General features: G+C 38.9%; 1 protein-coding gene, 2 long non-coding RNA genes and 1 pseudogene across 4 annotated transcripts; 3 read left to right on the top strand and 1 right to left on the bottom strand.

Annotated features, from left to right (window-relative positions):
• The first annotated feature begins 424 nt into the window (after window positions 1-424).
• Window positions 425-58,446, top strand: LOC137441664 (calcium-binding and coiled-coil domain-containing protein 2-like; annotated as a pseudogene).
• Window positions 58,447-155,300: 96,854 nt separating this feature from the next.
• On the bottom strand, window positions 155,301-403,507 carry KLHL1 (kelch like family member 1). Its single transcript, XM_068150261.1, has 11 exons — window positions 403,008-403,507; window positions 336,007-336,189; window positions 326,344-326,480; window positions 309,294-309,490; window positions 257,315-257,527; window positions 228,666-228,852; window positions 204,193-204,417; window positions 184,308-184,470; window positions 168,087-168,299; window positions 164,691-164,862; window positions 155,301-163,014 (listed from the first exon to the last, which is right to left on the bottom strand). The coding sequence occupies exons 1-11, from the start codon at window positions 403,505-403,507 to the stop codon at window positions 162,955-162,957; spliced, it is 2,250 nt and encodes a 749-aa protein (XP_068006362.1). The 3' UTR covers window positions 155,301-162,954.
• Window positions 331,052-345,355, top strand: LOC137447094 (uncharacterized). Of its 2 annotated transcripts, none has more exons than XR_010988789.1 (3): window positions 331,052-331,140; window positions 336,017-336,071; window positions 345,092-345,355. It is a non-coding gene; the product is annotated as an uncharacterized lncRNA (long non-coding RNA). The 2 variants fall into 2 exon arrangements; XR_010988804.1 differs by lacking the exon at window positions 345,092-345,355 and adding an exon at window positions 344,395-344,578.
• Window positions 403,128-421,241, top strand: LOC137447179 (uncharacterized). Its single transcript, XR_010988816.1, has 3 exons — window positions 403,128-404,389; window positions 419,741-419,863; window positions 421,142-421,241. It is a non-coding gene; the product is annotated as an uncharacterized lncRNA (long non-coding RNA).
• The last annotated feature ends 155,475 nt before the right edge of the window (window positions 421,242-576,716 follow it).

Genomic DNA, 576,716 nt, shown 5'->3' on the forward strand with positions numbered 1-576,716 from the left:
AACGTGGCATGGATGTGTCATAATAAGGAGACAGGAAATGGTGCCGGCCGCGTGGCTGCGCCGCGTGGCTGCTGCTTCTCCCAGGACACAAAGATTCCCTGCTTGGGGGGGCTGTGGCAGGTCAGCAACGTTGGTTCACACAGGCTACCAGGTTTTCTCTTACAGCAATGGATCACTCAGCGGTTGATCCCACGGAGTACTGTCCACAGCACCGCACGCAGCTGGGTGATGGTGGTAAAGGACCACGAGGCCTCTTGAAGCACTGACTGGCATGCACGCACGCATACACACACAGGCTCCAACACCAAGGTGGGGGGCTCATTTACCAAATTACCCCTATTTACCATTTGCCCCAGTGAATACTGGTCCAATAAGCAAATCTTGCTAACACAAAGATTAACCAATGAACTGACACCTACCAAATATGGCGTAAGTATATGCTATACCCAGGGAAACAAACATATAGCCTGCCTCTTGTGTACTACAGGCGTGAGACCACACCCAGGTAGGCTGTTTACCTGGACTCAGTGGCGCCAGGTTTCCCCCCCCCTGCCGCCTCCAGAAAGGAAGGGGGAACAAAGGAGGGTTAGCACACAGAGAAATATATCCTACACAAATGTTTGGGGCACAATCCTGACCATAAGCATCATTCACTACAATGGGATTGGACAGTATCACCAGTGCTCCACACGTGTCTCCTTACTATGAAGCTGAAAGAGTCTGAAGGACGCAGCCAACAGCAGGAATTAACAACTATTTCCAGATACCATCATCTAAACCTTGCTAGTGAATATCTTCATATTTGTCAATAAGTAACCTTTGAGAAAGTACTGGAGATTCATGTTTTCACACATTTATTTATATATAAAGCCCAAGACACATGTCTATTATTGCAGAATATTGTGTAGAGACTGAGTTAATATTGTGCGATAGTTACACACAAACAACTAGGCATTTTTACAAAGAAATCTGTTGTTACATATATATTAACCTATATGGAACCAATTCAACATCTTGGGTGCTATTTCTTTTTATTTCAGTATCTTTATATCCTGTTTGTGCTTTTCTTCCATGTTTTTTACATATGTGAGTCTCTTATTTTTTGTTATACTTCTGTATATATATATATATATATATATACACACTGTAGCAGCAACAACTTGTTTTCCCTCTAACTGCTTTGCAGTATCTTTAATAAATCAATAAAAGCAACAACAGAGTTTCAAATCCAGTAGCAAATATAGCCTCTTAATTGGTAGCTGCTTTCGCTTCTAGAATGCAACAATACCTGGGCAGAACCTTACAGATAAGTGGTCTTGATCCCAGATTGTTCATTGCTCAATGCACAGCTTTGACTTTAACTCTTTCATTTAACATATCTTCAGCCTCTTCAGCCATGGGATGATGCATGAACCAAACCTGGAAGTGCCCACCTAAATCAGCAACGAAGTTGGGGGGGGGGGGGGGGGGGGAGGGAAGGCTCCTCTCTACCATCAGTTTGGAAGATGACTAGATAACAATTTTTTCATTATCTAAGTATACATAAAACTTTCCCCTAAAAAAATCCACCATCAGGAATAATCTGGATACTGCAAAATCTTCTGAGAAGTATGGAACAAACACATAAAATGTCCAAGATTTCAGTGCAGTAGCAACTGAATGTTCTATTGTTATCATAGTCATCTTAAGCGTACCGTAGCTAATTTCTGTAGCTTTCTCTGGATTTGAAGAGTGATTATTGACTCTGGAACATCACTGTGGCTGATATCTCTGTGTTTCCTCACCAGCATGACAACCTTAAAAATCCTCCATACTTGAATGAGAAAAGAACTTTCTATCACAGAAGCAAGCAAATGGTTAAAAGCTATATTGCCTCTTGTGAACTATGAACTGTATCTTTGGAAAATTAACATGCTGAAAAGTAACTTATAGAACACAGTACTTGCATTTACTCTGAAATAATCACTTTAGGCACAGGATGGCAAATACTGTAATTTTGAGAGAAAATTAAATCTTTATTACATTACATAGTTAGTATTAATTCCAAATACTAAGCTAATCAAAGACTTCCTCCACCATATTGGATAATTAAAGCACAATAAGGTAGATTTTCAAAGTAATAAAATTGAACTGATTTGATGATTTTAAGAATACAAACTTTGAAAAAGCAGAAAACTACTATTCATTAATATTTAAATATCACATAAAATAATGTAGTCTGGAATGTATTCTGATGGAAAAGCATATACCATACCATGTATATCCATATATACCATATATCACACATATATTGCATGCATAGTTTAGTGTAAATAAGCTTTTACATTCCATTTGGATAGCTAAACTTTAATATAGATATAACTGAATAAAAATAGAACCTTTCTTCTATGTAAGCCAAATGTCTTTCAAACACAACTTACATAGGTTTGTGATTATCTTTTAATTATTGTGACATTAAAATGTTCAGATTAGACAGTGATGCTGTCTGTAAGTGAATGTTCATCTATATGAATTATTTTGAAAACCAGAAAGCCAAGCAATGCTGATGGCTAGTTCACATCATATAACTAAAAACACTTAGTGACTCTAAAGGCTGGAACAAGCCTAAATTTGAAAATGCAAAGCATGAGTCAAATAATCATCTTTTTTAATATTTCAGTTATTACAATTCATGGTTTCCATGGAAAATATTCCAGCACTAAGTGTATCAAGCCCTTATTTAAACTTTTGATTTTCTGTTAATATTTTTACTTTATTTCAAAATTACCTTTTAATGTCATCTTTTTATATTCTAATAAGACTGTATTGTCTGGTACTGGAGTAAACTAGGTAAAAGAGGGAGTAAAATTATCTCATGAAATGCAAAATGCTATGTAAACCATTCAAGGAGATAAAATTAATTCCTAGAGGAAATTACTGTAGTGAAATATAACAACACACTAATGTAAAAATGCCATATTTGAACATGCTGTGTCTTTGCAGATTGAAAGTATAACAACATTGGATTTTATAATAACCTGTTGAACAGAGAAAGGAAGGTGAAATTGATTTGCTCTGTTCAGAAAAGAAAAAAAAAAAATATATATATATATATCGCCATATCAAATATTCTTAACAAAGGAATAAATCATTGATACATGACCACAAAGGTAGAAGTGTATGTGAATGATGGTTTCAGACTTGAAACTATCTGTGTTTAAGATTCAGATTCCTTAACATCTTCATAAATGGTCCTGAAGAAAATAACTGTAAAGCAGGAGAAATACATGTAGGTTTCCTGGTTTTCTTCTGATGAGAACTCAGTAGAGAAAAACAAATAGGAAACCCCATATTTTGTAAAATTTCCACTCTCTTCCAACTGGAATAATTCTATGATTTTCTTAATTTTTTTTTTTTTTTCAAACATTAAGATTTGAATATCTTCATGATATTTAATCTTCTAAGCTACAATTGGTCATCTTAGAATGACCTCACTTTGCAAAGGGACCAGAAAAATGGTTTTTTAAAAAAGTGAGAGTCATTTTTAGTCTTTTTTTTCTTTTCTTTTTCTCACTGACCACGATACCTTATGCAGTAATCAAGTTATCCTCTGGTAGAGGAATTAAATTCGCTATTTAAAGATAATGCTACCAGAAACACCTGAGGCTATTCAAGACATTTTCTTGCTGATGGTAGGTATGACATGGGGGATACAAAAGATTTGCACTGTTTATCAGCAGTTAGAGGAAAAACTGGGTACCTGAGGGTGTCTAAAATACCTCTATGATTACTTTCAAAAATTGTAAATTAGGATATCTTCCCATTGTGTTCACCAAGTTAAATGCCAACATGCAAATAGTCCATTTCTGAATGGAGAGCAGCACACTCCAGGCAAAACTGAAATTATTTCTGACAGAAAGTGGGGGCAGGGGGAAGAAAAATCTCTACAGGATACTGAATCAGCAGTTCCTATTTACAATGTATGGTTTATATTTTACAGATTTGTATTTCTGTTTTACGTTGTGGCTGAGTAGTATAAAAGAATCATCTTCTCTTATAGAAAAGCTAAATCCTGACCTTGAGATACAGCATCTGTGACCTTTAGAGTAAGATTAATATAGTTATCTCTCTGGAGAGAAAATTTTTTTTATGTTCAAATCAAGATATGTTCAACAGACCCTTTCAGAGTATGTGCTCCCTTAGAATAAAGCAAACCACAGGAAGATCAGTTGAGGCTTTGGGGTTAAAAAGTTAATCTTGGGGTGTGGGGTTGGTTTTCTGGTTTGGGGGTGGTTTGGTTTTTTTTCATGGTGGTCTTTTTTTTTTGGGGTGGGAGGGGAGGAGGGCAGGGTGATGTAAAAATCTTTGAAACAGTTTTAAGCTACATTTATTTCTGCATACTTGCATATTCTGATTTATTAACAAATGTTATGAATATGATACCTTTGTAAATTCCCAGAAAATAGCAGTTGTGTCAGAATGAAAGTAAATATCTGATATGCACAGATCTCCTGAGGAAAAGCAAAGAGAGAATGATGTTGTAGGACAGGTAGTTAGGTAAGTCCAAAAAGGGAAACTGCAGTATTTGGTTAAGTGGTGTTTTCTCTTCATAAAAGCTTGTTTTGTTTGTGGCACAACAAACATTAAACATCTAGGAAGCAAATATATCCCTCATAACAGCGAAAAATCCCTTCAGCAAGTAAATAAATTTACCATGCATTAAAATATATGCATCTGTATCTACAGCATGCCTCTTTTATTTTCAAACCAAAATAGGGCAGAGTCTCTGGTATCTGCTGGAGGATTCTCTTTCACTAGTAATTTCATAGCAGTCATTATGTTGAAATATTATGGTCACAGAAATTAAAGCTATAAAGTTCAAATCTGACTATACAATCTGAATATAATATTTTGCTGCTTTATTTTCACACTGGTTTCCCAGGCAAAGTCCTGGCTCTCTTCAGTGATATTTCCTGCCAGTTTTTGAATCTTGCATAGCCTGCCAGGTCTCTTCTAACACACATCTGCTACTGCACTGATTCCCCTCAGTGACCTGCTGGGCTATCAGATGCTGGCTCAAGTTACTGATCCTGCCAACACAGGACACGCTGAGACCCTGCCTGGCAGCTGGGTTAGCCCTGAGTGTTGTAGTCTACCACTGCTGCCTCTGCCTGCTTTCCATTCAGTGGTCTGAATTTCCTGCTGCATCTCTTTTTTTTTGTCTTAAAAAGACACATAAAACTTCTGAACATACCACTGCGAGGAGTCTATTTAGAGAGTGAGGTGTCTTTGTTCTTCATGATGGATTAATCTAACTTTCTGTAAGTCTCTTTCTTGATATTGACTAGGCACTGCACTGTCTTCAGATCTAAACAGAAAAAAACCCAGCATGTTTGGATTTTCACTAGAATTTACCACTGCTGGGCTAATGCAGCTGAAAAAGAATTAGCTGAACACTATTCTGGCATGTGCATTAATCACAAAAAGGCTACTTGCAATACGTTCATCGTTACAATTTTGTGTTGAAGAATCCCAAAACTACTGTTTCCTTTTCTGTTTATTAAAGCCAGAAAAGTTTGCAAGGCTAAGAGATGAAGCTGCTATTTATCTTGAAGGTAACTCCACTGTTCACAAACTGCCAGCTCTTTACAATGGAGAGTTGAAATGTTGAACAAACAAAACTGAAGTTTGGTAGACATTGCAACAAAGTACTTTACCACAAACCTCTATATTCTGTGGAAAAGATATTTTCCTGGATCTTATGCAACACCAAATCATATATTTTAGTTTTATTTTTTTTAATGCATCAGATGTTCACTTATGTGACAACATGAGTTGGCAGAATTAACAATTTTCTGAAAAAGAGAATTTGTAGGGTAAGCATTTACAAAACAATATTTGTACAAGTAAATCTATTAGGAAAATCAGTGCTAATGAAAAAAAAATAGAATAACATTTTATATTTTTAGGTATATATTTTTTTCACACTTCAATTCTGTGTGTTTACATGCATGTGTATTTGTTTATTTAAAGAGGTAATTTCTTCAGAGGTTAACCATTTTTTATATTATATAATATAAAATATATATATATTTTATATTGTAGAGTTTCATGTGCATTTTACACAGCATAAAACCCAGTGAGGTATCACACAGCATATAACTTAAAAAAGCTGTTGGTCCAAAAAGTTAAACAATTTAGCTTTTAATTATAAAAAGCTGGAAGACCACACTTTTCAACACAAATTCAATTCAGTCTAGTTAATACACCTGTTGCTCTTACTGTGTGTTTTAGGTAGTTTATTATTTCTCGAGTGCTTGCAATATATTTTACGCAGTAAAGACAGAAGATGAATATACCCTAAGATTCTATTGCAAATTAGAGTTAGTGCTGCCCTAAGGCCTAGAGACTTTTTTTTTTTCCTCTCCGAAAAGGCAGTTCATTTTTAATGGGATTCTGTGAGAAAGCCCTGCTGGACATGTTAGTCATATGACTGCAGGAACTGGAATTGTCAACAACATGGATTTTAAAAGTTCATTTTCAAGTCTGTGTGTTTCTATAATGGTTTCGAGCCTTCAGGGTTTGCGTTTTCAAAAAATATTTTGTTTTTCCTCTACCTTAGTCACTAGAAACTATACCCTTCCTTCATAGGAGTAGAGAGGTTTCCATAACTAAATCATTCCAGAAGCTAGAAATTAAGGAAGACATATATGTCTTCCTTATGGATGGATTCCTTCTTATGTATGAATTTATGTATTTGCATAGAAATATTTATATAAATAATATAGAGATATATGTATATTCCTGTTCTAAATATCATAGACATACAGGCCATATCTACTATCTCTTCCTTTGTGATGTGATGCTCATCACCACGACTATCATCTTCATCTTGGAAATACCTTTGGTTCATAATAAAAATATGGTTTTATACATTTCAGAACAAGCAATTGTAATGTCAAAGTCTAGACTTTAAAAATTAGCAGAGAAGAATATTGATTTAGTTTTTACATTTTCAATTTGCTTTAAAAAAGTTTTCTTATTGCTCTAAGTTTACTTTCTTCCTGAATCAGAAAATGTAGAAGAGAATAGAATAGAATAAACCAGGTTGGAAGAGACCTTCAAGATCATCGCGTCCAACCTATCATCCAACACCACCTAATCAACTAAACCATGCAACCAAGCACCCTGTCAAGTCTCCTCCTCAACACCTCCAGTAATGGTGATTCCACCACCTCCCCGGGCAGCCCATTCCAATGGGCAATCACTATCTCTGTGTAAAACTTCCTCCTGACCTCCAGCCTGAACCCCCCCCGGTGCAGCCTGAGACTATGTCCTCTTGTTCTGGTGCTGGCTGCCTGGGAGAAGAGACCAACCTCTGCCTGTCTACAACCCCCCTTCAGGTAGTTGTAGACAGCAATAAGGTCACCCCTGAGTGTCCTCTTCTCCAGGCTAAGCAGCCCCAGCTCCCTCAGCCTCTCCTCATAGGACTTGTGTTCCAAGCCCCTCAACAACTTTGTTGCCCTTCTCTGGACACGCTCCAGCGAGTCAACATCTAAGATGTAAGGAGGAGGTTCTTCACCATGAGAGTGGTGAAACCCTGGAATGGGTTGTCCAGGGAGGTGGTCGAGGCCCCGTCCCTGGGGGTGTTTAAGACCAGGCTGGATGAGACTCTGGCCAGCCTGATCTAGTGTGGGGTGTCCCTGCCCATGGCAGGGGGGTTGGAACTAGATGATCCTTGTGGTCCCTTCCAACCCTGAATGATACTATGATACTATGATACTATGAACATCCTTCCTAAACTGAGGGGCCCTGAACTGGACACAGTACTCGAGGTGTGGCCTAACCAGTCCAATGTACAGGGGCAGAATGACCTCCCTGCTCCTGCTGGCCATACTGTTCCTGATGCAGGCCAGGATGCCATTGGCCCTCCTGGCCACCTGGGCACACTGCAGGCTCATGTTCAGCCTACCATCAGCCAGCAACCCCAGGTCCCTCTCTGCCTGGCCGCTCTCCAGCCACTCTGACCCTAGCCTGTAGCACTGCATAAGGTTGTTGTGGCCGGCACTTGGATGTGTTAAATCTTATGCCGTTAGATTCTGCCCATCTGTCCAGCCTGTTGAAGTCTCTCTGCAGAGCCTCTCTACCCTCCAGCAGATCAACTCCTGCCCCCAGCTTGGTGTTGTCCACAAATTTACTGATGATGGACTCAATGCCCTCATCCAGATCATCAATAAAGATGTTAAAGAGCATGGGGCCCAGCACTGATCCCTGGAGGACTCCACTAGTGACTGACCACCAGCTGGATGTGACACCATTCACCACCACTCTCTGGACTTGGCCATCCAGCCAGTTCCTAACCCATCGCAGTGTGCTCCCGTCCTAGCCATGGGCTGACAGCTTGGCCAGCAGTTTGCTGTGGGGGATGGTGTCAAAGGCCTTGCTGAGGTCCAGGTAGACTATATCCACAGACCTCCACACATCCACCAGGCGGGTAACCTGATCATAGAAGGAGATCAGGTTGGCCAGGCAGGACCTACCCTTCCTAAATCCATGCTGGCTGGGCCTGATCCCTTGGCCATCCTGTAAGTGCTGTGTGATTGCACTCAGGATTACTTGTTCCATTATCTTGCCTGGCACTGAGGTCAGGCTGACAGGCCTATAATTCCTTGGCTCATCCAACTGGCCCTTCCTATGGATGGGCACCATGTTGGCCAGCTTCCAGTCCTCTGGGACATCTCCAGTGAGCCAGGACTGCTGAAAAATTATGGAGAGCGGCTTGGCCAGCTCCTCTGCCAGCTCTCTCAGCACCCTAGGATGGATCTCATCTGGTCCCATGCACCTGTGGGGATCCAAGCGGCTGAGCAGGTCACCAACTACCCCATTTTGGAACAGAGGCAAACTATGCTGCTCCCTGGCTCCTTCTGCCAGCTCTGCAGGCCAGCTGTCTGGAAGATCTTCTGTCCTGCTACTAAAAATTGAGTCAAAGAAGGTGTTTAGTATCTCTGCCCTTTCCTCATCCTTTGTTACAACGTTCCCCTCTGTGTCCACCAAGGAGTGGAGGTTGTCCTTGCCCTTCCTCTTGCTATTAATGTATTTATAGAAGAACTTTTTGTTGTCCTTCACAGCAGAGACCAGTTTAAGCTTCAAATGTGCTTTTGCCTCCCTAATTTTCTTCCTACAAGACCTAGCAACATCCTTAAATTTTTCATGGATTGCCTCACCTTTCTTTCAAAGATGATACACCCTCTTTTTTCCCCTTAGTTCTTTTAGAGGTTCATTACCCATCCAGGCTGGCCCTCTGCCCCGGCGGCTCCTCTTCCGGCACATTGGCACAGCCTGTTCCTGTGCCTTCAAGAGTTCGTCCTTGAAGCATGTCCAGCTCTCCTGGACCCCTTTATTTTTAAGGGCTGTATCCCAAGGAACCTCCTGAGTTAGTTCCTTGAGTAACCTGAAATCTGCCCTCTGGAAGTCCAGAGTGGAGGTCTTCTTGCTGCTCCTCTTAGCTTGACTGAGTACTGAAAATTCAATTATCTCATGGTCACTGGACCCCAAACACCCTCTGACCACTACATCACCCACCAGCCCTTCCCTATGGGTTAAGAGGAGGTCAAGCATAGCCTTACCCCTGGTAGGCTCTTGCAGCACCTGGGATAAGAAGCTGTCCTCCATGCATTCTAAGAACCTCCTAGATTGCCTCCTCTCTGCTATGTTAAGATCCCAGCAGATATCAGGCAAGTTGAAGTTGCCCATGAGAGCAAGGTCAGGCGATCTTGGGACAGCCTTAAGCTGCCTATAGAATGACTCATCAACATCTTCCTCCTGGTTGGGTGGTCTATAACAGACTCCAACCATGATGTCAGCCCTGTTGGCCTTCCCTCTAATTCTCACCCACAGGCACTCAACCCGATCGTCCCTGATCTCCAGCTCAATGGCATCTAGTGCCTTCCTGATGTATAGGGCCACCCCTCCACCCCTTCTTCCTTGCCTGTCTCTCCTGAAGAGCCTGTAGCCATCAATTGCAACACTCCAGTCATGTGAGTCATCCCACCACGTCTCTGTGATGGCAACTACATCATAACTTTCCTGCTGCAGCAAGGCTTCCAGTTCCTCTTGTTTGTTGCCCTTGCTTCGTGCATTAGTGTACATGCACTTCAGCCGGGCTGCTGGTTTCACCTCTGGCTCTGGCTTATCACCCCCAGACTCCTGCCTGGGGGGACTGGTTTCAGCCCCTTCCCCCTTCAAAACTAGTTTAAAGCCCTATCTATGAGACCTGCCAATTCCCTTCCTAGAATCTTTTTCCCTTTAAGGGATAGGCCATTCTCATACACTCTGATCTTACCCCTCCTCTGGGACAGATGTACTCCATCTGTTGCCAGCTGACCTGGTGCAGCAGAAAGTTTTTCAAGATCGAAAAACCCAAAATTCTTTTGACTGCACCAGCCTCTAAGCCACTTGTTGACTGCAGCTGCTGACCTGTTCCTTATGGTATTCCCTCCTGCAACTAAGGGTATAGACGAAAAAATTATTTGTGCACCTGACCTCTCAACCAGATCTGCCAGGGTCCTAAAGTCATCTTTGATTGCCCTGGGAGTTCTGGTTGCAACATCATCATTCCCTAACTGCATAACTATCAAGGGATAATAGTCAGAGGGCTGCACCCTACAAGGCAGTCTTCTGGTAACATCTCCAACCCTAGCTCCCGGAAGGCAACAAACCTCCCTGTGAGTAGGGTCTGGCCAACATATGGAGCCCTCTGTTCCCCTCAGGAGGGAATCGCCAATAACAATTACCCTCCTCTTTTTTCTAAGGGAGCAAGTCCTGATGCCGGGGGAAGGCTGTTTAACCTTAGGCTGTTTAACCTTAGGCTGTTTAACCTTAGGCTGTTTTGCCACAGGGAAAACCCCAGATGGTGTGTCCTCTGATATCAGAATCACCTCACCCTCAACCTCCAATGGCCCAAACTTGTTTTCCAAGGGCGGGGGGGGGGGGGTGAGGGGAGGCAAGGAGGTTTAACGTTGTGTCTTTTGAGAGGAACCTGCATCCATTCCCCTCTGCATTTTGGATAACCAGCCCCTGCTGGTGGGGCCTGCAGAGCCTGGTTACTCAGGTTCATCACCCTTCTACAATCGCTTACATAATCTACAATCACATACATCATGTACATGTACATGATGTACATGTACACCATGGTGTACCTTCTACAATCGCATACATCATGTACATGTACATGTACATCATGATGTACCTTCTGCAATTGCATACATCATGTACATGTACATGAATCACAAAAATTAACAAAAATAACAGTGCATCTTTGTCATGAATGATTATGACCATGATACTAATTTTGAATAGTATTTGAGTATGCTCCCTATATGCTTTCTGTGCTCAGCCAGAACAATCTTCTTTCCGCACTATGTCTGTCAGTTTGTTCTATGTGATAGCAAATCAGAAACTGTTTTCAGGGGAAAATCCATTATTATTCAACAAGGAAACAGAACAGAAGATTGGAGTTTCATTATCTCAAGCTCATTACTAATACATTTTTTTTTAGTTTTTTTGTTTGTCTTCTGAGGAATAAATATTTCAGGATTGATCTTATTTGTTTTGAAAAGTAGACAAGATTTCAGGAATGCAAGTTTTTTGCTCCACACATAGTATCTAGATAAATAATAGGTATTAGTCATACTTACAAGTTTTGCCTCCTTACATCCTTTGATCATTACAGGTACATCCAAACATAGTTACATTAAAATATACTTTTCTCAATTATTTCTTATTTTTCATTACTTATTAATAATTGACAGAAAACAAAGTATATGTGTACATATATATGTATAATTATACATACACATCTTGGTATATCACAGGTTCCTATAAAGCTTTGAAATATTTTCTTCCAAATTGTGGTTTCTGAAAAAAAGAAACCTTCAGGCCCAGAAATCATAATATTTTGACTAATGTTTCATAGAGTTCTACAGACTGTCAGATGGTGTCTTCCATAATTGATTGCCCTTCCAAAATTTCTTCCACAATAGGTTATAGTATCTGATAGGCAATAAACAATAATGGAGTGTTGTTGCTGAATTCATAAAAAGTCTGATCCTTTGCTGTTTAACTTTACAGAAGGATGGCAAAGAATCATTTTCTTGGGGCCCAGCATGGCTGACAAAAATCTCCTTGTCAAAATGTATTGGTTTGGCTTATGGATCAAAGTTATAGATTATGTAGAAATTAAATTAAACTGAATAGTTAGCAATGTTTGATTATTCTTATATTTTAAATATTAATAAAATTTAATGTTTTACTGATTGATTAAACTAAGCTGTAATGTAAATTCCTTAAGAGAAGAAGAAAATTCCAAAACAAAACTGTAACAAGGTATTTACTCCTTAATATTCTTGTAAAATGAATTCATAAAATATTTTATAGGGAAGAGTAACAACCAGAGCATAGCAATCATGTGCTAGTTATTATTTTGTTATTAAAATATATTATTTAGATTTTGTATTTGTACACATGCCCCCCATTTTGATTACACAGTTAACATCTAAGAGTGACTGAAGACTGAACAGCAGCCAATATGTGTGGTCTCTTTCTGTGTTGTGACCGTAAGTCCACAAGGATTTCCCATGAGCATATGAATCTAGATGGAGAAAGTGCTGACAACAGGGACTGAAGAACAGACACATAAGAAAACATTTAACGAGGTCAAGCATGTACTAACCACAAGAACAGCACAGGTATTGCTGAAAATTTCACTGGGAAAGGACAGGAATGGTGGTATAATATGCAGGGTTAGATATAACATAGTGTGTGTTTTGCTAGACCACAGTAGTGTGAATAATACACATTTTAGCATGAGCTAGTTGGAGTTTCCACATTTATAACGTTTATCAATCACTTTTACAAAAGAGAGGAAGAGATTCAGATTAGAAGAAATGCATCCATTTTTATCAGAAAAAGGTCTCTTACTTTTGTCTTAGATGCAAGCTTTTACATGTGAAGAGAGAGTGAAACATACACATGAACACATCCCCCCACACTCACATCTTCCTTTTCTGACTGTTTAATTCCTCAGAAAAGCACTGGCAACTTACATGAATAATGCAAGGTAAGCAATGTGCAGCCAGGTCAATTTCTCTGACATCTGGATAACGTCTAAATCAGGCCTAGCTTTGGGTGGTTGAAGCCTCAAGAGAGGCAGTGATGACCACAGGGAGATGCTTCACCTTCTTGACTTGCGTAGCACACCTATACCAAGCATGAAGCTCTTCTGAACCAAAGTTATGGGGTAATAAATGTGTGGTGCTGAAAGTTCATGTTCTTCATGTCTTGTAATGCAATTGGTGTGTAACAGCTTTGCATATTCAGGTTTTCTATTCTAAGTAATTTTAAAAGTAGGCCTTAGTTTTATATTTCTGAATACAGCACCAGAACAAGAGGACACAGTCTCAAGCTGCGCCAGGGGAAGTTTAGGCTCGAGGTAAGGAGAAAATTCTTCACTGAGAGAGTCGTTAGCCATTGGAATGGGCTGCCCAGGGTGGTGGTTGAGTCACCATCCCTGAAGCTGTTCAAGAGGGGATTGGACGTGGCACTTGGTGCCGTGGTTTAGTCAGGAGGTCTGTGGTGACAGGTTGGACTTGATGATCCTTGAGGTCTCTTCCAGTCTTGGTGATTCTGTGATTCTGTGATAGTGCAGGATGTGAATGCATATAGTGCAGAGCATGAAGGGTGAAATGCACTAGGTTTATTTAGAATGATAACTGGGAATCTGAGGGAGGAATGCCACATTTGTAATTTTATTCATCTGTTTACACTTCTTCTATACAAAACCTTTCTTAGATTTGAGCAAACTTACAGTTAAAAAAAAAAAAAATGGGAGTTTTAAATTATTTTAGCTAATTTAACCTCCTCAATGAGACAATAAGAAGAAAAGAAAACTATGGTGAGGGCAATTTAATCATTATGGTATAAAGTGATACATCTATGTTTTGAAGAAGTCTAATCATAAAATTTGAATTATAAATTTAGGATTATTAAGGAAAATTACTCTCAAACAAGATATCCTAAAGTTTAGTATTACTTTGGAAAAAGAAAAAAACAACCAAGCAAGCAAAAAAACATCCCAAAATACCATAACAATAGGCAAACACTAACAAAATTCAGGAAATTATTTGAAACTGATTAGATAGCAAATTAAAAAGTAGCTCCCACATCTATTCAATTTTAAGTGTCACTATTTTTTTTTAGTTTTCATTTTTGCTTTCCTCAAGTTATTTACAAATTATTTTCATTCAGACAAATATTGTTTTAGTAGAGTGACAAACTGTTTCATTGTATTCAGGCAGTTCTTATTTTCAGCTACCTCCAAAGCTCACTATTTCACATACAATTTCACAGGTGTACATAATTGCCAATAACAAAGTCTAAGTTTGAGTGATTGCTGCAATTCCCTTGAAATTATGAAATGTCATTTTACACTTCACAAATGCAAAAATATGTCAGGAATCTAGGATGAGCTAAGTGTCTCCCCTAGGACATGTGGTGGTAGGGCCACACAGGCCCAGAACAAACCCAGACAGGTCCTGACGTGTCTAGATACAGTCCCCCTCAGTCCCTCCTTCCTGTAGAATTCAGGGTAACATAGGAAAAGGAACAAAGGGACAGGACCTAATGAGCACACATACTTGCCACTGCTTCCCCCCAAACAGGCCTGTGTTTCTGCCTTTTATGGCCACAGCCTGGCAGAACCCCTTTTCATTGGGTAACTGTTTACTGGCTTCACTCACCCTATTGGCCTAATTGAATCTCGGGCAAGATATATATACAGGCTGATTTGTAGTTGCTTTGTTTTTGCCTTGTTTGCATGGACCTGCCTTGGCTTTGCTTTGCCTTTCCTTCTTGGACCTGCCTTGCTTGAAGTTGCCTTGCCTCGAGTTACCTGGTCTAGAGCCTGGGACAGAAGCCATGAGCCTACTCACTGCAAGCTAGAGAAGTCACAGGCCTTAGGAACTGGAGCCAAGCCTCAATTCCCCTTGCAACTAGAATTTTGCCATGCCTCAGTTTACCTGGAAAGATGCAAGAGTCCATCACAGTAATGGCATTGTAAACAGTCCACTGTCCTGCTCAAGCCAGACCAGCCCCGAGACTGTGTGGCATTCCTGCCAGCAACCAGTCATAGCTGGCTCATGAGAGCGACCCAAAAAGCCTTGACAGCTAATACAGCAGCAGCACCACCCTATTTGGGATAGACTCTTTTTTCTAAGTAATTTACTTGCCTCCTGGCTTAATTGTTCTTGTTGAGTCTCCCCTCTTGTGGTTGAGCACTAATTTGCACCAGGAAATTCTCTCTTTCCCTGTTATTCCTCCCAGTTTGCTTAAAAGTGTTAAAATTGTTATATTGCCTAAATACTTGTAGTGGTGCGATGGTTTAGCCCACATGCACCAACAATAAAGCACAGCTAAACTCAGCTGGAGAAGCGAATGAAAGATGTATTTTACAAGCAATAATGAAATGCAATGAATATATACAAAATATACAGTATTTACAATATTATACATGCCATTGTACTTTGCCCATCTGTCCAGCCTGTCAAGGTCCCTCTGCAGAGCTCTCCTACTCTCTAACAGATCAACACCTGCCCCCAACTTGGTGTCATCTGCAAATTTACTGATGATGGACTCAATGCCCTCCTCCAGATCATCAGTAAAGATCTTGAACAGGATGGGGCCCCGTACTGAGGCTTGGGGGACTCCACTAGTGACTGGCCACCAGCTGGATGTGGCACCATTCACCACCACTCTCTGGGCTCAGCCATCCAGCCAGTTCCTAACCCAGCACAGAGTGCACCTGTCCAAGCCAAAGGCTGACAGTTTGGTCAGGAGTTTGTTGAGGGGAATGGTGTCAAAGGCCTTGCTGAAGTCCAGGTAGACTACATCCACAGCCTTCCCCACATCACCAGGTGGGTCACCTGATCATAGAAGGAGATCAGGTTGGTCAGGCAGGACCTGCCCTTCCTAAATCCATGCTGGCTGGGCCTGATTCCTTGGCCATCCTGTAAGTGCTGTGTGATTGCACTCAAGATGACCTGTTCCATAATCTTGCCTGGCACTGAGGTGAGGCTGACAGGTCTCTAATCCATCCATCCATCCCTTCCTGTGGATGGGTATCGCGTTGGCTAAGCTTCCAGTCCTCTGGGACCTCTCCAGTGAGCCAGGACTGTTGAAAAATGATGGAGAGCGGCTTGGCCAGCTCATCTGGCAGCTCTCTCAGCACCTAGGATGGATCCCATCTGGTCCCATGCACTTGTGGGGATTCAAGCAGCTAAGGAGATCTCTAGCTACTTCCTCCTGGATCACAGGGGAACTGTACTGCTCCCTGGCTCCATCTGCCAGCTCAGGAGGCCAATTGTCCAGAAGACAACCTATCCTGCTATTAACAATTGAGAAAAAGAAGGTGTTAAGTCCCTCTGCGTTTTCCTCATCTTTAATTCTATATTCCCCTCCATGTCCACCAAGGAGTGGAGGTTGTCCTTGCTCCTCCTCTTGCCATTAGTATATTTGTAGAAGGATTTTTTGTTGTCCTTCACAGCAGTGGCCAGTCTAAGCTCTAAATGGGCTTTTGCCTCTCTAATTTTTTTCCTGCATGACCTAGCAACATCTTTAAACATTTCATGGGTTACCTCACCTTCCTTCCAAAGGTGATACACTTTCTTTCTTTCCCATAGTTTGCTCAGAAGTTCATTGCCCATCCAGGCTGGCTGGCTGCCCTGGCAGCTCATCTTCCAGCACATTGGCAGAGCCTGTTCCTGCACCTTCAAGAATTCGTTCTTGAAGTAGGTCCAGCCCCCCTGGACCCCTTTGTTTCTAAGGGTTGTTTATGAGTAAGTTCCTTAAGTAACCTGAACTCCACCCTCTGGACGTCCAGAGTGGAGGTTTTGTTGATGCCCCTCTTAGCTTGACTGCATATTGAAAACTCAATTATTTCATGGTCACTGGATTCCGGACACACTCCAACCACCACATCTCCCACCAGCCCTTCTCTATTGGTAAAAAGAAAGTCAAGCAAAGCCTTACCTCTGGTAGGCTCATGCAGCAGCTGGGATAAGAAGCTATCTTCCATGCACTGTAAGAAGCTTCTAGACTGCCTTCTCACTGCTGTGTTAAGTTCCCAGCAGATATCAGGCATTGCCTATAAGAACAACATCTGGTGATCTTGAGACAGCCTCTAGCTGCTTATAGAATAATTCATCAACCTCTTCATTCTGGTTGGGTGGTCTATAACAGACTCCAACCAGGATGTCAGCATAGTTGGCCTTTCCTCTAATTCTCACCCACAGGCACTCAACCTGATCATCCTTAATCTCCAGTTCCATGGTGTCTAGAGCCTCCCTGATGTACAGGGCCACCCCTCCACCCCTTCTCCCTCACCTGTCTCTCCTGAAGAGCCTGTAGCCATCGATTACAGTGCTCCAGTCATGTGAGTCATCCTACCATGTTTCTGTGATGGCAACTACATCACAACTTTCCTGCTGCAACAAGGCTTCCAGCTCCTCTTGTTTGTTACCCATGTTTGTGTGCATTAGCGTACATGCACTTTGGCTTCCAGCTTACCCTCAGACTCCTGTCTGGGGGTAACAGTCTCTTAAGTTATTCTATAAACTGATAACATCATTTTCATCTCTGTGAATGTCTTCCCTGCTCCTATTTTACTGTTCATAATTTAGAAGTCCCAGACTCCAGAACTCCTCTTAGGCAGATACATTTGAAGAAAAACTGCTTGTTCTATTCTGAAGAGCCTGTTGAGGTTGAGTGTTATTAATATTTGATGTCCTTAATATTTCTGCATGTCCAGAAAATGTTGTTATTTATATTTTCAGAACAGTAAAATACAGTAAAGTAACAACTTGTGAATGCATTTGATACCAAAAATGTTTCCATGTTATGTTACACTTGGACAAATTCATATTTGCTTGTAACATTTAACTTGATCTCCCTCCCTATGTTTGTGCTTGGCATTGTCCTAACCCGCGTACAGGACTTTGGACTTGGCCCTATTGAACTTCGTGAGGTTGGCTTGAGCCCACCTCCCACATCTGTCTGGGTCCCTCTGAATGGCATATGATCCCTCCAGCATGTCAGCTGAACCACATAGCTTGGTGTCATCCACAGACTTGCTGAGGGCACAGTCAATTCCACTGTCCATATCACTGACAAAAGATGTCAAAGAGCAATGGTCCCAGTACCGAACCCTGAGGATGCCACATGTTACTGGTCTCACTGTGGGCACTGGTCCCCTGACTATGACTCTCTGAGTGTGGCCATCCAGCCAATTCCTTATCTAGAGAGTTTTCCACCCCTCAAGTTCTTTTCCAACTTGATGACCAGGATGTCATGCAGGACAATGTCATATCCATAATTATCACAGAACAATGAGAGAATGTATGATTAAAGAAACTGAAATCCATGGTGATAATGTGGAATTACAAATAGTATACATGGGAAAAAAAAAAACAAAACCAAAGCCAACAACAACAACAAAAGAAAAGAAAAGTGTGTTTTCAATAAATATATAAACTGGAAATGAAAATGCTACTTTGAATCTAATAATTAGAATTATTTACAGATTTTTTTTTTTTCTGATTGGAAAATAAAGAGACAATTTAGATGTACTGGCTATATATTCTGATAAATTCATCAAGGGGAATGATCATGATAAAATGAAATAACAGTTTCAGCTATGTCCCTGTACAGTCTGTGAAATCCTAATGATGCTTTTCTGTTTTAGAGGTGTCCTGAAGGGACAAGCCCCCAAAAATGCCCTAACCCAGACAATAATCTAAGCACCTGTGAATGTGCACACCTGGACATTTCCTAGGACCCAGGTGGTCCAGACAAATGTTTAGCACGTACAATTAACCTTGTAACACAGCTGTGAACTGTGTGTGCCCCTGGCCATGCTTGGATATGCCCTGTTACCAACAAGCATTACATTGTCTTTGGACATTATGTAAACCAGCTGAGATGGTAGGCAATTGGCCTTGTTCTCATCCAGAAAGAAACAAGAGCCAGATGCTGCCAGAGTTGCAGCTGAAGAGCTTGTCCTAACAGGCAAAACACACCTAGGCCTTGCACATGGACAAAGGAAACAAACACTCCTAAAGGGCAAAAGCCCCTAGAGAACCAAACCCCAGAAGAGCCAAGGAAAGGATACAGCCCAGCAACAGAGTGCACAAGAGAGGCTTCTTAGCCTTCTCCAAGCCAAGGAAGGGCTCCAACCTGTGAACTGGGTATGAGAGGGGGGAGGCCCCTTAGCCCTTTCTGAGGCAAGAGCCAGTTGAATTATAGTTACAGTGTCTGGGAAGGTACTGGACAGAGGAGCAAGCTGTAAATACCCACCTAATTTCCTACAGAATCCCCCTTGTGGGAAACTGCAGATTGCAGCACCTTTATTTCCAATTTAAATCACTGTATTGGAAATTCTTATCTGTGAAACAAATTGTCTGATCTGGTTCAAAAATACAAGCAGGCTAACAAGGGATATACTAGGAAGACCCATCACATAGCTGACTTGTACCTTAATCTATGCAGGACCTTGATTGAAAGTCAAGAGAATACATCCTTAAGAAAAGGAGAATTAAATGGGTTGATCACAATAAAAAAGTCTAATCTACAAGAACTAATTCTTGTCCTTTAATACTCATGTTCATTTTAACATCATATATATGAGTAAACACTGGTTTCTCAAAGCTTACTGCAAAGAACTGGGCTACAACATCAGAAGAAAAAATAATGGTAAACTTCATAGATGACTTTCTCAGTAGATATTTCAGTTTCGAGACATCCAGAAAGGCTGAATCCCAGGCCTTTATGCTGGTTGTGAAAACTTCAGGAAATAGCATGTTTCTTTCCTTGACTTGCTATCAAGAAGCGCTGAGCATGGCGCAGGAGATCAGTGAGGCACATCCAGTAATCCTCCTAAATGGGAGTGTGCCATCTTCTCCTACTTAGCTTTCCATTTTTCAACTACTTAAAGCAAATTGGTAGTCTTTGCTGCTGTCTGCAGGTTTTATTTTATCTGTTTGTTTCAATAAGGATTCTGACAATGTTACATTTCTTCTTCATTCACTTCTATATTTTTTCTTAATGTCTCTTGGATTTTCCGGGGGGGGGGGAATAAAAAATAAAGAACTGACTATTTTGATATAGGGACCTCTGTTTTTCTTCTAAATATTATGGAACATGTACTATGACCTTAGGGAAAAAGTATTAATAAACAAAGAACAAAAATACTTTTGTCCTATGTTTTGAAGATGAATGAAACTGTATCATCTAAAGGATACTCCAGGAAGATCTGACTTCATTACATATAGAAAGACTCAAGTTACAAAATATATGCTAATACATGTTAATTTGAAGATATCATTGGCAAAAAGGAAGCTGACTCAGTATTAAATATTATGTTGACTTTTCTGTATTATTTGAACTTAATCTTTAAAAGTCAGTATATCTCTGGTAATAATGCCTGATAATAAATCTCTGATGAAAAACAAGTAAAGCTCTGATGATAGCACTGACTGATAAAAGTGTTCAAAATGTATTATTCTGTTACCAACTATCACTGACACTGATGAAGATCATTCCAGAATAAGCTTTATAGATATTCTGAATATAGACAATTTCTGCTGTAGCTGGTACGTGGCAGTGCAAAGACACACATACAACAATTTAACAACCTGTCATTAAAGCTCCTAATGTAAGGTTTGTACTTCTTTAGCCAGTGAACTGAAAATCATCTGTCCTGAGAGGTATCTAATATGGATGATATGACTGAAGATGCCACTCCTCTATTAACTACAGAAAGATCTAAAAATAGAACAGACATTTAACTTTGAGCTGGTTAAGCTAAGATGAAATGAACTTACCATTTTATATTTAATAGAGTAATTCAAAAGGCTTCTTGCTGATTTTCTTCACAGAGAACTCTGCACTAGTGCTCAGGCATTAAGTGTTTTCTCAGCAATTCCCTTGGGAAAATCTATTCACTGCTTTGTATTTCTTCCTGTTTTTCTACTTTCCATAAAATCTGAGGAGCTTCACTGGCCTGTTTTAATGTGTTTTAAGACATAATAAAAATGCTAGATATGAGCCAGGTATTCCTACACTACATGCTTTGCCTAGTTTATTCATTCATGTGCTAAGTAATTCTGATTACTGAATATCACTGTAGTTCATGTACAGTCCTACTCAATAATAAAAATATTCTTCTTTATTAACAAAATCTGGTTTTTTCCAGCTCACTAATTCAAACCTAGACTGAACTGATTCCCCCTTCACAGTGCACACAGTGATCAGATTCCAATGTTCTGAGTTCATGAACAGGAGGAGTTTTCAGCTAAAAATATCCTCCTTCAAAGGTAATGTGAATAGTAATAATAAGATTAATGATTAATTATGATATGGCCAAATATTCTAGTTACATGATTTATTATGATCCTTTTTCTCTACCTCAGACTACTCTTTTGTTGCAAATGGACTCCAGATTGGATTTATTGATTGTTGTTGTCTTATTCAGTTTCTTGGATCAGTAGCTTATTATTGATCATCATCTTGTATATAATAGTATATGTGTTGCAATATTTAATTCCCAATCTTTCAATTTTTCTCCAGATACAACTGATGCATATTATGGGGCAAAGATAATACTTAAGAAACTTCTAAATTAGAGCTCTCTGGGGAAAAAAAAAACAAAGAAAACCCAAATGAAGTCAAAGAAAACTAAAAAAATACACTGCAATTTACATGAATTGCATCTCATCTTGAAGCCCAAAATCTTCAATATATCACCAGGCATATTGTAATTTGTTTTTTTAAATCTGTCATTTATTTTTTTTTTAAATCTGAAGTTGTATGTTTTGAAGAACTGTTTTGGAAGTGTTTGTAAATGTAAACCAAAGTAATGGTACAGGAATACTACAATGAAGAACCACGCCATCAGTAACACCATGAAGATACTGGCCTGTGTAGATCTGGAAGCTGCAGTGTTTTGAGAAAACAAAAAAAAATCTTCAGAGCACTGCAAGAGATTAGGTAGATTGCCTTTGAGATTCAAGAATTTTGACAGTCTCCCTACCTCAAGAAAGATAGTGTTTGTATGTTTGTGAAAGGAATAACCTCATATCAAAACAACCCAAATATGGAAAAGTGTGAAATCAATTAGAAATCCAACAATGACGTTAGCAATTTTAAGAAACAAGTCTATTTCCTAACCAGCTACCCATGAGTTAACCAGTGAACATCATAACAAGGTATGAAACAGGAAGAAAAAAGAACGCAACCACATATACACATCTCAAGATGAGATCCTACAGATTTATGGGTATGATGCTTAGTGTAATCTAAGACCCATTAATGAGATTTAAACCATTTTGTCAGTCACAACAGAATAAAATGAAATAGAATAAAGCTTGTCAGATTTAAAAAGGATTATCAAAATCACACCAGCATCTGAGCAATGTTAGTCAACATGTCTAAAGATGACAAAAATAAGTAATTATTTTATGAATTAGATAACCATAAGGTGAGTTATGAAAACTTTCTTCAGGATTATTGAACAAGAATCCTCTAGGAGAACTGACCTTTTTCAGATGATCATGTCACATAGGAAACATAAATGATAAGAATTTGTTACCTATGTTTGGAAAGCATAAACTTCTTACGCATTTGACAAATTAAATATTTCATTACTTAAGCATTTGCTTTTTATGGAGAATGTTTGGGTTTTGTTTGCTTGTTTTTTCTTTCCAAATATACTTTTGTTTTGAAGACTAAAACAGACTCAAATCTTAGCATTCACTTTTTCCCTTCATTTCTCTTTTGCTTTCAAGACACAACATGCACATCTCATCTAAACAGAGGGTTATTCACTATGGAAAAAATGACAGGAAAAATATATGTGGCGTCCAAAAATATAATAAATTTGTCTTTTCTAATGCAGTGATATGAATGAAATCAGAGAGCAAGCAAAGAATAACAACCAAAGAGTTCCATATTCCATCTCCATGCCAACTACCAAACCTTCAAGTATTTGCAACATATATAAGCTATAGGAAGACTGTTTAAATCAAAATATAATACCAAAATTTGATTCCTCCAATCTTGAATTAAATTCCAAGTCACCCACCAAACTAAAAATTGTGATAATTTATTTTTGTGGTAACCAAATGTGGTAGTTTAGGCTGGGAGCCTCCTGCTGCTACCACACAAGATACACCTTTGGGTGCCCCAGGTGTCCAGCCCAGTGGGTGGACACAGGAAGCTGCATATTTCATTCCCATAATGTCCTGCTCCCTATAAATCCATCTGCAAGGTCTTACACTTCCTCTTTCGTTCCTCACTGCCCTTGTGGGAGATGCTCCCTATCTGGTAATGGAGGGGGAGTTACCTCAAGGCCTCTTAGGCCTGGCTAGGCCTAATGCCAAGAGGAGAAGGGGTAAGGGCAATCTCAGATCTGGCCAGCTGAGATTAGCCTAACAGTGTAGGGGGGGGAAGAAAGAGCCCTGGAGGTTTCTCAACAGAGAAGAGGCTGTCCCTTCCATCTTGATACCCAGCCCTAGTATATTTATAAACATTTCTTAAATCCTCTCTCAGACTTCTCCAGACTGAAAAGCCCCAGGTCTCTCAGCCTCTCCTCCTAGGGCATGTGCTACATCCCCTAATCATCCTCATAGCCCTCCACTGGACACTCTCTCAGTAGATCCCTGTCCCTCCTGAACTGAGGAGCCCAAAACTGGATGCAATATTCCAGGTGAGGTCTCACCAGGGCAGCGTAAAGGGGGAGGAGAACCTCCACTGATCTGCTGGACATGCTCTTCTTAATGCACCCCAGGATCCTGTTGGCCTCCTTGGCCACAAGGGCACATTGCTGTCCCATGAATAACTTGCTGTCCAGCAGGACTCCCAGGTCCTTCTCCACAGGGCTGCTCTCCAGCAGATCACCTCCCAGCCTGTACTGGTGCCGTTCATTATTCCTTCCCAGATGAAGGACTCTGCACTTATCCCTGCTGTGCCTCAGTTGGTTCCTCTCTGTCCAGATCTCCAGTCTGTCCAAGTCTTGCTGAATGGCCTCATAGCCTTCAGCTGCATCAGCCAAGCCTTTTGATTCAGTATCATCAGCAAATGCTGAGCAGACACTCTGTCCTCTCATCAATGTCATTGATGAAGATTTTGAACAGGACCAGACTCAGCACTGATCCCTGGGGGACTCCATTAGTTACAGCTCTTCAGGTGGGCTTGGCCCCACTGATCAACATTCTTTGGAATCTATTGTGTAACCAGTTCCTAATCTATCTCACTGTCTGTTCTTCTATACCACATTTCCTGAGCTGGCTCACAAGGATGTTATGGGAGACAGTGTCAAAAGCCTTACTAAGGTCAAGTAGAATCTACCCATTCAGCATCATAGAATGCTATCATACCAGTGAAGCATGATTTCCTCTTAGTAAATCCATGCTGACTAGTCCTGATAACCTTCTTGTCATCCGAGTGCTTATAGATGACTTCCAGAATGAGCTACTCCATCATTTTTCCAGGGATGTCTCCAATAAGGATAAATCATCTTTGTAGTACTACTTTTGCTTCAGTTTTATGCTACCATTATGTACCAATTACAACAATTCTGCATGACCAACATACGTGACCACACTGCAAACAGTAACTGTGACACTAATTTCCAAACTTACACTATTATGCTATTTCCAAACTTATACTATTATGCTATTTTGATTGTCCTATTGCAAATCCTTTAGTGACCGTAAGACATGCATGGCATTATGAAAATACATAAGCACCATAAATCTGAATAACAGAACAAGAGGTACTGTGATTGAGAGACAGGATGCAGCTTGATGCAAGCAAAGTGTCACTTTGTACAATAAAGCCTTTTCTTTATATAGGCTGACATAATCAAAAGCAACTTCTGATTGGTTATTAGATATGTCCATGCAACAGTTACAGACTCATGATTGGCTGACAAGAAAATATCACAAAACGCACATCTCTTATCAAGGCTCAGACCGGTGTTAGACAGAAGACAAACGAACACACATCAAGTGTCAGACAGAAGACAAAAGACTCTTGCAATGTTTACCCAGCTCCTGTTTTCAGGTCCTTGTGTAACTTCCCTGAGTCACAGTGACCATTGGTAGTCAGCTATCTGTTTTTTTCCCTCTACACAGCTGCACTCTGTTCCCAGGGTTTATGATCCGTGAGGGCAAAAACATTTCCTTCTATCAGCTGAGCAGTGCTTGAAGTTCTATTCCCTAAATTTAATCCTTCAAAGAGGCAATGATTTTCCACTGAAAAAGAATAGATTTAGATTTAGATTTAGATTTGTTGTAAGGAGGAAATTCTTCATAACAAGGGTGATAAGAAGAGGTTACCCAGACATCCATCCCTGAGAAGCATTCAAGGTTGAACCGGGTTTTGAGCAACTTGCTGTATTTGATGTTGTCCCTGACCAAGGCAGGGTGGCTGGTCTAGATGATCTTTAAAGGTTCCTTTCAATAAGAACTCTTGTATGAAATTTGTTTTCATGAGGGGAAATTTGTTTTCTTGAGGGGAAAATTAGAGGAAATAATTAAAAAAATACAATAAAAACAGAAGGAAAGTATCTCCTACACTGGAAGTTGTTCTTTTCATTCTCTTATGATCTGTCATATGTTTCCCAATGCATTCTATCTTCTGTTTCAGCTCCAAGAAAAATAGCTGAATATCAACTGAGTATCAAATAACTATTTGTAGATACCCAAAAGTATTTCAATTAAAGACAGAATTCACTATAATATTCTACCCCCCAATTCCCAAATGTACTTATATTTCTTCCCCACCCTCACCTCCATCCCTGGACAAATGATGGAGCAGCTCATCCTGGAGGTCATCTCTAACCGCATGGAAGACAAGAAAGTTATCAGGAGTCACCAACATGGCTTTACCAAGGGGAGATCCTGTCTGACTAATCTGATAGCCTTCTATGAAACCATGATCAAATGGGTAGATGAACAGTGGATGTCATGTACCTTGACTTCAGTAAGGCTTTTGATACTGTTTACCATAACTTCCTCACAGAAAAGCTCAAAGAATGTGGTATAGATGGTTGGTCCATGAGGTGAGGCTGGGTAGGTAGGGAAGGAGAATCTAGTAGCTTCCCCTAGTCTTTGACCAGAGGGGTTCTTGTGATGTTTGTTAATTGTAAATACCTGTAAATACTGTATATTTTGTACATATTCATTGCATTTCATTGTAGATTATAGTTTTGCTTGTAAATACAGCTGAGGAAATACAGCTTGTAAATACACCTGAGTGGGCCTGGCAAAGTTAATGTTGGGGGGGAAATTTCAACCCACCACAAGACAGAGAAGAGGAAGCCTAGAAAAAAATGTCATGGAAATTGAGGCAGAACCATGGACACAAATGTTGTGGTGCACTCAGGCATCATGGGTGATGCCTGAGACTGATGACTTCAGGCAGCTGTGCACCATAAACCATCATGACTTTCTGTTTTACTTGACTAGACCAGCAATGATGTCCCTGATAGAATGAAAGTCAATACTAAGTGAATGTGACTTTGAAAGGAGGAGGTGATTAGGAAATTTTGTATGATGATCAGGTAGGGTAAAAGCTCTGTTCTTATTGGTTTTTAAATAAACCTCAGTACGTAGATTGACTGTACGTTGTCGTTTATTCTATCTCATCTATGACAGTCACATCCACAGCACTTAGAATTACCTGCTTATGGGGAGATTTTTGTTCAGGAAAGACAGGGTTAGCTCTGTCCAAATCAAAGCCAAAGAGCAAATGAAGTCATTAGGCTCAATTTCTGGTTGTTTCTTTAATCAAGAGCCATTGGAACCACTTCCACAAAATCATAGGAGGCTGATCTCTGACCTTAGTGCAGTCCTAGAAAGCCTGCTGGAAATCAGCAAATTATATTTTTTCCATCCCAGAGCAATGAATATCTTAACAGCAATCTAATGAGTTTCTAGTTAGCACCTGCAAGAGGGCTGTGACAAATCCCACTACAATTTGCAACCAGAATTTATGCGTTATTGTGTATGAAATAATTTGCTGATGGCATAAATTTTTGCCCTACTTTGACAGAGTAGAGACAGACAAAATATATGATTTGGAATGGTTTTGTTTTATTTTACAGTTGCATGCTTCTTCTTTGATATTGTATCATCTTAGGGCCAAATCAGTCTTGCTTGAGAAGTCTGTAACATGTCTTTTCTTCTTGCAATAGAGTAAATCTGGAAAAAAGTGATTGCCTATTATTAGAGATAGATTTAAAATAGAAAGTCAATGAAAGTTTTGGAAAATGATGGTCTGGAGGGAGGACTGAAAAAAACATGAGTTTTTTTCCTTTCCATTAATAGCATCTAATCAGCATATATTATTATTTCTGTTAGAGTCAGGATTGTTACTTTAAAATACGTAATTTTATTTCTTCCTTTTAATCCATCATTTTAGAGACTAAACTTTCACAAAACACAATTTCCAGGTACTGTGGAGTTAGAGTGGTATTTTCTCTTTTAAATTTCTCTCTACATTTTCCGCCTAGTGTAGTACAAGCCATGCTATTTTCTGATAAATTTGTTGTTTTTCTGTAAATGTATTTTCCAATAAATGTTACTGCATATAAATTAATAAAAAATAAAATTAATCTATTAATCAATCTGTAATTTTACCATGTAGGAAGTTATATGATTCATCTTGAAGGATGTTCACTGTCTTCCCTTACCAGTTATTACCACATTTCTACTTAGTCATGAAATACTACAGATGCAATACTCTTACTGTGTTGCCTTAACGGTACTTGAATTCCAAACTGTAATTTGTCATCAATATACCACATTGAATTTAGACTAATTTCCAGGAGCACTATAAAACTTAAATCAGTTTAAGCCAACCTATACCATTTCTTCCCCTTGGAAACATGGTAGTGGGAAATTATGTTCTTTGTATATAACCCTGTAGTGGTTTGAGCCTTAACTGAGAGTTAAAGGCTCAAATGGGGAAAAGGCTGAGAATCTCTTCCCCACTTCCCCCCACCTCCTCCCTCCAAACAGGGAGAGGAGGGGAAAAAAAAAAAAAAAAAGGGTAACAAGCAAATCCACTAAGCAACAATCTGGAGTCAGCTTGGAAGTAGAGAGGCAAATAATTTTTTTTTCTTCAGATTACATATATATAACAATAACAGGGAAAAAAAGGTTCACAAGGGCAAGGAACAAGAACGGATGGGAGGGGGACAGAAAAGAATAATACAAAACCAGTCTTTCTCTGAGGAGGCGCAGAGGCAGCAGGGAGAAGGATCAGGTCCAGCCACGTGGCTGAGGATCAGGAGGGCAGATGCAGTAGCTCTCATCCAGCAGAGGCAGGAGCCAAAAAGGAGATCCAACAGCTATGAGGTCCTGCTTTTTATACCCTTGCTGGGCAGGGAGGAGGGAGTGGAACAGACTCAGCTTTTCCCAGGGGGGAAACGCCCTTCAGGGAGTGTAAAGTACCCGCAAGCCCTCCACCCTGCTTTCTTCTTTTGTTTTCAGAAAAAGGCATTAACCCACCACAAACCCCAAGCATGACAGGTTATGTATTCCAACATACTCCATGAAACTCACTAGTATGGAGAGTATCTGAGGATTAACCTATCTTCTTTTATTTTCTATCATTCCCATCAGTACAATGCTACCAGTTATACAACTTTTTTTTCATTCACAGGATTCAGAAATATTGTAACCATTCTGTACATTCTATAACAGAAAGCTGACTGTACAGAGAACTTGCACAGAATGCTTGAATTTCAAGTAAATATTGACAGCCATGGAATGTCTTAGTTTTTCACTTATTTAATTGAAATGACAACTCAAACCTTTTACACATAGCTGATACTGCTGTAGTAAAAAATATATATATATATATATATATATATATAAAATATTATTTTACAGTCAGGGAATGCATTTCCTTGATTTTAGTCCTGTCACATCATTTAAAAAATAAAGATAACGTATTTCCATTTTCCCCTAAGACTGCATAAGGTTTAAATGAATCTGTCATGACAGAAATGTAAAATGTGAAGAATAGTCTAAAAGATTACAAAAAACTTTAACTTATGCAGTGGCTCTGCCATCGGAAGCTATTTATTCCAATTTTTATACTAGAAGATGATGCAGTGGATGTCACCATGAGTAGAAAATAAACAAATGAGATAGGAGAATGTATGGGACAGGGAGAAGAAAAATATGGTCAGGTTGATCTAAAAAGAAAAAAAAAAAAAAAGAAGAAAAAGAAAAAAAACAACCTGAATGAACTCAAAACTAGCAATCTAAGAAGTAAAGCATTTGAATAAAATAGCCTCCATCAAAACTTACACTGCTAGCTATCAGTCCCCAAACTTAACACAAATAAAATCATGAGAGGGTGTGATTCTGTCACCATTAGGCAATAATTAGCTGTTTTAATTTACTTCTTTCAGAACACAAGATTACATGTCTAACTTGTATTTGAATTTGGGATGTTGTCATGAAGCACAAATAATGCTTCTGTCCTCACCTGGGCAGATATTTTCTCACCATCTAGTATGATCCCTGATAAAACCTAAGTGACACAACTACTTTATTCCATTAATCAGGTGCAGCTGGTCCACAGGTCATAGCATTGTCCTAATTTTCCCACTAGATCATTTTCTAGCTTAAGCTGCCCTCTCTCTTACACAGAGTTTCCAAGCAACTTCACGCAGAATTTTCCAGGTAAATATTCTGGATCATGTAGCATCAGAAGTTCAAGGAGAGTAATAGCTCTCTCCTAGAATCTTATGGTCTTGATTCAGCTATTCAAGCATTGCAAGGAGATTTGAGTCACCCTGAAGCAGTAGCTGTCCTGTCAAGTGAACTCCATCCTCGATATCTGAAGGGTGATATAACTAATATGTACCAATCTATATAAAACCAAATCTGTTTGTTTCTTTCTCTAATATGTACACAGGAAACAGGAATTGAAGTCATAGCAACAGCTGCCACATAAGTGAAACTATCAAGTGTTCACTTAGTCCATCTTTAGAGGGAACTATTAGGACAGTTCCCGAAACTGTGCCTATATTGCCTGTGAATTCACAGTTCTAAGTTAGAGGAATACTTTACCTGAAATGCTGTTATTAATTTCAGGTGGTTTATTATAACTGATGTTTCCATGGAGATAGATTTTCTATATTCATTGCAGATTATACTGGCACTATCCTACAAAATCTGTGAAAACAATCCTTATTAATTATATGGATTTTCTTTTCAAATTCCTTGATAAATGTGGTGTGGTGACACTATTAAATTTACAAGCAAGTATCAGCTACTTTCTTTTATACTGTGCGGCAATGCCTTGTGTCATGACATGCATTTAATATGTTGTTTCTTTCTCCTGCTAAAAAGGCATAAGCGAATCCAGTGTAGGAGTAAACACTGAGGTTCAAAGAATAAGAATGACCTGTCTACAAGGTACATGTGTGGTGGATGGTGCTTATGTCCAAGATTGTGCCCCAAATAATGCCAGAACATGCTTCTGTGCATTTGACTCAAACCCCCTTTCCCCCACCCCCCCTTTTGGAGTCAGTGGGGGGATCTTGGCATCACTGAGTACAGGTAAAAATCCTGCCTGGCTGTGTTTCCACCTCTGTGGTAGACAAAGTCCATGTGACATGCTCGTGTTTGCTTTGTGCTATATTTGCCAGCACATGGGATAAGAAGCTGTCCTCCATGCACTCTAAGAACCTCCCAGACTGTCTCCTCTCTGCTGTGTTGAGATCCCAACAGATGTCAGGCAGGTTGAAGTCACCCATGAGAACAAGGTCTGGAGATCTTGAGACAGCCCTAAGCTGCCTATAGAATGCTTCATCAACATCTTCCTCCTGGTTGGGTGGTCTATAACAGACTCCAACCAGGGTGTCTGCCCTGCCGGTCTTCCCTCTAATTCTTACCCACAAGCATTCAACCCAATCGTCCCTAATCTCCGTCTCAATGGCATCTAGTGCCTTCCTGATGTATAGGGCCACCCCTCCACCCCTTCTTCCTCAACTGTCTCTCCTGAAGAGCTTGTAGCCGTCAATTGCAGCGCTCCAGTCATGTGAGTCATCCCACCACGTCGCTGTGATGGCAACTACATCATAACTTTCCTGCTGCAGCAAGGCTTCCAGCTCCTCTTGTTTGTTACCCATGCTTCGTGCATTAGTGTACATGCATTTCAGCTGGGCTGCTGGTTTCACCTCTGACTCTAGCTTGGCGCCCCCAGACTCTTGTCTGAGGGGACTATTTTCAGCCCCTTCCCCCTTCAAAACTAGTTTAAAGCCCTGTCGATGAGACCTGCCAATTCCCTTCCCAGGATCTTTTTACCTTTGGGGGACAGTCCGTTCTCATATACTCTGGTCTTACCCCTCCTCTGGGACAGATGTGCTCCATCTGTTGCCAGCTGACCTGGTGCAGTAGAAAGTTTCCCAATATCAAAAAACCCAAAATTCTTTTGACTGCACCAGCCTCTAAGCCACTTGTTAACTATAGCTGCTGACCTGTTCCTTATGGTATTCCCTCCTGCAGCTGATTTTAATCAGTCCTGATTATCCTTCAGTTTATAAATTAAAAAAATCAGCCTATCAAAAGACTATTTGTAAAACAGAAAACAACACTTTAAATTACTATATTGAGTTCTATGCCACCTAGTAGGAATGAACTGCTTAGATATTTACAGTATAAATATGTGTGTGTATGAGTGTCTGCGTATATGTGATTGCGTACAGAGATTGTTTATATCATTGACAAAATATTATATATGTATTTAATTGATACTGATTTAACTCTGCCCTGATGACAGAAGATAAAAAGAAGGCAGAGCTACTGAATTCCTTCTTTGTCTCTGTTTATACTGCCGAAGTCTATCCTTAGGAGCCCCAGGGCCCTGAGTCCCCAGAGCAAGTTGGGATATAGAAGGCGTTTGCCTTGGTTGATGAGGAGCAGCTTAGTGATCAGTTAAGCAATCTGTACATGCAGAAATCCATGTGTCTTGATGGGATGCAGTCATGGGTGCTGAGATAACTGGCAGAAGTGATTTCTAGGGCACTTTCCATAATCTTTGGTAAGTCATGGTGAACAAGAGAGGTTTCTGAGGACTGGAAGAAAGCAAACATCACCTAACATCTTACCCTTCAAAAAGGGTGAGGAGGAGGACGCAGGTAACTATAGACTGGTCAACCTCACCTTCATCTCCAGACAGGTAATGGAACAACGTACCCTTGGTGCTCTTCTTAGGCATAACAAGGACAATAGGGTAATTAGGAGCAGTAAACATGTTTTTACCAAAGGGAAGTCATGTTTGACCAACCTGATAGCCTTTTATGAGGACACAACCAGGTGGATAGATGATGGCAGAGCAGTGGATGTGGTTTATCTTGATTTCAGTACAACATTTGACACTGTCTCCCACAGCATCCTTGCAGCTAAACTGAGGAAGTGTGATCTGGATGATCAGGTAGTGAGGTGGATGTGAACTGGTTGAAGGAAAGAACCAGAAGGTTGCAGTCAATGGGACAGAGTCCAGTTGAAGGCCTGTATCTAGTGCAGTCCCTCAGGGTTCAGTACTGGGACCAGTACTATTCAATATATTCATTAGTGACCTGGTTGAGGGATCAGAATGTATTATCATCAGTTTTGTTGATGACACAAAACTGGGTGGAGTGACTGACACACCTGAAGGCTGTGCTATCATTCAACAGGACCTGAACAGGTTGGAGAGCTGGGCAGGGAGAAATTTAATGAGATACAAGAACAAGTGTAGAGTCTTGAATCTGGGAAGGGACAACCCCATGTACCAGTATAGTTTGGGGGCTGATCTGTTGGAGGCCAGCTCTGGGGCAAAGGAGCTGGGCGTCCTGGTGGACAAAAGGATGACCATGAGCCCGCAATGTGTCCTTGTGGTCAGGAGGGCAAATGGCATCCTGGAGTGTATTAGAAGGGGTGTGGTAAGTAGGTCAAGAGAAGTTATCCTCCCCTCTTACTCTGCCCTGGTGAGGCTGCATCTGGAATATAGTGTCCAGTTCTAGGCCTCTCAGTTCAAGAAGGCCAGGGAAAGAGTCCAGTGAAGAGTCATAAAGATGATTAAGGGAGAGGAACACTTCCCTTATGATGAAAGGCTGAGGACACTGGGTCTCCTTAGCTTGGAGAATACGAGATTGGGAGTGATTTCATCAATGTTTATAAATATATGAAGGGTGAGTGTAGGGAAGATGGAGCCAGGCTCTTCCCAGTGACATTCAATGATGGGAAAGGGGCAGTGAGTGTAAGCTAGAGCATAGGAGGTTCCATGTAAATGTAAGGAAAATGTTATCATTGTGATAGTGACAGACCACTGAAATGGAGTGCCCAGACATGTGGTGGAGTTTTCTTCACTGGGATGTTCAAAACCCACCCGGATGCATTCCTGTGTGACCAACCCTAGGCAATCCTGCTCTGGCAGGGGGGCTGGACTAGATGATCTCTCAAGGTCCCTTCCAACCCCTAACATTCTGTGATTCTGTGATACTGTGATAAAATACAGATGTACACATCAGACTTCTGGAAAAAACTTTCTTAGATAGGTCCCTGGAGCCTAAGAAATAGACTACCACTCATTCAGTACCCACAAATGCTGGATTTATTTACAGCTTGAGTATAAAATTAACTACTGTACCATATATGGTTAACGGCAATCATTAAATTCAAGTCTTTTAAATGCAGAAAATCGAAGAACCAGTATAAGCTATAACCAATCAAGAACACTTTCCTGCAGGCTTCCTGCACAGATGGAGAGTTTGCTTCTACTTTTAACATTTTTAGCATCATCAGTTACTATATTAGTCAGAAGGGAACTCAACTAAATGAAACCTTAAATCTCTTTAAAATATATTTAAAAAGATAAGTTTCTTAAATATTCTTTAAATAGACCAAGTATGTATCTTTTTTCAAACCACTTTTTCAGGAGATAATTTGTTATTGAGAATTTTTTTTAAAACTTCTGTCCATAATAGAATGTGTGGTTTGTTTTGTTGTGTTTGTTTGTTTTGTTTTTTAATCTGGTAACTTTTTTACCTCTTTTTAGGGTAATTGTGCTGAAAAGAATGTAATTCATGTTGTAATTTCTTGGGGAGGGGAGGCAGTTCTGCATTTTCCATCACGTGACACATCTGCTAACTCATTGTTTCTGCGATTCCTTGCTATTACTTCTTTTTTTTTTTTTCCTCTAGAAAAATCTCCAGGACATATTCTAACCAGATTTTGAGACTAATGGAGAATGTGAGCATAACATATTTGAATGAACAATCTGTGAGGTATTGTGACTTCATCTACTCCAAGACAAATGTACTGACTTTTCAATCGAAAGTTTTAGTAAGAAAATGAAAGAAGAAAAAAGAAGAAAAAAAACCCCACTAAACAACAAACAACAAAAAACTCCACACTATCAGTGACTGTGCCAAATTCTCCTACTATTAAGGTGTTTCTGTGTTGTAGTATAGATGTTTTAAGCACCCAGAGCAATGCTTTCTGGACAGATGTAAGCAGGTGAAGATGTTTATTCTGTTATACAGCAGTTATATAGCGTATCGAAGGCACATGTGTCACATCTCAATTGGTCATTTTCTACTGGCATACATGTAATTAAGGCATATAATAGGTCAAAATAACAAAAGACTGAGGGAGCTGGGGTTGCTTAGCCTGGAGAAGAGGAGGTTGAGGGGAGACTTTATTGCTCTCTACAGTTACCTGAAGGGAGGCTGTAGCCAGATGGGGGCTGGTCTTTTCTCCCAGACAACCAGTTCCAGAACAAGAGAACACAGTCTCAAGCAGCACAAGGGGAGGTTTAGGCTGGATGGTTAGAAAGAAGCTCTTCACAGAAAAAGTGATTTGCTATTGGAATTGGCTGCCCAGGGAGGTGGTGGAGTCACCATCACTGGAGTTGTTTAAGAAGAGACTGGATGGGGTTCTTGGTGCCATGGTTTAGTTGATTAGACAGTGTTGGGTGATAGGTTGGACTTGATGATCTCAAAGGTCTTTTTCAACCTCGTTAATTCTATACTATTCTATTCTATTCTATTCTATTCTATTCTATTCTATTCTATTCTATTCTATTCTATTCTATTCTATTCTATTCTATTCTATTCCATTCCATTCCATTCCATTCCATTCTATACTATTCTATTCTATTCTATTCTATCCTAAGCATATATTTTAAGCCACATTAATGTACAATTTCATAAATGCAAATACATGGAAATACTACCTCAGAAGCAATTTCAACTATTAGTCCAAGTGAGGATTTAGATGCAAGGTACTTGAGCATGCAGTGCTACAAGCATAATGGAATAGACAATTGCCGATGAATCTTTAAAACTAGCTCTATTGCACATACAAAATAGTTTCATATACAGTTTGTCTTGCATTGTGCTTCATAAATTTATTTTTAAATAATTGCTCACTTCTTAATGCTTTTCTCTGAGAATATTACTAGTCTTTCAGGTTTTATTTGCTTCTGTACATCTAAATGAAGGAGAGTTTTTATATTAATATGGTTTGTATTGATCTGTTTAGAATAATTGTATATTTACCTATTCTAAATCAATGTATGGAAATAAGAATAACAGGAAATAAAACAATGTATGGAAACCAGAATAACAGGAACTAAATGAATGTATGGAAGGCAGAAAGTTTGAGGGACAGGATGACCTTATATTACGATGTGCTTTTAATTTGTGAATTGAAAGTACAGAAGACATGAATCTTGGACTTTGTACTTCAAAGTCTGAGGCCTGCTTAACAGGCAGGAAGAATGCTGTCAAACCACAATGTAATGTTTAGACAAAGGCAAATCTGGAATGCATATCAATGTATAGATAACAAGAAGTAGGCCAGGGACTGACCAGCTTGTTCCTGAAGACGTCAGCAGAAGATCAGGAGAAAACAATCAAAAGAGCATATGTGGAGATGAAAAATGCAGCTAAGAGGAAGACCCCCCCCACCCAACCCACTACAAAAAGGAACTGTGATGTATAAGTGGGAGGAGCAAATGCAAATTAATAAGAAATAGCATAAACATGTACTCGCTAACTGTATATTAACTCTGTAAAACTTGTGTTCAGACTCATACATTTGAAGGAGAAATTCCCCATGTGGCCAGTGCTGTGTTTAGCACTGTACATAAATTATTAAAAAATACCTACGCATCAGTCTTAGCTGTTGAGCTTTTCTATTTCTCTGTATCACAGATTTATGATTTCTTTTGTTTTTAGATCTGATATGACAGCAATTTTCTTCCCAGTTAAAGAAAAAAAAAAAAAGTGCTAAGTGTTTAGTATATATACAGTTTTATGTGTGTTTGTTCTCATCACTAATATTTTCAAATTTTAATTTATTTTTGTGGGGGGTCAGCATATCCATTTTGCACACTCAAAACCATAACAGTAAGGGAAACTAGGAAACATTTCATAGCAAAGAATTTTGAAAATGTTGGAGCAATGTGGGCTTTTCTTGACAAAAACCACAGTGATCCAGGAAAAGCAGTTTCAACCGGTATGTTTTTGTTCAGGTACTGAGGCAAACAAGCTAAACAGCTTAGCAAGATAAATGCACTAACCTGTTCCAAACTTTCTGTTTTGCCATGAACAATGCCAAATCATGATGTGAGAGCATTTAGAGAGTTGATAGGCTAGACATAATTCTTCAGAGTTGGTCTTAAGCAAAATTTTCCAAGACCTAGATTGCTTTTACCAATACCACTACTTTAATCTTTTAATCTGAACAGAGATGTAGTTCACTAACTGTGTATTAAGACAATGCAGGGATAAACAATGAGTGAGAGTTCTACACTCCTCTTTCTCTCTCCCATGTGTGGTGAAGGCACATTATGCCCAGATACTGAATCTTGTCCCAGCATGTGGACAAGTTCCCACTCTTCCAGGAGGAAGACAAAAGCCAAGGCATTAGCCAGGCCAGCATGCACCCAGCACATGCAGTGCTCGTGCTGACACTAAGTATGGGCATAATTCTTGCTTCACACTTTCTATAGGCTGAAGCCAGCTGTTTATGAAAGTGCCCATTGGTCAAGCCCAGCCACGAGGAATCTATAAGTATCACCCCAGTTGGTAAACAAGTTGCCCCCTCATTCACTTTGTCTCTGTGCTTGCTCGAGAGAGTAACTCTCAAGCTGCAGCCTTTGCCATTGAGCTTATTGTTGTTAGCTTCTGTTATACATGCACGCATACTGAAAGCCTCTGCATCATGAAGAAGCCCAGAGGGAGGACCTTCGCTGTTTCTGCGGAATTCAGCGTTGCTACAGCCAGTAGTACCAACTGGGAGAGCCCACCTTGCCACCGGAGGACTGGACCAACCCCCAAGGGTAAGATCTGTCCAGTTGCCAGGGAGAAGGGACCTGATCGATACCGAGTCCACATATGCCTAGCCCCGCCATAGCGGGCGAGGAGCCGCCACGTGTGCCGCTCTGAACCCTGTAAATCTCAGGGAAGACTAAGGTATTGTTCGTGCCTATACTGCACCGAACCCGGGACCACTCCGAGAGTCCCGCTGCTCCTTTAAGCTCAGTAAATGAGAATCCGCCGCCTAACGCAGCCGCATTCTCTCCCCGAGACTGTTTGCATCAGCCCCGAGAATTGCCGTGGTTGGGCCGACCCCGTAGCTTTGCCTGCTGCTGCGTCGTCCGAGCCCACCTACTGGCCACCGTCGTCCCTCCCTGCCGTGTGAGCCGACTTTTGAGGGCCAACCCCATGGGCCGACCCCGACCAGGACCGATCCCTGTTGTCTGGAGGGAATTGAATATCGTCCACGTGCTTTCCACCCACTAGCACTCAGTTCAAAGTATCCACGTCCAGCAGAGTAAGCGCTGATGCATAGAAAGATTGTAAGACCGCTGTGTATAGCCAGGAGCTGCCCGCGTCCCGCCGAGTCGCCATCTAGTGGCCAAGCGGCAGAACTTCACCCTTCATTATATAAATATAGAGATAGTCTGTAACTAGTTCAATTAAGTTATAATCATAACACTAAGCCACTTGTGGAATCTATTTCACGAACGTGCACTAGAACATGTATATAAGTTGGTGATTCATCGGTTATTAATCGTTTGATATTTAATAAAATAATATTTTCATAATTCATATTTCATATTAATAAATTTAATAACCTCTTCACCACACCATGTTTTATTATGTCATGCATGCTAATGTCATATAATACAGGTGAGGCTGCACGTCTATTGAGCCTTCCTAGTTAGATTGGGACTGTGTCTATTCCAGGTTGTTAAAGCTGAAAAACAAAGATGTATTTTGGTTCTGCCTCTTGAGTTCTTGTTTAAACATGAACAAATTAATCAACTACCTATTTAGGTAGGAAATGTTCCATTCAGAATTGCCTCTGACAAATGTGTTTCAGGAAACACGGTGGTAGCTTGGGTTGTTTTTCATTTCTTGCTATTTGCAGCAAAGGAAGACAGGCTGAATTAATTTGAGACAGAATAGATGGGGGAGATGAGATGGAGCTAATTTAGAAGCTCTGTAAAACTGTTTCTCTCTTTTCCTCATACCACTTATGACAGCAAAGCAAATGCATACTTGTAATAATTCTGTCGGCGTCAACAGAGTTATTCTGTGGAATAATTTGACCTTCAAAATTCATTTTTCCATTTCTTTACATATTTTTAAAGTCAGAGGCACATGCTCTGCATAAATACAGTAATTCTAGTATTTTGGTGATACATACCTGCCTCCAGTGAAGGTTGAATTAAATTGTTAAATGGTCAGGCTATTAAAATGTGGGGTGACTTGATCACCTCAAATTATAGCCCCAGTGTTACATGACAATACTGTTTAGAATTTTGTAAGTCTGTGATACTGATTAAATGTTGGCAAAGCAAAAGATGAAATTTAATAAATGACCTTTAAAGGCTTTCATTGTCATTTGATTGATTCACTTTTTATTTAAAGTGCAGATTTCAAATCAGTTTTGTTTATCTTTGAAATAAACATAATGTTTTATTTGGATTATTGTTTACCATACATTAAAGGTGGAAAACCTGGAGGCCACGTAACATACTGCTATGTCGTTTTAGATTGCAGTCAACACCTGTCTTTCAGTTGAATCCCAACGCATGTCATGTCTTATTCACTCACTCAGAAGTAATAAGAATAAATACATTATTATGTAATCTGTAGATAATGGATCTTTACATTTCTTGCATTGCACGTAAGTTACAGTATCAAGTGTTCATACTTCTGAAAAAGATTTTTTATGTCTGCTCCAAGATAAGCACTGGACACACTGAAATTCTGGATACAAATAGTTTCTCATCACTTTGCAGCCAGTGTTTCATTACACTACCTTTTAAAACCATGGTGTTTTTTAAAGGAATAACATGAAAACCAGTAAAAATATATACTACTTATGTAATATGTAATCCTTGACCTTAGTAAAATTAATAAATAAATAACTAAATAAGCAATTTAATAAATACTGTTTGCTTAAATAGAACATTGGTTTTGTGCGCAGCTATTTATAAACAACTAACTAATAGAGCTACACAATATTATAACTTTGTGCTATGACACAGCAATTATGAGAAAATATCACACCCCCAGTCTGGGGTGCTGGAATGTAGCTGCTGTTGTAGTAGCCTGTTATAGTGGGGTCCCATTGGGTGACAAATATAGGGGCATGAACTCTGCCACTGCTGCAAGCAGAATTCCAGAAGTACAGAGAGTAGATAACCCCAGAAGTTCTTTATTACTGCATTGTAGAATTCCTGTCATTACAGAGTTTCAGAGTTTTAAGTCCTGGAAGCCCATAATAGATGAAGTAGCTAACTAACAGAAGCCCCTAGCAGCCCCAAACCCCCAAGCTCTCATATTGCTTAGAGTAACTGCTTGAATTCTCTTTCTTATCAATCACTTAACCAATAAAACCCAACCACATATATAAACTAAAATGTATTTCCCAATAAAAAGTGCCAACATATCAAGGAGGTGGTTTCTGCATCATGTTCCAATCAAAGGGTGTCAACATGTAAGGATATTATTCTTGACACACATGGAATGTCATCATTTTGCTCTTTGCAGCATGCAAATGATCAGCTAGAAAGCATTTTGCAATTCCATGTACTCTGCACATGTCCAGCAGCTGTCCTCAGAACAGAAGTTACAACAAAGGATTTTGCAACTTTTTTTTTCAGATTGTCAAAAGCTACATCTTTTGCTCTATGATTGTATGTTTGTAGCATGAAATATTCTGCTGCATTTAAGTATTTCACAATTCAGTACCAAAATACATAAAATGTATTCTTTGTTATCCCAGTTAACTTGTGTAATTATTGCATTTTACAATATATACAGCACACTCATTGTTTTTAGGAAAGAGTAAACCAAACTCTTCATAAATTCTGTTAACCATTTTGCCTTGCATTAGGCCTTCAAATATTCATAAGTTCTCCAGATGTCAGTGTATTTCAGCCATAACTGCAGGCACATGGACTATGTTTGGGTCTTAGGGCACTAGGAGCCCAAAATCCATGTCCAACACAGACTGGAAATTAAGTCAAGTTGGATTCTGATAATCTGGAAGATTTTAGGGTTTTGTTGTGTATCTAATTTGTGTAAGATTATTTCCCAGAGAGAAACTGACAATTTTTTGTGCTATAGTACAGTGTCAAAACCATTACATAAAAAAAAATAAAGCAATCCATACTTTTTACTGCACATGCATTTTTGCTTAACACATTTTCATTCTTAAGAAGCTATGAAATGTTAGGCTGCTAAAGACAAGTATAATGACAGTTTGAAGATAAAACCAGATTCACATTATTCTGTTTTTTCATTTACAACTGTATAGATTCAGAGTAGTGAGATAGACTAATGTTTTGTACATATGTGCCTTTTCTATTGCAGTATCAATTTAAACAGGATTCCTTTGTTCAACATGACAATAGGAGAAAAGAATGTGCTTACATTACACATTTTTCAAGCTTTATGGAGGAGGCAAATGACGAGGATAGCATTATGAGACAAATTTTAGCTGCTGAAATGAATGATAGCTGACAAGGACTGCAACTGAAAAATCCAGTAGGTCAAGCAATTGTGGAATGAAACAATAATAATAACAAAAAAAACATTAAAAAAAAAAAAAAAAAGAGAAATAAAAAGAAAACTCAGAAAATAAATGAGAGAGAACACATTCTTTACAAAAGGCAGATTCTGGCCCTCTGGGAAGACTAAAGGACAAAGAAGGAAAATAAAGGAAGGCATTTGATTCTGATAAGAGCAAAAAGTGAGACTGTCAGTTCAGGATTTCAGTACATAAATATATAAATAAATAAACAAACAAATAAATAAATAAAACCACGTGGGTAGCAGTCAGGGTAAGCTGGATATAGTAATCTATTTTAGAGGAAACTGCCACTGAGATTTCCAACCTGCTCTTCTGCTCTACAGAGCTGAGATAACATTTGTTAACTTGGGCAGGCTTTTCCAAATCAAAAGTAGCTTGTGAACCTTTAGAATATTACCTGTCACTGCTTGAATGCTCTTCTTTCTGTAGATTTTTGAACTTCTTTATGTTGACTCCATGCCTATAACTCAAGTTTATCTTAAAGCAAATCAAGGGAACAATTTGGGTGATGTCATATAGGTATATAGCTCCACCAAAATTATTGAAACATATTCAACATACCCATGGATCTGTCAAAAATCACTCAGGACCTGCAGGACATTTGGTCACATATGGGTGGCAAGTATCAGCCATGTGTCAGCACAGAGTATCCAAAGTATCACCATGTTCAGGCACTAGAATTGCACACCTTGCTTCACTTTTTAGTAAGAATCACATAGGTAAAAGTTGTTAGCCCCAGCTACTCCCCAAAATCTCTCTCAAGATCAGATTTTCTATCCACGAGTTATTCCCAGACAGGGTTTTTGTTTACTGTCTGTAAGAATTTCACAGGATGAAGATCCCACTTTGGAAAGCTATTTGGACTTCATCTCTAAAGCCTGTAAGACAATCTTTCAGGCAGGCACAGTATACAGATGATGATATGACTTACGGCATTGCTCTGTAATTTAGGGGTGATACCACTGAAGTTATTAAGGTCACATAAATCCAAACCACTGCCAGAAGGAAAAAGAAACAGGCACCTAATGAACTGTGTGAAAACAGTAGTTCTGTTGCAATTGCTATTCCTCTGGTTGATGAGTTAAACATTTCTCAATAAATTGCACATTGTTCAGGATTTCAGGAAAACTCTGTATGCATTCCCATGTACTCTGTTTAGTAGAAGATGCAATGAGTTTATTACTAAACAAACTCTTTTCTCATGTTCAGAACTATATTGAACAGATTATGTGTAATAAGGAAAAATACAACCCCAAAATAACTAATTAGTTATGTATTGTGTCACTGATGATAAATATCCTTTCAGATAAAAAGTAATAACTTAGCAACAAAATGTATAACATTTTCACCTGACTAGATCTATTTTTGGATGCCAGTATTTTTATGTCATATAGATAATGTTATCATTCAATCTTGATAATCAGATGCAGTCTATTCTGCCCCAGAAACTAATGTCATCAACATGATATCTCCTTTTTAAAACACTAGTTTTCCCAAAAGAATTAGAAGAATGCCTTTGAAGACTGAATTTGACTGATAAGTTTAGAATAACAAAAAGAAGACAAAATCAGAGAAGTTTGTCAAGGTGTTTTCTAGATATCCCAGATGTGTTAATTATATTAATACCCTTTTGGAGGGGTGTTATTTGCTCTAAAATAATCCAGGAGAAATTTCAAAATTATCACACAGATCCTACTTAGTAAATCATGAGGAAAACATCTTTAACAGCAGAACTTCAGCCTGCAAGAATAAAGGAAACAACTCTTCACTAGATATTATACTTAACATAATTTTTGTAGCGCTGACTATGACTCCTATTCACAGAGAGACTTTAGCACAGAACTGAATTCACAGACCTGAGTCATTCCCTTGGATTGCTGTAAAATTAAAAAAAAAAAAAAAAAAAAATTTGAAATCTATCATTGTGGTGCATTTGAAAACAATACAAAACACAGGGAATATTTTAAGCATCTTTCTAAACATCTTCTATGCTGCTGAGACCTCATCTGGAGTAGTGTGTCCAGCTCTGGGGTCCTCAACACAAGAGAGACACAGACCTTCTGGAGCAGGTCCAGAGGATGATTAGAGGGTTGGAGCACATCTCCTATGAACATGGGCTGAAAGAACTAGGGATGCATAGCCTGGAAAGAAGAAAGCTCCAGGGAGACCTAGTTACATTTCAATATCTTAAAGGGACCTACAGGAATGTTGGAGAAGGACTGTATAGAAGTCTTGTAGTGATAGGATGAGGGGCAATGGTTTTAAACTGGAACAGTGTAGATTTAAGTTAGACATAAGGAAGAATTTTTTTTCCTGTGATAGTGGTAAAACACTGGAACATGCTCCCCAGGGATCTGGTGGAGGTCCCATCCCTGGGGACATTCGATCAGACTTGTTGTGGCCCTGGGCATCCTGATCTAGTGAAGAGGTGTCCCTGTTCACCGCAGAGGGTTTTGACAAGATGACCTTTGAGCATCCCTTCCAATACAATGCAATCTGTGAATCCCAAAATAAATATAAGTAAAAAGGGAAAGTATGCAGCTAGCATGTTGTTCTGGTTTGAGGCCAGACAGATCCTCTCTTGCCCCTGAAATGGGCAAAAGAATGACACACAAATGGATTGCAAAAGTGATAGAAAGGTTAAATGGAAAAGCAGTAAGTGTTGTACAGAAAGTACAAAGCCTAGCAACAAAGAATCCCAAAGCATTCAGAGTTCCTTCCATCACATCCAAAGGCTTCCCTATGCTTCCCTTCTCCCCACCTGAGGGGAGAAACCCCCAGGGCTCTTTCTTCCCCCCCACTGTTAGGCTACTCTCAGGCTGGCCAGGTCTGAGACTGCCCCCCCCAATCCCTTGTCCCCCTGTCATTAGGCCTAGATAGGCCTAAGAGTCCTTGAGATATTCCCCCACCGTTGCCCAATAGGGAGCATCTCCCTCGAGAGAAGAGAGGGAAGAAAGAGGAAGAGAATGACTTTGCAGATAGCTTTATAGGATTTATGGGTATGAAATATGCTATTTCCTGTTGGACCCTCTGGACACCAGAGGTGTAGCTTATTTGGCAGTAACAGGAGGCACCCAGCCTAAACTGCCACACATATGTGCTAGCAAACTAAGCTAGCAACAAGGCAAAGTAGCACAGAATGGCCTACACCAATAGTTTTAAATTCTCTGAATCCATCTACTTTATTAAAGTAACTATTTTATTAAGTTATTTGCTGTTGCAGCTTTGCCAGTCTCTTTCTGAGATCCAGGATGAGCCCTGCACTCTCTCTCACACTGCAGCCCCTCCCCAGTGCAGAAATCCTTGTTTCACAGTCAAAATTACAGTCTTGACTACATTTCCAGTGAAAAAGACATTAAAAGTACCACAGATCAATCGTTTTATCAATCATTTTATCCCAAACAAAGTACCATGACTGCTGGATTCAGCCATGCCAGGGCTGTGTTGATTGAACTGGGTGAATCTGATTGTATCAGCCATGGGGCAGCCCCAGTTTCTCTTCACAGAGGCCACCCATGTAGCCCTCATAGACAACACAGAATACAGAATTAACCAGGTGGGAAAAGGCCTTCGAGATCATAGAGGCCAACCCATCACCCAACAATATCTAATCAACTAAACCATGGCACTAAGTGCCTCATCCAGTCTCTTTTTAAACAATTTCAGTGATGGTGACTCTAATACCTTGCAGACTGCACTCAGTGCAGTTGTAAACACCAGTTCTCTCAGCTGCAGTTCACACAGCAACATGCTAGTGGATGTGGCACTCGGGATGGTGTATGAGATGTTACCTGGTCCTTCACAAGAAAGGGTCATAAACATAGGAGTGGACTAAGGAAATATGTAGGATCATTTTAAATGCAGCTGTGTTTTCCAGAATGGCAAAGTTTTAAAAACTCAAACTGAAAATTCAAAGTTTTCATGTTATCTGTTCTAGTTTCCCCTTCTGTGAGACACACTGCAGGGCTGGCAATATCTGCATAAATATCCTGCTGAATATACTCGAGCACCCCAGAAATAGAAATGTCTGCTGCAACTCATGAGACTTACACAGAAGTGGGAACAGAAGCAGAATTTTTAGAGCATTTTGCTTTTCACTTTTGTAATTATTGCATTGTACTTTCTCATAGAGACAAATCACATTACCAGCCAAACAGAAATGTCTGATGTCAGGCCTCTCAATGCATATTCAGATACTTGTTCCAAACCTTTAAAAAACAATCTAAACTATTTTTGTGGGAAAACAATTTGCTTTAATAATATCCTCATACTTCAGAAGGTTTGGGGTTTTTTTTGTGTGTGTATAGTATCTGTACATTTCTAAAATTTCCGGTACAAGCTACAGATTTAAGAATGCACCTGTGTTGTTATTAACCACTTCAAAAACTTTTTGGAAATGATCTAAAGCCTCTCTCAGATGTTTTCTGTTATGTTTGTGCAGTAGTAGATGATTTGTTTGATGCCTACAGCCCTTAACACATTAAGACAACTAAAGCCATCTCGAGAACAAAATACTTGCTAAGGGTTGCCTTCTCTTCAGCAGCAATAAAAAGAACTGTAGAAAAAAAAAAGTGCTGAAAAGAATGAAAGTGACAGTTTAGCTCTTAAATGATTTAGATGGCCATCTCTGATTTCTTTAAGTTTTCAGTTGCATGCTTGAAAAAACATCAGGACAAAAAAATATAATAAAAAACCTGTGTAAGCCAAGTTCTTTATAATAAAGACCAAATAGACACCAGATTGTTGGCTTCTTTTTCCAAAAGACATTCATGGAAGAACAGATCCTTAGCTAATGTAAATGGGGGTTCCTTGGATTTTTAAAATTATTATTTACTTGTTTGTTTGTTTGTTGAGGAAGGAAATAAGAATAGAATCAATCATTTCAGTGTCTGAAAATACTTTCAAAATTTGCATGCTATAGGAAGTCAGTGGTATTGAAAGATTTGGCAGCATACTGGCAGCTCATAAATTGTTACCATTTTTAATATGAAAGAGACTACATTATGGCAGAATTCAATGCTACTTTCCCACATGACATCAACTGAAGTATTGATTAATTGAAAGGGACAGTTTTAGAGATAAAACTGTCCTTACTATAAAAAATGTGAGGAAAATATATATATGTGAATTAAGGCAGCAATTGAAGGAAAATTAATTTTATATGACTCCATAGCTTTTCTAAAATTCCTAATTTTCCTATTGTTTTCTCTTAAATATGAGTAATAAAAAGCACTGGAAAACTGGAATATGGACATAAAGAAATGTAGTAACTAGCACAGATTGAATTTGAATGTAATTACCCTGGGTTTAGGCATATGAGTTTGGGGTTTTAGCAGTCCAGTATAAAAAAGAAAAGTTTAATTATAATTATATGTATGAAAATATATATTATATAATTTTATTATAAGATATATAATAACAGTTATATATTACTCCATATGTATAGATTTTTCAGGATTTTCTAAAACTCCTAACTAATTCTCCTATTGTTTTCTCTTAAATATGAGCAATAAAAAGCACTGAAAAACTGGAATATGGACATAAAGAAATGCAGTTACTAGTACAGATTGAATTTGAATGTAATTACCCTGGGTTTAAGCATTGAGTTTGGTTTTTTGCAGTCCAGTAAAAGAAAGAAAAGTTCCAAACATGAAATCACCTTTATACATCCAATAAACGTCTTCCCTTGTAAAGGTTTTTAGACCTTGAGTTGTCTGCCAGCAGTTTCCATTGTTTCATCAAATTCTTTCACATATTTTTATTGGAAAATATCCATTAACAAACTTTCCTACAAATATAGAAGCTAGACTTCTATACTCTCTGTTTACACCATGTAAATCTCCTGTTCATAACCAGGACTGTGTATTTTTGGTCACATGACTGAACATCATTGGAAGGAATGTTCAGTGCACTACTGATTTCAGCAAAGAGGAAGTCTGTTATCACATTTTATATCAAGTAGAGAAGAATGTTCAGGAAAGTTGAGGTAAGATTCCAAGTGAATACCTAGAACTGAACACATTATCTTAAGCTTCTGTGTTCAAAGGTGAACAATTCCTGAGCAACAATTGATATAGTCTACTTTAAATGCCAAATTCAGAATGAGAAAAATATTTCTTGGAAGTGTCTATTTTACTGTGAAAGGATTCAGTGTAACTAATCCAAATGTGAGTTACTTATCTCACTTCAAGATCAGTCATGGTGTTTATCTGAGAAGGCAGAAACAAATGAAGAGATACTATCTTCCCTGAGTGAAGCAAACTGTTAATGACTCCTAGAAAACTTTTGTGTCTTTTTAAGAAGTATTGACAAATAAGGATTTTGATTTCAGGTGAGTCTTTGAGAAAAGGATCATTTGCTATTACAACTAATAATGATAGCTAGTTTCAAACTGACACTGATTAAACTGGTAGGAGTGGAGGCATAAAACTGTCCTGAAGGTATAAAAAAGCCTCAAAAATGCTCTGAATCAGATGATGGGGCAGGAGCCAGCAGGTCTGTTTGTTCAGGAAATTGCCTACCTTGCCCAGGTTTGTCTGAACGTGTCCTGGGGTCCAAGTGGGCCAGGTGTGTGTGCCTTTGTCCACTTTGGAGAAAACTCATTCTACAGGTCAAAGTATCAGGTTTTTATCTCTTAATCTTTGTTATCATTGGCCATCATTGTCTTGGGAATTCTATAAATACCAGCCCAAAGAGCCAGTGCCTTGCCTTGTGGTTGGCCAAACTCCGGGAGAAGTCACAAGCCTTGCTTGGAATCTGAGCTGTGCTTCAGTTTACCGAGACAGACTGCAAGATCCCTCACTGTATAGCATTGTAAAGCCCAGGACCAGACAGATGTGTCCAGGAGGAGCCGGGCTGAGAGACAAACCCCAGGAGGAGCCGAGAGTCCCTGGAACAATTTAGTTTTATTGGAAGAAACAACAAGCACTTCTGTGAAGATTGGAGCTGAAGAACCTCTCCAAACAGGCAAAGCTACAAAGCCAACAAGCCTTGTAAGCTTCAGCAGCAACGTTTTTTCTACAGAGCTTTCAGCTACAAAGCCTTTGGAGTGAAACCCTGTACGTGCTACAGCAACAAGGTGCAGAAGCCAACAGAAAGTGAAACTGTGCTCCTGCAGCTTTCACGTGATTGATGCCATTTGGTTTTGTTTAAAACCCCATGTGTGCTGTGCGGTACCACAATCAGTGAGTAGTTACAAAATCTGACTTTTTATGACTATCTGTTAAAGGTCTGTTGCCCTAGTGAATTCTAGAGTTCCCCCTCACCTTGTGGGCAACCTCTGGCATGTTGCCGATGTTCTTATTTTTTTTCTTTACAGTTTAAATTGCTCTTTGTTGTTTCTGGATTTTTGCTCATATTGTTTAAATTGTTACATGCTCCTGCTGGTGAGGTATCTGTTCCACAACTGAATATTTCAAACTAGTAAATAGGTTTAATTAATATTTCCCATGGGATTTTTTATTAATAAAGTTATTAATATTTGTATGAATTGTTCTGCCTATTGAATATTAATAACCTTCATACAATCATAGCAAACACATTTCAAGATGTTCTTCCTTCATCCTTATGTTGGTTCAAGTTAGGAAGAGACCGTGAGCCTTTTCTCCCTCAGATGATGATTTAGTATGTTTCAGTTAGTTACATCTTTTTCTCTTAAATGATCAGTGTGCCTATGACTATGAATTTCACAAAGTCATTTTCAAAGGAAAAAAAATGCTATCAACAGTTAATTTCTTGATCTTTTATTATATTTAATCTTATAGAAAAGATATAATAAAATAAACCTTTGTTTTCTAGCTTTGTCTCACATGATACCAGATTCAAACTTCTTTGTTTAACTGAAATATTTTTTTCTTAGCTATTCAACTTAAATTGATGGGGAAAAAAAAAACAAACAGAACATCTTGATGATAACAATGATTAATATAGTGATTAATACATCTCCCCCTGGAGGTATGTATTTCTCTGAAGTGCCTATGAAGAAAGTCTGAAATTATGTATTTGGATTTAAATGCTTAGCTATCAGACACTAGAATTTATGTGGGATTAGTTTGACTCTGTGTGAGATGAGTATAAAGAAAATTATCATGATAATGCTTAATTTATCATTGATAATCACATCTGCATATCACAGTGTGTGTGTGTACACAATATACTGTATATTTATAAAATAGTGTATAAATATATAAGTATATAGAAATGTTATATTCTATATACATAGTTGGCAGTTAGCAAATGAGAGCATTTCAGGAGTGCAGAGGACCTATTAGGAGATGTTTTGAGGAGGAATCAAAGGAAGGAAAATTAATTTAGGTGACCTGAGGAAGAACAAGAGTTGGAAAATAGATGCAAAAGGGGACACTTGTCTGGCCATGTCCTGCATCTGGTCAGCACAGTCTGCCCTATTTTTTTAAATTCCTTTCTAGCTCTTCCCTGCTGAACATGAGCATGCAAGTCAGTATGTGATGGCAAGCAAAGTTCATGCTGGATTAGCTAGCAAGTAGGGGAAGTGGCTTGGTTGATAGACCTCTGTGTGTATCTCCCATATACAAGGGAAGCTGACTACTGGGGAACCAAGAGTCCTGACCAGATATACACGTGTGTGAGAGAATGAAGAGGTCTGTACAAGCAGTGTGAATGGGACTATAACTTCAGGGATTCATACATCCAAATTCCAGCAACCAGGGAGACTGCAATCCAGAGGCAGCTGCTGCGCTGACTGTGTTTGAGTCCATCTGCTGATTCATTTGTGTAGAGTCAGCTTGTGTATGTGTGTACTACAGACCTCCTGATGAAGAGGATGCTACAGATGAAGCTTTCCTATTCCAGCTACAGAAGGCATCATGGTCACCTGAAGTACTATGCACAGCTCTGGAGCTCTCAACACAGGGAGGACATGGACTTGATCGAGCAGGTCCAGAGGAGAGCCATGAAGATGATTAGGGGGCTGGAACACCTCTCATACATGGACATGCTGACGGAGATGGGGTTGTTCAGCCTGGAGTAGAGAAGGCTCTGGGGAGACCTAATAGCAGCCTTCTAGTACCTGAAGGTGGCCTACAAGGTAGCCAGAGAAGTACTGTTTATAAATACTTGTAGTGATAGGATGATAGTAAATGGTTTGAAATTAGATAAGAGTAGATTTAGATTGGATGCTAGGAACAAGTTATTTTCCGTGAGGTTAGTGGTACACACGAGCAGGTTGCCCAGGGACATAGTCTGGGTCCCATCCCTGAAGATATTCAAGGTTGGGCTTGGCAAGGCTCTGAGCAACCTGATCTAGTTGAGAATGTCCCTGCTCACTACAGTGGGTTTGGACTAGATGACCTTTGGTGGTTCCTTTCAACCCAAACCATTCTATGATTCAAAAACATATGGTCTCCTTATTGGGCCATCCTCCTCAGCCAAGGATGGGAGCAGGATGCTGCTGCTTTTGGTGACTGTGTTTGTATGAGGGCTGAATGTGTCTGTCTTATCTTTGTAGTCTATATGTATATATATGTGGTCACTGTGTGTTTTCTGTATGCATATGTCTAGCCTCACTACAGGACATCTTGAAGTAGCATATCTCTTGAGCTGATGAAAATACATAAGTTTTGTTCAGCATACATTATAGATTCCTAAAAACTCAAGAAAAATAATGTTTCAACTACAAAGTAAAACTAACACACAATTATTGGTGGTAGCTGCTACTTACTGTACTTTAGGCTTAAATGTATTGGATGTATTTTTCACATGTTAGTGTAGTCAATATTATCTCAGTATTTATGAATAATAAGACTAGGCATGGCTCCAATGTGACTGTGATTAATTCAGTTACCACTCTTAAGATAAGGGATGAGAACTCAGAAAGTTAAATTTGATGTGTTTCTTTCAGAGTTAAATGAAAATACAGTGATATGTCAGCCTGGGTTTAAGGCCTTTAAAGCTTACAGAAACTAAATAGAAAAATAAATATTTAATACAAGCTAAATGATTGGTGCACAGAAAATGTATTATTGCCCTCTCACTTTTCCTTCTCCTGAAAAAGCTTCCTCTATTCCTTCCTCAATCCACTCTTTCTCTGTTATCACTCTGTCTTTTCTCTGACATATCTCTCTTATCTGACATAAAACTATTTCTTCCTATATCTCATGCAGCTAAGGGGTAGGATGCAAACTCTATGGTTATTGCCAATGGAATCATTGATCTCAAATATCACTTTTCTAAAGAGGAGAAACACTTATGAAGGAAGCAATGCAGTATTAGAAAGGAAATCAGCATTCAGGGGCACTCCTCACTGAAGTCAAATAACTAGTGTTCATAGAAATAGGCAGTGAAAGAAGAGCCGTATTTTCTAGTGTTTCTAAACAAAACCAAAGCAAAATAGCTGATTGGAGATTTACAAACTGTGGGATTTACAGTGAGTAAATATTTCACATTTTTATGGTTTACAGCTGTGTTTAAATAAATCTATCTAATTATATTGAAGGCTGCATTGTAATCACAGGCTAATCCCATTTGCCTGCCCAGAATGTGATAACAACAAGCTCTGTTGGGTTATGAAGATTTACAAATGGAGTGAATTTTGTATTTATCCCAAGGTTTCTTCCTTTCTTTCTTTCTTTCTTTTTTTTTTTCCCCTTTTCCCTAAACGTGATTTGCTTTCTGCTTCAAAAGAATCGTGTTTATGACCTTAAAACAAAATAAAGAAAGACAGATAAGTCAATCTTGACACTTCACCACAAAGAACAGACCATCTGGACACTTTGTATTTGTAACAGGTGCTTCTGGGACTTAGAGCCTAATTCTGGCCTGGATTTTGTTCTGTATGGGTGACTCCATCACTGTATGCAACTGCACATTGCATTAATTGAAGGGACTCAAAAAGGCCAAGTAGAGTAATTAGTCAGTTGGTCATGCAGAAAAGAGACTAGTGGCTTAGTGCCATCAAATGTTGAATGCACAGATGTACAGCATCATCAGCTTTTGCTCTCTGTGGTACTCTGCTAATCTCTGGCAGGTAAAGCAAAGATCTGTCTTAGTCCAGGCTTTCAGTCTCCTGGAAGCAACCACATAAATTTTATATCCACTTGAGAGAGAAAATCATGCATTTGAATGATCTAAAAAAGCAAGCCATATCAGCATAATATTGTCAAAATAGTAAAAGTGCCAGATGGGACAAAAATGCTAGTTAGGTTTTTAGTTGCCAGTCTGATTTTTTAGTTTTATCCAGCAGCAACTGCCATGTGTAATAGACACTACAAAATGGGTGTGATTTTTATTTCAGAAGCTTACTTTTTTTGAACTATGATATTTTTCTTTGCAGGTACATGATTATTTTGTAGTCCTAGCTATTCTGAGGTAATGATCAGAAGTTGATCAGAATTGTTAGCTAGTGGCACTTGAGAAGTTAACAATATGTCTGCTGTGCTACTCGTTTTCAATGAGCAGTACAGTATGGGTGATGGGGACATTTAAAAAAGGCATAAGGGAAACTTGTTAGCATTTGATGTTTTACCTGGCTCAAATATGCTTCCTGTATCTTTTGTGGATGTCATGTGTGCTGTCATGCTGTATATTCACTCACAGTGCTTTTCATAAAATTAGTCTGGATTGTTGTATCTCATTGTACTGTGAAATTTCTAGCCTATCCTTGACTTTGAAAACCATAATTTTTACTTTTTGTTCAGAACAGCCAAAGATAAGATCTAGTAAACTGAATTCATAGCTTGCTTAGTCCGTGATTTTCACAACTATATTAGGTCTTGTATACATTGTCCTCCTGAAATCAGCATCCACATGTTACATTGCCATAATCCTATTGTCTTTCTTCAAAGTGCTCGATACAAGAATTACTTGAAATAGTAGAATGTAGTGTCTGAAAGGTTGTAAACTATGGTTTTAATATTTTTATTCAAGTTATCTCCAAAAGAGAAACCATTATTTTTCACAAGTATCTGAAGGGTGAGTGTCCTGTGATAAGACAAGGGGCATGAGTTACAAACTGGAACAAAAATTCCACCTCAAAGTGAAAAAAGAAAATGACTGCCAAGACAGATTGTGGAATCTCCTTTTCTGGAGACTTTCAAGACCTGCCCTAGATAACCCAATTTGACAAGGGGCTTGGACTCAACGATCTTCAGAGGTCCCTTCCAACCCCTAACATTATATGATTTTACAGTTCCACTGTATTTCACATCCTTTATAATCAACAAAAAGCAGAGTAATCATACACGTATCATACAAACATATTCAAGGAAAATCTTTAAAAAGGGTTTAAAATCCCTTTTCTTCTGAAAAATACTTTCAGATAAATATTATTAACTTCTGATCTACCTAACACTTCTGGCATTTTGCTTCATTAGTGGGAAAAAGAGTATTAGAATTTTTAGTGGAATCCATCATTATTAGTGTAATTATAGCCTGCTGTCTTACTCCAACTGTGGATTGGACTAATAAAATTCTCATTTCCAACATCAGATTATGCTTTCTATTCTTATGCAAGGTCTTGAGACCTATGCAAGCATGTAACACCCAGGACACCTTGCGGAGGAAATATTGTCTCATTCTTTTCCACTTGTTCAAACGGAGAGCTTTTTCCTACTACTTGTATTCCTAAATTATAAAAGGAAGTATTCTACATGTCAGAATAAACAGTGTTATTTCAAACTTTCCATTTTAACATGAAAACATCTACAATAGGTACTGATTTGCATGGACTCTTTTTGCTTAATCACAATGACATTTTTAAGGTAGGAGAAAAGAAAAATAACTGAACTAAAATATTCAGATAAGCATGGAAGAAATATGATTTAATTTGTTCCTGAGGATCTAAAGTGAAGAAAGGACTGAGAAAGATACCAGATCCTGTTTGATACCATAAGTTTCAGTTTTGCTCATCTGCTTTGCCTATTTAACTTGCATAAACAGACAGGGGAATCAAATATCCTGGAGAAAAGATTTCAGAGGGTTAATCATCCTGCAAATTTTTCAGTGGGAGTTGTTCATATTCATCTCCTGGGATTACTGAGCATTTTACATGCCATATTTCAGTTTCCTGCCTAATTAACATAGAGAATACAGCTCAGAGACAGCACAAGGAGATGGTGTAATGTGTGGAGTGATTTAAATGAAACTACCACATCTCATTGTAAGCTCTCCAGTCTTTTTTTAATATCCTGAGCACATAGTATATGGTTAAACACTAACATCAATTACTGTGATCAGATAACAGATATTGGAAACAGGTTGACATTTTAGTTGGAATATTGCCCCCCAAAATTCATAAACAGTAGATGAGTTACTGCTGTAATCTAAGATGTCTGAAGTAATTCATTCTCTTATCAAAAGAAATCAAAATAGTTGACATAGAATGCATTTGGATTTTGTTTGAGTTGGAAAACAAGAATGCTCCCTGAGGGTCAATGAAGACTGCAAGCAGACCACCATTGTGTTCTTTTATTATTTAATTCCCAATTTAAATGGACATCTTTTAAAATTTACCTAAACATTTTTAATTGCAAATACTAATATTGATCTAAATTTTATAACATAGAGACTATATATTGTTTCATCTATGGAATTTCTGTAACTTAGAAATAATTCCAAATATAGTTGCTCCAAATTTGTGCTGAGGTAACTGGGAGTAAAAGCTTAATTTCAAAGGTCTATGTAAGAAATATTTCATGGCAGCTATCATATCAATGATAAGAACCATTCAGACAACATTTTAAACCTTTATTTAGAATAGAATAAACCAAACCAGGTTGGAAGAGACCTTCAAGATCATCGCGTCCAACCCATCAACCAATCCAGCCCACCCAAACAGCTAACCCATGGCACCAAGTACCCCATCAAGTCTCCTCCTGAACACCTCCAATGACAGCGACTCCACCACCTCCCTGGGCAGCCCATTCCAATGGCCAATCCCTCTTTCAGGGAAGAACTTCTTCCTAACATCCAGCCTAAACCTCCCCTGGCACAGCCTGAGACTGTGTCCTCTTGTTCTGGTACTGGCAGCCTGGGAGAAGAGACCATCATCCGCCTGTCTACAACCTCCCTTCAGGTAGTTGTAAAGAGTGATAAGGTCACCCCTGAGTCTCCTTTTCTCCAGGCTGAGCAACCCCAGCTCCCTCAGTCTTTCCTCATAGGGCTTGTGTTCCAAACCCCTCACCAACTTTGTTGCTCTTCTCTGGACTCATTCCAGCAAGTCAACATCCTTCCTAAACTGAGGGGCCCAGAACTGGACACAGTACTCGAGGTGTGGCCTAACCAGTGCAGTATACAGGGGCAGAATGACCTCCCTGCTCCTGCTGGCCACACTATTCCTGATGCAGGCCAGGATGCCATTGGCCCTCTTGGCTGCCTGGGCACACTGCAGGCTCATGTTCAGCCTACCATCGACCAGTACCCTCAGGTCCCTCTCTGCCTGGCTGCTCTCCAGCCACTCTGACCCCAGCCTGTAGCACTGCATGGGGTTGTTGTGGCCAATGTGCAGAACCCGGCACTTGGATGTGTTAAATCTCATGCCGTTGGACTCTGCCCATCTGTCCAGCCTGTCGAGGTCCCTCTGCAGAGCCTCTCTACCCTCCAGCAGATCAACTCCTGCCCCCATCTTGGTGTCGTCAGCAAATTTACTGATGATGGACTCAATGCCCTCATCCAGATCATCAATAAAGATCTTAAAGAGCACATCTTAATTACCGTAATGTGAAGAAATGCAAACAAAAATATGGAGAAATACAAAAACTGTCGTGCTAGAGCATCCTAATCCTCCAAATTTTTATGCTTGCCTCCTGGTGGTCACAACGTTTATGATGACCCTTTCATTGTTGTATCACTGATGCTATGTGTTTTGAAATTACATCATCGAGAACAGCCTCACCTGACTGCTCTGCCATAAGCTGCCAGATGGTAAACTGATTCAGGGATAACACAACATTAAAAATTGCATGATTTCCTTAATCTATCATTATTTTCCTGCTGGATACACCACAGATATAATATAGTTTCTCTGAACATCTGGGAGGTTATTGGGGATTTTTGTTACATACATATATTCATATGTAAATAGCTGTATATATGAATTATATGATCATGCAACACAGTGGTTAATTGTTTAGTGTTCCCAAGCAAATACCACACGCATATCCAAAACAAGCTTAATATTACAATATTGTTCTAAAAATAGAAAATAAGCTTCTAAAAATCCTATGTAGCTTGTAATTTTACTGTAATCTAAACAATGGAAATTTCTCCCAACAGAGTAGAATACGGAATAAACAAGAGCAAGAAGTGTTTAATTCCACTTTATCTCAGTTATATAATCGAGTCTTAGAACAAAAATTCACCACCTCTGCCTCTGAAAGGATTATAGATATTTTTTGTCACTTTATATGCACACATACAAATTTAAGGCCATCTCTGGTCTGGATCAAGATAGTAATAACGGCATTAGCATTAACAGCAAATTCAAGTGTAAGTAAGGTGACAGTTCTAGAAAAATACCTAATTACATAGTAAAAAAAACAACCAACCAAAATGAAACAAACAAAAAACAAACACCAAAAACAAAGCAAAGAAAATCACAATTAAAGTTATATAGAATAGACTAGAATAGAAGTGACCAGGTTGGAAAAGACTTTCAAGATCATCATGTCCAACCTATCACCCAACACTGTCCAGTAACTAAACCATGGCACCAGGCGCCCCCAGTGATGGTGACTCCACCACCTCCCTGGGCAGCCCATTCCAATGGCCAATCACTCTTTCAGGGAAGAACTTCTTCCTAACATCCAGCCTAAACCTCTCCTGACACAGCTTGAGACTGTGTCCTCTTGTTCTGGTGCTGGTTGCCTGGGAGAGGAGACCAACCCCCACCTGGCTACAACATCCCTTCAGGTAGTTTTAGACAGCAATAAGGTCTTCTCTTACCCTCCTCTTCTCCAGGCTAAACAACCCCAACTCCCTCAGCCTCTCCTCATAGGGCTTGTGCTGCAAACCCCTCACCAGCTTTGTTGTCCTTCTCTGGACACATTCCAGCAAATCCAGGGGCCCAGAACTGGCCACGGTACTCAAGGTGTGGCCTAACTGAGTGCTGAGTAGAGGGGCAGAAAGACTTCCCTGTTCCTGCTGGCCACATTATTCCTGATACAGGAAAGATGCAACTGGCCTTCTTGGCCACCTGGGCACACTGCTGGCTCATAGTCAGTGTGCTATCAACTAGTACTCGCAATATATTAACAGTCTGGATTGTTTCATGATTTTGTACTACTTTGCATGAGAAACAATGCCAAAGTTTGAAATTCTAAAAGGAAAGATATCTTATTTTTTATTTAGTATAATTATCTCATCCTTATGAAATCTAGTTTGCTCTATCTGCATTGGCACATGCAAAAAAAAAAATATATTGTAACATATTGGTATTGCTTTACCATTTTTTATTTCACATTTAGTGAGACTTATATATACATTATTAAAAAAAAAAATTATACCTTATTGAAAGTAGTTCTTATGTATACTTAACTTCTTCATTCCATGACTACTGAATATGAAAGTTGGATTTGCCTATCTACACTATAGCACAGCCCTTGAGATGTGCGACTAAGTGGCAAAATTTTGCCTCAAAGGGCAAAGATTTTTTAAGAAAGATCAGGAATTTATTTCTGCTGCTCCCATTTGCCATCTCCTCTCGTATGACACAATTCTTGGACGGAAAGTTGAGCCCTTAGAGAAGAGAATCAAAATCTTCAGGAAAAGAAAAGAGCTTCTCATAGAGGGAACAAAGCCTATTATCAGGAGAATAAAGTGTCCAAAGACAGAGCAAGTCCTTTGGGAAGAGAATAAATTCCTTCAAGAAAAGCATAAGGACTCTTCAGAGAAAACAAAGCACATTGAGTAACAGCAAAGTCCTTCAACAACAAAATAAAGCCATCAGAGAAGAGATTAAGGCTCTCAAAGGACAAGAAAGAGCATTTGCAGTGGAGGGAAAAAACTCTTCAGAAAGAGCTTTTGGCTTCAGGAGAGGAAAACAAGGCCTTCAAGGAACAGTTTAGGGATTTTCAAAAGTGTAACAAAGCCATTCAGGAAAATAAAGCTCTTTGTGAGGAAAAACGTGCCTTCGGTAAGGAGAATTTTGCCCATAGAAAACAGAGCCCTTCAAGCTGAGAAAAAGGCTCCACAAAGTCAGAAGAAAGCCCTAGCAGAAGAGCTGAGAGTCCTCCATCAATGAAAAAGGATACTTCAAGAGGAGTAATTGTCTGTGTTACTGAGACATTATGGCATTCATAAGTGAACATCAGTAGCACCTAATGACTAATGAATAAAGCCAGGTATAAAGTTAATGTGCTAAGATTAGCGCAAAAACCTAAGACCTCTGAAAGCACTAAAACATGGATGTTGGTATCCTGGATCCCTGAAACCTAATACATTACTACTGACAATACATAATGCCTACCTACAAATTGAATAGCACAGAAAGCAAATTTTCTATTATAGTATTTCAAAGTTTAGACTAACAATTATTTAAAAAAAAAAAAAAATTAGAGAATATTCATAGAAAACAGATTTTGATGTAACAAAACCTGAAGTCATATACAAATGAGACAGCATCAAAATTCCACTTCTCACATCTACATTTTTGAAAATAGTTGATGTGAAAAGCTTTGAGAATATGTTAATGAATCCTTTGCATCAGAGATTTTCCTGTGAAGACTTGAGTTTTAACCTGAGTTTTGAGAAAATAAAAAGAAAAACAACTAAGTTTGTGCTACTGAAGAAAGATCAGGAAATTAGCTTGAATGCTGAACCATTCACAGTGCTATTTTTCTCTCTTTCTGCTTTTTGAAGCTTCAACAGACAATTTCAAAGGCAATAGGTATGAACGTTTACTCCCAAAAGCAATGATCAGGTGAGCCAGAATTTATCTTTGGTCTCATACTTTCCTTCAATAAAGCCTTGTAGGCTTTGTACTCTTGGACACCTGCATATGCATTTGTGTTACATTCCGGTACCCATAAAACAAAATTGTGCTATCATGTGATAAAAACATCACCCTTGTGCTGCAGATATTACTTCAAAAGCTTGTAACTAGAAAGCCATACAAGAATAAAACCAGAACATTGTCTCTACCTGGTGTGCACAGGAAACTCATTGTGTGTACGTGACCAGTCTGCTCTAGCTGCATCTAACCATAAGCAGACTGGTGCAAGCAAGCATTTGACACTTGACCTTGGGTCTAAGTCTCTGGAAATGAAGTCAGCTATGAAGCAAAAAGTTTACAGGAAAAGTACAGCACTAAGGTGATACAGGAGATGAGGCTGTAGGGAAGATACCCTCAGTATCAGTAGGGCTCTACCTAAAAGCCACATCTACATACACTAGTGTGATTTAGCCTCATGCCATTCAGCATCAATTCTCTCTTGGTTCCAACAGCAGAATAGCATAGTACCCACTATGGAAAGGGAAAAGTAATTGCCAGAATAGTCTGGAATAAGTATCATCTGGTAAACAAGAACCTTTTCTTCTGGGTAAAAACAATGTGCTGCAAAAGAGAACCTCCATCATTGTCAGATGTTAGGAAAAGTTGAAGTTACCACAGCAAAAAATGTGTTTAGCTCTACATTTAGCTCATACAAAGGAGTCTTTTAAGAAAGTTTGTGTCAGCTTAAGGCAAATCTATGAAAATATGACTTTTTGTTGTGTGGAAAAAATATTTCCAGCCTTTGAAAATACTACATTTTGAGTTGCTCTAGGGAATTTTTCCAACTTAGTAGATATCTCATTCAAACCTCCTCATGGCATTGATTTGGAATATTAAATATAATGTAAAATGAAATTAAAAAAAAAAAAAATATCAACAGGAGGTCCAGAAGGCAGAACTAACTCTTAAAATAAGGTTTTGATGCTTATTAAAATGCCCAAAATATTGCAAGTGACTAGAATGAAGGCTCTTGATGTATAAATCTAATATGAAAAGTCTTTGTACTATGGAATGCACATATCTGGGTTGCCCATAGATGTTCAGCTTCAAAAATTATGTGAGCCAGAGACCTACTTTTCTCTTTCTCCCCTACAGTTACAAACATTATATATGCTTCATCTCACTGTAGCCAGGAGTTTGTAGACACAGACATAAATTAAAGGTGTACTCTTAGAACTCAGGCAGAATTTTAGAAGGGTGGAAAGTAGAATGGTGTAGCTTTCACTGAATTTCAACTTGCTGGTAACTTTACCTGAAGCATAATATTAACAAGATCTCTGAGTAAGAAAAGCTAAAGTGAAAACAAAAATGGAGAAAAAAGAATATGTAAACTCCCATGCAGTTCATGTTGTTTGAGAAAAAGAAAAAATTAATGCATTTAAAAACAAACAAACAAAACAAACACACAAAAAATTAAGTCTAAGTCTGCCCATAGAGTGAAACACTTAGAACTCCTGTGAAGAGCAGAAAATTTAGAGAGTACAATTTTCTTCCACAGTGAGAGGTAAGTTGATAAGAAAACCACATAACAGACTCAGGACATCCATTCTCCCTGCATATTTTATTCACTGTTTGTATATGGAAAAAGAAGAGATGAAAGGATAACCCTGCATGATCAGACTCCTCAGAGTAGCAGACCAGAGCATAAAATAACATAACCACCAAATACTAGTGGTGACACAGATTCCAAGATGGACTAAAATTATCAGGAATGAAATATGACTATCAGACTAGTCTGGAGTAATTTTTAGGTGATAGACCATTCTAGACTGCACTAATTAAAGATTTCCATTAGGTCGTGCCTCTGTACCATTTGCTTGAAAGTCATTTTCATAGTAAACTGCAGTTTAATTGAATATTCATTACACATTGATTTTCCCTCAATATCTGATCCACAGAATATATGGTCTGTTGTACTTTTTCTTGTCACTACTGAGATGAGAAAAGTCATGGTTATATCTCTAAAAGTATCCAGTTCATAGATTCATAGATTCATAGAATGGTTTGGGTTGGAGGGGACCTTAAAGATCATCTAGTTTCAACCCCACTGCCAGGGTCTCTTGAGTGCAGAGAATAAGGGGAGAATCACATCCCTTGTCCTGCTGGTCAGTCTTCTTTTGATGCAGTCCAGGATACTGTTGGCCTTATCAACTGCAAGCACATATTGCTGGCTCATGTTGAGTTTTACATCAACTGACACCCCCAAGTCTTTTTTCCTTGAGACTGCTCTCAAGCCATTCCTCACCCAGCCTGTATTTGTTCTTGGGATTTTCCCACCACAGGTGTAGGACCTTGCACTTGGCCCTGTTGAACTTCATGAGGTCAGATTGAGCCCATCTCTCATTCCTGTCCAAGTCCCTCTGCATAGCATCCCTTCCCTTCAGTGTGTCAACTGGTCCATGCAGCTTGGTGTCATCCAAAGACTTGCTGAAGATGCACTCAATTCCATTGTCCATATCACTGACAAAGATGTAAAACAGCACTCGTGCCAGTACCAGTCCCTGAGGGATGCCATTTGTCAGTGGCCTCTATTTAGACATTGAGCCATCGACTGCAACTCTGAGTGTGGCTATCCAGCCAAATCCTTACCCAGAGAGTGGTCCATCCCTCAAGTCCATGTTTTTCCAATTTGGTGACCAGAATGTCACGCAGGAAAGTGTTAAACTCTACACAATACCAAGTAGATGACATTAGTTGCTCTTCCCTTATTTACTGGTGCTGTAACTCCATCATAGAAAGCCACCAAGTTCATCAGGCATGATTTGCCTGACATTCATTCCCCAATGAGCTGATCAAGAGAATAATCATGAGCCATCAGACAAGCAGTGAATTATTTTATTTGTATACAGCAATTTAATGACATGTATCCTAGAGTTTTCAGTGAGCTGGTTCAAAGCTATCAGACTGAGAATAACAGTAGCAAACAGAAGGAAACTTTATAAATTGTAATACATCTAAAGATCTTTTTTCCAATAAAAATTGTTCAAATATCAAAGCTCGTGTCTCATAAATCACTTCAGTCACTCAGTTATATACCATACTAAATAACTACCAATTTACAATTATAGGAACAATCTCACCATCAGAAAGGAGTCTTTATGGATTTTGGTCAATTTTTTTTAACTCATTATTAGGTAAAATGAAGCAAAGAGATAATATCCAACCATTAGGAAAAAGTTATTAAAAGTCAGGGCACTCAAAATCTTATAAGACATAATTGCATTTAGACACCTTTGGCTTCTCTCATATGCTTTACAATTCAGTTTGCATCCAAGCTTTCACAGAATTTATTCAAAGGCAGGAATTAGGTCTGCTATTAGCTAACCCAGGAGGAAAAAATGTTAATACGTAGGACTTCTCTGTAGTGTGTTTAGGGTTTTAAGACACATTTAACTCAGGTTTAATTTATTAGTGAGCGTAAGACTCTTCCTAGAGTCTGTACAGAATCTACTGTTTACTTCTGGTGAAGGAATACTCAGCTAAAAAAAAAAAAAAAAATCACACCAGAATTTAAATAGTTAATCTGCAGTAAAATGTTAAAAAGTGGAGATTATCCAGAGTACCTGAAATACTTTGTTCTATTCTGTTCTTCCTAGTATAACAAAGAACTGGCCATACTGGAGAAAGTTCAGCAAAGCTCCATGAAGATTTTGAAGGGACTGATGTATCTTTCCTATTAGGAAAGAGAGAGCGAGCTGGGGCTGCTTATCCTAGAGAAAGGCATCCATCTTAAGAGAATCTTATCAATGTATATAAATACTTGAAGGAGGGGTGTAAAGAAGATGAGACTCTTTCCAGTGTTTCCAATGACAGAACAATAGGCAACAGGCACAAACTGTAACACAGGAACTCCCTTCTAAACATCAGGAAGCATTGTTGTCATGGTGACTGAGCACTGGAACAAGTTTCCCAGAGAGGTTGTGGAGTCTCCATCCTTGAAAACAGTTAAAAGAATATTGGACACAACCATGGAAACCCTGCTGTAGGTATTCTTACTTGAGCAGGCCCATTGGACTAGATGACCTTCAGAGGTTTTTTCCCAACCTCAGCTATTTTGCTGTTCTTCAATTCTGTGACTAAATGCTCAGCACAGTATCACAGTATCACAGTATCACAGTATAACTTAGGTTGGAAAGGACCTCGAGGATCATCGAGTCCAACCCATCAACACAGACCCCATGACTAGACCATGGCACCAAGTGCCACGTCCAATCTCCTCTTGAACGCCTCCAGGGACGATGACTCAACCACCTCCCTGGGCAACCCGTTCCAATGACAAATGACTCGCTCGGTGAAGAATTTCCTCCTCACCTCGAGTCTAAACCTCCCCTGGTGCAGCTTGAGACTGTGTCCCCTTGTTCTGGTGCTGGTTGCCTGGGAGAAGAGGCCAACCCCTTCCTGGCTACAACCACCTTTCAGGTAGTTGTAGAGGGCAATGAGGTCACCCCTGAGCCTCCTCTTCTTCAGGCTAAACAATCCCAGCTCCGTCAGCCTCTCCTCATAGGGCTTGTGTTCAAGGCCTCTCACCAGCCTTGTTGCCCTTCTCTGGACACATTCAAGTGTTTTGATGTCCTTCTTAAACTGAGGGGCCCAGAACTGGACACAGTACTCAAGGTGCGGCCTAACCAAAGCAGAGTACAGGGGCACAATGACTTCCCTGCTCCTGCTGGCCACACTATGCCTAATGCAGGCCAGGATGCCATTGGCCCTCCTGGCCACCTGGGCACAGCTGTACCCCTGAAAAAAAGAGTAAAAAGAAGAAGACCTTGAGAAAAGAAAATAAAGTGAATGGTCAAATGATTCTTAGAGGCATATATGGAAAAAGGGTTAAAAGAGAAATGGGCCAGGATTTACTGAAGAAAAAAATACAGATCAGGAATGATATAGGGGTTGCCAACACAACAAACAGGTTTTGCTTATGTTTTCATTAAGGATGATGATGCATGTAACATCAATGGAATAGTAACTCAAAGACAATAGCAAAAGGGTATTAGAATATCATATGTGAACTATGTGTGAACTTTGGGCTGCTTGTAACAATTATATGGGAAGTTTGAAAATTCTATATCCAGGCTACTAAAAGAACTAGCATGTTAAACACCATGCTAATAGGCCCCATTGATATAGTAAAAAAAAGAAAATAAATCCCTCAGGAAAAAAGAAAATAATACCCCAATTAAACAGAATGTGAAAAGAATAAATCTGTTACTTTTCCTTTACTCTAAGTATCATGAACTGTATTTTTTGACAGAGTTTGTGGCAGACATGTTAGTATTATCAGATAGAAGAAAATGGACAAAGACATAAAACACAAATGGATTTATTAATGATATATTACATCAAAGTTGTTATAGATCTCTCTTCATAAGATAATTTCTTGGATAAGGTTAATAAAAAGCCTCAATATCTGAAATGTATAATATTAGTTTTGAAAATATTATTCAAGTCAGAGATCTTCCATGGGTTAATGAAGGTTAGTAAGGGACTTTTTGATGGGTATCAGATGCTAATTACCAAAAGGAAAGGGAGATTGCAGCGTCCCTTAGGTTCAATCTTGCAATAAATATTTAATATTTTCATAACTGGCTATGTTTCCAGGCATAGGTCATGAAATCTAGGTAAAACATACTGTGGAGAGCAGACGATGATGATGGAAGAAACAAATTACACTGAAAATTGATATAACAGAAACTGTGATGCAGTTTGAAGTACATAAGATCTCTGTAAACTAAGGACTTGTTTTCCAAAGACATAAGAAAAGAAATTGTGATGACATCACTGATGATGTACAGCTATTTTCATAGTGGAATTCTAGAACATCAAGTGAAAAAAAAAAAAGAGGCATGTAAAAAGCAATGCAGAACACATTGCTAGTCTTCATTTAGTTGCATCCAGTTGTGATAATCTGTGTTCAGGGAGCACAAGTTTGAACTGGAAGAAGTGAAGATAAATGGAGAATTTATTTTGCAATATGAGAGTAAAAGCCTATAGCTAACTTAATCTAGCAAAATAAGTTGAAAAACATGGTTAATCTGAGTTGAAAATACAAGGGGAGGAGAACTATTTAAGTACAGAATCTATGGATATACATTGCTCATAAACAAATTACTCCTGATCATTACAAAACAAATTCTCACTGTACAATTGCTAATACTACCCAGTGACCCTTCAGGCACAATCGTTAGAAGGAAGCAACTCCTTGCTTCACAGGTTCTTAGATATATTTCCTGTGAATGGTCTTATTTATTATTTATATTGCACTTAGTATTGAATACTTTGAGAGTTCTGGTTACCAAACATGAATAAATGCATGTTTCTCCTTACCTCATGGTGCATAACTAGGCCTCTCTTACTGCATTTACATAACCCCCTGATACACTGTCATGTGCAAAGGGCCAATACTTGATTTGACATCATAATTTATACTTCTAGGACCATATGTTAACATGATATATTTACCAGGGATGTTGTCTGTGTTAGTTGTATTGCTCCCAGGAGTGGCTGATACGTCCAAAAGAGCTAAGCTCTGGAGAAACTTGCATCTACACTGCTGGTGGTCTAGATGTACCCTGGAAGTTATTTCAGTCATGTATTCCATGAGGAGGAAAATCACTTGAGTATACCACTGCTGTGCTCCAGCACCAACTGTAGGACAACAGATAACAGGCACAAGGCATATTCACTAAGATAATAGGATGGTACAGGGTTGCGAGGGAACTCTGGAGATCATTGAGTCCCTCCTGCCAAAGCAAGGACATAGTATCATAGTATCATTCAGGGTTGGAAGGGACCACAAGGATCATCTAGTTCCAACCCCCCTGCCATGGGCAGGGACACCCCACACTAGTTCAGGCTGCCCAGAGCCTTATCCAGCCTGGTCTTAAACACCTCCAGGGACGGGGCCTCGACCACCTCCCTGGACAACACATTCCAGGGTTTCACCACTCTCATGGGGAAGAACCTCCTCCTCACATCTAGCCTGAATCTCCCCACCTCCAGCTTCATTCCATTCCCCCTAGTCCTATCACTACCTGAAGATCATCTAGGGCAGGCCACACAGGAACACATCCAGGTGGGTTTTGAGAGTCTCTAGAGAAGGAGACTCTACAATGTCTCTGAGCAGCCTGCTAAGGTGTTCCATCACCCTCGCAGTAGAGTTTTCCTTAGGTTTAGGTGGAACTTCCTGTGTTCCAGTGTGTATGTATTGTCCCTTGTCCTGTCACTGGGGCACCACTGAACTGTCTATCCCCTTTGTCTTGACACCCACTCTTCAGATATTTATAAATATTAATGTGATCCCTTTTCAGTCTTCTCTTTTCCTGGCTAAACAGCCCCAAGTCTCTCAGCTGTTCCTCATATTCATCTTCATAGCCCTTTATTAGACTCTCTCCCTTAACATGGGGAGCCCAGAACTAGAGACAATAATCCAAATGTGGTCTCACCTCCCTCAAATTGCTGCTGGTCACACTCTTGTGAATGCACCCCAGAATACTATTCACCTTCTTCACCACTTTCTCCATGGAGCTGCTTTCCAGCAGGTCAGCCCCTAGCCTGTGCTAGTGCGTGACATTATTCCACCCCAGGTGCAAGACTGTACATTTGTCCTCGTTAAACTTCATTAAATTCCCCTTTGCCCAGCTCTTCAACCTGTCCAGAACTCACTGAATGGCAGCACAACCTTCCAGTGTGTTGTACATCCCCCCAGTTTCATATCATCAAGTGTGCTGAGGATACACTCTATTCCTTCATTGATGAAGATTTTGAATGATTGGACCCTGTACTGACCCCCAGGGAGCACCACTAGTTACAGGCCTTCAACTGGACTCTGTGCTGTTGATCACAACCCTCTGAGCTCTATGGTTTAGCCTGAAAGCAGCCTAACACAGATGCACCTATTGAGGCTGAAAATACCAGAGACTGGTCATAGCTAGAAATTAATGAAGACAAAATGCACCGATGTTATTAAGCATTACTGCATGCATGTTTGTAGTAGGTAGGAGTGTGCCTTACCGATACTCAGTATTCTGAATAACTACTAGAGCTGGAAAAGTACTTTGAAACCAGGAACAAAATAAGTGACTGGAAAAATAAACCAGACATCCTGCAACTGATAATTTTCAGCATAAATTTTAGCAGTTGCTATGGTTTAGCCTGACGAGCTTCAAAGACTTTTAAGGCTCAGTGTGTGATCTATTGAAGGCTTATACTTCTTTAAGCAAGTGTGCAATTGCATTTCTGAAGAAGGAATCTTTCTCCTTAAATGAGACCCACGTGAGAAGATTTTTTTTTTACTTTTACTTTAATTGAGTATAAGAAAGTATTATAAAGATTACTGGGAAAAGAAAAGAAAATGTAACAGATTTTCAGGAGATAAGAACACAGGCAAAATATCTGCAAAGTAGACCACAACTAATGAACAGTAAAAAACATACTGTGGCAAATAATGCAGTTTTGATGACAGGTACATAGATTTTTCCAGTAACATTTGGGTTTAGTATTAGCAGCAGATTTTCACTATATTTGAAACAGGGAGAGTTTTTAAGCACATGGATTCAGATGGACAATTCTTCTGCATTAGTCTACCTATCTAAAGCTTGGTGTCGATACATCATGTAGTCTGAGGTTTGTGTTTGATAATGTATTCAGTGACATACACATGGTTTAGGGTTTATTCAATACATGTTCTGTAGACAATTCTAATCGAATATCTACTGATGTCTGGAGTTACTGAATATCATAGGGCATGCAGTCTATTACAGTACTGTGAAACTGTATGCTATTAAGTATTAGTTATGGAGTGGAGGGGTTTATTTCCAGACTCAGAATTTTTCCGTCTGTATTTAGTGTGAAGTCTGTGTTAGGGGAAGTGAAGTGTAATAATCTTGTGTTTAAACAAAAATAAAACATAAGTAAAGTCTTTCTGTTCAGGTGATAAAGCTCTCAGAAGTCAATGAATTGAACACAAATGTGCATTTGTAATTACTGTGAAATTACATCATTAAAGAAAACCATCCACTTAAGTACTTGGCTGAATTCTGGCCACCTTGGTCAGAGAGGGAATGTTGACAATATTTGATCTGCTGATTAAAAGTGCAAAAGTCTTTTCTGTATTGCATCAGATAATAACAATTCTCCACCATTGCTGTGCAGATGGACAAGACTACAAATTAATTCCTGTCTAGACAGAAGAAATAATGGTTTTTATCTAAATTGTCTTGGACCACTGCTGGGACATTCAGTGAAAAGCTCTACTACTAATGAATAAAAAGACAATTTTTGTACAATTAATGAGTCATAGATATTTTAAGCACTGCAGTTTGAGGACAGAAAGCTATTAGATTCAGAGGAAGAATGGGAGAAAATAATGAGATCAGAAGGGTGAGCTATTTTGGTACCTGAGAAAGGTTGTTATTCTAATTCAATATTTATCATGCAGTAGCAACTTTAAAATGAGGACTCTAAAGAAAACATGCTTGCATCTTGGATACCATCTGGAGAGTTCAGCTGAAGAGAATCATACATAAGGAAAGTAACAGCATTAGTAACTGAAAATATGTCTGTAAAACATTTTTTATTCAAAACGAGGGGGGGGAAATAATAATAAAATAAAATTTTAAAAAAGCAGATGGTAGAATTTGGAAGGAAAGATTAGACATTAACATATTAATGGCCACATCCTGCAGTGACTGAAATAAACAGAGCTTTGCCATTGATTTTAATGAGAGTTGAATAACATATGTCATCAAAAGTGGTGAGAGAAGGTTGTAAACATAAAACTCCATATTCTCCAGCTGATGCAGTCAAATACAAATTTGAATTTGAGGAGCTAAAAATAATGACTGGACAAGTCCTTTAGTCAGGGAAATATCTCTTTGGGGAAAAGTTAGCAAAAGTAGCGTAGTACTTTTGGAGTTTTATGAGTGTAAAATGTGTCAGAGACAGATACTCATTTGTACTGGTTCAGTTACCAGCAAAAACTAGGGCAGGATTGTACTTTGATCTTCCACAAACATTAGTAGTTCAAATCATGGAGGAAGATTTGGCTCCCCTGTGTTTAGTCTGGTTTTGAACAAGGTTGAGTATCTGTCACGAGCATACAATTGTTTCTTAACTGTAGAATTCCACTGGGTTTCATGATTACATGTATCACACTATAGCCCACATTTACAAAGTATGCTCTGGTAGGACATTATGGAGAGCTAGGTCCTTTTAAGGTCTCAAAGGCTTAAACTTGTGTTTAAGCACCTGAAAAGGTGCAATTTAACCCACAGACCATGAGGAAGAGTTTATCTAATACCCTTTCTATAAAGCAAACATATTATTGGAAATGAAGTTGCATTTTCATATTGAATTGGTGTATTTTATCTCTAAGTGTCATTACACTGTGTAAGTGAAGAGTGAGGGACAAAATGTTAGAGAAAATATGATTGCATAACAAAGCACTGTCATTATTTCAAAAGGAACATAGCTCCATACATGTTATTTACTAGTTCTTGAATTTAATTAAAAACAAATAAAAAAGTGGAATTTAAAAGGAATTGGGAATTCTGTGCTAATTTACATCAGTGTTTAATTTCCTGAAATACAATAATTAAAGTAAACACTAATTACTAAAACTACTTTTCATTGTTAAAGTGCAAAATGCACTTATTCCTCAAACAGCCTTATGTTTTTACAAGAGCTCTCTCTTGTGGCAATAACTGTTTCTGCATAGTAACCAGTTCAAGTATTTTGAAGATCTTTTTAAAATAGAAATTTATACTCCACTTTAAGATAATAGGAAAGGCAACAACCTAACTCTGTCAAGCCATGTGACAGATAATGATAATATTATTATAAAGCATCTAAAAATCAGTATATTCACCAAGACATGAAGACTAGTGAAAATAATTTCCCATTTTAATCTAATAGGAAGGTTTAAAATTATAGCCAGCCTAGAAAAGATGGCAAATACCAAATATAATCAGAACACTATGCTGCAGAAGAAAAGCTAGGATAATCAAAACAAAGATGCCACATAGTCATGGGGCTGGCCTGTAGTGACATAGCACTGGAGTACTCTTTTAAAAAGATGAGAGACCATTACAAAGATGCAATTTCTTCCTCTTTTATGTAGTGTTATGCCTCTGTTTATCCACGTCACCTCTCTAACATAAAAATACACTTGTAGCAGGTGAGAGATGCTCAGAAAGAAGTTTGAGCCAAGCTGTCCAGTGGATTTTCTGACATTGGTTTTGGTAGCAGTCATCCTAAAGCAGATACTCATTAAAGTGAACTGTGCTGAAGACCTGGTCCACACCACCTTCTACCAGCATTCATGCCTGAATCAAACCTTCTGCCTTCACTGGGGTGACAACTATCTCATTCCCATAAAAAAAGGCTTTTGGGGAATCCCCTATCAGCCTGGGTATTTGGACAATCTCCTTTTTATAGCTGAAACAGTGATATTTTCAATATTAGAGTCTGCTCACCAGGAAAGACTACAGTTTCGGGAAATGGAGTCATAAGGGATCTGTGATTGCTATCAAGGATTAAATATCTCATCTTTAATACAGAGCTTGGATATATGAATAATGAGAACTAAAGCTCTTTTATAGGGACAAGATAGAAGTCTTGAGTCTAGTACTGATGGGATTTAGGCTCACCAATATATGACAAGTAGATTAATTACTCTTTACTAACCTACTGTCATCAAATGATGATGAAATCTCTTCAGACAGGTGTCTCGGTCCGGAGACACAATTCTTTTAAATATTCCCGTGTTGTGAAATTAGAGGCACAAACGAGGCCAAAATATCAACAGCTAGACTATTTCTTACATATATAAAGAGGACATAAGAAGGGGGGAGGGAGAAAACAGAGAGGGAGAGAGAGAAGAAAGAAAGAAGAGGAAAGGAATTATATTACCACACCCTTCACCCCCCCCCAAGACAGTTTGAGTCTGTGGAGGAAAGGTGCTGCAGGAGATGTTGGGTTGGTACAGGAACGGTGCTGAGGCTCTGGCTGGAGAAGAGTTGTGGTCTTCTGGGGAGATGTTGGGTTGGTACAAGAACGGTGCTCTTCCTTCTCAATGGCATGGTCCTTCTCCTGTGCTTTCCTTCATCTCCGTTTTCCTTCTCCCGACAAGCCAGTAGTTGCTCAAGTCTTTTATACAGTTTTTAGTCCTTAGGTATGTGTCCAAGTATTGTCCCTCAGGAATTCAGAGGCAAGGAAATCATCCTTAGGTAAATGTCCAGGTATCGTTCCCCTGGAAATCTTTCTGTGTATTTCTGTGCGTTTGGGCAAGGTTCTGGATGGAGGGAGGGTCCTCCGCCTCCTCTGTCTCCATCCAGACAAGCCCCCACACTCTTTACACATCAGGAAACAGGTGGTGAATCCATTGTGTCACCCTTCCCAGGATACTTGATGGGTGGAGATTATCTTGCCCTAAAGGAGTGATGGCTGGGTCCTTGGGTCCGTTGTTGTAGTCCAGTGCTATCACGATGCAATCACAAGCTGATTTGCATCCAGGATTGGTCTTTGCACCTTCCTTCCAGTGGCTCTGCCCAACACATATCAGCAATTGTCTGGGCAAGCAGCAAGTGATTTTATCTTTGTTGAGTCACACCAAGAGAGACAAACTTTTAGTCTCTCACAACAGGCTACAGGTTTTTTGACAGGTCTTTTCAACTTTCAACTGCAGTTCCAGCTGGTATTGAGATGATGAGCTGTTGCGATTAATACTGGGGAAAAGGTTGCAATTGGAAGAAAATCAGATTAATTTCCTGGTAGGGACTCTGACTAAGTGGTCACTTGTTTAGCGGGGAAAACATCTAGGACAGCTACAGCTTTCAGTCAGTGCATGCATTATATGTAACCTGTTTCCCACAGTGTCACCTGAAGATTGAGGGAGGAGGGGGAGCAGTATCATACCATTATATCTGGAAGGTGGGGCCTATCATGACATGGTTGTGCCTATCATGACATGGTGGGGCCTGTCGTGACATGGTGGGGCCTATCATGACATTGTGGCTATTACTGAAACTTGGTGGGATGATTCCCATGACTGGAATGTAGGGATAGATGGGAATAAGCTCCTTAGGAAGGATAGGCAGGGAATGAGAGGAGGAGGTGTTGCCCTCTATGTCAATGATCAGCTGGAATCAGTGGAGCTTCACTTGGGGAGGGATGATGAGCTGGTTGAGAGTGTATGGGTTAAAATTAAAGGCAAGACAGGGTAAGGAGATATTACTGTGGGGGTCTCCTACAGGCCACCTGACGGCAGAACCAAGCAGATGAGGCCCTCCACAGGCAAATAGAATCAGCTTCCAGGTCACAAGCCCTGGTTCCTCATGGGTGATTTCAACCACCCTGACATATGCTGGAGGGGCAACACGGCAAGGCACCAGCAATCCAGGAGGTTTCTGGACTGCATGGAAGACAACTTCCTCCTACAAATGGTAGAGGAACCAACAAGAAAAGGTGCTATGCTGGACCTTGTTCTCACCAACAGGGAAGGGCTGGTAAGCAATGTGAGGCTCAGAGACAGCCTTGGCTGCAGTGACCATGAAGCAGTTGAATTTAATATCCTCAGGGCAATCAGGGGGAAGTATCCTAAGCTTACAACCCTAGACTTTAGGCATGCAGACTTTGATTGCTTCAAGGATCTGATAGCCAAAGTGTCATGGGACAAAGCCCTGGAGGGAAGAGGGGCCCTGGAGGGAAGAGGGACCCAGGACAGCTGGTCAGTATTCAAGGACCACCTCCTCTGTGTCCAGGAGCTATATAGAATAGAATAGAATAGAATAGAATAGAATAGAATAGAATAGAATAGAATAGAATAGAATAGAATAGAATAGAATAGAATAGAATAGAATAGAATAGAATAGAATAGAATAGAATAGGACTAGACCAGACCAAGTTGGAAGAGACCTTCAAGATCATCACGTCCAACCCATCAACCAATCCAACCCACCTAAACAACTAAACCATGGCACCAAGCAACCCATCAAGTGTCTTCCTGAACACCTTCAATGATGGTTACTCCACCACCTCCCCAGGCAGTCCATTCCAAGGTCCAATCACTCTTTCTGTGAAGAACTTCCTCCTAACCTCGAGACCAAACCTCCCTTGGTGCAGCTTGAGACTGTCCTCTTGTTATGATGCTGGTTGCTTGGGAAAAGAGACCAACCCTCACCTGCCTACAACCTCCCTTAAGGCAAGTTGTAGAGAGCAATAAGGTCACCCCTGAGTCTCCTCCTCTCCAGGCTAAGCAACCCCAGCTCCCTCAGTCTCTCCTCATAGGGTTTGTGTTCCAAACCCCTCACTAACTTTGTTGCCCTTCTCTGGACTCGTTCGAGCAAGTCAACATCCTTCCTAAACTGAGGGGCCCAGAACTGGACACAGTACTCGAGGTGCAGCCTAACCAGTGCAGTGTACAGGGGGAGAATGACCTCCCTGCTCCTGCTGGCCACACTGTTCTTGATGAAGGCCAGGATGATATTGGCCCTCTTGGCTGCCTGGGCACACTGCAGGCTCATGTTCAGCCTACCATCGACCAGTACCCCCAGGTCCCTCTCTGCCTGGCTGCTCTCCAGCCACTCTGACCCCAGCCTGTAGCACTGCATGGGGTTGTTGTAGCCAATGTGTAGAACCTGGCACTTGGATGTGTTAAATCTCATGCCGTTGGACTCTGCCCATCTGTCCAGCCTGTCGAGGTCTCTCTGCAGAGCCTCTCTACCCTCCAGCAGATCAACTCTTGCCCCCAGCTTGGTGTCATCAGCAAATTTACTGATGATCGACTCAATGCCCTCATCCAGATCATCAATAAAGATGTTAAAGAGCATGGGGCCCAGCACTGAGCCTTGGGGCACATCACTAGTGAGTGGCTGCCAGGTGGATGTGGCACCATTCACCATCAATCTCTAAGCTTGGCCCTCCAGCCAGTTCCTAACCCATCACAACGTGCTCCCATCCAAGCCATGGGCTGACAGCTTGGCCAGGAGTTTACTGTGGGGGATAGTGTCAAAGGCTTTGCTGAGGTCCAGGTAGACTACATCCACAGGCCTCCCCACATCCACCAGGCAGGTCATCTGATCATAGGAGGAGATCAGGTTGGTCAGGCAGGACCTGCCCTTCCTAAATCCATGCTAGCTGGGCCTGATCCCTTGGCCATCCTCTAAGTGCTGTGTGATTGCACTCAACATGACCTGTTCCATAACCTTGCCTGGCACGAAGGTCAGGCTGAGAGGCCTATAATTTCTTGGCTCATCCAACTGGCCCTTCTTGTGGATGGGCACCACGTTGGCCAGCTTCCAGTCCTCTGGGACATCTCCAGTGAGCCAGGACTGCTGAAAAATGATGGAGAGCGGCTTGGCCAGCTCCTCTGCCAGCTCTCTCAGCACCCTAGGATGGATCCCATCTGGTCCCATGCACTTGTGGGGATCCAAGTGGCTGAGGAGATCTCTAACTACCCCATTCTGGAACAGAGGCAAACTATGCTGCTCCCTGGCTCTTTCTGCCAGCTCTGCAGGCCAGCTGTCTGGAAGACCTTCTGTCCTGCTACTAAAAATTGCGGCAAAGAAGGTGTTAAGTACCTCTGCCCTTTCCTCATCCTTTGTTATGATGTTCCCCTCCATGTCCACCAAGGAGTGGAGGTTGTCCTTGCCCTTCCTCTTGCTATTAATGTATTTATAGAAGGACTTTTTGTTGTCCTTCACAGCAGAGGCCAGCATAAGCTCCAAATGTGCTTTTGCCTCCCTAATTTTCTTCCTACAAGACCTAGCAACATCCTTAAACATTCCATGGGTTACCTCACCTTTCTTTCAAAGATGATACACTCTCTTTTTTTCCCTTAGTTCTTTTAGAAGTTCATTACCCATCCAGGCTGGCCCTCTGCCCCGGTGGTTCATCTTCCGGCACATTGGCACAGCCTGTCCCTGAGCCTTCAAGAGTTCTTCCTTGAAGCAAGTCCAGCTCTCCTGGACCCCTTTATTTTTAAGGGCTGTATCCCAAGGAACCTTCTGAGTTAGTTCCTTGAGTAACCTGAAATCTGCCCTCTGGAAGTCCAGAGTGGAGGTCTTCTTGCTGCCCCTCTTAGCTTGACTGAGTACTGAAAATTCAATTATCTCATGGTCACTGGCCCCTAAACACCCTCTGACCACTACATCACCCACCAGCCCTTCCCTATTGGTGAAGAGGAGGTCAAGCATAGCCTTACCCCTGGTAGGCTTGCACAGCACCTGGTATAAGAAGCTGTCCTCCATGCACTCTAAGAATCTCCTAGACTGCCTCCTCTCTGCTATGTTGAGATCCCAGCAGATATCAAGCAAGTTGAAGTTGTTCATGAGAACAAGGTCAGCCAATCCTGAGACAGCCTTAAGCTGCCTACAGAATGACTCATCAACATCTTCTTCCTGGTTGGGTGTCAATGGGTCCATATCCCAGTGGAGGCCAGTGACAAGCGGAGTCCCTCAGGGATCAGTCCTGGGACCAGGCTTGTTTAACATCTTTGTTGGTTCCATGGACAGTGGCCTTGAGTGCACCCTCAGCAAGTTTGCTGATGACATCAAGCTGTGCGGTGCAGCAGACACGCTGGAGGGAAGGGAGGCCATCCAGAGGGACCTTAACAGGCTGGAGAGGTGGACACAAGCCAACCTCATGAGGTTCAACAAGAGCAAGTGCAAGGTCCTGCATCTGGGTCGAGGCAATCCCAGGCACAAATCCAGGCTGGGCAGTGACTGGCTGGAAAGCAGCCCTGAAGAGAGAGACTTGGGGGTGCTGGTGGACAAGAAGCTCAACATGAGCTCTCAGTGTGCACTTGCAGACCAGAAAGCAAATCAGATCCTGGACTGCATCAAGAGAAGTGTGGCCAGCAGGTCAAGGGAGGTGATCCTCCCCCTCTACTCAGCTCTGGTGAGACCCCCACCTGGAGTACTGTGTCCAGTTCTGGAGCCCCTATTACAAGTGGGATGTGGAGGTGCTGGAACATGTCCAGAGTAGGGCCACAAGGATGATCAAAGGGCTGGAGCACCTCTCCTATGAGGACAGACTGAAGGAGTTGGGGCTGTTCAGTCTGCAGAAGAGAAGGCTCCGAGGTGACCTAATTGTGGCCTTCCAGTATCTGAAGGGGGCCTACAAGAAGGCTGGGGAAGAACTTCTCAGGATCTCAGGCAGTGCTAGGACTAGGGGGAATGGAATGATGCTGGAGGTGGGGAGATTCAGGCTGGATGTGAGGAGGACATTCTTCCCCATGAGAGTGGTGAAGCCCTGGAATGGGTTGTCCAGGGAGGTGGTTGGGGCGCCATCTCTGGAGGTGTTTAAGCCCAGGCTGGATGAGGCTCTGGCCAGCCTGCTCTAGTGTGGGGTGTCCCTGCCCATGGCAGGGGGGTTGGAACTAGACGATCCTTGTGGTCCCTTCCAACCCTGACTGATACTATGATACTATGATGATAAATGAAAACCTTCAATCTCAGAAGCTACAGTTGTGTCAATAGTAGCAAATTAAACAGAACTCAGAAACCTTCCTGAACACAGGGTTAAATGAATGACCTGTATCTATTAGAGAATGCTTTTAGTCACAGAGGGTGGCTGCATGCAAACTGATGACTGACATTTAGATACAGAAGCTGAAATACTCACTTCCTAAAACATAGCTATGAATTAGTTAAGAACTTGTTAGTTGGCCCAGGTCAAATTTATTCCAGAGAATGGTCTAAAAGCTTTTATAAAAAAACAAAACAGACAATTGCATTTCAGTCCTGAGAGCATTGCCTTGCTTGACCCTGTTCAAATTACTAACGCAGACGCACAAAGTGATTGTACGTGGAATAGAAGTAAAAGCTGAGGTCAGTGAAAAGCTGAATGAATTTCTGGTGTGATTTAAATATTATAGCTAACTATTAAACATTGTAACTAACCATTCTATGACCCCCTTTTCTTTTTTCTCTAGTGAAACCCAGTCACTTTCAGAGCATTATTAATTTGCCCAAACACCAATGTTTATTTAAGAATCATAGAATCACTAAGGCTGGAAAAGGCCTTTAAGATCATTGAGTCCAACTATAACCCGCCTACCATGACCACTGTCTTAGTTTGAAGAGTGGACAGAAATTATTTTATGCCCAAAGGAAGTAAAATAAAGATGCTCTTGTTGAATTGGAGAGAAATACAGAAATTTTATTGAGAAATATACAGGAAAGTTACAGAATACATGAATCTTTAACATCTAATATATATACAGGATACATGAAAACTCCACAAAAACATTCCCCAATTGGACTAAACCACAAACCCCAGCTGCTCCTTTTCTCCCCACCTAGGGTTTAACATACAGCCCAGGGCTCTTACAGCCCAGGGCTCTTTCAGCCCCCTACCCCCGCTAGGCTGGACTCAGGCTGGCCAGGCCTGAAACTGCCTTACCTTAGTTGCTGCCATTAGACCTAAACAGACCAAGACTGCACAATAAAAATTAGTTTGGCCTTCAAGACCACAGATAAAACTAGAACCATCCTCCCTCCACATCACATAAGGTAACTCACTGCATCCAGGAAGGAGAAAGGGAAGAAAAGGAAAGATGACAACTTTGCAGCCAAATTTCTAGAGATAGCAGGATTATAGGATTGAGTAGCAAAGTTACAATTTTGCAGTCAATCCCCTGAACCTTTCTGATCCTCCTGGAGAACCCAATTTTATATGTATATATATATTTCTTTTTTAAATTTACCCCTCAAACCCTGACAACCACTAAACCACATCCTGAAGCTCCACATCTACACACTTTTTTAACACCTCCAGGGATGGCAACTCTCAGCTGCCTGAGCAGCCTGTTCTAATGTCTCACCACTCTCTCCTTCTCATCCTGTCACTAATTATCAGGGAGAAGAGACTGAAGCCAGTCTAGCTGCAACCTTTCCGGTAGCTGTAGAGAACAGTAAGATGTCCCCCTTAGTCTTTTCTTCTCAAGAAGGATGAGATGACTCATATTCAGTGATATCTATTACTTTTCTGTTATGATGAGAATAATTGGTAGACACCAGATCATATTAGTTCAGAAAGCTTAAATGTTAAAGTTTATTCTATATTTATGCTTCTCTCACCAGGATTACTTATTCCAAGTAATGCTGAAATTATCTACATGACACTCTAGAAGCATGTGGGTAACATCACATAGTATTCAAGAAAGTAACACGCTGTGGTAGAAGCACAGGCAATAAGCAGTCTTGAAGAGTACTCAGGCAGCGTCTCCGGCTTCCTCAGTGCATACAGAGACTGAAATCAATTGAAGTTTGCAGTAACAATCCCTGGAATTGCAGAATTGCAGTAAATATAGAAATTATATACCCATGGTACAATTTAAAGTAAATCAACTCCTACTTCCATTCAAAGCTATTTTATGAGATCAGTCACTCTATATTTTTCTCTCTACTTCCCAAACTAAATGTAAAAAAGAAATGTCATTTCCATAGTTTTTGAATACTGATCATGCCACCAGTACCAAATAAATTTTTTTGACACTGTTGTGCAAATGAAACAGCATTTCTTCAGAGTGCTGGGCACATAGCAGATCACGCCTACACTCCATGTGCACCACTGAAGATTTCCCATGGTTTTACAAAGACACCTCTCCTGTCCACAACTTACCAAAGATTATGGAGAGTTGTCTGGCATTGATCTCCACCAGCTACCTCAGCACCTGTAGGTACATCTGTGGTAGTTTTAGCCTATGCCTTACAAATTTTTCACAGATCTTGTACAGAAAGTGATAAAATGTAAATAAATCACTATTGGGTGTAAAAGGGAAAATAATGATAGTTCTCAACAACCCCGTTGGAAAGGTAACAGACTTAAGTTAGTAATGTAAACAATTTATCTCTTTTCTCCCTTCCTCAGCTGGGAGATACTAACTTACTTCTGTTCGACCTTGGCTGCAGTGCTTTTGGTGTGACTGGTATTAACGTCTCTGATTCTGTCTCTTGTCCCTTTTGTACAGGGGGATAAGGGAGAGGCAGGGAGGGAGAATGTAGTAGCTTCTTGTGCTATTTATTAATTGCAGTCATCTGTGAATATTGTAAATACTGCATATTTGTACATATTCATTGCATTTCATTGTAGGTTATAAATACAGCTTTCGTTTGCTTCCAGCTGAGCCAGGCTGACAAATTTCATAGTTTCATAGTTTCATAGTTTCATTCAGGGTTGAAAGGGACCACAAGGATCATCTAGTTCCAACCCCCCTGCCATGGGCAGGGACACCCCAGACTAGATCAGGCTGGACAGAGCCTCATCCAGCCTGCTCTTAAACACCCCCAGGGACGGGGCCTCGACCACCTCCCTGGACAACCCATTCCAGGGTTTCACCACTCTCATGGTGAAGAACCTCCTCCTCACATCCAGCCTGAATCTCCCCACCTCCAGCTTCATTCCATTCCCCCTAGTCCTATCACTACCTGATATCCTGAGAAGTCCTTCCCCAGCCTTCCTGTAGGCCCCCTTCAGATACTGGAAGGCCACAATTAGGTCACCTCGGAGCCTTCTCTTCTGCAGACTGTACAGCCCCAACTCCTTCAGTCTGTCCTCATAGGAGAGGTGCTCCAGCCCTCTGATCATCCTCGTGGCCCTTCTCTGGACACGTTCCAGCACCTCCACATCCCTCTTGTAATAGGGGCTCCAGAACTGGACACAGTACTCCAGGTGGGGTCTCACCAGGGCTGAGTAGAGGGGGAGGATCACCTCCCTTGACCTGCTAGCCACACTTCTCCTGATGCAGCCCAGGATCTGATTGGCTTTGCGGGCTGCAAGTGCACACTGAGAGCTCATGTTGAGCTTTTTGTCCACCAGCACCCCCAAGTCTCTCTCCTCAGGGCTATCCTCCAGCCAGTCACTGCCCAGCCTGTATTTGTGCCTGGGATTGCCTCGACCCAGATGCAGGACCCTGCACTTGCTCTTATTGAACTTCATGAGGTTGGCCTGTGCCCACCTCTCCAGCCTGTCAAGGTCCCTCTGGATGGCCTCCCTTCCCTCCAGCGTGTCTGCTGCACCACACAGCTTGGTGTCATCAGCAAACTTGCTGAGGGTGCACTCAATGCCACTGTCCATGTCCCCCACAAAGATGTTGAATAAGACAGGTCCCAGGACTGATCCCTGAGGGACTCCACTTGTCACTGGCCTCCACTGGGACATGGAGCCATTGACAGCCACTCTTTGGGTGCGGCCATCAAGCCAGTTCCTTATCCATCTAGTGGTCCACCAATCAAACCCATGTGTCACCAGTTTGGACACCAGGATGTGGTGTGGGACAGTGTCAAAGGCTTTGCTCAGGTCCAGGTAAACGACATCAGTTGCTTGCCCCTCATCTATTAATTTTGTCACCTGCTCATAGAAGGCCACCAGGTTGGTCAGGCAGGATTTGCCCTTGGCAAAGCCATGCTGACTGTTCCCAATCACCTCTTCACTATTCTTTTGAGCGAGTAGTGACTCCAGGAGGATCTGTTCCATGATCTTTCCAGGCACAGAGGTGAGACTGACTGGCCTGTAGTTCCCTGGTTCCTCCTTCTTGCCCTTTTTGAAGATGGGGGCAATGTTTCCCCTTTTCCAGTCTGTGGGGACTTCACCAGACTGCCAGGACTTTTGAAATATAATAGAGAGGGGTTTAGCAACCTCATCTGCCAGTTCTCTCAGTACCCGTGGGTGTAACCCGTCGGGTCCCATGGACTTGAACACTTTCAGGTTCTTCAGATGATCACGAACCTGATCTGCACTTACAATGGGCAGTTCTTCCTCCCCGTCCCTGGCTTTGACTTCCATAACATCAGGAGTGTGGCTAGAGGCCCTTGCAGTGAAGACTGAGGTAAAGAAGTTATTAAGTACCTCAGCCTTTTCCTCATCACAGGTGACCATGTCACCATTTTCTTTTCTGAGGGGGCCCACACCTTCCCTAGTCTTCTTTTTCCCATTAATATACCTGTAAAAGTTCTTAGTATTCCCTTTAATCTCCCTGGCTAGATTCAACTCAAACTCTGCTTTGGCTTTCCTGACCAGGACTCTTGCTGCTCGGGCAGCTTCCTTGTATTCCCCCTGTTCTACCTGTCCTTCCCTCCACTTCCTGTAGAGTTTCCTTTTAAGTAATAGTGTGTCCAGTAGCTCCTTGCCCATCCAGGCAGGCCTCCTAGCATTCTTACCTGCTTTTCTCTTTGTTGGTACACAGAGCTCCTGGACACAGAGGAGGTGGTCCTTGAATACTGACCAGCTGTCCTGGGTCCCTCTTCCCTCCAGGGCTTTGTCCCAGGACACTTTGGCTAGCAGATCCCTGAAGCGATCAAAATCTGCATGCCTAAAGTCTAGGGTCATGAGCTTGGAATACTTCCTCCTGATTGCCCTGAGGATGTTAAATTCGACTGCTTCATGGTCACTGCAGCCAAGGCCGTCTATGAGCCTCACATTGCTTACCAGCCCTTCCCTGTTGGTGAGAACAAGGTCCAGCATAGCACCATTTCTTGTTGGTTCCTCCACCATTTGGAGGAGGAAGTTGTCTTCTATGCAGTCCAGGAACATCCTGGATTGCTGGTGCCTTGCTGTGTTGTCCCTCCAGCAGATGTCCGGGTGGTTGAAATCACCCATGAGGACCAGGGCTTGTGACCTGGAAGCTGCTTCTATTTGCCTATGGAGGGCCTCATCTGCTTGGATCTGCTGGTCAGGTGGCCTGTAGGAGACCCCCACAGTAATATCTTCTTCCCCTGTCCTGCCTTTAATTTTGACCCATACACTCTCAACTAGCTCATCATCCCTCCCCAGTTGGAGCTCCACTGATTCCAACTGGCTATTGACATAGAGGGCAACACCTCCTCCTCTCCTTCCCTGCCTATCCTTCCTAAAGAGTTTATATCCATCTATGCCTACATCCCAGTCATGGGATTCATCCCACCAAGTTTCAGTAACAGCCACTATGTCGTGGCATCCCAGCAGCACAGTGGCACTTAACTCATCCTGTTTATTGCCCAAGCTGCGCGCATTTGCATAGAAGCACTTCAGCTGGGCTGGCCCTGTCCTCCTCTTGTGCCAAATCCCCTCGGTTTCCACAGAATGTCCTGGTGGATCATTCGTGGCTTGCCTCAGGGTAGCAAGTTGAGAGCCCTTACCAGCTCTCCTTCTCTCTACTGCTGGTGAGCTGCCCCTCTGTTTGTCACCAGCCAGCAGGAGACTATTAACCCCATCCCCCTTCAAATCTAGTTTAAAGCCCTATCAATGAGCCCTGACAATTCCTGCCCCAGGATTCTTATCCCACTCTGGGACAAGTGTGTCCCATGAGTTGTTTTCAGCTCAGGTGCCTTGAAAACCAATCCATGATTGTGGAACCCAAAGCCCTGTCGATGGCACCAGCCCCTGAGCCATGAATTGATCTGTCGGCCCTTCCTCAGTGTGTCCTCATCCATTGCTGACGTTAGAGGGATGGCAGAGAACACGACTTGAGCCCCTGATCCCTTTAGCATTTGCCCTAAGGTTCTGAAGTCTTTCTTAATAGATTGTGAGCCTCTCATTGTTACATCGTCACTGCCCACCTGAAAGACCAGCAGTGGGTAGTAGTCCGAAGGACTCACGAGGTTGGGAATTCTATCTACAACATCTTTTACTTGGGCACCAGGGAGGCAGCTGACCGCTCTATGAAATGGGTCTGGTCTGCATATTGGGCCCTCTGTTCCCCTCAGTAGGGAGTCTCCTATGACGATGACCCTGCGAGGTTTCTTTTCTGGGTAAGTTTTGATGGCTGGCCTGAGGCAACCTGTCATTGGTGCAGCTTCTGACCTTCTTGGGTCCTCGACCTTACCAATGACCTGTTCCTCCTGCAGAGCCTCATACCTGTTCTGTAACTGCACTGGAGGCAGCGTGCTGCTCACAGGAGCAGACTTCCTTTGTTTGCATTTCTTCCGTCGGGCAGAGACCTGTTCCCATTGGCCCTGCTCATGGGGGTTACTACAGGGAGGTTGAGAGTCTTGCTGCTGGGAAGGTATCAAACTCCCTGTTCCCCTAAGTGTTACCCCCTGTTCTGGTTTAGAAGAGATTACATTATGGGAATCGTCAATTTTCTGCTCGCCATCTCTTCTATCTCTTAGCCTTTCTACCTCTTCTTTTAGTTTGACCACCATGCTCATCAGATCACTGACCTGCTCACACCTGAAACAGGAGCTGCTCCCTCCAGCCTCCATGTCGAGTGCCAGGTTCCAGCACTCACTGCAGCCACCTGCCTGAACATCTGCATGCTTGTGTGTGGTCTCTGTTTGGGTGCCCACTGTCCTTCTGCTAGCCTTTGCTCTAGTGGTGACCATCTTGCAGTAACCACCCTCTCCACACGCCTTTTTTTTTTTTTTTTTTCTCCGCGGCAACCCCTCCCCCAGCTACGTCACTGCCCTCCGGCAGGTAGGCAATCCGAGCCCGCTGCCCCTCCTCCTCTCTTTGGAAAGTCCCAAGCCACCAGCCCCTTACCGCCTGAAAAGCAAGGGAATCAAAGCCAAAAGCCAAACTCCCAGAGCTGCGCTTCTGAAGCTGCCTCTCTCCTCAGCCACGCGCTTGGGGGTAATTTCCAGCCTACCACAGCATCCCATCAGGACCTGTGGATTTATGGATGTCCAGATGACTTAACTGTTCCTTAACCAAGTCCTCATTAGCCAAGAAAAACTCCTTTGTTGTGTCTTCCTCTGGGGCCTCTGGGGCCTCAGGGATCTGGGGCTCCTGAGGACAGTCTCCAGCAGTATAGATGGAGACAAAGAAGGCATTTAGTAACTCCACCTTCCTTGTGTCTTCTGTCACCAATTACTGTTGTTTTGACCTGGATAATTGTACTACTGATCTTCATTTGTTACTATACTATTTAGATGTGTCATATTCCTGAACCTGGTTTTCTGTGTCTATTTGCATAACCTGAGCTTATAATTCATAGGGGAAGATATAAGTCCTTAGACTTTACATTCCCTGATGCAACTGAGGACACAGAGTGGTGCATTGTTTATTCATGTTCTACTTGCTGTCCACTAGGATCCTAAAGTCTCTTAACAAAGAGATACACCCTAGTAATTGAACCCCAGCTTGTATTGCTGTTTCAGATTATTTTGTCCTAAGTTCAGAACATTAAATTTTTATTTTTCGGAACTTGTGACTTTCATGGTAACTAATCTTGCATTCTGTTGAGGTCTCTCTGTATGGTGGGACTTCTGGTGTATCTTCTTTTATTTTCAGTTTAGTGTTATGCACAGATTTGATGAGGATTCATGCACTTTTGCTTTCAAGATCATTCAAAAAAATGTGGAGAGTGTGTATGAAACCCTAAGGAGCTTCACTTGTGACCAGCTATCAGTTCAGCTTTGAACCATTATCTACTTCTCTTTAAGCTTGATTTGAGCTTGTTTGTTCATCCAGATCTCCACTCATATAATGTTACATGTCTCCAGTCTTATTTTACCAGTTTTTCAAGTTGGATTGTGTGGGATGCCCTGCCAAATAAATAATATTTATTCAGAGGTTTTTTTTTCTTTTTCCTTCTAAAAGGTATTTTGTAATTTGATTTGTCATTCCTTATTCAAATGGTTACTTGCAAACTGACCTCACCCACCCATGAAAACTGAGGCAGACAGGACACTGACTGTGGTGGTTTGGCTCTGGCCTGGAGGCCAGATGACCACCAAAGCTGCTCTATCACTCACCCTCTTAAGTGAACAGGGGAAGAAGGGAAAAAAAATATAACAGAAGGCAGGAATAGGATAGTGCAATTTTAATAACACTAATAAGCAAACATCAATAGACCATGCAGAAGCAAAAAGCAGAGAGAGAGATGTTAGTTTCTACTTCCCATCAGCAGGATGATGATCAGTCTCGGGAAGCAGGGTTCTCTAAGTTGGTGGTTCCTTGGAAGGATAAACGCCATGGATGAATCCCCACACTTCCTTCTTTCACTTCATTCTTATACCTGAGCTGGCGTCATATGATATGGAATACCTCTTTGGCCAGTCTGAGTCAGCTGGCTCAGCCATGTCCCCTCCCAAGATTTTGCCCACCCCTCAATGTACTCTTGGGGCAGGGAAATGTTGAAAGGACACAGCCTGGATGCTGGATTCAGCAGTAGCCAAAACACTGCTGTGTTATCATCTACTGCTGCAAAAACACAGTACTAGAAAGATGCTGTGAGAATTCCAGCTCAATTCAACCCAATACACTACCTCAAACTTTACTGTCATTTGCAATTGTCTTGCCAGCTCTGTTCAGCAGAGGGCACACCTTCCCTGTTTATTTTCTAAGCATGATTAAAAAGAAAAAAAAAAAAAAAAAAAGAAGGCAGAAAGAAATAAACTGTAGAGACAGTTGACACCTCTGGCTTAGGTACTCACTTGTGGGTTTTCTCCCATCTATGTGCAAAATGAAGTTTACCAGTTTTCTATCTTGAAAGCTGCAGCTGTTTTCAATTCCATAGTTTAAAAATAATAAATTTAATATTATTTTCAGCAGTAGTCATGCAATTATAGTCATAGAACAGTAAATGAAGGCATGTCAAATCAAAGAGTTATATTCCTAAATCACAGCACTTTTTTTTTCTTTAATGTGTTATGTATTGTTTACCAGAGATCTGCTTCAAGAATTGTGTAACCACCTTAGCCTGTTTCATAAGACAAACAAAACAGAACAACAACAAAATTCACACAACACAGACCTTTGTGAATACTGAACAGCATTTAAAAGTAACCTGCCTGATTTAAGACCTTCAAAAGACATCTTTAGTAACCAAAGATATTTTTTTCCTTTCAATACTCATTACTTTAAACCAGGAATGTCACCTTTCTAAATTTAACACATCAGACTTTAACATATGATGCTTCAAACCAATCTCCTTTATTACTATGACATTAAGTTACAGAATCCCTAACATCCTGTGATCCTGTGAATCTGGATTCTGGCAAAAAGGGAAGATTTGTGAGTCTTGAATTGCTGTGAATAAAAATTCAGGAAGCATTTAACTTTTTTATTATCATTTTTTATCTCAGGTTTTGAGCAGTAGATATTTTCAGGGCTAAATAACATATTAGTTCTTATTAATTTTTTTAAGTCTTTCCAAAATCAAGCTATCTTTGAAAAGGTATTACTTTTTGATACAAAGGTGAAGAAAAATCATAACAAGTTAAGCTGTTAAAAGTTATTATATATTTTTCCACATTACATAGCTGAAAAAAAAATGGTTTTCATGGACTCTTAAAGTTTTAATAACCAATATCTGAAGAGACAAAACAACAGAAGTGAAACCTGTCAGGAACTGTGTCCAGTTCTGGGCCCCTCAGTTTAAGAAAGATGTTGACTTGCTAGAATGTGTCCAGAGAAGGGCAACAAAGCTAGTGAGGGTTTTGAAGCACAAACCCTCTGAGGAGAGGCTGAGGGATCTGGGGTTGCTTAGCCTGGAGAAGAGGAGGCTCAGAGGAGACCTTATTGCAGTCTACAAATACCTAAACGGAAGTTATAGGCATGTGGGGGTTGGTCTCTTCTCCCAGGTGGCCAGCACCAGAACAAGAGGACACAGTCTCAAGCTGTACCAGGGGAGGTTTAGGCTGGATGTTAGGAAGAAGTTCGTCCCTGAAAGAGTGATTGACCATTGGAATGGGCTGCCCAGGGAGGTGGTGGAGTCACCATCACTGGAAGTGTTTAGGAAGAGACTGGATGGGGCACTTTGTGCCATAGTTTAGTTGATTAGGTGGTGTTGGATGATAGGTTGGACTCAATGATCTCAAAGGTCTTTTCCAACCTGGTTAATTCTATTCTATTCTATTCTATTCTATTCTATTCTATTCTATTCTATTCTATTCTATTCTATTCTGTTCTATTCTAATAAAAATATAGATTCCCTAATTTTGTGTCACATCCTCCTCTCACATTGTCCTGCCAGTATTTTCCCACTTACAGTAAGTTTTCTTTTTATTATTTTGTTTTGTTGGGGGTTTTTTACTGATTTTTTGTTGGGTGTTTTGTTTGTTTGTTTGGGGTTTTTTGCTTTCTTAGCCATCATGCTCTTGATATAACATAAACTTTGAAACACCGAGCCATCTTATATAACTTGTCTGTTCATAGAGTGTTCTGTGGTGATATTATCATCTGTCATCCTCTAATACGGAAAAACGAATAGTCTTTTAAATGTATAGGAAGGAAACAAGGCTTTTATGCTGCTTTAATGCTGGAGGTGATACTAATTTTATGAGTGCCTGTGAGAGTCTAATAAGTTTGTCTCTCTCTATGTGAGTCAACAAAGATAAAGTGATAGCAGAGCCACTGGAAAGAAGGTGGAAAGAATCCTGTCCACCAATCCTGGATGCAAATCAGCTTGTGATTGCATCGTGATAACACGGGACTACAACAATGGACCCAAAGACCCAGCCATCACGCTTTCTGGGCAGGATGGTTTCCGCCCATCAAGTACCTTGGGCAGGGTGATACGATGGTTTCCACCACCTGTGTAAAGGAATGTGGGAGGACTTGTCTGGATGGAGATGGGGTAGACGGAGATTCCCCCCTCGCCTCCATCCAAAAATCTTGCCCACATACACAGCAATACACAGAAAGATTTCCAGGGGAACAGATACCTGGATTATTTCCTTGCCTCTGGAATACCTGACATACCAACACCTGCCTGAGGACTAAAAAACTGTGTAAAAGACTTGAGCAACTACTGGTTTGTAGAGAGAAACAGAGGAGAGAAACAGAGGAGAGAAACAGAGGAGAAAAACGGGGAGAAAAACGGAGATGAAGGAAAACACAGGAGACGGGCCAGGCCGCTGAGAAGCCGGGACGATGCTGCTCCGGAGAAAAGAAGCTGCTCCGGAGGACCACAGCTCCAGCCAAATCCTCAGCACCCCTTCTCTACAGACCCAGGCTGCCCAGAGGAGCCTCAGCACCGTTCCTGTATCAACCCAACATCTCCCCAGAGGACCACAGCTGTTCTCCAGCAAAAGCCTCACCACGGTTTCTCTACAAACCCAACATCTCCTGCAGCACCTTTCCTCCACAGACTTTAACTGTCTTGGGGGGGATGAGGGGTGTGGTAATATAATTCCTTTCCTCTTCTATCTCTCATCTCTCTCTCTCTCTCTCTTTATTTTCTCCCTCTCCCTTCTTATGTCCACTTTATTTATCTAATAAATAGTCTAGCTGTTGATACTTTGGCCTCGTTTGTGCCTTTAATTTCACAACACGGGAATATTTAAAAGAACTGTGTCTCCGGACCGAGACATCTAATGTCTCCGGACCCTGACAGTGCCCAACAAAGTGTAAGAGCAATAAAAAAAACAAACCAAAAGAAAGAAGTCTTGGAAGGAAGGAAAGTAAATGGAAACTCCAAAAGAAAACACATTTTAGAGTAATAACACAAAAGCAAACACAGAAGACTTTCAAAATCATGCAAAGTTAAATGATAGCTGCAAGAGTTTACTTTGATGTTATAATTTTGAAATGATGCAACTGGAGTGGGATAGGATAGGATAGGATAGGATAGGATAGGATAGGATAGGATAGGATAGGATAGGATAGGATAGGATAGGATTGGATTTCAGTCATCAGGGACCTACAAGAGTAACCTAGATCAATTTTCTGACAGTTTAAGGGCTGACCAACAGTTAAGGCATGTTATTATGGGCATTGTACAAATGTGTCCTAAATGCGGGCAGGCTTGAGGCATTAATCACCTCTCTAGGAAGCCTGTTCCAGTGGTTGACCATCCTCTTCATAAAAAGTGCTTCCTAATGCCCAGTCTAAACCTTTCCTGGCAGAGTTTTGAAGGAACAGGATACCAGCAAGTAGTATTGTTTTCTCTGAGTGTTCGGTTAAACATCCACCAGATGTCAGCACATGCTTGCAGAACCAGGTAATACACCTGATTCTTCTGATATATGCAGAAGTGAAAGCTGCTTTTTGCTTAATCACATTGATGATGCTGTCAGAAAGTGCAAAGTAGTGCAAAAGAATTAAGTTTCTTAAGTGACAGGGAAAACCAAAGAAACAAACAAAAAAAAACCACAAAAAAGAAGGTAGAATTTTGATTCTGTATTGTTCTGTATCTAGCACTTATTTGGATACTAGCTGGTTACAGCTGCTCTGTGACTTTGCTTGTAAAAACAGAAAATACAGGTCAGAGAATTGTATTGTAGATACTGTACCTATTCAGATTCTTAAATATGAGAGATGAGATAAAAATGAGAGATCTATTCTTCTTCAGTTCTATTAAATAAGGCTAAAGAATAATTTTATTGATGCCTTCAAATATCTAACAAGTTGTTGCAGTGTAAAAGGAGCCAGACTGTTCTCAGATGATCACAGCTATAGGTTGTAGGGCAATGGATTCCAGTTGTAATAATGAAAATTCTGATGGGACAGCTGGAAAAACAAACAAACAAACAAACAGAAAAAAAAAACCCACCAGCAACAACACAATCCATAAATGAAAGTAATCAGACACTAGAATTGATGACCCAAAGATTTGTGGAATCTGTCTTCAAAGATATTAAGAATTGACCTGAAGAGGATCATGAGCAACCGCATCAAACTTTGAAGTTAGATCCAACTTGAAAGTTGATCTGGCAGGGTTTGGACCGGATGACCTCCACACTCTCCAAAATAAAATATTCTCTGTTTTTATTTCAGTAACATTTTATAAACAGGATACCTTAAGACATATAAAATGTCATTAAGCTCTAATCTGCTGGCAGGTTTGGTGGGTTTTTTTGTTGGTTTTGTTTTTGTTTGGTTGGGTTTTTTTTTTTTTTGAAACATAGTTCATGAAAAATAACAAAGAAGTTTCCTGTCTATCACAGTCAGGTATTTACTTTCAGGCAATTGGCAGCTGCACTGAGATGCCCTCAGTGATTTTCTCTATTTTTATGTACAAGATATCTCCACATACAAAAAACAGCATCATGTAAGCTTTTCTCAGTGACAGGTTGGCTTTTGAAGTGTCATGATTTAGTTGTTTCACTCTAAAACTGACAGCTTTATTTTATTTCCATGGCACAATATTAAATAGGTCAGATAAGTCCAGTGATTTTTAACTGCAGCTTCCAGTAGGAAGTTGTTTTGGGGCCCATTTAGGCTTGTTTGAAGAGTTAAGGGTATTTACTGAAACATTAAAAAAAAATTAAAAGCTTAAAGTTCCTATCTGTCTTGTACAAATAATTTCACTGACTGTGAAGAGAACAATTTAAAAAATGTAATAAGATTTTAATGAGAATGACTCCATGGATACTTAGTAGTGATCAAGCACATCTTGCTCAACAGCATTCATATTGCTTTTGGTTTGCCTTTTATTTGTTTTCCTGAATGTTTGCTTTATGCTATTCTTAAAAGAATAGTAATTTTCCTTTATCCATAAGATTAATTGATGCCTTATATACATATGGAACACTTAACTGAACTGTAAGAGAAAACTTAATTATTTTTGTTCAGAAAGGAATGTCAACTGCTTTTTATATATCATTTCTAAAATTATAATGTAATTCATGTTATTCATAGAAGGGACATATTTTTGTTTCTTATGGTGATTTCTGGAGGCACAAAACAATCTCCACAGAGGCCCTGCACAGTTGCATTATTGCCCGTTAATGATTTTCTCCTCAGAGGCCAAAAGCTGCTCAGCCTAGCAGTCAAAATGTTTAATACTGGCTGGAACAGGTGTGTTGTACTCCACAGATGTATTGATTCAGAGTCTATCAGCTTTTGTTTTCAAGTCTTAGGTAAAAGTTAGAGGTATTAGGATAGTGTCCTGACAAAACCAGAGCCTACTTCCCCACAGGGATGGGTCACTGCTGGTGTGATATGAGATGACAACCATTTTATCTCATTTATTGTATTCTCCTTCTTGGGATTCCAACTAGAGCCAGACTGCTGATTTGTCAGTAGTCAAAAGAAGCAGGCTTTGGTGTTCATGTTTTCTGGGGTAAGAGTGTTTTGGTTAGTTATTTGGTTGTGGGGTTTTGGGGGGGGGGGGGGGGGGGGTTGGTTAGTTGGTTGGGTTTGTTTTTATGGGGTTTTTTTACTCGTTGGCTGCAGGTTCTTTGATTGCTTTTGGTTCATTTTTTTTCTTTTTAACTACTCTACAGTTCTTAATGTCTTCAGTAATAGGATAATTGAAATTCCAGCCATTTCATCATTTCTACTTAGCTGTATAAACAATTCATTGTCTACTTTCTTATTTTACACTGGAGATACAAGAGTTTTGTTTGAAATGTACCTACAAAATCTGCCTATCTTTTACTTCTATCCAGTCTGCCTTTACAGTTTCAAAAAACATTCTGCCACATAACGTGGCTGTTATTTCCTTTTTATTATTTTGTAAATATGACCACATCTACAATACATTTGTTTTCTATTTTAAAACAAAACAAACAAATAAGAAAAAAAAACAACTTCAATTTTGCTTTTATGAAGACAATTATCTAAACTGTGAAGGACAGTTGAAAACCCAGGATATAAACACAAATTCTAGACAACCATTTAATTATGTTCTAAAATATATTTGTCATTATTTTAAAGTGATGAAGAACTCAGGAGTTCAGCCAGTGCTTCCAAACAGTGAGACATATATTTTTGCAATAATCATGCTTAGTTTTTTTGCTCTTTTTACTACAAGTTTCAGACAGAGTTTTCTAAAAGCTTTTTTTATTCCTTCTAGTCAATGTTCGGCAGTGTAAAGAATCTTGTCTTGCTTTTTGATTGATGTCTCCCTGAGCTTTAAAGCCTTGTGTTCTCAGTGCAGCACTGAAAGAGATTTTACACACAGAGGACATTGAAATTCATTGGAAATAATAAATGTTTTCAAATTTTTCAAAGTCTATGCTATAAAATGGATTGAAGTTCCATTGCATTTAGTTCCTTTTTTTGCCAGCTAAGGAACTAACCCAGAATCAGTGACTACCATTTTTTACTGCTTTCAGCTCCTTGACTGTGCAGTAATTGTCTATCAACAACGATTTTTCCACCCTTTCTGTCCCAAGGACTCCCTTAACAATCTTTAAAGGCTGAGTGGATATTACTTGCTTGTAATCAGTATGTTCTTTGACTAAGTGTGTTTAAACAAGACACTGCACTGAGGGTCGCAAAGGAAAAATATTCAACGTATTTATGAATGTCCAAAATTTATAAAGATTTCCTCTTTCTACACTGCCACCCAAGCAACTGCTGCCTAACATAAACACATAATTCTGTCAAGATATCTCAAAGAAGTTACCCAATCAGATTTTTCCCCCCCTATTTTACAGATTAGAAAAACAAGTATATAAAGATGACTTACTTTTGGTAATAAGTCATAATGTAGCTTGAGGTCAAAAGCAAGTCATTTACTGAAAAATGACAAAGCACCTATACATTTATTTACCTTTTTTATTCAAATAAACCTTGCAGGCAACATAAATGATCAGAGTACATAGTAATATACATAGCATAACTACACATAGACAATACCAGCAGACAGGCTCAAACCTTGTATGATGTTCCAGTTTTAGCAGTTTAATCTTGTTTTTTACCCATTCTAAAAGATGGTTATTTGTAGAACAGCAAAATTCTGTAAAACAATCCCAAATTTACTTTCATTTGCTCTTGCAGTTATATATTTTAAAAAAGAGAATATTTTGAGTTAAACAAGGTGAAATACAGCTTTTCAGTCTTCCCTAGATTTGAAAGCACTTCCACTTCTCATTTCCATACCTTGAGTCCTGTGTCCAGTTCTGGACCACTCAATTCAAGAAAGATGTTGACTTGCTGGAACGTGCGCAGAGGAGTGCAGTAAAGCTGGTGAGAGGTCTGTAGCATAATCCCTATGAGGAGTGGCTGAGGGAGCTGGTGTTGTTTAGCCTGGAGAAAAGAGGAGGCTCAGGGGAGACCTTATTGCGGTCTGCAACTACCTGAAGGGAGGTTGTAGCCAGGCAGAGGTTGGTCTCTTCTCCCAGGCAACCAGCACCAGAACAAGGAGACACGGTGGCAAGCTGGATATTAGGAAGAAGTTCTTCCCAGAAAAAGTGATCGGCCATTGGAATGGGCTGCCCAGGGATGTGGTGGGGTCAGTGTCCTTGGAAGTGTTTAAGGGAAGACTGGATGAGTCTAAGTTGATTCGTTAGTGTTGGGTGATCAGTCAGACTTGATCTTGGCAGTCTCTTCCAACCTGTTGATTCTGTGATTTACTGTTTCTCAGTGAAATAACTATATACTTACTCTTCCATTTCACATTTTGTTTCAAGAGAGGAGAGGATTAAAAACAAAATAAAATTTGTGTGACATTTATATTTGTCATGGGTTGAGTTGAATCTGATGCTGATACCATCCTGCGTCATGCTAGATTCAAAATGAAAGTGCTGGCTGGAGGAAAGTATTATGGGGCTTTGAAGTTCAGACTATAATATGAGAAACTTCCTATTCCTGTTGCAGCTTATTGTTTTCTGGACTTGAGATGTTTTTTCCAACTGGGCTGTCTGTAGGATGAGGAGGCATGCTGGAGGATAGGTCATTGGCATTTTGCAGAGCTTTTCTGAAAATTGCCTATTGTAATTGTGGTTTGTATTATCTCGTTTATAGTACAAGTCTTTTTTTCTCAACCTAAAGGTTTTTTTAATATATATATGTGTTGCATCCCCAGATGCAGGACCCTGCACTTGTCCTTATTAAACTTCATGAGGTTGTAGGTTTGTTTGTCAAACTGTATACGGAACAGTGACTGCTATTGAATACATGGATGACACCTTATTGTAAATTCTTGCCTGATGAGCCTTGCAAAAAGAATGGATTGGTAAAAACATTTGCAGTGAAGTCCGAACATAAATGAAAGAATGTGACTTCATAAGAATAGCTGGCATTTCATAAAAAAAAAAGTGATTGGCATCTTCATTGTGAACAAAACACCCTGCAAGAAAGATTTCTATTTATAAATGAGGAAGAACATGATTTAAGTAACAGAATCATGTAATTAAATGGAGAAAGGATGTATTATGTCACATAGTTCATCAGTCTAGTGATTCATAATTGCTTCTTGTCATGTTTCCAACAGAGTTTTTGTCTGATTTAGTTTTAAATGTGAAAGAGAAATAACTCTCTTCATTTCTCATAGGAGACTACTTTGGCTGTGAAAGCTTATGGCAAGAAAGATTTTACTCAATTGAGTCTACTACTTGTTTATAGAAATTGCTGATAAGAGGGTTTTTTTTATTATTGTTATCATTATCATTATTATTATCTTAATTTCCACTGTCTTCTTTCTCAATATGCTAAAATGATATTTCTCATTTAATTCAGATCTATGTTTAACTTTGAAATAAATCCCCTCTAAGTGATTTCTCCAACCTCACACACATTTCTTCCAAACCATCTGTACTTATCTACTAATGAAATGATTGGAACTTAGTGTCTTAACTTGTGTCTCAGCAGAGTTGCTCAGAGAAAGAATATTTGCATAAACTAGAACTGTGTTTGTAAGTTCAGTAAGGACAAGTGTAGGGTCCTGCATCTGGGGAGGAACAACAACAGGCACCAGTACAGATTAGGGGCTGCCCTGCTGGAAAGCAGCTCTACAGAGAAAGACCTTGTAGTCCTAGTGGACAGCAAGTTCTCCATGGAACAACAATGTGCCAAGAAGGCCAATGCCATCCTGGTCTGTATCAGGAATAGTGTGGCCAACAAGACTAGGGAAGTCATTCTGCCCCTGTACTCAGCACTGGTTAGGCCATACCTTGTGCCCTTGTACCCAAGAGGGAAAATGGTATCCCGGGGTGCATCAAGAAAATTGTGGCCAGCAAGTCTAGGAAAGTTCTTCTACTCTCTGCTCTGCGCTGGTGAGACCACGCCTGGAATACTGTGTGTAGTTTTGGGATGCCCAGTTCAAGAAAGATAGAGAACTGCTGGATAGAATCCAGCAGAGACTCACAAGGATGATTAGAGGACTTGAGCATCTCCCCTATGAAGAGAGACTGAGATCCCTGGGGCTGCATAGCCTTGAGAAGAGAAGACTGAGAGGGGATCTCATCAATGTGTATAAATTGATGAGGGGTAGGTGTCAAGTGGAGAGGGCAAATCTCTCTTTGGTGGTGTGCACTAGTAAGACAAGAAACAACAGGTTCAAGCTTGACCATAGAAAATTTCACCTCAACATGAGGAGAAACTTCTTTACATGAGGGTGACAGAGCACAGGAACAGGCTGCACAGAGTGGTTGTGGAGTCTCCTTCGCTGGAGACTCTCAAAACCCAGTTGGATGCATTAATGTGCAGACTACTGTGGTGGGTTGAAATTTTCTCCTCAGCATTAACTTTGCCAGACTAACTCTGTTAGAAGCAAATGGAAGCTGTGGTGGAGTCATCATCATTGGAGGTGTTTAGGAGGAGACTTGATAGGGTGCTTGGTTGCATGGTTTAGTTTATTAGGTGATGTTGGATGATAGGTTGGACACGATGATCTTGAAGATCTCTTCCAACCTGATCTATTCTATTCTATTCTATTCTATTCTATTCTATTCTATTCTATTCTATTCTATTCTATTCTATTCTAATGTCATTTGGTCATGTCAGCAGATGCTAATTGACTTTTCCTAATTGATGAGGTACCTTCCAACCTCTAATCTACTGTGATACTATGATACAGTCATTGACAGGAAAATATTAGAGGTCAGTCCATTTAATTGAGAATTACAAAATAAAACTTCATTTCTGTTTGTACTTTTACATATTTTACTAAACTGTGAAATGGATGCTAGTTAGCTACATAATGTGGTGATATTTCTAGGTACTACAAATGGAACTTTCATAGCAGCAATCTGGTTTTGTTCTCACAAAAGCTTTATAGCAATCTTTTCATGAAATATTCAGTTGAGTAAACAGTAAAAATACTTGAAGTGAACTTTCAATAAATTGAAAATAATCAGTATTTTTTCATTACAAAGACTGAGTTATATTTCTTGGACCTTCTATTTCATAGACAACTTCTAAATTATGAGGCCAGGCAACTAAATTAGATCTTTCTGGGTGAAAAGTAATGTTTTGTGACCCTAAATATTTTCAGTGCATATTATGCATTTAAATCAGTAGATCTATGTTTCCTTTAAAGATACTTAGTAGGGAGAGTAATTATGCTGTCTGATTCATTTAGACTGCTATAGAATCAGAGGATTTTTATTTAAGGTGTTTTGACAATACAATTCAAGCAGGTTAATAAGTTTATATTGACAGCATCTGAAATTAAGAGAGAAATCAGAAAATAAATTGTTGGGTGTATCAATGTTATTGTTCTATTATTTCATAAATCTAGAATACATACCAGCAGTTGACCTTTAGTATCACAGGCAGAAAGGGATCTGCCTGATTGTCCTCATGGGGAAAAATGTCAACCTCTCTCATTTGAATGTATGCTCTTTGTTGCTAATCTCAGAAACCTCTCTGTAGATAACAGGGGGATACCATTATGTCCACCAAAAGTAGTCCCTTCTCTGAGCTGAACAAGTTCCCTTTTCTCAGACCCTTTTCACAGGGCAAGTGCTCCAGTCCTGACCATCTTGTTCTTCCTCTACTCCACTTTACCAGTCTTTCCTGTCATGTGAGGCCCAAAACTAGTTCAAATGTTCTAGATGTGGTCCAATAAGTGCAGAGTGAGGGGAATAATCCTCTCCTTTGACCTGCTGACTGTGCTCCTATTAATACAGTCCTGGATGCTGTGGGCCATTTTTGCTGCAAGTCCACACTGCTATCTAATATAAAACACACTATCTTCCAAAAGTGAATAGGATAGGATAGGATAGGATAGGATAGGATAGGATAGGATAGGATAGGATAGGATAGGATAGGATAGGATAGGATAGACCAGGTTGGAAGAGACCTTCAAGATCATCGTGTCCAACCCATCATCCAACACTATCTAATCAACTAAACCATGCAACCAAGCACCCCATCAAGTCTCCTCCTGAACACCTCTAATGACGGTGACTCCACCACCTCCCCAGGCAGTCCATTCCCATGGGCAATCACTCTCGCTATGAAGAACTTCTTCCTAACATTCAGCCTAAACCTCGCCTGGCACAGCCTGAGACTGTGTCCTCTTGTTCTGGTACTGGCTGCCTGGGAGAAGAGACCAACCTCTGCCTGTCTACAACCTCCCTTAAGGTAGTTGTAGACAGCTTGTAAGTAAATGTGATTCATCATGGTTTTGAAAAACAAATTGTTACAGTTTGAGCTGGGTGCCCCCCTGCAATGTTTACTTCCTGCGTCCAGAGGTCCAGCCCAGAGGGGTGGGCACAGGAAATTATGTAGTATTTCATACCACAATCCTTTGCACCACTATAACATCCAGTGCGGAGTCTAGCACTGTCTCTTTTCTTCCTCCTCCGTCAGCCGGTAACTGGGGAGATGTCTCCTGGCTTTGGGCCTGGCTAGGCCCAAGGCCACGGGGGGATGGGCAGTCTCAGATCTGGCCAGCTGAGACTAACCTAGCAGTGGGGGGGGGGGGGGGGGGAAGAAGGAGCCCTGGGGGTCTCGGGTGTACCCTCAGGTAGGGATGGGATCTCTCTGGGTCTGTTTGGGAATTTTTCTTTGTCACTGTGCTTTTGCTTTTCTGTAAAAGTTCACTGCTTTCTATTTAAACTTTCCATCACTTTTGCAATCCGTTTGTCTGAGTGTTTATTGTTGTCAGGGGTGGGGAAGGGGGCTGCCTCAACCCAGCACACAAATATTTTATCAATTAAAATACAAGAAAGAATAACTGAGCATAAGATTGCTAGAAATGTGCAAGGGTTGTTATAACAATTTTTAAAAACACATAGAAGTAGTGGTGTACACAAAAAAAGCACTTCAAACAGGATCTGTTAAAATCTGTAACATCTCTTCATATATGTTAAAAACATATATGTATTAAAAAGCAGCAGGAACAGCATCATAAAAGGGTGAAACATGAGGAAATGAACCACTTCAGCACTTTGATTTTACAAAGTGATGATATATTAAGAACACAACAATTTTCTGGATACCTGTATTTCCAAGCCATATCTATTCAATAAATAATATATTTCAAGGTCTTTTCTCTAGGCTTGATGGCAAATGTCACATGGTGCTCAAATTTACATGCTTAAACTCTTCCTCATATCTCTTACATTACCTCTTCCTACCACACCTCCATAGTCTCCTAAATTTAGTTGAATCACATATGAGAATGATAGCTGAAAGATGAAAAGTCATGCAGTGGTTGAGGTAAGAGCATGGATTATTTTAGGTCTGCTTTAAGGCCCATTCCCTGAAAACCCTTCACTTAGTATAAATATACTTTCCCAGTACTCTGAGATTCCAGTGTATTTTATCTATTAGGTGCACTAATTTAGAGAAAAGAATATTAGTAGAACAGAACCAAGAATAATATTTATCATTCATAGGAAATTTCTGAAATTTCATTCTGATTCAGAGTGAAAATTCATTTCTGTATCATTACAATCTTCCACAAAGGAGAAGAGCTGTTGTCTGTGCTGCCTTTGCAAACATCACAGACACTCATTACAAGAAACTTTTTCTAGATTAAAGTTCAGCATTGGAGTTTAAAGGCACACTTCAATATTAATTCTAGCAGAAGGACTATTATACATTTATACCCTACAAAGCACTAAATTTTAGGTCAATTACTGGAACTGCTACATGAATTTTGGAGGGAATTCAAACTGTTTAAAACTGTAGATTTCATATCTTTTTCTCATTTTAAAATAAATTGATACCCAGTGGAGGATGGTGAGCTAAAGGGTACTGAACCATATCTCATATAGATAAATTTATATCTACTGATGGATAGTTTGATATTGCAGCACACTGTGGCAGAAACAGTGTAACAGAATACTTTTAGAATATCAGGTTCAAGACAGAGGTTTAGGTGCAACTCCAAACCTCAGCAAGACAACACAAGCAGTAGTCACCACTTAAGCACACTTTTAATGCTCAAATGGTGTGTATATTTTGTACTAGCAAGAAATTGTTCAGATTTTGAAGTCTCTTTTTTCCCCCCCTTTTGTCCTTGTTTTCAGACCTCTCTATACACTGCAGTCAGGACTGCTGGCCACACTGTCCTTCAAGAATATCAGATTACTGTTTGGTCTTTTTCCTCTTAAAAGATGTGAGGAAGGTGAAGACTCGATCATAATAGGAAGGTATTGTACATCAAACTGGAAAAGTTTCAAGCACTCCTCCAGGTGTCTTAATTGCAGGAGGCCTAATACTCTCACATGTACTCCCAGAACATTTCTTTGCATTCAGCATGTGTCTTTGGTAAGTGAAAACACAACTGTTTTTCTCTGAAAAGGCCCTTTTTCTTATTTTGAGTGCATTACAGGAAAACAAAACAAAGCAACACAACAACAAAAAACAACAACAAAAAACTCTCCATGAAACTTGTCTCAGGTCCAAAAAAAAAGATTCTGGGAGGTCAAATGAAGACCTATACTGTGTATCAGTTTACATTAGGTTACAAGAGAACACGAAGTGAACTTAAGACTTTGAGTCAGCTGGAGTTGCATTCAGGTAATTCATTCAAATGTAGACCCAAGAAATGTTCCTCAAAATATTGCAAAAATAAACCTTAATTAATTTTCTCTGGTTTTGTCTGTGTGTTTGTTTTTTGATAACATTTTTATACATAATATAAATTGTGAAGTAGTTAACTATCTGTAACATGCAAAATTAATTGCTGAATGTAGTGGGAATAGTAAAAGATATGGTCTGTATATTCCTTAGATATTGGGCACAGAGGATGTGAGCATGTTAGATGGAGCCCATGCCAAAAGCCTTGAAGAAAATAAGGTATGACAGGGTGAAGTAGAAAATTGTTCTCAAATTTATTAAAAGAGTGGAGGTAAATTTTGCAGGAGTAGATGGGAAGCACCACAGTGGAAGAAATTCATCAATGAAATCCCATGAGGACACCTAGCTAAGTCCTAGGTGCATCCTAGCTAAATATGGATACATTTGGCAAAATATGTGAATTTTGTCATCTGTGACTTGCAAAAAAACCAATAATGACAAAATTCAGATATGTTGGCAAACAGTAAAGAGCTATTGAAGGATCTTATACAGTAGATTCATCAGAAAATTAAATAGAGACAACATTTTGTGAAGATAATTTGAAAGCAATTCACATTGAGAAACCCACCTCAAGCAACACTACCAGCTTGGAGAAGTGTGGCTGGAAAGCTGTCTAGCAGAAAGGGACCTGGCGGGTTCTAATTGACAAGCAGCTGAATATGAGCAAGCAGCATACCCAAGTGGCCAAGAAAGCCAATAGCATCCTGGCTTGTATTACAAATGCTCTGTCTAGGATTAGGGAGGTGATTGTCCCCTTGTACTCAGCTCTGGTGAGACCAGAACTCAAGTACTGTGTTCAGTTTTGGGGACCTCAATACAAGAGAAATGTTGAGGTGCTGGAGTGAGTGCAGAATAGGGCAATGAAGCTGGTGAAGGGCTTGGAGAATAAATCTTATGAAGACAAACTGAAGGAGCTGGGACTGTTTAGTTTTAATAGAAGGACACTGAGGGGGGAACACATTGCTCTCCACGACTACCTGAAAGGACATTGTGGAGAGGTTGCTGCTGGTCTCTTCTCAAAGTAATAATCACAGATTCAATCCCAGAATCAAACAAGTTGGAAGAATCCTCCCAGATCATCAAGTCCAACTGATCACCCAACTCTAAATAATCAACTAGATCATGGCACTGAGTGCCTCATCCAGTCTTCTCTTAAACACCTCCAGGGACACTGAGCCCACCACTTCCCTGGGCAGCCCGTTCCAATGGCAAATGACTCTTTCTGGGAAAAACTTCTTCCTAACATCCAGCCTAAACTTCTGCCTACACAGCTTCAGACTGTGTCCTCTTGTTCTGGTGCTGGCTGCCAGAGAGAAGAGACCAACCATCACTTGGATACAACACCCTTCAGGTAGCTGTAGACAGCAATAAGGTCTCCTCTGAGCCTCCTCTTTTCCGGGATAAACAAACCCAGCTTCCTCAGCCCCTCCTCATGGGGTTTTTGCTCCAGACCTCTCACCAGCTTTACTGCCCTTCTCTGGACATGTTCCAGCAACTCAACATCTTTCCTAATCAGAGGGTCCCAGAACTGGACACAGTATTCAAGGTGTGGCCTAACCAGTGCTGAGTACAGGGGCAGAAGGACTTCCCTGATCCTGCTGGCCACACTATTCCTGATGTAGGCCAGGATGGCATTGGCCTTCTTGGCAACCTGGGCACACTGCTGGCTCATGTTCAGCTGGCTGTCAATCAGTACCCCCAGGTCCCTTTCTGCCTGGCCATTCTTGAACCACTCTGACTCCAGCCTGTAGCACTGCATGGGGTTGTTGTGGCCAATGTGTAGAACCTGGCACTTAGATATGTTAAATCTCATGCCATTGGACTCTGCCCATCTGTCCAGCCTGTCAAGGTCCCTCTGCAGAGCTCTCCTACCCTCTAACAGATCAACACTTGCTCCCAGCTTGGTGTCATAAATGACAGAACAAGAGGGGACAGCCTCAAGATGTATCTGGGTAGGTTTAGACTGGACAGTAGGAGATTTTTTTCATGGAAAGAGTGGTCAGGTCAGGCATTGGAATGTGCTGCCCAGGTAGGTGGTCACCAACCCTGGATGTTTTTAAAGGTTGTTTGGATGTGGTGATGGGGATATGGTTTAGGGGTGAATTTTGTAGAGTAGGGTTATCGGTTGGGCTTGGTGATCCTGAGGGTCTTTTCCAACCTGAATGTTTCTATATGATTCTGTGGAAAGCATTAAACAGAATAGAACAATTAATCCTGAGCGGAGATAATGAATGTGGAGACCACAAAAGCTTAAACAGCAGATTTCCTTTTATTTTTAGTTTAAAACCCCTTGCTTTTCATTCTCTCCAAAATATATTACTGTTATGTGGCAAAACAACAGTATCCTTGTCCCTTTGTTTTTCTATGAGTGAGAAAAAATATTCCTTACTATGAATTTTCTATTTCCTGGTATTTATTTTTGAGGCACAGTACAACATAGTCACACTAAACATTTTTGTTGTTTTTGTTAAGTTGGTTTTGCTAGGAAAAAATAATTGCTGTACTACTGCACTGCCTAGTATAGTGATGTATCTATACACTACATAAAACTGATAAAAATTGGTTTGATATAATTTCTGTGTTAAGCAGAAATGTCTCTGTCATCTTGAATGAAGATTTCTGTTTCTCTTACATAAAGAATCCAAGGTTTGATTTGTCAGTTCACTGACTGTTCAGTTGTAAAAATATATTTTACTAATAACCTGCTTAAAGAAAAAACAAAATCCATTCATTCTTGCTTCGTATGAGATATGTTTCACATGAAAATCTTAAATAACTATGCCATAGGTTTTGCATTGGGTTATTTTTTTGGTGGTTGTGGGGGGATGTCGAGTTCTTGTTTTGTTTAATAAATAAATAGAACACTAAGCATTTCAAGTATTTACTAAATTGAAGTTTAACTTAAAGTGTCATAGTTTGTAAAAACTGTAAAGAATTGACCTTGAGATTCAGCCTTAGTGTATAAAAAGCCAGCCACTGTATTTTGGGGGATGGAGGGAACAAGTGGGACTTGTAGGAAATTCAGATATAGTATGCTTATTCAGCACTGGTGTTAAGTACCAAAGAAATCAGAAAGTAGAGCATCCAATCACAGTGTAAAAGATATAAACCATGGCAGATATTTTTGTATGCTCCTGCTCTTGAAAGACTGTACCCCAAACTCTGACTCACTGCAAACAGAACCAAAAGTTCTATAAATACATTTTTCATATGACATTTTAAAGTTGAAGTGAAAAGGAAATGGCCCAGGGGAGCTGTAAACTGGATTTGAGAGGGGAAAAAAAGAAATCCATAAGGGTTGTCAAACATTGGAACAGACTGCCCAGGAAATTGGTTGAGTCACCACGCCGGAAGTATTTAAAAGACATGTAGATGTGGTGCTTAGAGATATGGTTTAGTGGTGGTCTTGGCAGTGCTAAATTTGAGTGGACTTTATGATCTTAAAAGTTTTTTCCAACCTAAATGATTCTATGTTTCTACAAAGATTTTTATCTTGAGGTATACTGTAATCTGGTGAATTTGTGTGCACATCTGAGTTTCCATGCTTGTAATATCTGCATCTTAACATTATTGCAGGTTGAGACTTAAGAACTACTTCCTGATGCACAACAACATTTGTGTGGGGGAAAAGACTAAAAGTGAAGGCTGGAAAGAGATACATTTATTAATTCATTACTAAAGTCAAATCCTTTATCTGGACAACTGAAAGACTGCCCCCTCTAAGTAGTTTATGAAATACATCCATTCTCAAGCCTCTTTAAAAACCAAAATGTTCTATAGGAAAGTTGATATTTAAATAATTTTTTTTCTTCTAATTGTTTACTTTACAACCACTTGGACTGTCCTTTTGAAGACAATTTTACTGCTGAGGGATTTTGTTTTGCTAAAGAATTACCTTGTGTGAACACTTCAAACTAGCTTTGTGTCAACAGTCTTGCTGTAGCTAGCTCAGCTGCACAGCTAAGAAAATCAAGCAACACAGAATGACTAAATTAATTATGGAGTATAAAAACATTTTCTTCCATAGAAATTCAAGTATGTTTTATCTCACACACACTTCATTTCATATTGCAATCAAGTGAGATAGAAATATCAGCTGAGACAGAAAATTTAACCAAGACTCCACCTGTGTCTAGCTCTGGAGTCCTCAGCACAAGAAGAACACAAATGTATTGAAGCAAGTCCAGAGGAGGTCCACAAAACTTAACAGAGGGCTGGAACATCTCTTCTGTGAAGAAAGGCTGAGAGAGTTGATGTTGTTTAGCCTGGAAAAGAGAAGGCTCTTATCGTGGCCTTTCAGACCTTAAAGGAGGCCTACAAGAAAAATCAGGACATTCTTTTCATCAGGGCTCATTGCATCAGGATAAGGGGTAATGATTTTAAGCTAAAAGAATGCAGATTTAGGATAGATATAAGGAAGAAAGTTTTTACACTGAGGGTGGTGAAACACTGGGACAGGTGTAGGTGCCCTGTCTCTCTAACCATTCAAGGCAGGTTGGATGGGGCTCTGAGCAACCTGGTCTATTTGAAAATGTCCCTGCTTGTTGCAGGGGTGGGTGGAGTAGAAAACCTTTAAAGCTTATTTCCAGCCAAAAACATTCTAGAATTTTGTGGAATGAACCACTGACAGAGATATTTTAGTGTGTATGCATAAGATTTATAAGGGGCACAAGAGATTTGTTTTCTGATCTCACATTATAAAGAGCTTAAGCCTCTGCCATTAAAATGTCCCTCCAAACTTGTCCTCATGCTGAAAACATGAAAAAAAACCTTCAGTATTTTTTTGCTGCTGAAAATACATTTTGAGGTTGAGTCATTATCCTACACTTGCAAAAAAAGCTTGGCTTGAGTTCACAAAGCTTTTCTCTTATGCCTTTTACACAGTGTTCATTATAAAAAAAAAAAAATACAGGAAAAGGTAGAAAAAAATAATTTTTCTCTTTGAAATATCTTGTCAATTGGAAGAGGGAGTAGGACTTGAATTAAAAAAAAAAAAAAGACAAAAAAAAAACCCAACTTTTTTTTTCACATTGATAACTAATTTACTTGGAACATTTTGCTTTTCATTCCTTTAAAACAACATTAACAAAAATGTAAAAAGCAGTAAAATGTAAAAAGTAGTAAAAAGCAGACCTCAGGACTATCTAAATAATAACAACATTTTAAAAAATATCTGATAGAATTGATTCTTTTTAATATGTGACTGGGTCAACTAAGAAACCATAAATGGAAACTCATTTTAAAATGTTCTGCTGATTTATGATAGGTCTGTTATTGTTACAATTATTTTTGACAACTTAATATTTTTTCACTTCCTTTTGAGACTACAGTCTTAAGCATCTCACTGAAGTAAGGAGCTCTCCTAGGCCTTGGTATCAGAAGAAGAAATGTTACTCTGATGATTGGCTATACACTGAAAAGCAAACCAAAAATGCCTATAGCTTGCAATTTGTGGATTGTTCTGTTAAATAAAACTACAAGTAACGGCAACAAAACCATACCTGCATATTGTGTTGTATCATAGTATCATTCAGGGTCGGAAGGGATCACAAGGATCATCTAGTTCCAACCCCCCTGCCATGGGCAGGGACACCCCACACTAGATCAGGATGGCCAGAGCCTCATCCAGCCTGGTCTTAAACACCTCCATAATTCCATTTGATTTTCATTTCCATTTGATTTTGTTTCCAAGTTCTGATTTGAGGATGTAATTAGCATTCTTTCAACCTACAAAAAAAAAAAAAATAATGTCATACTGTGAGATGATGAATTAAATTTGCCTACATAATCCCTTCATTTACATCATCCATATTTCTTTCTACTGTATTTTTTTTTTTCACTTTCACTTCCCACTTCTTCATGACTATAGATGTCTGGAAGTAAAATTGTAAAGTGTTACAAGACTTATCCTTACTCAAAAATAACAGAAATTGTTCAAGTAATTACAGACCAAAAGAAAGACTAATATAATCTAGCACAGATGTACTGCTAAGAAACCCAAGAAAAGGCTGTGAAGCCAATCGAATTGTTTAACAATAAGATTTGATGTACTGTTTTACCATTCTTTACAATTAGTCTATTCTTCATACTACTTCAAATTCTGATGGCTTTACAGATTGTTCAACAGTATCTGTAAAATAAAGTTGTATCTAAATTAATCATTCACAAAGAGCTGCTACTCAGTAGTATGTTGAATAATTTATAAGAAATGCATGAATTGCTCAAGTAAAGCAGAACAGTTCAGAGGACAGTCCATGTCTTCATAACTAAAGGCACGGTAGATAAATCCCTGGTCCTGCAGACAAATAATGTAGAATTTCATGTGTCTATATTCATCAGTTAAGGTTCATCAGAGTGGGCTGGCCAAGTTTAACTACAAAGAACCTTCCCAGAGATTTTCTGCACCCTCAGCAACAATCCTTATTTCCTCAGTAATTTTTCAGCTATAAGTACCTGAAGAAATATGGGAATTATTTCACAGTTCACTAGGATAATAGTCTCACGGAAGATTTTCCTTCATATTTCAAGAGTTGGACTAGATGACCTTTAAAGGTTCCTTCCAAGCCCTTCCAAAAGTCATAGAATCATAGAATGGCTTCAGTTGGAAAGGACCTTAAAGATCATCTAGTTCCATCCCCCTGCCATGGACAAGAATCCTTTCCACTAGACCATGTTGTTCAAAATGTTATTCAGTCTGGTTTTAAAGACTTCTCTGGGTAACCCATTACAGTGTTCCATCACCCACGCAGTGAAGAACTTCTTCTTAATGTCTAATTTAATTCTATCCTCTGATCATCTTTGTGGTCCTCCTTTGGGCCCTCTCCACAAGATCCATGTCCTTGTATTGGGGGCTTCAGAGGTGGATCAGTACTCCTGTAGAAGTACTTCTGTGGGATCTCACAAGGGCAGAGTGGAGGGGCAGAATCACCTCCCTTCACCTGCTGGCCACACACCTTTTCATGCAGCCCAGAACATCATTGGCTTTTGGGACTAGAGTGCATATTGAAAACTCATACCAAGTGCCTCATCATCCAGCACCTTCAAGTCCTTTTCATCAGGGCTGCTTTCAATCTACTTATCACCCAGCCTGTATTTATGCTCGGTATTGACCCAACCCAGGTGCAGAACCTTGCAGTTGGCCTTGTTGAACTTCATGAGGTTGGCATGGGCCCACCTCTCCAGCTTGTCAAGGTTTAATTGGATGGCATCCCTTCCCTCCAATGTTTTGATTGCACCACACAGCTTGGTGCCATTGGCAAACTTGCTGAGAGTGCACTTGATCCCACTGTCCATGTCATTGCCAAAGATGTTAAACAGCACTGGTTCCATTACCCACAATTTCTGAGGGACTCCAGTTGTCACAGGTCTCCATTAGGACACTGAGACAGCCATTGATTACAACTCTTTGAGAGTGGCCATCTAGCCAATTCCTTATCCACCAAGTGGTACATCCATCAAATTCATGTCCCTTCAATTTAGAGACCAGGATGCTGTGCAGGACAGTGTCAAATGATTTTCATTCTTCCCTTATCCACCAATGCTGTGATCTCATCATAAAAATCCACCAAATTTATCAGGCAGGATGGTTGCCACCAATCATCTCCTTGGTTTCTGTGTGTTGTAGCAGAGTCTTCAAGAGGACCTGCTCCATTATCTTGTCAGGCACTGAGGCAAGACCGACTGGCCTGTAGTTGCCCTGGTTTTCCTTATCTACCTTCTTGAAAATGGAAGTTATGGCTCCCCTTTTCCAGTTAACTTCACCAGACTGCCATGACACTTCAAATATGATGGAAAATGGCTTTGCAACTTCATCTGCTATTTCCCATGGATGGAATTTCTCAGGCCCCATGGACGTGCACTCCTTCAGGTTCATCACATGGCCCTGGACCTGGTCTTTTCTTACCCATGGACTTGTGCACCTTAATTCTATCTGGCCCTTAGCTTTCCTATCCATATTCCTGAATGCTTGAACAAATTCTTTGTATTCCTCTGTTGTGGGCTGAATTGAATCTGCTGATGTGTATTCAGTACCATGCTGATGCCATGCCAGTTTCACAATGAAAGTGCTGGCTGGAGCAAAGTGTCATGGGGCTTGAAGTTCAGACTGTAATATGAGAGGCTTCCTGTTCCAGTTGCTGCTTCTGGTTCCTTGTTTTGGGGTATTGGTCTTTTCCACTGGGCTGGCTCCTGCATGGAAGTAATAGTTTTATTGCTGACTTCTGCTGTTGCTTCTGCTTTTGCTGCATTTTTCTGCAAATAGGATAAAGTAATTGTGGATCATATCATCTCATTAAATTCCTTATCTCAACCCAGATTTCTTTCCATGTTACTTTCCCTCCTGTCTGTGAGTTTCAAATTGTCCTCAGAATAATTGGCAGCTTTCACAATTCGTATCTGAAAATATTTAAGATTTTGAGATTAATACACGTATTACAGAAAGCAAAACTGCTATTATAATTTCAGCATCGTGCTAGCAAAACTCAGTAAAAACCTACTACATTGTACTATAAAAATACATTTTGGGTTTTAAACATGCTTTAAAAATTCAATTTATGTGAATTTTAAAAAACTCTTACAGTGCAAGTTAGACATTGTTCATCGTTTCAATTATGTCACTATTTCTTCTGGCAATACCATATTAAAATTTTATATAAAATAGGGTTTTTTTTTTCCACTTCCATTTGCTTAAATAAACATCCATAAAGTATTTCAACAAGATTCATCGTTATCAACTTCATCTAGCAAAGTCAAATTATTATTCAGCACAGCAGGAGGTGTAGAGCAGAAAAATATCTGAAGGCTCCCCCTAAAAATATGACAAACATTCAGCATGCCTTACAGTCACTTAATCAATTGCAGTGCTAGCAACATTACCAAGTGTGTTTTGAAAACAGAGAAATAGGTAGCTCAGAAAGACATGGCAGAAAACATAGTTTGAACATAGTTTGATTTTCTCTTCAGATGAAAAACCATACCTCAAACTGACAAATGTGAAAATCATAATAGCTTTTTTGATTTTTTTCTATTTCAGAGAAGTAGCACAGCATAAAAGAAGCACCCAGTACAGCCCTCAGAATGATTGGAAGGTATACATCAATATTTGCTTATCTAGGTCTTTTGTGTACATTTTTTGAGATGACCAGAACTGATGACTACCAGGAGTTATAGTGTATGCTAACTCACATGAAATTTAGGCTGTAGTAGTTATGTTTATACAAACTATACTAGAAAGGGAACTGTCAAATACATGACAAAATTGATTCATTTAACCTTTAAGGTGCAATCCTGACATCTTTCTGGGTTTTCATACTATACTGTTAGCCTTTAGTTTCAAGCATATATTTACATGCAATGTGTCGAATGTGGTTGGGTTTTTTCCTCTGCACTATGGTGGAAAAAAAAAGGAGTTGAAACTTAATATACATTGGAGCTCCTAACAGTGTTGTTTGGCACCTACAGCTTCTTGAGATTCTCACCTCAACAGAGAGCCTCTCAGAGGTGTGTCATGATGAAAGAGTCAGGTTGAACAAATACGGCTGCTGTATATCTAGCAGAATTGGCAGAAGTACAGCTTACTAAAACTTGGTGACCGAAGACTAATTTCCTCCCTCTTTGCCTTCCTACTTTCCTGCTTCTGTCTGCTCATCTGTGTGTCCTTCTGACCATACATCTTTCCTTATATCTCTCTTGTTCCTTTCATCTGTTTTCCTTTCCATCTTTCTTTCTTGTCTTTCTGTCTTTCTTCGCCTGCCTTTCTGGCTTTCTTCATCTGCCTTTTTGTATTCCTTTCTTTCCTTCTTCCATTTCTTCTGGTTTCTTCCCTCCCTTCTGTCTTCACAGTGCTATTACCTGAGAAGTAAAGCACATCTTTAATGTACTGTGACAATTTCTTAATGTAAGTAACAGAATCACAGAATGTTCAGGTTTGGAAAGCCTCTCCAAAGATTATCTACTCCAACCTCCCTGATAAAGCAGGTTCATATAGGTCATGTCCATTTGTAACTTAATGACTGCTCTTAATGCATTTCTCAGAAGTTGTGGGTAATCTTGAAGAGAGCAAAGAGTCTGCAACAGGTTGAACTTCTTACTGATTTTAGAGAATAATTTTGGTATGAAATATGCCTTGCAAATCATGCTCTTGGGATTTGTTTTGTCTGTGGTTAGTTCACTACAGAAGAGACACCAGAAGCAAACGTGGATGCAGTATAGATACTGGGTTGATATGGACCTCAAAGAAAATTACAAACAAGTAACTTGATTATGAATATATGTCTAAAGTCATTCTAGCCTAATTCCCTGTCATCATAGTATGGTACTATTAGCTGGGGCATACTACTAACTCTGCAGATGTAGTTCTCTTTTACATGAAACCGGGAACATGGGAAAAGATAGATAATGAAGATGTGGAGTCAGGACACTACCACGTAGTGACAACACGTAAGCCTAGACACTAAGAAACCCTATGTTTGTGGGGTTTTGTTGGTGTTTGGGTGGGGTTTTTTGTTTGTTTGGGGCTTTTTTATTTTTTTAGGTGTGGTTTTTTTGTTGTTTTTTTTTTTCCCCCATAGTTTTTTAACTTTTCATGTGACGTTAATGCATAAAACAGATTTACAAAAACTGCATCAAATCTTTTCCTTCCTTCCTGAAAATTAATCTTTGCTACTGAAAAATCAAGCTGCTATGTGAAGTAAGTGTTTAAGATTTCAGCAGCTAGTAGGGGACCCAAAAGGAAAGGTAAACATAACTCCAATATTGTTGGTTAAGCTGCACAGGTTTCTGAATTATTTCATTGGTCTTTTAATATATCCCTCAGGTGAAAAAAAGGTTCAAGCAGCTAAGCAGGAAAGATAGTGTAATGTATTCACCCTGGATCATTAAAACTTTGGAAACAGTGTATTTTTTTCACCCACTCTTGGGCAGGGATTACAAACAGTACTATCAGTTCTGCAGATGCCAGGCACTGAAGCTACTGTTCTATTCATACCTTGAAGCTTTCCATCCCTAAGGATACCTTCTTTACGGAAACTATTGATTTCTGCCATCTGATGTACAGTCGCTCACAAAGTATTTTAGTTTTCTGTTTGCCTGCATGACTTTTATAGAGGAAAGCATTGATTTTTTTCTTTTTTTGTAATAGGTTTCTAAAACAGTTCTTTAAAAACTTACCTTTCTTCCTCTTCAGTGTCAGTAGAAAGAAGAAAAATGAAAAATATAGAAAGGGACTCTTTTTCTCATTGAATCTACAGTGCATGTTGGATGCATATATGCAGACTTTATAGGACTGTTGCACACAGTAGCTGTAGTTCTCTGAGTCTGTATTCTGGAGAGAATGTTCCTTACAAAAGAAATTAAAGTTATTAGTTTGCAAGTATTCTCTTATCATGTAGATTTCATAATGGCATTCATATTCTTTCATGCTAAGGCACACTCTCTATGAATTTCTATACAAGCGAACTTTCACATCAAGATGCTTGTTGGATAAAGCTCAAAACTAAAATTTCATTCAGTTTTAAGTCAAGTAGTCCTTCATTTTATTTTCTTTTCTTCAAAATATCTCTTTAGAGTCAGTGACAACATATTCATAGTACTGGCTTTATACTCTCTTGGAATGGTCCTGTATAAATTGGTTTCCATTAAACATCCTCATCTATAACCTCATCTGTATGTCCAAAAAAATTTGACAGAATCCTGACCTATCAGCAGTCTAGAGCAAGATCATATGACCTATTCTTAAATCTGAGATAAAGAACTTTGCATTGATTTAATATTTGCGTGTTGCATGTTATATTCTCCTTCTATGAATCTCTTATGGTTAACATTTCATCTACCTTTGGGAGAAAAGGTCTGTTCTACCTTGGCATTACAAAGGGAATGGCAATGGAGTGGAAGCTAGAAAATTCCACTCTTCCAGAGGAAAAAAATAAAGATACAGAAAAGACTCTCAGAATCAACCAGGTTGTAAGAACCCACCAAGATCATCAAGTCCAACTGATTCCCCAACCCTAACTAATCAAACAGACCATGGCACTGACTGCCTCATCCAGTTTTTCTGAAACATCTCTGGGATGTCAACCCCACCACCTCCCTGGGCAGTCTATTTCAATGGCCAATCTCTCTTTCTGTGAAGAACTTCTTTCTCAGATCAAGCCTAAACTTCCACCTACACAGCTTGAGACTGTGTCCTCTTGTTCTGGTGCAGGTTGCCTGGGAGAAGAGACCAACCATCACCTGGATACAACCACCCTTCAGGTAGTTGTAGACAGCAATAAGGTCTCCCCTGATCTCCTCTACTCCAGGTTAAACAACCCCAGCTCCCTCAATCACTCCTCGTAGGGCTTGTGTTCCAGACCTCTCACCAGCTTTGTTGCCCTTCTCTAGACACGTTCCAGCAGCTCAAAATCTTTCTTAAACTGTGGTGCCAAGAACTGGACACAGGACTCAAGGTGTGGCCTAACCAGTGCTGAGTACAGGCTCAGGAGGAATTCCCTACTCCTGCTGGCCACACTATTGCTGATACAGGCCAGGATGCTTTTGGCCTTCTTGGCCACCTGGGCACACTGCTGGCTCATGTTCAGCCTACTGTCAACCAGTACCCCAAGGTCCCTTTCTGCCTGGCTGCTCTCCAGCCACTCTGACCCCAGCCTGTAAAGCTGCATGGGGTTGTTGTGGCCAATGTGTAGGATCTGGCACTAAGATGTGTTAAATCTCATGCCGCTGGGCTCTTCATCCCCTTGTCCAGATCATCAATAAGCATATTGAACAGGATTGGGATCAGCACTGATCCCTGGGGGACACCACTAGTGACTGGCTGCCAGCTGGATGTGGCACCATTCACCACCACTCTCTGGGGCTCAGCCCTCCTGCCAGTTCCTAACCCAGCACAGAGTGCTCCTGTCTACGCCATGGGCTGCCAGCTTGCCCAGGAGTTTGTTGGGGGGGACGGTGTCAAAGGCCTTGCTGAAGTCCAGGTAGACTACATCTGCAGTCTTATAGGTTAAGTAGTTTGAGCTGAAGTTATTGCAGTACTCCTTCCTGTTATACTAGAAAACTGGGAGGACCTGTTTTTCTGCATCTCTAAACTGCTCATTTTTAATAATCGAATCTTATGTGTCTTGGGTACAATAAGGACTTGAATAAAATGCTATGAAGAAGCACAACCTTCAAGTCATGGAAGAACTAGGAAATATAGTGAATGGGAGAACGTGAGGATAAAGATACATCTACAAAATTATACAAGGCAAACTTCTTGCCATGTTCACCCTAATTTATGTCAAATATATTTGGCTTGGAGAATGTAACAAGAAAAAGATGACATTAAGATGCGAATATACTAATTTTCTGTTTTTCTTCCTCATAATGACAAATCACAGTATTGCTAGAAAACCTCCCTTTAGCATGCTAAAGACCCACCTTCACAAATAAAGTCTTGTGGTGGTTTGAGCCTTAGCTGGGATTTAAGAGCTCATATGGGGGCAAGGCTGAGAATCCGTCCCCCACTACCCCTTTTCTCTTTCCTGATTGAGAGGAAAAAAAAGAAAGGGAAGGAGCAAATCTACTAAGAAATAATTTGGAGTCAGTTTGGAAGTAGAGAGGTAAAAAATTTCTTTAACAATATAAATATATATAACAGTAACAGGAAGGGTTCACAAGGGTGGATGGGGAAAATATGTATACAGAACCAGTCCTTTAGAGTCCTTTGTAGAGGTGTGGATGTAGCAGGGAGGAGGGCCTGACCACGTGGCTGAGAAGCAGGAAGCCAGCAGCAGTCTTCTCGTCCAGGCAAGGAGAAGCCAAAGAGAGCAAATGGCTGTAGTGTCTTCTTTTTTATAGGCTTGCTGGAGAGCGAGGGAGTGTGGAACAGACTCACTCAGTTCCCCAGGAGGAAAATGCCCTCCAGGGACAGCAAGGCTCTCACAAGCCCTCCCCCACTGCTCTCAGGGTGGGCTTAACCCATCATAAGACTTCTGGTAAGGAATTCTTCTATCTGCACAAGGATTTTGCAGTCAGAAAAAAAAAAGGAAAAGAAGATTAAATTGTACAAACTTCCAACAAAACATCAAGAACAGAAAGTAAAATAGTAAGTGTGCAGAGTGTAATGTGAACAGAACTTGAGGTTAAAGTCCACAGGCATATGCAAGAAGTAAGGAAGAATCAGAGATGATATAAGTCATGTTTAAGTCATGTTTAAATAAAAAAAAAAAACAAAACAAACTGAGTAAAAGATATCTCTGCTTTCTATCCAGTTCTGCCTTTTTTTAGTTGATATTCAATGAGACAGAAATTGATGAACAGTTGTGAGATATTTTAGTATCAAAAGCACTAGTGGATTTATCTACTAGAAAGTTGTCTAGGTCCGGAGACACAGTTCTTTTAAATATTCCCCTGTTGTCAAATTAGAGGCACAAACGAGGCCAAAATATCAACAGCTAGACTATTTATTACATAAATAAAGTGGACATAAGAAGGGGAGAGGGAGAAAATAGAGAGGGAGAGAGAAAAGAGAGAGAGAAGAGGAAAGGAATTATATTACCACCCCTCACCCCTCCCCCCCCCCAAGACAGTTTGAGTCTGTGGAGGAAAGGTGCTGCAGGAGATGTTGGGTCTGTAGAGAAACGGTGATGAGGCTTTTGCTGGAGAAGAGCTGTGGTCCTCTGGGGAGATGTTGGGTTGGTACAGGAACGGTGCTGAGGCTCTGGCTGGAGAAGAGCTGTGGTCCTCTGGGCAGCCTGGGTCTGTAGAGAAAGAGTGCTGAGGCTTTGGCTGGAGAAGAGGTGTGGTCCTCTGGGCAACCTCTTTTCTCTGGAGCAGCATTGTCCCAGGCTTTCCCTTCTCAGCGGCATGGTCTGTCTCCTGTGTTTTCCTTCATCTCCGTTTTTCTCCCCTTTAATCATCCAGTCTGGGAGACACAGTCCCCCACATTGTTCTTCTGCATTTTTCTTCCAAAGTAGCCAGTAGTGGCTCCAGTCTTTTACACAGTTTTTAGTCCTTAGGTATATGTCCAAGTGTTGTCCCTCAGGAATTCCAGGGGCAGGAAATAATCCTTAGGTAAATATCCAGGTATCGTTCCCCCCAGAGATCTTTCTGTGCATTTCTGTGGTTTTGGGCAAGAGATCTGGATGGGGGGTGGAGGGGGCCCTCCATCCAGACAAACCCCCCACACTCATTACACATCATTGTCTACCCTTTCCAGGGTACTTGATGGGTGGAGATTATCTTGCCCTGAAGGCATGATGGCTGGGTCCTTGGGTCCATTTTTGTAGTCTAGTGTTATCATGATGCAATCACAAGGTGATTTGCATCCAGGATTGGTCTTTGCACCTTCCTTCCAGTGGCTCTGCCTAACACTTATCAGCAATTGTGGGCAAGCAGCAAGTGATTTTATCTTTGTTGAGTCACACCAAGAGAGACAAACTTTTAGTCTCTCACAAAAGTACAACAATGTGACATAACTGTCTCATTTTTATAACTAAATACAATTCAATTTGAAGGAGAAAGCAAAAATTTTGAAAATTCAATCATTAGGTATGTTGTACTATGATCCTTTCATCATTTAAAGTATCTCCTTTTTCCAGTGAGTAGTAAATATTCTCACAGGGAAAATTAAGCAAATATTTAAGTATTTTGCATGATTATTCCCTGATCACATAATAACTTGGATAATCATGCCCTAGAATTTATGCTAGAACTCTGCTTATATACAAAATTCACTGCAAGTAAGATGCCTTTCTATTTTACCCATCTACATGACAGATGAATAGTATCTAAGTCTTTAATCTAAACTAGACCATCAGGTAAACTCTTTTTTATCATTTATCTTTTTTATCAACAACCTGTTGATTTTCATAGACTTACCACAGTCTTTCCACAGTTCAGTGAACATTTGGATCCAAATCACCTCCATATTCCTCCTCACTAAGGAGATCAACTATCCTACAGCAATGAACCAACACCATTTAAAAGGTACCTGAGAGAAGCTGCAGTTGTACCCTTTTCAAACACAATGGAAAAGAAAATTATTGTTTCCTCTTTTCTTGTTTTTCATTGAATTTGCAAATATTCTTTCAGAGAAGCTTGATTTTTTTTAATTATTATTATTTTACCTGTATGTGAAAAGAGTAAATGAGCTAAAATAGAATTTATAGATTCTTACTTACTTTAATAAAAAAACAACACAAATTTTACATTTGATCACCAATTCTGCATGCCAGGGTTTTTTAAAATCATATTGCTTGTGAAATTATGTATTAAGATATTTGGGTAAAGTCTATCCTCATCATAGTCTTACATACAAACAATTTTTTCCAACCTGTACTCTTTTTAGTAGGAACTTCATCTAAAATTGGTTGTAATCAATGAACAAAGTTCCAATAATTTCAACATGTCATTAGAAAACCACACATCCCCCACCCACAGCACCCACCCATCCCATATTATCTGTAACATTGCAGATACCAGTAAGAAATTGAGTAAAAAGGGTACACTATTTCATTTAAAAGTATAATTTTATTTTATTCCTGCTCTTTGACTTATATATGGAACCTACACCAGCTAGCATGAAAAATACAGAGGATTAGTACTGATAAGATTGCTGTGACATAGTCTGGATTTTACATGGTCCTTCAAACACTAATCTATCTTGTGAAAACTAGAAAATAAAAATGAAATCAAATCTCTACTTCTAAGCATTTCTGCTAAGCTAGTTCTTCATAAATATTCCTTAATTTTACTGATAATAAAGAGTTTCAGGAGTACTACTTACCTCACGGTTCTCCACTCTTTGGGTGAGTACAATATAAACTTCAAAATCCAGTTGCTTCCTCATATCTAGATTTTTAATTTCTGGTGAGTAGGTTTGTTGTATAGATAGAGGTTAGTCCTGAACTAAATTGTACAGCTATAGGTGACCTATACTAACTTTTCTACCATTTCTGGCTTCTGTGACTTTGACCTTCCAGCAAACTCTTCCCCCTCTTTTCTGCCTGCAATCTGCTTATTACTATGCAACTCCCTACTTGGTTTTATCATATTCTTCAGCTGTGTTCATTTTATGCATCTGTAAGTGAGGTTATGAGAGAGAGATGTAACTTTGAAGACCTCTAGAGGGTGATTTAATCCACCTAAATTACTACTTCAGCTGTCAGCAAGTTAAACATGACCAGAACTGTTTTCTGACACTGAGACCAACAGGCCATATCTGTACCATTAAACTGTCTTCACTTCAGAAACAGTTTGGCAGCACTGAATTGAGTATGGAAGATAGTCCTGGCCCACAGAAATTCTTCCCAGGAATTGTCAGGGAGAGCGTTAGTTGTTCCAGCCTAAAACCAAGCCAGGGCTTGTTCCATTTTTGCACAAAATGCAGGTGACTGCATTACATTTTGCAGAAATGTTCCCCTGCTCTTCCAGTGCGCTTATGTAGCAGATCTAAACTTGAAAAAAAGAGGCTTATATTTTATTGTTTCTTTGCTTGTTTGGTAGATACCAATGAGCAGAGTCCAGTTACTTGGATGGATGGCATGTGTGACAATATATAAAAGCTTGTTCAGTAGCGTGAACTTGAAGGGCAAAATGGGAGAAAGGGTACTTTTTGTCAAATAAAAGGTTTATAATCTATTTGAGATTAGTCCTTTAAAAACAGAATCCATAACTAATTTCCGTTAGTTATCTTGTTACATTCTGTCCCCCACAGTAGAAGCACTGTCATGTTCTTTAAGCACTAGCTGAAACAAGTTCATGATTCCCACACATCCCTGAGCACCAGTGCTGTTCTTAATGAAGAGTGGCAAATGTCAACCTTTGATAGCTCATATCTTGAGCTGCTGGAGAAAAAGATAACTGAAGGGATTATACACACTATCTGCTTTGTGCTGCTTTTAATATGTAACTGAGATGTGATTGAGATTTGGAAATTAGCTTTTAATTTCCTATGTAGGTAATATAGTGATGGAATTACTAGCAAAAGAGTCAGAATACTACACCTGGGTGATCAAAATCAGATGGTGTGACCCTTATAATCTTTAATGTGACAGCAAAAGTCACTAACTTCTAAACTCCTTCTGAAAGGGGAAATAGTTTCTAGCAAACTTTTAACACATCAATCATGTTATCAAGTTTTTGCGTGCAAAATTGATACTGACCACTGTGTAAAAGGAGTCAGAGAGAAGTTAATGATGAGAAGCAGCATTCATTCAGTCTGAAAATAGTGATGATGTCTGCTGAATGGGTATATCCAAGGGAGAGACAGAAAATAAATTTGAGGTAGCATAATGCAGGTGATTACTCATTTAGTAATGCTGGCCAAAGACATACAGCTTTTCTACCCCTGGTTTTGATGGAGAAGGAGGACACTGAGAAGAACTACCTAAGGAAGAAACGTGATGTCTAAGAAAAATCATGCATGATTAGACTATAAATAAACTATTTTGTTGTGCTGAAATATAGGGGATTTCTCAGTGCTTATACTCTCCTGGAACAGGACTGTAGGGGAAGAAATAACAGCACTTCGCTTCTCTTTAGGTTTGTGATGGGTTAAGCCCATCCTGAAAGCTGGGGGTGGGAGGGCTTGTGAGAGCTTTGACCTCCCTGGAATGGGTTTTCCCCCTTGGGAACTGAGTTAGTTGTTCCACTCCCCTCCCTGTCCAGCAAGCCTATAAAAAGGAAGACACTGCAGCCATTTGCGCTCTTCTGCTCCTGCCTTGCCTGGACAGGAGGACTGCTGCTGGCTTCCTGCTCCTCTGCCACGTGGTCAGGCCTGGTCCTCCGCATCCCTGCTACATGCACACCTCTTCAAAGGACTGATTTTGTATACATATTTTACCCATCTATCCTTGTTCCTTACCCTTGTGAACCCTTCCTGGTTTATATATATGTGTATATATATATTGTTTAAAGAAAATTTTTACCTCTCAACTTCCAAACCCACTCCAAATTATTTCTCAGTAGCTTTGCTCCTTCCCTTTCTTTTTTCCCTTGATCAGGAGAGATGAGGGAGGAGCAGGGAGAAGGAGGGATTCTCAGCCTTGCCCCCCATCTGAGCTCTTAAATCCCAGTTAAGGCTCAAACCACCACAAGGTTAGTCACTTATATGTTTTAGAGAGATGCTCAATTTATTCTGGCAAGGACAGAAAGATCACATCCCTCTCCAGCACTGACAGCCACCTTGGGAGGAGTTATCTTGCGACACATGTTTTCACTGGTTGAGTGACTTGAATATGCATTTCATAATCAGTTCTGTAATTAAGAAATACATTGATTAAGAGTTCATGGAATTCCATAGGAGTTTTTCTAGACTTTCTAAAGAGCAGAACATCTTAGGATAAGGGAAAGAGAGTTATAAGAGGGATTTAAAATAAAAATTCTCAATCATCTGGGGTTTATGAAGTGGCTTTTGTTTTGGTTTTGGTTGAGGGGGGTTTTGGGTTTTTTTTGTTTAGTTTGGGTTTTTGTTACGTGTCAAGAAATGTCTTTATGAAGCACAACTACTAAAGATGTTATTTTCTTTACTAAAGATGTGATTTTTACAGATACTGAGCACACAGTCATCAAGAGAGTACATAAACCACAGTTTGACTGTTCTAAGTTTAAACAATTTCCCCAAATTAGTCCTTACAAAAAGTACTGAAAATTGCTTATAAGAATATCACTTCAAATCGTGAGCCATGGTCCAATGACCTAATAGAAAATAGTTTCCAATATGTTCAATGAACATTTAAAAAAGCTAAGCAGTATATATTTGTTAATACAATCTCATTGGCATTACTGCAGTATATAACAACATCTCTAGGGCAGTTCACACAGCCTGTAACTGGCAAACAACCCTGTTATAGTAGAAATGTGGGTTAAAAATGGGTGTGACTCAAGAACCCAAAACTGTCTCGAGAGTGTTTGCCCAAAGACAAGTTTTTACATGTGAAAAAGGAAAATGACCAACTCACTAGATTGAACAGCAACAAGATAATTATCAACAGATTTTTAAAACAAAGAGACAACATAAAAAGAAATAAGAGGTCAAAGAACTTGTAAAGGAAACAGCAGCAGTCAACCTATCTTGATCACAGTATCACAGTATCACCAAGGCTGGAAGAGACCTCAAAGATCATTGAGTCTAACCTGTCACCACAGACCTCATGACTAGACCATGGCACCAAGTGCCTCATCCAGGCTCTTCCTAAACACCTCCAGGGATGGTGACTCCACCACCTCCCTGGGCAGCCCATTCTAATGACAAATGACTCTCTCCATGAAGGACTTCTCATTGTGCCACTACTCCTCCATGCAGAGCAGAGCAGCCATTGGGCAGCATGAGCAGCTTCCCTTTGGTGAGTGGCGTGGCACTGCAGGGTGCCATATATTAAGGGTGACAGTGCAGGAGCCACACATTGGTTGCATAAGTATGAGCCTGTGAGGTGCTTTCTAAGCAGCGTATGCATTAGCAAGGTGTTGGGAGTGGTAGAGGTGCACTTAAATATGTAGCACATTCATCTCCCACAGGAAGGTTGTGCAAAGAGGCCAACCCAGCTTCTTATAGTGATTGAAATTATGTTGCCAAGACTACAACAGAAGCACTTCCATAGGAGCTTGTGGAATCTCTTGAGGTTTACTCCTCAAGTCTGTTAAAGTCCTTCTAGAGGACATCCCTTCCCTCCAGCAAATCAACTCTACCACTCATCTTGGTGTCATCTGCAAACTTTCTGATGGTGCATTCAGTCTTCAGCAATGAAGATAATAAACAGTACTGGTCTCAGTATGCACCCTTGAGGAACACCACTCATTACTGATTCCCACTTGAACATTGAACCATTAACACTCTGACCATGGCCATTTAGCCAGTTTCTTATCCATCTCCTTAGTAGAAGGCAGTTGCCTTACTAGATTAGTCAGGCACATTTTGCCCTTTGTGAAGTCATGCTGGCTGTCTCTAATCACCAGTCTTTCATATGCTTTAACATGTCTTCCAGGAGAATGTATTCTATGATCTTATTGGACACGGAGGGGAGATTGGTTGTAGCTCCTGGGGTTCTCTGGTTTACCTTTTTAAAAATGGGTGGGGTGCTTTCCTTTTTCTAGTTCCTGGGAACTTTGCCTGATTGATGTGACTTTTCTCCTGCCATGGATTGTGGCTTAGCAACTGCATCAGCCAATTCCCTCAAGACCCTTGGACTCATCTTGTCAGATCTCATGGACTTGTGTATGCTTGAATTTCTCAGATCATCTCAAACCTGGTCTTCACTTATAATGGGACTGACTTCATTCCCTCAATCTGTGCCTAGAACTGCAGAGGCTTGAGAGATGTGTGAAGAGAAATTACCTTTGATAATTGCAGAAAAACTATTGTTGACTACCTCACCTTTCTCCATGCTGGTTGTCCCTGTCTTATTTACCAAGGGGAATACAATTTCTGTAATCTTCCTTTTCTGACCAACATAACTATAGAAGTGATTATTATTATTCTCACCCCTTGCCAAATTAATCTCTAGTTGTTCCTTAGCTTTCCTAATCCCATCTCTACATGTCCAAGTGATATCCCTACATTCTACCCAGAATACACACCCCTGCTCATTTCCTTCTTACATTTCAGTTTTAGCAAGAGATTCTTACTCAGCCCCATTGGTCTCTCTGCCTTCCTTCCCTAATTTTTTACATACACAAATCTAGTTCTCTTGTGCGCCAAGAATAATGTCCTTAAAGAGCTGCCAACTCTGCTCATTTTATAGTATTAAAATAACATGCACACATGATGACAGGACTATCATATTTTCTTTCAAGTTTAAATTGTGCTACATAGATATCCTGTTCTTTATACAGAATTCTATATTTTTTTGTTGTTTGTTTTGTTTGTTTGCTTAAACAAAGAACTACATGAAGATTAAGCCTTTGACTTATCTTCAGATCCATTAACAATACCAGTAATTCCCTTTGTATTACTTTGGAAATTTATCTCCTAATCTTATGCCACTAAAAACTGAGCTGTAAAATAGTTGCCATATGAATTGTGGTCAAATACTCATATTTTACAAATGTATGGTATTACAAGATATATGTTGAAAGTCCTCAGATGGCTTCAAGTTTGCCATGTCTCTTCTGAAAAGTATAAAGGAAGCATACTTGAATGGAATCAAATGGAAGATTTTTCTTCATATACTAAGAAGGTTTGATATGATGACACTTGTCACTCCAGAATAGAATAGAATAGAATAGAATAGAATAGAATAGAATAGAATAGAATAGAATAGAATAGAATAGAATAGAATAGAATAGAATTAACCAGGTTGGAAAAGACTTTCGAGATCATCAAGTCCAACCTATCATCCAACACTATCTAATCAACTAAACCATGGCACCAATTGCCCGCCCCATCCAATCTCTTCCTAAACACCTCCAGCGATGGTGACTCCACCACCTGCCTGGGCAGTCCATTCCAATGGGCAACCACTCTCTCTGTGAAGAATTTCTTCCTAACATCCAGCCTAAACCTCCCCTCCAGCAGCTTGAGACTGTGCCCTCTTGTTCTGACGCTGGTTGCCTGGGAGAAGAGACCAGCCCCCCCCCGGCTATGACCTCCCTTCAGGTAGTTGTAGAGAGCAATAAGGTCTCCCCTGAGGCTCCTCTTCTCCAGGCTAAGCAACCCCAGCTCCCTCAGCCTCTCTTCATAGGGCTTGTGCTCCAAACCCCTCACCAACTTTGTTGCACTTCTCTGGACACGTTCCAGCAAGTCAACATCTTTCCTAAACTGAGGGGCCCAGAAGTGGACACAGTACTCAAGTTCTGGAGAAGGAATAGTGTAACGTTAAAATACTCTACTCTTAAGTACATTTTAGCACAGATGGGTTTTGTCTGTTATGATATTCTGTTATCTTCATTTGAGAGACTTCTTGAAATATTGAGACTACTGAATTAAAATTAGCTGAGACCATTCTGCATGTGACATCTCTGCAGAAATTGAAATAACTAATTATTTGTTTGAATTAATCATGCTTGACAGGAACAACTGATAGTAATACGTTTCATTTCCAAATCCATCTAGTAAATGAGGCTAATATTACCTTCCCTAGTAACAAAGAAAAATATTTATTTGGCCTTGAGTTTATCATTAGTGATCCTAGACTACAATAACTTGTAGAATAATTATATTTGAAGGATAATTGGTGAGAATCTTGACACATGATTCTGTTAAAACACTGAAAATATAAAAAGCTGTATATCAGCTCAACAGTTTTCACAGAAAAATTTGCTTTTACAGATTATATTTCTGCATACTATTCTTCTATATTTGATTACTGTAAATGAAAAATGAGTACCCAATAGAAGTGGTAACATTATATTTGCTACATTGTGTATTAATCCAGTAAGTGTTTTGTCACAATACCTCATTTACACTGCTGCAGTTGAGGATATATGTGTCTGTAGCTCTTGCATAAAATACATTACTAACTCAAAAATAATTTTTATCTTCAGTTTAAAGCTCTTTTACTGTATTAAGATGCTTTCCAAATACTGCTGTGTTATCTAAATGTCCTATTTGTCTTTGTGGATTGCAGTAGCTGTTGCTATCTAGCTTGTCATCACATCTGATTAATTGGCCTGATTATGAAGATGTAAATAACAGCCTTTTTTTAAAATCATTAAGGTCTGACTGAATCTAATGGGCTGCAGGACCTGAGGGAGTTATCTTTCCTGTTGCACTACTACATACATACATGCACACATGTACACCTTCCATAGACACAGTCAGTTGCTTATAGATTAGCTGATAGCAGCGCATTTACTGACAGTACATCATATCAAAACACTACTAACACAAATATGAACAATAGAAATGGTCTGGTTCTGCTCTTACTTGCATCTAGGTCAAAGCCTGCTAGCAGATTTCATCACCTCACAAGACACATACACAATATGGATACCACCAGTGTCTGGCTGGGACACTCTGTCCATCCAGTACCTATCCCTCAAACGCCTGGTCTCTAGACCATGCAATTATGGCCCCTGACAAGTAAGACACATCAGCTTCAGGACATTTAGTCCCACTCTGTACAGCCATGACAGCAAACATCATACTGCTGGTGAGGCAAGGAGACCCTTGCTCATTTATCAGCATTAGAGGTGGACCAGGTTCAGGAAGAAATATTTGATCTCAGAAAAGTTAATCAGATGGCTCCCAGTTCTAATTCTCTGCTATATAAATCATCTCAGACCATAAATATAGCTATTCTCATCAGGTGCCAGAGGCATCTCACTGTAGATACAAGTATTTCACTGGAAGTATGCTTGGCCATTGAGGCTTGGTTCTTATATATTCTTCTGCCAGCATTGCTCCAGGTGATGAACTTTGGGCATATTCTTTCAACTGGCCAGTATCATGACCTGGTCCTCCCCTTACTAATCCTGGTCAGCATGGGGTGGGGGTAGCTATGCCAAGGTTCAAGTAAACAAAGTTGAAACAAAGTAAACAAAGGTGAAACAAAGTAAACAAAGGTGAAACTATGCCAAATGGCTAATGAACTGGGTTTATTAGATTGAACTGGAGCAGAGGAAAAATGGGAAGGAAAAGCAATGGGGAAAATATGTACCAAAGAGAAAGGACATCACAGTTTCCCTGGCTTGAAAATGGTGGCACTGTCGCAGCAGTAGTTCCAAGTTACGTGGTGGTAAAGGGGAGCAGGGCCATGCCACATACCTTTTCTCCAGAATGCAGGCAGCATGGGGGGGAAGCTGAACAGTGCGGGACGAGGGATCAGCAGGGATGCAGGGCCATGCCATGTGTCTGCCGCCCCTTATCACTGCCACCTGCAAAGGCACAAGGCCAAGAGGAGCTGTGGGGACACTGCAGCTTCTTCTGGACCCCTTCCCGCCTCCTACTTCCCCAGAAGTCTCCCATTTTTTCCCCCCTCCTGGCTCATGAGCCAGGGCAGCACCCCCAGGAGTTCAGAGTGCCATGTGCACACTTGCCCTTCAGTAGCACTGTTTTGAGACAAACCCAACATGTGGGTTCTCACAGACAGCTACAGCTTTGCTTACATGGGAGGGTACTGGAAAGTCTAGGACTTCTATGAATCCTTGACTGTGGCAATATGCAATTTTGTCACACTTCATTCTTTCAAAATCTTTTCACACTTACAGGGCATGTTTTTACTGAACAGCTATGCAATCATGCTGCCTCTAACAATATTATCTTCACCTGCCACATCCTTTTTCCTCCTTTTTCATTTCACTTGCTGCCTGTTACACTCAGTTGTCTGACTGGCAGAATGGGTAGTAGTAGAGGTTAAATGCAGAATGTGCACTTCAGCTCCTTCTCTGTCTGCCTGCACTGTAGATATGATGGGTAAAAATTTAGTAAGGCTGACTGCACAAATAATCCAAGTCCGCTTATTGCGTATTTCAGATCACGTGACATTGGCATTTTGTGACTTGCTTTTGAGTAGGCTTATTAAAAAGAGGAAGCTTTTTGCTCTTGTGGTTTTTTTTCCTACCTGGTCTATATTTCAGACAATGTAACATATCCCAAGAATCAGGGAGAGCACTTCTGAAGTCACACAGTTTATGAAAGTATACTTTGGTAGCAGGTGTAGTGTATTAAAACAGGATACTAAGAAAAGCAACAGGTGAATCTTATCTGTAGCTTAGGGGACTGGTATTTTCAGTGGAGCGGCATCACAAAATACTGTATTCCAAAATCTCACTTCAGGAGGTTGGAATGGATTTGATGCTTCCCAGAGATCACTCTTCCCATCACAAATAGTAGAGATCATATTAGTAGATCATATTACCTTAGATACAGTTAGGTCCCTTAGGAGTAAAATAGGATCAAAGGTGTTTTTCTTGCTTGTGTAGTTCCTTTCTCTTGAAAATAAGGAGTAAACATGAACTGAGCATTTGGTTTGCCTGAGGCAAGCTTATGAACACGGCTCCTATCTTTTTGGAGTTTATATTGTCTTCTATTCTGATTTGATAACTCCTCAAGATAAGCCTAGGTTCTCTTCTTCTGGTGAAACTGTCAGCTTCTGCAGTGATCCCCTCTGAAATTATTCTTTTCAACAAAATGTTACAGTGTGATTGCACAAAACTGCATGCTGTAGGGAGAAAAAATAAAAGTGTTCTACAAAGACAAACAGTTCAGGCAAAGAAATAATTTGCATTGCATTCTTAACACTTAGACTCTAATAATTCTGTTTAAGTAATGGGAAAAAATCATAGTCTTCCATATTAATTATCATGTCATTGTACAAACTACATTTTTTCTCTTTGATAAAGAATAAAAGATTGTCAGTTTATTTTTGTTTGTATAGAACTTAGGTTTCTTTTCATGAAACTTTCCATGAAATATTTTAAGTGTATAGCAAATCTTCATCTTTGTATGGAACACAAGGTATCTTTTAAAGGGCTTAACTTGGCTATTCATTCAGCTTGATTTCCAATGCAAGTTGATCTACGAGTGGGGTTTTAATTAACTGATGCTGCTGAAGACTTGGAACACTGATCACAAGAGGTTTGGGTTTTTGCTTTGTTTTGGGGGATTTTTTTCCAGGTGAGGAGTCATGGAAGGATGTTCAGTTTTACAAAAGAACAAAGAAAGGGAAAATTGTTTGAAGAAAAAAAAAAAAAAAAGGAATCTCTGGAGGCATGTCCTGAGTGAGGCTTTTTTTAGCATTATTAAAATACTTGCTTTATAGATATATACACATATCTATAGCAGTACAGGTATTTAAAATGTAATCTCTGCCATTACAGAATTATGACTCAATATAGAAATATTTAATTTCTTATGTAAACAAATACTAAATAACACAATTCATAATATAAATTATAGAAACTGAAGATAGTTTTTTTGTCAAATTCATATCTATTTCAAAAGCAACATGAATCCACTTGTAGGGATTCAGCAGTTTTCAGTTCACTGATATTACACCAAGTATCACAGTATCACAGTATCGCTAAGGTTGGAAGAGACCTCGAGGATCATCGAGTCCAACCTGTCACCACAGACCTCATGACTAGACCATGACACCAAGTGCCACGTCCAATCTCCTCTTGAACGCCTCCAGGGATGGTGACTCCACTACCTCACTGAGCAGCCCATTCCAATGACTAATGACTCTCTCAGTGAAGAACTTTCTCCTCACGTCGAGCCTAAACTTCCCCTGGTGCAGCTTGAGACTGTGTCCCCTTATTCTGGTGTTAGTTGCCTGGGAGAAGAGACCAACCCCTTCCTGGCTACAATCACCTTTCAGGTAGTTGTAGAGAGCAATAAGGTCACCCCTGAGCCTCCTCTTCTCCAGGCTCCCTCAGCCTCTCCTCACAGGGCTTGTGCTCAAGGCCTCTCCCCAGCCTTGTTGCCCTTCTCTGGACACACTAAATGTATTTTATCCAAAAGAAATTGTGGTGGTTTGGCTCTGGCCTGGAGGCCAGATACCCACCAAGCCGCTCTATCACTCCCCCTCTTAAGTGAACAGGGGAAGAAAGGAAAGAAATATAACAGAAGCCGGGGGTAAGATAGGAGCAATTTAATAACACTAATAAGCAAACAGCAAATAGGCCGCGCGGAAGCAAAGAAAGCAGAGAGAGAGATGTTAGTCTCTACTTCCCATCAGCAGGACGGTGGTCGGTCTCGGGAAGCAGGGCCCTCTAAGCTTGGTGGTTCCTTGGGAGGATAAACGCCATGGACGAATCCCCCAACTTCCTTCTTTCACGTCCTTCTTATACCTGAGCTGACGTCACATGGTATGGAATACCTCTTTGGCCAGTCTGAGTCAGCTGGCTCAGCTGTGTCCCCTCCCAAGATCCTGCCCACCCCTCAATGTACTCCTGGGGCAGGGAAATGTTGAAAGGACACAGCTCGGATACCGAATTCAGCTGTAGCCAAAACACTGCTGTGTTATCAACTACTGCTGCAAAAAAAATCCACAGCACTAGAACGATGCTGTGAGGAGAATTAACTCCACCTCAGTTCAACCCAATACAGAAATCTTTCATATTTTGGTTGTTTTTTTTTTTTCTCAAAAGTTATTTAACTTCAATTATTTTGTGCTGGGACAAATAGCATTCAATATTTTAATTTCTTTGTGAATTAAATTTTATTTTCAGATCATATACCATCTAACACTGAATTTACATGGCATTGCTTACATATTAATAGTGAGAATTAGTAATGACAGCTTACAAGTGTTGCAAGGAGGAGTGCAAAATCATGTACTTGAGAATCAGCCCTTGGCATCACTGTATGTTGAATGACACCCAGATGGAAAGTTCCTCAGCAGAAAAAGCTCAGGGAGTCCTAATGAGCAAGCTGAACATGAGCTAGTGATGTGCCTTTGCTGCAAAGAAAACTAATAGTATTCTGGGTGGCATTAGAAAAACCATTGCCAGCACATGAAGAGAGGTGATCTTTCTCCTCAACTCAGCACTGGTGAGGCTACACTTGGAATGGTGTGCAGAGTTCTGCACTCCTCAGTACAAGAGAGAAATGGACATGCTGCAGAAAGCCCAGATGAAGGTGATGAAGACGATAAAGGGACTGGAGCATCTCTCCTATGATGAATGGCCAAGTGATCTGAAATGATTTGACCTTGAAAAGAGGGAGCTCAGGAGGAATCACATCTTGATGGGATGGTGGAAAGAGGAGGGAACCCGGCCTTTTTCAGTGAGGGGACCAATGGCAGTGGGCACAAACTGAAACACAAGCGAGACTGTCTGAACATCTGGAAACACCACTTTTACACTAAGTGTGACTAAGCCCTTGTACAGGTTGTTGAGGGATGCTATGGAGTCTCCTTCCTTGGAAATATTCAAAATCTGTCTGAATATGGTCCTGGGCAACTGTGTCTAGGTGGCCCTGCTTGAGTGGAAGGTTACACCACAGGACCTCTAGAGGTCCTTTCCAACCTCAACTCTTCTGTGATTTTGTGATTCCATGATATCTTTCCTCTATTTCAGATCTTCCTTTTTAAAATAGAAGTATTATCTTTGATTAAAGGGTAAAGATATTGTGCAGCTGACATCATTCAAGTTCCTTTCAGAAAAGCAAAACCATTCATATATATGAATATATATGAATCTGAGGGTGTGGAAAGATATAATATGGATGTGATTATTTTTCAGCCTCTAGCAAGGTCTGGCCCTCTGTTAAGTGTCTTCCTGGCTTTTTTGCTTCTGTCAGGGTGGTTGTACCTGCCATAATATATCTTCTTAAGGCTGTTCTCACACTACTTTTACAGATAAATTTTGATATGAAGAAAAAGACTTGTAGCCATGGCAGTGAAGCCCACTGAGCTTTCGTGGGCTTCACTATCTTAATGATTTAGAATTCTATCAATACATATCAAGTAATGAGATGGAAAAAAAAAAACAAAACAAAACAGAAAGACCAAATGTACTGAAATTATGACAAATTCTTCACTTCTGAATAAGTTCATTTTACAAATCCCTAGGAAAAATATCAGTGGCAATTCACACCTTACAGAATTTAAGCCTGCCTGTGGTAGACTTGTCTTTCCTAATAAAATTCACAGGCCCTTTAGCAGTTATGGATAAATCCCTGATAGTCCACAATCCAAAGTGTGTAAGCCACTGAACAGAGGTAAGAAACAAGACAGCATATCCTTTTACAGTACACAATAATATGGGCTAGTACAGCAAATCTCTTTTATCCCTGGCCTTTCCTTGCTGCATGCATCACTGGCTTTCCCTGAAAGACTTGATTTGCACACAGACAGTGAAGGAGCTTTTCAGTTTACTAGCATTTCTAAAAATAAAATAAAATTCTTAGATGAATTAAAATATTATTTCCCAGTTCATTGACAACATTTGAAATATCTGAGAAAACAAAACCTTATTTTTATATGTGATAGCCTCCTTATGCCAGTTTGCAATTTACTGCAGATTCACATAAAGATGCATGGATAAGATGAGAACTATTCTGAGATATGCACATGGTAAATAATTGAGGAAAAATAAACAACAACAATAACAAAAAATGCCTATCCAAGCAAAAAAAATACCACAAGAGATAATAAACAACAAATAAATAAATAAGGCTAATATTAAAGCATGAAATAAGAACACTCTCCATTTTCAAAGTGGTTACAAAATAACATAAGGAATTAAACTTGTTGCAGATTGTATACAAGGTCTTAGAAGCACATTAAATGCACATTAAATTACTTTCTAGTCAAGTGCTTAACTGAAAATAAATGCCAAGATTAATGTTAAATGTGAAAGACTGTGAAATGTTAATTCACTCTTTTAGTATCCTTGTGTTTTTTCATTAAAATGAAGTCTTTGCTTACTTAATTGACTGCATTTCTTCAGATTCCAGCACATTCAGAGGAGAGAGAGGGGCTGCATTGACTTAAAAATAACTATTTGTTATTTATTTTGTCATATTGATTAAAGTTTAACATCATTTAATAGAAAGTTTCCCACAGAAATTGCTTAATAGCTAGATGGTAAATTCAGTTCAGAGCTTTTCTGTGGCCTTCACCACTGTGTGATGAGTTCTAACTGAGCTAAAGCTCAGGGAGATCAAGGGGAATAGTAAAACTTTCTGTAGGTGTATTAATGGTAAAAAGAAGACTAGGGAAGGTGTGGGCCCCCTCAGAAAGGAAATAGGTGAATTGGTGACAAGTGACATAGTGAAGGCTGAGGTTCTCAATGATTTCTTTACCTCAGGCTTCACTGGCAAGGACTCCAGCCTCACTCTCAGAATAATGGAAGATAATGGCAGGAACTGGAAGAAGGAACTGCCCATTGTGAATGAAGATCAGGTTCATGACCATCTGAAGAACCTTAAAGTGTTCAAGTCTATGGGACCCAATGGGATACACCCACAGGTGCTGAGGGAACTGGCAGATGAGGTTGCTAAACCACTCTATTATATTCCAAAAATCATGGCAGTCTGGGGAAGTCCCCATGGACTGGAAAAGGAAAGGACAACTCCCATTTTCAAAAAGGGAAAGAGGGATGACCCAGGGAACCATAGGCCAGTCAGTCTCACCTCTGTGCCCAGTAAGACCATGGAGCAGATCCTCCTGGAAGCATTGCTGAGGCAGAAGAATAACAGAGGTGACTGAGTACAATCAACATGGCTTCACCAAGGGCAATCCTGCCTGATAAACCTGGTGGCCTTCTATGACAAGGTCACAACATTAATAGATGAAGGCAGAGCAACTGACGTAATTTACCTGGACCTGGGCAAAGCCTTTGAGACTGTCCCACACCACATGCTGGTTTCCAAGCTGGTGCAGAATAGATTTGATGGATGAACCATTCAGTAGATAAAAAGATGGCTTGACAGCTGTACCCAATGAGTGGCTGTCAATGTGTCCATGTCCAAGTGGAGGCCAGTGACAGATGGAGTCCCTCAGGGACCAGACTTGTTTAACATCTTTGTTGGTGACATGGACAGTGGCATTGAGTGCACTCTCTGCAAGTTTGCTGATGACACCAAGGTCTCTGGGTCAGGGCAATCCCAAGTGTTGATATAGGCTGGGCAGTGACTGGCTTGAGAGCAGCCCTGAAGAAAAGGACCTGGGGGTGCTGGTGAATGAGAAGTTCAACATGAGCCACCAGTGTACACCTGCAGTTCAAAAAGCCAATCACATCCTGGGCTGCATCAAGAGAATCATAGCCAATAGGTCAAGGAAGGTAATTTTCCCCATCTACTCTGTTCTGGTGAGACCCCCTGTGAGAGACTAAAAGTTTGTCTCTCTTGGTGTGACTCAACAAAGATAAAATCACTTGCTGCTTGCCCAGACAATTGCTGATATGTGTTGGGCAGAGCCACTGGAAGGAAGGTGCAAAGATCCTGTCTACCAATCCTGGATGCAAATCACCTTGAAATTGCATCGTGATAACACTGGACTACAACAATGGACCCAAGGACCCAGCCATCACACCTTCAGGGCAAGATAATCTCCACCCATCAAGTACCCCGGGAAGGGTGACACAATGGATTCACCACCTGTTTTCCTGATGTGTAATGAGTGTGGGGGCTTGTCTGGATGGAGATGGAGGAGGCAGAGGGCCCCCCACCCCCCATCCAGAACCTTGCCCAAACACACAGAAAAACACAGAAGGAATTCCTGAGGGACAATACTTGGACACATACCTAAGGACTAAAAACTGTATAAAAGACTGGAGCCACTACTGGCTACTTAGGAAGAAAAACGCAGAAGAAAAATGTGGGGGACTGTGTCCCCCGGACTGGATGATTAACAGAAGAAAAGCGCAGGAGAAAAACGGAGATGAAGGAAAACACAGGAGAAGGACCATGCCGTTGAGAAGGAAGAGCCTCAGCACCGTTCTTGTACCAACCCAACATCTCCCCAGAAGACCACAGCTCTTCTCCAGCCAGAGCCTCAGCACCGTTCCTGTACCAACCCAACATCTCCTGCAGCACCTTTCCTCCACAGACTCAAACTGTCTTGGGGGGGTGAGTGGTGTGGTAATATAATTCCTTTCCTCTTCTCTCTCTCTTCTCTTTCTCCCTCTCTATTTTCCCCCTCTCCCCTTCTTATTTCCCCTTAATTGAAGTAATAAATAGTCTAGCTGTTGATATTTTGGCCTCGTTTGTGCCTCAAATTTCACAACACGGGAATATTCATAAGAACTGAGTCTCTTTCCCTCTCCGGACCAAGACACTCCCACCTGGAGTCATGTGTCCGGTTCTGGAGCCCCTATTCCGGGAATGATCTGGAGATGCTGGAACGTGTCCAGAGAAGGGCCACAAGGATGATCAGAGGGCTGGAGAACCTCTTCTATGAGGAAAGACTGAGAGAGTTGGGGCTATTCATTCTGGACAAGGGAAAGCTCTGAGGAGACCTTATTGTGGCCCTTCAGTATCTGAAGGGGGCCAAACATAATAAACTTATTGCATATATATAATCTTATATTTCATGCATATATCTTATATTTCATGAATATACCTTTTATTTCAGTTAATGCTCCTTGTAGTTTATCCTGCTGCTGGGCACCACTGAGAACAGCTTGGCTCTATCTTCTTTAGACCCTCCATCAGATAATCACACACACTGATAAGACTGCCCCAAGTCTTCTGCAGGAAAAACAGTTCAACTCTCTCAGCCTCTCATGTGACAAATGTTCCAGTTATTCACAATTTTAGTGTCCCTTCACTGCATCTGCACCTATATGCCTTCATTTCCCTTGCACTAGGGAGCCTCGACCTGGGCCCAGCATCAGAAGGGCAGAAGTATCATCTCTTTCATCCTGCCCGTAGTGCTTTCCCATATGCAGCCCAGGAAGCTTTTGGTCTTGCACATTTCAGCACAGACAAAACGTGAGTGTACTATCCTCAACGTCATTTATCTTTGCTTCAAAAAAGGTTCAGTATCTTGCTGATTTCTTGTTTCATTCCATCATCCTTGATGTAAAAATAAGGTGTTTTAATATGAATAATCCATAACATATTGAACAATGAAGCAATTATTCAGTGTTCAAGCAAAGTTTGAACATGGTAGAAATTGGCTTGAATTTTAACAATACTTAAGAAAAATAATTTGTTGTAGAACTCCTATAAATCTATGAGTATTGTCTACATACATAATGGCATAATTAGCTCTTAAGAGCTGATTATTACCTGAGTGATGTATCTGGTGACTGGACATATCTACATCTACCATTTAGGCAAATTTTCAAATTAAAACAAAACAAAACAAGACAAAGTGAAAAAATGCCACCCAACCAACCAAAAAAAAAACCCTGCAAAAAACAGATGAATAGAATAGACTAGAACAGAATAGAATAGAATAGAATAGAATAGAATAGAATAGAATAGAATAGAATAGAATAGAATAGAATTAGCCAGGTTGGAAGAGACCTTTGAGATCATCGAGTCCAACCTATCATCCAACATTATCTAATCAACTAAACCATGGCACCAAGCACCCTATCAATAACAATCATTGGCACGAATACTGCTTTATTCTAAATAAATTGCTTATTTTTACTATAGCATCAGTCTGTAAATAAGGAGGGGGCGGGGTGTGACACTACCATAATATTGCTTCTTTATAAAGAGAACTTCATTACTTTTTGTTGCATTTGTCAATGTGGAGATAAAGTTCCCCTTTTAATTTTTTTCCCCCTGCATTTGGGGACTTCAGTATTTGTGAAGATCTGATTTATATTACAGAAACTTTGAAGTTATACAGCTGAAATGATTTTTTTTTTTTCTTCTTTTAGTGTATGACTCTCAAAGTATCTTCTTCAAACAGATCTGAGGCATGGGTGTGAGTGTATTCCCCTGTGATCCAAGATTTCTTTTCTATTTGCTATGTTTGAAAGCTTTGATGAACCATCTATTGGGAAATGCTCAGATTAATCAAACTGCACTCTGGAATGCTGACTTCTTATGTTTGTTTAATAGGAGATTAAAAAAACTTTACTAATGACAGAAAAGTGATGATTTCAGAAATGTAATTAATTAAGAACTTTGTAGCATCATTAACCTTGTTAAAATTTTAAAGATTCTTTAAAAAGATTTTTGTAAGGCATTTAATACTATAAGGAAGAGGAAAACCAACAATCATTCACAAATCCAGCGAAATATATTTTACTTAATAAATACCAGATGAAAAATTACAGGAACATAAAATGAGAAAATTGTATACAAACATTTATCTGCAGTTGTCTTCTTAAATAAGCATCAGTGGGTCAGTTTCATCATGACTCAAAGACACGTGATCATAGAATGATGGAATCATAGAACAGTTTGTCTTGAAAGGGACCTTTAAAGTATATCTAGTTCAACACCCTCTGTCTTGGGCAAGGACTCCTTCCTCTATATCAAGTTCCTCAAAGCCTCATCCAATCTACTCTTGAACACTTTTAGGGCTGGGGCATCCATAACTTCTCTGGCCAGTCCGTTCCCATGTCTCACCATTCTTATAGTACAGAATTTCTTCCTTATGTTCAATCCAAATCCATTCTAGATGGACTACAAAGATCATACAGTCCAACTGCCTGACCAGTTCCAGGATGACCAAATTAAAACCCATGTTATTAAGGACACTGTCCAAATGCCTCTTAAATATTCACATGCTTTATTTAGAATAAACCTTTATTTAGAATAAACCAAACTAGGTTGGAAGAGACCTTCAAGGTCATCGCGTCCAACTCATCAACCAATCCAACCCACCTAAACAACTAACCCATGGCACCAAGCACCCCATCAAGTCTCCTTCTGAACACCTTCAATGATGGTGACTCCACCACCTCCTTGGGCAGCCCATTCCAATGGGCAATCACTCTTTCTGTATAGAACGTCTTCCTAACATCCAACCTAAACCTCCCTTGGCACAGCCTGAGACTGTGTCCTCTTGTTCTGGTACTGGCTGCCTGGGAGAAGAGACCATCATCTGCCTGTCTACAACCTCCCTTCAGGTAGTTGTAGAGAGTGATAAGGTCATCCCTGAGACTCCTCTTCTCCAGGCTGAGCAGCCCCAGCTCCCTCAGTCTCTCCTCATAGGGCTTGTGTTCCAAACCCCTCACCAACTTTGTTGCTCTTCTCTGGACTCGTTCCAGCAAGTCAACATCCTTCCTAAACTGAGGGGCCCAGAACTGGACACAGTACTCAAGGTGTGGCCTAACCAGTGCAGTGTACAGGGGCAGAATGACCTCCCTGCTCCTGCTGGCCACACTGTTCTTAGTGCAGGTCAGGATGCCATTGGCCCTCTTGGCTGCCTGGTCACACTGCAGGCTCATGTTCAGCCTACCATCAACCAGTACCCCCAGGTCCCTCTCTACCTGGCTGCTCTCCAGCCACTCTGACCCCAGCCTGTAGCTCTGCATGGAGTTGTTGTGGCCAATGTGCAGAACCCGGCACTTGGATGTGTTAAATCTCATGCTGTTGGACTCTCCCCATCTGTCCAGCCTGTCGAGGTCTCTCTGCAGAGCCTCTCTACCGTCCATCAGATCAACTCCTGCCCCCAGCTTGGTGTCGTCAGCAAATTTACTGATGATCGACTCAATGCCTTCATCCAGATCATCAATAAAGATGTTAAAGAGCACAAGGCCCAGCACTGGTCCTTGGGACACACCACTAGTGACTGGTCGCTTGGGGCATTAACCACCTTGCTAGGAAATATGTTCCACTTTTTGACCACCCTTGGAAAAGAAATGCTTCCTAATGTCCAGTCTAAGCATCCCCTGACACATGTTCCCACACATCCTGTCACTAGAGACCAGGGAAAAGAAATCAGCTCCTTCCTCTCTGCTTCCCTTCTTCAGGAATCTGTAGAGAACAAAGTGGTCACCCCTCACTCTTATTTTCTCCAAACTAAACAAGTCCAAAGTCCTTAGTTGTTCATAACAAGACATTCCTTTCAGTCTTTATACCAGATGTGTTACCCTCTTTTGGAGGTACTCAAGGTGAGGTGCCTTCAGTGCTGAATACTTCAGGATACCTCTTCTGACCAGCTGGTTATGCATTTGATGAACCTCAAGATACAGTTTGCCCTCTTAGCTGCCAGGGCTCCATGTTGCAACATATCAAGCCTGCTATTGACCAGCAGCTCCAAATCCCTTTCTGCAGGGCTGCTCTCCATTTATATTCATGCCTGGCATTGTTCCATCCTTAGTGCAGGATCTGGTATTTGAACTTGTAAAATTTCATCCTATTAATCACATCTGTATCCTCCAATCTGTCTAGGTTCCTCTACAAGGCTTCTTGACCCTCAAGATATTTAACAGCACCTCCCAGTGTGGTAACATCAGCAAAATTGTGTTGTGAGTTTAAGAAACTGGGATGTCTTAAGCAATGTGGTTGAAAGTCCTTCAAGAACCAGAGATTGTGGGAGTGGACCAGAAATTGCAATATTTTGTTATTTAATTCTCAGAATGCCTGCATCTCCTCTTTATAAAGGAACAGTACAAGCTGTTTGGCCCTCTATTCTCCTCTCCCTGCTCCCTTCTTGATGCAGACTGCTATCTCTGGTGATGCAGGGGAGTGGGTCTTGGTGCTGCTGGCAAGCTGATTTTTAACTGTGTCATTTGGGCCTGGTAGGGAGGTGTGGATTGGGGGGGAATATGAGGCCTGACCTAGTGAGGTTTTTTGAGAAGCCTGGACTGGAGAGCTGTGTATTTTTGCATGTTTTTCTACAGTTATATTTACTTACGAATAGTACTTCCATTTAAACTTCGAATTCTTTCCGATACTGTGTGGATCATTTTCTTTAATCCTTTGGGAAGGGGTGAAGAGCATCTGTCTCACTCACTATAAATCCAAGACAATTTGGTAACACTGCATCAAATTCCTACATTAATATTTCATGTGTCATCATGTGAAAAACATGAAAAACATTATAAGGATGTTTTAGTAAAGTGGAAAAATTGTCTCTATACAATATTGTCATCCATGTAAGAAAATTACTATTTTTATAGGCTTGTGTGCAGAAATCTTCACGTCTATACTAGTATGTCTACATTTATTTGAGTTTCAGTGGTCTGAGATCTCAGGTCATGCTTACAATGTTAAATAAAAGCAGGAAAGTGATGAAATATTTTCTGTGGCTCAGTGAATATTCTAAGGTAGGCACAGTATAGGTAGGACTTTAAGTAAACTTTAGCCATCTAAATATAAATCAAGACAAAACTAATTACGTAGGCTTTTTTTATCAATGAAGGAAGGAAATACCTACTCTCAGAGAATGATGCAGCTACCCTCCCACAATTCAGATCCACACTGTAGTAAAAAAATACCTGAGTTTAAAATACCTGAGCAAATAATACCTTAAGCTCTGTCTCAGTAGTATATTCTCATAATGAGTTCATAGCAAACCTAATAGGCCAGTTCTGGAGTCTTGGCACTTTGCAAAAATACAATGTAAGGTTTATCTGAGTGGCAACATCTTGCCATGCTGTTTTTACTGGATCACTGTCCAAAAAGATGACTCAAATATTCTCTAACTACAACTTATATTTTTTTTTAAGTTTTTCTTTTAAATAAATTTGAAACCTCATATTTAACTGTTACATTCACTAGTCTGTGTGATTAGCATATATCTAAATCACTATGCCAGTATTAGAATGAAAACTTTCATAACAGTTGAGGCAAAAAGAAATGTATCTCATTCCATTGTCAGTGGAGGGGCTGATACTAAACTCAAATAAGATCAGACCCATATGACTTTATTATAGATTCACTGTGGTAAAACCACAGAGACCTGTCAATAGATACTGATTTGTTTCCTCAGCAACAGAATGTGATGAAAAATAAAGAGACCTGTGAAAGGACCAGATGTATTGACACTGTGTGTGTTATCAAACACCAGAAGTGGAAATTAAACCATGAATTACATATTAGTCAATTTTACTCTCCCAATGAATCAAGGAAAGTGGAGATCTTTTCATTAACAGTCCATCATACTGTCCATCTCTCCTGACAGGTCAGAATTGTCTACTTTAATTGCAGTTGTGTTTTTCCCTGGCGGAAGCTAAGATTTTCTATCCCAACTTTATTAATCTAAGTCAGATCTCAATATTAGAGGGAGGGAAAATAATAAATCATAATCCATATCTGACACAAACCTGAGGCATCAGTGTAAGGCCTACAAGAGTCCTAACAGACTTCTAAGTGCCCACAGAGTGTACATGTTTATTAGACCTGAAATGCTCAGTACATATTATTGCTTTATGTTGTTGATTAACACCAGTAGGCAGCTACAGACCACACAGACATTTCTCTCTTCCCCTCTAACTCTGCATGGGGTAGCACAAGAGGAAAGCAAGAATAAAACAGATAAAATTTAAGGGACAAAGTATATGATTAATAAGTGGAAGGTAAGAGAAGAAAACAAATTAAAAACATGCAAAAGCTATCATTCGCCACCTCCCATGAGTATGCTGATGCCCAGGCAATTCTGGATGTAAAGATAGCTAATCCTCCTAAAATCCCCTCTTTGAACTTTTATTGCTGAGCATGTCATCATACAGTATGGTTAGTTTGGAGTATCTGCCTAGATGTTGCCCTGCCAGCCTATTCATTGCCCCATTTTATTCATTGCGGGGATAGAATGAGAAACAGAGGAGGACTTGGTGTTCTGCAAGCACTTCAGCAAAAGCTACTAAAAGCTAAAACACAGCACCATATAAGCTGCTGTGAAGAAAATTAACTCTATTATACCCTGGCTCAGCAGACCTTGTTGCCAGTGCATAATGTATCCTGGTTTGCTTCCACTCTCTTTCTCTGCAAATGGTGAGGAACAAGATAAGTAGATAATGATAAATAAAAAAATCCTAGCTCCATATTTCTGCATGCTGTAAAAAGAAGATAAGGCTAAGGGGTAGCACTGAGAAAATATAGAAATGAGTAGTTTTAACATTAGGTAATTGATCCCACTCAGATTTTTGTAAATTTCCAAGAGCACAGGCTTGTTTTCTGATACTGACAGGATCCATTTAGTGCATCATTTAGTAAAATGATTTCTTTGTGTGGTGTTTTAGAATGGCTGATAAGCTTTATCCAAGCATTTATTACCTAGAACTGCTGATATAACTCAGTGCTTTTCACTAGGAAATTGTGAAGGGTTAAGGTCAGGCTAGCCACTACATGAATGACAGATGCTCTCTATTAACCCCTCTCCCTTCCCAAAGGGGAAGAGAAAGGGAACAAAGGAGAAGGACTGATGGATTGGAAAAGAAAACTGAAACAGTTTTAATGAAAATATTAACAATACAGTGAAATATATACAACTATATATACAAAAAACAATCCAAAAAACAATCTAACCTAATCCCCGTGATGGCAATTACGTCACTGTCACCACTGATCCTGTGAGCAGGCACTAGGGAAGACCTAGACTGGACTTAGTGGCAGACAGGAACCAGATTCAGGAACTGGATATTGGAACTGGATTCAGGACGAAAGGTAGAATGGACAGAACCTTCCTCAGACATCAGCCACTGAAGAAGCAAGCTTGATCCTCCAGATCCCTCAGCTTTATACTGAATATGAGATATACAGAGTATCTTGCTGGTCAGTTTAGAGTCACCTGTCCTGTCTGCTCCTCCTCACAGCTGTGACCTCTTATTTACTGCAGTCCCAAAGTAATACACAAGATTTAGCAGAGACTTTGGTCTCCACAGGAACAAGAGCAAGAGCCTTCCTACATGCCAGTTCTTGATAGCACTTACAAGCATCAATTACCACTACTAGAAGCAGACACTGCCTGCAAAGATATCCCATTAACCTCAGAAAGTGCAGTTACTTGGAAGAGATTGAGCTGAAAAATAAAATCTTTGAACATAATTGGTTGCCCCCCCTTGGAAACCCTTCTATTCCTAAAAGCAGAAATAATTGAAGTGTCAATTTAAATGTAAAGCTGCATATATACAGTTTACAGAGGGCAAAAATCAAGTAGTAAGCTGATCAGTAACCACTATAAGAAGTTTTGCTGATGAATTTGTTATTTTTTAAGAGTTTATTTCTGGCAATTTTATCAGTGTATTGTTGCTTGGTTGGGGGTTTTTGGTTGGTTGTTTTGTTGTGGGATTTGGTGGGGTTTGTTTTTTGTTTGGTTGGGGTTTTGGTGGTGGTGGTGGGTTTTGGTGTTTGGGTTGTGTTTGGTTGGTTGCTTTTTTCTTTTTTTTTCTTTTTTCTCCTAGCATTCTGCTGAAGCTGCAGCAAAGTTCATTAAATGCTGCAGCATTTCATAATGTTTTCTGCAAAATGGATGAGGTCAAACTGAAGTCAGTTGCAGACAGAGATACATCTTTCAAGATCTACATTCTGATTCCAATTCATATTACCTGTAGGTACCTCTAGGTGCCAATATATGAAGATGCACAAACTGTATACTTTTTTATGAGATGAAATATGTATGAGGGGCTTCCATCACATTCAAAAGGTTTTGATCAGGTTGTTTAGCACTACTCATATATGCACCTTTTTTGAGAGACTAGCACTGAATGAGAAGGTCAGAGAGACTAGTCAGTGTCCAAAGGAACCTGAGGTGCTTCCATAGCCATTTTAGCATCTTTGGGCAAAAGTGCTTCCTGGGATAGTGAAAGAAAAAATGGGGAGCATAGAACAGAATATGCACATCATGCAGACTGAGACACTGTCCTCAGAAAGAGGACAGACAAGTGGTCTTTGGAAAATAGCTCACAAACAGAAGACAATTTCAAGCAATTCAAGAGGGACAGTGCAGTTAGTTTCCATTGAGAAAGTAATTGAAAGACTAACCCTAACCCCAAAGCTAGTCTGGAAACAGATATTTGTCTATCCATGAAATAGTGAAAAGATGATGATTTCTAGATTTTCTGCTCTGTTGGTTTTTTTTATGCTCTTGGTTTGTCTTTTTGTTTGTTTGTTTGTTCTTGTGTGTCACTTTTAGTTTAAAAGCCTTGATGATGATTTTTGAGCACCTCTCTAAGAGAAAAATCTAGACTGATCTGTGTCAAAGCTCCAGCTAAATAAGGGTTTAATTGAAGTCACTCAAGGTAGTGTTGCTGCTCTAGCAGACATGAATCTGACCACCTGGAAAGGTTCAGAAAATGCTAATTATGCCCAGAAATACTTTGTTTACCTATAGATTGGTCAACCATTTAAATGGACCATGTAATGGATTCTTGTAACTCAGACATGCAGCAGGAAAAAAACTCCTAAATTTCAATTATCTAGGACTCTAGAGAGAAGAGGTCACCCAAGGTAAAAAATTAGGAATCTATGGTCATCCAAAGTGACAAAATTCTGCTGAGCAGTACAAAAGTCTGGATTACATTTTGTGATACTACAGTATATTTTCCTTGGAATGTGGATACTTGTTTGTACAGAGCATTCCATGTATCATTTTACTGCTAAAAAAAAACCCCAAACAAACCACCAACCAAAACCAATTAAAAAAACCCGAACAAATAAAACCAAACCAACCAAACAAAAACAGCACCCAGATTAAAAATTCTTGAGGAAGTATTGTCAGGCATAGTACTAAAATCCTCTACAGGAGTATTAATTCATCCCAGAAGTCATAGGTTCTTGTCAAAGTACAATGATAATGTTTAATCCTCCTTTTGTCTCCTCAGTCAATGTCACTACTGGGGAAATGCATGTCCAGCAATGTCAAAGTTACCACAGTAGTCTATGCAGGGAACATTTATCTTTTCTTTTCAGATGTTCAGTGAACTGCAGCAGTATTAAATCCACATTTATATGTAGGACTATGCCCAGGATGATCAGGAACTCAGAGGGACTGTATTCAATTTTTACTCTTTATTAAAGGAGAATGTGCTTCTCTACAGGGATAAAGGGTCTGAAGGACAAAGGTAATAAAATGTAAAATTAAGAAAATGTGTGTGGCAGCAAATGAAGGGGGATGAGGACAGAGCTGCAGGGAACTCTTCCACTGCATTTGCACTGATTTCACTGTTTTTTTATTTTGAAAACAAGATCTATTTTTGAAATATTCTATGGAGTGCAGTTCTTTCTGAACACTTGCTAAACATAATACATAGAGAAGGGAGGGAAGAATCCACAAAATGAACACCATAACTGAAGATCAAGTATTCACATTGAGAAGTATATTACTCTAGTAGTTGCCTTCTTAATTCAGTACCTGAGACTCACAGAGTTGTAGTATTCCTACCTGACATTGCCAAATTATTCATTTTTTTGTGTATGCTACTCCTGAATTCATTTATCTTCAGATATTATGTGATACAGATACAATATCTCTTAGGCAGTGAAAGAAGACAAACAACAATAATACCACCACCCCCACCACCACCCCCAAATTACTCTGGAATTTGCACAGTTGTCAAGTTAATCAAACTACTCTAAGTTCTGTATATGTGAGCCCAGAAGATTGAATGTGGCACTATAAAAATATTGTTGCTTTTTAAGCACCTGCTGAACAAGATATTTTAGATTTATAGGTTTCCAAGAGATATCAAACTAAAATAGAATTCTAAATATGTGCCTTTCATAGTAGATGTTAGTCTGACATTTTACTTACTAGACAAAAGGCCAGGAAGAAGAAAAAAAAAAAATGAAAAAGTTTCTTAGGAGGAAGCCTGTTACCACAGAATTTAAGTAAATTATTTTCTCAGATAAGCAGGAGCTGGCATTTGTGGACAGTCTCAGAATGTTTTCCAAAGAACAGTGTTCAGTTGCTTCTGGGAATAATGACAACAAAACTGTCACATCCCCTTAAAAAAATGTTATGACAAACATTGACTGTGAGGTGGCAGAATTTGTGTAAGAAATTTGTGTATTAAACAGACACAACGCATCCATCTTTAAATACTTAAAGCTTTTCTGTGGTAGGTACTAGAGACTTGCCTATTAGGAGTTATAACAAAGCAACCCGGACAGTTTTATGGTCATACTCATCATGTGGTGTGTTACTGCATGATATCTCTCAAAGCTGGCACAGAGAGTCATTTGACACTCCCTTGGAACTACATCTGAAGTTGATCAAGTTTCAGCAGCAACTTGGAGTGAGCATCATCCATATTCTTATTTATTTGTGTGCGTAAAGGGTAGTTGTATACAATGCAAACATACATCTATAAAAATGGCATACTATTTTGAATATCTGTACAATGAAAGTGGGAATCATCTCACCAAAACATAACTAGGAAAGAATATACATATAATCTGAAATGTTTGTCAATAATGCATAAGGAAATATGTGTGTTGTTTTTTTTTTTCCTCGTGTACCCTTGAATCCATCTTAGAAACAAATACTTCACAGAATCACAGAATGTCAGGGGTTAGAAGACACCTCAAGAGATCATCTAGTCCAATCCCCCCTGCCAGAGCAGGATCACCTATACCAGATCATACAGGGATGCATCCAGGTGGGTTTCGAAAGTCTCCAGAGAGGGAGACTCCACAAGCCCCCTGAGCAGCCCATTCCAGTGCTCTGTCACTCCCACAGCAAAAAAATTGAAACTCTGAAGAGGGCCAAAACTTTTAAATGGAAAACTTCTAGTTTGCAAAAAGTGCTCCTTTCTTGAGTAAAATAATAAAATCCTGATTATTCAGAACCTGGGTAGTGCTTACACATCTGCATCTTCTAAGTTTTCTCTTGCAAGTCCTACTGATCATAAATTCCTTCTTCTTTCATCCCAGTGGAATTGGGACCATCTCTACAAATGCAGAGTCTCTGCATAACAGAGTCTGATTTCTTCTCCTCTTATAACCAGAAGGAAAAAAGACAAAAGAAAAAAAAGTATGTTTTCAACATTTCCCTTCAGAATAAGATACAACACGGTGTCCCTGTTATGGTAATGTAATGCTACTGCTTTCTAGTTTGATTTTTAAGGTACATCTGTCTTTTTAGCACTCTATTTTCATGTGATAAACTTCTTTGCCAAGGCAAAATTTTTCATCAGCCATATCTGCCCTCCAGATGGAGCAGCCGAGCTGATAATTGCTAGGAAGAGGCTCTAACATCAGGGACAGAGCATCAGTGGCTACAACTCAGAGAAATTTACGTTTACAAATCATCACACAGAAGTCTTCAGATATCATTATCTTACTGCATGAACATTTCTGGAGTCTAATTTTATAACTGCCAGTTTTCATTACTGTAAATGACTCTGAAATCAGAAGCTGTTTCGAGTCGAGAGACTCACTATTAAATTTAATGGATTTAATTATTTAAGATAGTCACTATATTGTTTTAAAAAGGATAAAATGTACAAATTATTTCGTTTATTTTTCCACAGTACACCTATGTGTATCTGAGCTATTTAATTAGACTCCCTTTATGAACAGTAAAAAGAAAAAAATCTAGTATTATTCCTCTATCCATAATTATCTAAATTAATTTACCTAATGCAACAAAACACCAGCAGACGTGGATAAATACAATGAAATATTATTATTCCATCTTCCTTTATAGTCTAAACCAGTAGTTTGATTTGAAGAATAATTTTCCTTCATGCCTTAACATTAATCAACTACAATATGACTGAAGAGTCAAAGTGAAACACTAGAGAAAAGAACAGGAAAAAGAAAAAAAAAGGAGTTATTGTGGAGTATAGAATGGCAGAGGAGAATGTAAGTAGGACGAATTTGAATGCAAGAAGCTTACATTTAGTGCTAAAGGGGGATTGAAGCAATAGAATACAGAAGATGTAAGTGAGGCAAAGAGAGATAATGAACAGGAGGCTGAAAAGAACTCTTAAAAGAGGTGATCTGCTGAGGGTTGTGTAAGGAGTGAAAATAAAGTCATTAAATAAAATAATTCAAGTTAATTTGTATGCATGCTCATTTTTCTTCTTCAATAGGAATCTCATAGAGTTTTAAAAATGGCAACTGCATATAGCAATGCAACATTAAACTTACACTGTAGAATAATATACTCTTTAAATATCTTTTTGTCTATGAAGTAGTAGTAAAGTAGTAAGTAGTACATGGCAAACTTGTCTAAAAGGTCTGAGAATAGGTTTCAAAAACATTCAACTATCTAAAATAATCTCACTTTCTGATCGTCCACTGTCATTCTTATGATGCTTTCAGGAATGCTCAGAAAGTCCTAAGAAAAAAAACAAAACAAAACAAAACAAACAAACAAACCAAAACAAAACAAAAAGAAAAAGGAAAAAAAAAAAAAAAAGGTAAAGCAAAACCACAGAATAGTTTCATCTTTCTAAGATCTGCTATGGTTTCCACAAAAGTACCCAGTAACTGTTCTAATGCTAAGATTTCTGTTTGATCCATCAGATTTACTCTCAGGCCAAAAATATGAACCATCAGGTTTTTTTCTCTACTGTAGTAGCACCAGATACACCTTTATCTGATAGCTTGCTGTTAATTCTAAGAAACCAGTCTTGAATTTCTGAAAATACAAGCTTCTCGTTATGGTCTTGTGAGTTTTTACATAAGCATATTTATTGAAAAGATTCTAATCAAACTTATCATACCCTGCTCTTACTCACATACAGGACAACTAGTGAGCCTCTCATACTTAAGTTACATTTGTCTTTTGTTAGATCAAGTCAGTTGACTGAAATCAGATGAAAACTATGTATATTGTGTTTTTCATGCATGAGAAGCCTTTTCAACATTCATTATTAACTCTGATAGCAAAGGCTATCATAACTATGCCACAATCTTTGTTTCATATTAAGGTTTAAAAGCCTTTACCCATTTATCTTACATTCTTGGCATGTTTTTAATTATATCTGCTAAATGAAATGCAATACTTTTTATTTTTTGATCCAATGGTTTATGAAGTTCTTGTGAATGTGTTACCTGAAATCAACATGTGCTTGGTCTACTACTGAAAACTTATTTTATTCTTTGAGATCACAGAATCACAGAATCACCAAGGTTGGAAGAGACCTCAAAGATCATCAAGTCCAACCTGTCACCCAACACCTCATGGCTACTAAACCATGGCACCAAGTGCCACATCCAATCCCCTCTTGAACACCTCCAGGGATGGTGACTCCACCACCTCCCTGGGCAGCCCATTCCAATGGCTAACGACTCTCAGGGAAGAACTTTCTCTTCACCTCTTGCCTGAACTTCCCCTGGTGCAGCTTGAGATGGTGTCCTTTGTTCTGGTGCTAGTTGCCTGGGAGAAGAGACTAACCCCCTCCTGGCTACAACTGCCCTTCAGGTAGTTGTAGACAGCAATAACGTCTCCCCTGAGCCTCCTCTTCTGCAGACTAAACAATCCCAGCTCCTTCAGCCTCTCCTCATAGGGCTTGTCCTCGAGGCCTCTCCCCAGCCTTGTTGCCCTTCTCTGGACATGTTCAAGTGTCTCAATGTCCTTCTTAAATTGCGGGGCTCAGAATTCCTAGCTTTAAAACCATTAAGGTTAAATTTGTACATATGTTTTACCAAATATTTGAAAGCAAACCACAAATATTAAAAGATTATATGATTGAAGCATTACAAGGTTTTTCAAATATGTATCATACCAACTTGAACCAAACTATGTATTATTGCTACTAGCATTTCAGACAATTTCAAAGAAGAGAAAAAGCACTGATCCAGGCACAAACACTTTATTATATGACTTCACAATTTACATCATGCTGAGTAAATCTCAGGAAATGAATGTACAAATAACCTTTTTATCTCATTTCTGTTGACATTTAAAGAGTATCTCATAGGTCACATGCAGAAACATCCACTAGTCTTGGCATTCATCAGTCCTTTGTGGCAGAATAAGGAATAATAATGTTTTCACAAACTTAATTGCAATGACCTAATAACAGGTGATTAATGAGAAACAGTTATGTAAGCATGCCACTTTGAACTCAAAGGCAGTGCCCTCAGAAAGAAAATGAAAAACTCTCTGCTGAAAAAAAAAAAATGAAAAAATTAATCTCAATAAAAGGAAATGCAATGCAGCAACCAAAAGGATAAAACACTGGCAAGCTATAAATTATTATAGACACTAAACTAGCTTTTCAATGGAAATGTTTACCACTCATCAAAACCAACTCAAAAAATCTAAACTGGTGAAGTAACATAAGATTAATCTTCAACTGGTAAAAGATGGAACAAAAAAAATAGAAGTTTAAATCTAAATTAAATCTAAAGCATCAATGCAAGTGGCCAGAAGAAATTTTGAGAAAGTATTGGCTGAAAAAATAAACATAGCTTTACTTAAAGGAAGTGCAGACAGACCAAATAAAAGCCTTTAAAAGATTTTTTAAAAATTAATTTCTAAAACCTTTTAATTAATTTCCAAAACCTTGTAAGATGATCTTGCACAAGTGGAGAGCAGCCAGGTAGAGAGGGACCTGGGGGTACTGGTTGATGGCAGGCTGAACATGAGCCTGCAGTGTGCCCAGGCAGCCAAGAGGGCCAATGGCATCCTGGCCTGCATCAAGAACAGTGTGGCCAGCAGGAGCAGGGAGGTCATTCTGCCCCTGTATACTGCACTGGTTAGGCTGCACCTCGAGTACTGTGTCCAGTTCTGGGCCCCTCAGTTTAGGAGGGATGTTGACTTGCTGGGACGAGTCCAGAGAAGGGAAATGAAGTTGGTGAGGGGTTTGGAACACAAGCCCTATGAGGAAAGACTGAGGGAGCTGGGGCTGCTCAGCCTGGAGAAGAGGAGACTCAGGGGTGACCTTATCACTCTACAACTACCTGAAAGGAGGTTGTAGACAGGCGGATGATGGTCTCTTCTCCCAGGCAGCCAGTACCAGAACAAGAGGACACAGTCTCAGGCTGCGCCAGGGGAGGTTCAGGTTGGATGTTAGGAAGAAGTTCTATACAGAGAGAGTGATTGCCCATTGGAATGCGCTGCCCAAGGAGGTGGTGGAGTCGCCATCATTGGAGGTGTTCAGGAGGAGACTTGATGGGGTACTTGGTGCCATGGGTTAGCTGTTTGGGTGGGTTGGATTGGTTGATGGGTTGGACGTGATGATCTTGAAGGTCTCTTCCAACCTGGTTTGGTTTATTCTAAATAAAGGTTTATTCTAAATAAAGGTTTATTAAAGGACATAATGAAGATCTGACAGAGTTAAACAGAAAACGAGTGATTGATGATGACATTTCCAACTGCTGAAATATTGTTTTGTACAGTGCAACCAGTTTCCCAACCATGAGGAGTCTGAAAAAATTGATAAAATGCATGTTCAGAAAATGGTCTTAAGTTACACACAAACAAAGTTTCCAAATTAGGTATTTCTAGAGAAGAGATCTTGTATTTTTTTTTTATCTATAACTCTGTAGTAGCATCACCATAATGTGCAGCCAGAGGCAAAAGTTAAATAGGTTGAAATGTTAAATATGCAAAAATTAAATATGCTAAATATGCTATTTCATGCTATTAATATAAACATCATTTTCATGCCACTGTGAACTCCCAGGAATACTGAATACAGTTCAGGAACTGTAATATCTAATATGATACAGTAAAGCCTATTTCAAAAAAGTAGTAAAAGGCTGTCAAAATAACTGAAGTCAAAGAATAGCTACTCTAAGATGCAAGGAAAATATGTCTTTAGCTAGGAAAAAGATTCCAGGGATGAAAGATGGTGTAAAATGGAAAGAGATTGAGTGGACAAGAGTCATTCTTGCAACACAGTAATTCTTCCTTCATGACAATACAAGGAGTTGTTTGTTGAAGTTATCAAGCAGTGGCATAAGTTAGGCAGGAGGAGATGAGAATATACCCTTATAAACTACTTCATTCTCTGAAGCTGCTGCTGCTGGTCACTAGTCAAAGATTAAATTTGAGGGTCAATGGATCTTCCATCAGAACTTGTACAGACATTTGTATGTTCTTACAGGCAATTTTTACTGTCCTGCTTTTGAAACATTCAATATAACTGAAGGCCTGTGATGGTGTGTTTCAAATTAATTTCCATCACTTCAGCTGCCTTTTTATTTTCTGAAACAACAGTACATTCTCCATTTCACTCTTTCTTAAACACCAGAGCCATCGTAAAGGAAATCTTGTTACTGTATTTTACCAGTAATACAGCTGTTGTATCAGGAGCAGTTGCCCTGTGATGTTTATTGTAAGAAGTTTGTTCAATATAGGACTGTTTATTTAGTAAAGATCTCAACACCTTCCTACCTTCATACTGAGCAGTTCTGATATATTTTAGCAATCACTATTGTATTTATGTTATGCATGAGATTCCTCAGACACATCAGGGAGCAGCCTGAACTTTAACTGCTTTGGCAACTTATCCCACAAATGTATTTTGGTGCAATGGTACCAGACATGTGATGAAGGCATCTATCAGGTTCTGCAGCACTTTGTTGCTTGTGGTCCCACAGCATCTTTCTCACACCTGTCTGATGAAAACCCTTGACTTAAAATATAGTAACAAAAATATCCCAATCAAACAAACAAACCAAAAAAAAAAAAAAAAAAAAAGCACACCAAGAAATGAGAAGAAGCCCACACGGATTTTCTGTTCTCTAATGCTATGAATTAGAAGAATTGTGTATGTTTTAAAATCAACTTTAGATAAATCATACAGTGTTCTGCCTTGGAAGACACCTTTAACGGTCATACAGTCAAGTCAAGTAAATTTATTTCCATAATTTCAAAGGCAGCATCTTTAAGTTCAGAAATCTATTCCTTTTGTGGATTTTTGTGTAGTTGATTTTTTTGTGGTTGTGGTTGGTTTTGTTTGTTTGTTTGCATTTGTTTTCATTTGTTTGGTTTTTTCTTAGTCCTTTAAAATTCTTGGACATTTCTTTTAAGAGGACTGCTACCTGCCCCTCAGTTTAGGAAGGATGCTGACTTGCTGGAACGAGTCCAGAGAAGGGCAACAAAGTTAGTGAGGGGCATGGAACACAAGCCCTATGAGGAGAGGCTGAGGGAGCTGGGGCTGCTTAGCCTGGAGGGGAGGAGACTCAGGGGTGACCTTATTGCTCTCTACAACTACCTGAAGGGGGGTTGTAAACAGGCAGAGGTTGGTCTCTTCTCCCAGGCAGCCAGCACCAGAACAAGAGGACACAGTCTCAGGCTGCGCCAGGGGAAGTTCAGGCTGGAGGTGAGGAGGAAGTTTTACACAGAGAGAGTGATTGCCCATTGGATTGGACTGCCCAGGGAGGTGGTGGAGTCGCCGTCACTGGAGGTGTTCAGGAGGAGACTTGACAGGGTGCTTGGTTACATGGGTTAGTTGATTAGGTGGTGTTGGGTGATAGGTTGGACGCGATGATCTTGAAGGTCTCTTCCAACCTGGTTTATTCTATTCTACTCTATTCTAACCCTGTGCTCATCCATTTATTAAATTGTCAGGCTATTTAATATTAGATCAACTTTACATCTACAGTGAACAATGGACTTTTTTTGGATATTGGTTGCTAAGAACAGATTTATTTTATAATTATTGGGTATACAGTAATTTCCTCTGATCAAATGCAAGTCTGTAGGATTGTGATAGAGTGCCTTAGAGCTTCTAGTAATAAATTTCAGAAGTTAGTATTTTGGGTTTAAGTTTACCAATTTGTTTTAAGTAAGTTTTAGAGAAGTTAGAGCAAGAACATTTCTGTTCAGACAGGTGTAAACTAAGCATAAGCTCATGCACCTGCACTTGTCCAGAACCAGGAATCTAAGCTTCCAATTTAATGTCCAAAATAATCAGCATGCAAGTGAGAACTACCTAGATTAGCTGAGAGGAAATGTGGAACATGGGAAGATCCAGGACTTAATTTCATTGATGGTTATTTAGCCTACTATCTTTTTAGTCCTAAAGGATCATAAACTACAAAAGGGTAATCTATGAAATATCTTATGTAGAGCCAAACCCCAGAAATTTTGTATAATGAATGCTCAGGTTAATAGATCAGAAAGTCATATTCCTTTTCACAGTTGTGCTCATGCACTCTTTCTGTGGTCCAATGAACCTTTCATTCTTTGCTGCCTAATGACACATTTGCAGAAATGTGAAGACTCTGTTCTATGCAATCCCCTAACCATAGTTTGGGCATCAGCTGCAAGGTTGATGGCTATAGCAAATGCATTACAGACAGAGATTACAGATAGAGTGTAATGTCACGAATTCTCAAAGTAACACTTCTTTTTCAGTTCCTGGGCCAAAGGAAATTGTATATAAAAACACCAATGTAATTTATTTCTGCTTTTTTATCAAGCAGAATTAATATGTTATGAAAAAAGGGTAATAGAGAAATTTGTGGAGATCACTAGGAAAGTAATTACCATTATTAATTTAAGAATCTTGATTTAACTTTGCAATTTGTAGAGTACATCAGCTTTAGGTACTTCTCATCATTTAGTTTTCAAAGTTGCAAGGTGATAAAAGTCCTCTCAAGACAAATGGGAGCCTGGCCAAAATATGGAAAGAAATGGGCTTTTGTGGCATTATGAATAAGGAGATCTGAGACAGGTATAATGTAAGTTTTATATAATTTAGAATTAATGAATCCAGCTTACAGACCTTCTTGTTAGCAGTTACTTCCATAACTTTAATCTTCTACTTAAATATCTTCTTTTAGTTTCTGTCTACAGCTTATTCGTAAGCACTCTTAAGCCTTGCAAACATTTTCTCTTCACTGTTTATCAGTTTTTCTTAATTTCACATTGTAGTCAGGTGTCATAGTTTGTCTCAGTTTCACTATCCTCACTAATGACCCCTTCTACATCAGAAGCTGAATCTTCCTGCCCACCCCTTGCAACTGATCCAGCATGCAGTAATAGTTCATTGAACATGAGTAGTCACGGGAAAAGGCATGGTTACAATCATAATACATAGAAAATATTTTTGATAGGGAAATTATGTAATGTGTTGTGCAGTGTGGGTTCTTGACTTCTGGGCAGTATGAGATAAAAAAAAAAAAAAAAAAAAAAAAAAAAAAAAAAAAAAAAGAGCCTTTGTGATGGTATAATTAATGATTAGCCTGGAGAAGTGGAGGCTTGAGGGACACCATACTGCTGTCTACAGCTACCTGAAGGGAGGTTGTAGCCAGGAGGGGGTTGGTCTCTTCTCCCAGGCAATCAGCACCAGAACCAGAGGACACAGCCTCAAACTGCACCAGGAGAAGTTTAGGCTCGAGGTGAGGAGAAAGTTCTGGATGTGAGGAGAAAGTTCTGGACATGAGGAGGAAGTTCTTTACCATGAGAGTGGTGAAGCCCTGGAATGGGTTGTCCAGGGAGGTGGTTGAGGTCCCGTCGCTGGAGGTGTTTAAGCTTGATGAGGTTCTGGCCAGCCTGATCAAATGTGGTGTGTCCCTGCCCATGGCAGGGGGGTTGGAACTAGATGATCCTTGTGGTCCCTTCCAACCCTGACTGATACTATAATACTATGAAAGTTCTTCTTCTTGTTAGCCACTGGAATGTGCTGCCCAGGGAGGTGGTGGAGTCACCATCCCTGGAGGTGTCCAAGAGGAGATTTGACATGGCATTTGGTGCCATGTTTTAGCAGTTTTGAGGTCTTGGGTGACAAGTTGGGCTTGATGATCTTTGAGGTCTTTTCCAACCTTATTGATTCTATTGATTATTTTAATTTTTGGGGTGTCAAGACTAGTAACAATTCATCTTCATCCAAATAAATGTTGTATCTGAATACTTATATTGGGACAAATGGAAAGGCTTTTAAACAGTAGATATCTGTAATATGCCCATTTCCTATACAACATAAGCTGGACCTCTTATGAAATTTAGATACACAAACAAAAGGAAGTTGAAGAAGTACTGAGGCTGAGGAAGAAAACTATGTACTTCCACCAAATGCAACATGAAGGGCGCATTGCAACTCACCATGAAAGGAAACAGTAAAAGAATTTAGCTTCCTGGAGGATAAGTAGAATGTAACAATAATAAGAAAATTGGGAAAAAGGGGGGAAATGGAAATCAGCATAACTTATTAGAAAAAATAAAAAGATCATATAAATTGGAAAGAAAGCTGTGAGAGTGAGATGAAACATGGATAAAGGAAAGAAGAAAAAGATACATAAAAGAGTAAGTAGTAAGACGGCATAAATGTAGTTTCTTTCCAGCTCTTACATTTCCATGCAAGGATTTAAGACTGTATCTTGAATACAGAATACAGAACTAATCAGACCTCTGCGATTATTGAGTCCAACCTATCATGCAACACCATCTAATCAACTAAACCATGGCACTAAGTGCCTCATCTACTCTCTTTTTAAACACTTCCAGTGATGGTGACTCCACAACCTCCCTGGGCAGCCCATTCCAATGGGCAATCACTCTTTCTGTAAAGAATTCCCTCCTAACGTCCATCCCAAACCTCCTCTGGCACAGTTTGAGACTATGTCCTCTTGTTGTGGTGCTGGTTGCCTGGGAGAAGAGACCAACCCCCACCTGGCTACAACCTCCCTTCAGGAAGTTATACATGGCAATAAGGTCTCCCCTGAGTCTTCCGGTCTCCAGACTAGACAACCCCAGCTCCCTCAGCCTCACCTCATAGGGCTTGTGCTCCAAACCCCTCATCAGCTTTGTTGCCCTTCTCTGGACACATTCCAGCAACTCAATATCTTTCTCAAACTGCAAAGTATTAAATAATTGTGATGGTTTAAGGCAGACCCCCTCCCCACCATGGGCAGAAATAACAACTCATTCAAACGGATTGCAAAAGTGATTGAAAGTTTAAATAGAAAGCAGTGAATGTTTACAGAAAGCCAGAAATGCAGTGACAAAGAAAGATCCCAAAACAGACCCAGGAACATCCCATCCCCACCTGAGGGTACACCCAAGACCTTCAGGGCTCCTTCTTCCCCCCCCCCCCCGCTAAGCTAGTCTCAGCTGGCCAGATATGAGACTGCCCATTATCCCCTGGCTGGGAGGCATCTCCCCCAGTTACTGGGTGACGGAGGAGGAAGAAAGAGGAAGTGCTAGACTCCGCACTGGATTTTATAGCAGTGCAAAGAATTATGGTAAGAAATACCTAGTTTCCTGTGTCTGCTCACTGGACTGGACCTCTAGACACAGGAAGCACCTGACGTAGCAGAGGGCACCCAGCCCAAACTGCAACAATAATTTAATATGTCTGTTTAAGTAATGAAACCTCTCTTCCTATAACAGAATGATTTTTGATTCTGAGACCTTTGGTATATGATCCTACTTATGATTAGTGATTAGAGATCAAAATTAATCTCATTACTTTTGGAAGTTATGGTAGCATGCCAGAACATTTCGACCCTGTAGTTTATTAACAGATCCAAAACTACATAAATTAACAGGATGTAGAATGTAGACTATGGCCACTTTTTACAGCCTCCTTTTAATTAATATTTTTTCTAAATAATTGTCTATTCTTGACTGTATATTACTCAAGAGAAATATTGGAACAATAAGAATAGCGATTTCTATGGCGAAGGTTCATTGCAACAAAAGTTAAACTTGGCTGAACACAAAGAGGCTTTCTTGCGTAAATATTCTCTAACATCTTTTATGAAACACCAAATTGACACTTCAGCTCTCATCCAAAACAAATTAAGATAAATGTTAAAAATAAGCATGTTCTCAGCAAAATGTATGCATTTAAACTGTCCACCTTAGAAAGTCTGATATCGATTATTCAAAATTCATGCTTATCGATGCAGTCATGTCTAAAGTATTTGTCTCTCTAAGGAGTTTCAAATCACTTAATGCAAATTCTGGTATATGCATTCTTTATGCTTCAGGAGTCTCTATTCATATTTGACTTTGGCAGAACTTTTAACCTTTCTGTCATGCATCCCTCTCATATGCATCAACTTATCTTAGTATATCTTCTCATAAATCATGTGTTTAAATATATAGGATGATCTATGTTTCAGGGTGGATGGGGTGGGGAGAGTGATTTATAAGAACATGGAATACATGGTTCTCACAGATTATACAAGAAAATTGGGGAAATTAGTGGATTGAATCTTGGTCAGTTTTGAAATGTCCACTGTCCACCCATACAGCAGAGAGTGTAACTGGATCTCAGTGTAGGATGAGGTCAGAATAAAACTGGAATGTACAGGTGGACCTAAGAAATAGAAAGTAGTCCTAGATACTATAACAGATTTCTTTATATCCAATTTAACATTTTAGATGCTAGACTGTTCCAACTGTGTGTGATTCAAGCCAGCTGTTTTGCTGAACAGGTGTATTTTTTGCCACTGAGAATTTATTTTCTTATTGATCATCATATTAAACAGCAGACTCACAGATATGTCTCATTGTAGTTATCTCTTGAACGATGTAGCTCTGCATATAGAGTATTTTTTCCTTTTTGTGGGAAAGATAAGATTTTTGCCCTTTGAATTTACATATAAGAAAACAGGCATGGGCAAGTTAAAACCACACATGCTACAATCCCTCATTAGCACCACTTAAACGAATCACCTCTGCAACACATAAAAACAGGCATATTTATTTTTGCACAGTGACATTTTCAGGATTCAATTTCCTTAAAAACAAGTCATGTAAAACAAAGCCAGGTTACAAGTTTAACATTGTGTTCTCTGTCTTCGCTTGCACTTTGTACATACATATTCAAGATATAAGGGAACAATGGTGAAAGCATAACATTCAGTAAACTGCTCTGCAAATATTGCAAGTCTTAGGACAGCTTTATTGAATGTATTTACAATCATATTTGTACATTTTCATAACATATTTGTTGTCTTCTATTCCAAGCTATTGTACACTTAGTAGTTCCTTACCATACTACATACATTCATACCTCAATATTCCAACATATTCCTTGAATACTAATTTCATTTTCAACTAAAACTTCAAAACTTCTGACTGGACCAGTTTGACGCAAAAGTTGTATAATACATCTGCAAATAAGTTGCACTTTCATATGACATCACTGAAAAGTTGATATTTATGACATACTGGTAACCACATAATTCCTACTCGGCCCTTGGCTTCCAGTCTCTCACACAGAGCAGGCAGCCATAATTTGAGCTCATGTTCTTTTGGCAGACAAAGTGAAGGCAGAAATTTTTTAGTTAAAGAGGAAGTCAACCAGTAGCACAAATCCACTGGCATTATACACTGATTTGTCCACTCTACAAAAATTGGTACTCCATTCTGTGCATAATAGTCACTTCTGTGCCATTTTAGTTACAACTCTTCCTCTAATTCTAATTTTACTATTAAATTTACGACTATAAATTTGTAAACAAACACTGGAAATAAAAAGTACATAGATCTTGTCTGTTTATTGTTTGGTTGGTCGTTTTGTTTTTACAATTGCTATTTAGGAGGGCAGAAGGGAGAGACGGCAGTCATGAATGTAAAGTTCATGGAAGACCTTGGTTTAATTTTGTTTACATTTTCTTTCATATTACTCTAAATCAGTTCCCTCAGGTCAGCTAAACATAACCAATGACATCTCTTCTCCCACAGAAAACATGTTTTTAAAGGAGGATGTGTTGTGCAATCTCATTCCAGCAGAATCCTGCCATGTATTTTTCTGCAGTGCTCCACATACATAAACATGTTAAATAAACCTCTCTAATAAAATATAGACAAGTGTCTTTTTTCTTTCTTTCTTTTTTTTTTTTTAAGGGAATAAAAATTCAACATCTGACTTTAAAGAACAAATGAAAATATCTACGATTTTAAGGAGTCCTAAACATTCCCAATTTACAGTTAAAGGAACAACAAATCCATTGGTCAAAACTTCACAAAGAAAAAATTTGAATTCACATATGAACAACAAAGTAACTTGCCTACAATAGCTGCACAAAGGATCTGTCATTTCAAAAGTTGCTTTTAATAACAACAAAAAATATCTTACATTAAAACAAGTTGGTAAAAGATATGTTGTATGGTGCAAAGCAAATGGTAACATGGATATATCTATAAGAAAGTCAAGCAGATTTGCAATTTCAGGCAGATTTTTTTTCTTGGGATTTCTACTAATTTGGATGATTATATCTGTGTTAGTCACATTGGCACATTTGCAAAACAAACAGGAAAATTATGCAACTCAAGTGATGTGGAGCCAACTAAACTGAATATTCATCTACTGACTTGAAATATTTTGCCTTTGGAACAATATTTCTTCCTGCAAACCTTTATTGGGAATGGCCTCTACATTATAAATAGTGTGCTATGTATACTAGACTTTAAAACAGCCTAGTCATCTAAATGAAGAAGACTGAACATGAACCTGGCTCAGAGATCTAATTCTGAAGAGTACTGGACTTCTGCAAGAGTGTATTTTTGATTTTTATTTTTTAATTTTACTTGAATGTATTTTTTTAAGCATCTGGTCATGCTAAATCTAGGTTGGGAAAATCCAGGCTGACAGAAGAGTAAATTTCTTATACTACAGGTTTGTTGGTTTTCCAAACCTTCAGAGTGTGACAGATTTGGTATTGTTTAGTCTGTAGAAGTGAAGGCCTCATGAAGTCCTTATGTCTGCTCAGTACTTAAAGGGGGGGCTACAAGAGAGATGGGAACAATATTTTTAGCAGGACATGTAGCAACAGGACAAAGGATAATGGCTAAATTTAGACTGAATATAAGGAAGAATTTTATTTATTACAGGGAGGATAGTGAAACACTAGCCCAGATTGTCCAGAGAGGTGGTAGATGCCCCATCCCTGGCAATATTCATGGTCAGGTTGGACGGGGCTCTGAGAAACCAGATCTAGTTAAAGATGTTCCTGCTCACTGCAGAGGTGATCAGGTTAGATGGCCATTAAAAGTCCCTTCTAACTAGAAGCATTTTATGATTTTATGATACTAGGATGTGGCAGATCCATGGATCCCCAAGGGGAAGCTGTAGATAGCAGTGATCACAAAGTGTATTTTTTCCTTGCCATGGCATTTCTTACCTCTCCTAGCAATTTTCTTCATGGTTTAATTTCCAGCAGTTGCAGTCCTGCACATGAAAATCAAAGTTTTGCTGATTTAAGGATTTTGAAGAGTCTTTCTGCCCCTAAGTGTACCTAATCCCCATGTACTATGAAGCAGAACTGTAATGAGGGAATTTGCAATGAAATGTAAGGTTATGCCAATTTGAGCAGCTTTACACCAGATTTGGAATAAGGCTGAGGAATAATTATTATGCTGAATATTTTATACATTCTCATTTAAGTTAGAATAGAACCATATTGCAAGGATATTCTATTTTTAAAGAGAAATATTTCTGGAGTTACTTTTACATATTGAAATTCTGAGCTGGCAGCAAGTCTGTATTACCAAGTATACGCATCTGCTTGGTACAGGAGATGCAAAAATGTCCAAGAACTTGACATTCTCAGATTTGAACGTATGTAGTTAGTTACTGACTATACTGATGCTGTCTATCTATACTGAGATTTTTACATTTCAATAAATAACAGTTTTTCTTCTTTTACAGTGACCCTACAAAATCAAGTCCCTATTTTACAAGAAATAACACCAAAAAATAGTGCTTTCAAATGGTATTTCAATTTATGAGCCAGTAGATTGGTTACAAAATTATATCCCTAAAATCAGATTGTTTCTGTTGGGAATGAAATATAGTGCTCTTGGGGAATGTCTTCTTGCAAGCAACAAAAATGTGTTTCCCTAACATTCTTCTTAGATTTCTGAGATATTTGTTGTTATTTTACAATTTTATCCTTCACACAGTATTTTCTATTCTAATATTTTAATGAATATTATATTCAATTACAAGGGCTGCTATATTCGTAAGAAAGCTAATTTTGTATGAAACATCTAGCAAGGTTGAAAACATGCTCTACAATCCATGAGGGATCTTGATTTATGGTTTGTACATATTACACACAAGCTTCAAATATGAGTTCTAAGTAATGTGTTTGATTTTTTTATTCACTTAACTGGAAATCTCTTCTGGATTAGAAAACAAACCTGGAAACAATGAAGATACATTCACAAACACGAACACATAGACATCTGGATGCCTGTACTGGGATTATGATAAATTTTGCATGACTAAATGCACAGGGTTTTTTTGTTGTTTTCTGTTGTTTTTTTCCCCTTTTTTTTTTAAAGTAGGAGTAATCTGAAATAAATGTAAGAGCTCTATTAAGAATGTTTACATTGTTAGAAAGAAGAAATTTCAAAGAACTTTAACTCTGGAAAACAAAAATAAACCTTTTTTTCTTATGTCATGCACATCCACGTTGTAGAAAGCATAGTAAGGCATTGCTGCTTTCATCAGAAACATTATTGAGGGAAAATGTGACTCATGGTAGAAATTCAATATAAACAGAAACTGTGAGTGAGGTAGGAAGAAAAGCGAGAAAGAAGTATTTTACAAAGAGAAAATGTGCAGCTGGCTTGTAAACACACGAAACTAAACACAGGTCTATGTGGGGGAAATGCTAAAGGCAAAAAAAAAAGTGCTTCATGCTCTGTTCCAGGCTAGGTAAATTTGAACTAGGTAAATGGTTTTGTACCATCTAATTACACACAGGTGCCCAGTCAAATATCTAAGTTTCAGTCAAATATCTAACTTTTCCATGAAATTATAGATTTACTCATGTAATTTACCACTGTAATTTCCTAAGTTACAAGAGCTTTTTTTTTTTAAGCCTTTGTAGAAAATGACATTCTATTTATTCCTTGTGAAATAACTAATGTAACAGTCACAGATAACAGAATATGTTTTGTTATGCCTAGTGCACTGTGAGCCCATTAATAAGAAAAGACTTTTGAAGTGTGAATTCTATTGTGGAAACCCTGCATTTCATTCATAATCACAATGGACAGGTTGTTCATGGACTTCGAGGTCTGAGCCACTAAAACCTGTATTACTTCAAAGCCACTTGTGAGTTATTTAAGTAATTGAAAAGTGTGTAAGTATGTAATTTATTTGGGACTTCTGAACATATAAAATAATCTGTATAATATATAAAGGCTTCTAGGTACATTTTAATATGAGCATTTTTAAAATAGTGGTCATGGTTGCTGTTTTGTGTAGAAGAGAATGATACTGCAGGAAATGATCCTTCATCCGCACTAAAATAGTTCCCTTAAATCAATCTTTTCAATACAAATTGTCAGGCACAAGAATGACCACTTACTGTCAGTACTGTATTTTCTGTCCTCATATAAAATTTGTACAGTCATCCATTTAAAAATAGCTTTTCTTGCACTCACGCCCTTGACTTTCCTCCTATCTCAAAAGCAACAGCAGCAAGAAATAGCAGCAGAACAGAGAAATACAAGGCTTCACAGTAGGCCCCAAGGATCTTAATTTTAATTAACCTAGAGGATCTTAATTTTAATTATTTTAACTTACATTTGATTAATACAAATCTGTTCATATACAAGAATGGCAACAACAGGGAAAAAACAGAAAAAATAAATAAAACATCCATGAATAAATAGAGATAATGTAAAATAAAGATTGGTTGAGACTGTGAACGAAAAGACATGCTATGATGAATAAAAATCAGTGAAAATGCAAATTTTTCAGAACATACTTAGAGTATTAAACTACAAAATTTACAAGCAGCATTTTGAAGAATTTAGTTATTGACTTAATTTAAATTAATACCTATTGCAGATCTGATGTCATTGTGAGAGAAAAGGTACCATGCCAGATTAACAGTGGTGAGATAATCTGACTTTTGAAAATACAGTTCCTTTTCTGCTTGTGTAATATTGCTCAGCACAACTCAGTCTATTACAAGAAACTTTAACTCTTATAGATAAAGAAAGATTCCTAATGAATCACAAAAATCAGTAAGGTTATATACCATCTTGATTTGAATCCATCCTGAAATCAAAAGTAAAACTATTCTTGTTTGTAAAAATAAATATAATGGCAAGAAAACCTTAAAAATAAATAAATAAATAACCACTAAATTATCCTGAGAAGAAACTCCAAAACACAATGATGCAGGTGTATAAAAACAAATTGGAAACCCAAATATGGCTTTTATTGTGGCTAGATTTTATGTAACTTATATGAAACAAACTTATAATTTTATCATTCCATCGTAAAATAAGTGAAAAAGTGTGGACAATTTCACATGAAAATAATGTTTCATTTTTGAGAAATAAAAGGCCAGTTGAAAATGGAAAAGGAAATTGAGAATAAAAAAAAAAATAAAATTAAGGATAAATTGTGTATAAGAATGACTGAGGCACAGGAAAAAAATCCGCCATGGATTGCTCTTTATGTAAATAATCCTTTTTTTAAGGTCAATATGTAAGTGATCATATTTCTATTGTATATGTATATGTATATTGTATATGTATATTTCTAAATTCATTAGGTATCCATGTAGAACTGAATGCTAATGTCTATATTTGATTTTAGGTGTAATTCCAGAAACTTCTTGGTTTGGTCTCAGAAGCTTATGTGTATGTGAATCAAAACTTGTAGAGAGATAACATATTTTTATTCAACAAGTTGTTAGCATTAGAGAAAAATGAAGATGCTTGTCTCTGGAAAACTAATTGCAGTTCAAAAGCTAGTTGAGTAATATAGCTGACTATATTAGTTAATACTGAAGATTTTGCAGATGATTTCTAATTAGGACAGAGAAGCATTTAAAATATTTAAAGTTGTATACTGAGGTTAGAAAACAAAGATCTCCACATGTGCTAATGATGTTAGAAGGAAAGACAAGGAAACATCACAAGTAGGAGACTGTATGCATTTTTTCACCTCAAATGATTTCAAATGTTTCCACTAGGAAAATTCCTCTAACTACAGACAGAATTCCTTCCCAAAATTGCTAGTGACACAGGACTGTGAAGTTTTTACTTTTGAACCATAAAATATTTCCTAAAGGATCATCAAGGCTTTAAAGAAAAAGTAAAGTCCTGTTTTTAGAGCCTATGCCTCCCTTAACAGCAGAATTTCATATTCCATTAGTGACCTTAGGATTCTAGCTGATTCAGATAGATAGAAAACATCAATGTCAAATCTCCTGCCAAGGCAAAAGCTCAAAGTATCATCACTGCCAAAAATTATCAACCCTAAAGAGAAGCAGAGATGACACTAGTATATTTGCCATATGAACTTTATTAAATCAAATGGTCTAATTTTCCTCATTTCACTTGCATTTACTCTAAATTCCCCTCTTGCAGTTATTCTCAGTCATAAGTGGAAAGTCATAAATTGGCAGCTATAATCAGGCTGATTTGTTTATGTACGAACAACAGAAATAAATAAAATGCAATATTTCTATCGCTTTTAAAATGTTAAAAGAGGCTCTTTAAACTGTTTTGGTCATGGTTCATTTCTTATATGATGTAGTGAAGGAACAGTACCAATTTTCAAGCTTTTCATGAGCTGAGGCTTACTTTTCGGTTTGTTCTGCTTCCTACTGTAGAGCAATGGCTCAGTCATTATGAATAAAACTTGAATATCCAGACTTTTCTACCTTTGCCCTCCAGTAAGAACCAAGCTGCCTGTTTAAACATGATGACAATAATCCATTTGAAAACAAGACTTGAACAGAAAGAATTCATATTACTATTGATTTTTCCCTTTTGAAATACACACTTTAAAGGACATCAAAGGTACTTCTGCAGTCAAAACTCCTGTGGCCATGAAATCTGTTCTTGTATTCCCTCCTGCTCCTTCTGTAGAGTTGTCCCTTGATTACCCAGTCCTCCTGGACACATTCCTGAAAACAGCCCCTGAACTTAATATTCCTCATTCCTGTATTTGTGCCTGCAGCAGCCTGATTCTTTTCCTTCTTCACTGACTGTGAACAGTTTTCATGATTTTATAGGGCAAAACCAATCTTTCTCACTTCCAAACTTCTTCAAGTTTGTGATCAACACAGTATTCACTGTGTAAATCATGAAGGTATCATTCTCGTTGTCTGATAGAAAAATAATCATTTCACAGTCAGTAAAATCCTCAGCAATGATGGCAAAGTCACGGTTGTTTTATGACCACAACGCAGGCACCAGCTCTTCCGATATTTAGGGAAGCCATCTGAAAAAAAACAACAAACAACAAACACCACCAAAACCAAGTTAACTGAACAGGAACAAGCTATGCAGGAGATTTCCAAAGTGCTGTGTGAACATTATTCTAAAATGGCCAAAATTAAATGGTCAAAACTAACATAAACTTCTAAAAATAAGAAACCACCAAAACCCCACAATATCTCACTACTGTAGTTTTAAAGTCACATCTAACAACTTACACTTGAAAGTGTGAGAACAGAAGAAAAAACCCCACAGCAAAACAAAAGCTGTTATCAATTTTTTTGAACTGCTGATATGCAATGAGTTTCTATAATCTGTAGATTGTAGCTGATGCTTCCATTTTAGTCCCTGAGGTCAAGACTACCAATACCAAACTTGCATGGTTCCAGCATTCCTGAACAGGTTCAAATACCCTTTAGAATAAGTTTAGCAGCTTTGGACACTATTGAAGACGTCACAAGGATAAATAACTTTAGGAGACAACCTTGCTGAAACTAGAGTAGAGTAAATTTATATGTGCAAAAATGATAGTAATGAAAGTACACTGCAATTAATAGTACTGTATGTACCAAAGCAGAAGTGTTACATGTTTCCTATCTGTCCAAATGTTGTTATTCATAAGGTTTTTTATGTGGAGTGTTGGATTTGGGGAAAAGACTATCCAAACAGATCTTGTGTTTCTTACCAAACGTCATAAGAATGCTTTCTTGTCATTTAATTAACAGTAGATAAGAAACGGTGGGTTTCTGCAATAACTTTACATCATGTATGTCCATCTTTAAGCTTGACAACAGAAGTCTACCTTCACAATCATAAAAAGAAATTTATTTTTCTAAAATTATAATACATCAGGCTTATTTGAAATTACTATTTTAGAATAAGATCATGCTTTCAAAGCATGCACTTTTCTTCACTAAGTTTAAAGGGAATTTAGGGTGATTAATTCAGCTATAAATATTTACACTGGTGGAACAAATTTCTTTCCCAGAAAGTTTTAAAACAGAATTCATAGCAGAAATTGTTGAAATAATCCTTTGTTTCTTTGTAAGTCTTTGCTATGAATCCAAATCTTTCCAAGCACTACACTGACATAATAAAACACATTCCTTTTAAAACCAAATAATGAGTTGCCAGCTTCTTGCACTATACCACAATTTGTGTTATACATATTAATTCTTACATGGTTCAACATTAGGAACGTACATATAATTAAACATTTCAAAATATCCATCAAAAAGAAGAAAATGGAATTGATCAATGAATTGAAGACTTAGCTCTCTATATAACATGCACAATTTTTCATATGAAGGACCTTCAGGAAATTCTATCTATGAAGTAAAATTCCAGATCCATTTTCATATTCTTTATGACATTTCTTCTGGGTGAAGAAGGATGAAAAAAGTTAATTTGCTGAAGAAATTGATCAAAAGAGAAATTTATCTGCAAAGGGAGCATGATAACATTTCTAATAACCTCTTATTCTATGCTTTTCCAATTTCTTGGAATCTAATTCTCTCTTTCTTGTATTCAGATCTCATTCCTGACATATCTGGTAAAATAGAAAAACTGTTTTTACACCTTTGGCAACATCAGATAGTATACAGTATTTTAAGAAAAGATTTTATGTACAACTATCAAAACATGTCACAGATGAAAAAAAACCCCAAACTTTAAGATTACCTGTGTCCATTCATTAGTTTGAGGATCATATGCTTCCATAGTGTTCAGGTATGTTTGACCATCATAGCCGCCTACTGCATATAATTTGTCACCAAGGAGACAGACACCAACAGCATCTCGAGGCATACTCAGTGGAGCCACCATTGTCCATGTATCAGTTTTTGGATCATACCTGAGGAAAGAGAAAGTGAATGCCCAGGGTAGAAGATTTAAGTGTCAATTTATGCTGATCTTCACTTGAATGTAGTCTTTCAGTTCACATCGCTAAATGCTTCTTAGGAACTTTTGCTCAGCTAACCTTTGGCATGGATTAAAATATTTGTCACATAAGGTGTCACAAAAAGAGATTTGAGAAGTATATAAGAGCAATAGCTCTAAGCATATGTATTTGTATTTATATATTAAATAAGATACTTTTTGTAGCATATTAACAAATATTGTTTCTAAAACTATATTAGGCTACATTTTTACTTCTAAAATTATACTATACAATGTTTACAGCCAGAAAGGCTGTCAAGAATTCAGGGGATATGCCTAATTGCATTAGATTTATATTCTTCTCCTGGTATCTGTTCAATGTAGATTAGTTAAGACATAACTAACTGTCACAGAATTTTAAAAACTGAGGGGAAAAAAATCCTTTAGCATAATGATAGTTATTTAAAAATTAAAAAATTATCCTAAGCCATTAATTTATATATTAACTATCAAAGCAAAAAATTAGTTAATATTAGAAATCAAATGTACCCATTTTAGACAGACGTACACCAGAAATTAATCAACTTTTGATAGTTCCTCTCAGTTTGTTACTAAGGACATCTTTGATTAATGACATACTAGATTAAACTAGATGTCTCATTCTGACTAATATTACTAATAGATTACAGTATCACTATATGATAGAATTAATTTAATCTATTCTTAGGCATCTCTATGTAGTAGAGCCACTTGATAATCAGTGAAGAAAACACACATAAATGATACAAATCCTTTGAATCATTTGCTTAAGTATAAGGTAGATCACATTTTGAACATGGTAACTTCTCTAGAAGAATCACAGTATCACACTATCACAGTATAACTTAGGTTGGAAAGGACCTTGAGGATCATCGAGTCCAACCTATCAACACAGACCCCATGACTAGACCATGGCACCAAGTGCCATGTCCAATCTCCTCTTGAACGCCTCCAGGGACGATGACTCAACCACCTCCCTGGGCAACCCGTTCCAATGACGAATGACTCGCTCGGTGAAGAATTTCCTCCTCACCTCGAGTCTAAACCTCTCCTGGCGCAGCTTGAGACCTTGTTCTGGTGCTGGTTGCCTGGGAGAAGAGGCCAACGCTTCCTGGCTACAACCACCTTTCAGGTAGTTGTAGAGGGCAATGAGGTCACCCCGAGCCTCCTCTTCTCCAGGCTAAACAGGAATTCTAATTACTATATTATTCTACAAGATTAGTCATCAAACCACTTTCTCTTACAACTTCAAGAGAAAGAATTAACTCTAAGTTCATTTTATGGAGGGGAGTCAAGTTCTTTCAACATGTTTTCTTGTACTTTAACCTTTATTAACTAGAAGCTTCTAATCCTGCAGTAAATACATATATACATCCTGCAGTATATACATATGCTTTATAAAAAGGAAAATTCTGGACTTTTCCTAGAGAGGTTGAGTATAAGGGTACCTGTAACTGTTTCAGTTATTCATATTTTCAGTGGGCAACTACTAGGAACACTTCTTGAAGTCACATATTATATTTGCACACCAGAAAATTTCCCATATTTTGACTATAAATATTGCAACAACAGTGCTACATTGATTTACTTTAATTGTCTTTTGCTTCTTAAATGCAACTTTCAAATCTGAAAATAACTGAATTGTCTTTAACCTTGATTAAATTGTTCTTCACAAATAAATACAGATTAGGAAATAAAAAATCTTACCTACAGTCTGTGAATTCTTCAGAAAATAAGATGTTAACATTTCATGTTCAATTTTTAATGCCTCAAACACTGTTCAATTGATTGTATTGTTCATGTTAATTTTATTGTCTTTCTTTTAATTGTATTTATTTTACTTATTATTTCACTTTGTTATCTTTCCTTAAGAATTTTTGAGTTAAATATCTAGACATGTGAAAAATCACTTAAAACTGGAAATTATTTTAAAAGAATGCTTGAGTATGTAAAATGGAGATGCATATGTAACAAGAAAAAAAAATTGAATGGGTTTTTTCAAAGACAATGTGACTTTTTTCAACAACAGTATTATATGCCTCTAGCTGAGTTTCCCAAGCAGTGAAATGCACCAGCATGCAATACATCTTCACTTGCCTAAAGGCAATACATTTTAATAGAGACTTTGATACACTACTTTTGAATTACAAAGACCAAGGTGAGGAGGTGCCAAAGCAGGGAAACCACATCAATTGACAAGTCTAGGCTTGCCTTTTTTTTTTAATATATAAACAGTTATACAAGGTTAAACAGAATCCTTATAACTCAATTCTGTCAACAACATAGAACTGAACAAGAACTTTTTTTTAATTACCAGGAGAATGTCTGAAATTTCTTATATCCTTTCCTCTACTACAAATAATTGTACATTTAATCTTTATAATAACTAGGTATGCCCTAAGGTGAGAAGGGTTATGATAGAAATTCCTGAATGTGCAAAGAAATCAATTTGAAATCAAGGTGAGATGAAGGGGAAAAACTATAGATCAATGCCTTATGTTTTTAACAGCTGTCAACTTTTCAGTAACATTTGGAAAAGAAAGCTACTTTATAAAATCTGCCAAAATATATCAAAATTTTGTAATTCTTAGAAAGGAAATATTTATTTGACATTTAAAAAGGAATACAACACTGTACTTCCCCATCTTCTGAACAGCAGACAAACAAAATTACTACCTTATATCAACACATCAGGAAGCGGCAGTATTGCTAAAGTAAGTATGCACTGTAAATATCCATTATGCAAGCAATTGTGTATTTCTTCTTTACTTGGCTTTATTTTTAGTGTTATAAAATACTTTTAAACAGTTTGGTGTTATAAGACTATTTCAAAGCCTAATTTTTATCTCCACAAATTTTAGTTTATGACTCCTGTGTTTAATATCATGCTTTAAAAAAACCCAGAATTTCTTAAATGAGATGTGAAAATAGTGGTCTTTGTGTAGATGAAAATATGGAATAGTACTGTGAAGGGAAAAAAAGTGAAAGAAAATAATCTTCAAAGAAATTGTCTTCTACAATTGTCTTTTTCAAGTAAATAATAATTTGGTACTTCTTGAAGTAATAACATCTGTTAAATTTTACCATCACTCATCTATGAAAATTATGCAACTAGCCATTATTTTGTATTAAAAAAAACCTAAACATGTAATTGGATACCTTTCTACATAGTCCAGCAGTCGGGAACAATGGTTAGAAGCAGGAGCATCATGGCCTCCAACTGCATAAAGAAAGCCATCACATGTAGCCACTCCTACACCTCCTCTTCTCTTACACATAGGAGCACACATATTCCATTTATTTGTGTGAGGATCATAATATTCCATTGAACTCAAACAAGAACTTCCATCCCGACCTCCAACTGAATATAACCTAAGAAATAAATACAACCACATAAATAATAATGTTAATAAAACCAGAGCTCAGAACTGTAAAAATAAAGACCAATGAACATCTATGCTTTTATCTCAAGATCATATGAATTTCATATGGTCAGCAATGAGATGGTTTAGGTATTATTACCAAACTCACATACTACTTAGTGCTTTGCCCATCTGGACAGAAAGGAAGCTATTTTCTTTCTGGTAATGGATATTTTCATTCTTCACTGAGAATATATACTGCCAAGAGTGCCCTAATTGGCATAAAAATCTGTCTCTATAGGTCTAAATAAAAGTATAAATCATACAAGCAGCATCACTACCTAACTGCTAATCATCTGTGTGGTGGATATAAAAGTTCTAATTTATAATTGGCAATGCAGGTAAACCTGAATTATGCAATCAATTTATAACAGTTTCAATGTGTTTTTATCATGTATTAAAGTAGTGAGAATTAGACTCGACAACTACTGCCCTACATTTTAGCACTCTGTCTTGTATAATTCTCTAAAACAGAATAGATTCACAAGCTTCTCCCTTCTTGAGGAAAAAAAAAGAAAAAGAATGAAAGTATACTGTATGTACTGCATAAGCTCTGTATGCTAAGTACAACCCATATGGAAAACTGTAACCAGTCTTTGATCCAGTATTCAGGCTAATTCATATGCAAAATTATCAATGGGATGCTCACGTCCAAAATTAGAATAGAATAGAATAGAATAGAATAGAATAGAATAGAATAGAATAGACCAGACCAGGTTGGAAGAGAGCTTCAAGATCATCATGTCCAGCCCATCAACCAATCCAACCCACCTAAACAACTAAACCATGGCACCAAGCACCCCATCAAGTCTCCTCCTAAACACCTCCAATGATGGTGACTCCACCATCTCCCTGGGCAGCCCATTCCAATGGGTAATCACTCTTTCTGTATAGAACTTCTTCCTAACATCCAGCCTAAACCTCCCCTGGCACAGCCTGAGACTGTGTCCTCTTGTTCTGGTACTGGCTGCCTGGGAGAAGAGACCAACATCCGCCTGTCTACAAGCCCCCTTCAGGTAGTTGTAGAGAGCAATAAGGTCACCCCTGAGTCTCCTCCTCTCCAGGCTAAGCAGCCCCAGCTCCCTCAGCCTCTCCTCATAGGGCTTGTGTTCCAAACCCCTCACCAACTTCGTTGCCCTTCTCTGGACATGTTCCAGCAAGTCAACCTCCTTACTAAACTGAGTGGCCCAGAACTGGACACAGTACTCGAGGTGTGGCCTAACCAGTACAGTGTACAGGGGCAGAATGACCTCCCTGCTCCTGCTGGCCACACTGTTCTTGATGCAGGCCAGGATGCCATTGGCCCTCTTGGCTGCCTGGGCACACTGCAATTTTACACTTACAATACAGCTGAGATCAAATATGCAGTGCCTTGCAGAAAAGAATATAATATTCTGTTTTTAAACATGGATTTTTAAAAAAATACTTCCTAGGTTTCAAGGATCTTGGTTACACCAAAGTCTTTTCCCACACTAACGTTAACATGCCTACTCAGCAAGTAACAAAATGATACTCCCAGGCACTGTATGTTGATTTTCTTCATCAGGATAGATAATGAAGATTGAGTTCTCTAGGGAAATCATGGAAAACTTGAAGTATTTTAGATTTGAAATAGCAAAAATGTGGTTTAACAAAAACTATGTTGCATTTGCAGTTATCTGCAGGCAAGAAACTTGTTTCCTTCCTCCCTTTTGAATGGTTCCAACACTTATGACTGTTCTTTCTACTATTACCATGTTGCATCCATTTCTTACATGAATCATTTTCCAGTCTGTTGCCTTTTCTACACTACCTGGAGATTAACTAGTAGAAACACAGGCTAGTGTAAAGTCCAGCGACTGAGCAATTTAGGATGCAAAACCTGTCTGTGCGATGCAATTATTCATTTGGAAGCTTTTACTGTCCTAAGCGCTCCATGAATTCAGAGCTACTTAAATGTGCATTACCATTACATTTCAGTGGCATGGATGCTGATGAATAAGGAAGTAATGTACTACCACTAAATAAATCACTGAGGCCAGAGTATTTTTGTACTGTTTGACAGACATACTTGGACTTAATCCAGTGCTCCTCTGTGAGAGACATTAATGTAAATCCACATCTATGACAACTATTTCCATTGGTCCAGCCCTTTACCTTTCTCTATGATTATCAGATATCTAGAAGTGGGATCCAATCTGAGACTAAGATACCTGCATGTAAGTGCTAATCTGTGGGTTTCTGCAGTGTCCAAATTGTTGTTGTGCCCAGGGTAACAAGTCAAGCCTAGAGAGCAACTTAATACATCAGCCACCACCACAATTTTTTCAGCAGAGAAGAACCGTTGAACAGTACTAAAAAGAATTTACATATGTGATCCAAATGCATTTGCATTAATAATTAATAAAAGCATTTACATGTAGGAGTCTCCCAGGATGTTATCATTATTTTCAAAGGTGGGACTTGGTTCAGTTGCACAAAGTGAAATCTGGGGTATGGTGACATTTCCTGTAGGCTGGCAGATATGATGAAGCCTACACAGGAGAAACACACATAGAACCATAGAATCTTTTTGGTTGGAAAAGACCTTTAAAATCATCAAGCTCTACCATTAGCTAACTCTACCAAATCTAGGGCTAAGGTATGTCCCTTAGTACTTTCAAGCACTTCCACCAACTCCCTGGGGAGCCTGTTCCAGTGTTTGATAATCTTTTCAGGACAGAAGCTTCTTCTAATCTCCAACCTACACCTCCCCTGGTGTAGTCTGAGGCCATTTCCTCTCATCCTACCACTTGTCACTAGGAAGAAGAGATCAAAACCCACCTCACTACAACCTCCTTTCAGGTAGCTGAGAGTGATAACATCCCCCTCAGCCTCCTCTTCTCCAGACTAAATAACCCCCATTCCCTCAACCACTCCTTGTAAGACTTGTTCTCCAAGATTTCATCAGATTTGTTGCCCTTCTCTGGACCCACTCCACCAACTCAATGTCCTTTTTGTAGTGAGGGCAATAAAACAACCCAGTGTTCATGGTGTGGCCTTCACCAATGACAAGTACAAGGGTCAACTACTTCTCTAGTCCTGATGAAGACACTATTCCTTATAGGCCAGGATGCTGTTTTCCTTCTTGGCCACCTGAGCACACTACTGGCTTATGTGCAGCTGGTTGTCTATCAACACTCCCAGGTCTTTCTCTGCTGGGCAGCTTTCCAGACATTCTTCCCCAAGCCTGTAACATTACATGGAGTTGTTGTGACCCAGCTGTGGGATCCAGCACTCGGACTTGTTGACTCTCATACAGTTGGCCTTGACACATCAATCCAGGCTGTCCAGGATCCTCTACAGAGCCTTCCTACCCTCAACCAGACAACACTCCTGCCCAACTTAGTGCCATTTGCAAACTTACTGAAAATGCACTCAACCTACTTATCCAGGTCACTGATAAAGATGTGAAAGACAACTGGTACCAATATTGAGCCCTGGGGAACACCAACTGGATTTAACTTCATTCACTACCACTTTTTGGGCCCAAACATCCAGCCTCTATTTTTAAACCCAAAAAAGTGCTCATCCATCCAAGCCATAAGCAGAGAAGATTCTCTCCAGGAGGATGCTGTGTGAAATGACGTACTAAAGGCCAGGTAGACTACATCCACAGCCTTTCTCTATCCACTAAGTGGGTCACCTTATTGTAGAAGATCAGGTTCATCAAGTAGGACCTGCCCTTCATGCACTCATGCTGACTGGTCTTGATTATCTGGCTGTCCTACATAAGCTTTATAATGGCACTCAGGATGACCTGCTCCATGCCCTTCCCTGGAACTGAGGTCAGACTGGCAGGTTTGTAGTTCCCCAAATCCTTGTTACAGCCCTTTTTGTAGAAGGGTGACACATTTGCCAATCTTCTGTCAGCTGGGACCACTCTACTTAGCTAGGACTACTGGTAAATGATGGAAAGTGGCTTGGTCAGCACTACTGCCAATTCAGTACCCCTGGGTGTATACAATATGGCCCCACAGACTTGTGTATGTCTAAGTGTTGCAGCAGATCTCTAAGCATTTCCTCTTGGATTAAGGGGGCTTCATTTGGTTTCCCATCCTTATCTTTCAACTCATGGGGCTGAGAACCCAGTGAAAACTGATTCTACTGCTAAAGACTGAGGTAAAGAAGGCACTGAGGACCTCAGTCATTTTCTTATCCTTGACCATTGTTTGCCCCTACATACAGTAAGGGATATACATGCTTCTTAATCCCTCTTTTGTTGCCAATATATTTAGAGAAGTGTTTCTTCTCTTTTACAGCAAAGCCAGACTAATTTCTATTAGGGTTTTATCCTTGTAGGCTTTAGTCCTCCTGGTTGGCCTGCCCTTTCTTCCAACTGCCATAAACTCTTGTTTTCTCCCTAAGCTGCAATCAAATGACTCCACTCAGTCAGGCTGGCCTTCTTCCCTGATGACTTTTTTGGCACATGAGGATGGCCTATTCCTGTGTATTTAAGACTTCTTTCTTGAAGAATGTTCAGCCTTCCTGCGCTCCTTGGCAATTCAGGACTGCGTCCCATGGGACTCGGTCAAACAGTCTCCAAAATAGGCCAAAGTCTGCCCTCTGGAAGTGGCAATTCTGATGAACGTCCTCTTCTCCAACAACTGAGAAATCTATCATTTTGTGATCACTGTGGCCAAGATAGCCCCCAATCATTACATCACCCACAAATCCTTCTCTGTTCACAAACAACAGGTCCAGCAGGGCTCCTTCTCCAGTTGCTTTGCTCACCAGCTGTGTCAGGAAGACATTCTGCTCTGAATGATTTGTTGAAAATACTAGCAAGTAGAATTTAATTTTCATGTGCAAATACTTATGGAATGCAGAGTTGAAAGATAATTCAGCAAGTCTGAATTTAGCAAATTCAAATTCCTCAGTTTTGCTTTGTTTGTTAATTTTACATTATTTACGGTATTATTCTAGCAGTTTTACCTTACCCAAAGTACCACTGCATCTAACTTTTTTTCCATTTAAAATTAGAATAGAATAGAATAGAATAGAATAGAATAGAATAGAATAGAATAGAATAGAATAGAATAGAATAGAATAGAATAGAACTGGACCAGGCTGGAAGAGACCTTCAAGATCATCATGTCCAACCCATCATCCAAAACCATCTAATCAAATAAACCTTGCAACCAAGCACCCCATCAAGTTTCCTCCTAAACACCTCCAATGATGGTGACTCCACCACCTCCTCGGGCAGCCCATTCCAATAGGCAACCACTCTATCTGTGAAGAATTTCTTCCTAACATCCAGTCTAAAACTCCCCTGGTGCAGCTTGAGACTGTGTTGTCTTGTTCTGGTGCTGGTTGCCTGGGAGAAGAGACCAACTCCCACCTGGCTACAACCTCCCTTTAAGTAGTTGTAGACAGCAATAAGGTCTGCCCTGAGCCTCCTCTTCTCCAGGCTAAACAACCCCAGCTCCCTCAGTCTCTCCTCATAGGGCTTGTGTTCCAAATCCTTCACAAACTTTGTTGCCCTTCTCTGGACACATTCCAGCAAGTCAACATCTTTCCTAAACTGAGTACTGGACACAGTACTCAAGGTGTGGCCTAACCACTGCAGAGGTTCTCCCAGATTATGTGTGACTGTAGACATCTTTTAAATGTCATGCCTCTTAAATGCTTTTGAGTACTTCCAGTATTGTAAAGCTTTTATTTTCAACATAGTGTGATTAAAAGAAAGCCTGAAAAATAATAATAATTATAATGGCATAACAGTCATATCTTCATTAATTTCTGAATTGGGAATATGCTGTTAACTGCACTTCATTGTGTATCCCATCAAAACTGTTGGGATTTCTAGTATAATTATCACTGTTTAGAGAGGAAGATCAACAAGGAAATGAAAGCATCCAGTTCTGAGTACTTTTATCTCTAGTGATCACAGCTGAAAGTTTTGCCTGTAGAGATGTTATAGATTTCTATTCTCCAATGGTCTCTATTTCAGCTTATTCAGACAGTGTCTACATAGTAAATTAGACCAAATTCAGTCTCCCCTGAGCTGGACATCTTTTTAGTGTTTGGTCATTTCTTTTTGTATCAAGATGGATAGAAATTCCTAAATATTTGTATACATATATGTATAAACTGGATAGAAAATGGCACAGAAGTTTCAAAGGACGAGACATTAGGAGACATCATGACTGGATGGATCAAAAGCATTTATCACGGTGCTATCATCACAAACCTTTGATAACGAATCAGAAAAGCCATTTTTAAATTCAGTTTGACAAGCCAACCTCAAAAGATCAGACTGCCTTTGATGTGAGGTAGCATAGCTTGTGAAAACAGTTGAATCAGGCCTTTGCTGCATTTGTTAACGAGCTTTTGCCTTTCAAAATTTTTTCCCTGTGAATATCAAAGACAATATCCAGTATTCTGCTTAGGCCCCTTTACACCCTTTTCTGCCCTTTCAGTGTGCCTGAAAGAGCAACAGAGAATTATTCTGGCACAAAGGATACCTGCCTGGTAGAACTGAGGGAAAGATAATGATTTTCATCAGTGCCGGACTCATGTATTGTTCAAACAGTCCATATCTGATCTAGGAATCAGACTGTAGGAGAGGAAAGATATCTATCCACGCTGCCTTCCTTATGCTAAAGAACTTAGGCTTGCATGGCAAAAGTTGAAAAAAACCCATAACTTTCTGAATGGAAAGCATTAATGAAGTCTTATTTCTCTGTGTAAATTTGGAGAGGTATTTCATGTATTTGGTGCAGTGATACAGCAGTAGAATAAGTTAAAAATACAAGACCAGTGACTGAATGTCATAAAAAAAGAAACTGTTATTTAATTCACAGAATTGTGAGTTGTGCTAGCCTGAACTAAATGTGTTTATGATAGCCATCTTCTTTGTGAGTTTAATAATTTCAGACCATACAACTCTTCCATTTTATCTTGTCTCAGAATCCATTTATTGCACAATTTTGATTGCAATATTACAAAATATCTACACCTATCTGTAGTTTCTACAGTTAAGGAAGAATATTTTCAACATGTGTCCCTTTGTCCCTATAGCAGAAGGCAGAATAATTGCCTCAGAAAATAGTTTGATCAAAACCAGCAGTTAATAAACAGCGCATTTGTAAAACACCAAAGTGTCAAAGCTATCATAAAAGGTTCTTCTACAGGATTTAAATTAAGGCATAGTTTTAACTTATAGGTAAAAGCACAGTTAGAGTAAAACATACACAAAAATATGAGGCTGGTAACTTGTCAGTCAGTTGTTGAAATATGTTATTCTTCCCATTTCAAAATTTATAAAATACCTACTATGCAATTAACAGCATCCTAAGTCAAATTTCATTCTACTCTCTAGTCAGGCAGATAATGTCTGATAGGCAGACAGACAAGTGAAAACATAGATTTTCTGACAAGGAAAAACACTGCTGTATTTCAGTATCAGTCAAAAAACCATGTCATTCATAAAATGTTGATTTTAAAGTATTTGCAGTCAATGAGGATACTGTGGGCAGAAAGTATGTGGTATGAAATATTTTCCGCCCTTTAAATGACTGTAATTTTGTATGCCAAGTGTAGTATTTTTCTTACTTCAAATGGATTAGCAAAACAATAACTGAATCATCAATAAGGCACAAAAGCAAAGAAACCCTCAAGCCAAAAAAAACCCCAAAACCAACAAACTGAGAAAAAACCTGCTCTGCTGTGAAATACAATTTTATTTTTAGTTTGAAATTCTGAAGTGGTACTTCAGCTTTAAAAATCACAATTACAGCATATTAATACTTCATTTATTTAACAATAGTGAGCCAGTTGCCTATTTTTTATTTAAGTATGAAAATCATCAGTGCATTGCAATTATATGGATGACTTGAAAAAGTCTTACGTACTGTAGTTTGTGACCTTCTCAATGAACAAACTCTCCTCAATAATGAAAGATCCAGCTGAAGCTGGTTACCAAGCAAAAAGAGATTTCATTTTATCCCAATATTAGTTATGAGGAAATTAATCACATTTCAAATTAGAAAAATAGAAATATCAGTTAGGAGTGAAGGTAGCATGGTATTCTCTTTTGCAGACTTTGTTGGAGATTTGTAAGAGCAGCCCATAGAGATATTTATTTGAGTATCAAACTAGATATTTAGTTTACTTTAATTTCAGTACCATTTAGATATTCAAATACCATTGTGGATTTACACATACAGAAATAAGAAACAATGTTTACACATGAATACATGTGTGTATACATGAAAGTATGTCATTCAAGTAAATGCTTACATTTGGTCAGGGAAACATCTCAAGACTTTGACTGTACTGAACAAGGGCTTCCTTCAGGTCCTAACATATCAGTACTAAGTGCTCTTTGAGACAGGCTGGGATTCTCATACTTTCTTTCCCATTAAAGATAATAATTAAAAGCCAGATTTTTGACCATGAGAGATAAGAGAGTGATTGCTGAATCACAGAATCACAAAATTTTAGGAGTTGGAAGGGACCTCTAGTCCAACCCCACTGCCAAAGCAGGATGAACTAGGGCAGGCTGCAAGGGAATGCAGTCTCTGGAGAAGGAGACTCCACAATCTCTCTGGGCAGCCTGTTCCAGTGCTCCATCACCCTCCCCATAAAAAGTTTCTCTTCACACTGGGGTGGAATGTCCTGTGTTTCAGCTTGTACCAATTGTTCCTTGTCCTATCACTGGGCACTATAGAAAAGAGGCAATCACCTTCATCCTGACTCCCACCTTTCAGATATTTACAGACTTTAATAAGATCCCCCCTCAGTCTTCTCTGCTCAAGACTAAACAGCCCCAGGTCTCTCTGTCTTTCCTCATAGGAGAGATGTCTCCCAGTCATCCTCATTGGATTCTCTCCAGTAGATCCCCCGTCTCTCTTGAACTGGGGAGCCCAAAACTGGACACAGTATTCCAGGTGTGGTCTCAGCAGGGCAGAGTAGAGGGGGGAAAAACTTCCCTAGACCTGCTGGACTCACTTTTCTTGATGCACCCCAAAACAATTTTTAAAAGTCTGTGCTTAACTGTGCAATCTGCACAATTAAAAAACTGACTGTGAATCTTTCTAGGCATTATCCACACTGCCTCCCATAAATATTTCATATTTAAAAGGTTAAAGTTAGATGGAGTGACCAATTGTACTTTCCTGTCAGGTATTAGGACTAAACTAACTCACCATGTCTACTTAGTGAATAAGTACCTTTATGCCCAAATTAATGCTTACCATGCTATGTTATATTCATTAGCTATATAGAATTAGTTCACTACAATATTTATTGAAAATAATATAGTAATGATAAAACATTTCTTATTCCAAAATCTGAATGGCAGACAGACCTTACAGCAAATGACAGTCATGCTACCTGTAGTCCAGTCAACAGTCACCAAGTCCAAAAATCTTGTGTGAGTGATGGATGAAGAGAAGTGCATGGTCAGGTATACACACTAAAACATGCAGATGTGCAGTAAACACACAGAACAGAAACATAGCCTAAGCATCTGGCAGCCTGAATATAGTATATCAAGAGAAAACAGGCTCATCAAGTTCCCACCCTGAAGTGAAGCCATGTCATATCATCAGCTGTATTTCCTATCAATACTGGATTTACTGTAAAGTTTCATGATGGTTCATTGTGCTTTTCCAAGAGTCATATATATTTTCCTAACTTGAACCTATTCTAGTAATTTTTAAGTCTAGTCTAGCCACATAAAAAGAAACTTGTGCAGACACTTGTACTTTACAGACTTGTAAAAAACTTTTGCTTGTCAAAGAGCAATTATGATGCATATTGAATCAAATTGCACATCACTGAGCTGCATGGGACCCCCACGAAGGAAATATGAATTTGTGTGCAAAGGTACAGAAGATCAGACCAGGGCACTGAATTAATAATAAGCTTTAATGATTTTGCTAAGAGAAAATGCCATGCATAGTTTATTATATGATGAATGAAAAGCAAAGAAGCAGAACTCCTGGAGGAGGTTGTAATCAGTCATGCAATCAGGTTTTGTAGGTGGTTATGTGAACGTAATACACTGATAATTCTCTTGTGCCAAACACTGAAGTGCTATTAAGGGCTTTGTGGAATTATTAACCTATGCCTTTCTGGGGTCAGTACACAGAAAATATATTCCTGTGGTTGAGTAACTACAGTATAGTTTTGATAACTTTTCTTGTGAGCACACTAATTTGGTTTGAACTTTACTATTTTCTTGGAAATGAAGGTTCAGCAAGCTATATTTCTGATATTTGGTTTGTAATGTTGCACAATACTCATAAGGGACATATTAAACTAAAGCAAATGCCATTTACCACAGGCATAATACTTATTTAAATAACAGGAGTTTCATTCCATCTTTGCTTTATTAAATAACCAGAAACCAAAATACTCCTCTGCACACATGCCAGCATCTGTAGTGGCCAGTTCTCTGTTTCCCAATCAAAATGAAAAAGAGGATGGGTGGAAAATTACTGCTAAGACAATTACACACAATTTATAGAAATCCATTACTGTATGAATCCAACTACTGCAAAAAAAAGTGGAGCTGAATGAATGGAACTAAATATAAATAAAAATAAAAAATTAACAATATAAAGCTAAATGCTATTTAAACCTCTCCACCTAACCAATGAAGTTGAAAATGTAACAAATTAATTTGCATGGGTGTGAAGGGATCAATTATTATGCTATTAAAAAAAAAATAATAATTTCTATTAATGCTTAAGTAGAAATAATAGAATGTGGAAATAATAGAATGTAGAAATAATAGAATGTGGAAGCCATTCCAAATTCTATCTGCTACAGTCAAGCAGCAGACAAAATCTGAACTACCAATCCATAATAATGAACACAACTACTGACTTGCAATAAAAATGTGAAGACAGAATACATTCAAATAGCAGTAAGATAAATGGGAAAAAAAGAAGGAAACATAATCGATGGAGAAAGATAAGGCTTTCCAAACCACTCCAGCTTTAAAAATGTTGGCTTGGATTAAGAGTACGTATGTTCCTATACTGTTCTTATAAAATATCTTTGGGTTAGTTGGAGCATCTTGCCCTTATCATTTGTATTGCATTTTCATGTTATAAAAAAACCCAACCAACCAACCAAAACAACAACAACAACAAAAACACAACCAAAACTCTAGTCATAATTTCGACATGTTTCTTGAGGTTATCAATTGTGACTCATCCTCAAGAGTGTTTGAGCATTTATTTACTTTCTTTGGTACCAAACTTAAAAACAATGACCACAGACAGAGCTTTGTCATTAATCTTCTGAAAGCAAAAATGTTTTAAAAATGCTCAACTTAGTTTTTTCAAAACTCCTATTAATATGAATAAAAGGGAAAAAAAACCTGAGTCTTGGCCAGAGCTGATCATTTGTCCCAGGACAGGTCTTCTTCTTGGGTATCTGAAGTCCATTCCTGTTCTTCATCTTTCAGCTTTGTCTAATTTAAATGCCTTCATTACTAATTTATAATAATTATTTCTTTTCCAAACTCCATTTAGACAACATTAGAAAGGAAACTTGATATCCTAACTGAATACTAGAGTGCCCAGTATGTGGCAAATCTTTCACAATTAAATGTGCAAAAATCAGTATTGCAATTGTATTGTTTATAAGTGCCACGGGACTGGCATTCAGGTGATGCAGGGGTGGCCATCTGTGAGGAGAGTCTGGGCTACTCTGTGCCAGACATAGCTGTTTCCAGTCAGCTCCAATTGTCCCACCACACGGCACAGCTGAGGCCAGAATTCAAGGTGGTAGTACCTCTGTGAAAAAATATTTCAGAAAAGGCAAAAAATGGCACACAGCCAGAGTGAGGAGGGGAAAGAAAATGAGAAACAACAGAAGGAACACCAAAGTCAGAGAAGAAGGAGGAGAAGGAGGTGCTCCACAGCACCAAATCAGGTATATACACTGCAGCCTGGAGCAGCAGAGTATTTCCTGGACTGCATCCTATCGACAACCACTAATGGAGCAAGGGAAATGCATGAGGAGGCAGAATCAGCAGGTAGGAACGGTTATGGAATGACCACAAGCTGCACTCTCCATTCACCTGAATATATACTAACACTCTCCTCACTTCCATGACTATTTAAGAAAGGTATGAGGGTGTAGGAGATGGAATCTCCAAAGCCTCAGTACACACCTTCACTGCTAACTGTTGACCTAGGAAAATAAAATTTTACAGAAAATGAAAATTTCCTGATTCAAATCTTTGGTGTCAAATAAACCAGATAATATTACCCTTTTTACGAACTGTTAAATATGTTACATACTTTTTTTGTCTCCCTATAATATTTGTTCCACCTAGACTTTCCCATCTGAATGTTATCTATTTATGTCCATCTGTTCCTTTGCCAACTGTAACACTTCTGTTGCTTTTCTTTGGTATGACATGGTATCCCTGATTTAAACTTTGCACTTTCAGTTAAACTTTCTTTAATATGCATGACCAGAATTGATCAGAGAACTCCACAGAGCATGTTTCTACAGTGAATAAACTATGTATTCTTCAGTTGCATTTCCTTTTCTCAAGAGCCTCTGTTTGCTTTCTGTTTCTGTATTAACAAGTTATATAGCTTTTTTCCCCTCTTCTATCTCTTTCTACCATAAATTTTCTTCAAACACAAGACTTCATTCACACATATATCATTAAATATATAATTTGTGTGGTTTCTTGAGGTCCTCCAAATGCATATGATAATGTTCCCTTAGGTGACACTTAGGATGGTCTTAAAATTTAAATAGTGTGTTCCTGCTATTCTACTCCTTTATTCCAGGTTCATCTGCTGGCCATACTATTGCGGGACACAGCCCTAGAGGGAAGAGGGGCCCAGGACAGCTAAACAGTGTTCAAGGATCAACTTCTCTGTGCCCAGGAGGAAAGTGGGAAAGAAGGAAAGAATGCTAGGAGACCTGCCTGGATGAGCAAGGAGCTCCTGGACATGCTGGCGCACACATTAAAAAAAACCTCTACAAGGAGTGGAAAAAAGAACAGCTGGAATGGGAAACATATAAGGAAGCTGCCCAAGCAGAGGAGACCTGGTTAGAAAAGCTAAAGTTCAGTTAGAATTAAATCTAGCCAGGGAGATCAAGAGGAATAGTGAAAATTTCTATAGGTATATTAATGGTAAAAAGAAGACTAGAGAAGGTGTGGGCCCCCTCAGAAAGGAAACAGGTGAGCTGGTGACAAGTGACATGGAGAAGGCTTAGTCTTCAGTGGCAGGGGCTCCAGCCACATTCCCAGAATAATGCAAGATAATGGCAGGAACTGGAAGAAAGAACTGCTCACTGTGAGTGGATATCAGGCTTGTGACCATCTGAAGAACATGAAAGTATTCAAGTCCATGGAACCCAACAGGACACACCCCACAGGTGCTGAGGGAACTGGCAGATGAGGTTGCTAAATGGCTCTCTATCATATTCCAAAAGTCATGACAGTCCAGGGAAGTCCCCACTGACTGGAAAAGGAGAAACATAACTCTCATTTTCAAAAAGGGAAAGAGAGATGACCCAGGGAACCATAGGCCAGTCAGTCGCACCTCTGTGCCCAGTAAGATCAAGGAGCAGATCCTCAAGGAAGGACTGCTGAGGCAGAAGAATAACAAAGAGGGGACTAAGTACAATCAGCACGGCTTCACCAAGGGCAAATCCTGCCTGACAAACCTGATGGACTTCTATGACAAGGTTACAACATGAATGAATGAATGAAAGTTGAGCAACTGATGTAGTTTACCTGGACCCAAGCAAAGCCTTTGACACTGTCCCGCACCACATCCTGGTCTCCAAACTGGTGCAGAATGGGTTTGTTGGATGGACCATTCAGTGGATAAAGAACTGGCTTGATGGCTGCACCCAAAGTGTGGCTGTCAATGGGTCCGTGTCCAAGTGGAGGCCAGTGACAGATGGAGTCCCTCAGGGATCAGTCCTGGGAACAGTCTTGTTTAACATCTTGTTGGTGTCATGGACAGAGGCATTGAGTGCACCCTCAGCAGGTTTGCTGATGACACCAAGCTGTGTGGTGTGGCAGACATGCTGGAGGGAAGGGATGGCATCCAGAGGGACCTTGACAGGCTGGAGAGGTGGGCCCAAGCCAACCTCATGAGGTTCAACAAGACCAAAGGCAAGGTCCTTCATCTCGGTCAGGGCAATCCCAAGCACTGATATAGGCTGGGCAGGGACTGGCTTGAGAGCAGCCCTGAAGAAAAGGACTTGGTGGTGCTGGTGGATGAGAAGCTCAACATGAGCCACCACTGTGCACTTGCAGCCCAGAAAGCCAATCACATCCTGGGCTGCATCAAGTGAAGCATAGCCAGCAGGTCGAGGGAAGTGATTCTCCCCCTTTACTCCGTTCTGGTGAGACCCCACCTGGAGTACTGCATTCAGTTCTAGAGTCCCTATTACAGGAAGGATCTGGATGTATTGGAACATATCCAGAGCAGGGCCATGAGGATGATCGGGGGCTGGAGCACCTCTTCTATGAGTACAGATTGAGGGAGTTGGGGCTATTTGGTCTGGAGAAGGATCCAGTGTGACCTTATTGTGGACTTCCAGTATTTGAAGGTGCCTACAAGAAAGCTGGTAAGGGACTTTTTAGGGTGTCAGGTAGTGATAGGACTAGGGGGAATGGAACAAAACTAGAAACAGTAGATTCAGATTGGACGTTAGGAAGTTCTTTACCATGAGGCTGGTGAGACACTGGAACACATTGCCCAGGGAGGTGGTAGAAGTCTCGTCCCTGGAGGTTTTCAAGGCCAGGCTGGATGTGGCTCTTGAGCATTCTGATCTAGTGTGAGGTGTCCCTGCCCCTGGCAGGGGGTTGGACTTAGATGATACTTGGTGTCCCTTCCAACCCTAACAATTCTATGATTCTATAATCCTTTATTTTCCAGTAGCAATAATGTATGAAGAAACTATCATTGTAGAAGTTTTCCTTCCTCCATTGTGCCCACTGGTCCCAAGAGATTATTTACTGCCTGCTCTTTGTTTACATTCTGTTGTCGACAGTGGGATTCATCTTCCTTGCTTAAATATCAAAACCATCTAAGTCAGAATATGAAACAATCCTCAAGAGAAAAATGAGTGCCTAATAGGAGAATTCATGCTGTCCTGACATAAATGTCTAAAATAAGTAAGACAAATTATATCCTAAATGTACATAGTCCTGCCATTTTTCATATGGTGACCTTAAGGTGACTGAGTTATTTGTAGATTTTTGTACAAAAATAACTGAAGTTATATGTGAATTCCTCCCCCACCTGTAAATTATTACAGTTCACACCATATTCTTTTTAAGCACATAGATAAAAGTATTTTAAAAGTGCTAAGCAAAAAGCAATACATTCTACATTACTATAAAATGAGGTTTAATGTGTCACATTCAAATTTTAAAAAGTGAAAGTTATAAAAGGGAAACATAAGATTTGAATATAGTTAGAATTAAAAGTCTAATGTAGACAGATTGTTTTGTCAAGAATCACATTTCTGCTTGCTTGCTGCGTGAATGCAGTTACCATCAGAAAAAGGTTTCATGGGTCAGTGGCTGAAGCAAGGTACAAAATGCATGTACAACAAAACTTATCCCTGGGTATGTGGCTATATTAGAGTCATAAACTCAGGTGGTTAACTAGAATATATAAAAGTTAGATAAGTCAACTCACAATTTGTCCTGAAGTGGTTTATACCACACATAACAAAATATCGGGTCTATATTCTCAAGCATTTGATATTAATAATAAACAAAAATAATATGGAAAAAATATATAAATTACTTATTTCAAACAAATATAAAAGCCAGGAGATACAGGAGGGTGTGCACAACTGCATCTACATTTTTTTTTAAAGACACCCTCTATTTCAGTATGGTTAAAGTTATTTACTGCTGTGTGCCACAGTTATTCATCCCTCCAGGAAATGTGTTTCGACCATGTAAGAATACCCTACTCACTTGCCATTTAATGCTGCTACTCCAACAGTGCTTCTGGCAATTGACATACTTGCCACAAATGTCCACTGCTGACTTTGAGGGTCCCATCTCTCAACTGTATTCAAGTAACTCCAACCATCATGTCCACCCACTGCATAAATAGGCCCTTCAAGCACTGTAACTCCTAAAATGGAGGAGAGAGAGAAGATAAAAGCGTACTTTATCAATGGTAAAAAAAAATAAATATCCAAAACACAGCCAACAAATGAACTTGCATATCCAAAGTGAAAACGGGAACACCAACTTGAAATCTAATTAATTAAGGACTAAAAATAGGAATAAAATCCCATATGGCTTTCTGAAAAACTGGTCTTGTCAAACAAACCTAATAACCTGTCAATGATTTCTGTATATTGTTTAACTTAGTGTCTCATAATATTCTGCTCATTAATTTGCCCTTTAGGATATCAGCAAAGCACATAATAAATAAATTATGGATGGAATATCTGATAGATTTCAAGTTATTGTCAACCTAAGGGGAATTTCACTATAAGCAACCTGAATGGGATTTTACTGAAAGGAATTACTTCTATCAAAGTTCCATGGGGAAGGGAAAGAATTTTGAAGTTTTCAGCATTTTTGTCAGTTATGTAGAATAAAATATAAGAATTTTCACTCATGGGAAGCTCGGTGGTCTGGTACAGAATCAAAAAATATTTTTGAAGGCTCAAGCAACTAGCTTACAGCTGCTTCATCAATTTACTTTATCAAAAGAACAAAAGAGAAAAAAATTGCAAGAGAATGGGTACTTTCATAGGAGGATAATATTGGATTATGAAGATTCTTTTATGTAGTGCAGAAAAGTAAAACAAGATTCATGGAAGTTGTAGTAGGAGAAAATTAAGTAAGAATCAAATTTTTAATTACCCATTTAAAGGTACTGACAAATTCTCTATCTCACAGGATGTTCTGTTAAGATAGAAGGCTCCGGAAGACAAGATAATGCTAAGCACCTTTTGTTCCAATACAGTGAGCTCAGTAATTTCATTTTATGAATCCATGAGCATTATTCTGAAAAATCTCAGTCTAAACTCAATCCTATACCTAAATCAGTATGCTTTTCTTCCACTCCATTTCACATGACCTGAACTCATCACAAAGCCAGAAAAGAGTAACTTGCTAAAAGTTTCAGAGAAAGGTGTTTGTTTGCTTTTTCTTACAGAAAAGTCTATCTTTCATTTACATCAAGGTAATGTTTCCATTTTCTCTGTTTTGTTCTATTTCAGAGAAGTCATTCATCCAAAGCTTAATTTGACTTGAAAATAATATTTATGAATGACTTTGAATAAGTCTCATATAAGTGTTCACAGAAATGTTCCTACATTTTGAATACTGATATGGGGTTTCTTTTTTGTTTGGTGGGTTTGTTTGTGCTTTTTTTTTTGTTGTTGTTGTTTGTTTGTTTTTACTTTAGAAAAGAATTAAAAAATCCTACTAACCCTTACTGACCATCCACAAGAAGGGCTGGATGGAGGAACCTGCAAACTACAGGCCTGTCAGCCTGACCCCAGTGCCAGGGAAAATTATGGAGCAGACCATCCCCGGTCAATCACTGTGCACCTGAAGGACAGCCAAGGGATCAGGCCCAGCCAGCATGGATTTAGGAAGGGCAGATCCTGCCTGACCAACCTGATCTCCTTCTATGATCAGGTGACCGCCTGGTGGATGTGGGAAAGGCTGTGGATGTAGTCTGCCTGGACTTCAGCAAGGCCTTTGACACCATCCCCTACAGCAAACTCCTGGCCAAGCTGTCAGCCCATGGCTTGGACAAGTACATTTTGCGCTGGTTTAGGAACTGGCTGGAGGGCCAAGCCCAGAGAGTGGTGGTAAATGGTGCCACATCCAGCTGGCAGCCAGTCACTAGCGGTGTCCCCCAGGGATCAGTGCTGGACCCCATCCTGTTCAATATATTTACTGATGATCTGGATGAGGGGATTGAGTCCATCATCAGTAAATTTGCAGATGACACCATGTTGGGAGCAGATGTTGATTGGTTTGAGGGTGAAAGGGCTCTCCAGAGGGACCTTGACAGGCTGGACAGATGGGCAGAGTCCAACATGATGACATTCAACAAGTTCAAGTGCTGGGTGCTGCACTTTGGTCACAACAACCCCATGCAGAGCTACAAGGTGGGGTCAGAGTGGATGGAGAGCTGCCAAACAGAAAGGGACCTGGGGGTGCTCATTGACAGCTGGCTGAACATGAGCTAGTGTGCCCAGGTGGCCAAGAAGGTCAATGGCATCCTGGCCTGGATCAGAAATAGTGTGGCCATCAGGAGCAGGGAAGTCATTGTGCCCCTGTACTCTGCACTGGTCAAGCCACACCTTGAGTCCTGTGTTCAGTGCTGGGGTCCTCAGTTTAAGAAGGACATTGAGACACTTGAACGTGTCCAGAGAAGGGCAACAAAGCTGGTGAGAGGCCTTGAGCACAAGCCCTATGAAGAGAGGCTGAGAGAGCTGGGATTGTTTAGCCTGGAGAAGAGGAAGCTCAGGGGAGTCTTTCTTGCTCTCTACAACTACCTGAAGGATGGTTGTAGCCAGGAGGGGATTGGTCTCTTCTCCCAGGCAACCAGCACCAGAACAAGAGGAAACAGTCTCAAACTGTGCCAGGGGAAGTTTAGGCTCGAGGTGAGGAGAAAGTTCTTCACAGAGAGAGACGGTAGCCATTAGAATGGGCTGCCCAGGGAGGTGGTGGAGTTACGGTCCCTGCAGGTGTTCAAGAGGGGATTGGATGGGGCACTTGGTGCCATGGTTTAGTAGCCATGAGGTCGTGGGTGACAGGTTGGACTTGATGATCCTTGAGGTCTTTTCTGACCTTATTGATTCTATGATACTATGAATTTTTCATTCTTATAAAGTCTGAGCCTGATCTTTTGCTGTAGAACTTTCTGTGAACTCATTTTCCAGTTTCTTGTGGTATGAAGAGTCTTCCTTCTAAATGCTTTTAACAACTCATAAGATTCAGCTATTTTTTTTCACACTATTGAAGTGGATATTATATTGAATTAATGATCTATATATAGATCAATGTCCATTTTTCAGAATGCAACCAGTAGCAAACTTGTGGGAAGATGTGTCAGTGTCAGCAGAGAAAATCAGGAAATACTATGCTGCAGTTGTGTGTTTATTGCTTTTTTGTTACTCTTGTATCTAGAGTTACATATATTCCTAAACCCTGAACAAAGATGTTTGCATTGTCAAAAAACATATTTGCTGTAATTTGCTATAACACTGTACTCTTTAGCTTTTCATTTGTATACACTTCACTTAATGCAAAGTTAAATAGAAAATAAAATTGGTTCGATTAAAAATATAATCATATTCAAAGAAAGCTAAGGTATGTGAATGCTTCTCTACAAATTCATGAACATATAATTGGTGTGTAGGTTGCACACAAACTTCTCATATTAGCAGAGTTGTATTATTATGCAATGAATTTTGCAGCAAAACTATGATGCATGTCAAAACACATCTCATCAGTTTTGAAACGTCCACCTTTTACTTCCTCAGCTAGCTTGTTTCTGCTTTCAGTACAATATAAAGATGACACCATCAATTTACACTTTTTATGTCACTCATAATTTCATACTTTTTGACATGTAGGAGTAAAGTAGGAAAGAAGGAAAGAAGGAAAGAATGCTAGGAGACCTGCCTGGATGAGCAAGGAGCTCCTGGACATGCTGGCGCACACACATTAAAAAAAACCTCTACAAGGAGTGGAAAAAAGGACAGCTGGAATGGGAAACATATAAGGAAGCTGCCCAAGCAGAGGAGACCTGGTTAGAAAAGCTAAAGCTCAGTTAGAATTAAATCTAGCCAGGGAGATCAAGAGGAATAGTGAAAATTTCTATAGGTATATTAATGGTAAAAAGAAGACTAGAGAAGGTGTGGGCCCCCTCAGAAAGGAAACAGGTGAGCTGGTGACAAGTGACATGGAGAAGGCTTAGTCTTCAGTGGCAGGGGCTCCAGCCACATTCCCAGAATTCCCAATTTACACTTTTTATGTCACTCATAATTTCATACTTTTTGACATGTCCTTTCATATTTGAGATTTAGTCTCACTTTTTTCCTGCTGAATATTGTCTTCCCAATTATTTCATTTGGTTTTGGTAGAAAAATTGCTTTCCATTATTAAAAATACTGTTCTTCCTTAATTTTAATGGATTTTTAGTTGAAGTTTTATTTTGGTTTTTTTTTTTAATCAAACCTCCCCCAATAATGTCATTGCATTAATGTAACACATTTTCTCTTTGCATTTCCTGCCATACTCTTTAACTGGGCTTTATAACAAAACCTGCATTCACTGAGTTTATAAAACTTGGGTAGAACTATGTGAGATGCATAATTCCTTCAGACTTTTCCCCAATGGTTTTTATATAGAATAGAATAGAATAGAATAGAATAGAATAGAATAGAATAGAATAGAATAGAATAGAATAGAATAGAATAGAATAGAATAGAATTAACCAGGTTGGAAGAGACCTTTGAGATCATTGAGTCCAACCTATCATCCAACACTAGCATTTATCCCTTGCTGTAGAGTTGTGAACTTATACGAATGCGTGAGAAAGGGCTTAATGTTCTGCATGACGTAAGTGCATTTACAAAGGGAAGTCTGTATTGTAACATAATTAAATTAAAGATAATCAAGATGATTATCTATCTGAATAAAGAAACTGGAAATTGATGGAATGGGATTATTTATTTATTTATTTTATTTGGAAAAAGTAATCATTCTGACATTGAGGGTCTAATTTATCTTATCCATCTTTTAACTGAATTGACTTTCAAGTTTCATGACATTCCTGCAAAGTACCTGTAGAGTACTTTCACTTTGCAGGTTCTCATACAGTTCCTGGAAAACTGAGGCTAGTAACTCAACTATGAGGTTTTCTTTTAGGAAAGGAAACAACTGTTCTTAATAGGTGCTAAGTTTTCTATAACACATTGACTAGTTAGGTGCAGTAAGTATGCTACAAAAAAAAACATCTTACTGCTTTCCTGAAAATGATTACAAGCTTAATAACTCAATGTTTGTTATTTATTCACTCATACAGAAGTCATTACCTATTAAACTTCATTTCCTGTAAAAAAAGATGGGGGTTTTGGGAATATGTATTGTGGTGGGTGGAAGGGTAAGGCCAAGAAGCCTCCTCCCTTCCCCCTTGTAAAGTAAAGGGAAAGAAAAATTGAAGGGAAAGAAAAAAAACTCACAAGCTGAATTAGCAAAGCAGTGGAGCTATATTTACAAAGCAATGTAGGGTATGCAGGGGAATATTTACAAATTTACAATATCTACAATATATACAAAGATACAACAGAGTAACACAGAAATGAGAGTGACCCCCCTCGGCAGAGAGGGGGTTCCCCACCTCCGCTCTCCCCTCTCTCCCCCCCTTTCCCCAGAATGCGATAGAAAGAGAAAGAAAAGAGAGGAAAAAAAGTTAGAAGCAGTTTGTGTTAATTGGAAAGGAGTTAATACAGGCCTTATCAGTTTTTCAAGGCCAGAGCCTTGGCAGAAAGCCCAGCACAAGACAGAGCTGCTGCATGAAGAAAAGGCGGAAGCAAGACTGATAGAAAAGTCCTGGAAATGTCCAGTTCACTCCCAGTTCCGAAGGTGCTTCCTCCCACTCTCCCAATGAAATTAGTTTAGACTATTCCTTCCGTTTACCAACTTCCGTCCACCATATTCCCTTTCTTAAGGAGGCAACATCAACCGGCCACAGTATAGTCTTGGTTAAAAAGTGTCTTACCAAAATTGTGTATCAACATATTGCTGTTCATCGTACAATCCGAAATTGGCAGATTCTAAAGAAATTATTGAAAACACTAAAATAAACTCTGCAGTCAAGTTGTATATACAGAAAAAAAAAAAAGATAAAAAGAAAAAAAAAGTAAAAAAAAGTACAAGAAAGAAAGATATGTTGCAGCACCAAGAATAACATTTTTTTCCTACCTGCAAAATCATTCACCTAAACATTTAGACTTGGAGATTATAACAGAAAACTGTTTTTTTTTTTCCTCAATGAGATCTAAAAATTAATATTGTCTAGTGTGCAATAGTAGGAATTTTCCTTTTGAATGTCTTCACAAAGCTATGTAGCAAAAATGCTATTATGCCTAATTAGTCGTTGAGATCTTTTTCAATTATTTATACTTAGAGATCGGAATGAGATTTTTAAATTGCTTTTCTGTGATGCTACCAAATAATGGAACGTTGGGTATCCCATTTCTAACTCTGCCTTTCCTTATGTGCAAGACAGACCTAATTTTACAAAGGGGATTTTTTCAAAGTATCAGTTTTTATAAAATAACAGGGAATAAAATTTCACACTGGCACTTGTGGACACAAAACATCAATGAAACAAATTATCCGTGCTGTTGGCTTTACTGTAGCCTCCGCTTTTTGGTATTTCTAGAGGCAGACGTTTAACTGGAAACGATAAACCTGTATCCAACAACTATTTTTTTCTTTTAATAAGAAAATTATCTTTTATGAAGACAGCAGACAGCAGACATATGCTGTATCATGACACTGAAGGTGAGGAGACAATCAAATCAGTGACTTTTTAACCGAGTATTAAACATCCAGACTTCCTTATTTTAAACTTTGCATTTATTTAGTTTCCCAGTAGCTGTGAATTTCTATTTCCTTTCTCACTCACTTCCATGAAAGCATGCTTAATACAATTCTGTATTGCTTCCAACTAACACTGCTGCTTTTCCTTACTCTGTTCATGCCTTCTAAGTCTTAAACCATTTCTATTCCATATGACTGGTGTCAACATTAAAAAGTAATGATGGTACAGTCCAAATTATATTAAATTATGCATGACTTAATTAAACCTACTATTTAATTTTGAGAACCACAACCTTAACTGGGTGTGAAATGCAAGTATTATTCTTTGGATGCTGCATATAGGACTTCCATAGGCTAAGGTGGCACTTAGCGTGTGATAAATTGGAGATTTAGACCTGACCTACCTTCCTTAGTGAATATTCAGTGACACATTGTTGAAAATGCCTCTTCCTATGTTTATTCAGAGGCAGGTATCAATGTGGATTAAAAGAATTATAAAAATATTGCTGCCCTCTTGGGCCAGAAGATATATTGACACGTTAATATAATGCAAATTTATAGAAGACCTGCCTGCCACCTCTTTATTTACATTCAGTTTTGCAGATGAGACACCAGATTCTCATCTCTGCCACACTATTATCTGGAGAACATGACTCAGAAATCATTTTAAGTGTTGCAGTTATGATCTGTAACTCTTTAGTGAATTGGGTCATGATCTACTGCTTAGTAAGGGTGCAATGTACAGTGACAAGGTACTTAATAATTTGGAAAAAAAAAAATACCTGTAATTTTCCTGACAATTAGGAGAAAAATTCAAAGCAAAAATCTAATATACATGCAAATTGATATTGTGGAGAAAATACTTTAAAAGGCTCAGATCCTCGTCTGACAGTGAAAGTTAGCTATAATGGAGTTTCAGGGATATTGTTATTATAAAAAACAATAATTTAGCAGGTACATTGTACTAGTTAATAGTCCATAAAAGAAAGGGTAAACAGCGCAGCTATGCCAGAGCTCTTGTTTGCTCTTTTTCTGTGCCCAGAAATCACCACATACAGAGAGGGAACACGTCTCCAGCACAGCATGGCCTTGTAAGATGATGATCTGCCTAGAAAGATTTACCATTGCAGAAAAGCAAGACATTTCCTAGATCTTGACTAAGAGAACCTTTGTGGCACAAGAACTTTTCTCTTTAAGCTGTTTTATTTTCCATTCTAGTCATACTGTTAAATTAATACCAGTGAATAATCTTTTGTATGAGAATCTAAATGAAGAAGGGACAGATTAAAGGTGGAAACTGTTTTTTTCCTGTGAATAACAGTCATGAAGATTTATCTTTGCATTCATGAATCATATATATGATATATGAATGTGTTCTTCATGACCAACACTATTTCAGGGTCCAAACGATCTCATATTTCCAGCATGAGCAGAATATTCTGGAGATTTGACATGTAAAACACATGAAACTTGCAGCTCTGTTGATTTAAGAGTGATTCAAACAGATATCATGTATCTAATTATCCAACAATTAAGTTGCATTTATCTAGAGATGTGGAATGACTTGCCCATTGCAGCAGAATTTGGTCAGTATTATATGAGCATGGTAGTATTCATGACTGTACTATTCTCAGTTGTCAGTATGATATAATAAAGTAGTACCTTTAAAAGTGTCCTATATCCAATATTCTAGCTTTTGGCACTGTAGCAAACACTCTACAAAATACATCTTTCTAGAATTCTAGTTGTTGGTGCAAAATAACTTACAGCACTTTTGGGAAAACACATTAATCATAAATACAGTTTCATCATACCAGTGGAGTATGATTCACTTTAAGATCAGCCTGTTAGTTTCAAAGCTAATTCTATTCTCCTCATTCTACTGATATTTCATTCCACCTGCCTTTAATCTCTCCTCCCATTCAGAAGAACACTGCAGTTTTGAATCTCCCCTGTTGTTCAAAATGGAATCCCAGACACTCATGCATCTGTTTATTTATATTTGTACTTTTTTTCTTTCCCCATAGCACTTTTTTCTACATACACTCAACATACATAACAATCAGAATTATTTTCCTATATATATTGAAAGAAGGAGACTCATTAACTTTTCCAGTAACTTCTGATATTAGTCTGTTGTAAGTAAGTAATTTCACCTCAACAGTATTTAAACAAAACAAAAGAAACCTGAACTCACCCAACCAAAAAAAAACAAACAATCAAAACAAAACCACAAACAACAAAAATAACACACCACCAAAACCCAACCAAACAACAAGCAAGCAAACAAACCAAAACAACAAAACAACCCCTCCTTAGTTTTATTTGGTTTGGAAGAGGTGAATTTGTCATTTTTGCCTACTGTGTAGCCCAGCAATTGTGGTACATATAGAAAGATGCAATCCTGCAATCTAATGGAGAAAGAATGAAAAGGATCCCATTTACTCTCTGTATTTTTATAGTTTAGTTTATAGCAACCATGGATGTAACTGTTAAGCTTTAATTTATAGTTGGAGCCTACTTTAGTGGTTTCCACCATGTCTTGAATGCTTTTTTTGATTGATTGTAACTCCATAGACAAACATGTATTTACTGGGGCTTCAGCGCTATCTAAACTAGCATCATCACTTATCTGCCTTGGCAAAAGTTTTAAAAATAAAAGAAAGTCAAACTCTTACTGATTTGAAAATTATCCATTAGTCTACATTCAAAGATATCATCAGGTTTTCAGTGCTGACCAAGCGATAATCTACGTCTCATAAGGTTCTATGATAAAAGGTAAAACTCTGACTTTATACTTAACTGGTTTTGCTACAATGCTGTGCATCTGATACATTCTGTTCACAAATTCTCTAGCCTTCTAGCCTGTGTTTTCATGGTGAAAGTGCTTTAAAAAAATGTTCATAAAACCAATTCTTTAAAGTCTCCATTTCCAAAGAAAGTTTATTTAAACTAAAATTAAGGTGCCAACTCTCCATATTAGAATCAGAGAATCTTAGAATTATTAGGGTTGGAAGGGACCACAAGGATCATCTAGTTCCAACCCCCCTGCCATGGGCAAGGACACCTCACACTAGATCAGGAAGCTCAGAGCCACATCCAGACTGGCCTTGAAAACCTCCAGGGATGAGACTTCTACCACCTCCTGGAGCAACCGGTTCCAGTGTCTCACCACCCTCATGGTAAAGAACTTCTTCCTTACATCCAATCTACCATTACCCATTTCTAGTTTTGCTCCATTCCGCCTAGTCATATCACTCTGATGCCCTAAAAAGTCCCTCTCAAGCTTTCTTGTTAGCCCTCTTCAGATACTGGAAGGCCACAATAAGGTGACCTTGGAGCCTTCTCTCCTCCAGACTGAGTAGCCCCAACTCCCTCAGTTTGTCCTCATAGGAGAGGTGCTTCAGCCCTCTGATCATCCTTGTGGCCCTCCTCTGGACACATTCCAATACATCCAGATCCTTCCTGTAGAACTGAATGCAGTACTCCAGGTGGGGTCTCACCAGAGTGGAGTAGAGGGGGAGAATCACCTCCCTCGACCTGCTGGCTATGCTTCTCTTGATGCAGCCCAGGATGTGATGGACTTTCTGGGCTGAGTGCACAGTGGTGGCTCATGTTGAGGTTCTCATCCACCAGCACCACCAAGTCCTTTTCTTCAGGGCTGCTCTCAAGCCAGTCATTGCCCATTCTGTATCAGTGCTTGGGATTGCCCCAACTCAGATGCAGGACCTTGCCTTTGGTCTTGTTGAACCTCATGAGGTTGCCATGGGCCCACCTCTCCAGCCTGTCAAGGTCCCCCTGGATGCCATCCCTTCCCTCCAGCATGTCTGCCACACCACACAGCTTGGTGTCATCAGCAAATTTGTTGAGGGTGCACTCAAAGCCACTGTCCATGACACCAACAAAGATGTTAAACAAGACTGTTCCCAGGACTGATCCCTGAGGAACTCCACTCATCACTGGCCTCCACTTGGACATGGACCCATTGACAGCCACACTTTGGGTGCAGCCATCAAGCCAGTTCTTTATCCACTCAATGGTCCATCCATCAAATCCATTCTGCACCAGTTTGGAGACCAGGATGTGGTGCGGGACAGTGTTGAAGGCTTTCCTTGGGTCCAGGTAAACTACATCAGTTGCTCAACTTTCATTTATTCATGTTGTAACTTTGTCATAGAAGTCCACCAGGTTTGTCAGGCAGGATTTGCCCTTGGTGAAGCTGTGCTGATTGTACTCAGTCACCCCTCTGTTACTGTTCTGCCTCAGCAGTCCTTCCAGGAGGATCTACTCCTTGATCTTACTGGGCACAGAGGTGCGACTGACTGGCCTATGGTTCCCTGGGTCATCCCTCTTTCCCTTTTTGAAAATGAGAGTTATGTTTCCTCTTTTCCAGTCAGTGGGGACTTCCCTGGACTGTCATGACTTTTGGAATATGATAGAGAGCCATTTAGCAACCTCATCTGCCAGTTCACTCAGTACCTGTAGGTGTATCTCATCGTGTCCCATGGACTTGAACACTTTCATGTTCTTCAGATGGTCATGAACCTGATATTCACTCACCATGGGCAGTTCCTTCTTCCGGTCCCTGCCATTGTCTTCTGTTATTGTGGGAGTATGTCTGGAGCCCTTGCAGTGAAGACTGAGTTAAAGAAGTCAGTGAGAACCTCAACCTCTCCATGTCACTTGTCACCAGTTCACCTGTTTCCTTTCTGAGTGGGCATGAGGGAACCCAGCAGAGCATGAGACTCTGTATGCCGAGACTGTGGGTTCAAGCTGGCAGTGGGCAGCAGTGTCCTCTCTTTTATACCCTAGCTGGGCAGGGAGGGTGGAGTGGAACAGACTCAGTTTCCCAGGGGGAAAATGCCCTGCAGGGAGGGCAAAGCACTCACAAGCCCTCCACCCTGTTTTCAGGATGGGCGTTAACCCACCACATCCCTCCAGCCGATGTCAGAAATCTCCCACAAGGACCAGGGCTTGTGAACGTGAAGCCACTTCTGTTTGCCTTTGGAGTGCTTCATGTGCGTGGTTCTGCTTGTCAGGTGGCCTATAGCAGACCCTTACAGTAACATCACCTTCCTGTCTCCCCCTTAATCTTCACCCATATGCTCTCAACCAGCTCATCATCCTTGCCCAGGTGGAGCTCCACTGATTCCAGATGGTCACTCATATAGAGAGCAACAACACCTCCTCCCCTCCTACCTTGTCTTTCATTCCTGAAGAGCTTGTATCCATCTATCCCTACATTCCAGTCTTGGGAATCATCCCAACGAGTTTCAGTAATAGCCACTATGTCACAGCATCCTAGCAGCACAGTGGCCCTTAATTCACCCTGTTTATTGCCCAAGCTGTGTGCATTTGCATAGAGGCACTTGAGCAGTGCTGGCCGTGCCACCCTCTTCGGTGAATCCCCCTTGATTCCCTTGGGGTGTCCCAGTGCTTCATCCTTGGCTTGCCTCGGGGCAACAAATTGAGAGCCCTTGCTAGCATTCCACCCCTCTGCCTCTGGTGAGCTGCCCCAATGTTTGTCACAGGCAAGAATTAGATTAACAACCCCTTCCCCCTTCAAATCTAGTTTAAAGCTCTATCAATGAGCCCTGCCAAGTCCTCATAAACTGCATCTTCAATCTACATATTTTTATTGTAATGAAATGTTCATTATAAATTTCTGGTATCAACCCATGTGTTACTTTTGTTTTTTCCTTCCCTTGTTGCAATGTGATTAAGCATTGTTATGCTATTATGGACCTATCAAGGTCTCTAGTATTTCCACTGAAGGCATATTTTAAAAATCTGACAAAATGCTCGAAATCTATAGTTAAAAAATGACTTTTTTTCTTTATTTCATCAAGTGAAAGCAAAGGAATAAAAATATTTTATTCATGACAATTCATTTGCAGAATTTTTATTATCTAGAATAAATTGATTTTAATAATTGATTTTTACCCACTTCAAAAAGGAATAATTCTACCAGTGTTAAATAGCTCAGTGCATGCTTCATAGTTTCATAGTTTAATTCAGGGTTGGAAGGGACCACAAGGATCATCTAGTTCCAACCCCCCTGCCATGGGGGACACCCCACACTAGATCAGGCTGGACAGAGCCTCATCCAGCCTGCTCTTAAACACCCCCAGGGACGGGGCCTTGACCACCTCCCTGGACAACACATTCCAGGGTTTCACCACTCTCATGGTGAAGAACCTCCTCCTCACATCCAGCCTGAATCTCCCCACCTCCAGCTTCATTCCATTCCCCCTAGTCCTATCACTACCTGAGATCCTGAGAAGTCCTTCCCCAGCCCTCCTGTAGGCCCCCCTCAGATACTGGAAGACCACAATTAGGTCTCCTCGGAGCCTTCTCTTCTGCAGACTGTACAGCCCCAACTCCTTCAGTCTGTCCTCATAGGAGAGGTGCTCCAGCCCTCTGATCATCCTTGTGGCCCTTCTCTGGACACGTTCCAGCACCTCCACATCCCTCTTGTAATAGGGGCTCCAGAACTGGACACAGTACTCCAGGTGGGGTCTCACCAGGGCTGAGTAGAGGGGGAGGATCACCTCCCTCGACCTGCTAGCCACACTTCTCCTGATGCAGCCCAGGATCTGATTGGCTTTGCGGGCTGCAAGTGCACACTGAGAGCTCATGTTGAGCTTTTTGTCCACCAGCACATGCTTCCTACTACGTTACCTCTAGATTTAAGATTTTATGTATTTCGTGTAAATAAATTAGATGTACATTTTTAATTGTATTTAAATAGAAGTTTTTCTACAATTTTATTACGTCCTTTGTTTTAGTTTTGTATCTTAAAAAGTTTGTTAGGAACACACATTTTTGGCATTTCTCAAAATCTATGTACACATATGAATAAACGCCCAATACCACACCCTTGTATTTCTTTCTAAAAGTTCTAGTGCAACTCATTATTGGAATCCAAGTTGTCTTTGTTTTACTAGAGTTATAAATTACGTTTTATTATTATTGTTTTCCATAAAGAATTCTAGGTTAACACACTTCTGAAGCTAACAAGTCCAAGATATATTTACCTAATATACCTACACTACGAAATAATTTTATTAATATTTAATTAACTCTTTCATTTTTTTCTTGTACTTGGGTAGCATGGAAAACAACATTAAAATTGTTCCCAGAAAGAAGCAACCTGGATTTTAAAAAGAAACAAACAAAAAACAACAAAACCCCACAAACCAAAAAGAAAATAACTTCTTTTTTTTTTTTACTTTTTCCATAGGCCAAGACTGAAGCTTTTATTGTAGTAATATTTGGTAGAAAATTCTCAAATCTAGCTGAACCTGAATTTTAGTATGTTGATATATAAAAGAAAAAAGTTATGCAGTGTCCAAATACTTACTGCAGGAGGATATGGGAATATGTCACCTTATTTGTTATATTCTACTGTATATATTCCTACTTAGGGGGATGAATCCTATCCTAAATTCTTAGCTGCCTAGAACTGCAGAGTGTTTAGATATGATGTAAGCTATCACAAACATTAAAAATATTTAATGAATAATAATATATTTTTGAAATATAAAAATTCCTTGGAAAGCACCTCATTAATTTTAAATCATTGACACAGAAAATGATATGCTTTTAAAACTAGTTAAAGTAAGATTATAATTTAATGACTTACAAGCTATATAGGTTTAGACTAATTAATGTCTTTACATGTATTTTCCTTCTGAGGTTTACCATGTAGTAAGAATAAAATCAAAGGCAAGATAAATTATATAGAATAGAATAGAATAGAATAGAATAGAATAGAATAGAATAGAATAGAATAGAATAGAATAGAATAGATCAAGTTGGAAGAGACCTTCAAGATCATCGCATCCAATCCATCATCCAACACCATCTAATCAACTAAACCATGCAACCAATCACCCCATCAAGTCTCCTCCTAAACACCCCCAGTGATGGAGACTCCACCACCTCCCTGGGCAGCACATTCCAATGGGCAATAACTCTTTCTATGAAGAACTTCTTCCTAACATCTAGTCTAAACCTCCCCTGGCACAGCTTGAGACTGTGTCCTCTTGTTCTGGTGCTGGTTGCATGGGAGAAGAGACCAGCCCCCGCCTGCCTACAACTTCTCTTCAGGTAGTTGTAGAGAGCAATAAAGTCATCCCTGAGTCTCCAATATTCAATATTGAACATAACATTTTAATGACAATCACATTGTTCACTCTAACTGTCCCTTGGAATACAGTTATATTTTTATTTAGCTGTTTCAGAACAATGTGTTGAAGCCATAACCTGCTGTGCAAACTGAGACTCATAAACTCTTTAGGCACTCTGGGACAATTCTCTCTGGGCAGAATGAATTCTATTTACCCCAGGCCTATATGCTAAATCTTTAGTGGCATTGCACAATTTGCATTAAAATTGGGAATATTATGGCTACAGAAATGAGGGGGGAAATGCTCTCAATGTTGGACCCTAATTCCTCTTCAGGTGTTGAATTATGTCAGGATCATATAAACAAAAGTATTTGGAGCTGATCTTTGAATAGAATAGAATAGAATAGAATAGAATAGAATAGAATAGAATAGAATAGAATAGAATAGACCAGGTTGGAAGAGACCTTCAAGATCATCACGTCCAACCTATCATCCAACACCACCTAATCAACTAACCAATGCAACCAAGCACCCTGTCAAGTCTCCTCCTGAACACCTCCAGTGATGGCGACTCCACCACCTCCCCGGGCAGTCCATTCCAAGGGGCAATCACTCTTTCTGTGTAAAACTTCCTCCTGACCTCCAGCCTGAACTTCCTCTGGCACAGCCTGAGACTGTGTCCTCTTGTTCTGGTGCTGGCTGCCTGGGAGAAGAGACCAACCTCTGCCTGTCTACAAGCTCCCTTCAGGTAGTTGTAGAGAGCAACAAGGTCACCCCTGAGTGTCCTCTTCCCCAGGCTAAGCAGCCCCAGCTCCCTCAGCCTCTCCTCATAGGGATTGTGTTCCAAACTCCTCACCAACTTCATTGCCCTTCTCTGGACTCGTTCCAGCAAGTCAACATCCTTCCTAAACTGAGGGGCCCAGAACTGGACACAGTACTCGAGGTGTGGCCTAACCAGTGCAGTGTACAGGGGCAGAATGACCTCCCTGCTCCTGCTGGCCACACTGTTCCTGATGCAGGCCAGGATGCCATTGGCCCTCTTGGCTGCCTGGGCACACTGCAGGCTCATGTTCAGCCTGCCATCAACCAGCACCCCCAGGTCCCTCTCTGTTTCGGAGCTCTCCAGCCACTCTGACCCCAGCCTGTAGCACTGCATGAGGTTGTTGTAGCCAATGTGCAGAACCCAGCACTTGGATGTGTTAAATCTCATGCCCTTGGACTCTGCCCATCTGTCCAGCCTGTCGAGGTCGCTCTGCAGAGCCTCTCTACCCTCCAGGAGATCAACTCCTGTCCCCAGCTTGGTGTCATCAGCAAATTTACTGATGATGGACTCAATGCCCTCATCCAGATCATCAATAAAGATGTTAAAGAGGATGGGGCCCAGCACTGATCCCTGGGGGACTCCACTACTGACTGGCCGCCAGCTGGATGTGACACCATTCACCACCACTCTCTGGGCTCAGCCCTTCAGCCAGTTCCTAACCCAGCTCAGAGTGCTGCTGTCCAAGCCATGGGCTGACAGCTTGGCCAGGAGTTTGCTATGGGGGACGGTGTCAAAGGCCTTGCTGAAGTCCAGGTAGACTACATCCACAGGCCTCCCCACATCCACCAGGCGGGTCACCTGTTTGTAGAAGGAGATCAGGTTGGTCAGGCAGGACCTGCCCTTCCTAAATCCATTCTGGCTGAGCCTGATCCCTCTTCCATCAGCAATGAATATGTTTACAGCATTTACAGCATTTTCATTCAGACAATTCCAACTGGCAAAATTCTAAAGTTTAAATTAGTTTACGATTGATTCCCTATCTCTTCTCTCTCTCGTTCCCCTCTATGCAGCATATAAAGTCTTTTTATGAAGCAATTCTGCACCCACTTTTCCTATTTCTTTGCTGAATTTATAATCTAAAAACTATTTTATATTTTTTTCCCCTCTTTGTTCTTTCACTGTCTTTCTACATTGCCTATATGGGTTTTGATGAGGTCTTTCTGTTTCATATGTTTTACCTTCATCATAATTTTGTTTGTTCTTTTCATTGCTTTTCTACCTTCTTATTATTCTTTCATACTACATACTGTTTTATGGCCTTCTTGACAGGCATATTAGAATCACTTTTTGTTGAAATAATAGTTTTCAATCCCACAGTCTACCCTATCACTGCCACTACCATAGCTTTCCTTCCTCTTCTATTGGCAGTGCTGAAACTGCCTAGCAGTCCAGCACAGAGCCACAAAGATGATTAAGGGAGTGGAACACCTCCCTTATGAGGAAACTGAGTCTCTCTAGCTTGGAGAGGAGGAGTCGGAGAGGTAACCTCAGTAATGATTATAAATATGTGAAGGGTGAGTGTCATGAGAATTAAGCCTGTCTCTTCGCAGAGATGCCCAATGATAGGACATGGGGCAATGGATGCAAGCTGGAGTACAGAAGGTTCCATACGAATATAAGGAAAAACTTCTTCACTGTGAGGATGACAAAGCCATTCAATACCTCTCTGGGTGCATTCCTCTGTGACTTGCTCTAGGTGATCCTGCACTGCCAGAGGTGTGACCGTTTGAGGCTGTCCCCTTCAGGAAGGGAATATTGTAGTCGGATGTTTGTAAATGAAAAGATGGATCTAAACTAATTTCATTGGTAAATTGGGAGGAACCACCTTCTGACCTGGGAGTGCAGCAGAGTATCATGGGCATTCCTGCACTTTTCTGGACAGTCTGTCTTCCCTCATTCGGTGGCTTTGCAGCTCACAGCGTTCTGGGCTTTCGGCCAAGGCTTGACCTTGAAACTGATAAACTGCAAGGCCTGTATTAACTGCTTTCCAATTAACACATAAGTGCTTCTAACTTTTTTCCTCTTTCCTCTCTTTCTAACCCTCTCTGGGGAAAGGGGGTGAGAAGGGGGAGCAGAGGTGGGGAACCCCCTCAGCAGAGGGGGGGGAAACTCTCATTTCTGTGCTACTTTATTGTATATTTTTGTATATATTGTAAATATTGTAAATTCTGTAAATTCCCCTGCATATCCTATATTGCTTTGTAAATATACAGCACCTACTGCTTTGCTAATTCAGCTGTGAGTTTTTTTTCCTTTCACTTTTCCGGGGGGGAGGGAGGTCTTTCCCTTCCAACCCTACGACACAGAGGGTTTGAATTACATGATCTTTCAAGGTCCCTTCCAGCTCCTAATGTTCTGTTATTCTGTGGTTCTGTGATTCCTAGAGTATGTACTTTCACGACACGATCTGTCAGTTTTCATTTTTCTCATTTCTCATTTCTACATATATCAACTTCTACACATATGTTTTACTGATAATATGAAGACAGAATAAATTGAATTATATTGCCCGCTTGTGACTTCAGTTACATCTGAAATTTTTAGCTGAAGCAAAAAAAAGTCTAAAGGCAAAGTAAAAATTGCAAATTAATTTCTTATTACAAAGGGAATTTACTAAAAGAATAACCTTATAGTAGGTATTTCTGGGGAAAAAAATAGTCAGATGAAAATTCTGCAGCATAAAAATTCAAAAGTGATTCCTCACAATGCCAAAAGACTCAAAGTGGTCAAATGCTATGTGTGCTGCATTTTTTTTCTCCTGCAGAAATCATACCAGTTTCTCTCCAGCCATAACCTCAATATTTCTGAACATGCATTTTTTCGACTGATTGCAAAGGGTTTTCAGTCACGACTCCATCTCTCGTGTCACCAGGAAAAGTTGGTTTCTCTACCAGGTATCCCCTAATGTTTTATTAATAATTTCCTCTGTTACAGCTGAATTTGCTGTATTTTTACACCCTTGAGAACAGCACTGAAACTAATAACAGCTTCTCTAAAATTCTGGAACATTGCTGAAAAATACTTTGCATATATTTCTGGAGCAGTGTAATTAAATTTAAACTTAGGAAACAATTTTAGATCACAGAGCTATTTAGTGTCACGATACCATTTGGTATAGATTCTCATCAATATTTCTCATTTTAAGACATGCTTAACAGAAAAAAAATACATTATACCAGCCACTGTAGAAATGTATGTCCTAGGTGTCAAAAGGTGACAAGGGGGGAAGGTAAAAATACCTTCATTTTGTGAGATACTGAGACAGGAGTACACTTTAGGACTTGCTGTTGATTGGAAACCATGAAAATGGATATAACCTAGTGTGTCTTTCTGTTTGTTTTTCATGATGTTGTAATATCACATCAACTGATTTTAGCAGACCGATGAGCAGTTCTGTTTCTTATGTCTTATGAAAGTTACATTGTAGTAAGTATGTCCTATAGATTCTAAACTCCTTTAAGCAAAATCATTCTACAGTTAAGATTAAAAAAAGAATTGTTCTTGAAACATCATAAAATTATTTATGTAAATGAATAAACCTGAGCTTTTTTCCTATGGTACATATACAAAATACATAACTGACGTGTGTTTTTTTCAAGCAAACAATAGAACTGTGTTTTGTTTGATTTAATAATATCCCCTCCACACCAGATATATATTTCCTTAAGTAGAGAAGAGACATAAAATGTGCTTGGTTAATGCTGATACTGTTATGGACAATAGACTTAAAAAAATCAAACTAAAACAGAACCCAACTTATCTGAAAACAGGCTATGGGAAAAAATTCTCTCAGTCATGATGAAAATATTGCTGCAAATACTTTGTAAAGTGTGTATGTCCATCACTGACACAGTTATACAGCCTTTCTTTTGTGCTATACTGGAAAAATGAAAACACATAATGTTTTGATTAAAAATAAGTAATACCCTGACTGTTTGATAAATAAAGTTGTTCTTTTCAAAATCAGTGCATTTTGTCACTAACTTGTGTAAGTTTCAGAATTTCTTTCCCTGTTCCTTTGTTTTTCATTTTGGTTATTGGTTTTGGGTGGGCTTTTTTTTTTTGTTCCTTTTCCCCAGTATTATTTTGGTAAAGAATAAAACCCAAACAAACAAACAAGAAAAAACAACATATAACCCCTTTAATTTTCTGTAAACTTTTAGTGATTTAACAAGAACAATGGAATCAGTTGGAATCAGTTATTGCTACTGTTCACTTTTCTACAACAGCTCACAAACACTCAGTTTTCCACTAGAAATTATATATCTAAAAAACTATCAGAAAAATCTTTTAAAAACATGGTTTTCCTTACCTAAGCCATGTCTATGTGTTGACATTGGTGGTAACACAGTCCAGGCCTTGGTCTTTGGATTGTAACATTCAACAGTATTTAATGTCTTTAAGCCATCCCGGCCTCCAATGACAAACAGCTTGTCATCGATGACAGCAACACCAAACTGAAGCCTCCTGCCATTCATCACTCCAGCCTGAATCCATATATTTGTTCTGAGATCATACTTTTCAATAGTTGTAGCACCTGATGAGATATAATAATAGGATAATGTACACCAAAAGATATAAAAACTTCAACATTATTTTCTGATTACTTCAAATATCTTGGCAAATATTTTGTTTCTTTAGATAAAGTAGCCCCTGAAATGGAAACATATATACGTATATGTGTACGTGTGTATATATATATATATACGTGTGTGTGTGTGTGTATATGTGACAGAACAAGAGGACACAGTCTCAAGATGTGCCAGGGGAGGTTTAGGCTGGATGTTAGGATGAAATTCTTCACAGAAAGAGTGATTGCCCATTGGAATGGGCTGCCCAGGGAGGTGGTGGAGTCACCACCACTGGAAGTGTTTAAAATAAGACTGAACAAGGCACTTAGTGCCATGGTTTAGTTGATTAGATGTTGTTGGGTGATAGGTTGGACTTGATAATCTCGAAAGTCTTTTCCAACCTGGTTAATTCTGTAATATACATGTGTGTATTAGATATATGTGTGTAGTCTGTGTAACTTTTTTCCTGCTCCAAAGATTGAAAGAAAAACTTAAATGGCCCTTATAGAACAAAGCATTGGCAAGTCTGACTAACAGTATGCTCTAATTTTATGTTGGGTATCTTTTGTTACAGTTCAATGATCTAACTAAGATAAAGTCATTACATTTTATTCCAACATTACATATAGCATAAAAGAAGTCTGTAAAATTACATTATATCTTCAGCAAAGTTTAGAAGCTGTATTTTAATCTGGGTTCATTTTATGTTTCTTATTTTAGATATTTGTGTAGTTTTTTTTAGACATGTTTCTGGTGGAAGTACAGAATGTTTTACTTACAGTCTCATGTAAAATATTTAACGAATGTTGCCATATACAGTCAAAACCATTTTCTTGTGAAACTTTAATTTCTTCTTTCATTTTAATTACTTATACAGATGAACTCAAAAGCTATAAAGACTATTACATATAACTTGACAGTTAATCATGAAAAAGTCATTAAGAAGCCTCTGCTGTTAAAAGTAACTTGTATGTAATACAAAAAGACAAGAAATTAAGAGTTTATTAACAAAAACAGATGGATAAAGGAAGCATAATTATCTTAAGTAGATTCCAGAAAATTCAATAAGTAAAGCATTACATTAATTGTAATATGAGTCTAGGAAAAGTTATTGAAAACAAAAGCACTTTCTTCTTTTATTTTTTTTTTTTCACATGACAGATGAGTTTAAATTAATCCTTAAGAGAGAGACTTGATAATTCATCTGATATATAACCAGTTTCATTTTTACATGCTTTATTTCCAAAGTTTAAAATCCCTACAGAAAAAATTATTAAGCTTTACCAGCTGAATATCTGGCTAATAATGAAAGGTTAGAATTCCATGGGAAACAATTCTGTTAGGAAGAGCAATGAACCGAGTGGAAATAAACATCATGAAAACAATATTTTTGCTAATTGAAATAAAAAAAGATATAACTGAAATTCAACTTGCATCCAAGTGTAGCAGAGCAGCAATAATGTTCAATTCAACTTGATATACTAAATCTTGTGCTAGTTTTATGAAGCTGTAACATATATGAAACAATGTTTGCACTTGATGGAGACATTTATATTTCTTTTGTCCCTAATTTAAAATTCACTATCTCTGTAAATGCACTGATGAAGGGATGTTGTAGAGAGACTGGTGCTGGTTTCTTCTCACATTTGATAGAACAAGAGGGAATGGCCTTAAGCTACAACTGGGTAGGTTTAGACATGACAGTAGGAAAAAAATTTTCACAGAAAGAGTGGTCAGGCCCTAGAATGTGCTGCCCAGGGGGGTGGTTGAGTTACCAACCCTGAATGTGTTTAAAAGCCATTTGGATGTGGTGCTTGGGGATATTGTTTAGGGGTGAACTTTGCTTGAAATTTTTATATGTAGAAACTGTTCATGGTAGAAGCTAGAATGGTATCATATGAGACTGTTGAGACAGCACAATGCTTCCTACTTTGATGGTAAAGAGCACAGTTTAAAGAATATCATTCTGATTTTAAAAAAAATTTACTAACAGTGAATATAGGCTTTGAATTATAGTCAGCCTGATATTTTCAAATATTGGTCAAGTCTGAGTTCGCCACAATGTTTCACTAAATTACATACTGAGCATCTAATCCAGCAGTTTCTGGAATGTCTGAATTCTGTTTATCCAGTAGCAGGCTTTTAAAATTAATAACCATCATCATCATCCACAGGAACAACAAAAAATATTGCAATGTAGACAAAACCAAAATACTTAAGCTATCGTAGTCCTCGGATAAAATCATCCTATGGGTGAAGAAAAGATGAGAGAATCACATAAAATACTATTGATATGTTGTCAATGAGCAGAAAAGCGTACTTTCATTCTTTTTTGGTTAAATTTTATTTCATGCACCTCACAGAACTCAGTTCCCAGCACTGGAATACCCACAGACTCTCCATGGATGCCAAGATCATATGGAAAAGAATGTGAAAGTAACAACTGTATTTGATAGCAGTCTTCCTACAGAAATCATGAGTCACAGTAGGCTTTTTTTAGTATATGTCATCACTGCATTCAGGTCAGCTGCACTATTTTATATCAGTCTTGCATTCCCTAGACTTTTCTCAAAAACATTGAGCCAAGGTAAAAGTCTCATTGCTTGACTTCAGTGACTCTCAGTATCAACAACCAGCCTGCAAGCTGTAAACTGCCTAACACTTGCCACAACACTCCAATCAATCCACTAGCTAGAGCTGTACACAACAAATCATAAACAGAAAATAGCATGCAGAAAACATCTACTCTGCCTATTACTGCAGTAAATAATGAAGCAGCTGTGACCTCTTCCTATAGCCCCAACTACAAAATGATGTAACACTGCTTATTCTGTTTACACGAGACATGTCATGAGGCAGTCTTATCATACAATTGGATATTGTAATCTAAACAAACAAACCCATTGGAAAAAAAAAAAAGGTGCTATATCCTCACCATGAAGATAGTCAAACAAATCAAACAGTTTGTCCAAAGACACTAGGTAGCCTTCACCCTCAAAGGTTTTCAAACAAATCAAATAGTTTATCCAAAGATATTAGGCAGTCTTCATCCTTGAAGGTTTTCAAGACCAAAATGGATACTGTCTGATCTCATAGAAAACTCTGCTTTGGATGTAGGAACTCCAAAGGTCCCTTCCAACCTGATTATCCTGTGACTTATCTCAGATGGAGATTGTGCCCATCAATTTCTATACCTAGGCACAATTAACTTTCAGTGAGAGAAAACCTCGTATATGATAGTTTTGTTTAAGATTGTGAAAATTAATTGTGTGAATAAAAGATCACTGCAATCCTCTGCATCTTCTACTACATCATGTATTTATTTGAATTTGTTATTTCTATATTATTTACATAAACAACTATCCAAGAAAAATATACATAGTCATGAACAATTAACTTTTCCTTAACAATTCCTTGCCAACTTTCACTCACAACAGAATTATATAAAATACTCTGTTTAACTTGAAAAAAAAGAGTAATTTACCAGACACATCAGACATTAGTACTGTTTTGAATGTGCTTTCTCAAATTTAATGTCTTCTAAGAACACAAACAAAATACTTTTTAATGAGCATTAAGTCATCCCTAGTTCAAGTCATGAGGTTACATCTGGTTCAGTGACACATGGATGATTTGTTTCTGATCAGGTACTTCTCATGGAAAAAAAAAAAACCAAAAATGTAATTAAAGAAACAAAAAACCTTCTCATGCTAATGCTGTTCTGGTCTAAACTGAACTAGTTTTCTTTTGCATCTCTACAGACCATGATTCCTTAAAATTACCCTAGATGAAGGATGAAAATGATGCTAACATTGTTTGCAATGTAAGGCAATTCTTTATGTTTAGTCTGTCCTTCATTCCTATACAAGCAGAGAATTACTGGGACAGATTAGATTAAAAGAAAAAAAAACAACACAACAAACTTCTACCTTTTATAGAAGAAAACTGGGTGATTATTTCTGACAAAGTAACATATTCTTTTCTTTACTTCAACTGATTTGATCCTGAAAGTAAAAGGATTTTCTGCGTAAGAGAACACAAGGTAAAATTTTGATTAAGAATAACAGGACTTTACTAAACAAATCAGTTTAGCTACTTAGGTTTCAGATCCTGTGGGTACACAAAATCAATAACATATCGGAATATTGATGTTTCATCCATCATATAGTTAATGATTTGCACATACTTCAAAAAGAATTATTATATTGCCAAATGTTGACATCACAAAACCCACTAATTTACTTGCTCTGAAAAAGAGAAAAAGCAGAAGCTCTAAAGTACCCTGAGATGCATCAAACAGTACAAGTAGCTGGATGAAAGAGCTGCTTATCTCAGCACTGGTGTTGCCTCACCTTGAGTGCTGTGTGCAGGTCTTGACTGTATAGTTTAAAGAGCATGTTAAGGCACTTGAATGCATCCAGAGCAGGGCAACAAAGCTGGTGAATGTGCTAGAAGGCCTGTCTTATAAGAAGCAGCTGAGGACTTTGGGCTTGGTTAGACTGGAAAAAAGGAGGCTAAGGGGCCATCATAACTATAACTTCCTGAAAGGGAGGTGTTGATCTCTTCTCCCTTCTATACAGTGATGGAATGTGTGAGAACAGTTCAAAACTGTTCCAGAGGAGGTTTAGACTAGACATTAGGACGTATTTCTTTACCAAGAGGGCAGTCAAACACTAGAACAGGCTTCCTAGAAAGGTAGTTGATGTCCCAAGTCTGTGAGTATGTAAGAGGCATTTGCAGTTAGACTGGATGACCGCTGCAAGGGCCCTTCCAGCTGAAATACTGCTGTGCTTTTCTATTCTATTCTATTCTATTCTATTCTATTCTATTCTATTCTATTCTATTCTATTCTATTCTATTCTACTCTATTCCTGTTCTGTTCTAAAAACAGATCTTGTCTGCTAAGTGAATGATTTTAAAGGCTTTCTGATAAAGAGTAGAGTAGTTATATTATTTTTATTCATATTAAATATTTGAAGATGATAATATAGAGAAATAAGGCCTAGCCTCTTTCAAGAGAATTTACAGATTCAACACAATGCTTGAAACATCTCTGTTAGCCATAGCTCTTTCTTTAGAAATACTCTCTACTTCACTGTAGATTTCCTGAAATCTATTGATTGTATCAACTTCTGCATCATTTTTGATGGGCACATCATCAATGGTAATCTCATTACCAACAAGGGCATTGCTTCACTTTGATGACACCTCTTTTGAGCTAATTCTGCTTGTCACTGCATAAAGATTGTTCTGAAAATATGTCTCCTGTTCTGATTTTTAAGTATCGTAATTTCAATAGGCAGCAATGTCATTCCCAGTTTCTCTCAGATATTTCTGCTGATTCTGTAATGACCTTAAACACTTGTCTTATGGCAAGGCTACTTGAGCTAAATAATTCATAAACATCAAATTTTTGGTAAATATTTTGTAATTCTGTTTTAGCATATATTTAGGCAACTGATGCTTTATGCGGTCATGTTACTACCAGGAGTTTAAGTGAATTATAGAATCATAGAATCATTTAGGTTGTAAAAGATTATCAAGTCCAACCATTAGCACAGCATTATCAAGTCCACCACTAAAACTTGTCCCTAAGTGCCACATCTATATGACTTTTATATACCTCCAGGGATAGTGACTCAAACACTCCCCCAGGCAGCCTGTTCCAATGCTTGAAAAGACTTTCAGTGGAGAGTTTTTTTCTCATATCTAATCTAAACCTTCCCTGGCACTACTTAAGGCTATTTCCTCTTGTCAGATATTTGTTACTTGGGAAAAGAGACCGACTCTGACCTCCTCTCAGGTAGCTGTATAGAGTGATAAGGTCTCCCTTCAGCCTGCTTAACTCCAGACTAAAGAACCTCAGGTCCCTCAAACACTTTTTGATCTTGAACTACATTTTTTACCTTCTTCTGCATGTGAGTCTCAGCACTTTGGACCTGACACCACATGGTGTCCTGGAGGGTGGGATGTAAGGGACATGACTTGTGAAAAGATGGTTGGAGATATATGCAGAGATCATTGTCCTCTTTTCGAAGTATACAGAGAAACTTATTCACCACAGTTTGATTCCTGACAAATGCATGCTTGGCTGCCGAGGATGCCTTCAGTTGCAAAAAGGCTCGAGGGTCACTGCCAGATTCATTGAATAAGTAGGTTATGTGTTAGAGTCATTTGGCGGAAAAAGCCATGGAGTTTGCTGTAGTGCACTGTGATGGAGCTTTTCCAGAAGCTTGTTCTTAAAGGACTTCATGAAAATCCTCTTAGAGTGGTCTTAGACTCATTACTGCATAAAGCCACATTTGTCTTCAGAACAGATTATTTCTTGTCTCATTTTCTGAATAGATGGCCTCTGAGAACATTGACTTTGAGCAACTGCCAGACAGCAGCATTCATTTCCTGCATAAACCTGAAGGTCTCCATGATGCTCATGAATGAGGCATTTCCTTTGGTCTTATACATACTAATATATCTCTCACCTGTCTTGATGGTCTAGTCCCCTACTTGGATAGCTAGCAGGCTTCTTCCAGATTTGCAACCTTTTCCACAAATTCTACTTTTGTAAGAAAACCAGGTTACAGACCGGAATAAATCTATGAGATTCTCAAGATAGGTTTCTAATACCAGCTCCACTGGACTGCAGCCACAGCATACACCAGATGTTGTAAAGACAGACATCTTGTTTTCTGCAAGCCCCTGCAGTCATGGCATACTGTCAGTAAACAATTTCAAACAAATGTGAGCTGCTTTCTGAACTGCAGTGTGCACTCCAGTGTAGTAGGACACTAGACAAGTGACAATGAGGTGAAATGCAACACCAAAACAGAGGTGAACCATTTCAACCCATCACTGCATTTCTTATCACGTGTAGACAAGGCCTGAACCTGAATGCCAGCATGACTTCAAGTTACAATTATATATATGTATATATAAATATATGTTTTTATATAATGCATACCTTTTTTTTAACAGAGATAAGTGCTTATAATTTTAAACACACATGCCATGCTTTAAATCTGTAAATAAACCAGGAAAGCAGAATATTTATCTGTCTTTAAGTCTCTGTTTTAGAAGGGATTTGACTAGATGACCTTCAAAGGTCCCTTCCAACCCAGACCATTCTATAACTCTATGATTCTACAGTTCTATGATTCTACAATTCTATGATTGTAAAAGCTCCTTGCACAAAGCTCCAGAAAAGTATACTAGTTATAAACACATCCTTAAAGATGTAATAAAATGCCAAGTCACAGCCACTGTCATCACAGATGAAATTCTATTTTCCTAAAAGATTTTGGATAATAATAAACTACTGGATGTTTCTAAAAGACTTGGTTTTTACTTAAAAGAGGGGCAGTAATCGGAGATTGCAAGTGTACTTATCTGAGTAAAAACAATCTAAGAACTTCAGACCAATACGAAGTATGTAAAGTACTGCATCATTTTACTGTGAGGGACATTTTTCCATATACATACTCTCAATAAGGGACATCCACTGACTATAGATGGTCAGTGGTACTATAAGTATTATGAGATTATGTAGGTCAAAGTAGTTATGATAGATGCCTATCTTTACAGAAAGACATCATTCAGTGATTAGGACTGAATTATGAGTCACATTAAACTTGACCTTTGTATGTACTTCAGATTTTTATCGACGTTCCATCTCTCTACTTGTCAGTAGAAAGTTGATGTAATTTTAGTCTCGTGTTCATCATTAAATAAATTGCTTTTTTTTCCTCATTTTCAGTAGAAATAATTTTCTTTTCTTTGGCACATCAGCTACCATGCTTGCTCTCTAAAAAATGATACAATATTTATATGACTGGAAAAAGAAGAAATATGCATGTCTTTTATTAATCTGGTATAACAGAAAGAAAGTGGGAAACTGGAAACATTACTGAAACAGGGACCACAAATGGTGTAACTGGTCTACAGGTCACAAAGGGCCTATAATTCTCTAACCAACATACCTCTCTCTCTCTATATATATATAAATAAAATGTCAAATATATGTATATAAAAAAATATAAAATATATATATTTTATATATATATATATTTAAAATGTCAAAAAAATGTTTCCATGGTACATCTAAGTAACTTAAGGACACATAACAGTTCTAGCTCCTTTGAGGGCTCCATTGTTTTATATTAAGCATCTGTTCCACAAGTTCAGGAAGCTATGACTTTCTCAGGTGCCACAGAAAATTAGCAGAATTATAGGGAAAAACAAACAAACAAAACTGAGAAGAAACAGAACTAAATAACTTCAACAGAATGAGAAATAGGTAAGAGAGATCCTAAATTGTGTTGAAGCTGGAGGAAGACTGAGGAACTTGGGTACATTGTAATAGACAATGTATCATTACCTGTTACAGTGCAATGTTCTTGTTTAAAGTTATGTGCTTGGCCTGTACTTAAAGCCATGGACTTTGGGCTGATAAGATTATGACATTGCCCTTGTGTCTATATCCAGCCAGTTTTCAGATAGGAATTAAGAGTAAACAAGTTAACAGAGTGTGTCTATACCACCAAATATAATGGATGCTAGCTCTCTCCCTGGTCCTGAATGCTTAGATTTCATGCATATTTGTTCCTTAATAGGTTCTAGTGGGATCTGTAAAACAAAAACTAAGAATTTTTGGAACATGTCTGAGTGCAACATTCACTTCAGAGTCCATTCCTCATTGGCTAACTGGATGAGAATGTAGCATATTTGATTCATTTCATTATGCAGTAACTTTAAAAAGGATTTTAAGGCTTTCCATGATCAAACACTTCTACAGAATTTTCACCATCCAAACCCTGATACAAAAACACCATTCTAGTTGTCTGTGATACTGGCCTCACATTATTTCATTACCTCTGAACAAATGCATATGTAAACAATAATTAGATTGCAGGATAATTTGCCACCAGATCTGGAGGGACTATTGAGTATTCCCTGGACATACGCATCCAGCAAAAGAGGGAATAAACTCTTTCCCCATTCACTTTTACCACTCCTAACAGGAGATCAGTATTTAGAGTCAAGCAACTTATTTTAAACCATCTGTGCTAGATTCTGTGGCCCTGCTCTGGCAGGGGTTTGGGGAGTCTGTGATCTCTGGAGCTCCCTTCCAACCCCTAACATCCCGTGATCCTGTGATGATGTGGCACAGTGGAGGAATAGCCACTCTGTTAGACACAGGTTCCAGTGACAACAGTTGATAGCATCACAGGTGATAGCATCACATGCAAGCTGAGATCAGAAAATCTTCTCTCTGACATTAGTAGTGGATGGCAGTCAGGAGAGTCAACACCTAAGTGAGACAACTTCTTAACTGAAAACTAAAAAATTATACAATGTTGGTTAATAATGTCTACCTCAGTCTATGCCAGTTGCAATAGGATGTCTTACCAGTTTTAGGAATCTGTAGACAACTACTTTTTTTCTAATTCCCATGAATAGACCAAAGTAATTCTGATTATATGTAACAGAAAACCAGAAAACCAATTTTCTGAGGAACAGGAGGATACAAGGAAACTGTTTGGAACATATTATGATATGAATAAACTACATAAAGCAAAAATCATTCATTTTTGGCTGCAGCATATGTGCTGATTATGCAGAGACAGACATATTTCCTAATTAAACAAAACAGCACAGTGGAAGAGCACAGTATAAGTAAAACACACACACATAGGCTCAAATTAAAACATGGTTAGCTTGTGTATTACTCTAGTGATTTTCTAGTCACCTAATGGTAAAAAAAGCAAAATACAATGTATGAGACTGAGTTTAAGATATTGGATACAAAACTGCAAAGATTAAAGAAAAGCAAATACATACAACATTTATAATCTTACAATAAATATATTCTGCACTCAGGCAGTTCCTCTATACACACAAACATGCAGAAATTCCCATTTATTTTCTGATGGACAGATCTCTAAAAAAAGTCTGAGTTATTTCAGTGAGTAGTACTGGAGTCAGAGTATATGAAAAAGACATTGAGAGATGAAGCAGAATTCAAGAAATAGCTATGTGCGTGACTAACAACAGTGTGTGGTACATTTAAAACCTAGACCGTAACTCTGAGAACACAAATGACTTCTAATAAGACATTAAGAATTTTTCTTAATGTTTTGGGTATTCTTCAACTATTTTTTTTTTAACTTAAATTCTTATTATTAGCCAGCTGGGTATTGGACGAGATTAGCTCTGTGTATTATTCATGTTTTCATGGGCATTAAAAGCCCTGATTAATCAAGGTTTATAGAGTAATGAGAGATCTACAGAGAAGGAAAATTTTCGAAATTAAATTACTGTAGACAATCAGGGAACTTTTGGATGAAGATCCAATTGCTGCTGACAACTCCTCCGTGTACACAGCAGGGGTAGATCCGATTCTTCCATCAAATGATTATGATGAAACAATAAAGTACTAGAGCTCACAATTTTGCCTTCAACCACAAATCAGTTCACCCTTGCACAATACAGTATCACAGTATCACAGTATCACAGTATCACTTAGGTTGGAAAGGACCTCGAGGATCATCGAGTCCAACCTGACACCGCAGACCCCATGACTAGACCATGGCACCAAGTGCCACGTCCAATCTCCCCTTGAACGCCTCCAGGGTCGATGACTCAACCACCTCCCTGGGCAACCCATTCCAATGCCGAATGACTCGCTCGGTGAAGAACTTCCTCCTCACCTCGAGTCTGAACCTCCCCTGGCGCAGCTTGAGACTGTGTCCCCTTGTTCTGGTGCTGGTTGCCTGGGAGAAGAGGCCAACTCCCTCCTGGCTACAACCACCCTTCAGGTAGTTGTAGAGGGCAATAAGGTCACCCCTGAGCCTCCTCTTCTCCAGGCTAAACAATCCCAGCTCCCTCAGCCTCTCCTCATAGGGCTTGTGTTCAAGGCCTCTCACCAGCCTTGTTGCCCTTCTCTGGACACGCTCAAGTGTCTCAATGTCCTTCTTAAACTGAGGAGCCCAGAACTGGACACAGTACTCAAGGTGCGGCCTAACCAGAGCAGAGTACAGGGGCACTATGACCTCCCTGCTCCTGCTGGCCACACTATTCCTAATGCAGGCCAGAATGCTATTGGCCCTCCTGGCCACCTGAGCACACTGCTGGCTCATATTCAGGTGGCTGTCGATCAGCACACCCAGGTCCCTCTCTGTCTGGGAGCTCTCCAGCCACTCCGACCCCAGCCTATAGCTCTGCATGGGATTGCCATAGCCAAAGTGCAGCACTCGGCACTTGGACTTGTTGAATGCCATCCCATTGGACTCCGCCCATCTTTCCAGTCGGTCGAGGTCCCTCTGCAGAGCCTTTCTACCCTCTAACTGACTAACATCTGCCCCTAACTTTGTGTCATCTGCAAACTTGCTGATGACTGACTCTACCCCTTCATCCAGATCATCAACGAATATGTTGAAGAGGACAGGGCCCAGCACTGATCCCTGGGGGACACCACTGGTGACTGGCCTCCAGCTGGATGCGGCACCGTTCACGACCACTCTCTGGGCCCGGCCCTCCAGCCAGTTCCTAACCCAGCACAGAGTGTAATGGTCCAATCCACAGGCTGACAGCTTAGTCAGCAGTTTGCTGTGGGGGACGGTGTCAAAGGCCTTGCTGAAGTCTAGGTAGACCACATCCACAGGCCTCCCCACATCCACCAGGCGGGTCACCTGATCATAGAAAGAGATCAGGTTGGAGAGGCAGGATCTGCCCTTCCTGAATCCATGTTGGCTGGACCTGAGCCCTTGGCCATCCTTCAGGTGCGCAGTTATTGCTGTCAGGATAATCTGCTCCATCACTTTCCCTGGCACTGAGGTCAGGCTGACTGGCCTGTAGTTTCCAGGTTCCTCCATCCGACCCTTCTTGTGGATGGGTACCACGTTGGCCAGTTTCCAGTCATCTGGGACCTCACCAGTGAGCCAGGACTGGAGGAAAATGATGGAGAGTGGCCTAGCTAGCACATCCGCCAGCTCTCTCAGCACCCTAGGATGGATCCCATCTGGTCCCATGGACAGATGTCCTCTTTTGTTGTTGTTTTAGTTATCATTTGCAAGCTTGTGAAATTGTTTTAGTTGTCTACTACACTGTTTTTCTAAAGTTAAGCATGATACACTTCCTTGCTAGTGATTTGCAAATCAAGAATTTTATAGAATCACAATATCACAGAATCATTTCAGTTGGAAAAAAACCTTTAAGATTGTTGAGTACAAACATTATCAATTCTAAGGCTAAATCACATGCCTTAGCACCACATTTTTGCATCTTTTATTTTCTATAAAGCTGATCATTATTCTCTTTATTTTTGCATAAAAAAAGACTAAACATACAGCAAGGTCATTGTTTGAAAAAGAAGAAATATATTGTGATATTGTTTGGAAGACTGAGTTTTAAGTCAAATGCAGAAATATCTAGAGCCTGTCTTTGAAGGATGTTCTTAAGTATTTTTAAACAATAGACTACAGGAAGTAAGACAAACTTCATAAAAGATGTCTGAGAATATGATCATAATTGATCTATTTTAGTTAAGTATAAATGCGGGAATTTGGTATAATGAAAGTGAAAACTGCTTCTGAAGCAGATGCAAATACCTCCTCTTTGCCCCAGGCCCCACCTTAGTGTTCAATGTTGAAATTTCCAGTATAAATGATTTCTTTTCTTTCATAGCTAGAAAGATGCATTATTTAAAGCCACCAAGAGGGCTGGGAGTTCTACATTCATCATCACAATTTTGTTTTCCTGTAAGACATTCTGCTAATTTTGCTATTATTACTGTTGTTGATGTATGACCATTTTGTTCAAGAGTTAAATGATACTGCTGTGACTAGGTGCAACATTATGGCCTTAAACTAGTCATCTGCAACATTACATTTGGAACTGAAAAGATGGTTCCTCAAGTGGAATGAATGCTACTTTAATAGGTTGCTGACGCAGATATCAGGAAGAATTTCTTGGTAGAGTTATCCAGAAAACAGTGTAGCAACTAAGTCATCTTCTCTTTGGTTACTGTAGGAAATTCCTTTAAGCACTTAAAAAATCTGTAACCATAATTATTGTATACAATAAATATATTACAATAAATATATAAAAACACCATTCAGATGGTGTAATAATTATTGTGAGGTAATAAATAAATTACTGTGATGATGTAATACATTATTGAGATGATGCAATAATTATTGTATACAATAATTATCGCACATTATTGTATAAATATATATTATTGTATATAATATATAATATTGTATATAATATTGTATATAATATGTAATTATAGTATATTATTGTATACAATAATTATTACATTTTTTAGTACAATAATAATTACTTTTTTTTAAATTGACACTAATCAAAACGCTTCTAGTACTTTCCAAAAAGTAACATAAGTAAATATTGGAAGAACTTTGGGAATATTCAGTTAATCAGTATGATCAGAATTCCCAAAAATACTATGATTTTTTCCCCAACTAATGGTTGTATTTTAAAAGCATCAGAAATAACAGCTTTTTGACAGCAATTTTAGGTAATGCCTTAAGTTTTGGGTACCTTGTTTTATAATATAAGAGTTATGTTTTATAACATATTAATGAATATAAACTACAACACAGGAGGTTCCACCTCAACATGTGTGGTGGTTTGAACCTTAACTGGGATTTAAAAGCTCAGCTGGGGGCAAAACTGAGAATCCCTCCCCCATTCCCCCCTCCTCTTTCCCAACAGAGAGAAAAAAAAGGGAAAAGGGGAAAAATCCACCAAGAAATAATTTGGAGTCGGTCTGGAAGTAGAGAGGTAAAAGTTTTCTTTAAACTATATATATATATATAAATATGCACATAACAGGAAGGGTTCACAAGGGATGAGGAACAAGGATGGATGGGGAAAAAATAAAATGTATACAAAACCAGTCCACCAGGTGTCAATGTAGCAGGGAGAGGACCAGGCCTGACCACATGGCAGAGAAGCAGGAAGCCAGCAACATTAGCTCTCGTCCAGGCAAGGCAGGAGCCAAAAAGAACATTAATATTAGCTGCAGTGTCTTCCTGGCTTGCTGGACAGGGAGGGGGAGTGAAACAGACTAACTCAGTTTCCCAGGGGGAAAACCCCCTCCAGGGAGGGCAATGCTCTCACAAGCCCCTTCCCCTTCCCTGCTTTTAGGATGGGCTTAACCCATCACAACATGAGGAGGAACTTCTTCACTGCGAGGGTCACAGAGCACTGGAACAGGCTCCCCAGAGAGGTTGTTGAGTCTCTGTTTCTGGAGACTTTCAAGATCCATCTCAATGTGTTCCTGTGTGACCTGTGCTTGATTCTATGGTCCTGCTCTGGCAGGGGGGTTGGACTTGATCTTCAGAGGTCCCTTCCAACCCCTAACATCCTGTGCTCCCGTGTGAACCTATATTATTCTGTTTCTATCTTGTTTTAAAATTACTGAAGCAGTTTCATTACTGATTTATATTATGCAGTACACCTTTGCTTATCAACAAAACACATGCCTCATTTAAAAGCTGTTCTGTTCCCAGTGGAATTTATGCAAATAAGGTGTAAACATCAAAAATAAAAGTTCTCTATGTGACAGCAGCAAATGCTGGGGCAGCTGCATCTCCTGCAGGAGTGTGCATCCAGTGGAGCTCCCACTACTGGGGAAGAGGTGATGGTGACCTTCACAAGCTGTAAGATAGAGGGTACCTGTACCTGTGATTGTGTGTGTATGTGCACCTGTGCTTGCAACTAGAAGTTTGAGGGATTTTCAGAAATTTGAAGAAGTTATTTCATATTTTGTGTCTCAAACTGCAGTTTATCATTTGCATGACTGATACTGATCCAAAACACACAGTTCCTCTGATTGTCAGTTAATTATGTATCACAACTATGTCAATAAGCTCCTTTGATCATGATTTAGTTTACAAGATGCAAACTGAGAAGTTTGGCACTGTAACAGCACCAATTTCCCATTACCCTTGGCCTTTTATAATTTATCATTATAGCTGTACAGATGTTCATTCATACTTCTGAGCTGCTGGCTCTGTTCCTGGGTGATTCTGTTTTGCGGCAATTACCTCTCTCTAAGGTAAACCTATTGTAAAGGATGATATGCTTAATATGCATGGATAGGAGCCAGCTAATACACAATATCCATTGGGCCTTCTGTAGTCCAAAGAGATAAATGCATTATATTATCGAGTTTTCCAGTTTAAATTGTTAAAAATAAGACAAAAGCTGTACTGAAGCTTACTTGGATGTTCTTATGCTTGAAACTACAGCCTCTTTGGTGTGAAGATTTGGTATGAAGATCTATGAAATGGACAAAGGTGCAAGACAGAGCTGGAGGTTCCAACAGTTTTATAGTCTTATCCATGCTGGCTGCTGAAGGTGGTTCCAGCAGTGAACTGTCTCCAGAACAACATCCAGGATTTGTGCTGGAAGAAACTATTTGCCTTATTCCAAAGCAAATTCCAGTAATAACAACCTTTAAGGAAACTTGAGTAATCAGAGAACACAAATTAGTGTATAGAAAAAGCTAATGTTTCTAACAGAATAGGTAGTCTCTAAATTGTCCAGCTGTGATGCATGTATCTTCTCTAGAACACCTTTATCAATGACATTGATGAGGGTACAGAGTGTCTGCTCAGCAAGTTTGCTGATGATACCAAGCCATTTGGTGAGACTTGGACACACTGGAGAGCTGAGCAAAGAGGAACTTAATGAGGTTCAAGGATAAATGCAGAGTCCTGCATCTGGGAAGGAATAATAAATTGTACCAGTACAGGTCAGGAGGCGATCTGCTAGAGAGCAGCCCTGTGGAGAAGGACCTGGGAGTTCTGGTGGATAACAAGTTATCCATGGGACAGCAATGTGCCCTTGTGGCCAAGAAGGCCAATAGTATGCTGGGGTGCATTAAGAGGATTGTGTCCAGAAGATCGATGGAGGTTCTCCTCTCCCTCTACTCTGCCCTGGTGAGATCTCACCTGGAATATTGTGTCCAGTTTTGGGCTCCCCAATTCAAGAGGGACAGGGATCCAATTGAGAGTCCAATGGAAGGCTATGAGGATGATTAAGGGACTGGAGCATGGGCCCTATGAGGAGAAGCTGAGAGACCTGGGGCTTTTTTTCTGGAGAAGAGAAGACTGAGATGGGATTTAAGAAATGTTTATAAATATATTAGGGCTAGCTGTCAAGAGGGAAGGGACAGACTCTTCTCCATTGCACCCTGTGATAGGACAAGGGGTAATGGATATAAACTACAGCACAGAGGGTTCCACCTCAACATGAGGAAGAACTTCTTCACTGTGAGGTTCACAGTGAAGGAACAGGCTGCTCACAGAAGTTGTGGAGTGTCCTTCTCTGGACACTTTCAGGATCCATCTGCATGCATTTCTGTGTGACCTGTGCTAGATACTATGATCCTGCTCTGGCAGGGGGGTTGGACTCAATGATCTCCAGAGTTCCCTTCCAACCCCTAACATCCTATGATCCTGTGATATGTAAGGTTTATACTTTTTTTCCCTGTGATAAAATACTTCCACTATCAGAGAACAGAGTACATATCAGGGAAGTAATAAGCACAGACATAGGGGTGTTCTTAGAATAACCCCTCACACATTCTTATGAAGGCAGCAGCCTGTTGGCACAGCTATTTGACTGCATAGGTTCTACCAATCAGTGTGAATACCAGAGCAACAGATTGGCAAGGTGGGGAGTTTGTGGGATGAGTACATTTATCTTCTGTGATACATTTGTCTCTTCCCTTATATTTGAAGCCATACAGTCTTCAGAATACATAATTTCGGATTCTTCTCTTTATTTCAAACTGTAAGCAAATCAGCAATTTCAGAAGTTAACTACACTGAAACAAAACTGCCAGAAAGTAACCTATATAAAAGAAGTACTGAAAAACTACCAGATGGTGTCACAATCTGGGTATTTTCCTATTGAGAAATGCACAGGCAAATCAAAGTACTATTCCTGCAGATTGGCCTAAAAGGCAGAATGTTCTGCAACATATTGAAATTCACAGGAGTGAAAAGAAGAAAATAATAATGTTAAAAGAGAATGATTTTAGTGTGATTTATACATTTAGCCATCTTACTAGTCATTAGTGTATTTCATATTCTCCTAGTGAATAAATTAACCAAGCTCCACCTTTACAATTACTTTATCATGTTATAGAATCACAGAATATTTCACAGAATCAAAAAACATTCACGTTGGAAAAGACCCTCAGGATCACCACGTCCATCCGATAACCCTATTCTACAAAGTTCATATCCCCAAGCACCTCATCTAAATGACTTTTAAACACATCCAGGGTTGGTGACTCAACCACTTCCCTGGGCAGCACATTCCAATGCCTGACCACTCTTTCTGTGAATTTTTTTCCCCCTAATGTCCAGTCTAAACCTACCCAGTCACAGCTTGAGGCCATTCGCTCTTGTTCTATCACTAATTACTTTTGAGAAAAGACCAGCAGTAACCTCTGTACAACGCCCTTTCAGGTAGTTGTAGACAACAACAAGGCCTCCCCTCTACCTCCTCTTCAAATTAAACAGCCCCAGCTCCTTCAGTTGCTCTTCATAAGATTTAGTCTCCAGGCCCTTCACCAGCTTCATTGTCCTCCTCTGCACTTTCTCCAGCACCTCCACATCTCTCCTGTATAGAGGTGCACGAAACTGAACATAATAATCAAGGTGTGGCCTCACCAGAGATGAGTACAAGGGGACAATCACCTTCCTACTCATGCTGGACACAGTGTTTCTAATACAAGCCAGAATGCCACTGGTTTTCTTGGCCACCTGGACAAACTCCTGGGGCACACTCAGCTGCTTTTGAGGTTGTAAGTACCTCCAAAGGTCATCCAGGTCCAACTCCCCTGCTCAAACAGCACCCTGTTGTCAGTTGCCCTGGGTCTTGTCTTGAGAGTGTTTCAATCTCTCCAGTGACAGAGAATCCACAATGTCCCTGGGCAGGGTCACAAGCTCAATCACCTTCACAGTAAAAACAGGTTTTCAGAAGTTCAGAGGGAAACCCTTGTCTTTCAATTTATGCTCACTGCCTCTGGTCCTGTCACTGGGCACCATTGAGAAGAACTTGTTTCTGTTCCAAATAAACCCTCATTTCAAGTTTATACACACTCTCTTCAGGTATATATACATTGAGTCTTCTGTGGGATGAACAGTTCCAGCTCTCTCAACCTTTCCTCATAGTAGGAATGTTCCAGTCATCATCTTTGTGGCTCTTGACCGGAGAGTCTAGCAGTTCCTTCTCTCTCTTATATTGGGCAGCACAGATCTGCATACAGCACTCCAGGTATGGTCTCTCAAGTTCTGAGCACAGCAAGAAGATTACCTCCTCCTTCAACCTACTTGCAATACTTTGCATAATGCAGCTCAGGATACCATTTGCCTTTTTTGTGACAAGGCCATACAGCTGGATCCTGCTCAATTTGCTGTCCACCACGACCCACAGAAATCACAGAACAGTGGAGGTTGGTAAGGGTCTCTTGTCCAATCTCTCTGCTTAAGCAGAGTCACCTATTTTTCAGTGCTCAAACCTGTGCACTTAATATACCAGTATTCAGCATACCAGGATCATTCTTCCATTTCCAGAGGCTAAATTACCTTTGCAGTTTCAAGTCACCTGAGCTATCTGAGAAGCTGCACGGCTTGCAGTTTTGGCACAAAACACAGCTCAGAGGAGCAAGAAAGTTGGCTGGAATTGGTGAACACTTCTCCAAAGATGTAATTAAATATCTTTAAATATCTCACAAGAAACACATGCCTGAATCACTACTGATGGTCATCCTAAAGTTGCCTAAAGAATCTTGCAAACCTCTCCATAATAGAATGACTATTTTGTCCCCAACTATTATTTTTGGGGGGGTCGATTAGAGATTTGAAATTAAGTCAGATCTGTTAGAGTATTAGCAAGTATTTCCAGTGAGACCTGACCAGACCAGGGAAGATGGAAGCTTTTTGATGACTGAAAAGAGAAGGGACAGAGGGATCATTTCAACCTCAAAGTGGATAAAAAGAGGATTTTAAGAGCCCTGCACAGAGAACATGCTGCGATCTTGCCTGTCTAATGTCCACAAACTATGGGGCCTGTTCTGTTCAAAACAGAATTCTCACAGCAGGATTTAAGTCAGTGATTACCAAAATGTGTGAATATATGTCTTCTATAACTCAGGCACATGGGAACAGACCAAGCATCACCTAGTGCCTCTGCAAATAAGGAAACTTTGCCTACCATTTTTTCCAGTAACTACACAGGAAAAGATTATTTCCTTTTGCTTGATTTATCCCTAGCCACCAGAAAGGTGCACTGCATAGTGCTAATAAGGCTTACAGGTGAGGTATGTAAAGTCACCTGACATGCTGTCATGCACCATGGGGGAAATCTGCTGGGATCACATCTATGTTATCAAGGCAAATCTTTCCCAGTGCCTTCAAGACACCAAAATCAAATTAAATGAGGAAAATAATCCCCTACCTTGTGCCTCTATCAAGGCAACAGATGCTTTAAAATTCACCAGGTTAAGTCTATGTGATAGTTCACACTACCACAGTCTACCATATAGCAGACAGTGGGATGGAGAAGGTGGATGTTCTGCATGGCCTTCTCTGCTCCTGCAGCTTGACACCTGGGATCACATAGACCTGTGAAACCTGTAATTTCCTAATATCTGAACAATTGTTATGCATTTCTCTCTTAAAGAGCAGACAGAAATGATTTTACTCTCAAAGGAGGTAAAATAAAGATGCTCTCATTAAATTGGAGAGAAATACAGAAACTGTATTTAAAAATGTACAAGAAAATACAGAATACATGAATCCTTGACACCTAATACATACACAGGATACATGAAAATCCCCCCAAACCTTCTCCCCAAACAGATTAAACCACAGACCCCAGCTGCTCCTTTTCTGCCGAGCTTCTTTCCAGATAGATGGCCCTAGCACATACTCATGCCTGGGGTTGTTCCTCTCCAGGTGCATACCTTGCAACTCCTCATGTTGAGCTTTGTAAGGTTCTTTCCTGAATGTTGTGTTGTCAGACAAATGTAACATAGATAGACAGATAGATATTTCTTAGGAGTTGAAATGGTTCCTTTCATTTCAGTTCATTCACTGTGTGAATCAAACTGAAAATCATACTTTCATTGCAGTTTATCAAACATATATCTAATGAGGAACTTTTGGAATACATTAAAATGATTGAAAATATTAATTTTTGCAATCAATAAAATAGGGCCCCTAAAATCACTTGTTCAGATTCCTGTTTTAAAAAGGTGGGTTTTTTTTGTTGCATTTGTTTGTTGACAATTAACATCTGTCTGTTACCTTCAAGCAATCTAAAATTAAATGTAAATTTTGATCCACATTTGCAGCTGTCCAGCTGGGAGATAACAGCCAGCAGAACCAGCTAATGGGTCTTCATACCATGCTGACATTATGCCTGCTGTATAAGGAAAGGGCTGCCTGGGGAAAAAGGATCATGGGACTTGGAATTCAGACTGTGATCTGTAACTCTTCCTGTTTCTGTGCTTTTGCTGCATCTTCTTCCACCTATGGGGTTTGGTGTTTCCCTTTTTCTGCTTGCTGGCTTGTTGGCTCAGTTTGTCCCCACTCTTGCTAAAAAAAACCCAGTATTTTTTGTGTTATTCCATTAACCTCTCCTCAACTCATGGGACTTTCTGTTATTCTTTTGCTCCCTCCCACCTGGGGGGAGGAAGGAAGTTGTGGGAGCCTTCTGGAAGCAGCTGTTGGAACTCAGCTGCCGGCTAAGTCAAAACCACAACAGCAATATAGACACTGAGAAATTCAATTATTCATCTGCATAGCCTGCATGCCTCTTACTTTGGTATTCTAATTTCCTAAAGAAAACCCACCATGATGACAAGCTCATTAGTATGCCAGGATGACAACTTTAATGACAGATACTTTTTGCTGGTTTTGTTCCTGTTTATGTATTCAATTATTCTTTTCCTGGTGATTTTTACAAAAAGGGTGAAAAAAAAGGAAACAAATGTGGTTATTGTTACACAGTGTTGACCTAAAGCTAATGGAATATTACTTGTTTATTAATATTACATGGAACTGAGTAAACATCACATTACAAACATCTGCCTCAGTAAAATCACTCACTTATACTATCTGAAAAGACTGGAATTCAGTGGCTGAGACACAAATGTTACTTAAATAGAGCAGGCAAGATTTCAGAGGACTGCTGCAGATTTCTGAATAAAAGTGGTAGGTAGGTAGACAGCTTTGTAGAACATCCAATGCACAATTCACTTTGTTTTATTATCCTCCTGAGGTATTTTAACACTGTGACTACATGGTTCTTTAATTTAACAGAACAAATGCCCTCACAGAAATTACACAGGTGAAAACAAACTAGCACGAAAGGCAGAAGAAACTCATACAGATGACTGATGTGGACAGATACATGATGCTATCAACAAAAAGAGTAGGGCTGGAAAAGAAACAGTCCATTTGTTACTTCTCAGTTTATCTGTCATGAATATCTGCTTCTTTCATGAATAACAACAGCGTGTTTTTATTCCTGCTTCACAGGGCCTGCTCCTGGAATCAGACTGGATCTATGGAAGTCACTAGTCTGAGGTGCCAACCAGGGGCTGTGTCCCAAAAACCAGTTTGCTGTGGGGAATCAATGTGAGTGAAGAGGGCAGAAGGGCTATTCTGGAGCTAAGACAAGTAAACAGTCAACCCTATCATTGCCATCATTAACCTAAAGAGAATGCAAAACACTGCCTGACATACACAGCCACCCCACCATTTCTCCGTATCCACTGATTGTAGCATTTCAATTGTGTGAGAACTCCCATCATATTTCAGTGATGCCCATTTTATCATAGTTTTCCTGATGCACAATGGCCTCCAGCTCTTCCTGTTTGTTGCCCATGCTGTGTGCATTAATGTAAATTTCCTTCAATGGATCTAATGGTCCTGCCACCTTTTTGCAGGGAGAAGTTCTAATTCCTACGTAACACTTCTCTGTTGTTCCTGTGGTTACTAATCCTTGTGTCTTTGCTGCTATGTGTGTCTCCATTCCCTACAGCCTAGTTCCTTTCAATACTATCTAGTTAGTGCTATGCTATATTAACCTTTCACAATTCCAGTCAGTGGCTGCTGGAGTTTAATTATTTTCTCCTTTTTTATGGAAAGCAAGGTAACTATAGAACAGATGAAAGAAAAAAAAAGATGGATTCAGCATACTAGGCTACCTTTTATGTGATGAACCACACTACCTTCAAATACTTCCATACTAGCACTTACCCACTGTTTTATACGCTAGTTAATAAATCACTAATTTGCTTAGCTCATCTAGTTCTGTTTCATTACTGGTAGCAAACACCTGGAGGCATGAAAAAAACATCATTGTGAATCACAATCATCCATGTCAGAATTTCTGTTTAGAAAGTTGGGGGGGCAGTAAACTACTGCATAGAGATAATACAGTACCAGCATCATCTCACAGTCCAAATATTGAGGTGTGCTTTATGAACACAGTGACTTTTCAAAGTGTGCAACCAGCATTCAGGTCTCCTCAACTGACATACGGAAGTAAGACTCACCAGTCAACAATCCAGGAGCACCACAAGTGGGATGAGTTGAAGTTGTATGGATGGAGATCCCAAACTATCAGGAAAACAGATTACATTGGCTATAACAAAGGCTCCTACTACACAGATGGTGCTTCACCATACCAGGTCCCCTCTAAAAAAAGTTTTGCGTGCTGTAAATGTACACAAGACCTGGTACTTAGGCTTTCAATCAGCTTTCCATCCACAGTGGGCTGAATTGCTGTTACAATGCATCTTCTCCTGTTCCTGCAGGAATAAACTGCTTCTGCCTGACCTGAATCTGCAAAATAGGCTGCATGATGATGCTGCAGTTGTTTGTGCAGTCTTCCTATATATTTCTATATTTTGGTTTGTTATGCTAAATACTAACAGGTATTTATAGGGAGCTAAAACAAATACAGCTGCACCTTAATTGGGTTTACAGTAATTTCCACTACTTGAATACTTAAAGTTTGCCATAATTTCTCATATATCAAGCACTTTATGATCCGAGGCAAAGTTTTGTTCAAATCTCTTCTTGACATTTAGCTACATAAACATTTACAAATGCTAGAAGGACAAAAATAATCTACAGCTAAATAGGAAGACGTAGTGGCTCCTTCCTCTGTGTTTTCCTATTTTCTCAACATTTCACCCAAGCACAGATGTCTTACATCTTTTTCACTGATATAACTCCATAGGAAAAACATGAAATGTCTTGCCACAGTTATTCAGTCAAACAACTGCAATAACTACACCTAGAAATAGTTGTAAAATACTGAAGATATAAATTTAGATTATACTTTTATTTGTCCCATGCATTTTATATTAGAGCTAATGTTTCTGAAGAGACACAATTCATTCTAAATACAGACATGGAAATGTAAGGTACCATGGAATTGCTAGTGAATTTCAAGAAAAAGTAATAGCAAAAGCCTTTCTGAGTGTTATACAGGCTTATAACACAGCTAGTTTTGTTAGTTCAAATGTTTTATGTCATTCCATTTAAGGAATCAGTGGATTAGACTTCTTACCAGAACTAAAACCACATCATTAAAATTCTAGTTCCCAACAAATAACAACATAATATTTCAATAAAATTTTTACTGCTTCCCCCCCCTTTTTTGTTTTTAGCACAGGAAGATGGGGACAATTTCACCTTCCTTTTGCTGTTGACAAAGTAGTAATCTAGTTTAAGGCTAATTGCCTAGCTTTTTTTTCCATATATGATTGATATATTTCTGCATCAGAAGGCTATGAATCCTCCATAGTATTTCAGACAACTACATATGGATATCTACTGCATATTAAACAGGATTTTTTTCATTGACTTACAAATGTAACAATTTATAGAACACTAGAAATAAATTATTATCACTCTGCACTTTTTGTTAAAACACCTTCTAGAAATCGTAATAATTTGTAACAAAGAATAAACTTAAAATTCAATTTATTTTCTCTAATACCACTATACTTTTATTGGACCAAAAGTCTTGATGGCATTTCTTGACTGATTTAGACATCCTCATCCCAACCCTGGAATTTAAAGTTATTTAAGTATTTTCTAATACAGCAAATGCAAAATACAGCTTCTATAAACCAACAAATATCCTCTAATACCTTTGTTGTTATCCATTCCTCCAACAGCATAAAGTGTCCCAACTGTAGATTTTCTAGGTTTAGTTCTTGGACTTTGCATGAGAGTTCTTCTCTCTGGTAAAAGATGGTATTTCATGGCTTCCAGAATAAGCTTCTGGCATTCCAGGTCATCCTTAAAAAGCACATGGTTTTCTAGGTCAGCCAATATCTGTGAATGACACAAGCATGAATCAAAAATACTAGAAATTCCTAGAAAAACCATGCTACTCAATAAGAGAACATCAGAAAACAGATGTCATATACCTATCACTTCATTGTAGAATGGAAGGGTTTGCAGGGCTATTTGCCTTAGATGAGGGACAGGAAAGTAAATGTTTAGCTGTTTTTTAAAATACTCAAGGCAACTTTTAGATCACTGTTTCACCATCTGTTAAGAATACAAATTTACTACTTTCTTACTGATGACACTGATGAAAATGAAGTATTCTCTTGTAGGCTCCAGCCTAACATTTTTAATCATTTCCAGCACAACACTGACGGGATCCACAAGGTATCAATCTGTGAGCATCTGGGATGTGCAGTCACATAACAACAATATTCTATAGTATTTTATACAATGCTTTCCAGGAACATCTCATATCTAAAACCAAGTCAAAATAAATACACACTTAACAGAAAAAGAAAGAAAAAACAGAACAAACCAACATAACCCACAACAGAGCAAACCCAACAATATATAAAATAACAACAACAAAACAGCAAAGCAAAAAACTTGTGCAAGTTTTGAATCTATTAATCCAGATAGTTACATTATCTTAGTAATTGGCATAAAAACTATAATCAGTAGTTGCCAAAACAGACACTTAGTGAATACAGCTTATGTTTCCAAGGAAGAAGGCTACAATTTGTGAATGTTAAATACTTGATTCACTTTTCTGTATTCGCATTTGAGATGCTGTAAATCACCCTGTAAGTTTTCAAGATCCCACTGGACTAAGCAGCCTGGTATAACCTCACAGCTGACCTACCTCTGAGAAGGAAGTTGGACCTACCCGAATGATTCTGTGATCTTACTGATGTCAGGCTAGAAGAGTACAATGCTTCTGCACATGTTTGGCCATGTCTGCCAGGCCTGTATAGACATCTCAGATACACTAAGGTCTCAATGTCTGTGTTTAGGCAATCCAGTAGTACCTCTAGATTCTGATCCCTGTATTCTTCTGACTATCAAATTAGAGTAGGTTTCTATTGCATATGGCAGCACATCTGTTGAGTCTGATTTCTAAACCTGATCGAACATCTGTGAGATCAAATCATGTTCAGAGAAGCAGCTGAAGGCCAGAAAGGAGAATTTAATTCCCAGATTCTATAAGGAGTTACCTCCTTCGCAGTCACAGATATGCTTTGCAGTTGCCTAAATATACGTAGCTAGATTCTTAGCATCTGGACTTCCGTGGCTGCTGAAGAATGCATGAATGTCCTTTGTCAGTCCGTCAGTCTTTCTTTTCCCCCTGAACACAAGGGAAAACTTTGAGGATGACAGAGTAATAGAAAAGGTTGCCCAGAGTCGTTATGGAGTCTCCTTCTCCAGAGATACTCAAACCCCACCTGGGTGTGATTCTGTGTAATCTGCTCTAGGTGAACCTCATTTAACACTTCCAACCCCTTAATTTTGTGATTCTGTAACTTTGCAGATACCATGCGTGTTCCATGACATCTAAAATATTAATAGCTTGTACATGTAGACAGTAGACTCCTGTTTGTTACAAAATTAATCCATTTGGGTGCAAAGAAAGGCACAGCATATTGCAGTAGCTCAAATGGTGACCCAGAACTCCTATTTAATATGTCTCATGGCCTACGAGACAATAGATCTGCTTATCAAAAAAGTGAATTGAGATTCACCTACCCTAATGCACACACAGCAGCCATGTGGCAATGCAGAAAGATTCATATCAGAGTAGAGAGATTTGTGCTACTAACAATCATGAACTGTTTAGAGTGAAGGAGGACTTCATTTGCCATCAGCCTGTAACTTTAGTACTTGTAAATGCATGGGCAACTACGTAAAACTTGTATGTGGAAAGTTTGATTTTATTATGAAATTGCAGAGCAAACTTTCTAAGTTTAGGAGACTATGCATTCCAGCAGAAGAATAGGTACTTCATTTTTTTTCTGTTCTAGCAGAACAGAAATTCCACATATTGTAGCTGATGAAATTAAAGGGGTTTTTTATTACTTAAATAAGAATGATAAAGTATGCTATTAAACAGTGGTATTAAGTATATTTAATAACATAAGGTTCATATTTCATACTATCAATGTTTTTAATATATCCTTTTAATGATTTTGTTGCCCTTTAAAGTGCTCAGCACACTACTTAGTAGAATAAAATAAAAGATGTGAAGACAAATAATGTTCAATGTTTAGGCAGGATGATGTCTTCTTCTGCAGAAGAGTTTAACATATGATTTAGTACTTCTGAATCAAACAGAACTCTGCCAACAACTAATTGAAAAGAATGCAGGCATATGAAAGCTGAGAAATCAGATTATCAGCTTCCTCTGAACAAATTTGAGACAATATATTACATTATATATACTTTTTAATACTTAATGGAATTAATGGAATTGATGACAAGGCTTTTTAATAGCAAGCTTTTTGTATCAGTAAGGATCAAAGGCCAACAACTGTGCTTTGTGACTTCCTATCAGACAGATACTTCTTTATTCTGATGTTCCAGCCTGTGACTAGGATCTTAAAGCAAATATTTATCTCCATGAGACTTTCCAACTGAGTTAGCAGGTGTTTCAAATAAATAATAATCTATGAATTCTCTCCTGTCCCAAAATTGTGAGATTTCATGCACCAACTACAATTAAAGGCTGAATCTCTTTTCCTTTACTATTAGAAATTCATTCTAGGAAAAAAAAAACATATTTATAACTAAAACTTTTAAATTATATAGAAACCTGTCTTTGTTTCCCTAAAAAATAGAAATAAAATAAATCAGAAATATCTATTTCACAACTCTCCCAATTAAATAACTAAAAAAATTAAGAGTGAAAAACAAAAAATTAAAATCTTACAGGGTAAAACATACTATTCCAAGGCCTTTTCCCATCTGTAAAGATATGGGCAAAAGTAACTCTGGGAAAGATATTAATTCCTTCTTTCTACCTACTTTTTAGCACATGGGCTGACTTTTATTAAACACTGTATTGCTGGATGTCCCAAACCCTGTGAGTGATGCAGGAGTGGGGGAAAGCTGAAATTAAAGGTGCTGTTTAGAAATCAAAACTTGTATATATTGTTTAAATGTCAATTATCTGCTTCATTTTTCCTTTTCTCCACAGTTATCTTTCCTTATTACATCAAAATAAGGAAATAAATATATATTTGTTATTAAATCAGGATACAACTGATCAGGAAATTCGGTTAATACGGATGTTTCCCTGGAAACCATATTATATTCAGCTAGATCATCCCTGGCTATGACATACTTCATTAAGAGACAATTGTATCTAACATCAGTTTAAGATTTCTGGGGTTTGTAGCAAGTGGAAACTCAGTATTGCTGCATCTCAAAGTTCTGTATCAGTGTTACTTGAGCAGTTTCTTCTAGCATTGCTAGAACTTCTCAGACTAGCAACTATTTGTGTTATCACAGAATCATAGAATTGTTAGGGTTGGAAGGGACCTCAAGGATCATCTAGTTCCGACCCCCCTGCTTCTCTTTTTTCCCCCTTTCTCAATTGTAGTTCTAAATTGCTTTCAACATGATCCTACAGAGAGAAGACATGCTTCAACTCAGTGAAGCTCACTCGATTTGAGGTCTGCAGTGAAAACTGTCTGAGTACTGCCAAAAGGAGCTAAGTATAATGGACCCCAAAGGGGGATTTTGGTGCTGGTACAGTGATAGGGACTGCACCCTCTTTGCACCCTGACTTGCTGTCACACTTTGTTCCCTCCTTCCTTTCTGGGAAGAATTTATATTTTTGCTGCCCCAAAACAAGATAATGGAACAGCCAGCGAACTCTCACCAAAACTTTCATAGTATGCCACATTTCATTTAAGAAAGCCCATGAGTTTCTCTCATGGTCCAAAATGTATCTGAAATTACTTGACAATCTTTAGTCAGAGAAACACATTACTATATGAAACAAAATACTGAAGAAAGAATGACTTGCAGTTTGCATATTGAAATGCTTTCAAGAGAGATATCGGGTTAGCCATCATTGTCCTTTTTACATGTCTTCTTTTCTGACAGATTCATTACAGATGGTCATTGTTGATGATCAGAGCTGGAACAAATAAAGCCTTCTGAAATGCAAGATCATGTCTGTTCTTTGTATAGATGGAAAGCAAATAAAGGGTTTGTATGGATTCCTAGAAAGTATAAAAATACTGTTTCAAATTTTTCTTTAAAGAAGATCTCAGTCCACTTTCAAAATCTACTATGCTTATGATCTTAGGAAACACAGTTCATCTTTGGAAAAAAAATCCAATTAGAGGAATTTTTTTATCTGTCCAAAGGTGGTAGAAGAAAAAGTTGTCATTTTCCCATCATTGTATTTTCACATGAATGGAAGTATTTCAGTTGCCTAATGTGGCTCCTGATAACAAGTGCCTAGAGATGACCTCCAGAATGAGCCACTCCATCACTTCTATTGAGCTAGTTATTTTTTTGTTTGTTTTATCTTAAGAGCTCACTGCAATTCCTCATTTTCAGAAAATTTATGCAAACTTCCTTGAGAGAATTGAATACAGGTTCTGCAACTCGCAACTGTTCAGCAATTGTCATTTCTATTTTTCAGCAAACTGATCATGAGCACAGTATGGTTTTCAGGAAAACTTTGCAGTGATTGTAAATAATTTTGTTATTTCTTTTTCTGAGGACAACTTGATGTCAGACTTAATTTTATTTCCACTTAAACTAGGTAGTAAAAAACCAGCATACTGAGCTAATATTATTAACAGCATACCAAATGAATCTACCTCTGTATGAATACATCTCGTCATCCATCAATTAATTCAGGATTCTGTCTGAATGAATATATCCATGCATTCTTTGCAATTGCAATGACACAATCGAGATCTGAGAAGGTTTAAATCAAGAATGATAAGGTTTCATTTAAATTGTGATTTTATATTATTATAAATATAGTTTAAAATTATTTAGAAAACAACGAATGCTACTTTTCATGGTCTAGGCAATAAAAGAACTTTAACATTCTTTTCTAGAAGTCACAGAATTCTTTTGTTTGCTTTTGGGTTTTGTTTTACTAAAATTTCAGTAGGGTTGATAAATGAAACATCAAGATGTTCTGGAAAGTAGGATAAGCTTTGCTCAAATGAAAACAATTTTTTGATGCCAAGTACTAATTTTTAATCTAGTTTAACACATTCTAGATGATTGTCTATGAACACAGATTGAGGGAGTTGGGGCTATTCAGTCTAGAGAAGTGAAGGCTCTGAGAAGACCTAATTGTGGCCTTCCAGTATCTTAAAGGGGCCTACATGAAAGTTGGGGAGGGACTTTATAGGGTGTCAGGTAATGATAGGACTAGAGGGAATGCAATAAAAAAATAGAAATGGGTGGATTCAGATTGGATGTTAGGAAGAAGTTCTTCACCATGAGGGTGGTGAGGCACTGGAAGAGGTTGTCCAGGAAGATGGTAGAGGCCCCATCCCTGGGGGTTTTTAAGACCAGGCTGGATGTGGCTCTGGCAACCTCATGTAGTGTGAAGTGTCCCTGCCCAAGGAAGGAACAAGATGATCTTTGAGGTCCCTTCCAACCCTAACAATTCTATGATTCTATAATTTTATGATTCTACGATTCCCAAATCTCAATATATTTCTTTCTTAAACCATTTCACCCCTCAGTATCACAAAATGTAGTAGGAAAATCATGCTGAAAATGCTGAAAATTACCATAATATGAAGACATGAAATTCAGGCTTAGCACTTACTACTAGGAAGCATGATTTTACAAATAATTTTGAGTTAATCCATCACCAATTAGTGTTAAAAAACCCAAACATGTTCACATTTATGATAATTGTCTTTTTGGCCTTACCAGAAAATCCAGTTATCTGACTCCCTTGCATATACTGAAGAATGTAAGTGCACATGGGAACACTTTTTGTGGGGCTTAAAAATTTAAGTAGGCTTTTGAAGCCCCAAAACAGATAGCTTTCGAGAAATAATGGGTTAAAACATAGAATGTGAAGCAAATGAAGAAAGCATAAACCAGATAGAGCAATAAATCGCTAAGGCATGGGACACTGTGTCAGAAAAAGGAGATAAGACTGATAAGAACTGTTAGAGCAAGCATGATTCAGGACCAAAAGGTCAAACTGACCCTAACAGCCTTGTCAAGTCAGTGAAACTAAGCCAGGCACACCAGGAATTGACCAAATTAGGAAAAGAGTTCAAAAGTTTAAGAGAGGAAGACTCATCAGGAGACCCCTGCCCATGATGAAGGCCACCGGAATGACCACCAAGAAGATCCTCAAAAGAGATGTCCCCGCCCACGCTCCACCTACACCACGCCTCTTATGAATATGTATGCAAAGATATGATTATGTATGTGATCTGATGCAATACTACGTCCAAAACTGTATAAAAGACATGCTTTTGTTACGGGAAAGGCAGAAATCCATTTAGTGATTTCTCCAACACGTTGCTAATAAAATACCTCCTGTCTATCTGACTTAAACTGAGTCTCTTAGGCAGTTATTCTTGCCTTTTGGGGCAAAATTCGGCATCATTTTCAATAACAAGAGACACACCATAAAAAAATGATTGAGCATTCTGACTGGCTTTCCTTGTATATTAAAAAAAAATATCAATTTTTTAGATCTGTCTCATAGACAAAACCACATAACACTGAAAACACATATATAGTAATCTAAAAAGAAAAGGAGCTACCAAAAAGAAAGAAGCCTAACAGTTAATTTTTTTTTATTCTTCAAGACAGAGAGCATTTGCCATGACAAAGCAAAACTTTCTGATTAACAGATTTTGAGTTTTGGGTTGATATATTCAGCATTAATTAACAAATAAGCAAACAAGCAAAAACACAAAACATGGTGGCTTGTTTGTTTTGGTTTTCTGCAGAAAATTTATCCTTTATAATTTTTCTTATTTCTTCTGCTTCAGCTGAAAATTTACATCCCTTTTCCTGACCATCCTTTTCAATCTTAATTATCCTTACTGCATAGTTTTTCTGTGAAGGTGCTTACATGCTTGAAAAACTGGATAGAAGCATCTCTGAATTGAGAATTTTCCAATACTGTGGGTTAGTTATAAAATAATTTTCTTCTTTTGCCCAATGAAGGATAATTATGAAATTCATTACAGAATGGTACTGGGGAATTAAAGTATAGCTTGCTTCTTTCAATTTCAATTTAATTTTTGCTCTCAGAACATTAAGTGAATTTCCTGCTTAACTTCTATACTTGAAAATATCAGATTTAAGTAGGAGAGAATTACAGCTTTCTTGACAGTGCAAGACATTTATTTCAATGCCTGCATTAGAAATTTAAATGGTTTCCACTAATGATGTTATTAACTATTCTCAAGTAAAATGAGAAAGATATTTCAATCATCATCAGTATTTTCTGGTAAGGAAAAATACACAACTAATTTATTTTTACACATACCAAATTAAGTATTAATGAAAAAATAGTAAGACAAGAGGAATGACAGGCAGCAGCATGCCTGCACTGTTTACAAGAGACACTGAAAGTGTTTTAGGCTCTTGAGTAAGCGTCCATTATTACCATATTTAAGAATTATATTCAGAAAACAATAATAAAGTAAAAATCCACAACTTAAACCCAAAATATTTAAACTTAGAATAGTGCTTGCAAAACATGTAAAAATATTTATATTAGTTCAGAAACTAAGCCATGTTTGTACATAAACAGTTCAGTTAATTTCGCAGGTACAATTTCAGGAATCAATGTGAATCTACTAAAAATGCATTTTCCCCTTTTTACAAACTTTTTATTTTTAAGTTATTGTATGTTGAAAGGAAAATAAAAAATTCTTGCAGTCACAAAATTACTTTTCCACCAATTTTGGCACTTTTGAGTTTGTGCTCTGGTATTACCAACAGTGTCATTCTTTATACAGATCATGACTTGCAAATAGATTTCAACTAAAAGAGATCATATTATTTAAATGTTTCCACATTATCTTCTTTAAGGCTTTTTGAAAAAATACAAATGCTACCTTTTTCTTTTCGACTCCCAAATATAGAGATGACAAGGTCACAAATTGATCATGTATGGAGCTGAAGTTTAAACTGCATTTCTAAATCCCATTTTATCCAACTGTACCTTAGCAGTATTGCTTAAATATTTTTTTTGTTTTCCTAGTAATTGAATGAAATGAGCTGAATCCAACATAATAACCTGCTTTACTCACTTGACTGTTTTGTAATTAGGGCCATTATATTGATTTCTTCTTTAAAAAAAGCTTAGATATATCTAATTTACCTTTTGGGGCTCTTAATTTGTTTTGAAACAGCCAATGCAACATAATGTCTTAGAAATAAAATGATGAAATATATTTGCAATTAATATTTTTTTCTTATTTAGCATGTCTAACTTTGCTTTGTTTTCTATTTCCTTTCAGCTCACCAAACATTCTGTTTGGAATTCTTTCTTACTCATGTTTTATTAGTAATTTCAGTAAACCGGTTTTAGCTCAGAGATTATTTCAAAGTATTTTTGGTAGTAACACAAATATGTGTTACATGAAATTCAATATTTATGTTGCTTGTGGGCTAAATGATTTGTAATGTATGAGTTAGTGCAGTCAGCTGATCAATCAACTCACAAAGAGACTACTAAATCCCTCTGATTTCTGTATTCTTGAAGAATAGTTATATTCTCCTCAGCAATAAGATACAGCAGAATTTAAGACCTTTAAGAAACTCTAGACCACTCCTTGAAATATACAGCTAATTTTCTTTTCTTTGTCTGTAAGTCTGTGATCTGTATATGCCTGCATGTGATGATGCAAAGGGATCAATCACATAGCAGTAACAGTGAATGGCCCTGGACCATAATTTTGGACAGAAATAGTTACGTTTTCTAGCAACCAAATTCTGACAGCTACTACATTGTTATTTTGGGCAATCACAGTCACTAGCAGAGGAAATGTGTTCAGTATGCAAATAATGTTTAATTGCAAATTTATCTACACATACTCTGCAGAAATTTCATATACAGCAGAAATTTTTAAATTACTTTCCATGCTTCCTGAGTCCTTCTTATTCCTCCCCCGTATCAAGGTACAAAACTCAAAAAGAACGTAACATAGTTGAAGTTTGCTTTCTTTCACCTGCTTTACGTTACTATAATGAATATATTAGATAATCACACATCCACAGATTCTCTGAGGCTCCATGTTTGATATAAAAATGAAGAAACTTCTTTTTTCACTCCCACTATCTTAAGTAAACAAAGTTATGGGATTGGAATACTCCTTGGTAGCATCTGCGGTAAGTATTTAGACTGTGGTGTTGTAACCACTTTCATAACAGAAACGTGCTCCCAAAGCTTATGATCTAATGACCACATTTATTAAAATCTTCAATATTATTTTCTATAAGTGGTCCCCTGATATCTATTAGCACACTGTAAACTTTAATTTTAACTGATTTAATAAATGTGCCCACACTTTTTGAATGCACACACTGACTTTTATTGTACTACTAGAATTAAAGGGGCTATGAAACTACTCTGACTATTTTCCCTATAATCTCAAAATGTAACTGATTGAAATGTTCTTCAGTTTAGGAAGTTTTAGGAGTTTTTTTGCTCCCCTGTTCCCCCAGCTTCTACTTACAGTAATGTGTTTTCATGTATCAATCCACATATTTTACATACAGGCCAAAATAAGGAGTGAAAAATGTAAGATGCAAAGTCTCTACACATAATTATATTTGTTGCAAGGATCTATATCTAACCTCATCCTGCTAGGTTCTCTCTCCTGCAAATGAAGAAAAAAAATTTATTTCATGATAAATCCCTCAAAGTAAATAACTATCTCATATGTTAGATACTTCCTTTCTAGATATCTAAAGTTAGGAAGTCTTCAGAGTACTTTATATTTATTTATTTTTTAATCCTTGAAGAAAAAAGCAGCCTTATGAGTTAGTAGGCAGGGAGGGAAGGTAGAATGAGTTCATCACAATAAATGAGGAAGTGGTCAGTGATCTGCTATGCCACTGACATGCACACAAGTCTCTGGGGCCAGATGGGCTACACCCAAGAGTGCTGAAAGTGTCAGCAGATGTGCTTGCCAGGATGCTTTCCATTATTTACCTGCAGTCCTGGCTGTTTAGCCTGGAGAAAAGGAGGTTCAGGGGAGACCTTATTGCTCTCTACAACTACCTGAAAGGAGGTTGTAGACAGGTGGGGGTTGGTCTCTTCTCTCTAGAAACCAGCACCAGAATGAGAGGACACAGTCTCAAGCTGCTCCAGGGGAAGTTTAGGCTGGATGTTAGGAAGAAATTCTTCATAGAGAGAGGGATTGCCCATTGGAATGGACTGCCCAGGGAGGTGGTGGAGTCACCATGACTGGAGGTGTTTAGGAGGAGACTTGATGGGGTGCTTGGTTTAGTTGATTAGATAGTGTTGGATGATGGGTTGGACACAATGATCTTGAAAGTCTCTTCCAACCTGGTCTGGTCTATTCTATTCTATTCTATTCTATTCTATTCTATTCTATTCTGCCCAAAGAGTGGTGGTCAATGGAGCTAAACCCAGCTGGCAGCCAGTTACAAGTGGTGTTCCTCAGGGATCAGTGTGGGACCACTTCTGTTCAACATCTTTGTTGATAATCTATGAAGACATAGAGTGTACCTTCAATAAGTTTGCAGACGACACCAAGTTAAGTGGGAGTGTTGGTTTGCACAAAGATAGGGAGGCTCTGAAGAGAGACTTCGATAGAATGGATCGATGGGCCAACGTTAACAGTATGAGCTTCAACAAGGCCATGGGCCAGGTCCTGTGCTTGGGCCACAATAACCCCAAACAATGCTACAGGCTTGCAGAAATGTGGTTGGAAAGCTGTCTGGCAGAAAGGGACCTGGGCTTTCTAATCAACAAGCAACTGAATATGAGCAAGCAGTGTGCCCAGGTGGCCAAGAAAGCCAATGGCATATTGGCTTGGATTAGAAATGCTGTGTCCAGCAGAAGCAGGGAGGTGATTGTTCCCTTGTAGTCATCTCTGGTGAGGCCACACCTCAAGTATTGTGTCCAGTTTTGGGCACCTCAATACAAGAGAGATGTGGAGGTGCTGGAGCATGTGCAGAGGAGGACAACGAAGCTGGTGAAGGCCCTGGAGAATGGATCTTATGAAGAGCAACTGAAAAAGTTGGAGCTGTTCAGTTTGGAAAAGAGAAGGCTGAGGGGAGACCTCATTGCTCTCTACAACTACCTGCAAGTATGTTGTGGAGATGCTGGTGCTGTATTCTTATCACAGGTAATTAGTAATAGAACAAAAGAATGGACTCAGACTGCAACAGGGTAGGTTCATTCTGGACCTCAGGAAAACATTTTTCATAGAAAGAGGAGTCAGACATTGGAATAGGCTGCCCAGGGAGGTGGTACAAGGGTCTTTTCCAAACTGAATGATTCTACAATTCTATGAAATTGTAGGTTTGACTCCAGCTGACAATTAAGCACCATGTAGCTGTTTGCTCACTCCTCCCCCATTGCCACAGCTGGATACAGAGGAAAGTCCCCAAGTTGCCCAACAAGTGATATACAATGCAATTGCTCATCACTCACTGATCGATGACCAGCCAGTCCCCAAGCAGTGATTGCTTCCCTCCTGCAGCCAACTCCCCCCATTGTATATAATGCACATGACATTCTGTGGTATGGAATGCTCCTTTGGCTAGTTTGTATCAGCTGTCCTGGCCATGCTCCCTCCTTCTTGTACACCTCCTTACTGGCAGAGCATAGGAACTGAAAAATCATTAATTTAGGATAAGCGTTACTTAGCAACTAAAGCATCGGCATGTTATTATTCTCACACTAAATCAAAACCAGTGTTGCACTAGGAAGAAAATTAACTCTGTCCAAGCCAAAACTAGGACAAAAATAGGAAAAGTTTTAGAAGTAAAATTGCTTTCATAAGGAAGACAAACAAAAAAGTCATATTAAAAAAGAAGAAAATAAAACCGATATGCCAACACAAAAACTTTGACCTGCGACAAGATATTTGTATTTTCTAGTCTCTTTTGGTTAGAAGGCAGATGTTTCTATTTGAAGCCCTCTGAATCAGATTAGGTTTTTCCTTCTGAACACAATAAATCCAATAGAAGACTAGGTAAAAGCATGACACACAACGACAAATGGAACAACAATGCTATTCAGTCAAAACCAGCTGACAGATTACATTTGAAGATTACTGGGATTTTTTATTTCTAACTGAAGTTACCTGTTAATTCCAGTTAACTGTAGCCTACTAAAATTGATGCAATTTTGATAAAACTCCTGTAAGAGAATACGTACTGAGAAATGGAATAAGGCTCTTGTCCCTATGTAACATTCTCCTGACACAAATACAATCTTCAGGTCACACAAATAGGCAAAAAGAATGAATAAGAAAACCTCACACAGAAAGTTTATTTCCAGAATAAATACTACAAATGTCTAGTATGAATTCTTCTTCTAGCATATGCATAATCTTAGAAATTCTGATGGCTCAACTAAAATTAGAATTTTTTTTCTAATTATGTATTTTCCTATTGTGCACAATCAATTTAAAGGAGAAAAAAAAAGGATGCAGGAAACAGCACTGCACTGCAACAATAGGGATTTAACATTAGGGAACAGAGGTCCAACTCCTATCTTTCACTACCCTTTATCCAGGAAACCCATTCAAGATAACCCACTGTACCCTTTCAAGCATCTGCAATCCCTCTTTTCTTCCATCTTTAGTTGAAAGTGACATACTTCAAGTTATTTCAAGAGTAAAAAAGGTTTCTGCTTTTAGAACTATACATTAACAGTTGCTGAGAGTAGTGACTGATCTTTGCATTTGCTATGCTTGCATGACTTCCAGAGTCATGATCTAGGGAATACCAACAATTAGCAGCAAAACTTGCCATGCAGAAGGATAGTTTAATATTTTCTAGGATCAACTCACTCTGTTACTATCCTGAAAAACTAGTGACTCTAAAACTAGCTTAGCTATCTCTACACTAAACTGTGGAAATCATTACTGATCTGGATGATGGAAGCATAGTGTACCCTCAGAAAGTTCACCAATGAGACCAAACTGGGAGGAGTGGCTCATGGTGACTAGAAGCATTGCAGAGATGCACTGCAAGAGGCTGGAGAAAGGGAGTAATAGGAACCCCATGAAGTTCAAGAAGGACAAGTGCAAAGTCCTGCACATAGGAAGTAGCAAACACCAATATGTACTGGAGGCTACCCAGATGGAAAGCAGCTCTGGAGAAAAGGACCTGGGGTCCTGGTGGACACTAAGTTGAAAAGGAAACAGAGTGTACCCTTGCCACATGTAAGGTTAACAGTGTCCTGGGGTGATGTATTTCCAGCAGACTGAGGGAAGTAAACCTACCCTTCTACTCAGGGGCTACACCTGGAATGTTGTGTCCGATTCTGAGCTCCCCAGTGAAACAGAAATAAATGAAATAAGTGAGACTAGCAAGTTCAGAGAAGGACCGCATAGATGACTAAGGGATTGGACCATCTCACTGCTATGAGAAAAGGCTGAGATAGCTGTGACAGTCCATCGTAGAGAAGACAGAGATCTTCTAAATCCAGCTCTTCTCAGTGGTGACCAGCAACAGGACCAGAAGCAATGGGCAAAAAATAATACAAGGAGGCTCCATCTAAATATAAAGAAACACTTTTTTACTGTAAGGGTCACTGAACATAGGTTGTGTAGGGATGTTGTCTCTGTCCTTGGGGATATTCAAAAGACATCTGGACATGGTCCTGGGAAACTGGCTCTGTGCTCTATTTAAGCACAGAGTCTGGACCAGACAACCTGCAAAGGTCCACTATTACTTCAACCATTCTGTAATTCTGTGATTGTAAGTAGAAAATAGGCAGAGCTTGCATTAAATAGCTATGGAAGTGTTATACATTCTAACAAGGTAAACTCAGACATCTGGATTAGACTCAAGTAGTAAAGGTTTCAAGATAATTGAGTGTGCAATGTAAGCTGTGCCTTCCAGGCACCATACATACTGTTCTCTGGGTTGTTCCACATAGCTCCTGAAAAGATAGGATTAATATACTCCAGTGACAGCTTTTAATGTATTACTGCTTTTGGGGTATTTGTAGCTCACAATGGAAAGTCTTGCCACCTTGTATAGATCCTAACAAAAATGTGAAGTCCGAAGCAGGCTTGTTTTTCTCCTATGATAAAGCTTCTCGATCCACTACATACATCTTTCTGCCCTTGTTAATTACAACAGAGGTCACTAGCACATGATAAACTCCACAAAATCATTTAAAAATCCAGCAGCACTGGAGTTTTGCTATTGCTGCCACTCATAAGCAAAATATATTACTGCCCAGTGAAGCAACAGTGTTCATTCTATACAGTGCAGTTTGAATCTAATGGTAATCCTTATTTTGTATGCTTGTAGATGAAAAGACAGCCAGGACAGGTCTAGGGGAAAGAGGTATTTGAAAAAATATTCAAAACAAGATTTCTAAAAGTGGACAGCAACTTGAGACTCTGTTTAGCATCATAAGCTAGTCTTTTAGAACCGTGTAACACCTATCCATTTCCATTAAAATTGCTATGTGAATGGCAAGTCTCAGCATATCACATTGATGCCTAAATGGAAGTGGAGCTTTGCAGAAAGATATGTTAATTTTCATTGCTGAGATCCATGTATGTGATTATGATGCAGTTTATTGGTGTAATCAAAAAAATTACTGTAAGCCAGAATTTGAAATGGAAAATGACATGAGGTACACTACTGTTGTTGATACACCCCAAATGCATTTACTTTTAATAGTTTACTTCAATAGTCCTTAAACACACAGGATTTTCAGATGTAATTTATAATACCCTGGCATCCTAATCAGATAAATTTTGTTGAAGGAATTAAGCAATCTCTGCAATTTGATACAATCTACAATCTGACAGTTGGTAGGAGAAAAACATGGGATGCCAAATAATGACTACAAGTAATATGACCTTGTATATATTTACAAATACAAAATAACTCAAAACTAAAGGCATATTTCCCTGCAAAACTGTATGTCATGGGTTGAGCTGAATCTGCTGCTGTCATTCATACCATGCTGCAGTCATGCCAGCTTCAAAAGTGAAGGTACTGGCTGGAGCAAACTGTTATGGGGTTTGAAGTTCAGATTGTAACATGGGTGGTTTCCTGTTCTGGTTGCTGCTTCTGGGTTCCCAGTTCCTGAATGTTGGTCTTTTCTGCTGGAATTGTGGTGGAACAAGGAGATATGGGGGAGCAGTTTTCTGGCTTGTGCTTTTGGCTCACTTGATTCTGCTTGCTGCTGATTTGTGTCATGTTTTTTCTGCAAATAGCTAAGGTAATTATGCATTTTGTACTATGCTTCTCTGATTTTGCTCAGTAAACTCTATTCTTATCCCACTTTTTTTGTCTCAATCCTGAGTTTTTGTGTGTTACTTTTCTCTCACTTCTGTGTTGGGAAAAAAGACAGGTCAACCTGCTGTTTTGGTTTGACCTGGTTTGTTCTGATTTAAACCACTTCTGGCACCCATATGTGGGGCAATGAAACCTGCTGTCTTAGTTAAGACAGTCAGATTTTTGGCAAGAGGCAAAGGGATTGGGATAACAAAAAGGGAGGTAACAAGAAGATTCAATTAAGGCTTGTAGCTTGTTAAGAGAGTTTTGTACAGGTTTTTTTTCCTGTGCTGTGTTCACTATGTTGGGGGATTTGCTTTCTGCTAGCAGCTGGCTCCTGTGTGTTGGCATTTTGTATACATTCCTTCTGATGACAAACCTTTTCTCAGTGGAATGGTTTCCAGTTCTGATGCTCCTGTGTTGGATACCAGTAGGCCAGATTTTGTTTGGAACAATACAGGACTTTCTCAAGATCTGACCCAATGCTGAATAATGATGAGTGGCAGGGTGCATGGTAATGTATGAGCAAATTCTTAGGATAGTGGAGTCCTCTGGTGGTTTGGAAATTCACTCATGAGCAAGTGAAAAATCCTGACAAGCTAGTGAAATGCCTGGGAAAAGTGTGTTGTCAGCCTAGAAGTTCCCAAGAGAAAGAAATCATAGCAGTGTGCTGAGGACTAGTGCATGCATATGCAATTCTTATCAGTGTTCAGAGTTCTCAGGAGTAAGAGAAGGTCTCTGGGCAGCAGACACAGCTGTAGCAGAGAATCGGCCTGTGCTCCCCCTGCATGGGAAAAAGAAGCCTAGAGGGAAAGCAGCTTGTCCTGCAAGACATAAGAATAAATAAGGTCCATCACAGGAACAAGAGAAAGAGCCAGGCCTGCTTGTTCACCTCATCTCTGGGTATGGAAGATGGCCAAGGGCAGTGGATGAAACAAACAGAAGGCCTCAGCAAGATGAAGAAACTCTCTCTTCCTCTGTCCAGGCCTGTATTTCAGCTGTGAAGGAACTGTACTAGGAGGTCCATCAGTTCAAGAAGACCGTGTTTTATTCCCCACCTGTACTGTTCCATGTTTCAGCCACAAGAAGCAGGTCATTCCCTGTCCAAAGGACAGAATATGAGAGGCACACAACAGAGCCTACCCTGTGGTTTTACTTGCATGACCAAGGGAAGACATGATTAAATGGGATTGAAAACCCACTTCAGTCTTGACTGCACAAGTATGTGAATTACAAGGGAATCCTCCCCTGAAGAATGCTGCCTCAGTTTCCAGTGGAAAATCACCCAAGAGAAGCAGACAAACTGATACTGCTTCTGGTCCTCCTGAAGGGACTCCCAAAGCATCTTCACAAGATGCAAGTGATCACAGACAGAACAAGAGGGGCCCTACCTCCAAACAGATGGAGGAGAGGAACAACGAGGTTTACTGGACTGTATGGAACCAATGGGTTGGCAGGCTGAAGAGGTGGAACCCATCTGTATTTCTGGTGTAACAGAGGGATCTCCACTCCTGCATGCATTGGAAGCTGAGCAACAGAATGCAAGACACAGTTTGCTTTCATTTGGAGTTACTGGACTCGACTGCCCCAGGTGTGGAAACACAGACACATCATTTGGACTGGTCATGAACTGATCCAGAATGTACTGGAATAGAGTGGAGCTCCAGAGTATCTGCAGTGAGCTTGCACTCTTGCCTTGCTTGCTTTTGCTTGCTGGTGCTTTGCATTGTGCTTTTTCTGAAACTAGGCTAAGGCAATTGTGCATTTTATACTATGTTTATCTGATCTTGCTCAATAAATCTATTCATACCTGTTCATATCTTTTTTTGTCTCAAACCCCAGTTTATGTGTGTTACTTTTCCCTCATTTCTTTGTTGGGAAAACAGACAGGTTAACCTGCTGGTTTGGTTTGACCCATTTTTTTCTGATTTAAACCATTACACTGTATTATTGAACATTTAAGCATGCACTGAAAATAATGCTGTTTTGAAACTCAAGGAAAGATACGCTTTTATTTATATAATCAGAGTTTATAATTGATTTGGGTAGTAAATATAATCTAAAGTATCAATAAATATCTGTTTTCAAATGGACACTTTCTATACATATATAATGCCCCCCATATATATATATATACCCCCATATATACCTTTACAGAATGAATGTTTCACCTAGAATGAACTGCATAGAATGAGCAACAGAAGTAGACTATTGTATAAAAACATTGTTCTGAACCTTTGGCAATGAAGAATTAATAAAGAGACACAAGGTTTGTATTTTCTATTCATTGTTGTCATTCCTCAATAGTTTTATGACTGCATGTAAAACTGATTTACCTTGAGAAGATTCACTGTTCTACTAAATAAATTTATTCCAACATATGCTCAGTATATAATGAGACACTGAATAAAGAGTCAGGTAAATTGCCTGTCTGTAGGATAAAAAGACACTATTAAAGCATTATAATACCTCAACTTCTTATTTCAAAAGCATCTTGAGACAGCATTTACTGATACTGGGCTGATATTTACTGGTATTTACTAAACTGCACTGATAGAAAATCATATATTGAAATGAATGAACACATAACTGAGTTATGAATGGTTATCTTTTTCGCTGTTTATAATTTTCACATTGACATTTTGTCTGCACAAGGAACGCCACCATACTGACAGGACTCTTGAGCAATTTTAGAATTAGCCAAAAGATAAAAAAAAATATCCCTTTGAATTGTATCTGCACACTGAATTGAACTATCACATCTTTTGTCAGATAAAATACCAGCTGACAAGAAACCTCCACAGCCAGAGAAGTTGTAATGAATAAAGGAAAATGTTAGCTTTACTTCATGACCTATAGAAGAAAAGTAGAAAAATGACAGCATATTTATCCTGTACTGACTATAATAAAGTAACTGCCATTTCACAAGCAATGAAATTTTAGGCAGAAATTCTCCTACGTTTACACACCAATAGTTCTCCTTCATTGATAAGCTAATAGTGGAACATGGAGGTCATCCCAGATGCTTGCCTGAAACTTCCTAAGAACTGACAATTACTAGTTCTTAATAAATTATTTTTATTTCCTTAAAGTTAACACAAAAGTTGCATTAAAAATATTGTCAAACTTCCTCACATTCCCAAATTTACATTACTCTGATACAGATGAAAGTGGAGTGACTGCTTAATTCACTTGCATAAACCAAGCATTTATCACCACCTGAAATGCCATGTGGTGTCTATGAATTTACATAGGGCAAGTAAGTATGGCACTGGATTTATGAGGGAATGCTTCCAGAAAATCTGATGGGACCCAGGCAGCATACTAATCCATGGATCCTCTCAAATCAGCATACAAGTTTGTTCCTGCATGCTGGGAACTGCCCTAGATCTTTGTTGCCTACAGTGGGAGGCTGGGAATCTAGCTGATGCAAAGAGGCCTGTATGCACATAACTGAATAAGAAACTGAATCCTACCTTCAGACCTTTCAGATTTAGGTTATAATCTCCTGGCATCCAATTAATTTAGAAATTATTGAAAGTATTCACAAACCGTTGTAGAGGATGACTGAATACACACACTACTTGGCATTTAACCCAGACCAGTAGGTGAGAACCATGTTAGAAAACCTAGAACTCTAATCGGGTATGAATGCACATCAGGCACACTTTTTGAGCAATGCTAGAGATGGTTAGAGAACTCAAAAAGTTTTATCCCTTTATATTATCAATCACTGCTCTAAAGGAGAAAGTTAGAGACTGAGACAGAATTATATTCTCAATTTTTGCTAAGTAAAGGATCCTTCAATTGTTTCAATGAGCCCAGTGTATATTGAAAAGGTCAGAACTCAATGAACCTCAATCTCGTGACTGCCTAGTTAATTGGTTTTTTTAGAAGTACAGAGAAATACCTCTTTACTAAATGCCAGCTGAGCTGTGGAAGGAATTTACAAGTTTGCCTCACAATGTCAATTATCCAAGCTAGAGTTTCTACTCAATTATTATATGCAAATTAATACAGACTTTTAAAATCATGTACAGCCAGATGTAACGTGTGCATTCTGAGGGGATTTAGAGGCTTAGAATTTCCTACAGGTTCCCTACAACATCTTAGTGTCAATAAGAACAGAACTCATGCAGATCAGTTTGCTTTCTCTCCAGTGACTTAGAGGGTACTTAAGTACTTCACTTTTTAAGGACCGGATTGTTTCTGCCCCTGGGCAAGAAACCTAATTTAGATGCCTCTATTAGTTTCACTGGATCTGAGCCACACTGTGTTCAGTATTCAAAGACTATGCATTATTCTACTGACATGTTTTACAAGCCTCTGAAAGTGATATGATTAAAAGAGTTGCAGAGAAGAAGGCAATAACATTTATACTTTATACTATGCAATCTTTTAGGTTACAGTAGTTAACCAAGCCATTGCAAATAGATAGCCAAGCCATTGCAAAAAACATCCATTATAAACACAGCACACTGGTGGAGAACAAGCTTTCTTTAAACTGACAATTTTGCAAGTATGCATTTGTGTACTTTTTATTATGCAGGTTTGTTGAGAAACATTACAACACAACATCCTCATTCTTTACTATTCATGCTAGTCAAGGCACTAAGTATCATGTCTTAGCTCCTAAGTCTTGCTTGCAAATTCTATCAGCAGCCCCACTGTCATTAACAACTTCTTAACACTTGTAAGAAACACCATAAAAGTGATGTTTGGTCCAACGGACTCTGCATATATTCTTGGCTTATGCTGTAGCCTCAGCTTTAAAAGATAAATTACACTGTGTACAGACAATTAGCAAAACCAAGCTTTCCATCTTATTAGAAGCAATTACATCACTTGTAAACAAAACAGGGCTAGACAGAAGCCCAAACATATTGAGTTACATTGAATGTTTCCAGGTAGAACTTGAATCAGGGAATAATCAAATGGTTTGGCTTTGAAGCAAGCTTTAAAGGTCATCTAGTCCAGCCCTTTAATAGGATTAGGGAACACAAGCATAGAAGAAATAATTTTGTTTTGAGAAAGGAGAAATCAGTGATTTTCTATACTTTTTGCCTTCAATGACAGAATTTAACATTTTACCTTCAGCTGCAGATGAGGTTAGACTTTTGCCTATATAGAATTAGCGAGGACTCAGACAGACTATTTTGCTCCCAGATCTGTGGAGAAGTTAATCACTATGCCATGCATCATGGTGAAGGTAATCATTAGTTGATGGGTTAAGACAGTCATCAGGGAATTAGGTAAGGACACCTTTAACTATTCTCACCACATCTTAATGGGTTATCTTTCCATAACCATAGATTTTTCACCTCTAACTAAAAGGTTCACACAAACAGATTATTATAAAGTAATGCAATAAAACTATATATGCATGTGTGTATATATTCATGTACCAATATAAGCTGGGGACCACATAGCTGGAAAGCAGCTCGGCAGAGCAGGAGTGCCTGTGCTGCAAAGAAGACTAGCAGGATTCTGGGCTGCAAGAGACAGATTATTATCAGTCAGATAAGAGGGGTGACCCTCTCTACTCAGTACCAATGAGGCTAAAATTGTAGTACTGTGTCCAGATCTACATTCAGAAGCAAGGGGCACAAATTGAAACACAGGAGATTGTGTTTGAATGCTAGGAAAGAATTTTATACTGTGAGTTCAACTAGGCCCTGATACAGTTCTTGGAGGTATCCAAAGACACCTGCTATGCTTAGCCTGCATAAGAGGAGGCTCAGAGGAGACCCTATTCCTGTCTACAACTACCTGAAGGGAGGTTGTAGCCAGGTGGGGGTTGGTCTTTTACCCCCGACAACCACCAACAGAACAAGAAGACACAGTCTCAAGCTGTGCCAGGGGAGGTTTAGGCTGGATGTTAGGAAGAAATTCTTCGCAGAAAGAGTGATTGACCATTGGAATGGGCTGCCCGGGGAGGTGGAGTCACCATCCCTGGAAGTGTTTAGGAAGAGACTGGATGAGGCACTTAGTGTCATGGTTTAGTTGATTAGATTGAGGATCTCAAAGGTCTTTTCCAACGTGGTTAATTCTATTCTATTCTATTCTATTCTATTCTATTCTATTCTATTCTATTCTATTCTATTCTATTCTATTCTATTCTATATTTGGTCATGGTCTAGGGCAATTGGCTCTAGGTGTCTCTGCTTGTGGGAAGTTGTTAGACCAGATGACCTCCAGAATTCTCTTCCAACCTCAGCCATTCTGGGATTCTGGGATCCTGTATATGTTTATCATATTATCTCAAAATAGATGTATCCACAAACCATCTTTAGTAGCTTTGCTTTAAATATAATATTTTTTTTTTATTTTTTTAGTACATTAAAATAATTTTAAACCAATTGAAAGATACTTCCAAAACCTGAGGGCCGCTCTGGTACCTTTTTAGCACAAAAAGTAGCTTCTTAGAGTTTTTTAACAACAGACAAAATGCCAGCTTAACAATATCTTTGTTTCTTAACTTTGTTTTTTCAACTTGCTTTCAGTAAAGAACACTATAAAAATTTGTAGATATAAAGTTAAGCTTGTAAATGAACAATTCCAGTAAATAATCTAGAATACTTCAGCATTAACAAGGTTTAAGGTTGCTACCCTATTTTTACTTTTCCTGAATCTTTTGAGAGTGAAAATGAACAAAAATTGATATGTTTTTTATACATATCAACACAAAATATTTGGGACACCTATTGACAGAAAGTAGCTAAATCTTACCTATTGTAACAATAAAGAATTTCTTCTATTAGTCAAACCAGTAATCTTTCAAGTTTGACTTGACTGAAGAAATTCAAACTCTTTTAGTTTAGCATATAGGTCTAGACAAGTAAAAAAAAAAGGCAAAAGAAACTAAAGTTTTATGACAACATTATAAGTTCTATTATTTCATTTTTGGCTTTGTGATACTTCCCTTTTAATATGTTCTGACTGGCTTGTTCTGAATTCTTCTATTGAATTTTGAATTACTTTGCTTGATATCCTATTACTCAAGTCTGACTACATTGCCAATATAATTACTGCACCTTGAAAGTGAAATGAGGTATCATAAAAACTAAGACTATAAATTTAAGTCTTTGTTTTAAGAGGATCTCAGTACAATCTTTCCAATCTGTTAGTAATTGCAGTCTATGACTTCATCTCTTTTAGTGAATTTAAATGTAAGGAGCCCTTTTTTTTTAAAATTTTTCTCAAAGGTCCAATGATTAGCTTTTAATTTTGACCTGGCTTCTCTCCAAAGAGCTCTTCAGTTAGCTTTCAGTGCAATGAAAATGATAGAGTGTTTTAAATGATTTACAAAACTTATAGTGGGGAAAAAAAATTCACCAAAAAAAAATTCACCTTTTGGTAACAAAAAGTAAATGTTCACCTCCAGCTCTCAATATTTTTCTTTTGAAACTTTGGTATACCTTTATTTTAATGTGGAAACAATTTTGACATTATAGCAAATAGATGCAATATTCAATCATAGGCAAGCACTAGCGAAAAAGGCTAGTTTTCAGATTAAACTGGACCAAAAACGGAGACTTGCCAGAATTATATCACTCTACAATAATTATTTTTGACATTTCTTACAATTAGCTTTATTATTCTTCTCATATACCCTGTTTACTGGTTAACTGTCTCCTGACTGCTCAGAATGAAACATGTTCTCTCTAAAAGTTGGACTTCAATCTGCAGAAAGGTTTATGAGAAACTTACTAAAAGATACACAATGGAATTAAGTTTAATACATCTGAGTTAGAAGTTGGTATCTTATATACCATAGAATCAAAGAACATTCCAGGTTGGAAGTGACTGAAAGACCTTCATATTCAAGACCTGAAGGAGTCTAGATAACAATGCAGCACATACATACACTACCTGATATATTACATAAGGCTACTGAAAAGGAAAAAAAACTTTAAATCTTCATTTTATTTTTCACTATTTTGAGCAATTCACTGAACCAACAAAGTAGTTGTATTCCTTTCAACTGACGTCAATAGTTGCATTTAACTCCATAATGGTACATCTCACAGGTATTAATTATAATTAATTAATTAATTAATTAATTATATGAGTTGTCCAGGAAGGTGGTTGAGGCCCCATCCCTGGAGGTGTTTAAGAGCAGGCTGGATGAGGCTCTGGCCAGCCTGATCTAGTGTGGGGTGTCCCTGCCCATGGCAGGGGGGTTGGAACTAGATGATCCTTGTGGTCCCTTCCAACCCTGACTGATACTATGATATTATGATAAAGAAAATTACTATGAACCAGGGCAGAGACCAGTAACCAACAGAGGCTGCATGATTTCCTTCTAGACAAAAAGAGATAGGGGTGAGGTTGGTGTGTGAACAGTATGTGCTTGGCAGATTTGAAAAAAAACCAACAAACACTTTAAAGACTACAGTAATGCAAAATATTGTGTGTTCTCTTCTCAACTGGCAGAGATGTTGAAAATATCACAGTTCTGACAAAGAAACCTTTAATTTTGTTATATTTGATTATTTCCTTTGTTGCACATAGTGTATCAGAAAGTAAAATTTAAAAAATCCCACTCAACCCTTTGAGATTTCAGTATGAAGCAAAGTGACTGTAAATCTTTGCATCATGATTTCTGATAGATCTTCTTTTAATCATCTCCTCCTAGCATTCTTTTCTTGATCCCTTTCAGAATGGGTCTGTGTTTTGTACATAAAGACAATAAAAAACGACAGTGCCATTTATCGGTCATGTAGTGAGCTGCCTCTCTTAGCCTATCTTCATCTTTCTTCCCACATTCTTCAAAACATTAGCCGAAACAGGGTGACTACTTAAGCATGTCAGACACACATATGTTGTGTTTATATGTCATGAAGGGAGACTATGCCCAGAATTATGCCCCAAATATTGCTGAACTTGTCCGAACATGTTTTGCTCACATCCCCCTCTTGCCCTCCTTTCTGGAGTGGCTGCCTACCCCAGAGCTGATGTGGTGGTTTAGGCTGGGTGCCGGCCTGCCCCTGATCTCTCTGCACAGGCCACACCTGGGATGTCCCAAAGGGGGGCCCAGCCCAGTGGGTGGTCACAGGAAGCCAGGTATTTCATTCACATAATGCCCTGCTCCCCTATAAAACGTCAATGAGGGGTCCTCCCTGTCTCTTTTCTTCCCTGCCGCTGCCCAGGTAATAGCCAGGCCCAAGGCTGGGTTGGGGCAGGGGGGAGAAAGAGCCCTGGGGCTGGGGGGTTTGGGTGTACCCCCAGGTGGGGGTGGGATGCTTTTGTGTATGTTTTGGGATCTCTCTCTTTTGTCACGGTGCTTGTGGTTTTCTGTAAAACTTTCATTGTTTTTCCATTTAAACTTTCCACCATTTTTGCAATCCGTTTTGTCTGAGTCTTTCTTTTGCCCATGGTGGGAAAAAATTGGTCTCTCAACCCACAACAGCTGAGTAACAAAGGACCTGGCATCTGAGACCCTGTTGGTAAGATTTGCTATTACAGGAAAGGAACTTGCCTGAACCCCAGCAGTTCTAATAGGCTGCTATAGTCACAAGACAGCAGACCTCTGCGAGCCAAAACCCACATCCTGTGTGCCCGCCACACAAGTCACAGGAGAAAGGAGCTGCGTGTCGCTCCATAGCCCTAAACAGGAAAGCAGCCACCAAGAAGAATCAGCCATTTGCTCACTTTTGATCCAAGCCATGGGAAAAGCTGCACTGCTCTGCTCTGCACCGCCCCCTTCCCCACTCTTCAGAATCCCTAGGAGAAGAACTTCTCCTCCACAGCGCCCTGCCAACTCCAGAGGGACTGCAGCACCAAGCGAGCCACGTGAGAGAGAGCCTGTCCAGGTGAACCTGCCTGTCAGCAGAAGTCTGCACCACAACCCTGCAGCCGCAGGAGAAAGCTGCCTCCAGGCATCCAGAAGGGATCACCCCGGGGAGCAAGCACTGGATCTCCGCAAGCCTCACAGCCAGCCACAGTGGCCCCAGCTGCACCCCAGAAGCCAGTCTTAGCAGCAACCTAGCAACCAGCTCAGCAAGTGAAACTGTATCTTTCCAGTGTTTAGGTGCTTAACACCAGTTATGGTACTGTTTAAAATCTCTGCGTCTTAGCCTGCATTGTATTGTAACTTCTGGTTCATAAGGCACCACCCTGGAATGCCCAGAGTCATAATTCATGATCAAATTTGATTTAAGTCTCTGAAAGGTTCCTTTAAATTTTAAGTGCCTGATACCTAACATAAAGCTGAAAGTGTCTTGTTGATTTTCCATCTGGTGGACAAGTGGCAGAATTGCAACCTCAGTTCCTAATTGAGTAACTATTTTGTACTTTTTCTAATTGGGTTAAAACTGCTAAACTGCACCAGTTTATGGGATATTTTTCATTACTGTGCACTAGCATCTGCATATAAATAGTGCTAAACAGTTATTAATAATTTTACTATTAATTAAAATTTATTTTAATAATTCATATTATCGTAATCCATAAATTAATAATAATATTCATCACATTATATTGGTAGAAGAAACATGACAAGAAACAACTATGCCAGTTGTGTAAGGATTACAATTGTCTATAGGATACTTGTCTGAAGACATCTAATTGGAGTGGTTCACAGGATCACCGGATCACAGGATGTTAGGGGTTGGAAGAGACCTATGAAGATTATTGAGTCCAACCCCCCCTGCCAGAGCAGGACCATAGAATCAAGCAGAGGTCTCACAGGAACACATCCAGATGGGTCTTGAATGTCTCCAGAGAAGAAGACTAAAACCAGAGTCAGGGATCAAGTTAACAACTCACCAGTAAGGGTGACTGAGAGCTTGTGTTTAAGGTCTCTCACAGTTTTTCTTTTTATTTTGCAATGTCACATTCCCAATATGAAAGAACCTCAGGATGTCATTTGAGGATTATAGTATTAACATTTACTTGATTTCTAAGTGGATTTGTACTTGGATTTCTTTCTTGATTTTGGACAAGTGAATCATTCTGGAAGGTTAATATGCAGAACAACAACTAGGATTCACAACCAAAAGTATTCGCCCTTGTCATATTATTTTTGTCTTTTTTTTCTTTCATGGTTTGAAGGAAGAGAGACTCAGAGAAGAAGTAGCTCAGTAACTGTCTTAATGACTCCTTCGTTCATTCATTGGATCCTCAGCTCAGGATTTCTCTATGGAACAGTAAGTATGCTGAAATGAACATAAAGAGATTTAGGTATGTGGGAACATTGCCTCTAGTTTCCTTTGCAGAAATAACTCATGTAGATGTCAATATGATCTGCTATTATTGCCACTGTAGCTATCATATCTAATAAGAAGACTGCAGTGGCAGCTGATTCTGACCTTACTCATCACTGTTCAATTCTCGGTGTTGTGACCCTCCCCACAAACACTCCGTTTTGATGCCCAGCGTGGAGTGTCAAAAAAGCCTCTGATAGGTTGACCATGGCCAGCAGTAAAATATCTACTTTGCTTCTCATTCAATCCCCTCTCTTGGGGGACAGGGAGAAAATGAAAGGTGAGAAGACTCAAAGATCAAGGTAGGGATAGTTTAATAGAGGAAAAACAAAAACAAGCAAAAAAAACCCAAAACAAACAAACAAACAAAAAAAAAAAACAAAAAAAAAAACAACCCAACAACCCTGAAAACACAAAGCCAAAATAAAGAATACTGATTCACTACTTTTCACTAGCAGGCAGATGTCTAGCCATATCCTGGCAAACAGGGATTCAGCACATGTAATAATTGATTGGAAAGACAAATTTTATAGCCACAAACATTCTCCCCTTTCCTTCTGCTTTCCCTGAGTTTTCCATTGCTGAGCATAATGTCATACAGTATGATATTCCTTTGGTCAGTTGGGGTGATCTTTACTTCAAGAAGCCTTCAACTGATATTATGTCATTGCTTAGCCTTTTCAGCAGATTAAACAATCCTGCTTTCTCTGCCTAGCTGATTTAACATCTTGGTAGCCCATCACCAGATGTTTTTCAGTTTCTTCCTATGCATTTCATATTATGCAGTGCAAAATTTGAAACAATATTCCAGGTGCACCCTTAGCGGCACCAAGCATTGTGGGAATAATAACTTCATGTGGCCTCCTGAAAGAATTTTTTCCTGTATGAGTTCCTGTATCAGTATTAGTTTTCCCCATTCACACTGTTGGCTCATATTCAGTGCAGTATCTGTCCTGATCTCCAGGTATTTTTCTGGGACTATTGCCAGCTCAGCAAGAGCTGACAATTTGCACTTGCAGCACAGAAAGCCAAACACATCCTGGGCTGCATCAAAAGAAGTATGGCTAGCAGGTCAAAGGGGCTGATTCTCCCCCTTTGCTCTCATGAGATCCCACCGGGAGTACTGTGTCCAGCTCTGGAGCCCCAACACAAGAAAGTCATGGAACTGTTAGAGCAGGTCCAGAGGAGGGCAGTGAAGCTGATTAGAAGGCTGGAGTACCTCTTCTATGAAGACAGGCTGAGAGAAGAGGAGGCTCTGGAGAGACCTTACAGCAGCCTTCCAGTACTTGAATGTGGCTACAGGATAGATGGAGAGGGAGGTTTTACATAGGCATATAGTGAAGGAAGAAAGAGTAATGGCTTCAAAATGAAAGGAGCTAGATTTAGATTAGACTTTAGGAAAAAATTCTTCACCGTGAGCAGGGTGAGGCATTGGTACAGTTTGTCCAGAGAAGCTGTAGAGGCTCCAACCCATGAAGTGTTCAAAGCCAGGCCAGATATGGCCTTGAGCAACCTGGTCTAGTAGGAATTCTCCCTGCCCATGACAAGCAGGTTGTAACTAGATGATGCTTAAGGTCCTTTTCAACCTAATCATTCTATGATTCTATGAATATTTACTATACTGCTTCTCTTCAGTTTCACAGCTCTGCACTTCCTGGGTATCTGTTGACAATCTTCAATTTTATTGATGTCACTGGATAAAGGGCTGTCATTTGTTTTTTATAATTATAAACAGCTTTGCTTTTAAACATCTAGAGTATTCAGCAGTTACAGATTATAATCACACTATGTTTGTTATAATTAAAATATAATAATAATTTTAAAAATACCTGAGGTGGAAGCAGTGGCAATCTGATATAAGCAAGTAGCATGCTTAAGTCATTGCATCTCCTCTGCATATCATACTTTACCCACATCATTAAGGCATGGAAAATGGTCTCTTCATCAGGTACATTCACATCATCACTAGCAAGAAGTTTATGGAGTTCTTCAGCTGGTAGAAGTAAAAATTCTTGATTTCTTATAACTTCCATTATATTCTCCTGAGAAAGAGAAAATATTTCAGATTCATTACTACTGGGATAAAATAAAAGCAGCTGTTTCATCAGGTGACAAAAAAAATCAACATGAGTTGGCAATGTGTGCTTGTAACCCAGAAGGTCAACTGTATTCAGGGCTGCATTAAAAAAAGTGTGACCAGCAGGATGAAGGAAGTGATTCTAGCCCTCTACTCTGCTCTAGTGAGACCTCACCTAGACTATTTGTGGTGGTGAGAGAAAGTTCAGTTCTCCCCCCCACACAAAGAAACCACAGCTAAACTCAGTCAGAGGAGCAAAATGGATAAAGCTATATTTACAAGTAGGATGAGATGCAATAAATATACACACAATACACAGTATTTACAATATATACAGAAATATACAGCAACGAACGTAACACAGAAAGCCTTTCCCTCCTCCAGTGAGGAGGGTTCTCCCAACTACACCCCCTTCTGCCCCTTCCTCCCTTTTTTTCCCAAAAAGGGTTAGAGAGAAAAAAGGTAATTATTAAGGAGGAAATTCTGTTAGCTCAGAGCGTATGCAAGAATTAGTTTCACCTAATTAGACAGCTGTTCAGAGGGACTGAAACAGACAGACTGAACTGACTGAACTAAAGATAAAATTTAAAGTTGCACTCTACCAATCTACCAATGAAATTCATTTAGACTTATCTTTGTTTTCATTATTACACCAAAACATTCAGCCAGAGTGTTCTTAAAGGCATAGCCTAAACGGGTCACAGTACTGCACCCTGTTCTGGTGCTCTTGACACAAGAAGGACACTGAACTGCTGAAGCAGGTCCAGAGGAGGGCCACAAAGATGATCAGAGGCCTGGAGCACCCTCTCCAGACTGTGAGAGTTGTGGCTGTTCGGCCTGATAAAAGCAGGCTCTGGGGAGACCTCATGGTGGCCTTCCAGTCCCTAATGCAGGCCAATGAGAAAGCTGGGAAGGGATTTTTCACAAGGGCTTGTTGTGATAGGACAAGAGGATTTAGACTAGATATTAGAAAGAAATTCTTTACAGTAAGGGTGATAAGACACTGGAATCAGTTGCCCATGGAGGTTGTGGATGCCCCCTCCCTGGAGGTGTTCAAGGCCAGGCTGGATGAGGCCATGAGCAACTTGCTCTAGTGGAAGGTGTCCATGCCCACAGCAGGTTGGAACTAAATGATCTTTAAGGTCCCTTCCAACCCAAACCATCCTATGATTCTATGAATCTATGAATCTAATAAACCCATGACGTTAGTATCTGCCATACTGTGCTCTTACAGCTCGTGAAAAAAAACAAAGATTATTAGAAATCAATGTCTATAGTTATATTTAACATAGGAATATATCCAGAAAACAATAGGAAGTTTATAGGGCAATATTGTATTAAAAAATGTCAGACTTAGCAAAGGCTAGGGGAGATCTACATATTGTTTAAAATTTTTATAATGTCAGTTTGACTGAACCCTAAGGACCGAATTAAGTGCTCTCTGATCTACATTAACAAGTCACAAAACAATTACAATTTCACAGGGTATGTTTTTCCAAATATTTCTTTTAGGGTGCTTGATCTTTGTGGATAAATTGTAAATGTGTTTCCATATTTGTGATTCAGAGATAATTGTAAAAACAAAGTGAAGCAGGCACAGACTGGAAGCACAAGATTCTCCTTCTGGGAAAAAAAAAAATTAAAATCTAATCTTTTGATATAAAACTAAAATGTGAATGTTAGTCAGTTAGTTAGATGTTAGTCAGTTAGAGGGTAGAAAGGCTCTGCAGAGGGACCTAGACCGACAGGACAGATGGGCAGAATCCAACGGGATGGCATTCAACAAGTCCAAGTGCCGAGTGCTGCACTTTGGCTACGGCAATCCCATGCAGAGCTACAGGCTGGGGTCAGAGTGGCTGGAGAGCTCCCAAACAGAGAGGGACCTGGGGGTGCTGATCGACAGCCACCTGAATATGAGCCAACAGTGTGCCCAGGTGGCCAAGAGGGCCAAGAGGGCCAATGACATCCTGGCCTGCATTAGGAATAGTGTGGCCAGCAGGAGCAGGGAGGTCATTGTGCCCCTGTACTCTGCTTTGGTTAGGCCGCACCTTGAGTCCTGTGTCCAGTTCTGGGCCCCTCAGTTTAAGAAGGACATCGAAACACTTGAACGTGTCCAGAGAAGGGCAACAAGGCTGGTGAGAGGCCTTGAACACAAGCCCTATGAGGAGAGGCTGAGGGAGCTGGGATTGTTTAGCCTGGAGAAGAGGAGGCTCAGGGGTGACCTCATTGCCCTCTACAACTACCTGAAAGGTGGTTGTAGCCAGGAAGGGGTTGGTCTCTTCTCCCAGGCAATCAGCACCAGAACAAGGGGACACAGTCTCAAGCTGCACCAGGGGAGGTTTAGACTCGAGGTGAGGAGGAAGTTCTTCACTGAGCAAGTCATTCGTCATTGGAATGGGTTGCCCAGGGAGGTGGTTGAGTCATCGTCCCTGGAGGTGTTCAAGAGGAGATTGGATGTGGCACTTGGTGCCATGGTCTAGTCATGGGGTCTGTGTTGACAGGTTGGACTCAATGATCCTCGAGGTCCTTTCCAACCTAAGTTATACTGTGATACTGTGATACTGTGATACTGTAAAGTGTTGGAGGGAGAAGTAAGTTACAGGATCTGATAGATATAAAGATACTAATAAATTTAACAATGCTATTTTGCATAGACTTCCTGAGTGTAACATGAGAAGCAGATAAAGAATGACAAAACATTGGCCAAGGTCTTAAGTGTAAGAAAATCAAAATTAAGGAAACTAAGTAATTCCATTGTTACACCTACACAGTTCAGTTCTCAGCATATCAAAATTCAAATTAACGCTAATAGCTTGTTTGGGTCTGGGCCAGGGGAAAGGATGACTTCTAATCAGGAATTAAAAGTAACACAGTATTGTTGAAACAGTGTAAGTAACACACAGACAAAAAAATGGTACAAGACTTCAAACATGAGAATTATACCCTGGTGCTAGTAAATCACGTTATACTCCCCCAGCTCTAAGGAATACAACAAAATTCTTATTTTAATTCTCCAATATCATATATTTTTAAAGTTACTTCTTAAAATAACCTATTAAAAATTAACTCCACATTATTTTGTAAAATGTAGCAAGGATGAACAGAACAGGCATAGACATGACAAAAGCATGACAGACAGGAGCTCACTGAAATATGCAAGAGAATTTACATATCAAATACGTATGTGAAAGTAGAATATGAAGTTAATGGTTATTACTATGAAGGTGAATGCTTTTACATGGAAAACTTAACTTTCATTGAGTAACTTTTAATATCTACATAAACACAAGAGATAATCAAAGGTATATACATGGTCATGGTCTGTATTAACTGTGCTGTTAAGTTACCTTTACTTAACTGTTAACATGACTCAGTTCTTTTTTGAATTGATCAGTTAAATGTCAACAGGTACCAAAATATTGCCTAATGTTTGAATGTGTTGACTCCTGATAAAGTTAAATTGTGTGACTAGAACATTGTACTATAGCTTGGAAATGTGAGGGAACTAGTTTGCAAGCCCCTGACCACCGGTTGGTGTAATTAATTTTAATTAAAAACCCATAAACTCAGCAAATTTCATTTCACTTTGCAATAAAGTGATTTATAAGCCAAAGTTTAATTAAAGCTGGTTAAACTGGCATTAAATCTCATTATGAAAAAAAACCAAAACCCCAAACTCAACAAAACCCAACAAAAACCCAAACCCAAACCCAAACCAAAAACCACCTCTACTTCATAATAGGTATCAACATCAAACTTTGCAATAGCATATTAATCCAAAGGCTTAATATTGTTGAGAAGCATTGCAATGTTGGAATACATTTTATGAACTCACAGAACTTAATTAATTTTGAATAACACTCAGAACAAGGGCTCCCAGAGTAATAATTTTAGGTTTTATTAAGAAATTTTATCATTCTTAATTGCCTTTTCATTTGAATATAGGCTTAAAGAGAATTTTTTCCAGCCTCTGTACCGATTGACCATTGACTAAAAGTAGTATCTAACAAAGTTTTCTGCCAAAGCATATGAGCTCAAATCTCTTCTTTTAAAGTTTAATGTTATTCAGGGTCAAGTATTGAAGAAAATGTTATTTCATAACAAATATTTATATAACACTAACTTCTGTATATACACACACACATTTATGTGGCATATTTATGTATGCATTTTGTTAACATACAAAGCAGCCATAAAATCCAGGTTCTTGATCTTCAGAGCTAAAAACTCTCTCTCTAGAGTGTTTATCATTTCCTAAATTGACTATTAAATGTTTAGAACTTCCCAGAACACTTTTTAATTTCTCGAGAATCATTTAATTTGGAGCAGCAAAGTAAGTTTCAATGACTTGTCTCTCATAAAATAAATAATTTATTATATGCTTATTGTTGGAAAGTATCTACCTTTCTTAACAAATATAATTTGTCTTCATTTCTTGCACTTTTGGGAACGTGATATAGTGATGTCTGCAATCTATGGATTCAAATTTTCAGGATAAATTAAATGCAGTTTAAATCCTCCTGAAATTAAGACACAAGTTAGGAATTGAGCTACTCAGTCTTGCTCTAGTGAAGTGCTTTCAGGAATGCTTAGATCCTTATGGGGTGAGAAACCTTAGTTTTTTGAATAAAGTCATTCAACATTTAAGCACATTCAGAGTTATGTGACAGAGGTGTTACAAGTTTTTAGGACTGTAACTTTTGAATGATACTTAAGAAGCTTTGTAGATCCGGTTTTCACTGTTTCATAAGTCTCACAAGATCAACTGGGCTGTGACTAATGCCTTTCCTGTATGAGTCATTGTCTTAGCTTTCCCCTTCAGCAAGACTTGCAATGTTTCAATTAAGCGGAGTAGAAGGTTTTTTTGCTACTGAATTAAAAAAGGTAATTTACAATAGAAAGCATGAATGTCTCTGAACCCACTTGGAGAAAGCTATGTCTCACTTTGTTGTCCTTCCACTTTCTAAAAATGATGCAATTACCTTTGCTTTGGGGTCATAGCTTTTCCATTTCACTTTTAAACCTTTTCAGCAGCCCACAGGATTAGAATTAAATGACCATAAAGCATTAATACTGAAGAGTCACATAAACAAAACATATCAGCATTTAAAGGTAAGTAAGGAAGCATCTGTATACAAAGTCTAATATATTGTGTATCATAGAAACATGGATGTTCTAAAAGAATTAAACTATTACTGAGCAGAATTTAATAAAAATAAATATTACATATTTCCTTATAATCATGTTATCAATACAAACCATTTTTTTAAATCTAGACTTCTAATGATCATTATTTATTATGGAATCAAATTATCTCACAAAGCTTAATTCTCATTGATGCTTATGTCATTGATTTCACTAATCAGCATGTATCAGTTGTAAGAACCTGAACATAACTTCTTCAGTATTATAAAAATATATATACCTCCTCCAAGCTCAAGAGAAATGTATTCCCTGGAAAAAAAAAAAATCAAGTAAGGCAGGCAGAAGACCTGCATGGATAAGCAAGGAACTCTTAGTAAAACTCAAAAATAAAAAGGAAGTTTACGGTATGTGGAAAAAAGGGCTAGTCAATTGGGAGGATTATAGAGCTAGAGCCAGAGAATGTAGAGATTCAACAAGGAAGGCCAAGGTCCTCCTGGAACTCAATCCCACCAGAGGGGTGAAAGACAACAACCAGAGTTTTTTTCAAATACAACAATAAAAGGAGGAGCAGGCAAAAGGTGTCCCCACTGCTGAATGATATGGGAGATATGCTAACTGATAATGCAGAGATGGAAGAGCTGTTGAATGCCTTCTTTGCCTCAGTCTTTACTCCTATGACCAGCCCTCAGGAACTTCAGTCTCTAGAAGCAAGGGAGCAGACCTAGAGAGATGTGGACATTCCACTGTTCAGTCAGGACTGGATTAGAGAACTCTTACACCATCTAAAGACAAATAAGTCCGTGGGCCCTGATGGGGTGAATCCATGCGTGCTGAGAGAGCTGGCTGATACTGTTGCTGAACCTCTCTCCATTATCTTTGAAAAGTCAAAGAGAACAGGAAAGGTGCCTGATGACTGGAAGAAAGCAAATGTCATTCCAGTCTTCAAAAAAGGCAAGAAGCAGACCCCAGATAACTACAGACCACTCCACTTCCATCCCTGGAAAGGTGACGGAACAGCTCATCCTGGAAGTCATCTCTAACTACATGGAAGACAAGAAGGTTATCAGCAGTAGCCAACATGGGTTTACCAAGGGGAGAACCGGTCTGACTAATCTGATAGCCTTCTATGAAACCATGACCAAATGGGCAGATAAGGCAAGAGAAGTGGTTGTCATTTATCTTGACTTCAGTAAAGGTTTCAATACTGTCTCACATAGCATCTTCACTGAAAACCTTAGTAAATATGGCACAGACAGCTGGTCTGTGAGGTGGATTGAAAACTGGCTCAACAACACAGTTCAGAGGGTTGTCATCAGCGTCACAGAGTCAACTTGGAGGCCTGTAGCCAGTGGTGTTCCACAAGGATCAGTACTGGGTCCAGTCTTGACCAGTATCTTTATCAGCGACCTGGATGAGAGGATTGAGAGTACCCTCAACAAGTTCACTGATGATACAAAACTGGGGGGGTGGCTGTCACCCTGTCAGGCTGTGCAGCCATCCCATGAGATTTGGACAGGCTGGAGAGCTGGGTGCAGGCAAACCTCATGAAATTTAATAAGGACAAACGCAGGGTCCTGCATCTGGGGAGGAATAACAACAGGCACCAGTACAGGTTAGGGGCTGCCCTGATGGAAAGCAGCTCCATAGAGAAAGAACTTGGAGTCCTAGTGGACAGCAAGTTCTCCATGGAACAAGAATGTGCCCTTGTGGTCAAGGGAGCCAATTCTTTCCTGGGGTGCATCAAGAAAAGTGTGTCCAGCAGGTCTAGGGAGGTTCTTCTACCTCTCTACTCTGCCCTGGTGATACCACACCTGCAATACTGTGTCCAGTTTTGGGCTCACCAGTTCAAGAAAGACAGAGAACTGTTGGAGAGAATCCAACAGAGAACCACAAAGATGATTAGGGCACTTGAGCATCACTCCTATGAAGATAGACTGAGATCTCTGTGGCTCTTTGGTCTTGAGAAGAGAAAAATGAGAGGGGACCTCATCAATGTGTATAAATACCTGAAGGGTGGGTGTCAAGTGGAGGGGGCCAAGCTCTTTTTCGTGGTGCACAGTAATAAGACCAGAAACAACAGGTTCAAGCTTGAATGTAGATTTCACCTCAACATGAGGAGAAACTTCTCTACAGTGAGGGTGTCAGAGCACTGGAACAGGCTGCCCAAGGAGGTTGTGGAGTCTCCTTCTCTGGACACTTTCAAAACCCACCTGGATGCATTCCTGTGCAGACTACCCTAAGTGATCCTGCTTTGGCACAGGGGTTGGACCCGACGACCTCTTGAGGTCCCTTCCAACCTCTAATAATATACTGTGATATACTGTGTGTCCTGAAGGGACAAAAAAGCCTCAAAAATGCTCTGAACCAGACAATGGGGCAGGAGCCAGCAGGTCTGCTTTTTCAGAAAAATGCCCATGTTGCCCAGGCTTGTCTGAACATGTCCTGGAGTCCAAGTGGGCCAGGTGTGTGTGTCTTTGGCCACATTTGGAGAGAACTCATTCTATAGGTTACAGTGTCAGGTTTTTCTCTCTCAATCTGTGTTGTCACTGGCCATTATTGTCTCGGGAAATCTATAAATACCAGCCCAAAGAGCCAGAGCCTTGCCTTGCAGTTGTCCAAGCTCTGGAAGAAATCACAAGCCTTGCTTGGAATCCGAGCTGTGCTTCAGTTTACCCAGACAGGACTGCAAAGACCCCTTACTGTATAGTGTTGCAAAGCCCAGGAGCAGTCAGACGTGTCTCCCTGGGCCGAGAGGTGAACCTCAGGAGGAGTTGAGTCCCCAGGACAGGTCTGTTTTATTGGAAGAAGGAACAAGCACCACTGCGAAGAATTGCAGCAGAAGAACTTCTCCAAATAGGCAAAGCTACAAAGCCAACAAGTTCTGCACGCTTCAGCAGCAACCTCTTTTCTACAAGATTTCCAGCTACAAAGCCTTCAGAGATAAATCCTGTAAGCTCCTCAGTGACAAGGTGCAGAAGCCAACAGAAAGTGAAACGGTGTTCCTGCAGCTTTCACGTGGTCGATGCCATTTTGGGTTTGTTTAAAACCCCCACACGTGTCGTGGGGTGCCAGGATCAGTGAGTAACTACAAAATCTGAGTTTTACAAGCATCTATTAAAGGTCAGTTGCCCTAGAGAATTCTGGAGTTCCCCCCTGACCCCTCGTGGGCAATCTTTGGCTTTGTTGCTGATACCAGCACCAGAACAAGGGGACACAGTCTCAAGCTGCGCCAGGGGAAGTTTAGGCTTGAGGTGAGGAGAAAGTTCTTCACCGAGAGTCATTAGTTATTGGAATGGGCTGCCTGGGGAGGTGGTGGAGTCACCATCCCTTGAGGTGTTCAAGAGGAGATTGGACGTGGCACTTGGTCTAGTCATGGTCTAGTCATGAGGTCTGTGTTGACAGGTTGGACTCGATGATCCTCGAGGTCTCTTCCAACCTTAGCGATACTGCAATACTGTGATATTCCCTTCTTCCTTCACAGTTTAAATTGCTGTTTGTTGTTTCTGGATTTTTGCTCATATTGCTTAAATTGTTACTTGTTCCTGCTGGTGATATATCTGTTCCACAACTGAATAGTTCGAAGCAGTAAACAGCTTTTATTAATATTTTCAATGGGATTTGTATTATTAATAAAGTTATTAATATTTTTATTAATCATGCCACCTACTGAATATTAATAACCTCCTCACAATCATAAAGCTGTGATAATATACTGTGATAAAAAAGTGAAATACTTTCATACCTTGGCAAAGAATGTCATGTTTCTAGTACAGAAATGTTAAAAACATAAAATAATGGCAAAAAAACCCCATGTGTACACTAGCCTTTCACTTATATAGAATCAGTGGATATTGTAAGCCCAAGCTGCTTTTATTTTAAAACCTAAGTTTTTATAAAAACATTTAAATAAATTAATAAATAGTGCATCTGACTTCCACATTAAATCATACAGTATACTTTCTGAAGTGCTGAAGACCTGAAAGTTAGTTTTTATTTTGGTCAAGCCCTATACTGTTTCAATCTGGAATCATTGCTGCTGTGCTACATTGAATAAAGTCCTCTTGTTTTGTATACCCAGTTTTCCCTGTCAACTTTGTGTCATACAAGACTACATCTGTTTTGCATAAAAACTGTCCAATGATGTATCCTCTTCCCTAAGAAGAATGGGTTTCTCAAGTTCCTGAACTGCCATTAGAGAAAGAACCACTACTTATGAATATGCTTATAGTCTGGTTCTCTAGCCAAATCCCTGATTTTATCTGAGAGTGAGCTCCATCTGCCCTGTATAATCCAAAGACTTAGATCTTTCTTCAAGTACCAGATGTCAGTGTGATATCACCATTACAAAGGGCATGTAGCATCATAGAAGCATAGTATCAGTCAGGGTTGGAAGGGACCACAAGGATCATCTAGTTCCAACCCCCCTGCCATGGGCAGGGACACCCCACACTAGATCAGGCTGGCCAGAGCCTCATCCAGCCTGGGCTTAAACACCCCCAGGGATGGGGCTCCAACCACCTCCCCGGACAACCCATTCCAGGGCTTCACCACTCTCATGGTGAAGAACCCCCTCCCACATCCAGCCTGAATCTTCCCACCTCCAGCTTCATTCCATTCCCCCTAGTCCTATTACTACCTGATAGCCTGACAAGTCCCTCCCCAGCCTTCCTGTAGGCCCCCTTCAGATACTGGAAGGCCACAATTAGGTCACCTCGGAGCCTTCTCTTCTCCAGACTGAACAGCCCCAACTCCTTCAGTCTGTCCTCATAGGAGAGGTGCTCCAGCCTTCTGATCATCCTCATGGCCCTTTTCTGGACATGTTCCAGCACATCCATATCCCTCTTGTAATAGGGGCTTCAGAACTGGACACAGTACTCCAGGTGGGGTCTCACCAGAGCTGAGTAGAGGGGGAGAATCACCACCCTTGACCTGCTGGCCACACTTATCTTGATACAGCCCAGGATCTGATTGGCTTTCTGGGCTTCAAGTGCACATTGAGAGCTCATGTTGAGCTTCATCCACCAGCACCCACAAGTCTCTCTCCTCAGGGCTGCTTTCCAGTCAGTCACTGCTGAGCCTGTACTTGTGCCTGGGATTGCCTCAACCCAGATGCAGGACCCTTTCTCATGTAAAGCTTACAGAGCACACTGAAACCTTAATAGAGACTTCTAGGTGACAAAGACTACCACAATCTAAATTAAATATTTTAATATTTTTTTTACTTGCATCTTTTATATTATTGTTTAGCTTTTCACAATATTTTATTTTTAGGATATGACTCTGGAGAACAAGCCAGACTATAGACTAATTCATAACCAATATCATGCAATATTCCAAGATTTCACAATCTAAATGTACTTCAACAACCACTTGGTCATAGACATTTCCTGATAAGCCAGTTTATCACAACTAACTGGCTGAAACTTTCACTTCTTCCCAGTGTTATGTTAATGGTTGGACTCTTTGATCTCTTCCAAACAAAATGATTCTATGATTCATCCTACAGGGCCTTAATCTTGTCTTAATTTCCTTCAGAAGTATGTCAGAATGGTTAATATTTAGCTAAAGGACCTTGGCTTTCACATGCTGCACATACTCTTCTTCAAATTTAAGAAGATCCAAGCAGCTTAAACCCATACACAAAACAGCTGTAATTTGCTAAATGGATGAAGGCATCCACATACCTTGCTCCTTCTGACTGAAACAGTCTTCCAACATTGTACAGGAAGGTCTTGTATCCCATAAATCCTGTAACTTCTAGGTGCAAACATTTTACATGTTTTTCCTAGTATGGTATCTAGTAACCTATAAACCAATTTTCTTGTCATTCACTACTCCATCTTTTATTTGGTCTTCCTTTTTTCTCCTTCCCCCACCCCCTTTCTTGGGCCTTTCTTAGTATTAGCTTACCCTTTGAAAGTAAAGTTAATAGAAACAAGGGACACATTGACATCAAGGTAAACACATATCTTCATGTTCTAATGGAGCCCCTTTCTTGTTTACTCTGATTACAGACACAGAAAAGGAAAACAAGAAAAGTGGAGGGTAAAGAGCCAAAGAAGAACCTTACCTAAATCAAATATGATTAAAATAAATATCATTAAAAATAATTTAAAAAAATATCTTGCTGTTAAAGCATCAAGCTCTAGAACACATTTCGAGTGGGTATGCAGGTAACAGGGCTATTAGAACCAGTATAGTAACTTCAGATGCAGTTTACAAAAGGGATCACATAAGGTGGTTTCCCTCGACAGTAGGGAATTGCCTTGAAATCTTTCAGTTTTGCTTTAACCCAGTTACCCTTCTGTTTTCTGCTTTCTACAAAAGCAGAAGACCACTTTCTACAAAGGCATCATCTCAGACATATGCAGATGGATAATTTGCCATTTCACAGTAGCTTTCAGAAGTAATCATCATTGACATTAAAATGTGTATCTAATTTCCCATCTGAACTCATCTCTCTTCCACTCATACATACAGGTTCTTACTATGGATTTTTAACTCTGATTAATGATCCCATTATCAGGAAAACTCAGAAAATTCAAGATAATCTTTTAGGTCTTCAGTAACTCCAAGGAGTTGAATGGTTATGGCCTTGCTTTTACAATTCATTCACAGTACCATGTCCTGTAATACCATATTTTAATGTTTAGGAGTGAAAAACAGATACTTAATCACTAATGCCATTTCTTGTGGTAGGACCTACAAATTCACTGGTAATATCATAATCATTCACTGACCTATCCTGACCCTACTTAGCCTGTGAAATGTGATGGAATATGGCACGAAGCAAAGGTTGAAGGCATATGCAAGAACATGTCTATGAAAAAAGATTCTACTCTCATAAATTATTAATAAATACTGTAATTAGTATTCCAAAAGGCAATTCAAACCTCAGTCAGAGAATTGGAATGAAATCTTTTCTCGTGTTCCTATACTACAAACTTGAATGAAAAATAAGTAGCCATTAAAATCAAAATGCACCTAATGAACCATCTGAATTGCATGATCATGGAAGAAAAATGCCTTGTCCTGTTATTCTCCTTTCCACACTATGACTATTTGCAACAACATTATTTCTTCCATTTTATTAGCTATCTCAAACCATACGATTTGTGGCACATGCGATACATGCTGTACCTGTAGAATATCTTAGTTACAGTTTTGTTTGAGAAATGAACTGTTTAAAAATGGTAGTTTATGTTCATATTTCAGATTTGGCAGCCATTTTAACTGAAACCAAATATTCAAAATAATCATATGATTATGATGATCAGATGGTTATGAAAAGACATGAAAACTTCAGTACTTCTGATTAATTCATAGCAGATCACTGTGCTGAAAAAGTATATAGCTTCCAAGACCATTCTAGAAAACAAATAGACTATACAGAATAAAAAGTTCATGGCATGGCTGAATCATGCATTAGAATAATTTTCTTGTACCCTTGGTTTTCTATTGTTAGACTCTAATCTATTTCTCAACCAACATCCAGCATAATTTGAAGTATTGCTGAGATTCTTAATTCGTATCAGAGAATACACTCCAAATTAGAAAAACACTGTAACAGAAAAACAAAAAAAAAAGGATTCTGAGACAGAACCACCTTTCTATGTAAAGGGGACTTCCAAAGACTTCTATTCTGTGAACAGGTCTGAAGAAAGTCATATGGTGATCATTTTCTCACAGCACTTAAATCCTTCAAGCACGCTATTAAATTTAGACTAATTCTAAACCACAGTGTTATGTTACAAAGTTAATTAAAATAGTCACACATACCACTTCCCTAGGTAACAGAAATGTTGTACTCCACAGTATTTCAGAAAAAAAGAATAATTCATACAAAGATGTTTGACCACACTCTTGATGATTCTCATACTCTTTCCCTAGTGAGGCCACATTTGGAGTACTGTCTTTACTTCTGGGCTCCACAGTTAAAAAAAACCAAACAAACCAGGGATTAGCTACAAAAGGAATAACTACAATGACTAGGACATTGGAGCATCTCTCTTATGAAGAAAAGGTGAAAGACCTGAGGTTCTTTATCCTGTAGAAGAGAAGAGAGAAGTGAAATACTTATCTAGAAGGCAGGTGTCAAGAAAACAGTGCCAGGCGCTTTTCACTGGAGCTCAGTGATAGGATAAGGGACAATGGGAACAAACTACAATACAGGAAGTTCCACCTAAACATAAGGAAAAAAATTTGTTTATGTGAGGATGATGGAGCACAGGAACAGGCTGCCCAGGGAGGTTGTGGAGTGTCCTTCTCTTTCTAAAGAGACTTTCAAAACACATCTGTGCAACCTCCTTTAGAAGACAAGTCTGCTTTAAGTAGGGAGTAGGACTATATGAACCCAGAGGTAATTTCCAACTCCTTCCATTCTGTGATTCCAACAAAATAATTATATATATACTATAATGTAAAATAACCACTGTATTTAGATCTCAAGTTGTTTGTTAAGATATAAAGCTGCTGAGAACTTGTCACAGTAAGCTGTTGCCTTCGATAGAACACACAAAATAAAAACCAACAACCTGTTAAATGAATGCTGGGAATATGGTAACTTACCGTGTGAATCCCAAAAGACAAATTTCAGACTCAAGTGAAACTGTAAAATATTTGTCATCCTGCTGATAACATCGATTAAACTGACAGTTACTCTTGTTTATTGGTGCTTTGGAAATCAGAGATTTTGAAGGGACAGATACTACATTTCACTATCTCCAAGGTTGTATGTTACCATCTAATAATCTCATGCTGTCAAGTATCTATAATATGCACTGATTACTTAGCATTGATTCATTATTGGGAAGGAGGAATAGGCCAAGATAACTTTATAGCTTCATCCCACTGTGCATTCTTTTGATGATTATTTTTCATTACCTTTGTTTTTATTATTGTTCTACACTTCAATTTAATCCACCAATTAAAAAAAAAAAAAAAAGAGTGGACTTTTTAGAAGAATGATCTCAGAGAACTGCACCCAAACTTGACTTCCCAAGCTATTTACTACAAAGACAGTGGTTCCTGACAATGTCACTCCAGTCTTCAAAAAGGGCAACAAAGAGGTTCTAGGAAACTATAGACCAGTCCACCTCACCTCCATCCCTGGAAAAATTATGCAGTAGCTCATTCTGAACTGAGAGGGAAAAATATCCCATTTTTGATTTCCATGCCATTTATGTCTTATGGATCTATTACAGAAAAACAAACAAATAAACAAACAAAACAAAACATCCCACCATGACCAACAAAACACCTCTCTTTTGATGGAGATTGTGGCCTTTCACACATTTTCAATTATTATTCCATTATTATCCTTAGCTACAACTAAACAGTGCCCTGCCAATGCCATTCTGAGATGACTTCACTGCAGATGATCTGAGAACAGAGAAGACAGACAAATCTCAACTGATATGCTTCTTCCAATGAAAAGTAAACTAAACTGTAGGATATATATTTGATCTAGATAGCACAGGATTCAGACTTCAGATAATTTAGATGCAGTCATCACCAATACTTTTTTAGTGCTTTTTCATCTTCATATATTCTTTGTGAGATTAAATATCCAGGGCTAGAAGCGATATTAATCGTGCAAATCATGGTGTGGCGTAAGATTTGGTGTTTCCTGATTTGTTCTGTTTCTTTCCTAACACTCCCCTTCTTTTGTAATTCCCCTTAAGCGCTCAGCAAATATTCTAATGGGCAGACAACTCATCTCAATATATGAAATAATTTGGTTTTTTAATTACTTTTGTATTTTCCCCCTCCCTGATAAGAGGGATACCATCATTAAATTTATACATCGTATTCTTCCACCTGCATTACTTCTACCTGAGCAATATGTGCATTTTTTTAATATTATATGCTTAGTATCACAAAATCTTTTTGCAACTTCTGTGGCTTTTACTATCTTTGGCAACTTTATACTGTCCTTAATGCCATTTTATGTTATTATTTATTCTTTTTCCATACAATGGACAAGAATGTTTAATTGAGTAATTCTCAACACAATTTTCTTGTGGTCCTTACTGATCGCTTTTTACACAGAGATATCCTTTGTGTCCTAATTGTTAACCCGTGTGTTAAACCACAGAAACACCTCTCATGCTTTTAAGGCCATTTCTTTAAGAGTTGAAAATAATAAACTTAATCAAAAGTCCTTTGGAAACACAAGTACACAATTTGTCCACAGATTCCCATAGACTTGTGAAACGAGGTTTGCCTTACCAAAATTTCTTTTACTCTTTTCCATTTTCCAATCCATCTTTCTGCCTGCTCTCTTCTATTATGGTTTAGCCAATTTATACACAAATCAAAGCAATGGTATCTGGCTGTTTGTGGGGCTTTCTTGTTTTTTCTTTACTCTTTCACTGCTGTTACATCTACCAGCTTTCATTTTCCTCTAAGGCAACTTAGATGTTAGGTTACATATGAAAGCTAACACTACTTCAGAATGATTGGGTTATTACCAAATGGTCCTCTGACCTGTCTGCACTCATATAATTTTTGAGATAATTACTCTGACTTATCGATGTTTAGGAGGAAAAAATAAACAAACAAAAAATAAACAAATAAAAAAAAAAAGGAGGTTAATTTTTATATATAACACTTGGAAAAAAATATGAATGCAAACAACTCATTGAAATGTCTACAAATGTTTGTCTTTTGCCTTATCTACCTTGAACATTCATATTAAATCTGCTTTATCTCAGCCTTACAGATTGTCTGTCAAGAGTTTTGGTTTTAATGTTTTCAAGAAGAACAGAATCCAAACTTAATGCCCAGGCTCCCTATGTAGTGTATGAGCAAAGTCAGCCACTACACAGCAAGCCAAAATTCTGTACAGTAAAGAGGACACTATTTGGAACCTCTCAAAAGAAAACACAGTGCCTACTGCCATATTTTAAATCCCATTTTTCAACTCTGCAGTGAAGGCAGATTATGAAGCACAAAATCATCTCTAGAAGGCAAACCTCAAAATCTTCACAAAATGTGTGGTACCAATAGAAAGATATCTACGTTTCAAACAGTTCCTCTATATACAAATTAGCACCCTTAATCTTGCACAGAATACCACATAATTCCAATGTTTCAAACAGCTTAAGAATTCAAATTTCTCTCTGAGAAATCCTATGGAATAAGGCATGCCTTACACCAAATGAATCCAGTTCATCACTTCCCAGGAAAATATTCTAAGTGTTCATGAACAGGACATTATTCAGAGCACTCCCACTGATGCTGATTTTGAACATATTTCTGCAAATTGACAGTTTTGCTATAGATCCTGGACTCAATCTTCAGTCAAGACAACTGATGGGATATTAAAATTTCCAAATGTTAGGTCAGTTATCTTAATCAGATTTAGAACCCTATCTAGTTCCTTGGAATATGGTTTCTTAGGAGGAGTTCCTAGTCATCATGCCATTCCTAGTCATTCATGTCAAGTTAGAAAAAAAAACAACCCAACAACAGGGAAGTGGTTGAGGCCTCTTCCCTGGAGATACTCAAGATAAGACTCAACAAGGCCCTCGGCAGGCTGGTCTAGTTGGGGATGAGCCTGCTGACTGTGGGGAGGTCAGACTAGATGACTTTGGAGGTTCCTTCTGGCCTGGATCATTTTATGATTCGATGAGAAAAGGTTTAACTGTTTTAATTCTATATGGACAGAAGGCAATGGCATAGTGCAGAAAAAAGTAGTAAATGGACTGGGTCCACACAAGGAAATAAATGTGGTGCAACAGGGCTGCGTTGCACACTTTCTCATCCTTGCATCACAGCCTAATTCCTCCTCCAAATAACTTTGACATTCATTTTATCTTAAATTTGTTGATTTGCTTCAGTACAGGACACAGAATATATACACAGTACAACATAACTGCACATTTTTATTCTGTGAGCCAGGATAGAAGGCTCATTTCATACCTGTCTCTCCCAAGTACATTTTTTTTTCCTTCTTGCTAAGAAAGAGAGGACATAATACATACAGCCTTATTGGTAAGTAAATTTTCAGCTAGCATTCAATTTTACTGAAAAACTGAAAATGATGACAGACTCTGGCTGCTCTTGTCCATTCTCAATTTTAATTAAACATAAAACTAAACAGCAGTAGATATCACTCTGCATTTCCGCTTCATTGTACAGCAACATCCTGAATGAAAGAGGATCAAGGCATCTTATATTTTCATATTTACTTTTTCCAACAGGTACTTTACTAAAGTCTAAGAGATACTGAATTAGGTAATGCATTTCCAAAATACATTCCAAATAAGTCTAATAAATTCTAAAAAGGTGTTATAGTGTGCTCCAAACCGCCTCTCCCCATCTTCAAACCCCTTTCCCCCATCTCCATCCATGGAGGTTTGAATAGGGAAAGAAAAAGGCACGAAATTGCTTTCCAAGGTGCAAAATTGCCTGGGGACAGGTAATTAGCGCCCATTCATCCATCCAGGGCAGAGGCTCCTTCCCCATGAGGGAAGTCCACTGGGTTTGGGAGCTATGATTAAGTGGCATGATGCACACCCATTATACATTGGCCTTGGACACATTGTCTAGAAATGCCTTAAATGGGGTGACCATAAAGCAATCAGGGTTCTTGTCATCATCCTGCTCCTGTGTCTTGCTGTGACCATGAAATAATTGAGTTTTCAATATGCAGTCAAGCTAAGAGGGGCATCAACAAAACCTCCACTATGGACTTCTAGAAGGCAGACTTCAGGTTACTCAAGGAACTAACTCAGAAGGTGCCTTAGGAAACAGCCCTTAGAAACAAAGGTGTCCAGGAGGGTTGGACCTACTTCATGAAAGAATTCTTGAAGGCACAGGAACAGGCTGTGCCAATGTGCTGGAAGATGAGCCGCCGGGGTAGACACCTGGCCTGGATGGGCAATGAACTTCTGGGCGAATTAAGGGAAAAAAGAGGTTGTATCATCTTTGGAAGAAAGGAGAGGTAACCCATGAAATGTTTAAGGATGTTACTATGTCATGTAGGAAAAAACTTAGAGATGGTGTTGGGTGATAGGTTGGATTCGATGATCTCAAAGGTCTTTTCCAACCTGGTCTGGTCTATTCTTTCTATTCTATTCTATTCTATTCTATTCTATTCTATTCTATTCTATTCTATTCTATTCTATTCTATTCTATTCTATTCTATTCTATTCCATTCCATTCCATTCCATTCCATTCCATTCCATTCTAATTTTCTGAATTCTCCAAGTTGTACTAAAGTTGCCCATAAGCATCCTGGTAGAATTTGCATCCAAATAGAACTTGCAAATAATTTAATAAGTTTTTATAGCTAATTTGGGGATGGGGTTTCAGGAAAAAAAAAAAAAAAAGATGACTATATTGTTATAACTCCCACCTCATTAATTGAGCCCCTATCAAATCAAATGGAAGTTTTTTACTAACTGTGTGATAAATAAGTTGCAATAAGTCTTAGCAGGCCCTGTTAATGTAGCAGATTTAAAATATTAAGAACTAAGATTATTTAAACTTACATTATTCAAATGTAATTTGACTAAAACAATGTTACAGCAAAAAATTCTAAGGGTCACTGAAATAGGAAAATAACCAGGTGTACTTTTGGAATATATTCTGAAAGCATACCTTCAAAATAACATAATCAAATGCAATTTTTAACCATCACTAGGAATTTCATAGCCCTATCTCAGACTTTGCCTAAGCAAAGCAGCAACAACCATAAGAATGAACTTCAAGTGCGTTTTACAGATAAACTAAGTTGACTTAAAACATTTGGATGTCTCTAAAATACTAATGCTCATAACACTGGCAGAGTTGTTTAGCATGGAATGAAGTTGGAGGCAGGGAGATTCAGGCTGGATGTGAGGAGGAGGTTCTTCACCATCAGAGTGGTGAGGCCCTGGAATGTCCAGGGAGGTGGTTGGGGCCCCGTCCCTGGAGGTGTTTAAGAGCAGGCTGGATGAGGCTTTGTCCAGCCTGCTCTAGTGTGGGGTGTCCCTGCCCATGGCAGGGGGGTTGGAACTAGATGATCCTTGTGGTCCCTTCCAACCCTGACTGATACTATGATACTATAATACTATTATTTTTAGTGTTTGCTCTGTATGTTAGTACATGGCTTGTATCTTCAGACTCAAAACACTGAGTGTGTTCATTGCTTATGAAAAGGACTGGACTAACGGAACACTGATTTTGGATACAATTTTGTCAGAGGTCCAATCCAGAGCAGAAGCAAATGTTTCATAATAGTTAATGATTTTCACAGTTTTGACAGCCTCCCCTTATGTGAAGAAATTACACATGCAAGATTTTCCTTCTAAACAGGTAGTTTAATTTCTGTGCTACACTACTTAGTAACGCCATAGTTTGTCCATTATAGAACTGAACTACAGTAAAGTGCTAAAATTTACAGTTTCAATCCTATGTTGAAATGTTATAACTTCAGTAGATTTAAAAGAAGTTCCAAGAGAAGTTCCCACTCTTATTTCATTTGTAGAATGTTCTTACTTTACAAAGTCACCTGTCTAGCAGATACTATTTAGTCATAATTTACAAGAATTACTTCACTTCTTTGAAATCATCTTCATTTCAATGACATGAAGAGCAAATTCAAAATTAAGTATATTAATTAATTATTGATTAAGCTGTTGGACTGGGCTTTTGGTTTTTTTTGTGTGTGTATTTTTTTTTTTTTTTTTTTTTTAATCAGAGCTTGGATACTAAGATCACAAATGTATATATATGTATAGAAGTGAATCTGTCTGTGTGAAGATCAATTTAAATTAAAAGTATAAAACCACCTGAAAGGTGGTTGTAGCCAGGAGGGGGTTGGCCTCTTCTCCCAGGCAACCAGCACCAGAACAAGAGGACACAGTCCCAAGCTGCCCCAGGGGAGGTTTAGGCTCAAGGTGAGGAGGAAATTCTTCACCAGCGAGTCATTTGTCATTGGAAGGGGTTGCCCAGTGAGGTGGTTGAGTCATCGTCCCTGGAGGCGTTCAAGAGGAGATTGGATGTGGCACTTGGTGCCATGGTCTAGTCATGGGGTTTGTGTTGATAGGTTGGACTCGATGATCCTCGAGGTCCTTTCCAACCTAAGTTATACTATGATACTGTGATAAAATAACATCAGAATTAACAGGACCTCAAATTAACGTACTGAGAGTAGATGATAATATTTTGATTTTTAATATCTGCCTCTTCTGAAAGTAGATGAAAATCTTCTGATTTTTACCATCGGTCTCTTCTCAGTAGGATCTATTTTTTATAAATCACATCAGATAAATTTCTTGAGCAGCATTGTCTGGTCTGGACACTTAATGTAAGCAGAGAAGACTACAGAATTATGTTGCAGATGTAATAAAACACAGATATTGAGGGATACAGCATTCAGAAAAGTTTCAGAAAGATGAGTTGGACACACATTTTGATTACTAACTTGGCCAAAACTATATTTTTCACTAAATCATTGTTGTGCTGAGATTAAAAAAAAAAAAAAATGTTTTGTGATACCAAAAAAAGCACTTGTCAAATATAATAATTTAATTCCAAAGTAATCACAGAATAAGATGGTAGAACTTGGAGGAGTTCTTTTTCTGTATTTACTCTTAAACTTAGCACTAGGCCTGCAAAATGGATTTACACACACAAAAAAAATTGAAGAAATGAAATTTTTTTAACAGAATTTCACTAAATACAAATTAATAATCTTAATCTTTCACAGAATACTTCACAATTCTGATTAAATTAAAAAATTACTTGGTTCAGTTTCAAAATTAGAATTAGAATTTGACACTGGTCAAATTTCTGAAAAATCATGGTAGTGCAACTGCATTGAAGCAGCACCATCTAGAACAGATCACAGCCTAAAAGATAAGAAAGGAAGTTATGGAAATAAACTGTTAGGAAATAAATTTTTGTTTACATTTATCTATTAAATCTACATGAACATGAACTAATATACAATGTCATGTGTATTGTATTCATTAGTGAAATAAAGTCATAAGCCTCCTTCATAAATTTTCTCATCTTAGGCCTCTCTGATCTCAGCATGCTAGAAAGCTGGTAGATAAAATTTTCATAGTTATAAAGCACATAACAACATTGTACTGAAAAAAGAGAGGGAAGGGAAGGGAAGGGAAGGGAAGGGAAGGGAAGGGAAGGGAAGGGAAGGGAAGGGAAGGGAAGGGAAGGGAAGGGAAGGGAAGGGAAGGGAAGGGAAGGGAAGGGAAGGGAAGGGAAGGGAAGGGAAGGGAAGGGAAGGGAAGGGAAGGGAAGGGAAGGGAAGGGAAGGGAAGGGAAGGGAAGGGAAGGGAAGGGAAGGGAAGGGAAGGGAAGGGAAGGGAAGGGAAGGGAAGGGAAGGGAAGGGAAGGGAAGGGAAAAAAGAAGAAGAAAAGAAAAAGACAAAAGGGAAATAGTTTCCAAATTTTCAGGTTTACTGTACTCCAGGTATTGGCTAAGATTTGTTTTTATTTAAAATATGTTATATAGAGATATATATTTTTTGTTCCAAGCTAAATCAATGTAAAGTTGATAACCAAAAATCAGTGCCAGTGTTTATACATCATTTTGCTTAAATCAAACCATAAAAGCTTTCCTATTATAATATAAATTGAGTGAAATTGTAAACTATTCCCTTACAAATACACATGCTGAATAAATATTAAATCACAATAGCAAATAATAAATTGCTGCTTGTTCAGCTAAGAAAAATTAAGTAACTATCCTGCACCACTAGTATTCAAGGTCTTTATTTCAAAGAATGACCTTTTCCACTGAAATGTGAAACCACTTAAAAAATTAGGTCCTAGATGCACAAAGTAATCTAAACAGTAAAATCCAAACAGTTGTAGTCATAGAGCTCTATCTGGCTAGTCACTTGTCACCAGTGGCATTCCTCAGTGCCAGAGGCCAGATCTGTTTAATATTTCTAATATGATCTGGATGCAGGAGTTGAATGAACCATTAGCAAAAACACTGTTCTTTGAAAGCATCAATCAGTGCTTTCTCTATGTCATACATGAGGATTTGGAAGCCACCTTTTCTATGTGATCATTAGAATATTCATTGATGGTCTTGGAGACTCAGTATTAACTGTGCTTTCACATCCAGGTTTATCAAATTGTAGGACAGTACCCAACCTAGCTGAAGAAAACTGTCCAAACTCAAAACTTACGTGATGTGTCTTGGCACTTGAAGGTTTTGCTTGCATGCTTAGATTATTCAAAAATACACTAAGTTTTGCCTAAATGTTGAATAGAATTGGGTAACTCAAGGAGATTTTCCCACTTGATGTGTATGCTTATTTTCTAGTACTACAGCTACATATTGCTATTATGTTTGATAATAACACACTCAAACCTTAAATAATCAATCACAGAATCACAGAATCACCAAGGTTGGAAGAGACCTCAAAGATCATCCAGTCCAACTTGTCACAACAGACCTCATGACTAAAATGACATTCAGTGTTCTGTATGGATGACCAGTACAACAACATGCTTAATACTGCATAATTCCTTATCTCTGAGCAAACTTTACACCAGGCTAAGCAATTATTAGAAACTAAATTAATCAGTTACCTAACTGACTTTTCTGTGGTGCAACCCATCCAGGTGTAAGTATTTCACCAACCTTTCGTTTTCTTCAAACTTTCTTATAGGGATTATGCAGTTTTATTATATCCATATACAAATCAGAGAAAGAAATGTTGAGAATTGACAGTGGGAAAAGAAAAGGATACAGCTTTCTAAGAAAGTCCAGTTTGAAAAGTTTGGGACTACACTGATCAACATCTCAAACAGCCCACAATAAATACTCTTACATTTCCCATATAATGATTTCTCATCCAACGTCTCAAGTAAATATAAAGTAAGAAATACTATTTTAGTGAACCTTTGTAGAAAAAAAAGTATAATTGAAATTAATCAATATTACTCAGCATACCTATAAATTTGTTATTAGGAATGGCATGAGTGGTCTTTACTTCATGAAATTGCTTCCATTTTTCCTCTGTGTTGGGAAAAAAAAAAAAAAGGAGGTTTCATGGAACATATATAATTAGAGATCGTATCGTAATGTGCAAGTGTGCAATCATCATGTGCAAGTACTCCCTATTAAGGCTGCACACACATTTTTGATTCTGGCAACTGAATATTTGATTCTGCATAACTGCATTTTTAAACCTAATATATTTACATATAATTGTATTTTCAAATAATTCCACAAACAGAAATTCCTTCTTTTTATTCATAGAAATACATGTTGACATGTTTGCAGGGTAAAAACAAACAAACAAAAAACCCACAAACAAACAAGCAGCACCAACACCAAAACACCAAAATCCAAAACAAACAGTAAAACAAACCTCACCCCCAAAAAAAAAACCAAAACCAAAACACAACCTAATGCAAGAGACAGATATTTACTCTGGAAGATATTATGACTAGCACAAAGTTCCAAAACTTTAGTATATGAAAAAAGAAACAGCTAGATGAATTGGGGGTAATTTTAATTAAATTTGTAAATTGATTGGTGAGAAATTGCACTTTGTTTTTTAAAAATTAAAAAGAAATATTTAATATTTAATCTCTGAGTAGATGCCACCGCTGCCAGCCTGTGGCTTTTCCTGGCCAAGCTATCAGCCCATGGCTTGGACAGCAGCACTCTGAGCTGGGTTAGGAACTGGCTGGATGGCCGAGCCCAGAGAGTGGTGGTGAATGGTGTCACATCCAGCTGGCGGCCAGTCAGTAGTGGAGTCCCTCAGGGATCAGTGCTGGGCCCCATCCTCTTTAACATCTTTATTGATGATCTGGATGAGGGCATTGAGTCCATCATCAGTAAATTTGCTGATGACACCAAGCTGGGGACAAGAGTTGATCTGCTGGAGGATAGAGAGGCTCTGCAGAGAGACCTCGACAGGCTGGACAGATGGGCAGAGTCCAATGGCATGAGATTTAACACATCCAAGTGCCAGGTTCTGCACATTGGCCACAACAACCCCATGCAGAGCTACAGGCTGGGGTGAGAGTGGCTGGTGAGCAGCCAGGCAGAGAGGAACCTGGGGGTGCTGGTTGATGGTAGGATGAACATGAGCCTGCAGTGTGCCCAGGTGGCCAGGAGGGCCAATGGCATCCTGGCCTGCATTAAGAACAGTGTGGCCAGCAGGAGCAGGGAGGTCATTCTGCCCCTGTACACTGCACTGGTTAGGCCACACACTCGAGTACTGTGTCCAGTTCTGGGCCCCTCAGTTTAGGAAGGACGTTGACTTGCTGGCATGAGTCCAGAGAAGGGCAACGAAGTTGGTGAGGGGCTTGGAACACAAGCCCTATGAGGAGAGGCTGAGGGAGCTGGGGTTGCTTAGCCTGGAGAAGAGGACACTCGGGGTGACCTTATTGCTCTCTACAACTACCTGAAGGGGGGTTGTAAACAGGCAGAGGTTGGTCTCTTCTCCCAGGCAGCCAGCACCAGAAGAAGAGGACACAGTCTCAGGCTGCGCCAGGGGAAGTTCAGGCTGGAGGTCAGGAGGAAGTTTTACACAGAGAGAGTGATTGCCTATTGGAATGGACTGCCCGGGGAGGTGGTGGAATCGCCATCACTGGAGGTGTTCAGGAGGAGACTTGACAGGGTGCTTGGTTACATGGTTTATTTGATTAGGTGGTGTTGGATGATAGGTTGGACATGATGATCTTGAAGGTCTCTTCCAACCTGGTTTATTCTATTCTATTCTACTGTTATACCAAAATTGAAGATCAATGGCATTTAAATGTCCTTTTGAGTAGCTTCTGTTTTTCCTCGGATGACAAGAGGAAGCCTGGACACCCCTAGTTGCTATGGCTGTGGTACTGAGTTTGGACCAGACTATTTCTAGAGGTTCATTCCAACCCCTAACATTCTGATTCTGTGACACCATAATTAATATGACCAAATCATGAAAGCTAACTATTGCTCTTTAGTTATTATGAATTCTGAAAAGATGAATATGAAGTTTTCACTAGTCCAAGTATGAATGGATGAAGTAACATTTATTTTATTGGTAAATAAATGCTAACTAGTAGCAATTTTGTTTGCAATAAAGACTGAAAATTTGATGTAGGTTGTATGGATTTGGGTCTTTTTTTAGTGCTAGAGAAATTCAGTTTAAAATGTAAGAAATAGATGTAAAGTTTTCTGTTCTAATATTTTATCAATTTCTACAGTGGTTTTCATCTCCAGATACACTATTCTAAAGTCATTAATAAAGCACAACAACAACAACAAATCATCATTTCCTATAGTAGGATAATAATGAGCTAAATTTACTATCTGAATTCTGCCACAAGATTGAAGTTCTATTTAAATGATGCACATTGTACATATTTTATATGCCTTTATATTTACAGATGGGAAGATAAGTCCCAATTATGTAAGAACAAATGAAGTTCCATGCTTTGCCATTCTTAGAGGAAACCACCTGGTAGCATTGTCTTTTACGATGATGCTTTGGAAAATTTTTGGCTGCAAACAAACCATGAAACTCCTTCTTTAGTGAAAAGGAAATAGTTCTTTGTTATCATTGCGGTATAATGGCAGCAGCCAAATATATTTGTCGAGGGTTGGAAGGGTAAGGCCAAAAAGCCTCCTCCCTCCCCCCTGTAAAGTAAAGGGAAGGAAAAATTGAAGGGAAAGGAAAAAAAACTCACAGCTGAATTAGCAAAGCAATGGGTGCTGTATATTTACAAAGCAGGGAAACGCAGGGGAATTTACAGAATTTACAATATTTACAATATATACAAAGATATACAATAAAGTAGCACAGAAATTAGAGTTCCCCCCTCTGCTGAGGGGGTTCCCCACCTCCGCTCCCCCCCCTCTCTCCCCCTTTCCCCAGAGCAGTTTAGAAAGAGAGAGAAAGAGGAAAAAGTTAGAAGCAGTTATGTGCTAATTGGAAAGCAGTTAATACAGGCCTTGCAGTTTATCAGTTTCAAGGTCAAGCCTTGGCCGAAAGCCCAGAACAGAAAGCGGCTGCTACCGAGGGAGGGGGAAACAGACTGACCAAGAAAGTGCAGGAATTCCCAGGAAACTCTGCTGCAGTCCCAGTTCAGAAGGTGCTTCCTCCCAATCTACCAATGAAAATAGTTTAGATCCTTCTTTCGTTTACCAACATCCGTCCACCATATTCCCTTTCTTAAGGGGACAGCCTCAAACGGTCACAATATTACATGTTATGTAAACTACCAATCAGCTAAATTTAAACTTGGATAGTTCTTAATATGTAACACCAATGAAGGCCTTTTTTAGCGTATCAGAAAGACTCATACTTTATTTATATAAACCAGTCCTTTACTCTCTGGAGACCTACAATCCTTATGTGGATTTATATGAACATACACACTCCTTTATTCCATGTATTAAATTATTCTTTAAACTAAATATTTAGTTCATTTAAGGCTACAGCCTTAAATGAACTAAAGATGTGTGACAGTCATACCTTCTCTGTACTGAAAGTCTGATAGTCAGGACTTCAAAAAAATAGATACAAAGAAAGGCTACAGAGTATTTGTTTAAATTTCTTGTATCTTTCCCTTAGTAAACACACCAAAATCAACTATTCTGTGCTGCATCAAATTCTACATGCCTACTGGGAGAAAAAAAGTCTTTTATCAATTGTCTCTTAAATGTTGGCTGATTTACATGCTTCTTACATAGCTGAGGAATTTCCTGTCCTCTCTGATATGTGGATTCCTTGTTTAGCAAAATTTAATGACACCCTGGACTCCAGAATGTTAATTCTGCTGTTAAGCTACCTATTAAGGAGAACTTGGCCACTCTACTCTTCCACTCTACTTAGCTTTCAGTATTCATGACTACCAAAAAGGTAGCCAGTATCAAGCACTAACAAGGAAACAAACAGTTTGGCAAGTCACAGATCACTAAAATTAAAGTTAAGATTAGTTAGATCATTAATCTAATTTCTTACCTATCAAATATATTCTGCACATACAGTACACTGATCACCCTGGGAATAAGAATAATTCCTGCTCTGCCTAGATTTAATTCAAATGTGCTCAATCTTGAGATGACAATACCTAGAGGTGGAAATTCAACACTTTTCTCTGCAGCTATTGCAGTTTATTCCATCTTCTTGATGGAAAAAAGTACCTTATTTCTAATTTGTCTAAACTGAATTTGCTCTTGCTCAACTAGATTAAAGAGCTCTTTAGTTCACAGTAGTTTCTCCCTGTGGAGATACGCTATAGTCAAGTATAACGTCTTCTCTTTTTAATAAGCTGAAAATGCCCAAGCACATTTACTGCAAGACATTTTCTCCTGTCCTGTAATGGTGCTTGGCTCCTTTATTCACACACTCCAAAAGTCAAGCCCTACTTGAAAATGGAGACTACAAAAGTATCACAAAATCTACTCTTGCATCCAGCAGATCCCACAGGACCACACTAAGGTAGGAGCTGGTTCTTTATCTATTCCTGCACTGATTGTCTGCACATACAGATAGCAAGTATCACATCTTGCTGAAATGAAATGCATTAGCTCCATTGTTTTTCCTTTTTCTATCATCCTTTGAAATAAATATGATGGATAAGTCTGACATGCATTAATTTATCTCTAAACAATCATTCAGTGTGCTGTCAGCACATCAGAATACAGAATTAACCAGGTTGGAAAACACCTTTGAGATCATTGAATCCAACCTATGACCCAACACCATCTAATCAACTAAACCATAGCGCTAAGTGCCTCATCCAGTGTCTTCTTAAATACTTACAGCGATGGTGACTCCACCAGATTCCTCGGCAGCTCACTCCAATGGACAATCACTCCTTCTGTGAAGGATTTCTTCCTAGCATCTAGCCTAAACCTCCCCTGGTGCAGCTTGAGACTGTGTCCTCTTGTCACAGGTGGTCTGGGAGAAGAGACCAACTCCCTTCTGGCTACAACCTCCCTTGAGGTAGCTGTAGAGAGCAATAAGGTCACCCCTGAGCCTCCTCCTCTCCAGGCTAAGCAACCCCAGCTCTCTCAGCCTCTCCTCACAGGGTTTGTGCTCCAAACCCCTCCCCAGCTTTGTTGCCCTTCTCTGGACACGTTTGAGCAATTAAACATCTTCCCAAAACTGAGGGGCCCAGAACTGGACACAGTACAAGAGGTGTTGCCTAAGCAGTGCTGATTTCAGTTCAGAGAATCTTGTGTGTTTCTACACGTAATATACATAGGTACATGTACTTATGTATGCCAGTACACACACAGAGTAATATATGTATATGGTATGTCTGTGTACAAGTATATACAAACTCATGTACATACATAAATATCACTACTATATACTTTGAGTTTTACTTTCATTTTCATTGTGAACACTTTCAAGAAGTGTTTGAGCAAATCCTGCTTTAGTCTATATGTTTGAAATATCTGTAATCATTAAAAGCAAGTGCACGTTTCTGTTAAGTTTGATGACATTTATTTAATTATTGTTAATTTCCCTCGCTAACTCACTGAAAGTAATCCTTATTTTCTTGATCATATGACTTAAATCTGCCTTCAGCAGCCTATGTTTGCATGATGGTCTCATATGATGTGTCCAGCTCTGGGCCCCTCAGTTTAGGAAGGACGTTGACTTGCTGGAACGAGTCCAGAGAAGGGCAACAAAGTTGGTGAGGGGCTTGGAGCACAAGCCCTATGAGGAGAGACTGAGGGAGCTGGGGCTGCTTAGCCTGGAGAAGAGGAGACTCAGGGGTGACCTTATTGCTCTCTACAACTACCTGAAGGGGGGTTGTAAACAGGCAGAGGTTGGTCTCTTCTCCCAGGCAGCCAGCAACAGAACAAGAGGACACAGTCTCAGGCTGCACCAGGGGAAGTTCAGGCTGGAGGTCAGGAGGAAGTTTTACACAGAGAGAGTGATTGCCCATTGGAATGGACTGGCCGGGGAGGTGGTGGAGTCACCATCACTGGAGGTGTTCAGAAGGAGACTTGACAGGGTGCTTGGTTACATGGGTTAGTTGATTAGGTGGTGTTGGATGATAGGTTGGACGCGATGATCTTGAAGGTCTCTTCCAACCTGGTCTATTCTATTCTATTCTATTCTATTCTATTCTATTCTATTCTATTCTATTCTATTCTATTCTATTCTATTCTATTCTATTCTATTCTATTCTATATCATGAGGTCAGGTATTTACTCTGGTAAAGAAACCTGGTAGGTACTACATCCAGAAATGACTGGCCCCTAATTTTATTTAAAAATATTTATTGCCTGTATTTTGTGCATTAATGAAGTTAAAATCTTCCATAATGACACCCTAACAAATCTCTCACTCTTAGAGAAATCTAATTTACAAATAATTTCCCTGCCTGTCATTCCATTTTCCACTTTTCCTTCTCATTTACTTTTTTTAATGAATAAGCCATATCCTCTCACAGCTCTGGAAGATGTGCACAATAGTCAAGTGGTTGTTAACTGTATAAAATCTAGTTTCACACATTAACTAATTAAAGCTTTTCTGTTTATCTCCTCCAACATTAGTATATAAATAATTGCATAGCACTACAATTTTTTTGTCCATTACAATTTCCTGTGTTTCAGCTTTCTTCTCTTGTTCCTCATCTACAGTTACATTTGAAATTCAGACACTCTCATTCTTCATCTTTCTGCTTTAGGGTATATAACTCAGTAGAATTAGTTTGTTACTGTTAAGTAATCAATCCAGGCAGATCTCTGTGGTTGCTGTTTCTCATGATTATTTACTGCCCTGCCAATCTTGTATAATCCATAGACTCTACCAGCAGTGATTTTAATTTTCTTCCAAATTATAGATGATGAAAACATTGACTAGAACCAAACCCAATGTAATATCATAATATCACAGAATAATTAGATGGACCTTCTCTCAAGGAATTTTTATCTCTATTGATATTAGCATCACTTTAAAATGTCATGGATGGGAACTGTCTTTCTGTCAAATTAGATGAAAACTGAGACAAAACTTTATGAAGTGAAAAGGACAGAGAGAAACATAAATTTGTCATAAAGGGTAAGCATAACATTTGTTTCCTTAACTAGAATCGATCACTAACATCCATGTGAGAGCAGCCTTCAGCAAGCATTAAAAAATGTCAAATTCTTGTGTTTACTTTCAGGTTACTAAAACTTCCCTTTCCATGGTGTAGGACACCAACATTACACATATGCAAATAACTATAGATGTACTCTAGGAATTGCTATCAGTGAAAGTAATATATATATAACCACTATCAAAATAAATGTATAGTTAGAATGTTAACTGAGTATTTTTAGCATTTAAAGTCATAAAATTAGCTTCCAGAGTCATATTCTTCAGAGCTGTGTGGTTTTTTGGTTTGTTTGGTTTTGGTTTTGGTTTTGTTTGTGTTTTCTTTTCTTTTGGTTAAACAATAAACCACGTATGCTCACACTTCAAATAATCCACCAGAGGGAGTTCTATGAATAAAATAGAAATATTGACAATAAACATGAATCCCTGGAATGAGAGTTAAATGTGCAATTACCATAACTTACATTTTTTACATCAGGAACATTTGTAGTCAAGCTTTTGTATAGAAAATGAGAGTTCAGCAACTATGCCTTCCACTTTCAAATTTCAAAACTTACAAATTCAAATTTCCAATGTTCCAAAGGCGAATGTAGGAGAGAATGAAATGCATCAATGTGATACTGACTCTTATCTTTTCTGGCATGAGTGTTTTTGAATCAGTACTAAAGTAAATTAAACAGTAGGAGTCAGTTGCCAGGATTTTATTACTGGCTCAAGATGGTACAGAATATCCTCAAAAGTTCTGGTTTTAGCACTGTCAGTGCTATCATTTTCTTCCCACAGAAAAGCCCCAAGAAATATGCCCACAGTTCCTTACATCTTGCCTTTTGCAATGTTTTCCTTACGAAAGAAATTCACTGTACCAATACAATACTAAACTGGCTAACACAAAGCATGATATTAATATGGCACCATTTTGAACTATTAAATTTAGGGGTTGCCATTTAAGATTAAATAAATGAAAATCTACAGAGAAATGTACAATCTTAATAAAGTGATTCTAGAAGTGCATATTTGATTGCCAGGTGGTATAAACCAACATAGCACTAATAACTTTAATGAAATTAGGTAAATTAGGGTGATTTTTTTGTTACTCTAATTACATTTTTACTAATAGATGTAATAATGATCTCAAAATCAAGCAAGGCTATTTCCTACTAAGAGGCAACCAATTTTTCTTCTTTTGGAACATATTTTAATTTCTGAAGTAATTCAGAAGCAGTAATTTTCAAACAGCTTTTGGAAATGCAATTAAAAAAAACTTATAAACTATTTAAGGAAATTACGCAAATAAAGAGGATGTTTTTAGTTTTTTCCTTTTTACTTTTTGAGTCTCTTATGCTATAGAATGGTTTCTCTTTGCTGCTAGGCTGCAAGAGCACTGGGTGTCACAAAGCTGGGGTCACATATAAAGCAGAACAGACTTGATGATGAAGAAAGACAAAGAATTTCCAGACAGGGAATTTGGGAATAGTTACAATTTTAAGTGTCATCTTTTCCTAAGGGAATATCAACTATCCCTAATTGACAGAAGTTAGCCATTCTCTACAAAATGTAAACCCTTACAATAGAAATAATTGCTGCTTTCAATCCATGCCAGCATGCATCATTATCATGGTTCAGGCCCAGCCAGCAGCTGAGTTCCACACAGATGCTCACACAACTTCCCCCAACACCCAACACCTCCACTCATCCATTGGATGGGTAGGAAAATCGGTGGAAAAAGGCAAAACCCCGTGGGGTTTTAATAGAGTTTAACAGAACAGCAAAAAGAGGTAAAAACAATCAGGAATAACAATACTAATAAAATAGGATATAAAGGAAGCAATATAAAACACAGCACTGACTGTGATAGACCAGACCAGCCTGGCCCAGCCTGGACTGGCCTAGCCCTCCTGCCCTCGACGCATGCCTGTGGTTGCCTCCACTAGCCCTTCCCTTACCTAGCGGGTATGAGGACAGTATGCCTTCTCCTTAGCTGTAAAGTGGGTCACCTTGTCGTAGAAGGGATCAAGCAGGGCTTGCTCTTCATGAACTGATACTGACTGGGCTTGATCACCTGGTTCCCCTGAATGTGCTGCATAATGGCACTTAGGGTTGATCTGATCCATGACCTCCCCTGGCACCAGTATCAGACTGAGAGATCTGTAATTGCCTGGATCTTCCTTCCAGTCCATCCTGTAGGTAGGTATTGCCTTTGCCAATCTCCAGTCAGCTGACTCCAGTTAGCCAGGAATACTGATAAATGATGGCAAGTGGCTTGGCAAGCACTTCCACTAGCTCTCTCAGTACTTTGGATATATGCCATACAGCCCCATAGATCTGTGTATACGGTGCTGAAGGTCACTAATCATGTCCTCTTGGATTACGGTGGTTTCATTTTGCTTTCTCTCCCTATCTTCCATCTCAGGGGGCTGGGGATCCAGTAAACAACTGGTACTACTACTGAAGACTGATGTAAAGAAGGTATTAAGCATCTCAGCCTTTTCATCATCCTTTACCACTATGTTCCCCGTTGTATCCAATAAAGGACAGATAGTCTCCTTAGTCTTCTTTTTGTTACTGATATGTTTTTAGAAGCACTTTTTGTTGTCTTTAACAGATGAAGGCATATTAACTTCTATTTGGGCTTTGGCCCTTCTAATTGTCTCCCTGCATAGCCTCACAACAACTTTGTAGTCCTCCTGAGCGGCTGCTCCCTCTTCAAAAGACCATAAATTCTCCTTTTCCCCTGTCTTTAAGTCTAAATGATTTATACAAATGTAACAGTTTTCACTGGGGGGAAAAAAAAAAAGGAAAAAAAAAAAAAGATTTATTTCTGGTATTTCAGGGTAAGGAACACTTATAGTCAAAATATGACAATATGGTATTTCTTACTGCCAAGAAAAAAGCATAATGACAGTTTTCAGTGGGGAGAGGGCAGGGAGAAAGAGCACCAGACAGTGTGATGCTGTAAAGTTCAATTTAATAACCGAATCAAAGCAGTAGATAATCTGTGTCAGGAAAAACTTCACACTCCCACACATACAACCTGTGCACAGTTCTTGTTGCTGAAGCTGGCCTTAAATATGAGTTCACACAGTGGAGCCTGGGGAAGTGCAACACTCACTATACCTCAGTGTTGAATATCTGTAAAATATATCACACATCCCCTGCCCCTAACTGGGGTGTTGTTACACAGGCTGCCAATAAAAGCAGTCCCTGATAACATCATGGACTATCTTCTCAAAACATCCAGGTTTTGTCATCCTTTTGCTTGTTCATAGACTGTACTGTACCAAGGCTTATCACACTCTGTCTTTGCATTATATTGTTAGCTATTGCTCATTATATTTAGTCACTCAATTCTTTATTAAGGCAAGGGTTGTTGCCAAGCTCCCATAACAAAAAAAAAACCAACACAAAACTCCCTGGAATTTTACATCATCACAAGAAATGTTCTAAATATTAAGAACCTTTTAAAACTTAAGAACTAGAATTCACCACAAGATTTGGGCTGGAGCAACATGCCAATGAGATCAAAACCCCAAGTCTTGTCTTCCAATAATGAATATATATTTTTTTTTTCCAAATGTAGATCAAAGGAGAACATGCACCTTTCTCTTCCCCTGGCTCCAGTTAGGAAGAAATAATTGTACATGATTTTTTCCTCCATATCTCTGTGCTATGATTCTTTTAACATCTGCCACTATTGTACTGAAGGGCATTCATACATTGACAAAATATGTTAAGTTTCAGTTTTCTGATACTGCTTCAGGGAAAAGCAGGGCTAAACTTCAATCTATATTTTTTTTTTTCCCCCAGTACTGAAAGTACCAAAAAATCTTTCTGACTTAGCCAACAGAAAAATGAGCTGTCTGCCCTGCACTGTACTGGACACATTTTTACCAGACAAGATCAGAAATAATACTCTGTCACTTCCAGGTCTTCACTATTATCAATAAAAATTAGCCCTCAGGTGTGTCTTATCCTTGGAAATGAAAAGCACCATCTACAAATCAGTAACTCAGGATGTCTTTGTAATTATGAAATCACGCAGTCTCATCCTGACCAATATAAATTACTTAGCATTTAAAAGAAAATCTTGTAAATGGTTGTGTGTTGCATATCGAGACTTCACAGTTTCTACAAAATACAATTTTTACTGGTCGTATGTTCTTCTGTTTACTCAATCATAGTCTAATGCCTAAGAGTGACTTTCTATTATGTCCCACTCTTGTATCCTCCCTTCTACTGTTTTTCCTACCAGGGTTCCCCAAGTTAGCTTCAGTTCAATCATTTTGTCCCAATGTTATTTCCTTCTCCCCTCTCACCAGCTATACGTTCTAGATAGGCTATCTCCTCTGTTATCTGAGAAGGCACTAAGATCTGAGAAGATCTTCCTTCTATCCTAAAGGACCTATTCTTAATCCTAAAGTATTTGGAGTAGCAGGCAGAAAACACACATATTATGTCACATTTTCTTGGTACACCTGAATTGGCACTTCATTATATCCTACATTTTCAGAGAATTTAGCACTCGACCTCTGATTTTCTACTACACACAGAGTCTAAGCATTCTCAAGGGCTTTTCTCTTTAGCTACCCTTGGATTACCCTTTCATGAAAACAAACGTTTATCCCCAGTACTGGGACACATCCTTCGATCTTGCCAATGACGTGTACAAATGTCAGCCATTCCATTTTATACTAGTTTGCAGGTTCAAATGCTTTACATTTACAGCTGCAAAATTCAGCTGCCTTGATTCTCGTCTTCACTGTTTTCTATGAACATCAAGAAAATCCCATGAAATTCAATGCATTTGGAACGCTTTTTTAGTGGTATTTGCAGTTCTGTACGTGCTGACACAGATTCCTGCTAACTGATTTTAGGTACCCACCAGTGTTCCTTAGATTAAGAATCTGATTGCCATGAGCTACCTCTGTTAGAAGCATGAAACAGTGGAAAATTACCAAGCTCAATATTGCTGATAAACACAAGGTGACCTGAGCAGGCACAGAGGCTAGGAGAAGATCTGGTGGTCTGTGTTGCCATGGCACCAGGAGGAATGGAGGGGCTACATGGAGGCCCACCATTCCATTCTTTCACTTATCACCTGCAACACTGCTGAGCAGAGGAGTCACACCAAAACCAAGAAATATTTTGTGCAACTCATACAGGAGCATCTATTTGACCACCAGTAGCAAAGGCTTGACCACAGTCCTACCCACATACTCTACACAACAGTAAATAATGAGGAATAAATATTACCCCAATTTCATATCTCATTTGGAGGGGATCAAGAGCTTGATGCCAATCAGCAGGGACAGGTTCATTTGTCCTCCTCATCATTATTCTATTCTATTCTATTCTATTCTATTCTATTCTATTCTATTCTATTCTATTCTATTCTATTCTATTCTATTCTATTCTATTCCTATTCTATTCTATTCCATTCCATTCCATTCCATTCTATTCCATTCCATTCTAATCTCCCCATCCCTTCCTCACCCCCCCTATCCCCCCCACCTCCCCCCCCCCCCCAAGAAGGGATGCCTTTTGCTGAGATTTGCAACCTCAGCTATGTTGAGTGCTTCCCTGGAAGATTGAGCTTGTGATTGCAATTGTATTTTATAGACCTAGCCTGCATTTATAGAACTAGTCTACAGTTTAGTCCATTTATCACTGGCAATCTTAAAGAATCTGTTTATGTAGCATATGAATAAACTGTACTATTGGAGTACCTGACTGCTGCTTTTGAATTCAAACAGACCTACAACAGACAGCCTGTTTGTGTGTCTGGTGTCAAGCCTATAGGCATACCCATTAAGAAGTAAGTTCAGACACCCCTAGCACCTCTAGCCTCTCTAATTTCTGAGGACTGGCTAGAATGCAAGGGAATTTGTCTCTTACCAAATTTATTCTTCTATAAATCCAACAAATTCTATGGATGGCAATTTATGCCTCCAATTCAGTAAGATGAAGCAGGATTTATAAATTTGTGAAGTCTTCACTTGAGAGACTGAAACACAGCCCTGCTGATCTGAGAGATAATCATCACCAGATCCATAGAAAAAAGAAGAACATATCTTGTACCCTATTAAGTACCCTTAACATGAAATTTTATTTCTGCTAACTCTCAGAAACCTAGTAAGTATCAGTTTGATGGGGCATTAACATTGCTGATGAATATTCACATTTCTGGGACTAGAAAAACAAATTAAAACCATAGGAACTGTTGAGTCCTGTGTATAATGTAAAAAGATCATTCAGATGAGAGTGATACTTTTCATAGCAGCACACTCTAGGAATAATATAGCATACCACCATACCAACCTTTTAAATGTGGCATTTAGGCAATCAAATTGAAGTTCCTGATGATAAAGAAACAATCAAATAGTGATTAATGCACTATAGACTATTTGCTTAACTATTTTCCTGTAGATTTCACAGCATTTTACTACCAGCAGTTCCCTTCTGTATTTCCTATTAATTATCTTGTAGTCCATATGCCAGTTCTTGAAATGCTCTTACTTTCTTCTTCTCCTACTGTGTCTTGATGGAGTGGTACTGTAATGTGCCATGTCACAGTTGTACTAAGGAGAACTTGTAAAAAAGAAGCACACTGTGCTAAGTGCTGATGATTACTTTCAAACAAGAATGTTAAAAACACTGAAGTGTGAAAAGTGATCTACAAAGCACCATTTCTTCTTGACGACAAGAGGAAGAAAAATAAATTGGAAGCATAAGTCATAATAATAGTCATAAAAAGAGTTTTAATGACATGATTAAAAAAAAAAAGCTACATTAATATTTCAAGAAAGTCACACTATCAAGAGAAATAAAACAATTTAAGATTAATGTTGTATATAAAGATAAAATGTGTTTTGCTTGAAAATCACAAGCATTTTGGGACTCTTACTTACGTTTGCCTTGCTTTAGTTTTTTTAACCTTTTCCTGTTATGCTACTCTGCATTGCCAGTACAGCTTTCAAGTGGTGTAATGAAGAAAATTCTACACCTCAAAAAATACTTCTAGGTTAGGTGCAAGTGCTACAGTGAGTTCCGAAATGTGGGGCTTTTTTTCATCTCTGCATCTCTGGTTTTATTATTTGTTTCAATTGCTCTGGTTTCTTTGCAACATTTTCAGTTTATTTTTGCTATTACAAAGGATGCTAGATAGAGAAAGGATCTTTGAAAAAAAACCACCACCAAACTTGAAATGTCAAAATAACTACTTTTAACAATCAGAATTTAACCATACAAGCGAACGGATTTAATTTCTTTAATTAGCATTCTATGAAAACCTAAGAAGCATTTTAAGTAGAGACATAATTAAACTTTTGACTCCAAGCTAGTGTATTGAAAATGAACTCTTTCTAAAGGAAAATACAGAAGCAATTTAAATATAGGAAGCTGTACTTTTTCATATCCAGATGTCAAAATGTACAAAATGTGTAACATTTCTTCCAAGGACACCCTGCCATTTGCAAGGGAAAAGTGAGCATTACTTATTTAGAAAGAGTCCCAGAGACTCAGAGATCACTGACAGCAAGGTTTGATACAGTGCCTTCTGACCTGTTGACAGTGATGCAAGAATACATATTAAGTTGAACATGTTTATGACTACGTATGATTTAAATAGTATTTATAACATTCTACAGTACATGATTTTCTCGATACTGAATATTCCAAATTTGTGATTAAAATCCACAAGGTAAAAAGCAAAAGCCAAAGCAATTCCAAATTTCTGTATTACAGTTCAAAACCTTTCTCCCCTGGCAAAATGTATTTAATGGATTAGTATGGCCATTTCAGTCACAGGTATAAGTTCCAATTAAATGACACCGATATTTTTCTCCCACACAATTTATATTAAACTTGAATCAAAAGTCTCAAAAACTTAAAAAATTCTTACAGTACTAATTTATTTTAAAAGTGCATGTGGTGAACACTTGTGACCTTTGAGGCTGTGCCTTTAAGAAAGGGAATATGGTGGACGGAAGTTGGTAAATGAAAAGAACAATCTAAACTAATTTTCATTGGTGAAGTGGGAGGAAGCACCTCTGAACTGGGAGTGCAGGAAGGTATACTGGGCTTTCCAGCACTTTTCTGCAGTCTTGCTTCCGCTTGTCCTTCGGGCAGCAGCTTGCAGCTCCTGGGCTTTCTGCGAAGGCTTCAGCCTTGAAACTGATAAAGGCCTGTATTAACTCCTTTCCAATTAACACGAACTGCTTCTAACTTTTTTTTCGCTTTCTCTCTCTTTTCTGACCTGCTCTGGGGAGGAGGGGGAGAGAGGGGGAGAGCGGAGGTGGGGAACCCCCTCGGCAGAGGGGGGAACTCTCATTTCTGTGCTACTTTATTGTATATCTTTGTATATATTGTAAATATTGTAAATTTGTATATATTCCCCTGCATATCCTACATTGCTTTGTAAATATACAGCTCCACTGCTTTGCTAATTCAGCTGTGAGGTTTTTTTTCCCTTTCCCTTCAATTTTCTTTCCCTTTACTTTACAAGGGGGAAGGGAGGAGGCTTCTTGGCCTTACCCTTCCAACCCTACGACAACACTAAAACCAATGTTCTCATTGCGCTACAGTAGCTGCAGCATTTACAGTTGAGTAAACAATAAACTGCTATGAGTTAAAAACCAAATATATACTGCTGTGGATAGAAATGTTCTATTTCACAAGTTCTTTTCTAAAAACATTTTCCACAAAGCTATTCCTTATTTTTCTTCAAGTGTGAACAACATAATACATTGCTTTTGTTTTTTTTGGCAAATAAATGTTCAGCAGTAGCAGTAACAATGTCACCTTCCACTGAACGACAGAGTCTCTTCCACAGTCACTTGAGTACTGTAATCTATCACAATAACCTTTTAGGTTGCTGGACAAATGTTTAAATAGGGGTTTTTGAATAAAACACAAAATAAAACAAATGAAAAATGTTCTGTTACTGTTTGGAGTCACTATAGTTTTCTATGAACACTATCTATCCTAAGAAAAAAAACCCATCTTTGAGATCATCCATTAAGTGCAGGATGCCATAAAGTCTGAACAGAAACTGCACAGGTCTTCTTGTAGATTTATATTTGCTATTTACAGTGCAAGTAGGACATTTTGTACAACAATATATTTTGAAAATGTATGTCTGACAGAGCATAAGATACAAAAAATCACAGAATGCTTTAAAATTTCAGTGTGTTACTGCTAACATGTTACTAGCAGGCTTGCTGCTAATAAAAGTCAATTAAATGCTAGCTCTGGTAATCCCATCTGTTACACATTCCTTAAAAAAAAGAAAAAAAAGTCAGAACTTTTCTTCATGTCGTTCCTGGATTCATAGCTTGTCTCTAAGAAAATACACAGGAGATAGATCTAACAGCCTCACAGAATAATTTTGGTTCAAAGTGGCTCCTGGAGGTCATCTGGTCAAACTCCCTGGTCAGTGCACATCTAGCCAGGTCAGATTACTCAGTGACATTTTCAGTCGATTCTTTAATACCTCCAAGAACAGATCTCAAAAATTCCATTGCTTATTGCTTTTCTAGTATTTGTCTATTCCCATGGTTTAAAAATAATCTTAATAGTGTGTTCTAATTTATGTCTGTTATCTATCATTCTGCACCTCCAACAACAGTCTAACACCATATTTTTTGCACTTTCAATCAAGTAGATGCAAAGAGCAATAAGGTTTCCCTTAGCCCTCTCTTACCTAGGTTCAACAGGCCCATCTCTCCCAGACTCTCCTCATATGCCATGTACTCTAGAATCCAACCACTTAGTAATAGAATAAACCAGGTTGGAAGAGACCTTCAAGGTCATCGCATCCAACCTATCAACTAATCCAACACCACCTAATCAACTAAACCATGCAACCAAGCACCCTGTCAAGTCTCCTCCTAAACACCTCCAGTGTTGGTGGTGACTCCACCACCTCCCTAGGCAGCCCATTCCAATGGGCAATTACTCTCTGTGTGTAGAACTTATTCCTAACATCCAGACTAAACCTCCTCTGGTGCCGCCTGAGACTGTGTCCTCTTGTTCTGGTGCTGGTTGCCTTGGAGAAGAGACCAACCTCTGCCTTTCTGCAACCTCCCTTAAGGTAGTTGTAGAGTGCAGTAAGGTCACCCCTGAGTCTCCTCTTCTCCAGGCTAAGCAACCCCAGCTCCCTCAGCCTCTCCTAATAGGGCTTGTGTTCCAAACCCCTCCCCAGCTTTGTTGCCCTTCTCTAGACACGTTCCAGCAAGTCAACATCCTTCCTAAACTGAGGGGTCCAGAACTGGACACAGGACTCAAGGTGTGGCCTAACCAGTGCAGCATACAGGGGGAGAATCACCTCCCTGCTCCTGCTGGCCACACTGTTCCTGATGCAGGCCAGGATGCCATTGGCCCTCTTGGCTGCCTGGGCACACTGCTGGCTCATGTTCAGCCTATCAGTAACCTCTACTGGACTCAATCTGCAGGACACTGACGTAGATACAACACTTCATATGTGGTCTCATGGGTGTCAAACAGGGAACAATCGTTGCCTTTAACTTGGTTGCTCTCACTAACACATCCCATGTTGTTGGCCTTCTTGCCACCAGGGTACATTGCTGGGTTACATTCAATTTGGTGTCCTTCAGGACCCCCAGGTCCTTTTGTACAGAGCTGCTTCCTAGACAGTTGCTCCCCAGTTTGTACTGGTGCATGCGGTTGCTTGTCCCCAGATTGCAGATTTTGTGATGTTCCTGTCAGCCCATTCTTCCACCCTGCCCTCTTGCCTCATCCTTGAACATACTGATCATCTCCCCCTGCCAATTTGGTGAGATCTGCAAACTTCTGTCTGCTGAGAGAGACCTCTATCCTATCAGCTAAATAATGAATATGGTTGTTAAACAGTACTGGATTTAATACTGATGCCTGAAGAACATCTCTATTTGCTGGCCAGCATCTGGACTTTTTCCTGCAGATGACAACTCTTTGACCCTGTCTGTCCTGTCAGCTTTCCCCCAAAACTCATTGCCTGTTTATTAGTCACTGATGTGGTGATAAGGAGGTCAACACCATCGAAACAAAGTATGCTATGAAGATGACAAAGTTGTTATCTGGTCCATGTCTATTGAACAGTATTTGGTCAGCTATTTTATATAGTAGAAAGCCAGCTGGTGACTTTGTATATAAATTATGTTAAACAGCACATGTTAAATAAATGTTAACATTGCCTCGCTTGTTATCGCACCTTAGTTAAAGCCATATTTAGACTGAAATAAACCACTGGTGTCTGAATATACAACCACCATCCATTAAGGACTTCATCACCATTTATCAATAATATTTTCATTAATTTCAATATGGAGTATTATTACAATTACAATATGCTTCAAAATGAGCTGTTGTAAATGGAACTGGATAGGAAAGGTTTTACGTGTCACTTATTTTCCCACTCCAAGCAACCAAATTTTAACTATGAAATTCAGTGACTTGGGTAATAAACATGACTAATAACATGATCACTGAAGCTCTGCACCATAAAAGATCATTATAAAATTTGCATAAGGTACACACGTCACATAAATGAAAGGGCTGCTCCATCTGCAGTATAATCAGAATGCTCAGTAAGTTAAAGGGTCTATATACAGACAGTACATGTCACTAAGACGTGCTTATAATTAAGTTTGAATAACATTTTGCTGTGATGGGACTAATGACCCTTGCAGTGTGAAGCAAAGAACTGCATCTATAAGATACTAAACACCTTCTATCACTTCATTCAAAGGCCCTTGATAACATTCCACAGTTCCCAGGCTTGGAACTGTAATGTATCTTTGAGTCTTTTATATTGCTAATATTTTGACTGGGTTCCACACACAGCACTCATTTTATTCACGTATGTTCTTCTGGTCATGGATATTTCACTTATAACCATTGTCCTACTCAATGCATCAAAGTAATTGAAGATTTTTCAAGTGTATGTTTAGCAATTCATCTTGGAATACAGTGAAATAAAAATGTGGAATAAGCTCTATCACAATAGCTGAACTGCAGTTTCAAGATACAAAATGATCGCTGTGTTTTAAGTGAAGTTTCCTGAGTGGTAAAGCACTGACAGATTAAATTGTTACCTATGAGATGCTTCAATTTTCACTTTGAAACAATCAATCAAATGAGGTGAAGAAACTGGTAGCATAACTTGGAAAGCCACATTCTAAATTTCTAAGCATTACCTACATGTCATAACAGAAGCAGAACCATGTTCTTTACTGGGAGAGAGAAAGCAAGGTACATTTGTATTCAAAAGCTTACCAAGTACAAATACAATATTTACGAACTTCCCATTCTTTAAAATCAAGCTGCAATTACAATTTTAAGGAAACACACAGCAGACCTCTCAATATTTACTAATGTAGAAAAGTAGTTGTTATGAGAAGGGCTAACGGTACATTGATACACAAAGTTTATTATACTAACAAGGTCTATTAAAAATTTTCAGCAATAAACACATAATGGCTCTATAATGCACATAAGTGCATTATAGAAAGTCATACATTCTGGAAGGAGCTGCATCCCAGTGAGGTTGCCATCACAATTTTGAGTTAGACTATATGCTGGTTTATAAAGAGACAGATGAGACCATGCACTATGACTGATTTCTGACAAGTCTGACAAGCTGATAAATTGCTGACTTTAGAGGTTAGCTTCCCTACATATGAAACCCCTGATAACTAGCAGAATAAAAATATCCCAAAATTTGTTAGAAGAATGCATTTGCTTTAGCATATTGCTATTTTTTGCACTTTGCTGTCCTTTTATTTTTCTTTTTAAAGACATCACACATGCATTTCACACTATGATCATGTAACTGACAAATTAGGAATTTAAAGTTAACAGACATATGGCTTTGCAGATTGAAAAATTACAGAAATTGACAAGATAGTAAAAAATCAGATTGCAATTAAGAAGTATAGAAATCTTAAACCAAGAGAGACATGGATATTTGTGCTGCCAATTAAGTTAACAGACTCACTGAAACCTAACCCCTAAAAAAAGCCCTGAAATCAAAAAGCAAAAAAAATATATATCACCAAGTTGAGCAAATTCATACCTTGGAAATAAAATAATATACACATTTCTTCCTTTCAAATACTTTAATTTAAATTGTTGCTGTTCAATATTTAGATGGGTATCAAACTTGAAAATTTACATTTATATAAAGTACAGGGAATGTAAACACAGAAATCTCTAACTTTCATCCTTCAGTGTGTTTTTATGAAGTCTACCTTTCTCACACGCCCCACAAAACTCATAACTTTGCTATTTGGCAAGTGTATTTCCTGAAGACTTTTCTAATGTTCTCTGGTTGTCCTTCACCGCTTTTCTTACTTTAATTTCCTTACTGTCTCCCTCCCTCTGTGCACACATTCTCTTTTCCTCACTTAGAATACATATTTCAATAGAACAATTTGACATTTGACACCGAAGACTGAATATCTCAGTAAATACAAGGGATCTAATACCTCTTCTCATGGGAAGGGATATAGATCACTACAGGTAATGGTTAGCTTTCTCCAAGCTCAGCAATGACTGCATTTTGAAAAAGGTTTCCCATGTTTGAATAAGTCTGGACATACCTCTGTCAACTATGCAAATAAAAAACTCTATTCACAGCTTCCACAGATTTCATGGTTGAAGGAAACCGAACTTATTTAACGTGACAGAAAATGTGTTGGAAACTACATATTGAAGTACTGAAGTCAACAGGATTCTCAAATTCAGGGCTCTCCTCATTAGCAGCTACATCTTTTTCAATATAATAGATTTTCCAAACTCAAACGTCTTGGCCTCGTAGCATGTTAGAGGAAAGCATAAACTTGATTTTAGATCTCTATTTATGCACACACACATACACACACACATACTCACTTTAAAAAAAAATGAAACCAATGTAATTTAGAACTTGTAGAGTATCAAGCCTGACAGTAGGTAGGGAAATTTTGTTTGACAAATGAAGATTAAAACATTTATGGAGATTCATTGAAGCAAATCAGTTTCATGAAATTATATTGATTCCCATTAAAATGCTATTGTGAAGACAATTATCAATGACTTTCTAATAAAAACTAATTGGTGAAAGAAAACTCTAAGACATCTGTTACTTTCCTAAGGTTCTAACACTTTAAATTAGTACTTCACTTACAAGCTACTGAGAATTAGTCTTTGGGTTTGTTTTATTTTTTATAGATATCAGTAATTAATGTCACCTAGGAAGAACTATTGAAGGCGCAGGGACAGGCTGTGCCAATGTGCCAGAAGATGAGCTGCCGGGGCAGACGGCCAGCCTGGATGGGTAATGAACTTTTAATGGAACTAAGGGAAAAAAAGAGGGTGTATCATCTTTGGAAGAAAGGTGAGGCAACCCATGAAAAACTTAAGGATGGTGCTAGGTCTTGTAGGAAGAAAATTAGGGAGGCAAAAGCACATTTGGAGCTTAGCCTGGCCTCTGCTGTGAAGGACAATAAAAAGTCCTTCTATAAATACATTAATAGCAAGAGGAAGGGCAAGGACAACCTCCACTCCTTGGTGGACACAGAGGGGAATGTTGTAACAAAGGATGAGGAAAAGGCAGAGATACTTAACACCCTCTTTGCCTCAATTTTTACTAGCAGGACAGAATGTCTTCCAGACAGCTGGCCTGCAGAGCTGGCAGAAGGAGCCAGGGAGCAGCATAGTTTTCCTCTGTTCCAGAATGGGGTAGTTGGTGATTTGCTCAGCCGCTTGGATCCCCACAAGTCCATGGGACCAGATGGGATCCATCCTAGGGTGCTGAGAGAGCTGTCAGAGGAGCTGGCCAAGCCACTCTCCATCATTTCTCAGCAGTCCTGGCTCACTGGAGAGGTCCCAGAGGACTGGAAGCTGGCCAACATGGTGCCCATCCACAAGAAGGGCCAGTTGGATGAGCCAGGGAATTATAGGCCTGTCAGCCTGACCTCAGTGCCAGGCTAGATCATGGAACAGGTCATCTTGAGTGCAATAGAATAGAATAGAATAAACCAGGTTGGAAGAGACCTTCAAGATCATCGCTCATGTTCATCCTACCATCAACCAGCACCCCAAGGTCCCTCTCTGCCTGGCTGCTCTCCAGCCACTCTGACCCCAGCCTGTAGCACTGCATGGGGTTGTTGTGGCCAATGTGCAGAACCCGGCACTTGGATGTGTTAAATCTCATGCCGTTGGACTCTGCCCATCTGTCCAGCCTGTCGAGGTCTCCCTGTAGCACTCCAATCACACAGCACTTACAGGATGGCCAAGGAATCAGGCCCAGCTAGCATGGATTTAGGAAGGGCAGGTCCTGCCTGACCAACCTGATCTCCTTCTACAAGCAGGTGACCCGCCTGGTGGATGTGGGGAGGCCTGTGGATGTAGTCTACCTGGACTTCAGCAAGGCCTTTGACACTGTCCCCCATAGCAAACTGCTGGCCAAGCTGTCAGCCCATGGCTTGGACAGCAGCACACTGAAATGGGTTAGGAACTGGCTGGATGGCTGAGCCCAGAGAGTGGTGGTGAATGGTGCCACATCCAGCTGGCGGCCAGTCAGTAGTGGAGTCCCCCACGCATCAGTGCTGGGCCCTGTGCTCTTTAACATCTTTATTGATGGTCTGGATGAGGGCATTGAGTCCATCATCAGTAAATTTGCTGACAACACCAAGCTGGGGGCAGGAGTTGATCTGCTGGAGGGTAGAGAGGCTTTGCAGAGGGACCTCGACAGGCTGGACAGATGGGCAGAATCCAACGTCATGAGATTTAACACATTCAAGTGCCGGGTTCTGCACATTGGCCACAACAACCCCATGCAGTGCTACAGGCCAGGGTCAGAGTGGCTGGAGAGCAGCCAGGCAGAGAGGGACCTGGGGGTTCTGGTTGATGGTAGGCTGAACATGAGTCTGCAGTGTGCGCAGGCAGCCAAGAGGGCCAATGGCATCCTGGCCTGCATCAAGAACAGTGTGTCCAGCAGGAGCAGGGAGGTCATTCTGCCCCTGTACACTGCACTGGTTAGGCCACACCTCGAGTACTGTGTCCAGTTCTGGGCCCCTCAGTTTAGGAAGGATATTGACTTGCTGGAACGAGTCCAGAGAAGGGCAACGAAGTTGGTGAGGGGCTTGGAACACAAGCCCTATGAGGAAAGACTGACGGGGGCTGGGGTTGCTTAGCCTGGAGAAGAGGAGACTCAGGGGTGACCTTATTGCTCTCTACAACTACCTGAAGGGAGGTTGTAGACAGGCATAGGTTGGTCTCTTCTCCCAGGCAGCCAGTACCAGAACAAGAGGACACAGTCTCAGGCTGCACCAGGGGAGGTTTAGGCTGGAGGTCAGGAGGAAGTTTTACACAGAGAGAGTGATTGCCTATTGGAATGGGCTGCCGGGGGAGGTGGTGGAATCGCCATCACTGGAGGTGTTCAGGAGGAGACTTGACAGGGTGCTTGGTTGCATGGTTTAGTTGGTTGGATGGTGTTGGATGATAGGTTGGACGCGATGATCTTGAAGGTCTCTTCCAACCTGGTCTATTCTATTCTATTCTATTCTATTCTATTCTATTCTATTCTATTCTATTCTATTCTATTCTATTCTATGCAATTAACAAAGAGGCAGCTTGAGACTGTGTCCTCTTGTTCTGGTGCTGGTTGCCTGGGAGAAGAGACCAGCCCCTGCCTGGCTACAACCTCCCTTCAGGTAGGTGTAGAGAGCAATAAAGTCTCCCCTGAGCCTCCTCTTCTCCAGGCTAAGCAACCCCAGCTCCCTCAGTCTCTCCTCATAGGGCTTGTGTTCCAAGCCCCTCACCAACTTTGTTGCCCTTCTCTGGACTCGTTCCAGCAAGTCAACATCTTTCCTAAACTGAGGGGCCCAGAAGATGAGACTTAACTTCATCGTAACTCAAAATTATTACACATTCTATAGCATATTCCATGTTTATATATCTATTTTTGCAAGGTTATTTGAAAAATATTTGTCTTACTCCCTTTTCCCACAAGTAGTGCAGAGTGATTGTTTCATTGATTTTTTTTTCTTTTCTTTTTTTAAATCTCAAAATATTTATGGTACAACTCTACTATTTCTGGTCAGGCCTAACTGTAATTCACTATAGCATGGTGGTTAGTAGAATGAAAATTATTACTTCTGGTTTTAAAAACACATGGAATTGTGTCAAAAATAAAATTTCTTGTGCTTAATGGAGAGTAGATATATTTGTAGACAGAAAGAACAAGATGAAAGATGCATAATTTCTGCCATTACTTTTGTGAGGTGTTTCTAGTCCATTTAGCTCTGTTATTTGTATTCTGTTAAAAAAATGTTATAACAATTAGCAGTTTGGAACTGTCTATTCAGATAGCTATAATTCCCTATTCAATGACCTGATATATTACTAAAATACTCTGTCACTGTAACTCTAACTACCCAGAAAGAAGTGGATAAAGAAATCATAATACTATTTCACTCTTCAAAAGCCTTTAAAGTTCTCCCAAATGCTGTCAAAGCTTCACCCCTTCAAGTTCTCTTCCAATAAGTGTTTTTCATTTATTAGAGGTTCATTTACTAACTATTCCACTATTTGTATTATAAATAATTTAAGTAAATATTGAAGATAGTAAGAAAATTAATTTCACCTGCTTTGTTTCATAGTTTAATGAAGGAAAATACTTTTTATAGAAAGTAGAAATATCCAAACTCCAAAATGTGCACTCAATAATAAATTATTCTGCCTTCATAGCACAGACTTCTTAAGCTCTTTATTTTGTATAGCTTTCAAATAACCATTAAATTTTTAAGAGCAAACAACCAGAAACATGACAGAGTTAAAGGAGCACTATTATTTCCTATTCACAATAAACAAGCTTTTGCAGTGATACCTTGTAAGAGGATTCAAAGGTCCAGAATTTGAGATACCTGCCTTGCAACTCTTAAAAAAGCATCCTGCACAGCTCTGAAGGGCCTTTATACTCTCCTAAAAGCATGAAAACTTTTTTTTTAAACAGAGATTTCACCATCCTTTTTTTTTTTTCAATAGGGCTTCCTCTCAAATCCCCTGGACACAAACTTCCTTGAGAACAAACTTCCCCTTGCCCTACTTTACTTCCACACCCTGTAACACAAAAGAGTAAATCAAAATAGATGTGACCTTCCTCACACCTAAATGCAGTAACATGATGCCTATGAAAATATCATGTACTATGAAACTTGACTTTCGGGATTATGTTTTCAATGGGTTGGAAGTTAAATCAAATACAGAAAAAAAATATTGGAATGGCATAGCTGAATAGATGTGACTATTGACTTTCTGGCAAAGAGAGTGTGACTCATGCATGCTTGCAAATGTAATTGTAGCTACATCAGAGCTTGCTTATTTATTACAATTGATTCCTTTTTTGATCTACCAGCTTTTGTTGGTGATTTTCACATCCCATATAATCCAGATTTTAGACCTGGGTATTAAAAACAGTAATAGATGATATAATATACCTAATATCTTAGAAATGGGCACAGATCATTGTGAATGTAGTGATACATCATGTATATATCAGTCACAAATCCTCAAATACAATACAAGCCCTAGGAGGAGAGGCTGAGGGAGCTGGGATTGTTTAGCCTAGAGAAGAGGAGGCTCAGGGGTGACCTCATTGCCCTCTACAACTACCTGAAAGGTGGTTGTAGCCAGGAAGGGGTTGGCCTCTTCTCCCAGGCAACCAGCACCAGAACAAGGGGACACAGTCTCAAGCTGCGCCAGGGGAGGTTTAGACTCAAGGTGAGGAGGAAGTTCTTCACCAAGCGAGTCATTCGTCATTGGAATGGGTTGCCCAGGGAGGTGGTTGAGTCATCGACCCTGGAGGCATTCAAGATGAGATTGGACCTGGCACTTGGTGCCATGGTCTAGGCGTGGGGTCTGTGTTGATAGGTTGGACTCGATGATCCTCGAGGTCCTTTCCAACCTAAGTGATACTGTGATACTGTGATACTGTGAAATGTATTGCAATGGCTAATTTCATTAATCTCAAAATTACATCAGTATATTGCTTTAAGGAATCATAAGAATTTTTTAAAAGCAAGGTTTATTTCCTCAATTAGGGTTTTATTTTATTTTAAACCATTCACTATGTTGCTTTTCATGAAAAAAAAATAAAAAATGTGTGAATATAGCAAAGTGATACATAAACCTAAAAATTACAATCATAGGTTGATAGGTTTTGCCAGCCCATACCTGTTCAATTCTAAGGTTGATCAGATTAATTCTGCTCTGACAGCTTATTTGTCTCCACTGACAGATGAAGATAAAATTGACTAGCTCAGACCTGGAAACTTGCATTTTAGATGTCTAAATACAGAGAAAAGTAAAACCAACCACAGAGCTAGCTCTGTAAGTACATAATGAGCTGTAGCAAAAAGAAAAACACAGTTAAACCTGTTAATTACAACATGGTATAAGTTACAGAAAAGAATAAATAAAATAATGACATAACTGCTGGATAAGCCAAGCAGGTTCACGGAAATCTGCCCTATTACTTTGACAAATTCAGGGGAAGTTTAGGCTTGAGGTGAGGAGAAAGTTCTTCACAGAAAGAGTAATTGGCCATTGGAATGTGCTGCCCAGGGAGGTGGTGGAGTCACCATCCCTGGAGGTGTTCAAAAAAAGGACTGGACATGGCACTTGAAGACACGGTTTAGTTGTCATGAGGTGTTAAGTATTAGGTAATAGCTTGGATTTGGTGATCTCTGAGGTCTTTTCCAACCTAGTTGAGTCTATAATTCTAACTTCAGTATAGACCTAAAGGGACCATTATTTCTCAGAAATTATATGTAATCTGCTCTTTGTGTAAGTTTCATTTCATGAGCCAGATGTTTTTAATTTTGTCAAATGTAATGGGTTGGGGCAAACCCCCTCCCCACCATGGGCAGAAACAATGACTCAGACAAAGGGATTGCAAAAGTAATGGAAAGTTTAAATAGAAAAACAATTTAAAAAACAAACAACAATGAAAGCTTTACAGAGAACCATAAGCACCGTGACAAAGAGAAAAATCCCAGAACATACCCAAGAACATCCCATCCCCACCTGGGGGTACACCCAAACCCCCCCCCCAGGGCTCTTTCCTCCCCCCCAACCCAGCCTTGGGCCTGGGTAGGCCCAAGGGAGGCAGCTCACGCCATTTTACCTAGGCTGCAGCTGGGGACGAAAGAGAGAAGTGAAGACTCCGCATGGACATTTTATAGGGGAGCAGGGCATTATGGGAATGAAATACCTGGTCTTCTGGGCTGGGCCCACCCCTTGGGACCTCCCAGGTGTGGTCTATGCAGTGGCATCCGGGCCAGAACCCAGCCTAAACCACCACATCAAACTACAAAGACTTAAATTGCTACCAATGTTATTCATTTTCTGAATAAGTAACATATTTTTGATTAATTGATTCTGATTCATTGATAATAAATGAATCTGTTCTGTCAGGTTTAAAGGTAAAAAATTAAATATTGTGTGTCAGGTTATATCCATCCCTGGAGGGGGGGCTGAAAAAGAACCCAGCCCCCAGGTGAACAAAGAAACCTAACCCAGGTGGGCAGAGAGAGATTTGATTTTCCCCCAGGGTCCCCAGGTCAAAGTCTTTTCCACTCCCCCTTCCTGTCCAGCAAGCCTATTTAAGGGGAGCCATTTTCTTGGTTCTCCCTCCCGCACCTTGACTGCCCAACACATCTCTCTGCTGCCCCTTCTTCCTGCAGTTATCATGTGGCAAGGCTAACATCCATGCTGTCTCTACACTTCTAAGAATTGCATCCAAAGACAATCCACATTTGCATCAAGGGAATCCAATGCTGGCTGGACCTAGTTTTGTATATTTTTCTATTTACTCTTTTCCTTATACCTTTGTAACTTTCCCTGTTACTCAAATGCTATATATATTTTGTTAAACTTACCTCTTTCACTTCCAAACTGATTCCAGACCATTTCTTTTGTGACTTTTGCCTCTCTTTTCTCCTGCCTAATTTGCTTTTACCCTACCAGGACAAAAGGGAGAGGGGAGGTAATCTAAATCTGTTCATTTGGGCTTTTAGACTCCTGGAAAGGCTTAAATTACAACATATTGTCAGATAAAATTCTTTATGTCTTTGACTTTATGTCTTAATGTACTTCATCGATGAACAAAAGGAGGGATAATTTTGTACCCAAAAAAACCACCCCGAAACCCAACCTTAATATTGTTCCCATGCGGAACAATGGCAATTACAAAGTTTCCCTAAAGCTAGGGAGAAAACAAAAAAAAAAGAGAAATAAAAAATATTCTTAGGACTTTTAATTATGGTCACCTGTACATGAACATGTGTCTGAATAACTCATATACTGTTCTCACTCAGTTGACACTGCATTCATCATAGCAGGCCAGTTCTTTTAACTTCACTGAAGTTGAGAGTAATCACTAGCCCTATGAGTTCAAAAGGACTGCTTACAAAATAAAGTTCCAGAAGTACAGAACAGTTTCAATCCAAAACATTTTTGCTTACAGAAGATTTTCAAGATGGTAACTAGCATATTCTAAAACTGCCTTACCATAGTGTAGTTGTGAGCCACCTTCATAAGCTCTGTGCATCCTTGTGCATCAGCAAATGCTCGAATTCCCAAACAGTTGGAGGGGTGCAAAAGCTTCATTAGAAAATGGCAGCAAACCTCCACTACTTGAGGGAGCTGAAGGAGGCAGGCAGCTGCTAGAAGATTTTCAATGGTGTCTTCTTTTAATTCCAGGCAGCCTTAAAAAAAGGATTGATAACACATGACTTTGGAATATTGGTATTGTTTCTACAAGAAGACTAAAATTTGAGCAAATGTCTGGATAGCTACCAGGCTTTATTTATTTATTTATGCATTTAAATTGGTAATACAACTTGCATTATCTCCAGTGATACAGAGTAAAACTCACAGCCATTTACCTCCCAGAAAAGAATTAAATAACTGTCTAACATAGTAGCAATAAAGACATAAAAATATCTTCAAATTAGGGATTAAAATCATGAAACTTCATTCTGCTTATTTATAATGTGACTTCAGAATTCATTTTATCTGAATAACTTATGGCAGGTCTCTCATAGCATATGGTTCTTCTCTTTCACCTAATTTTGTAAGTTGCTATCTTTGTCTTGCAGACTGATATGCTTTTTAATAAAAGAGAATAAGATGAACTTTTAAAATAATTAATTTTTGTAAGAAGTGTCATTCTCGTTCTCATGCTCTCCCCAAAACATCCTTTTTAAATGTCCTTATTTTTGTTTGATTTTATTTTTTACATTAGTATCTCTTATACATCTTTTACATTCATGACTTAAGAAAATATAACTCAGAGATTACAAGGGTGTCTTGGAAAACCATGAAGAAAGGCAAAAAAAATTAAATGTGCACATATATAAATTTTAAAAAGCTAACAATTCTATTTTGCTGAACTTGGAAAAAGAATTTCCAATTATAAGAGGATTATAAGAGGATTGAGTGCATATATACTGTGTCCAGTTCTGGGCCCCTCAGTTTAGCAAGGACGTTGACTTGCTGGAACGAGTCCAGAGAAGGGCAACAAAGTTGGTGAGGGGCTTGGAACACAAGCCCTATGAGGAGAGACTGAGGGAGCTGGGGCTGCTTAGCCTGGAGAGGAGGAGACTCAGGGGTGACCTTATTGCTCTCTACAACTACCTGAAGGGGGGTTGTAAACAGGCAGAGGTTGGTCTCTTCTCCCAGGCAGCCAGCACCAGAACAAGAGGACACAGTCTCAGGCTGCACCAGGGGAGGTTCAGGCTGGAGGTCAGGAGGAAGTTTTACACAGAGAGAGTGATTGCCTATTGGAATGGGCTGCCCGGGGAGGTGGTGGAGTCGCCGTCACTGGAGGTGTTCAGGAGGAGACTTGACAGGGTGCTTAGTTACATGGGTTAGTTGATTAGGTGGTGTTGGATGATAGGTTGGACGCGATGATCTTGAAGGTCTCTTCCAACCTGGTCTATTCTATTCTATTCTATTCTATTCTATTCTATTCTATTCTATTCTATACTATATTGACCTTTGTGTTCAAAGTAATATAATTCAACAGTTAGAAAAATTTTGTACTTGTTGTCACATAAAAAGAAATCTACTAATCTTAACAGTCCATTCGCAAGGCACTGAGGAGTCCTGCAATCCTCAAATTCAACAGAATGACACTGAAAAGTTGTCTTATATTGTGATACCAAATGCAAAACACTATCACCACGATATTGAAGATCTGACCTCTCTTCCTTCTTCCATGGTATGTAGTGTTTTTAATGTAAGATGGAAACTGGGAAGTTAGATGTTATTTGATTTAGTTATAACACATGCTTTTTTTGTTGTTGTTCAAAGATTAAAGCATCATAGGTTAGATTACCAGACACAGTATAATTTCAGTGCTTTTTCCTCTCACTGTCTTTATGCTTATATTAATGTCACATTAGTTTCTATTTCTGTTATCTGGCTTTTTCTCAGCACTTCTATCCACCATGCATCTATGCAATATGTGCAGAAGGCACGCATAGCAGCTGATTCTTGGTGGACTCATTTATTTATCAATGACACTCTGACATTTGTTGCATGTTTGCAGGTAACAACTGGCTCAACACACTATTCATTATCTAGAATATATTTCTACTATGTCATGTGCAAACTATCAAAATGTAGTTATTTGCAGACTGAAACTGGTCATCCAAGTACTGGAAAGAAGAAAAATTAAAATGTTATCTATTTTACAAATTATACATTTTTTTTATGCAACCAAGATTAAATTAGGGAGTAAACATCCAATGGATTCTCTGCAATGTCCTGCACCTAAGTTACAAATATCTCAAGCACAGCTCCAGGACGTGAACCTGTTTGAGCAAGTCTAGAAGAAAGACGCAAAGATTATCAGGGGGCTGGATAAAGGCTGAGAGAATTGGGTTTGTGCAACCTCAAGGAGAGACTTTGGGGAAACTTTTTATTGGCCTTCCAGTACTTCAAGAGGGCCTACAGTAAAGATGTGAACGGACTCTGCATCAGGGAGTGTTGTGATAGGAGGAGGGATAGTGATTTCAAACTGAAAGATTAGGTATTAGGAAGAAATTCTTCAATGAAGGTGATGAGACACTGAAATTGCCCAGAGAAGTTGTGTATGTCCCCAGTCTGAAAGTGTTTGTTGCCAGAATGAATGGGGCTTTGAGCAACCTGTTCTGGTTTGGCTGGAACTAAATGATCTTTAAGGTCCCTTCCAATCCAAACCATTCTGATTCGGGCTATGTGGGGATATGAATGTATTACAGCTTGCCTTTTAACTAAATTCAGCATCATCACTTTAGTATATCTAGGCTATGAAAGAATTATAATCAGATTGAGTTAGAGAGGACTTTACTGTGCTTATTTCTTTCAGTACTATCTAATCCTGCCTTGTTTTCTTTTTTTCCTTTCTCTTTTCCATCCAAAAATGGTACACATTAAGACAGGACTCTCCTGGACCATGTTTTCACAAAGCATTAGCTGCAGTGATAAGTATCTAATACATCTAAAAGCCTTTTCAGACTTACTTATCTTCATTCATAAGCAGCATGACACTTGTAAATTTGGTCAACTTTTTCAGAAGGCTACTATGACATTTTAATGCAAATTTCTCTGTAACATCAAGTGTTTAGCATGGTCAGAGCATGAAAAAAATAAAGGCTGTTAAGAGGCTCAGTATCCATAATGTCAACTCTTCAGACAGTTTCATACTGTAATTAGAACACCCAAGCATCTATTTTAAAATGTTTAATAGGATATTCAAGGAGGCATTAATATTACTGCTTCTTCAACTCACATCCCCCACATATTTTTGTGTAATAAAAGCTTGCCCAAGTACTTCAATCTGAGCAAAACAAATTAACCAAAGCTTAAAATCTCATTTTGTTTTACATTAATAAGGATGAAAAATACATATGAGGAAAAAAAAAACAATCAAAAGAACCTTAATGGATTCTAATTGTTATTCAAAATTATACTTCTAGTTGTGACAAATTTTATGCACATTGCTTATGCAGAAATTAAAATGCCTGTCTTTAGGATGCATTCTTATAATGAATACATAATTTCTGTTACCTCAATACCAAATATGAAACAAAGCTAATACATAAAAACTCCCTGGAATATTTATTCTTTTTCTAAGTTTAAGGACAATTTTGAGGTTTGTTTTTTTTTTTAATCTTATCTTTACTTTTTTTCTTTCTTCAGCTCCCTACACAATACTGTTACATATCGAATGTCTTGATGACAGAAAGTTCAGCTTTCAGTTGTGGAGAAGCAGTGTAAATTACTGCTCAGCATCTAAGGCTACCTCAGAAGCAGGAACACCCACCTCTGCCAGAATAAGCTTCCCAAATTCTCTGGCAATGATTTGGCAGTTTGTGCTATGGAAGCACAGAGCAATTCAAATCCACACTTAAAGAGCAAAAAGTAGCAGAGATGGAGGCATCTATTGCCAAAAAAAAGAGGTTTTTTTGCTTATGTGTCCACCTTACAGCCTACTGAAACCTGCTTTGCTTTGGGCTGGATTGCAGTGCTGAGAGGAATGAATACTATAGCTGCATCCTGTTCTGTGGGTGCGTTTCAGTACAGTCACTGTGATAAGCACAGAATAGAAACAGAATGAAGGTACATTTTCCGATGTCTTTCCCTGCAGAGAAGCATGTGAAAAGTGAGGACCTCTCTTTAACAAACTGCCATTGTGATTTTCTTGATTTTTCTTGCTTTCTTTTGGAACAGTAGATACACAGCTAGGCAGCTGAGCTCTGCAGAGTGGATACGAGCGTGTTTCTTCACTGCAGGAGCTACAGAAAGCAGCACATTAAAGGGGCAGACGATGCTACAGCATCTGCTCACTTCACTGATGCTGTTTAGGCAACACATGGCATGCACCAGCACGTACCAGATGACAACACAAAGGGACGGCACTCCACTCAAAGGAATCCTCTCACTTTTCAGGCATGTCTTGTGTTAATGTTCAGTGCTTGGCTTATTTTCTCTCAGAGAGCAAGAATTTAAAATCCTTTGAAGATTCACCTTGCAGTTAATTGTTCTCCATACTCACTGCTTCCCTGAATCTGCCTGAATTTATTCCTACTTCTCAGGAGTAGCAGGTTGCACCACAGTACAAGGAGATTTGGTCACTGGCTATTTTCCCATAACAGTCTTAATCATTCTGAATGCTCAAAATTTATGGATATAAAATTCAGAGTTTGAGTTCTTTTTCAAGCAATTTTCATATACTGCACCAAAGAAAATGAGAAAACAGCTGGTTCCTAAATACATAATTGCAAATCCTGTCCCTTAATGGACTATCCTGTGTAAAAGCAGGGACAGTAACAGTTCATTTTATTGTACAGCTCTAGAACAGAGTAAGGACTCAGGTAGCGTCTCAGTGACAGGAATGGAAAGCATCTGCTCCAGCTGGACATACAATATTCAGAGCCAGAATTGCTCATAAAACTTAAAAATAAATAAATAAATTAAGGAAGCAGTCAATCTGTGCAGTTGGTTAAGTTAAACATGTCCATAAAGATCTTCCCCAAAGACCTGAATTATGTGAAAGCCCACAGTTGGTTTTAGGATCAGAAAGACTTTGAGCGAGGAAGGAATATGAATTAAAGCAGGCTGACATCCACAGATGAAGGTGGATGGCAGTCTAGACCTACAATTACAATGAAGAACTTTGGAAGACTTTTGTGCATTGTACACTTGGACAGTGTAGTTGACAATTCAATCCAGGAATAATCTTTTATGTTGCACTAAGGCTTTGCTGATGCATAAATAAGACCTTAATGAGGGACACTGTATGAAAACATGAGTCTTGTCAATTGCTCCAGCAATTGCTCCAGTTCTGAGTACAGAACATTCCTGGACAAGCAATCTAAATTATATTTTTTCAGATCATGAAATCACTACCACCTTTCTGCTTCCTAAATTGCAGTGACATTGATAAACAAGGCTTCTGCAGATAACTGCAACCCTCTCTTTATTGACTCCTGAAAAGGAGTTTATGGAGATTATTACAAGTATCTGCTCCCAAAATAGAATTTCACAGGGGATCTTCTACATCCAGAAGTTAAGTTTATTCAAGCTCTACCACTGTCTGGTAAAACTTCTGACCATTTTTCTGTACTCTCCTTTACACAATAGCTGAAAAAGTCTTGCCAAGTCAATTCAATTACCTTAGGGTGTCATTTTATCACTCATCACAGAATTCCTAGACAATCTGAAGTGAATGGGAATTCACAAGGGCTTATTCTCTAAAGTGCAAAATCAACTATCTACACAGTAGAGCAAACATAGTGAGACGCAAGCAGGTTATAGTCTCCCATAAAAAGTACTAGACAGACGGTTTGCATTCACAGGGGTCTCTAACATGACACCACAAAACATGTCACAGAGGTGGGGGCAAAGACCTTCATAATATGCAAAGTATCAGGAATCACTTCGGATCTCAATACGATCACTATCTCTTAGAGGAGACAGCCTCTGAAAATACTGTAAACAGGCTGCCATCACCTAAGAACATAGGATTATTTGTCTGAGCGGATGGCTTTAATAATTTACATATAGTCTTATATTCTATCTATTAAGATAAAGTTGTCTGGGACTTCCCTCTAGCACTGCAGCTAACTGGAATGAAATGGCCTCAGTTACACACTAAACATGGACAAAGCCATTCTAGGAATCATTTGCATTTTTTATTCATATAAACAACTGTGTTTCAGCAATAAACATAACATTTAGAAAGAAAAAAAAACAAACCAAGATCTAAAACCAAACCTCCCTGAGATATTTAACTAATAAAGCTTTTGTTCTGAAAGAACCTAAAGCTCCTGGTACTTAAAGGCTGTTTCTTTCTCAATACATCCCTTCTGTCTGCCATGCATGTGTTATTAGATATAGCACTGACAGACACTTGACAGTACTTTAATTAAAAAAATCTCTCAAATAAAACCTAATTAAAAACATATAATAGGGCTTGAACCTCTTCTATGTATCAGCCATGCTCTATTTTTTTTTTCAGATGTGCATAAATAAATCAAGTGATTCTTGTTTTCTATCAGATAACTGACTTTTGTTTTCTCAGTTTCATTAATGGTATAAAAGCACCAGCTTATTCTTCTGATCACTGTTGGAAATGCATACTAATTAGGTAGCCTGATGCACTATGAAGAAATCTATAGTACCTTCACAGCTCTATTGTAACTTCAAAGGCTCCTAGAATCACCAATGGCAGCAAAATACCAGAAGCTTAATTTCTAGTCCCAGGTCTACCTAAAACATTCATGTTTAATTTCAAATAACGAAGATTCATGTTTTAAGATGAAGAAAGAAGCATTACTTTAAAAAATGTTGTACAGAAACACTCTTCTGTATTAATGTTTATCTTAAATTCTTTATAAAAAGATTAAAAAATACATATCCATGGACCCCAGGGCACTAGGATCTTAATCCTACATTTTCTGCTACCAACCATCTTGCTGCTTGAAAAATGAAACACACTTTCTGCATAGCCCTTACACACGTGTGGACTTCAGAGTTCCTCCACTGGCTAACATAAAACTAACATAAAACATTTAACAGGAGGAAGCTTTGTTTCGTCTAAAATTACAGCTCTATCACAGAAGAGACATACTGTATTTGAATAAACCAATCAAGGCCAGCAAAATCTGGATAGACTGAACCTGTACCTTATATTGTAGATGATGAATATTTTTTTACTAGCCAAATATATACCATTCCCAAAAACCCAAAACAAAACAAAACCTACATTTGTGGTTTACCCTTGTGACTATGCATGAAGCACATCATTTTGTCACAGCATTATACTAATAAAGCTACAGCATATATATATATATCCACACATATATATATAATTGCATTATAATTTAGCTAATGTAATTAGAAAACTTTATGCTTATTTCAGGTAAAACAATATGCAGCCACTACTTCATTAATTTGCTTACAAAATTAAGTTCTTCAGTAACAATCCCTACATATATACATATAAACAAACACTTCCAATACCTAGCTGACAAAGTTTATAGTACATGTTTTAACTCGACTTGGCTTATCAGCTTTAATCCTATTGTGATTTATAGATGCATCTATCACATTAACTTTATAATTAGTCATGCTGAATCTTCACAGAAATTTTAGCATCTTTTACTACCTTTAAATCTGTATTTTTGGCAGTCTAATTTTCTGTCTTCCTGTTACTACTCTTAGACAGATGGCTACCTTTACTTAAGAGCATCTCATATCAAGGCTGCATAGAATCTGACGCTCTGCTGTGTAATTCTCCCTGGACAATTATTTAGAAGTCTTATTTCCTTACACATGAGTGAACACAGTCCAGCTTATCAGTGTATCATGACTTTGTCATCTACCCATTAAGGAGCTACAGGGAGGGCAATTTGCCATTGTGTAAAGCCTTTCGTAATACAATTAAGTATTGTGATTCCTTCATTTAACAGAGTAGCATGATCTTAAGTTCTTCAGGAAGAAAAAAAGAAAAAAAGGTAAAAAAGCCAAAACACTTATAAAAAACAAAACAAAACAACCAACAAAACCAAAACCTTAAAAAGTGAAGCCAGAAAAAAAAAGCCAGACATTGAACCTCACTTAAGTGTTTTTCTAACATTACTTTATATATATAGGCTCAACAAATGAGTAGATTTATTTAATAGGCTAGATTATCATAGTATTTTCCTGAAGTTGATTACAGTTTAAAATATTCATTTTCCTTTATGCAGTAAGTAATATCATGATTTTATGAAGTTGTCAAAGACACAATACACACTTTTTTGGTTGGTCTTTTTCTTTGTTTCTTTGTTCTTTCTAAATTAAATTCAGTGACCAACTTTTACATGCTGAGCCAGGCTAGGATCAATTACACTAAAGGAAATTAAAACTAGATTGCACATGGTCATAATAAATGTTGATTTTGTAATAAATTAACATTATTCTATGTTGCACAGTTTCTTCCAGTATAGGCTGTTAATGATAATAGAAAGTAACCACCTACATGAGGGTTTATTGTATAAACAATGAGGTGTCCAAGGAGGTGGTGGAGTCGCCGTCATTGGAGGTGTTCAGGAGGAGACTTGATGGGGTGCATGGTGCCATGGGTTAGTTGTTTAGGTGGGTTGGATTGGTTGATGGGTTGGACGTGATGATCTTGAAGGTCTCTTCCAACCTGGTTTGCTTCATTCTAGTTTAGTTTATTCTAAACTAACGATTTATTTCAAACAAAGTGAAAAGGAATGACAGGTGGCATCCCTTAAGGGTCTGTGTTGGGACTAGTGTTGTTCAATACCTTCATCAATGATATTGACAATGGGATTGAGTGTACCCTGAGCAACTTTGCAGATAATAGCAAGCTAAGTGATGCAGCTGCTAAGACTGAAAGACGGGATCATAGTATCATAGTATCATAGTATCAGTCAGGATTGGAAGGGACCACAAGGATCATCTAGTTCCAACCCCCCTGCCATGGGCAGGGACACCCCACACTAGATCAGGCTGGCCACAGCCTCATACAGCCTGGGCTTAAACACCCCCAGGGACGGGGCCTCAACCACCTCCCTGGACAACCCATTCCAGGGCTTCACCACTCTCATGGTGAAGAGCTTCCTCCTCACATCCAGCCTGAATCTCCCTACCTACAGCTTCATTCCATTCCCCCTAGTCCTATCACTACCTGAGATCCTGAGAAGTCCTTCCCCAGCATTCCTGTAGGCCCCCTTCAGATACTGGAAGGCCACAATTAGGTCACCTTGGAGCCTTCTCTTCTCCAGACTGAACAGCCCCAACTCCTTCAGTCTGTCCTTGTAGGAGAGGTGCTCCAGCCCTCTGATCATCCTTGTGGCCCTTCTCTGGACACCTTCCAGCACCTCCACATCCCTCTTGTAATAGGGGCTCCAGAACTGGACACAGTACTCCAGGTGGGGCCTCACCAGAGCTGAATAGAAGGGGAGGATCACCTCCCTCAACCTGCTGGTCACATTTCTCCTGATGCAGCCCAGGATCTGATTGGCTTTGCGGGCTGCAAGTGCACATTGAGAGCTCATGTTGAGCTTTTTGTCCACCAGCACCCCCAAGTCTCTCTCCTCAGGGCTGCTTTCCAGCCAGTCACTGCCCAGCCTGGATTTGTGCCTGGGATTGCCTCGACCCAGATGCAGGACCCTGCATTTGCTCTTATTGAACCTCATGAGGTTGGCTTGTGCCCACCTCTCCAGCCTGTCAAGGTCCCTCTGGATGGCCTCCCTTCCCTCCAGCGTGTCTGCTGCACCACACAGCTTGGTGTCATCAGCAAACTTGCTGAGGGTGTACTCAACGCCACTGTCCATATCACTGACAAAGATGTTGAACAAGACAGGTCCCAGGACTGATCCCTGAGGGACTCCGCTTGTCACTGGCCTCCAGAAAGATATGGACAGGCAGAAGAAGCAGGCAGAGGAGAGTTTCAGGGAGTTCAACATTGGGATTAGTATAATACTGGAACAGGTTGCCCAGGGATGTTCCTGGAGATATTCAAGACCAGACTTGATGTGGCCCTGGGCAGCCTGATCTAGCTGGAGGAGTTCCTGCCCACTGTAGGGGAGTTGGGCAAAAGGAATTTTGAGAGATTCTTCCAACCTGATGCAATCTGTGAACATGTGAATTAACTCTTTCTCATATAAGTGAAACTACGAGAAAACAAACAAAAATATAGGACAGCAAATTTGGAAATACCACAGGAAAATAGGTATTTTACAAACTTTAACTCACTACCAGAGTATGCTGTAGAGACAAAAACCAGGGGTGCCATGCGGTCTCAATGGCTGGTCTAGTTTCAGGATGTCAGCGGGCTTTACAATGCATTTCTGCAAAGGGCACTTGCATCTTCCTGGGTAAACTGAGGCACAGCACAAATTCCACTTGCCAGGCAAGCAAGGCTTAGCTTCTCAAGCTTGCAGGCTCAAGGCCACTGAAGGCAAGTCGACTCAAGGCAAGGCAAGGTGAATACGATTTGGCCTCCATTTATAACTTGCCTGGCTTTGGAAATTCTGACATGAAAAATAATGTCATTTCAGAAGCACATGGGTGTTTCTGGAAGCCTAACTGTCATGGGTTGAGCTAAATCTGCTGCTGTTATTCATACCATGTTGCAGTCAAGCCAGCTGCCAAAATGACAGTGCTAGCTGGATCCTAGGGTGCTGAGAGAGCTGGCAGATGAGCTGGCCAAGCCACTCTCCATAATTTTCCAGCAGTCCTGGCTCACTGGCGAGGTCCCAGAGGACTGGAAGCTGGCCAACGTGGTGCCCATCCATAAGAAGGGCCGGTTGGATGAGCCAGGGAATTACAGGCCTGTCAGCCTGACCTCAGTGCCAGGCAAGATCACGGAACAGGTCATCCTGAGTTCAATAACACAACACTTACAGGATGGCCAAGGGATCAGGCCTAGCCAGCATGGATTTAGGAAGGGCAGGTCCTGCCTGACCAACCTGATCTCCTTCTATGATCAGGTGACCCGCCTGGTGGATGTGGGGAGGCCTGTGGATGTAGTCTACCTGGACCTCAGCAAGGCCTTGGACACCGTCCCCCATAGCAAACTGCTGGCCAAGCTGTCAGCCCATGGCTTGGACGGGAGCACACTGCGATGGGTTAGGAACTGGCTGGAGGGCCGAGCCCAGAGAGTGGTGGTGAATGGTGCCACATCCAGCTGGCAGCCAGTCACTAGTGGTGTGCCCCAAGGATCAGTGCTGGGCCCTGTGCTCTTTAACATCTTTACTGATGATCTGGATGAGGTCATTGAGTCCATCATCAGTAAATTTGCTGACGACACCAAGCTGGGGGCAAGAGTTGATCTGCTGGAGGGTAGAGAGGCTCTGCAGAGAGACCTCGACAGGCTGGACAGATGGGCAGAATCCAACGGCATGAGATTTAACACATCCAAGTGCTGGGTTCTGCACATTGGCCACAACAACCCCATGCAGTGCTACAGGCTGGGGTCAGAGTGGCTGGAGAGCAGCCAGGCAGAGAGGGACCTGGGGGTGACGGTTGATGGTAGGCTTAACATGAGCCTGCAGTGTGCCCAGGCAGCCAAGAGGGCCAATGGCATCCTGGCCTGCATCAAGAACAGTGTGGCCAGCAGGAGCAGGGAGGTCATTCTGCCCCTGTACACTGCACTGGTTAGGCCACACCTCGAGTACTGTGTCCAGTTCTGGGCCCCTCAGTTTAGGAAGGATGTTGACTTGCTGGAACGAGTCCAGAGAAGAGCAACAAAGTTGGTGAGGGGTTTGGAACACAAGCCCTATAAGGAGAGGCTGAGGGAGCTGGGGCTGCTTAGCCTGGAGAAGAGGAGACTCAGGGGTGACCTTATCACTCTCTACAGCTACCTGAAGGGAGGTTGTAGACAGGCGGATGATGGTGTCTTCTCCCAGGCACCCAGTACCAGAACAAGAGGACACAGTCTCAGGCTGCGCCAGCGGAGGTTCAGGTGGGATGTTAGGAAGAAGTTCTATACAGAAAGAGTGATTGCGCTATGGAATGGGTTGCCCGGGGAGGTGGTGGAGTCGCCGTCATTGAAGGTGTTCAGAAGGAGACTTGATGGGGTGCTTGGTGCCATGGGTTAGCTGTTTGGGTGGGTTGGATTGGTTGATGGGTTGGACACGATGATCTTGAAGGTCTCTTCCAACCTGGTTTGGTTTATTCTAATAAAGGTTTATTCTAATTATGGGGCTTGAAGTTTAGATTGCAATATGGGAGGTTTCCTGTTCTGATCGCTGCTTTTGGGTTCCAGGTTTTTTGGGTGCTGCTTTTTTCTGCTGGAATGGCAATAGGAGAAGGGGGGATGGGGGAGTAGTATTCTGGCTTGCACTTTTGGCTCATTTGCATCTGTTTGCCATTGCTTTGTGCCACACTTTTTCTGCAAATATCCTAAGGCAATTATGCATTTTGTACTATGATTATCGGATTTTGCTCAGTAAACTCTACTCTTATTTCTCTCTCTTTTTATTTTTATGGTCTCAGTCCTGAGGTTTTGCGTGTTACCTTTCCCTCAGTTCTGCATTGGGAAAATAGACACGTTAACTCAGAGGTTTGGTTTGACCCATTTTGCTCTGATTTGAATCATTACAAAAGGAAAAAGTTATTTTAATTAACTGGGGTTGAAAAGAAAAACAAATAAGATATACTGTTGTAGTTTGAGCTGGGTGACCCCCTGCAATGTTTACTTCCAGAAGTCCAGCCCAGAGGGGTGGACACAGGAAATTATGTAGTATTTCCTACCACAATTCTTTGCACCACTATAAGATGCAGTGCAGAGTCTAGCACTTCCTCTTCTCTCCCTCCTCCGTCAGCCGGTAACTGGGGGAGATGCCTCCTGGCTTTGGGCCTGGCTAGGCCCAAGGCCATGGGGGGATGGGCAGTCTCAGATCTGGCCAGCTGAGACTAGCCTAGCAGTGGGAGGGGGAAGAAGGTGCCCTGGGGGTCTTGGGTGTACCCTCAGGTGGGGATGGGATCTCTCTGGGTCTGTTTTGGGATTTTTCTTTGTCACTGTGCTTTTGGTTTTCTGTAAATGTTCACTGCTTTCCATTTAAACTTTCCATCACTTTTGCAATCCGTTTGTCTGAGTGTTTATTGTTGCCAGTGGTGGGGAAGGGGGCTGCCTCAACCCAGCACATATACACAGAAGCATGTAAATACTTACCAAATACTATTCCCTTTTTAAGTATTGATGGACATAGCAGATTTTAACAACTCTCTTTTCAGACAAAAATCCAACTTCAGGTCTCTAATGTACAAATCTCCCCCTTCACTGAACTTTAATTGTGCTATTTTGCAACATTATTTGATTTGATTGCTAGAACTGAAGGGCTTGGCATCAGTACATGATACATTTAGCTATAGTAATACTTTTCATAGCTATGCACTATTTACCCTTCTTGAACTACTATGTAATATGTATTATTCATAGTTAAAATGAAATAATTTCACTATATTCTAAAAAATATAAACTTGACTGAATTATAGTTAATATAATGTGGAAATGGTTCCATTTATTAAATCACTTCTAAAAATATTTGGAGTATAATATTCTTAACTTCTGAGTTTATGCAAACAAGCCAAGCCTACGTTCATCTGTATTTTCCTGAAATGTTCAGTTGTCCCCAGGGAAAAACTTCTCTGTAACAGCAGCAAGTAAATGTGAAATATTTTTTTTTTAATCTCCTTGAGCTAAGAAGACAGTGACAGGAAAAAGAAAATAGAATAAGAGTGAATAACTACCCATTTCCAAATGGTTTCCTGTCCCTAGGATAAAAGAATAAAGAGCTAAACTGGCCATATACATGAGCTGCTGAAATCTTCTTCACATACTATGCAGTCAGTAATCTGAATTTGGCAGCGGAATTCTCCAGAGTTTCTGTCTAGACTATTCATGATCCAGATTACAGATTAAAAGGATGAACAGGAATTTCTCTTGGCTTATGGGTATCAGAACAGTGGCTATTTCACTGACAATTTAGTGTTCCCTTTGCCCACATCCATGCAGCACAAAGAAGTGAGGTGACTAAAAGGAAAATAGGTCATGAACTGGATTGGTGGTAACTACAGAGTTAGAAGACAATAAAAGAGCCAAGAAACCATTACGTTAGCTATGAGACCCCCCATTTGAGGGGACAGGGCAAAGAACTTGGGAATACAGAATTACTGACTGAGGAGCAAAGACTCTGTTACATTTTAATAAACTAAGTCTGGGACCATGTTATAGGAATTCTCTGATTACCTGTGAGGTATCACTGAATTGTCTGTAGCACCCTTGAATGCTCTTATATAGGGATGCAAGGATGGCCACATTAATGGCAAGCCTGCCTATCCAAACTATACCCAATATTTGTCAGAGACATTGCTAGCTGCATTTGGCTAAAACTGCCACAGTCAATACAGATAATTGCGTCTCAATGCCTTCAGATTTTCCCTAACATTGTTTACTTCACTAGCATAACAGTAGTTTGATACAACATATGATGCAGAGAAAAGGAATAAAGAAAAAAAGTAATCTAACATGAACTTCAAAAGATAATGACACAAGTTGAGAATAAATCAAGATAAACCACAAGTCAGGACAAAGAACGTGGTGGAACAGAAATGCAGAGTAATCAAAACCAGAACAGTCTGTGGCATCTAATACATGTTGTCTTTTAGCATGCAAAATGGACTCATGTTTCCTGAATTTCATCATTCTTATCTCGTGAGCAAGTATTTGTGAAATTTCCTTATCAAGTATAAACATGTTTAAAGTCTTATTTGTTCCCCAAAATGGGTTAGAAATAGAAGGATATTTCTGTATTATCACTGCAAGTGGCAGAAATTAGAGACCTTTGTCTCCACTTTAAGTTTCTAATTCTTCAAGGTGACATTTTGATAGCCCATAATGTTGCCCATTTTTTAGGTAGTTTGGGTTTTATGTGACACTTTAAATAAAAGAACATTATACATGCAAATTCACATGAGGCAAATTAGAAAACACTGGAATTATACTACCTGTGGAGTTCCCTTTTCATCCATTTGTGAAGTCTGGTCCTTATTTACCTAACACCAAGATGAAAGCTCCAAGATTTCTCCCTCATATAATAGACAGAATGAGAAGAAGTACAAAGCAGATGACTTTTTCTAATTTTTCATTTCATCATCTAGTCTCCAAAGTTACAAGCGATAGCCATTAAACTTTGAGAAAGTTAAACACTGGAATAATCTCTCAAGCAAAGTAGCGGAGTCCCCTACATTGGACAGTTTTTAGACTCAGCTTGACAGGGTGCTTGGCCATCTCATTTAAACTATTACCTAAAAACATTGGACCAGATGATCCTTTCTACTCGGCATTCTGTGATTCTGTGTTTTATTCATACTGAAAATGTTTAAGTATCCTCTTTCATCCTTCTGCATCTCTTTCTTTTCCTGATCTATACTAACATGCTCTTCTGTTCTCAATATTGACTGTTCTGTTTGCATGTGACCTTTAGTGAAAACTGAGGCAAAAGAACCACACAGTACTTACGCATGTCCAATTTTGTTCCCAGGGAAACAACACTGTCCCTCACCTCCCTCTCACAACCTCTTCCTTTTACATTCCTTTTACCTTCCTTTTAGAGAATGATTTAAAGTTGCCAGTAAGGTCTTTAGTTATTGTGCCAAGATAGTCTCAATTTTGTCTCTGATATTCCTGTGTCATTCATTTTACACTCATATCTAGTAGTCAGATTGTATCATTCTCATGCTTGACAAAAATTACTTAAAACTTCCTCATTTCATGGATCCCTAGCTTGAAACCCTCTGGATGATGTATATTCATGAACAGCAAAACCACAACTGAAGTGAGCAGGTAACACCCTTGTGCAGAGTAATATATAAAGGAAGAAGGTCTGACAAAAAGAGCATTTTTACACTTGAACTATGTTTAGTTGCAGTTTCTGTTTCCTATTAAGATGGTAAAACTATTACATCATAAAATAAACAGCACATATCCTGATTGAATATATCAAAGTAAACAGCAACTTATGATTAAATTAATATATATGTATCTAGAGAGGATTAAACCAGCAAGGTATGGAAAATCTGCTTGAAACTGAAGCTGCATCTATGCTCATTGCCACAACCAGCCTGGCCTTAAAAAGCCCCATCCCTAGAGGGTTTTAAGGCCAGGCTACATGTGGCTTTGGGCAACCTGATCTAGTGTGAGGTGTTCCTGCCCATGGCAGGGGGGTAGGAACTAGATGATCCTTGAGGTCCCTTCCAACCCTAACAATTCTGCGATTCTATGATCTAAAAATCACTCAACAGAAAAATCATTATAAAATATTGTTAATTTAAACAACAGAAAAGAGTATTTCAGTTATGTGATTCTATGCTTCTAAAAGGAGACAAATTCAGATTACTAATACTGTTGGCATTTCCTCTTTTTTAACCACTTTATTTTTCTATTTTCCTTATAATTTCATATTAATGCACATTGTGCATAACAGCTTGCTTAAGAAGGATAAAACCCAAATCAATTATGCATTAAAATGTAATAACCATTCAGAAGGAAGTTCTGAGCTATTAACTCTGCATTATGAGTTATTCATGTTTACATTACACAACAGAGCATCAGTCTATAACAGAAAATGAAAGTGACAATATCCAACTGATAATAAAATATTTTTAAGTGTTTCAGTATTTAAAATTTTTAAAGGTTTATGTAATTATTTCAACTGGAATTTGAGTAAGACAGTAATATAGGACTAGTCTTCAAAAATTTAGCTATTCCTTCGATGTAATCTGAAATTTAATTGAAAACTAATGTATTTGAAAACTACAAAAAGTACATTATTTTCTACATTTTACTCTAGTACTTACCAAACCTGACATATTTAAAACTGTGGAGAAAAGAGGTAATACTCTGAATTCAGCCCTAGAAATGGTAAGCAAGGTTTTTGATTGAGATTAAAAAGAGAAATATATTTAGAAAATAAATGTAATTCATTGTCATGTAGCAAACAAAATTATCAACATCTTTCTCTATAGGAAGAATATATAAGCAGTACAATACCTGTATATGCAAACTGAACAAGGTCCCACAGTGCATTGGGGTCTATGCCTTCCATTTTGATCTCTTCTTGCTTGGCTTCACAAACGTCACTTGTAAACATCGCAGCAAAGTAGTCGGAGACAGAACTGAGGACAAGTCTGAAAATAAAGTTAGTAACCAGTGTAACCTACATAGATATATGCATTAGAAATTTGATACATTAAAAAAACCTCAGCATTTAAAAAAAAAAAGAAAAGAATGTTTCCATAGTAATTATAAAATACCAGGAGCAACATATTATTAATGTGTGTAGGCCAAAATACAGCATGACATTTAATTCTAATTTGTTTTTACTTCCTGTGATACGGACCAAGTGGCATGTTAGCACATGACTATAAAACAGACATAGAAATTAGTACTCAGTCTTTCTGATAACTTTCCAAGCATGCATATGTCCCATTTCATATTCCAGAGGTACTCTTCATTTCTCTTAAAGATCTGGTTTTTTTTAAAAAGTTGCTAACAGCACATGACTTAACACAGCTTGGAAACCTTCAGTAAAACTGTTAGTAGCTTAACATGCCATTGACTAAAAAAAAAAAATCAAAATCATTTTGTAATGCAATATTGTGGTTAATAAACATTTCTGAAGGAAAATCCCTTCAAAATCCTTACAAAATGTGCATGGTGGGTCTGTGGATATAATTTAGATAAAACAAAACCACAGCAGGTACCAGCTCTGATTGTCATTACTGAGATCTTAAGCTGAGGAATTTTTCTAAATACCACCTACAATATGATTTTGTTGGAAGTGAATATTCACAGATGATCATGAGCTAGAAATGTTGTAGAGCTATAAATAGAATACACATGCTTTCATAAAAGATGGTCACATTTCTGTCTTAATTTGAAAATATAATGCATAAACACATTTATAAAAGAGACAAGAATCACAACTGGATAACTGGAAAACCAAGAGAAAATATTTAGCTATTTGCATATGCTTAACTGTTTTGTCCAAAGGAAAGAAGTAAGAATATACTGAAATGTAACAAGTTACTCCTTGTCAATTACTGTGCTGATTGATCAATTTTGCTCTTGTAGCTCATCCCATTGGAAAAGTAAAACATAATAGTTTGAATTGGCTTCACAATTTTACAGTGTCTTAATCTACTGTATTTTACATGCAAGTAGAGCAGCTCGAGAACATATATATGATCTTTAGTCTGAATCACATTATGGACAACAACTTAATTAGGTGTAGTAGTTTTTCTGCTTCACATGTTGTGTTCAACTCCATTTTAGGAGTAAAGATCTTAATCATTTCACATTTATATCCATGTAATTAATAAAAACAACAGATGACTACAAAAGTTGAAATTAGAAATATATTTTGTTGCTACCACCAGAGACTCCTCATTTACTATTTATTTTATACAGTACTGAGGAACATTTATGCTTGTTTATTACCTTAACTGATTATCACAAGTGTGTATTTAGTCAACCAAGACAACTATAAAGGTCTGGATAACTAAAAATCTTCTAATACTTCTTCAAATACTTTTTCTGACCACTTATAAATAAGTAACTTTATTCACTGTTAATAGATGCTTAAGAAAAAAACAAAAAAAAATCACAGCATAAAGGAAAAAACAGCAAAATGATGGTTTTGTATGAGAAGAAATCTCTTACAGCTAGCAGAGCTGTAATGTGATTGAGATTTACATTTGAGACTATTTTGCATTAGCTGTTGCTTCAGATTTACTAACAACCAATTAATTTCAATTATGAGTCTTCATTTCAATCACTTGCCAAAAGCAAGGCCCAAACCCCTTCGCTGATCAAAAGCAATGGACAAATGACTGAACAGAAATTTTAATATAACAATTAATGATCCATTGAAATACTTCTAAGCAGTAGCATGTTATACTTGTATTTTGTACCACTTATGTTCATTTATTATTTGTTAAATAATCTTCCTGCATATATACTCTGAACTCAAAGATAACAAAAGAGCGGGAGAACTGAAAACAAGTCATTGCAGGATTACATCTCTCTCATAAACGTCTACAAAAATCTGTGATTTTCCACTGTAAATTTTATGGATTATTCTGAAATGAGGAAATTGAAAGAAGCTCTCTAATGAATTCCAGGTACCAATGAGAATTCATTCTACAGGGCCAGATGAGATTCAGTCCAAAGAGAAACTCTCTGAAAAACATAAAATACAGTCCTCAAGTCCTCATTTACAGGTTTATCTTCACTATTTTGCACTACCTGACAAAGAAGATGACTTAAATGAGCAGAGAGGTTCTATGACTTAGGAGCTCACCTAGACAAACAAGACAAGTTTTTGAATAAAGAAGAAGGATTAGAGAAGAGAGGAGAAGGAAAAGAGAAGGCTCCAAGATGACCTAATTGTGGCCTTCCACTATCTGAAGGGGGCCTACAGGAGGGCTGGGGAGGGACTTCTCAGGATATCAGGTAGTGATAGGACTAGGGGGAATGGAATGAAGCTGGAGGTGGGGAGATTCAGGCTGGATATGAGGAGGAAGTTCTTCACCATGAGAGTGGTGAAGCCTTGGAATGGGTTGTCCAGGGAGGTGGTTGGGGCGCCATGCCTGGAGGTGTTTAAGAGCAGGCTGGCCAGCCTGATGTAGTGTGGGGTGTCCCTGCCCATGGCAGGGGGGTTGGAACTAGATGATCCTTGTGGTCCCTTCCAACCCTGACTGATACTATGATACTATTATTTTTAAGTCCCTTATGTTAATCAACTGAATGTAACCAAAAAGTTAACTGATTTCAAGACACAAAATTTTACCCTGAAGTGATTTGCAAGCTGAATTGAGTGAAAGAAATTTGCTAATTATACTTAATTCTGAAAGGTGATACCTTTTGTAAATGTTTACTATGCTCCAGTGTTGAGATAGAAAATGAACAGTGAGAAATCAAAGGGATCAATTAATTTATATTGATGTGCTGCTTTTTGTGGCTTAAAAGACTCCAAACAACTCTAAGTCTTGGTTTAAAGGCATGTTGACCTATTCATCAAGAAAGGTCAGGTGTCTCAGGTTGTCACCTTTTTTCAACTACTGATCTGATAAAGTCTTTCATCCTTGAGAACATAGCAGGCAACTCAGGGCTTAAAATAACTTGGTGGGCCCATAAAGTTTCTCTTCAGATTAAGGGATTTCTCTGTCTTTCCTGCAAATAATTTCACCTGATAATTTCTGGTTTCTTTTACAAATATAACTGATTCCTGTTGTGATTTATTTCATTTTTTTTAATTCTGTGACATCAGATTTTTTGTTTTATTATAGAATATTTCCTTGCAATTTTCACAACTGTTCTGACATACACCTGTGCTACAGAATTCCCTTGTTGGTGTATTTATTAATTAAAAGAAGCAAGCACTCAAAAGAAACAAACCTTGATGGCTTACATTCTCTAAGCAATCTCTAACAATATTTTACTGCCAACTCAGTAGAATCTCAGTTGTTACTTGTACTGAAAACTCATAGGCATGGCACAACTTTATCTCATACATCTTATGCTAGCTCATATTCATTGCTTTTAAATGTGATTTGCTGCTCTGTAGGGGACACCAGGCAGACATAGGTGTCGTTATGGACAGTGGTGTTCAGCAGGTCTTCTTACATCAGGAAAACATTTCACAGAATCACAGAATTATAGGGGCTGGAAGAGACCTCTAGACATCATCTAATCCAATGCCCCTGCCAGAGCAGGTTTACCTAAAGCAGGTTGCACAGGATGGCGTCCAGGCAGGTTCTGAATAACTTCAGAGATAGAGACTTCACCACCTCTCTGGGCAGCTTGTTCCAGTGCTCTACCACCCTCAAAGTAAAGAAGTTCCCCTCATGTCTAGATGGAACTTCCTGTGTTCACATTTGTGCCTGTTGCCTCTTTTCTATTTATTGTATGCATAGCAAAAACTTGTGATTTTCTAAATTTTATGGCTGTGGTTTGTATTCAGTACAGCATTTGGTGTGAGAAGAATGCTGATAATATGCTGATGGTTTCAGTTTTGATAGGAAATCAAGGACTTCTTAACTTCCTAGAACTTCCTAGTGTACAGATGCACCAGAAGCTAGGAAGAAGCACTGTCAGGGCAACAGACCCAAATCCACCAATGGAGAATTCAATCCTACAATGTCAGCTGACTGCCGGCCAATTTCAAATCACAAATCAGCAAGATATTTAAGTGTAAACACAATAATTGGCTCTTTATCTCTTCTACAGTACAAACTGAAATACATTTTTATATCATATTATAACTCTTAGGCATCTACAATGTTTTAGTTAGGTTATACAAGTCTGAGATCATCATTTCCACCAAACACAATGTCTCAGAGGTTGATTTCCCAGAAACTGCAAGTGATTATCACAGCTGCCAGACTTGATAAAAATGTTCGTTGTCCAAAACACTGACTTTGATAGTTTTATTTGCAGGATTTTTGACATCTATTCAGCAGCTGTAGTATATAGTAATTTAAATACAGTATTTTAAAACAGTGCAATTTAAGAGAGTTGACTTCAATTAAAACAGTCACATTATTTGTAGCAAATATGCTTTTTTAAAATCATGTTGACCCATAGGATTATTGCTTGATTTAGAATTTTCTTTTACCTTGGAAATAATTGGTACTCTGATCATGTCACTCTAGTTCTGAATAACATTTACTTCCCAATGTTTTTCTGTTTCAGATGACATATACAAGCTGCAGTCTAGATAGATTTCTAGATACAACTGCATTTGGCTGACTGGAACATGAATAGAAGAAGGAAGTGTCAGTTACAGTGGGTTACTTTTATTTGTTTGCTTTATAAGATCAATGACTGAGTCCCTTCTATCCCAGAGTTACAATACATTTCTTGTCTGAAAGAGGTTGTACTCTAAATGAGAGGTACAGAAAATGAGAAAAAGTATTAAAGTATTTTGTCAGCTCTGTGGTGAGTTGACAAAATAAAATCTCCATGTTCTTTTTTTTTTTTAATTATTAGACTGGACTGTTAATACTGCAGTAGTTTAACTGAATAGAAATTACTATTTTACTATTTTTCTCTCTGTAAGATATTTTACATTTCTTACACTTGATAATGTTGATGTTAGACTAATGTAACAAAAAAAATATTTATTTAATTTTCCAAATTTATTTTAATGTCAGTTACTTTACTCTGCTGAAATGCCTGCTACAGGTTTTCCTGCTTTCTCAGTACTCTTTTGGCTTGCTTTGGGTTGTTTACCATACAATTCTTCATTGGTTTGTCCTTTCTTTTGCTATTACTTCATGTGAAAGTGTGACACTGTAATCTGTTTACTGGAAGATTAGATTAGACAAACATGCTGTTCAGGAGCCAACAAAAAGGTTAAGCACATTATAACTTTAAAGCTGCCTGAGTCACCCAAACAGTGAAAAGCAGCGATAATAAAACTGAGAGTTTGGCATAGTGCCTGCAAGCAAACTAGAGTGCAGTGATAGTATTTGTATTATCCCATTTGTAATTTGACTTTCTCCCATTTTTTGTGAGGAATAAATATGTAAAAACAATAAAGCCACACATGTAAACCCCATAAAATAACACCAATGACAAAAATTAACTTGGCAGCATTCAGGCTATGACCAGAGCTTTCCTGACATTCTTTCCACAAAAAAAGAAAAAAAAAAAAGAAATCTTACAGCACAGAAGTAACTTCACCTCTAGAGACAAAAATTACTTAAACATATCATCAAAAACCATAATCAATACATGTGATTGGAAAAAAAGGGCAAAGAGCAAGCACTATCAAAGATTAAACCAGAAATGAAAGAGATGAGAAACTGTGGAGGAGTCTGAAGGAAGGCAACAGTTTTTGATGTCTTCCACTTCATTCAATGCAATACACTGGCATTCCATAACTGAATTTTTACTTTCATACAGCTAGATACATTGAGAACACATTATTACACAAATCATCATTCTGAGTTTGATTTTTACACTACTGTTTTGTTTTGATTTCTTCTACATCAGAAGAGAACAAAGACAGATAGCACTTCGAGAGTTTGTACTAAAAAATGTGGATATTTTGCTCTGTTCTTCCAAAAGTGATTCTTATTGTACTATATTGTAGCATATTAAATCTACAGCAAGTTATTCTATTAAAAGGAAAATGTCATGAGAACCATTCCTCTTAGGCAATAATTCTGAGTATTTTGTATTTATTAATTTGTAACATATTCAGCGTAAGCTATGTCTTGTAATATGTTTTAATTGAATTTTAAAATGAGAGTTCCTTCTATCTAAGCTAAGATTTTATAAACTTTGTACAGAGAATGTTCTAACAAACTTCTAAGCATCATGAACTGTCAAATTTTAAAACTCCACAAATACTGATCAGTGCCATCTGCAAGAAGGCTTTTTATATGGTCCCAGGAATGCAAAATAAATATTATCTAGCCAACTTTGTTAAAAGCTTTAATTAGAAGAGTCCTTTGCTGGATTTGCTCCTGAAAAATCTGGGAAAAAAAAAAAAGACCTGTGAAATCTGATGGCAAACTTGGCTGCAGCAACCATGAGTCAAGGGAATTTAAGACAATGGATCCTGAGGGAAGTTAGTAAAATGAAAAGGAAATTACAGCCCTGGATGCCAGAAGTAGCTCCTGATTAATATCTGAAAATTCACACACCCTTCATTTCACTTTATCTTGCTGGACAAAATTCTAGTTAATCTTTTAAATTCTGCATAAATCAACAGGGTGTTTTTGACACGTCTTGGAGATTTGGTCTTTTGACTACAGAGTACAGAGAAGTAGAAAAACAAATGTAGAATTGTCTGAAGGTTTATCAGAAAATCTAGTAAGATTTTGGTTGTTATTTACTTTCAGTATTCAGTATCACTAAGGTTGGAAGAGACCTCAAAGATCATCGAGTCCAACCTGCCACCACAGACCTCATGACTAGAGTAGGGAGGACACTACTGCCCACTGCAGGCTCGAACCCACTGTTGATCTTCCTGTCAAGGTATCTTTCTGATTCCTGGGTCTCTTCTCCCAGGCAGCCAGCACCAGAACAAGAGGACACAGTCTCAGGCTGCACCAGGGGAAGTTCAGGCTGGAGGTCAGGAGGAAGTTTTACACAGAGAGAGTGATTGCCCATTGGAATGGACTGCCGGGGGAGGTGGTGGAATCGCCGTCACTGGAGGTGTTCAGGAGGAGACTTGACAGGGAGCTTGGTTACATGGGTTAGTTGATTAGGTGGTGTTGGATGACAGGTTGGACGTGATGATCTTGAAGATCTCTTCCAACCTGGTCTGGTCCTATTCTATTCTATTCTATTCTATTCTATTCTATACTATTCTATTCTATACTATTCTATTCTATTCTATTCTAAATATATTGTAGAACTGAAATGACAAATGAGAAATTAACTTTACTACTGAAAGGTGCACATACTAATACAAACAGCTGTCTTAAAATAGTAGAAAAAAATAAACTAAACATAAAAAGGTAATCTTTCAGATTCCTCTGTTTCCCTCTCTACAAAATATGCAATTTATCAAAATATTCAAAAGAGGCAAAAATACGCTAGTTAAGTAAGTTTTTCCTATATTATCCATATTAAATAGGGTTTATTACATCAATTGTGGAATAGTTCTATGTATCTAATAAGTATTTTTTTCTGTCAGTTTAAGAATGCAGATTCAGACACTGGTTTATTTTTCTTTTACCTCATCTGTGTTGAAAAATGTGAATAGGAAAAAAAAATGAGCACATAATTCTCAGGAAGGAACAAGAAAATTCTCATTATTCCTGAAAAACAAATAAAGTTATTTTATTTCAGTAATGTACAGGGATGTAAAACTAGACACAAATCAGAAAGTTTTAGATTATTATGCTTCTAGTTTTCTTTTTGATGGGAGGCACTTTAAGGCAAATATTGGAGCTCTGGAACACTGTAAATGGAGATGGACAGAAGGACTGAAGTTTAATATTATTCCCTCTGAAAGATCTTGGCAGTTCAGAAAAAAATGGCATCAGACCACAACTACCAGGGGTGCATAAAATGCCAGATGTATAATACATTTAACAGTGGCAAAAAGCCTGGAACACAGGAGTTGTGTCAGTTGCCAAGACAGTGGGTAGAAATTACTGGGAACTTAGCTGGCATCTGGGAATCTGAGTATATGAAGGCAGAGGAGAAACAAGAAAAATATGAAGTCTTATAAGACAGAAGAGTAGAAAAAAAGTCTAAAGAAAGAAACATGCTGAAAAAAGAGGAGAAAAATTTCTGCATTTATTATGGCTGCCTATTTGAACCCAAGCACATTCACGTATGCTGCAGGGTATCTAGAACAATTTGTTACTGCTTGTTAAGTGTAGTTACTTTCTCACTTATTGAAATTATTGGGTCAATTTAAATATTTAAATGAAGGTTTCTGGCTTGGTTTACTTTTTAGTATTTGAATGACAGCTTGGGCTTTGCAGTCCTGTATACTGCACCTTTTTATGAAAATACAATATTCCAGTATTCCAATTTTTTATGAGGGGTTCTAGTGATAGGACAACAGGGAATGGTTTTAAGCTGAGGGAGACTAGGCATATACTGGGTCTTAGAAAGCTCTTCAGTATGAGGGTGGTGGGACACTGGACCAGACTGCCCAGGAAAGTTGTGATGCCTCCTTCCTGGGGGTATTCAAGGACAGGTTGGATAAGACCTTGAGGAGCTCAGTCCAGTTGAAAGGTGTCCCTGCGCATGGTGGGGAGGTTGGAGTAGGTGATCTCTAAGGTCACTTCCAACCTAAGCCATTCTATGACTCTATGCTGCTGTGAATCTTACCATGGAAGTTGCAATACAGAATATCCAAGTTTTCTGTAAACAGAAAAATAAAAGCCTCAGTGTCCATCTTCACTTATGGCAGAAGGAATTTTGTGAGGTCCAAATGGTCAAGATGACCTTATCACATTCCTTCACAACAGAAAGTTGATTTGTGGATTCAGAAACACACTGGCTTGTTTTTTGTTTTCCTGTTGAGGAACTATAGTCTTATTCTGAATTTAGTACCTCAGCAGAAAAATCAGGGGACAAGCATGGAATAGATCATTCTTCGTTTTCAGCCTTACATAGAGTTCCAATGCAAAGAGACTTGTTGACATACACACTCAGAAGTATTCACTGTATTCTAATCTAAACTCTGGGATTGGATTTTTGTTTTGCAGGCACTTTATCGAAGGCCACAGCTAAGATCAAAACATCAATGAAGAAGAGCTATTTTAAGCTCTAATTACAATTCAAAATCAAGCATAAATTCATATGTCCTGACTGCATTAAACAAGACAATCTTAAGAAAACTTCAGAAATTGCAATGTTGTATTTTTTGTATGCCATGCTCAGTGTAGCTGTACAGCACCTTGTTTCAGAAATTTCTATTCTCCTCACATATGAATAGCACCACAGCAGGGAGAAATGTTTGTCATACTCAAGACAAATTTGTTATTTGAGTGTTACCTGAACTTTTGAAATCTGTACAAAAATATCCCGAATACCACCTCTTGCAGTCTTTTACATGTGTGGTGTTTAAAGCAAGAGGGAATCAGATAGAAAGGTGACAGCAAACACTGCTCTATAAAATAAGCATACCCAAAATATTTACTTTTGTAGTTTCAATGTCTCATGTTTATGTCCTACCTATGTGCAGGTATCTTGCGATTCCCAGCAATCAGGATAACATCACAGAGCTGCTGTTGCTTCAGGTAACTCTCCATCTTTCTGAAGGTTTGCTCTGCATGGTGAACAGCCTGGTAGAATTCCTCAGAGCTGCAAGAATCCATGTCACAGTGGGGTGGCAAGGGATGGCTGACTCCTGACAGTCTGTAAATTACAAGAGAAGTTCCTCAGACATGTAGAATTTATCACAGGCTTTCAGAATGTAAGTAGTCAGTGCATCCTTCCCAGTTCTCATCACTAAAAGTACAAGACAGAAAAGATTTGCATTGGAATGAACAACTAAAGTTGTAAGTAATAGTGAAATGATGGGGGGTTTTAGCATAGACATGGAAGTAATTAGTTCTTCGGTTTTGACAAAGATATCAAAAATATAGATAGGAACAAGAAACAGACATTCAATACATTCATATTACTAGTATAGCTACGTATTCATTATTAAACTACAGTCGGGCTCTATAGTTTTTAGCGTTTTAGAGTAAAATTATTTTACAAAATTAAACAAACTTTGTTTTTCTTAAATATTACTGTAATACACAAATAAATGAAAAAAGCAGTTCTGTCTTTCCACAGATTCTAAAAGTGATTAATCTACTCCACTTCTTCAAATTTATATTAATTTTAAGCCACCTCAGAACCAAAACAAACAAACAAACCCCCACCAAAAAACAAACAACTATTTATTTTGTAATGAACTAGAAGTATTTCTACAATGATAAATTTCACGCCTACTTTTTAATCAAAAGGCTTTTTAATATAAAGTGAATTTACAGGATAAAAAATGAAATATATTTCCCACTATATAATCATATATTCTTAGTTCAGATTCACTCAATTCTGTGTTTCTGGTTCAGACATCTACTAAAAACAAGAAAACGTGTCAGCAAGTACTAGCCCTTCCGGAAACGAATGCTTGTATTTCCAAATAATTCAGAGCACAGAAGATTTCCTCTCCTTTTACAAATAAGTAATGAGATGGTTTTAAATGAAAACCAAAAGATTTTAGATATCTCGTGGTGCTAAAAATGAAGGACTCCATAGATGAAGCTGATTACTTTTTTCACTTCAACTAGATATACACAAAACAGCTTACATAATCAATAGAAGGGCAATAAAGGACATATTTTAGTCCAGCATATCAAACAATATTATTAATTCATTCAAACCAATCTCATTTGATACACTCTATTGAAAAATAAATATTGTGAAGTACATAAGAAATTTTGATAATTTACAGTAGTAATGTAAGAATTTCATTACACAAGGATTGAATTCAGCAGGTACTATATTCTAAGAATGGTATCAATAAACCCGTAAGATAATGCAATCTGCACTCTGAGCGCTAGAAAGAACTGAAAAGTGCATAAGGAGTACAACTTAAAAATCAGATATTAAAATTAAATACAGTTATCTTAAAAATAAAATTTAAAAAACCACTAAACAAACCAAAACCAACCACTTTTGTATTTCTACTGACTCCTGGTTGACTTGACATATACTAGTGATTGACTTTTGAATTGTTTATTGTCCAAAAGTTTTTCACATACAGTAATTTTACAAGAGTCCACAGATTTATGAGGAAAGGGCTACCTTTCTGTCATATAACTGCAAGGCTTCACAGCATTCCTTTAAAGTAGCAGGAAGTCAGCATAATTGAAGATGGCCTGCTGATATGTCACAGCAAAACCAACTCAGTTACCTTTGTATCTCACCCTGCTCTCTATTCTGCACCATATCCTGGTTCTAACTTAATAGAATGAGTTATTTTTCAAAATTATTACCCATAGTAACTTCAGTTTCATAGCATTAAATTGGATCCTGAGAAATCATCAGCTGGTTAAAATTAATCAGTATAGCCATTTATATGCTGGTAAGGTTCCAGTAAGTGGGAGTCTGCCTAAAGGAAACTAACTGTCAAAACTTTATTAACCATGATTCTTCAACAGTAACAGCTATGAAGTGATGATCTAAAAAGGAACATTTCCTTAATTCTGCTATACTCCACCTTGTTATATCGTCAAGTCATGTTATCTATCTTTTATAAACTCATCCTAAAGAGCATATGTGTTCATTCTGCAAGTGTACCTCTGTAGGTGTACTTATCCAAATGTAAACTAATAAGCATGGATAGTGGGTAGACATTTCAGCTTTTTTGTTTCATTTTTTCCCCTCACTTTGACTGCAGTCCTGTCCAGACTCTGTTGCGAAGAATTAGAATGACAAGTAATTTACAAGAAATGAAGCAGTGCCTAATAAACAAGGTTGCTAGGGTTAAGCAGACACATTTCTTTCTTTCCTCTGGGGAACCTGCAAGTGACAACAACTGCACTTCTGAGAAATTAAAATAATAGGAAAGAGCACATTTCAATGGGTGCATAATGTTTGCTAATTCAGAACTTAAGTCTAGTCTAAGTCAGTTTATGTTTCAACAGAGTACTAATTCTGTCTCTCCCTGGCTATTTAAAACATGGTGTCCTTTTTAGGTCAGAAAGAAAAGAGAGAAGTATCCTGACTGAATTCATGATAGTCCTATCAAGTTAGATTGGGCTACAATGTCTATTTTGTTCTTGAATTGCTAGACAATGCCACAAATTTTGCCATCTTTCCTGCTTGTCATTTACAAACAACACTTTCCACCCGCAAACTCACATCTATCACTTAGCAAGTCATTACGTGACTACTCAAAAGCAAGCCCCAAAGGCACAGTACATTCTAAATTCTAGCAAGCAATAAGCTTAGAAGACAGTAAGTGAATCTTTTATTTATTTCCTATGAAAGACCAGATAAAATGTCTGCTTAGCCTACTCAGGAGCCACCTCTTTTCCATTATAAGTGCTCTGTCTGCATAACCAATGTTTTACATTCAGTCAGCAGCTTGTTAAAGTAGGAATGAGTTCAAGAGCTTCATCCAGCAAACACTAGTTATTTTCTTGCAGCTCATAAAAGGCATATTTAGGCACTTGTGACCAATTAGTGACATGAAAATAACATTTTCTCTTTGCACATATTGGTTTTAGAGAAGACAAACTGAACCACACATGCAGAGATGCTTGCTGATTCTGTTCTGAAGGCACTCCAGCACAAATTTGCCTGAATACTCCCTGAATCTTTCAAAATCCTTTTTACCATGTGTACCTCAAAATCCTGTAATCAGTGAACAGCATAGACTGCATATGGGCTTTTCCCATAATCCTTCTCAGTTGGCAAGTGCAAAGCCTGAATTTAGTGTGGGAATTTCAAACATTCAGGGGTTGCCCTGACTAAAATTATTTATTTTTAACAACTTAGTTGAAAGTACAGAAATAAGGAAACCAAACCTTTCACAACATTTCAGCAATGATACTTAAGAGTGATACCACAGGATGAGAAAACTAAAAAGCTCACAAAAGTTATCAGCATTACAAATAACCAATAATCTTTTTTTAATTCTTCTTATGAAATGGCAAAGCAGAACACATATTGCATAATTTCAAAAAGTTTAAAAAAGGAAAAACCCATGAGATTAATTTTCAGCGTTAAGAACATCATGTTGTTGTCAAAAGAGAAATGTTTTAAGAAGAGCCCCAAGGTGTTGATGAGAAAATTCAGCCTTTGAGCCTTTACAGATCTTAAAACAGTGTAAATAGAAATAAAAGCTAGACTCTGTGGATCTACAACACCTGACTCCACAGTGGCACTCTTTTCCTAGAAAAAAACATTTTGATTTGAACAAAGGTGCTGTTCTCTAATCACCTTTTACCTGTTCCTAACGTCTGTGAAAAATAAACAGGTAAAACAGCTGTAAAATCCCAGTAAAGTGTAGATAATTATGTAGATATCTCTTCTACTATCCCCTGTATGTTTTACATAGTTCACTTGTACAAACAGTAAGACCATTCTACTCAGACTTGATTTTTGCACGGTACTTTACACATGAATAAACTGTGACATAAACGTGGCCAGAGAAGGGCAATGAGGCTGGTGAGAGGCCTCGAGCACAAGCCCTATGAGGAGAGGCTGAGGGAGCTGGGGTTGTTTAGCCTGGAGAAGAGGAGGCTCAGGGGAGACTTTATTGCTGTCTACAACTACCTGAAGGCTGGTTTTGGCCAGGAGGGGGTTGGTCTCTTCCCCCAAGCAACCAGCACCAGAACAAGGGGACACAGTCTAAAGCTAAGCCAGGGGAAGTTCAGGCTCGAGGTGAGGAGAAAGTTTCTCACTGAGAGGGTTGTTAGCCATTGGAATGGACTGCCCAGGGAGGTGGTGGAGTCACTGTCCCTGGAGGTGTTCAAGAGGAGATTGGATGTGGCACTTGGTGCCATGGTCTAGTAGTCATGAGGTCTTGGGTGACAGGTTGGACTTGGTGATCTTTGAGGTCTTTTCCAACCTTGTTGATTCTATGATTCTATGATTCTATGAATAGAGAAATAAGAACCATTAGCTTAATGCTGGCAGGACATTAAAGAGAATGCCAGGAAAAAATGGGGTTCACCTACCTCTATTTTTCCTCGCAGGGAATGGGAAAGTAATCAGTAAAACTGGCATCCTTGAGCTACAAAAGTTTGAAAACTGCAACAGCAAACATCAGTAGCTAAATCACATCATAAGTAAGTTTCAAAACAAAGAAAAAGCAGTACTTTGAAACAGAGTGAGAGAACTCACATGACTTGAAACAATACTGCACTTCTTTATGTTAATAGAGGTTTAGATACAGAAATGTTTCCATTCTGGAAATAATATTCATAACAGTGCAGAAAACAGAATTGTACCACCATATGAAGCAAAGTACTTTGTATATAGTACTCAGATATTTTAAGTACTGAAATGGAATATATATCTCCTGCATTTGAATGAAATCCTGACATCAAATTAGCAACTATTTGATCAGCAAATGGCATATAATTTCATTACTACTGAAAAAAAACTGGTTCTGCTATATTCAACTTTTTTTTTTCCCACTTTTTACTTATTCAGGATTGATCATGCAAACTTATCCAAAACCAATTCAACATAATTTAGTGTATATTACTGGGTACATATCTGAAGTACATAGCAAAGTACAAAATACATCCAGTTCTTCAGTAAAAAAAAAATATTTTGCCATTTACAACTTGCAAAAGCATATAAGAAATTTTCCTTATGTAAAAGTAAAATAAAAGTCTTCACACTATTTTTTCTCTAAAATTTGCTTATTGAGTGTGTGGATATTAATAGTCTGGGGAACTGCACTTATCAATTTAAGATGGGCTGTCAAAAGTCATGGTTTTCATTAGTGGCCACTTGCAAAAACGCAAGAGAGACTTTATAGATTTTAAACCATATTCTTATAGCAACATCATGACTGAAGTTTTGTTTGTGATCAAAGGGTATGCTTTTCACTCTGCCACCAGCAATTATATAAGCAAATAAAGGCTCTGCCCAGACTTTCAGCAGTTTGTTTCCAATTTCTTTCATAAAAGGCAAAGTCAGGTAGAAGATCCAGATAAAAAAATAATTGGAATATCAAATAGGACCTTTTAGTTACACCAGTTCAGCTGAGATGCATTATTGCTTTCTCAAATATAATTTTTCTATGTTTAAAAAATTATATACGATTACACACTCCAGTGCACATTATAAACTCATTGATCCATAGATAAATTGCATAATGTATTATTTCCTAAAGGCAATTTATGGATCAAACTTCTTGTAATGTAATTCATTCTTAGCACACCATAAAGCAAAATTCAGTTATTAGGGTATCTGTTTGTCTAGCAAAAATATGCATGATTCCTCTGTTCTGTGTATCTGTGCATCTTAAAAATATCACAAGCTATGAGAAACAAAATATTAGCTACCAGTTTGTAGAATCACAGAATCATTTTGGTTAGAAACAACCTCTCAGATCATCAAGTCCAACTGTTGACTTAACACCACCATGGCAATCAAACCATGTCCTGAAGTGCCATGTCTATGCTTTTTTTCAACAATTTCAGGCACAGTGAATGTACCACCTCCCTGGGCAGCCTGTTTCAATAACTGACCACTCCTTCCAGTAAATAAATTTTTCCTAGTATCCAATCTAAACCTCCTCTGGTACAACCTGAGGCCATTTCCTCTCATTTTATCACTTGATACTAGGGAGAAGAGACACTCCCAGCTCACTGCAACAACCTTTCCTGTAGCTGTAGAGAGCAGCGAGATCTTACACGCTTCTTCTCTTCAGACTAAACAATCCCAGCTCCCTCAGTCGCTCCTCATAAGACCTATGCTCTAGACCCTTCACCGACTTTGTTGCCCTTCTCTGGACATGCTCCAGAAACTCAACATCTTCCCTTTAGTGAACACATTCAAGGTGCCAAGTACAGAGGCACGATCACTTCTCTCCTCCTGCCACAGCAGTCCTGATAGAGGCCATGATGCTGTTGGCCTTCTCGGCCACCTGAAAACAATGCTGCCTCATATTGAAATAGCTGTTAACCAGTAGCCCTAGGTCCCTTTCTGCCAGGCAGTTTTCCAGCCACTTTGTCCCAGACTTGTAACATTACATAAGGTCATTGTGACCCAAAAATTGTGCTATATCAGGCAAATTTTTTGTGCAGCCCTTCAAAAATACAAAATGGACAGTATAGAGGGACCATGATGCTACACTAGACTGCTTCAATAGAGGATAAATATTTTTCTTATTTAGTAATTGACAGAAATAAACAATGAATTTGGGTTATGGAGAGTTTGTTGTGATTTTTCTAGATTACTAATAAAATATGCAAAGCAAGCCTTTTCTTTTGGTTCAGTTCAAAACACTCTCAGATGGAACTTCCCTTATCTATGACCCTTCAACAAGTAATTATTTAACCTAAGCTACAAACATAGACTTCTCTGTTGTCAGTGGAGAGGAACCAACATACAGAAGGATTCCATAGATTTGTGAAAGACTTAGGTTTTAGTTTTCAGTCCTTTATAAATTTATTTTAGACTTTTTTTGGGTAAAAATACAAGGTTAAAGACTATTTCAATTAATAAAAAATAGTGGAAAATACCATGATTTTTGAAAGAAACTACTTGCTGAATTCAGTTAAATTAATGACAAATGCTTTATCTTGCCTTCAGTCTTCCACCTTTTTTTTCACATTTTATTAGTTACATCCTGTGTCCTATACCCTAAGAAGAACTTAAAATTGTTGGGAAGTTTGGGTTTTTAAGTACTTTGTTTGACTGATCTTTTATCTCTTCTCACTTTCTCACCATTTATCACATACAGTCTTCTAAAAAATTACTTCAGACTTTTCCTCTCTCTTTTCCTCTTTCTCCACTGTCTAGTCTTAAAAATTACTTATGCTTTTGCTTATAGATATATATGTCACATTTTCGTGAAGATCTAATACATAAAACTATTCTGATAGAGAAGTTCTGTATTGAAAAATTACAGGCCTGTGCTACTGATGTTTATTTTCCAGTGTAACTATTCTGAGCAGTAAAATGCAAGGTAACTCAAATGGAAATGGGGCCACTACTGAGAGAATAAACTTCTTCCAGTCAAAAATTTGTTAGCACCTGTTTTGCTCAAGTTATGCAAAATTCTCAGGCAACCATAATTTTAGTGAACAGCAAGTTTGCAGAATTTACTTCACTTAGATATTTTGTTTGTTTGTTTGTTTGTTTTTACTTTGGTCTTTTATGTTTGGGGTTTGGGCTTGTTTTCATTTAATATAAGAATGTCAGATATCATTTTAGTGTCATTTTAGACACCTAATGTGTAAGGCAATGACTAGTTCATACATTCTTTCAGATGGTAATTTAAAATGTATGCATCTTCAAATCCTCTCAACAAATAACAATTTCATCTTTAAGAACTGTAATTTTAATGTTAAAAATTATTGTAAATATTATGAATATTTCTGTGTGACCTTGAAATAAAAACACTTTCAGTAATGTCCACATAGACATGTAATGTCAGTTAGAAAGTTAATGATTTAGCTTGAAATGAGATACCATTGACAACAAACAAATGAACAAAAAGAAAAATGTAGTATTGAAACTACTGAAAGAAAACAATTGTGTCATTACAGTGAAAATTTATATGACAACACATGTAAAAATTATCAAATCACTCATTTAAGCATAGCCTGGAAAGTCTGATTCCTTGATTCCTTCAAACGGTCACACCTTGGTATACTGCAAGCAGCCTGACTGGGACAGGGTAAAGTATAGCAAGAAAATCATAGTGGCCTGAGAGCCTTTCCAAAGGCAAAAGTGAGGAAAAGACCATGCATTCTCCACCATACCACAATAAAACATGCTGCATTGTTTTTATTTTCCCTAGAAAATCCAAATTCTCCAGTTCTCAACAAGCAAATAACGGATAATAGAAGATAAAACTTTTTTTTTTCCTGCCAGCTCTCACAATCTAAGACATTGAGTATTTTGTCTGCTTCATAGAACCTCTATCAGTCAAAGACCTCCTACTGTTTCTTCTCATCATGTCAAAATACTACAATTTATTGCAGTGTATTACAGTGGAAAATTCTTTCATACCTAAAATCAGTATCATTATACTTTCCAAAACTCATTTCAACATAAATCTGATCCTTTTATAAACCGTATTTGAAGTTCCCATGACTCCCTAAAATCCAAGGAAAACTTTTAAGGTTCATCATCCCAGTCACACGAGGTGCTTGATAGCGATTGTATTAATTATACTGCTGCAAAGACTGTCACAATTTATCAGCCTTCATACTCAAGACAAATGTAACACTTTCCCCCCCCACTCTCTGGACCTATTTTGCCTCTAAACAGCCTGACTAACAAAGTATTTTTTCATACTGTATACTACTGCCTTAATTTATTTACTGTATCTTAAAGGATACAGAAAACAGAGTTTACAAGTAGGAAGTCCTGCAACCAAATACTAGGTGCATATAAATCTAGGTAATGACTCAGCCTCCTGAAAGAAAGCAAGCCATTCTTCTTGGAAACACAAACCAGGAAAGATGTCACCGGAGACCTCAATTTTTAAATACATATGCCATTGGAGAACAACGGAGAAGCACAACAAACTTTCTCTGAATTACTGTCACTAGTTCTCTATTTCTAGCTCAAGACTCAAGGGAGCCTCCTTCATTAAAGTACGACCCAGTTGCTCTGCTTTCCTTCCCTCTCTCATTTTACTATCAGAGAAGTTGACACAATTTCTACGGCAAGAAATCAGGCAAGCCTCAGAACAGGAGTAAGGTTACTACCTCTTCAGACAGTCATATTTTCCTCCCACCTCATGAATCCCATCAAAATAACTGTCTTCCATTCGCCATGCATTTTCACTCAATGAAGCTTTTTTTCTCCAAGCATGATTAATATGTAACTGTACAAATTAAATGCCTCATGTCTGTGACACTGCTTGTTTCCCATTATTAATAAATAAGTAAAAATACTGATTTATGGTCTTTCAATCCTCTTATGGCAGATAAATACATAAAACAGGAAAGCATCCTGCACTCATCAGAGACATCAAGGAATTGTAATGCATTCGCAGAACATTCACACTTTAATTATCCAGTTGGCAATGCAATGAGGAAACACCCACTCCATTATGAAGACAGATTCTCATTGTAAAACTTTTTTGATACTCCAGTTAAATATTTTTCTAGTATACATGATCCCACTTTTCTACCACACACCAGCTGAATGGAAAAGATTTATAACTCAGAAATTCAAAACTGCAGTGTCAACCTAATCCCTACCTCCCCTTCAGAAGTTGAAGTCCTCCATTCCTAAAATGCAACAACAAAATTATATCCCTTCTACATAACGACATAATGTAACTTTCTGCAGTTTATTTTTATTCTTTTGTTTCACAATAATAATGTACAGCAACTCCTTTAAAACAGATTCTCTGCTTTCTTTGATCCTATCCTTTAATTAATGTAGGCAAGTAACAAAAGTTTGTGAGGTAGCCGTTCATGGCAGACAAAGCCACTAGTAAGATTTAAGTTGGATGACAAAGAAGTTTGTGTCTCATGTGTCATGTACAGTGGGAATTATTAGCTGGGAAGTCTAAGACAAGGGTAAAGACTGTTGCAAGGGAGGCTAATGTTACTGGCCTGAGTAGTTAAATGTGACAGGTTGGAGATGTACCTTCCTGTCCCACAGATGTGAAGTGCTCATGATGATGACTCATTCCTTCGGCTGAGAAGCAGTAACAAGTAGACAGGAGTAGGCAGAAAACTAAAAAGCAGGTGACACACTGGAAATGTGAAAGTGGCAATTTCTTTTCCATTCTTAATAGCTCAAGAAACTTACAGCAATGTACTGTATCTCACCATGCACTATCAGCTGAGCAGCTGTAGCAAAAACATAGACTGCACACTCTTACAAAGCACAGACTTCCACAGTTTCCTTGATGTCCATCTGTTATGATGGTTTCCTCCAGATGACGGAGTCACCATCCCTGCAAGTGTTCAAGAGGGGATTGGACGTGGCACTCGGTGCCATGGTTTAGTAGTCTTGGGTGACAGGTTGGAGTTGGTGATCTTTGAGGTCTTTTCCAACCTTATTGACTCTATGATTCTATGATGATCTATGCTGAGCCTTTTTCAATTACTTAAGTGGTCAAACATAATATATCAAAACACTTCTCTTACGTAATTAAAATAATTTCCTTGTTCTCGAGTGCTATCTTTTACCAGGTGACACACACAAGTATATTCTTATACCAGGTGACACACACAAGTATATTCTTACTTTATAACTCAGCTGTAAAAAACAGACCGAGTTTGAGCCTGAGGATAAGAATGAATGGATATTGTTATGCAGAGTTTGTCTTAGTACCCTTTGTAGAGGGGGAAAAAAAAAGTGAACAGCTGGAAAGACGATCCTTCCAGCTCTACAAAGACACTCAGGTCATGCACCTGGCACCAGATGTGCTTTTCACAAATGAAAATAAGCTTCTGGTGATGCTGGTTACAATCTGAAATATGTAGTTTTAGGAACTGATATTTTGACAGACAAAAAACCTATTTCACAGATAAAAAATATCGGTACCAAAATTAACAGGGATGAGCTAATTTTGGTTCATTTAATAAATGGTAAATTCTGTTGACATTTTCAGAATAATTCTTATAACATAATTTTTATTCACTGATTTTTTTTTTTATTATTTAATTTTACTTAGTCAGATATAAGACTCACTAAGGAAAGACTCACATTCACCAAGTGTGACTTTAAGTCAAGTAAGTGAATAGAGAGAATACAAAAGAATATCAAAATAAAAGGCTAAAAATTAAGATACTGATCACATGGCCTTAACAATATTTTCTGACCATACAGAATAACCTTCACTGACAGTTTTATTATTTCAAATTACAAAAATATTATGATAAATGCAACTGTATTGTACTGACTTGTTTTTTTTTCTGTTTTCTGTCATTAACAGCTTACTTTCTGATACTATACAGATACATGACAAAAGCACAGAACAGTGGAACTCTGAAGTCACTTTAACAAGCAGAGTAATTAAAGTGGAAGGATTCAGATTTAAGTATAAAAAGGAGCTGACATCAGGTAGTATTTTAATTAAGAAGTGATGCACATAAAATAACTCATCACAGCCCATTGTTTGTGCACATACATTCTTACAAATATAGACGCCAAAAACTGCACATTCAGAAACTTCTGAAGCACATCAGACAGGAGGCTCCTCCAATGTCCTAGGGAGGGCAAGCTTCCATATTTTTCACACGGCTCTGCCTGTAAATCCATTAGTTGCTGCTATCAGTACTGCACAATTCTTTAACAACTGCCACCTTATAAACTTCATGGAAACAGTGTCAGTGTCGCTGACATAGCAGTCCTCTTCCTCATTAGTCCCATAACCACTCTAGAAATAATGGAACTTCAGATTATAAAAGAACGGTGCTGGATTTACTACTGGGATGGTCAAGAGAAATGAGAAGGAGAAAAATGTATGGATGTGGGTGGGGGTGGGGGTAGGGGGAGCAGAGAGGAAGAGAATCGACACAGGGCACACTTCACATTAAGTGACAGGAGAAAGGCTTTTCCACCCAGTCACAGCTTATCCCTTTACAGCTGCTTTCACTTCTTTCCTTACAACAGTGCTGAATGAATTGTTCTGCATTATGCCTAAGACAGGTGCTAGTGTCATGTGTTAACTATATTTATTTTCATGACCAACGGCCATATCTATACAGATAAACTAGTAAATTAACTACATAAATGAATTACTCATCCAGGGTGTGAGCACAAGTATATACAAGGATGCAGATCTTTCTTTTATATTAAGAGACATTTTCTTCCAGCATTTAATGTATGACATAGCAACTTTCATATAAACAGAAACCATATATGCAAATGATAGTAACAACATACAGAAAATAATAAGCAGGTATTTTATTATTGTTGTATTTAGCATACATTTCAATTAAGTTTCACACCTATTTCAGACCTATCAAATGTCATATATCTTTTGTAGATGCACATCAATTTTGTGGTCCTGACATGCCTGCAAACCAGTGGGAAAGATACATCTGAAATGAAGGAATAAATTGCAGATATTTTGCCACCCTGTTTTGAAGTGTCAATACATTTTTGGCTAATCTTGAAAACAGCAATTACGATTGACAGTTTGGCGAGTCCTGTCTAAGATGAATTTGACAGTTTCAGCTTCTATGCTACACAACCACTGCAACCCCAGGAACTCACCTGACAAGCAATTAAGGACTATGTATTCCATAATAGCTAACTTTCATGAGCCCTGTGCAGACCCAAGATATGTTATTCACAGTATGTTCAGTATGAAAATCTACAATGACTTTTCCATACACAGGCATGGTAGCAGACAAGCCTAGCCATTAATATACATCTAATGAGGTATTTGTACAATTGTTACCTATAGATGATGCAATCAGGCAGTAAGAGTGATATGCTAGACTGCTGGATTGAAAAGGTAGGTAAACACACATCCAAATCAAGTACTTGCTGAATTTGTAAACTTATAGGTATGAAATCTCCAGTCAAAGAAGCATATTACGTACAGTTACAGAGAGCTACAGGGCAGCTTACAGCATAATTAGTGCTTACCTTAACACACAATAAAGCATTAATTCTTCCATGTTATTGTCTTTTCTTTTTTTTTAACATACTTTATCCAAACTGTGGCAGAAATTAAAAGAGAAATCTGGAATTCAGATATTTTAATGTTTTGGTTTGTTTCACTAAAGTAAATTCTTTGTACCCCCCTGCCTTCAGCTTAATTATTCTTGAGAGATGCAGTAGCTGAGACACTTTCATTTTCTACCAGTCTGTACACCTTAAAGCAGGTATGAGAAGAAGAATGGTGCTGAAAATATGAGTGCTCTCACCACAGAGCTAACTGCCAAAAAACAAAGAGAAGCCATACCTTTGTAATCAGGCATTTTGCACAGGGTGTATCCAAATGTATTAAAACAGACATGAAAGTTTAACTTCTTTAAAGAGAGACAATCATGAGACACACTTGCCTGTGACTCCCATGAAGATGGAGGTAATTCCATATGTACATACAAAGAAAAGCAAGATTTAGAAAAAAGCCATTTATGAGGAGAACCTAGGTAACTTCTTAATTCTAGGTAGCCAATATTTAGGCATTCTAGTACCTAACACTGAAGAAACAAAGCCTTCTTTGAAAGCTGAGGTCCAGGGATGACAACAGAAATTTCTAAATTTCTGAACATGCAAATAATATATGTTTACATTCAAATTAATGCAACTCTGGTGTACATGAACAGGAGTCTTAAGCAGCACCTGCTTATGGGTATGCCTTTTTTTCCTTAGGGTATCATATCACAGCAAATTATATTGAGGCCATTCTCATTCTTTTCCTTCATACTTCTTACTTAAAATACAAGAGACAAAACTTAGGTCATAGTGAGATAATAATTTTCATAATAATTTTTGATGACTGTGGACATTAAAAGATATTGCACAAATTCCCTTATTGTCTCAAATCAGCTTTAAAGAATGTCAGCAATAATTACTCAGCTATATCAGACCTTTACTCTGTCTAGAACATTCACCAACTCATAACAAATCAAAAAATTCCCTATTTGTATAGCCAAATATGTAATCCATTAATTTTTCAGATCTACAAAACTGTAACAATGGACATCCAGCTAGCTTTACTGAAACTCACACCACTTCAAAATTAAGAATTAATGACTAGAAAGAGACCTATTTTAACCCCAGACTTTTTATAAACCACACTAATCTATACTGTCATTGTTTGCATCTCAAAAAGTGCCTGCCTGCTCAAGTCTAAAGTCTACTTGATTTTCTTCTTAAATGTGCTTGCTTTTGCTTTCTGAATGTGTGCTTTCAAATGCCAAGCTAATTTCAGAGCATATGGACTAATTTGCAGAGCCTTCTATTCCCTGATTATCTGAATCAAACTCAATCTATACAGAATAGTGTGGCTGTGAATGATATAATTACTCAAATTGTAGTCAAGACCTGTGATTTGGCAGACCTTTTTTCTATTATTTTTTTAACTTTGTGATAAAAATAAAATTCAAGTTCAACTGTAGTTGAAAATGCAAAAATTTAAAGTTAATATTAGGCATTTAAAATGTATTTTAAAATTACATTTTCAAGAACCTCTGTAACCTTTATGAAGACATCAAATAGCATGAAGATATGATTATTAAAGTCAAATTCTGAGTAATTTATCAAACTCTTCAGATTGTTCAGGAATCAATTATATGGTTTTGTCATTGCTTACTCACTCAACATAATTAATATGATATCCATCAGAATCTGTAGAAATACAATTTAAAATGACCACTAATTGCAGAATGTATATTTAATTACTTCATTAGTTATACAAACTATTTACAGAAAAAGACCTGAAAATGTTCAATAATATCTTACAGAATTGCTAGTCATGAATGTTCTTCTCATCAAAACACCAGATACTGAAATTTATCACATGAATTATACTCTATTTTAATAATGTCATTTTAAAAGTGTATTTGAATACTTTAACATATTAGGATTGCTTGGTCAATCTAATATCCATTGGAAAGGTATAAATAGATATAAAATAAATAGAAATGTACTTCTAATCAAGATACTTTAAAAATATCTGCAACATTGCCTACCTCTACACCACAGATTTGGAAGATTTTAATTGATCTCTTTGCCATTTTTTGGATAAAATGCAAATAAAATAGCAAATGACCGAGTGCATGAAAAGAAAATATAACAAACAATCTAAACCAACAAAAAACAGAAACAAGCAAGCAAACCAAAATCAACCAACCAAAATTATAGTCACAGAATCATAGACTGGTATGTGTTGGAAAGGACCTCTGGTGATTATCTAGTCCAGCCCTGCTGCCAGAGCAGGTATGCCTAGATCAGGCTAGAATCATAGAATTGTTAGGGTTGGAAGGGACCTCAAGGATCATCTAGTTCTAATGCCCCTGCCATGGGCAGGGACACCTCACACTAGATCAGGTTGCTCAGAGCCACATCCAGCCTGGCCTTAAAACCCTCCAGGAATGGGGCTTCTACCACCTCCCTGGGCAACCTGTTGCACAGGAACATGCCCAGGTGGATGTTGCAGGTCTCCAATGAAGGAGACTCCACAACCTCTCTGAGCAGCCTGCTCCAGTGCTACAGCACCTGCCAAGGAAAGCATTTTCTCCTTAAGTTCCATTGAAACCTCCTGTGTTCTAGTATGTACCCACTGCCCCTTGCCCTATCACTGGCCACCACTGAAAAGAGTCCAGCCCCATCCTCATGACCTCCACCCTTTAGATATTTATACACATTTATTAGATCACCTCCCAGCCTTCTCTTTTCCAGGCTAAAGAACTCCAGGTCTCTCAGCCTTTCCTCACTGGACTCTCTAGCAGTTCCCTGACTCTCTTGAACTGGGGAGATCAGAACTGGACACAATACTCCAAGTGCAGCACTACCAGGGCAGAGTAGAGGAAGAAACCCTCCATTGACCTACTGGCCATACTCTTCTTAATATGCCACAGAATACCATCAGTCGTCTTGGCCACCAGGGCACATTTGTGGCTCATGGTTAACTCCCAGGTCTTTCTCTGCAGAGCTGCTTTCTAGCAGGTCAAGCCCTAACTTGTCCTGATGCTTGGGGTTATTCTTCACCAGGTGCAGGATTCTTACACTTGCCCTTGTTGAACTTCACGAGGTTCACCTTCGCCCAACTCTCCAGCATGTCCAAGTCTCACTGAATCACAGCACAACCTTCTGGTGGGTGTTAATCACTCCTCCTTCCTGAGAGTAGACACTGTTCCTTCATCCAGGTCATTGATGACTATGTCAAACAAGAGTGGACCCTAATTTATTTTATAAATTACAGAATAATTTAAACACTATATGAATTAAATGGAAAAGAACATTACATGTTAAAACTTATTTAAAATAATTTTACTTAGATAAGTGACAGCCGAGGAATATATTAGCGTTGTTACTCCACATGAATCAGAAAGCATAGAAGAATGTACTGCAGAGAGTGTGTCTTCTATGCCTCATACTTTCTTAAGAAAGCTATTTTCAACTTTCTCCTGGGCTTAAACAGCCAAAAATCAGGAAGAATGTAAAAATGTTGCTACTACAGTCTTTTAGATGCATAATCAGAATTATTTTTCCCCTGCATTATTTCAGTTATGCTTTATACTAGCTTCAACTGTGTTTTCTTGTACACCTTCACAGTTCTCAAAGTGGTGATGAGTAACAGTTGTTCTACATACAAATGATGCACAAAACTATATAAAAATTACTTTCTCAACAAATCAAACATGGTAATCTATAGAATAGCAATACTGAGGCTCAGCTGAGTTTTTTCTTCAAGCATTTTTAAATCCAGTCAGCCACATCCTCAGTTTTACATACATCTGTGTTTACTACAATTTGTGAGCAAAAAAAAAAAAGTCATAATTTCATGCCTGGCCTCACCATGTTTCATATAGACTCCAAATGAGTATGTTAGCTCTGAGAAAACTTTTAATCTGCAAAGTGGTATTAGTTCCTCAGGGTTTGTTGCTGCATGGCACAATTTTTGCCACCAGAGTACTCCTCCAATCACCACAACTATTATCTGCTGTCATATACATTTATTTGGTTATTTTGCTGCCAAATCACTTCCAGTCATGATTGAATGTTTCCATATTTTTGGCAGCTGGAAGACAAAGTGGAGCTATTAATACCATAATTACTAGACTACCTCTAAAAAAGGCATACATGTGACAATTTTTCACTAGTGGGATTTCTGTGTAAGACGGGCAATTTACACAATGTTTAGCTACAAAGACATTAACTGTGGAATTAATTTCATTTATTTGTCACTTAAAAATTCAACTTCTAAAGAAACGTTTTATAACTGGAATCAATCAAACTATCCTACACTTAGGCAGTGTTACAGCTTAGTCTCTTGGTAGAATAGAATAGAATAGAATAGAATAGAATAGAATAGAATAGAATAGAATAGAATAGAATAGAATAGAATAGAATAGAATAGAATAGAATAGAATAGAATAGAATAGGACCAGACCAGACCGGAAGAGACCTTCGAGATCATCGTGTCCAACCTATCATCCAACACTATCTAATCAACGAAACCATGGCATCAAGCACCCCATCAAGTCTCCTTTTGAACACCTCCAGTGACAGCGACTCCACCACCTCCCCCGGCAGCCCATTCCAATGGGCAATCACTCTCTCTATGAAGAATTTCTTCCTAACATCCAGCCTAAACCTCCTCTGGTGCACCTTGAGACCGTGTCCTCTAAAGATGTCTGCAGGCTAAGAGAGTTTTATTGCCAACTTTTATCCTATGCCTGATCATCTTATATACAAAAGCTTAGCTTATTATTAAACTTAGATTATTATTAAACTATTAAATTAGCTTATTATTAAAAGTAGTTTATTATTGCATTCATATATTGATTATCTAATCAATATCTATAATCATGCTTTGGGGTTCATTAGGGGTGCTGTAAAGCAAATACAAAGGCTTCCTCCAATAGTGAAGATAAATTGTCTATCATTATACCTCATTCACATTTTCTTTTCAGCAAGAAGCCATGTTAATGATATTTACTTAATTATGCATTTATTCCAATAAAAGACTAGCACTTCCAATGAAAATTCAGGAATTGTTACTTGACATCAGAAAATTCCAAACTAGAACCTTTTTTTTGTCAGTTGATGAAGGCCTTTGACTCTTTGCTAATGAAAGATTAATGTAGCACATCCATACTTTTGATTTATGTTACAGGGGAGTAAAAAATGCCTTTATTTCCAAATTATTTTGCCAATCCTAACATTAACTATTATTGTGTTTCAGTAGCCAGAAACTAAAACAAGAGCTACTGGTCAACAGGGCAATCAACTTGCATATCTTCTCTGTAGATTCATGTGTGACACTAATAAAACGGTTATTAATAAATGTTTGTTGGATAATTGCAATCGTTATGCAATATATATCATGAAATTAAGTGCAGTTATATATGAGATTGACTGTTATTAATGAAGTACACCTGCTAACGATTCTGATTTCTGCCAAATTTTGCTATGATGGAGTACTTAATTTGGAACTTTAATATGCACATGCATGCTAATTTATGTGTTTCTTGGCTGTTGCATTCAGACATCTGTCAAGTGTGCATTATGCTATTGACAGGTCATGGATTTCCAAGAAATTGTATTTCATTGAGCTCAGTATAATTTTTTTTCTCACTGTCAAAAAGAGGGATTCATTTATCCTACAATGACATAAATTCTCTTAATCATAACAGGTAATTGGAACAGATTGCAAAATACTATTCACTCCTCCTGGACAGACCTTCCCTATATAAGACTGCACCATTGAGAAGACATCAACACAGGTTACTTCAAAGGTATATGTTATGCTGAGGGTGGGGGGAAACAAACCAAACCAAACCAAACCAAACCCTAGTACAGTCTATGAGTCCGAGCTTTCATTGAAGTGCTTGTCAATTCTAATGCTGTGTTGCTACACTTACGATACAACTGCAACATCTAAAACATACTTTGGTTCTAATACTAAGAGCTGCTTTAAATTTAACATTGATAAAAAAGATAATTCCTATCAGATAGAATACAAAAAATATAAAGTAAGTGGGCATATGTTTCCTTGAAGGAAATGAATGCTATATGTTTTTTATCCCAGACTCAGTTTCTGGTATCTGGACATACAGGATTCCAATGTCACAGTCCACTCCAGTTGCTGGTACAGAGTCACTCTCCGTCACACAAACATACAAACACATGCAGAAAAAAACTTGATTTTGTTCCCCAGTACAAAGAGTCTTAATGTAAGACATCAAAAAGTAACTGAAAAAGTGTATCAATAATTACTAGTGGAAAAAGGAACACAAGAGTGCTTCTCCCTCTGGGACAAATGCAGTAATCATCAGACTAAACCAGATTTACTCAGTAGTATAATTAATGAAGTGCCTTGTGCAGTAAAAGAGAAGATTTACCAACAGAGCATTGACATCATTCTTACAGTCCTTTGGTGGTGTCTCGAGCCATGGAAGCTAGACTGTTTTTTCTTAGAAGAAAGGCAGAAACCTAGCCTTGTACCTTTCATTTTTCACACTTGTGAGCAGATGTTGGTGCTTTTGGTGACCCTCAACATTTTCTCTTCTGCTGTTTTCCAATGACTTTAACCCATTAGGCATTTTTTAACAATTTTATATATACTGCTAACATGTACATTTATGTATTTGTGAGCACAACACATACATTTCGTATGTGTGCACTTTCATATTTATATAACATGCACATACCTGTGTATGTGTATACATAACTACATAAACACATAAAATACAACTCAGCAAAGTTTTTGCATATCATATTCTTGCTTTCTAACTGCCATCAGTGCTGTACATTATTCTGGTAATTTTAAGCTAAAAGATGATTGGTGCAATTAAAAAGAAGGAATGAAAGTAAAATTTTGTTACATACCATTAATAGTGCTAGTACTATTGCTGAGCTACACATGGAGGAGAAATTCAATAAGGTCAGTGAGTGGGAAATTTCAAGGGATTCACATTTTAAGTTCACCCATTTCACATGTGTTTTGCACAATATTTATGACCAGAGCTGTCACATTAGAGAATGGCTTTGTGGCCTCTAGACTGGGGATCAGCAATTAGCTATTAACAATGCCCTGAAAAACTTCAAAGGATACATGGTATGTTGTGACTCGACTACATAATGAACTGCATAATTTGCCTATTAAATTCCTGGTACAGTTCAAGAAGCTTTGTGCATCTCAAGGATTCATTGGTTAGGACATTAGCTCTCAGAAGATACCAGCAATCCACTTATGTAGTTCAGCTAATGAATGCATGGTAGCATTATCTAGACTGGATTTTATGTCAAGGTATGATCAACCATAGATTTCTGCTAACTTACCTATTGAAAAAAAAAACACACCAAACATACAATTTCATATAATGTATTTTCATATGTGATACATTCAGCAAGGACAGAAGGAACTGAATGCTTTTGCTTTCTTCACTTGAAATTAAAAAGGATTAAAAGGTTAACACTAGTGTAGCACATCATTACTTCATATGACCCTTTTTACTAATTTACTTTTAACAATTTAATATTTCCATTCAACTCAAATATTATCTAGACTTATTTTGCACATTCAGTATCACTGCTCTTGAAAGGATGCTGTCACTAACTGTGGTTTAGTAATGGAGAAACTGTGTTAGCAACATAGGAAGTGGTATTTCCAAAAATCCACTGCCAGGCTAAGAAAAGATAAAGCAGTAAAAATGAAAGAATGAACCAGATGGTAGATGGAGTTCAGCACAATGCTGTCTTTTCTGTAAATAATATTATTTAGGTAATCAAATGTCATAAATCTCAATAGCTTCATCTAGACTAGTAAACAAACATATCAGAACTCATCCTTGGTATAGCCATTACCCACTGTGCTAAAGTCTTCCCAGCCCACAGCAGGTTCCCATAGTCTGTGCTATTTCTTAGATCATACCTAAACACTGGGACAAAACTGTATCATGAAATTTGCTAGCAGCTAAAAGGTACAGATGATATGAGGCTGCTTGAGTTTCTGTCTTGTTCTGTGTTGTTTACAGCACAGACTAATCTAGATGGTACTATTCCTCACTGAATCCTAAATGGAAATCACATGGAAAGCAAAAAGGCATCTAGTGAATTGCCCTATATATTTTAACATGATTTTCAAATAACATGTTAAATGAAAAGCCCCAGAAGTAATTAACTGGTTAGCATGTGGTGCTTTTGAAAAAGAGATTTAAATGAACAGTATTTCATTTAATGGCACCCTCTTTTTCATGGCATGTTGATGATAAAAATTAATAAATGCAGTATTAAACTTCCTATAAGTTTGTAACAATACATTTGAATGTCTTGCAAAGCCCTGTAAGAGTTAAAACATTGATGCCTCATGCTACAGCATGGCTTGAGGTGAGAAGCAGTACGTTTTGTGGTTTTGACAGCAGCATATACTGTAATTTGAAAGTTCTTTGAGGGTGTTTTATTGAAAGAAAAAGGATTTGCCTCTAGTGTCATGTTGTGTACTCTTGAAAGCCCATGTGTTCAAACATTCAGGGAGATTACTCTCAGTTCTAGACAAACTAGCCTCAAAGCCCACACACAAACTTTTAACAGTTTAGGTATATTAAGCCAAGGAGCTAATTTAAAGAGCAATAATATAAATAATGCATGGGGGGTGGAAAATGAAAAATCAAAGCACCTAATCAAATTCAAAGATTTATATTAGTTTATTAACTCCATCCTAGTAAAAACAGGCTGATACTTGAGTGTTCACACTTATTTACGGGCACACTGTCATCCTTCACCTAAAGAGCCCTCTTCAAGAACAAGAGAGATAAAGAGAACTATTAGCAAGAAGCAAAGGAAGAACTTCTATCTTCTTGGAGCCCATACATTAATCCATTTAGTGCTAGCACAGGTATATTTTACCCGTAGAGTCATATTTATTGTGGAATAATTTGAAAAGGCCAGACTCTAAATAAATTTTTGCATAATTGTAGTAACAACCACAGAATGTGTATCCAGCAGGATAGCTTGTGAGGTATGTATGATTCTGTACCACTGTGAAGTCCTTTTATCACCAATTAACTTTGTATCTTGGAAAAGGAGATGACTTCATTTTAAAAGGAAGACAATGTTACACAAAGCATTTAAAGAGTTTGGCATGAAAAAATCATTACAGACAAAACATTTCTATTCTCAAACAAAGTGCAATATAAAAACAAACCAACACATACTTAGAAATATAGGATATTGCTTTTAAGAAAAAAAATAAAATCAACTAAAATTAAATTCCTGTCTTTTCCAATAAAAAAAACCCAGACAAAACCCCAAAGCAAAATGAAAACAAACACACACAGAAAATAATTAAAAGGTACTTATTGTCCTATCAATGTTTCGATTACATATACATATTAATAGCAAACACCAAACCAGCAGCTATTGTTCTGCTGGAACCAAATGCAACAGAAGAGTACATTCATGTTACATTTTAAGATTAGCTTTGCAACTTAGACCCATTCCAATTCACATTAATAAATTCCTAACCCCTCTAGTTTAGAGCTTTAAACCTAAGAGACACAGAAACAAAGCCAATACAGCCTTCTCATCAAGCTCTATTATGCTGTCCAAATGAATAGTAATTCACAGATGAAATATGGTCTACAAAATGACCCCTAATGATCTCTAACAGCTGTTTGTTGCCATGCCCTGGCAACCACTGAAACAAACATAAATTTACTCCTTCTCTTTATTCTTGGAAATACTGTCTTAGCAATGACTTACCTCTTTTTTACATTTCACAAATGTGCACAACAAGGCAGGCTGATTCACCTGTAAAACAATAGATCTAGCAGATTTTAAGAAAGAAGAGAGTACATATCGTAACCTTCTATCAGTTCCTCCTACATTGGCTGAAGAGGGCTACAGCTGGGAGGAAAATAATGCCAGGCAAAATCTGCTTCAGGGTGAACAAAATCCACAGGATACAAACCTAAGTTAAAGTTCATTACAACCCTAGATATTACAAGATGCCTAACAGAATGCCTATTAATTCCAAAAGTGAAATGAATACAGCACACTTACAATTTGCCATAGGTGGAGGGATAAAAGACAAAAAACCTTGTTTGTTTCATAACAGCTAAGGTAATTGAAGTCTGGGACACCTAATCGAGCCAGCAGGGAATACCAATGACAGGAATGAGATTGAATTTCTTTATATTGTGTGCCTGGGAAAGCCTCCCTGATGACTGCAGACTAGCAGAAATTTAGAAATGAAATTAAGAGACACCCATTTTGGAGTTATTAATCTATTTACTTGTCTTTGGGAAAACTAACAGTCCTTAACAGCTCAGAGTAAGCAGAATCTGTTCAGGCAGTGGGAGATCCGGGTCCTGCACCCAGAACCCTGGCTTCTGCACCTATAGCTGTCCATCATGTGAAACCTTTTTTATTCACTTGATTACACACTATTCTGAGCCATAAGCTCTCTCTCCACATCATTTACTATGCTTTATCGTGTAACTGAAACATGTCAGCCATGGCTTTAGAGAAGATCAGGTAGGAGAAAGAATTTCAGTTAGTTCCTTGGTATTTTCTTTCTTAAGCTTGCATTTCAGTATTATGCACAAGCGATACTACATCTATCTGAATAAAAACACAATAGCATTTGTTTTGTGAAATTCAAATGGTCTTCTACTACTGTCCATTCATAATTCCACTGCTGTATAAATAGAAAAAGAACATTAAGCCTATTTCAGTATACTTCACGCCACATTTGCTCACTATACATTTCTAAACCACAATCACTTCAAAGACTGTTTTGAGTCCACATAAATTCTCCTTTCTAAACATATTGCTGACGGCTTCTAAATGAAACTACTAATAGAGTGCATTTTCAACAACTCTGTCTTTATATTTTGTCTTGGCACTTTAATGTAGACAATGCCAAGCTTACTGTTGGCAGAAAAGAAAAAATAATGACAATAACATGTTTTCTGGGATGTTTCGTTTCCAGACCAAGTACACAAAATGGTCTGACTTTCCCTGCATTCCATTATTTTTAAGTTTTGTAGAAACAAAGACTTAGTCATCAGTTAACTGGATTAATTTTCCCGAAGCTTTTGTCTTTTAAACAGCTGTTTGGCTTGCACATTCATTTTGTGTATACTGATGAGCTGTACATTGCAAAGGTTTCAGCTCTGTATTCACCATTCATCTCTGAAAGCTCTTTCAGCTGTTCCATACCATCTTGTCAATAGCAAACATATCTTTCACAGAAACAATCCAACTCCTTTTAAAAATGTGGGAAAGACACATTTATTGTTTAATATACTGCATGTATTTAAATGCATTTTAATCCCTTTAACCAGACACTTTTTTCCAATTATTTTTCTTCAAAGTTATCTGCCTTTAGCAGATAGGGCTTTAGTATTTACTTTTCAGCACAAATGAAGTATCTCTTCAATTTTTCCCTTTACTTTTTTTTTCCTAACTACCTCACATTACCTGTTTACTGCTGTAGAATTAACTATTTCAAAATCTTAAGATTCTCTGACAATGCAAATAATTCCAAGTTCTGTTTTAATGTGTTCAAGAGTTCAAACTATCGCCAATAACCCTAGAAGAAACATGTCAGTAAGTCAAAGGAACAGTAGGCTGCACAACACATCTTAGAGCAACAGAGGCAGAAACAGCCCCAGCTTACATGACAAAGTGTGCAGCCATTCATATGTAAAGACATTACAGGACACAGATGGGTATGATGCAGCAGCCTAGTACTGAATTCACCACAGTCATGTGGAAAAAAACACACAAGAACTACATTCACTTTAGTAGAAACATGTGAATAATATTCCTACATATTTTTATTGATCAGAAAGGATTAAGAATTTGCAAAACACCTCAAATCTCAGCCCTGAAACCCAGGAAGTCAGAAATCACATTTAACAATGAACATTTAACAAAAACAATGTTTTTGCCTGAACACTTAATAATCCTATGAAATGACCAGTTCAATAGGATCTTAGTGGGATCACTGTAAGTGTTTAATTTGGGAAATTAAAGTAAAAGAAATTTATAATTACAGGTAGTAAAAATTGTGTGTGTGTATATATATATACATAGACACACATACACACACCCTGCACAACAGATGTACATTTATAGAAGGATGTAACTAGAAATAGAAGTTAAAGCATTTTAGGATGTCTACCTGCATGTTTAGATCAGCTCCCAATTGCTTTTGGTTTGATTTTTGTTGGTGTTTGTTGATTTTTTTTCTTTAAGATATGCCCAGCTATTAATTTCTTAGAAACATTTCCAGTGACACACCTGATAGAATCACAAAATCATAGAATCAACCAGGTTGGAAAAGACCTCAGAGATCATCAAGTCCAACCTATTACCTAACACCTCATGACAACTAAGCCATGGCTTCAAGTCCACATCCAATCCTTTTTTGAACACCTCTGGGGACCGTGACTCCACCACCTCCCTAGGAAATCCATTCCAATGGCCAATTACTCTTTCTGTGAAGAACTTCCTCCTCACCTCAAATCTAAACTTCCCCTGGTGCAGCTTATGCATGTGTCCTCTTGTTCTGGTGCTGGTTGCCTGGGAGAAGAGACCAACCCCCAGTTGGCTACAACCTCCTTTCAGGTAGCTGTAGAGAGCAATAAGGTCTCCCCTGAGCCTCCTCTTCTTCAGGCTAAACAACCCCAGCTTCCTCAGCTCTCCTCTTAAGGCTTGTGTTCCAGACCTCTCACCAGCTTTGTTGCACTTCTCTGGACACAGTCAAGTGTCTCCATGTCCTTCTTAAATTGAGGAGCCCAGATCTGGACTACAGTACTCAAGGCGCTGATGTTCTTCAGCATGCCATGGCCATGGCAGTTTTAGATTGATGGTCAGACTCATTAATCTTAAAGGTCCCTTCCAACTAAAACAACACTATGATTCTGAGGAGAGAGACTTGGGGGTGCTGGTGGACAAAAAGCTCAACATGAGCTCTCAGTGTGCACTTGCAGCCCGCAAAGCCAATCAGATCCTGGGCTGCATCAGGAGAAGTGTGGCCAGCAGGTCAAGGGAGGTGATTCTCCCCCTCTACTCAGCTCTGGTGAGACCTCACCTGGAGTACTGTGTCCAGTTCTGGAGCACTATTACAAGAGGGACATAGACGTGCTGGAAGGTGTCCAGAGAAGGGCCACAAGGATGATCAGAGGGCTGGAGCACCTCTCCTATGAGGACAGACTGAAGGAGTTGGGGCTGTTCAGTCTGGAGAAGGCTCTGAGGTGACCTAATTGTGGCCTTCCAGTATCTGAAGGGGGCCTACAGGAGGGCTGGGGAGGGACTTCTCAGGATCTCAGGTAGTGATAGGACTAGGAGGAATGGAATGAAGCTGGAGGTGGGGAGATTCAGGCTGGATGTGAGGAGGAAGTTCTTCACCATGAGAGTGGTGAAGCCCTGGAATGGGTTGTCCGGGGAGGTGGTTGAGGCACCATCCCTGGAGGTGTTTAAGAGCAGGCTGGATGAGGCTCTGGCCAGCCTGATGTAGTGTGGGGTGTCCCTACCCATGGCAGGGGGGTTGGAACTAGATGATCTTTGTGGTCCCTTCCAACCCTGACTGATACTATGATTCTATAATTCTTGTGATGGTTTCATCATTACCATGTATTTATTTCTGTTCTCTTAGTTAATCTTTTCTTGCTGCATTCAAAATTTGTCAACTTTCTCCTTCAACATTTTTTCATCTACCAGAATGCTACTTCCTATCTTATGAACATATTTTATATTCTTAGTGGATATATATGGATACCTTGTAATAGCTTTGCATTATCTCAGTACTAACAGCGACGCTCATTTATATGTATCACTGGGCAATTATTATGCAAAATTCCAGAATTTCCAAATCATTTGCAGAATACATGAAAAAATTATTTATACATTTTCTTTAAGACCAATTATATATTTACAGACATTGATAGCATAAAGCTGGGAGCAGGTAAAAATTAATGAATAAATATAATTTGCACTCCATTTATCTGGTTAAAAAAAAACCCAACAAACTATTTTCTTTTTAATTACAAGCTTAAGAAAGACTAATATAAAATCCTGCAGGTGTCCAATGTATTTGTCTGCTATAAGACTGCACACATCTGTTGCTTTAAATAATGATAATGAATTGATTTGATAAGCCTTATCTTCCATGGAGCTTTTTTTGTTTTCTGTTAATTCATTTGTAGTGCTTACTGTGTCAACGTTTGTATTATTATCTTAGGATTAATGTGGGACTAGTTAGCCTGCAGCATCTTTTTGAAATATTTGAAAAAACACACTTTTCATTTCATAGTTTCATAGTTTCATTCAGGGTTGGAAGGGACCACAAGGATCATCTAGTTCCAACCCCCCTGCCATGGGCAGGGACACCCCACACTAGATCAGGCTGGCCAGAGCCTCATCCAGCCTGCTCTTAAACACCCCCAGGGACGGGGCCTCGACCACCTCCCTGGACAACCCATTCCAGGGTTTCACCACTCTCATGGGGAAGAACCTCCTCCTCACATCCAGCCTGAATCTCCCCACCTCCAGCTTCATTCCATTCCCCCTAGTCCTATCACTACCTGATATCCTGAGAAGTCCTTCCCCTGCCTTCCTGTAGGCCCCCTTCAGATACTGGAAGGCGACAATTAGGTCACCTCAGAGCCTTCTCTTCTGCAGACTGTACAGCCCCAACTCCTTCAGTCTGTCCTCATAGGAGAGGTGCTCCAGCCCTCTGATCATCCTCGTGGCCCTTCTCTGGACACGTTCCAGCACCTCCACATCCCTCTTGTAATAGGGGCTCCAGAACTGGACACAGTACTCCAGGTGGGGTCTCACCAGGGCTGAGTAGAGGGGGAGGATCACCTCCCTCGACCTGCTAGCCACACTTCTCCTGATGCAGCCCAGGATCTGATTGGCTTTGCGGGCTGCAAGTGCACACTGAGAGCTCATGTTGAGCTTTTTGTCCACCAGCACCCCCAAGTCTCTCTCCTCAGGGCTATCCTCCAGCCAGTCACTGCCCAGCCTGTATTTGTGCCTGGGATTGCCTCGACCCAGATGCAGGACCCTGCACTTGCTCTTATTGAACTTCATGAGGTTGGCCTGTGCCCACCTCTCCAGCCTGTCAAGGTCCCTCTGGATGGCCTCCCTTCCCTCCAGCGTGTCTGCTGCACCACACAGCTTGGTGTCATCAGCAAACTTGCTGAGGGTGCACTCAATGCCACTGTCCATGTCCCCCACAAAGATGTTGAATAAGACAGGTCCCAGGACTGATCCCTGAGGGACTCCACTTGTCACTGGCCTCCACTGGGACATGGAGCCATTGACAGCCACTCTTTGGGTGCGGCCATCAAGCCAGTTCCTTATCCATCTAGTGGTCCACCCATCAAACCCATGTGTCACCAGTTTGGAGACCAGGATGTGGTGCGGGACAGTGTCGAAGGCTTTGCTCAGGTCCAGGTAAACGACATCAGTTGCTCGCCCCTCATCTATTAATTTTGTCACCTGCTCATAGAAGGCCACCAGGTTGGTCAGGCAGGATTTGCCCTTGGCAAAGCCATGCTGACTGTTCCCAATCACCTCTTCACTATTCTTTTGAGCGAGTAGTGACTCCAGGAGGATCTGTTCCATGATCTTTCCAGGCACAGAGGTGAGACTGACTGGCCTGTAGTTCCCTGGTTCCTCCTTCTTGCCCTTTTTGAAGATGGGGGCAATGTTTCCCCTTTTCCAGTCTGTGGGGACTTCACCAGACTGCCAGGACTTTTGAAATATAATAGAGAGGGGTTTAGCAACCTCATCTGCCAGTTCTCTCAGCACCCGTGGGTGTAACCCGTCGGGTCCCATGGACTTGAACACTTTCAGGTTCTTCAGATGATCACGAACCTGATCTGCACTTACTTATTTGACTTACTTACTTATTACTTAATTACTTACTTATTTGACTGCCAGATCTTCTGACTTTTTGTTAGACTAAATGGGAGCAGATGTTGGTCAGTTAGAGGGTAGAAGGGCTCTGCAGAGGGACCTTGACTGACTGGACAGATGGGCAGAATCCAATGGAATGGCATTCAACAAGTCCAAGTGCCAGGTGCTGCACTTTGGCCACGGCAACCCCATGCAGAGCTACAGGCTGGGGTCAGAGTGGCTGGAGAACTCCCAAACACAGAGGGACCTGGGGGTGCTGAATGACAGCCACCTAAACATGAGCCAGCAGTGTGCCCAGGTGGCCAAGAAGGCCAATGGCATCCTGGCATGCATTAGGAATAGTGTGGCCAGCAGCAGCAGGGAAGTCATTGTGCCCCTGTACTATGCATTGATTAGGCCACACCTTGAGTACTGGGCCCCTCAGTTTAAGAAGGACATTGAGACACTTGAACATGTCCAGAGAAGGGCAACAAGGCTGGTGAGAGCCTTGAGCACAAGCCCTATGAGGACAGGCTGAGGGAGCTGGGATTGTTTAGCGTGGAGAAGAGGAGGCTCAGGGGAGATCTCATTGCCTTCTACAACTACCTGAGAGGTGGTTGTAGCCAGGAAGGGGTTGGTCTCTTCTCCCAGGCAACCAGCACCAGAACAAGGGGACACAGTCTCAAGCTGCACCAGGGGAAGTTTAGGCTTGAGATGAGGAGAAAGTTCTTCACCATGAGAGTCATTCGTCATTGGAATGGGCTGGTCAGGGAGGTGGTGGGGGTGCTCAAGAGGGGACTGGATGTAGCACTTGGTGCCATTGTCTAGTCATGAGGTCTGTGGTGACAGGTTGGACTCAATGATCTTTGAGGTCTCTTCCAACCTTAGTGATACTGTGATACTGTGAAATGTTTTGTCCAAGGAGTTCACTTTCAATACAGATGTATATCGCTAACATGACTGATACCTATTAGTTACTTTTAATAGTTCATGTTATACATCCTTACAAATTAACACCAGACCAGGAAACATCTCAGAAAGAAAACTTACAGGTATACCATATTGTGGCCGGTTGACGTCGCCCCCTTAAGAAAGGGAATATGGTGGACGGAAGTTGGTAAATGGAAGGAATAGTCTAAACTAATTTCATTGGAAGAGTGGGAGGAAGCACCTTCTGAACTGGGAGTGAACTGGGAATGAACTGGGCACTCTGGTACTTCTATCTTCAGTCTTGCTTCCGCCTTTTCTTCGTGCAGCAGCTCTGTCTTGTGCTGGGCTTTCTGCCAAGGCTCCGGCCTTGAAAAACTGATAAGGCCTGTATTAACTCCCTTCCAATTAACACAAACTGCTTCTAACTTTTTTTCCTCTCTTTTCTTTCTCTTTCTATCCCATTGTGGGGAAAGGGGGGGGAGAGAGGGGAGAGCGGAGGTGGGGAACCCCCTCTCTGCCGAGGGGGGTTACTCTCATTTCTGTGTTACTCTGTTATATATCTTTGTATATATTGTAGATATTGTAAATTTGTAAACATCCCCCTGCAAATCCTACACTGCTTTGTAAATATAGCTCCACTGCTTTGCTAATTCAGCTTGTGAGTTTTTTTTTTCCTTTCCCTTCAATTTTTTTTCCCTTTTACCTTACAAGGGGGAAGGGAGGAGGCTTCTTGGCCTTACCCTTCCACTCACCACACATATCAAGCACAAGTTTGTTTTATGGTCAGTATGTAACGCCAAGTTCTGCTGTTAGCAAACTAACATATTTCTTCCTAATTTTTAGAAGAATGTCTCTTGGTTCACTGCTTGCCACATTGGGGATGTCAACAGACCCAGCTGCCAGCCCTGGGCTCTGTCTGCTCCAATATTATAGGGCTGTCCTGGATCAGTGGTGATACTGCCTGTCACTGTGGAGGGTTGAGAGAGAAGGCCTAGCTTCTCTCCCCCAAAAAGAGGGAAAAAAAAATACAGCTAACTCAGTCGGAGAAGCGGAAGGGATGCTGTATTTTACAAGCAATGTGGAAAGGCAGGTTAGATATACGATATATATACAGTATTTACAATATATGTACAGAAATATACAGCAAGGAAAAAAAAGAATGCAGGAACGAAATTCCCTCCTCCGGACAGAGGAGGGTTCCCCCCTGTACCCTGCTCTCCCCCCTACCTCCCTTTTTTTCCCAAAAAGTGTTAGAGAGAGAAAAAGGCAGTTATTAAGGAAAAAATTAATTTTAGTAGGCCTCATGCAAATTAATTGCAGGATTAGTGCTTATCTTATCCAAGGTCGCTCTGGCTAGGAGCCCAGAAGCAGGCAAGCTGGAAGGGAGAGGAAAAGGAACGAATGAACGAACAAACTGAGAAAAATTCCAGCTGCACTAAGAACTTAAAGCTGCGTTCTACCAATCTACCAATGAAATTCGTTTGCACCTGTCTTTGTTTACAAAATATTCAGCCAGAGTGTCCCAGCACTGTCCCTTTCTTAAAGGGACAGCCTCAAACGGTCACAGTTGCCCTTGACTCCCTGCTCACATTCCTGCAGGCAGGTGTCCCTGATCACTCATTTCCCCCAAAATATGGGATACATCTTCACAGGAAGATCCTTTGTGCAGACTTACTCATGTAGTAAGGTGAGGATTTTATGATAATTCATCAATCATTTTCTGTTTGAGTTGAAAAAGAGATCTATAAAAACTTTCTGCAAAAAATTTGTATTTTCTGTATTTCACAGAGAACTTCACACACTTAAACTATGTCCTGGCCATGAGAAATAACTACTGTGAATGAAATAGCAACTCAAAGATGGAGACTGTACTCCAGCGCTTGTTCTCATCACATGCTGTGTGCTTATTCTTGTTACATTTCTATAGGAAAATTTCAGTGGTGGGGGTTGGGGAGAGATATGAAGAGGGACTCCATGGCCAGCAGGAACAGGGAGGTCATTGTGCCCCTGTACTCCATTGGTTAGGTCGCACCTTGAGTCCTGTGTCCAGTACTGGGCCCCTCAGTTCAAGAAGGACATCGAAACACTTGAACGTGTCCAGAGAAGGGCAACAAGGCTGGGGAGAGGCCTTGAACACAAGCCCTATGAGGAGAGGCTGAGGGAGCTGGGATTATTTAGCCTGGAGAAGATGAGGCGCAGGGGTGACCTCATTGTCCTCTACAACTACCTGAAAGGTGGTTGTAGCCAGGAAGGGGTTGGTCTCTTCTCCCAGGCAACCAGCACCAGAACAAGGGGACAGAGTCTCAAGATGCATCAGGGGAGGTTTAGACTCGAGGTGAGGAGGAAGTTCTTCACCGAGCGAGTCATTCATCATTGCAATGGGTTGCCCAGGGAGGTGGTGGAGTTGCCATCCCTGGAGGCGTTCAAGAAGAGATTGGACGTGGCACTTGGTGCCATGGTCTAGTCATGGGGTCTGTGTTGATAGGCTGGACTCGATGATCCTCGAGGTCCTTTCCAACCTAAGTTATACTGTGATACTGTGATACTGTGAAATTTCACATTTCTGATTAGGGAGAGGGGTGAAAGACTTTGCTAATAATGAGTTTCATGAGGATGAGCAGGAACATAAATTATTTACGCCTCTTTACATTTCTTAATATGATCTTGTTATAAATTATAAACTATTATAAATTATAAACTGCATTTATGCTACATGAAACTGAATTTCAGGATAAGGTCTGCATTTTTAACTGATGAGCAACATTCAGCACAAATCTAATAGCAGTAACAGCAAAAATATGGGGTTGCTCCACTGCAATTGAAAAAGATTTTAAACTTCTGTGAAGTTCATTACTGGCTATATAGAACTATATGGACTTTTTTTCTGACAGATTGGGCCATAGTTAAGCTTCGGTTGCTAAGGTCTACTTACCAGTGGCCAGAATAACAATAAACAGAAGGACTTTGAAGTAATGGTTCATTAACTATAGCTATGGCAAGTACCACGCTGATTCCTGAGAAAATATGCTGAACTGAGAAAGCAGTTGATCCTCAGATTGATTGTTTCCTTAGCTATATAACTGTATCTTAAAAGGAGAAAAATATATGCTTATTAAATGATTGCTTCCTGCAACGATTTGAGAGATGTGGATTTAAAACAAAAAATCCTCTGATGTTAATAAAGCTGAAAAATATCACTAAGAAAAGCTAGCTACAAAAATTCAGTATCGTTTTGACAAATATGTTCCATCAACACTTGATGCAATGAGAAACCAGGTAAGGAGAAGTATAAATCTGCACTCCAAATTGCAGCAGACTTTTTTCACCTTATGGTGAATAGCTTGGTTACATAGTCAGAGTGCTCTGAATTTCTGAAGAAAAAAAAGATACTCATATTTTTTTCCTTCTTTAGGAACAATCCATAACAGCACAGACTTCATCCAGATGCAGACTGAATTTTGCCAAGACAGCTTGCCCTGCACTTATACTTGCTATCTCTGTATCACCACTTGTGTGTACTTACATACATACACATATTTACATAACAGCATATTACAGTGGGAGACACCGTATAATTTTAAGGATGATCTAAGGACTGTACAAATTTTTTGTGTGAAAGTATCTTGGCTCCACAATAACAATACTACATCATTTCCCCCCACTTCTTTCCATTGCAGCGGGTGCCAATGCCTGGGTGGTTCTCAATAAGGTGAGCTCTTCCTTCTTTTCATGCAGATAATGGCAAGTGCACAGAGAAAGCTAATGTTACTGAAAAGGATAACTGAGTAGCATCGTGCAATTCTGAGAAAAGCAGATGGTAAGGCAGGGAGGAAAGTGATCCTGCAGGAAAGATGCTGACTTGTCAGAATGGAAGATGGCTAATAAAAATAATGATAGCTGTGAGTTTGACACCCATTCATGAGTTCTTGTGAAACATTTCACAGCACAAACTGAACTAGCATGTAATGCAAGTTGGGATGTGGAGATAAAGGATGTGGGGCAGACGGAGGCTGCTATTGTGATCTCAAAGAAGCTACAGCAAGATACTGGTTTGTTTTGCAGTCCTGTTTCCTTATTTTCTCATACACAGTATTGATACAGCCCATTTCTTTGTGTAATGATACTATCAGTAAACAGAACAATTCTAAATTGACCTGAGATTACTGAGGAGAGATATACACACATTAGCTGTGCACCAGGAGGCACTACTTTAGAAGTACACCATTCACAATGTCCTTGGACAGCAGGTCGTGAAGGCTAATGAAAGGCATGGGCAGAGTAAACGAGTCATAACAGGTTGCTTAGGAGATCTGGCATCAGTTGTCTGAGAGAAGCTGAGGTCTTTTTATCTTTCAAATAACACTGGTATCAAGACAGTATTTGCACACAGATGTCATTCATAAACACATGGGAGATCAGTTTAACTGCACACTAAATAGTCTGACAAATTCAGAACATGAGTGACAAGGGTGACACTACTGTTCCTGGTGCGCTTAGTGATTGCAAACTACATGAGGGTGAGAAGAAGCATTCCTCAGAGGTGTGTTAGAGGGTTTTTGGAGAACAGTCCAAGGGTTTATCATTTGGATGAATTTAGCCAAGGAACATGAGTTACATTCATTATACTAACAGAAGCAAGAAGATACATCATTCTGATATAGGGGACAAGTAGCTAAACTGTAGAGTAAATAATCCCTTTATTTGCTGCTGGTCCTAAAAGATTTTATGATGATTTATTAGCTATTTTTCTTCATGCTTATTTCCCAAAATCCCTATGCTAAGAACAAAAATGTAGTCAACTACAACTATATCTAATTAAACTCAGAACAGAGAAACTACATACTTATTAAAGGGTAGCCTGAATATTCCTATTAGTATCTGAAAGATGTGAATATATAATACAAAAACATTAATAAAGCTCAGAAGTATCTTGAGCCAGATAAAAACAGCTACAATCACTCAGTGCTGTCTTAATGAAAACAAAACAAAGAGCTGTTCTAACTTGTACTGTCATCTCCAGTCTGTCCCTTAAGTATTCAGATGTCATTTACCAAAAATGGTGTAAAGGTGAAAACACAGAAATAGATGCAATCACAATGCCTTGAGCAGCATAGAGTTTAGTGACCTGCAACTCTCCTGTGAAAGCCAAAGTGCCAAAACCATAGCAAATCTCAGAAGTTATCATCATGACTACTGTAAGTGTGAGATTGCAACAACTTTCTAGATATTTTTTATTCTCATCATGGACTTCAGCAATTTTACAATGACTTCTAACTAAAAACTGAACTAGAGGGTTGGATTATTCTGGGGAACTTCCATGAGGAGAAATCAAAAGGAAGCAAGTTTAACTGATCAGATTGCATCCCATACTAAAAGCATACAAAATTACAGTGTTAATCACTTAAAAGTAGAAAATGCTCTGAATGCTTACATACTTGATCTGAGTCTATTGAGAAAATGTCATAAAATAGTTTTGTCTTAAACAAACTTCAATTTATGGCTGCAAAAAAAACTGACAAAAATCGGCGGGAACTTGACAGCATAGCTGCACAGTAAGGATTTCAAATATGATCCTAAGGATTAAATAATCCACTAAAATAATTTAAAATAAAACCCATGACGAAAAATATCACGGTGATATACATGTGACATGCAAGGAAATATGTGTCATGACTGGTTCGTATTTAGTATTGTCTCAGAAGATATGTGTGGGCCACTGAGTCTACAGTAAGGTATACATGATGACGACTGTTTACAGGATAAATTGTTCTGAACATGAATTTGGCTGAGGTTTTTTTCCTGAAAGAATTAGTCATCATGATAGATAAGCCTGTGCTCATGATATACTTGAAGAGGGGGTGCAAACACAACAGTCATGCAGACAGTGCCAGGACCAGAATTCAAGGGGTACAAATTGAAACACAGGAGGTTCCTTCTGAACTTCAACACATCTTTACTGTGAGAGTGACTGAGAACTGGCACAGGTTACCCATGGAGGCTGTGGAGTCTTGATCTCAGGAGACATCTAAAAGTCATCTGTGATTCTGTGAAGCCATTTGTATTGGGTTGAACTGAGGTGGAGTTAATTCTCCTCACAGCATCATTCTAGTGCTGTGGGGTTTTGTTTTTTTTGTTTTTGTTTTTGTTTTTCTTTTGCAGCAGTAGTTGATAACACAGCAGTGTTTTGGCTACAGCTGAATTCGGTATCCGAGCTGTGTCCTTTCAACATTTCCCTGCCCCAGGAGTACATTGAGGGGTGGATAGGATCTTGGGAGGGGACACAACTGAGCCAGCTGACTCAGACTGGCCAAAGAGGTATTCCATACCATGTGACGTCAGCTCAGGTATAAGAAGGACGTGAAAGAAGGAAGTTTGGGGATTCGTCCATGGCGTTTATCCTCCCAAGGAACCACCAAGCTTAGAAAGCCCTGCTTCCCGAGACCGACCACCATCCTGCTGATGGGAAGTAGAGACTAACATCTCTCTCTCTGCTTTCTTTGCTTCCGTGCGGTCTATTTGCTGTTTGTTTATTAGTGTTATTAAATCGCTCCTATCTTATCCCCGGCTTCTGTTATGTTTTCTTTCCCTTCTTCCCCTGTTCACTTAAGAGGGGGAGTGATAGAGCGGCTTGGTGGGTATCTGGCCTCCAGGCCAGAGCCAAACCACCACACCATTCTACAGCATTTGTTCCAGAAACAGAGATTGTTCTGTGAGGAAAAGCATGAAGAGAACTTTTTCAGCTATACCTGTACGTGATAGCTGCAAAAGTGTACCTGTAGTGTAGCTGTAGGAGTCACAAAGAAAATTTTTAAGATAGTAAAGGAGAAATCTCAGCTTTTTAGGTCTTTTCATGCTGCTTCTTCCTCTGGAATTTCACAGGGGAAATTCAAGAAAACTGGAAGAATTAGCCACAGAATTATATAAACATTTAAATGGAATAAATCTGAAAAAAAATAAAATAATTTAACCATCTGCCTTGTTAGAATTAAGCACACCTAGACAATTTCTGAAAAATGTCTGCCTAATTCTCAAAAGTTTTCAGTGAATGAGATTTACAGATAAGTATGATCATCTTTTGCAGTATTTAACTATGTCTCTAGATAAACACATTCCCAAAAGACAGTACACATCAGCCGGCCAAAAATTCTATTCTTAGCCACAAATACTACAAATCTGAAATAGCTCATCCTTTGTTGCAAGAGGAATAAATTAACTCAGGTTAGTTTGCATTTGCTGGGGGATGTGCAGGGCCATGCTTATTAAAGCACCACCCATGGGTAATTTGCTTGTGTGTCTTGAGCCTTGTGTTTTAACATACAGATTTCAATTTACTTTTTGCCATTTTCCTCCCAAATGGTCTACGAGCAATGTGAGCTCAGACTTAGGTTTGCAAACATTTTGGGGAAGACTTCTGTCTTTCACCTGCAGACTGTATTTATACATTTTTTTCTTATATTATTTGAACAATTAAAATAGTGAGTGAAACTGGCTTCAGGACACAACTGCATTTTTAACTAGATATCTGTGCATCGGGAACTGAACGAAGCTATGACTCAAGCCTAGAGATTCATCTGGATATTTACCAGAATTTACTTTAGCAATGAGTTAACTAGATCTCTGGATGCCTTCATTTTTTTTTCTCTACTAACAACGTGTTTCAATTGCTAGACCACATTACAGGCACAGAAGGCAAGCAATATAAATCCCAGTTTAAATTCTGCTTCTGAATAGTCTGTAGAAAGATTTAAAAATACATAAATGACTCCATTATCTCTAGGCTTGAGGTACTGACAATTGCAAACAAAATAAACATTTGTTTGGTTTTATATTCCTTGAGCTTAATAGTTACACTGTTACAGTTTGTCCTTAATTATATATTTAATAAAATTAACAAGCAAGAATAGCATTGAAGAGAATCAGTACATGCATCCTGCTATGCAAAAGGAATTATAAATCATGAAATAAAAGCTCAGAGATTTTAACTTCTGTAAATCCTGCAAAAATTCCATGTTTCATCAGATATAAGAACTGTTGAGTATAGAGTTCATAGTAGACACATACAGGGTAATCAATGGATAAATATTCTCTTACCTGCTCACATCTCACCAATGTTCTGTAAGACAGATCTCTGCTGAAGCTGAAAGGGCCCCACCAAAGCTGCTAAGTAGGAGTAACACAACTGTCATCCTCAACAGTCATTTACATATAGTTGGTAGACAGTGGCATACAAACCATCAGCTGTTTCATATAACAAGCACATGGTAATATTATGATTTCCCATGTATCACTTTGAAGGAATGATACATAAATGAGTATTTTTACAGCATAACCTCTGTATCAGAACTGTGCAGATGGATTTTCTTGCTTAAAAATAAGAAATAATAGCAATAAAATTATTGTACTCTGCTGAATGAAATATTAGCAATGTTATTTTTAGAGCCTCTTCTTAGAAGCGATGCTTGAAGAAACTTGGATGTTATCAATGCCTGTCTGCCAAATCATGTTTAGGTGCAGCTGCCTAACAGTGTGCAGTTCTCACTTAACGATCAAGCATAAGGAGCTTAGCTAAAAAATTTATTGTAAGGAGGTATCTGCAATATTTGATTGATTGATTGATTGATTGATGAACAAGGCAAACAAAACGGAGCGAAGGAAAAGTTTATTTCTGTCAATCAATGAAAAGAACAGATTCAAGGATTTTAAATATGTGTCAGCTTAGACTTACATGGTTTCAACTAGTTAACTCAGTAATATATAAGTCTACATAAACCTGGCCTGTGGTTTAAAAATACTTTGTAAATTTTTTTTCCTCAGTTTGGGTTTATACAAGAAACCAAACATTTTAGTACATCTCCAAAGAGTGCCGTTTAAGTGTGTCATTCTTTGGAATGCTTTATGTAAGCTCATGTGCAAGGACATCAGCTTGCTTTACCACTTTTTTCATGTCAGGCACACTGACTCAGTTTACTCTAGCACTATGCTAAGAATCAACATCATAATGGATGACAGCTTTGCAGCAGATGCATGAAGAACACTCAATTAAATTTGCCTGACATACCAAACTGTTAAGCTGAAAAATACAGCTTACCAGTAGAAAAGTATAATTGTTTCTGAATTTCTAATACCTCACATTCTTCAAAAATGTGTTCGAAATTCTAAGAGCCTCATTGAAGGTCAGCAGATTTATGCTCCTATATTAGAAGCTAAAAATCTATACCTATTTGGATTTTTGTCCAAATGCAATTTAATTTGCCTGATAGCTAATTCTACTTGCACCTTCCTTTACTGTTTATATCATAGGTTAATCTGGAGACAGGAAAGAGTTGAGATGAGAAGAAAAGCCTATGAGGTATTTATTACCACAGCAAATCTAGTGCTGTGGATTAATCTTGAACTCCTGGGAGCATGGAAGTAGGCTTCCTTTAAGCAGGATTCCACATGGTGTTCCAAATCATGGCCCAACAGTGACCTGAGAATAATGCCTTAAGAGCGGAACATGCATGGAACTATCTAGTGGGAGTGGTTTCTGTTTTCACTGATTTCCCAGGAGGGGTGGGCTGGAAAAACCCAGCCTCAGGTGGACAGAGGAAACCTGACCCAGGTGAGCAGAGAGATCTGGCCCCCCTACCAGGGGGAGGGGTCCCCAGGTCAAAGTATATTCCACTCCCACTTCCTGTCCACAACCCTGTTTCAGGGGAGCCATTTCCTGACTTGCTCTTTTTCCTGACCCTCAGCTTGCTGACACTGTGCTGCTGTTAACCATGTAGTCAGGCCTGTTCCAGGCACTTAAAGGAACTGCATCTAAAGAGAATCCATTTTACATCCAAGGAATCCTTTGCCAGCTGCATCTGCTTTTGTAAAAAAAATTATTTATCCCTTTTCCTTATGCTTTTGTAACCTTCCTTTTACTTAAATGCCTTTTATATATTTTGTTAAACTTACCTTTTTACTTCCAAATTGATTCAGGACTGTTCTCATGTATTTTCACCTCTCTCTTCTCCTCCCACATAATTTGCTTTCCTTACTGGGAAAAGGGGAGAGGGGAGGTAACCTAAATCTGTTCCACTGGGCTTTTTGGGCTCCAGGAAAAGCTTAAACCACAACAAGCATCTTTATTTTTATTGAAAAAGGAGTAAAATAATATTTTCTGTCCCTTTGCCCTAGGCAGCTTGTGGCTCAAAACTGGAGCAATGTTAGGGGCTGATCTGTTGGAGAACACCTCTGGGCAAAAGGACCTGGGAGTTCTAGACAACAGGATGACCATGAGCCAGCAATGTGTTCTTGTGGCCAAAAAGACCAATGGCATCCTGGGGTATATTAGAATGGGTGTGGCTAGTAGGTCAAGAGAGGTTCTCCTCCCCTTCTACTCTGCCCTGGTGAGGCCACATCTGGAATACTGTGTCCAGTTCTGGGGCCCTCAGTTGAAGACGGACAGGGAACTGCTTGTAAGAGTCCAGCACAGAGCCACAAAGACAATTAAGGGAATGGAACATCTCCTTTATGAGGAAAGCCTGAGGGAGCTAGGCCTGTTTAGCTTTGAGGACACTGAGGGGTGACCTCATTCATGTTTATAAATACGTGAAGGGCAAGTGTTGGGAAGATGGAACCAGGCTCTTCTCAGTGATGTTCAATGATGGGATAAGGGTGAAAGCGTGCAAGCTGAGGCATGGGAGGCTCCGCATAAATGTAACAAGAAGTTTTATCACTGTGAGGGTGGCAGACCACTGGAACACTGCTCAGAGAGGCTGTGGAAACACTAAAAACCCAGCTGGATGTGTTCCTCTGTGGCCTGCTGTAGATGATCCTGCTCTAGCAGGGGAGTTGACTTAGATGATCTTTCAAGGTTCCTTCCAACCCTCAACATTCTGTGATCTACAGACAATTATAAAACTTACTTTCCTTTTTTTAAACAATTTGAAGCTAAGAAACAAAACCAGGTCATATCTACTTTGACAATCCAAAGGCTGGGATCAGAGTGGCTGGAGAGTGGCCGGAGAGTGGCCATGCAGAAAGGGACCTAGGGGTACTGGTCGATAGTAGGCTGAACATGAGCCAGCAGTGTGCCAAGGGGGCCAGGAGGGCCAATGGCATCCTGGCCTGGATCAGGAACAGTGTGGCCAGCAGGAGCAGGGAAGTCATTCTGCCCCTGTACTCAGCATTGGTTAGGGCACACCTTGAGTACTGTGTCCAGTTCTGCACCCCTCAGTTTAGGAAAGATGTTGAGTTGCTGGAACGTGTCCAGAGAAGGGCAATAAATGAGGGGTTTGGAGCACAAGCCCTATGAGGAGAAGCTGAGAGAGCTGGGATTGCTTAGCCTGGAGAGAAGGAGGCTCAGAGGAGATCAATCAAAAACCCATAACCAAACAAAAATTGCAAAAGCCAGAGTTTATACACCCTAACTAGGTAGTAAAAGGCATGCACATGTTGATTGCACGTCCTGGACTTGGATTGCATCCTAAACCTTAGCATTTTAGGACACTATACCTCGGCAAACCTTCCATAAGGAGAATAATCAAATGCTAAGAACATTTAAATAGCATTTAAAGTGCTCCTCTTTTCCTCTCTTCTGCTCTTCCATGCTAAGAGATGTTTTGTTAAGGAACTGGGATTGTTTAGTCTGGACAAGACAACACTGAGGGAAGACCTCACTGCTCTCTACAACTACCTGAAAGGAGGCTGTAGTGAGGTGGGACTCTGTCTCTTCTCCCTAGTACAAAGCAATACAATGAATGGAAATGGGATCAAGCTGCACCAGAGGTTTACTGAAAGGCAGTGCAAAAGGCTGCCCAGGCAGACAGTGGAGTCATTGTCCCTGACATTGTTCAAAAAAGTGTAGGCACGGCACTTCAGGACATGGTTTAATGGCCATGGTGGTGTTATGTCAACAGCTGGACTCAATAATCTTAGGTCTTTCCAAATGAAATAATTCTATGATTCTATTATAATAATGTAAAATTACGAAGATGCTAATAATTTCCTTTTGTAATTCAATTCTAAAACTTCATTAGCTCAAATGAGTTTCACTACTGAACATCAAAGGATCTATATGTGAGATGTCACAATATTTCCTTGCACTAAAGATGGGACGAGGCTACATGCTGAGCTTTTAACAATCACTATTAAACATCTGATAACAAATTAAATCATTAATCTCATAATTATATAACATGTTTGGGTTTATTTTTATCATATCTCTTACTTTGTTTTGTATACTCACTATGATAGAAAAAAAAAAACAACAAACTATTTCTGTTTATTATGAACTGCTATTCTTTGATGCATTTGAACAAGCTTGACAAAATGAAGGTAAGACTCATAGAATGGTTTGGGTTGCAAAGCATCTTAAAGACCACCTAGGTCCAAAACCCCTGCCCTGGGCAGGGACACCTCCCACTAAACCATGTTGCTCAAAGCCCCATCTAATCTGGCCTTAAGAAGTTAAGAATTGGACAATCTTTCAGTTTTATGTAATTGCATGCCTGTTTTGTTTTTTTGGTTTATGATGGGCATTTTGAGACTAATTTGAAATACACAGGATAGGTGTAGCAATAAAATATTGTAAGCACACACTGAAAGAATGAATGAATCATACTCAAAAAGAAATTGCACAAAAATATGCATTTATCAAGGTTTTAAAAATATGAAAAAATCTTATGCTTCACTCCATTTTCTTTCAATTTTGGTTAGTATTTTTCATGTATCCTGTATAATTTTCTATTTACAAGAGAGTACAGTCACAGAGGAACACATGCTGGTTCTCTCACCAGATGTATTCTTTTTATTGGAAGCAAAAATCTGACAGGTAGTCACAAAATAATATTGCTAGAAAGAAAGGTTCTGGAATAAACTTCTGAAATAGAAAATAATAAATTGTCTGGATAATTTCTTCTTCATGCACTACATTTCTATGATATACCTACCAAACTGCTGAAATTCTTAGTTCTGTAGTATAAGCTATTACTTAAATAACATTTGGCATTAGGTTGATGGACAGAAACTACTGCTGTGACACCAACGTTACAAAGAAGTCTGGCTACTGTATAAATTCTACTACAGGGGAATTGATAGAAAAATAAAGTAAGGAACAACATTCTGAAAGAACCTGAGGAGGAAGACCTTTAAAAAATTAATAATTACCAAAATGACAGAAAAAGGATTGTAATGAATGGTCAGTTTTCATAATGAAGAGATCTCTACAGAGGCATCCCTGAATAATCTGAGTTTGTTTTTAATGATTTACCCAAGTAAAATGAGCATCTAAAGTCTTCTATTCAAATTATTAAGGATAATCAATTCTGACTTGAACATAACAGTGTAACAAACATCTCATATTTCTGAATAACTGAGTAATACATCTGAATTATAATAAAAGTGGATTAAACTCAGTAGTGATAAGTGAAGACCCAAGGAGAATTGAAAATAACCCCCACTACATGAACAAACAATAGGCTCTAAACTGGCTATTACCACTTTGAAGAAAATTCTGGACTTGTTGAGGATAATTTTCATTTTCTTAAGAAATTTAGTAAAGCATTAGATACTCTTCCCTTATGTTGATACATGTTAGCAGCTCCTTCGTAAATCAGATGGTTTCTCAGTTTTTCAGTATCTTTATTCAGTGGGAATGTGTCGTGGTGTGACCGGTTGACGTTGTCCCCTTAAGAAAGGGAATATGGTGGACGGAAGTTGGTAAACGGAAAGAATAATCTAAACTTATTTCATTGGAAGAGTGGGAGGAAGCACCTTCTGAACTGGGAGTGAACTGGGAGTGAACTGGGCACTCCGGCACTTCTATCTTTAGTCCTGCTTCCGCCTCTTCTTTGGGCAGCAGCTCTCTCTGTGCTGGGCTTTCTGCCAAGGCTTCGGCCTTCAAACTGACAAACCTGATAAGGGCTGTATTAACTCCTTTCCAATTAACACAAACTGCTTTTAACTTCTTTCTTTCTCTTTCTCTCTCTCTTTTCTGACCTACTCTGGGGAAAGGGGGGGAGAGAGGGGAGAGCAGAGGTGGGGAGCCCCCTCTGCCAAGGGGGGTTACTCTCATTTCTGTGTTACTCTGTTGTATATCTTTGTATATATTGTAAATATTGTAAATTTGTATATATTCCCCTGCATATCCTACATTGCTTTGTAAATATAAAGCTCCACTGCTTTGCTAATTCAGCTTGTGAGTTTTTTTTTTCCCTTTCCCTTCAATTTTTCTTTCCCCTTACTTACAGGGGGGAGGGAAGAGGCTTCTTGGCCTTACCCTTCCAACCCTCGACACGTGGGTTTGGGATAAAGGCCCAGCCTTCTCCCCCCACAAAGTGAAGGAAAAAAGTTACCACAGCTAACCACAGCCGGATGAGCAAAGGAACGCTGTATTTACAAGCAATTTCAGGGGCTGCAGGGTATATATACACAATTTACAGTATTTACACTATATACACAGAAATATACTGCAAAGTAATACAGGAACGAAATTCCCCTCCCCCTGCTGGAGGAGGGTTCCCCCCTGCTGTACCCCCTTCTCTCCCCTTTTTCCCCAGAGAGGGTTAGAAAGAGAGGAAAGGAGCAGTTGTTAATTAAAAGCAGTTATAAATTAGAGCAAAATGTTAGTACGTTTGCAAGGCTCCTGCTTATCAGTCCAAGGTCAGTCTGGCAGAGAGCCTAGAAGCCACAAGCTGTGAAAAGGAAGGAGGGAAAGTGAACAGAGGAAAGTCTCAGCTGGACTCAAAACTCAAAGCTGCACTCTACCAATCCACCAATGAATTTAGTTTAGACCTGTCCTTTGTTTATAAAACATTCAGCCACGGTGTCCCTTTCTTAAAGGTACAGCCTCAAATGGTCACAGAATGGGCAAACAATCTTTCTCTAGAACACAAAACATACTAGATGGTGTTGGATGATGGGTTGGATGTGATGATCTTGAAGGTCTCTTCCAACCTGGTTTATTCTAGTCTATCCTATCACACTGGTTGCATTTAGAAGGATTTTTCATAATCATCTCTCGAATTCACATGTCATAGATTATGATGATGTGGAGCATCTTATCCCTCATTCTATCTTGCCTACACTGTGTAAGTCAGTTATTGGTAATATCTTTCCATTCCACACCTTTCACATGTAAAAAGAAGGGTCGATTTCATGTAATTTTATTGAACCAAACATTCTTAAAGCCCCCATTGCATGCAATGAAATTAGAACCAGACAATTATAAAAGAACTAGTACAGAGAAACTGTGCAGGGTTCCAGTAATCTGGGCAACTTATGTCTCCACAAAAAAAAAAAATCAGTATGCTGAGACTTTATGAATAATCTTAAAGAGGAAGATAATTCAGGGTTGTCTGATTAAGTTGTGGGGAAGATTAGCAGTACAGCTCTTGCAGAGGCTATATTCTTTTACACTTCAGTACAGCACAGTGCATAGAGCACTCCTTATGTGGACTTTATAGGAAAGTCTCACGAGTCATTTGGCATGACCAGTGATTTTACTAGGTTTGCAGTTCATGAAGTAGTCTTTATGAGATGATGACAGTAATACAGCTTCATGCTGTGGAATGACAAGAAAAAGGAGAAAAAAGGAAAAAAGGCAACAGAGAGAGAAAGAAGGAATGGTAATTTGGGAAGTTGTTTATTTTATTCTGACTACAACTCTCCTTTACATTAATGCTTGCCATAATTTGTGCAGTCAGCTGAAAGCTGACCTGTATTTCACACTGCTGTAAAGTACAGAGCAACTAGGGCATGAAGAGGAAGTAAAGACAAGACAGATGGAAATAAAATGTTCCTCATTTCAGTCCTTGAGCCTATATGAGTTGAGGACTGGACATAAATATTGGGTAGCTATGAATCATAGTATTAATCTTGCCTAATTATTGGTGGTCTCTGAATACAGGACCACCACAAACAGCTTGAAGCAGTCTACTTAGGCTGGCAGAACGTTACATAATTGATCTACCCCAACCAGCAATGAACAAATGTTCTTGGTCTCAGTGATGATTCTTTAGACAATAGATTTTCTAAGAACTTTCTGGAGATGATGTCACCATTCATCATAGTGAGTTTTAATTTTAGTGAGAGCACTGCAGCCCAATAGGTATATGCATTTAGAATTAACTGAAAACTAGTTCAACTGGTAGTATTTAACTCCCACAAAATGTGGTTTGTAAAAACATCAGTATAAAAGAGGAATCAATCATTTTCCCCTTATGTGTCTTCCTTTAAAATACTTTCTGAAGGGTAAAGCTTTTGCAAATGGTTGTTACAAAATACACTTATCCACAAGTGATGATATTTTGAATCAACATTAGAAACATGCATACTAAAAACACAAAAGCTTGCAAACATTTCTTATGCTTCTAGCTTGGTATTAGTAGAGTAACCTGTCCCAAAGGTTATATCCAACTTTTTGATAGTGCTTTTGTCAAAAAAAATGAAGGTTGACACTGAAGCTGGTTCTTGTAACATGAAATATTCACAGGTTACTTCAATGCTTTATTCTTTGTGCTAAAGAACCCCTTTCAAAACATTCTTATTCAGCAACTATCTTCTGCTGATGTATTAAACTTTTATATCAGAGTTAAAGTTTTATGAGGTTTAAGGTTATAAAATATTAAGACAAGAGTTGAGGTTGTGGTAGGTTCTGTTTAAATGAGAGCAAGGATATTTACCAAAAAGGAAAGAAATACGCATTTTATTACATTGCTGCCTTACAGCAATGCTTTGCCAATTTTTTTATCCTCATGATAAACTGATTTTTGACAAATGTATAACAAATAAAAAGGAAAATAATCTTCAAGTTCCATTAAATCAAAACAGTTAAACTTTCTTACTTTAAACTTTCAAATAATTGGTCTTGACCTATCCCAAAATTTTATCAGGCAATACCGGTCATTAGAGGTCAGAAATATTTTAGTCAAAATCAGCACAATTGTCAATAGCTTCTGTAAGACTGGGCCTCAACTGGAATGCATTATCACAGAATCACAGAATCACCAAGGTTGGAAGAGACCTCAAAGATCATCAAGTCCAACCTGTCACCACAGACCTCATGACTAAACCATGGCACCAAGTGCCACGTCCAATCCCCTCTTGAACACCTCCGGGGATGGTGACTCCACCACCTGCCTGGGCAGCCCATTCCAAAGGCGAACGACTCTCTCTTTCCTTACCTTGAGCCTAAACTTCCCCTGGAGCAGCTTGAGACTGTGTCCTCTTGTTCTGGTGCTGGTTGCCTGGGAGAAGAGACCAACCCCTTCCTCACTACAACCACCCTTCAGGTAGCTGTAGACTGCAGTAAGGTCTCCCCTGAGCCTCCTCTTCTCCAGGCTAAACAATCCCATCTCCTTCAGAAATGTCATTCAGTATCTCCAAACTATACCTCTATATAAAACTCCTATATGCAATTCTTCAGCACACTGAAATATAATTCAAATGGTGGAAATATCTACATTCACCTATGTTAAATAAAAACAAACACAACTTTATTTTGGTTTGGGTTTGCTGGGTTTTGGGTTGCTTGTGGTTTTTTTACTTCTCCATAGGTAAATAAATGTCCACTGGACTGTAAATATCAACTGAAATTGCAATGGTAGCTTTAAAACATATGTTTACCTTCTGGATTTTTATTTTTGTACAGCAATTTTTTGTAGTTTATACAACTTCCATTATAAAAATCTGTACTGTGCAGGTTTTTCTATCACATTTTGCTTAGAGCTCACTGCACATGAAGTTACATCTTTATCCTAATTTCTTTTCTGTGCTGGGAGTTGTACTTTCACATAACTATGTCTACATGTGAAAGACAGCTAAAAATTCTTCTTTACTTCTACTGTTCCCAGTATGCTTATTCTCTCTTAACTCTATCATTTTAAGTTACGCTGATAAGGCATGGACTACCTTCCTAGTAATAAGAACATACTAGAAGTCTACAGTTCAGATTCTGTTTTACCCCAGACCATTCTACATTATTCTACATATGGAGAACCTTTATGGAAACAGGATGGATACTGTAGAAATCTCAGCACTTCAGTGATGATTTCTCACTCAAGAACTGTGATCCTGCTTTCTTTTTAATGTGACAACCTAAAAATGCTTCTTCCTACCTACTACTTCAATTGCCTTTACCAAAATGAATATTCTGCTTCAGATCTGATAATCTTCTAACAAAATAACAAAACAAGTTAACAAAATAACAAATATCTGTAAACAATCCTGGTTTAATCCTAGGTAATCGATATGGAGCCTTTCACAGCAGTTTTGCAGCAAAATCAATTATCCATCCCTTACAAGCCCAACTCCTTTCAGATAACTTTTAAGGTCTGTGGATACCAACCTACATGTAAATCAAGAATATTGGATAACACAGAACACCTAGCATCTTTAATAATTCTATTTTATTTAATACAGTGAAACAACATATAAAATTTTCAGTCTTAAGATACAGACAGATGGTAGCAAGTGAACAAGCTGACCCATCTTAAGACATTAATATTTGCCAGTTCACATACCGTAACTGCCCCTGCATAGGTTCCTAAATTAATGCAGCTATAAAGTAAATATAATTAAACTAACATAATGACAATAGAGTTCACATTTTCTTTGTAGCTACTATTCAGGTTTTTATTTTATACTTCCTCAGGTCTGTATTTTTTTTCATTAAAAGAAAAAAAAGGTACCATTGCAATTAACTATAAATCCCCTGTAAAAGATTTGAGTCCTAAAAGTCACCATTAGGAGGTTAGTTTTTCACAGTATCACACTATCACTAAGGCTGGAAGAGACCTCAAAGATCCTTGAATCCAACCTGTCACCACAGACTTCATGACTAGACCATGGCACTAAGTCCCATGTCCAAACCCCTCTTGAACACCTCCAGGGATGGTGACTCAACCACCTCCCCGGGCAGCCCATTCCAATGATGAATGACTCGCTCAGTGAAGAACTTTCTCCTCACCTCAAGCCTAAACTTCCTCTGGCGCAGCTTGAGACTGTGTCCCCTTGTTCTGGTGCTGGTTGCTAGAGAGAAAAGACCATCCTCTTCCCAGCCACAACCACCTTTCAGGTAATTGTACAGAGCAAAGAGGTCACCCCCAAGCCTCCTCTTCTCCATGCTAAACAATCCCAGCTCCCTTAGCCTCTCCTCATAGGACTTGTGCTCAAGGCCTCTCACCAGCCTTGTTGCCCTTCTCTGGACACATCCAAGTATCCCGATGTCCTTCTTAAACTGAGGGGTCCAGGACTAGACACAGTACTCAAGGTGTGGCCTAACCAATGCAGAGTACAGGGGAACAATGACTTCCCTGCTCCTGCTGGCCACACTATTCCTAATGCAGGCCAGGATGCCGTTGGCCTTCTTGGCCACCTGCGCACACTGCTGGCTCATGTTTAGGTGGCTGTCAATCAGCACCCCCAGGTCCCTCTCTGTTTGGCAGCTCTCCAGCCACTCCGACCTCAGCCTGTAGCTCTGCATGGGGTTGCTGTGGCTGAAGTACAGCACCTGGCACTTGGACTTGTTGAATGCTATCCCATTGGACTCCGCCCATCTGTCCAGTCGGTCGAGGTCCCTCTGCAAACCAAGACTTGACTGTTATGATTTTAAAATTAAATCTCTTCTATACCCAGAAGAAACAGTCACACTGTAGTAAAATGAAACAAGTAATTCTGTGTGCACCAGAACTTGTGAGGCTTAATTTCCTACGCATGTCTCTTCTTAGGGTTGAATGAGAGCAAGATTCTGTTCCATCCTCAGAGATACAAGCTATCCTTTCACAAAGTACTTTGGCAGTGTATAGGTTGCCACATTCAAATGACACTGCTTTAAAAAATTTTGTAGGACAATTATTTTAGATGCTTATCCTAATACATCTTTTTTGGGTTTTGGTGTTTTGTGTGTTTTCTTTTTTGGTGTTGTTTGTTTGTTTGCCTGTTTGTTTTTTCTGATGTGATAATCAGAAAAAGCTGGAATGTAAGTACAACAGTAATTTATACCAAGATGATATAAATTCTGATCTGAAGGCAAATCCAACACACAAATGTTCAGGGATTGAAGTATGACACTTATATACTGTTATTTCATAACCTGATTTTGCCACTTCAGTTCTGTGGTACAATTACAGCATATTAACAGTAGTACTGCCTGAGTACCAGGAACCACAGATCATCCAAATACTTCAGTGTTGGATGCATTGGCATTTGCGTAACCATTTGAAAGAATCTTTGGACTGGTCAATGAATTTTTGCTTTCACTTGTTCAACTAAATCAAGTATTTTCATTACAAATATAGAGGACTCACATTGTGCAGCATATGCCTCATCTTGTTTGTTCAGTTAAGTTATTCAACTGTTGAGTCCATTAGGCTAGCTAGATGACTACTGGACTAGATGTCTCTCTTTTTTTTTTAATGACTAAAATTAAATTGGACAAAGTCCTGCCATTAAACAAATGCCTGTCTGTAAAAACAAGGATAGAACAGTTTCATCAATGCTGAGTGCCCGCTGTTTTAGCAAACAAAATTTGGCAAACTTGTTAAAATGTTTTGGATCTGACAAACACACAAATATAACACTGACTAAAGTTATGTTAGTCTGAAGAGGGTTATTAAAAATTTAGTTCTCTTCCTCTTGCTTGTATGCATTTTCTCTTAAATTTTCTAAGTGTAACACCTAAGAATTGTTCTTCTAGTCTCAGATATTAATTTCTAATGCAATGCAGAGATTAAAAAAGAAATGCCATTTTAAAAGGTCATACAGCTGGGACAATGCACAGCATGTGATAAAAAGCTTAGAAGAGGAACACTGCTTTTTTTGCCCCAATTTAGCTCTTAACAAAAATAGTTTGGGTTTTTTTCCCATATACTATGGCTCATTCCCCTTTGTCACTACATCATTATATGTTTTACCAGCAGTAATGTAAAATAAGGTTGAAGTATTATGTTGATAGTAAGCTATAAACCTTAATATAAGACTAATTCAGTGTATTTTTTTGAAAAGGCAAGGAAAACTCTGAAGTTTACCTATCTAGAACTGATTGTTATGTAAATTCTTGGTAGTTTCCAATGACATACCAAGTATGTTTAAATGCAGGAGACTAAACAACAATAATTACTAAAGTGAGACAACTAAACACAGAGAAAAACTTACACCAACCAGCCAAAGTATACATATTAAAAACCTTCATGCAGAGGCTGATTTCCCCAAACAGGACCTGTGATCTCAGAAATTATTTTCTTCTTGAAGACAGAAAAGAAAATATATTTTCTTCTTGAAGTCAGCTTGTAACCATCTCTTCAACCATTTGATGGGATTTTGTAGTTAGTAGTTTTTCAAGGGCATGACAATGCAGTCAGAACCTTATTTCAGAATTAAAAAAATGCATAAATATATTAGTTTTCAAAAAATAGTAAAATTAGTCCTAATCATCTCAATTCAATACATTGAATCATTTAGTATTAGTTTTTGTAACACTTTTCAGGCTTTTTAACTAAGTATGAACTTTGAAACAAAAATACTTTTTAAAATGACCCTGTAGATTTTTGCTCATATGCCATACAGGATGTATCTGTAATTTTTTAAATCTCCATTACCATTAGTTTAAAATAAATCTATCATGTAGTGGAATCACTCCTTCCCACTGGTTTTTCATGTGGTTTTTTAGTGGCATGCTGTTTTGGTTTGGTTTTGGGTTTTTTTGTTTGTTTTGCCTTCTTTTTCCCCCCCATAAAATGGTATTTTCTTACAAAAATGTTTTCATGGAAAAGTCACACTTACCTCTGCCTTTGTGTACAAAAAGAAACATCAAATCTTACTCTATGAACTGAATTAGAATAGAATGACCACATTGTATACACAGACATTTACTTCGTCCCTCACTTTTAACACATTTCAGTGTACATTACACCTCTAACAAGCCTAAAAGGAACTTATGTATGAAGGACTCATTTAGAAAGCATTCTTGTTAATCCTAGAATCAGAGTGGTATGGGTTGGAAAGGACCTCTAGAGGTCCCCTAGTCGAAACCCCCTGCCAGAGCAGGTATGCTTAGGTCAGGTTGCACAGGAACACACAGGTTTTGAAAGTCTCCAGAGAAGGAGACTCCATACCTCTCTGGCCAGGCTGATCCAGTGCTATGGCACCTGCCAAAGGAAGAATTTTCTCCTTAAGTTCAACTGAAATCTCCTGTGTTCTAGCTTGTACCCACTGCCCCTTGTTTTATCACCGGCCACCACTGACAAGAGCCCAGCCTCATCCTGATAACCTCTATTACCCTTTAGATTTTTATATGCATTTATAAGATCCCCTCTCAGCTTTCTCTTCCAGGCTAAACGGCCCCAGTTGTCTCAGCCTCTCCTCACAAGAAGACATGGGCTCAGAACTGGACACAATACTCCAGGTGCAACCTCACCAGGGAAGAGTAGAGGGGGAGGAGAATCTCCTTCAACCTGCTGGCCACACTTCTTAATGTACCCCAGAATACCATTGTTTGAGGGCACACTGGTGGGTTATAGTTAGCTTCTTGCCCACTAGGACTTCCAAGTCCTTCTCCATAGAGCTTCTTTCCAGCAGGTCAACCCCTAAACTGTCCGAATGCATAAGGTTATTCTCTCCCAGGTGCATGACTCTACATTTGCCCTTATTGAAATCAGGTAATATTATGCACATTAGTATGAGAAGTATTTTCAAAGATCAAGCACATCAGCACTGAAAAGTTTTATAATTTGTTATAGAATGAACCATAACATTTCAATTGACAGGAAGTATGTTTTTTAATATAATAATAGATGAGTGGTCAAAGTAAAAATATTTCCAAGTATTTGTAAAAGATTGTCAAGAATAAAATTACTGGAGCTCTCAAAGAGCTATTTCTAAAGCTCTTCAGATTTCTGGTATGCTGCTTTTTGGTTTTCCAATTCCAAATCCTAATAATGTTTTGAAAATTCTACAGTGCACGGCAGAATTTTCCCAAACTTCAACTCTGTCTGGAAGTTTAATAAATAAGATTAATGTTATGGAGAAATTTAATGAGTCATCTCACAAAAATGCACCTATTCTCACAATATTTTCTGAAAACCTGCATAGCAAAGACAAGGCACACTATCATTTACAGAAAGAGTCATTAAGATTTTTTTTTTGGGGGGGCAAGACCAATTATCATTGCATTAGATCAGCTTTATATCAAGTCTTGCTACTGTGAAACCTTTCTACTGCACATGACATGAGGTTTGTGTTTGTTCAGTTCAAATTTTAACTTATGTTCTTAGAAAGTGTTCTGTTCCTGTAGAGTAAAACATCTGCAGAAGTGGAAAAGGAGTAGTTACATTCACTGCTTACTCTGAATGGATGCTGGAATTCAGTATTGTCTGTTATGGTAACAGTAAGGAATCTCAGAGAAACTAAGTTTCCCCTGCATGCAATGGGGAAACGCATTTTTCTGAACTACAGTGTCCTCCAGTGTAGTATTTAAATCAAGAAATAAAGGCAGTATCATTATTTCTCTATTTTCCAGGAAGAATGAAGAAATATGAAAGGAAATACAAAGCACTGAGGAAACTGGGACACATACACTTAGCATTTCAATATGCTCCAATGTGCAGAAGTGTAAGTTTTAGCACAGTGTTGTGGCCCTGACAGCAGTTTGGGACATATAATCAAAACATGACATTTGACTAGAGAGACAATAGTACTTCAGCAATTAGCACTGTTCCTGGTTTCCCAGCTTGTCTATCTGTATTTATATACACAGAAACGTACAGCAGTATGCATGCTTAAATATGCAGATTCTTCAACTTTTAACACAAAAGGAGATGTATTGACCTTCTTTTGTTTAAGCCATAATCATAGTTTCTTCAAAAATTCCAACAAACAACACTATCTGCATAATACTAGTCAAGCACCTATCATCTGGTTGTAACAGAATGCACAAACCATCTGTTGGGTAGGTTGGAGTATTTCTTGTTGTTTTGTTGGGTTTTCTTCAACTGCCGTTTCAATGTGCTAACATAAAAAGCCAAACAAAAATCTTGAAGTGTATTTGAGCTTTTCCTACAGCACAGTAATGATGGGTGGCTCTGTTTAGACTACACAAACAGGCAAGAGAGAAAAACAAGCTCCTAAAGAGGGAAGTTATTTAACTCCACCTTGCAAAATAACATATGCCTAGGTACACCTCTGTTGTAATATAACAATTAGCCTGCAGAAAAAAAAATAGGGGGGGGGAGAGAGAAAGCCAAAAACAGAGAGTTCTTTCCAAGACTCATTCTTGAGATTAATCTTACTATTTTTTAGTTTATCATGAACATTTTCACCGATCTTTTCAAAACGGTTTTATGTTCTTGTGTCATGCACAGGGGAATTAATTTCAATACTAGACAAAAGATGCAAGAAACATTTCTATCAGTTCTTAATCACTGAAATTTGGAAAGAAACCTTGCAATCAATTTGTCCTTCAAAAGGAAGCCTCTTAGAAAAGTGTTCGTAAGACAAGGGAAATTCCTTCCTTTCTTAATTACTCTCTGCCTTGTTTTTTTTCTCTTTTTTTTTTTTTTTTTCTACATAATTCCCTATCACCACTATAAAGGAAACAGGACACTTCAGACAGCGATCTCCTTGATTAGACAACCATGTTTGACTGTAAGTTACACTCTTAATGCAATGTAGTCTCTTATTATGAGAGGATTAAGAGCCTAGCACATAAAAAGATCTTGTTTCAACTCTGAGCTTTAGTGTTGATTGAAGTCTGTCCTGAAAACAGCATCACCTGTAGAAAAATCAGCATAACAGCTTAGATAGTAGAGAAATAATTGGTACTAGAGAACTTTTAGTGCTAACAGGAAACTATACAAAACTACTTTTGTAAAGTCTTTATTTTGTAGACAAATCACTATTTGTTCCTGGAAAATTAATAGAATAGAATAGAATAGAATAGAATAGAATAGAATAGAATAGAATAGAATAGAATAGAATAGAATAGAATAGAATAGAATAGAATAGAATAGAATAGAATAGAATCAACAAGGTTGGAAAAGACTTCAAAGATCATCAAGTCCAACCTGTCACCCAAGACCTCATGACTACTAGACCATGGCACCAAGTGCCACATCCAATCCCCAATAGAATAGAATAGAATAGAATAGAGTAGAATAGAATAGAATAGAATAGAATAGAATAGAATAGAATAGAATAGAATAGACCATGTTGGAAAAGACCTTCAAAATAAAAAACAGAAATCTTTCCACAACCTTTTTAAGATGATCTTATGAGAAAGATAACATTGAATGGGCTCACTGGGGAGACATCAATGAAGACTCTGGACAAAAAGGAACACACTAAACTTCATGTAATTAAATTTTAGAATTTGAGGCATCAAACACAGAAGTTTTGGTGATACACTTCAATTTCATTCCTAATACTGTAGATTAATTCATTTTATTGCATTTATTTGAGGAAGATACAGGGTCTCACCTTTAAGGACTCAAACTCAAAGCAGCTAGCTTCACTTTATGATTCCATTACTTTTGCTTCAGTATTCCCATTTAGAAGAACAGATAATAGTACTGGCATTTACTTCCAATTAGTATAATTTCTTTGAAGCATTTTAAGATATGAGTACATGTGTATGTCAAATGTCCAATGTGATAGGAACTGATGCTGGTGATGCATATGAATGAGATCTGGCACACCACAGTACTCCAGTGGAAGAGCAAATCAAATGAGGAAGCCACAAAATGCAAAGAAAGGATGTACTTAAGTTATAAAATATATATTCAAATAAAGTAAAAATGGAATAGTAATAAAAACTTTTCATGCCCATATGAAAAGTTTCTTTTTGTCAGCAGCTGTAGCCAATCTCTTCATAGAAAGGCACCGACTCTGTTTAATGCACTTTCTTAAAGGCAAAAGGGCTGCCATGCATAAATACATTGTGACTGGCAGACACCTGTTAAACCTACTCTTCTAATCCTGGACATCCAATAATCCACATCACTCCCAGGGAATCTGTTCCTGTGCATCAATATCTGTAGAATCAGTTTATTACTGATTATCTCATGCCTTGTGTGAAATAAATCTTTGAAGTCTCTTCCACCATTATTTTCATAGCACGAGTAGCTTAATATTGTTATCAAATCTTTAAAAACATGAAATAATTTCTTATAGCTTTTTGTTTGTTTGTTTTCAGTACATGTTTTCTAAAATTCTGGTGAATTTTCAATCAATTTCTCCAAGCAATCCGTACACTTCTTGTGCCCTGGACAATATATTAAAGCTGAGGCACAGCCAAAACTGATCAGAGAAACAAATTAATGCTGCTTTGCAGTCTATATATCTGCTTATAAATATTAGCAGCAGTATGGTATTGTTTACTCATATTTACTTGCTGTTTACCAACTGAAAAACTTCTGCAGAACTGCTATCTAGACATCTGATCCCACTGGGTATCTCTGCTCATTATTTTTGTGACAGGACGGCAAGTTGAACTATTCCATATTCATTTTTTTACAGGATGTCTCTGATTTTCAAGATTATTTTGCATTCTAATTCTCTCCTCTAACATACTGGTGAATCCTCCAAGGTTCTTTTCATTATTTTTATGAAGCTGTCATGATTTAACCCCATCTGGCAACTGTAACACCACACAGACACCTGCTCACTCCCCACCAGTGGAATGGGGGAGAGAACTGAAGACCTAAAGTGCGAAAACCTGTGGGCTGAGATAAAGACCGTTTAGGAGGTATAGCAAAAGTTGCATATGCAAGCAAAGCAAAACAATTCCTACACTACAACCTATCAGCAGGCAGGTGTTCAGCCATGTCCAGGAAAGCAGGGCTCCATCACATAGCAGTGGTGGGGTTAGAAGCAGAAGAGGCCTTAGCTCTGTGTAAGCACTGCTCAACAACAACTAAAACATCCCAGAATTATCAATGCTGATTCCAGCACAAATACAAAACATTGCCTCATATGAGCTACTATGCACTGAAGCATAAGCTTTATTTCATTGTCATTAGTGGCAACAATGAAAGTACTGATCCCAAGAGAAATGTGACAAATTTCAACCAATACAACTATTGTGCTTAATTCACATGTGAACAAGGCTTTCCTCTTACACTCTTTCATAGCAGCTTTCATAAACTCCATTTCCACACCAGACAAACAGTACACAGAAGCCACTTTCATCTAAAATTCAGTCCTCTCAAAGACTATTATATTTTCAAACAAAAGTCATTAATCTTCTAAATTAAAATAACAGGAATAGAGATATGCCAAACTCCGTTTAGGAGGACTAATTATAATCAACAATACCATCACCAACATATTTGATTAACAAGCAATTATTTATTGAAGCTTTTTCTATTTTAATAAAATCTTCTGAAACATGGTAGTTTGAAGTCCTTGTCTCTGTCTATAGAAGACCAAAAAGAATTAAAAATATTGTTCACACTAACTGAAAATGTTAAGAGTTGCTTATTCCACATTCTTTACTTCTTTCACCCCTTCTTTCTCCTCTCTCCTTCCTTATTTTGAATTGAATGTATTTCAAAGTTGTGATTACCAGTGCTACTTTGGAATATTTTTTGGGGGGAGTATTTCTGTTTTGAATTTCAGGTAAGTGATATAAATTGTACATTATCATTGTGGATAAGAGCAAAAATTAAGACTACACTGGCCAAAAACATCAGCTTGCATAAATACAGCCACAAGGCATTACATACAGAAAGTGTACATTTAGCACACATTAAATTCCATACATTTAATGTGAAAAATACAATTGGTATGAACTCCTGTATATTATTGTCTTGAGAATGATGTAAAAACAGCTTCCATTTAGACACAAGGCTGGAATACATGTCTTCTGATTTCTCTAAGTTGCCCCTAGGACTTAGAATAAATCTTTTACTTCAAATGCTCCAAATGCATCAACCCCTCTGAGTCAAAAAAAGAAAAAGCCTGGATATGAGCTATGCCTCGGTAAGTGAAAGGATGGATTCTGGATCCTAATGGCTGGAAAAAGCATACATGACACAGCTGAAATGCGGCAGGGAGATGGGAAGGAAAAGACTGGAGAGCGAAGAAATAGGAGGCAAGATTAGAAATGAAGTTTGGGAAAACCAGGCTCCACAAAACAGTGACCTGTGATGCTCTGAATATGTATTTTTATGGCCATGTAACTGTAAAACTAGTTTAAACTTACAGCAATTCTCAGCATTGCCAGTACAAATACTGATGACTTAAGACAGAAATAGGAAATATGCAATTAGTCATGTGCATTACAGACAATGCAGTATTTCTCGTAGTTGATGAAGTAAATTAAAACCACAGGAAAAAACAGCCTGATATAAACTGGAAGTATGTATTGAAACTTCCAGATAAACCCCAGCAAGAGTTTTGGGGAAACTTACATTCTTTTGTTTATTCTGCTGCTAAACGCTTTCATTTCTATATTACAAAATATATTACAAAATATTTCCTAGGTCTAAGTGATAATAACATTTTAATCTGTACTTACAGTTAAAATTAACATTTGAGAAAAAAAATTAAAAGATAGAAAAGATTAAAGGAAAAACATCTAAACAGAATCTTAACCATCAGTGCTACAAAAAAAAACCTCATAATGTTAAAATATTTTGGATCTTTATTTGGCTTAAATTATGGGCAAGCTATGTCTTCCTGAAACTAAAAAACAAAACAAAAACAAAACAAAAACCAGACAGTTCAGGCATTTTTGGTATAGTTTAGGTTTGGAGATTTGGGGGGATTTCTTTCACTATTTCTAAGGATGACCACACACAAGTTATTTAGTGACTTATCTTTCTCTGGGCACTGCAGCAATTTTCAACTTTTCACAGGACAGACTTCCTTTCAGAACCTTTTATTGGAACAGATCCAGCCATGTCCCTAGTGCAAATAAATTATTTTAGGTCATCAATCTTGTATTCTAAAAAAAATAAATAAATTAATAAATAAAATGTTCAAACACCAGGAAATTCTGACAAAACATCACAGCATAATATTTAAGGAGCAGTTTTCACCTAAAACGTGCAAGTTTGAGATATAAAAGGAAAGAGCAATCTCTTAAGCCGCTTGCAACAGAGTATAAAAAAAATATGTCACAAGGATAAGAAGTAGCTGTTAGAAAGCAATGATCACGTGTTAAGAATATGTTAACCTATATGTATCAGCACCATTCCTATGAATTTAGCACAGATTCCAACAATATGCTCTGGGTTTTTTTCTATGCACCCTATTTAGGCATGCCTCACTTCTCACAAAAATAGCATGAGATAGTCAACTAATTTATTAATAACTGTGTAGGAATCTACAGATCAAAAGTATGGGTATATCCACGGGAGTAACAAACTGACTGGCTCTGCCGGAGAGGTGAACGGGAGCAGGGGGTTGGGGTGCAGAGCACTTGGAAGTGCTGTGCCTGGGGGTGGTGGGAATGAAAGCTGAAGAATAAGGATAAATAATAATAGTATTAAAAGGGCTTCCCATCCACACAGCTATTTTTTTTTTTGGCAGCTGGGGGCTTTTGGGTGGTTCTACCCTTGCAGGGCTTTGCTCCTCGCCCGGATTTCCCAGGGAGGGCCTTGGGTTTGCTTCGTAGGTGAAGGTGATGCTCATGTGGTCTTCAGGGCAGGGTCACAGAGCACTGGAACAGGCTGCCCAGAGAGGTTGTGGAGGCTCCTGCTCTGGAGCCTTCCAAGCCCCATCTGGATGTGTTCCTGCGTGCTCTGTGCTGGGTTCTCTGCTCCTGCTGTGGCAGGGGGGTTGGACTGGATGACCTTCGGAGGTCCCTTCCAACCCCTAACCCCCTGTGAGCCTCTGATCCTTAACTCTCTTCAGGAGATGAAGATCATGGAATCAGAGAATGCTTTGGGCTTGGAAGGGGATGTTAAAGATCATTCCACCTCACCTGCTGTGGGCAGGGACACCAGGGAGGTGGTGGAGTCACCGTCCCTGGAGGCGTTCGAGAGGAGATTGGACGTGGCACTTGGTGCCATGGTCTAGTCATGAGGTCTGTGGTGACAGGTTGGACTCCATGATCCTCGAGGTCTCTTCCAACTTTAGTTATACTGTGATACTGTGATATGAATAAATATATACAATACATATACATAAACACTTCCTACATATTTAAGTATTATAGTTCAAAAAAACGCAGACTATAGATTCAGAGGCCTGTGTGCATACACAGACCTATCTATGTCCACAGTATTATTATTGCAAAACTGCTTTCTTTGGTTTTATTAGGGGGGAGGGGTAGCAAAAGATATTTAAACTCATCACTATTTCTGGAGGCCTACCTGTAAAGATTCAGGATCAATTCAATTTCCAGAAATAACTGGTTTTCTCCATATGTGCTTTTGCTTTTACCATGGTCAACAGCATTTCCCTTTTCTAATGACATCTGATGTCACCCTTAAGATAACCATAGTTTCAAAAGTATTTTACTGATTTAGCCATTGCCTGTGCAGCTTTTATTTTTATTGTTGAGTCTTTTCTTAGTGTTGAATCTTTTGGAAACGTTCCAGAAAAACACTGCAAGCATTTTTGAAAATGGGTCTGCAGGGGGAAAAAAAGTAAGTTGTTTTAGCCAATGATTAAAGCACGTGGATAACAACAACAAAAGCAGCTGTCAAGTCCTGCTTTTTAGTGGGCCCATGCTTCAGAATAGCAGCCTTACTGGGATGAGAGATATGCTTTTGAGCAATGCCATGAAAATCTACCAAGATCTAATTAATTCTGTTGTGTAGACTTCAAATGATGTTCATTTACTCAAATTTAATTGAACATTAAACATTTAAATTGAACATTTCAATCTGAACTAGCCACTTTAGACTACTGTTACACTCGATGTAAAGAAATAAGCATGTCAGCAAGACAATTCACCTTATTCTAAAGTCTGCATCTAAGAAAGAGAGAAGATCAATCCCTATCACCGACCGAATGAATTGCCAAAAATTAGGTGTCTTACTGACCCATTAAACATAGCAAATGGTACCATCTGTTGATGGTAGGACATCAGTTGGTGGTAGCTGATGCAGTAGGTCAGAGAAACAGTAAAACTGGCAGCTAGAGAGAAAACAGGGAATTCTGTTAGGATTACACTAGAACTGACAAAGGAGCTGGAGGAAATGTAAAGGATACTGAAATTCTTACGTGAGGAAACAGTGGCAGAGAAACATGAGAGGTCTGACAAGCTGCTAAAGGACCTAAGGGACAAATGAACTTGGTTTGTGAAAGTAACTAGGACAACATACAAGAAAGAATGGACAGTTCTGCATTAGCATATGCAACCTGGTGAGTAAACCAGTAAGGCAGATCATGAGAGAATCCAGTAAAATCAAGTAACACTGGATAAGGAATTGAAGACTTAAACACAACAGTCAGGAATAGTCTGAGACTACAGAAGGGATTAAAAAAACTAAGGGAAAATCCAGAAGAGGATGGAACAAAAGGAAGCAAGTCTGGGAAACTCAAGGGGGAAAAAGAGTGTATGGGTCCACGCTTCCCACTATGATCTCAAATCCAGCAGAAGACTCTGAAGACCTGCTATTCCTTCAGCTGTCATATTCCCCAATCCTTCTGTAGAGAGAGTACACAATCACTATTTTAATTATCAGCGATTCTATCAGTTCAAGTGACAGTAGGGTATACATTGAATTCTCAGGTTTTGGTCCGGTATCCAAGGAGTGACCAAAAGAAATGATAGCATGTGAAGTGACATGAATCAGAACTTTGGAGAAGGTCCATCTGTGGTCATGTTGTGTATAAACCCTGTTTCTTTTGTTTTGAAACTTTGAAGTATAAAAGCATAGAAGTTATAGAACCATTTTTTAAAGTTTCATAATCAAGTTGAAAAGGTGGCTCATGTTGAAAACAAGTGTATTATTCTCTTCTGATTCCACAAACTAAAAATGCAGTCATATTCCACCTCTAGTATTAAATTACATTCCTAACAGAGCAGTCCATAGTCAGTCATCAGATAGCCAAGTCATTAGAAAAGGGGCAGCTATAAATTTGACATCTATCACACCTAATTTTAGGATCTGGCTATCACAGTAGTATCCACCGTTCATATTTTGATATCTAAATACTACCAAGAGGGTAGCACCTCAGGAAGGCCACACTCACATTCAGTAGAGAAAATACTTAATAGGCGTGTGCGCTCACAGGATAGACTAAGACTTACAAAGATGTCGTGACTCCCTTCGTTCTGTATACTAAGGTTCCAAGGTCAAAGCTGTAAATAGGAAAGTCCATTTACTTCAAAACTAGAGCCCAGAATCTTCTTGAGGCTAGATACACAGACAACAATACAAGTATTTATGCTGCAAATGTGTATAACAATTTTATCTGTGTTTTATAAAATTATCAAAACATTTTCTCATCAAATTAGAAAGCTGCATTGAAGTTGCTGCTCATCTTGACAGGTTTGACAGTCAACCTTCTATAGCAGCATGCTAACCATGAGATTATATAACTTATTAAGACACAAGAAGGAAAACCTGAAAGTCTTGAAAAAGCATCAAAATGCCAGATTTGTGTGATAAGAAAGAGAAATACAAAATAAACATTTATTCAACAGTTTTGATTCTAGAGTTTAAAAATACATTTATATTCCTGATTCTACCCTGACACAAACAATTTAGAACAAAGACATGCAAACCAGATTGGCTCAATTAATGTTTGAATTACAAAATTATGCTCTCGCTTTTTAACCATTTGGATTCCCATCAGTACTTTACTTCCTATTGACACAGTCAATACAAGCAGTAGAAAATGCTCTTTGCGCATCTTTTCATGCAAAACAAGACACAAGTGTGAAACTGCTGTGTGAGGAGGGCACCGAGTCCTTTCACATCTTGCTTTACAGCAACAGTGCTAGAGTACCAAACCATGTGAGGACTTGTCATTGTCTTTCACAAGATGGATTTTCAAACACTTGTATGCTTTAGGAAAGACCTCTGCACTGTCAGCACTTGCTTTGTGTTTTAGGTATATCTTGTATATCCTTCTTGGAGCTCTCTCTTAAACAAAATGTTAATTGAATCCTGTGTCGCTCATCCCTCCTGCATACAGCCGGAGGAGTCTTGGACTTGTCTGTGGAATGGACTCATCATTTACAGTTGCAACTGAAGAAACAGAATTGGCAAAAGAAAAATACTATGTGCTAAGAAATCAGCAATTCAGCTTGTCTTTGTTTTTATCCTTCTCTCTGTTTTACCCCTCCATTTTAAAACTATTGTAAAGATAAACCCATTGATAGTTTGTGAGGTACATACTGAGTGTAGCGATGAACAGTGCTGAAGGCTCACAAGTAATTGCATCTTCATGGGATACAGACAGTGTGAAGCAAGCAAAGCATACTACCATTCACTGACAAAGAAAGAAAGAAAGAAAATACTGACTCTGTGCTTAAGTGAACAGCATACATGTTGGGGGTTGATTAATAAGTCATGTGAAAAAAGCTATCATGATCATGACAAAACTCCACTATACTTCTAAGAGCCTACAGCTATACAGAAAATCTTAGCACTGGTATTTTCCAAGTGTTGTGTGGTTGATTTATAAATTTTAATTGTAAATTCATTATATAGATTTTTTTTTTCTCTAACAGTTTCTTCTTATAAAATCAAGGTCTAAATAAATATGCTTAAATATCTACTGCTTTAACACCAGCAATTCACCATAAAACATTTTTTAGTAAAAACAGAATATGGAATGTAGAACAATTATGCCAGTAATTAATACTACGCATGAAGCCTAACCCTTCAGTCTTCGTAATGTCAATGGGACTATCCATATAACATTATTGTGTCTATGTATCTGTACCATTAACGTGACAGAATGGTCTTTAGAAGTATACAAAAAAGACATTAAAGTAGAATATACTTGTGTGAAAACTGAGTAAATACAAATCCAGAAGTAGCCAAAACCAGGAATTCTGCAGATGGGATCAACTAGAAAAGGTTACGAGTACAAAATTCATGTATCTAGCATAGGGAAGAAATGAGGAGGGGAAAAAATGCAAAACAAAACATTCAGACAAACACACCAAATGAACAACTTCTGGTGATGCAAGGATTCCAAGTAGAAGCCAAAAAGTGAAAAAAAGTCTACTTTTCACTTTCATGTACATATTAATAGAAGAAATAACAACAAAAAAGTCACTGTGTCAAACTGCTCTTTATGTGATGTTCTACCATTGGGTTCCTATCTAATATTGTTCATATAGTCTATATTAGAACATAATCAAAAGCTGAATTCTCGCCATTTTCACCAAAAAAAAAAAAAAAAAAAAAGAAAAAGTTTCTGAACAGTCCTAAATTATTAATTTCTAAATATGTACAACACAAAACACTAATGAGAGCCAGGAGTAAGACTAGATGATATCTGTAGGTCCCTTCCAACCCCTACGAATCTGTGACTGCACAACAATTTTACCCTTGTTGTACCAAACACCAAGGTGTATGCCAAAAGGCTTAAGTTTCACACAATCATCTGTTTAAGTATTTGACAATATCCATCATTCTGGACTGAAAAGTAGTTTAAGTATCTCTCCATGTTTAGCCTATATCTGAGGCTAAACTACAGCAGCTACTCTATAGATCAAGGATCCCTTGCAGCAGAGAAGGGAGATAGGGAAAAGGAGAGAAGACCCAGTTTGACATTAAAATGGATTTAATGAAATAGCCAAATTAATACCAATGTCAACACAAGATACATATAGTTAGCCCAGCAAAAGTGCAGCACACACTATGCAGGAAGGCAGCCCTCAAAGGCTGAAGGAGGAAGAGGAGGAAGATGAAGAAGAGCCAGAAACTCAAACAAGAGACTCTCCTCCTTTATACTGAGCATGATGCTCACAGTAATGGATACAATTGTGAGCCAACTCACACCAGCTCTCTTGGCTGATTCAGAACTGCTAATGGCCTGCAGCTCCTGGCTGGCCTGTGATTTCATCCCAGCAAAACCAGAGCAACATCCTGTAGTAATAATGAAGTACAGAAGTTGGTACGATTTATAGGAAGATTCATTTCTACAAAGAAGTGAGACACAATTTGTCAGGGTATTAGAAGATTTCTGGATCACAAGAGTTTTCAAGCACATCACTGCCAATTTGCCATCTCTTGCCATAGCATTCAAAATCCATATTGGTAAATGAAATGTTCTTAAATGAATTAAAAAAAAAGAGGAAGTAAAGCCTCAGACTCTAAAACTATCTCAAACCATTTTCATATCTCAACGTGTGGCATTTTTTGTTAATAATGGCATCTCCCTGTCTTCATTATTTCAAATCTGAACGAATTCAGGCATGTTCTTTCAAAAAAAAAGGAGGACCTAGTGATGACTCGATGTGTTCCTCCAGTAGCAATGAATGAAGAACATAGAATAAATAAATTATAAATAGCCAAGCACGGTAACAATAAATCAGATATATATTATCACCAAGTATGTATGTGATGAGGAAGTTCATTCTAACAAGTGAACTCTTACAGACAAATCAAGTGGTGCCAGTAAAATTCAGTAAGCTCTGTCAGTATACCAATCTCTACAGATTCTCAGACCAGTGACACATCTAATAAAAAACAATATAGAATGAGACTGCATTTGTGTCAGTTTTTAACTTCTTCTATTCAGTTCAGAAAGCCTGAAGATATTGTTATCTCTTTATAGAGCATCTCAGCAACACTTTGCATTGAGTCCTACGATAAACATCTTCGCTGTTCGGAGTAACTTTCAGTGCTCATAAAATCGTCAATATTACTTTTTCTTTAAAAATGTACCCTAAGTAATTCATCAACAATTCCACATTTTTTAAATTATGTAGCTCCTATGAAATGAACTAAGCTCACTAACAAAACAAAGAGTTTTAAGTACAGAACATATGCTTTAGAGCTCAATGAAAAAGCTCAACATACTCAAACACATCTAGAATCATAGAATCATTAAGGTCAGAAAGACTTCCAAGATTATTGAGTCTAACCATCAACCTTACACTGCCAAATCCAGCACAAGTTTATATACAGACATATTAATCCAAAGAAAGCTACAGTGTTCAATTTTATCTAGTATTTGATATCATATGCTTTAAATATGAAGAGCACAAATCATAGTATTTTCTGTTTAAGAACAGAATTATATATGTTTTTCTATAGACAATGGGATAAATTACAAGATAAATTATATTATTTTAACTGTGGGGAGATGAGGGGGCAGCAAAGTTAAACCAATGAAGCATTTTATCCTCAAGAGTATTTCTGAAAGCTCTGTGTTAGCTATGTTTTGCTCTTGTAATGATTTTAAATACTTTGGGGGCTGTGGGAAGGGAAAGGTGGGGATGAGGAAAAGCAATTCCCCATAACAGAAGTTTCATATGAAACACAAGTACCTGCATGTGTCTTGCTTGGTCTTACATCTTCTCAGGTGTTCCTCAATTGATTACTCATAAACCAAATTCCTATTTTACCCTGAGGTTGGCTGTGACACCATTTAGTCACCGAGTTCCAGGACAGCGGACGTTTTTACTTTTGAGCTTTCACTCGGTATCTCTACTGACTCAGAACAACATTCCCTCCCGCTAGCATTTTAATGAACTTCTGAGAAAGTTGGGTGGTGACGATGCCCTGCGCGAAGCGTCGGCTTTGAGAGGCAAGTCTGCCCGGGCAGCCCCACGGGCAGAGTTCAAGGCAGGGCCAGGATAGAATAGAAGCGGCGCAGGGGCACGAGCAACACAGCGGCAGAGACAACATAGGGGCAGCTTCCCCTGCCCGCAGCAACCTGGGGGCTAATCAGTCTCTAACGGGCCCCCCAGGCAGAAAGAAGACCCTCCGCCCCCAAACCCTGCCATTTCTGAGGGAAAAGCTCTTCTGCCCCCAAGACCCACGGTCCTCTCGCAACAACACATGCACATTTGCAGACCTGCACCCCCACCCTCATAATTTCCACCCCCTCTTCCAGCGGCCGGAAGCCCGGTCCACGGCCGTGGGTCCATGACCCCTGCTGCCCCCCAGGACCCACCGACGGCGCGCATGTTGCGCCACAGCAGCCCCCTTCCCTACCTGTGCCCGTCTTCGTCACCTGTTGCCCGGCTGCCTCCATCCGCGCAGCCCCCCGGCGCCTCCTCCCGTTCCGGAGGCGCCAGGGGCTTCTCGGGCTCCCGGGCCACCTCCATCCCACCGGGGACCGCCTCCGCCTCCTCCTCCAGGGATTCCACGTAGAAGACGGTGCGCGGCGGCGGCCCCGGCCCGTGTCCGTGTCCCAGCCCGTGCCCTCCGCCTGGTCGGCCGCCGGCGGGCAACAGCGTCCCGTTAGGCGGGCTGGCCGTGGTGGCCGCTGAGGAGGAGGCGGAGGAAGCGGATTTCTTCCAGAAGACGCTGTTGCTTCTCTCCTGGCTCTTCAGCAGGCGGCTCTGGCTGGGCCCCCAGTGCTCGAAGCTGCTGTCGGGCGGCAGGCATCCACCCCCCGCCGGACCGCCCGCCGGCGAGGGGTGGCTGAACAGTTTCCAGCGGAGGCGCAGGATGTGCTTCACGTCGAAGTCTTTCCTGCCGGAGCCGGACATGGTGCCGCGGCGGGCGGGGGACAAGCGCAGGCTGCAGCGGGACTCACGGCGGCCAGGCAGGGCCAGGCAGCAGCGGCGGCAGCAGCGCGGGGCGGCCCCGGTATTGGCAGCGGCGGCGGCTGTTCCTCCGGGTAGCGCTGTGCCTGTAGGGCGAGGAGTGGTAGCTACCGGGGGGGGAGAGATTCGCGCATACACCAGTGCAGTGAGAGGGAGGATGGACGGAGTGATGCACAGAGCCGAGAGGAGATCAGACACCCGGCAGGGAAAGGAGAGAGGAAGAGATGCCCAGAGCTGACGAGAACTGCACGGTGATCAGTGAGGGGGGAGGAGAGAGAGGCAGAGGCAAAAAGGAGAGACACCTCTCAGGGGAGACAGGCACTTGCGAGGGAAAAGCGAGTGAGGAAGGCTAAGACGACGCACTAATCTGATTTAACAGGGGAGTGAGCGGAGCTACAGCCCGAAGAGGACCGGTCGCTGCAGCAGCCACAGCGGGAGGCAGGTGGCTCTTCCTCAGTCTCTTGAAGCCCCGCGACCGAGAGCAGCCAGAGAGGGAAAAAGTCACCTGGAAGCCTCTCTCCACCTCTCGCCTTCCCATCCTATTTCTCGAGGGAGTCCCATGCCTGCAGTTATCTGGGGTGGCAAAGCCTGAGAGCTGGCACAGAGAGAAAGCGGGGCTCCTTTATATATTTCGTACGCAGGAGGAAAAAAAAAAAAAAAGAAAGAAAATCACGCCCGTGCGGCTGTCAAGGTCCTCAGTGTACAATTTCTATCTCAGCGCCTCTCACCAAGCCGCCCCCTCCCCTGTGTGTGACGCAGATGTGCTCCGGGGCTGTCAGTGTGAAGAACAGAGGGAAAAGAAATTCTTCAGTCTTCCTCGTGCAAGTAAGTCGGCAGGTCACTAACTGCCCCTCATAACCTCCTCCTTTCGTCTCTTCAGTGCCGTTCTTCTCACCTTGGTATTTTGGTTCTGAGACCACTATGTAATACTGGGTGCAAGTAAAGCGCAACAACAAATGGCAGCAGCAATGGAAAACACAAGAGCTTGAATCATAGGAGTACAAACAATAGACTGCATGCAGACTGGATGAGGTTACAGGTTAACGATTTATTCTGTTCATTAGCCTGTTGGTGCAGTGTTGCTGTACCAGTGGAAAAGATTGAATAGACAGACAGTGTGTCAAACAGAAATAGCACTACACATCTGTTTCTTACCTTTTATAGCAGCTCTTAATGCAGTCTGACAGTGCTAAACCCAAGGGAGTTTCTTTCACAACACAGAGATTTCAGAAACATCTGCCCACTCGGGAGGGGTGTCACACAGTACACCGTGCATTTGGGACATAATTACAGAATTAAAAGCTTCATGGGGAAATGTAGGAGAGGGATATGGGGGCAAAACTGTGTATCATTACCTGCTAGCTCATAAATCCCCATGCATGAAAAGCTGCCAGCAATCAGATCATATACAGAATGCCTGAATTCCACCTGTACCTGATAAGTAGTGGTTTGGAAAATTTTTCCCTAGGCAAATGATTAAAAGATTGTATTTTCCTGCAGGTACTCTTTGCATTGACCAGCTTTACCCATGCTCTCATGAGCAATGAAACATTGTTATACTAATGTTTTGTGAATTCAAGAAATGAAGGAGTTGTTTTCCTCAAGCTGGAATGTTTTAACTCCTTATTCATAAAAGACTATAGCTTAAAAATTCCTTCAGAGACAGGCAAAAATCAAACATTAATTAACAGTTTTATTAACTTTTATCACTGAAGTACATTGCTGTTTTATTTATCACTGAAGTAGTTCTTCTGAGTACAAGTCAATATTAGGGTTTAATGTTGGTAAAGTTAGGGGTTTAACAAGAAATTCAGGAGGCAAGAGTCATACTTGCAAAGGAAGAACACTTGCCACTGTGCATTTTAAATAATGATTTATGCCACAACAGCTGGACTACAAGCTCTCTAGCACCTCAATTTTAGTGTCAGTATTCAGTGATTGAAAAAAAGACAAAAAATGTTCCAAAGCAAACAGACAGTTCATTTTTATCCAGGAACTGCTCTGAGTGACTGTGCTGCTGGGAGAGGAGTGGGAATAAAAGCCTAAAAAAATCTTCATGTAGTATAGGACTAGAATAGTAACTGACATCATCTACCTGGATTTATGCAAAGCGTTTGATACTGTCCCACATGACATTCTTGTCTCTGAATTGGAGAGACATGAATTTGATTAATTGATTACTCAGTGGATAAGGAATTGGCTGGATAGTTGCATTTAAAAAGTTGTGGTCAATAGTTTGATGTCCAGCTGGTGGCCAATGATAAGAAATGTTCTTCAGGGATCAGTACTGGGACCAGTGCTGTTCAATATCTTTGTCAGCAGCCTGGGCAGTGGGATCAAGTCCACCCTCAGCAAGTGTGCTGACAACACCAAGATTTGCTTGACACACTGAAGGGAAGGGATGCCATCCAGGGCCCATGTAAACCTTGTGAAGTTCAGCAAAGCCAAGTGCGAGGTCCTGAGCATAAGTGGAAGCAATGCCAAATACAATACAGGCTGGGGGATGAGTGGGTTGAGAGCAGTCCTGCAGAGAAGAACTTGGAGATGTTGGTAAAAATCTCCAGTATGAGCAGCAATGTGCACTTGTAACCCAAAAAGCCGATCACATCCTGGGCTGCATCAGGTGTGGCCCGCTGATTGAGGGAAGTGATTCTGTCCTTCTGCTCTGGTGAGACCTCACTTGGAGGACCTCTCTAGTGTCCCCAGCATAAGAAAGTTAGGAAACTGCAGAGGAGGGCCACAAACATGATGGAGAAGCTGAAGCACCTCTCCTCTAAGACCGTGTTGGGGTTGTTCAGCCTGAAGAGGAAAAGATAAATAGCAACCTTTCAGTATTTAAAGGTGGCCTACAGTAAAGATGGGAAGGGATTTTTCATCAGGGAGTGTAATAATAGGACAAGATGTAATGGTTTTAAACTGAAAGAGGGTAGATTTATATTAGATATTAGGAAAAAACTCTTTACTGAGAGTGTTGAGTCACTAGGTGAGGTTGCCCAGAGAAGCTCTGCATGCGCCCTCTCTGGAAGTGTTCAAGTACAGGTGGAATGGGGCTTTGAGCAATTTGATCAAGTGAAAGGTATCCCTGCTTGTGACAGGTCAAAGCTAAAGGATTGTAAAGTTCCCTTCCAATGCAAGCCATTCTATAATTCTGTGTTTTTGATGTGAGGAGAATTACTTAACTTCCCTGTCATTATAAATCTTGGACATTTGCAAACGTCCATTAATACATCAGTTGATTATTTGATGTGAACAGCAGATAGGTTAGATTTTCTAGCCTTCTGTTACATAGATACACAAAATTGTTTCTCTAAATATACTCTGGAGGTCACTCAGTGAATATCACACAGTGTTACCCAAGAAACTGATCCAGATTTTTTTATTACCTTAACAAACTAGCAAGCAATTACAAAGAAAAAAAAAAGCAGGATATTTGTTATTCATACATTTTTATTTAATTTATGTCACTGAAATAAATAGTCTTGGGTATTTTTTTTAATGATTTAAATCACATACAGGCGTTTCTATGCTTTTTAACAATACTTGATTCTTTCATACTTTAGTACAAAACATTATTTTTGCAAGTAAGAAATGCATTCATTTAGTATGTATATCTGATTTTTCATGTGTTAAGATGTATGAACACTTCTCTATGATAAAATAAAATCTCAAAAAGTGTCTTGATTTTCTTAATTCATATCACATTATTTTGTCAGTGTACAGTAAAGAAGAGCTACCCCAAAAAAGCTACACTGAAGAAGGAGCCACTGTCACTGCATGTAGTTAATTAATAAATTGGTTTCCTGAGCGTGAAGTAAAAGAATGAAACAGTTCCATTTACTTAGGTTTTCATAGTTCACTGTGGTCTTTGATCTGCAACTCAGAGTCCATGCCTCAATATGCCACAGTTCACTATCTTCACATTTCCCTGAAAACACTTTTGATATGTGCTGGAATAAACACAAAATGTCTTTTGAGTTTCAGTTGAAACTTCTGTTACATAACAAATTGTTAATCTAACTTTATAGGTTGTCTAAACTTCTTTTTCCATCCAGGAGAAGAAAAAGTGGTCCTTTACTGGAGTTCTAGAAAATATGCTTATAGGAATTACAGTAAAATAGTTAGTTTACTAGTCAAATATGCCTTAGTCTATTCATATGGCATTGACATTAACATATGAACACAATTGTGAAAATACAGGTGAGAGGAAGCATTTTGATGCGCAGCAGCCTTTCATCCATGCCTTCCATGAAGCATAGCCAAGATAATAATAAATACGGGTAATCTGTCCTGGTCTGTTGGTTGCACACTGGAATATAGTGTATTAATTTGGTGTCTTGGTTTATTAAACATCATGTTTCTGAATTCTGCTTGTTTTAGTTTCCTCAGATTATTCATAGCCACTCAAATTTTGAATAGCTTTAGAGACTTTGCTTGAATGTGCTCATAGCTCTTTTTTTCTTTTGTCCCTGCTATGAGTCACATTCCTGACACTTTGTGTTTTTGTCTTTCTAATGCTCTTCAAAGGAATTAAATTCAGATAGTCATGTCCCTAAGGAAGTCTCATGCTCATGTTTTGTAGGAAAAATGGCCTCAAGATATATATATACACTTTAAATAAATCCTCCATGTAGCAAAAAGCACTTCAAAGAGAACAACCTGGAAGTAGGTATCCAAACTGGTCAGATTTTATTAACCCTCTTTTTTCCTTCCATTAAAAAGCTTTGGAGTGTGGCTTAGGTTTCTGATATTTTACATTAAAGCTGTTTATGTGTTGTACCATGTACCCCAGGAAGAACTGGTAGATAAGTGAAATGATCAAGTTAAGTTGTAATTGCAGTTATTGATTGCTAAAATAAGTAACAGAGGAAGCTTCATGCCAAGTAATTTGCTAACAGAACCCTTAGGGTTATGAATAATCCTAGTCTGTAACCGTATTACTTTAACATAAAGTCAAAATGTGCACAGCAAGTCTGAAGGTGATCAGCATATATGTTCCTGTGAAAAGATAGTTATTAATTAAGGGATATACCCCTCAACCATTTAAAGGGGATTTTTGTTACTGAATTTTAACCTATGAGGTATATTTAATCCAGGCAACACTAGATTTTGATGAAAGGAAGGGGGAAAACAAACCACAAAACAGACCACTGTGCTCTGGATAAGAATAATATTTGAATGGGTTAAAAAAAAAATCTCACTTGAACGTGGGACTTCTCACATGAATGAATGTATTTCATTTTGTGAGTGGTTAATTATACATTCAGAATCAAGAATCTGTGTTAAAAAATGCTGTGAAACAGATCCATAGAGTACTTAAGCTAACAGGAGTAGAGAAAGAAATTGATGGGAATGGATGTCCATTGAGAGATCAAACTTAATGAAGTATGTGGTGGTATGCTAAGTGATAAACAGATAAATAATGTAGTAGGCTTATTCTTTAAACTTCTGTTGTGAACAAAGCCTTTGAAATAGTTTTATGAAATGTAGATACATTCTGAATTAGTTTAGATAACCTGAAAAAATGGGAAAGGGTGTAGTAGTGGGAAACCAAACATTGTTTATAATGTGTACATATATGTTGTGTCGTTGCTGTGAGTGAGGAAGGGGTGCTTTAGTTGAGCTGATTTTCCTCTCATAATAGTACATGCAAATTTATTTAAAATACTGTGAATATGTCTACACTTACTAACTATGATTGTTTTCTAATGGCAAGAAATGTATACTAGAACTAGACAGATTGTAAACCAGAACAGATTCAATTGTCAGCTCTCATGTTTTTGGGTTGTTTGTTTGGTTTTTTTTTGGTAGTGAGTTTTCACATGAGTTTGAACTTTTGAGAATGAGCTTGCCTTTAATGAGTTAAGAGGTTAAATTATTTTATTTATCAAAATTAACGATGAACTACTGTACCACAAAATAGTTTTTTATTAAGTGTTGTGACCTGAACATTTATTTCAGGAGGTAACAAACATGGGTTCTCCATAGTTGTTTACTGCCTCCTTAATAATGTTGGTTGAAATAATAATACATTACTTGTTCTTAATGGTGGTTTGAACAGATATATTTTATTCTGTATTGCAGAAGCCTAGAAGAGCACAGTCAATTATTTTAGCTTGAGGGACAGTCACTTCTTAAACCATCTCATTACGATCACAAGCAGTTGTATAAACACACCCTAAAGCATTTTTAAAATAGTCAGAGAATTTCACTTAAGAAAACTAAATGCTACATGATTTGTCATGGGAAAAGGTTCACATGTAAACTAAGGTGACAGAACATAAAATTATTAAATGGGAGGGCTAATTACTAAATTTAGAAAAGTAGGCAAATTAAATAATATTAAGGAGCTTTCTTAGTTGATTCTAAAATGTTTCTACAGTTTCTGTGTTTGTAGTAGTTGTCTGTTCTCTTGAGAAGTACATAGATTTTACTTGCAGTTCCCCAGCTAGCCATAGATTGCCCTTACTTGTAAAAAAGTGTCAAGCCTTCTTTCCCAAGTTATTGTCAAGAGAAACAGCTAAACTCTCAACTAGCACAGAGAACGCACTTGCGTGTTCCTATGCTATGTTCCACATAATAGCCTTAGACCCTGACATTTGGAAGCCACTTCTCTGTCCAACTTGATTCACATGGAAGCTGTTACTTCTACAGATAATAGAGTTTCTTCTTGAAATCACTGTGTTGTTTTGTTCTGATTTAAACCTAACATTTTTAGTATTACTCTAGAAGTAATGTCTTACCAGTTTCTCTTCTCTGTGGAAATTCTGGTGTTGCAAAGAAAATAGGACGTCTTTTTCTCAGCTAGATGGGGTAATAGTTGCTGTCATTTTTTCTGTGAGTCAGAACCTTCTTAGAACTGTTTTGCTTTCATGTTCTGTTTAAAAAAATATGCAGTTTCCTGCAGATATTTTATTTAACATTTATTTTTCAATCTCGAGTAAAAACTTCTGTCAAATAGTATATTTTAGAAAATCACAACAGTGAAGACACCCATGGTTTGCAAAACAGGCTAGGAAAAAAAAACTTTCTAGACTTTTACTACTACAGATACTAGTAAATTAAATGACTTAATTAACAGAGCCAGTGTAACTGGCATCAAATGGTCAATGCTGATAAGGCATTATATAATCATAGAATGGTCTGGGTTGGAAGGGACCTCCGAAGGTCATCTAGTCCAACACCCTCTGCAGTAAGCAGAGGCATCCTCAACTAGATCAGGTTGTCTAGAGCCCTGTTGAGCCTCACCTTTAACATCCAGGGATGGGGCCTCAATCACCTCTCTTTGTAACCTGTTCCAGTGTTCCACTACCCTCAAGGTAAAGAATTTGTTCCTAACATACAATCTGAATTTAATGTTCTCTAGTTCAAAGCCATTGCCCCTCATCCTATGACTACAGGTCTTTGTAAATAGTTTCTCTCTGTCCTTCTTGTAGGTTCCCTTCATGTACTCGAAGACTGCTATTAGGTCACAGTATCACAGAATGGCCAAGGTTGGAAGAGACCTCGAGGATCATCGAGTCCAACCTGTCACCACAGACCCATGACTAGACCAGGGCACCAAGTGCCACATCCTCTCCTCTTGAACACCTCGAGGGATGGTGACTCCACCACCTCCCCAGGCAGCCTATTCCAATGACAAATGACTCTCTCGGTGAAGAACTTTGTCCTCACCTTCAGCCTAAACTTCCCCTGGTGCAGCTTGAGACTGTGTCCCCTTGTTCTGGTGCTGGTTGCCTGCGAGAAGAGACCAACCCCTTCCTGGCTACAACCACCTTTCAGGTAGTTGTAGAGGGCAATGAGGTCATCCCTGAGCCTCCTCTTCTCCAGGCTAAACAATCGCAGTTCCCTCAGCCTCTCCTCATAGGGCCTGTGCTCAAGGCCTCTCACCAGCCTCATTGCCCTTCAAGTCTCACCAGAGCCTTCTCCAGGCTGAGCAACCCTAGCTCTGTCACCCTGTCCTCATAGCAGAGATGTTTCAACCCCCTGATCGTTTTCGTGGCCCTGTTCCATCAGGTCTAATTCCTTCCTGTCTTGAGGGCTCCAGACCTGGACACAGTCTCACCAGAGCAAAGTGTCAGAATCACCTCTCTGCATCTGCTGGCCATGCTTCTTTTGATGCAGCCCAGGATGCAATTTGCCTTTTCAGCTGGAAGCACACAGTGTCTGCTCATGTGCAGTTTTCCATCCATTAGCACCTCTAAGACACTTCCCGGATGACTGCATTCTGTCTCTTCATCCCCCCGTCTGTATTGATAGTGCAGATCGTTCCAGCCCAGGTGCAGGACAGTCATTGAAATGGTTTGGGATTATACAAACTGGTATCTCACAAACTAGTTCAGGAGTTAGCACAAATCAGGAAACATAGTGAATAAGGGACTTTGGATATAGCCAGTGTTTTAGAGTATAAGAGCATTAAGCTGTATGGAGGTAAGTTGTGCTATGCCATTGGACCGGATTCCCAGACCCTGGACAGAGCACAGAGCAAGTACTGGGGGACTGTTTATTGTTCTAGACATGGCCTTATGGTTCTTACATTTCATCTCATAGGTTCTTCTAAAGTGAAAAAAAAAAAAAAAAATAAAAAAAAATTCAGGGGATTTGCCTTGAAAACCTTTTAGCATTTTACAAAGAACAAAAGACTTCTAGACTTCTTTTAAGAATAAAATCAGTTGGGATAATAGCAAGGTTTGTAATGTCACATCGTTGGAGAGGTTGTCTTTTGAGTGACTTTCCAAGTTGTTATGTCTTTTTTCCAGCATCTGAACAAACAGCAATCTTAATCAGTATCAGAAGACATTGGAATGTAGTAAAGTGAATGCAGGCAAGTCATTGAGTATAAAGGAAATAAGTTGGCAGGTTGAGATGAAAAATAAGCATTTTTGTCCTGTTCACCTGCAGCTGATATATTTTGTACTATGCCTCAGTGGATAAGTTGTTCTTGAAGCTGTTTTGCCTTTTTTTTTTTTAATAAATCTGACTTGAAATTTTATTTATTGCTTCATTTTATAGAAAAACTTACTATAAAACTTACTGTAGTTATTAAGGTTTAATAATCATTTACTTAAATAACAGGATATTGGCTTACTTTAAAGTATCCTGACCAATTGTATGATTTACCTTCTAAATGAAAATCTGTAATCAACAAAAAAAAAACAAGTAGAAAGTGTCAACTATACTACATTATATATAGTAAGCTTTATTTTGAGGAATACTGTGTCCAGGTCTGGGCCCCTCAGTTTAACAAGGACATTGAGACACACTTGAACGTGTCCAGAGAAGGGCAATGACTCTGGTGAGAAGCCTTGTGCACAAGCCCTACAAGGAGAGGCTTAGGGAGCTGGGATTGTTTAGCGTGGAGAAGAGGAGGCTCAGGGGAGACCTTATTGCTGTCCACAGCTACCTGAAGGGTGGTTGTAGCCTGGAGGCGGTTGTCTCTTCTCCCAGGCATCCAGCACCAGAACAAGAGGACACAGTCTCAAGCTGCACCAGAGGAAGTTTAGGCTCGAGGTGAGGAGAAAGTTCTTCACTGAGGGAGTTGTTAGCCATTGGAATGGGCTGCCCAGGGAGGTGGTGGAGTCACCATCCCTGGAGGTGTTCAAAAGGGGATTGGACGTGGCACTTGGTGCCATGGTTTAGTCATGAGGTCTGTGGTGACAGGTTGGACTTGATGATCTTTGAGGTCTCTTCCAACCTTGGTGATTCTGTGGTTCTGTGAATAGCATGTAATTGCTCAGATTAACAATTGTAGTAACAAATGTAATAATGTTACAACTTTGTACTGAAGTTTTGCTATTTCAGAAATAAAGTGAAGAACAAAATACTATCATCTAACCCTGCATTATCATTGTATTATATTAATTTCTAAATTAATATTTTCCTCCCGCAGCCTACAATTTGAAGTACAGAACAGCAATTAACTTCTATTAACATTGAAAATTGTCTTGCACATTTTTCTTTGCCATTGACAAGTATAAGCAAAAGTTCCATAATTAAGGTGAGTCACGGTAAAATCAAATAGTCCAGAAATTTCTGTACATCTCATTCATATAAATCATCTTGCTCTTTAAATGCCTAGTACTGAGGCTGAGTATTAAAATTGCTAACATAGAATAGAATAAACCAGGTTGGAAGAGACCTTCAAGATCATAGCATCCAACCAACATATGATGATCCTGATGTCTCCTCACTCTGTCTCCAGCTTACAGTCTTATTGCCCTTTGGGTATAGATTCTTGTCCATACTCTTAACTTTTTTGTGAATACCTGCACTTACAGGACACGTATTTCCTTGCTTTCAGGTGTGTCTCATGTGTAATACTTGTGTCCTCACAGAAGTGTTGTTGCTCGTACCAAGTGCCTTATCATCACATTAGTAAGATTAGTTAAATATTTTACAGTGCAGAGACATAAACATTGTCTCTGTCCTCAGGAAATGATGAATATTTGGGCAGCTTCTGACTTCATGGTTAAATAGAGGAATCTTCCTTTCTGGGAAGCTTCCTTTCTAACTAGAATATACACATACAGTAATACCGGTGGGGATATCTGAATGCTATGGTAATTTTAGAGTAACTGTTAGTGACCCTGAAATCTTTATTTATCATGTATAGTATTACTTTGTGTCTTGTGATCAAATAATTTATTAAAAACTTTCTGCAAGATGTTACAGTATAACTTGCAGAAATGTGTTCATTAAAAAAAATTCTTCAGCACTTAATACAAGGCAATGAAGTAGGCTGTTGTATGTTTCTTTTGTCCTTCCTTTTGAAAAGGAAAGATGGGGCTGTGGCTGTTTAGGCTAAGTGCCTCCTGCTGCTGCCACACAAGATACACCTCCTGTGTCCCAAGTGTCCAGCGCAGTAGGTGGGCACAGGAATAGCATATTTCATACCCATAATGTCCTGCTGTCTATAAATTTATCAGCAAAGTCTCACACTTTCTTCTCTCCCTACTCCTGTGAGAGATGCTTTCCTATCTGGTAATGGTGGGGGAGTATCTCAAGGCCTCTTAGATCTGGCTAGGTCTAATGCCAGGAGGAGAAAGGGAGGGGAGGGCAATCTCAGACCTGGCCAATCTTGAGACTAGCCTAGCAGTGGAGGGAGAAGAAAGAGCCCTGAGTGCTTTGGGCGTACTGTAAGGGGACTCCATATGCTTTGGGTTTTCTTTTGTCACTATGCTTATAGCTCTCTGTAAAGCACTTCCATTTAAACTTTCCATCACTTCTGCAATCCATTTGTGCAAGTCTCATTTTTCTGCCCTGGTGAGAGGCAAGAGAGGAACTGCCTGCCCTCAAACCAGGACAGGGGCTTTGTTTATGATCATGTGGTCATTCATTTTTTCACATTCAGCGTCTAACAAAATTTAAACACCAGATATTTGAGAATTAGTTCTTTTAATCTGCTTATTCACACATTTGGTTGAACTGAGTGTCCCGAAGAGGACACTGGGATATTTTTTTTTCCCCCTTGAAAGATGTTTTATGCTTCAGATGAGATTATTGTAACTACCGGAACAGTTTGAAAAGATCATTTTCCATCCAAGTGCCATGACATCTACAGTAATAAGTGTTATCATTACAATTTAAAATCACAGATTACTTGAAATTTCCTTTTTTTTAACTGCATAGTGCAAAAGCAGAAAGAGCTGATTCTGTGATTATGGACACATTTTAAAAATACTTTTAGTATTATATAGATGATGTTTCACATATATAGAGTTCTTATATGCAGAATTGCTTTCCTACTGTGTTTTCTCTGATTTTACTCAAAGAACTACTATAGTTTCAGTCCTTTGGCCACATTTTTTTATACTGGTTGAACACCATAGATTTCATTGTCATCAGAAAATAACTTCTGACAAGTATATTCAAACTTCTTGTTTCAGCATAGTCACTCTCAAGAAAAGTCTAGATGTCATTACACTGTAGAATTAGAGATAAAGCACAAAAAAACAGAGATGAAGCAAAAAAATTACATATTACATATATAAACCTTTTTCAAAGCTGAGTGAACTATAACTGACATGTTTTTCTATGTTTTTTTTTAATATTTATGATATTATTTCCTAATGTATCCCAGTACATTTTAGCTATGACAGAAGTTGCCTATAAATTATATTTATATGTAAAATTGAGATTTTTACATTTCTGCAAGTATGTGAAATAAAGACTAAAAAAAAATTTCTTTATTTTTGTATAGCTTGAGTTTGGCAGTGGTATTGCTACAGCATAAAACTAATAAGGATCCATAATTAACAGAGAAGGTCAGTAATTAGACTGCTGTTATGGTCAGATGTGTTACCCGTCCAGTTGGTTTTATATAAGCAGTATCAAGTAAGTAGATATGCTTGAGCATTAAAAGAAAGAAACCTACAGAACTGAGATCATCTTAATTTTATTTCTGATGATCTAAAACAGGGGACTAAATAAAATCCTAACTAATAGAATCATTCTGGTAACTTTTTGGGTGATTTTCTTACTTGTCCCAAACATACACATGTGCTCTTTGCCAATCAGCCTGTAGCTTTAAGTGATTGTAGCAACAAATGTTCATGTTGTTTTAAGCTAAAAGTGCATTATTGTCAGCAAACACTGGGCTTTATTTTTTTTAAGAGAAACAATTTCAAATTCTCTAGATCATTTGAATTTTAATATAGTCTTCAAATCTCAGTCCAGTTTGAAGTGATCTGCAAATTGGTGCACTCTATTTTCTATTACAAAATGATAAAATATATTGAACAGTACAGAAGTAATGACAAATACATAGGTTATCATGCTTGACATTTTTCTTCTTGTTCTACTGTGAACAACAGCTGAGTACAGTTTTTCAACTATTTATACAGCCACCTTGCAGCAGATTTTTCTTCACTGTGTTTTTCCAGGTCATTTAAAAAAATAGTACCAGGCAGTATCTGAAATACCTATTCTTTCTAACATACTAATGAGATGAGATAGTCTGTTGAATGAAACTTTTTTGTTATGGCATGATTTATTGACTGACAATAAACATCTTTTGATTTTCCATATATTTGTACTAGCATATTTTTCATCAACTGAAGCTAGGCAATTGTGGTCTTTTTTTCTCTGTTGTGCAGGGAAAAAAAAAAAAGTAAAAAAAAGTATGTTTGTCCTTTTCTAATCTTCTGGAAGATCATTTATTCTCTTTGTGTTCTGAAAGATAATGCTAACATGAGATTTCCTCAGCCATTTCTCCATGTACTGTGCAGAATATTTTGTCAACCAGATGAAATTTCATCTGACTTTCCTAAGTAACTTTTTTCCCCTATTCTGATTTGGTGTCATGTCCATTCATGCATAACCTCCTTAATGAAAGTTGGAACAGGAAAAGCATAAACACCTCATCCTACCAACCAACCATCAATATTGTTTGATGCTCCTTAAGTAATGACTCAGCTCTCTCTTGACTTTTTTCTTCCATTAAATTGACAGTATGTTTTTCCTTCCTAGCTAGATTTTTCCTGTGCATTGAATATGCTGGCTACAGTTAGTTTACTGAAGGTGAAGGAATGACTACTAGCCCAGTATTAATATGCAAAAACGGTGCTTAAACTGAGTAATTTAATGACAGATTAGTCTTGAAGATGACTAATGGCAGGTGTGCAAGAAAGTGCTAATACTAAATTAGCAAGTAACATTTCAGACAATTGGGAGTAAAAATCTTTCCCTTACTCTTTCATCCATGTGTGTAACTGAGCCATCTGGCTTTTCCCTAAGGTACTTTTTCTATAGCATTGCTCAGGTATGCAACCTAGGTTACAATATTTTCTGATTATTCCTGAGCTGGTCACTATCAGTTTTCTTCATAATCAGTCAGAAGAGTATGGCATCTCCAAAGAGTAATATATTGTAGGTATCTTGAACGTCTGTCTGGGTTGCTATGAACTAATCTCTAGAAGTTGTAACTGTTAACTATAATAGACAAAGATGAGGAACTATTATTTGAACATCTGTAATGCAGATGTCATAGTTAAAGAAAATCGTATCTAAAGTTTCAACTTTATGATTTATATTTTTAAAAATTCCATGTAATTGAAAGCTAATTGTTTTGTTCCCCTGTACTCATCAGGGAGAAGAAATAACATGCAGTTCTAATTCATTTTACTTGATTGTAGAAGTCAGAAAATGGGCAGATAAATATGATAAATTAACCAGTACTGCTGACTTTAATAGAACCAATCATGTTTTGTTTGGGAGTTTTGGACTTGCACTCATTTGTTTAGCAATCATTTCAGATCAACACTGTAATTTTCAAATTAACAGTGTCATTTTTTTTCATAGAGCTGTAATTTTTTAACTCTGGTCAAGACTTTCCTGGAAAATTAAATGTTAACATTTATATTTCTCTTCTGTTTTGCTAAATATGAAAGCAACTGAAATGTTTTGTTTATATTGTTCTCATTAGGTTTAATGTTAAACATGAGTCTCTGATAAAGTTCAAGAGATGTGTTATGTAATGTTCTGAGTGTAAGGTTTACAATGTACACAATCTGAATAAAATTATAAATTTGGAATCAAGGTGTTCAGAGTTACCACAGTATCACAGTACCACAGTGTGGCTAAGGTTGGAAGAGACCTCAAAGATCATTGAGTCCAACCTTTCACCACAGACCTCATGACTAGACCATGGTACCAAGTGCCCTGTCCAATCTCCTCTTGAACACCTCAAGGGATGGTGACTCTACCACATCCCCGGGCAGCCCATTCCAATGACCGATGACTCTCTTGGTGAAGAACTTTCTCCTCACCTTGAGCCTAAACTTCCCCTGGTGCAGCTTGAGACTGTGTCCTCTTGTTCTGGTGCTGGATGCCTGGGAGGAGAGACCAACCCCTTCCTGGCTACAACCACCCTTCAGGTAGTTGTAGAGGGTAATGAGGTCATCCCTGAGCCTCCTTTTCTCCAGGCTAAACAATCTCATCTCCCTCAGCCTCTCCTCATAGGGCTTGTGCTCAAGGCCCCTCACCAGCCTTGTTGCCCTTCTCTGGACATGTTCAAGTGTCTCGATGACCTTCTTAAACTGAGTGGCCCAGAACTGGACACAGTACTCAAGATGTGGCCTAATCAATGCAGAGTCCAGAGGCACAATGACTTCCCTGCTCCTGCTGGCCACACTATTCCTAATGCAGGCCAGGATGCCATTAGCCTTCTTGGCCACCTGGGCACACTGCTGGCTCATATTCAGGTGGCTGTCAATCAGCACCCCTAGGTCCCTCTCTGTTTGGCAGCTCTCCAGCCACTCTGACCCCAGCCTGTAGCTCTGCATGGGGTTGCTGTGGCCAAAGTGCAGCACCCGGCACTTATATTGTGGTAGCTCAGGACTCATTTATTTATCCTGGAAGTCTGAGTGCTCTTTCAATCTCCTCAACATTACTTTTACTACTGCTTTGTCCTTAAGGAAAGATATGTCCTTCAATCACAATTTTATGACTGACAGACAAAAATGGAGAAATTTGGCAACAAAGTTCCTATTTTATCTATTTGGTGAAACACTGTTAAACAAGTTGATCAATTAAATTCATGTGAAGAAGTGAAAAATGGAAGTTACAGTGAAGGCTTTGCCTATACTATCAGTATGAATTTTTGTCAGCATATGAATCTGAGCATAATGCTGACATATCTTACTATAAAAAGGGAAAGGAAACTATCCACATTTGAATATCCCTATTAACAGTATTGTGGCTGACATCAAATACACTGTAAAGATTCTGAGCAATTTAAAGAACACTTTTTACCTTCAAAAGTATGAAAATTGCAGCAATAAACATTATCCTTACAAAAAATATTACTGTATGGTGATAAATCAAATTTGGTTTTTCTTTTTTTCCAAAGTGTAGTAGCAAATAAGTTAATGAAGTGTAGTTTAATGAGGTACAAACCCATAGTTCAAACAAAATCAATTATACTAGTATAATTTAATTTTCCTGTGACTTAGGATATAGAAAAATATTCAGAATTATTCCAAATTAAAACCTGTTACCATGACACTAACCTATATTCAAGAATGTAAAACCTTCTTCAATTCTGAACCATATTGTAGTAATTCCCCAAGCAAAGTATTTTCTATAGTTGAAATTATCTTAGACTGCAATTATTGATATGATAGTTATGTTAATAAACTTCATAGGTAGAAAAGACTAAATATTTGTTATCCTTGTTTGTAGATTTCTTTCCATTTTCCTTGGCGTAATGATTGAGAAGGCTGAATTGGTTATACTGTACCAAGGGTAACCTTTTTCTGATCCACTTCATTTGGGCATCTTATTTCATAAAGGAGGAGACTGTGGGTAAGTTATGAACAACACCCGAGTGAAGAGCAATTTTTTGCTGGTTAAAACCTATCATAGGTAGTTGCAACCAAGAAGCAACTATGGAAAGCATTAATATGTGTGCTATCCCTAATACTGATGCTGGATGGATCTTAGTTGACGGGGTAGTTAGTAGTCAGAGTGGGAAGAGCTTCTGGGTTCATTGAGCAGGCTGATCCTGGCTGTTGTTGAATTTAAGATTTATAGCTATTCACATCAGCATTTTTCATACTGAGCCTCTTACTTAATGATTGTCACTGATGCAACATCTGCACTTTTTTCTCTGCCCCCTCTCTCTATGATTTTTATCTTCCATGACTTTAGACAACTTTCTCACAATGAAAATAATTTTTTCAGCAAAACTGCTGAAGTCATACAGCTGTGCTCTGAGAGACTCAGCCTCAGACCCACTGGCCAACTTTTCACCAGTGTACTATAATGTACAGTGAAAATTATATTATGTTATTAAAATTGTAATCATTTTTTATTAAATTAATTAGAACTAGAAATAACACATATTCAAATCTTATAAAACATGGATTGCAGGTACAATATTTGTCTTAAATTTGTCTTCACATACTTCTGAAAGCTTGATTTCTTTGGAATAATAATTCTTACAGATAACTCACTTTCTAAAAGAAAACATTAAAATAGCTTTTTGATTGTTAAATACAATTTTGAGATTTGTGAGTACTTAGCTGTCTATAAAGATGCTACCCACTGACATCGCCCACAGGGAATTTGGAACTGCACATTCTCTGAATCTCAAACCCCCTAACATTTAATTGTAAATTAGGTCTCTCTTAAGTAGGCTGTGTGTTACTCTTCAATAAACTGGCTCACAGACCTTTTAATATTTATTTAGTAAAGTCAAGTTTGAATTTCAGATATACTTTAAACTTTTTTGAACACCACATAGCTATTTCCCGGAGAAAAATGTATTCCTATTAATTGGAATTTATGTGAAATATTGTCCTGATTAAATGTAAATTAATATTCATTAACACTTGGAAGTAAATATTTCTTAGAACATACCCCAATATAAAGTTAGTTTTTATTTACATAAATAGCATGGAAAGTAATAGTATGTTTTAGTGTGGTTTATTTGCCTCATTTTCTATGTCAAAATAATTGATAAGCAAGGCATTGAATATCCAGAAGAGAAAAAAAAAAAAACTGAGTACTGTACATGTGATAGGTATGTAGGCTCAGTATTTAACTTTTAAGGTTAAATTAGCATCTTAATTACATTTATAGCGTGTATCACATGGCTAGAAATAAGAACTCACACAAAGAATCCTGACAGCCAGAAAAATCTACAAATAAAAATACAAAACAAGAACTAAGAGGAAGAAGATTCAGCTGCAAGTCACGACTACAAGAATTGAGGTAAATCAATAGACATGAGGTAGACATTTCATGAATGAATTTCAGAGCTATAAAGGCCCTCATGCAATGATGTAGGGCAGAAGGTAGCAAAGTTTGGCCCAGGAAGAAAAGAGGAGTGGGGAGGAAATCCATTTGAGATCCACTTGTATTTGTCACTGCCCTAATCTGATTCAAGTGGTGAATTGGTGGTGGTTTTAAATAAAATTGATTTTGTTTCCCCAAGTCAAATCCATTTTTTGCCTATGACTGTTGTTGATGCAAGAGTCTTCCCTGTCCTTTGTCTTGACCCTCAAGCCAATCTTCATGTCTATGAACATTTAAGTACAGTCTTTTATTATACTTTTAACACAGGTATGTTGGCAGCCAAAATGCCAATGACAAAAGGTTGATTATGCCAGGAATAACAATAAGTGCCCATCACTTTGTGCCACTCTTGTGAACATAACCTGTATTCAGCTAACTTTTCCAGTAACACCACTAATAGTATTTGACATTGGGAGAGTTCAAATAAATATTCTAGGCTTCTGGTTTTCTTTCCTTTTCTCAAATGCTCTAGCCCTAAATAAAATGGTTGCTTCTATGTTGATGTCATGCCTAGTGTACCATCATTGTAATCTGTCATGTTGTACTTGTTGCTTTTTTCTTTATGAACCTTGACATCATCTTTCATTTAATTTATCCACACTGTAAAAACATACTTTTAAATCTCTCTTACTAGAATATATTGGATTTCAGTTTTGTTAGACTTCTACATTTTCTTTAAATTATCCTTATAAAGTTTAATTGTATAAGAAAAAAAATATTAGCTGCCAAGCTAACAACTTTTAAGTCCATTCCATTTATGTTTTCTCTGCGAAGATTTATCATCAGGTAGGAGAATAAGGGATTTCAGGTATGTAAAATAAACCAGTCTACATTTGTGGATGCTACAAACAGAGTAAAAGATTTCCTTATGTTAAAATGTTATTAAGAGCAAACTGTGGTTTTAAAAGTTAATTCAAAAGCGCATTCAAACTCAGTTCCAGTTTTGGAAGTATTGATTGTTCGTTATGTGCTACTCATTTTAACTATGCAAAAAAACTATGCAGAAAATTACTACCAATTGCTGGAGGGTTGGTTTGGGGTTTTTTTGAGAACTTAAAATTAATCTGTATTTCAGCAACATAATAAATTTTATTATTTGTTTCTGAAAGAAAACATAGCTGAAACGGACTTAGTAAGATTAATTATTATCTATTCGTACCTTAAACTCCAAAAGATTGTTCCATGTTTTGAAAGTGGGGAAGTAGCCCATCAGTGGATCTGGTTTTCTGTAGACATATTGTCTAGATCTTGACCTTCCTGTGAATGCACCTCACAGTTAAAGTCTTTGGGCTTGTGGCTCATGTACAGAGCAAATGTAGAGTGTATGCCCTCTAGTTGCTGTGGGCTGTTTTCAGGGACCTTTTCAAATGTAGTTTTTGTATCAAGGCATATTTTTAAGGATAGTTCAGTTGCCAGAAGAATGCACTTGAAAAGAACATAGGATAAAGTAGGTGGAGTGTCACACAAGGTGGGAATTAGCTCCAGACTGCACACACTAAAATTTGTGTGCCCTTAGATATTACATGTGGTTTTGAAAGCCAAATACTGTGGTTTACATTATAGTCAATAGTAAGACTGAATACCATCCAGTTGCCTTGACATTCAAGGAAATATAACATATGACACTGTCCCTGTACTGAAGTGACAGCTTCATAAGATACCTGAAGACATGTCCTCAACTGATGACTATTTTTTTTTTGATTTGTCATATTTCATTAGCTATTGCCTATTTGTTATGGGGGGTTTTGGTGTGTTTTGTGTGTATGTGTATGCGTGTGCATACTCTTTTAGGTTATTCTTGCTGTAGTTTATTCTAGTCCTGTAGAAGTCTGATTTTTCTGTACATTCTGTGTGTGTATTTAGACAACATAAATTGTTTCACTTCGTGTTAGCTCCCACAGCTGAACTAAACGTTTTATGTGGACAGATACAAATGTGATGTCTGAGTCCTTTGTGTGCTTTACAGTTGAATGGCATTGCAGTCACTAAGTTCCATTGTCAATACTTCTTTACCTGTAATTTGCTAACCTATATGTTTAGATTTATATAGGTACTAGAAAGAATGCCTAGTTAAACAAGTCAGATCAACCTACCTTAAAATTCAATGCAGTTAATGTCCAACATCAATCATTGAAGCACAGCTTAACATCTTTAGACTGCCACATCATATCATTCCTTCTCAATAAAAATCTAGGTAGCAGGGGTGACCTTATCACTCTCTACAACTACCTGAAGGGAGGTTGTAGACAGGCGGATGATGGTCTCTTCTCCCAGGCAGCCAGTACCAGAACAAGAGGACACAGTCTCAGGCTGCGCCAGCAGAGGTTCAGGTTGGATGTTAGGAAGAAGTTCTATACAGAAAGAGTGATTGCGCTATGGGATGGGTTGCCCGGGGAGGTGGTGGAGTCGCCGTCATTGAAAGTGTTCAGAAGGAGACTTGATGGGGTGCTTGGTGCCATGGGTTAGCTGTTTGGGTGGGTTGGATTGGTTGATGGGTTGGACATGATGATCTTGAAGGTCTCTTCCAACCTGGTTTGGTTTATTCTAATAAAGGTTTATTCTAATAAAACTCTAATTTGGTAATGTGCCATGTAGAGCATCATGTATGGAGTACTTTTGGGCCAAATGAAATTGAGATCTAAAAGCCCTGTCAATTTGAAAGCCAGTGATGCTACGTAAAAGATATTATCACAGGATCACAGGATGTTAGGGGTTGGAAGGGACCTCTGAAGATCATCGAGTCCAACCCCCCTGCCAGAGCAGGACCATAGAATCTAGTGCAGCTCACACAGGAATGCATGCAGATGGGTCTTGAAAGTCTCCAGAGAAGGAGACTCCACAACCTCTCTGGGTACCAAACCAAACCAAACCAAACCAAACCAAACTAACTTCTTTGAGCTGCCTGTATATAAATTTAAATCAATAGTATAACATGTAATTAGTACATTTTTCTGTCATACAAACATTTGTCATTATTGCCATCAAAAATTTTATCCAGAGTTGTATAGTCCAAAGAGTTCAAGGTTGCCTTCTAGGTTTTGAAAGAAGTCAGATCTCTTTTCCTGCTTTCATCCAAATAAATCATATTTGTTTTGTCTCTATTCTTTTACCAGACTGCTTGGATAGATGAAGCATTCTTTTTGCTTGTTTGTTTGGTTTTTGTTTGTTTGCTTACTTTTACAGAAACAATTAAATCTGTGTACTCCAAAATGCATCAATTCAATTTCATGACATAAATCAGTTCAATTGTTTTACAAGCAAAATCTCTTCTACTGAGGCTTCAAAATGTGTTGCTTGGCATAATTACTTTATATATACTTTGGTTATGAATAGCTCATTTTGAAACAACAAAAAACAATGTTCATAAAATATTTCTGTAATAAGCATGTTTCTAGTATGATTAAGTTACTCCGTTAATAGATAGAAACAGAATGTCTGAAATTATATGAGATTAGATCTCAAAAGAAATTTAGACACTGCAGGATATTATTGCAGTACCTCGTTTTTCTAGTCTAGTTTTCAGATGTGTTCATTCTAGACTGAAATCCCAGTCATTCCTGTTAGGCTATTAGCTTCCTAAACAAAGGGATACATTTGAAACTGACTAGATGACTGAAGTGCTGAGTGATGAGCAGATAGTTAGCCAATAGTGAGAAGCATCCATTTAGTGCTATTACTCTTCAGACAATACTGTTCTCTAGGGAGGCTGTTTTCTGCACTCATGATTAACAGTCCTCCTTCTTAAGATACAGAGCACAGCGTGAAGAGTTTTGTTTCCCTTTTACACAGCAGTCTATTAGGATATAGTATAATCTGCAATTTGAAAAATGAGATTTAAAATATTTATTTGTCTTGATAGAATTAGAAAAGCACAAATAAACTACTGAAAGATCTTTGTGGTGTCATAAGCCAAATTTGCTCCTCTGCAATCCAGGTATCAATGCACTTTAAAACAACAGAACACCGGGTTTTGATATTAATTCGTCATTCCTGTGAAGTGATTTGTTCTTGTATATTCCTGCGAAGAAGCCAATAATACAGGAATGGGATCCCAGAATCACGGAATGTTAGGAGTTGGAACAGACCTCAAAAGATCATCACTATATAATTTTAATCATTATTTATCCAGGGAGTTGCCATAAGTAATGACACATTCATTTAAGATACAGCATTTGCTGTTTGAATCTATCTCCAGGCTTTGTGTATGTAATGAGAACATTGGAAGCCATCTTTTTAAAATGTGTAAGGTTTTTGTTCCATTTTCAGTATTATTTTAATTCTTACATGCCTGTTACTCGGGTACTGAAAATAGTTTAAAGAAATTTTTGGATGCTACTGATGTCTGTTACTAAAGTAATTTTTATGTGCATCCCTACTTGTGGAACAGAATAATATAGATTGCCTGTGTTAGATGGAAGTTATTAACTGTCAAATTATTAACCTCTGGCATGAATGAAAGGTAAATGTGAATGCTTTACTTCTAAGGGCACTGTAAGTTCACTTATAAAACTTAAAATCTCATTACCTAAGGAATATTGGGCTAGTTATTTTTGCCAAGAACCATATATAAATAAATACACTATGAAACATGACAAAATTAATATCTAACATAAATCATTGCTATATTGGAATAATACTGGAGAATAACTTGAGCTGCTCTGCCTACAATAATTCACACTAAGTAACACAATGTAGTATTCATAAATAAAAGAACTTCTAAGTTACAAGGCACTCAAAGAGAACAGAAGCTCTGATAATAACGTTGGCTGTCTTGCTCATATAATTACAATGCAGCAGTAGTTTATCATAAGATTATGACAACTGCTATGTTGGATTTTTTTGGTAACACTGCTGGTTCTGCAAATGCCATATGTTCATTGAATTGTATACAGTGTTGTGCTTAATAGTGTTCTTGACACTATAAACAGCATTTGTGTATTATAATTAATCCTTGATAAATGAATGTCCACATTAGATTATAGTTAGGTCATTTTAATTAAGTAGATCTATTTCCTCTGCATTAAAATGGCAGAGGTAACACTTGCTGTGGTCTCACCCATTCACATTTTGTGATACTGAACACAATTTAATTATATTTCTCAACATCTACTATGGGAATTAGGTACAGTGAGCACTGTTACATGTCTTGCTGGCATACAGATTTGACTGTTCCAAGATGACACACATGCCCAAGTACTGAGTCTGGAAAGTACTGACACTTTACAGAGGCTTTTTCAAAATAATAATTGCATGAGTAACTGATAAACACCACCTGAAGCAGCTGCTACTGTTGAAATGTGATTACAGGCAAGATCCAGTTGCAAACTTGGGAGTCTTACTTGTGGTTCCAGAAATTTGGCTTTGCCTTAGTGAAAATTTTTCATTTTATATGGAATGCCAAAAAAACACAAAAGTCAATCTTTATTTGACTATAAAAATTACTTTTTGGTTTATATGCATGCTTGAAGGCAGTCATATTCTCATAACTGTTAGCATAAATAAATCTTGATCCTTGCTTGATGCTGCATTCTGAATCCAGTGACTGCTGACCTCTTTTGAATGGCCATGTAGAATCTCAAATCACAACAATCGAACTACCTCCATTTTTCTTCCTCATAAATTGTAATAATAATGACTCTTAAATATTATCAAGTATTAGTAATGTAAGTCACAATAATAGTGCAGTAGTTGAAATGCTAAGAGAATGTTGTTTCCTCTAAAGACAAACTCAGTTGAGGTCCATCAGCCTAGAGAAGATGAGACTTTGGTGACATCTTATAGTGCCCTTCCAGTACTTATGGGGTCCTGCAGGAAAGATGAGGAGGGGCTCTTCATCAGGGAGTGTAATGATAGGACAAGAAGTAATGGTTTTAAACTGAAAGTAGATTTAGACTAGATGTAAGGAAGAAATTCTTTACTGTGAGGGTGATGAGACACTGGAACAGGTTTCCCAGAGAAGCTGTGAGTGTCCCCTCCCTAGAAGTGTTCAAGTCCTGATTGGATGAGGCATTAGGCAGTTGATGTAGTGGAAGGTGTCTCCCAGGCAGCCAGCATCAGAACAAGAGGACACAGTCTCAGGCTGCACCAGGGGAGGTTTAGGATAGATGCTAGGAAGAAGTTCTATACAGAGAGAGTGATTGCCCATTGGAATGGGCTGCCCGGGGAGGTGGTGGAGTCACCATCATTGGAGGTGTTCAGGAGGAGACTTGATGGGGTGCTTGGTGCCATGGTTTGGTTGTTTAAGTGGGTTGGATTGGTTGATGGGTTGGATGCGATGATCTTGAAGGTCTCTTCCAACCTGGTCTGGTCTATTCTATTCTATTCTACTCTACTCTACTCTGCTCATGGCAGAAGGCGTGGACCTAAGTGATCTTTAAAGACCCAACCCAAACCATTCTGTGATTTTGTAATTCCATAAAATTGAAAATTTAGGATCATTTTATCTCTTCTGTTTCAGAGGCACCAAATCCATATCAGGTTTTGGAAGATAGAAATGGTGCTTTCACAGTTGTGGTATCTCTGGTTACACATTAAATACTGTTTTACTTGCTGCATAACAACATTTCTTCAAAAGGAAGAAGCAAGAGAATTTATCTGCTCCAACTCAACATTTGTTAGTGTAATGTCTAAGTCTTTTTCATGGTAAGTCCAATACCAATACATGGTAAGTCCATGCTGATGGAAGATTTGAATTGAATGTTTGAAATCCTGGACTAGTCCCTTGATTGTAAGAAAATCATGTACAATAGAAACAAGACACTAGTTTGTCTCCCAGAATTTTTTCTTTAAAATTGAAATGTCATACTCCTTGCCAATGGCTTGGAAATAAAAATGCATGCTTTTTTATAAGATCTGTGGGATGTGTGCAGTAGCAGTAGCAGTGTGCCCAGGTGGCCAAGAAGGCCAAGAGCGTCCTGGCATGCATCAAGAATAGTGTGGCCAGCAGGAGCAGGGAAGACATTGTGCCCCTGGACTCAGCACTGGTTAGGTCACACCTTGAGTACTGTGTCCAGTTCTGGGCCCCTCAGTTTAAGAAGGACATTGAAACACTTGAGCGTGTCCAGAGAAGGGCAACAAGGCTGGTGAGAGGCCTTGAACACAAGCCCTATGAGGAGAGGCTGAGGGAGCTGGGATTGTTTAGCCTGGAGAAGAGGAGGCTTAGGGGTGACCTCATTGCCCTCTACAACTACCTGAAGGGTGGTTGTAGCCAGGAGGGTGTTGGTCTCTTCTCCCAGGCAACCAGCACCAGAACAAGGGGACACAGTCTCAAGCTGCGCCAGGGGAAGTTTAGGCTCAAGGTGAGGAGAAAGTTCTTCACTGAGGGAGTTGTTAGCCATTGGAATGGGCTGCCCAGGGAGGTGGTGGAGTCACCGTCCCTGGAGGTGTTCAAGAGGGGATTGGACGTGATATTTGGTGCCATGGTTTATTCATGAGGTCTGTGGACAGGTTGGGCTTGATGATCTTTGAGGTCTCCTCCAACCTTGGTGATTCTGTGATTCTATGTATATGCTTTTCTACATTAGATTCCCAAGAAGCTCACACCAAAGTACTTCTAAAAAAATTCAATGCGAGAGATGCATATAGTGAGTTTATGTGATTTATTCACTGTACTTGTGGATCATAAGGTTTGTTCCTACTTGAAAAGCACGATTCACTACATAACTATTTTCAGTATGCCAGTCTGTAGTTGATCATGATGTACCTGCATATAGTAATTTGTGTCCTGCTACATAGCCATGGTTCATAAAACATACTTTTGCTGGAACATGATGTAACTAAATAAAAATTAGTAATCCAAGGAGCAAAGGAACCAGTAAGTAGCACATTGGAGGATGTACAATGACAAACTGCGCTGCACATTTCAAGTCTTGGAAACAGCTTGCGCTCAAGACATTTGTTCGATTATACCTTGTGGAGTTCCTACTGCCCAGAGACTTTTTTTCCTTTTCTTTTCTTCCTTTTCCTTTTCCTTTTCCTTTTCTTTTCCTTTTCCTTTTCCTTTTCCTTTTCCTTTTCCTTTTCCTTTTCCTTTTCCTTTTCCTTTTCCTTTTCCTTTTCCTTTTCCTTTTCCTTTTCCTTTTCCTTTTCCTTTTCCTTTTCCTTTTCCTTTTCCTTCTCCTTCTCCTTCTCCTTCTCCTTCTCCTTCTCCTTTTCCTTCTCCTTTTCCTTTTCCTTTTCTCTGAATGTCTCTTTACATTAGGGTGATAATTTTCTTTGTTATTTTCTTTATTTTCTAGTGACATAAGATAGCTTTTTTTTTTTTTTTAAATCATAACAGAAAATAAGAGAATGCGAGAAAAATTATGACTTAGAATTGTTGCCCATCTGTGTATAAAATCAGACTGGCTTATAAATCAAGCAGATTTTGGCTCTCAGCACTGGAATGCATATTCTTGGGTGGTATATATAATGGATATCAGTTCCTTATCTCCTGGGGGTACTGGTTGACAGTAGGCTTGAACATGACCCAGCAGTGTGCCCAGGTGGCCAAGAAGGCCAATGGCATCCTGGCCTGTATCAGGAACAGTGTGGCCAGGGAGGTCATTGTGCCCCTGTACTCAGCACTGGTTAGACCACACCTTAGGTACTGTATACAGTTCTGGGTCTCCCAGTTTAAGAAATATGTTGAGTTCCTGGAATGTGTCCAGAGGAGGGCAACAAAACTGGTGAGGGGTTTGGAACACAAGCCCTCTGAGGAGAGGCTGAGGGAGCTGGGGTTGTTTAGCCTGGAGAAGAGGAGGCTCAGAGGAGACCTTATTGCTGTCTACAACTACCTGAAGGGAGGTTGTAGCCAGGTGGGGGTTGGTCTCTTCTTCCAGGCAACCAGCACCGGAACAAGAGGACACAGTCTCAAGCTGCACCAGGGGAGGTTTAGGCTGGATGTCAGGAAGAAGTTCTGCACAGAAAAAGTGATTGCCCATTGGAATGGGCTGCTCAGAGATGTGGTGGAGTCACCATCACTGGAGGTGTTTAAAAAGAGTCTGGATGAGGCATTTAGTGTCATGGTTTAGTTGATTAGATGGTGTTGGTTGATGGGTTGGACTCGATGATCTCAAAGGTGTTTTCCAACCTGGTTAATTCTGTATTCTGTATTATTTGCCAAGATATTATTCACTCAGGCTTATTGGTAAAGTAGTTGCCAAAGTGGTTTCTTTCTTTAAACTCTGTATCTGACCAAATAATAAAGAAGAATGCGACAGAAGCAGCAAAAGGGACTGCTTTCAGAGAAATATGCAGAAAACACACATTTACTGTAGGTCATCCAAATATTTCATAGTTTTGGACTTTATTTGGAAATCAAAATTGTTTGGCAGTCCAAAAAAGCACTGGTTTTACATACATGCATGTTTGCATTATTAGTAATACCAAAATTATAATGATTTACACCCATATTCTGCATCTGTATGATCAAGAGCAGTATAGAATTGGAGATCTTTCTGTTTGACTAATATATTTTTCCATGCTTCATTTAGTTAGGTTGATTTCTAAGCATTTGTCAAGTACTCTGCTTTTGTTTGAGAAGTCTTTCAACTCTTAATGAGTTCTTACATACTTCTTGACAGTTCTGAGGAGCAAATTTCCATTTTTAGGTGTAATGTTTTATATAATGAAAAGTGTTGATTTTGATCGTTTAGCACAGATGCAGATATCCCTGAAAATAATAATAAACTGTTTTCTTGACAGAATGGCCTGAAGTGTTTTGTTTTATTAATATACTGTATTAATAATAGAAGCCCAAAATCTACTGCAGTGCAGATTGGTGATAGGACTACATCCAGTAAAGCTGACTAAGAAGTGATGCAGTTCCTAACTGAATCTGGTTTTTATTAAATGTAATCTTAATATTTATGCTGATTAAATATACATGGTTTTATTTGCTTTCCATTTCATTATCACTGTTTTAACCTTGTTGGTCTTATACATTAATTTTAAAAATCATTAGTGACTAAGAAAGGAGTGTACCTCTGAGGCTGTCAAAACTGGACGAGCTTCTCCTTGGTGGAATTACCTAGTTTTATATCCTTCTAAAGACTGCAGAGTTTCATGAAGATGTGACATATTTTTGATATTTCTTTTATGATAATAAATATAATATGTATTTTTTTATCTGATGTTATTTATCATTGCTGTATATTACATTTAAAACTAGTTTTCTCCATTATTGAGATAGATTTGCATACAACTTCTCTGATTTTTAAAAGGTGCAGTACCCAGTGACTTTGAGTGGATTTGTGAAATTAAGACCTCTTTTTCCCTAGTCTTTTCCCAGGAATTTAAGTTTGACTATGCAAGAACATGTAATTGTGTTATGATGTAATCTATCATCCTTTTCTTTACACTAAAAGATGGAAGGGAATTGGGAAAGCTGTGCTTTTGTATTACACTTGAATGTGTTTTTCATTATTCATTCAAGTGTTCTTGCTGAAATTTGTTGGACTCAATGATATTAAAGGTCTTTTGTGACATAAATTATTCTATACAACACCAAATTGGGCAGGAGCTTTGATGTGCTTGAGGGCAGGGAGGCTCTACAGAGGAATCTGGATCGTTTGGGTCAATGGGCTGAGGCTGATTGTCTGAGATTCAAGAAGGCCAAGTGGTGGTCCTGCAGCCGGATCACAACTCCATGCAATGCTACAGGCTTTGGAAAGTGTGGCTGAAAAGCAGCTCAGTAGAAAATGATCTAGGTATGTTGTTTGGGCCAGCTGAATGCCCAGGTGGCCAAGAAGTCAAGCATCTTGTATCAGAAATAGTGTGGCCAAGAGGAGTAGGGAAGTGATTGTGCCCCTGTACTCAGCACTGGTGAGACTGCACCCCCAATACTGCATTCAGGTTTGGGCTCATCATGAGCTGGAGCATGTACAGAGAAGAGCAATGAAGCTAGTGAAGGGTCTAGGGTGAGGAGCAGGTGAAGGAACTGTGGTTATTTATCCTAGAGAAAAGGTTGGTGATGAGATACCTTACCACTCCCTACAACTACCTGAAAGGAGGTTGTAGCAAGCTGAGGCTCAGTCTCCTCTCCCTGGTAACAAGCAACAATACAAGAGGAGAGGACCTCAAGTTGTGCCAGGAGTGGTTTAGGTTAAATATTAGGAAAAAAATTCTTCACTGGAAGAGCTGTCAAGCACTAGGTTGCCTAGGAGAGTAGTTGAATCACCATCCCTGGAGATATTTAAAAGTTGTATAGATGTGGCACTCAGGGTTTAGTGGTTGACATGGCAATACTAGGTTAACAGTTGAACTTAATCATCTTGAAGGTCTTGTCCAATCTAAACTATGATTCTATGATTGTGTATGAATCCATATGCATGTTTGTGTGTATATATGTGTGTATGCAGACATAAAACCTGCATTACTGCTGTTTTTCTTGCTTTCTTGGTTGTTTTTTTTTTATGCTGATTAGATTTCAGTATTAATAGTTAACTGAAAATACTTAATTCTTTTTAAGTGAGGCTTCTTTACTAGAAGTAAAATTCATGTAACAGTGATTTAGAGGCATAGATACTTGAATCTCTGCTTATTTCTAGGCATTGTTTGTTTTCAAGTAATGAAAGGATGTGTTATAAGAATGACAATTCTATAGGACTAGTTAAGACTGGGGGCCTTATTTAAGAACTTTTGGAAGGCTGAGTTTCCAGTATGTGACAGCTGCCTATATGGCTCTAGGGTGCAGTCATTCACAATTTGGACAGGCATTGTAAATTGTGTCATAAATGAGCTTCATACTAATTCAACAGAAATTATCTTTATTTGTAATCAAATTAAATGTGACATATTTGCCACTGAAATATGGCTGAATTTTAGTGCTGAAATGGTATTTGGAAAACTCACTGTACAAACTCAGAATATCTCCCTAAACTGTTTCAGTAAACTATGGGGAAATTAGCAAAAGAAGTTATAAAAGTAAAATCAAGGAGAAAAAGACTTGCAGCCCTGTTTGTTCTTCAATATATCCTGCAAGTTGTTCATCTTGTTTGTCATAAAACACTATAAAATATGTCTGGAATTAATTTGAATTATTTATTATAATCACTAAAATGTGGCAAGGGGAAAGAAATTATCCTATTTTATGCATAAAAGAGATTTATATGTCTAATTTCCATTATCAGAGATCAAGAAAGGAAGAAAAATAATTATTTCAAAGTAACGATTTCCTCCAAATTTCAGAGTTGCTCTCATTTAAAATCAATAATAATGTTTCCAGGTTAACACTGTACTCATTTAATATACTAAGGCCCTAGGGGTAGGGGACATTTACATGGCAGCTCTTGAGTGATTTCACTTACTAATTCTGCCAGTAAAATCAGATGATCTCCCAAATGGGGAGAACTAATTAAAAATTAGATGTCTTCCTGACTTTTTCACTTAAAGTAAAGCCTCAGAACTAGAATGTCACAGTCATTCTGTAGGGAGGATTTGTCAAATCTTCTTTTTTTTTTTATGGTTGGTGAGCTTTTAGGTTTGTAAAGTTAACATCTTCAATACACAACTTGAATCCTTATAAAATAAATAAGAGTTTTGCACAGAGATGAAGAAAAGTCCATGTGCTTATGTCTTAAGCCTTACTAGGAAAGTTAGATGAGTCAGAAAGTCAGGAAAAAGAGAGATAAGCACTGCAGTACTACTCTGAATAGAGCAATTCACTTTTTCTTTTAACAGATGGACTCAGACATCTTTATAAAATGCTTATGACACTGTATCTAACAGTAACAGTGTCTTAAGCTTTGTGACAAGTATGGAACATTTGTTGACAGTTTTAACTGTCTTTGTACATAACCTCAGTGGAAGAAGGCCTATGATGCTTAAGAAAACACTTTATATTTCATGAGTTTATTTCTTGTCATGGCCTTGAGCTAATTCATAGATAAAGTCCCAACTAGAACTTAAATAGATGTAAAAAGAACCTGTCAGCCATTCACAGCTTAAGCTGAACATCAGAAGGAAAAGGAAAAACAAACACCATGATGGAAACAGAACAAAAACAACCATCAGGAGCAAGAAGACAGCCTTCTGAGAAAAGCACAAAAAATTCTGCTTATTTTCATTTCATTTTCTTTCCTTTTGTCATTCACAAACTTTGAAGTGAGAAATGTATAAATATGGTGGTTATTTGCATGAGGCTCTGTCCAGCCTGATCTAGTGTGGGGTGTCCCTGCCCATGGCAGGGGGGTTGGAACTAGATGATCCTTGTGGTCCCTTCCAACCCTGAATGAAACTATGAAACTATGAAACTATGAAAATAGACCAGGCAGTGCAATGGGGAATTAAAAAAAAAACAAACAACAATTTGTGGGTTGAAAGAAGAACAATGTAGTAATTTAAATAAAATAATAATAATGGTACTAATAGCAGTGAAAAGGAAGATAAGTAAACCAAAGAGAAATAAACCCAAATAAAAAGAGTTGATGCACAGTGCCATTCCTCTCCATCTACTGACCAATGCCCAGTCAGTCCCCAAGTAGTGATCTGGGCCTCCTGGCCAACTACACCCAGTTTATATACTGAGCATGACATTCTGTGGTGTGGAATATCCCTTTGGCTTGTTTGTGTCAGCTGTCCTGGTCATGCTTCTTCCCAGATACTTTTACACCAGGCAGAGCATGGGAAACAGAAAGCCCCTTGTGATAGGATAAGCACTACTTAGCAACAAACAAAACATCAGGGTTTTAACAGCATTATTCTCATGCTAAATCAGAAAACACATCACTGTATCAGCTACTAGGAAGAAAACTCATTCTATCCCAGCCAAAATAAGAATAATATGTTCTACCAAAAAACTACCTAGTGATTTTATTGCATTCCAATCAAATCTAACAAGACCTTCTCCCCACCCCATTTTTAGTACATCTTACACACTTACACATAAAAAATATGTATTTAAAAAATTTTAATTTAGCACTGCATATGTCCAGGTCAATTTTAACCATGAAAAAAAAACAAAAAAAAAGGAAAAAAGAAAAAAGCCAAGACATGATTCTATGACATCCCCATTCAGGCATCTGCAAAATAGCTAAATACCGTAAACCTTAACAGTACAAAACCTCCTGTCCTAGCTTTTGCTCTGGCTGCTCTAAACCACTTATTTAGTCTACCTCTGAAAATGAACATTTGGCAAGTTACAGAATCATAAAACTGTTGAGGTTGTAAAACACCTCTGAGATCATCAAGTCCAACCACTCTCCTTAAGCTCTCAGTCCCAACACTACTGCTAAGCTGCTATCACTAAACCATGTCTGTAAGCACCACATCTATGCAGCATTTAAATAACCTCCAGGGATAGTTACTGCCATTTCCCTGAGCAGCCTGTTCCAATACTTGATAATCTTTTCTATGAAGAATTATTTCCTAATATCCAATCTGAATGTTTTCTGCCACAATTTGAGGCCATTTCTTCCTGTCCTGTCACTTCCTGCATGTGAGAAGAGACCAACACCCACCTCACTCCATCCTCCCTTGAGGAAGTTTTAGAGGGCAATGAAGTGACCTCTCAGCCTTTTCTTCTGAAGGCTAAACAATCCCAGTTCCCTCAGCCATTCCTCATAAGGCTTATATTTGCGGCCCTACACCAACTGTGTCTAGAAAGAAAAACAAAATCAAAAATCCAATCCTTCACTTTCAGACCAGGAAGTAACTATTTTGCAAGTCAATAAAAACTTCCCTACTAAAAGGAAGAAGTATGTATTTCACACACACACACATACATATATAGACAATGAAAAGATTGTATGTGTTTCATATATATGAATACAAACAATATATACATATGTATACAAACAATGAAAAGATTGTCCATTAACTCTTGACTCATAACAGCAAAGTATGAAAGTGAGTTCTGAAAAGTGAAGAGGGAAGGAAAGCAGAAAGGAAGATGCTAAATATCCATTAATTGAACATGAGTGGCAGGTTTGGGTAGCTGAAAGCTGCAGAATGCCCTGGAGGGAAGAGGCCCTGAAGATCCAGTTGGCTATGATTTCACTGTAAACATTCCATTGCATGCCAAACTGGCAACAGAGCCCCAGGTGCTCTGGCTTGCATGTATTTAGGAAGGAGGTGCAGATTTAAGGCACAGGACACACACTGGAAACAGGCACACTGGGGGAAAGAGGTTACTGGAGAAACATACTGAAGAGATTCATCTAGGGAAACACATAGGTTTAGGCTCTTGGCCAGACATGAGGGGAGGGGCACATAATGACACTTGTGTAGATGTGCAAGATGCTATTGGACACATGCAGAAAGACAGACTCTGTTGACAGAAGAGAGACTCCAGGCATGTACTGGAGATACCCAAGGCAGGACCAAAGGGACTGCTGAAGAAGGCACCAAAGAGGCACCCAGGGAACCCCTGCAGCCCAGCCCCCTGATTGTGCACCACACAGCTGTGAAAACTGTGCTGACCCTTTTGGCCTTCCTCCTGGACTGCACCATGTTATGAGATAGCAAGGTAATTTAATTTGTAAAGTTGCACAGGTATCTGTGATCAAAGTGTTTTGTATCCACCAATGTCATCCTAAGCTGCAACATTTCAGAGTTTAGTCTGCTTACAAAACAGAATTTACTAGCCAGCTCTTGTAATTTCATATCCCACACTCTCTCATGAACTTCTGCTTTGCCCCATATGGAAGAGAAGCGGGGTGGATATCAGGACAGCAATCAAGACACTGTGTACTTTAAGCACACTGTAGTCTGTTTATCCTAGCAGAGTTATTTCTCTTTGCTCAGTGTCATATTTATCAAATCCATTATGAGGGATTACACAGAATCTACCCTGCAGATACTTCCAAGTCTGCATTTATAAGAACAGAGATTATTGTAATCGCGACTTTTCTACTCACACTCTGTAGCTAATAATTTTAAAAGTAAAAGAGGAGGAGTATAAGGATCATTGTTCTATATCCTCAGATGGAGCACTGAAATGAACAAAACCAAGCCATATGCTTCTTAGAAATGATGTATAACAGATGGAACATAGGGAGAGTGTGTGTGTGTGCACGTGTCTGTACACGTGTGTGTTCACGTGTGTGTGTGTGTTAAAAACAGATTACAGTCGAAGCAATCCCAGGCACAAATACAGGCTGGGCAGTGACTGGCTGGAAAGTAGCCCTGAGGAGAGAGACTTGGGGGTGCTGGTGGACAAAAAGCTCAACATGAGCTCTCAATGTGCACTTGCAGCCCGCAAAGCCAATCAGATCCTGGGCTGTATCAGAAGTGTGGCTAGCAGGTCGAGGGAGGTGATCCTCCCCCTCTACTCAGCCCTGGTGAGACCCCACCTGGAGTACTGTGCCCAGTTCTGGAGCCCCTATTACAAGAGGGATGTGGAGGTGCTGGAATGTGTCCAGAGAAGGGCCACAAGGATGATCAGAGGGCTGGAGCACCTCTCCTACAAGGACAGACTGAGGGAGTTGGGGCTGTTCAGTCTGCAGAAGAGAAGGCTCCAAGGTGACCTAATTGTGGCCTTCCAGTATCTGAAGGGGGCCTACAGGAAGGCTGGGGAGGGACTTCTCAGGATCTCAGGTAGTGATAGGACTAGGGGGAATGGAATGAAGCTGGAGGTGGGGAGATTCAGGCTGGATGTGAGGAGGAGGTTCTTCATGAGAGTGGTGAAACCCTGGAATGGGTTGTCTAGGGAGGTGGTCAAGGCCCTGTCCCTGGAGGTGTTTAAGAGCAGGCTGGACGAGGCTCTGTCCAGCCTGATGTAGTGTGGGGTGTCCCTGCCCATGGCAGGGGGGTTGGAACTAGATGATCCTTGTGGTCCCTTCCAACCCTGAATGATACTATGATAAATTAACAAAAGATACTCTTTCTAATAACATTAGATTTTAATTTTTTAATTAATTTTTTATTTACTAAACATGTTTATTTCTCGATTGTTTCTTGATACCATTTAATGTTTCTATCTTTTCTGAACTCCTTCTACTCTATTTCTACAGTACTGATGTAAAATAATATTAAATTTCAGATCCTCAACCTGTGTGTCTGTTTTATTCAATATATTGTCTGGGCTACTTGCTTCAGCAAACCAGCACACCTAGGATTTACATTTTCATCAAAGCTCCTTCTTTTTAATTTTTGTCAAAGTATTGTATGCATACCTATGGATGAGACATAGATACCAGGAAATAGCTCTCTGAAAGGAGGAGCACATGCTGAGGAGGATAGCATGTGAATGTCTCTCAAGTATAGCAAGTCTATAGAATCTGCAAGAGTAGAAAAACTCAAGACACTATGAATCTGCTATGTCTATTCAATACCACCAGATGCTGGTATCACAGCAGACAAGATAACTCAGACCACATTGAAGAGGGCAGTGGCTGCTCTATGCAGGCAAAAGCAACAGAATTACGCTTCTATACAACTAATGAAACAAGGAAAACCTCCAGAGTCTTTCTCAACACTTGGGAGATATTGTTCCCTCAGTAGGACTGTCCACTATGTAACTCTAGGAAGGTGTCTGTGAGAGAGAGAGAGAGAGACAGAGGCAGAGAAAGGAAGAAGAAACTTGGTGAGGCAGTGATTGAGTACACTATGCAAGTAGTACTCTGCTATGAATAACAGCTTGATTCTATTAATACCTAAAGCTTAATTAATAAGGAGTGTTCTAATAAATGTTGGTTGTGATCAGTTTCTGATCCCCTAATGGAAAAGGGAATTTGCAACACTAGATACTTCTTACTGACCACATTCAATTTCTTGAAGCAGATGCAGTGTTTCTCTTAGTTTCATTGCCTATATGCAAGTTTATTTCATTAATAGCAGTATTTCCATTTTTTTGCTATCTATCTCACTACATATTGCTTATTTTTTATCAGCTCCTGCTAGACATCCTTGTTCTCCTGATATGCTTCCATCCTGCACATGGAAACTGTATAAACCTATGCACTTTGTACTTTCTCCTTTTTGTTTTATATTATTAAAATAAACTTACCTGATTTGTTTCAGGCTCTACCACAGTAGATTCTTTACTTTGAGTAAAGGAAACTCCTACTACTAGGAAGAGTTAAGGGTTTTTATGTGTATACCTCCTGAATAATTCTTCACTGCAATGTTTAGATAACATTAAATAATAATAATAAATAAGTTCAAAACCCCAAACAAACAAAACCCACAACAATAGAAACAAACAAACAAACAAAAACAGTAAATGTATTGGGATCACAGGATCATAGTATGCTATGGTGGGAAGGAAACTCCCGAGGCCTCTCATCCAGCTTCCTATTCCAAGGAGTCAGCAATGTGGTTGCTTAGGGATTTATCCATTTATATTCTAGAAAACCTCAAAGGAGGAATATTGCACAACCTCTTAAAAGCAATTTGTCCTCCTACCTGACTGTCCTCATGGTAAAAAAATAGACAAAGTAATGCTTTTCTGGTGAAAAGTGAAAAAGAATCTGAATCTTGTTCTAACAGATGTCCATGGTCCCTTGTGTCACTGAAAAGAGCTTGGTTGGATCTTCTTTGTGGCCTCTTAGTGACTTAACATGTTCTGAATGCTTGAAACAACGGATAATTCAGGTAGAATGGATAATTCAGGAGAATATTTTTAGACATGGCCATTCATGTGTCAGATATTGAATACAGAAAACCAGCACATACTGTACATGTGCAGCAGTTTTGCTACTGGTTAACAAATCTGATTATGTCAAGCTAATCTCAAAATATACAACAAATTTTAGTGGATTTATTCTACTTAAAATTCTATTGAAACTTAAAAAAATATTAGCTGAACTGGAGTTAATTATAAAGTAGATAAATAACTTGATTTAAAGAGACAATAAAATTCAAGGAATAAAAGGGATCTAAAGGAAGCTCATATTCTCAGTCTTGAGAAGAAGCTTATTAAATACTTTAAGACTGATTCTAAAATAAAAATGAGAATATTCCAAGTAAATTTTCTCATGACACAGAGTTGGGAGAAATCATTAATACACAGCCAGACCTGAATATTACAAGGGAACAATGAGATGATCTTCCAGGATAAAGTAATACAAATGGGACAAAATTTAGTGGAGGTGTGTCATAGGAACTTTTAGAGTGAGTTTCTACTAGGTTAACTGAAAGTTTATCAGTGGAATAGTAATTCAATGACCATTACTATGCACTGCCAAATTCATACAGAAATAGAAAAAGTGAAAGTCTAAAAAGTGACATGCAAAGTATTCCTAGTAGAAAGTTTCTGAAAATATACAAAGAAATGGGAAGGGGAAGGGAAGAATATTTCAGTTGGAAGGGATCTACATCTTGTTCAACAGCCTGATCAATTTTGGGCTGACCAAAAGTTAAAGCACTTACTTACTTACCACCTCTCCAAGAAGCCCATTCCAGCATTTAAGCACCCTTTCTGGTGTTCAGCTTAAACTTCCACTGACACAGCTTTGAACCATTCCCATGTGTCCTATCACTGGATACCAGGGAGATCTCAGCACCTGCCTCTCCACTCTTTCTCCTCCTCAGGAAACTGTAGGAAGAAATGCCAAAGTTTCTTAGCCACCTTTTCTCCAAACACAACAATCCCAGAGTCCTCAGGCACCCCACACAGGACAGCTTTGTCACTCTCCTTTGGACACATTCAAGGACTTTCACATCCTTCTCAAATTGTGGGGCCCAGAGCTGCACACAGTACTCAAGGTGAGGCCACACCAATGTGAAATACTGTGAGATAATCACCTCTTTTGACCAGCTGGTTATAATGTTTGATGCACCTCAAGATGTAGTTTGCACTCTTGGCTGCCAGGGATCACTGCTAACTCATATTGAGAGTGCTGTCAATAGCACACCCAGATCACTTTCTGCAGGGCTACTCTCCAGCTAATCCTCTCCCAGTTTATACTTGTGTCCAGTGTTACTCTACCCTAGGTACAGAATCTTGTATTTCGACTTGCTAAATTTAATCCAAATATCATTGTCCAATGTTATCCAGAGCTCTCTGCAAGGCCTCCTGTCCCTCAAGAGAGTCCAGAGTTTGTGAGTGATACTCTGGAATGCTACTAATAACTCTGTTATTCCATATTTGTAAGGCAGATGAAGTTTGAGAGATAACTTCGTTATGGAATGTGATTACTATCTAGTTTTCTACTTTCATGTGGGTTCTATTTGCACAACTTTATAACAGGCTTAGTGATACAGCACGTGAGTAAATATTACATAATTTAGACATTATTGAAATCTTACCCTAAAATATTTAGTGTAACAAGGTCATCATGATATACTTAAGAACATGAGTTATGAATATAATTAATGACATTAGCAGAATTTTATGTCTCAGAAGTTGAAATAACTTCTTCCTTTTTGGTGTATCATATATTCATGGGATCATTTATTTATTAACTTAATGCTTGATGGAATCTAGATGAAAACATTTTAATATTTTTTGTTTTCCTAAGATGGAAAATAATTGTCTAGTAGAAAATAAAATAGAAGGCTAAAAGCCTAGCAGGAATAAAGAAATTCTACTTCTCAGGAAAGATGACAAAAATTAAAAGGAAAAAAATCACTGAGAATTAACTATCAGGTCTAAAAAACAATCAGCAACCTACAGAGATAAATGCAACCGTTAACCACAAATAAACCTATACAAAAGAAAGAAAAACACCTTAAACTATTAAGAAAATAGATATTTTTTTTTTCCTAAGAGTAGACCTGGAAAAGGATGCATATTTTAAATAAAATACAGTTTCCTTCTCTATACATACAGCTAATTAGCATCTTACAGAATTATCACAGAATCACAGAATCACAGAATTAACCAGGTTGGAAAAGACCTTCAAGATCATCAAGTCCAACCTATCACCCAACACCAACTAATCAACTAAACCATGGCACTAAGTGCCTCATTCAGTCTTATTTTAAACACTTCCAGGGACTTCCACCACCTCCCTGGGTACCACATTCCAATGGCCAATCACTCTTTCTGTGAAGAATTTCTTCCTGACATCCAGCCTAAACTGCAAAATTGTTTTAGAATCAGAACTGTTGGGGTTGGAAGAGACCTCAAGGATCATCCAGTTCCAACCACCTTGCCATGGGCAAGGGACAGCTCATACTAGATCAAGTTGCCCCGAGCCACTTCCAGCCTGGCCTTAAAACCTCCTGGGGATGGGGCTTCTACCACCTCCCTGGGCAACCTGTTCCAGTATCTCACCACCCTAACATCCAATCTGAATCTACTCATTTCTATTTTTTTTTCATTCCCCCTAGTCCTATCATTAACTGACATCCCAAAAGTCCCTCACCCACCCCATATCCTCCATTCTCCCCCTCAAATCCCAGAGCACTCTTTCTGTGAAGAATTTCTTCCTAACATCGAGCCTAAACTTCCCCTGGCACAGCTTGAGACTGTGTCCTCTTGTTCTCGTGCTGGTTGCCTGGGAGAAGAGACCTACCCCCATCTGGCTACAACCTCCCTTCAGGTAGTTATAGAGAGCAATAAGGTCTCCCCTGAGCCTCCTCTTCTCCAGGCTAAACAATCCCAGATCCCTCAGCCTCTCTTCATAGGGCTTGTGTTCCAGACTCCTCAGCAGCTGTGTTGCCCTTCTCTGGACACACTCCAGCAACTCAACGTCTTTCTTGAATTGACGGGTCCAGAACTGGACACAGGACTCAAGGTGTGGCCTATCCAGTGCTGAGTACAGGGGCACAATGACTTCCCTGCTCCTACTGGCCACACTATCCCTGATAGAGGCCAGGATGCCATTGGCCTTCTTGGCCACCTGGGCACACTGCTGGCTAATGTTTATCCTACTGTCAAACAGTACCCCCAGGTCTCTTTCCTCCTGGCCACTCTCCAGCCAACCTGAGCCCAGCCTATAGCGCTGCATGGGGTTGTTGTGGCCAATGTGTAGAACCTGGCACTTAGCTGTGTTAAATCTCATGTCCTTGGACTCTGCCTATCTGTCCAGCACATCGGCCACAACAACCCCATGCAGAGCTACAGGCTGGGGTCAGAGTGGCTGGAGAGCAGCCAGGCAGAGAGGGACCTGGGGGTGCTGGTTGATGGTAGGATGAACATGAGCCTGCAGTGTGCCCAGGTGGCCAGGAGGGCCAATGGCATCCTGTCCTGCATTAAGAACAGCGTGGCCAGCAGGAGCAGGGAGGTCATTCTGCCTCTGTACACTGCACTGGTTAGGCCACACCTCGAGTACTGTGTCCAGTTCTGGGCCCCTCAGTTTAGGAAGGACGTTGACTTGCTGGAATGAGTCCAGAGAAGGGCAACAAAGTTGGTGAGGGGCTTGGAACACAAGCCCTATGAGGAGAGGCTGAGGGAGCTGGGGCTGCTTAGCCTGGAGAGGAGGAGACTCAGGGGTGACCTTATTGCTCTCTACAACTACCTGAAGGGGGCTTGTAAACAGGCAGAGGTTGGTCTCTTCTCCCAGGCAGCCAGTACCAGAACAAGAGGACACAGTCTCAGGCTGCACCAGGGGAAGTTCAGGCTGGAGGTCAGGAGGAAGTTTTACACAGAGAGTGATTGCCCATTGGAATGGGCTGCCCGGGGAGGTGGTGGAGTCACCGTCACTGGAGGTGTTCAGGAGGAGACTTGACAGGGTGCTTGGTTACATGGGTTAGTCCCTCTGCAGAGCCCTCCTACCCTCTAACAGGTCAGCACCTGCTCCCAACAATGTCAGGCTTTCTCAAGTAGATTTTCCTTAAAGCCCACCAATGTATTTGGTAATGCTCTTTATCAGTGTACGACATTCGCAGTAGTGATTAGGGTTCCATGGACAGCCATAGGTATCAAGTTTTTGAGCAAAAGAAGAACAGAAAAAACAAAGGAGGAGATAGAAAAAAAGAAGGATAAAAAGGGGAAAAAAGAAAAAAGAACATATGTAAAAAAAAAAAAAAAACATGAAAAGGAAAAAAGGGAAGGGGAAAATGGAAAAGAAAAAAGACTAATTTTTGTAGTCTTTGTATAGAATAACAGTGACAAATATCTCAGATGACATGTTGACTCGTTCAGATTATGATGGGAGCTTGTACAAGTGTTTTCAAACTCTTCTAATAAAACCTGATAATCCAGCTGGCCTGTGCTCCTATGTAGTCAGGGTCCTGAGTGTGCTAATAGGCATTAATTGCCCTAACAACCTCAGCTGTATCCTCCAACAGTGTATCCACTGTAGCATCACTGCTGCTTTGCTTGCCTAGCTCAGATGCTGTGGGTCTGCAGCCTGTAGAGGCATGCAAAACACCTTCTAAATATCCTCACTATGTGCAAAAGACTGTCATATATGACCATTTTTGTACCTTCATGAACACTTGATACTGATTATTTAGAAGAGTCTGATCTCCACAAAGGCTGGACCATTCTGTGTAGGAACTATCTGAGGAGTTTCTAGAAGTTCCAGGTTTTCCACCCAGGGTGTCAATCAACATGCTGAACATACAAACTAATCTGGACATGGTATTTCACTTCAAAAAGTATTTGGGATAGTTTGACCTGGGGAGCTCCTCTGCAGATCAGTCAAATGCTTTGTTGGGAAGATGTCTAGGAGTTAAGTCAATAAACTTGTCTAAAGCCAGTCCATTATCTCAACTATGCAGATAACTTCATGGGAAATTTCTGGACCACCCCGAGAATTAATTACTTAAGTGCACTGGGGGTGCACAAAGGCACAGAACTCATACTCAGCTATACAGCAGTTACAGCTAAAGGACAAATCTGAGTCTAACTTGCAAATTACATTCTTCTTTTTGCCACAGAAGAGAGAACTAACAAATTGTCTTCTGCTAATGCTGTGGACATGAGAGTAGCACAATGACAACAGCTTAATGGGAATCAAATGCTCTGTTAATATGTCATAGTGAATGTATCTCCTCACTGAAGCTGAAAATGAGACTGAATATATTGAAAAATAACACAGGAGAAACATGTATTTGCCTGCATGAACAAGGGTTATACTGACCAAAAGCTTAAATGAGAACAGTCTCCTTCAAATAAATCCTATGGTATGACAGTTTTTGTCATCCTCATTAACATAAAACTTTGCATAATATACTAGCATCATTTGCAATGGTCCATCTTAAAAACCCTCAGCCCTGCAATTCATTCAGTTATCACCACATCACTACATTTGCAATGGCAATATGCACAATAATGGTTTTGCTGTAAAAAGAAATCATTTCATGAACTATATTCAGCAACATGAATTCAATCATGATGGGCATTTATCATAGGTATGACTTAATGAGTATAGTATAATTAGTGTTTGTTTAGTCACATATTTAGATGCCAGAAAATATCTTGCTTCCCAACTGCCCTCCTGAACAGTATGCACACAATTTTAATTTTAGTCTTGGAAAAATGTCTCCCAATGGGTTAGTTTTAAATGTTGGTGTTCCAGACTCCTACCAAATGCAGCAGATGAAAATGTGATAATAAGAGATGTAATGGCTTTACAGCATCTATAATGCATCGACATTGTCTTCAAGCATATCTAGGTAATATTCAAAGACTTTATAATTCCTTCATCATTTGCTAATTGTTAAAGTCATAATGATAATTTTCTCCATTCCTCCCCCCCATGTTTCTTTTCCTTGAAGTTTCAGTAGCAGATCAAGCATAGCATGTTTTTGTGATCCTATAAAGTATTCTCATATTCTTTGTAGGAAATTTGAGAGTGATTCTTTGACCCACAATGACCTCTCACTGTATTCCACAATTATTTTTATTGGGATCTGATTCAGATGTCTTAAAATAGAGATCTAATTTAAGCTAGTACTTCTTTCAAACCATATTTAATCATGAGATATCTTTCTAAAGGCAGAGATTCTACTCCCTTCTTTACACAGTGGAAGATATTATGGATAGACAATCCAGCTGGAGTGGCACAGGTGACTCGGCTTTATCAAGATGAGAGTACAACAATACAAAAAAAAAAGGGCTGCCGGGCATCACACTAAAACCTCCCCCTTCCATTCTTTCTAATTTCTACCCAGTCTTGATCCTTCTTAAAATATGTCATTATTCTGTTTTGAAAAAGAACCTGGATCTTGGAGGTTTATTTTCCCTTCTCTGACAACAAGACTTTTCTCCTTACCTAGAAAATAGAAAGGACACTTTTCAGGAGTAGCTTCTGTACATAGCTTCCTTAAGAGAGTTCTGAAAGAGGAGTCAGAGCTTCCAGTCTCACAAAATAACCATGTTTGCAAAAGCTGGTACACCTGGGCACCATGGTTTCCATCTGTCACAGTCAATATATCATGTGGATATCATCATATATGTTCAGCTGCTGTAGACAGTTGCTGTCTACATTGTGGCTGATTTAGATGCTTAGTTTATTGCTCTAAGAGTGTATAGATGTTAGCAGCTGAAGACTTCACTCTCACTAAGTGACATTCAGGATGATAGTGTTTTCCCACTTTGCCCTGTAATGTGGAAGAACTCCTATAATACAGGACAACACAAATTCCAGGATCTGGGGCTCACTAGGAGTGCAAAAGAAGGATGTTCTTTCAGATATCTCACCCTTTTCTTGACTGTTTTCCCTTTGTAGAGCATTTTGCCAATCTGTACACTGGGATTAATACCAGAAAATGGTTGCTAAGCAACATAAAATGGAAATCATATAGTGGAATAGCAGGCATGTCTAAAGTGGGCTTCTTGAACCATACCTCAGTCTTTACACCTCACAATTATGTCTGGGATTATGGACTTGTGTAACAGGTAGGCAGTGACCCCCAGTTAGTATGCCCTAATGTAGAGAGAAGTAGCATGCCAAAATGAAATTTATTAATGAATGCAAGAAACACATTTAATATTCAAGGGCACAAGACTCAGAAATGATCAGTTAGATTTATTTAAAACATAGTCATACAATACTATGCAACATAAATTATCTAACTGCATAAACTTTAAGTGAGAGTTAAAAACAACAATAATAGTGTAGCTTTCAGATACATCTATATTAATAAATAAAACAATTTCTGGAAATGTTTTGGGACACGGTATTGAATATTCTGCCAGACCACTGGAACTCTTGCTGAAAAGTTTTCATCTTGCACCAGTAAGTCTCCCAAAGGAGGGCTCCTGGGCTGTTTAGCCTGGAGAGGAGAAGGCTGAGAGAGGATCTGATCAGTGTTTAAAAAATACCTTAAGGGTGGATGTCAAGAATATGAGGCCAGTCTCTTTTCACTGGTTCTCAGGATGAAGGTCACTGGATACAAATTAAACCTTAGGAACTTCTGCCTCAATGTGGTGAAAAACTTCTTTACTGTCGGTGACAGAGCACTGGAACAGGCTTCCCAGAGAGGTTGTGGAGTCTCCTCTAGACACTTTCAAAACCTGCATGAATTAATTCCTGTGTGGCCTGCCCAAGTCATCCTGCTTTGGCAGCAGGATTGGGCTAGATGATCTCCAGAGGTCTCTTCCCACCCTTAGCATTCTGTGAGTCTGTCATTCTGTGGAAGCATTTCTTGGGACAGTGTGGGAGTTAACACTGCCTGCGAATAGCCCCCAAGAGGCACTGTGCATGTATCCATGATGTTCTGGAGCATAAGGGCATTAAATGGCTGTAGTAGTTTTAGGCTATGCAGATCTTGAGCAGAAAAGTAGTAAAATGTAAATAAATTACTATTGGATGTAAAAAGGAAAATAAAGATCATTCTAAACAATCCCATTGGAGGGATATCTACCATAAGTTTGGTTGCACCAAAACAATTTTTCTTTTTGCTTCTTCACTCTGGAGAGATATTAACTTGCTTCTGCTTGACCCTGGCTGCATTATTTTGGTATGAACTTCTCTGCTCCTTTCACTAGTCTCTTCTTTTGACAGGAGGGTAGAGGGAAGGCAGGGAAGGAGGTGCTAGTAGTTTCCCTTGGTCTTCAACCAGGGGGGTTATTGTGCTGTTTATTAATTGTAAATACCTGTAAATATTGTAAATACTGTATATTTTGTACATATTCATTGCATTCCATTGTAGATTGTAGTTTTGCCTGTAAATACAGCTTTCATTTGCTTCCAACTGGCCTGGTCTGGCCAAGTTAGTGTTGGGGGGAAATTTCAACCCACTACAATGGCTTAATAGTATGAATGCAGGTTTTTCCACAGAATTGCCCTCAGTAATAGAAAGAAGTCTGTCATAGTTAATTTGCGAGCATAAATTTAACTTGTGAGGATTCAGCTGTGCTTTTTCAGTCTTGACAAATGTCTTGATCTCTCAATCCTGGTATTCTATCCAAACATTCTCATTTGCCTTTCCTCCTCCCCCCCCCCCCCCCCTTTTTTTTTTTTTTTGGTATCACATTCAGAATTTGACCCCAGGTACAATCTGTAGTTTTCTGATAATCATTTTCTGTGTACAAGTGGCACATGTATGCAGTTTACTGCATTGTCTATATCTGCTGCTTTATAGCACAAGAATGGTTATTTAATTGACCACATGATCAGTTCTTGTTACTCAGTTCAGTTATTCTGTGTGTTTCCTTTTTATTGGCAATGTTGCTGTGACAATGCTGTGAGCATGCACAATGGCTGTTGTATTCCTGTGAGACATCAAATGTGCAAGCTCTCATAGTTTTGTCACTGATTAAATAATTCATTACTCCAGAAGGAAGCTTGCAGGATGTCTCATTGGCACTGCTTCTGTTAAGTTTCCTCACTCTTTAATTCTCCCCGTCTGCCTACTCACACTTTCTGTGCCATTTGAGTTCTCCATTTCCACATGAGCATTTTATGGTTTGATGTATTTTAATTAAGCTGTGAAAAGGTAAATACTTGTAACAGAAAGAGCAATGTATTAAAAAATGTATTTTGTTTTGTTACTCATTGAAGACAGAAAAGACATGTCTTCAAATCTTCCTGTGTGAAGAATATCTTTTGAAGAACACCTTGTAACTTTGAAGCCCATCTGTATGCAGGTATCTTGCAACCTCAGTACGTCAATAGTCATTGCTTTGGCAAATTTTACAGAAATGCTGCTTTTTGAGTTTTACAGTTTATACAGAGATTTTTTTGTTCATTGAGAATGGGCTAATTCTCACCTAACTTTAGACATCTGAAAGTTGTTTAGGTTTGCTAGTCAATAGAAACACAAAATTCTGTAAAGATGAGATGTGGTGGGTTGGAAGGCAGATCCTCCCTTTGCCTCCCACTGGGGCAGAAAAAAAAAATGACACTCAGACAAATGGATTGCAGAAGTGATGGAAATTTAAATGGAAAAGCAGTGAGTGTTTTACAGAAGGTACAAGCACAGTGACAAAAGAGATCCCAAAGCATACAGAGTCCCTTAAGAGTATACCCAGAAACATCCCATCATTTCCCTTCTCCCTACCTGAGGGTACACTCAAAACCCCCAGGGCTCTTTCTTCCCCCCCCCACTGTTAGGTAAATCTCAGCTGGCCAGATCTGAGATTGCCCTTCCCCCTCCTTCTCCTGGCATTAGGCCTAGCCAGGTCTAAGAGGCCTTGAGATAACTCCTCTTCCATTACCAGATAGGGAGCATCTCCCACGGGAGCAGCAAGGGAAGAAAGAGGAAGTGTGAGACCTTGCAGATGGATTTACAGGGAGCAGAGTATTATGGGAATGAAATACACAGTTTCCTGTGTCCACCCACTGGGCTGGACCCTCGGGACACTGAAGGTGTATCTTGTGTGGTAGCAGCAGGAGGCACCCAGCCTAAACTACCACATGAGATTAGTCTTGCCATGTGTCTTTAATATAGTTATCTACCTATTGTGGTTGAGTTAGAACACAACAAATTCTGTTCAGTGATTTTACTTTTTAGTTCAGTCTCTTTTAAGCAATTGCACTTTCTGAGATTAACAGCATGTTTTCACAGAGAGTGTCTGCTTCCATTAGTGATAACACTTGACGTTTCTAGCTACTAGCAAAGACTAGTATGCAGACCAAGGTCACTGCTAAATCTTGCATACTGGGTTACGAGTGCAGAATAAAAGGTTGCACCTTCAGGGAGGAGTGGACTGTTCATGTGACCCTAAGATGACCAATGAAGTATTTCATTCCATATACGTCGTATTCAGTATAAACATCAGGGATCACAAGGGTCAAGCTCTTTGTCATTCTCTTCTTCAATGGCCAGCAGCTGAGGAGGACTTTGTGTGTTCTGCCTTTGATCTCAACCCATGAGTTGCTCAATCCAGCTCCTGAATCTCATTCCTGTCTGCCACTGAATCCAGTATGGGACTTCTGTCACAGCATTAGTGGTGACGATGACTAATTCCATCAGGGGTGTTCAGTTCAGTATTGGTTTTATATGTACTTTTAAATATCATATTTTATTGTTATTATTTTTATTAGTTTTAGTTTTCTAGCTTATAACTCTTTCTCCCTTATTCCCTTTCTCTATCCTTTTGTGTGGAAAGAGAGGTTAATAGAGAGCTTCTCTTACTCAATTAGTGTCTGGTCCAGCCCTAACCCTTCACACATGCGAAGTGGATTATAGTCAGACTTCTGTTGAGTGTAGTCAATGAAATTTAGAGAGATGATAATTTTATCCTATAGTGTGTATCCACAGAGACCAAAGGGCTTTCCATGTTCCAGTGCCTAATAGTCATCATGACATAATTCTTTCAATTCTTGAGTTGAATCCTAGCAGAAAAAAAGTTTTGCTAAGATGAATTCTACCCAAATAATTAATTTTTGGTAGATCAAATAAATTACTTTTTCTAAGTGAAAGGACCCTAAATATTAAATACATTAACTTAGGCGGAGGAATCATACTCTGTGTAGATGGCATCAAGTGCACAATATAGAGTACAGGAAGACACAAAAAAACATGAAAGTGTAGTGCAGTCTGCAGAACTTAAAGAGAATCATGGAAAGAATGTCTGCTTTACATGCAAAAGGAATCTGTGATATATAGAAATATAGATTTTAGATATAGATATATATGTACAGACTGGTTTTGCCTTTTCACATTTAAAATATAAAAGAGGAGGATAAATATGATATAAAGTATTAATAGCATTTTGTGTTAGAGGATTTCCTTAGAGGCAAGTGTCCTCTGGATACATAACTAACTAGCCACCTGTTACCTTCCTATTGGCAATTTCTGCATTTTCAATTTCCAGTACAATCTATAATTTAATACTTTGTTGTTGTAGTTTGTTTGTTTGTGTGTGTTAGTGTTTGCATAAGCTTTTTATAACACTGGCACAAATGTCTAGAAATTGTCTAGTTGCCTGCTCTAATTATTTAGAGAACGTTAGAAATCATTTGTGTGGTTGTGATGTGTAGAAGGCAAAACCATAAAATAAGATACTCAATATTCCCATTATGCTCACACAGTTTCTCCAGCCATCAATCAAACACTATTTTGAATTATTCCCAGGATCCGACCACCACACTTTATCAAGGCAGTGTTTCTCATGCAGACTCTTGAGACCAACATACTAATACATTAATTTCCACCATCCTGTTGAAAGGGCAATTCCCACATGTATTAGAATCTAGAACCTGAAAAATAAAAATGCATCTGTTCATCTGCTGTCTACTTGTTTGTTTTTTTCCCTCATGCATGCATTCATGATTCCCTAAATACAGATTTTGGTATGCATTAATCCATTAATAAAGAGAAGAAAAAATACTTTAAAAATACAGTTTGCAGAAAAGTAGCCACATTTCCAAGGTAATTTAAGTACTTCTATTGTAAACAAATGTTTAGTGCCACATGTCTAGAAACCAAGGAATCTAGTTATTGCTTAATTACATCTGAAAAACATGAGAAATTTAATTTCAGTGTTTTGGGTTTGGTTTTGGGGTTTTTTTTGTTTCTTTTTTGTTGTTTTTTTTTTTTTTTTGCTAGTGATCTAGATGACAGTGTTCTATTTGAAACATTTCTTTCTCCTAATAGTATCCCCTCCAAAGCAAAAATCCACAGAGCTATGGAGACAAACTTGCTCAATTAACACTGTATTCCTAGGTTGACAAACTTCTTCCTGGTAAATAGTTTATTTTTAAAAATATTAAAAATGTGTTTCCAGATAGTTGCTTCATGTTGCATGGTAACCAGTAATTTCTTGACAACTGATGTAAATTTGATATATTTTACCAACTAAATCCCAAATGTCTTCTGAGGAGGTTATTTAACTTTATAAATATTCAATTTATGTTAAGTATAACTACCTACAAAATAAGACAAAAGAAATCCAAACTCACTGTGGCAGTTTTAGGCTATGCCTTTCAAATTAGCTGCAGATTTCGAGCAGAAAAGTAGAAAAATATAAAAAATTCACTATTGGGTGTAAAAAGAAAAAAAAAAAAGATTGTTCTAAAATTCATTGGACAAAATGTGTGAGATGGACGCATATGTACCTTTAAAGTCTTTCACATTTCACTACCATTCCCATTCCTTTTTTTTCCCCCCTCTATCTTAGCTCTTCTGCTGGGGAGATGATAATTGCTTCTGGCTGGTCTTGAGAAAAGAAAAGAACACTAATACTACTTCTCTTTCTAACATTCCTTCCTTTTACTAAAAAGAAAGGGGTGGAAGTTTGGGGGGGTGAGGGGGGAAGGGAGGGAGGGGGCAGTGGAGCATCTTCCCTGCTTCTCTGGGAACCCAGAAGGGACACAGGGGGACTTCCGTGTTATTTTCTAATTGTAAATATCTGTAATATATTGTTATTACTGTATATTTTGTACATACTCATTGCATTCCATTGTAGATTGCAGTTTTTGCTTGTAAATACAGCTTCCATTTGCTTCCGAGTTAGTTGTGCTTAGTTAATGTGAATGGGAAACTTCAACCCACCACACCCACAAGCAAACAAAACAAACAGCTTATGCAGTTGCAACTTTTTTTCACTCATCCCCCACAGCCTGAGCATCATTCTTAGCAGTTTAAAGATGAGACAGTATTAAAGTTTGAAATGATATTGCTTCTAAAAGTGTTTTGGTGTGAACATTGTTACTAATATGGTTTTCTGTGCTAGGTAAGTGGCTTCTATCATATACTCTCAACAGCTTTTTCATGCCAAATTGCTTTAAATTATATTATAGTTCCTATATTTTAGTAATTTATAAGTGATAATCTAAAATATTGTCCTGAAGGGACAAAAACCTCAAAAATGCCCTGAACCAGACAATGGAATCGGAGGCAGGAGGTCTATTTTTTCAGGAGATTGTCCACAATGCCCAGGCTTATCTGAACATGCCCTCGGATCCAAGTGGGCAGGTGTGTGTGCCTTTGGCCACATTTGGAGAAAACCAATTCTATAGGTTAAAGTATCAGGTTTCTATCTCTTAATCTTTGTTGTCACTGGCAATTATTGTCTCTGGAAATCTATAAATACCAGCCCAAAGAGTGAGTGCCTTGCCTTGCCTTGCCTAAGATCTGGGAGAAGTCACAAGCCTTAACCCTGCAAACCCGAGAAGCCAAGCCTTGCTTGCATTGCAATTTGGAATCTGAGCTGTGCCTCAGTTTACCCAGAAAGACTGCAAGTGCCCCTCACAGTAACACGTTGTAAAGCCCAGGAACAGACAGACGTGTCTTGCTGGGCGAGAGACGAACCCTGAAGGAGCCAAGACCCCAGGACTATTTCATTTTACTGGAAGAAACAACAAGGACCGCTGTGAATATTGCAGCTGGAAGAACCTCTCCAAAACAGGCATAGCTACAAAGCTGACAAGCCCTGCAAGCCTCAGCAGCAGCCACTTTTCTACAATGCTTTCAGCTATAAGTCTTTAGAGATAAGTCTTTAGAGCTGCAGAACAGCACAGGAAGTGAAACGGTATTCCTGCATCTTTTACCTGTTTGATGCCATTTTAGTGATGTTTAAATCCCCACACGTGCCACTTGGTACCATGACCTATGGATTACAAACATTGTGACTGAATGTACTGGACTAAAGTGATTTGCAGTGAGTAACTGTGAAATCTGATTTTTATAAGCACCTGTTAAAAGGTCTATTGCCCTAGAGAATTTTAGAGGTCCCCTCTTTGTGGGCAAAGCCAGCATGTTGCTGATTGTCGTAGTTTGGGCTGGGTGCCCTCTGCTACAGGGGTGTTTCCTGTGTCCAGAAGTCCAGCCCAGTGGATGGACACAGGAAATTAGGTTATTTCCTACCATGATCCCTTGCACCACTGTAAGTTTCGCGGCGGGGTCTGGCACTTCCTCTTTTCTTCCTCCTCCGTCAGCCGGTAACATGGGGGAGAGATCTCCTGGCTTTGGGCCTGGCTAGGCCCAAGGCCACGGGGTGATGGGCAGTCTCAGATCTGGCCAGCTGAGACTAGCCTAGTAATGGGAGGGGGAAGAAGGAGCCCTGGGGGTCTCGGGTGTACCCTCAGGTAGGGATGGGATTTCTCTGGGTCTGTTTTGGGTTCTTTTCTCTCGTCACTGTATTTCTAGTTTTTTTTTCCTGCACGCACTCACCGTTCTATTTAAACTTTCCATCACCTTTGCAATCTGTTTGTCTGAGTCGTTATTTCTGCACGTGGTGGGGAGGGGGCCTGCCCCAACCCATTACACCGATGTTCTTTTTTCTTTACAGTTTAAATTTCTGGGTTTTTTTTTTTCTGATTTTTTGCTAATATTGTTTAAATTGCTAAATTTTCCTGCTGGTGAGGTATCTGTTCCACAACCAAATATTTTGAATCAATAAATAGGTTTATTAGCATTTTCTGTGGGATTTTTTTAATTAATGAAGTTATTAATATTTTTCTTAATTGTTCTGCCTATTAAACATTAATAAATCCATACATTCATAAACAAATATCTGATATAAATCTTGATATACTGCTGATTATTTAAATGCTTGCTATGAAAAATGTTGTAGTTAGACCAAGAAAGATATTTATTTTCAGGTTTCCTGATGGTCATTCTAGTTGGCTGAAACACTGTAATATGATCTTGAAAAAATATACGTGATATATTTGGACTATTGCCTTTTAATTAAAACCAGCTTGCAATTCCTTTTATTACTGATGTAATTTCTATTACAACTGGTGTACTGATTATCAAGGGGGTGGATTAGTGGTTTGTCCATTCAAGGCTGTACGTCTATAATTTAATTAAGTATGTATTTATTCTATACCTCTTACAAACAAAGCCTTTATTTGACATTTTTATGGGACTGAGGAATCAATATAAATAAATTTCACTGTATTTGTAGTGATTATGCTTCCAGTATTGACCTCCAGAGATTCAACAAATAAGCAAGCCTGTTCTTTCTTTAGTTGAAAAGCTCTGTTTAATCAAACTGTGGTTTTGCTAACATCAGTTATGAATTTTCATAGTAGTATCATAGTATCATAGTATCAGTCAGGGTTGGAAGGGACCACAAGGATCATCTAGTTCCAACCGCCCTGCCATGGGCAGGGACATCCCACACTAGATCGGGCTGGCCAGAGCCTTGTCCAGCCTGGTCTTAAACACCTCCAGGGACGGGGCCTCAACCACCTCCCTGGACAACCCATTCCAGGGCTTCACCACTCTCATGGTGAAGAACTTCCTCCTGACGTCCAGCCTGAATCTTCCCACCTCCAGCTTCATTCCATTCCCCCTAGTCCTATCACTACCTGAGATCCTGAGAAGTCCCTCCCCAGCCTTCCTGTAGACACCCTCTCAGATACTGGAAGGCCACAATTAGGTCACCTCGGAGCCTTCTCTTCTCCAGACTGAACAGCCCCAACTCCTTCAGTCTGTCCTTGTAGGAGAGGTGCTCCAGCCCTCTGATCATCCTTGTGGCCCTTCTCTGGACACGTTCCAGCACCTCCATATCCCTCTTGTAATAGGGGCTCCAGAACTGGATGCAGTACTCCAGGTGGGGTCTCACCAGAGCTGAGTAGAGGGGGAGAATTTTCTAATTTCAGCAAACTGGGTCATGTTAAGCTATTCAGTTGGTAGTTTTGGAATGGATTTCTCACCAGGTTGTTTGCTATATTGTTAAAGGGAATGAGCTCAGGTATATTTCTGATAGAGTTCTTATCTTATTAGTAGTCAAAATAGATTCACAGAATCACAGAATCACAGAATCACCAAGGCTGGAAGAGATGTCAAAGATCATCAAGTCCAACCTGTCACCACAGACTTCATGACTAAACCATGGCACCAAGTGCCACGTCCAATCCCCTATTAAATCAATTCTGAAAGTATAAGCATCAAACAGTGCCATTATTCAATTACTATTCATTACTTTTCATTGTAATTTTCAATAAGATGCTTATATAAGGATAATATTTGTAAATATGTAAATTCTGATGAAATTCTATTTTCATAGTTATATCTCCCAGTTACCGAAATGAATAGGTATTGTCTAGACAGAAACCATATGTATTTACTGCAGTCCAGTTTGGAAAGAGAGATATTGGTTTTAGTAAAAGTTTTTCCACTTATCATAATGAATCCAGGGTTATATAACAGGAAAAAATTAAATATAGATAAATTTCTCAAAAACCCAACTGTCCTGAAGGATCAAACCCCCAAACATGCCCTAGCCCAGACAATGGGCTAAGCACTTGTGAATGGTCTAATCTGGACACTTCCTGGGGTCCGCAGGTTAAGGCAAATGTACAGCACATGTGATTAACCTTGTAAGCACCCATGAATGTGCTGTTGAAGGAATATAGTATTTCCTTTATTTATCAATGATATGGCAATATTACACAAAATATTAATAACCCTTTATTAATATGAAAATTGCCAAAATGTATCAAAAGGTTTGATGTACAGATAGATATATTTACAATGGGAATGTACAGTATTTGGGCAGCTACAACAATTTAACTATTTTATGCAAACCAGGAGGAATATAACAGAAAGAGAATACCCTGGGAGTGATATGGTGCTCAACTACAGTTATGCCAAAAAGGCAGTGAATTAATTATTCATAACTAGTTGTACCCAAGTAGGGAGTGCTGCTGCTGTGTATTAGAGGCTTTGGGGCACTTATGCGCCAGGCACAGCAGGTTGCTGGCAGGAATGGCCATGAGGTCGTCAATGTCTGGTCTGGCTTCAGCAGACGGTGGGCTTTTAACAATGCTATTGCAATGGGTGCTTGCTTTGTCCTGGGGAAACTGAGGCATGGCAAAATCCTGGTCTCAAGGGGAAGCAGGCTTGGCTCCAACTCCTAAGTTCGTGGCTTCTTTTGTAGCTTGCAGTATTTATGCTCATGACTTTATTCCAGGTGCTGGACCAGGAAACTTGAGGCTATGCAACTTGAGGCAGTTTCAAGCCAGACAAGGTCCAAGCAGGTTCAAGTACACTAGGCTTGAGCAAAGCTAACGAGGCTTGAACAAGGCACAAGCAAGGTACAGCTGACTAGAAATCAGCCTGTATGTAAATCTTGCCCAAGACTGATTGGGCCAATAGGGCAGGAGAAAGCAGCACGCAGCTACCAAATAAGAAAGGGTTCTGCCAGGCAGTGGCCAGAACACATACCCTTATCCCAGATACAGGGTTGTTTACCAGACACGCGTGGTCCTGTCCCCTTTGTTCTTCTTCCTGAATTACCCTGACTTTCTGCAGGAAGGAGGGGAGAGAGTGGGACCATGTCTAGACACCTTAGTGTCTGTCTGAGTTGTGCTGGGGCTGTTTGGCCCTACCATGACATGTGCAAACCTGGACACTTTCTGGGGTCAAGATAAACATGTACCACATGTGATTAACTTTGTAGCACATCTGTGAACTGCATGTGCCCCTGGCCATTGTGGATATGCTCCATCCTAGAGGTCCAGTTATCAGGGTTCTAATGTTACCAAAGGGCATTAACTGTCTTAGAACAGTATTTAATCCAGCCAAGAAATCAGGCAATTTGCCTTGTTCTCACCCAGAGAGCAACAAGAGCCAAATGTTGCCCAAGTAGCAGAGGAGGGCCTGCTTACCACAAACAGACAAGAGCCAAATGCTCCCTGAGTAGCAGATGAAGAACCTGCTCTAACAGACCAACAACTTCACCCAGGCTTTGCACCTGTACCAGGGCAGAAAGGGGAAAAGCTCCAAGGGAATGGAATCCCAGAAGAAGCTACAGCCCAGTGACTGGGCACAAAAAGAGAGGCCCCCTAGCCCTCTCCGAGCCAAGGACTGCTCGAATTATAGCCACAACATGTGGGAGAATACCACACAGCGGAGCAAGTTGTGAGTACCCAGCCAATCTGCCACAGAATACCATTTGTAGGAAATCCACAGATCACAGCTCCTGTATTTCTCATTTGGATTGCTGTATTGGAAATGCTAGATCTGTGTATAAATCATTTAACTGTCTTTATATGTGCTGTGTAAAACCTACAACTGTATAATTGAACCTGAGAATACATTCTGTAAATAAGTTATGGTAGTGTTTGAAATGTTAATTATATAATATATAGAAATATACATTTTTATTACACCAAGTGCACTAGAAAATGTGCATTGTTAGTGTTTGCTAAACATGCCATATATGTTTTTGCAAAAGCTGTCGCTGACATATGCTTTAGCTGTTATTTTATATTCAGAAAGTAATTGTATTTAAGCAGCCCAATTTAGAGCAAATGGTTCACGTGAAGGTATAATTTGGATTGTCTTTACCAATAATTTTATGAATTAGAATTTTGGGTGGAAGAGACCTTTTAGATCAAATCAAACAAGTTCTAGTATTGTATTTTTACGAAGCTATACATAGACTCAGCAGTATTTTGGAACACCTATAGCACAAAGATAAAGACAAATCCTGTACTCCGTTTTCCTTATGAAGGAGTCTATGCCATTATTTCTATCTGTTGTGGGTTGGATTTTGCCTCAACAAATTGGAAATTTACCCCCTGGAGTAAATTTACCACACTTGCTCAGAATTTTGGAAGTAAAATGAAGTTATATTTACAAAAGTAGACTAAATATTAAAGTAAAAAAGGCAGTAAACATATACAAAATATATTCACAGCACAAAGCTGCCCCCCTTGACAAAAAAGACACAGAAAGGCTATATTACAGCCAGCCTGCTGTCTCTGCCCACGCCTTCCCACCCTCCCTTTCCCCCTGCGCCTTACAAAGCCAAAACAGAAGCAGTCAGCGGGCGTACAAGGTCTGAAGCAGAGATAGAACAACCAGAACAAAGCAGGAGGCATCCCCAGAGAGAAAAATAACAAGCTTGTGCAGCAAAATATAAGATATTCACCTGTCCAATGGAATGAGATAAACTTATTTTGCATTATTCTGTGTCCAGCCTCTAAAGGCTGTCCATGCCAGACTTGAATTCTCTGGAAAGCCTTATTTAAAAATTAGGCATAGCGCTTAACTGTAACACTATCCTAAAACTGCTTACTGCTATTGCATAGTACAAATATTGTGCTGAATAACTGTAGCTTTCTAGCAGGCATGATGAACTAAGGGCTCAGAGCATTGTGTCTGCTCGCATGATGATGAGCCACAGGATACTGTTTATTGGTCTTCATTGTGGTATGGATAATAAATAGTAGATTGTTTTAAAAAATGTACACATGAAGCACCAAGAACTAAATTCCAAAGCAAAATAGATTTGAGAAAGAAATCCAAAGCTATGGACAGCTACTCACTGTGTACATTTGTTGAAAACTAAATTCCCTGTAGACGTTATGATCCATGAACCAAAGCCAAGTGATTTCAAATTCTTAGTACAGAAATTATCTTATACTTGCTTACTGAAATATGTTACTGTAGGTATAACATAATATTCTAAGCATTAAGAAGAATAGATTTGTATCACAAAGTAATGAAGTGCTTTAAAGTAATATTCATTTTGAAGGAAATGAGTTTGGAGGACAGCACAGCAAGATTCCAAAAATTCAGTGCTAGCTTAGTTTTGTGCTTCGGTAGGAAGTGAAGCAATTCAGGAATGTCCCTCTGTGAAAATAGTTTTGAGATTCTTCTGCACAACAGTTAACAACCAGCATCAGAAATGTGCAAAAATAAATGACCAGCTGCTACATGTTTGTCATCTATTAGTGGTAGTGTAGCATCAGGATCATTGGAGTGTTGTCCTTACTGCTGTGCCTGTTAGAATAGATGGAAAATAGCAAAGAATATTTTTTTTCCCAAGTAATTTATTTCAGTGGTGATACAAAGACTATTCTCCTTCCCTCTGGAGATAGTGAAAACTGTCAACAACTGAAATGCTTCAGAATTGCAAATGATCTGAATCCTAAATATTGCTTTTCAAAATCTAAAATGTAAGTTATAGCTACAAAGTAGATAGACATATTTAAAGCTGTGTGTACTATACATACTAAAATGTTGTCAGAGATATCTATCGTGTACTAGATCTCTTTAAAAGTTTAATGTTTCCGATAAAGAGGTTGGACTCAACTGGTGAACTTAAATTCTAATTTCAGATTAACATCACCTCTACCAACAGGTTTTCATAAGTCCTTAGAAAACAGGAATTTTATTTTTTGGTTCTGTGAAGAGAAAAAAAAAAATGAAAAGGCAGCAAAGATTACTTGAAGTCCCTATTTTCTAGAAAGCCTGAACCTTAAGCCTCAAGAACTTTATGCTGAATTTAATTTCACCCAGAACTAAATTATCTGAGGAGTCGGAAGAGTGGCAGCTCCAACCTAACTTTCAACAAATATTTATGCTTCTAAATCCTGTATTATCTTCTTGCTTACCTATGATAATAACTGGAAAGAAAGTAAATTTGAGTTAGCATCACTTGAACATTTGCACATACTCTTCCATTATTTGCAAAGATCAACGACAACTTTCTGTTTTCCTTCACAAACTGCATCTTCCTGCTGGGCACACCAACCTGCTGTGTCGTGGAGTCCTCCATGGTCTGCAGGGCAATCTCTTCTCCAGCACCTGAGGAACTTTATCCACCTTCTTTTGCATCTCACATTAATGTCACAGGGTTGCTCTCACATGCCTTTTACTCGCTCACCACTGCCTGTTTTGCCTTTTCTTAACTATGTTTTCACAGAGGTGCCACCGCTTGTCTCATAGACTGTTGTAAAATGTGTTTTGCTAGAAAATTACAGGCTATACAAAAATACAATTCATTAACTTTTTTATATATAAAGGGTAGTGACAGTAAAAACATGCTGCTGAAAAAAACAGAAAATCCACCAGTTCTTCATTATAATACTTTCTCCTGAAGATCTGAGAGGAATAGTTGGCACAGTGCTGTTTCAAGGAAAATATTTTTTAGGATGATAATGTATGTGGCTGCACATTTTTCTGCTGACAAATGGCACTTGGCTTTGCTAGGATAAAGGTAATTGACAGGTGTATGATGCTACAAAACATCATTAGGGAAAAATCGTGAAACCAGCAATAGTAGATGGAAAACTGGAGACACAAAACAGTATGCTTTCTCTGGTCAAGATACTGGCTGGTTACTGAATTTAGCACTTTATATAACTGTTTCATCTTGTTTATTACAATTTCTTTCCTAAGAAACATCTTTTAATTGGTTTCTTTTATAGCTATGCAGGGATCTTTGATTATGTTCATGCTTTTTACACCAACAACAGCTGACTTGACATTTACACACAGTAACAGTGTATTTTTCCTGCTGTTACTAGACTTAGCAATTTTGCAATCTGAATCAGTGACCTTTGCAACTAAATTCAGACCTTCAGCACTTCGCATAAAAATAATGCCTTCAGAAGAATAGAGTACTTCACTGCTTACTCCCTAAGCCTGCAGAACATATAATAATGGTGTTAGGATCACAGGGAAAAATTAAGAGGCATGTTACACATCTGGGAAACAAAAAAGACTAGAATTGTTTTTATTTGGTTTGGTGGGGGGTTTGTGTGGGGTTGTTGTGGTTGTTGGTTGGTTGGTTGAATAAAAAAAATATTCCCTGCAGTGTGAATGTACCTGTAAGATAATAGAAATTATTTATCTGTGCTTTGAAAGGTTATAGCCTTCACAGGCAAAACTGGAGTGGGTTTCCTGTAAAAGAAAGAATAAGGAGATTGAAGTAGAGAGAGACGTGTCCAGTAATGAAAGATAACCAAGCATTTTAAAGGTAATTAAGGATCCTGGTGAACTGGGCAGAGAGATTAAGTTTGACATGCTCATTGAACCTTGAGGAGTCAATTTTGAAGGACTATTAAGCCATATATGCTGCTGTATAAAAAAATGCAAAAGGGATCCATTGATATTTCTTTGTGTGGTTTAATCATGAACACTGTTTCATAACTTATGAAACAACCTCAGTAACAAAATTAAATACAACCGTTATAGCATCTGGGAATGGGAATGTAGGCTCAGAGGAAATTTTTTTTCCTGTTTTTTAACTCTAACAAGTAAATCATGATTTCAAGAGATTTTATTGTTTTCAGCAGATGATACCCAGCGTGCTGGTTTTGATTACAGGGTCTTTCTCCTTAGGGGCTTCATTACTTTTTTTTTCTTTTTTGTAATATATTGTTTTTTTCTTTACAGACATTACAGTTTTTTAATCTCTTTTCCAGGGAATACCTTTTAAAGATCGATATAACTCCTAGAAATAATATTTTCCTGTGCTTTCTCAAAGATTTTTGGACTATTTTTAAAATTGCAGTGTTCTCAATGACATCAGACCCCCAATAAGCAGAAGTTAAAAATAAATCTTATCTCAAAGAGACTGTTAAAGCTAATGAACTGCCAATCTTGCCCTTTGTAGGTTCCTAAATCCTTTAAATTTCAAGGTTGCTTTCCTGAATTTTCAATTTAATTATAAAACATTGGATTTATATAACAGACCTAGTTCAACTGATTCTACTTTCTTTTATATAATTGAACATTAAGAAATCCCACTTAGTTCAAACTTTAAAAACATAAATTCAACATCATCTGTGACCCTTTAATCTCTTTAAACTGCATTTCAGTGTATGAGTTTCTTAGCTGCTTCAAATGAGGACACATTCTTTTCAATTCGCACAGCTCATTATCTAAAGATCTCCTGCCTCCTTCCTTAACTTCCTTTAATGGGGACTTAATGTTATTTTTTACAGTCTACTTCCACCTACCAGTTAATAGCTATCAGAACCAAATTCAGTTGGAAAGACCATATTAACAAATGAAATTTTTTAAAATGGACAAAAGAATATATAAAATTTAAAATCTGTATTTGATCAGTCTCATTCTAGAGAATAACATCTATCTAGAAAAGAAGGAAAAGAATATGCCTTTTCAAAGGAAATTCAGAATACAACATTTTGCATCAGTTTTTTTGTTTGAAAGCTCTGACACTTGTCTGATTCTTTGGTGACCTAGTTCAGCTCACTAAACTGGTGGGAAAGCACTTTAAAACATGAATAGAAAAGCCTATAAGGAACAGATACCATTGCACCCACATACAGTGAATTGTTAGATCAGCCTTCTGTATTGTTGAAGTATACCTGTTGTGTATGAAAACTCAACCGATAGTGATTTTGGACTTTCTCATTGCTACTGAATAGATGAACAGTTAATTTGGTTCAAAACCAAACAATGTCCAGCCTTCTGTTGCACTGCAGTAATTTTATCAGGTAAGGAGCTGGCTGTGAACACCAGGGATGCTTTAGTGTAGCTTAGCATTGTGTGGGATAGTCTAGCCCTTACTCTGCCACATAGGCGTGAAAAACAGGAAGCAAAAAGAATTGCATGGTTGTTATGGTATTTTGAGGTATTTGGTGGTTCAGTTAGTAAAGATTGAGGGTAGTAAGGATTTAGGGTAGTAAGCAAACCATTGGTGAGTTCTAGTATTTACTATTACCTATTAATTTCAGATTAATTGCTTCATATTGCAGTTTGCCCATCAATGAAATAAGAATAATGATCTCTTCCTTCCAACTCAAAGAATATTTAATTAGTGTCTGTGATATCATGAATTAGAAAAATAAGAAGTATGATTAATATGAGGATTAAAAGAGAATATCAAAATGCTACAAAGTATCTACAGTGATCCATATTCCCTCTCTTCATTGTGGTTATAGAATTTTAATTAGCAGTTCAAAATAATTTTCTTACCATAGTCTGATGACATACTTCTATATAGTAGAGTGTGTAATTTATAGATTTATAGAATCATTTGTGCTGGAAAATATCTTTAAGGTCATTGAATCTGACTGTAATTGTCAAGTCCAACTGTAAATTAATGATTTGCTGTTTAAGAGAGCATATGGCTTATCTGGTAAGCTTTGCAAGTATTTGTCATCCCCACATTCATGTCAACTGCATTAGATGGGAATATAAGAAGATTTTTGTATAAAAAAATGGAATGGTATTTAGGATAAAATGTTTGCATGATTAGTCCTCCTTCCAGATTTCTCCAAATGAATTAATGCTGTTAAGTAAATGATAACAATTGTTGCTATTTTTAGAGTTCTGATTTTCTTGCAGTCGGCCTGTGAATGACAATTGGGGTTAATTCACATAATTTTTCAGATGAAGACCAAAATCCAGTGTTGCTTAAGATGGACACAGAAATGCTTAAATTCTCCAGTCTCTTCTTCAGAAAATATTTTGCATTACAAAATCAGTGCACAGCTTTGTCCCATTAGGGCAAGCCATCACCCAATATAACATGAGGTATCTCAGTCTGTATTAATAGGACTACATTACTGTGCCTCATGATGCTGACACAAAGAACTTCACTGTGCAGCTATAGTTTGTGGCAATTACATGCAGGTGGACATTCCCACTACTGACTGAGATTCATGAGAGTAGCAGCCTTTTGAGTTTTTCACAACATTGGAAGTACTGTTCCTCTGAGCATCTAAAATAAATGAGTCAAAGTGGACAGAAATGATCTTAGGAAGCAGGATTTCATATATATATATGAATATATATATATATATATGTATATATATATAATCCAAGTGCTACAGACATTGATGTGCTTTGTATATCCAGATATTTATAAACAATGTGTGAGCATTTTCCATTAATATGGAATAGAAGGAAAGTTTGAAGGATAGCTTAAAGCTTTGCTTTTATGTTTTTCCTGTTTTCCAATTCATATATATATATGTAATTTTCTTTGGATGGTTTTTGAGTAATGAGATCTGAAGTTGCTTAAAATTATGTAAATGTTTTACTTTCAATTTAATACCATTTTTCTAGGGATTGTTTCAAAGAATATATATCTGGGTCCTCACTTCTCCATAGTTACAGTATGCTTAGGTGAGATGAAATAGATTAAACTTAACACAGTGATTCCAAATCTCAGAAAATCATTAACCAAACTTTGTCCATCTTGATAGGAGTGACTCAGTTGGCATGACTGCTTGTAGAAATGCAAAACCAAAGTCCAAGGAAATAGCAGATGTATGAGGCAGTGATGCATAAGGTTGCTCTGGGGAGTGATAGAAGCACGACTGAATCTTTTAACAGATGCCAACTGCTTCTGTTAGTGCAAAGGTAGAAAATTTGTGTCATGAACCTAGTTTTCTGGAGACATTTGAACTTGAGTATTCTTGATGACCTGAAGACTTGCATGAATTTTTCCTTTGATGGGATTTGAGTTTGAACTGATCTGATGTGTACTATATTGCACAGTTTTATAAAGTGGTATGTTTAAACTCTTTGAAAGCAGTAATTGAGAAATAGGCTATAGTGATTAAAAAAAACCCAACATTTAAATGGCATTGCTTGACAAAATAATTTGTTTTCTGTTTTAGGCACAGTATTAATAGAAAAATTCAATCCACCCCTATGAGACAAATTAATTTTAAATTGTCAGGGTTATTTCCATCAGTGGTGGTATTGCATGTGCAATAGATATGACTTGGTTGGTTTCTAATGACATTTATGGTCCTCTGCATACTATGATGAGAACTGACACTACCCTTGTTATTTGCCTATTACTATGCTATACAGAAAAAAAGTTTTCCATTAACCATTAAATACATGTTCACATTTAACATTGTTCTTAAAGGCAGTTATTATCTCTGAAAATACCTCTTAGACGCTGTATCAAGCCGGAAAGCCAGACAGATGGCAGAATACACAGCCTGCAATTCAGGAGATAGAACAAAATAAAAACCTACAAATTCTCCATGGATGCCACAGAAATATAAAGACATCACTAAACTTGAAAAACTGCAAGATGAAAATTCTTAGATTAATAAAAACCTATGCTAAACAAGACAGTAAAGCACCAAGGGTAATACAAAGCATTGTAGTAATTAACATAACTTCCAGCATAAGAAAAATATTGCTTTTAATGTAATTTGCTTTTGAGGGCACAACATTTGGGAAAAAAATATTTGTTGATTTCTAACCTATAAAAACTGTTTATCATCAGAAGAGATATTGTAAATGTTGACATTTTCAAAACAATGTTATTTTAAAAAGGTTAATTATATTCATAAATACTTAACATGAACTAAATTATTTTGCTGTTAATTCTGAAAACTCTTAAAGGAAAATGTCCCTGTTGCACTCTTATCTGCAGTACAGGTATACAGTCTTACTTGTGTTCTAATGCTTTCTTATGTTCTTGATGCATGACCCAAGTATCCTTAGCTCCATTACCAGGAGCATTCCCATAATAAGTCATGAGAACTTCTGCTCAAGTTTGGTGAAATGAATCATCATAATTATTTGAAGAGAATTTGAAGGTTCTGTTTTTTTTTTTTTTTTTCCAAAAGAAATTATTCCTTTCCAATTAAATATAACCCATAATGAATCTACTCAGTTCAAGAAGGAGACAGGTCTACACTCTTCATTTTCCTCATTTATTTCATGAGAACAAAAATTGCTGCTTTCTTCATACTGTATCACCTCAGATTTACTTTATTCCAAGTAGTTTGTGACCGTTTGAGGCTGTGCCTTTAAGAAAGGGACAGTGCTGGAACACTCTGGCTGAATGTTTTGGTATTAAAATGAAAACATGATATTCTAAACAAATTTCATTGGTAGATGTGGTGCTCCGTGTGTCTCTGGGATCGCAATAAGCTCTCTTGCTGGGATGCTGTGCAAGCTGTTGTCGAGTCGGCTTGGATAGCTTATTGCAGGAGCTTCTATTTCCCTGGTTACCTCTTGGTCTGCCATGCTGTGGGAAACTCAGTCCGCTGCTGTCTTGGGAGTCATTTAGCGATGCTAAGTTGAGTCTCGCCTTCTTCTTGGGAATTCGTTGCTGATTGAAGCTGGTGGCTCCATTGTCATCATCCGGTGATGTGGAGCCTGGCTTGGCTTGCTGCACCGGTGCTGTAGCTGCTGACCTGTCTGGTGTGGGTGAGCTAACATTGCTCATGTGCTGATGCTGGGCTGCTGCTGAATCAAAGTCAGCTAGCTTCTGCTTGTCAGGTGGAACAGACAGAATAGGAGAGCCTGGCTCTCGCGGGTCATGTGCCCTGGCTACTTCATAGGTAGCATGTGATTGCCATTGAGACTTGAAGACAGACATGGTCTCTTTTATGTGCAGCTCAAATAAATCATGAAGTCTCTGGCTTTGTGCCTCGGACTTTGCCAGTTCCCTTTCCAATTGGGAAACCTTTTGGTCAAAGAATTTAATTTCCTCCTGCATCTGTATAATACAAGATGCCATCAGGACAGCATGTTTGCTGCTGGGTTCGCTTAGCTTTGCAAAAATGCCATCTATATTTTCACAATTTAATTTTGCCCACTCCAAGTCTGAGGCTGTAATTTTGTATCCCAAGTTATGGAAATATTTCACAGCTGTGCACCCTGCTCGCTGCGCCATTAATGTGGTGAAGAGGTTATTAAATTTATTAATATGAAATATGAATTATGAAAATATTACTTTTATTAATCATAAAACTATTAATAACCGATGAATCACCAACTTAAATACATGTTCTAGTGCACATTCGTGAAATACATTCCACAAGTGGCTTCGTGTTATGATTAGAACTTAATTGAACTAGTTACAGACTATTTCTATATTTATATAACAAAGGGTGCACTTCCGCCGCTTGGCCACTAGATGGAGACTCGGCGGGATGCGGGCGGCTTCTGGCTATACACAGCAATATTACAGTCTTTCTATGCATCAGCGCTTACTCTGCTAGACGCGGATACTTTGAACTGAGTGCTAATGGATGGAAAGCACGTGGATGATATTCTGTAGCTGTTGTTTGTAGCAAGGTGGGGGTCCTTGCAGATGGTTGCCGCTGGACTGGTTCCTAGTCGAGTTGGATGGTGGCATTGGGTTACTGTCTCCTCTCTTCACATCAGGGAAGAGGGAATAATGGAACCTGGGCTTAGCACAGAAGCAGGTTCCCTTCAGGACTCGGTCGATTCCCTCCAGACAACAGGGATCGGTCCTGGTCAGGGTTGGCCCGTGGGGTCGGCTCTCACGACAGGGTGGGATGACAGCTGCCGGTAGGCGGGCTCGGAGGACGCGGCAGCAGGCAAAGCTACGGGGTTGGCCCAACCACGGCGATTCTTGGGGCTGATGCAAACAGCCTCGGGGAGAGAATGCAGCTGCGTTAGGCAGCAGATTCTCGTTTACTGAGCTTAAAGGAGCAGCAGCACTCTTGGAGTGGTCCTGGGTTTGGTGCAGTATAGGTACGAACAATGCCTTAGTCTTCCCTGAGATTCACAGGGCTCAGAGCGGCACACGGCGGCTCCTCTCCCGCTACGGCGGGGCTAGGCATACCTGGACTCGGTATCGATCAAGTCCCTTCTCCCCAGTAACTGGGCAGATCTTACCCTCGGGGGTTGGTCCAGTCCTCCGGTGGCACAGTGGGCTCTCCCGATCAGTACGACTGGCTGTAGTGACGCTGGGCTCCTCAGTGTCGCTAAGGTCCTCCCTCTGTGCTTCTAACAATGCAGAGGCTTTCAGTATGCGTGCATGTATAACAGAAGCTAATAACAATAAGCTCAATGGCAAAGGCTGCAGCTCGAGAGTTGCTCTCTTGAGCAAGCACAGAGACAAAGTGAATGAAGGGGCAACTTGTTTAACAAGTGGGATGATACTTATAGATTCCTCGAGGCTGGGCTTGACCAATGGGCACTCTCATAAACAACTGGCTTCAGCCTATAGAAAGTGTGAAGCTAGAATTATGCCCATACTTGCTGTCAGCACGAGCACTGCATGCGCTGGGTGCGTGCTGGCCTGGCTGATGCCTTGGCTTTTGTCTTCCTCCTGGAGGAGGGGGAACTTGCCCACATGCTGGGACAAGATTCAGTATCTGGGCATAATGTGCGTTCACCACAGTAGATTGATAGAATGCAACTTTAAGTTTTAGTTCAGTTTGAGTCTCATTCTCAGTCCAGTCTGTTCTGCCTTTCCAGCCTGTCTGCTTCTGAGCAACTAGCCAGAATGACCTTGGATAACAGACAAGTACTAATCCCTGCATGCACTTTGAGGCCTAACAAAATTTCATCCTTTTTAATTACCTTTTCTCTCTCTCTAGCCCTTTTTGGGAAAAAAGGGAGGTAGGGGGACAGAGGGTGTACAGAGGGGGAACCCTCCTCTGTCCGGAGGAGGGAGTTTTGTTTTGTATTACCTTCTTTGCTGTGTATTTGTGTATATATTGTAAATACTGTAAATACTGCATTTCATCTTGCTTGTAAATATAGCTTTGCTCCTCTGACTGAGCTAGCTGTGGTTTCTTTCTTTGTGGGGGAGGGCCTTCTCTCAATCACCAAATAGTTATAAAATTTTGAATTTATAACTACTCAATCTGTGTCCTGTAGCATAAATGTGAAAATAAAAAACAACAAAAAAACCTCCACCACATAAAATATAGATATATTCTTTTAATAAACAAAAAAGTTGCAATTATATCTTTTATCTTATAAAACATTGAGACAAAAGAGACCAGCAACTAATGTCCATAAGAGCATTGCTACTGTGCTGAGTTATTTGGTGGTTGTGTTGTTTGGTTTTTTTCCCCAACACAAGATGCAGTTCTCCCCAAATCTATTTCTTCCATTATTTCGTGTAACAGTGGTGATTCAAGGCAATTGTCTCAGAGACAATTTTATTCTCAGGTGTTTCTCATATTCTTTGCTTTTTCTTGTCAGACATACAGTAACACTAGGAAAGAAAATGGGGGATTTTAAACTACAGTTTCTTCTTCTATCAATACTAAAGCAATTTCTTGTGGGTTTTTTTTTCCCCCATTTTTTGTTGTTGTGGTTTTGTTTGGTTTTTTGTTGGTTGGTTCTGTTTTCTTTGTGTTTTTTTTTTCTTGTTTGTGGTTTTTATTTGTTTTGTTTGTTTGCTCTAATTTCTTGGCTAACACTGTATTTGTAGGGAATGTTTCAGATAAGACAATGCAGGCACAACAAAAATGGAAAATATAGGGGGAAAAAATCACTGACTCCTCTCAGTAAGATTTTTGTTCAAGTAATGGGCAATTTGAAGGTGCTTTGCAGGGTGTTACAAATGGATAGTCTGTGATCTGTTCATGCCTCTATGATGTGTCTCTTCTATCATAGAGACATCCCAAGAGTCCTGCTTGTTTACAGGAATTGCCTGGAATAGAGCTGCAAGTTGGAAGATACAAAAGCAGGTTTGCTGGGGGGAAAAAAAAAGCTATGCTGTAGCCAGTGTCATTTAGCAAAGAATTCCAGTATCTGAACATTAAGTATTGAAGTATCTGTATGGGTCCAACATTGGTGGATATGAAATATGCACGACACTACCTACCCCACACCTTAAATGGATAAATAAGCTTTTTTTTGTTTTGCTTTTTTTTTTTTATTTATTTTTTTTTAATTGCATGCCTCCCCCCCCCCCCCCAATCTGCTTTAGATCTAGCTTTTACTACAGTTATCTTTGACTTCTGGACTGTTACAACGCAGAATGCACAGTCCTGTTCTGAGCTTCCACACGGAATCATGGAATTGTCAGAATTGGAAGGGACCTTAAGGATCATCCAGTTCCAATCCCCCTGCCATGGGCAGGGACACCTCACATTAGATCAGGTTGCTCAGAGCCACATCCAGCCTGGCCTTAAAATCCTCCAGGGATGAGGCTTCTACCACTTCCCTGGGCAACATGTTCCAGTGTCTCACCAGCCTCATGGTGAAGAACTTCTTTCTAACATCCAATCTGTATCTACCCATTTCTAAGTTTTTTTCCCATTCCCCCTAGTCCTATCATTACCTGACACCCTAAAAGGCCCCCTTAAGATACTGAAAGGCCACAATAAGGGTCTCTTCAGAGCCTTCTCTTCTCCAGACTGGATAGCCCAAACTGTCTCAGTCTGTCCTCATAGGAGAGGTGCTCCAGCCCTCTGATCATCCTTGTGGCCCTTCTTCTGGAGCACAGTAATTGTTCTCGCTGAAATAAAGGTCTCCCTGCTACTATGATACAAGGCAGTGCAATTGACTGACAAGGCAATAATGTATCTCAGGTGCTTTGAAACAAAAGTATGGCTGAAGAAGAATCAATGGAGCGATTTCTTCTCTGAGGGCTCATTTGGCAGAACAGTCAAACCTATGTTAAGCCTTTGAAGCTGTTTCCTAGGCAGTCTGCAAAAATGTGCAATGGAAAAGTTGCCATGAATGGTGATCATCATGATATGTCAGATATGATTTGTTTCCAACTGTAAGGCAGTTAGAAAGCCTATATGCTTAACCTCAAAAAAGGAAAAAAAAAAAAAAAGGCAAACATAGTAAAAATATCATTTTCTCTCTGCCAAAACCAGGATCTGAATTACAATGGAGGAAAAAGCTATTAGGGTGAAGGGAAGAACTGATTCACAGATTGCCATTGTGATCAATGACAAAATTCCCATCAGCTTGTGAAGTGCTAAATCACCTCTTCAGTTTTTAAAGTTTTCTTCCACTCCTAAGCCTCAAAGAAAGCCTACAGGAAAGCGGATACAGTCAATTTCACTGAATTCCATTGGATTCAGGGAATTTGATATAGAGATGTGGCTTTATTGCCCTGAGTAAGCAAAAGATATTTATTTCCAGTGTGATAAGTATGATTTCTTTATATGTGCATAATGTAAGGCATATTAGAGTGAAGGCTTTAAACAATCCAAACCTCAGGCACATAGATAAATGTTACAGTTTTCTAATGGTGTCATGTTTGAACTTGCTGTATTTTAGTCATGATTCCTTTTACCTGCCACACTTTAGCAACCAAGAGAGCCACTTAGCCTTCAAGCACTATCACAAGTGCCTTGTATACTGTGAAGAAAGCTGAAATGCTTATTTCTGGGGTCATTCCCCACCCTCATGCAAAAGGTGCTCAGAAGGGTGAGAAGCACAACCTTTTCCATCTTTGCACTCTCTGGTAAATTTCATACAGGACTTGTGTCAAGTTTTTTGCAAAATAATACCCTTTTAATGCCACTGTTAACCAGATAACACTTCAGGGAAAATTTGCTGTAGCAGAAAGCAAAGACTTTCTGGAAAACCTTCTGAAAAGTTATTCCCATTCACTGCTACTGACATCTGTCTAGGTGTCATAAATGTTTGGGGATATGTTAAAACTTCAAATATTTATAGACAACGTACTGATATTGCAATACGGAGTGAACAAATATTTACACAGTTGCCATGGGAAAAAAAAAATCTTTATACACACAAACAGGAGTTGATATAAATAAAATGACCTGACAGTAGGAAACAATAATGGAAAAAAAAAACCAAACTACACCAAATTTTTGCCTCAGCATAATGAAGATCTCTAAGATATTTACTTCTAGCTTAAACAGTGGACAGTTTTGAAGTTAGTTTGTGAAAGTGAGTTTGAAATAGTATTGCTTTCTATGCAATTAGTGCATACGAATTTCAGGTTTCAAACTCGTTAAAATCATACTATTAAACCCAGAATGTGTTGCCTTGTTTAAAAGTAGCTAATTAGTAATTCCAAATGTCAAGTATTCCTACAAGGCACTACAACTACTACCAACAGCTTTTTGGCAGGCATTTAACTACAGGAAACTCAAGAAATCAGAAAACTATAACTGCTACACATTTTTTAACTGCAGCATGTTGCAGTACTTGTTGCTGAAACTGTCTAAAGAAAATCTGTCAACAGACTATAAAGTAAGCTACTGTAAATACTGGATAACAGATTCAGCTACTTTTAACTAGTAAATATTGGACACGCTCTAGTTGCATTCTTCTAATGCGTATACAGACTATATTATCACTAGTTAAGGGAGAACCTGGGTATAGAAGCAGATGCACATGAACTTCAAGCAAGGACTTGGGCTAATCTTAAAAATGTCATGGTTAAAGCCTTTAAGATGCCTTAAATAATTTTTTTTTTCTCTTAGAAACAACTGTTTTGCAATCTCTTTAAGGCTGACTTTTTCCCTTAAGATGCAGTATTTTAAAATAGCCTCTTGTCATTGAATAAGGCATTCAGAGTGTTGTTTACAAATTTTAAGCAACACTTTTCCTAGTAATCTTTTCATTTAGAGTGCTGTACTAACATGGGCAGTGAAGATGTGATCAGACTGCAGTTCTTTCTGGTGCATCTTGAGCAAACATTATTGCTTATGTTCTAATCATTCACTTCAAAGTAACCAATGATGGAAAAAAGGATGCAGAAACTTCACTATTAGTATTATATGGCAAAGAGTGGGTATGATTTATCAAGCAGAATTTGTACCACAGAGGATGACATTTGACAGACAACAAATTAACAAACAAAGAACAAATTTGTTCTTTGAATCTTAGATTGATGTTATATGGCAGTAATATAATAAAATAATAATGATATGGTGAACCAGAATGACTCTAGGAGAAATTGAGCCAGTGAACAAAACAATTAATTATGCCAATTTTGGTGGGCTACACCCATCCTGGAAAAAAACAGGGGGGCAGGACTCATGAGAGTTTTTTTGCCCTCCCTGGGGGGTGTTTTGGTCTGTTCCACTTCCCTCCCTCCTTGCCTAGCAGTGGTATAAGGGGGAGGAGAATTGTAGCCACTGCTTTCTTCCTGCTGCTTCCACACTGATTCTGTATCTCTTTTTTTTTTTTTCTTTTCTTTTCCTTCTCCCATCCATCCTTGTTCCTTACCCTTGTGAATCCTGCCTGTCATTGTTACATAAATATATATACTGTTTAAAGGAAAATTCTTTGCTTCTCTACTTCCAAGCCAAACCCAAATTATTTGTTGGTGGATTTGCTCCCCTCCTTTTTTTTTTTTTCTCTCTCTTTTGGGGAAGAGGAGGAGGGAAATGGGGGAAGGATTCTCAGCCTTGCCACAATCTGAGCTTTTAAGCCCCAGTTAAGGCTCAAACCACCACAGCCATTACCACAGAGATCCAGCAATCATAGCTGGACAGTGCTTGGATTAAGAAAATTAAATGGGAATTACCAAAATTTAAAGAATCATAACCATAAACACTTTGCTAATGGCCATATTCTGTTTGGCTGAAATACAGGAAAGATAGGACATAAAAATTATTCAGTGTAAATCAAACATTCAGTTTCTGTTGTGGAGCGGACAGAGGGTGAACCCACTAACATTGTAGGTAAGGGTACATGACTTGCTACAGTTTCCTGAGGAATCATCAGGCTTTTTCTCCCCCTGTACCTGTGAAAGTGTGTCAACTTTATGTACCATCCTTTTACAACAATGTGGTTCTGCCTGATCAGCTAGGGTGAAGGGTGAATCAGCAGCAAGATGACAGGTCAGTAAAGTTTGGTTAAAGGAATTTTCAGCTTCAACTGTTAAACACAGTTAAAGGGCACTGAACAAGTTGGCAGGATAAAGATTCTATGAAATCCACATGTTCCTAAGGAACCACATGTACCTTATTTTCTCCCTCAACTTCATCACCATCTCACTTGTTTCACATGTTTTAAAGTCCACAGAATCTTGAGGCTTTATTTAGTAGGAATGATGAATATAAAATAACTGGTATGGATTTTCCAGTTTTAACAAAAAGTACTGTGTACACAAATAAAATAAGGTGTTGCTTTGTGAATGCCTTCTCTCTAAAATCTGGTACTAGTATGTTACAGAGGCTATATTTTAGTAGAAATTAAAATGTCTGAGAGTGTGAGAAAGATTTTTTTATGAAGCACAGACATTTGATACCTACAACTTTAAATGTCAGAGGAAAATGGAATTTGTAAGATGTTAGGAATATTACTGGGTTTAAGTTTAAATTGAAAGCACTTTTCAAAAAGTATCAGGCTCAAATATACATCAACACATTAAATTCATTTGTAAACTATTAATATAAAATATGTTTCAAACCAAAATGATTTTGAAACTTCTCAAATTCTATATAGCTAAAATTATTCTTTGGCATAAACACAAAAATAATTTTTACTATGATAGGAACTTATTATTACTGCAAGTCACTTAAAATGCTTACTGAAAATGCTGAAGATAAGCTTTTGCAGACAATAAACAGAATGTTGATTATAGGAGAAATACCTGCTGAAGTACAGAATTATATGGACAAGATATCATCTGATCAGAGTTACTTTACATATTGTGTCCTAATAAAAACCCAAAAATAATACTGTGCTTGATCTTTGATGCTATTAAGCCCATGGAAAAGTCCTTATCAGTTTGCTAACGAACATATATAACACACAGAAAGCATACAGGGCATAATTATGTTCTAATATCCTGTTGAGAGATTCAAAGATGAGATTAGGATTTTAAGTAATCTGCATTATTTCTTATTTTTTAATTATTTTTGTTTCCTTCAGAAAAGTTACAGGCAAGGTACTCAATATAATATGAATATGCAGATATTCATATTATATTGAGTGAGTGTCTTTACTGACACTCTGTTCAGCACTGCTGTCAACTGTGAATAAAAATAGATGTTTTTGCATACTCCTGAAATACTGAAAAGCATCTAGTTTAGGTGCAAATTTCAATGCTGCAAAACCTAACAGCAGAGGTCAAGCTTCAACTATCAATTTCGTTCAGACAAATACTCAGGTATTGGTTGTTAAGACTTCAGTGCAATCAGATCTCTACAAGTTTTACACACAACTGCATCAATGTATATTTGCTTTTAAAAAATAAAAGTATTGGTAGAGCCAGCAGCAATTTGGCATTACAAGTTCATAGTCAATAAACAGGATACAATAGACAACAGGTGGTTATCTAGACATTTTTTCTTGTACTTCAAAGTAAATGTAGCTTTTCAAAGGATCAGAATTCTATGTCCTTTTATGAGGTTTACATGAGACTGCTGTACTCCCTGCTAGAACTGTCTCTTGACTAGACTCAGAAATGGGGTATTCTACAAGTCCTTCTAGCGCCAAGAGGTCTGAACAGATGTTCACTCTTTTCTGCAAGAACCCCATCATCCATTCATTGGCTGGTGTTCTGCTGGGACCTGGTAGCCTGCCAACATCATTGATCAAACTTTAACACCATGGAATGGGAGTTTCTAGGAACTTTTAGTAGTGGTCGCATTTCAAGCAAAGCTTATTTATTCCACATTTCAGTGCTGCTGGGTTGTTGCAGTTTAGGCTGGGTGCCTCCTGTTGCTGCCACACAAGATACATCTCCAGTTCCCCAAGGGTCCAGCCCAGGAGGTGGACATGGAAAGCTTCCCATAATGTCCTGTGCCCTATAAATCTATCTGCAAAGTCTTTCACTTCCTCTTTCTCGTGAGAGATACTCTCTATCAGGTAATGGTGAGGGAGTTATCTCAAGGCCTCTTAGACCTGTCTAGGCCTAATGTCAGGAGCAGAAGATGGAGGGGCGGTCACAGACCTAGCAGTCTTGAGAACAGCCTAACAGTGGGGGGGAAGAAAGAGCCCTGGGGGGTTTTGGGTATACCCCCAGGTGGGGAGATGGGAAGAGTTGGGAGTCATTTTGGGTGTGCTGTAAGGGACTCTGTGTGCTTTGGGTTTCTTTTGTCACTATGCTTGTAGTTTCTGTAAAACACTAATTGCTTTTCCATTTAAACTTTCCATCACTTCTGCAATTCATTTGTGTGAGTGTCATTCTTTTGTCCCCTTTGGCAAGAGAGGGGCAAAGAGAGGATCTGCCTGGCCTCAAACCAGGACATGGGTGAAGTACCCAAAGAGTAAAATCTGAAGCAACTATGGAAACCTAATTTAAACATCTGAGACAGAGTTTTAGAAATTAGAAGATACTTGAATAATAGTATTATGAATTTGCATTTTTTAAAAAGTGACATTTTAGCAATAACACCGCAATAATACCTTTTATTACTTTAGAATGAAAATATCTGAGTAAGTTTAACTGTATTTCCACCAAGGCTTCCCAAATCATACAACCTTCAAAGGGATTTTAAATGAACAATTTTTCAATAATGAAAAACCATCTTCGGCAATAAGTCGCTAGAATTAGTGCCTTGAGGGAAGAGAAACATTGACGTTAACAGTAGGAATGGGAGACCAAACAGACAACAGAAGATATCCGAAGAAAAATTAGTAGTTACTGCTTAGCTAATAATCAAAAAGCACTGAAAATGTTGACATGTACAGTATCAGGTGAGCCTCTTGATGTTTGTGAAACATGTGATGCTTGAGTTTCAATACAAACACAGCTCATATTGAAAGATAGGAGCAAGTTGTTCACTCAATTGTAATGATGTGAATTCAGAGTAGTATAAAAGAGCAGCAACAAAATATATGGGATTGATTTGAACCTGGGCGATTAGCTGAAAAGAAGTAAAAATTAAATTGTGTTATCACTTCATAATGTGAGAATTTCATGAAGTTAGGAAGAAAGGAAAACATCATTCAGGGCCTTATTTACTGTAGTTCAGTGTGCTCATTACTAATAATTGGTATTTTGGTCTCTTCTCTCAGGCAACCAGCACCAGAACAAGAGGACACAGTCTCAGGCTGCACCAGGGGAGGTTTAGGCTGGAGGTTAGGAGGAAGTTCTATACAGAGAGAGTGATTGCCCATTGGAATGGGCTGCCCGGGGAGGTGGTGGAGTCATCATCACTGAAGGTGTTCAGGAGGAGACTTGATAGGGTGCTTGGTTGCATGGTTTAGTTGATTAGGTGCTGTTGGATGATAGATTGGACACGATGATCTTGAAGATCTCTTCCAACCTGGTCTGGTCTGGTCTGGTCTATTCTATTCTATTCTATTCTATTCTATTCTATTCTATTCTATTCTATTCTATTCTATTCTATTCTATTCTATTCTATTCTATTCTATTCTATTCTATTCTATTCTGTGTCACACATAGTTTCCATTCACTGAAAACTTTTTGCTTATAATGAATAAGCAATGAGGTGCAAAATTTAAAACCTTCGTATAAATGGTCAGTATTCCTTCATAAATGATCTGTGATTACAATACTTATGTCAATTTAGTGAGGAATAAATGCATCCTGATATGAAATCTTTTCTCAATATTATATAAACCAAACAACCTTTTATGTTGAAAATATATTGTATAATCTTTTTAATTTTTAGTAAGAAGATTTTCACAGAAATACAGGAGATATTCAGGAGGTGGGAGATAAAACTGAGGCATTTTAACTAAACTAATATGCAAATAAAATTAAAGAAAAAGATATTTTAAATATAGTGTAGACATTAAGCAGCATTTTCCCCATGATTGCATTGGCTTTTTTTACAGGAAAATAAGTATTTAATGTTTCAATCTTTTTCAAGGTGCCAATGCTAAGCTGTGCTAGTCTGGTGTGAGTGTGTGTGTGTGTAGGAATAAGTGTATGTAACTACTGAACACCTTCAGAGGTTACTATGTTGTTCAAAAACTTGAGGATAACAAATTGCTTCTTATTATGTTTTTTTCCAGAGAAAAATTGCATCTTTCTACTTCAATGACTGCAGTTAGTATTAAAACTAATATATGAGCTAGTCAGCTCAATTCTGCCAAATTATGCCAATGGAATAACCCTTGTTCGGATTAATAGGCATCCTCTTGTTCCTCACATGTTATCTTGGAGTAACTTGGCAAATTTTCCAGAAATCCATGGCCTACTGAAGTCATTGAGTGTGGGATTTATCCACTTAAATGGATAGATCAGCATCTTAGGTATTTATTTAGCTTTTGTTTACAGTTAATGAAAGAAAACAGACAATTGTAATATGCAATTCATCTGAACTAATATATCTACTTAAGATGAGATAAATGGCATCCTAAAAATACCTCCTGTATATTGATTATGAATAAATCCCAGACTGACATCCAGACTGTCTATGTCTGAAGTTAAATGAGAAGTTGAAGTCTTTTCACCAATTGCTCTGGCTTTGAAAAAAGCTTTGTGCCTCCAAGCATAATTTTCTTTGGATTCCTTATAATTTGTTTTGATTGTAATTTGAACTATAAAATAATAAAAACAAGATCTAACATTTTGCTCACCTAGACTTAAAGCCAGTGTAGATTTTCATAATTGAACAAAATTCATTTCACCCATGGTCCTCCTGTAATCCAGGAAAACAAGTCCATATCCCACCCCTTCCAGGTCTGTTCCCTCAGTCCTTCCATTGGAACTGAATGAGTTCATTGAAATTTAGCTTCCTTGTGAATCTGATGGATCTGATTTCAGCTAAGGTCGAGGATACGAGGGGAGGACAGTACTTGAAAGGTATCATCTGTGATTTCATGGATTTGATGACACTGTGAGGAAACTCTTTCCGTGCAGTGGCAGCTTGTAAAATTTGAGAGATCTTTTATATTGTTATAAGACAAGTCTCCTTCTGATGATCCATCAAGGGACCTTGATCTTGGTGACTGGAATCTTCAGCATTAGAGTTTAAATAAGAATCACAACCCCAAAACACATAGCACTGGTAAACATATGGTACAGAAAGTGACCAGAGTTTTGCAAGGTTCTTTGTTTCAAAAACCATCTCAGTTAGTGACATTTATTCCTTTTTCAATAGGGTACTGGGTCTCTCTGAGAGGTCACACCACAAAAATCATTGTTCATGCCTGAGAAAGCATACATTTACAAAAGCTTCTCAATTTTTCTGTTTCACAGTATCATCACAGTATCACAGTATCACAGTATAACTTAGGTTGGAAAGGACCTTGAGGATCATCGAGTCCAACCTATAAATAGGTACTGGACAGTACCTATAAATAGGGTACTGGGCATCTTGGGAAGGTCACATTGTTTCCCCAGGAAGACACGCCTTACAAAATGTCAATTTTTCCTGTTACAGTAGGGTACTGAGTATCTCAGGGAGTTCACACACTAAAAATCAGTGTACCAAAAAAAATCGTCCCCGGGAGGACAGACCTTATAAAAAACTTCAATATTCTCTGTTACAACAGGGTACTGAGATTTCTTGGGGAGGTCACACCATAAAAATCAATGTTTGTACCCCAGAATATTCTTCTCTGGGAAAACACACATTTAAAGTTTTTGAGAACCCCCGTCATTCTATCCCACAACTTTTTGTTTCACCCTTCTTCAGCCGTTTCCCTTGTGAGAGAGTGAAAATACGAATTCGGACACCCACTCACTTTGTACTTGGAGTACATCTCAGGCACACACACAGACCTCTTGGGGTTCTCAGCAATGTAATAGTCTCACTGTGATACTTTCACAACCCAGGAATCCTGCCCAACTATGCCATTAAAATGTCTCGGTCCACAAGCTGGGAAAGGGACTCTGTTCTCTTGAGCATTCCTGTGAGTGAAAATTAAGACACCAACAAGGTCAAGACAGAACTATTTATTAAAGAGAGGCAGGCAGGCAGGCAAGCAAGAAAAGGAAGGAAGGAAGGAAGGAAGGAAGGAAGGAAGGAGGAAGGAAGGAAGGAAGGAAGGAGGAAGGAAGGAAGGAATGGAAGGAAGGAAGGAAGGAAGGAAGGAAGGAAGGAAGGAAGAAAAGAAAGAAAGAAAGAAAGAAAGAAAAGAAAGAAAGAAAGAAAAGAAAAAGAAAGAAAGAAAGAAAGAAGAAGAAAGAAAGAAAGAAAGAAAGAAAGAAAGAAAGAAAGAAAGAGAAAGAAAGAAAGAGAGAAAGAGAGAAAGAGAGAGGAAAGAAGAGAGAAAGAGAGAAAGAGAGAAAGAGAGAAAGAAGAAAGAAAGAAAGAAAGAAGAAAGAAGAAAGAAAGAAAAGAAAGAAAGAAAGAAAGAAAGAAAGAAAGAAAGAAAGAAAGAAAGAAAGAAAGAAAGAAAGAAAGAAGAAAGAAAGAAAGAAAGAAAGAAAGAAAGAAAGAGAAAGAAAGAAAGGAAGAAAGAAAGAAAGAAAGAAAGAAGAAGGAAAGAAAGAAAGAAAGAAAGAAAGAAAGAAAGAAAGAAAGAAAGAAAGAAAGAAAGAAAGAAAGAAAGAAAGAAAGAAAGAAAGAAAGAAAGGAAAGAAAGAAAGAAAGAAAGAAAGAAAGAAAGAAAGAAAGAAAGAAAGAAAGAAAGAAAGAAAGAAAGAAAGAAAGAAAGAAAGAAAGAAAGAAAGAAAGAAAGAAAGAAAGAAAGAAAGAAAGAAAGAAAGAAAGAAAGAAAGAAAGAAAAGAAAGAAAGAAAAGGGAGAGAAAGGGAGAGAAAGAGAGAGGAGGAGAGATAATTACCACCACATGGTCCTTCTTTGGGGGATGTGTGTGGGGACAGACATCCTGGGCTGCTGCCTCTAGCCTGAGATGTCCCCCGTGACAGAATAGAATAGAATAGAATAGAATAGAATAGAATAGAATAGAATAGAATAGAATAGAATAGAATAGACCAGACCAGACCAGACCAGACCAGACCAGGTTGGAAGAGACCCTCAAGATCATTGCGTCCAACCCATCATCCAACACCATCTAATCAACTAAACCATGGCACCAAGTACCCCACCAAGTCTCCTCCTAAACACCTCCAATGATGGTGACTCCACCACCTCCCTGGGCAGCACATTCCAATGGGCAATCACTCTCTCTATGAAGAATTTCTTCCTAACATCCAGTCTAAATCTCCCCTGGCACAGCTTGAGACTGTGTCCTCTTCTTCTGGTGCTGGTTGCCTGGGAGAAGAGACCAGCCCCCACCTGTCTACAACCTCCCTTCAGGTAGTTGTAGACAGCAATAAGGTCTCCCCTGAGCCTCCTCTTCTCCAGGCTGAGCAACCCCAGCTCCCTCAGCCTCTCCTCATAGGGCTTGTGCTCCAAACCCCTCACCAGCTTTGTTGCCCTTCTCTGGACATGCTCCAGCAAGTCAACATCTTTCCTAAACTGAGGGGCCCAGAACTGGACACAGAACTCAAGGTGTGGCCTAACCAGTGCAGTGGACAGGAGTGGAATGACCTCCCTGCACCTGCTGGTCACACTGTTCCTGATGTTCCTCCTAACCACCATAGGCTGGCATAGCCCAGGGCTTTTATGATGTTCCTGGTTCATTCATTGTAGCTCCTCCTGGCCCACAACCTTGTCACATTCCAAGGGGTGCCTTTCCTGTGTGCTTGCAGGAGTGGGTGCCACGTGGCCTCCACCCATCTTTGCAGTCCAATGAGCAGTTGGTGTCTTGGTGGTGGTGACACACCAGGTGGGTCATTCAGGATGATCTTACCTTTTTTTTGAGACATTTCTCAGTTTTAAATGTAATCATCACATCACCAGGTGATTTACATGTTCAGGAGAGGATTCTTTCACTTCCAACCTCAGTCACTCTGTAATTCTATGATATACACATCTACGATATACTCAAAGGCAGATAAAACAGCAAAGACAAAAGTTTCTTTTCTGTTACTCAAGATATTTTGTGATCTCTTTGAAAATTATGAAATCTATTGTGCATATTGCTCAGATTGTAATGATTTAAGTTTTTGTATTTTGTTCAGTTGTTTCAGGTACTGGAATGGGCTGCCCAGGGAATTGGTTGAGTCACCAACCCTAGATGTGTTTAAAGGTCTTTTGCATGTGATGCTTGGAGATATGGTTTAGGGGTGAACTTTGTAAAGTAGGGTTATCAGTTGGACTGGGTGATCCTGAGGGTCTTTTCAAGCTAGAATGTTTCTGTGATTCTGTTTAGGGTTTTTTTTAGCTGTTATATTTTACAGTTCATGGTGGAAAGAAATGTGAGTGCACAGATAATGAAAAGTAGTAAGAAACAGTAGTGAAGCTTCAAATAACATGCCATCTAAATATAGTAATAAGACAAAGGTCAGGTGCAGACAGATTAAGGTGATCATGCGATGAAAGTCAGCAAGTCGGCACTAGTCAGAGAATTGTGTGTTGGGTTCTGAGCTTAAAAAGTTTTCTCTATTTCTAGTCATAATCTACAGTTGCACTATGAAAAGAACATTTATTAATACCAGTAGGAGTCCTGTATAAAGGATGGTTGCATGCTTATATATATTTGTAGTTATATATATTATTTATTAATGCACTTGCATGTCATTTTTCTATGTTACAGAGTTAAACAGATATTGCTGTAAGAAAGCATAGACTATACTATCTATTCTGATTAAATATTTAATTATAGTGTAGAAAACTTTTGAGATAACCTATACATTCTAGACTGTGGTAGTTCAGGCTGGGTGCCCCGCCCTGATGCCACCGCACAAGCCACACCTGGAGTGTCCCAAAGGGTCCAGCCCAGTGGGTGGACACGGGAAGCTATGTATTTCATCCCATAATGCCCTGCTCCCTTATAAAACCATCAGTGTGGGTCCTGCACTTCCTCTTTCTTTCCTCACCGCTATCTGGTAATGGGGTGAGCCATCTCGTGGCCTCTTGGGCCTAACTAGGCCCAAGGCTGGGGGGGAAGGGCAATCTCAGATCTGGCCAGCTGAGATTAGCCTAACAGTGGAAGGGGGGACGGGAAGAGAGAACCCTGAGGGTTTTGGGTTGTACCCTCCAGTGGGGATGGGATACTTTTGGGCATGCTTTGGGATCTCTTTTGTCACTGTGCTTGTAGTCCTCTGCAAAATTTTCACTGCTTTTCCATTTAAACTTTCCACCACTTTTGCAATCCGTTTGTCTGAGTCTCATTTTTGCCCGTGATGGGAGGATTGGCCTTTCAACCCATTACATAGACTTTTCAACCTAGAAGTGAAACAATCTCTATCTGAAGATTGTGTCATATTGTCAAGTAAAAAAAAAAATCCATCATAATTTCTTAAGGATTTGGTATAATTCTAATTTTTATATTAGAGCACAATATGGCACTGTAATAGTCATCTGAGACCCAAAACTGAGGGAAATGTTATTAAGAACTTGAAATAAAGAATTTTGTACTTTTTTAAGGTACAGAATGTCAAAAATTCATTATGTATTTAAAAGAAGAAAAAAACCCAAACAACAAAACAGATCCAGAAGCTAAACCAAGCATAAACAGAATTAACATATTAATAAGAAAATAAACAAACAAACAAAAACCCTCAACCAAACAAAATTAATAATAATAAGGAAAAAAGCCCCAGTCATTTTTCAAGAGCTTACAAGGAATGGAAGTATCAAAAATTAAAAAGTATAAATTTACTGCATATAATGAAAAAGATCTTCATGGAAAACTGTTGAAGCAGTAGCTTCATCTAATGGTAATATTGTCTTAGATATAAGTAGAAACCTTATTATTCATGAAATTCATTTGCTCTCTACAACTACCTGAAGGGAGGTTGTAGCCAGGTGGGGGTTGGTCTCTTCTCCCAAGCAACCAGCACCAGAACAAGAGGACACAGTCTCAAGCTGCCCCAGGGGAGGTTTAGGCTCAAGGTGAGGAGAAAGTTCTGTACAGAAAGAGTAATTTGCCATTAGAATGTGCTGCTCAGGGAGCTGGTGGAGTCACCACCCATGAAGGTGTTCAAAAAAGGATTGGATGTGGCACTTGGAGCCATGGTTTAGTTAGTCATGAGATATCAGGTATGGGGTAATAGGTTGGACTTGATGATCTTTGAGGTCTTTTCCAACCTGGTTGCTTCTATGATATCAATGCTAGTGGAAAAAATAAAAAGTAATTAGGAATTTTAGAGCTTATACCACAACTGGTCCTGGTGAAGTGCTCACAATATCTAGTTTTATATAAGTATTTAACATAAATGTGTATTTCTCAAAAGTGTGTATTTAAGTCACAGACAAGAACATGATGTATTCGATGTAGTTTGAGGAGAATAAACTGTGGCCTTTCATCTGCCTATTATCTTGCTGTACCTTAAAAAGTTTAAAATATCAAGCCAGGTAAAGGATTTTGATCGGTAAGATATTCCTGAGTTTGTTGTCTAATTATCAAACTGTTTAATATGAAATGCATTTTAGTGGAACTATAAAACTGTAAACCTTAGAACAAGAAAAATCTTAAAAATTTGATCATGTGGCACTCCTCACAATCATATAAAGCTTTGAGTATGAACAGTTCTGAACAGATCCAGACTGTTATACAGTGCTTTCTAAGTCCTCTAAGCTAACCTGACATGTCAGCTTCATTCCAGTACCTAACATAGAATCATATAATCATATAATCAATAAGGTTGGAAAATACCTCGAGATCATGAAGTCCAACCTACCATCCAACACCTCATGACTAACTAAACCATGGCTTCAAGTGCTATGTCCAATCCTCTTTTGAACACTTCCAGGGATGGTGACTCCATCACCCCCTGGGCAGCATATTCCAATGGCCAAAAACTCTTTCCATGAAGAACTTCCTCCTCACCTTGAGCCTAAACACCTCCTGGTGCAACTGGGGGGTCTGTAAAGCCTTCTCCCACACACTAATTCCCTTTCACATTCCCTTATAGTCCTGAGTCTTGATACTTCATCCTTTAGCTTGGCCACCACTTGGTCACAACTCACACAGGTGTTGTTTCCTTCACCCTCTATTCCAAGTACCAGGTGACAGCAGTCTCTGCAGCTAGCAGCCTGGACACCTGCATGCTTGTGCACCAGTTCTGTCTGGGTACCTACAGTTTTTCTTGTAGCCTTTGGCTGAGTTGTTACCATGGCTGGATCTTTTCAGACAGGTGAAATTAAGTTTAGGAGTTTTTATTGTTTGTTGTTAAATATATATATATATATATATATATTTTCCACCTTACTACTATATTTTGTCCAAAGTACCAGAAAAGCTTCTATACTCTGTCAGCTGATCCGTGCTGCTAGCTGCAATCAAGGGAGAAGGCTCTCTTGCCAAATGGCAATCATGTGGCTTAGCTCTGCCTTGTTTAAATTTCCCGTGGCTTATGTCACCCTCTTGAGCAGGCATGTGAGAAGAAGACCCTACCAGTCCTTGTTGTCTGCTGAGGTCCTCCCACCCTGAAAAGCCCCAGAAAAGAAACCAAAATAGAGCACCTCTCAGCTCGAGCATGCCAGTCATGGTGCTGGTCCCAATCAGCTCTCTTGCGAAATGGCCACATGTCAGCTTCATTCCAGTAGCTAAATAAATATCAACATTAGCAGCTCAATATATTTGAAGTCACAGGCTTCAGTTGCTGTAGATTGTCAAGCATTCATCCCACTAGCACACCCAAGCATCCAAACACAGGACAGCCATGTCCAGAATACAATATTTTTGCAGATCTGAGCCTAAATTAGCATTCTTTGCCTCTTAGCAAATCCTGTCCTCCTGAAAACAATGACAGTGTCATTAGCTTTTAGTATATTCGTAGCACTACTTCTGGTGATTGCTGGAGACACTTTTGTCAAACATAGTTTATGTCATTCTTTCTTGCTTATAGGCAACAGTGAGCTGCAGGCTGGTGCAAAGCATCTAAGCACATTAATAATACTTTACATTCAAGTTACATTTTTCTTTTCATATCACTAACAATGCTCTAATAAGTCTTCAGAAGATCTCACTGAATTAGATATCAGCCTGAAGTAAAACTGAGCAGATTAAACCACAGAAAAGTTTTCTGAAGTTATGGAACAAACCCATGTTAGAGGAAAATTAGAACTGGGGCTTTAAGTAACCTACTCTGGTGGAAGATGTCCCTGAGCACAGCAACGGACTTGAAACTAGATGATAGTTAAGGTTCTTTCTGACTCAAACCACTCTATGGTTCTACAATTCTATTGTTACTACTGACTGAAAATGGGGTAAGAAGGGATTTATTCATTGAAATCAGTTACCCACATCTTTGGTAGCAGGAAAATCATGAAGAAACAAGCATTTTGCAAATACGTAAGAGTCTTTCTGCATGCCTAAGCGGACAGAAGTGTATGGAAAACTGACAGATGATTTTACTTTGTAGTCAGTGCCTGTGATCAGATCTGAGATCTCTGAATGTATCCTATAATGTGCACAGAAGACCTAACAAATAACATTGATATGCCTTTGCTATGAAAAAAGAAGTACTATATACTGATAAGGTTCATGTTAATAGCAAGTCAGTGAGTCTGTGTGATAAATCTTCATTGAGCTACACAGATATTGTTAGTTATTAAATTTCTTTTTCTTTAAGAAAATGCAGTGCAAAAAGTCTAAATGCAGAGGACAATGTCACCCAAGGCACTGATACAAAACAGAAAAAGAATCCCCAATAGATTCATTTGGGATCCAAACATTCAAGCAAAATTAGTTAAGGTTGAGGTGCATAAGCTGATATATTTAACTTTGATTATAACAAATTTTATTTCATTAATTAGATGTTGTTCTTCACTGCATAAACTAAACTCAATTCTTCCTCAGCTTATCCACAAAATAAATGTACTTTAATTTGGATTTAAGGAAAAGAAGTTGTTGATTCAGATATGTCAAAAAGCAAAGAGATTTCTTTCCCCCTTGGATCAGTTCTAAAATGTATTCATTCATTATGCATACTATAAATATAAAAGTGAAACCCAGCAGTAATAAGGACAGAATTAAATTGCAGGGTGCCATGTGTGGTTCCTTTTATAGCTGCATTCATACTGATTACATGTAATTTTTAAGCAGACCTCTTTTAACTATATAGGTGAAGATGACAATTAGGTGTGCACTGTTTTTATGTTGCTACAAGATATCCAGGGCATGATAATATTTTATATCATTATATCCAATCTCTTACCCTTTTAACTTTCAGATTAAATACTACACATTTGTGATTAATTGTTCTTATTTTCCTCAAGAATTATAGCAGTCAAAAAGTGCATGTGAACTTGTTTTTCCTCCTAGTAGTTTGCAGTACACAAAAATGTGGACATAAGGATGCCATTATAGAATTTAAAAGTGTTGAGAATGGTTGCTAAGAGATTTTGCTCCTAAATGATGCAGAAATACCAGAACATCACCAATGTTCTTAGACAAACTCATTAGAAAACTTCACATTCTGTGATTTCTTTATATTGTAGCTGCACCATTTTGGTTCGCAGACGGAGAAATTTATTTTCTTCAGGAAGAAACCTCTTGTTTGTAGTTAGAGGTGGAAAGAGGAAAATATTGGAATAAACTGTTATTATGGGTGGGAAGCTGCAAGTAGGCAAAAGCAGTGGGCCACATTCATCTCTGTAGAGTGTGAAGAGATTTTATTCAGTCACACATTAACACAAGAGTAAGAAAATATAAATATTTGAAGATACACATCAATTGGCTGAACCAAAGCATTTTTAAAGTACCATAAATCATAACAGATGTGTTAATATCTTGCTTGTATTTTTCTGCTGCAGAGTGTGTGCTAATAAACAGTGTTATTTTCTGTTTCACAGAACTTCAGTAAAAGCTTGTACAAGGCCCTTGTAGTGAGAAATGGGCAATAACCAAGGAGTCAACAGGTTACCAGACGTAACAGGAAATACAAATTCTTAAGTGTAAATGACAGGAATTTAAAAATACCTAAATAACCTCAAAATGGAAAGTATAAAGGGCTAAGCCAATAACAACACATGGGCACATTCACGAAAAAGAGAACATTAAAAATTAATAAACATTGAATTCAGAAAGCTAATTACAAACCAAGTACAGCCCAGAAATACCTACAGAAGAGAAATATGTAAAATGAATTACAGGGCAAAATTTAGGGCCATGTTCTGAGGCCATGTTTAACAAGGTCAGATGCAGCACAGAGTTTTCTTCTATTGCTTCAACCTCAGACATACACTCTTGTTTCACTGGTTCCCCCTTGGCTTTTCTAGCCTTGCAGAGAACTGTGATAAGGCCAAAACCCATGTTTGTATCTCTGTATCCCCTATTATTGCTTCCTTACTTGAAGAAAAATGGCCACAGGATTTGCCTTTTAGAAGTTATTGGGAGAATAAAGACTACAAAAAGCTACTCGGTTTTGCTAAGGCAGAATGCAAGGAACATATATTTAAGCAGCAGTGCATTCACTGCTGGCAAGTGAGACAAATCTAAATAAGGTCTTATAACTACCCTCTAATTAGTCTTAGCACATGTACCAAAGAATGTGTAGGTTTGTGTAAAAATCTACTTACTGCTGCTGGAAAAAATAAAATCTGCTTCAAGACAATCTGTTGCAGGAACTCCTTCCATCTCATTAAATTCTGTTCTACTAGACTTGTAGTTAATACTCCTAATCCTGCAGAGCCCTCTTTGTTACATGAAGTCCGTTGGCAATTTTGATGATGTTCTGACTTCTGCTTCTCCACAGCTTTTGGAATTTTTAATTTCTACCAGGTCATCCAATATATCTTTTTTAACCTGCCATGGACTATTCAGGTTTCTGCACCTGATGTACAAACACTGTGACAAAGGAGGATATGAAATGAACTTCCATTACTCCAGCTAAGTGCAAGAGTACTCTAAATCCATCATCATATTTTGGAATAAATTATCAGCTCATGTTCAATTCTGATTGTACAAAGCAGTAAGAAGAATTTATTTTTTCCCCACCCAAGGGACCCACACTGAGTTAATTTTCTGCACTAAACCATTGTTTGTGAAATGTCAACTAGTACAAACTACTGGTATTGAGAACAATACAGTGAATCCTTTTCTGCTTTTAGACAAGCAGCTTTTAAATTACAGGAAAAAAAATTATTCCCGATGTGGCTTACTGATGTCTCTTACAACACAAAGAAATTGAAATTCTCCTAAATTCACAGCATTTGATCTTTCATCAGGAACTTTCTCTGCAGTTGGATATGGCAGTCATATTCCCCCTCCTCCCTCCCAACAGAAAGGGGAAAAAAAGGGAAAGAGCAGATCCACCAAGCAATAATTTGGAGTCAGTTTGGAAGTAGAGAGGTAAAGAGTTTTCTTTAAACAATATACATACATATATAACAATAACAGGTAAAGTTCACAAGGGCAAGGAACAAGGATGGATGGGTGTCCAGGTCCGGAGACATTAAATGCCTCAGTCTGGAGACACAGTTCTTTTAAATATTCCCGTGTTGTGTAATTAGAGGCACAAACGAGGCCAAAGTATCAACAGCTAGACTATTTATTACATAAATAAAGTGGACATAAGAAGGGGAGAGGGAGAAAAGAGAGAGGGAGAGAGAGAAGAGGAAAGGAATTATATTACCGCACCCCTCATCCCCCCCAAGACAGTTAAAGTCTGTAGAGGAAAGATGCTGCAGGAGATGTTGGGTTTGTAGAGAAACGGTGTTGAGGCTTTTGCTGGAGAACAGCTGTGGTCCTCTGGGGAGATGTTGGGTTGATACAGGAACGGTGCTGAGGCTCCTCTGGGCAGCCTGGGTCTGTAGAGAAAGGGTGCTGAGGATTTGGCTGGAGCTGTGGTCCTCTGGGCAGCTTCTTTTCTCCAGAGCAGCATTGTCCTGGCTTACTCTTCTCAGCAGCCTGGCCCATCTCCTCTGCTTTCCTTCATCTCCATTTTTATCCCCGTTTTTCTCCTCTGTTTCTCTCTACAAACCAGTAGTTGCTCCAGTCTTTTATACAGTTTTTAGTCCTCAGGTATGTATTCAAATATTGTCCCTCAGGAATTCCAGTGGCAGGAAATAATCCTTAGGTTCTGTGTATTGCTGTGTGTTTGGGCAAGATCCTGGCTGGAGCGGGGGGAATCTCCGTCTACCCCATCTCCATCCAGACAAGGCTCAGGAAACAGGTGGAGATTATCTTGCCCTAAAGGTGTGATGGCTGGGTCCTTAGGTCCATTGTTGTAGTCCCGTGTTAGCATGATGCAATCACAAGCTGATTTGCATCCAGGATTGGTGGACAGGATTCTTTCCACCTTCTTTCCAGTGGCTCTGCTATCACTTTATCCTTGTTGACTCACATAGAGAGAGGCAAACTTATTAGACTCTCACAATGGGAGAAAAAAAAAGAATAAGAATACAAAAGCAGTCTCTCTCTGAAGAGGCGTGGAGGCAGTAGGGAGGAGGATCAGGCGTGGAGGCAGTAGGGAGGAGGATCAGGCGTGGAGGCAGTAGGGAGGAGGATCAGGCCCAACCACATGGCAGAGGAGCATCAAGGCAGCTTCTTGTCCAGGAAAGGCAGGAGCTTACAAAGGAGAGCTAATGGCTGCAATGTCCTCCCTTTTATACCCTAACTGGGCAGGGAGGGGGGAGTGGAACAGATTCAGTTTCCCAGGGGGAAAACAGCCTGCAGGGAGGGCAAAGCACTTGCAAGCCCTCCACCCTGTTTTCAGGATGGGTGTTAACCCATCACATGTGTTTAACAAAAAGAGTGAATTTCAAACCTTTTTGCTTCTGTCAATCTGATAAATGTATATGCATCTTAAACTATAATCCTTCTTTCTATCATTTGCCTGACAGTCTAACCCATGCAAAGAATATTGAAATATTGTTTTTCTATTATTGGAAATATATTAGTTTATCATTAAAACATTAATAATGGTTTAAGGAAAAAAAGTAGCATTTTTGTGCAGGGATATTTTTAAAAGTATTTATTAAGTAATGTATGTGTTCTCACCGAAAATGTAAATATTATCGCAGGTTTGTATCTGTCCAGATTAATTTCTGTTTTCATCAAATCTTTTTCTAAGTAGAAATGACTGTATAGGGTTTTATTTTACATGTTTCTTTGGTGGATTTTTTTTTGTCGCAAAAGATATCCATAACATCTTAAACATAAACCAAACCAAACCAGGTTGGAAGAGACCTTCAAGATCATCACGTCCAACCCATCAACCAATCCAACCCACCCAAACAGCTAACCCATGACACCAAGCACCCCATCCAGTCTCCTCCTGAACACTTCCAATGACAGCGACTCCATCACCTCCCTGGGCAGCCCATTCCAATGGGCAATCACTCTCTCTGTATAGAACTTCTTCCTAACATCCAACCTGAACGTCCCCTGGCGCAGCCTGAGACTGTGTCCTCTTGTTCTGGTACTGGCTGCCTGGGAGAAGAGACCATCATCCGCCTGTCTACAACCTCCCATCAGGTAGTTGTAGAGAGTGATAAGGTCACCCCTGAGTCTCCTCTTCTCCAGGCTGAGCAATCCCAGCTCCCTCAGTCTTTCCTCATAGGGCTTGTGTTCTAAACCCCTCACCAACTTTGTTGCTCTTCTCTGGACTCATTCCAGCAAGTCAACATCCTTCCTAAACTGAGGGGCCCAGAACTGGACACAGTACTTGAGGTGTGGCCTAACCAGTGCAGTGTACAGGGGCAGAATGACTTCCCTGCTCCTGCTGGCCACACTGTTCCTGATGCAGGCCAGGATGCCATTGGCCCTCTTGGCTGCCTGGGCACACTGCAGGCTCATGTTCAGCCTACCTGCCTACCTATCGACCAGTACCCCCAGGTCCCTCTCTGCCTGGCTGCTCTCCAGCCACTCTGACCCCAGCCTGTAACACTACATGGGGTTGTTGTGGCCAATGTGCAGAACACTTGGATGTGTTCAATCTCATGGTGTTGGATTCTGCCCATCTGTCCAGCCTGTCGAGGTCCCTCTGCAGAGCCTCTCTACCCTCCAGCAGATCAACTCCTGCCCCCAGCTTGGTATCATCAGCAAATTTACTGATGATGGACTCAGTGCCCTCATCCAGATCATCAATAAAGATGTTAAAGAGCATGGGGCCCAGCACTGATCCTTGGAGCACACCACTAGTGACTAGCCGCCAGCTGGATGTGGCACCATTCACCACCACTCTCTGGGCTCGGCCATCCAGCCAGTTCCTAACCCATCGCAGTATCTCTAGCAAGTGTTTTGTGGGCCTCAGTGATTAAAGTGGCAGTTATGTGCTAAGGTGCAAAATGATGTGACCCTGACTTCTGCTATCCTGCTCACCAGCTCCATCTGTCAGAGATGGGACAGTAGTGAAAAGAGTTTTGGAATGGGTGGAAAAGGAGTGACATGAAATTAGAAGAATCACTTGTGAAAAGTCTCCTTTACTCTTAGAATGGTTCTTGGATAAAGATGAAAATTGGGAAGTACACACACAGTATTACCTTGCCTAGGTATTTATATTAATGAGGTATGATTTGAAATGCATAAAGTAATTTGAACTTCTACTGATTTCAGAAAGAATTGTGACTGTTCGTCACTTTCAACCAAATCCTTTACAACCTCACTGTTTAATATGTTAATTTCATTAATATATTTTATTTTTATTGTATTAGTCTTTATTAAACATTGCATCAATATGTTAATCTAAATAATTTTTGGATTATATAGCACATTTCTTCCTTCAAATATTAACTCAGAAGCTTTAATTTTGTGTTGACGTGCACAAATAGCAGCTCCAAATTGCCAATCATATTCTAATCAAAGGTGAATTTGACTAGAATTTGAAGTACTTTGGGGATAAGATTTAAATTGCTTAAACTTCATACAGGAGAAAAATGTAATCTTTTCCATTAACATCTACCTTTAAGCAATTTAAGATTTAGTTTATGATAAAATATTGTAGCATACAGATCATAAAAGTATTTCAGACATATTTTCCCCCCTACTTTAAGTTCTGTGATCTACAATCCGTTAGGACGGAAAAGGGATGCATTGATAAGAGAAACAACTAGAAGAAGCCTTATGTTCACAGGTCATGACCACCTCATGGTGGCCTTTACCACCTGATATCTGCTGAATGGACAACACAGCAGGGCTCAAGCTATTTAGATTTTTAGAATTAACTGGCACAAGTGATTGTGGAGTGAACAAGAAAATGTGCTTTGCTGGACCTGATGCTTACAAGAACTAAGAAGTTATCCTGGATGTGAAAATTGAGGGCTCCCTTAGCTGCAGTGATCATGAAATTGTAGAGATCAGAATCTTAATGGGACAAAATAGGGCAAAACACATGACCACAACCCTGGATTTTAGGAGACCTCTTCAGAGGTCTGATTGGAAGAATCACATAGGATATGTCCCTAGAGAGAAGTATCTGTACGAGCTGACTGATATTCCAAAATTACTTTCTCCATGGTCAAAAAAGGTTCATTTGTCAAACAGAAAGTCAGGCAAAGACAGTAGAAAGTCTGCATGAAGCAAGAAGGAGCTCCTGACTGAAATAAAACTTAGAAAGGAAGTGTACAAGAAGGATAACCAGGAAGAATATGGAGTTGCTTATCAGCACATTAATTTCCATGAAGTTCATATATGCAGTTAAGAGATTACGAAAGCCAAGGATGACATGAAATTGAATGTGATGAGGGATGTGAAAGATGATAAGAGATTCTACAGGTACATCAACAATAGCAAGAAGAAAAGGGAAGACTGAATAGAGAAGGGGACCTGACAACAAAGGACATGAAAAGGCAAAGGTACTCAATGCCTTCATTGCCTCAGTATTTGCCAATAAATTGACCTTCAGGAACTCTAAATTCCTGAAAGCAGAAGACATGTGTGGAGTCCATGAAGACAGGGCCACATTAGGTAGCTGTGGGATAACTACCCAACTTATTGTGTGCAGTGGGTTGAAATTTGCCCCCAACATTAAATTGCCAGACCAGCTCAGTTGGAAGGAAATGAAGCTGTATTTACAAGCAAAACTACAATCTCGAACAAAAATGCAATTAATATGTATAAACTATATAATAGTTTGCAATATTTATAATTTATAATTATAAATTTTATATATATATATAATTTATAATTTATAATTACAATTTATAAACAGCACAACTCCCCCTTGGACAGAACCAGGGGAGCTAGTACTAGCTTGCCTTTTCCTGCTCAACCCCACTGTACATGCTAGAGGAGAGAGAAGAGCAGAGGGCTGTTAGTACCCAGCCACAGCAAAGCATTGCAGCCAAGGTCAGGAAAACCAGGAGAAGCACCTGCCAGAGCAGAGGAAGCAAAAAGAGAGAAAGTAAGTTAGTCTAAACCAGCTTTGTTAGTAGTCTATACCATGGTATTGTTTACAACTTATCATTATTTTCCTTTTGACATCCAGTGGTTGTTTATTTCCTTCCTACCACTTTCTGTTCAAGATCTGTTCCAGGCACAGGCTGGAGCTACCACATTGTGGGACAGGAAGGTGAGTTGACCAAGGTCATTTTACAATCAACAGTTGTTTGGTTTATATAGCCCTGTTTTGGCTAAAACTGATGAAACAAGACTAAAATAACATAAACGCTCAATTTCAAAACAAATTTTGAGGGCCAGGATGCCCAAATGAACACCTTTGTCTAATTAGCTGCCATTTTAATGTTAAAATTCACACCCTTGGTATGCTAATATGCATGCTAAACACATATGATTATGTTTCTCAATTCTCCTCTCAAATCATGCTAAATATCACCTAGAAGGCAGAGACAGTGAGGGCTAGTGTCTAAAACCCGAGAAAGGAATATCTCTCACTGTGCAGGGTCCACAACACTAGCAGCAAGAGGTGCAGCAGATGGGAGGGAAAGACAGAGATAAGGATGGCTGCCAGGCTTTGCTCCTTTTCCTCCACCCAAACTGGGAACATCTTTGTTGGTAAGAATTGCATCTTCAATATACAGCTTAACTTTTGCTGCATTTCTATTATATATTGAAGCTTTTGTAAAAGGTTTCTGCCTCTGACTTTGCCAGATGTTATCTGGGATATATAAACCTGAGACGATCTAAGGCCTTCGCCAATTTACTCTAGTGGAGAGTTTCCCTACCAATACCAGGAGCACTGAAACTAGATGATCTTCAAGGTCCCTTCCAAGGTGAACCATTCTGTGAATCTTCCAGTCAGTTCATTTATCACTCGCAATCCCAAATCTGTTGCATCTGTCACTGTAATAAATTAAACAACCTGATTGTTTTAATTTCTTGAAGTTTTGTTAGTTCAAGTCCTCATTGGGTGATGAAAAACAGGGGAAAATGTTAATTTTGCCAAATAGTTCCATTAAGAATCCTGGATTCTGAGACAGATATCTGGATTGTAGCCATGATGTGAGAGTAACAAACAAACTGGAGGTAGAGAAGTCCATGCAGCCTGATGGGTGCTAAGGCTGATGTAAGTGCAAGACCCCTCTTATCTTTGAAAAAACATTATGACTGAGAATCCTGAAGACTGGAAGAAATAAAATGACACTCCCATCTTCTAAAAAAAAAAGGACCTGGAGTACTACAGGCTTATCAGCTAAGAGGGTGATTGAGCAACTAATTCTCAAAACTATTTCCAAACAAGAAAATAATTGGGAGTAATCAGTATGGATTTATTGGGAGGAAATAATACTTTATCAACCTGATAGCCTTCTACAATGAAATGACTAGCTTGATGAATGAGGTGAGAGCAGTTGCATAGGTTTTGACAGCGTCCCAAATAATATTGCAGTAGACAAGCTGACAAAGTACAGGTTAGGTAAGTGGACAGTGAGATGGATGAAAAAAAAAATGGCTGAATGGCTAGGACCTTTGTCGGGGGGCAGACCCACTTCAGAATCTAATGAGAACAGGGGGGAGGTTTGGTTGGTTGGTTAGTTTTGATTTTGTTTTTTGTTCTTGGGACAGTGTTTACAAGCTTTTCTATGCCTCTCGCAAACAACTGCACAATTTTTTGTCCCATTGTTGATCATACTATTTACATAAACATGTAAAATATTGATTTGATTTGGGTTAAATTAATGAGGCAGGAAATGCAAAAATATAGTAATCTTTATTTTTCACAAAAGCTCTGCCCCAAAATTATGTATAAAACTTATTACATTATTTACAGGTTCAATTCAGTTGTGAATTCTACCAGGATGCTTATGGGCAACTTTAGTACTACTTAGAGAATTCACAGCTTCACCCCACATATAAAATCAGAGACAAGCAAGGAACCTTATGGAAAGCCAATGAGAATGCCAGGTTGTACTCACGAGGACGGAGCAGGAATTTGGCGATGATCCCTAGGTCTTTCTTTGGTGGCAGGCTCCAGTACTGCAGGTTTTATAATCCAATTTGTGGATTATGTGGCACAAATCTGAAGGAAAGGAACCCGCCAGAATTAAAGTGTCCGTAGACACAGCTGCTATGGGGAAAACTTGTGAGCTGCAGCACTGTCTGAACAGTGCAAGAAAGCCACAGTTTCACGGCAGGCAGGGTCGCTCTGCAGCAGGCAGGGAGCAGGACCCCAGGGCAGGCAGGTCCAGGGAGAAACCAGATCTGAGTGCTGGTTTCTCTGATTTTGCCTGTACTCAGGGTGAGTCCGAGATGAGAGTGGAAAATGGAGCGAGCAAAATGAAGGCGAGAGCCCCAGCCACTTTCTGGTCACCTTATTTAAGGCGTTTTCTAGACAGTGTGTTCAAGGCCAATGTATAATGGGCATGAAGCACCCTGCTTAATCATAGTTTCCAAACCCATCAGACTTTCCCCACCAGTACATACCAGTAAGGGACCTCTGCCCCAGTGGGAAGAATGGGCACTGTTTACCTGTCCCCAGGGGAAGAAGGTGGCAATTTTGCTCCTTGGAAGACAATTTCATGCCTTTGCCTTTCCCCTTTCAGACCTCTGCTGATGGAGATGGGGGAAGGGGGGTTTGGAGCACACCATAGTCTTGTTTGGCAGAGTTACAAAATATGTATATACTACTGTTGCTTATCACATGTAGTGTCCAATATGCAATTTGTGTCTAGTGATGGTGTACAACAGATTTGTGCCATTAGCCAATCTTGCCTTTCCTTTCTTTTCTTTCTTTCTTTCTTGCTTTTATCTTTGATTGATGGGGTGGTGTGAGAGACTAAAAGTTTGTCTCTCTTGGTGTGACTCAACAAAGATAAAATCACCTGCTGCTTGCCCAGACAATAGCTGATATGTGTTGGGCAGAGCCACTGGAACGACTCTTGGAAGGTGCAAAGATAACATCATGATAACTGGACTGCAGCTGGCCTACAACAATGGACCCAGCCATCAAGCCTTCAGGACAAGATCATTTTCCAGCCATCAGATACCCCAGGAAGGGAGGATGGTGAGACAATGGATTCACCACCTGTTTCCTGATGTGTAAGAAGTGTGGGGGCATGTAGATGGAGAAGGAGGAGGCAGAGCACACACCCCCCCCACACACACACCCCCCATACAGACCCCTGCCTAAACACACAGGAATGCACAGAAAGATTTCCTGGGGAACAATTTCTGGATATTTACCTAAGAATGATTTCCTGGCCCCTTATTTCCTGAGGGACAATACTTGGACACGTACCTAAGGACTAAAAACTGTATAAAGGACTTGAGCTACTACTGGCTTGGAAGAAGGAAAATGCAGGAGAAAAACGGAGATGAAGCTAAACACAAGGCTTCTCACAGGTGCCACAAGGTTTGACAGGGCCACCTTTTGCAATACTCAGGACATTAAAGAAAAGCTTAATCTTTCTGGTCAGTGTATAATCTAAAAGTTCAATCTTTCATCACAGGCTCAGTTTAGTCCTGAATTGCAGTTATTACAGAAGACCTAATCACAGGTACCTTATCCCAGTTTCTATGAAAACATCTGGATGCTTGTCTTGTTTTGTTTTAGTATCAATCCACTGTTAATATATCAATCTTACCATTTTCTCAGAGAAATTTAACACACTTCATAATACAGATGACAATGGTTCTAAATAGGTTCTTATTCAGATGTTTAGTATAAAGGAGTCACAGTCAGTGTCTTAACTGACTTTTCTGATTCTGTTTGGTCCACCATTTTTTAAATGCTCTGCCTCAGTGCAAGAACATTTCAAGGTTGAACATGAAGAACTGTATACTTATTTTGCTTTTTACACTGCAAGTCATTCTGCTATTGTTAGGTAATATGCTGACCTTGCAGAAAGCAAATGCCCGCTGAGGCACATGAGCAATTCCTGTTCATAACACTCCACAATCTCAACAATTTAAGTATCTGTCTTATTACTTCTGTGTAAGTAAATCTTTTATTTATACTCTGGAACACTAGTATTCTACAATACTAATACCCTACAAAGACCCAACAAAACAGTGTAATATAAATTTCCTAATTAGATTTGCTGCATCTTCATTGTTTTTGTTATACTATTTCCTCTATATCAGTTATCGGCTGTTCTCATGTACTGGTCTTTGTGTTAAGTAAATCATTACTCTGTCCCAGCACGGACTTTTTTTTTTTGTGTTTCAATGCAATTTTCATGTTCTTAGAACACTCAGCATTTTCTTGCATGGCTTTATATTCCATAAGTCATCACATCCTATTATATGGATACTAAACACTTACACAACCTCTGTCCATGCCAAATCAGTAATAACCAGATAGATTGTTTTGCCTACAAGAAATGCTACCAGTGTAATCTTCTGTCAAGTATCTTCCTCTATTATTTTGTGTTAGCCTCTGACACAAAGTTTAACCTTTGCAAGTTAGTGGAGTAGAAATAAGAATGAAAAAACTGTAAACTGAAGTTGAATTTGAGGACCTTTTTTCACTGATGTCTTCCCTAGTATTTTTTATTATTTAAATGTGGAATATTTGCATTTTTTCTAGGAAGTGCTGTGAAAGCATTGTGTAAATAATTTTCTTCAAGGCTACTTACTAAAAAACATTTATCTATGACTTTATTGTTAGTAGCATAAACGTATTGCTCCACTGCAATAACGTAAAGTAAGCTTTGAGTTTATTGCTTCATCACAGTAATTAATTTATTAAATATTAATGATGAAAAAAAGCCATTCCAGTGACATTATATAGACAACTTCAGCACTGCTAACATGTTATTGCCCCATTTATCAGCGGCTATGCATAAGATGTACGAAGCAATATAACTGGTAGATGAGGTATGTTCATAGTATATGTTGTTAATCTAGTTAAAGGAGTAACAAATACATAGCTGGGTCTATTAGATGTGCAACTTAACAATGTACATTTATGTAGAAATATTTTATCTTCCACAGACAGGATAATTACATCACCTTTTTTGAACTCAGATAAAGAATAGGGCAGGGGGGGTGGAAATATTTTTTAAAATGTAATTATATCAGTTTTTGTTTGCTGTCCAAAATGGTGCTCTGCATAAAGCACCCTACTGAAAAAAAAGCATACTTATTTTAAGACACATATCTTGTAAGTTTATATCAAATGAAATTAATTATTAAAAATAATTTATAACTCTTTACATATTGAATTTTAACCATCTTTGCATTCTCTTGTCTTCCCTTTATTATCATTTATTCACTGCCTCAGTATGAATTGTCATCTGCCTTCTGTTTCCTTGAAGTAGATGTAATAGAATGTCAATCTTCTGAGCTGAAATTTTACTTGAATGTCAGTTTTGGAAGTTGAAATTTGTTTTTCAACCTCAATATGTCATAGTTATTGACCTAAACCTTGGAGCCTGAAGATTTACTGTCTGCTGGATTATTTATTCATTGTACTTTTTGTACAATTCCCTAAACCCCACTCATTTTGTTTCCTTGAGCATTGTTGTCTCTAGTTAGTTTTAAAAGTGATCTATTTATGAAGCAATTATAAGCAAAAAAGGTCTTCTATTAAACAAGCATATTAATTATTTCATTTGTTCTTTAAATAATTTAAATGATAGGCAGTCAAATTTATTGCATCACAAATTTTATATTTATAATTCCAGACTGCAACTATGCTTTTGAAAGCTCCTCTAAAACTTTCATTAATTTTAGCCAATAAACCATTCAAAGCGAATATCAAAATCAATGCTGTAAATATTTTAAGGGTAATTCTTTGTTCTACATATTCCAGCTAATTAATTTTGCTTATCCTGTTTTCTACTGCAGTATTGCATGTATTCTTAATGTGACATGTTTATTGAAAAGGCATCTGCATTCTGCAATGTAATAAACCTAAAATGTGGACATCTATTTGTCAAAACACTGTTTTGTTTTATAAACTACATTGTCCATAGGTTTAGATTCTTTTAATTGGAAGGTTATTTGTGCTTCAGTATGACTCTGTATGATTAACAGCCTTTTATGGTACTAGTAATGCACTTCATAACATTTCTCCAAGTAGATACATTAAATTTTCTTGCACATTTGCTTCTGGGATAGTATTGTGAGAAATTGTCGTATTTGGCTTTTGCAAGGGGAAGGTGTGTGCCAGTGTGTGCCGGTGTGTGCTGGCGTGTACTGGTGTTGCTGGGGATGGCGGTGTTCAATCCTTAAGCTGATTGGTTGGTTGTAGTCTGTGTTGTGTAGGATGTGTATTAGGAGAGAAATGGAGGGAGTGTGAGGCCTTGAGATGTCAGAGATTGGCCGGGTCAAGAGTGCAAACCATTATCCCCTCCCTGACCGCAGCAAACAACAGGTGGGACTGGGAATGGGGAGGTGGGGTGGAGCCTGCTTGGGAAATGTAAAGGGATTTGTGGAGATATTTATGAATATGTATATTTGACACCTATATAAGCTCAACTCATATTGTTATGGCTCACCTCTAGCTAATCTGCTATGCACCCAGAGCTGTTTGCCTTTATATTATAATAAACTGTTTGTATTTAAAATTTAGCAGTGAGCTTGTTTCTCACAGTATCAACGCCTGAATATCAACTGCCTGAAGTGAGGTTGTAGACAGGCAGAGGTTGGTCTCTTCTCCCAGGCAGTCAGTGCCAGAACAAGAGGACACAGTCTCAGGCTGCACCAGGGGAGGTTTAGGCTGGATGTTAGGAAGAAGTTCTATACAGAGAGAGTGATTGCCCATTGGAATGGGCTGCCCAGGGAGGTGGTGGAGTCACCATCATTGGAGGTGTTCAGGAGGAGACTTGATGGGGTGCTTGGTGCCATGGATTAGTTGTTTAGGTAGGTTGGATTGGTTGATGGGTTGGACGCGATGATCTTGAAGGTCTCTTCCAACCTGGTTTATTCTATTCTATTCTAACACACATGAAATAAAGAGCTACTGCAAACATGGGTTTGAATGTTTCAGGAGTTGTGTTCTAAAAAGAATAGCGAATGTAGTATAGGAAATTTGCAGGGGCAGAAATATGCTTTGGTTCCATAATTTTTATTTTTATTTTTTAAATGAGATATTTCACAGAGAGTGAACAAGCTTAACATTAACAAGAGCAAGAGATTAATTCCCAAATCAACCATTTTGCTGTATCCTATAAATCAATCATATGCTCTGTTGCATATTATATCAAACATACTCAAATTTTCAACCCACATGAAGAAATGAGAATGTGGAGAATCCCTGAAATGCCACGCTACATTAAGCAAATAGATTTTCAAGAAAACCTTTATTTAATCTGGTTTATTAATTTGAATTTGAAATGTGGCCTGAAGCAGGATTGGTGGTGGTGACAACCTGCTGGAGTTTTTGTTGCTAGAAGAAGTTGTGCTGAAGAACTATATTTTGCATTTATCTTTTAGTACATTAAGTGCATGAACCTGTTTGAAATTCAACCTGGGTCTAGGAGACTACTTCCAGTACTATTTTATAGGCTCAAAATCACTCTTGTCCACTGTTTCTGTTTCTTTTGTATTTTCTCGGTTTCTTTGACACACTCTACATAACCCTACAACTTTTTCACCCACTACCATACCAACCTGATCTCCTTCTCTGATCAGGTGACCCTCTTGGTGGATGTGGGGAAGACTGTGGATGTAGTCTAACCAGACTTCAGCAAGGCCTTTCATGCCAGGTGGAGAGCAGCCAGGCAGAAAAGTATCTGGGAGTAGTGGTTGACAGTATGCTGAACATGAGCCAGCAGGGTGCCCAGGTGGCCAAGAAGCCCAATGGCATCCTGGCCTGCATCAGAAATAGTGTGGCCAGCAGGAGCAGGGGGGTCATTTTGCCCCTATACTCAGCATTGGTTAGGCCACACCTTGAGTCCTGTGTCCAGTTCTGGGCCCCTCAGTTTACAAAGGGTATTGAGACACTTGAACGTGTCCAGAGAAGTGCAACGAGGCTGGGGAGAGGTCTTGAGCACAAGCCCCATGAGGAGAGACTGAGGGATCTGGGGTTGTTTAGCCTAGAGAAGAGGAGGCTCAGGGGAGACCTTATTGATCTCTACAACTACCTCAAAGGAGGTTGTGAACAGGTGGGCTTTGGTCTCTTCTCCCAGGCAACCAGCACCAGAACAAGAGGACACAGTCTCAGTCTGCAGCAGGGGAGGTTTAGGCTCAAGGTGAGGCGAAAGTTCTTCACAGGAAGAATGATTTGCCATTGGAATAGGCTGCCCAGGGAGGTGGTGGAGTCGCCATCCCTGAAGGTGTTCAAAAGAGGATTGGACCTGGCACTTGAAGCCATGGTTTTGTTAGTCATGAGGTATTAGGGAATAGGTTGGACTTGATGATCTCTGAAGTCTTTTCCAACCTTATAGATTCTATAATTCTATGATTCCTTAGTCTGTTAATTAGAATATACTTCTACAAGGATTTTTTTTTTTTTTAGAAAGAAATGCACTTCTGTAAAAATTGACTATCTCATAATCACAGAATGATTGAGAGTAGACGGGATCGTGGAGGTCATCTGTCCAGCCGCCATGTTCAAATGAGGACACCTAGAGCCCAGGGTCATTTCTTGGTGGTTTTTAATATCTCCAAGTATAAAGACTCTGGAACTCTCCTGGGCAGCCTGTGCCAGAACTGTTCACATTCACAGTATAAAAATATTTCCTGATATTCAGAGGGAATCTCATGTGTTTCAGTTTGTGCCCATTGCCTCATATCCTTGCACTTAGCACTACCAAAAAGAGCCTCTCTCCATCCTCTTTGCACCATTCCTTCAGATATTTATGTACATTGATAAGATTTCCTCTGAGCCATAAATGTTAAAAGCTTTTTTGAAGTCTAGGTAGATAGTATTCACTACTCTCCTGTCATCTACCATGCTAATCACCTCCTTATAGAAGGTTACTGAGATGATCAAGCATGACTTCATTCTGAGTACTCCTGATGATTTTTCTCATCCATAACGCGTCTTGAAATGGTTTACAGGATTGATGTGTGTCTGAATGGCTTGTAGTTCCCTGAGTACTCCTTGTTGCTCCTCTTGAAGACAAGGATGATATTTGCTTTGGGGCACTTCTCTCAGTTGCTGTGATCGATCATGGCATCTCGCATTAATATCTGCTAGCTCCCTCTGCTAGCACCCCATTAGGGCCCATCGACTTAACAGAATAGTTATGAGTTGAGTGACTAGACTCTAATAATGTTTACATGGGATGACAAGACATCTACGAATTATATTGTTATAAATCTGCAGAGTGAAGTGCTACATGAGCCATTCAAAAGTCAGTATCAAGAACAGAGTCCCCTCTGAAGACAAAGCATCCTATCATGAAGGTAAATAGCTCTAGAGTCAGGTAGACTTTCCTTTTGAAAAGATTCCAAAGACATTCTATTCCTTTCTGTAATACAATGTACTGACCATTCACTTGAGATATATGTATATTGCTGCCTGTGGTGAAGGCACATTATGCCCCAATACTGAATCTTGTCCCAGCATGTGGGCAAGTTCCCCCTCCCTCTAGGAGGGAGACAAAAGCCAAGGCATTAGCCAGGCTTGCACGCACCCAGCGCATGCAGTGCTTGTGCTTACACCAAGTATGGGCATAATTCTAGCTTCACGCTTTCTATAGGCTGAAGCCAGTTGCTTATGAGAGTGCCCATTGGTCAAGCCCAGCCTCGATGAATCTATAAGTATCACCCCAGGTGGTGAACACGTTGCCCCCTCATTTACTTTGTCTCTGTGCTTGCTCGAGAGAGTAACTCTCGAGCTGCAGCCTTTGCCATTGAGCTTCTTGTTGTTAGCTTCTGTTATACATGCACGCATACTGGAAGCCTCTGCATTGTTGAAGAAGCCCAGAGGGAGGACCTTCGCTGAGCCTGAGGAGCTCAGCATTGCTACAACCAGTCGTGCCGATCGGAAGAGCCCATCGTGCCACCGGAGGACTGGACCAACCCCCGCGGGTAAGATCTGCCCAGTTGCCGGGGAGAAGGGACTTGATCAATACCGAGTGCCGCTCTCTCAGAGCCGCCGAGTGCCGCTCTGAGCCCTGTGAATTCCAGGGAAAACCAGAGCATTGTTCGTGCTTGTATTGCACCGGACCCGGGACCACTACGAGAGTCCTGTTGCTCCTTTAACCTCGGTAAAGAGAATCCGGCGCCTAACGCAGCCGCATTCTCCCCCTGAGGCTGTTTGCATCAGCCCCGAGAACCGCCGTGGTTGGGCCGACCCCTGTAGCTTCGCCTGCTTCCGTCGTTCGAGCCCACCTACCGGCCACCGTCGTCCCGCCCTGCCGTGCGAGCCGACTTCTGAGGGCCGATCCCACGGACCGACCCCGACCAGGACCGATCCCTGTTGTCTGAAGGGGATTGAATATTGTCCACGTGCTTTCCACCCACTAGCACTCAGTTCAAAGTATCCGCGTCTAGCAGAGTAAGCGCTGACGCATAGAAAGATTGTAATATTGCTGTGTATAGCTAGAAGCCGCCCGCGTCCCGCCGAGTCTCCATCTAGTGGCCAAGCGGCGGAACTGCACCCTTCGTTATATAAATACAGAAAGGGTTTATAGATAGTTCAATTACGTTATAATCATAACACTAAGCCAGTTGTGGAATGTATTTCACGAACGTGCACTAGAACATGTATATAAGTTGGTGATTCATCGGTTATTAATAGTTTGATAATTAATAAAATAATATTTTTCATAATTCATATTTCATATTCATAAATTTAATAACCTCTTCACCACACTGCCTCTTAAGTAGACAACAATCTATTGACTATTTCCCCTCTCAGATAAGAGCACCTTCTTGATGTCCCTAATCCGTCAGTTTGTGCATAGAAGAGTATCCAAATCAGGATTTTTTTAGTTGGGATTACTGAGTTTTGAACTTCTGTGCTGAATTTGAATATTCACTGAAGCAGGGACCTGAACTGGACACATTCATTTCTTGGTTGTGTCCTTTACCGCTAAGGCTGTAGTGCTATTTTTTCTCAGCAGTTAAATTAATAATTTATTCATTCAAAATGGAAAAGCTACAAGAGGAATGAGAATAGAATAGAATAGAATAGAGTAGAATAGAATAGAATAGAATAGAATAGAATAGAATAGAATAGAATAGAATAGAATAGAATAGAATAGAATAGAATAGAATAGAATAGACCAGGTTGGAAGAGACCTTCAAGATCATCACGTCCAACCTATCACCCAACACCACCTAATCAACTAACCCATGTAACCAAGCACCCTGTCAAGTCTCCTCCTGAACACCTCCAGTGACGGCGACTCCACCACCTCCCCGGGCAGTCCATTCCAATGAGCAATCACTCTCTCTGTGTAAAACTTCCTCCTGACCTCTCTTCATCTCCAATGAAAAGTGTCTTAACTTTTAATCACCCACTTCTCTGAAGCTACAAGGATGGAGAGACGGACCAGACTCCCTTTCACTACCTTTCTTATTGCTACTTCAGTGATATGTAGAGGTATGCAGACATCCAAAAAAAATAGTTTTGCTGAATTAATAAATTTTGGTTAAAAAAATGAATTCTTCAGCAGCTGAAGCTAAATCACCAAAATAGAGCTAATGAATTCCATGGTAGATTGCAATGAATATTTATTATTTTCTTATTGTATAATGTTGTGTATTGCATAGCCTTGTGTTGCATCATTATATGTGAAATCTTACTGGTTTTCTAACCAACACACCTCTCTCTATGAATGTCCTGTCCATGACCAAATACTATAATCTGGAGGATCACATTTTTTCTGATAAGAAGAGCACAATCGTATCTGTTTTTATTTTTACTGATGTTTATTCCTCTGAAAATAACATTTTCTTCCTTTGCAATATGCTAATATTATTCCCACAGGTCAATCTCTACATACTTATTGTCAGAGTGATCACTAACCAGCTGTTTTTCTAGCTGTCTGAAAACAGCACCTCCTATGTAGTCATGCTTTTAGTTTCCAGTGTCAGCTTAGCCTGGAGAAGAGGAGACTCAGGGGTGACCTTATTGCTCTCTACAACTACCTGAAGGGAGGTTGTAGACAGGCAGAGGTTGGTCTCTTCTCCCAGGCAGCCAGCACCAGAACAAGAGGACACAGTCACAGGCTGCACCAGGGGAAGTTTAGGCTGGATGTTAGGAAGAAGTTCTCTACAGAGAGAGTGATTGCCCATTGGAATGGGCTGCCTGGGGAAGTGGTGGAGTCACCATCATTGGAGGTGTTCAGGAGGAGACTTGATGGGGTGCTTGGTGCCATGGTTTAGTTGATTAGGTGGGTTGGATTGGTTGATGGGTTGGATGCGATGATCATGAAGGTCTCTTCCAACCTGGTCTGGTCTGGTCTGGTCTGGTCTGGTCTATTCTATTCTATTCTATTCTATTCTATTCTATTCTATTCTATTCTATTCTATTCTATTCTATTCTATTCTATCATGTATTGAAACTCCCTCCTGCAAAATGCTGATGATTGTGTAGAATCATAGAATCAAACAAGTTGGAAAAGACCTCAGAGATCATCAGGTCCAACCTATTACCTAACACCTCAGGACAACTAAACCATGGCTTCAAGTGCCACATCCAGTCCTTTTTTGAACACCTCTAGAGATGGTGACTCCACCACCTCCCTGGGCAGCCCCTTCCTATGGTTCATTACTCTTTTTGTGAAGAACTTTCCCTAGTCCACCAATGGAAAAGAAAATCTCTATCCATATGTACTAATTAAAAATAATTAAAGTATGCTACTCCTAGAAAATCCTCTGTAGCTTCACACTGCTTATTTTTGTTGTGTTTCTCTAGATAACTTGAAGAATGTTTATGAGACAATGTATTGTGAGAATTATTTAATCTGAAAATGATTAACAAGGGTGGGTATGTGCATATGGCTCCAGCATGAGAATACTCCTCAAATCCATAAAAGCTTCCTGCAAATGCAATAACATGCATTTTGTATACATGGTGAGCTACATAAGAAATAATAGAGCAAGTTAGGTAGTTATTAAGGACATTTCAAATAACTAGGGGAGCATTGCTAAAATCCATGGCAAGTCTATGGAGTCTCTTAACACTGGAGGCTTTACAGAACAGGCAATTCAGGAGCACTATGAGTATAATTGTGCCTGCATTGGAGTAGATAAATAGACATTTAAAGGGAGAATGAGTCTAAATGTATTTCAGAAGGGAATCAGTTAAGGTGAATTTAGATTCTTCAAAAGACATTCCCATGATAGGTTTTTTTACCCCCTAAGTGACCTAATTGTTTGAATACATTTAATACAGTATTTTTTCCCAGGTAGGGGACTTTGCTGCCATGCAAATGAGGTAAAATGTATATTTACTTTTGTTTGTTTCCTACTATACCAGTAATATTTTCAGTATGTCCCTGTCCAGGGAAAAGCTCCTAATTGAGCCAAATGTGTGGACTGGCAGCAGCAAATAGAGGTGAAATGAAGGAGAAGTGTCAGGAAGGGTATGTTTGGAAACTGGGATCTAATCTCCCTTAGTAAGAAGGGAATTGTGCACTGAGCTTCCAATTTATTTAACTTTTTCAGTGGCTAATTTGTGTATAAGAAAGGCTCTTCACTCTTATTAATTAAGTACTCTCTGTATCCTACCTCATCAGTTTCTAAGATGACAGAAAGAAAAGGATAAGAATAATGAACTAAACTTAATATGGCGAAAGCCAGCACAAATCCTTGAGATTTGGAGGACTCCTCTCTCCCATACTGACAGATATCTTTTATAAAGTGATACCGCAGTATAGCATAGCTGAAAACTATTTGTACAATGGATATTTTTAAATGGATTATCTTCTGTAGATGCAAAGTAATCAACACATTTCTTCAAGAAAAATAATTTGAACTTAATAGAAATGATCATTGAATGTAGCATTTTTCTGACATTCTCACACATCCCTCTGCCAAATTTCAGGCTGTATCAGGGCATATATATATATATACACATATATATATATATATACGCACATATATATATACACACACATACATATGGTGCATGAAATGTCAAGGTAAAAAGTACTCTCTTCTATCAAAGTCAGATTTGTCACATTTTGCCAGGTATTTACGACACCAAAGTTTGATTAGCACAGCACTGAAAACTAATTTACAAGTTATATATAGTCAGTTGACACTAAGTAAGCTGTCTGATGAACAAATTGAATCACATTGACTATATTGCTATGCAATTTATATGGAATCCAGTTCATTTTCTTTATTTGTAAATTCTTTGCTAAATCTGCATCTTCATTGTGGTTGTATCTTCTCTTGATATCTCATAATTTTCAGAGGTATAGATATTTGCTGAGACAGTTAGCCTTATAAGCTCATGGAAAGTAGATTGATCTGTAATTTGCTATTTATTATTGCCCCTGTATTCATATTCATTCTGCCCCTGTACACTCCACTGGTTAGGCCACACCTTGAGTACTGTGTCCAGTTCTGGGCCCCTCAGTTTAGGAAGGATGTTGACTTGACTTCCCTCTCCTCTCCTCTCCTCTCCTCTCCTCTCCTCTCCTCTCCTCTCCTCTCCTCTCCTCTCCTCTCCTCTCCTCTCCTCTCCTCTCCGAACCTCTCCTCTCCGAACCTCTCCTCTCCTCGCCTCGCCTCTCCTCTCCTCTCCTCTCCTCTCCTCTCCTCTCCTCTCCTCTCCTCTCCTCTCCTCTCCTCTCCTCTCCTCTCCTCTCCTCTCCTCTCCTCTCCTCTCCTCTCCTCTCCTCTCCTCTCCTCTCCTCTCCTCTCCTCTCCTCTCCTCTCCTCTCCTCTCCTCTCCTCTCCTCTCCTCTCCTCTCCTCTCCTCTCCTCTCCTCTCCTCTCCTCTCCTCTCCTCTCCTCTCCTCTCCTCTCCTCTCCTCTCCTCTCCTCTCCTCTCCTCTCCTCTCCTCTCCTCTCCTCTCCTCTCCTCTCCTCTCCTCTCCTCTCCTCTCCTCTCCTCTCCTCTCCTCTCCTCTATTAGAATAAACCTTTATTAGAATAAACCAAACCAGGTTGGAAGAGACCTTCAAGATCATCGTGTCCAACCCATCAACCAATCCAACCCACCCAAACAGCTAACCCATGGCACCAAGCACCCCGTCAAGTCTCCTTCTGAACACCTTCAATGACGGCGACTCCACCACCTCCCCGGGCAACCCATTCCATAGCGCAATCACTCTTTCTGTATAGAACTTCTTCCTAACATCCAACCTGAACCTCCCCTGGCACAGCTTGAGACTGTGTCCTCTTGTTCTGGTACTGGGTGCCTGGGAGAAGAGACCATCATCAGCCTGTCTACAACCTCCCTTCAGGTAGTTGTAGAGAGTGATAAGGTCACCCCTAAGTCTCCTCTTCTCCAGGCTAAGCAGCCCCAGCTCCCTCAGCCTCTCCTCATAGGGCTTGTGTTCCAAACCCCTCACCAACTTTGTTGCTCTTCTCTGGACTCGTTCCAGCAAGTCAACATCCTTCCTAAACTGAGGGGCCCAGAACTGGACACAGTACTCGAGGTGTGGCCTAACCAGTGCAGTGTACAGGGGCAGAATGACCTCCCTGCTCCTGCTGGCCACACTGTTCTTGATGCAGGCCAGGATGCCATTGGCCCTCTTGGCTGCCTGGGCACACTGCAGGCTCATGTTAAGCCTACCATCAACCAGCACCCCCAGATCCCTCTCTGCCTGGCTGCTCTCTAGCCACTCTGACCCCAGCCTGTAGCACTGCATGGGGTTGTTGTGGCCAATGTGCAGAACCCGGCACTTGGATGTGTTAAATCTCATGCCGTTGGATTCTGCCCATCTGTCCAGCCTGTCCAGGTCTCTCTGCAGAGCCTCTCTACCCTCCAGCAGATCAACTCTTGCCCCCAGCTTGGTGTCGTCAGCAAATTTACTGATGATGGACTCAATGCCCTCATCCAGATCATCAATAAAGATGTTAAAGAGCACAGGGCCCAGCACTGATCCTTGGGGCACACCACTAGTGACTGGTTGCCAGCTGGATGTGGCACCATTCACCACCACTCTCTGGGCTCGGCCCTCCAGCCAGTTCCTAACCCATCGCAGTGTGCTCCCGTCCAAGCCATGGGCTGACAGCTTGGCCAGCAGTTTGCTATGGGGGACGGTGTCAAAGGCCTTGCTGAGGTCCAGGTAGACTACATCAACAGGCCTCCCCACATCCACCAGGCGGGTCACCTGATCATAGAAGGAGATCAGGTTGGTCAGGCAGGACCTGCCCTTCCTAAATCCATGCTGGCTAGGCCTGATCCCTTGGCCATCCTGTAAGTGTTGTGTTATTGAACTCAGGATGACCTGTTCCATGATCTTGCCTGGCACTGAGGTCAGGCTGACAGGCCTGTAATTCCCTGGCTCATCCAACCGGCCCTTCTTATGGATGGGCACCACGTTGGCCAGCTTCCAGTCCTCTGGGACCTCGCCAGTGAGCCAGGACTGCTGGAAAATTATGGAGAGTGGCTTGGCCAGCTCATCTGCCAGCTCTCTCAGCACCCTAGGATGAATCCCATCTGGTCCCATGGACTTGTGGGGATCCAAGCTGCTAAGGAGAGTTCCAACTACCGCCTCATGGAACATAGGGAAACTGTGCAGCTCCCTGGCTCCTTCTGCTAGCTCTGCAGACCAGCTGTCAGGAAGACGTTCTGCCCTTCTAGTAAAAATTGAGGCAAAGAAGGTGTTAAGTATCTCTGCCTTTTCCTTATCCTTGGTTACAATGTTCCCCTCCGTATCCACCAAGGAGTGGAGGTTTTCCTTCCCCTTCCTCTTACTATTAATGTATTTATCCTCTCCTCTCCTCTCCTCTCCTCTCCTCTCCTCTCCTCTCCTCTCCTCTCCTCTCCTCTCCTCTCCTCTCCTCTCCTCTCCTCTCCTCTCCTCTCCTCTCCTCTCCTCTCCTCTCCTCTCCTCTCCTCTCCTCTCCTCTCCTCTCCTCTCCTCTCCTCTCCTCTCCTCTCCTCTCCTCTCCTCTCCTCTCCTCTCCTCTCCTCTCCTCTCCTCTCCTCTCCTCTCCTCTCCTCTCCTCTCCTCTCCTCTCCTCTCCTCTCCTCTCCTCTCCTCTCCTCTCCTCTCCTCTCTTCTCTCTTCTCTCTTCTCTCTTCTTCTCTCTTCTCCTCTCTTCTCCTCTCTTCTCCTCTCTTCTCCTCTCTTCTCTTCTATTCACAAGGATCTAATACAAATGAAGAATATACTAATGCTTCATGGTAAGATATTTCTTAAGTATTTCCTGTGATGATCTACATGAATTGATTATTATACATGAAATTAGGCCAAGTTATCTATCCATAAACTTCTAACGTAATCATACTTTTGTTTACAAGCAAAACTTAATTTTGCTGAGGTTGGTACAATAACTACTATGAAAGGAAGAAAAGAAAAAAGAGAAGAAACACATTATTTAGGCATTCAAGCTCTTCAAGGTGTAGTTGATGGAGAGACCTGCGGAGTGGAGATGAATGAAGTCTTTGTAAAAATTGACTATTACATCATGAATGGAGGTATTGATGTCAGTGTAAGTGCATAGAAAGAGATGGAACCTTTTACTTCTCAGTTCTAGAGAGAGCAGCACAATGACTCTCCTCACATTCAGGGACAAGACCAATCCTCTTCTCAGAGGAAAACAAATATTTCTTCAGATCATGCTCTGCTGTAGGTGCATCCATCTCCTGCATTAAAGTTTTCAAGCATATAAGTTGCTGGAGGAACTTGATTTGATATGTTTTTTTAGAGCTTTCCTTTATTCCAGCTGATTTATTTCTGTCAAACCCACTGAAGGAAAAGTCTACTTCCTGTAAAATAACTAAACCATAACTGAACAATAACTGAACAATAGCTGAACTTCATCCCCAAAATAGTGATCTAAACTCTATGATTTTTAGCATGAGTTGATTCAACATTGCAAACAAATGCTCTGAGGTATTTTGCTTGTGATTGTTCTCTAACTGTTCTCTTGACATTGGGACCCAGAAAGGAGAAAAAACCCGATCAAACAAAAATACTGGGTCAGAGAAACTTCTTTTTACATTCCACTAGCTATGTTGCAGATTACTCTTCAGAACTCCTTCTGGAGTCCTTCACATTAGGCAGCAATTGATGCAGGCAGCAAAAATTACATCCCCAGGATTTATTCCTCCCAATTTATGACTTATTTTGCTCTAGACATTTAAAGTAAGTTTTGCTTGTTGGTTGATTTTGTTTTTGGTTTTGTGGGTGGGGTTTTTTTGCTGTTGTTGTTGGGGTTTTTTGTTTGGTTTTGTTTGTTTGTTTGTTTCATTTGAGCTCTTAATCCTGGCTGTGATGGTGTCTAAACTGAAATCAGAGTGCATTTCAGGTGCATGTGGCTCAATACATTTCATTCTCACATCTGCAGCCATGTGAGATGTCTGACACATATAGCCAGATGGGCAGACAGAGCATGAGACCTACTGGAGATTCTCAGCCTTCTTAGGGAGCACTTGTAGGTAAATCTGTAAACACTAGAGAATATCAAATCACAGTTCTGTCTAGGCGGTCCACCTGGATTACATCCATTCGTATGATCATCTTGAGTAATACAGTGTTCTAGCAGGTTTATGGAAATCCCAATTTATGGGAATTTAATAACCTTTCATTGTAAATTCTACTGCTGGAGCTGAGCAGCTGCATTTCACAATTTTGAGCACCACGTAACTGAAGTTTTTTGGTTGAATACCTTCCTAGCTGAGTTAGTTTAATGCAACTGCATCACAGAATGCTAATGCTACAATGAAAAAAAATATGTTGAAAACAACAAACCAATGTGAATTCATAAAGCAAAGTCATATTTCAACGCAATATATTCCTTTTAAAAAGTAATCTATCATTGTAATTACCATACAGTATAGAAATATAACTTAAATTAGACAAATATATTAAAAGTAATATGCCATAAATTATAAATTATAGGGAAATCTATAAATCAATTGTCAAATCCAGGCACAAATGTCAAGGAATTAATATATGCTTGTGATATTTTAAACTCATAACCACAAAACTAGATAGTTCCTTAAAGCAAAAAAAGACATTTTGCACGTAGTCATATGTATGGGCTGGTCCTTTATTACCCCAACTATTATTTATTATATGCAATAGTCTCACAGTCTTCAAATTTTCCATGGCACTACTTGCATATCAAGCAAATAGTCTGCTTGCTCTTTTACAAAGTTTTATTGTATATTGATCGATGTAATGATTATTCTGTATTTTTTCTCGTACTAGTATTCTCTTTTTTTTCCAGCCTTCTGACTGCAGAACCAATAGACCAAAATATGAAATACAAAGGAATCTACTGACAACTCAGCTATATATTCATGTAAGAAGATGACTTTTTTAACGTTTACTTTTGGCATCCCCTACTGGTGTACAGCTGCAAAGACTCTCCAGGATATCTAGGATCTCAAAAGGGTTTGTTGTGCTGATTTGACCAAGTCCTCTTGAATGTTAATAATAGCAAAGGTAATGGCATGTTAATGTGAAAATGTTCACATTCTTTTCAAGCAACAAAAATTCATTGCTTCAGTGAATATACCATTTCCTTAAATAATGTATCTAATCACAATTCTTCCTTTGTTTCTTTCACACATGTTTATTTTATCTCCTCCTTTTGTAGAAATAAAGAGGCTTGCTGAATATGGATTAATTTGTTGTTGTTGTTTTGTTGGTTTTTAAAAAATCTCAATAACAAAGAGACGATGTCAGGGGACACAGTCTCAAGCTGCGCCAGGGGGAAGTTTAGGCTCGAGTTGAGGAGAAATTTCTTCACCGAGAGGGTCATTGGTCATTGGAATGGGCTGCCTGGGGAGGTGGTGGAGTCACCATCCCTCGAGGTGTTCAAGAGGAGATTGGACATGGCACTTGGTGTCATGGTCTAGTCATGAGGTCTGTGGTGACAGGTTGGACTCGATGATCCTCGAGGTCTCTTCCAACCTTAGCGATACTGTGATACTGTGAAATAAGCGTAAATTTTTTCACCCAAACTGCGCCATGATAAATGTAATTTCTGAAGATGCACTCTAGCAATGTGTAATTTTCCATCCATTGATGAGTCATACAAAAATTGAAAATTTGTACGAATATTCCAGCTCTATTCTTTGAGTATTGGGATGGAATTGTTCCTCACTGTTTGAATAACACTATTGCTTAGCTCCTTGAAATAATGGAAAGACATCAGTGACTTTAGCATCTTTCCATTTGTTGCAGCCATAGTGTTTCCTAATAAGGAAACCTCTCCACCTCACTTTAGGCATATCGTGTATATCTGAAACCATGACCAACCTGAGTTCCATTAAAAATTCAAAGGAGATAAACTAGCATCTCAGATTTATGAAGTATAGTATTTCTACTGACTACAAAATTGGGCAGCTGCACTTCTACACATTCCTCTAAAGTGTCTAAAGTCTGCCTCAATGTCTGGACTTCAGGTGTGTCTCATGCAAATGGAAAACATACTCAGCAAAATAGCTAGATAACAGTTCTGTAAGTCTACTTGTAACAGAATTTTACATGTTTTACTAGGAGAGCAAACCTGCAGTGTTTTCCCATCATTATTACAGAATCACAGAAAGCATCCAGTTGGAAGAGATCTCAAAGATCATCCAGTCCAACCTTCAATGCAGCACTGAAGGGCCAACACTAAACCACGTCCCTAAGAGATATATCCACAGGCTGTTTAAACACCTCCAGGAATGATCATTCCAAACCCTTCCCTGGGCAGACAATTCTGATGTTCAATATCCCTTTCTGTAAAGAAATATTTCCTATTGTCCAGCCTGAACCTCCCCTGATGCAGCTTGTAAGCATTTCCTATGGTCCAAGGAGAAGAGACTGTCTCCCTTATCATTCTAACCTCCCTTTAGGTAGTTGTAGAGAGCAATGAGGTCTCCCCTCAGCCTCCTCTTCTCCAGACTGAACAACTCCAACTTCCTTAGGCTGTGTGCTCCAGGCTCTTCATGGGCCTCATTGCCCTTCTACACATGTTAATGTGAGTTAGAATAGAATAGAATAGAATAGAATAGAATAGAATAGAATAGAATAGAATAGAATAGAATAGACCAGACCAGGTTGGAAGAGACCTTCAAGATCATCACATCCAACCCATCAACCAATCCAACCCACCTAAACAACTAGACCATGGCACGAAGCATCCCATCAAGTCTCCTCCTGAACACCTCCAATGGTGATGACTCTTGTTAAAGGATCTCAGAAGTGGATGACACATACCCTGCTGTATGGTCATGGGGTGTGCATATGAACAGACCCTGAAGGATGTTTTGTGGATACTTACTAAGCATAAAAATTAAATACCTGTAAATAGAAATCAAATAGTATATTATCAAATAGCTGTGTTGATCAATGATACTTTCTAAATAACAAATTATTTCCAGTAGCACATTTTGTTTATTCTTTGAATGCTCATTAACCTCTGTTGAGGATAAGATGGCAATATTTACTCCTCAATATTAATACTTCCCATTAATCTCAAAATGAAATTATGATTTTCAGTTAGATGGAATAATACTATCACCTGTCCTGTCAGATTAGCTATCAAAGTAGCCTCTTCCTTCTATCATAGACTACTTTGGCTATTTCCCCACATGTATATATATTTTTTTTTAATCACCAAAATCTCTGATTTCTTCAAGGATAAAATTCACTGTTATATTTAACTGCATTTATTTGTGTGTGTGTGTACATATATATATATGTACACCACACTTTTACCTTTTCTCCTCCAGACTGATTTTTTTTTCTTTCTTATCTGTAGGCTATCAGTATTTTCATTAATGAGTAGAATGTGGTTGGTGGGGTTTTTTGTTGCTGTTGGTTTTAGGTTTGATTTTTTTTTTTCCAGATGAGCCAGAGGCCCCTCAGTGATTTGCTGAAGAGAGAACACCTGCCTGCAGCACTAGACTACGGGAATCTTTGTTCCCAAGCATATCCTTTAATTGTGTACAGTGTTATTTTCTTCTAGCTATAGAATATAAATGAATGTGATATATTTTCATTTATAGTCAACATATTAACCATGAACCTCAGACTACAAAACAATAAAAGTCTTAAAGATGTGCCTTATATTTAAACAAATGATAACATTAATAACGGCCAGTGATTTTAATAAACGACCATGCCTTAGGCTTTATCTGTATGTGTAAGTTACACAGGGCTAGGAAAGAAGGTTTGTCATTATTCATGCTTAATTGCCAGTACCATCTCCAATACTAGTTTGCCCTATGCCAGCTGTTACCTAAAAAGCATCTGGGCACATCTCACTAAGCAGTATGGAAGAACAAATCTTGTCTGAGGATGAGAAAGAACTTAAGCAAGTGGATACAATAGGGCTTTACTGTCTAAGCCTGAGGATCAGAGAAGTGTCCCTGACCTGCTGTAGGTACTTGCAGAAAGTAACATAATTACTGCATCGAAAACTTCTGCATCTTTAACCATGAACTACTGTGTAAGTCTACACAGTTGTCTTACTTCCCACAGTTCTCTACTGCACTGCAATAAATTCCTTTATATTTCTGAGGGTCAAACATTTCACACATATGTAGGGCAAACTATACTACCAGGTAGACCAGCATCTACCCTGGACCCAAACCTTGTCTGTTTTGAAATTTACATTAGAATCATATGCATCCTTTCTCTTGATGTTTAGATTGTTCTGTAACATTCTGCATATAATACGGTGTGAAAGCAACCATTACCTTACAAATATTGTCAAGGAGGAAGGTATTTTCTGGATGTGGAGAGAAAATCTTAGAAATGGTTGCTGAAGTAGGTGCAGCATTTCTCTGCAGTGTAATGCTAGCTATCCACCTGTTCTTCGGCTTTGATTTCTGTCTTTCCTTTCCTTTTCATTCTGTTCATTCAGAACATCACAAGGCTGTGCCATCATTTATAATGCAACACTGGTAGGACACTTGCAGCATGCTTCTTCAGTAATCAGCACACTACCTAGTTCATATTTATTGAGACAGCATCAAGTTCAAGACTTTCACTGCTCAAGACTTTCACCAGTAAAATTGATCCAGTTCAAAGATCCAGTTTTCAAAATTCCCAATTCCTGGTGTTGAGCAGGCATAATAATTTTGAAGTCTCTTTCCTTTTTCTTGCAATGAAATAGCTTGTTAGTACATCCTAACAATCTCTCATGGGTAAGGAAAATTAATAAATAAATAGACCTTCAAGTTATGACTATCTTTCAGCTCTAACAATCTCTGACTCAAGATATTCTTAAAGGGAAAAAAAAAAAGGGAAAAAAAAAGGCAGCCCCAATCTTTACTATATTATATTCCCAGTCCTGAAAGATTTCTTCATAAAACCAGCAGAACAGAGTAGTGGGGGGAAAAAAGTCACATCATAAAGGTTAATGCATTTAGCAGTTAACAAAGTCTTCTTTGCATGCATAGGGCAACTATTATCTTAACAACAGTATAGCATCCGCAGTATGTTTCTGGCCTGAACATCAATCTTCTGCCTATTAGGCTGTACTATGCTATGTGTTGAAGCCCTGATCAGTTTTTTTTTCCCTCTTTTATAAAATAGAAGAATTTTTAAATATTCAGGTTTTCTCATTAGATTATGAAATACTAATTTTATTCTGGCTCCATTTTAATGAGAGTGAGTGCATATGTTTGTATGCGTATATTCATTGTATAACTACAACAGAGTGTGAGATCTAGACAGACAAGATCAAGACTAAACTTGTTAATGTTTATTTGCACAATTATTTGATTTATTAAGCCACTATAAATAGCAAAACATCTTTTATTTGAATGCAGAAGGGAAGATTCATCCATTTACACTATAAACAATGTCTTCACATGATGCTTAACCTAAGAACCACTGAAACTGCTGAGAACTTTTCAATTTTTTCTGTCAGGCTTTATATAAAGCTGATTATGAGCAGCAAATATTTGCAGTTCAGGAATAACTGTATTTTCTCACATATGTAACGTGTATAGAGGCTTGTTTATAATCATGTCACTGTGGTCCAACAGGAACTAACTCAGTACAATGTACATATCCTTCAAAGACTGAAAGCATGCTTCTTAATGCTGTGTGTGTGTTTACATGTTTACAATGACAATATATGTGCTGCTTCATTTTGTGTGTACCCTCATGTCTCATTTTGTGTGTACCCTCATTTCTCATTTTGGTCCTGCTCAGCTGTTAATTTAGTTGAATATATATGCCTGACTAATCCAAATGCCTTCTAAGATGAAGTGGCTTCATCATTGGATAGAGGAATATCTACAGATGTCATCTAACTGGACTTCTATAAAGCCTTTGATTTACTTCCCCACAAATGAATTGTTTGAATGGCCACACCCACAAAATTACAGTTAATGACTCAACAAGTCATTAACTGCCCATAACAAGGAATGTGATCAGCAGGTCAAGAGAGGTGACTCTCCCCACCTATTCTGCACTGGAGTGATCTCATCTGGACTACTGCATACAGTTCTGGAGTCCTCAGTACAGGAAAGATATCTGTTAGAACAGGTCCAAGGAGGGCAGCAAAAACGTTCAGTGGGCTGGAACGCCTCTCCTGTAAAGAAAGTCTGATAGAGTTGGGATTGTGTAGCCTGGGGTATAGGAGCCTCCAGGGAGAACTAATAGCAGCCTTTCAGTACTTAAAGGGGCCATATAAGGAAGATATACAATGACTTTTTACTAAAAGTTGTAGTGACAAGGCAAAGGAACATAATTTCAAGTGTAAAGAAGCTAGGTTTAGATAATGAATAAAATTTAATAAACCCCAAACAGTTCTACAGTCAATTATGCTTTAAAGATGATGTAATCTATCATTCCATTGTTTTCAGATAAACACAATTTTGGTCAAAGACACATAAATACATACAGGTAAATATGTGACTAATGGAAATTTTAAAACATTCTAAGAAGGTAAATTAAGTCCTTCTCTGAAAGTCAGTTAACCTTCATCCTGCAGATCTTTGTGAGTGCCCAGTGTGCACACAAACAAACCGCCACCTGCCCCAACAAAGCTGTTATTGCCAAACAACAGTAAATATCAGATTCCAGAGCACAGTGAAGAGGCAGAGACCAGATGTGTCTATGGAGACAGAGGCTTAATTACAGACCTTGACTGTACTAGTAAGATCCTGCTTAATTGTGCATCCTCCTTTGATAATTTAGCCCAGCTGCTCTGTTACTGCAAGAACCATACCACACAATATGTTCCAGAATACTTTATGCTTTTAATAGGAAGATAGAGAGCAATGTGCAAAGTAATGCTTAATCCAGCTCCATATATAGTCTCACATGGCAAAAGAAATCAGTTTGTATTTATTTGTCTGCTGATAAAAGTAGATCCGGTAACTGAAATGACAGGCTCATTTAGACTACACCAAAGTCCCTTGTTCTCCCTGTAATGTCAAGGCTCTGGTTTCTTAATAGATGAGCTGCTGAGATATTTGCATTTTTAAAGAAACACTACAGTTAATCTAGACAGGGGATCAGGATGCAGTATATTTTCCTTTATCAGGAAAGAATCTAAATAAATATGTGTCAGGATATATATGTCATTTTGCCATGGATGAGTACAGGCTGGGAAAAGTCAGAATAGGCACATGAAGTAGCTGTACTTCATCCTTTTACTCTGCACCTAATTCAGATTAATCAACCCCTAAAACAGGATTATGAATTCCTCACCCTCACTTCTTCCAGTTTTTAAATTACACAGGGGCAAATTCATATACAGGGTTGTGGCCGGTTGACGTTGCCCCCTTAAGAAAGGGAATATGGTGGACGGAAGTTGGTAAACGGAAGGAATAGTCTAAACTAATTTCATTGGACGAGTGGGAGGAAGCACCTTATGAAGTGGGAGTGAAGTGGACATTTCCAGCACTTCTCAGTCAGTCTTGCTTCCGTCTTTGCTCCGTGCAGCAGCTTTCTGTGCTGGGCTTTCTGCCAAGGCCTCGGCCTTGAAAACCAGATAACAGGCCTGTATACTAACTCCCTTCCAATTAACACAAAACTGCTTTTAACTTCTTTCTTTCGCTCTCTCTCTCTTCTAACCTAATCTGGGGAAAGGGGGGAGAGAGGGGAAAGAGGAGGTGGGGAACCCCCCTCTCTGCCGAGAGGGGTTTACTCTCATTTCTGTGTTACTCTGTTGTATATCTTTGTATATATTGTAGATATTGTAAATTTGTAAATAATCCCCTGCAAACCCTACATCGCTTTGTAAATATAGCTCCACTGCTTTGCTAATTCAGCTTGCGAGTTTTTTTTCTTTTCCCTTCAATTTTTTTTTCCCTTTTACTTTACAAGGGGGAAGGGAGGAGGCTTCTTGGCCTTGCCCTTCCACCCACCACATTTTTTTTTATTGGCGTACCCAACGTGCGGCAGATAATTAGTTTAATTTATTACTTGATTGATTTAGTGTTTTCTAGCTGAATTAGCAAACATGAAGGTATTGTGGTTTGTGGAGCGATTGTTCTTTTCAATTTTTGGGGCTCTGGTTTACAGGTATTGTTTGGGTTTGATTCTGGATTACCTGGGTAAATATTTGGTGCGGACAATTTATATGTGGGTTATGTATAGAGTTAAACTGTGGTATGGAAAATGTATTAATTTATTATGGCCAGTGAGATACAGGAATGTTACCTCCACCACTCTCCCAATTGAGATAAAGAGTTTTAAGATTCCGCCTGAGGAGACAGTAACTTTAGGTGATGCCTGGGATCCAAAAGTGATTTATTTGGTGTGTATAATTCTGCTGCTGGTGATAACTAATGTGTATTCTCTGTATTCCTGGCGTCAGGAGAAAAAGGTGTCCAGGGCGTGTTTTGTTATTAAAACTAGATCAAAAAGAAAACGCCGTGGCTCTCGATCAGTCCCAGAGTCATCTAGTGACGAGGACTGTGGAGAACCCGTGTCAGTCAAAAAGAAGGCTAAAAAGTTAATTGGTAAGGCAGCTCTAAATGACTTTTCTGCTGATTCTAGCAAGCAGCCAAGGGCATCGGCTGGTATCAACATGGCACCTACTCCTTCTCCTACTCCTTCTCCTTCTTCTTCTCCGTCGGCCATTAACGGAGCAACGTCACTTCCACCCACTCCCTCGGTGGGACCGGAAGTCACTGCCCCAGCAGCTGATTTATCTCAGGACCTGTCAGCTTCCATTAAGGTGGCTGTAAATTCAAACACAGCTCCAGTTAAGGTGGCTCCTTTAAAGACTAGAGCTGCAAAGGGCAAAGATGGAGAAGAAGAGGAGGAGACTGATCCTGGTGAGGGGCCCTCTACTCTAAAAGATCCTGCTCAGGAGGAAGAGAAGGTTTGTTTTAAAGATCTAGCTAACCTAGTGAGATCAAAGCAGGATAGGGATGAAGCTAGGAAGGCAGCTGGCAAAGGTGGTTCTCAGCTTAAAGAGATCCTTAGGAGGATGACAGCAGGATTTTACGGGCAAAGAATTCAGGGAGACGAGGAGGAAGATGATATTACAGACTGTTCGTCACCACGGGAAGAATTGAGAAATGTCCGTAAAGATTTCACCAGGGCAGATAAGGAGCCAGTTCTAGCTTGGCTTAGTAGGTGTTATGATACAGGTGCTTCAGCTCTAACAGTTGGAGACAAGTCAGCAGCTCAATTAGGAACTCTCTCAAGGGACAATGGAATAGATAGACATCTAGGCGAAGCTCTCGGTAAGGTTAATCTGTGGATACGCCTTTTAATAGCGGTTGCCCTGAGATACCCTTCCCGAGATGATCTTCCATGGAATCCTAAACCCTGGACTACCATAGATGAGGGAATTAAGCGCTTGAGAGAATTTGCTGTTAGAGAGCTACTCTATGGTGAACATGAAACTCTGAATCCTGATGACGTTCCTGTGGGTATTGGTCTTGCTAAAAAGATCATCAAACTTGCTCCTTCCAATTATGCAAACATTCTGGCAAGCAGAATTGTGTCAAGAAGTTATGGTGGAGCTTCTCCCACGGTTGGCCAATTCAGTGATCAAATGAGACAATTGGAGGATAGCATGACACGTGGTTCTTTGGTGTCGGCCATTAAAACTATGTCTGGTGATATTCAGAATTGCATTAGAGAGTTAAAAGATGAATTTAGAAATTCCATGTCCCAATTGGTACAAAGGGATAATTTCAATTCTTCCTCCAGGTGGGTACAAGTCTCATCTGTGAGGAATACACGTCCTCCAAGGAGGTCATTCCAAAACAGGACATTCCAAAACAGGTCATTCCAAAACAGGTCATTCCAAAACAGACCACCAAGGCAATCACGTAGAACTATTTGGATAACTCTGCGTGATCAGTTTGGTGAGAACATGAACCGCTGGGATGGCCAACCAACTTCTAATCTTTTCAGGAGACTGAGGGAATTGCAAAGTGGCAGAACCCAAGGTAGCAATACCAGAAGGGTAGCTGTTACATCCACAGTTCCCCAGAACGACTCTTATGGCTCCAACAGTGGCTCCAGTTATAACATGCAAAGTTATAACCCTGCACAATATGTGCAATGCACATGTGCGCATGTTCCCCATAACTAGGGGTGCCCTGCCTCCCGCCAGGGGGAGGAGAGGGATAACAGAGATAATAGAATCTATTGGGATGTGTACATCCAGTGGCCTGGCACTTCACAATTTCGGAAGTACAGGGCCTTGGTTGACACAGGAGCTCAGTGCACCATAATACCATCAAATTATCAGGGATCAGAGTCTATAACTATTCTGGGAGTCACTGGTGGATCTCAAGAGTTAAGTAAGGTAGAGGTTAATATAAGTTTAACTGGTAAACAATGGAGGAAGCATACAGTTGTGACCGGACCTGATGCACCTTGTATTTTGGGAATTGATTTTTTGAGAGAAGGGCGTTTCAAAGACCCTAGAGGTTACAAATGGGCTTTTGGAGTAGCTTCAATAGAAATTGATGGACAAAAATTGAAGCTGTCTGCCAGACCTGAACTTTCTGATGAATCTGCAGTTGTGGGACAACATAAGATACAGGACATTAAATTGCCGGTTGCTTCTCAGACTGTGCATCACAGACAATACAGAACCAACCGTGACTCTTTGTTGCCCATTCAGAATCTGATTCGTCAGTTCGAAAGTCAGAAAGTCATCAGCAAAACTCATTCACCTTTCAACAGTCCAGTGTGGCCTGTGCGGAAGCAGAATGGAGACTGGCGTCTGACAGTAGACTACCGAGCCCTAAATGAAGTGACACCACCTATGAGTGCAGCAGTACCAGACATGATGGAACTACAGTATGAGCTGGAATCCAAAGAGGCCAAATGGTATGCTACCATAGACATTGCTAATGCATTTTTCTCTATTCCCATAGCAGAGGAATGCAGGCCTCAGTTTGCTTTCACCTGGAGAGGAATCCAGTACACTTTCAACAGGCTGCCAATGGGCTGGATCCACAGCTCAAGCATCTGTCATGCAGTGATCCACGATGCTCTGGAGAAAGGAGGTGCTCCAGAACACATCCAGTTCATCGATGATATCATCGTCTGGGGTAAAACTGCTGAGGAAGTCTTCAAGAAAGGTAACAAAATCATTGACATTCTTCTGGATGCAGGTTTTGCCATCAAGCGAGACAAGGTGAAAGGACCTACCACAGAAATTCAGTTTCTGGGAGTGCGGTGGCAGGATGGACGCCGACACATTCCAGTGGATGTGGTAAATAGAGTCTCTACCATGGCAAGTCCCACAAACAAGCAAGAGACCCTAGGTTTCTTGGGGATAGTGGGATTTTGGAGACTGCACATTCCTGGATACAGTCAGATTGTGAAACCTCTGTATGATGTGACTAGAAAGAGAAACCATTTCCACTGGGGACCTGAACAACAAGCAGCCTTTGACCAGATAAAGCAAGAGGTAATTCAAGCAATGGGTCTGGGACCTGTCCGAGATGGTCCAGACATTAAGAACATTTTGTACACGGCTGCAAGTGACAATGGTCCAACCTGGTGCTTGTGGCAAAAAGCTCCAGGTGAGACACGTGGACGACCTCTTGGTTTCTGGAGTCGAGGTTACAGAGGTTCAGAGGCTAACTATACTCCAACAGAGAAAGAAATCTTAGCTGCCTATGAAGGAGTAAAAGCATCTTCTGAAGTGATTGGAACTGAATCACAACTTCTTCTAGCTCCCAGATTACCAGTTTTGAATTGGATGTTCAAAGGCAAAGGTTCCACACCACATCATGCCACAGACTCAACCTGGTCTAAGTGGATGGCTCTGATAACACAGAGAGCTCGAATGGGAAATCTTGAAAGACCTGGTCTAGTGGAGGTGATCTCAAGTTGGCCTGAAGGTATCAACTGTGCCAAACCTCCAGAGGAGAAAGTAACTCGTGCTGAGGAAGCTCCTCCTTACAATGACCTTTCTGATGATGAAAAGAAATATGCTTTGTTCACAGACGGTTCCTGTCGTCTTGTTGGAAACAAGCGAAGGTGGAAGTCTGCAGTGTGGAGTCCAACACGCCGAGTTGCAGAGGCGAAAGATGGAGAAGGAGAATCCAGTCAGTTCGCAGAGGTAAAAGCTGTCCAGCTAGCTCTCGACGTAGCTGAACGTGAGAGATGGCCAAAGCTTTATCTCTACACCGACTCATGGATGGTAGCCAATGCTCTATGGGGTTGGCTAAAGAACTGGAAAAAGAGTGGTTGGCAGAGGAAAGGAAAACCCATTTGGGCAGCCAACCTGTGGCAGGACATTGCTGATCGAATCGAGAGAATTCCAGTGAAAGTGAGACACATCGATGCTCACATTCCTAAGAGCAAAGCTACTGAGGAACAGCAACACAACCATCAGGCAGATCTAGCTGCAAGAGTTTCTCAAGTAGACATGGACTCTAATCTTGATCTCGACTGGAAACACCGAGGTGAGATATTCTTAGCTCGGTGGGCTCACGATTCGTCAGGACATCAAGGCAGAGATGCAACATACCAATGGGCTTGTGACAGATCCATAGACATTTCCATGGATGCTATCACGCAAGTCATCCATGACTGTGACATTTGTGCTGCTATTAAGCAGGCAAAACGACTTAAGCCCTTGTGGTATGGTGACAGATGGTCCAAGTACAAGTATGGTGAAGCTTGGCAGATTGACTACATCACTCTACCACGTTCTCGTTCTGGTAAGCAATATGTGCTTACTATGGTAGAGGCAAACACTGGATGGTTGGAAACTTATCCAGTTCCACATGCAACTGCACGCAACACCATTCTCGGTCTGGAGAGACAGATCCTGTGGAGACACGGAACTCCAGAGAGGATTGAGTCAGACAACGGAACTCATTTCAAGAACAACCTTGTAAAGAACTGGGCAAAAGAGCACGGTATTGAGTGGATATTCCACATTCCCTACTATGCACCAGCCTCAGGGAAGATTGAACGCTACAACGGTTTGTTGAAGACCACTGTCAAAGCCATGGGAGGTGGATCTTTGAAAAACTGGGAAAAACATTTAGCAAAAGCAACTTGGCTGGTAAATAGTAGAGGTTCAGTGAACCGAGCTGGACCTGCACATTCAGATTTGCTACGGAAAGTAGAAGGTGATAGAGTTCCTGTTGTTAGAGAAAAGAATCTGTTAGGTAAAACTGTTTGGGTATTTTCACCCTCAGGAGAGGCTAAACCTGTCCGAGGGGTGGTTTCAGCTGAAGGTCCGGGTCACACTTATTGGGTAATGCAAGAGAATGGTGAAATTCAGTGTATTCTACAAAGAAATTTAACTTTAGCTGAGAGAGGTTAATTTCGAACTGTTGTACAGCTACATCGCGTCCAAAGGAAGAATCAACGAGGAGTCTACGGTGCACGAACCCTGAGATCCCTGAGAGCCCTGAGTCAACTAAGAGACCCTGAGATTTCCCTGTTTCCCTTTTCTTCGCTTCGTCGGCGAGGAAATGAACTGTTTTCCATTTTTCTCATTTTCTGATTTTCTTGGACTTTTGAATCATCTACATCTGAGCATAGCCGGAATGGACTATGAACTTTACTCACGAACTGTAAATATCGTTTTGGATTGGATGGACAGTATGAACAGCCAATGAAATTGTTTAGAAGGGGTGGATTGTGGCCGGTTGACGTTGCCCCCTTAAGAAAGGGAATATGGTGGACGGAAGTTGGTAAACGGAAGGAATAGTCTAAACTAATTTCATTGGACGAGTGGGAGGAAGCACCTTATGAAGTGGGAGTGAAGTGGACATTTCCAGCACTTCTCAGTCAGTCTTGCTTCCGTCTTTGCTCCGTGCAGCAGCTTTCTGTGCTGGGCTTTCTGCCAAGGCCTCAGCCTTGAAAACCAGATAACAGGCCTGTATACTAACTCCCTTCCAATTAACACAAAACTGCTTTTAACTTCTTTCTTTCGCTCTCTCTCTCTTCTAACCTAATCTGGGGAAAGGGGGGAGAGAGGGGAAAGAGGAGGTGGGGAACCCCCCTCTCTGCCGAGAGGGGTTTACTCTCATTTCTGTGTTACTCTGTTGTATATCTTTGTATATATTGTAGATATTGTAAATTTGTAAATAATCCCCTGCAAACCCTACATCGCTTTGTAAATATAGCTCCACTGCTTTGCTAATTCAGCTTGCGAGTTTTTTTTCTTTTCCCTTCAATTTTTTTTTCCCTTTTACTTTACAAGGGGGAAGGGAGGAGGCTTCTTGGCCTTGCCCTTCCACCCACCACAAGGGTGAAAAACATGGGAAAAGGCTGTTAAGACTACATTAATGCAATGGAATAAACAATAGCAGTTGGTAGTCTGGGGGCCATATTCACATTTTTTATCAAGTTGGCCTATGATATGGTTTTCCTACAGTCCAAACAGCATTTTCCTAAACAGCCCCAGCATAGTTTAGGGGATACAAAGTTACAGGGATTGTTACCAAATGGTAGTACAGAAGAGTAAAACCTACTCTCTGGTGGAGAATTTGAATGCATGAAATTAAATACTCCAATTGATGTGGGTAACAAAGAATGCCTTGCAATTTGTTTTATTTGTTAGTATGCAAAATGAAAGGCTTGGATAGGAAGCTGATAAAGGCATAAAGAAAGTGCTCAGGGATCCATCCCTAGTCCTTAATTCTGGAGCACTATGTACTTAAAATGTTTTTATTTTACTTAAAATATTTTCAGTCATTTAAGGGTCAATGAGTGCAATCTGTCCACACAATTTGCTCAGTATACCACCTCCTGTGACCTCTGTGCACGGTGTTTTGCAACATCAGGATAGCCAGTCAGTATTTTTATTGTTTTCTATTCAGAAATTTATTGACATGCTTCCTTTTCTAATTTAATTTGTTATTCCTTTTTTTTTTTTTTTCTTTTTTTCTTTTTTTCTTGGTCAAAATCAGAAGATGACAGCAGCAGAATGAGAAGTCCTGTACATTTTCTATGCAATCCCTTTCTTTCTCCAGCTCCTTGCCTGACTTTTCAGCTCTCAGGTGATCTGTCGTAGGAAGCTCTTCTATTAAGTTTCATGGTCAGTGACTAGAACAGTTTTTCTGTTTTAATAAAATATTATGTTTGTTATGAATATGCATTTTAGAAAGGACAATGTTGAGTTCTTTACAATATTATGAATGTTCACATCTTTGTGTAACAGGAAAGTCTGACTGGAATCTTTGAAAATGTGGCTTGCAGGCTAGCAGTCATGGTTCATATTCCTCATTTTGATTCCTTGCTTTGCCTCACTCTTGTACAGTGAAAACATGGAGGCAATTAAAATAATAGAGATTCCAAATGTACAGTGAGAAGCCAAATTTTGGGAAAAAACTCCCAGTGCAGTCTCAATGATAAGGATGCATCAATTTGTAAAAACCAAGTCTTTGAAAATTCAGATGTTCAAATATAGGATATGTGTTTATTCAAATAAGATTTTATTAATTTTCAAATGAAAATACTACTTGTAGTAACTATTATCTGATATTATTATTATTATTATCTGATAAGTAAACAAAGGATGGTGAGATAAAATGTCTATAGCTTAATTATAAACAATATATCATGGTTGCTTCAATGTACTGTATCATATTTGCTTGCACCACCACCACCACCCCCCCCCCCCAATACTAATTCTTTTATCAAGTTTGACATCTAAGCTTCTTCTAGTAGAAATTATTACACTCATCTGCCTATTGGGTATATGCATTATACACTTCTGAAGGAATAAAGATATAAAGGGAGAAATGAGACAGAGAAAATAAAATGAGCAATTTAGAGGAATGTAGAAAGAAAGGAAGGAGTAATGAGGCAGAATGTCTAGAGTGAACAGATATAAAATTAGAATGCTTCAGAATTCCTGAATCAGTGGATGGGATACAGAAACAGATAAAGAAAGAAGAAACCTAAATTATCAAATAGTCTGAAGGAACTGATCAGAGGTCATTTGTTTACATTTATGATCTTTGTAGTAGCTGAATTTAAAGTACTTGGTGAGAAGTGTAGATTTTCTAATTCTACTGAAAATGCCTTATGACGGTTGCTGTGCTTGTTGTGGATCAGGAATAAGCTGATCCTCAGTTCCAGGGTCTGAAGTTGCTGAATATTACATGTGTGTATAGATATCATTTTATCTAAAAAAAATAAATACCTAATTATTTTTCATTTTTCCCAACTTTGTGAATATCTCTGGGGCTTTCAAGTCTTTCTTCTTCATAATTCTAGAATTTTGTGTCTACTTCTTCAAATAACATATTAATGACAATATGCTGTAACCATAGTGATGTAAAAATATATATGAAGTCCAGAAGCTTTCTTCCTTCTCCGATTATGCCATCTGGCCTAATAAAAATATTACCTCATAAAAATATTGCCTCTTCTTCCCACCTCACACTCCTAATGATATAATTATTAGAATACATTTGAAACCAATTTACCTCTTCACATTTATTTTACTGAGTAACTTATCCAATTTTGGCTATTGAGGATCTAAACCCAAAATTAACAAAATTAATGCTTATTTCATTTTTGTTTACTCTTGTTAAATGCCACTTCAACAACAGAAATCAGTTTGCTGTGGGGGATGGTGTAAAAAGTCTTGCTGAAGTCCAGGTAGACTACATCCACAGCCTTTCCCACATCCACCTGGTGGGTCACCTGATCATAGAAGGAGATTAGGTTGGAGAGGCAGTATCTGCCCTTCCTAAATCCATGTTGGCTGGACCTGATCCCTTGGCCGTCCTTCAGGTGCACAATGATTGCCCCCAGGATGATCAGCAGATCATCCACAATTTTCCCTGGAACTGAGGTCAGGCTGACAGGCCTGTAGTTTCCAGGTTGCTCCATCTGGCCCTTCTTGTGGATGGGCATCACGTTGGACAGCTTCCAGTCATCTGGGACCTCTCCAGCATGCCAGGACTGTTGAAAAATGATAGAGAGAGTCTTGGCCAGCTCATATGCCAGCTCTCTCAGCACCTCAGGAAGAATCCCATTTGGTCCCATGGACTTGTGAGAATCCAACATATTCATTGACTTAAATCAGGCAAGCCATGTGTTTGGTTGATTGGTTTTGTTGGTTTTGGTTTTGGGTTTTGTGTGTGTTTTGGGTTTGTTTGTTTGTTTGTTTGTTTTGACACTAGACAACTCTGAGCAAAGTGAATCTATCACAAAGTTGGGAGAGCCAAAATACTTCAAAAAATTTCACCAAAAGTGAATTCAACACACAAAGAAGATCTGCTTATAGGCTCATGTAGAATTTATATTCTGCCTCATTTTCATGAGTTCAGTGTTTTCAGATCATCTCCTGGACATAACACTTTAAAAACAACCTTTTCAACCCTACAGGAGTATGATATTCTATATAAATAAGTATTTCACAAATGATCATCTAAACAGCTGGATTAATTTTAGAGTTCTGCAATTGTTATTAATTGTTATTAAATCAAGCTTCACTTTAACTTTTGTTCTTATGAGTCACTAACACTAAAAGGACAGAGAATTAAAAATAAAATAAAATACCAAAACAATTATATTATTTGGTGTTCCAGATAGGTTACTGAAGGTGAATGGACATTTTACTGATGAAGCAGTAAGTTTATAAAATGTGTATCTTTGATTCATATTATTCTATTCCCATGAATGAGATTAGCAATTTATAGGAGTTCTCCTAGAGCTACAGGGAAGAAACTCACATGTTTTTCTCTATAGTTTGTCTTGACCAGAAGTGTGCTGGAAGCAACTGTGGGAAAAGTGTAACTGAAGTAATTTATTTTAAAGCAAGTCTGAAATGAAAGGCAGTTCAACAACAATGTAAATGTTGTGAGGACCAGAATTTATATTAGTCTGGAGGGCAGACAGAATTCAGAAAAAAAAGTTACCTTTGCCTCTTCTTGAGCAAATTCCAGTCTAGTAAAACGTGTCCTTGCCCATGGCAGGGTATTTAGGACTAGATGATTTTTAAGATCCCTTCCAATTCAAATCATTCTATCATTCTACAATTCCATGATTCTATGAATATTCATATACCTGGGTATGGTTTCTGATGTTGAGTAGACAGTACCTTACTTTAGAAGGGGTTGCTACATATTTCTGATTATTTTTTTTTTCAATCTATTGCAATTTTATCACAATTTAAAAATATAAATTTGTTTTTCTTTTGAAACTTAGCTTATGAAATATATTACTACAGGGAGAAAAATATTACATTCACCCATAAATCATTCAGTGTTTACCACAAAACATTCCATTTTATTGGTCTTTGTAGTCTGATCTGCAGAATGGTTTGGTCATGCTCATTTCCTTCCTGGTGTTTCAATGATACATTTCCAACTCAATTTCTCTGTAATTTCTTTACATGAATCTTTATCCAGCTGAGAGCTCTCATTCTTCAGGAAACTTTCTCATTGTGTGCAAATGGTCCTATTTTAAGTGCTAATAGCGAGGTTGATGTAGTTGTGCAAATAGGGATGTTCAACATTATTTGATACACCACAGTCTTTGCATAAGATGCATATAGGGATGCAATTTATGACAATCCTGGATTAGTTGGAGACTACAGGCAGGATGCCATAGGGCATGCCCTAGGAATTAGCCCTATAATGACTAACATTCTTCCTTAACAGTATTCAAATATAGTTCTGTGGAACTAATGTGTTCAAGAGCTACATTTTAAAGTAGTGAGGTCTGAAAGGGCAAGCAATATTTATACTGCAATATTTATATTTGCATCCTATGAAATCAAGAAGTATTTTTATAGGCAAAAATGTAAGTATTCCACCTATCTGTAACAAAACATGAGAACCTCTGGATATCTATCATAGGTAAAAAATTCTCAGTTCACGTGATTTAAGCAAAATAATGACTAGAGTGATTTATTTATCTATTAATAATTAATGAGTAATTGGTGAACTATACATTCAAAGTCAATAATATCAATACAGAACATAAATCACAATACTAGGCATTTTAAAAAGTCAATAACCACCTACAAATCTTAGCATCCTTCTGTAACCAATGATCTTTCGATGTGTGTCACAAACACTCTGAGACTTATACACAAACATTCACACACACACACACACACACACACACAGAGGTCATCCAAGTCACCAGCACCCCACTGTCCAGGGAGTAGGGCTTTCTCTTCATATACAATTTTTCTATGGGAGCTCTGGGTGCTTTGGTTTTGACTGCACCTCTGCTACTCCCTAGTCCTTGCTGATGGATAATCTGATGAAAAAGCACCTCAGTCTCCCTCTTGTCTGTTTATTGAATGTGATCTATTCTAATAATATGTATGTAGACATCTAAATTGTAAACATTTACATGTCAGACAACTGTCTGGTACTTAAAACTCTGAAAGAGGGTTTTATTTAACAGGAAAAAAAAAAGTAGAAAAAAAAGAAACAAAGAAAAAAGGAAAAAGAAAAAGAAAAAAAGAGTATTTAAAAAAAAAAAAAAAAAGTAAAAGTAAAACTTCAAAGATTCAGTGTAAACAATCCTGCAGTGGAAGATGTTGCCCATGGAGGCTATGAAATATCCAGTCCAGGAAATTTTCAAAGCTCTGTTGAATATGACCTCAGTGATCTGATCCAACTTCAAAATTTCACCTGCATTGAGTAAGAGGTTGGACCAGTGTAACGTTTGTTCGACCATATATCCTATCTGGTCCTGTATATCCACAGCAAAATTCCACCTGGGACATTTTAGGGAACAAAAATAACATGCTGCAATAAATACGAGACTGACATCAAGGGTGAGAATATAGGCAGGGCTACGGGCCCTTGGTTCCAGCTTTCTTCTCAACAGAACTTAACAAGAAGTAGCTGATGTACTTAACTCAGATACTTTTTTTTTTTTAACAGTACCAAGCAAAATTCTGGAATGGTGATCTGACAGGCCAACAGGAAAACTCTAAACATAGTTCTCACAGATATCTTATTACTATTTCTGTTACCATTGTTGCTGACAAAATACATTCACATGCTAAGAGGGCTTGAGTGAAAATATATCAGTGAAAGTTATGCTCAGCATTATATTAGAAATTAAGAATAAAGTCTTTATTACTATAGCAATTTATTGGTAGCCACAAAGAAATCCAGCTGATATAAACATGATCTACCCAACATAGTCTATGGAGATTTCCTAAAGGCTTTTGACAAGTCACCAAAGCATGATCAATAAAGTAAGCAAGACTGGAATAATCTCTTTCTGATAATCTCATGTAGATTTCCTTTTCTGTGAAAAATTAGACCAGATGATCTTTTGAAGTTCCATCCAGCCTGGTCTGTTCTACGAGAAATAAAACCATTTGCACATGTAAAAGACTCAATAAATGACAGAAAACAGAGGATATAAGTAATAAGGTTTCACTGTGAAGGGAGGCTAACAGGGCAGTTTTACTGCTGTTTTAAAAATATCATTTCAGGATCAGGAGTTTTCTACTGAAAGGTGTTAAATGAATGGACAATATCATTATGCCATACATATTTTTTCAGCATCTGGTGTTACCCATTGCCAAGTACAGGATATAGACTAGGAATATCTTTGATTTAATGTTATCAACTAAGGTTTTTCTTACTCTTTAACATCCATAAATCCCATAGTTGTCTGTGTTGCTAGTTCACCTCTTCAATGTATTCATAAAACCTGGAAAGGAGGACTATGAAATAATGAAGTTTGTTGATGTCATTAAATTATTCATGTAGGTAGCAAGGACTGCAGGGAACTATGGGAAGATCTTATAGGTCCATGTGACTAAGACATAAATAGCAGATTAAATTCACCACTGATAAATGTAGAGTAACACATGTGAAATTAAAATAAGCATAAAAGTAAAAATGCCACTGGAAGTTATTAGGAAATAATTAGAGAAAAACAAACAAAATACCCCAAACCATGCCAAATAAGATATGCTATCATATGTGATCTTTCTGAATTCTGTGTAATCCATTCAATTCAATAAAAGTTGTATCTGAACTCTAGCAGTACAAGAAAGAAAATACAGAATTGCTTTTGCTGAGGAAAAAATAAAATAAACAAAACCCACAACAGAATCCTTCAATTTGGGAGGAAAAAAAAAAATAGATATTGACTAAGTATTCAAGTGGCTTATACTAGCCCAAGAAATATATTCATTTAGAGGACTTATTATCCTTTTTGAAGCTAATTGATAGACTGGTAAATGAAGCAAAATGACAGCAGGTGAGATCTTAAGATAATATTTTATAAAAACATAGAATTTATACATCAATATGTAGACCATACTGAGCTAAATCCTTTTACACAATGTGTATCTACAGACACAACTGCTTGTTCTCAACAGACACCTTCACCTCCAGCTGTCACCTTGCATTTAGAAAGAAGACATTTCCTATTTACAAACAGATGGCCTCATATGCACCCTCATGAGAGATAGTGTCAAAATTTGCAATGACTCTAATGCTGCAGGCCCATGCTTAATAATATCTTGTAATACCTGTAGTATGGCAAACCTACACAGGTAATTTTTTTGTTTTTACTAAAATACATTTATTTTATGTTATTTAGTAATACAAATTACACAGTATTGAAATATTTAGTCTGAAAATGAAAAAATTACATAAGAAGTAGCCATGTTTGGTTGTGTTTTACTTTTTAATTTAACTGCCTGTTAGAATTCCAGCCTAGTAGAAGACTTCAGTACCCTTACAAAATATCTTCCACTAGCAAGACATCTGAGATTCTAAGCCCAAAGAAGATGCATGCTGTGAAAAATAAAGCAATAAAAGATTGAAATTTTATCCCCAAACTGCTGACAATATCCATCCCCACAAATGGAGATATGTTAAAAAACAATATGTTAGGAGCTAAAGATTTCAGAAAGAAAATAGCTCTCCTAATGCCTCTGTAAATAGCCAGAAAAGAGAGAGAAATGTGAGATTTTGTGATAACAGAAAAAATACAAGGAATAGAGACTTCTATTCTATTCTATTCTATTCTATTCTATTCTATTCTATTCTATTCTATTCTATTCTATTCTATTCTATTCAGATGAAAAGTATATGTGGAAAGCAAATAGAGAACATTTTTTTTAAACCTGTATAGGATAGAAGATGATTAGGCAGACAGTCAAGCATTTACTAATTTAATTGCATTTAGGTTTCCAACTTTCATTTTAGTGAAAAGGTTTTTTAATAAATGTGTACAAACAAGTAATGTGATGAAATGTTAGAGAGAAAAAACCAAACCAAACCAAAACAAAAGAAGTACTGCAACAAAGCCATTGATACCCAAGGGAAGCAAGAATGCAGTAACTGGGATGATAAAGATTTATTGGGATGAGGTTACTACATTATTTACTTTCTGTCTCAGAGGGTCTCAAATAAATGGATTAGCTGTGCTTTAAATTGCCTTCCTCACACACACACAAAAGAGGGCAAAGGTAAACAATACTCCCACATAACCCCCAGCAAAGTTAGGGAATACAGGAATTATTATTATTATCCAAGGCAGGACTGCTGTGAGGCTAAATAGTTAGCCAGGGAACATTCTTTGTACTTTGTTTCTGTGAAAACTGGTTCTGTTGAATGTCAGTTGAGGATCTGGATGAGTTATGTATTGTCCACTTCTTCCATGTGCTTGATGAGGTAACTTGAAACATTTTACCTGAGAAGGACTTAGGAGAGAACAAAGCCTATTTGGCTGAGAGGGATGCTGAGGGAGCAACTGAGAATAAACACAAACCTAGAAAGCTAAGGGGAAAAAAGAAAATATGAAAAAAAGAATCTTTAGTTTTGAATTTTGATTACTTTTTATTATCACTGGATCAGTGCTGCTTCTAACAGAGATTGCCATCCTGATGGTAGCTACAGGAATTTATGACATACTGCATTGCCTTCAGCAGGGTCACAATAGAAATGAAGCGAATGAACAGAGACTCCATGTAAAAAAACCCCACAAAACCAATACACCCTAAATTTCTTCAAGTGAGGTAATGTTTTATGAACATCTTAATTTGTGCAAATAATACTACTCATATGACATCGACACTGACAAAATGTGGATGCCCTGTATCTGAACTAGCAAACCTAAGCTGTGCTATTGAGTAAAGAAATGGAAAAGTGTTTGGTTTCTTTAATTGTAAAATGAATGTTGACATCTAGTCTGATGAGTTACCTAGCATACTTCTCATTTTTTCTTTCTGTTTTTCTCAAGTGGAAGGATTAGGAATGTATGATTCATCTCAAAGATTTCAATAATCTAGCATGCAGGCAATGGAGATATCTACAGACTAGTCAATTTTCTACATAATTTTGACATTATTTCAGGATTACATGAATTATGTACTAGTAAGGTCTCATTTCTCAGTTCTTATGGAGAGACTAAGACAGCTAGTTCAGTTATTCATTTATTTAGTTTCAAGTTGGGTATCTTAGTTTGTTTAGTCTCAAATTATATGAATAGCACCTGTTATGCCAAGAACTATGAAAAGGAACAGATTTTTCATACTCTGTGGTGAAATGGGAAAAAGAGAAATTATAAGAAACTTTGTATTGCTATATTGCTACTATACCCAGCAGCAAAAATGTGTGAAGAAGAAAATTTTTGTAGTTACTCACAACAGCACAGAGAGATGTGTAGCTCTCTTTTCATATAAACTTTGCTGCAATACATGTGACCATATTTTTCTCTATATGGAATGAATGACTGTATTGTCTGATACCCCAATTAAGTGCATTTTGGATTTTTGTCCCTTTTTATAGTTCACTGTCATTTAAGATTCTAGCTCCTTTGCATCTTCTTTGAATTAACAAAACTGGAATGAGTTGACCTTCCTATTATAAAGAATAAACTCTTTTCCTATGAGCATTAAATTATACACTGAATGCATTGAACTTTTGCCATACCTACAGGTAATGATCTTTTTATTTATATATGATAAAATGCAGAACATGTCTGTTCTGTCTCAAGTTAGAATGAAGATGAAAGGTCTTAACACGTTTTCATTAATATACAAATGAATGAGTGGAGACTTACAAGTTTACTTCTTATTGAAATTCAAAATCATGAGACAAAAAAAGGACTAAAGATTGAAAATGTAGTTTTCAGTAGTAAATAACTGGCTATCTACTTTCAGGAATATCTCTGGTGTAAGTGAGTGCTACAGGGTATGACGCACTATCATTTTTTGGCTATGTACTTACCAGTTAATTTTCTCCTTGTCTCTGTTTTAGACCACTGCATCCTGCTGTTTCCAAGACAATTACTGATCATATCTTGAGGAGTTATTTAATTGTAAATTCTTCCCCCAAAGGCAGTATGAATAAAAACTGCTCCAAGTTTCTGTTCCTTTTACCTACAAAGTCCTCCAGACTTTTCACCTCAGTTCTTACCCAAAGACATGGAACAAATTCACCAGGATTATAAAAAAATAACCTGACCTACTCATGGGATATATAGTGCAACACTCCCAGTGTTTTGTACACTATAAGTTGAAATATATATGTATGTATGTACAATGTTTCAGAGGGCTAAATGATAACCATCTATCCTAGGGTGTCAGATACAGATCAAAGGAGGCATATGACAAAACAAAACAGAGTCTGTAGGCAGCTTGCTCTGGAGGAATAAACTCCCAATCTGTGAAGACACAGACTATGTTATGCCATCTCATCATCAGAGATTGCTCTGTGACACATTATTTACTAGTATAGAAATATCGTTGTGTTTGTAAATTAATTCAAATAATTTCAGTACTTCTGAGCAACATGTCAGAATGTTATCTTATAAAGATAATATGTCAGGACTTAAATTAATCTTAGACTTACTTATTTCATGCCTGTCAAAATCAGATTCTTATATTTAGAATGGCTCAGCTGCTAGAGAAACAGATTCAAATCTCTGCAAAATTGTAGTTAGGGAAAATCTGACAGCAAAGAAACTGAAAAGCTGCAACTGCAATCTTATGCTCTTAGTGCTCATCTTCACAGACACTCCTGATTCACAGACTGGAATAAGCTTCAGTCTCTTGGGAAGCCATATTCAAGATAGCGGCTGAAAACAGTGTGACAGTTTGAAGTCTACTTGGTTCTGTAAGATAGGTGACTAGCAAACAAATTCAACAGAAGTGATATAGTTAAATGTACTTTTTCTTTTTTTTTTTTCTATGAGGAGCTCACTCCTTGGACTGATGCTGCTGTAATCCTGAATCCTAATAATATAAATTAATGACATCAGTCCAGAGAGGTTCTTCTCCCACTCTGCTCTGCCCTGATGAGACCACATCTGCAAGTCTATTTTTTGGGCTCCTCAATTCAAGAGAGACAAGGACCTGGTGGAAGCAACCCAAAGGAGAACCTCAAGGATGATTAGGGGACTTGAGCATCTCCCCTATGAAGAGAGACTGAGATCCCTGGGGCTGTTCAGTCTTGAGAAGAGAAGACTGAGGGGAGATCTGACAGATGTCTATAAATATCTGAGGAGTGAGTGTCAAGTGGAGGGAGCCAATCTCTTTTTGGTGGTGTGCAGTAATAAGACAAGGAACAATGGATACAAACTCGAACATAGAAGGTTTCACCTCAACATGAGGAGAAACTTCTTTATAGTGAGTGTGACAGAGCTGTAGAGTGGGCTGCCCAGAGAGGTTGTGGAGTCTCCCTCTCTGGATGCATTCTTGTGTGGACTACCCTAGGTAATCCTTCTTTGGTGTGGGAGGGTTAGACTCGATGATCTCTGGAGGTCCCTTCCAACCTCTAACATTCTATGATTTTAGTCAAATTTGTCATGGTAGGGCCAAATGACACCAGCACAGACCCAGACAGAAACTAAGGTGCCTAGATGTGGTCCTCTTCTCCCCTCTCCTTCCTGCAGAAAGCCAGGGTAATGTGGGAAGAGGAACAAAGGGGACAGGACCATGCGTGTCTGGCAAACAACCCTGTATCTGGGATAAGGGCGTGTGCTCTGGCCACTGCCTGGCAGAACCCCTTCCCATTGGGTAACTATGTGCTGTTTTCTGCTGCCCTATTGGTCCAATCAATCTTGGGCAAGATTTATATACAGACTGATTTCTAGTTGCCTGTGCCTTGCCTAGCCTTGCTTAGCCTTGTTCAAGCCTTGCATGCTTGAACCTGCTTGGACCTTTTCTGGCTTGAAACAGCCTTGAACTGCATAGCCCCGAGTTGTCTGGTCCAGTGTCTGGGATATAGCCACAAGCATACACGCCACAAGCTACCAGAGGAGCCATGAGCCTGCTTCCCCTTGTGACCAGGATTTTGCCATGCTTCAGTTTCCCCAGGACAAAACAAGTGCCCGTCGCGAGAAGTGTCATTAACAGCCTGCCATCTGCTGAAGCCAGACTAGCCTTCTACGACCATGTGGCATCCCTGCTGGCAACCTGCCATGCCTGGCACAAGAGAATGCCCCAAAGCCTCTAATACACAGCAGCAGCATTCCTACCTGGGTACAACCAGCTGTGAGTAATTAACTAACTGCCTCTTTGGCATAACTGTTCTTGTTGATTTCCCCCCCCACACTGTGGAGGAGCACCATTTCGCTCCTGGGGTATTCTCTTTCTGTTAGCTCCTCCCAGTTTGCATAAAATTGTTTAAATTGTTGTAGTTGCCCAAATACTGTACATTCCCACTGTAAATATATTCTAACTGTACATTGAACCTTTTGATATATTTTGGCAATTTTCATGTTAATATAGGTTATTAATATTTTTATTAATATTACAATATAGTTTATAAATAAAGGAAAAATTATATATCCTTTTTTGACAAAATTATAGTTAAAAAGGGTAGAAATCTGATTGGATTAAGACTGAGAGTGAACACAATAATAAAAAGGAGAGTGAATGAAATAATAAAAAAATCTTTTATATAACAGTCCCATTACACTCAAACCATTGTTTTTTATTGTTGCTGTTAGCATTACCTGAATCAAGGACTCTGGAGAAAAAAAATGCATTAAAATATCATATTGAAAATACAGTTCAGCTAGGTAAACTTCTGAAGTATCACAATAATAGATAACATAAAATGAGAAACAGCTGTAGAGCCTCCCAAGAGAAGGAAGTTGACTGAATGGCCAGGAAAAAAAAAGTAAAATCTCAAGGCTATTTGGTCATTTAACAGCATTTGCTTGATGACCAAGCCAGAATGTTTTAGGGTTTTGAAGAGCCAAATGGTAGTCTGGGGAAAGATGAATGAAATTAAAGGAACCCTTTTTGAACCAACAGTGGCTAGTTAGTGCAGAAAATGTAAACAGAAGAAAAATACAGAGCTTGAGCTTTAATGGTGATAGCTTTTATGTTGTAATAACATCATTTATTTCAGCTCAGTGAGCACAGTGTACTTTAAGAAGAACAGAAAATGCATAGGGAATCTGGAGAAGGAGTACTAATGTTTCATAATTCTCTCTAGTGTTTAGGTAACTCTATTGTTAAAAGAAATTAAAAAAAAAGCAAAGTAAAAAAGAAAAAGCAGAAACCAAGAATATAAGAAACTTAAAAATCAGTCAAAGAAGTCACAGGAAAGAATGTGATGTCTGTTTTAAAGAGGTGACTTGAAAAGCTTGCCTTGAGGTTTCTTTTGAAAGTACCTATCAAAAGTGATAAATTTTGGTTTTAAACCTCAATTACAGTTTTAAATAAAATGATCTCACTTTTATATGTCAAAATACTTTTTAAATTGAAAAAATATGACTTGCATGGTACTGGCAATTAGCATTTTCTGTTTCCCATCTGACCTATCTTTCATATTATGCCTCTGATGATATGCAGCAGACATAGACCGTGTTAGACAGATCTGTGTAGGACTGGGAGAGGCTGACTGTATCAGGACAGAACATACAGCCAGGAAGAGTCAGAAAAACTAATAAAAACCTCTACTAACTAACCAAGATCTCAATAACTCTTTCAATCTGCAGAAGTGGCTTTTCTGAGCATCTTTTTTTCCCCTCTCTTTTATTGCTCATATTTTTTTTTAATAAAGTAGATGAAGAAGGAAGAGTACAGTTGGATTCCCTCCAATTCTGTGATAACATCTCTCCTTCAACTTTTTGCTCCTCTAATTAACTGACAATATGGCCCTCAGCCACCTGTATTGTTTGAAGTATTTGTGCTACGCTGTGTTCATAGAAGGCAGGGAAAACTCTCCAAAAACTGTGAAGGCATTTCTAGCTCTCTATTAGGCAACACTACTGAAACTGCAGTTTTCGACTGTTCTTAGCTCCTGAGAACAGGAAAAAAGGCGGGGGTGGGGGTGGGGGGGTGGGAAAGAGAGAAAATATATTTGTGTAGGGAGAATGGGGAATTTGGGAATATAGACAAAGCAAGTAAAGTAAGAAAATAAAAGAGGAAAAATATTCTGTACAGAAAACACGGAAGGAGAATTCCATTCAGTTCAATATGTATATAAAAAGAGATATAATATTGCAATCTTAGGGAAAGGAAGGTGTAATTAGAAACAGAAAAAATGAGATTGTCAGTTTGCCACTATTCCAGGATCAGAGACTAAAAGGTAGCTCATAGTAGAGTTGGAATTTTTAAAATTTACATATTTAAGTTTGAATATGCAAGTCAGATAATGCTTTGTTGCCTTTGGCTTGTCACTTCTGTTATATCAGCTCCTTCTTTGGTGGGTGTCTTTTGCAGACTATATTAATATTCTCAGTAGAGCTCGTGTCTTTGCAGAGCCAATATTCAGTATATGCAAAGATGGCTTGCAAAGAATAAAAATCATAGACCTTTTTCCCCACCTTCCACCTTTTTCTGTTGAGCTGAGAGGCTAAACAAAGCTAATCAAGAATCAATGTTCGACCTTTGGTACCATGTAAAACTGAAATAAATGCATCATGCTTCTTATTTGGATAGATGTTTTGAATACACAAATATACAGACTATGTTGCTCAAATCTAAAATTATAATGCCCTTTTTAGAATGATGAATTTCACTCCTGGGAATAAAAGTAGACTCCTGTTTCATAAAAGGATACATGTATAAGAGGGAAAATAAAACTCGAGGGTTTTTTTTTGTGGAGAGCAGCTCAAGTGAAAACAAATAGCAAACTAGTGGTCCTTTAGGAGCTGGCAGATCAGTCCCCAGGTACCTTTTTTGAGTCTGTGAAGTTCAGCACCTGCAGGAACTAGAAACATCATTATTATTAATGTATAAGGGAGCGGAGCTTCTGAGGCCTTAGAGAGCTCTCGTACCTGCACATTTGAATTTTCACTCATAGACTCAGGCATTCTGAGTCCTGTAATTGTTACATTGCTTCATGACTTCAGGACCTCTTTGTGATTTCTTTTTCTTTCTTACTAGTCTGCTGAAAATTAAACATATGACATTTTCTTAAGCTCCACTCTGACTTAGGCCTCTATCCTTAGACTTTTCTTAGGTCATGCAGACAATAACAATAACAACAAAAAACTGCTTCTCTAGAACTGAAACAATTCCTATTTAGTTCTTCCTGAGCTTCATGCAGTAGTTAACAGCCTTAGCTACCAAACTTCACACAGCTGTCTCTTCATATTAAGTATGCATCTGTTACCAGACTGATTTGGGGTCACTATTCAATCTACTGCTGCCCAGCAGAGCAGATAAGAGATACAGCTGTAGTCAGCTGTGGTCCTATCCAGCTAAGGTCAGAAAGTAAAAGCCAAAAGTCCAAATAAATGCTTTCAGACATTTTGGGCTCGCTGATGGATTTTCTTTACCATATCATAGCCCTGCAAACTCAAATAAGAATGGTAACAACCTCTATCTGCAAAACTCCGTAGGTGACGAGGGAGCAATGTGCCAGCTGCAGTATATTGCTGGCAGAATCTGAAACTCCTGGCTTACAGAAATTCTAGTTGGATACATGAACATGTAGTAACAACGAGCCTACAGTCAGCAGAAGATAATAGTGGTTGTATTCTGTCCAGGCAAATAATTTCTATGTAATTTCTCCAATAGATTTCTTCTGTGTTTTATTCAACAAATAAGAAATAGAAAAAGGAGGAGACTGGGATGTACAAGGAAATTCTGATAGACAACAAAAGATAGAAAATTATCCAAATCATTAACACTATACACTGAAGAATAGATGTTTGTAATGATTTTTTTTTAATGTTGACTCTGACATTCTGAAATGAGTAACAGCTACCACTGCAGCTGACAGCAGCTGCCAACTGTGTGTGTAATACTTTTTCAGGTTCTGTGGTGCCTACAACAGACAACAATTTTGTGGGTGCTAGGGAATGCACAAAGGAATTTTAAGCAGAACCTTTTTATTTTTCTCCCATAGCATTTCTGCTTATTATGACAGTCATAGCAACACAGTCAAAAGCTTGATCAGAGAAGAGATGGCTGCATATTTATAAGGTCCATAGTTCTTGTTTCCCAGTGGATTTCATGTCATTTCAGTCAGAAAATTGCCTCCAGACAAATGCAGTAATACATTGGAGAAATAATTTTCTCTGTTTTCTTTCACCATGATGAAGCTGAACATGTAGGAGAGTGAGAAGATAGCAGTCATCATGAAATGCTTGGTTTGGTAGCACTAAATTGTCTAGCAAGTGATTGTTTCATGATAAAGCAGAGTCTTTACAGTAAAATGGCTAACACAATTAGTGCATGCCATGACCTAAAAAGAGAAAGAATTTTTTCTTTGAAGTTAATGAAAAAGGATTCTGAGGATACTGAGATTTGAAAATTATAAACACAGGTCTGAAAGCCAAATGAATTGCCTACATTTGAGTTATATGAAGTCATTAATGCAAGGTCCAATTAAAATGTTGCATTTCTGCAATGTAAGTTTTCTGAAACTTAGAGCAGATGCCTAGAATATTTTGGCATTTTTGAGGAACAGTCACTCATCATCCATCAATAGATGGAGGGCCAATAATTTTAATTTATTAAGTTCAAAGTTACATATAGCTGATCAAGAAGGCACGTCAGTCATCAGTTTTTACCCCTTTCTGGTTTTCATGGGTTTAGCCAGTTGAATTTGCTGATGCATTTTTGATGCCATGTTGATGTTATGCAAGCTTTAAAGTGCTGACCAGAGCAAAATATCATGGAGCTTGTAGTTCCAATTGTAACTTCAGAGGCTTCCTGTTTCTGTTTGGGGTGTTGGCTTTTTCCACTGGGCTAGATGTAGGCTTGGGGTGTTGGGGGATCATCTTATGGCTGGCTGCCTGTCTTCCGCAGCTGCTTCTGCTTTAGCTAAGGTAATTGCACATTGTTAGCCACCTGCTGATGACTTCAAAACTCTTGTAAGGTGATGTTCATACCCAAGTAATTAAGATTGATGTCCTAACTGAGAACAACTGAAAGCCTTGATATTATGTTTTTCTAATAGTTGAGGGAGGAATTTAGATATTTTACTGACTGGATAAATGTCTACATTGCTGCCTATAACATTAGAAATGGTATAAAAATGGAGAGAATTTGTATCAGACTCATCAAATTATTTAGGTTCCCTTTTCTTAGTTTCTAATTTTAGCTTCTAGTTTTTCATGCAGGGTTAATTCTGAAGAAATGTAAAAGAGCAGAATTTATTACACTTTAGGATTTTAAGTAGGTGTTCCTTTGGGCTTCAGCATTTCAAATACAACTGTTTCAAGCACTTAGTCCAAAGAACTATGGCAAAGCATAGCATAAAATGACATCAGTTTTACAATTACAAGCTGTTCTTCACCAATTTGAGCATACCAGAAAAAGGATGGTCTAAATTTCTTGGTTAAAATTTTACTTACTATACTTCTGATGCAAAAATTCAGAAAGTGCCTTTGAAAAGTCATTAATTTCAAATGCAAATCAGTGGGTCTGTGAATTGTGGACACACAAACCTCCCATTGGAGGAGATCTGTTTTGGAGTTCCTCCATTTTGGAGTATCTCCATTTTGGAGTTTCTCCATTTTGGAGTTCCTCCATTTTGGAGTTCCATTTGTGCAGAGACAAGTGAAGGGAAAAAAACACCCTTAGATTATTCTTTATACTGTGGATATTTGCAAGTTCCAAAAAACAGTCAAAAGAAAAAAAATCAAATGAGATAAATAAGTCTTCTTAAAAGGCAAGGGACAGTCTATGTTTGTTAATAGTAACCAGAGAAAATTTTATGGTGAAAATACTTTAAGGCACAAACTTAATGGCTGATATTAAAGTGCTATTTAGTCTGAAAAACATGATCAGGATATATATTGTCAAACTGCTCTTCCATACCCACCTTTAGAAGAAGTACACAATAAGAAAGAATATGCTTAAAATACAGTCTTCTCCGAGGACATCTACAGTCTTATTGGATAATAGATAGGCAAGTAGCATCAAACCACAGTAACTTCAAAGTTTCTTTTTATTCCTTGTGCTTTGTAATGTAGATGGCAAGAACTTCCATTTTATGCATAGTTTTTATCTTTATGAAGTGATTCTAGAATGTTGAATGCATTGGGAAGTTACTCAGAAATAGCAGATGCGTTTTTCAAGGTGGCTTTATATCAGAAAATTCTGTAATGTGTCGGGAAAGGTAGAATGCTTTGGGAAAAAATAGTTTGCTTTTATCATCAAGCAGTAATTCAATTTCTGTATACTATTCAGCACTTCAGTGGACTTGAAAGGCAGTGTCACAACCCTGTCAGATCTGTGCATTTATTGCTATAAACAAAGAATAAAGGAACGGAAGAGCTGATTCATTCTTCTTTTCAGGTACATTCAGGTATTAATTTAATTGCATTTAGCAAGCAGTGTCAAAACTCTTAGTCTTCAAAAACACAACTACTGAGGGGTGGTAAGTGGGGGAGCATTCATATGAAGAGTTCTTAATGAGCGCTTAATATCTTAGTGAAATCTCATTTCCCCTGACTGCTGCCATAGGCTAATAATTTGTAGTATTCCTCTCCATATCACATCAATAAAAAAACCCTGCAAATATGAAATATAGCCTCAGAATATTAGAATATAGCTCTTTCTTTGGTTAGATTATGCTCTCTTCTGACCTTTTATGGTTTTCTATAACAGGCCAGTTGCAACCATTTCAGTTCATGACCTTGCCAAGGCCTTTTTCTTTCTTCAGAAAGTCACTTTTAGTGGGGAACTGAGCATAATATTAATTTTAAAATCCACAGGTATATGATTTAATGAGAGGACAGCCTGCAAAAAGAAGAAGAAATTTCCTAATCCCTTCAATACAGATCTGGGGAGCAGTTTCCTTTCCTTATTATTAATAATGTTTAAAGATTTGAAAATAACCTTACTCTTATGGTTATACTCATGATAGTTTGACATAGTTCGCTGTAGGCTTGCCAAATTAGTGAAGAAGGCTTTAAATTAAAATTGCCAGAGGCGGGGATCCTCAGTCCATCTCACCACTACTGTTTTGATGCAAGAGCTGACAACAAATGCCTAGACCCTAGAGATGCCTAGAGCCTGGAAATCTTAGAGTGACTCCAGAGGAGGGCCACAAAGGTGATCAGAGGGCAGGAACACCTCTCCTAAGAAGACAGGCTGAGAGAGTTTGGGTTGTTCAGTTGGAGAAGAGAAGGTCTGGGGACAATATAGAACAGACTTCCAGAATTTATAAGGGGCCTACAAGGTAGCCGAAGAGGAACTTTTCACAAAGGAACAGTGATAGGACAAGGAGTAATGGTCTCAACCTGGAAGAAAGTAGATTCAGATTATAAATTAGGAAGAAATTCTTCACCATAAGGGTGGTGAGGCACTGAAACAGGCTGTCCAGAGAAGCTGCAGAGGCTCCAACCCTGGGAGTGCTCAAAGCCAGGCTGGAGGGTGACTTGAGCAACCAGGTTTTGTAGTAGGTGTCCCTGCCTGTAGCAGGGGCATTGGAACTAGATGATCTTTAAGGTCCATTCCAACTCAAACCATTTATGAGTCTATGACTACTTGTCATAAATTTTGTGGTTCTAAAAGAAAAATCTTAATTATTTTGTAGGACGCTTTGTTTTTTTGAGTTTTATCTGATGAATGACATTCAATAAAACAACTGCACTGTTTACATAGGAAAATCTATCCATATTTAAGATTGTTTTTTTCTGTGCATCACCCAGTTTGTATAGGAGTACTGTCTTGAGAGCTTTCATTTGACTTGCTGATATGAAATGATCATATGAAGATTAGCTTCATGGGAAAAAAAAATCACTTTATTTGTAACCTTGCCTGGTGTTAAAACTGACATTTTTTCTGATTAAAAATAATTAGTCGAAGAAACCTTGCCAATAGCTTTAATTATTAGAAAACTGAAGGGTTTCTTTGATGTTTGGTGTATATACCAAAAATATTCACACTGAACTAGATAAGATAAATTCTTTTCTCCATAACTTAAGATTTTCTTTCTGACATGTTCTTACAATATTAGTTTTTCTCAGACTTTTCCTTAGAGTCAAGCTAGAAATGCTTTTCTCACTGTCTTGAATTCTTCTCTATGTTTTTACTACTCTGCTCTTTTTCTTTTCTGTATTTTTTTGTTTGGTTTTGTTTTGGTATATTTGTTTTGATTTGTTGTTGTTGTTAACTGCATTACTTGTCTAAGTAACCCAAATAATACTCACATTTAATATTATTTCCCCTAGCACAGGCAAATTTAAGTATTCCCTTGGCACTTTTACATGTGGACACGAACAGACACGATATAGTCAGGAAAACATCTGGCAAACAAAAATCAGCTTGCTTGGATAATATGTGGATGTTGTGGATGTCTTTGAACTTTTTGATTGAGACTTTTTTCAAATCTCCAGTACTTGTGTTTCAAAGATTGAACTGTTGAAACTCAGACTTTTAGGTGAGATTTTAGTGTAATAACTTTCTCTACCACTGAAACGTGTCTTTCTACATCAGAAAGTGGCACACTTCCTATTTATTCATTTTCTGATCTATGTAAATCTTCTCTTGAGAATTTTAACTGCTTTGAGAAGATTCATTATCTAGACTGGGTGTATAGGTAAAATTGTACATTACTTCATCTATTAGGAGTAGTCCAATGCCTGCTAATCTGAGTGAAGGCTCTTCTTGAACCTTTTCAAGTTAATGTGAGTTTTGGCATTCATTTTGGTGAAGCCAAGATTTCATTGCAACTGGAAAGATATATCCTGTCTCTGTGGTAATGCTTTTCACTTTCATGACAGAGATTTGATAAACAATAGTGGGAACTCATTTTCTTGATGAAGAACTATCATTCTGGTGTAAGGAGTTTTATCTAAAATGTATTTCTGCAGCTCAGGAATTCTACTTAATTTATTCAGACATTAACTTATTTGAAATATATCAACAAAACTCAGTTTTCACCAAGAGCTTTAATGACTAAAGATTAATTGAGGTAAAAGCCTCTACAAAAACAGTTTTCTGACCCAACACCAATGCTGTCTTGTTATACAAATCTGCATTCAGAATGTGTATGATTTCCTTCAGTGGATTAACTATTATGCTGGTTGTTAAAAAGATATTCTTATTTATATCAATTGGTAAAAGTTTATAATCATATCATCATATGAATATTCGTACAATCAGAAAGTAAACAGTCAGATAGTGAAATTATTGTAGTGAACGATGCTTATGGTCAGGATTGTGCCCCAAACACTTGTAGGATATATTTCTCTGTGTGCTAACCCTCCTTTATTCCCCCCTCCTTTCTGGAGGCGGCAGCGGGGGGGATCCTGGCGCCGCTGAGTCCAGGTAAACAGCCTACCTGGGTGTGGTCTCACCCCTGTAGTACACAAGAGGCAGGCTATATGTTTGTTGCCCTGGGTATAGCATATACTTAGGCTATATTTGGTAGGTGTCAGTTCATTGGTTAATCTTAGCGTTAGCAACAGATGCTTATTGGACCAGTACTCACTGGGGCAAATGGTAAATAGGGGTCGTTTGGTAAATGAGCCCCACCCACCTTGGTGTTGGAGCCTGTGTGTGTGTGTGCCAGTGCTTCAAGAGGCCTCATGGTCCTTTGCCACTGTCACCCAGCTGGGTGCGGTGCCATGGACAGTACTCCGTGGGATCAACCACTGCGTGATCCATTGCTGTAGGAGAAGACCTGGTAGCCCGTGTGAACCAGCGTTGCTGACCTGCCACAGCCCCCCCAAGCAGGGAATCTTTGTGTCCTGGGAGAAGCAGCAGCCACGCGGTGCGGCTGGTGCCATTTCCTTTCTCCTTATTATGGCACATCCGTGCCACGTTCTCTGGACTATAAACATTATTAAGGAAAGACTTCACGAAGTTCTCAGCTTGTGAGAACTTCTTTATAGAGCTTCAGTTAGGGTAGTGTTTATATTGCTCCAGGTGGAGGGTTGCCGGTCACTGACCAACCCCTCCCCCGCCACTCTCTGACTCAGTTTTGTTATAAGTTCTGTGAATCATTTGATTTAAGTGCCCATACATAACATTCTGTAAAGATAGTTCCATTAACCAAATATTGATACCTGTGAAGGGTGATTGTAAATACCTTGTTACAGAGTTTGTATATATATATATATATATATATATATATATATATAAACATATTTTCATTGATACATCTGCCGCTCATTTCTGAGGGTACATTCACTACAATTATATCATCAGTCCCATGTAAATGATTGCTACATTCATCTTTGGCCATAGTGAAACTATGGAAAACATAAGGAATGGAGACGTTTGTGGGAGATGTGGTGGTTGGAGGGTGTCTGGGGTCCAGCAACCAGGAAATAATTGAGTTTTCATTATGCAATCAAGCTAAGAGGGGCATCAACAAAACCTCCACTCTGGACTTCCAGAGGGGGGACTTCAGATTACTTAAGGAACTAACTCTGAAGGTACCTTAGGAAACAGCCCTTAAAAACAAAGGGGTGCAAGAGGGCTGGACCTACTTCAAAAAAGAATACTTGAAGGCACAGAAACAGGCTGTGCCAATGTGCCAGAAGATGAGCTGCCAGGGTAGACAGCCAGCCTGGATGGGCATTGAATTTCTGGGTAAATTAAGGGAAAGAAAAAGAGGGTGTATCACAACTTGAGTCCTGTGTCCAGTTCTGGGCCCCTCAGTTTACAAAGGATACTTAGACACTTGAATGTGTCCAGAGAAGGGCAATGAGGATGGTGAGAGGCCTCGAGCACAAGCCCTACAAGGAGAGGCTGAGGGAGCTGGGATTGTTTAGCCTGAAGAAGAGGAGGCTTAGGGGAGACCTTATTGCTGTCAACAGCTACCTGAAGGGAGGTTGTAGCCAGGAGGGGGTTGGTCTTTTCTCCCAGGCAACCAGCACCAGAACAAGAGGACACAGTCTCAAGCTGTGCCAGGGGATGTTTAGGCTCGAGGTGAGGAGAAAGTTCTTCACTGAGAGAGTTGTTAGCCATTGGAATGTGCTGCCCAGGGAGGTGGTGGAGTCATCATCACTGGAGGTGTTTAGGAAGAGACTGGATAGGGTGCTTGGTGCCATGGTTCAGTTCATTAGCTAGTGTTGGATGATAGGTTGGACTTGATGATCTCAAAGGTTTCTTCCAAACTGGTTAGGTTTGGTTCTGTTCTATTCTATTCTATTCTATTCTATTCTATTCTATTCTATTCTATTCTATTCTATTCTATTCTATTCTATTCTATTCTATTCTATTCTATTCTATTCTATTCTATTTTTCACCTTGCAATGGAAAAGATCAAATGATCATTGAAAGCATAGAGAATTAACATTTTGTAATGGAAAGCTATTGCTGCTATTCCATCAGCTAAGAATATGGGAAAAGCTCTCATTTAGTTGCTGACAGAGAAGTCACTTTCACAAACTGAGGCAACAAAAGCAATAAAGCAAGAATTTAATCACTGGTGTTCTTTATTACTTTTGAGTCAGCCAGAGGTTGTTGCATATAATTTTATGTCAGTTTTAAACACCATGCAGAAGGGAAATTTCAGAAAAGGCTGAATGTACCAGATTGCAGTGTAGATGCTTAAAGTGATATGTATTCAAATATGCTACATGTAGCTCAGCATGGTACTGAACCATTTATGCATAACTTGAAAAATCCACATTATATCTTTACCTCATTTGTCCAAGAATGGGGTCCTAAACACAGCCAGTAGTTAATTAATTTTATTTTGCCTAGAATAGTACTGTCAGTGGGTTAATTAAAAGAAAATAATACTTTTTTAAAAGTGCAATGAAAATAGGATGCAGCCTGGTGTTATGGCTTCAGAAAAGAAATGCACTGAAATGACACTTCTTGTTAAAGTCAAATTTATGTACGACTTCCATTGGCACCAGTTTTGTAGAAGAAGGTGGTTTTAGCATCTTGTCATTCCTGGGAAAATGCAGGTATTTGAGTCAACTGAATGACAGAAAAATAACAGATGTTCAGTGGATATCTAGTCTCTTTATTCTGCCCTATTCTACTCATTAATTTAAAATTAATTGTTTTAAATTGAAGCAACTAATTTTGTTGTTTGTACATCTGTAAGGGGTTGGGGGCAGACCCCCTCCTCACAACAACAATCCTCTGCTACCAACAATGTGCTGTGTTGAGGCAGCCCCCTTCCCCACCACTGGCAGTAATAAACAACTCAGACAAACAGATTGCAAAAGTGATGGAAAGTTTAAATAGAAAGCAGTGAACATTTACAGAAAACCAGAAAAGTGCAGTGACAAAGAAAGATCCCAAAACAGGAACATCCCATCCCCACCTGAGGGTACACCCAAGACCCCCAGGGCTCCTTCTTCACCCCCCCCCCCACTGCTAGGCTAATGTCAGCTGGCCAGATCTGAGACTGCCCATCCCCCCATGGCCTTGGGCCTAGCCAGGCCCAAAGCCAGGAGACATCTCCCCCAGTTACCGGCTGACGGCGAGGAAGAAAGAGGAAGTGCTAGACTCCGCACTGCATCTTATAGTGGTGCAGGAATTATGGTAAGAAATACCTAATTTCCTGTGTCCACCCCTCTGGGCTGGACTTCTGGACACAGGAAGTAAACAAAGCAGGGGGCACCCAGCTCAAACTGCAACAACATCAGACTATAAAACCTGCTCCCTCACATGCAAAAATAGAAGACCAAATTCTGTGCTGACTTGTATATACTAATCTATTTCTAGGATTTGTTACATATTTTCTGCTATAATATTTTAGTTTCAAAGAACAGCAGCATAGCATTTGCTCTAACAAGCAAGCTCCCTGACCCACGCAAAGACTGGGAAGGAAAGTAACACCAAAAGCCCTGGGCTGAGATACAGAGTTTAATAGAAAAAAACACAATGTACCATTACCATAGCTATTTTGCAGAAAAGCACTGAAGAAGCGTAACAGCAGCAGAAGCCAGCCATAAAATGATCCCCCAACACCCAAGCCCAGAGACAGCCCAGCTGCAAAGGCCAACACCCCAAAACCAGAAATTGGAGGCAGCAAATGGAAACAGGATGGCTTTCATGTTGCAATCTGAACTGCTAGCCTCATGGCACTTTGCTTCAGCCAGCACTTTCCTTGTAAAGCTGGCATGATGTCATTCAGAAAAAGAAGGTTAAGACTACTGGTATATGATCTACTTTTAGTGTAGAAATTTCTGTAATATTAGCTTGCAATTAAATATATATTGCTAAAGTAGGATAACAGATTGGAATAGGAGAGGGTCAATGAATTGATGTGCTTCATGTTGAATTAATGGTTTGTATTTCCTACTATCTGATTCCCTGGACTGAATGTCCTCAGTTCATTTTCAGTTCAAAGCTACCCATATTCACCTTTATGGGCCCACTAGATGTTAGGACATATGGTATGCACCATAATAAGAGTTTATACTTAAGTTTGATCTCAAAAGAATCTAGTTTATGGAGATTAAAAGCTTCCATAACCCAAATAAAATTAAGTAAATGGAAATGATATCTGAGCTCAATTTAAAAATCAGACTCTGAAACAAAATTCTGGTGTAGACACAGCCATTAATAAGTGATTTACATAAACACATGTGAGCATGTAATTTTCATATATTTTTACTTTTTTATATGACGGGGGAGAGCATGGAATTAATTTGATAGGAGCAATTAAAAGGCTGACAAAGCAGGCTGCTTTCAAACATTAAACACCACATTGTGGCACATATTTCTTGTAAATTCTCCATTCATACAAAATACTTATCATGATCATCATGTCATATACAAAACCAAAATAATTAAAGTTTTGAAAGATAATTTATTTTATAAGATTAAAAAACACAACGCAATGAACTTTCTTTCAAAAATTTTGGAAGCTCTGGAAATGTCCAAATATGTTTATCTACATTTCAGTACTCTACCTAAAAATTGTTATGCCTGAAAGATAAGACTATTAGTCACCTTGTAGTTGAGCACCTGCCCCTATATTGCATTTTTAATCTGATTTATCTTTTTTTTCTATTTAATTTGAATTGTATCACCTACTATCACCTATAAAACTTGTACAAAAGAAAAGAAAAGAAAAGAAAAGAAAAGAAAAGAAAAGAAAAGAAAAGAAAAGAAAAGAAAAGAAAAGAAAAGAAAAGAAAAGAAAAGAAAAGAAAAGAAAAGAAAAGAAAAGAAAAGAAAAGAAAAGAAAAGAAAAGAAAAGAAAAGAAAAGACAAGACAAGACAAGACAAGACAAGACCAGGTTGGAAGAGACCCTCAAGATCATTGCATCCAACCCATCATCCAACACCATCTAATCAACTAAACCATGGCACCAAGCACCCCATCAAGTCTCCTCCTAAACAACCCCAATGATGGCAGCTCCACCACCTCCCCGGGCAGCCCATTCCAATGGGCAATCACTCTCTCTATGAAGAATTTCTTCCTAACATTCAGTCTAATCCTCCCCTGGTGCAGCTTGAGACTGTGTCCTCTTGTTCTGGTGCTGCTTGTCTGGGAGAAGAGACCAGCTCCTATCTGTCTACAACCTCCTTTCAGGTAGTTGTAGACAGCAATAAGGTCTCCCCTGAGCCTCCTCCTCTCCAGGCTAATCAACCCCAGCCCCCTCAGCCTCTCTTCATAAGGTTTGTGATCCAAACCCTTCACCAACTTTCTTATAGCTTGTGGTGTTGCCATGATCCATATTGAGAAGATGTTAGTATACTTATTAAAAAAAGAGAAACAAACCTACAATGGTCTTTAGTTACTAGTAGTATTAAATTGATCTGGAAGATAAATAATCACCATTAGATAGATGTGTTTAACATTGTTCATAACTTAGCCACTTTTCTTTATTGTGCTATTTTTTAAATGTTATAAAGAATTGTAGGTATGTTCTATTAAGAATTGGAATCTTCTAGATGTCCAGTAGAGGCTGGAAGAAAATAAGGAATATCCTGCTGGGTCAAACCAATGCTGCTTTAGAACAGCCTTGAGCCCCTGACAGTGACAGTAGTACACTTTCAGTGCACAATTTTCATCCTGCTCCCAGTGCAGCTTTTCTGTTGCAGCTCTGACTAATCTTTTTATGATCTTTTTATGGACTTGTCCATTAATTTTTAATTTCTGATACTACCTCCTTCTATAGTATCCTGTGGCAGCAAGCTACAGAAATTCGTTTCCTTATGTGTCAAATAGCCTGTCATATTTATTCAAATCAGATTCTTGGTACTTTAACAGAATGCTTACAGTTACATTTTTAAACAGCTAAATAGGGATCGTAATGACTCATATTGGCTCTTAATGAATCAAATTTCTCTACTTCCCCCCCCCCCCCCCCCCCCCTCTGAATTGAAGAGTGCCATCTTTTATAGCATGTCCTCATAAGGCAACATCTTCATTTCTTATGTTGCTATTCTCAGTCCTTTCCATAACTATCCTACATCCTTCTTGGAATATGAAGATAAGAACTAGAAAATACAGGGAAATTATTTTAACTCAATGAAACTTCCACATGCTCACATGCTGAGTAATACATTGCCTTTTTGAGGAAACCCTCAAAATGCAGGGATTCTTCAAGTGCCTGTGGCTTCAGGGCTGTGTTCATAGAATCAGTAAGGTTGGAAAAGACCTCAGAGATCATCAAGTCCAACCTATCACCCAACACCTCATGACTAACTAAACCATGACTTCAAGTGCCACGTCCAATCCTTTTTAGAACGCCTCCAGGGATGGTGACTCCACCACCGCCCTGGGCTGTGGCAATGCCAGCAACGAGCAGTGTGAGCAATCTGGCAGTGCAGGCCTAGAGCCTGACGTGGTGGTAGGCCATGCTCAGCATAAGTGCAGAGCCAGCTAGCAGTGTAGCAAAACAGTGCTGTGCCTGCAGCATGTAACTAAAACAGGATGCTGGTAGCTATAAACATAGAAAGTTATCTTGGGACAACCGGACATGCACCTGCATCAACAAACCTTGCGTGTCGTTAGTAGTTGGACCAATAATCTATAGTAGTGCGATGTGTGGTCACTCAGAGGGAACCAACGAAGCCATGCCAACAATGCACTCCGAGTGTATATAAGTTGTAGAAGATCCCTTGCTATGCACTTCTGCCTTTCCTTTCCCTTCTTCTGTGCTTTACTTTACTGTGCTATACTCGCACCATAGGCCTGCACCATAGGCCTGCAATACTGGAACAATAAAGGAGCAATAGTCGATCATATTGGTCAGCCGTATTGACTCCAATCTCCGTCGTCTATACTGGGAAGCACGTTCCACTGGCCAATTACTCTTTCTGTGCAGAACTTTCTCCTCACCGTGAGCCTAAACATCCTCTGGCACAACTTTGAGACTATGTCCTCTTGTTCTGGTGCTGGTTGCCTGGGAGACCAAACCCCTCCTGGCTACAACCTCCCTTCAGGTAGCTGTAGAGAGCAATAAGGTCTCCCCTGAGCCTCCTCTTCTCCAGGCTAAACAACCCCAGCTTCCTCAGCCTCTCCTCATAGGGCTTGTGCTCAAGGCCTCTCTCCAGACTCATTGCCCTTCTCTGGACACATTCAAGTGTCTCAATATCCTTCTTAAATTGAGGATCCCAGAACTGGACACAGTACTCAAGGGGTGGCCTAACCAGTGCTGAGTCTGGGGGCAGAATGACTTCCCTGCTCCTGCTGGCTACACTATTCCTAATGCAGGCCAGGATGCCATTTGCCTTCTTGGCCACCTAGGCACACTGCTGGCTCGTGTTCAGCCAGCTGTCAATCAGTACCCCCAGGTCCCTTTCTGCCTGGTTGCTTTTCAGCCACTCTGACCACAACCCTGACCCCAGCCTGTAGCACTGCATGGGGTTCTTATGACCAAAGTGCAGCACCCAGCTTCTATGTTCAGCATCATGTAGGCATGGTATAATTTTATTTATATTTTCATTAAGACAATTGAATCTCATCTTTTATTTCACTCAGTTTTGTTATGTCCCTGACGAGTTTACCATCAGTGTGACATTTGACTGTACAGCAGAGCTTAGTATCATCTGCACAGCTGAGTATCTGTTTGTTCACTCCCTTTCCCAGATCATTAATGACCACATTTTCAATGTTTTATTATGTCTGATTATTCTCTTTTGAAGACCAGATTACATAAACCATAGCTGTCATGATGCCAGGTGGAATTTGAATTGGATGACCTCCAGGAGTCCTTTTCAGACAACTCTTCTCCTGTGAATGCAGGCAGGCCCAGCAATAATTCACTGCATGCTAAACAGCATGATTTGTAGAGGGTAGCATTATATTCTTGCAAACAATGTATTTTTTTTCATTTTATTCAGTTTTAACAATATTATTATCAGGCAGATATTTCCTCTTAATACTGCAAATTATTTTCTTAATTGTCAGTTTCAAGATTCTTCTTCCTTTTCAAGTTTCCAGCAGCATGTTGCAGGAAGCAAACACCAAACAACAATAATATTGAGATATAACACTGATATCAAATTGTTACTGTGTAAAGATCCTTAATTTGATATACTTCATGTAACATCAAATATATTCTTAACAATCCATAGCTAATGCTTTCATTGTTTTTTTTGTTTTTGCTTTTCTCAATCATTAAGAAGAGCGAAAAATCATAGAATCATCAGAGCTGGAATGACCTCAAGGATCATCTAGTTCCAACCACATTGCTATGGGCAGGGACACTTTCACTAATCAGGTTGCCACATCCAGCCTGGCTTTAAAAACATCCAGGGATGGGGTTTCCACCACCTCTGTGGGCAACTTGTTCCAGTGTCTCACCACCCCTATGGTGAAGAATGTATTCCTAATATCTAATCTAAATCTATCCTCCTCTAGATTGGATCCATCCCCACTAGTTCTATCACTACCTGACACCCCAAAAAGTCCCTCACCAGCTTTATTGTAGGCCCCCTTTTGGTACCAGAAGGCCACAATAAGGTCTCCTTGGAGCCTTCTCTTCAAACTGAACAATAAGGCTTTCATTCTAATTCTGTCATTCAAACTTTTAAGGCAAAGATTTGTTAGAGACTTGATGAATGCTGACACAATTATTTACTTCTCATGTATTCACTGCTTTTTCAGAAGACAACTGGAATAATTTTAGCACAACAAGAACTAGAGTATCCTGTTATCTGTGTAAAATATGTGTGAATAAATCATATACAAGACCAAGTGTCCCTAACGTGTCTTCTTTATTGAGAAGTGTTATGCCTACAAATATGAGAAATTTGTTCTGAAAGACAGACAAAAATAATTTCTAGTGAATATACCAAAATTATTCTTCCTTCATCAAGAGATACCTGTGCACATGTTAATGAAAGCTGATAGAGTGGCTATTAGATATAGTGTAGATGTATGGTAACTGGTTTCATTATGCAAAATAATGGTCCAACTGGCTTGAAGAGTGGAAAAGGATACACAACACTTTCTCAAAGAAACCATTTTTAAAAGTGAGCTGGCATGTCAGAAAATGTAGAGCTTCTAAGGAAAACAGGACAAGAATTGCAGGATGGGTTTTATCTCATCTGACCTTCTCCCTGTTTTGTCCTATGGAGCTGATACCACTTGAGTAATGAAGCCAATACTGAAAGCCTGTGGTGTGTCACTAAGTCGTTAATAGCACACAGCTTCTCTTAGGTAAAGCACAGTTAAGGTGTTATGAAAAAAAAAAAAACAACAACACAACAAAACCCAACAAACCAATGCATATGTGAATAGTAAACAGCAGAACTAGACTTTTACATGAATATTTGCATATTGATTTGCTATACCCACCAACAAGGAACACCTTGAAGCAGCCCCCCAACAGATAAAGAACAAACAGCTTGAAAGATGTTCTGCCTTTTAAAGATTATCCATCCTCTATCAGCCCAACATGGAGCAGTATGAATTTAACTTTGGGGATACCTGAATGTGGAGGACCTCCCAGGGAGCCTGAGACCAAACTTATGAAGCTAGAGACACCACACAGCTCCTTGCACCTCCCAGCCCCTGAAGCTTAAAGCACCTATGAGCAAGAAAAGAGGAAGCGGACAGCAATCCTGCTGTAATGTCATAGTATCTTTTGCATTATTAATCACACTTTCTCAGACACAATACATTTCAGAGCTCATTGACACAGATACATTTGCTGAATAGCAGTCAATATATTCAGTTCATCCTGACATAAAGTTACTCCCTCAGAAGAGCTATTTTAAAAATTGTTATATATATCTATACAGATTCATAACCATATAGACATGTAAACACACACACATGCACACATGGAGATATGTGAATTACCTAAAATAAGATTTTTCATAGATTATTTTTTAAATTAATTGTTATGAGCATTTACTCTAACTCCTGAAAAACATGACTAAATACAGAGAACTGAGGTTCCCATATCTTCAAATGTGCATATGCTTATCTTAAATACCCAAAGGCATTCCAGATTTTGATTTGAATTACTGATGTACTAGAATCTTTTAATTTTTACCATTCTTAATTAAAACAGAAGGTTGTTTTGTGGTTGGATTATTTTTTTCATTTGTAGCAATCTCTTTGCCATAACTATATTGCAATGCTAGAAAACAACCAGACATAAAAGTGTTAAGAGTCTGGTTCTGCTCTACTCTGATAACTCAAAACTTTAATGTATAATAGCAATAAACTGAGACAAATCCCTACAAATAACTCAGTCCACTTTTAATTTAAAACTGATGTAGCTGTAGGTTCAATTATATTACTTCTTGAGTTTTGGCACACTCTTTAACAACCTCGTGCTAAGCACGCAGCAGCTTTAACATCGCAGTGCTTTTGGAAATCTATCAAAACAAAGTTTTAACTTAGATTTTTATTAAAGTAATTTAACAAATTGTAGCAGTTCAGGGAAAACATTTTGAATTGCAATTTGGTATTATTAAACAACATATGTATCAAAGTCTGGCTTAGTATAACCCTAAAAGCAATCACTGTTTTGCTCCAACAGCACTGAAACTTATGAAAACTGGCATACTATGTCCCTACATCTCTCCTGACTGCAGTAAACTTGCCTTGCTGAACACAGATATTACAAAATTCATCCCCATGGTAGTTTCAGTTTCCTTAGCTTTTTCTTGGGCTTCCATTTACAGTCCATAAACAACATCTGGTCAAGCATCATTACAATTCGTTGGCTATTATAATTCAATCACATGCTTTATGATCAGCTGAGACACACAAGAACCAACAGTTCTATTTGAACTTTGAAAACATTACACATTGAAAAATAACCTCACAGACTGCAGTGAAGTAGAACTCTTATAACTACAAAACAGAAGAATTTTTCCCAGATTCACAGTTTCATGAAATGTACTATACAATGTTCTTTACAGGATGCATCATACTTTTATTAGAATAAAAAACTTTATTAGAATAAACCAAACCAGGTTGGAAGAGACCTTCAAGATCATCGTGTCCAACCCATCAACCCACCCAAACAGCTAACCCATGGCACCAAGCACCCCATCAAGTCTCCTTCTGAACACCTTCAATGACAGCGACTCCACCACCTCCCCGGGCAACCCATTCCATAGCGCAATCACTTTTTCTGTATAGAACTTCTTCCTAACATCCAACCTCCCCTGGCGCAGCCTGAGACTGTGTCCATACATACCTCAGCTTTCAGGTTGTGTTAGCATAACAGGTCTCATACAGTAACTGCTTTTCTCAGCAATTGTTCTAAGACAGTCTGCTCTAACAAGACTCACTCCCATGAGCAAGAGAGGTAAGAAACCAAAAGCCCAGTGGATTGAGATAAGGAGATTTTCAGAAAAGTAACATTGACACAAAACAGTTTTACTTCAATGAAGATGCCTAGAAGTTTGCATACCTTTGTAAAAGTACTATTGTTGCACAGAGAAGTCATTAGGTAGACTATTTTATGCTGAAAAAATACTGATTCTGTATTCTCTCATGCTATTTCATGTTCTCTATATGCTTTCCAGTTTATACACAAAAGTGAAAAAGGTAATGCAAAAGAATTCTATCAAACCTGATGAAAACTATGCATATTTCTGGAGTATTTATTCAACTACAAAAATCTAAATTTTTCTCTGGGATGATTTTTTTTTTTTTTTTAAATGTTTACCTTTGTAATTGTGGTGGGTTTAGGAATTACACCCCCAGCACGAAATTTGGAGAATTACCCCAAAATAAGTCACCGTACTAGCCTAGAAGGTTTTGGAAGCAAATGAAATGAAATTTTACAAGCAAACTAAAATCTGAAAATATTAAATGCAATGAATATGTAGAAAATACATATACTTAAATATATTTACAATTTATAAACAACACAGAGACCCCTCTGGACAAAAGCCAGGGGGGAACAAATAGGTCCCTCTTCCTCCCCCTGTATAAGGGAGAGAGAGAGAAATCAAGTTATAATGACCCACTCTTAGTACGTGGCCACAACAAGGAATGTAGCCAAGGTCAGCAAAGCTAAGCACAAGCACCAGCTAGTATCACCTAGAGCTAAAGGTGAAAAAGAGACAGAATAGTTTATGCAACTAACTTTTATCCCAGTTGACAAGGCAATGGAATTATTTAGACCTTATAGTTACTTTTCTCTTACATCCAAAGGTAATTTATTTACCTTTCTACTATTTTCTCTGGAATTTTCCCAGGCATTAGCTTATAACTGCAATAGTAATCTATCTCAATATACATATATATGCATATAATATATTTAAAATAATTATCAAAACCAAGGTATTTTTAGCTGGTGACTCATATACCATAGCAGTGCTTTTGAAACCTTTGAGCTGCTACCAATACCATGCAGTGAGACCATCGCTATTAGCCCTCTCTCAAATAAACAGAATTTAAGACAGGGATTTAATGTAGTCCTGTGTTGATATCCTGAATTTGAAGAGGTCACTGCCAGAACTCTGTTTTGAATTTTCAAAGAAAGTCTGCCTCTCTGCTTCTTCAGCAGTATAAATGTATAATATCAGAGAACAACATTTACAATACCATACTGATACAACAAACTAAAATATGAATGATACCAAAAAATGAGGAATAACAAAGGATAAGACCAGAAATGTGAGATATTAGTGACTCTAGGTTAAGAAAACTGAAAAATTATGTATTTCATACATTATTTTATCATTTAATGCATATATATGAGGGGGAAAAGAAATTTTCATTAATCCTTCTGATACATTATAGAACATCATAAACCAGCCAAATTTATTATTATAAAATATGCCTAAAGATAGGGATTATAAACTGCTCTGGACCTTAATCTTGTATTGAAACAGAGCATGTGCTGTTACTGCTTCCTGGCTCACTTCAGCAGAAAACAACAGAGTAATGAAAAGAGACAGGGGCCTGTGACAATATTTCAATGGAAAGTGGGACTTTGCACCAGAATATACCAGCTTGCTAACTGATTAGTGATTTGTGTTACTGCTGATCATTAGTCTAATTTTACTGCATGCTTTAATAACAGCATGCTTCTATGTTGCTATGGTATATTTTAGTCCAGCTCAATTTATCCTACACTTGTTTGCACAAGTGCTGTCATGAGTGATAATTATATAGGAAATGAAGACAGAAGGTGGGAATATCATTTAAAGAGTTGTATGTTCAGGAAGTACATGGACACAGAAAAGAATGATAAGCACTAGCTCTCTGCTGAAAGCAGTTCATTTTCAGCTGTTAAACTAGGTGAAGTCCATCTGGACATCCTGCTTTTTCACACATGCTGTTACAGGTACTGAAGTCCTGCTTCCTGGGAAGTGGCTGGACATTGCCTGCTGATGGGAAGCAGAGAATAAATATCTTCTTTTCCTTTACTTACACACACAATCTTTACTTTTACTTTTATCTCAGCACACAAGTTCTTTTCATCTTACTTTCTCCTCCCCTGTATTTGTGAAGAGTGGAGAATTAGAGTAGCTTGGTAGACTCCTGGTGACCAGATAAGGTCAACTCACTGCACAATACAAATTCTAGTCTCAGACCAACCTAATCTAGTGGAGGATGTCTTTGTTCACACAGGAGAGTTGGACTAAATGATCTCTGGATTTCTGGAGACTGGTGAAAAGCAGGGATATAGAACTTAGCAGAAAGAGCGTATGAAACTTAGAAACAGTAATGTCTTTCAGCAAATGCTAGTAATTATTTTCATACTAATGGTGAATGTGAAAGGGCTGTGTAAAATATAGAACATTCTGGAACAAGATGTTATTTCTCTTCTTAATGGCAAACTGAGCAGATGTCACCAGAAAAGAGAGATTGATTTTAAATGTCTTTAAGGGACATATATATATATATATATAAACCAGTCATTTAACCTCTCAATAGAGAGAAACAGGCAATTGTAAATAAAGATTTATGTAATCCTTTGGTGTATGTCTAAAATTGATCAGTTAAGAGTTTCCCAAAAAGTACTGTGTTTAATCTATCTCTTACAGAGTCTAATCAATTGGCTTAGGTATTGACATCCATGTTATAGACACCTAAAGAGAATCTAAATGAATCTTGTCCCTGTATGTGGTAGCAACATAGGTTTCCAATTTGGAAAAGAAAGTATAATTCTGATTCAGCTTTACTTACACATCTCCAACTGTGTACAGTCAATAAGATTATTTCCAAAGTAAAAGAGAAATCTAAAATAGATTTAGCAGAAGGAAAAACCTAAGTTCTGTTGTTTTGTACAGTCAGATATTGCATTGGTACTGTGTATAGAAAATACATATCTAGAATTATTCTTAAAGTGCAAGAGTTTTATCACTTAGTTTTATAAATTTCAATAATGATTTCGTAAAGAGTTATATAAGAATAAACAATAAACCTAGCAAAAATATCTGGAATTTATGCATTCTACTGTATGTATATCTGCTCTATTGACAGATATGATCTATGATCTAAATTATGAAAAATTAAAAATATCCTACCTTTCTAATAAATATATAGTATTATTCATAGTAAGCCCAAGGCAAATTATTTGACCTCTGAGCCCAAGGCTTTCTGTAATGGTAAATTGTAGACAGATAGACAGTAATATTTACTTAAATGCAAGATGCATGGAAGCAAAGTCATTGTGCCCTTGTATTCAGCACTGGTTAGGCCACACCTTGAGTACTCTGTCCAGTTCTGGGACCCCCAATTTAAGGACGTTGAGACACTTGAACGTGTCCAGAGAAGGGCAACAAAGCTGATGAGGGATTTGGAGCACAAGCGCTGTGAGGAGAGGCTGAGGGAGCTGTGATTGCACACCCTGGAGAAGAGGAGGCTCAGAGGTGACCTCATTGCTCTCTACAACTACCTGAAGGGTGATTGTAGTCAGGAAGGAGTTGGTCTCTTCTCCCAGGCAACCAGCACCAGAATAAGGGGACACAGTCTCAAGCTGCGCCAGGGGAGGTTTAGACTCGAGTTGAGGAGGAAATTCTTCACCGAGTGAGTCATTCGTCATTGGAATGGGTTGCCCGGGGAGGTGGATGAGTCATTGTCCCTGGAGGCGTTCAAGAGGAGATTGGATGTGGCACTTGGTGCCATGGTCTAGTCATGGGGTCTGTGTTGATAGGTTGGACTCGATGATCCTTGAGGTCCTTTCCAACCTAAGTTATACTGTGATACTGTGATACTGTGAACCAGCAACAGAAGAAGAGGACACAGTCTCAAGCTTCATCAGGGGAAGTTTAGGCTCGAGGTGAGGAGAAAGTTATTCGCAGAGAGCATTGTTAGCCATTGGAATGGGCTGCCCAGGGCGGTGGTGGAGTCACCGTCCCTGGAGGTGTTCAAAAAAGGATTGGACGTGGCACTTGGAGCCATGGTTTAGTTAGTCATGAGGTGGTAGGTGACAGGTTGGACTTGATGATCTCTCAGGTCTTTTCCAACCTTATTGATTCTATGATTTATAGTAATGTTATGAACTAGCAGAAGTTACTCATTTCTCATTAAAGGAGCAGGGGTTTTGTTTTTTGGTGTTTTTTTTTTTTAATTTGCTTGTAATTTTTATTTGTTTATTTTTTCATACTGATTAAAAAACTGTTGTAGTGTCAGAATAACTAAACAGCAGAGCAACTACTTAAGCATTGGAAAACCTTTACTATAGAGGTACACCTTTAACTATAGCAAAGATTTTGATTAATTAGTTACAAAGATATCTCTCTTTCTCAGCTGCATATAGAGGAGCTCAGATGACCTTATATGTAGATGCAGAGTGTGAGGTGACATAGAGTTTGCTTCCAACAGCTTATTTCATAATGATTGTAAAGTAAAAGACAAAAGCCTTGGTTTAGAAGTAGGCAGCTTTAATGCACTAAAAATTCTTGGTTTTGCTGAGTTCTTACCTGAAAAAGTTGAACCTTGTGTATGTGGAGCAGAAAATTATGCCAGAAGCCTTTTTCTACTTCTCTTCTGTAAACCACCAGCAGCTAAGCAGACAGAAAAAGTAAATACCCTTCAAAAAGAGTCATCATAAAGTAGGACTTGTTCAGGACTAGAACAGACTGAAGTCTGATGTTAGAAGACTTAAAAACCAGCAACACTGCACTTCTAATACTTCTAATGTATAATTGTTGTTTAGAACTGGTGAACTCTTATGTGATATCAACACTAATAAATAATCTAAGGAACACTCTGCTCTGTGAGCATCACAGCACAATTTGCATCCTTATAACTAACATATCTTTTCCTCAAGTAACAGAATGACCTGGCTCCTGCTGTCCACTGGATGCACTCACTAGTTCTGGCTCCCTTTCAAGCTATGCTTTTTCATCATTCAAAGAGTGCAAGCTGATTGGCATCACACTATGTCAGAGACCATCTCAACATTTATAAGAATTTAAAATACTTTGTACTTCCCTGAGTCTGTGTTCAGTCTTTGTTGCTATCACAGGCATAACTTTAAGGTTCCAATTTCAATTGCTCAGTTTCTTGTAGAAAATAACATAAAAAATCTCATGCCTAGTCCTATAAGTGTTTTTTTCTTTTTCTCTAAGTAAGGCACTTACATTTTTATGCTCTCAGTGACTACAGTCTGTTCCAGAAAAAAGACTTTCTATAGCACATGTCAAAACTAGAAATAAGAAGTTAACCTAAAGGAAGAGGTCTGAGCTACTCTTTCATCTTGGAAGAGGATCCATTGGCATTATTGCTGTCAAGAGGACCTGGAAAAAAATGCATGCTTTCTAAAAGCATCTGCCAAATGGTACAGCTTCTTGAACTATCCAACATGCAGTTGTAATAGTCCTAACACTTCAGCTTAATAGAAGTCCTAATAAACTTTTGCTGTATGCCTACTGAGTATGTCTAATATGCTAATTAAAATCACTATTCTAATCAGTTTGTTCTGCTGTTACCTGAAACAGGGACAATATTTTGCATTTGATTAAGTCTGAATTCAGACACAGAACCTTGTATTCTATATGGTACTTACAGGATTTAGGCTAAGGAAATAACAAAGTGTTCCCAAATCTGTTCGCAGTACCTTAAGATGCAGTAGGAGCTTGGAGGTGTATTCAAAAGTGAACTAAACTGTGTCAGTTTTTACCTGTGTCAGTAAAAATTTGCAAGCCAGTAAAGTACCACCTGATTTAATATGAGGTACTGGTGACTTCATAATACTAATTTTGAAGCTCTCTCTCTTTTCTTTTTTTTATCCTCCACAATTTTGACTGTTGTGTGTTATAGAGAGCTTGGACTTTGTCTAAGATTCATTCAAGGTTCTGATCAGTACAATCCACAAATTATTTCATCCACATGCTAGACATGAGGCAAATAATTTTGTCAAATTGTTCTCTCAAAGACTGTCTTCCTAGTCTGAAGACTTGCTTGTGTCCATGGAGATGATCATGCAGTTAGTGAACTGCCTGAATGGCTCAAAGGAAGATTGTTAAGAAGGAAAGCACCTTCTTCCTTTCTGATGATATGACACTATTTCAGCAGGGTCAGGAGCATGTTCTCAAACACAGAAAAGTACCAAAAGCTGACTGAGGAAAACAGTGCCTAAGTTTGTGCTAGATACATTACAAGTGTTTCCCTAGGCAGCTTTTTTTTTTTTTTTTCCACAATGAACATCCATTTTCACTAGTGGCATTCCATATCAATATTTTGATAACTTGTTCTTTAAAATAGAAAATATCAACAAAACTTTATCCCTGATATCTCATGATTTTGTAGAATATATTAATCCAGAGGAAATATTAGTTACCATTTTAGTTCTTTTTATTTTCCCCTGAAATACATAATTATTATGCTACTCTTCTGTTTCTTCATTCTAAGACTCACCTGATCACAGACAGCAAACACCATAAATACAAGCACCATAAATGGTGTTTACACATTATCTCCAGCTGCAGCTGTATAGAGCTAAAGAGGTTACCAACAACGGTACCAACCACTGCACTTTCTCTCTACTTTCATTGTTGCAGACTCAGCAGGCAGGGATGTAACTAACTGAACCTGGTGCAGTAAAAACAGGCCAGTGGTTTAGCCTCAGTGATTTAAATAATAGGATCCCATCAAATCAACTCATTTTGTCTAAGAAAGGACAACAAACTTTTGTAGGAGTGAATGGACAGAGGCACAGAAATCACCAGGAGGGCCAAAGTAACTGACATTCTGTCCCCTGATACACAGCCCCTTGATCAACAACATTATGTAAGCAGGGCACTTTCCACATCATCCATAGTAACATGTTATTTAACACTGTGCTTATTTTCATTTATTTTTTTTTTTTCATTTCTAGACTCATATTATTTTCTGTCTCTTGGCAAGATAGGCAAGATAGTCACAGTACAATGAGATCCATATTTCTTGAAATTAGTTTCAGCACTTTAGCGTTCAGTAGTACATGGAGGAAAATCTGATTTATGCTGTCTCTTCAAAAAGCACTCAAAGTCTAGGAGAAAAAAATTTCTGAACTCCAGGAATATGAAATTCAGGTTCTTTGGCTTGAAATGTCAGTGCTGGCAGTCTATATCATGCACCAGACTAATAGGAACAGTCAGTGAAATAGAACTTAGGTAGAAGGAAAATGGAGTGTAACACCAAAAATCTCCAATATCTATAATGCACTATCAAATGCCACTTCTGTTTTATCAGGAGGAGAATATCACAGAAATGGTGATTCAAGTTTTAATAACATTCTGGACAATTTCTGCTTTTACTTGTAATGGAATCACAAAATTATGTGCCAAGAAATAAAAGATGGTGCAATCTAGTACTGATACCAAAAAAAAAAACAAACCACCAAAAAAAAAACCCCAAAAACCAAGAAGCTGGCTTAGGGCTTAGTAAACAACCTATTAATTGAAGCTATTATTGCAACAGTAAAAAGTACCTAGGAAAGCTCTGTAACTTAGCCTAAATTCAGCTAATCTGCTATAAATGTTATTTCATTTTCTCTTTCACATTTCTACACATTTTGAGGACTTAGACTATCAACAGATGAACTTTAGCTTTTGAGTAAACCTTTATTTAGAATAAACCAAACCAGGTTGGAAGAGACCTTCAAGATCATCGTGTCCAACCCATCAACCAATCCAACCCACCCAAACAGCTAACCCATGCCACCAAGTACCCCATCAAGTTTCCTCCTCAACACCTCCAATGACGGCGACTCCACCACCTCCCTGGGCAGCCCAGTCCAATGGGCAATCACTCTTTCTGTATAGAACTTCTTCCTAACATCCAACCTGAACTTCCCCTGGCGCAGCCTGAGACTGTGTCCTCTTGTTCTGGTACTGGCTGCCTGGGAGAAGAGACCAACATCCGCCATCTACAACCTCCCTTCAGGTAGTTGTAGAGAGCAAGATCACCCCTGAGTCTCCTCTTCTCCAGGCTGAGCAACCCCAGATGCAGTTGAAAATGTCTCACCTTGTCTCAGTGAGAAATAGAAACCTATATATCTTATGTGATACAGAAGGAAATGTATCCATCCAGTCATGTCCAGTGGTGTTTTTTTAACATAATGATATGTAGACTTTTGAAAGAAATGTCCTTTATTTTGTTCTCAGAAATGCAATTTTTGAGCCACTACAGACATAGGCTAAATATGAACGGAAAGTACTTGAGAAGCATTATGTTATGATCTATTTCACTGTCATATATGTTATGGAAATGTGCAAATATGGTCTGAATCTATGATAAAGAGAAAATGTATAAAAAACTATATGTCAACATTAGTTTCTGTCAGGTGATCATTCTTCCTATAAAACTTAGCAAAGCTGATACAATAGTTTATCAGCTACAAAAAAATTATTAAGGGTAATAAGAGGTTTTGGGTGTTTTTCTTCAGAATCCGAGATCCTCATTAATATAAATATCTAAACCTAAAAAATTGCATTGATTTTCTAATTTGTGAAAACATAAATTAAAAGCTGCAGAATGTGTGTGTTATTATTTCTTCACAATTCACTAATCTGAAGCTCAGTTGTAATGCCGTGACCATGACTACAGCAATTTGTGACCTTTCATTTTTCATAAGACATTGCATATTAATTTATCATTTTCTGAATAGAGAAAAAAACAAACCAAACCCAAATCAAACCAGCAACAACAACAAAAAATCCAAACCCAAAGCACAGGGGAAAAACCGAACCAAAACAACAACAACAACAAAAAACAACAACAAAGGAACAGGCGTGTCACTCTGAATGATATAGTAAGTAGCACTTTCCCTCTAACTATTAGCTGTTCATTGCTTCTTTTATTTTATTTTTTCTTTTTCTTTCTCTTTCCATTTTATTTTCTTTTTTTACAGGGGTGATGGTGGTGTGTTTGTTTTTCTTCAACTTTGGAGTTTTCAATCTAGTCACTGGTGTATAACATGAGAAGGTTATGTACTGTCATGTTGTGTAATAACCTTCAGATGTAGTTGATCACATGGCCCTACAACTTTGAGTATGTTGCACTAACCTTGGACAAATGTCATCTCATGTACATTTAGACTGCAAGAGTTTGATCTTTATATTTGATGTAGGTACAGTAGATTGCATTTCTACTCAGTCAGGAAGAATTTTCTTTCTATGACAACCATGTCAGCTAGGTCTGGTGAACAGCCCTCTGGAATGCCTAAATCCATCCGTTAAGTATCATCAAAGTTAGGTGTTACCACACCAGGGGGTGCTGGTCTGCTATGATTCAAGTAAGAAAGGTACTCAGTCTATGTGAGGTGTCACTTAAATTTATATTTATTAGATTGAAAATTTTAAAGAAAGAGAAGATGGCACAAATACTATGACTCTTCAGATGCTGGGAATCTCAGACTGTGCAACGCTGAACTGATCTCAAATTGACAGGAAGAACACATGCAAAACCCCAAAGAAAGAAAGGGTTGGCCAAATGAGCTCCTAAGGGACTGTCTTGCAATGAAATCACTTTCTTCACAATTTCTGTGCCACGTAGGAAGGATATTATCTGAATTAAATTTCACACTAAGCCTTATAAACAACTGGATACAGGATTGAATGCACACTAAATTTACGCTAGATTACATGCATTTGTAAATGAGTAAACTCTGCCCGTTTGCCAAATAGCTACTTGAAATATAGTTTTATTAGTAGAATATATTAGTGTATTTATATATATATATTTATATGTATATATTTATATAAGTTAATATATATATTATTAATATATATACTTTTATAGTAGAATATGAAATTATAAGAACAAAAATTCTGAAATGGGCCTAATTGAAGGATTCTATCTGGAGATGACAGAAATTTTGATAACACTTTGGACTATGCTAGGAATGGTCAATAGCACAAAAACAATTGGGTTCTCCTGTAAAAAATAGAAAGAAGCAATATTAAACAAAATATGCCAGTTACAGCAAGCACTAATAGATTATAACTGTAACTCAGTTGAAAAAAAAAAAGAAAAAAATAAACAAAAAAAATCTGGAAGTGGGTTTTTATGTTTGCTTTTCTTGTTTAATTTAGTTTTGTTTATTTTGTAGACACTAGTTGAAAGAAACTATCTGAAAAATCTATAAGCAGTGGACAAACTTACATACCTTAAATGAATGGGTACTCTTGAAACTGTTTACAGAGGACAGAATCTATTTTTCCTAATTCTCTTGATTTTTACTCTAATATTGAGTATGTACTTTACATGAGGGATGTTTATAAATTAAAGGCCTGCCCTTCTAATGGAATACAGTACAGCAGAAGTGACTGTTGTTTGGTATTACTACCACAGCCTCCTCTTTTCTACATGTCAGCTCTTTCTTTTCCTTGAAGAAAAAAACACAGCACAGTTTTATTTATGTTTTCTTAAGAAATAATAAAGAGCTTAATATATAATTTTGATACACCTGTAATTTAGAAATAGAAGTTAGTTGACCCATTTTAAAATGAAATAGATATTTGTTGTTGATGTTTGATTTGTTGTTCTTTTTTCTAGGAGAATATTTAGTACATGATAAATTCTATAAAGTGTTGCCATAATATTTTGTGAAACAAAGTTAGTAAATCTGTGAAAACAAAAAAACCCAACCCCCTAATCTTGTCAGATAGCTGGGTGTTTTTTTATTACTGTCATATAAAAAAATCTTAGCATGATATCTACACTCTAGCCACACTTTTGCAAGTGCATATAAATAATACTTGCTTCTAATATATATTCAGAGATGCCTTCCCTGTGTCAATTTTATGTCATCTGGCCTCCTACGAAGTTTATCCAAAAAGCAAAGTTCATTTCAGCTATTTCTGCAAACTTCAGCTCCTTGTCAGTAAGCAAGCAGTTTGAAGCATTCAGTGTTATGAGCAAGATCCAAGCTTGAGGATGAATGAATAGTTTCCAGCGACTGAGGAAGAGAAAACACTGTAGCCTTTATCTAAAGTGGCACAGCTATTGGGACTGATGTATAAGTACTTGTTAACTGCATCACACTGAATTTCTTGCTTGCAACACCTGTTATCACAAAATAATCAGAAAATAATAACCACAAATTACCCTCTCTCGCCCTGCTCGTTTTGAGATATAATCTCATCTTCATGTACTTGGTAGCTTTATGTGCTTTGTAGTTTCTAACCGTAAATCAAAAAAAAAGGGATATGTTCAGATATTGTAAATTCTAGTCCTAGAAGAGGAGTTTTCTTCTGTGCAAACTTGAAACAAGTATTTGTATCCATTCAGAATGGTACAAGTCAGTCTTTTGCTGATCATGCAAAATGATTGATTTGAAAGAAAAGGAAGGGAAAGTGTATGATTCATGAAGTAATGTCTTCATAGCAAGGAATTTCTATGTGCTTGAGAAATTGCTAAATTTAAATTAAAATATAATTATCAAAGACTATTCATGATCTTTCATGGCTCTCCTGAGTCATGAATCCTGCTACTAACAACCCATCACCAGACTATGTCTGACACTGACCACTGTCTCTAGTTTTGATCCCAGCCCTAACTTGACATTCCACAGCCTGGCTTCTCATTGGTGAGGTCATTGCTTGTTGTGATATAGTGCTGTTTTCATGGATCAGCTTTTGTTGTTATATAGATGTTCAACTACCCTGAGCACAGCTTCCAGGACAAGATGTAAGCAGGTAAAGACATCTGCTACGTCACACAGCAAAGTTATATAGTCTATCAGAAGGCACGTGTCACATCTCAACTGGCTATTTTCCACTGGCATGCGTGTAACTAAAGCATACAATAGGCTAAAATAACAAAACAATATTTTAACACATCCAACCAAATTCAGCCCAATTTTCTTCTCCTCAGTCACAAGATGTTTAGATTCTTTTCTGAGTCAAAGACTAAACACAACCTTCCAAAGCTATCCAGAAACAGCCCTTCTCCTACAAGTGCTGATACTCCTAACTCACCTTCCCTCCTGGGACAGCCAGCCCTTGAGGGACAGGCAACCTTTTTTGTTTCCTAACACTTCCAAGCAAATCTCTGAACTGGTGAGAATCTACTCTTTTGAAGTGCAAGGTTATGGATTTACCTTTTATTCCTGCTCCCTTGTCTCAGGATGCTGAATTACAGCATCTTATGGTGATTGCGGCAAAGGTTGCCCCAAAATATGTTCCCACACATTCCCTTCAAGATTCAAAATGTGCAAAAGTCTAAATCAGAATAAGTGAATCAGTAAGCCTTCCTTTCCTTCTTTACTAAAATCTGCTGTTTATAAAACTATTAAAAGGCTGTATTATTTAATTCTGACATCTCTTCTCATGCTGCAAAACACTTCAAATCTCTATTGTGCTTCAAAGATAAATAAAGCTGAATGAGATTCCAAGTCATTTCAATGAATAAATAGCATTTACTTGTTCTCATGGATTAGGTAGCATGACAGAATGCAAAATGGGATGCACTTGTGATATGAATTTCTTAAGCAAAATAAACCAACCAACCAAACAAAAAAAGTATTTATTATTTTAACTACTGACTCTGCAGAATATATATACATTTACAAAAGTAAATGTGATGTTCAAATGCTTTGAAAAAATGAAAAGCAATATTAAAATAATATTTTCTATTTTACCATCAATTGTTTTTTTAAGATGCCTAAGCAGCCTATTTGCTTCCTTAGCCAATGTCTGTCCAGAGTGCATATAAGCAATTAAAAAAGCTTATAAGGATTGTGGATGGCTTAAAATGACAGAGTATGCTGCTAAAATATTCTAATGACATTATTCTGCTGAATGTTATTTGAGAATACTTTAATTGCTTCTCCCATACTCTGAGGGAACAATACAATAACTCTCTCAGATTACCCTATGCTTTGAAACTCTTTGGTAAATGAGTAATATAAATTATTTTTACTTGATTGCAAATTTCATCTTTACATTCAGCAGCAGTCAGCTGTTAGTGCATTGCGCAGATATGCATTGGCAGAACTATTTACTTAACTTCCATTACACTCCTCCTCCCCCCCTCCCCCCCTTTTTTTTTTTTTCAGATACATCCCAAAGAGAAGTGGACAGCTGACTGCAAAGCAGACAAATTATGAGATCTACCTTTTCTGTTTTCTTCTCTCTTGAAGTTCCATTACAAGTAGTCTTAAACAGGCCATATGGATGAAACTTTCAGATGTTTTTGGTCTTATGACCTGTTTCTCCCTTCAGATTTCTGTGTCCAGTCACATCACATGTGCATGTTCTGTCTCCTGAAGAGACACATTACATGCCATCTAAGTTTGAGCACGTGTAGAGCACATGTAGGATATACATACATTCTATAACATTATAGAACAAAAAATTGAGTCAAATTAATTCTTTCCTTGTAGTTCATGTGACTTATTGAAAAAGTTTGTGCCCCACTGATTTAATACAGCATCAATGAATGTGGAACCCTATTAAATTTTGAGGACTTAGAATATGGTTATTATAATTGAAATCATTGTTGTTATTATTATTATTATTATCATCATCCGCAAGAAATCTCTTCTTGATTGTATGATTCTATGACTCTATAGTTTTTTCTGCGTAGTGCCAGATTAAACATTAGTATGTGTCAGACAGCGACGTCAACTCATAGAGTAGGTACCCCTATCAAGACTCCAAAAGTTTTGGTGACAGGCTCTGCAGCTAGACAGACCCTGCAAGGTTTTATGACATGTAATACATGCACTACTAAGAGTAAAATTCTACAAGCCCTTGCAACAAGTACTGAATCTATTTAGACTCCACAAGACCCCACAGTGAGCATTGCTGCTGCTTCAATTTCGATAACAAGAACCACCACTGCTCCAGCTTCCACAACAAGCACTGCCGCTGCTGAAGCACTGCTACTATTCCAGCTTGCACAGCCAGCACCACAGCTGTTCCAACTCTGATAACAAGCACCATAGCGATCTGTCATGGGTTGAGTTGAATCTGCTGCTGATATTCAATACTGTGCTGCTGTCATGCCAGCTTCAAAATGAAAGTGTTGGCTGGAGAAAAGTATCAAGGCTACTGAAGTTCAGATTATAACATGAGAGGCTTCCCATTCTGGTTGCTGCTTTAGGTTTCCAGGTCTGGAGTGTTGGTCTTTTCTCCTGGGCAGGTTGTGGGTCAGGGGGCAATGGAAGGTCACTGGCTTCTGCTGCCATTTCTGCATTTTGCTCCACTTTTCTGCATTTGGGCTTTTGGAGTCCAGGAAAAGCTTAAACCACAACATAATGTTGGGATAATGGGGCTGACTCCATTGACTTGAATGGTAGAGAAGCCAGGCTGAAGTAAGCCTCACCTGGAATATGTGAGAGAATCACCCTGTAGTGACCCCTGTGATAAAGACCCCTGTGATAAAGAGGTTACTAATTTATGAACAGGAAATAGGAATTACATAAATACTATTTTTATTAATTAATAACTGATTAATCACTATTTTACCTAGTGCACGATTGTGAAATACACCCCATAAGTGGTTTACTGTTTATAATGCAAACTCAATTGGAATATTTACAGAATACTTTCTATTTATATAACGAAGGGTGCAATTCTACTGCTTGTCCACCAGACGGCAACGCGACAGGACGCTGGCGGAATTGCTTAACTACATACAGAGATATTACAGGGCTTGAGCTAGGAATGATACACTGCTAAACGCGGGTGCTTTGAACTGAGTGTGACTGAGTGGAAAGCACGTGAAAGATACACTGTGCCCTTTGTTTGTAGCAAGGTTAGGTTCTAGCAGACTGCTGTCGCCGGGCGGATTGCTAGGCTGGTCTGGACAGCAGGAAGGCGGTCCTGCAGGGCTGGCCTGGCACGGTGGGGCTGGGCGACCATTCCCAGTAGACGGGCTTCGAAGTTTCCGATCTGGCGCGATGGCAGGTGGGGCTGGACCCAGCAGGGTTGGCCCTGTGGCACCAGGCTTCGGGACCGGTGTGGATTGCCCCGGGGAAAGAAGCACAGGTGTGTGTAGCGGCGGCTTCCCCTTTTCTTGGCTCAAAGGAGCGGCAGGACCCTCTCAGAGGGGTCCTAGCTTTGGGGCACAGGCGCGGACAGTGCTCCAGGTTTCCCTGAGGTTAACAGGGCATGGAGTAGTGGAAGAAATGGCTCCTCTTCTCTCCCACGGCAGTGGGGTTACACAGGCATGCAATTAAGCAACGGTCCCATTTTCTGAGCTGACACACAGAGTTTTGTCAGCTCATCAGTCTGCTGCTCAAGGCTGAAGAAGACATTTGGTCTGCTGAACTTGGCTAAGTCACTTCCCCGACAACTAGGTCATATCTTACCCTCAGGCGTCCGGTTCTGAAGACACGGCGGGCTCTTCCAACCTGTGAGACTGGTAACACAATGCTGTAGCTTCTCGGGCTCTCAGTGTTAGTTCCTCCTCTGGAGATACTTCAGGGCTAAGGCTCAATGGGCCTGCCTGCATGCAGGCTTAATAGCAAGACTATGGCACAAGCTTAGGCTTGAGCAAGGAGAGAGAACAACTGTGGTTAATGGTTCCCCCTGGAGCCTATGGCAGAAAGCACTAGGGGAAGCTCAAGGTCAGCCCCTAGTATTTTAGAGTCAAGGACACAAAAGCTTTTAGATCAACTGTATTCCAACTGAAAAAAGAAATATTGACAGCCTATGAAGGAGTTAGAGACAGTTCAGAAGTGGTGAGGCACAGATACTTCTGGCACCACAATTGCTTGTACTAGGTTGGATGTTTAAGGGTAAGATTCCTTCCACTCGTCATGCCACTGATGTTATATAGGATAGATGAGTTGTGTTAAACTCACTAAGAGTTCCAACAACTATAGAAGTGATCATGAATTGGCCAGAAGGTAAAGACTTTGGAATGCCACCAGGAGAGGTAGTGACAGATGCTGAAGAATCCCACCATTAACAGATAATCAAAAGGAATGTGCTCTGTTCACTGATGGATCTTTGTCTCATAGGAAATAATGAGCTGAGGGAGAAGGTGAATCAAGTCAGTCTGCAGAAGTAAAAGACATCCAGGTGGCCTTAGACATTGATAAATGAGAAAAGTGGCCAGTACTCCATCATTACACTGATTCATAGATGGTAGCAAA

Source organism: Melanerpes formicivorus, unplaced genomic scaffold, assembly GCF_026170545.1.
Source record: "Melanerpes formicivorus ecotype bairdi unplaced genomic scaffold, bMelFor1.0.p_v2 SCAF_1, whole genome shotgun sequence".
NCBI classification, from domain to species: domain Eukaryota; kingdom Metazoa; phylum Chordata; class Aves; order Piciformes; family Picidae; genus Melanerpes; species Melanerpes formicivorus.

Coding starts and splice junctions, on each gene's coding strand:
- KLHL1 (XM_068150261.1), bottom strand. CDS start 403,507: ATGTCCGGCTCCGGCAGGAAAGACTTCGACGTGAAGCACATCCTGCGC. Junction 257,528..309,293: donor TGGCTCACAACTACACTATG/GTAAGGCAGTTT, acceptor TCTCTTTCTCAG/GAGAATATAATGGAAGTTAT. Junction 163,015..164,690: donor AAACTAATGAATGGACACAG/GTAATCTTAAAG, acceptor GTTTTTTTTCAG/ATGGCTTCCCTAAATATCGG.